Here is a 527,769-nt window from a genome sequence, read left to right as displayed (position 1 = left end):
TAAAACCCTAGGTCCTTAGAATAGTATACAAGGCAGTGTATTTTACAGACTCTATTTTGCCAGCTTCATTTCCTATGCTCCATATTCTGGCTGTGAAGTTTCTAACTCAAGCCCTGCTAATGTGTCTGTACCTTTAAGTCTTTTTTTTTTTTTTTTGATTAAACTTTTTATTTTCTACTGGAGTAGGGCCAATTAGCAATGTTGTGATAGTTTTGGGTGGACAGCAAAGGGACTTGGCCATACATATACACGTATCCATTCTCCCCAAAACTCCCCTCCCATCCAGCCTGCCACATAACATTAAGTGGTTTCCTGGGCTCCTTGGTCATCCATTTTAAATACAGCAGTGTGATTCAAATGAATTCTTTTTAGCGGCTGAGTAATATTCCATGGTGTATATGTACCAGAGCTTCCTTATCCATTCATCTGCTGATGGGCATCTAGGTTGCTTCCATGTCCTGGCTATTACTCAGCCGTTAAAAAGAATTCATTTGAATCAGTTCTAATGAGATGGATGAAACTGGAGCCCATTATACAGAGTGAAGTAAGCCAGAAAGATAAAGAACATTACAGCATACTAACACATATATATGGAATTTAGAAAGATGGTAACGATAACCCTATATGCAAAACAGAAAAAGAGACACAGAAGTACAGAACAGACTTTTGAACTCTGTGGGAGAAGGTGAGGGTGGAATGTTTCGAAAGAACAGCATGTATACTATCTATGGTGAAACAGATCACCAGCCCTGGTGGGATGCATGAGACAAGTGCTCGGGCCTGGTGCACTGGGAAGACCCAGAGGAATCAGGTGGAGAGGGAGGTGGGAGGGGGGATCGGGATGGGGAATGCGTGTAACTCTATGGCTGATTCATATCAATGTATGACAAAACCCACTGAAATGTTGTGAAGTAATTAGCCTCCAACTAATAAAAAATAAAAAAATCCACACAAAAAAGAAAATTAAATAAATACAGCAGTGTGTACCTGACCGTCCCAAGCTCCCTAACTATTCCTTCTCCCATCCTTCCCCTCGGCAACCATAAGTTCCTTCTCTAAGTCTGTGAGCTGTTTCTGTTTTGTAAATAGGTTCATTTGTATCATGTCTTTTTAGATTCCGCATATAAGGAATGTCATATGATGTTTCTGCTTCTCTGTCTTAATTCACTTGGTATGTACCGTTAAGTCTGGTATTTCTCTTCCTGCAAAACCCTCCACTCCACCCTGTCTGTACCTCAGAAACTTTTACACGTCTTTCTAAATGTATGCAGCTCAAGGATCACCTCCTCAAGGCAGCCTCCCCACTCTCCCTCAAGCTAAGGAACGTAAGTTTTAGAAGGAAGATCCTTTTCTGTGAACTTACATTTGCCTCTGATTTGGTCCTGCTCATACTGCATCTAATTATCTATTCACTCAACTGATTCCCCAACCAAACTGTAAGGAATTGAGAGCAAGAATTGTGCCTTTTACATCTAGATATCAATCAACAACATAACATCAGCCATTTAAAAAAAGTATTCTTTTCCATTTGTTCAATCATGCCCCAGTTAGTTATCTGCAGCTTCTTTCTTGAATCCAAAGAGTCCACACAATTTATTTTTTCCTGTAAAGCTAAAGCTTTTCCATAGACAGAAAAAATATTAAGCAAATCATTTTCCAGAATTTTACGATTTTTGCTCATGAAGTTGTGTTATTATAACAATGAAACATAAAATGGGAATTCAAACTTTCGAATAGATTCAAATCCCTTATCTATGGAATTTGAGACATGAGTTCTGGCATCAGACTGCCTGGGTTCCAAATCCCAGGACCATCATTGGCTAGTTATGAAAGTGACCAAGTTACTTAGCTCTCTGTGCCTCCATTTCTCCATCTGTAAAATAAGTGTCTCTGCCTCATGCAGTTGTTGTAAGGATTAAATAGGATGATACATATAAAGCATTAAGCACAGTGCCTGGGAAAATTTAAGTGTTTGATACTATCCATTGGAAGTAATAATAGCAACAGCAATGGCAGTAATTTAGACATGACCTTTTAACAAAATGGAAATATTCTAAAAAAATTGTTTGACAGAAATCTGTGGCTATAAGGCAAAAAAAAAAAAAAAAAAAAAGCATTCTGTTGGTGCTTTACTTCCTGAAAAAAAAATCTTCAAAACATAACTTAGAAAGATAATTGTACAAAAAGTATTGAATCATTGTCATTGTAATTATGCAAAGCAAACCACAGATATCTCAAATACTAAACTTATGCTTTTAAAAACGATGAAGATAAATTAATACCGTAGGTCTTTGCATAACATTTTAAGCCAGTAAGTTGCTTTTTCAATAGTATCAAAGCCTTAGAAAATATGAAATCCACATTGATTTAAAAGTAAGATGATGGAAATACTGCTTCAAGAGTTTGACTCTTTTTTAAGAGTAAAACCATTATCTTATTTTAAAAATTAATTTTCACGATGCTTAATTAAAATGATCTACTAATAAAATAACTTTCTAAATTCTGAATTATGGATTCCTTTCCTCCTGTATTTAGTACTAACCATTGTCTCTACACTGAACAAAATTTTCACAGGCCAGTAATGTCATTACCACTTCCAGCAGGGCCTTTATGATAATACAAAAAGCTGAGTACAAGATATATATTTAATCTTGAAAGTCTGCATGATAATCTATAAACTTAAAAACAAATCTGCCCTTAAATCCAAGTAACAATTTTCAACACATGCTCATTATCTATATGATATGAATTTTTTTAACTAATTATTTTCTGCATTTTGAAACATAAATAATAATTTTATTTTTATTTGTTTTGTAGTATAGATTTAATACAGAAACACATCATTGTTTTTTATTATATTTTTGCTTCAGGGTGATATCAGAAACACTCCTTAAAAACTGAAATATTTAACTGACCAGTTATTTTTGCTAAAAGTTTTCTGACAACTTGGTTCAAATAATTTTGTTATTAAACTTATTGTTTTGGCATCTTTTAGACACAAGCTATAATTACAAAATTCTGTCCTTTTTTGTCAACAGAAGAATATATCTTGGAAGTAAATGAATTATTACCTCACATGTATATAGCTCTAGTTAAAGGAATAGATGAGTATTATTTTTGAAAGTTGACATTGTTTTTAATCTTAAAAATCCTATTTCAGTGTAGGGCAAAATTAAACAATTATTTCTTCTAGATACTAAAAGTATAACTATGAAATGGAGAAAACAAGAAATAATAGTAGGCATTATTTAACTACATGCAAATGGATGTTTAGAATTGAAAGACACTCTCTTGTCTTATGAAAACCTATCACATTGCATGTGAAGTCGGACCAGAATGATATGCCAAGGAAATATAACATTCCAAATGAAACGATGTGAATAGAGAAAATCCTATCACTTTAAAGAATACCAAATACAGGTAATCTCTACAGACTTACATAGGATGCTCCCCTTCAGCCTGGCAATGGTTCCCAAACTCATGAGTGGCAATTAGGTAATGTCACAGAAAGATCTCAGTATTATTTTTTTGCCATAAGAAATCAACAGACAAGCAACTAACTTTAAATCAAGCAAAACTCATCATCAAAATATTTAGATGTGAAACTTTGCAGCAAAAGCTGGCACAAAAGCAAGCAACAAAGTTAATTGAAGATATATTTTTGACCATGTGGTTTTTTTCCCATCAAAATAACCTATCAGGCTTTATTAGAAACCATACAAGGTGAGGCAAGTTTCCTTCAGAGCAACCACAGGAAGAATATAATAATTTGAAAAGAAACACTTCCACGCTGAACTGACAACGCTGCTAATTCACCAAAGTAGGGACAGAGCCCAACCCGGGAGGCCAGCTTCTTTAGACAATTCCTAAAAGCAAAATAATAGAGCTGCTTAATTTCAAGCTTTTTAAAAAAAATGCTTAAATCTTATTTATCAAAAATTATTAGCCAAAGTATTTTTACACAGGAAATTATAAAGAAAAAAGAAACAGCACATAATTTCATTTAGAATATTTATTTTAATCACTGACTTTAAAAAAATTAAAGTAAAACACACATAGTTAGAAGATTCCAAATGTCCAGGACATAAAACAGAAAGTAAAAATCTTCCCCTTCCTCTCACAATCAGCTGCCCCAGCTCTCTCTAAAACTGTTTAAGCTTTTTAATATATCTATCCAGAAATGCATGTTTGTGTTTGTACCCACATTTACAGATACTCACCTACCCTTGTATAAATATTTGTATAATGTTCTTCCATTTTAAAACAGAAATGGAAAAAAACTATTCTGCCTTAATGATTAAAATCCTGGTGTAGAAAAGCACTAATGTTTTCTTTTTATATACTACACTATATTTTGTAAGAAGAGAATTTTAAAATAAATTCATCAATTGTATGTGGTTTGTTTCATGTTATTTCTAGTCCCTATCACCAATTCTAATGACTCATCATATCCAACACATTCAAACCTACACTAAAGTGAGAATTATCACAGAATTCCACATTGAAATCAAAAAGCAAAACAAACACAAATAAATAGAAAATTTTAAAATATTCACATTTTCAAAAGTCTAAAAGAGAAGCAAGTCAGGAAAAACCCAAGCTAATCTGTAGGAAATAAATTTCTTTCATAAACTGCTACTTTAAGGAATCTTAAAAAAAAAAAAAAACCTAACTTCATCCACCATTGCTTAGATTGAACATGAAAAGATACAAAAATTTAGATGAGATGAAGAAATTTTAAAAATATATATTCCAGCATTCACATCTATTTTATGTTTATGAAAATAAGAAAAACTCTCCAAAATTTTCCATTTAGAATTTTTAAAAGGCAGCTGAATTAGAAAAAAGTCTCAGTTTTACAGTTTGCTTTGAATCTCATCAAATTGTAACTCTAACTACTGTCTACTCTACTACTGTCTACTCTATCTGAACATATTTTGGATGTTTTAATTAAAGTAATTCAGTTCTGTTCTTTATTTTTAAGTCCTCAAAAAAAATCCCAATTTTGTGACAGACAAATATCATATGATATCGCTATATGCTGAATCTTAAAAAATGATACAAATGAACTTATTTACAAAATAGAAACATAGACTTAGAAAATGAATTTATGGTTAGTAGGTACAAAGGGTGGGAGGGAGAGACAGTGGGAGTTTGGGATTGACATGTACACATTACTGCATTTAAAATAGATAACTAACTAAGACGTACTGTAAAATTTTTTTTTAATTCTTTAAAAAAAAAATCCCAATTTTATTCATTTACAAGAATAAAGAACTACATTTTCACACCTCAACATATTCTCACCTGAAATAGAATTATCTATTAAAAATTTCATTTTTAATTAGAGATATAAAAAATAAAATTCCCACTTTAATTCTTCTACTACATATTTTATCTCACATGAGAAAAATACTCCTCAAGTAAATCTATAGTTCTTTTCTTAGTTCAGAGTTACTGATCAAGCCGTTTGATAACTTTATGGCAAATCTTGTCAATATTTGTAAGGACTCATGACGGAATAAACATCCAACTTCTAAATTGGCTCTCACATTAAGGGGAGGAAGATATCATTCAAACTGATCATCGAATAGACAAGGAGACTTCTGTCAGAGGAGGGTACAACTCTTAAGTTGGAAGAGACCCTCTGACGTTCATAATAAGCAGACAAAAACAAAAGCAGTACATTGCAGGGTAGTTTTAGGAAGCAGATTATGTGCATTTGGTCTGCATGGTTCAGAAAAAGGTTTTGAAATCTTTCTCATGATTCATAATGGCTTGCTTTCTGTCAAAATGCCTTTGAGGTTTGAACACAGCGCGGTTGAAAGTCAGAACACTGGCATTTCAAAGTACTAACTTTTCCTCTCTGGTCTTGTCTCTTGGCAGCCAGACCCAGCAGCTTCCTCTCATTCCTCCAAGCGCTGCCATGGAGGACCACAACCAGAAAGGGAATTGCAAGAGGCCAAGTTCGTCTATCAATCCGACCCCTCCACACACATTCACCTTTCTGAGTCCTGGCAGCCCCTTTTGATTAATATTGTCATTTGCAGCCAATGAAGTCAATTCTTTCACCACCTTCAAAGCTCTACGAGAAAAAGACCAACGGAGGTATGGGAAATAGGGTAATTTGTCTTTTATGATTTACCAAAGTGATAAAGAATTTTAGCAGAAGAAATGAAATATTTATTAGTAAGTTAGGGGGCTTCTGCCACTGGGCAAATTGAATCACCAGGTGTTTAAAACTAGTTCCACACTATTTCTGCCTAATTATGACAAACTATTTCCAATTTGGACCCAATCTCTTGCAGATTCCCTGCTGCATGTTAGCTGGTTGCATCCCTGAGCAACTTAGAGACTATTTGCTCTATATTTTCCATGAACTGTATGTTATGGGCAATTTGTCATTCATAGCCTGAAACATCAATCTCTTTGGTTTTTCTCGAGAAGAACTGTGAGTTTGGAGGAAATCTCTAACCCCATAAACCAACATCGTTTACTGATAATCTGAACATTTTTGTTAATTCACAGTAATAAAGCACTGGTTAAAAAATCATCTTCCCCACTTGTCCATTTACTTCCCCTCTTTCTTCTCTGGGGACATAAAAATCTTCTCTCAGGTTTAGGGCCATTCTCGGAAATCAACTTTTAGCTTCATTCCTTTGCCTTTTCTCTTTTTTTGTCCAGAGTGAAAAATTCCTCTGGAAAACGACATTTTCTGCCTGAATTGATAGCCCAAGCTTTCAATTCTAACATTTCAATACATGGACTAAGGGAGATTATATATGTGTCTTGTGTTTCATGGACTTAAGGTTGTGATAATTTAGGTCTAGATTGCTGATAATCTTGGGGCATTGTACAATATATAGTCTGACAGTGGCCATAAAATGGACATTTGTTACTGCACTTGCCTTCATGTTGCTTAATGGTGTCCACAAATATTTGCAAAACATAAAAAATACTGATATTTTAATGATGCAGTAGGATTACATCAAATAAAAAGCACTTTGGCTATAGCTGTGTGACAACGAAATTTACTGCACAACAATGGCTACAGAATTTAAATGAAAAGTTCTATGGAAGAAAAGAAGGTTTATACGTGTGTGTGTTTTTATTGGTGTGCTAAATTGATTCTATACAGTAAATGGCATCATTGCCTTTACATAGCATTTTGATAATTTCCAGATGGTTTGTGTTTTCATTTTACATTGGAAATTATGAACACAGAATTATTTTTCCAAAGTTTTAAAATGTGACACGGTTGCAAATCTCAAACCTAGGTAAACACCATGACTATGCAAAAACACTTTCCATATAAACATAGCATTTATAGACATATTCCGGATTAACTATACAAAATCCCTTTGTGCTTAAAATTAATATCACTGTTGGTGATGACCAGGCGGAAGACAGCCATTGGGAGAAAGATTACTTTATATTCCATCCATCCACTAAAAATACCCCTTCAGTCAGAGCTAATGCTACAAAAATTCTTTCTTTTGTTCTTTACTCTCTTCCCTTTCCCCAACGGGACTCTTGGCCTGAAAGGAATTTTTCCATTGCATCTGATTTCCCAGAAGTCCATCTAGGCAGCCTATCATTTGGTATTAAATCGCCGTGTTTCTTGCGCCCACCCTGCTCATGGCGATCCCATTTCAGCTTGGTGCCCAGCCTGCATTGCCATCCATTCTCCACACATTCTCCCCGAAGATCTTGTATTGCAACAGCTTTGCCACAGGGTCGGCAGCCTGGCTGAGGTCCAGGAGCGCGTTGTGGGTGATCCTGCTTCGCGTTTCATGTTAAGTACGGCTGGTGGATGCTGCTGAAGGAAGGGCTCCAGGAGCCAGGTGTGATGTCTAGGGAAGGCTGGACCCTACCCTCATCTGGACAACTTCCATTTGGTATGAAGCTGGATGCCATGTTGGTTTCTTGCAGTCTTCTCTGTCCTCAGTGAGCACGGTTAGCTAACGTTCTTGATGTTAGTGTCTTTGCTGAGGAAAAACAGAATTAAGCCAGGTAGTAAAAGTCATATTGTCTGTAATATGCTAAATAATATCATATGTTCAATATTTGCATTTTAAGTCATAAAATGATAGGCTTCCAACAGACCAAAAACATCCATCCAATTAATATTTACTGAACCCTTTGCTTTATGCTGTGATCTGTGTTAAGTATGGGAAATAGAATGGAAAACAAAGTGTATAGGAGTTTACCACTTATCCCTGGATAGTATCTGTATTTATTTCCATCTTCAGTTAATTGTTTTGGCATTACAGAACCAATTCCAGAACTCTCTTCAATTGTACTGTCAGTAGAAATGTTTCAGATTTACATATACACCAGTATCATATTTTAACCTTAAATTGACTGAAGTACATCTAATTAAACCATTTCTTTTCTTGTTTGGGGGTGGTTGTCCTATACCTACATGTAGTCTTGTAAAATATGCAAACAAAAAGAGTCATACAGAACAAAACCTGTTAATTTCTGGCTCATTGCCCCTCAGGTCACCTGCAACACACACGTGTACACTTATACACAGATACTCACCTACTCCCCTCCCAGAAGTAACCTCTGTCAATAGTTTGGTATACATCTCATGCCCTTATATACATATGTGTTTATATCGCAACTATATTTCATTTCCTTCTGTGTAAATGGGATTATACAGTATTATTGTTCTTGCATTTTTCATTTAAAAATATGTCTTAGAGATTTTGCCAAGTCAATATGTGTAAGCCTACCTCTTTCAACAGCTGAATAGTATTCTTTACTAAGGATGGACTATATTGGATTTAACCCAGGTCCCAATTGATGCATCATGGAACCATTTCTCAGCTTGAAGGAATAGCATTTTATTGCCAATTTCTTTTTCTCTTTTAAGGAATTTCTGAGAAAGGCTACACCATACATATGATCTCCATTTTCAGTATGCTATTTCTTTTCATTAGTTGTGTTTGAAATGTATCAAAGCTCCATAACAGAATTCTGGGTCTAATTCTTTCTGGAGTCTTCTCTGAAGTACTCATTGCTTGGAGGCATACGTTTCAAGTTATATATTTGGTGGCAACAGTAACTTTACAATGACTTCACACTTTGCATATTTTAAGACAATTAATTAGTTTATAGTATTGCATGTCCATCATGGAAATTTAAAAACCATACTTTGGGCAAAAAATATAAAGTGACTTTGTAAGTCTTTATTTACATGATTTGGAAAAGGATATGTCTCAGAAAACAGAGGATAATAGTACAGTGCATTGTTCATTGGATGAATTTTGAAAATCTGGTCCCAATAGCAACAGAGGATGGATCAGGATTAAATCTGAGAGTTTTGGTTATAATCCTCACATAGACCAAGACCCCTTAAGTTTGTCCCCTCAAATTGCTTTTTGATAAAGAGATAAACAAGTGTCAGTGAAAAAATGTGTTAGTGGGTAGTGGTGATGATGTAGTTCCAAATAATTTTGAATATCAATTTCATCCATTCTGGCTGTCACTTGTTGACCTTTGTTCCCCATCACAGATGACGAATTGCTCAAAATCACTCTTCTCTGAGATTCTCTCCCAGGTTGTGAGCTTTCTGATACCTCATTAGGAAAAAAATGTACACACATAAGCATCAGTGATATTCCAGGGAACAGAAATATTAACTGGTTTTGTGAAAATTTCTAAATTGAATGTTGTTATTTTTATCATCTTATGCTAATCTTTTAAAAGATCACTGAGTTGAAATTATGGCCACCCACATGTGTCTACACATTTTACCAAATTTTGCATAAGCAATAAGTTTAATTTCTGGAGTACAAGGGATTAGCTTCACAAAGGCATCAGATTGGGGAAAAAGCCTCCGACGTCCATGGACCACTTTGGAGACTGAGGGTTCTGGGCATGATTACTGGTGACTCAGGTATATCAGCTTTATCCTTACCCCCTGGTCAGGTTAACCAGTAGACTGTCTTCATGCTTTCTGCTTTCACGGGCTGAGCCTAAATGGTGTCTGGGCAGAAATTCAAGGGGAGATCATTGTTCCACAATGGCAAATATTCAACACCATCCTCTTTTCTCTTGGGTTTAGGAGGTAAAAAAGTGAGTCAACTGGAAAATGGCATAATCTACCAAATGCAGCCTCTATCAGGACGAGTAAAGGAGTCATTCAGCCTCAGAACATCTTGTCAGGAATATTTCCTTGCTTCTACAGATGAACTGCCAGTACTCAGCCTGTCTCAAGTCTTCTCCAGCAGCTCACAATGCTATCTCTGCCTCCATAGCCTCTTCTGTTGATGTCTGGAGTGGGGAGGTCTGTTCACTTGAAACAAATCAAAATATCCATACTTTGTGAAGTCATCTTATGTGATAAAATCCATTTAATGTCTTTTTATATCCCTACAACATATGGTTTCTTTTCTGCTTCTTTCATTTCCCCTTATTTTCTTTATAATAACAGAAATTGAATTTTTATTATGCCTTTATTCCATTTCCCCCTATTTTCAATATAATAATAGAAATAAATGTTATAGCTTATTTTTTATTCAAAAACTTTGGGTAAAGATCACATCAAAATTAAATGACCAGTGACAATGAGATACCAGTTCACACCCACTGGAACAGTTAAAATTAAGAAGACTGACCGTACCAAGTGCTGTCAGAGATGTGGAATGATGGAAACTCCATGGCTAGAGGGAAGATAAATTGGTAAAAAGCCATTTTGGAAAGCAGTTTGGCAGTTTCCTACATCAATCACAAGCATGGTGAATCACGCAACATGGAATAGCAGCACCGAGCAGATTTGTTAAAGGGCCCACCTGGCTGTTCTTCCTAATCTCTTAACAATGGTTCCTCCTGGAGCCGAGACCCCTGTCTGCCATGGGGCCCCTCCATGGGCCATGGATTGTTTCCTATTGATACCATAACAAATTATCACAAGCTTAGTGACTCAAAACAACACGAATTTATTAACTTAATAGTTCTGGAGATAGGTCTAAAATGTGTTGACAGAGGCTTCACAAGAGCATCTAGTCCCTTTTTCCTACAGGTTCCCCGCCTTCCTTTACTTAAGGCTTTCCTCCATCTTCAGAGCACAATTTCTGATTCAGTCTTTACATTGCCTTCTTTGTCCTCCATCCTTCTGCCTCTCTGTCCATTTATGATAAAAACTCTCAATAAACTGGCATAGATGAACTGTAAAGACCATATATGACAAACTCACTGCTAACATCGTGCTGTTCACTCACTCAGTCATGTCCAGCTCTTTGCAACACCATGGACTGCAGCACGCCAAGCTTCTCTATCCTTCACTATCTCCTGGAGTTTGCTCAGACTTATGTCCATTGAGTCGGTGATGCCATCCAACCATCTCATCCTCTGTTAACCCCTTCTTCTCGTCCTGCCCTCAGTCTTTCCCAGTGAGTCTTTTCAGTGAGTCAGGGTCTTTTCCAGTGAGTCAGCTCTTCACATCAGGTAGCCAAAGTATTGGATCTTCAGCTTCAGCATCAGTCCTTCCAAGAATATTCAGGGTTGATTTCCTAGGCTAACATCATATTCAGTGGTATATGCTGTCAACTGGCACATAAAAAGATGTTCAGCATCACAAATTGTTTGGGAAATACAAATGAAAACAGCAATGAGATACCATCTTACACCTGTTAGAATGGCTATTATCAAAAAGACAAAAAATAAAAAATGTTGGAAAAGCTGGACAGGAAAGGGAACCCTCATACATTGTTGGTGGGAATGTAAATTGGTGCAGTCATTATGGAGAAAATATGGAGAGTCCTCAAAAAATTAAGAATAGAATTACCATGTGATCCAGTTATTCCACTTCTGGGTATGTATTCAAAGAACATGAAAACACTAATTCAAAAAGATGTGTGCATGCCTAGGTTCTTTGTAGCACTATTTACAATAGCCAAATATGGTAACAACCTAAGTATCCAATAATAGATAAAGAAGATTTGGTATGTAAATACATTGGGATGCTACTCAGCCGTGAAAAAGGATGAAATACTTCCATTTGTATTGACATGGATGAACCTTGGAGGTATTATGCAAAGTGAAAGAAGTCAGATGGAGAAAGACAAATACCATATAATTTCACTCATATGTGAATTTCAAAGAAATAAAACAAATTTCCAAACAAAATAAATGAAAACAGACTCACAGATTCAGAGAACAGATTGGTGGTTACCAGAAGGGAAGGTGCTATGGGAGTGGGCAAAATGGGTGAAAGGGATCAACCACACGGTGAGGGATGATAGCTAGACTGACGGTGATGATTACTTCACAGTGTATACACATGTCGAATTGTAATGCTATACACCTGAAACTCATATATAACTGATAAACATAGACTCATATATATTTATACATATATGTTATATATATGGATTATCAGGAAGCAAGTTTGGAGGCATTGGAAAGGCACGCTAGCACCACACTGAAACTTTCCCTTTGATATACTCAGAAGAATTTAAAACATTTGAAAAGAAAAAAGCGTACTCATAATATGATTTGGTTTTATTTAATCCATGTTGGGGCACAAATAACATCTCTTGTACCATCAGCAGTGTAACTCTCACACTTCGGGAAATGCTGGTTTTCGTTATAAGGCTGCCAAGCCAGCCTCTCTCTAAAGGAACACAGTAAGGGAACAGAGTCCTAATCTGCTTATATTTTATGGATCATATCACATTCATTCCACATAAACAACATATCAGTGCTAAGAAAGGAACTTGACTTGGATTACACAGCTACAAAGCAGCCTCAAGAGGATTTAACCCTAGGTGGTCAGACTCCAAAGCCTGGGCTTATTCCGTGTCTGAACCAGTGGAGAAAATGCAAATAAGGGCATAACTGCTTCAGACTTTGGTCTAGAGAAGATTCATTCAGCTTCTCACATGGATGTGAACACACATGCATACACACACACACACAGAGGTTCTGGGCCCCTGGGAGCATTTAAGCCATATTCCTTGATTTCTTACCTTGTAACAGTGAGCATTGCCTTAGATGTCCATTGAAAATACCTGAGAAGTTTTGCTCCTGAGCTGTGGCCTGGACATCCCAAAATACTTCTAATGCATAGTCAAAGTTGAGAGTCCTGGAGAGGCACTGGAGTGGGTGTGTATGGGAGGGGGTGCAATGGGAAGGAAAAGAGTTTTGTGGTCAAACTAGTTCAAATCCTAGCTGCTGAGTTTTTTTAAAAAAGGGTTTTTTTTAATTTAATTTGTATTGGGGTATAGATGCTTTACAATGCCGTGTTAGTTCCTACTGTACGGCAAAGTGATTCAGTTATACGTACACACGTGCCCCCTCTTTTTTGGATTTCCTTACCATTTAGGAAAACCAGATCATGGCATCTGGTCCCATCACTTCATGGCAAATAGATGGGGAAACAGTGGAAACAGTGTCAGACTTTATTTTTTGGGGCTCCAAAATCACTGCAGATGGTGACTGCAGCCATGAAATTAAAAGACGCTTACTTCTTGGAAGGAAAGTTGTGACCAACCTAGACGAAGCATATTAAAAAGCAGAGACATTACTTTGCCAACAAAGGTCTGTCTAGTCAAGGCCATGGTTTTTCCAGTGGTCATGTATGGATGTGAGAGTTGGACTATAAAGAAAGCTGAGAGCCGAAGAATTCATACTTTTGAACTGTGGTGTTGGAGAAGACTCTTGAGAGACCCTTGGACTGCAAGGAGATCCAACCAGTCCTTCCTAAAGGGGATCAGTCCTGGGTGTTCATTGGAAGGACTGATGCTGAAGCTGAAACTCCAATACTTTGGCCACCTCATGCAAAGAGTTGACTCATTGGAAAAGACCCTGATGCTGGGAGGGATTGGGGGCAGGAGGAGAAGGGGATGACAGAGGATGAGATGGCTGGATGGCATCACCGACTCGATGGGCATGATTTTGAGTAAACGGGAGCTGGTGATGGACAGGGAGGCCTGGCGTGCTGCGATTCATGGGGTCACAGAGAGTCGGACACGACTGAGCGGCTGAACTGGACTGGACTGACCATTTAGGTCACCAGAGCGCTGAGCAGAGCTCCCTGGTCTGTACGGTAGGTTCTCAGTCACCTCTTTCCCTATCTATGTGTCAATCCCAATCTCTCAACTCTTACCACCACTACCACCCCCCCCTTTCCCCTGCTTGGTGTCCATATATTTGTTCTCTACATCTGTGTCTCTATTTCTGTTTTACAAATCAGATCATTTATACCATTTTTCTAGATTCCGCATAGGCTGCTAGGCTTTAAAAAGAAATGATATTAAGCCAAAGATTGTTAAGGTAATGTGCTCAGCCTCCCCTTGGAACGTATTAGAATTGTACATTCTTAAGCTCCACCCCAGACCTGCTGTTGTTCAGTTGCTAAGTCGTGTACAATTCTTTGTGACCCCATGGCCTGCAGCACGCCAGTCTTCCCTGTCCTTCACTATCTCCCGGAGTTTGCTCAGATTCATGTCCATTGAGTCAGTGATGCCATCTAACCATCTCATCCTCTGTCATCCCCTTCTTCTCCCGCCTTCACTCTTTCCCAGCATCAGGGTCTTTTCCAGTGAGTCAGCTCTTCACATCAGGTGGCCAAAGTATTGGAGTTTCAGCTACAGCATCAGTCCTTCCAATGAATATTCAGGGTTGATTTCCTTTAGGTTTGATTGGTTTGATCTCCTTGCAGTCCCAAGGACTCTCAAGAGTCTTCTCAGCACCTCAGTTCAAAGGCATCAGTTCTTCAGTGCTCAGCCCTCTTTATGGTCCAACTCACACCCCAGACCTACTGAATCAGAAACTTCTGGGGTGAGGGGCCCAGCAATCTGAGTTTCAGTGAGCCTTCCAGTGACTCTGATGCTCTGAAGTTTGACAACACCAAGTGTGGGCAGTTTTTCTTTCTGAGTCTGTGTCCTCTTTTTAAAAATGGAAATATACCCATTTCTGCTGTGATGCTGTTTAAATCCTGTAAGATAATGTGAAGGATCAATGCTTGTTCCTAGATAGCCTGTGGGAATTTGCTGTATGTTTCAGGGAACTCAAACCAGGGCTCTATAACAACCTAGTGGGGTGGGATGGGGAGGGAGGTGGGGGGGAAGCTCAAGTGGCAGGGGACTGTGGCTGATGTTTGGCAGAAACCAACACAGTTCTGTAAAGCAAGTATCCCTTAATAAAGAAATATATAAATCAAAAAAAAGAGAGAAAACTAGTTCCTAGAACACACTATGTGCTCAATAAGCTATTTTATTCATGGAGTAATAGTTTGAAGGTGCAGTGCAAATAATATGGGTGACCCTGGAGACCATCTTGTGGTATACTAATTTTTTAAAAATATAATTTTTATTTAATATCTTCAGAAAATACATGGTTCAGCTGGATGGGGGAAGGGGCAATATTACACAATAAAACATCTTAGAAAAGCTCTCTCCCCATTTCTGCCTCTTTCCGTGGACTCCACACAGGAAGCCACCAAATATCCTCCGATTCCTTCACAACTGCTATTCGTGTTCTTGTCCTCATTTTGTTCCTGTCTTGCCCACCCTTTTATCCTTCTAAAGTCCTCACTTTTTCCAGTGGACACACGATTTAGTCTTTTTCTATTCCTTCTTGAATGAAGGATTTCAGTCTAAAGGAACCAATACATTAGTTATTCTGAACTATTGAAATAAGTAGCACATCGACAAGATGGGGCTACTGATACCAGGTACCTACAAAACACAAGTTTTTCCAAAATATACGCACAAATGTCCAATAACATGTCCACAAATTTCCCAAAGTCTGATTTTTCCTCTTTTACAGTTTTCTTAAATCTGGCTTTGAATACATAGCTAATAATAATTCTTTAGATGTATATAGCACTAGCTCACACTTTCACATATAATAAATGATTTGAGCCTCATGTCAATTCTTCAGGACTGAGAAAGTGTGTACTATTACCCCAATTACATGTGAGGTATTCTTTGCTCTTCTAGAGCCATAAGCACAATAAGCTCATAGACTCCTCTGCAAGTTTCAGCAACACGTATTGAAAGTTTGCATGTGCCAGGCACAGTTAAGTGATTACTTTCAAAAACATATATATTATATAAGACATAGCTATATAGGATGTATATTATATCTGCTGCTGCTAAGTCACTTCAGTTGTGTCCAACTCTGTGTGACCCCATAGACGGCAGTCCACCAGGCTCCCCTGTCCCTGGGATTCTCCAGGCAAGGACACTGGAGTGGGTTGCCATTTCCTTCTCCAGCGCTTGAAAGTGGAAAGTGAAAGTGAAGTCTCTCAGTCGTGTCCAACTGTTTATAACCCAATGGACTGCAGCCTACCAGGCTCCTCCGTCCATGGGATTTCCCAGGCAAGAGTACTGGAGTGGGGTGCCATTGCCTTCTCCAGTGTATTATATAATATAAAACAAATAGGAATGTAGCACATAATACACCTGCAGAGATGTATAAATGAGGACACACTTTCTCATCCACTCTTCCTGCCAGGTGCGACCATGCTTGGTTTGTCCCCTGGCCAATCCTGGCTAGATCTGAAGGCCTGGAGCCCACATCGTCCTCTGGCAGAAGGAAAAACTCCCAGCAGCGCACCCACTGGATGGTACCTCACCAACTGGTGAAGATCCCGACAAACACATTGTAAAAGGAATTATTGGTGAAGCAGGAAAGAAAGCAACTGAGAAAGTAAAGGACAGAGGCGGAGTCACAGGCAAGTTCAACTGACAGAACTGTCATCTTATCCTAGAAAACGCCCCAGTCCTCACTGAGATCGGCCTTTTCAGTCCTGGGTGGCTTCCTGGCCTCCTCACTTTCCACTGATCCTCAGGGTCATCCCCATGAACTGAGGCCCAGAACATACTCCTGTTCCTCCCCTCCTGAGAGAGCCAACACACTGATTCCATGAAGGGAAATGTTATTCTGGATTAATTTCATTAATTAATGTTATTCTGGATTAATCTGAAAAAATCCAATTGTTTTTTGTATCATTGAGGAAGAGAGTAACAATAATCAACATTGCTTCAATATTGGGGAGAAATGGTTTCATTGTCCTGAACAAAATTCTGGTTTTAACTATCGAAGGAAAGGAAATCCTTCAAACTTGGGAAGAGAAAGTGCTTCTCCAGGGAATTCTGCTCAATGTCATGTGGCAGCCTGGATGGGAGGGCTGTTTGGGGGAGAATGGATACATGTATATGTAGGGCTGAGTCCCCTCCTTGTCCACCTGAAACTATCACAGCACTGTTAATCAGTTCATTCCAACATAAAATAAAAAGTTTAAAAAAGAGAGAAAGTGGTTTTCGTTTCCTCTCTCTTCTCCACGCTCATTAAATCAAAATATGAGCAGCCAACAGTGCAACACAGTGTTAACCATAAATGAACCAAGCACACAGGTCTGTGCAATTTAACAGATTGTTCAGGTCCATTTAGGTCACTTTAGATTTTTATTTAAAACATATCATTTTATTTATTGTTTATATTTATACTGCAGTGCTGCTAAAATGACTAAATCTAGAGGGTGCCTGCAGCAGGCTGGGGCCAGACACAAGGTTCTAGCAGACCGGGAACGTGGGGCTTGCTATCCAGTGGTGTACAGGGTGAATGCTTTCTTTCCAACACAATGCACTCTCTGGAACTGTGTTAGGATGAAAGCATCAGCTCCTGTTTTGTGAATCCATGTTTCACTTTAAAGTCACCCTCAATGTGTTGCTGTCACTGCAGGGAAGTATATCAAAAATATATAAGCAAACAAATAAGAAGAGAATACACTCTTCTTGTAGTTAAAAATTATATGACCCTTGTGTATGTTTTACTTCTGGGCTGGTTTTAGCAAGTATATTTGGACTGTGTGAATAACAAATTGGGAAGCAATGGTTCTTGCTTTAAAGGAAGAAAAACATGGCTCCTGATTAATCTATAAACGTTGCCACTTTGTATTCTGTCTGACCCCATGACAGCAGGCTGAGTATCTCTCTTCCTCGCCCCCAACACACACCTGGGTGTTGTAAGCTCCTAAGTGTCATTAGTAGAAAACACCATCTCTGTTTAAAAGATAACTCAGTTATTCCAAGATAGGAAGCTCTTCTTCACCCTCAACACCTGCATAAAACTGCCAGTGGTGTTTAAGACAAGTGGGCTGGTATTTATTTCCAAACACCAACAGCTAGATAAATACCATGTGACATGAGGGATAACAAACATTCTACTGTGGCCTCCAATAGTTTACAGAGATTAAGTCAGACAACATTGAGAAACTCAGGCAAGCAAAGAATTTAAGATGTAACTTCCTCCCAAAAGTGTGAAAAGCAGTAGGAAATTTTAAAAGAAAAAAAAAAGCAAATGTCAAAAACTTCACAAAAAGAACTTATAGAGAATACCAGTATTGCTATCAGTGTTAAATTGGACATCTCTGGAAAGTGAAAAAGTGAAAGTGAAAGTCAATCAGTCGTGTCCAACTCTTTGTGATCCCATGGGTTGTAAAGTCCATGGAATTCTCCAGGCCAAAACACTGGAGTGGGTAGCCATTCCCTTCTCCAGAGGATCTTCCCAACCCAGGGATCAAACCCAGGTCTCCCGCATTGCGGGCAGATTCTTTACCAGCTGAGCTACCAGAGAAGCCCCAGACACCTCTGCAAGTAGACTTTAAATCAGACAATGACACTGTACCACCAAGTCCAGTCTTTAAAAAGACATGGAATTGGCAGGAACAGGTATAGGACTGGTACAATTCCAGGGACATTGCTGGCTAAAAAGATCTCCCTTATTTGCTGATAAGTAAAATTCCTCCATTGAAGTTTCATTTCTGTGGGTTATGTTTGTTTCTCATTAGAAGGCCTATGTCCTTGAGGAAAGTATTATTTACACTTCGGTGAAAATTATATTGTTATTTCCTCAGAATAGCTTTCAACTTGGATGTGGAAGAGAACAGGAGATCTTAAGAGTTGTTCTTTAAGCAAAAATATGTCTGTTTTTATGTTGGAATCCCCCAAATAATCATCAAGGTATAACTATGGAAATCCATTTTCACCAAAATTTCCTTTTTTACCAGATATACATCCACAATTTCTGTTACCACATGTATAATATTTAATGGGATACAAATGCATAATGAAATGGAAAAAGGTGAAAGGGATACTTTGCTGCAGATGGTGAGTATAACATAAGAGGGAAAAATCCCTGTTAGGACTCAGGACCTCTGGGGTTCAGCTCCAGGTTTGCCTCAACTGACCATGTGACCACAGGTGAGGTTTTGACATCTCTGGAGCAGAACTCGCTCCTCTGTTTATGAAAGGGGGAAACTAAAAATAGAATTACCATATGACCCAGCAATCCCACTCCTGGGCATATACCCAGAGAAAACCATAATTTAAAAAGATGCATACACACCAGTGTTCATTGCAGCACTATTTACAATAGCCAGGGCATGGCAGCAAGCTAGATGTCCATTGACAGAAGAATGGATAAAGAAGATGTGGTTCCATACACACAATGGAACATTACTCAGCCACAAAAAGGGACAGAACTGCCATTTGCAGAGATGTGGATAGAACTAGATACTGTCACACAGAGTGAAGTAAGTTAGAAAGAGAAAAACAAATATCGTATAATATCGCTTATACGTGGAATTAGAAGGGCTTCCCTGGTGGTGCTAGTGGCAGAGGACCCGCCTGCCAATGCAAGACAAAAGTTAGATGCAAGACAAAAGTTAGAAAGACCACACAGATTATTTGCAAAACAGAGACACAGACGTAGAGAACGGACATATGTACACAAGTGGAGGAAATGAGGGGTGGAATGAATTGGGAGAACGGGGTGGACATCTATGCATTACTACGTATAAAACAGATAACTAATGAGAACCTACTACACCCAGGGAACTCAATGTTCTGTGATGACCTAAATGGGAAGGGAATACAAAAAAAGAGGGGATATATGTATAGCTTTAGCTGATTCATTTTGCTGGACAGCAGGAACTATAACAATATTGTAAAACAACTATACCCCAACAAAAATTGATTTTAAAAAATGAAAATAAAAGAGGGAGGGAAGCACTCTTGTATGAAGTCTGTCCTAGCCAAGTAATCAGAATTTCTACCTAGGCAGAGAGCAAAGTTTTGCTGGGCTTCTGTGACTCTCCCACGTTCTGCTCTTCTATTGGGCTCACACTGCATTTAGGATTTTCTTCTTAGGTGTCTTCGTGACTCACTGTGAGGTTCACTGGACATGCAAGACATGGACAGACCCCCAGGGCTCCCACTGCTGATCTCCTCACGGTCCAAAAGATAAACATCGACATTCACACTTTGGAAAATAGAAAAGTGAGGAACGGAACTGAAAATGACTTAATGCCTTCAGAACTTAAAAAATCTTTTAACAGTTTTAATCATTATATTAACAGAGATCTGTAACTTACATTTATGAACACCAAAGAAAAATCCTGTCCTATAGCATCATTATCTTGTTAACAAACTTTGTTGGAACTGATTCGTGTCGAAGGAACTGAGACACAGCAGGCCACTTGTGATTTTAACAGAAATTATTTTGCCGATGGAGGCTTTCACCGGGATGTTACCCACACATACATGCCACATGCATGTTTGTCTACTAGAGGAAGTATGATAGATACCGTGTTAGGCTCTCCCTTCTCTTACGGCCCAAAGAAAGAAAGCAAAAAAATTCTACTGCCTTAGCAGTTTGAAAGCAAATGAAACGAGCTTTTCACTTCCCAAAGCATTCTTCTTGTTTAGAACATTATGCAATTCAAATTCACTTGCCAGAATATAAAATCAGATCATTTAAGAGGTGGGGGTGGGAGGGGAACAATTCAAGGGAAAAAGACCGAAGGAAGCCATGTGTCATTAATTCAGTTATAAATTATTAGCCAAAAGCAGCCTCTCAGCATTTGTATTTGATGAACAAAAATTGATTGCTTCAAGGGCATTTCAGTCCTTTTGATGTTCCCATCTTTTAGCCCACCACAAATCTGAATCCTTAACAGAATGATTATAGCATTATAGTAATCCTGAGAGCCAATACTAAAGGATTTGCAAGAGCAACGGAGATCAATAGTTTGAAAAAAGAATGTCTTTTTGAATTGACAGTGCTGTCTCGCCTGATCGTGAACCTGAACAAAGTAAGTGGGGGCTAAATACACAAGCAATCACCCAGGCCGCGCCAAGGGGCTGGCGGGGCCAGGACTCTCCTGCTTGAATAGGGCTGAGCGCTGAATATTTCTAAAGGATTAAACCCTAACTAATGGCAACCCAAAGATATTTTGCAAACAATCAGCCTCTCCCCCAAATAGTTAAGATAATACATTACGGGTCTTGGTTTGGTATTCAAAAGACTGGGTTCAGCTACAGGTTCAACATTTGCTTTTGCATAGAGTTTGAGATTATGGGAAATTGGATTAGAGGTAACGTTGTCTTAATGGCTAGCTCCTTCGGGCCACTTTGAAATAGAGAATCCCTCGCAGTATTTCAGGACGGACTGGAGAGAACCATGTTCTTAACACACAACACATTAGAAAACCCAATGGGCCAGAATTGTTTAAAGACACAATTGCCCACATCTATGGGATTTCCAAGTTGTAACATCATTTGATACCTCAAAAGACAGCGAAAGGCAGCTGACTGTTAAAGGCTCCTTGAACAATTCGGGGATTAGCATAAAATTAGACATAAAGGAGCTAAGTAGAGCAGTGGCACTTGCCCACCACAGTAGGGGCATTGTTCGCAAACGCCAATGGACTCAGTGAAAGTGTGAAGGCATCTTAACATTGTCTGAGGACCTGCATGCTTTAACATTGATGTATATATTTTCCAGTTCTTTGTTTCCTCAACAAGAGGCCAGCTTAGTCCACTGGAGTGAGGAGACTTCAGATGGCACACATCTGGAGAACATCCCATGGAAAATTGTGAATGGCTAAGTAATCTCTTTCAGTACCAAGACAAGGAGTGGTAATTTATGGTTTAACAGACTACAAAACCTGCCATTAATTCTAACATAACAAACTTTAAACCAAATGATTCGGAAGAGTGAAATAGGCAACAGCAATTAACAGAAGGAAAGCAACTCTTCCAGATGACATGAGTGTCACACTGTCTTTCGAACATGAAAAAAAACTTTTCTCCGTCAGGGCTGATGTTTTCGGCCATTGTGTGGGATAGTCTTGTTGGCATTACACTGCTCGAATGGCATCGATCCCCACATTTCTGGCATCTAAAAGAGTGGCTCAAATTAAAAGCATGTTAAAGTCACAATCCCCGAGTGTTGTGCTGGAGCAGATGAAACATTTTATTTGGAGGCTGTGCATGATAACATGTGATCCTTAAAGTTAACCTTTTTCTCAAGCTGTTTAAAATGTTTTGTAGCTGTTCTTGTCCAAATGAATCAAAAGAAGGATAAGCAGGAACTGGCATAAATAATAGCGGCCTTAAAAGGGGGCAGCAAAATTGATAGCTCTACAAATGGCAGCCACCTGTACCAGGAAAACTCAAAGAAAGAGAATAAGTATTTGAAGAGAAAGAATAATTGGAGATGTGACAGCAAAGAATAGAAATCACTCCCCAGGAGGTGTTTAAAAAGCTCTTCTCTCTCCTACTTAATCACAGTTCCCTTAAGCCCATAAATTAAAATGCAGTGTGTATGGTACATGCATTATAAGTATGAATACTCATGTAATCTAAAGCATCTTAACTTTGCCCAGCTTGTTTTCATACTGCCAGAGTCAATTCCATTAATGATATAAGAACAACACAATTTTACAGTGAACTGTTATCTATCACATTTTCTTATACTTTTGTTAAATTATCATATTGATGGTGTGTTACTTAAGATCTCAACAAAATTTTGATTTCCCTAACTAATAAAGATTTACCATTCTTCCCTTTAGCAAAAGTATAACAGATATTTCACTAAATTTGAAAGAAACTTGTAAAAGAGAAAAGCACTTGCTGGCAATTTATCCCCAAGAGTTAAAATGGTGCGGCTTGATGTAGCCAGTTCAGTTACAGCTTTACTACATTAAAAGAAATGTTTTAAAGGAAGCCGTTGTGGAAAAAGAGAGGCACAGTTTCCTAACTGTTGAAAAAAGCAACATTTAGTTTTCTCTCTTCATCAAATTAATAATTCTATTCAACCAATATGATTGGCATGAACCAATCCTGTAGGAGAGATCCCAAGATGAATAAAACTCTTTACAGCGAGGGTTTATAAACTAGTAAGGGTAGTCTATGTGCCATTCATAATGTTATTTCATTTGGGCTTTCCTGGTGGCTCAGTGGTAAAGAATCTGCCTGCAACGCAGGAAACATGGGTTCGATCCCTGGGTTGGAAAGATCTCCTGGAGAAGAAAATGGCAACCCACTCCAATATTCTTGCCTGGTAAATCCCACGGACAGAGGAGCCTCAAGGGCGATAGTCCATGGGGTTACAAAGAGTCAGACACGACTTAGCAACCAAACAACAACAACAGAAGAAGTCTATGTGCCATTTGTAGATTACTTCCTTAGTGCCAATATCACCTAAAATCTGGTATTGATTAAAAAATACATATAATTCCAAAGGGATTCGGGCATCATTTATAAATAAATGAGCCGTATGTAAGCAATAAGAAAGCAGGGCAAGCCAAACCACACTAGGCAACACCAACCTTCCCCAAATAGTTCCCTTAGGACAATACACCCAAAATACTAATATATTCCATGGAACACTTGTCTCAAAAGATGTTCTCTACAGAAAAATGATTCCATGGCCACATACTTTGAGTATTACTACAACTATACACCAATCAGAGAATCACAATGTGTATTGTTGTATAAAATCCTTTTATAGACCTTAAATAAAGAGCTGAACTGTGTTTAAATTTCAGTGTTTCATAGCATATGTGTACATGCAACCCCTTTATTCATTACACTCATTAACATAACTGAAAACAAAAGCTCAAAGGAACAAATTTTGGTAAACTCTGCTGAGGGCCACCCTCTAGCATCAAGCCCTGGGCTGGACCAAAGTGAAGATTTTTCTGCTCTGTGATTCGACTTCCACTAATACTGGGAATATTGCAGTTTCTTTCTTTAACATGAGTTAGCACGAACTATTACAAATATTCTTTACAGAATTTAATGCAACTTCAAAAACTGGATTAGAAATAGATTTAATTAATCATCATTTCTTAAACTTTCAGGACCATTATAAGGTTAGACTTATTAGACTTATTGTTCCAAATTTACATAACTAAAACAAAAATGTTCTGTGTTACAAGAGGTAAAAAAAAAAAAAAATTAATTATCTGAAAAACTGGTAGATATCAAGTTCCACGGCACAAAAATAGAAAGAAAATGACACAGGTCATAGATAAGTGATGGAGGCCTTTGGTGGATGGTCATGGACTTGAGAGCTTGATTTTAAACCCTTAATGATCAGAACCAAGAGACTTCAAGGTACTTGATTGTTACTCAGTACCTTCAGTAAAAACCAAGAATTAATTATACAGGCAGAGAATTCTTCATGAAATGGAAGGGTAAGAATACAGCTGGGACTGCCAGGCCACCAGGAATCCTGTAGGTCAGGTCCTTTCAAATCTCTCTGAATCACATCTTGGCTTTTCTTGTCTGTTTCCATTCCTTTTCTGGCTGCAGACAGGTTTTCTCTACTCATGGCCCAGTATGACGGCCCTGTGGTTCCCAGATTTACAGATGACAGTAGCAGCCATGTGCAGCAACTAGAGGTCTCAGTTCCAAAGCCAAGTTATTGGAGAAAAAAAATGCAATTGATCCATTTCAGGACAGGTGTCCAGACAGCCTTGGTTAAAGAGATGGGTAAGTAGTGTTAGTTGCTCAGTTGTGTCTGACTCTTTGCAACCCCATGATTTGCTGCCTGCCAGGCTCCTCTGTCCATGGAATTCTCCAGGCAAGAATACTGGAGTGGGTTGCCGTGCCCTCCTCCAGGGGATCTTTCCGACCCCGGGATCGAAACTGAGTCTCCTACACCGCAGGCAGATTCTTTACCATCTGAGCTACCAGAACAGCATATAAATATGGAACTGCTAAGCAACCACCCTGGGGAGCTGAGAGGAGGCTCTCGGAGAGCCATAGATAGCACAGAGTTTAAGAAGACTCTCCAGAAGTACCCACTGCTGGCGCTGTGACTGCGGGTATTCCCCACAGTCCATAGCAATTCGTGTCTTGGGAAAATGGACAGGCTTTACAGTCCCACAGATATAGGAAGATTGGAAAATGCCATTACTCACACTAATAATGGAAAGGCCTGTTAATAATAGAGCAGAACTGCAGTGGTTTACAGAATATCATAATCTCACTTCAGAGAAGGTGGTGTCCTAAGAATCCTTCCCCCTCTTGTCTGACTACAAGAACTAATTTTTTAGTAAGGTAAATACCTTGAAGATGATCTTTTAGATATGGTCCTACTTAATAATTGCTAACATTTTCTGAGACACTATTCTAGGTTTTTTAGATGAAATAATTCTTCCCTGGTGGCTCAGATGGTAAAGAATCCATCTGTAATGCAGGAGATCCACGTTTAATCCCCAGATCAGGAAGATCCCCTGGGGGAGGGCATGGCAACCCACTTCAGTATTCATGCCTGGAGAATTCCATGGACAGAGGAGCCTTGCTGGCTACAGTTCATGGGGTCTCAAAGAGTTGGACACGACTGAGAGACTAAGACACACTTCATCCCCACTTTATAAACTGTGAAACTGAGGCTCAGAAAGGTAAAGTAAATTTTCAGAGGCCACATAACTAGTCAGTGGCAGAGCACCTTTTAAACCAAAAGAGTCACAGTGGACCCTCAGAGTAATCAGCCTGTCCAATCCAAAATCCAAGAGAAAGGGAAAACTGACGTGTCTGGAGCTGATTGACAGAACACTGCCTTGATGTAGTCTAGATATCACCCACCTTTCTCATGAGATAAAATAAATATATTCCAAATTTAAAATGCAATTGAGGGACTTCCCTGGTTCTCTGGTGGTTAAGACTATGCGCTCCAAATGCAGGGGTCATGGCATCAATTTCTGGTTGGAGAACTAAGATCCTACGTACCACACGGCTCAGCCAAAAAATTAAAATGAAAAAAATGAATTAATTGCTTTGTGCACAGGTGCTCAGTCGTGTCTGACTCTTTGCAACCCTGTGGACTATAGCCTGCCAGGCTTCTCTGTCCATGGAATTTTCCAGGCAAGAATATAGGAGTGGCAGCTCAATTCCAGAAAAATAAACGACCCAATCAAAAATGGGCCAAAGAACTAAACAGACATTTCTTCAAAGAAGACATACAGATGGCTAACAAACACATGAAAAGATGCTCAACATCACTCATTATCAGAGAAATGCAAATCAAAACCACAATGAGGTACCATCTCACGCCGGTCAGAATGGCTGCTATTCAAATGTCTACAAGCAATAAATGCTGGAGAGGGTGTGGAGAAAAGGGAACCCTCTTACACTGTTGGTGGGAATGCAAACTAGTACAGCTGCTATGGAAAACAGTGTGGAGATTCCTTAAAAAACTGGAAATAGAACTGCCATATGACCCAGCAATCCCACTTCTGGGCATACACACTGAGGAAACCAGATCTGAAAGAGACATGTGCACCCCAATGTTCATCGCAGCACTGTTTATAATAGCCAGGACACGGAAGCAACCTAGATGCCCATCAGCAGATGAATGGATAAGGAAGCTGTGGTACATATACACCATGGAATATTACTCAGCCGTTAAAAAGAATTCATTTGAATCAGTCCTAATGAGATGGATGAAACTGGAGCCCCTTATACAGAGTGAAGTAAGCCAGAAAGATAAAGAACATTACAGCATACTAACACATATATATGGAATTTAGAAAGGTGGTAACAATAATCCCACATGCGAGACAGCAAAAGAGACACAGATGTATAGAACAGTCTCTTGGACTCTGTGGGAGAGGGTGAGGGTGGGATGATTTGGGAGAATGGCATTGAAACATGTATATTACCATATGTGAAAAGGATCGCCAGCCCAGGTTCGATGCATGAGGCAGGGTGCTCAGGGCTGGTGCACTGGGATGACCCAGAGGGGTGGGATGGGGAGGGTGGTGGGAGGGGGGTTTAGGATGGGGTCACATGTACACCCGGGGCTGATCCATGTCAATGTATGGCAAAACCACTACAATATTGTAAAGTAATTAGCCTCCAATTAAAAAAATAAATTTATATTAAAAAAAAAAAAGGATACAGGAGTGGGTTGCCATTTTCTCCTCCATGGGATCTTCCTGACCCAGGGATCCAACCCGAGTCTCCTGTGTCTCTGCATTGCAGGTGGATTCTTTACCATCTGAGCCATCAGGGAAGCCCTAAAAGAAATGAATAAATAAATAAATAATAAAATTCTTTTTTTAAAAAGGCCATAAAAAAAATAAATAAATAAAAATAAAAATAAAAAAGGCCATGATATTGTATTCCCTTGTGGTGGTGAGAGGTATAAAATTATCCAGGAATGTCACATTAGACAATAAAAAACAAGAAACAATGGTTCCTGGATCTGAATGGGAAGAGGTGATGCCTGAAAACTACAAAAAAATCTTAACATGCACAGACTGGACAGTTTAAGAAAATTAAAAAATAATAAAAAATAAAAACAGAATTTAAATCAGTGTGCTAGCAAAGGCTAGGGAGCACACAAAATTAATTAGCAACCAAGACTAAAAATTATTGCCTCCAAAGGCAGTCAGGGACACGTCCTGTGTACCATGTGTGAGAGACACTCAATCCATAGTCTCAAGAATTAAATTATTTCCTAAGTTCATAAGAATTGAGGAAGAAATTAAAAGAGTTCGTGTTGGAGTAAAAAGCTTTCTAACCAGGTTTGTTTGCTGGAGTTAAAGGACTGTTAATTCCAAAATATGTGCACTTAAGAACAGCGTTTGATCTGCTGACAAGTAAACCAAGAATTTTCAGTAAAATGGAAAAAGTTGAAGTCTGGAAGTGATAAAAATTGTCACGAAAAAGAAAATGTTTCAGTTGTAGGATAGCAGCTTGGTGCCAGGTCTGAGAGATACTGGGAGGATCCAAAGATTTCTCAAAGCCGGGGCACATGGCAGAGAATTGTCCCGTACACCACCCAAGTGTGGGACGGTCCCCGCCTTCTAGGAATCAGTAGTTAAGAGCTACTAGAGTGTCGGTTTTCTTCTAGCTTCAGTTGGAAGGGAGCGAGGGAGACAAGCAAAGGCCTCCCTGTTTTCCCTAGGCGTGGTTGCAGCCTCTGGACATGCTGTGGATGACCTTGGGTGTGCTCATTCATCGATGACCTCACGTTGTGCTCATTCATCGATGACATCACGTTGTGCTCATTCATTGATGACCTCACGTTGCTCTCAAACAGCACCTATGCTGTCAATCAGTATGATAATTTTCAAAGAGATGAGTCTGCTCTTAACTCGACAGCCCTATCTCCTATCCATGGAACCGCAAAGGCAACAAACCTTTCCATGGCTGGGGTGGAAAAACAAAAGTTGTAAGATTAGGAGAAATTAAAGCTAGAAACAAATTCAAGGAGAGTTCCACGGGACTGAACTGAAGCGTCATCATCAGGTGGGAGCAGAAACCTGAATATGATTATCACAGGAAAGATAATCATATCTTATCCTTGAGCTTGGCTGGAATGTGAGGATGAAGAATGCATAGTGGGAAGCCCTAAAATGTCCTTTTCCTCTCTGGTCCTCAGCAAATGAGCCACAACTTCAATCCCAGAGACCACAACTTGAAAGGCTACACTTCAAGATGAGAAGGAATGAGAATTACAGAAACTCAGAGTTCATTGAGTATAAACCATTCGCAGCCTTATCAGAAATGAAATGTCCTGTTTCACAAAATTAACCCCAGTTACCATGTATGCTATGTATGGATCATTAGTTTCCAAAGATATGTATACAAAACATTACACTCATTGCGTTACATGGAATAAACTTATCTGTCCCTTAGTGGTGTAGGAGGTCATGGAAGATCTCATTCTGCTTCAAGCACAACAGTATTTAACACCATTTATCACTCAGTTAAACATGTGTGAAATTGCTAGTTAACACAATTCCTTTCAATGGTCTGCCAGATTACAAACCAGCTCTCACTGTTTGCAATATGTGTCCTCTCTATAAATTAATATAAATGGAGTCAGAACCACAGCCAATACTGACATTGCTATATGATTAGGTGAAGGTCTGTTACGTGTTCTGAAATTCCAGGTTTCAGCCTTGCAGAGATAACATTCACAGGGACTAGTTCCACATTCCCTCCCTTGCTCGCTCTGTCTCCCCCGTCCTTTTCTCCAGGAACTCCTTGAGGATTTTCTCATTTTGCCCCTTTCTCGCTTGGTCTGCTTTCCTTATTTTGCCTTTCCTATGTCCCTCTGGATTGCAGGATATTTTCTCTGAATCTGAAAGTAAAAATCAGTTCAGAGAGCATCTTGATAGAATTTGATAGCACTACTACTGGAAAAACTTGGATGGGGGTGGGGAATGATTTAATTCTTTGCAGAAGAACCATCCTTTTCTGCAAGCAGAAAGCATAACCCATTAGCATTCCAAACAGGCTGTTCAAAGCTTTCAAATGACGAGGCTGAGCTAGTCTTGCTCTCTCCCCAGGCACACACATCCCAGGGGTGCCTCCGACCTGGAGCCTCCACACACACGGCTGGCACAGCATCTGGGATTTTATCACCACTGCAGAGAGTGAGTCTGGATGGATCCACTGCTGCTTACTCCAAATTTTTTTCATGACTGAATGGCTTGATATGCATTAACTCACAAGATATTCTTTGTAGTTGATTTTTGCAGATATCTGCTCTTTTGACACATTTGTATTACAAAGAGGAACATATGGCCCCCAAAAAACTCTTTCTATATGTATAGGTTCCAGAGTTTGCAGATCTTTTTGTTTCTAATTTGGCTTTTTAAAAAAACTTCTTTTTTTTTTTTTACACTTTAAAAGTGGTTTTTCTACAAGGAACCCATGTAGTCATATTTAAAATTCCTTAAGGTCAATGGAGTTTAGTGTGTTCATTTTACTTAGGAGATAGATAAATAACGTTAATTAGAAGGCTACAACAAACAGGAAACACAAAGAATGGATTCCCATGAAACAACAATGTGGTGGGTTAGCAGATCCATCTTGCCCCTTATCTGGCATTTCTCCCAGCCCCTGCCCACCCAAACTCCATCTTCGCCATCACCTCTAGGATCATGACCGCTGAGACTCAGAGGCCATACTCCTCTGACAGCTGGAATGCACAGAGTAACATGGGTGATGTGGAACTAATGGGAATAAAAAATAATCCTGCCAAATCAAAAACAGAAAAGAGGATGGACCTGTTGTGTTATGTCTCAGTTGAAGAATCCTGGCTCAGCTGGGGAAGAAAACTGTGAAAGATGATACATATCTATTTACAATGGTTTAAGTGCTGAAATGAGTACCGGATGATCTAAGGACAGAGATTTTCAGCTATGAAAATTATAGTTACTTGTAGCTACTTATCACAAGATGACTTTACCATGATAAGAGCAAAAACAATTGAAACAAATTTCACCTCATGGTTTACTTCTGTAATACAAAAATAATTATAATAAATAGCTCAGTAACAACCTACGATGGTGGGATGGGGAGGGAGGTGGAAAGGATGTTCAAGTGGGAGGTGACATGGGTAAACCTATAACTGATTCATGTTGGTGTTTGGCAGAAACCAACACAATATTGTAAAGCAATTATCCTTCAATTAAAAATAAATTTTTAAAATAATTATAATTAATGTTATATTTCATAAGAAAATTTCAAAATAAAATTGTTAAGTGCATGACTTCAAGGTCATTCTGCCCTGCTTTCAATGCTGATTCTATCACTTGTGAGCTCCTGACTTTGGTCTAGTAACTTATTCTCTCTAAGCTTCAGTCATTGCATTTAGCTAATATTCAATAGATGTTAGCTATTCTTATTATTTTGAGTCATTTTTGTGTTAGTAATAAAAGCATTTTTACTGTTTTAGTCAGAACAACAATGTTAGCTGGTATAACAAACAACTCCAAAACTTCAGTGAACTTAATTCAACAAAAGTGTTTTCTATCCATGTTACAGGATGAGATTAAGGGTAGTACTTTTTTCCCCTTTCAAATCATTTTAATAACCTGGCAGTGATTCAAAGTATGAAAAGAAGATTTAAATTCCTTCTGTTTAAAGGGGATTCAACCATGATTGCCTCACAACACTCATGATCAAGGGCAATGATGAGACCAGAAACGGTCATAGGAAGGCTTTAGGCTCGCAAATTGAAAAGCTTGGTTTCAGAATGTCTCTTGAGGGCTAGCAGGCAGCCAGGAGATATGAAATTTTATGAGATTCTCAGAAGACAGGGCATGGTTGCTGGGTAATGAGCACATTGAAGCATTCCTAGATTTCACATCAAGAGTATCTGTCATCCAGGCGGGGGTGAGCAGGATGAGTGGAGCAGGTCTGTTGTCCCATAGGGTCAAGATTATTCAGGTGTAAACCCAGTCATCCTGCTTGTTGAATTAGCACTGGAGAAACCTGACCACCCGGAAGTCAGAGGGTCCAGTTCCGTCCACAGCTGTCTCTAACTAAGGGTGGTTCTGCTCATCAGTGTGGGGCTCAGACTCCTCCTGTCTCGTAGCCTCTCCATATTCTATGGCCTTGGAGTCCATCACTGGATCTTCTCCATCCAGCCTATAGAAAGGAGACAGCAGCAGGAGCCTGCATAGATTTCACCACTTTCTGTTGTCTAGCATTTAATCATATGGCCCCACCTCAATGTGAAGAGAGTGGAAGATGTAATCTAGCATAGTGCCCAGAAGACAGGAGAACAAGATTCTGCAGCAAAAAGACATCCTTATTCTTACCAGTCATCCTTGACACACAGGCCATTCGCTGGGGGTCTACTTGTGATGGAAAGATGAAAAGAGACTGGTGCAATTATGATGTGACATTTTGTGAGCACTCAATGACTTGACCCACAGTAGGGCCAAAGGCTCAAAAATTGTTAGCTATTTCAATAACTGCTGTATGCGAATTTACAAATCTTACGCATATTACACACCAAATACCCTGTGTGAGACTGTACCACCTCCTTCCCACAGACGTTTCAAAACCTATGATATGTTTGGTACTCTACTTGACTAAGACAGAAACAGAGTATCCTTGGCGATAAGAGGATAAAACCAAGGCCCTAAAGCAACATTAAGTTCCATATTTTCTAATAGTCCTGCTACTTATATCTCCTAGTCTTCATCTCAGCTTCTCTTGGTTGTTTTTCTGAGACTTCTGAGAGTGGAAAAGAGTAATGGGGTAACCTGGTGACACTATCCTACAATCGATCAAGAACATGAACTTACTCACAGTTTCTCTATCTCATAGCTCTCATGTAAAGATGAGCTAGAATTACACTTTTTTACAGAAGATCTTTAAAACCAATGAAATTGAGACTATCATTTCAAGGATTAGCATAACAACCAGTCTTCACAAAACAGAGATCTGTTAAATAAAAAGAAAATAATTATATGATTCAAATCTAAAGATTACTTGTATCTGTCAGGCAAGTGAAATACACCAACATATTATTTTCTCCATGATGATACCCTATACAAATTAACTCATAAATGTGTCAAGAATATGTTTATTTTATTGAAGTTATAGTTATCAATGGGGAAGAAAATCTCAAAAAGCACAAGTTGGCTTTTGTAAAACTCTTGCCTTTTGAGTCTAGGAGAATTTGTTTCAGTTACTTTCCAGCAAGAAGAATAAGCTACCTATATAATGTTGACAAAATGGAATCACAAAACAAAACAGAATAATTTTCCTAATACCTTGTAATACAACAATACCAACTAACAGACATATTCTGAATATTTAACAGATGGTGGTCTAGATACTTTGAGGTAGGTTATATTACTAACCCCATTTTACAGATGGGAAAATGGAGATCTGGAGAAGTAACTTACCTAAGGTCATGGTGCTAGTTTGGGGCAAAGCTAGAATTTGAACAGAGAATCTTGCTCCAGAGTCCAAGTTCTTAACCACAACCAGTCCTTAACAACTAGGGGGTGACAAACTCTCTGAAACTGATTCTTGACGCAGTATGCTAAATATTTCTCATGCCATTTCTGTGTAGAAAAATAACCACTTGGTATTCCAAGCCAATGGTTGATCCCTAGTGCTGAATATAGGGGGTAAAGTGATGAAACTAAAAGTGTTTACTACTTTCCTCCTGCCCCCTCTCTTCACCCAAAACACCTCCCTCTGAAAGTGGCTGTGTGCTGCAAGCATCAGACTGACTCTGGACGGAATGGAAATTCAATGAGGGCAAAGAGAAACCAAGAACTCCATGTGTAATCTCCCAACAGGGATTAGGCTGGCTAAGATGACAATGCTGCAGGCTCTTCAGAAGCTCATGTTCACGTGCACCTTGAAGAACGAATTTTCTAGCCCAGATCTGTGGTCCCAATTCCAATTGAGGGAGGTGATTTTGGTGTGAAGTCACACAGCCAGAGCCCAGGAACAAGAGTCCCTCACAGCCAGCTCCCAGGAGAGAGCTGGGGGCTACTCCATGGAGATGCTGTCCCTCCGACCCTCAGGCTTACAGGAAAGCCACAGAAAGGATGTACTTTCTCCAGCTTTTGCAATATGGGATAAAGGATAATGGATAGGTTGCAAAAAAATATATTCAAATGTTCTTGGTCCGTTTTGCTTTTTTCAGTTGGTGTTTGCCATGCAAAGGGTGAAAGCCTGTTGAGTTTGTTTTTTTTTTTTTTGTACACTGAAGGGTATTAACGTTTTATGGAGAGGAGATGGATTGGTCTTTTTGAAGTGCTTGGTTTGCGATCACTGCTCAAAGGATGAAATCAGTTCCGCATTAAGCCAAGGCTCTCATAGTAGCCTGGGAGGCCAAAGGCACGTCATGTCTCCACTTTCTGAACTCAAGGCACACAGCTCAGAGAAAGTCATGGGATAGCTGAGATCTGCTTAGAGCCACTTGCAAATTAGTAGCTGTAATTGGGTCAAAACCACCCAGCTGTTGTTTGTTGCTAAATGGGTGTGGCATGGAGTAGCCCCTCTTGTCCACGGTGGGAAAGACGCCTCAGTCAGACTGCAGATTAGACAAGAGTGAGGAGCCTTCTCAGGCCTCGGAGAGTCTGCCACTTTTACACAAACTTTCCAAATTACTGTGCAATGAAAACACTAGGGACCCACTTCAGAGTGAATAGAGAATGTATCATTCAGAGTGAATGAAGACCAAGCCATCTTCCCTTGGTCTTCCTCTTCGTCATGCCCAGGAGCTGAGCAGAGTAAGCTCCACGAGGAGACACAGGCCTTTCCTGTTCTCTCTCCTGCCTCCCCTCTCCCCTCAAACTCTGGCTGCCCGTGTTCTCCTCATAGCAGCCGCACAGCTAAGATTTGCTCCTAGGTTGAGAGCAGTCTAGGATTTCCCAACGCACTCAAGGGGCCAAGGCCCACTGCTCTGATACATGTCCGCAGCTTTCCCCTTCACCAATTATGACATTTTATCTCTTACAAAATGAAAGTTTGTAAAGTCTGATTGTGACCCAAGTGACCTAGAGTAAATCATGGAGAAATCTCGGGGCTTCGGGTTCCTCACCTGTCAAATGAGGATATTAAGGTTTGGGGGAGAAGAGCAAACACGCAAGTCCTTTGATGAGGTTCCAATGTGGGGCAGGCCCTCTGCCCTTTATCCCCCTTGTGATTAATGTCATGCCCTGAGCACCATGGAGTTCTTCCTACACGCTGGGAAAGTTATCCAATGAGAAATATTTAGGACTTCCTGGTGGTCTAGTGGTTAGGAATCCGCCTGCCAATGCAGGGGACGCTGGTTTGATCCCTGGTTCAAGAAGATTCCACATGCGACGGGGCAACGAAGCCCAAGCGCCACGACTACTGAAGCCTGCACAAAGAGAGCCTGTGCTCTGCAACAAGAGAAGCTACCACAATGAGAAGCCCATGGACTGCAGCTAGAGAGGGGCCCCAGCTCGCTACAACTAGTGAAAGCCTGCTCAGCAACGAAGACCTAGGGCAGCCAAAAATAAACGAATTTTTAAAGTAAAGTAAAAAATAAAACGAACTTTTAAAAAGAAATACTTAGAGTCATTAAGCACAGCCCCAAATTCACACATATTTATATAAGCATAAATGTTCAATTGCTCAGTTACATGTCTTCAATCTTATCGTTTCAGCAATAGAAGAATAAATAACATGAAGATGGAAAATGGGTTGAAGACATATGACCCCAAACTTCACACCCTTAAAGGGTTTTATTCATCAATAGCATCTTGACCAGAGAAGAAAATTACTTTAGAATATTAAAGAGAGAAGAGGAGGAAATCATGATAAATAGTCCACTGCTGTTTCTCTGCCTTCCCTTCAGGATGGCTCCCTGCTCAGCACTGGCTGGGGGCTACCTCTGGAACTCAAATCACCATATCAGTAGGGTAAGAAAACAGCAAATTTCTGTTTCTACTCTAGACATCAGAACAGCATATTTTTTTTTTTAGAACAGCATATTTTATAGTGGGCTACAGATGCTAAATTATTTGAATCTTTGTTCAGATGTTCCTAATTTACATTGTCTGTGGCAAATAAAAAGATAAGTACAATCCATATTGCAAATGCATCATACCATGATAAATCTGTAGCCTTCTTTCTCTGGGTCTTCTCCACCTAGTGGAATTTATATTGAAGTCATAATAATGTCAGACCTACACTATGAATATCTTCCTGCTAATTATGCCTGGTTTTTAAAACAGTGCCCATTTATGAAGACAGTATTATGGTATTCTTGATTATACCCTAAATAATTCTGTAAACATAAAACATGCTGAATAATATTGGAATTCCACTAAAGAACTGCAATAAAAATAAAACTATCACATACATTCCAACAGTTTTTTTTTCTTTTTGTAAAGAATGCTTTTGATGAGATGCAACATCCTTTGAAAAAAAATCCCAGAACAAAAAAAATTCATAAATATTAATTCTGACTTCAGTTTAATCCTTAGAAACAAAAGTTACAGAATTTAGCTCAAAGAACAGTATCAAAACAATAGTGATTATAAAAATCATAGCACTTATTATAACAAATAATATTTGAATTCTGAGCTAGTTATATCCTAAGTATGATGCTCGTATGCTTTAAAAACATTACTTTTTTAATCCTTTCATCAACCTTTTAAAAAGTAGGTTTTATCCTCCATTTTATCCCCTGTTTTATGGTCAAAGATATTGAGACTTAGATCAAGTTGCTCAAGGTCATATTGCTGGTGAGACAGAATGCAGAATAGCAAAACTTTGGCTTTGAGATCACATTTAAAATGCTTGGTTTTATGAGTTCTTAAAATGCTTGCTTTTATGAGTTTTCTGCCAGAAATGGCAGAAAATTTCTCCAGTTAGGCTTAACCTGTCTCATCAACTCATTTTTTTTTTCTAAAAGGACCTAGTAGATGACTCTTGTACAGTTTCAGTAGCTATCATAACCATGTAATGAAAATGTCCAACAATCAGATTCTGATTCCAGGTCAGATGTGTTAGAACACAGTCCATAGTTGGACCACCTACAACCTCTGTGACTGGTTTCCTCATAATGCTCCCCAGCCCCCCAGCCCTGGCTGCTTCATCCCCAGCTGCTGTGCTCACAGCCTGTCAGCTAGAAGAATTTCTCAGGACAGTAGCAGCAACAAGATCCCAGTCTTAAACAGGTCCTGACAACACCGGAGCAGTTGATGCGGCTGTGTGACCTTCCCAACTGTTCTTCTGACTTTTTAAAGCCTTGATTCAGATTCCAAAGCTTAATTTACATCCCATTTGGCCATGTTTATGGTTCTGGAGTCCATGCCCAGCTCTGCAGCTGTGTGACAGAGTCCAGATACGTGGCTGAGGATTGTTATTCCCGTACCTGACGGTCACCGGTACCTTTGACACCCACACGAGTCTGGGACAGTCCCGTGGGCTGATGGGAAAGTGAAAAGCTGGGTTCAGAGTGCTTGAAGTGTTCGATTTCATTTCAATGAGCAATCCTAAACTTAGTGAATAAGATTAATAATTAAGATACACCACATGTGCTAAAGACACTAAAATGATTTACTCACTTTGATGCACAAAAAAAGACAAACTTCCCTATAATTTAAAATTTGAAATATAATGCCTAATTAAAGAAACCTAAAAGGGTAATAGCTTCATTAAACTGCATTTCTCCCCACAACATCATCTCAAATCTTAGTGTAATTAGTGATCTGGCAACTTCTATATAAAGCAGTTTGAACTGTGTGAGTAGCCTCTGTGTTACCCTACACCCCAGGGCACCGCACACACATACACATACACACACACACACACACACGCACACACACACACATCTCAATAAAAAGGAAATGCCTCCTTGGAGAAAAATGAAACACTTTAGCAGAGATCAGTGCAAATGAATATTTTCTGATCAGTTATAATTTATCAAATAGGATTTGGTCTGAAATAAATAGTGCAAGCTTTGGGGTGCACTAATATTTTTAATATTTAAAAGATTTATATTCTTTGCATTCTTCACAGAATCTACTTTCCAGGGGATAAATGAAAAGGAAAATCCAGTTCAATTCATTTCTTCCAATATAGCACACTTGGACTTACTCATTTAGACTCCAGACAATGTCCCCTCCAGTCTCCTTGTCCCCTGAGCCTGAATGGAGGGAGACTCTCTCAATGTATGCTCAGCCACCAGCTACCACAAGTCACTTAAGTAAACACAGAGGCACCTTGGTGAAAGCAATTGCATGGTCTGAATACCATCAACTGACACTTCTATTCAGTGACCCTCTCAGGTCTCAGAAACGGTCTTTTCAAATTCCAGGTCTTGAGGTATTGATTTCAATCAGCAGCTTTTCCTAAGAGCATCATTTCAAAAATAGCCCTGTCACAATTGCTACCATCTCATCTTAGTTTCATCTGGGCTTTGTATTCCAATTTGAAACCATTCAGCAAAATGACACGAGAAGGTTTTACTGAGGCATTGATTCAACTTCATGCATAGGCAATAGAATTTATTCTCCTGTATATGAGAAAACATTGATATTTCAGTTTGGTGGAGGGAGGTTCAGGTTTATACAGTCTAGTTTCTCTTTTTTCTTTTTCTGAAAAAATAAAAACCTCAAAAGAAGCCAATCTCATCACAAGATTCTCATGCTTACTGTTAAACTGGTGACTTAAATCAGCATCAATTCTATTATTTCAGGTTCTAATGTGGACAGACAGAAATTTTTAAAGATATGTGGCAGGTGTACACACATGATTAAATTAGAAAACATGAAATAATAAACTATAATTTCAACATAAATTTTTTTACTAATTGGCCTCTGGCATCTATATTATATTAATTTTCTCAAGCTGTAATTATGAGCTGCTTAAACAGTGCTTATTTGATGACAGTGATCAAAAGAAGGCGGACACCAATCTGCTCATTTTGTGGTGAGAATGTAGAAGTTCAGTCACCAATAATTTTATCTGTTAAAAAATTTTTGGTTGCCTGGGTAACTTTCCCATGACAGATAAATTCAGCTTATTTTTCTATATCAAGGGGAAAACAAAGGGAGAAACTTAATTACTTTCTATGCTCTAAACACTGTAATATATGCTTTACATATATTCTTTTATTTAGTCTTTATACAGACCCCTTAAGGAAATAATACTATATTTCACAAATGGCAAAACAGACTGATATTAAATGACCTGTCCACATCATTAGTAAGCAGCAGAACTGGGATTTGAATGCAGGTATTCAGAACACAAATATTGGCATTGTTTTAGTATCTAGTATGTAACTGGGTGTTATGTGAGGTTAGGGGCATTTACAGTTGAACAATATATGCTTGCTGTCCTCAATAAGCCCATATTCAAATAGGGGCAAATATAAGAGAATGACTACAATTGAAAAAATAGAGAAAGGTCTGAGGTTAACATTAGCACACTGAATACAGATGTATATTAAAAGAATAATCTGATGGAGCAGGTTTCGGCCAGGAGGGCAAAGATATTTCCACATTAGGAAAGAATCTTTCAACTTAGGAAATTAGGAAAGAAATGTACTATCATCTTGAGTGCCAAAATGGCATTTGATGAAATTAAATGTCTATTATTGATGTTTAAAACTTATTAATACAGAGATTTTTAAAAAGAATTGCAAATATTAGAAAATAAATATTATTATTTACCCAGAAAATCCAAAGGGATCAACTGAAAACTATTAGACATGAGTAAACACTAAAAGATCATTGGTATGAGATATATATACAAAAGTTAGCACTTTCCTATATGCTATCAATTCAAAATTAGGAAAAAAGTTATAGAGTAATGTCCACATATTAATAGCTCACAAAATTATTGAGAACCTGGGAATAAAATCATGAAATACACAAGACCACATGAAACAAGATAGGAAACTGTTAAAGGACAAGAATATGGTCTCATATACTATATGGGGGAGAGTCCACTTTTACACTGTCTTTGGAAGGCAAATGGATAGTCCTCAAAATTAAAGATACTCTTCGACCCAGCAATTTTACTTCTAGAAATCTATTCTACTGAAAGCCAGTCACAGATGCAAAAGGATCTTTTTGCAGATATTAACTGTATATTATATATATGTAATGTAAAATAGTAAACAAAAATTAGGAAGAAGTAGATGTCTATCAAAAGGGGAATAGAAAAGTAAACCATGGCACATCCATACTATAATATATAGTATATCCATTAAAGAGAATTAAAGATATATAGAAACTGATGTAAAAGGTTGCCCATGATACATCATTAAATGAAAAAAAGAGATAAAAAATTGTTTGCATTCTCATTACTAAATACATTTATGTATTGTGTCAATTTTTAACTCACCTATTGTTTTTGTGGTTATAAAGCACAACTAAAACTCACTGTACACTTGATAAACTTGATAACAGAAATATGAACCAAATAGAGTGAGAGCCCAGAAAGGAAGCGTAAAACATCCCTGGGGGAGTAGTCAGGTTTCAGGCGTCACTTGAGAACCCTGCGCCATGAAGGGTGAAGAGGAACTTTCTCAACAAACAATGGGTATGGAGCATTTCAGAAGAGAACCTCCTGTGCCAAGATGTAGGAAAGGGCAAGCCATGACGTGTTCCAGGAAGACGGAAAAACCAGTGCAGTGGAAACCTAGGAGGTCTGGGGGAACAGACGGAAAAAAGAGCAAGGAGGTAGTCTGGGGCTCCGTTGTGAAGCACCTAGTGTGACAAGTTCAGAGATTTACAACTTCCTAGGTGTCGCAAACGGTAAAGCATCTGCTCGCAATGCAGGAGACCCAGATTCGATGCCTGGATCGGGAAGATCCCCTGGAGAAGGAAATAGCGACCCACTCCAGTATTCTTGCCTGGAGAATTCCAGGGACAAAGAAGCCTGGTGGGCTAGAGTCCATGGGGTCACAAAGAGTCAGACACAACTGACTAACACACACGGCGGCCAATAGGAACACAAAAGGCCTTTTAAAGGGCACGAATGGCATAAATTCTGGGGAAAGATCTTGTCAAGGGTAAAAGAAATGTATAGAATGAAGGAGGCAAGTTTGAGGGGAAGGAGAGGGATTTGGAAAAGAAAGGAACAGTCAAATTTGTGGTAGTATCTCACACAGGGACAAGCTAAGATTTGGGAAAAGTGTTCTTAAAAGTGAATCTGTGTCATGTAACAAACTTAGAGATCTGGAATATGCATCAGACATGAAGCAAGAGGACTGGGCAAGTTAGGAGGCAGGGTGGGTTTGAGAGGCAAGCAGAGGCGGGAGACACAGACATGCTCATACTGACAGACGTCAGGAACTGCCCCCAAAGCGTCACATAGATGTCATCTCCTCCGGCATACAAGTAACAGGGGAACATCACTTACACACGTGAGACCTCAGGTCTCAAAATCAGAAGATTGAAAGCAAGTTGCAACCCTTCCCCCATAAAGAGAACATGAAGCAATCACAATGTTGAGAGCATTCAGGATCCACAAGCCACAGGAAGGTAAGTAACACTGACTGTAGAGCGAGATGAAATAACCGGCAGTAACAGCAGCGTCTTTGGGGCGGGAGCGTGCGGGCGAGCAGGCACCTACTGTTTCTGCCATGCGCGGGGCTGTGCTGGGGGCTGGGGCTGCAGGGACGGAAGGCCGGGCAGGGTCCCTGAGATGAGGGCATTTCCTGCTAATGGAAGGGCCCCGACAAGCGCGTTAGAGAACATCCGCTGCCAAGCTGGTGAGGACGTCAACACGGGGAGTTCAGAAAAAAATAAAAGTGGGTCAGTAAGGGGTGGTCAGGAGAGGTGGGCATCCGAGGAGGGGCAGCACGGGGCGAAAGTGGAGCGGAAGGGCATCCGGGTTCTCCCTCACCTCTCCCACCCCCAGCGTGGAGCTCTTGACTCTGGGGCCACAGGGGTTTTGTCTGTGTTCCCAGTAGCGAGCTACATATCATCCCTGGAGCCACTTGGTACCCGTTAGGTGAATGCTGACAGGATGACAAATGAGGGGAATGTGGAAAACTGCAGAACCGTATTTTCAGAGGCTCAGATGCTAAATGCCAACCTCTATCATGCACTTGCTGTCCACAGAGGGCATTGTCTCATCAAATATCCACCACAGCCCAGAGCCCAGATATAGAGCCCAGATGCAGAGCCCAGAATCCCCATTTGACACAGGAAGGCACCTGGTTCATGAGATAAGCAGGCAAAGACTCATCTATTTTGAGATGTTGGGGAGAGATACTAAGATATTTCAAGAAATCAAGAACTACAGAACACCTAGTCTGCAACTCAGAGTGGAATTTCAATCGTTCTCAGGATTCAAAGCAGCAGCCGTGAGGACTAAGAGTTGTTGTGTTGCTAAGTCATGTCTGACTCTTTGCAACCCCCATGGACTGTAGCCCACCAGGCTCCTCTGTCCACAGGATTCCCCAAGTAAAAACACTGGAGTGGGTTGCCATTTCCTTCTCCAGGGAATCTTCCTGATCAAGGGATCAAACCAGAGTCTCCTGAATTAGCAGGTGCATTCTTTACCACTGAGCCACCAGGGAAGCCCTGAGTTAAGAGTAGCTGAGCAATAAACAGGCTTGATGAACTGAAGGCTGGCCTCATCTGGGAGACCGTGTGCGTGTGTGTGTGTGTGTGTGTGTGTGTGTGTGTACGCGCGTGCACATGTGTGTGTAGGTATGTACCTAAATATGGCTCAAGCAAACACTAGCACACAATTAAACATCCTGGGGAGGCAATGATAGGAGTCGGGAAAGAGAGGAAGACAATGAGGCAAGTCCATGAAGACAGCCATGGAGGGACTGAAGGCTGCAACTGTCCAAAGAGAGACTTCAGGACTTTAAGACACAGGGACAAATTTTCATGCCTGATCTCAATCTCCTGCATTGACAAAATATCACATACTGAATGGCAAGACAGTGAAAGTGAAAGTTAGTTACTCAGTCATGTCCAACCCTGGGAATCCATGGACTGTAGACCGCCAGGCTCCTCTGTCCATGGAATTCTCCAGGCAAGAATACTGGAGTGGGTTGCCATTCCCTTCTCCAGGGGATCTTCCTAACCCAGGGATCGAACGTGGGTCTCCTGAATTGCAGGCAGATTCTTTACTGTCTGAGCCACCAAAATGCCATACACTGAATGGCAAGAAGTTACCATTAACTTTTGCAGGTGTGAGAGTTATATATACATGTTTTTTAAGTCCTCATTTAGAGACGGTCACTGAAGTGGAACGACATGCATCTGCAGGATGAGGGGAGCTTGAGAAAAGAGTAAAAATTTGGAATAATACAATGTGACAATCTCTGAAGAAGGAGTGTGCAAGTGTGCTAAGTTGCTACAGTTGTGTTTGACTCTTTGTGACTTATGGACTGTAGCCCACCAGGCTCCTCTGTTCATGGAGTTCTCCAGGCAAGAATACTGGAGTGGGTTGTCATTTCCTCCTCCGAGGGATCTTCCCAACCCAGGGATTGAACTTGCATCTCCTGCAACTGCTGCATTGCAGGCAGATTCTTTACTGCTGAGCCACCAGGGCAGCCCCTAAAGAAGGAGACCTGGCCATAAATCAACCAAAGGGAACCTCAAAAAGTGATTGAAGCCTCTAACCATCTTATTTCATTTTGAGGACATGAAGTGGAGCAACAGCAAAGTCTATGAAAGCAAAATGAATTTCAAAAATAAAATTCTGCCTCTTACATAAAAAGATACTTTCCACATATTTTAATTCATGCAGAAAAAAAAAATCAGGACTAGTTATATGGGGTATTAACAGATGTGAGTACTAACAAGGTACACAGGTGAATGAGAGAAGAATTTAAGCAGTGTGAAGACTTGCTCGTTTTCCCACCACTTCTCTCACCCTGGGAGAAAAAATTTCTTAACTATTGATAACCTTTCATTTTGTAACAGAATTGTAAATGTTTATTAATAGGGTGTCTCTTGACTTTTTAAATGTAAAAATAGGTTTAGCATCACACCATGAGCAAACCCAGTATCTAGCCTAATTAATAGGGCGTGTGACTAACACAAGGACTGAGGTTGAAATTAGAAATGTAGAAGTTCACTGAATAATGAACTTCAGTTATTTTCTGGATGATTATTCTCAATTCTCAACATTCAATCTCAATTCCCCATTCCTAAGTGAACTCTAGAGATCTTACCCATAAGAAGAGTCTTCAGATTCAACTTTTAAAAAAAATACATATATACATAAAATACAAAGCTATCAGAAAATCCTCACCAGATACTGAGAATGATTTCCTTATGGCTTGGGAGATTCTGCCAAGATTCCCTTTAAGGTTTACTTAGATGGCACTCAAGGCAGATTCCCATATGGAATTACTCCCCACACAGGAGCCTGACCTGGGGAAAACTGAACAAAGCAGATTATTTACAAACTCCCAAAGCACGGGCTGGTTTACATTTCTCCCACCCTGGATCTAATTCCACTGGTAAATACGGCACATATTAAGTTATAAAGCGTAATTATGAAAAGGCCAAGAAATGCTACAGAGGATCGACCTTCCTGACACTGTGAGGCTGAGGCCAGGGACCAGGGGCGGCTGGACAGGCTGCCGGGGTTGCTGGCACCCAGGAATTATCACCATCACAGAGGGAACCAGAGACAGACTGATGCCGGAAGCATGTCATTGCTTAAGGACATCTTACAGGAATCATCTGGGTCCTGAGGGACAGTCTTACTGTCAGAAAACTTTTGGGCAGTTTTCCCTCGTACGGGGAAAATATATAATGTGGGAGTTGCAATAGCCCTCTAAGCTCTCCCTGAAGAGTATCCTTGAAAGCAGGCCCTTAAATAATACAGATAATACTGACACACATAGGTTCTTGGTGGAGTGGGTTTTTGCTTGGTCTTTATCCAAAGAGGAAGGAAATTTTTCCATGAAGCAAAACAATATTTAATGGCAATCATGATAAAGTCATACTTTTTGTTCTGGCTCATACCTTGAATATGTTGGTTGAAAAAAATAGGTAGTTTATACTTACTGCTTAACTCACTTGTATTTTTGTTAATTGAGAGAGTCTCAACATTTTTTTTTTCAAATATTATGGAGATCCTGATAGAATAATTTTGCCTGGAGCTTGTTTAAGCCCTAGACTTTTCTTGGGATCACATTCATTTAAAAGAAGCATCAGAAGACTCAGCAGGAAGGCAAAATATCATGCAAGGATGTAGCAGGCTTGGCCTCTGTCTGCCTAGGACCAGTCATCACATGTCAGTGTGATAATGGAGAATGACCTTAGTACAACCCGAAGACCACGCATCCGGTTACTGGAGTCACCACTCACTGGGCTGAAGGAGCTATTTTATGCAACCACCATTTAGACCATACTTTCTTTCACTTATTTATTTATATACACAAAGCAGATAAACGTAAGGTAGCGTTTTGGAGTAAACCTGCCGGGTTTTTCTACTCTCACCTCCACCACTCACTTCCTTAGCTGTGTCACTGAGTTTCTGAGTCACTCTGTCTCACTTTCCTCATCAGCGAGATCGAGTGCATTGGCATTTCTGACGGTCTCCATTCAGACTCCAGTGATAATCGGAGCTGGGTTCAATGCCTGGCACATGATGATTCAATAAATGCTTGTCATTTTTATGATGAGCTAAGGAATTTACACTTTCAAAGCACATAAGGAAAATAAAAAACCCTCTCCATGTGCTTTTCTAGAAGGTCCTACACGGAGAAAGATTCTGGTGTCTATCCTATGTGGGGCATATAACACGGATTCCATAAGTGTTGTGAATTAAATTGGATGTCCAAGTTATTTTGAAACATCAAGTAAGTGAAAACAATTTGATTTTCAGAAATGGAAGCACTAAAACAAGTACTGAAAGAATCATGTAGACAAATACCTGATAAATGCTGTTTGTGTTAATGGCAATGATATTTTGTGGTGCTTTGTCAAAAAGCTTTGTGAAATAGAAGTACTATTTCCATTGAATTAAAAATATATCATGCAGGTTTGTTGAGCTGTCTAACAGTTGACCGTTTCTGGAATGCATGGGTGCTTGCTCAGTTACTCACTCGTGTCCGACTCTTTGTGACCCCACCAGGCTCCTCTGTCCATGGGATTCTCCAAGCAAGATTACTGGAGTGGATTGCTATGCCCTCCTCAGGGGGATCTTCCTGCCCCATGGATCGAACCTGTGTCTCCTGCGGTTCATGCATTGCAGGCAGATTCTTGACCCCTGTGCCACCAGGGAAGCACCATTTCTGGAATACATCAAGGTAAATTAAAATTCCCTGGAAGGGGAAAAACACCACATTGGGTGCTATGAAAATGAGAAAAAGAGAGAATCAGCTGGCAATCTTTTTTGTTTGTTTGACTTTAATTTCTAAATTTTAAAAATACCTTGGGTTTCAAAAGAAAAATTATTCAAACCACATTTTTAATGTTTTTAAATTATAGCAAACTAGATAATCTCAATATTATAGGTTTTATTTTCCCTCCTTGGACATTAAACATGTAACCTATACTTTGAAATTTCTCACTTTATTTTAGCAAAGTGGAGATCAAAATAGTCCCACTTAAGATGTTCTAATAAAAAAAATTGAGAAAACCTTTTCCAATATCTAATGAAAATCAGATCCATTACTTAATAATTACTGTGCATATGTTTAAGTTTCTATTGCTAGCTCTCTTAAACTGTGTGTGTGTGTGTGTCTGTGTGTGTGTGTGTGTGTGACGCATTCCATGAGAATCTAGTGCTAAAACAATCTTTATTTTTTACATTGCTAGTCTTCTTGCTGGCGGTCTGTTTTGTCCTACAGAAATTTTTCTTTCAATGAATAGTTCAGACTCAAATTGCATATTGATAACTATATTTTAAACCAAAAAATTCCTCACATAATAAATACATTTTATGCACATTAACTTCGAATTTACTTCAGAAAGCTATTTACAATATAAATAATTATAAATGGGAACACTTTGCAAGATATCATTGACATAGCTAATATTTTCTACTTTACATTCCAAAGTAAAAGTTCAAATTACAGACTTATACTACGATGTCACTAAAAACTATACATTGCAAGATGGTATTTGAAATATTGGCAATCAGTATCTTCTTTCACAAATATAATCCTTTTTATAGCGTGTCAGTCAAAAAACAAACAAAATATTTTATCTCTTCTTTGAAGTGCCTACTCATATGTTTCACTTTTTGAAATATTTCCCTTTGGGGAAAAATAATGGAAAAAAAAGTTACAGTATTTCTAAAATTTTTTCCACGCCAGTTTTAGTTCTTTTGAAATGTAAACACACCAGAGTTGTTGGGTGCAAATTCAAATGTGATTAAATGTGTTCCAGATCAGAAAATTAGGTCAAACTCTCCACTATATAGGCTTATGAAAGCAAAGTCCCATGCAGCAAAACTGCAATAAATAAAATGATAAAGTCTGGTATTAAATTATTCATTAGAATTTCTCATGTGAACCATCAGTTTTTCAGGAGCACAGCAGAATAGAATCTTGTTACTTGTTTTACACTTGTGTTTGTGTGTATATGTATATACACACGTACACAGCCTTTCTACATACTGTCCTAGAGAAGGAACTCTGAGCAAACCCCTATTTGGATATGAGCACAATCTCACTTTTCAAATTCAGCATTACCCGTAGAACTCTTGTGCACAAGAAATGAGCCCCACACAAAAATTGCCCTCCCCAAGAATATTTTCTATGCATGTGTCCATAGCTGTTCTGTCATTCATTTGACATTTAGCAGGAAAATGAATGTTTTATCTACGATGCATTTCCCAGTAAGAACTAACCAATCGATTTTGCTGTCAAATTCTTATTCACAAAAGCTGACACTGACATGAAAGTTGAATCACTTATTTGGAGAACCACAGGATTCACAATTGTTATTAAATTATTCCGAAAACAAGATGTATCTTTCTGTCCTGTAATCTGAGTGAATGAAGGAACCAAATCTGGGCACTAAAACTTTTAAATCAAAAACAGCACATGGAAATGTAAGCTCTTCCACTGGCCTAGGTAAGTGACCCCCAAATAGCCAAATTCTCAATTTTCCAAATATCAGTGTTCACTGTGTAACTTCCAAATGCTACTAGCACTAATAGAACTGCACAGAGTATTTTAGTAACATTCAGTTCTTGAAAGAAAGAGAGAGCTACAAAATATCATATCTGCACTCAGAAGATCTCCTTAGCTGTAGCGTCTTCTATCAAACTTATTTGGTCTAGGTCTTGGGGGAAAAAAATCCTCTCATTTTATTTTAAAATGTCCATGCATATTTTCCAAATGATCTTTTATTGAATTGATTCTCATTCCCCATTAAAAGAGACAAAAAATGAAGGATATTATCCTCTTCTAGAAGAGCCCATTAAAGTCTAGTTTAAGTGGAATTCTCTGCCCAGAGGCAGCATGTGGCAGCAGGGTGTACCAAGAATTAAGAATAGTGCCCAGTGGAAATATTCTAGCCTTATAAAATACAATCAAGAAAGAATAAATGAGTTTTCTGTATAAATACTGAAGGCAAATCTTTTATTGCATCCTGTCTTTCATATTGAGTGTCACACCAGCCCTGTGTCATATTATCCTATGTCAGGCAATTACAGTTTAGAAAAGGCCAACCCATTATATTCAGCATACTATGTCAAAAAACCTATGTAACACATCTAAATGTCTGACCTGTAGTGATTGGGATATTAATATTATGCATCCAAAAATAATATGCCAAATCTGTATATTCTCAATAATAGTTTTAACTAAATTTTCCCAAGGAAGATGGGGAAATATTCATCTATTTCTTTGGTCACACAAATCTTTAAGTTAGGTAGGCAGACAAGTAAAATGGGAAATAAAAATACTCCTACCATTACTAGAAAGTGTGAGGTTTGTATCTAATGAATTGCTATATATGTACTAGTAATTGGATATAACACATTTTTATGAATCCCCAAAGTGATAGAAAAATCTTACTTCTCTATTTCAACCAATTCTCAACATTTAGCAAAGTTATGAAAATCAAATTTTAAGACTAATTTCAATTTAAGTTTAGTTTTAACTGGGAATATACATATGCACATACAGGTATTATGTTATAAAGCTGCTACCATAAAATTATTGACCTGTAAATTATACAAATGGGTTGTGTAAAACTGGATCGATATAGCAAAAATTTAGTCAAGATGTAATTCAGTTAATTCTGTCTTCACTAAAAAATATTAGTTATAATCATTTTAAAGTGCATTACTCTTTCTGATTACCCCCTATTTGTAGAGTTCATATTTTCTTTCATCAATTAACTTTCTTTCATATAAAAATCCCACTGAAATTTCTTTGACAGTGTTTTCTTTCATATCAATTCACTTTTCTTGATTCTTGAGATTCCATTCCTTTTATATTGATAACATCTGTCCTTACACTTTTGGTAGAACATGTATCCATCAGTAACACCCACCTGTACAGATTTATTTTCCAAAATGCACCATATTCTTGAGCTATCTGTGTCTTTGAACCATTTATCCATCTACAGAATTCAACAAAAACTTTAGCATTCCTAAAACCTTACTTCATGTTGCAAATTGATCAAAAATTCAGTTTTAGTGTTCCAGAGCTTGTATAGTTCAATTTTTAGTTTTTATTATTCTTTGAACATTTTGGAAAGTATACACTGACTGTCTCACTCACTTGCACCTTTTTCATTTACAGCACAAATGTTGCTGCCATACCCAAGAACGATTTAATTTTATGTAGCCTCCTTTCTTATGTACAAACAGTATTCATCTCTCAGATTACCATCATTCAGATTGTCACCTGCCTCTGGACTTTCAAATAACTATGTTAAATGATGAAGATATAGTACCAATCCCTGAGTGCTCAATGTCATGTTCTGCCTTCAGAATGATAAGTAAGTTCTTCCAATATGCCCCACCCCCTTCCGTATCACATGAGTTTTAGGCAAGGGACTCTTAGGAAATATTTTCTATGAAATTTCTCTAATCATTTATGTCACTTTGCTTTGATTACTAGAGAATGGTGTATTAAATAAATATTATTTATATTACTTCTCCCTCAGTTTCTACCATCTATACCTTGGCTGAACTAATAAGTTAACTGTAGCTATAACATGTCTAAAAGAGCCCATGCACCTGCTTGAGCTTCAAAGCATCTAGACCTCTCTCTGAGTGCAGAAAAGCCAGAAAGATGAGCCTTGACAACTCACATCAGATGGTTATTAACTGGTTGACAAGTTCAGTTCCAACAAACCACAGAACCTTGGAACTTTAGAGCTGTCATACAGAAAAAGAAATTGGGGCCCAGGCATGGTGAGTGCTCCCAAAATAAGTTACAGGCAGGGTCAGAGCTGGAACTCAGAGATCTTGGCATCTAGCCCACATCTTTCTACTGTATCACATGAACTTAAGACCAAGTTTGTTTTCGCTGTTTACAAACAATATGGAAAATGAACACTTTGCCTGTTCCTTCAGTCAGAGAACTGCTCTTGCCCTCTTAGCCACTTGTCGATCAGCACACGCTTTTATCTTAGACTCTCTCCTGAGGCTTTCCACGTGTCACATTTGCACATCTGTGCATTGACATGTGTTCAAACACTTCAAGCAGCTATACGGCTGCCACGTACTACTTCACTGGTTTTCCTTAGTTTTCCTGTTGGCTTTTTTTTTTTTTTCCACTTATCAGCCTTTTTTCCTGGTGAATTAGTTTGAGTTTTTATTTGGTTAGTTTTATAAGCTCCCAATATGTTGATTACATATGCTGACACTTGTTTGTTTTGAGATATCATTTCATTTTTCTCTGCTTCTGGCCTTGTCCATCTTTACTAACCTATTTCCAATTGGGCACACCAGGCTTTTGATGTGTGTCCCAACACTCAGTGTTTTTACTTAGAAAAACCCTTAACGCTATGTCCATGTGATCCTGTTCTTTGTTGAACTCAAAAGTAAGGTGCAAAATCACACTTCCTGATTGCTTATAATGGATACCAGGTGAAAACTTATTCTTGCATTAGATTCAGAGCCATTTCCTTAATTTATGCCTAAACCAAATGATTTGGATGGTTGAAACCACAAAGAAAAACTAGTTTATGAGATGTATCTCCCTCTTTCTTAGTTATTTTGGAAACAGAAATTTCTTTCCAATGGTCTATGTGCTAGGGTTAAGGAAAGTTACCCACTTGGGGTGTACTTATGAAATACAGTCAGTGTTTCTGTATGTAAAGTATACACAGCAGATTGTGGATCGTGGTCTGTGTGTGTGAAGTTCACTGGATCATTATAAGGCATTGTCATCCATCTGTCCTTTCATGTGGTATATATGCTCACTTAATCTACACAAGTATTTTTCAATTCAAAATTTAATCTAATCTGTTTCCCATATAAATAGAGGGGCAAATCTGTGTATTCACTTTAGCTCCATTATCTATGTATAACCCTGAATGCCAGTGCTCTGTCTTTGATTTCACAAGAACACATGTAAAATACCCAGTAACTTAAATTATCCATTCTAACAATCTGTGGCATTGTAAATGCTGGTAATGGGGCATTAAATGATAAATATGTTTCAGAGATCCTTAAAGAACAAAATATTTTAGAAAAAACATCAGCTTCCATTGGTTATTATAACAGATGTTCCCTTATGTCCCTGTGCTGGATCCGGCTGCATCCTTAGATGGGAAGTAACATCAAAGTGTGAGCCGTTACAGCCCAAGGAATAGTTCCTAATGGTTTCGCTGTCATATAAGTGCTCCAGGGCATATCCAGTTAATGTGTAAGCATGCTTGTCAAAATACTGCCGATGAGAGCCAAAGCAGTTTGGAGAGATGGCAGGATGGTCTCCTGGTGTCTGATGAGGAGACATATCAGAATGTAGATAATCTTTAGCTAGGATCAAACTGGATTTGGAAATGCGATCCGAATTGGGACTACTTATCCGAGACAGCGCTGTGGGACTGTTGTCGTAGTCATTTTCGTGGGGGCTCAGCATCTTTCCCTCTCTCTGCTGGATGTGGTCACATGGTGAAGTGTTGGCAAGAGCCGAGCTGTGGCAGACGTCCCCTGTCGGTGGGGGCTGCTGGTAGCTTGCAAAACAGAGGGAGTGTTTTTTCCCAGCTCCATTAATGGAAGCCAGTTGGTCTGGGGGCGCTTTCCTTAACTGCAATCTGTTCTCCTCTTCTTTTATCATTTGCTGGGTGGCTCTTATCAGAGTTTCGATTTTGCTAGGTTCATGAGGGCTACTCTGAAACTGCTCAGTGCGGTATCGGTCACCTGATTCGCTGGCAGACCCAGGGTCTGGAGAACTGACCACACTCTCTTCATCCCAATGACCTCGCCCTAGAAACCAGAAAAAGTAAAAAAGTAAGTGGTCTCAAAATGCACCCCCAAAATTGCAAGTGAATTTCTTTTCCCTTGGAGAAGGAAATGGCAACCCACTCCAGTATCTCTGCCAGGAGAATTCCATGGACAGAAGAGCCTGGAGGGCTACATGGGTCGCAAAGACTCCGACACAACTGAGTGACTTTCACTTTCACTTTTATTTTCCCTATTATAAGAAACCTTATATCTTTCGTTTTTAATATATGCACCAATATTTGAAACAGACACAGGCGCACATGACAGAGTGTCAACATATTGTCCTGGAATTCATGGTTCTCAGTGGCTTTTAAGTGCAGATGAAGTTTACAACAAGTTTTCTAGAAGGTAAACTTTGTTTGTGTGCTGTGAACACCAACGAGTGAAACAGTAAGGTATGTTTATATTTGTCCATGGATGAATATCCCTGGGACCTGTCTGACTGTAAATAATAAAGAAAATGCACAACATTTGGTTTATGTTATTTTCTAGAGGAGTGTTCTGTTGATGCTTAGAAAATGCTTTCAATTAAGATTGAGGATGAGGATAATATAGTCTAGACTATTTTCTCCATTTCCACTAAATCACCTAAAATGTTAAAATTGCTATATGTATCTCAAGTAGAGTTACAAAAAGCCTCTAATGTTAGTTTTTAAACTATCTGAGGGTTAAAAATATCTACACATATTCATACATGTGTATGTGTGTATGTTTGAATGGAGATACATATACGTATATATCATCTTTATCAAAAATATAAATATGGTCTTCCTAAATCTAGTGTTAAAAAAAAAATCTCAGTTTCACACACACATAATCATATAGAAATTCTGGCATTTTAGATTGCTTCTAAAATAAAGTGAAGAATAAATAAACATTTTAAATGTTAATAATAACCTATTCTGAAACAAGAAGAGAGATGGACGAAGAGTGCTTCCAAACCATTATTCCATAAACTACATTATTCTCCAAATAGTCTGAAGTCAATATAAAAAGAGAGAAGCAGAAAGGGACATATGAAAGCTGAAACTGCTTAATGCAGCAGAGAAGCCCAGGATCACACTAGTCATTGCTTTCCTTTTCCCTTTTTTTCTTATTTTATAGCTAATATTTCCCTCACGACCATGTGGGTTAAGCCAGGATTCTCACTTCACTTCCATTCTTTGGCAAGCAATTACCCTTTGCCCTGGATTTCCATTCCCAGGCTACCAAACTAGAGAAATTAAAAATAAAAGCAGAAAAATAAAAAGCAAAAATGGAAACAAAGCAAAATCATTCATAGAAAACAGTCAGTGCCCAGGTGGTATTTGCAGGAGACTTTTATGGGGAGAACTGCAATGTCCAGCATATTTCTCATTTGAGAGACACAGTAGGAAGAGAAATACCATAGCCATCGGATCAATCTTAGTGTCACTGCCTTTTAACGAAATGGGGAGGGTTTTCAAGACCTGCCTGACCCAAACTTGGAATGGACAGGATGAGGTCTCCTTGAGCAGATTACATTGAAATGGACATAGAAGAGCATTAATAACACTAAAGGTTTCAACTGCAGCGCCCATTTCTATGTGTTCACAAAGCCATGAAATAATCCCAAGGTGAAAGTCCCCGTGGGTTCCACATCTCACTCCATCCTCAACTCACAGAGGAGACTGTGGGTTCCTGTAATGGGGTGAAGGGAGCAGTTACTAGCATTTAATGCCTGGAGGACCAGGGAGGTTAAGATACCTGTGACAGTGAGTGATAGGCCATAAAACAAAGGCAGGCCTCCCACCACCCCCAACACCACCAACAGTGTCCTCATTGAGAAACCCTGCTAAAGGAGCCCCAAGCTACTCCCTGTCCACATCTGAAGCCTCAGAATACAGAAGAAATTTAAATGCATACAGACTACACCTAGGTAGGAATAGACTTAATTCATTTTAACTTAATTTCTTTACTTTTTTTTTTAACGTTAAAATGGGAATCGTGTTTACTCGCCTGTCCAAAATAAATGGATTAAGAAAACATCAGCGAAATCAATACTCTTCAAAAGAGCGGATTTGGTTCTTAAGATCCCACTGGTTGGAGCTTCTGATTTGTAAATTCCGAGGAGAAAGCTCACTGGGTGGGGTTCACTCCAGGGTCCAACCTAGACTAAGACAACCCTGCCCAGAGATGCCAGGCTGCGCGTCAGGAGTCTGGAGCTCGCCCTTACCGTGGATCCTGTGCACCGAGGCGATGTGAGGCATGCTGCTCTCATAGGCTTCTCTGCTCTCCGGCGAGGCCTTGGTCAGGGGCAAGGCTGCGCGAGAGCCCCACCAGGGCTCCCTCCCCGCCTGCGGCGCTCCCAGGAAGTACCTGCCTGCCTCACACCGGCCGCCCTCGCAGGCCTGGGTGTGGAAATGCCTCTCCTCCACCAGCCTGGAGTGGTCGAGCGCGAAGCCGTAGCAGAGGGAGCCGCGGTCCGAGAACTGCCTGTAGGCGCACGACGCGTCGTGCTGGGAGCCCGGCCGGTCCGCGGGGTCCAGGAGCTGCGGGGAGGCCGCGTCCGTCAGGGGACTGCCGCCCCACTGGCTTTCGTGATCTGATTCCGATCTTTCCGTGGGAAATCCGGAGTACTGAAACCGAGAGGGCGAGAAAAGAACATTTCAAAAAAAAAAAAAAGGCCCCAAGGTCTGAAAGCATCCTTCCGGTCATATTGGGCTCTAGCGCCAGGCTGGGCTCCCCTGACTTGGATCACCCAAGTCAGTCACGGTACCGCGAAGAAAATCCTTTAGACCGCTGGAAGAAGGAGATAAAACTAATAACAAACACGGACTGAACTAAATGCCAGGCACTACTGGACGCACTTCCCGTGAATTACTCGACATAATTCTTACAAGCGCGTCAGTGAAAGTATTTGCTGTTGTTTAGTCGCTAAGTCGGGTACAACTCTTCTGGGGCCACTGGACCATAGCCCGCCAGGCCCCTCTGTCCATGGGACTCTCCAGGCAAGAACCCCAGAGTGGGCTGCCGTCTCCTCCTCCAGGGGATCTCCCCGGCCCAGAGATGGAACCAGCTGGGTCACCAGGGAATCCCAAGTAGAGATATTAGTAACCCATTAAATGGGTAGGTAAGCTGAATCCCTAGGAGGGGAAATGACTTCCCCAAGACGGCAGGGTTAGCAGGGAGCCAGAATTCAAACCCAAGTTCTCCACTGCTACACAAATGGTAGTGTCAAAAAGAGAGTCCAAGAGAGCACCATATTTTTTAAAAATACTTATTTATTTATATAATTGGCTGTGCCCCCGTGTTTGTTGTGGCAGACAGAGTTTTAGCCATGGGACCACCAGAGGAAGTCCTGAGAGCGCCATATTTTACTCCTGTTGGCTTTTCACATTTTTTCTTACATAAAAAAACAAAACAAAAGCAAGGTTGAAGGCTTCACACTGGACTGGTAACTCTCTGAGAGACATGCTGGATACAGGGCGAGGTAGTTAATAAATGCTTAACCTAATTCAGTCTCAATGTGACTTTGGGAAAGTCTTGTCTATCCATGTAAGTTAACCTAGTTCACCAGGACGTGTTTCTTGCTTTCTAAAGTGAAACTTCAAATATGCACAGGCTCGTCAGGATAACGTAGCTGCAGGCAAGGCTGCACCTCTGCGGAATCACACTGCTCACCTGTTGCCAGAGTATTTGGTCAGGTGCTTTAAAGAAAACATAAAAGGCCAGAGGACCTCCCCAGGAGGTAGGTTCAGTTTGAGGTTCCTCAAGAGCCATTAATATCAGTAACATAATCATTTCTACCAGTTTTTCGTCACCTAATGCTAAACACAATTCTTGGTACCATAGAGAGATTACCTGCTATAATAATAGATGCTATTTATTGGGAATTTACTGTGTGCCCAGCAGTATACTAACCCTAACCACTCACAATATATTATATAAATGAATCCTTAAAGCCACCTGGACAGTAACATAGCTCCATTTTATAGATGAGGACACTGCATCACTGAGTTTTAATAAGATGCCACAGCCATCCCACAGTCTATCTGGTTTCAAAGTCTGGTTTTCTTCTTCCATGGTAAGGAAGAGAGGAGAAAGAAAGGATTCAATGTTAGAGAGATTACCAGAAAAGTGGCTGAAACAGCTTTATAGGTTCAGGAATCAAAATACAAGTCCAGTTTGCATTTTCTTTCTCACCCCCAAGGAGGAAGGATGGGTATGTGTGGTGGGGCGCGGGTAAGGTGGGAAGGAGCTTGCGCAGGGGGTAGGGATGGGGGAGGCACAGGGACAGAAGAAATTCCCAGGCTCTATTGTCCTTCACGTCACACGCTGGTTGAGCAAATGTGATCCCTGATGAGGGCTTATCAGAACAAGCCAAACTCTCCCTTTTCTCCTAGGCCCACCCTGAACAGAAGAAAGAATCCCAGCCTTCCCCAATTCTGTGCAAACAGGCAGCTCCACCAGGGAGATGAGGTACAGAGGCTCCTCTGGGGCAACTCCATAGCACCCTGATAAATACAGCATACTCAGGACAGAGTTCCAGGTGATTCCAGGGTCAAGATTTTTCCATGGCTATTTCTAATGTTAACTTAATTATTTTATGAATGTACATATGGACTATCACCATATTCCATCAAGACAAAAAAATAGAAAATTGAACTTCGTTCTTGCAGGCCTGTAGGGTGGACATATCACAGCACCCCGAGCTCCGTCTCTCCTACTCACGCCCCCACCTGCCCTCTGACTTTTCTCCCCCTGAACACCAGCCTCTCATTTCACCAAGTGGGGGCTGCCACCCTCTCTCCTGACTGAGTGGGGACCAGCGTGCTCTCCATTTGCCCTCTGGGAGCACCATCCACCTGCTTGCTAGGAAAAAATTCAAGATCGTCGGTACTATTCCACAGTAGGAATTGCCCAGACTCTGCTTGTTTTTGTAAAAGTATAAACCAGGCCTATTTCTGAAGTGCTCCAGTCAAGACTTTTGAGCCCTGCTGAGAGGAGGAAAAGCCTTCCCTGAGTGTATATGGGAAAGTGCTGTTGGCGCAGCAGACGAGAACATTCTGCCCTTCACTGACAAAGAAAATTCAACACGAGGCAACCCTGGCGTACGCGAGGTACACATTTCAAGAGCACCTGAAGAAGAATTTGACAGAGAAGCCTCTTGTCGATAATCAGGAAACCACAGCAATGACCTTCAAGCAGGCGGGAGTTGGGTGGTTCAGTTAGCCTGAGCCCTCCCGCTGCGTTAGAGGTATGGGGGGAGAGCCAAGCCGTCAGCCTTTGTCTTATAAGAGAAGGCCTATAAACTTGAGCCTGAGTACACCATCAAAACTGGGAGCCGTGGACTTCCCTGGTGTTCAGTGGCTAAGACTCCGCATTGCCTCTGCAGGGGCCACCAGTTTGATTCCTGGTGGGAAATTAAGATCCCCCATGGGCAAAAAAAAAAAAGCCCCCCAAAACAAAAAACTGTGAGCCATGTCCACCCTTTAAAACAGACCATACTTTGTTAACACTACAACCCTGTAATTTGATCTGAAGTAGTTCAGTTGTTCATGACATATTTGAGGAAAGAGAGAGGGCAGAAAGGGAGGCAGGCAGCCAGGCAACATATGCCGCCTGTGAATGAGTGCCATAGACGAAGACCCCTGGTCTCCCTGGCACCTGCACTTGTTACTTAACCACATGTACAGTCACAGGCAACTGATTTAATTTCTTGTGTCCCAACAGGAAAAGCTGAACCAGGGTTGGGGCCACTTAATGGAAGAGGCCCTGAGGACAGGGAGCCACAGGAGACTTGGCCCCAGATCCATTCTCGATAGTAACTCTCCGGGTGTGGATGCGTGCTGAGTCACTTCAGTTGTATCCAACTCTTTACATCCCAGTGGACCACAGCCCCCCAGGGTAACCTAGGGAAAATCTATCTTTCTTAGCCTCAGCTGTAGAATGACATATCAGGTTAGGTTAGTCCTTGAACTTTTCTTCCTGCTCTAATATTCTTTTTATAATAAAAAAATTATTTGGTATCCTTTCTAGTGTTGAAACACATGATCCCTATGCCTGTTCCTATATTGCACTTATTTAAACTAGATAATTAGAACTATAATACAAGTCCAAGAATTTTTGTTTTCATGGTTATAAGAAGAAGGCTATTATGTCAGTCATAATTTTGCTATATGTTAATTTCCCTCCAAGTATCTCATGACACAAATTTTATAGGTATTATGAGGACGTTAGGTCAATAAATCATTCCATTCTAGAGGCTTCTGAGTAGAAAGGATAATAGCATCCATTTGAATCTGCATCTCTTCACACATCCTCCCCTAAGAAATCATAAGGTTATCAGTTCAGTTCAGTTCAGTCACTCAGTCGTGTCCAACTCTTTGCGACCCCATGAACCACAGCACACCAGGCCTCCCTGTCCATCACCAACTGCCAGAGTCCACCCAAATCCATGTCCATCGAGTCGGCGATACCATCCAACCATCTCATCCTCTGTCATCCCTTTCTCCTCCTGCCCTCAGTCTTTCCCAGCATCAGGGTCTTTTCAAATGAGTCAGCTCTTTGCATCAGGTGGCCAAAGTATTGGAGTTTCAGCTTCAACATCAGTCCTTCCAAGGAACACCCAGGACTGATCTCCTTTAGGATGGACTGGTTGGATCTCCTTGCAGTCCAAGGGACTCTCAAGAGTCTTCTCCAACACCACAGTTCAAAAGCATCAACTCTTCAGCGCTCAGCTTTCTTTATAGGCCAACTCTCACATCCATACATGACCACTGGAAAAACCACAGCCTTAACTAGACAGACCTTTGTTGGCAAAGTAATGTCTCTGCTTTTTAATATGCTGTCTAGGTTGGTCATAACTTTCCTTCCAAGGAGTAAGCATCTTTTAATTTCATGGCTGCAATCACCATCTGCAGTGCTTTTCAAGGAGCACAAATTAAACCTCACATGACCTATGCTATCAGCATTACTAGGAGGCAAGGAATATGCCAAATTTAAAATTACTTATAAGTGAAAAAAACAAAGTCTAACAGCAGTTGCTGTGAGCCTGTGAGTACAGAGAGGTTTAAGAGACTATGTGAAAAAAAGAGAGAGAGAGAGAGAGTGGAAAGAGAGAAAGGAATTGAGGACATAGGGAAAATGAAGAAAATTATCCTCAGAAAGAAAGAGCTCCATAAATGCCAAAATATGAATGCAAGTCAATATTTAGTAGCTCATAGCACTGGCCACAGGTAAGGAACTCAAAATCGAGCTAAATCCAGAACTCCCAAACTCAACAATAAAACACTAAAATGTGTAAAAGACAAGAAGAGACATTCCACCCAGTAGATAAAGAGATGACAAATAATCACATGATGGAAAATTCAAACAACTAAGAAATATTACCACATACCTATTAGACTGGCTAAAATTAAAAAAATAGTGACAATACCAAATGACAATACAAAGATGAAGAAAAACTGGCTCAGTCATGCAATGCTGATAGGAATGTAAAATGATATAGCCCCTCTGGAAAACAGCTTAGACGTTTCTAAAAAGCCTAAATGTGCAACTGCTATATGCAAAACTGGACACCTTTTCCAGATAAATGACAATTATATTCATTTAAAAACTGATACATGAATGTTTATGGCAGCATTTTCCCCCACTCCCAGGTCCTCTGTAACTGTTCTTTTTCTTTTTAAAATTATTTTTAATTGTGGTAAAATACACATAAGAGGTACCCCTTGTCCAAGGGCGGAGAAGCCCTAGCAGGACGGTAGGTGCCGGAGCGGCGGCTGCGGTGCTCAAGTGACTGTAAGGAGACACCCCACGTCCAAGGACAAAGGAGAAGCTCCAGCGAGATGGTAGGGGGGTGAAATTGCCTTTAGAATCAAACCCCATACCTGCCAGAAACGCTCAGAGGGCTCAAACCAACCTTGTGCGCACCCGGACCCAGAGACCCCACAGAGACTGAGACAGAACTGTGTCCTGAGTGTCTCCTGAGGAGGTTCAGGTCAGCGGTGGACTGCCGCAGGGACGGGGCTCTGGGTGCAGCAGACCCGGGTGTGGCATAAGCCCTCTTGGAGGTACAAACAGAACCTTGTGCACCAGGACCCAGAGGAAAGGAGCCGTGACCCCACAGGAGACTGACCCAGACCTGCCCGTGAGTGTCCAGGGGTCTCCGGCAGAGGTGTGGGTCGGTGGTGGCCCGCTGCAGGGCTGGGGGCGCCGAGTGTAGCAGTGCATGCATGCACCTCTGAAGGAGGTCCCCATTATCTTCATCACCTCCACCATAGTGTGGCCCCAGGTAAATAACAGGGAGGGAACACAGCCCCACCCAGCAACAGAAAATTAGATTAAAGATTTACTGAACATGGCCCCGCCCATCAGAACAAGACCCAGTTTCCCCCTCAGCCAGTCTCTCCAATCAGGAAGCTTCTATAAGCCTCTCACCCTTCTCCATTGGAGGGCAGACAGACTGAAAACCACAATCACAGGAAACTAACCAAACTGATCACATGGACCACAGCCTTGTCTAACTCAGTGAAACTATAAGCCATGCCGTGTAGGCCCACACAAAACAGATGGGTCATGGTGGAGCGTTCTGACAGAATGTGGTCCACTGGAGAAGGGAATGGCAAACCACTTCAGTATTCTTGCCTTGAGAACCCCAGGAACAGCATGAAAAGGCAGAAAGATAGGACACTGAAAGATGAACTCCCCAGGTTGGTAGCTGCCCATGATGCTACTGGAGAGGGTGGAGAAATAACTCCAGAAACAATGGCAAGGGTGAACATCCACATTTTAGGAATCAGCGAACTAAAATGGACTGGAATGGGTGAATGGAACTCAGATGACCATTATATCTACTTCTGTGGGCAAGAATCCCTTAGAAGAAATGGAGTAGCCATCATGGTCAACAAAAGAGTCTGAAATGCATGACTTGGATGCAGTCTCAAAAACAACATAATGATCTCTGTTTGTTTGCAAGGCAAACCATTCAATATCACAGTAATCCAAGTCTATGCCCTGATCACGGATGCTGAAGAAGCTGAAGTTGAACGGTTCTATGAAGCCCTACAAGACCGTCTAGAACTAACACCCCAAAAAAGATGTCTTTTTCATTATAGGGGACTGGAATGCAAAAGTAGGGAGTCAAGAAATATCTGGAGTAACAGGCAAATTTGGCCTTGGAGTACAGAATGAAGCAGGGCAAAGGCTAATAGAGTTTTGCCAAGAGAATGCACTGGTCATAGCAAACACCCTCTTCCAACAACACAAGAGAAGACTCTACACATGGACATCACCAGATGGTCGACACCGAAATCAGATTGATTATATTCTTTGCAGCCAAAGATGGAAAAGCTCTATACAGTCAGCCAAAACAAGACCGGGAGCTGACTCTGGCACAGACAATGAACTTCTTATTGCCAAATTCAGACTTAAACTGAAGAAAGTAGGGAAAACCACTAGACCATTCAGGTATGGCCTAAATCAAATCCCTTACGATTATACAATGGAAGTGACAAATAGATTCAAGGGATTAGACCTGATAGACAGAGTGCCTGAAGAACTATGGACAGAGGTTCATGACACTGTATAGGAGGCAGGGATCAAGACCATCCCCAAGGAAAACAAATGCAAAAAGGCAAAATGGTTGTCTGAGGAGGCCCTACAAATAGCTGTTAGAAGAAGATAAGTGAAAAGCAAAGGAGAAAAGGAAAGATATACCCATTTGAATGGCGAGTCCCAAAGAATACCAAGGAGAGATAAGAAAGCCTTCCTAACTGATCAATGCAAAGAAATAGAGGAAAACAGTAGAATGGGAAAGTCTGTAGATCTCTTCAAGAAAATTAGAGACACCAAGGGAACATTTCATGCAAAGATGGGCTCAATAAAGGACAGAAATGGTAAGGAACTAATAGAAGCAGAAGAGAATAAGAAGAGGTGGCAAGAATACACAGACGAACTGTACAAAAAAGATCTCCATACCCAGATAATCACAATGGTGTGATCACCAACCTAGAGCCAGACATCCTAGAATGTGAAGTCAAGTGGGCCTTAGGAAGCTTCACTACGAACAAAGTTAGTAGATGTGATGGAATTCCAGTTGTGCTATTTCAAATCCTAAAACATGATGCTGTGAAAGTGCTGCACTCAATATACCAGCATTTTTGGAAAACTCACCAGTGGCCACAGGACTGGAAAAGGTCAGTTTTTGTTCCAGTCCCAAAGAAAGGCAATACCAAAGAATGTTCAAACTACCACAAAATTGCATTCATCTCACATGCTAGTAAAGTAATGCTCAAAATTCTCCAAGCCAGGCTTCAACAGTACATGAACCATGAACTTCCAGATGTTCAAGATGGATTTAGAAAAGGCAGAGGAACCAGAGATCAAATTGCCAACATCTGCTGGATCATCGAAAAAGCAAGAGAGTTCCAGAAAAATATTTACTTCTGCTTTATTGACTATGCCAAAACCTTTGACTGTGTGGACAGCAACAAACTGGAAAATTCTTAAAAAGATGGGAATACCAGACCACCTGACCTGCCTCCTGAGAAATCTGTATGCAGGTCAAGAAGCAACAGTTAGAACTGGACATGGAACAACAGACTGGTTCCAAATTGGGAAAGGAGTACGTCAAGGCTGTATATTGTCACCCTGCTTTTTTAACTTATATGCAGAATACATCATGAGAAAGTTGGGGCTGGATGAAGCACAAGCTGGAATCAAGATTGCTGGGAGAAATATCAATAACCTCAGATATGCAGGTGACACCACCTTTATGGCAGAAAGTGAAGAAGAACTAAAGAACCTCTTGATGAAAGTGAAAGAGGAGAATGAAAAAGTTGACTTAAAACTCAACATTCAGAAAACTAAGATCATGGCATCTGGTCCCATCACTTCATGGCAAATAGATGGGGAAACAATGGAAACAGTGACAAGACTTTATTTTTGGGGGCTCCAAAATCACTGAAGATGGTGACTGCAGTCACGAAATGAAAAGATGCTTGCTCCTTGGAAGGACAGTTATGACCAACCTAGATAGCATATTAAAAAGCAGAAACATTACTTTGCCAACAAAGGTCCATCTAGTCAAAGCTATGGTTTTTCCAGTAGTCATGTTTGGATGTGAGAGTTGGACTATAAAGAAAGTTGAGCACCGAAGAATTGATGCTTTTGAACTGTGGTGTTGGAGAAGACTCTTGAGAGTCCCTTGGACTGCAAGGAGATCCAACCAATCCATCCTAAAGGAAATCAGTCCTGAATATTCATTGGAAGGACTGACGCTGAAACTGAACCTCCAAAACTTTGGCCACCTGATGCAAAGAACTGACCCATTGGAAAAGACCCTGACACTGGGAAGGATTGAAGTGAGAGAAGAAGGGGACAACAGAGGATAAGATGGTTAGGTGGCATCACTGACTCAATGGACATGAGTTTGAGTAAACTCTGGGAGTTGGTGATGGACAGGGAGGCCTGGCGTGCTGCAGTCCATGGGGTCGCAAAGAGTCGGATACAAAGAGACTGAACTGAACTGAACACATAACATAAAACTCTGAATCCTACCCATTTTTGTGTACAATTCAGTGGCATTAAGTATATTCATATTTCTATGCAATCATCACCACCTATCTCAAAACCTTTATCTTGGAAAACTCTCTTCTCATTAAACAGTAACTCTTCATTCTCTCCAGTACCTGGAAACCACTAAGCTACTTTCTGTCTTTCTGATGTCTTCCTGCCAGAGGAACAACAAATGAGCCCCTTGCGTGCATTTATGCTCAGTCATGTCTTACTCTTAGCAACTCCATGGACTGTAGCCTGTCAGGCTCCTCTGTCCATGGAACTTTCCAGGGAAGAAAATTGGAGTGGGTTGCCATTTCCCCAAAACTCCCAAACCCCTGGCTTGGTGTTGGGGTTTTCCAGAACCTAACCACTTCAGAAATCTTTCTGAAATTCCTGTCTAATCATGTTATTCTCTTGCTTAAAAAACATTATTTTTTCCTTGTCTTTCTATCTATGCATCAAATAACTTGGTGATAAAAGCTACATAAAGCCAAAGCCATAAGAGATACAAGGAGAAATACCCTAATAATAAGAGACTAAAATGCCACTTTCAGTATAAGGCAAATCCCTCCAAAATAAGGAAAGCTACAGAAGATATAAAAATAAAAAACAATAAATGCTATGGTTATATATCAGACTTTACACACTGATAATAAGGAATAAGCCTCAGCATCCATGACGAGCCATCAAAATTCATAAAATATTAGGTTATAAAAAAAACTTAGGAAATTTGACCAGGTAGAAATATTATAAACAACACTCTCTGACTTCAATGAATAACAAATAAAAATTAAGAACAATTAAAAAAGAATTCTTCCACCTAAAAAAACAAAACTAACTCCTGGGGAAAATAGGCAAATAAAGTATAAACTACAGAATTTCTAGGAAAAGGATAATGAAAATGTACATATCTAGATTTATGGGATATATATAGTTTTAGATACCCAATTCAATAAAAGTGAAAGAATAAACATAAATCCAATTCTCTATTCAAAAGTTAGAAAAATAACAGAAGAAAAGAGAGGACAAGGAAAAATAGTCAAAAGACATAAACTGATTATTCATAAAAAGTATTAAAATAGACTACATGTATGAAAAGATGTTGAACTTCTGAGTAAGATAAATGCAAATTAAAACAATGAAATACCACTTCTTTTTCTTTTTTTTAGTATTTATTTATTTGACTATGCCAAATAAATTGTGGCATATAGAATTGCGGCATACAGAATCTTTGGGATCTTGCAGCTTGTGGAATCTTTATTGTGGCATATGAAATCTTAGTTGCAGCATGTGGGATCTAGTTCCCTGACCAGGGTCATACCTGTGGCCCCTGTCATTGGGAGCTCGGAGTCTAAGTCACGGGACCACCAGGGAAGTCCCTGAGATACCATTTCTTAACCATTAGATTATCACACATTCAAAAGCTTGACAATACATTGCTTGGCAGAGTGTGGGCAAACAGGTACTTTGTCCCACCCACTGCTGATGGAAATTCAGACTGATAACAGCTTCTATGGAAGAGAATTTGGTAACAGTTAACAAAAACTGCAATTCCCCACTGTTAAGAAGCCACTACACCAAGCAATATATTGATACACTGAGTAGTAAGGTGTAGGTAAAGAGGTATTATATATGGAACCTACTCTAAGCTGGTTCAGAAAAAATAAAAAATGAGGGCAGATGGGGAAAGAGAAAGAGAATATGACAAAGCAAATATGACAAAATGTTAAGCTGTAGTGAACCTATGTTTAGTAGGCAGAAATACTTTACTGTCCTTGCAACTTTCCTTTATGTATGAAATCATTTCAAAGTTAAGATTTTGTGTTTCATTTTTGTTTGTTTGCTTTTTGGCCCCACCACGTGGCTTGCAGGATCTTAGTTCCTTGACCAGGGGTCTAACCAGAGCCCCTGAAGTGAAAGGAACCAAGTCCTAACCACTAGATTATCAGGGAATTTCCTCCATACAAGTATTTCAAAATAAGAAAATCCGATATAGCAAAATATTTCATTTTTATAGAATGATTAGAGACAAGGCCATTTGTTTTAAACTTTTTTTTTCCTGAAGAAATAGCGGCATGCTCTGATTAAGCTATAATTTAATTAAATATCTTTGTTTTCATTACTGATGATTAATATTTTGTACATAAAATTTTTATTTTAAGTTGTGAATTTGGGATTCCAGTAGAAACACCATTCAGATCTGAATTCAAATATGGGTGGACCCTGATCTGCTATCATCCAACATGACTTGTTCTGAAGATCACCTCCTGGGGGCTTTGATTTTTCCATCTGCAGAACAGGAAGAGACTGCCTGCATTACGCCACTGCAGGGAAGATCAAGTAAATAATGTGCATCACAATACTCTTAAAATGCAAATATTACGGATAGATATGTAACGTGTAAAGAAGGGGTCCCCAACCGCCGGGGCCACAGATCAATAGTGGTCCGGGGGTGGACAAGAATAGTTATACCACAATCTTGTAAAAATGATTTTTTTCCCCTAGATTGTATCATCTAGAGGTCATATTTTCAGTTCCATCCTATAGGCATGTCAGAGATAAAACACATAGGTTAAAGGATAAAGAAATCAACATCTCTTTTGGAGAAAACATCTCTTGTACACTGCTGGTGAGAATGTAAATAGGTACAGCCACTATGGAAAATCATATGGAGGTTCCTCAAAGAATGAAAAATAGAACTACCATATGATCCAGCAATTCCATTCCTGGGTATACATCTGGAAAAAATAAAAACTCTAATTCGAAGAGATACACCCCAGTGTTCATGGCAGTGTTATTTACAACAGCCAAGATGTGGGAACAACCCAAGTGCCCATCAACAGATGACTGGTTTAAGAAGATGTGGTGTGTATTTACAATGCAATATTAGCCATAAAAAATGATGAAATACTGTCATTTGCAGCAACATCGGTGGACCTAGAAAATACCACACCAAGTAAAGTACATCAGACAGAAAAAGACAAATATTATATGCTATCACCTATATGTGGAATCCTAAAAAATAATGCAAATGAATCTATACACAAAACAAAAACAGATGCACTGACATAGAAAACAAACTTGGGTTACCAAAGGGCAAAGGGAGGGGGAGGGATAAATTAGGAGTATGAAATTAACAGATACAAACTACTATACATAAAATAGATAAGAAATACAGATTTACTGTAAGGCACAGGAAACTATATTCAATATCTTATAATAAACTATAATGGAAATAATCTGAAATATATATGTGTACATATAACAATCACAGTTGCCATCCATCTGAAACCAACACAATATTGTAAACCGACTATACTTCAGTATAAAAATTTTTAAAAAGAAATCAACATCCCAGCTGCAAAAAGAAATCAGGTGACTGGCCAGTCACCTAAACATTACAGCCTTTTCTTCCTAATGCTCTGATTTTCAAGGTTCAAATGCCCTTTGGTACCAACGATTCTTATCACTTAACTGTGACAGAAAGCCCACAGATCTGTTTCAAGGGTGGAGAGAGAGGACACTTATGATCGATTAGCCAGCACCTGTGGATGGTTTTCCCAGCAATTGTTGATATCTAGACCATTTTTAGGTAAAAAAAAAAAATTTTTAAAAATCACATTTTAGAACCTATAGAATATCTGCCCTTCTTCTTTTGAAAAGGTAATGACACTTTCTCCTCTGTTTAAAGACAAGAAACGGAATGATTCGATTCCCTATTTTAATTAGATTTTATCAACAATGAAAGAAAGTTCACTGAAACTAATTTTTGGTTAATTTTGCAGAAACCTCTATTTTTCTTTCTTAGAAAATTTATTATTATGAATACTCTGCACCTTAGTTTACCCCTATTTCTTATTTAAAATTTAATTTTCAAAACAGGCTTTCATGCTGGTAAATTTAAAAAATGAGTCAGATGAAGGATGCCCTGGTTCTAATAAACTTGAAACCACATGTCACCCACCAAAGGTGGGCTAACACCGACCAGCAAAGAGCTTGGATGCCTGCCAGCAATGGATGTCAGATGCCATTCATAGCCCCCAGCTCTCCTCTAAGACTCAGGGCTCGTGAAAGAATCATTCCTTCTAGAAGAGACTGACACTTCATCCGGTTAAAAATCTGAGCCATCAGCTAGGGTTTTACATGCATTCAATGGAAACTATTTACAACAATTCATTCTATGATTCATTCTGATATTTACTGAATGTCTAATATTGGCAAGGCAGTATGCCAAGTGATTTGAGAAATACAGATCCATCTTTAAGGTGTTCATATTAGAAGCAGTATAAATAATGCATAAGACATAACTAATACAAGTTCAAAAATGGCAAGGGATGAACAAACAGAAAAGCAATATAGTTAAGGAGTTCAAAGAAGGGAGCTCTTACTCTCTATTAACACTGTAGCTACTGGGGAAGGGAAAATGAACTTATGACTAAGAGGCAGTTTACCATATGATTTGCATATGCTAACTAATACTCATCACACAACAACCCATCACACTACCTTTAGCAAATACTTGCTTCACTCTGGTCACTGTACTGAGATCCCACAGACATTATCTTATTAAATGCTCACAACATCTTAAAAGTATCATTAATCCCTTTACTGATGCAACAAATGAAGCAAAAACAAAAAATCCTAAACTGCCCAAGTTCACATGAGTATGATATTTAAGAGGAGAGATGCAATTCCAGAATCTCTGCTCTTTCCAGAATCCTGGACTTGTCTAGACTTAGGGACCTAGCTAACAAAAACAGCAGCGTGCCACCCTCTACGCAGCAGTAATGGATCCCAGGTCCCCAAGCGTGTTCTTACAAAGGGAGCTTTCTCCAACCCCTACATTCCAGTGGACCATCTCCACACAGCCTCGGTGACGTCCTCTTAGTACTGAAGCGCTCCTCCACAACAGTTACAGCAGATATTCCCCTTTTAACAACAGTCATGAGAGTCTCTCCCGACTCAACAGCATGTTCCAGACAGGTGCTCTGCATTCATCTGGATGTGGCAGCAATAAGGCAACTCAGGAAAAATGCCAGATGTTCCAACGATAGATGTTATCATTATCTATTTTTATTCTGGCAGCTCACTGAGGTTTTTTTTTTTTTAATATCATTTTTAGCTGTAAAATATATAGAGAGACCCTCTTATGATAAAGTCCTGTTTTCTATGAAAAACTTTCACTCTATCAGGCATGAACAGCTTTCCTCTTGATTTGTGTCTGAACCATGAGAAAAAAACATCACAGATGCAGACTGAATTGTACTAAGAACATATGCATGCTTTTAAATCACTTTTATCTTACTTTTTACTAATGTAACCCTGAAACATAAAATATGTCCTTTTTTTTTCATTCACTGTTATGGGAAGAACAGATGGTAAAAGGGTTAGATTAAAGTAATACAGCATGTCCATTAAAATAGCCCCCACTGCTGGGGGTGCTTCCCTCAAACGGGAGTTGTGTTTGCTAAGAAGAATGGCTTTGGTTTATACACGTTGGAAATTGCCGGGGGTTTTGTCAAGGATAAACGTAAGCATAAGAGAAAAACTAATGTCAAAATCAAATGCATTTTAAGATGAAAATTATGCAAGCTATTTTGCTAATCTGGAGGGCTGACTGAAAACATTTGCCTGTGAAAATGTAACTGAACAGCAATCAAATAATAAAGTCCATTTCTAACATGAAAAACTGTTACCTAGAAATTGTAAATAAATGAAACTGCAAAGAAGATATCAAGTAGACATTATTTGTTTCATTCCTGCACTCCTGTTAATGGTAGGTAGAAATTTTTGCTTTTACTTCATGTGTAATTTATTGTCTAATGAATCAACAGCAAGAATAATTCTGGAATGATTATACATTAAAAAAGGCTAAATATAACATGATTTCTACAGAAGTCTCACACATGTTTAGCATTGGAAAAGCATCCTCATGAAATTTTAAATGAAATTCTGTTTAATTACATATAACTTCAAAAGAGTGAAGCTTAAGGAAACCTTCAAGGAAAATTAGAGAATGCATTTTAAAAGAAAAAAATGTCAATCTTGAATCACATTCCAGGGTCAAGGCTGACTCCACTAGAGGAACTACACAATAAATATTTCTGCTTAAACTATAAATAATTAGAAGGCAAATACTGGTTCAAAATTTAATCATTAAACATTTTAAATACTTAGGCTATTTCTCCTTTCATTTTAGAAAATGGTATAAATCGTCATCTTCAATCAGATGAAGATCACAGTTTTAAAGAATGGGTTCACAAGATTTTTCACTATTATTTTTATGATCTGCTTCACTTATAGTATGTAATCTGTTGTTTTTTGTGACATATTTAGCTTTAATCCACATTTTAGTTATTTTTAGTTCAAAGAATATTCTGGTGAGAAATCTTTCATACCTGTAAGTTCCTGATAAATTTCATGAAGTAGAAATATGGGAAGTTTTTTTATGTGCCTCAAATGTGGTTTGAAATGTCATAGGCCTTCTCTTAATCCACCCCCCACAGTTACAAAAATGTCGCTGGGATCTGGTTTAGTCATTTTTCTCACAGAAAAGTAAGTACAGTTGACATCTCATTAGCTGTCAGGGTGACGTGCAGCTGGAACCAGCACCCGGAACCAGAGGCTGGGTTTTCTCCAGCGTAATTCTGTAAGGAATCCCCTAGACGGTTCCATATGGAGAGAGCTGTTCCCAACCATGAAATCCACAGTCTACATCCATCTATAAATCCAAAGGTAAAGTCCCAAAGGCTGGCAGGTATCTTCACTGCGCTGAAGATTTTAAACAGGTAATAAACATTTAATTAGGCCCTTTAATGTCCTGCCACACACAGCTATAAATGATCAAGGAAATCTCAACTTTGCATTGATAATACAGAAGTGGCTCTAGCCCATTGGATAAATCCTGGGTTTCCAGGACCAGTAGCACCAGTTTTAATGGTAATCTTCTTCCCTGATGGGCTTTGAGCATGAGCCAGAACTACTTCCATCTTTTCACTGATACTGTGACTCGCTCTGATTTTTCACATATAAGTGGCAGATTAGATGGGCTTGGATTAGATGGGTACAGGTGGTACCACCTGCTCCAACCCCTTATTGCAGCTTTGTCTGGCCTTCCATTGGTTTATTCTGAGTCTCAACAAAGGACGGCTGCCCAAGCTGCCCTTGGCACTGTCCTAGACTTGGGCCAACAGATTATTGGCAGGCATATCACTGGCCTTCTGCATGCTGAAAGAGGAGATCTATCAGACTTGTAACTTTGTGAAAAGAAACTAAAGCTCAAAGGCCCTCTACCGAGGTAATCAATTTCAAGCTGGTGTCTGTAAATGGAAGGATGGATCTACTTTCTCATCTTCTAAGTCAAGTACAATAAGGAAAATAATAAGGAAAACTAAAAGAGCACAAACTGTTAAATAATATACATCCAGACCTTGACCTTCCAGGAAAACACTGCAATTCAATGTGCCATGATGAGCTTAAAGGGGTTTCCTAAAAATCTGTGAAGGATGGATGAGTTAAGGAAATCTAAATTTCTTAGCAAAGATATTCAAATCCAACTTAACTCTACAAATTTTCCATTATGACTGGGTAAGATCCCACCAAAAACTATCAAGTAAGGCATTGCTCTGTTGAATTTGACTATTTGGTTTTAATAAAATTTGATTTGATAGGTTTTCTTAAAATAAATTTCCCTGGGCATATTTTGATGGTGGATTCAGCCATCCCCCTGCTTTGCCTCTGTTCAGCTGTGGGGCAGAATCACAAATTCCAGCCATCATTTCCATTAAGCCAGAAGCAGAGGCTTTCCATTTGATTTAGCACAGCTGCTTTGCCCGCTGCCCAACTTCTTTTTTGACACTAACTCTCCCCTAGATCTAAACCATCCTATGTTATGAAAGAGAGATGTGTTTAACATGAATTATGCCTTATAGCCAGGGATCTGCGGGGATGAGAGGTGGGCTGCAGCTGTGCTTTGGGGGGCTGGGTAGGATTTAAGAAGCTCAACAGGAAAGGTGTCCTTAGGTGAGTACACAGCTAGAGTGGAGAATTGATGTGGTGGGGCTAGAGGTGGCTGACAGATGCAAAGATGTAGCCAGGACCAGGTTGTGGAGATTGGACTTCATACTATAACCAACATAGAGCCTCTTTAGGTTTTTAAGTAGGGCTTGGGGGGTAAGGGGTGAGCAGTGAGTACACGATGAAGAGGGTATTTCAGGAAGCTTACTCTGGCAGAAGTGATCAGAGACCAAAAGAACAACAGGAGGCTGATGAAGTAGTCTAAATGTGATGTGTTCTGAAGAGCCCAGAACTGGACAAAGATAGTGGGCATGGGATAGAGGAGGAGCTAAGGGTCAGGAAAGATCATGAAGGAACATGACCTGCACCTTTTGTGTCCAGAGGTCAAGAACCAAACCAAACAAACAAAGAAACCAGAATTTTAAGAGACTTTTCCCTTTCTTATGGAAGACAACTATAAAGATACAGTACCATAAATGCACTTGGATTATTAAAAGAATAAGACAGTTATCTAGAAAGTATCTACTGATCATGGGAACTGGACCCTGGAACTAGGGCTGAGCCCATAAATAAAGACAGGTTTCTGAGATGTAAGGCAGAGCCAAACAGCATTGCTTCTACAGGAAGTCCCCTACATTCGAACAAGTTCTGTTCCGAGAGTACAGTTATAAGTCCAATTCGTGTGTAAGTCCAACAAAGTTAGCCCAGGTACCCAACTAACACAATCAGCCATATAGTACTGTACTGTAATATGTTGATAATACTTCTCACACAAATAATAAAAAACAAACAATAAAGAAAGAAAACATTTTCACTCTTTCAGTACAGTACCTTGAAAAGTGCCAGCTACGTCACTGCGGCTTTTATGCTTGCTTCCAGACTTCCTGGGCTTGAAATAAAGATACTGTACTACTCTGCTCTATATAGTACAGTTAAGTGCACAAAAGCACAACCATCTCTAGAGGACGCATGCACGTGACAATGCATGAACTAACTCACACGATCGGACATGGGAACACACGTTCTCACTGTTAGAAAGTTCACAACTTGAAGGTTTGTATGTGGCGGACTTACTGTATAGATACCTCAGGGCAATTATTTTGTAATCAAAACACACACATACACACACAGAGTAAATATCAGTTGTCCCTTCCCTCTGTGGTTGCACTGGAGATGACTGTGGAGACATGGAGACTAGAAAGCCCACTTTAGGACAGGATGTAGATGGTTCTCTGCCCTAGAATGTGATGAGCCAGGGAACACGTGTTCAAAGTTTTGCTCTTGAAAGAGCTTCTAGATTCTACCACATTTAATTCCTCCTCAGCAGGTAGGTGTTTGATTTGCACTGCAAGATTTTGTATTTGTGAAAGAATCCTTAGGTTTTTTTTTGCATGTGTATCTTTTGCTTCTCTACGTTAGGTTATAAATTCCATAGTAGCAGAATATTTTCCCTCCTTGGGGTTTTTAATGTCTCTATAGGCAACCAACAAAGTATCTACCTTCTTCTTAAAGTCTTTACTTATCCATTCATTCATTTCATTAACATTCAGTGAGTGAATATGTGGAGGACACACAGATGCTGGGTCAAGGTGGGGGGCAGTATGAAATAGACACGGTTACTACTTTCAAAGATATTATAGTCCAAAAGAGAAGCTCTGACATATCCAGAAGGCAGTAGAAGACAGATTATTCTAAATAGAGGCACAAAGGAGAAAGTTATATTTCATGAAAGAGGTAGCATTCAGTCCTTAGATGATAGGCAGAATTTTGAAAAATAGAGGCAATGCAAGCAGAAAATAAATGCATAAGCACAAGCTTGGAGGCAGGAAAGGACAAGGCATTCAGCAAAGAGGGAGCATAGAAGTCTGGCTGGATCACAGGGTTCAGGTAATTTAGGACTCAATTATAGGTGACCTTGAGTGACAGCCAGGACTGTGGCAATTCTCCAAACACTGACATGATCAGTGGTCCTTTAAGGTCAATCTGAGAAGCAGGAAAGACTGAAAATGAAAATTTTCCAAAGTGGACAGAAAATTAAGATGAGCTCCAATCCTCCAGCGTGACAGAGCTCCTGGGAAACAGGCAGTGGGAGAAGAAGGATAAATGGGTGAGGGGTGAAAGCACAACTGGACGTGGAGAGTGAGTCTGGTCTGTGACGGGGCACCCAAGGAGTTCAGGGCCTTGTTAACTGTCAACCTGCAGCCCCACTGCAAACTTTGCAAACAGGAATAATTTTTTTTTTAGTATTTATTTATTTATTTGGCTGTGCTGGGTCTTAGTTGGGGCATGCAGGATATAGTTCCCTAACCTGGGATCGAACCTGTGCCCTTTGCATTGGAAGAACTGAGTCTTAGCCCCTAGACCATCATGGAAGTCCCAAAACAGAAATAAATTTGAACCTGCTGGAAACACCCCAAGGTATGACGGTCTCTAGGCCTAGAGGCGATTGTCAGCCTCCAACTCCCACCTCCAGTTCACTGCTGGAAGGGCAGGGGAGCCCCCAAGACACCACCAGAGCTTCATCACTGCCAATGATGCCTTTATCACATACATGCTACACTGTGTTTAAATTTTTTGCTTACATTTTTATCTCCCCCATTGAATCTGTAAGCCTTCTGGGGAAAGGGCTATATGTCCAGGTCATTTCAGCCCTCCTCTGCTTCATTATCCATCTATCTTATCAATTTCACTCATCCATCAATTAATTTACCTACTCACTCAATATGTTCTAAGGGCTTTTGGGTGCCCAAAGCAATCTGGTTATCAAGGGCAAAATCTCCTGTCCTCAAGGATCTTAAAGTCCCCATTTACTGCCTCCAAGTTTTCTTCCTTTTATCTTCTAATAATAATCTCCTGATATTTCTATAGAAGAGGCAATATCTGAAGTTCAGACACAACCAGAAAACATAGAAGTCCTGTACAGTATAAGAATTTCAGAGAAGATAACCTCATTTTTTTTTTGGCAAGATGTATTACAGTTTTTACTGTTAATGGTCAAGGATTACATGTCACATATAAAACATGAAATGAATCTATCCTAGTATTGATAAAAGTATTGATACTATGTGTAAGGGAAATTCTTGGTCCTTCTTTTCTCTGAAGCTTCAAAAGTCAGCACAGGAGTCACCAGAGTATTTTTTTGAGGCCAGAAAGAATCTTTGCAGGAAGAGAGCTTCTACCTTCACTGAAAGGAAGCCAGATTGATGGCAGTGAAAATTAAGAGAGTTCTGTGGGATTATTTAAAGTAACAGATGTGGAGTTAAACCTGCAGGTGTTACAGTGTATCTGTAACAAGAGATTAAATACTTTCAGATTTCAGAAGCATACATAGTTTTATGCACTGTTATTACAGAATTATACAGTGCATTGCTTATTACTGACTAGGGAGAAAGCAAGAGGAGGGCAGAGCGAGGCAATAAAACAGGAGGGCACGCACTGTCTCTAATAAAAGTAACAACTATAAACATGCCAAGAGGAAAAGTTTCAAAGGAAACTAGAATCAGGAGGCAATTTATTCATGATTGACGTGGCTACACTATGCCAAGATCACTCCCAACTGTATTGGAGTATCCATGACAAGTTCCTTCAAAATAGATGGAAGAGACTAGCAACTGCTAGAGGTAAGGTCTGAAAAAGAAATTCCATAAACTCAATATTTTTAATTCAACAGAACTGTGAAGAAAATAAGTTGCTATACTCATGAATATAAACCCAGTAACAATAAAATACAACTTTCATATTGCTAAGATAGCTCGACAGCGGCACAGTAGCCGCCTGCAGAATCTTTTGGGAGTCATCTATAATATTTCTTACAACAAATGTTTCAAAATCATTCAAAACAATTTTGACCTCTCTTGTCCTGAGTAATACATAGAGGTACAAAGGTGATTGAGTCATTCATTAAGTGACTATAATATAATCAAGTCTAAAATCATTCCCAAGGGCATCTCATACCAAGTGGGGACCTGAAAGCTCATCTACTACTGCAAGCTGAGTAGTGACAGTGAATTACAATTTGTGCATGTCTCACATCTTCAAATAAGGGTGCCTAAATAATTCCAAAAAGCAGTGGTGCTGTTTGCTATTCATCAAATGTCAGAAATTTCCAGATATGCCTAATACATAATAGAGCAAAGAGCTGAATAAATAATATTGATAGAATCATTACATCATTTTCATAACTAATAAAAAGCACAAGATGTTACCTTATGAGCTCAATTTTTTTTTTTTTGCTCTGGAAACAGCCTCTTGAAAAATCTGATGAGAATTTGCATACTAAAAATATGTAAACATGGAAGTAACAAAAAGTAAAAGATCGTATTTTTGAGAAGAGGAAGAAGCATTTAAAATTAAATACTATGAAAATCTTGATCATTTTGTAAATAAAAATATTTTATTGTGCATCTATTAATATATAAAGGAAAATTCAGTACATGTCACTAAATACAAAATGTAAGCTTTAAAATACAAATTCAGAGACTTCCCTGGTGGTCCAGTAGTTAAAAATCTGCCTTCCAGGGCAGGGGACAAGGGTTCAATCCCTAGTCCAGGAACTCAGATCCCACATGCCATGGGGTAACTAAGTCCTTGCACTACAACTAGAGAGCCTATACTCCACAACAAAGACCCAGTGCAACCAAATATATATCATTTCAAAAATAAATCTATAATGATCAAAATATATCTATAATGAGAAGAGGTACAAGCAGTCAAGGATAAAAATAATTGTATCCTTCCTTCCTCTACAGTGCTTTTCACTTCTGTTGAGAACTTTAGCTCAGACCCCCACTAGACTCACCCCAGGACTATTAAAATGAGCCTCCCGAGTAGTTTGCCTTGCTTCAGCCACCTTAATGCTTCATTTCCAGTTCAAAACCTTTACTGGTTTTCCACACAACAAAATCCAAATGCCTTGGCCTCACAGATGTTCGGCACCAATCAATGAACGTTTCCAAACATATAACCCGTTGTCCTTAACCACAGGGACCCACTCTCCCCCCTCACCCCCAGGCACACTCAGGGTGTTCCTGCATCTCTTCAGAATCTTGGTCTTTCTGAAGTGTCCTCTCCTTTCCCTTATGTGCATATACCTGAATTCTACCCCCAGAGCTAGGTCAACAACCCTCCCCAGGCATATAGACTGACATCTCTCTTAAAGCCTTTTGTATACATCATCCTCTATATGCGCCTCATTCTAGTTCAAAACTTATCATTCCAACTGTACTGGAACACGTAAGGGCATTTCTTACACCACTTTTTTATAGTCTAGCACCTTCTACTCAACCGCTATCCCCATTCATCACAATGGCCAGCAGAGCATCCCTCTAATGTAGGCACTCAGCTAGCACTGACTGAACCAACACATAATAGCAATAATGCAAGAAAGTTGAAAACTAAGTATTCTTCAATAATATAAGAGCGATTTGGACCAAATAAGACTTTTTGAGAAGCTCAATTATTTTCTTTTCTTTAAAATCTCTGAGGATGTAGAATTCCAGATGGGGGTGCTGAGCTGTTTCCTTTCAGCAGAAATGGATGAGTTTGCCCTGGATGTCATGTGTGGCCCCAGAGGACCTGCTGTTTACCTTGTCCTAGGACAGTTCACTGCAAAGGCTGTTCCCTTTTCTGCCTACACGCACGGCTCCTTGAAAGCAAAGACTGTGGTCCATTTCTGATCTCTACATACCAGTAGTCCATGTACTAGGAACTCAGTCAGTGATTGACCTAGCACCATCATTATCTAAAGCAAACGCAATTAAAGAATAACCTTTACTAGGCGCATAAATGTTAAGTAAACTTAATTCATGACTGAGATTTCAAATGAGACACGGGGCCAAAATTCTAAGGACTGCATTTATCTAAGAATTAACACAAGAACGAACATTTTAAAAAGTCAAGAGAAACTCTATGTGCACATAGGTGTGTGCACGTGAATGATTTTTATGCATCATAGTACATTTCTAGAAGAAAACACCATTTTGGAGAGGGAAAAGGAGGAAATAGTGGGTGATTTTCTACTTTCCACTCTTCTGTATTGCTTTAAAAAAAAAAACAATGATGAAACATGTACAATTTCAAATTAACTCCTCCTCACATGAGCCCAAGGAGCAGTCTAATAGCAGTTAAAACATTTTTTTTTAAATGTGTAGACAGTCTAACGTTGTGTGCTAAGTCGCTTCAGTCACATCTGACTCTTTGTGACTCTGTGGACTGTAGCCCACCAGGCTTCTCTGTCCATGGGATTCTCCAGGCAAGAATACTGGAGTGGGTTGCCATTCCCTCCTCCAGGGGATCTTTCAGACCCAGGTATCAAACTTGTATCTCTTATGTCTCTTGCATTGGTAGGTGGCTTCCCTTGCCACCTGGGAAGCTCTAGTCCAACATTAGTGTAAAGTAAAGAAATTTTAGACTTAAGAGCTGAGGTGAAAGAAAATGTAGATGGTGAGGTTTGGGAAGCTCACTGGGGATATTTGGGTTTTGTAGCTTTATTTCTGTGTAACAATGGAAAAATTCCTTCTTAACTTAGTATTTCCTAATTTAAATTTTTCTTTCATCTATGTGTCCAGCACTCCTATCCAAAGGATAAAATTACCCAAAGGAGTAATTCATTCTTCCAAGTAATAAAAAAAGACAGTAAAACTCTTTTCCCAAGGTATGAGATAGTAGTTAGTAAATAAAGCTTCTCAGATACTCAATAAAAAGAAGCAACTCCTCCTCCACAGTAACTTGAACTAAAATGCACTTTATACATAAAGTGCTCAGTCTTCATAACAGAATGTTTACATTGAACAACGTCCAGGCATCACACATCTACTCCTCTTTACTCTTTGTCAGGGTAGAGAAATCTGATCTTGGTGGGAGATTTGAAACCACGTGACTGCATTCCCTTGGGACACAGATCTTCTCACCTTCGCATACCAAGCTAAAATAATCCAGCAAATAGTAGCTTCTTAGTGGCCATGAGCTCAACGAATGACACTTCCTCAAACAGTACATACTTGTTGACGTTAACAGAATTAAAAATGCTCTGATAAGTAAGGAAATAATAGTTTCTGGACTCACTAGATTGCCAATTTTACTTTAAAAAAATTAAAAACACAAATGATAAAGACCACCTTGATGAAATATCTCCGAATCCCAGTTGGTTTTCTACCAGCCCAGGAATCATCTCCTGAATTACCCTAATAAACTGCAGGAATTGGGACATGGTACCCTTAAAGAAAAGGATGGTTACAGGGTACCAGGAGTGAAAAATCCTCAGTTCTGTCCTACTTCCTTCAGGCCAGGAGAGAGTTGTGCCTACATTTGACACAGACAAGTTTCTGTATCACAGAGACTGATAAGGAAAAACATTCTTTTCTTCCTTCCGAGCATCAGGACTTGTCTCTGTACCTTGTGGTGTTTCTGGAATACCTCCTCTGGGTCTCATCAGCTCACCACCTTGCAAAGATGAGAAGAGGGCTGCTTTTCTACCATTCCTGCCATCTGGAAGACCCTCTTTGTTTCATTCCTCCCCATAAACAGTCCATCTGTGCTCAAATCTCATGGTGAAATATACCCTTGATCTTTTGCCTCCACCTCTTAATTTATCCTTCGACTTCAGTTCCTGTCCTAAGATTCCACTTTTCTACATCAAGCTCTTGTTTTCCATATTTTTCTATGCTTGCGCCATCTTTCTGGTTAATCGTTGTTGAGGGAAAAAAAACTCAGGGCCATTCTCCCTGAAAATACAGTTATGATTTTGACTGCAATGAAGCCTCTCACAACCTTCATAGAAAAGCAGTAAACCACAAGATCACTTCGAATTTTTACTAGCACAGTTATTTTAAAGGAAGAAGATACTTTTAGAAAGCTTTCCAGATTTATAGAAGTTTTACATGTATTAAAGCCAGATAATTAATTCCAAACAGCTGCAATACTTCCTCCTCTGCGAGACCAAACCAAGCCACAGAAAAAGAAAAGTGCCAAGTGGCTGAGCACCTACCTGAGGGTACGGGGAAGTCCTGGATTTGGACTTGGAGCTGGACAGCCTGGACTTGGCCCCCTTCCTGCTGTCAGTCAGGGCAGGGGTGGAGCTGCCTGCATAGGAGAAGGCTGGTTTGGAGGCTGCGATCTGATCCAGGGAGAGCTGCAGCCCTTTGTATTCCGTGTCCCTGCAGGGTGGGAAGACACAGCCCTTAATCGGCCACCCCAGGAGACGGATACACATATTCTCTTACTGGAAATGACAGTCATTCCTGTTTGAAGAGGAATCAAGTGAAGGTGAGCCATAGAACTGGTTTCCACAAAACACCTTGATTATTTTGGAAGTACCTAACATTTAACAAACGACTGTGAATGGAGCTGCCAAATTATATGAAGTGCTCATGAAGATGCCTTGATTAAAATATACATTGTTCATTATTTTTATATAGTAGAAAATAAATCTAGAATTCCAGTTCTCTGAGCTCTTGTGTCCCTGCTGGTGAGTTATGGATTATAAATTCTAAAGATTTTCTATTTGTGGGATGAGCTCAGCAGAAAACTGACCAACTGATACTGTCTGATCATTGACAAAAAGAATGTCTTTTATCAGCTGTTCCTTGATCAGTCATCCTGGGTAAACATTCCAAATACCCGTATGGCTAGCAAACTAGGGTATCCAGGCTAACTAGTTAAAAATCCTTTTTCAACAGACTAACTAATTTAGTTACCTGAGGGTATACTTTCCCACCAGTTCTTTCTATTCCTTTACTCAGTAAGTATTTATTAAGTTCCTAAAATATACCAGACTTTGTGCGATATGGAGATGAAAGGATAAATAAGGCATGTAGGGCCTCCTACCCTTGTGCAGATTACAATGTCTTGAGGAGAAGAAACAATAAAGAAATAAACATAATGACTGCAGGCTGTGAGGCGACAGGGGGGAAAAGTGCATCTCAAGAGGGTTCACTGAGAAGGTCCTGCTGAGGTGTTCAGGGACTAAAGATGACAGCTCGGCCCTGCCCACAGCTACCAACCACCTCAGCCTGCTCCCAGGCAGCAGGAAGTCTCAGCTGACTCCTCGGGTTTCAGAAGAGGATATCAATCCTTCCCACTGGCAGCCAAAATAAAATGTTTCAGAGTCTTCCTTATGAGGACTCGTGGGAGAATTTTCTCTCAGGTTCCAGACCTAGCCCGGTGCTTCTGAGTAATTGACTTCTTTTTATCTCACAAGCACCGTGAATCATATCACGCGTCATGTTTCCTTCTTTGCAGTGAAGTCAAAAAGCCTGAGCTCAAGGTCGATGTGTCACTGCCTCTAGCAAGTATACAAATCCTCAGGGCATGAATTCTGTGCAACAAACTCCACCGTCTCTTTATTTTTTTTTTTTCTTATTTTCCCTTTCTCTAATGGGTTTACCTTTTTAAACATTCTGCATGCATTTTCCACACTCTTCAGATTAAGATACCTATGTTAAGTGTAGTAAATTGATAAAATTCTACACGTAAGAGTGGTTGGCAGATCTCCACTGTTCAGTGACGATTCATTTACCTTCTTCTCCTTCTCCCTATCTGTCCTGCTACAGAGAGATCAGGCAAAAGCAAAAGTATAATTCAGGCAAGGAGTTCCTCCTCAAGTGCCCAGAAATAGAAACCGGCTAAAATAGGGCCAATAATATCACTACTGCTAACTTGAGGGTAGTAATAGACGTCATCAAATTACAATGGCTTCATATCAAATAGCTCATCTACTCAGACACCGACACAATTCCGTAAAGCAATTACCATTCAATTAAAAAATAAACTTTTTAAAAAAGACCAAAAAAATTTCTCCTTATATGAGGAACAAAAATTTAGAAGGCAGGCAGGCAGTTTGTCTTTTGGGTTTGGGGGGTCTGATTACCTCACTGGGCTGTTATATGCTCTACTCAACTCCCAGGAACCACGCAAGGCAGACTCTGAGCACTCCCTGGTCAGAAACTCACTGCCAACCAAAATGTGGCACCCATCTATTTCACTGACAACATCTCAGAATTTTCCTTCATTAGCCCCTGGCTTCATCCAGAATAGCTCTCCTCAGATTGATCTTATACTTTCCTGACTTCCTCTTTCTTAAAATCCCTCTTATAAAGAACTACCTTAAGTCATACACACCTCCAGAAAGCCCTTCCTGGGTGCTAAACCCATCCATTCCTTCAGTATGTGTTTACTGAGCATCTCTGTAGTGGCCGTGGGGGGACAGCAATGAATAGAAAGACTAAGTTACTACCTTCATGACCAAGGCACTGGGGCCAGTTCCCGAGGGAAGTGAGGAGGGAACCAGAAGGTGACCTCTTTCCTCCTCAAATCTTATTTTTCAAGAGATTATATCTTATCTTGCCCAGTGGATTCTGAGTTCCTGGAAGACTACTGTCAAGAGCTATTTTGTCTGTTCCAATGGCAACTGGCACAGTAGTTCACCTAGATGGAAGAGGAAGAAGATAAGGATGCAACTAAAAAAGGATTGCTTTCTTCAATGACTGCTAATAACCTGGAACCCAACAGCCTTTCTCTGTGGAAAAGACCTCTGTGGGCTGTAAGTCCCCAGACCCACCTGGCCCTGAGGTCACGTGCATGTGACAGTGAGCCAGCTAGGCGCTGACAGGAGGCAGGGCCCCCATCCTTGACCATATTTTGCGTCAAAATGTACTTCCGTCCACTGCACAGTGGAGCATCCACTCAGCCCCTAGAACTGACAGCAAGAAACACGGACCTCTGAAAATCGGCTAAGTAATTTTTGTCAATTCATTCTTAATGCAACATTTCAGCACAGACATGTACAAGCAGAGGCTACAAGCAGAGAGTAAACAGGATTCACTTTTCTCTTGTACACTATCAGACCCCAGAGTACGCATCTTAACCATTGAAAAAGTCCAAAATTTTTGCATAGTTTCCAATCAATGAAATACTCCAAATTAAATAGGCTTAAATAAAGTTTGAAAGCCAATAAATAATTGTAAATTCTACACATTCATATGAAAAAGCTAATAAATATAAAAAGTCATACTTTGAATTTTTTTTTTTTTTGGCCACATTGTGGCATGTGGAACTTCCCTAACCAGGGATCGGACTCATGCCCCCTGCAGTGGAAATCCAGAATCTTAACCACTGAACCATCAGGGAAGTCTCAGAAGAGTTATACTTTGGATACACCAATAAAAATATTAATGCTTTCGTGCACCAAAAAATACAAAAAAAGAATTCATCAAAACTGAGCAGAAGATCATGAAGTCAAGTAGATCACAGTGTGAGCCTCTTACTGTGTGATAACCTGTCTCGACTTCAGTTTCTTCTTTACACCTCATAGGGATGTGCTGAGGTTCAGATGAAACACTGTGAAAAGCTTGTTGCACAGTGGTAGAAGATAATACATGGTCAATAAATAGTATGATTTCCACCCTCTAGGGTACTTTTTGGCACCCGCTTTCCCCAGAGCAATAGGTTCACTTTGATATATTGTAACATGGTTCATTCCAAACTCCTTCCTATGACGTATTTCTTCCCTTTCTATCCCAAACCCATTTTGATTTGCTCTGTTCCTTTTAAGCCTCTAAACTCTACAATAGGTTCACTTTGATATATTGTAACATGGTTCATTCCAAACTCCTTCCTATGACGTATTTCTTCCCTTTCTATCCCAAACCCATTTTGATTTGCTCTGTTCCTTTTAAGCCTCTAAACTCTATTGTAGTGTGGCCAAAATATTTATTAAGTTAATTAAGTTTTTTATTGCTAAGTCACCAAATGAAGACCATAGCGCAACACAGACCTGGCATTCTGAGAAGAGTGTTTCTCTGTTCGGGACTCTAACAGCTCAAAAGATGTGTCAGGATGAAAAGCACAATAAAAAAAATACCCACTTAAAGACTTTTCAAGTACGGTTGATGTGCTGCCAAGAGCCGCTCTGAATGGCGGATTCACTGAGAACAAAGCATTTGTTTTACTGTTAGAATTCTATTAAACTGAGTATTTCATTTGTATAGATTAAAGGTCTAAATACTGATGGGAATCACATTACGAGTTCCATTTCCTTTCTCCAAACTCAGACACAAAGAAGAGTCTGGCTCCCCCACCCCCTCCTCCCCTAGAGAGAAGTACTCTAGTATCACACAAATCCTCAAAGGTAGGTGTACACCTAGGAAAGTCGGTCAGTGCTTCCCCGGGCAGTAGGACAAAATAAAACATGTGGGTGCACAGATCTTAGACCCTGAAATGAGTATGGTAAGGAGCTTGATTTAGCTGAATTTAATAAAGGAAGAACTCAGCCCTGGTCAAGTTTTCTTGAGAAGTGCCACATGGGTGGTATTCAGGACCCCACAGGTAGCCCTCTTAAGGGCAGCTCTCCCAGATACTTATCAAAAGCTTATCAAAAGAGGAACTGTAGCATATGCCATTTAGCATATTTTTCAAAATGGCTATTGATACCAATTTACTTTTTAATTTTCCTTCTTTTAATGACTTGTACCAGCGCTGTCGACATCCTCAGGTACCCAGGCCCTGACAGCAATGTGAAACGGGTAATTTGCAATCACTAGGACCTGCAGTTTGTCAATCTCATCCATATTTGCATGGGCCAAAGTAATCCTCTTATTCCACTATGGACAGCCAGAAATCATTCAATTGGCAGAATTAACCATCTGAGTCTACTCCAAACTTCATAATAGTCATATACATATTTAGAATTACTCAAATTCCAACTGAATAAAAAGGGGCTATTTTTGCATCATTGGTCTCCTCAGCCTCTCCTTAAGCAATATCCCATGACCACTCACAAGGTAAATGCCAACTTGCCATATGGGAAGCTCAGAGTGATGCCTTTTTGCAAAGCGAATAAAAGATGTCTTCACTGCTGAAAGGTACTGTCAGCTTCAGAGAGATGCGTAAATATCCCGTCTATCAGTTTGACTGGGAGCCTGGCATTCTCTACGCCAACACCAGCACCAACATACGTATGACCCTTGAAGCGAGCTGGAACGAGTGCACAGAGAAGTAATCAACAGCATTTGATCAATTCATGTTGAGTCAAGATGCTTTGCAGGAATTTCCCTCTTCATCTCTACCTTACCCTATACTGCTTTTATTTTAGACTACTGAATTTTTGCTCCTGTCCCGTCAGTTTGGGAGCTGGCCATTCTGGAGTTTGTTGACCTTATGTTATGTGGAGATTCTTAAAAGATGTTGCCAGATTTCCCAATTGAGCTACTTTTTTTTTAAAAAACAGCTGAAGGTGATCAAATTACCAAGGAAAACGTGGAAACAAAGACATACAATTGATTTGGCTCCAAAGGCGCTGACTGAAATAAGCAGAGGATTGCATTAAACCGTGATCGGATTAAGTAGGAATGACTGTGCCTTATACTAAACTTTTTAATTGGATTCTAGAGTCACTGTTACACGAAGTGCATGACCTTCTTTATATTCTGGCAGAGTTGCAGCCTGGCCACTGGGTAAACCTCCGCAGCAGAGAGACCTACTTTCTGTTTCATTTTCAGGCTCCCACGGAGCCCAGCAGAGATAGCTGATAAGGAGGATTCCATACTGTGAGGGGTTCATGAATGAAGACAATCTGCTGGGAAATTAGGCGAAGGCACCCTTGGAAATGTAATAGTCTCATACTAATAAGTGGATTTGTGTTTGCTCCTTGTGGTTTTCTCCATTTGATTTGGCAATTTTAATAGTTCCCCAAAAGTCTTGGGTTTATGTAAACACTGCCTCTGCCTAGAAACCCCTTTCTGCTCCATTATGTAGGTTTCATCCAACATGCTATGGAGTGGGCATCCCCACAAGGGTAAAGGATGGTTTACCCTTCTCGTATGTGACAGTAAATACTATATAATAGTGAATAAGGTTTACCATCATGTTGTCATTTCAAGAAGGAAAGGCAGGGGTATAAACAACAGGCAAACAGCAACAACTAAAAAGTAAGTCAAGAACTGTAACATAAGATGTGGCAAAACCAACCATCTTCACAACAGGGATAGCATAATGCATTTGTGCAAACCCACGACACAAACTGAAATATAGCTAAGTAAAGACCGCACACGCTGCTCCTGACTATTTCCTTCCCCTCACTGGCCACAGTGATATCTCCCTGCTCTCTTCCGAGCTCCTACACCAGTCACTGCCCTACCACTCATTCGGCACGTATTCTCTCTCACATGAACGGAATTTCTAATGATGTGCATGTGTGTGGGTGCCTGTATACTAAGTCGCTTCAATTGTGTTGGACACTTTGCGACCCCATGGTCTGTAGCCCACCAGGCTTCTCTGTTCATGGGATTCTCCAGGTAAGAATACTGGAGTGCATTGCCATGCCCTCCTCCAGGGGATCTTCCCGACCCAGGGATCTAACCCATGTCTCACGTCTTCTGCGGTGACAGGCAGGTTCTTTACCACTTGAGCCACCTGGGAAACCCATCTGATGACAACCTCCTAAATTTTTTCTCTTCTAATGGTCTCTGTTTACTGTCTTGCAATATATCTGACAGAGAACAAACACTCACTTGCAAATGGTTGACAAAATAATTCTCACTGCAATAAACTGTCATTCTTCTCCAATCCAAATGACGCAAAATTTAAAAACTGGCCAAACTTTCTACATATATGGGAAAGAAATATCTGCCAGGTAAGCAAGTTTATGTGAGGGATTTTTAAATTCCCAGGTTATAATTAATAATAATCATTCTGAAATTCTGTGTGATCTTAAATCAAAGAAACAAATCATATGCTACCATTTTAGTGGTATGTATATTAACTAACTGCACTCGAAAAAAAATCAAGTTGTAATTCAAGCATGGCATATGTGATATTAAGGAAACTAGAATACTAAATTAATTTCATCCTCAACTATGTCTTTAGAACCATTAGAGTCGTATTGAAGGGGGTAAGTAGTAATAGTGCTTTAAATCCCCAGAGATACACTCCTAAAAATCAGTAAGAAATATCTATGCAATAGAAAAATATAAAAAGGTTGTAAACAATGCACAAATTGCTGAGAAATAACTCTCTAAAGGTTCAGCCTCACTAGCAATAACCTGTGTGAATTCATCAGCTATCAGATGTCATTTTTGCCTTTCAAGTTAGCAAAGATTTTTAAAATGACAATAATTCTCACTGAAGACAAGGTGAAATATGCATATATACATACTACCAGTAGGAGAATAAACTAGCGGCTTTTATTAACAGTCTTAGGTGTGTCCAAACCTTAAATCCAGTAATTCCACTTCTATATCTTATGAAAATAATCAGAGATGGGTGTCAAAAGTCTATAAACAAGGGTGCTTATCAGCATAATTTCCTATATTTAATTGTAAATAAGCAAATAAGAACCAACAATAGAAGCATTATTTAATTACGGCATACCATTGTGATAAAATATTATGCATTCTTTTTTTTTTAACTTAATTTAGAAATACTACCGATAAAGTGAAAAATTATCTTTTTTAAAATTGACATGTACTGTACAGGCATGTATGTGGGTGTGATAAAGAGTTGGACACGACTGAGCAAGTAAACACAGCACAGCATGTAATATACTGGGTGGCAAAAAACTAAAATGCAAACAGTAGAGATGGGGAAAACAGATTAATGATGCTCTTTACATTCTCTTTATAACACTCCACATTACCTTAATTTTTCTATAATAAACATGTGTGACTTTTATAATCAGAAAAATCTTTCTTGAAAAAGAAACACCAGTTGAGGCACACTTCAGGCACTCCTACCTAATGGTGAAATGGGTTCCCAATTTCTTTTCGTTATATAGAAGAAGCCTGGGCTGCTTCTTTGTGAATAATGTTAGGTTACAAAAGAGAAAGCATGACTAAACTTCTCCCACAGGTTCAACATCTCATGCACATCATTTATAATTTTTAAATGTCCACATGTCCTTCTGCTCTCTGAGTGCCTGTCCATTTCACTTACTTTCTCATCTATTTTCCGCCCTTCCTACCTTCCAGAATTATCTGTCTCTAAAGGCTTTCAAGTGAACTATGGAGCATTTTGTTTCCTTCTTTGGAGACGATGACTTAAAATATTACTTATAATTGAAAAAAAGGAAGCCTCCCCATGGAGTTTCTTAAAACAATTTAGTTTCATGTGAGTTATAAATGACATATTTGTCATTGTTTAAATGGCATAAACCCTACTTTGGGGCCACATTTCTTGTTCTGAGGAACTTCATTTTTTATGCTCAGAAATTCATTCTATACCTGGCTACTAAAGTCTAGGTGTGTTTGTGAATTTTCCTGGTCTAAAGTTCCAAATCCTATTGCTCTTATAGCTAGTCTATATCTTCTTGTCTTAAGGTGATCTTTAAAAGTCAAATAAACAAATGCAAAATGTGCTGCCTCTTTTATCAAAGGCATAAAATAAAAACTGTTGGTCTCCTCTCCCATCGTGAGAACCCCTAATCTGAGCCTACTTCTAGAGAAAAAAAAAAAAAAAAGCCAAATATAAAGAAAGAAAAATGATACAAATACCAACAAAGTTTTTCTTATGTTTTGAAATTTCCATAAATAGAAAAATAAAAGGCATACATGTCACTCTGACCCCTTTTTCATCTGTTTCCATCTGTCTCACCTCCCCACCCTCTCTGTCCCCCTCTTTCACCTTTGCTGTCATTTATGAAACTGATGTTTTTTAAATATATCTTCTCTTTAGAGATCTTTCATTATCTGTGATAGATGAATAATGGGGGAACCCCTCAACTAACCCCTTACATTTGGTTGAGGTTCCATTCTCACAGGAGTAGCTTGCTCACCTAGTTCTTCTGACCCTTAGAAAGTTTATTCCTAAACCCTAAAACCCTTTGGCAGAGAGGGTGAAAGAGCATGCTTCCTGTTTTCAACTCCACACAAACTCCAGGAACAGAAAAGAAACCTGTAATCACAAAGAAATCATCTTCCCACAATACTGAGACGTTTCCTTGACTCCCATGAAGATATCTCAAGAAAATCTACTGGTTGATGTTCAAAATCTATCATTGGACACTTATTTCTTTGGCTGTAGACAAATCCTGGGCTTCCCCGGTGGCTCAGATGGTAAAGAACCTGCCTGCAATGCAGAAGATCTGGATTCAGTCCCTGAGGTGGGAAGATCCCCTGGAGAAGAGAATGGAAACCCACCCCAGTGTTCTTGCCTACAGAATTCCATGGACAGATGAGCCTGGCAGGCTCCTCTGGTGTCAAAGAGAAGGGTGGCAAAGAGTCAGACATGCCTGAGCAACTAACACACACACAAACAAATCCTATCCTCAAGATCCCAGGGTCCCCCAGTTCCCCACAGTGTTTGAGGGGGTCCTACATGGCCAAGCCTCATGACACTGCTGGGAGCTCTGCCCTTTTCCACACAACACAAGACCCTGGCATTTGTGCAGATCACAGAAAAGGTGAAGCTCAGGCTTCAAACTCCCTGGGAAAAGATGCAGCAAAAAATGATGGTGTGATGGTGTGATGCTGTGTTTTCAAATGCACAAGACTTCATTTGTTTAACTTAGATATTTTAAAATATGTCCTATGGCATTTATTCTTGATTAAACCTATTCTAGATAGTTAATCATTTAACGGTTTCTTTACAGTTGCTGAGCAAACAGTTCATTCATACCTATGACATATCAAATCTCACAGACGTGTTCTTTAATTGGATTCATTTATTTCTAATCTCCTTAAGTCCTTACTACTGTAATGCTTAACTAAATATACATTAAACTCTATTATTTAAACAGCTAAAATAAATTTGATATGTATTTTACGAATAAGAATTTACAACTCAACAAATGTTCTGTTATTATTATTATGTACCTTGGTATTCAGGTTTTACCTTAAATTGGCTGATAGGTAAGTTATGTTGTAACAAAATAAGTTCTGAACTGCTGCTAGAGATTTTGGATTGCCCATTAAAATGCTAAATTTTTCATCATTGCCATATGTGGAGTCGGTGAGCTTGTATAATACTATATAGAATACATAGTTATAAATAGAGCCTACTCTAAAGACAGGATAGGCAAGTAGGCAGCTGCCTGCTTTTATGATTTGTAGGGATGGAGAAGTTTCCTTGGCTCCCATGAAGATGCCTCAAGAATAGTCTACTGGTTGATGCTCAAAATCTGTCATTAGACATTTATTTCTTTGGCTGCAGACAGATGGCTCAGAAAAGGATAATAGGGTAAGCCTCACCTATCATCTTTCATTGATTCAGTTTATCAGTTCCCTTCCCTAGAGCAGTGATTCTCAAACTTCTGCCTGCATCAGAAGCACGTGAAAAATGTATGAAAACACAGCCTACGAGGCTCCACTTCTTAGAGCCTCTCATCTGCAGGTCTAGGATGGAGCTCACAATTTGCATTTTTAACAAGCTCCTGGATGATGCTGACGCCGCCAGCCAGGGGGAAAAAAAAGAGAGAGAGAGAGAGAGATCCTTTGAGAACTAGAGCAACTGTTATCAGGGATGAGAGAAACTAAAAGAATCAGAGGAAAGAAAGGCCACCACAGGGAAAATAGAAAAGCACTGAAAAGGGAGGGAACATTCCAAAGACAAAATTCACACGTCCCCCAGGAACTGCCCTGACTGCATATATTTCACCAAACTACTCCCATCCCCACCCCTGACTGCTTGCTTCCTCCGGCCTCCTCTTGGGCACTTCCTGTTCCTGCAGACTCTACCACTCCAGCTGCAGGGCTGGGTCCTCAGGCTGCTTCTCTGTTCGAATCCGCTCCCTAGTGATCTCAGTCCCTTTGCTGGCTTTAAATTCCATATGCTGATGATCCCGACCTCTAGCTCAGACCTCCTCAGACTCCAAGACACCCAGATCCAGTTGCCTACCTGCTGTTTCACTTTGATGAATAACAGGCATCTCAAACTAAACATGTCCACATACAACCCTTGATTGCTGCCCTTTCCTACAAATCTGTTTCTTCCCATTATTCACTCAGGTTACCGAGGCTGCCATTCTTGACTCCTATTTTTTTTCACAACTCACATCCAATCCCTCTGCAAACCCCATCAGTCTGCCTTGAAAACACCCTGAACCTGACCCTTCACCACTATCTCCTTCTTTCAAGCCATCATTTTCCTTCCTCTAGGTGATTATAATCACTCCCTACCTGGTCTCCCTGCCTCTTCCCATCACCCACCCCGAAGCTTACTCTCCTCATCAGCCAGATGATCCTTTCAAAGCTTCTATTACTTCATGCCACGCCTTTGGCTCAAAACTCTCCAATGGCTTCCCAACATGATCTGACTCTGCCCATTCTAGCATTATCTTTTTCTGTTCTTCCCCTTTCTTTTTCTGCTCCAGCCACACCTCCTCTGTTCATCAACTGACCCAGATGGTTTCCACCTCTGGGCCTTTGCACTTGCTTCTCACTGTGGAAATGTTTTCCCTGCAGGCCTCCATATGGCGGCCTCCCTCCCTTCATTTAAGAGTCCTCAGAGAAGCCTTCCCTGACCACTTCCATCTATTTGTCCTGCTTAACTTTTTTCCTTTCATTTTTTGATATCACACAACATATTTCTTTGTTTATAAGTACTGTCTATTTCTTCCCACTAAATCATGCTCCATGAGGGTAGCAACCTTGTCTGTCTTGGTCATAACAGGGTCTCACCAAAGAGCTTGGCATGTAGAAGGCACTGGGAAAAAACTTGCCAGGTAAATTCAAGAACCATGCCCAGTTTTCAGTAGAGAGGACTATGCTCTCAAATATTTCTTAACCATCCTCTTAATGACAGCCACAGAAATTAAGCAGAATCTAATGATAGAAATGTGTTTATAATGAAGGTCCTATTGAGTCAATGGAGATGAGACACAAATAGAAAAGAGATTATAATGTGAAATGCCATGTAGCGTCTCAATATTTTCCTCTGTTTTTCAATTAGCCCTCACAATAAATGCCACCCTGCACTTGGCTATTTCTTGGACTGCGTTAATTGGAGGAATGAGATTGACACCCACTCTGCCCTCCCTTTTGTGGGCTTCATCCTCTCAGCATTCCTGAGCTGTAACCCTGCAGGGGTCCATTACCCAAATTCAGCACAACAAATAACTTCACTTTGCCAGGATGACAGTGAGATTTCAACAGCTAATAGAAATGCTGTGATGCTATTAGTCTCTTAACGGCTTTTAAAAATTAAAATGAAAACTCTCGTGTTGCATTCGGTTAATTCTGGAGGGAAAAAAATGCTGCTCTTTTCCTGCTGTATATTTGGACTCCAATAGCAATTAATGGGAGTGTTGAAAGAAGTAAATCTTGTGGATCCTTCCTTACCTTCAGCCATCAGAACACATTAGTCATCACAAGCGCAGAGAGTGGAATGAATGACCAAGAAGCGGCAGCAAACTGAAACCCCTAAAAATGCCCTGAACCTAGGATTCTATTTTTGTCGTGGTTTTCAGTAGGAGGAGGACAGAGCCAGCACATTCTCAGACTGTGTCACCAGAGAATGTTGCTATTCTCAGAGAGAAGTTTAAGTGGCAAGGGACTTGGGTTTAAAAGTACAAACACAGAGGGAATTCCACCTTAATGGGTACCATTATGACATCCAACTCAACGTAATGAGGCTGTTTCCACGATCTAGCCAGCAGCCCATATTAGCACGGCTTTACTGATGTGGACACAACAAATTCTGTTTGAACAAGAAATCCCAGGAAAAAAAAAGAGAGAGAGAGAGAGATCCTTTCACAAGCTCTATCTATTTAGTAATCAATCAAAGGAAAGATGTTCTTCTAGTAAAGACAGCAGCTTGCATTTGAATCCTGGTAAAACATTAGAGATGTTCTAAATAAAATAATGATCTATAGGTGATGCATACAGCTTGCAGCTGTGTGAACATGTCTTAAATGTTGGTGCTTAAACTGGTGAAGGGGAGAGGGCTGGGGTATGGAGGGGGAGCTGACTGGTTCTGAGTGTACCCAGACTGGAAAGCAATGGAGACCCCATATTGTACAAGACAGTGAACTGTCCACAGACCTTGGTAAAGATCTCTGTAAAACATCCTATCAATTCCTGAGCAATAGGTGGAATTGTATGAAATTGTTAATTTTGAACTATTCTAATGGCAATTTCATATGTTTCACCCTAGTATGACTTTTGAGAGTCTCCTGTACAGCAAGGAGATCAAACAAGTCCATCCTAAAGGAAATCAATCCTGAATATTCATTGGAAGGACTGATGCTGAAGCTGAAGTTCCAATACTTTGGCCACCTGATGCAAAGAGTCTATTCATTGGAAAAGACCCTGATGCTGGGAAAGATTGAGGGCAGGAGGAGAAGGGGATGACAGAGGATGAGATGGTTGGATGGCTTCACTGACTCGATGGACATGAGTCTGAACAAACTCCCAGGAGAGCATGAAGGACAGGCAAGCCTGGCCGTTCATGGGGTTGCAAAGAGTCAGACACAACCGAACAACTGAACAACAACATCCTAGTACAGTTACCAGCTTAAAGACAGAAGCCCAACAGGAAATCAGGTAGGCTCTGGAGTCTAGGCCCTGGGTTAGTATGCTCACTCATGAGCTGTGTTGTATTGGCTAAGTCACTTGGTCTCTCTGAGCCTGTGGCACAAAGAGCCAGCCCTCACACATGAGTCCCTCTCCCTCCCTAACCTTTCCAGGCAAGAGAGCACCTTCTCATCCCTCCTTCAGCTCGAGCAGACCATCATCTTCCAGTCTCTCCAGGGCAAGACAAGCTGGGAGTTACCCTTTACTAGAGAAAAGCTTAAAGTACTATGAAAACTTAAAATAATTAGTGACACTTTCTAAAAATGTAATAAATCTGCAAAGACTATTTTAACTCTAGAGAGATTCTTTAATTTACAATTTGCTGAGCTTCATAATCCTATTAGAAGTCAGCCCCACAAAATACTCAAAAATCCCATTCAAAGCAGAACAGAGAGCTGTCCAACATCTTTCCAACAGGAGAGAAGTCAGCCTGGGAACAGCTGTTCTCTCTGCAGCTCAGGTAATGAGATGCACAGGACCTGTCCTGGGTACTGTCGCTGTGAGTATTCACGCTGGACTCATTAGCTGCAATCAGTTACTTTGCTGCCAGTCATGATCTCCACACATACACACACACGCATGCACACACACATGCACACGCATGCACACACACACAGCTCTCTCCAGGGGCCCAGCTCCTCCCATCCATCCCATCTCCTAACCAGAGGGGAGTCTGACCGCCCCTACAAGCTTATCCCCCAGGGATGTCCTAACAATCCTAAAGTACTTGGGGCCCTCATCTTTCTAATGTGGGTGGAATCACTTCCCTCCAGGAAGGAATCTCGGTTTTCAGTAAGCCAAGGGGGAAATCAAACTAGCCTACTGCCTAGCACTTATTTCTTTTCCTGCAGGTATTGTCTTGTTCATTTTGATGTCCCCAGAATGTAGCACTGTGCCTGACACATTATAGGTGCTCAATAAATCATATATAAATGCTTGAAGACCCACTAGCCCTAACCAGCTGAAGGAGAGTCTCACAACCCTTTCCAGATGCATCAGAATGTTTGGTGACTTTTCATTCCTGGGCAACCCTCAGACTTCCTGAGTTGTGCTGTCCCTCCTTCAGCCCAAAGACTCACATTTATTCCATTTATTCACATTTATTCCATGTGTACAGGTAGGCCAAAAAGTATTCTCTTTCATTTCACTGAAATAATCACCCTAATAACTCACACCTAACCCTTCTTACTTTGTAATCAGGCATAGTTCCAAGAACCTCACACATTATCTCATGTAATGTTCACAGTGGCTCTATAAGGTAGATATAATCATTACCCGCATTTTACAGATTAAAAAAAGAAAAGACAGTGAAGGTAGGCAATTTTTTCCCATTGTCCCAGAATGGCATCACTGGGATTTAAATAGGCAATAGACCCAGAGCCCAAACTCTTAACTAATAAGCTATATTGCTTAAAATAAAAGCTATATAATAAAAATGTAGTGATATCTCACTTCATAACACATGTTTCAAATATCTTGTAAAACATCCCTATGACTATCAGAGTTTGAAACAAGAAAGTAAGAAACCTAGGGGTTAGACTGCATCATATTCTAACAGTGGAATTACAACATCAAATGCAGCTTGAAGGCGGCTTTCCCACCCTGCAGTCTGGAGCTGACCACACAGGTTCTCTGCAACTCTCTCTCCTCCAGTCTGCTGCTTTTTGTTACTCTAACGCACATCTCACATTTGCTCCTTACAAATAATATCTAAAATAGAACCATTACACCACTGTGGCACCATTGTGTATTCATTTCAATAAGATTTATGTTTGATGCAGAATATTAATCCCTTAAAATTTTAAAAATGGTGTTCTATACCTGGGTGCTAAAATTTTTATTACTAACATCAGATGAACACGTTGAAGATACACTAGCATTCATTTGAGGAAGGTAAGAGCCTTGGGGAAAACAGTTTCCTATCTTGATGGAATGCACTCAGTTACATCAAAACAGTTCAGGTAAAAAGGTAGAGACAGAAAGAAATTCATCTTAGACAACAGCAGTGGACAAGCATGGTTGGATCAAATTGGAAGAGTGATACTAACTGTCACAGGAATGCTGCGGCTGCTAAGTTGCTTCAGTCGTATCTGATTCATTGTGACCCCATGGACTGTAGCCCGCCAAGCTCCTCTGTCCATAGGATTCTCCAGGTAAAAGTATTGGAGTGGGTTGCCATGCCCTTCCTCAGGGGATCTTCCTGACCCAGGGATTGAACCCGGGTCTCTTATGTCTCCTGCACTGGCAGGCGGGTTCTTTACCACCCGTGCCACCTGGGAAGCCTGTCCCAAGAACACTTAATGGAAAAAGAGCAATGGGACAAATGTGTAGAAAGCACTGTTTCATCTCAAAAGACCCAACCTCTGCATCCAACCCTTAAAATTCTACTCCTTTCCCGATAGCTCTACCCTCATGTCAAGCTCTTTTGAATTCTGTGCCCTTAGCAAATAGTGCAAGTGGATCACATCATTTCAAACAGGCCAATCTGAGTGTTTAAATATTTAAGTGAAACTCTTATTTTGTCAACTAAATTGTAAACTACCCAAGAGAAGCCAAGGCCTCAGCTTCATGTATATACCCAATAAATCACTGCAATCTGCCATCCTCTGGAAAACACTGGTGAGATAGCCATATCAGTCCATGGAGAGAGATGGGGATCACACAAAAGGCTCCACTAATCATCAACAGTACCGGTGTCTTAGGTTTTATTCTCTTTAAATTATAATTACTGATTTGGTAAAATTGACATAACACTGGTTCCAACTAAACTAACTTCAGAAATCTGATTAAAGTTTAATTTCTTAGAATGCTCCTTTGCCCTGTAAAGCACCATTTCACCATGTAAGGCACTTAGGAAATGCTGGTTTACCAGGGACTACTTTTATGGAAGACAATTTTTTTTTCATGGACCTGGGGTGGGATGGTTTCAGGATGATTAAAGCACATTATATTTACTGTGTACTTTATTTCTATTATTATTACATCAGCTCCACCTCAGATTACCAGGCATTAGATCCCCAAAGGTGGGGACCCCTGGTCTAGAACTTAACCAAACTACAGAAGTTACCACACACAAAGAGCACAAAGCTTGGAGGGGTGTGAATGGAAGGACTGAGGAAGGGAAAGAAAATAGGCACTTAAATTTGTGGATTTGAGGATTTTGAAATCCAAATTAAAGAGGGAATTATTCATCTTCCTTCAAAGTATATCAGTTGATGTCACATAGCTGGCAAGAGTTGAGCTGCCAGGAAGTCCCTTCAAAACAAGAGTTAAGATATTATGAACACCTGCCTTCTGCCAGCTACTGTGCTGTATATACATTGTCTCATTTAATCCTTCTCAGTTCTTAAAAATGGCTTTCCAAGTGGCACAGTGGTAAAGAATCTGCCTGCAATGCAGGAGACTCGGGCTCAATCCCTGGGTTGGGATGATCCCTTGGAGGAGGAAATGTCAGCCCACGCCAGTATTCTTGCCTGGAAAATCCCATGGATAGAGCATCCTGGTAGGCTACAGTCCATGGAGTTGCCAACAGTCAGACACTACTGAGCATGCACACCACCCTTAAAAAGTGTGTGCAGATGTCTCCATTTCACAGATGGGAAAACAGAGGATCAAAGAGCAGAGCCGCGCTCAGGGTATCACAGCTGTTGTGCAGCAGCGCATGTTTGAACCCAGATACATCTGACACCAAAGTCCGTGCCTTTCCCTTGCAGGTTGCTTCAAATCATACTGTGCTTTTAAAAAAGCAAAATCACCATTCCAGTGCAATATAACTTCCCAGAGTTAGGTCACAGATGGTAAACAGATGGCTCAGACTCAGTCAGACCACAAACGTTGTCAATGCCCAACAAAAGCAGGTTCCTCTCTCGTGGCCCTTAGCTCTGCCCTCACCATGGATCATCTCTCACCCCTTGCAGCTCCCTGGACCTTGGATGCCTATGGCAGAGAAAAGGAAGTGGGAAGTTACTCCCTTAGACAAAGCAGAATGTTAAATTCCTCCATTCATAGGCATTCAGATATTTCCAGGTTCCATCCAAACTCCAACCAATCCTTTTTGCATGGTAGCTTAAACACAGACACTGGCACTTCAGCCCAAATGAGTTTTCAATCACCACCTGCTCATCGGCAAGATGTCACAAGCCAATGAGAACAGAAAACAGAGAGGAAAGCCTTGGATAAGAGGAAGAAAGTAGCAGTCTTTTACTAAATTATCAAGATATGCATATTCCAAAAAAAGGAAATCAACTATAACTTCAATTTTTTTAAAAAAAGATACACATAATCCACCCCCAACACATCTTATATGAAACATAACAGTGTTTGCCTCATGACTACACTAAGTCAGAAGACAAATCATGCTTCTCTGGAGTTCCAGTAAAGCCTTATTTGAGTTTGTCCATCCATTCACATTTTTCCATGATGTGACTCACAGATCAGAACCTTTTCCCCTCTGAACAGCCAGAGACGAATTGTCGGGCTGGTCATTTGGTCAGCACCAAGTGGCTTCTACCCAGGAAGTAAAGGGGAGGTCCTGGGAGACAGTGCCCTCCAGGTCAGGGTAACAACACAGGGAGGAGAGAAAGCCAGAGAGGCCTGTGCAAGGGGGAGCAGCCGGACAGCAGCATCACCAAAGGACCAGAGGATGACATGCCTGCCCAGAGCATGCTGGGAAGTTCTCCATCCCCAGCCTCTGAACAGTGTCCCCAGGAGACAACCTTTTCTGCCATTCTCCTTCAAAAACAGAAAAGAGCCAATGCTGCCCCTGCCCCAGTGCCCACCTACTCACTCTCTCTCTAGGAAATAGTCTGCTGCCACAGGAGGTAATTTAGTACCTTATGTGATTTTTTTTTTTTTTAAAGGATGAGTTGGTTTGCCAATTCAATGGCTTTTGTTTGTCAAGAACATAAAATGTTAAGTCTAGTTATAGAAATGAAATAATTAGTAATATCAATTTTGTATCTATGTAAAAAAACAAACAATTTGATAAAGCAAAAATGTTTGCAGGCCACATTTTTTTCTTACAAAATAAAAAGGTCCTTAAGGGGAAAAAAGATACATTCTTAACTGAATGTCATTGAGAAGGTAGCACTGCTAATTTAACTCCCTAAACTGTCAACATCTATACTTATCAATACTTGTGAAGCAGCAACACAGAGGCAGTGTTTTGCTCCATCATGAGTTCAGATGAAAGCCTATCCAGAAGTTGGGTAGCCTAACCTTGCAGGCCTTACTCATTTAAACCCATTCCTCTTTCCCAGACATTTTCTCCCAGCCCCCAACCCCATACAGAGAACCAGGGGATACAGTCAACACTCCAGGCTTTAACCCTGGCTTCACCACTTACTCAACAGACCTGACCTCAGCTTCCTCACATAGGAAATGGGGAGTGTGATCCTGGCCCCAACCACCACACAGAGCTGTCAAAAAAACAAATGAAGTAATGAATGCGACAGCACTTTAAAGAAATGTGAATTCAACATGGGGAAAAATGTTGAGTATAAATGATGAATTCAAGACTACATATGATCATTTTGACAAAAGAATTACAATTAGTGAAAAGTATATGAAAGGTAAGATTATTTAAATGAGTACTGGTATTAGGCACTGTAAAATTGACTAAATGTCCCAGCTCTCTCCTTTAACAAATTGTTTTGGTAGTTATAAAATTACTATTAATTACTACTAATAGTGTTGATTGTCAAAAAGTACTATCCATACAAATGCGATTTCAATTTGTCTCTATGACAATTCAATTACATAACAAGTCCTTTGAAAAGGACAACAGGTTTTGATGTTCAATTTTATCATAATAATAATTCAACACAATTAAGGATCAATCATAATTTGAGAGTATACATTGGTATATAATTATTATTTTTAATGATAAAAAACATTAAATCTACTCAACGAGTGCTCCATCGACCTGAGGCACAAGAGTAAATTACTTTACATTTTGATGTAGATTGCTAAGTCAAAAGGTGATTCATTTGACATTATTTGTAATATAAAAGAGTGGTTTTGCTAACCAGAAAAATAACTACTCAAAAACTACTAATTTTTTATAACTACTCAAATTATTGGTCAAGTTTTTGGAATACATTTTAAAAAATTTCCTAGTAGTAACAACAATAATATCACTGGGCCTTTAAGTTAATCAAATTTTTAAAAAAAATTTAAGTGCTCAAATTAACTCAACACTCTTAACACACTTGAAAGAGCAAACTAATATGAGCATATTATGTTTACTGCTTTATGGTAAGGACACATAAGGTTTATATTCACAAAGTGTGTTAATACTTAAAAAACCCTTTTAATTGTGAGAACAATGGTTTTATGCAAAGAAGAACAAAAATTATGGGGTCTGCGATAATTACAATGTAGATATCCTCCTCGTCCCCCCTTCCCCATGAAGGAAGTATGACTCCTTCGCCATTTGCCCTAACTTATCTACAAATTTACAAGATTATCAGTAGATAGCAAGTTATAAGGACCTCTAATGTAAATTGTCTCTAACACTGAGATGGAAACTGTAACAGAGAAAATTACCTTCTTCTATATGTTCAATGAATCACTCTAAAACAGGATGTGAGATTTTCCACTGAAATACTGTTCCATCCTAAACTTAGACATAAATAGAGAAGGCTTCTTTACCAACAACAAAAATGGTTGAAGATATTAAATGTATCTGATTCCAAAATTACCAAATCACTCTCGAAAATCTTCTCTTTTACTTTCCAAGTGAAATATGAGATTGTATTGCTTATAATTCCCATTAGAAGTCTAGTTTAAAATACACTAACATTTTACCACTATATGCTACAGAAAAGGACAAGGGGTTTTCATGTCCCCTCATAATATATCATCTATCAATCAGCTTAAATGAGATCACACATCAGTGAGTACTTGATGAATTTCAGTGGCAGATTGTCTTTAATGGCATCAGTAGACTAGATCTCATGTATATTTTTGCAACCTTCTACACACTGTAATTTGAACACTTTAAATGTGCCATCATAAATGGTGCAATGGCTATGTAAGGGAATGTTATTTAAGGATGATGTATCATGATGTCTGTAGTTTATTTTAAAATTATTCAGCAGAGGAAAAAGCGCATACACAAATAGACATACAGAGAGGAAGAGAGAGACATAAAGCAAATAAGGCTTATAGATGACGTGTATACGGATATTTGTTGTACTATTTTTTCAACCTTTTTGTACTTATGAAAATTCTATGTTTTATAAGATTTTAAAATGAAATTTTTATATCTTATTGGCTTATCCTTAAGAGTAGATTATAAAAGTTTGTTTTTAAAACATAAAGAGAATCAAGACCATTCATTTTTCTAGAAATTACTTTTCATAGTTTATTGGGTGTTCCACATTTTCAATTTTCTTCACATTGAGTATTAATGTTTTCCATCTGAACTGCCTATGAATAATTAATACTACTAATTAAACAAACTCAAGGAAATACAAATTCAAGAAAATTACTTAGGTTTTACACAGTATGCTCTTTTTTCACTCCCCACATGTCTCTGGACTTTGCCCATAGTCACTGTTACTAGCTAGACACTAGCTCCATTCAACTCTCCTCTTGAAAATAATTAGGGAGTAGGGCCTTGTCAGCCTGTCATCCTTAACACTTATTTCAAAGCCTGTGGGCACTCGAAGTTTATAGAAAGGTTTTTTTTAAAAGCTAACAGGGTATGTGTGCCTTATAGAGAGTCATGAGCTGGTCAGTTTTGGGGTAATTTTTTTCCCGTTTTGGGTTATTTTAGGGGGAGGGATAGCCCTTAATGAAGAGCTACACAAGCTTCAAGGAACCTCAAAGACTTAGAGAAAAACTAAGAGAATTTTAAAAATTTTATCATAGTGTCTTCTCCTTTTTTCTCCAGATTTTCAGAATATCAACATTTTGTACAGTGGTCATACAAGGCCAGTATAAGTACCACCTGCCTCTAAAATTCCTACATTCACTGTCACAGCCACTAATTAAAACAAGGTAACTGAATATTTCTATTCATCATCGCTTTTGTCAGATAATAATGACTGATTTTTCTAGGCATATTTTAACTTGAACAATAAATTTACCATCAGGAAATCAGAAAAATGAGTTTTTTAGGAATGTAGCTCCCACCAACATGTCACACTTTCATTTGACCAATGATTATCTAAAATTCTCTCTACTTTCATGACATGAAAGCCCCCTCACAATATATGCTACTAAAATGCCTATATTTGGGAAACATCTGGCCTGTCAAGTTATTTGGAGGGGCTTGTGGTTTGCAGTGTATCGTTTGAGGTAGTGTATTTGGAAGGAATTCACTTATCATTCTCAGGCTTCATAGAGAACTAGCCCTGAAAACAAATGTATGTGGTAGTTCACTGCTACCATAGAGAATCAATAGCCATCTATTTAATTTGCTAAGACAATGTAAATTAGTAACTTCCAGCCAGATGTGTGACATACACATCAAACGAACTGCAACCTGTTCATTATGAAAATCCTGTCAACACACACGGAGCCACTTGATGACATTCCATCTAAGGCAATTTCCACATTTACAGCTATAAAAATTGTTCTCAGAATTTTTATACAAAGAATTGGAGCTGAGACTCATAAAAGGGTAATCAATTTCAGCTTTTCATCTTGTGTGCTTCTGTGTGTTTATTTCTTTTTTCATTCAGCAATATAAAACATACAGAAAATCGTGTGCAATGCTATTTTTTTCTGTATATCATTTATCTTCATTACATCTTTTTAATCTGATGTAAAGTTGGGAGCCTAATCCTGCAATCTGAAGAAGTGTGTAAAGTGAAGAATGACACAGTCAACAGAAGAAAGAAAGTACACTTACCCACTGGAAAACAAAACAGAATATTTCAAAATGACTCTAAACATAAATTAAGTTTACCCATTGGGAGGTCCAACTTGCATTCTGATCATTTATATGGAGCTGTGTGACTATATACCCTGCTGTTTGATAAAAAATGATTACTAACCACAGGCACCCACCAGAGAACAGAGTGTATGTATAATGCTCGTGATGTCTCAGACATACAAAGCACCTTCTTAAAGAATGTCCGTTTCCTTTCCATGGTAAGCAGACATAATTTTTCACTCTTTAATACTTCTGCTTCACAAAGTGGCTTGTTTTATGAATTATATTTTGCCATTTCTCATGCTTATTTTAATAATGTGAAAAGCTGCATTCATTAAAATAGATGGTTTTGGACCCCAAATATTGGTATGTTTTCTGCTCTGTATTAAAATCCACAGCCTTCTTGCTATTACAAAAACTTAAAAGCATCCATTTCAATACCATTTACTAAAATGAAAGAAAGAAAAAGTTTCTTAATAACCAGCTATTTTTCTTGAACACTGAATCCTCATTTAAGCCAAATTCATTTTCCAAGTCTACTGAATTAAATTTTCTTATTAAACAGGGCAGAGTAAATAATCTTATTGCCAAGCATAATATTTCCAACTACTACATTTTTAATTTGCTAATTTAAAAGAATGTGAAATTAATCTATTCCTCGTGGCCAATAGTATAGTCTGATTCAAAATAGTACCCTTTAACCAACATCCTATTGTCAAAACAGCATTCCTACTAAGTGCTCATTGTGTCAACCTTCCAAAGTAAATAACTGCTCAGGCTCTCTAAAATCACAAGAATTTCAACCTGCACTAAAAAATGAAAAACAACAAGAGGCAACTGCACACCAAAGGGTTCCTCATAAAGGCTTCAACGCTAAGCAATTCTACTTTCACAAACATTATACAGAAAGTGTGTTCTTCACCAGCAGCATACCAGGACATGTGGTCAGCCTACAGGGCCACACTGGCAAACAAAAACGATGACTGTTTCTAGAAAGAATAAGGCTCCAGTGTGGTCACCCGGCCGCCCAGCCAGTCTCATCCCCCGGCGGCAGGTGGCTTCCAGGCCGGTCCCTCACCTAGGGAGGACAGGGCAACCGGAGCGCCCCGCCACGACTTGCAGCCTTAGCTCCCGTGGGGTCTCTTCACTTTCTAGAGGTTAAAGTTAGACCCTCCTGGTCACTTAAACCCTGTTTGTGGTTCAGGGACGGAATCACTCTCTCAGAACTCTGAACTTTGATTGGAGACTCTGGTTAAAATTAAGCACTTCAAACCCAGCTTTGAAAAGTGAAACAGATGTCCTGTTTGTTCACTATAAATGGCTCCGTACGTGGGACCCTTCTCCCTCTCTCTCCCGAGCTCGCTCTCTCTTTCCCTCCCTCCCTTCCTCTCTCTTCCTGCCATATTTAATTTTATTTAAGAGTGTGCTTAAAAGGTTAAAAAAGAGAGAGTAGAAATAAAAAATAGACTGCGAAGGGGAAAACTCCTAAATCTTTCTCTGGAACAGAAGGACGGCTCTTCATGATGACGGAAGTGCCAGAGCTGCCACCTCCCAGCGCACTCAGCGCTCGGGGTCAAACCCGACCCTTCCCAGCGGACCCCAGCGTCGCCTGCCGTGGCCGTGCCCACCCCTTGCCCCCTCGCGGAGACCAGGGTCGCCGGGCGGGGGCCGCGTGGTCCCAGACGTGAGGACGTAGGACTCACGTGAGGACGTAGTTGACGCTGACGACGCAGTGCGGCCTGGACGAGCGGCTGTTGTGCACGATGGTGGCGTAGCTCTGCACCCACACCCAGCCGCCGCGCTTCGCCAGGAACCGGTAGTACTTGGTGGTGACCTGGCCCTTCACCAGCACTGATGGAGAGAGAGAAGACGGCTCGTGGTGAACAGACTTGCTCCTGAATCGGCCCAGATGTTATCCCTGGCGGTGGGGAGTGCAGGTTCCCAGGGAGCCCTAAGACCCGCGCCTGGGCAGGAGGGACATCCAGAACATTCCCAAACGAACAGTTCGTCCTGTTGAGTTGCATGGAGTCCTCCGGTCCCTCAAGAATTAAAAAAAAAAAAAAAGAGGGGAACACTTAAAGTTGGGGGATTCTCGAGACTTGATATTCTAACGATGGAAGGTCGGGTGTGGGCATCAACTCCCGGATGCTCACATTCCCTGTCCCGGGAGATTAAGCTCAAAGCAAAGTTGTTTCAAAGCTGAAGTGAGTCAGTGCCAGCTTGAGCCCAGCGGGGCAATCCTGGATTCCATCTCCATCTTGGGGGAGGGGAGGTGGCGTATCAATAGGGGAACAAGACCCTTCCTGGGAGAACTTCACCCGGGAACTCAGAAACTCCCTCGGCCTGCAGGAGGGCCAGGGGATGATTGGGGAGATGAGCTGGGGCCAGTACTGGGGCAAGGTGCGCAGGGCCTCTTCCAGCACCACCACCGCCCCTGCCCCTTCCCAACACCGTCCCGCCCCCACCTCCCGCCGCGCCAAGGTGGAGTCTTACGCAGGTGGTGGGCGCAGCGCAGGTGGAAGGTGTCGCAGCCGTGAACGTGGTGGTACAGCGTCTTCTCAATCAGGTCCTGAGGTTCGTACCCTGTCAGCTCCGCCACTCTGCGGAGAGTAACCCCACGGGATGAGCGCGGGCTGCGGGACTACCCCCACCCTGAACAACCCCTCAGATCTGGGTGCCCACCCTCAATTCTCAGGGCCCCCTTAGTCACCTCATCCGCAAAATGGGTCGACGAGGCGCTCTGGGCGACTCAGCTGGGCCGCCCTCCCGCTCGGGGGGACTCTGGCCCCGACCACCCACCTGGAGTCCAGGAAGATGAGCTTCATGTCCAAGCTGGCGCGGAACATGAACATGTTGCTGTGCAGTTTGATCTCCGTGACGGCGCTGGGAGGCAGCGAGTGGCCCACGGCCACCAGGCCCACGTTCTGGTAGCAGCCGTCGAAAGGGGACATGTCCAGGCTGTACTGGCGGATCTTCAGGTAGCCGCTGCAGTGAATGACCTGAGGCGGATGGGGAAGGCCGGAGGCTCAGCCACAGGCAGGAAACACCCCAAAAAGGTGGGAAAGGGACTGAAACATTTGCAGGCTCTCGGCCACAAACGCCTGTGCGCCACAGCCGGTGCACTGAAGTGCCCTTAGTTATGGGGCTCCCACGTGTCTCAAGGGAGTGACGATTCTGCCCCACTGGGACTCACTTAGGAACTGATGAAAATGCAGAGGCCTGAGCCCGGCCAACCCTTATGCATTCGGATCGCGAGGTGGGGCCCTGGGATCTGCATTCTGATCGTGTTCGCTGCCATTAAACAAGAAAAAGCTTGCATTCCAGCTAAAGCTCTGGTTCTTAACCTCTGGCGGGGGAGGGGGCAGAATCCGACGCTATGAGTAAACTCTACGAATCTCCCGAACTTACCGACTGTTTCAGATGCTTTACACATCCCTAAGGCCCATTACCAGCCCGAGGTTAAGATCCCCAGCGTCCAAGGCAGTATTCGAACCCATGAGACGTAAGCAAGCTTAAAACACAGTCTCCAGCTGTTCATAAAGTTTAATGGCCCTTGCCGGGCGCCCGGCCGGGGGCGCTGTGTGACCTTTGGGGCTGGGGCGGAGGAGAGCCGTCCAGGGTGGTCCTGGAACCCCTCTCCCCACCCGCACGCGCCTCAAGTCCTGCTCCCTTCGCCCGAGCGCTGCTCGGTGGGCGCGGCCGGCAGGAGGCGTGGATCTTCCCTCTCAGCCACGCACCTTGTAGCCGCCGCAGGTGAGGCCCGCGTTCCTCTTGGCCAAGACGCACTTCATCCTCAGGAAGAAGGAGCGCTCGATCTCGTACTCTGCGCGGGGTGGGGGTGAGGAGCACGTGAGACAAGCGGCGGCGCCGCGGTCCCCGCCAGAGCCAGCAGGGAGGAAGAGCTAGCAGCCGACTGCGAAGGGTCCCGGTCTCGCTCGCACGCGGGTGCCTTACCCTGGACGAAGTGAGAGTGGTAGGGCTGGTGGGCCGTGAGCACCGCCGTCATCTCGTCGTGGTCCGCCGGGTGGATGTATTCGTAAATGCTGTTCCCGGTCAGCTCTACCTGTAAAGAGGTGGGTATCACCGTCTCCGAGGTGGTGGGACGTCCCACGGAGGGGCTGAAAGATTGAGCCAGGGGATCTGCAGGGGACAGGAGCCTCAGCTCCAGAGTCGATCCTGAGTTCTAATTCCAGTTCTGCCTGCTACCTATTGCTACCTATCTACGCCTCAGTTTCCTTATCTGTGAGAGGAAAGAATAACAATAGTAATTATAGTAATAGTAGCAGTACTAATAGTAACAGCTCCCTAGCAATCTGGTAAAGACATCATGACATAAATATTTAGCCACCTCCCATGGTCTTTGGTTTAGGCTATAGCGGCTGGAAAAGGCAGCCAAAAGGGCTTGGGGTGGATGCTAATGGACAATTAGAGGAAGGGGAAGATCCAGATCTCCTGCCAACTGAGATGTTTCCAGTTCTAGAAACACACAGAAATGCCTTGGGAAAGCCCCACCCCCGCCCCCACCCCCTGCCTCCAGCCCTGGCTGTAAATATTGAAGGCTGGAGGTGTGGACCACTCACCTACCTGAGAAAGACCCAGGTGGACTGAGGCTGTCTCAGAGATGTACATGATCTTCCCATCTGGGGCCACCACAAAGATGAAACCATCCAGGGTCTGGGGAGACAGAAACCATTGAATGGAGAGCACTCCGGGCCATTGGGAGAAGTTGGGGGTGGGGGGACCGATACAGAAGTACAGAGAGATGGAGTAGACAGGTTAGCAGGAAGGAGGGCAACAACAACAACAAAAATAGCCACAAGAGTTCTTTTGTTCATTCCAAATTTGTAAGCATGGAGGAAGTGGTGGGTGAGGCTACTGTCCTCCAAGACTGAGGATTCAAGAAATGAACAAAGCAAACATATCTACACATACACAAACATTCTGGGCGGGGGGGGGGGGGGGGGGGGGGGGCGGGGAACCACAGCCTGTGATAAGATGGGTACTAAGAAAACCAGAGGTTTCCTGTGTCCACCTTGGAGAGTTTCATGGTGGGACATTCTATAATGGAAAGCCTGCTAGCGGGGTTTGGGGAACAGGAGGCACTGAGAGATGTGGAAGCATTGGCAGTCTGAAAACTTTGTAGACAGAAGGCAGCTGGCTGGTGGCTCTGGAAAGAGTCCAAGAGAGGGGGATTTAGGAGATGAGAGTCTTTCGGGCAGCAAGTCCACACAGTAGTGCTACAGAGTATATGTGTGTGTTTACACAGATGTAGCAAACTGACAGGCTCTCCATGAAGGGAAATCTTATACTTTCACCGTTTCTTTATCTCTGTGAATAAGGCTTCAGTCCAGGCGGTGGAGCATCAGGATGAGTCTGATCCTGCTCTCAAGGAGCCGGAAGTGTATAAGGGACAACAGACCTAAAGCCGCTATCATGACCATACAACTGAATGGACAGTGCTGTGAGGGATTGGAGACTGAGCAGCCTGAGACCTGGGGAGAATCAGAGTGCTCAGAGAATCAGAATTTAGAAGAGCTGTCTGAGCAGAGCCTTGAAGAGGAAGCCTGAATGTGAAAAGGGATGGTGGTCATCCTAGACAGAAGAATGATATATAGAAAGCAGGCACTGGGGGAGAGGAGAGGATGCATCTGGTGTATTCAGGCATGATAAGTTTGGTGTACCAGAGATGAGGCTGAGGAAATACACTGGTGCTGGATTTTTGGAGAGTCTGGGATGTCAGTCTGAGGAATTCAGAGATGCTTTGCAGGCATCAGGTTCCAACAGGTAGGGAAATAAATAGCAGGCTTAAATGTGTGTGTGTTGGTATTTTTTGTTTCATTTTTCTGGCAGAATGTGGACAGTGACCTATGGGAGGAAAGAGTGGAGATGAGGAAATCAGGGATGGTCAAGCTTGAATCCGGTGGTTCATGGAAGACAGTGGGGAAAGAGTCTAAGATGATTCTGGCTGTTGTGGAATTTGTGGTGGCAGAAAGAAAAGCTGAGACTGACTTCAAGATCTTTGAAATTTACAGAGGCATGGTGAGTTTTTGTATGAGTGGAAGTCTGGAAGAAGGAGATAGTGAGTTCTGGTCTTGGGTATGCTAAACTTCAGGTGTAGACAGATTTCCATTTGGATGTGTCCAGATGGCAGCAGGAATTAAAGGTTTGTTGCTCAGGAGAGGGATGTCTAGACAAGAAGTCATGCAAATGTGGGGAAAGGAGTTGATGTGGTGGTGTTGGCTGAGATAACCCGGGAAGCCTTGAAGCTGTAAGAGGAGAAACAAAGCTGGAACCTTGGGGAAATGCCCGCATTTACAGTCAGACAGTGGTGGGAAAACCTAGAATAGCAAGCAGAGCAGGGGGAAGAATCCAGGAAACTGTGCTACTTTAGAGACTAAGGCAGAATGTCAAGTAAGCCATGTCACCTCCATCCAGTCTTTGCCCAAATGTCACCTTCCCAGTGAGGTTCTCTGCAACTGTCCCACCACTGAAACACAGCCCTCTTCTTCACCTTCTTTTTCTCCATGGCACCCACACCACTGTCACACTACGCCGTGCACCTGTGTGGATTTGCAAAGCTGCTCTCCTTAGAGTGTCAGCTCCATGAGGACAGGGCTTTCTGCCTGGCACACAATTGGACCTCCTGTGTTTGTGGAATGAACGAGGTCAGGTAAGATAAGAGACGAGCATCTTATGCCGAATAGCAAAATACAGCCTGTGCGAGCACGCCTCTTGAGAGAGGCCATCCTGCGTGGGGTGGGAGTGAGGAGAGTCGGGTAAGCCGTGCACACTGAGAGGACCACTGAGTCCTGTGAGGAGTTTGGGATGAAGATGAGGGAAAAGACTGGGAGGGACTAGAAGGGGTGGCTGTTTGGGTTGTGCTCTCGTTTATATTGATGAGGAAAGTCAGCTGGGAATATGGAGGGATTTTGGAGGGGGTCAGTTGTTGAGAGGCAACCGATGGAAGGTGTCCCGGAGAAAGGGGAGAGAGAGTGCCTTTCCATTAAATTCAGGGGTGTGGAGGCCAGGCCTGGAAGGGAATGCTCACACAGGGCCTCTCTTTGCCCTATGAAACTAAAATCTCTTTTGGCCTCTGGGATTGAAGGATTTTGGCCTCTGGGATTGAGGAATTAAATAGTGATGAGACTGGAAAGGCCAGGCCACTCCTGCCATGAGATGCTGAGCATGCCTGGCCAGGGAGGGAGGACCATCTCAGAGTCCCCAGTCTGATGCTGAGGCTCCCACGTGAGGAGCTTTGGTGGAGTTGAATAACAAGAATAAGGGGGTGCAGGGTGGGATACAAGTGTCAAGCCTAAAAATTCCACGGGGAGTTTTACTATTTTAAATATTTGCTAGGCGACTTACTCGGGCAATGGACAATTTCAAACGGTGTACACTGCAAACAACGTGGTGATGGGCGCCTCCACAATGGATAAACTCATTACCTGGGGAGGTATGTGTGTTACAGCGAGGGTCCCTGCACGGCCTGGCAGGGCTGGGATGAGGGCGCCTGGAGCAACGAAGGAGCCCCGGGAGCTACAGGGCGCAGATGAAACGAGTTGTGGTCGCAGCTGCATCCGGAATGTGTGGGCTTAAAGCACTGACGGGCATTTCTACCAGATCCCGGCTATTTCCGGGATAAATTCTTCATTTCGGACGGTTGTGCAGCCGGGCTTCGGCAGCTTGGCCCGAGGACTGCGCTTCCCTCTGCCGAGTGGTATTAGATGGCGCCCCCTCCCTCGGTTCAGCCGTCCTGATTGTGGCCTTAGCGGGCTCCCCTCCAAACCCAACGCGCCCATTGTCACCTGCTCGCCCTCTCCACGTGGCCAGGAGACTTCCACACCCAGCGAGATCAGGAGCCTAACATTTTAACTTTATAAGGAGTCCCCATTTTCTGGGGAACAGGAAGCCTGGCTCGGGCCCTCGCACACGCGCCGCCTCCGTACCTGGAGCAGGTGCGAGCCCAGTTCGCGGCCCACGTTGTCCAGGGGGCTGGTCCTGCTCGAGTGGCCCCACGCCTCGCCGAGCCCTGCGAAACACAGAGACACCCTTAAAAGATGCACTCCGAGCCGGCTGGCGGTTTGAGAAGTAGTTTAGTGGTTCTGTCACCCAGGCAAGCTTTCACACACAACCGGACACCGTCCGGCTCCCTCTCCACCTGGACCGCGGGGATGCCGGCGGGTCAACTGCGGCTCCGCCCTCTCGGCTCCAAAGGAGTTTAACAGACGTCAGACTCCCTCTGCCTCTGCACGACCGGCCCCGGCTTCTCTGGAAGGACAGGGTCCTAGCTGAGCGCCCCACTCACCCACCCCGGCAGCACCCCAAGTGGCCTCGCTTGAGGGCAGTCTGTGCCCAGAAGGGGCCCGACGCAACACCAGAGCGATAGCTTTTGTGTAGGTTCACTAGAGTGCTTAGAAGGGCGAGGGACACTCCTTCTCACCCCAAGTCTCACCATCCTCCTTATCACGAGGCCGAGGGTGTCCACACCCTCGAATACCGTGGCCCGCCCAGAACGACCTGAGACTGCGGGCCAAGGCCAGCTCGTCCTGGTGGGCCTTCTGATTGGCTGCGGGGCTCTCCAGCCCTTTTCCTCCCCTTGGCCTCTTTAAAACGCTTCGTAAAAATTCGTCTGCTTGGGGATGGCTTCCAGCACCAGCTACCCTCCGCAATCCTTCCTCTGCCTTTCCTCTCTCCTAGCAGACTCCCCCTTTAAGGGGCCTAACCTCAGGGCCCCACCCCCACCCCAAGAAAAACCCAGGGGCTTTTCTGAAAGCCACTTATTCTCAGGTGCTAACACCATCTTACAATATTTACGTCCCCGTTTGGACATAGGGAATCATTCCTTCTCTAATTCCCGGGCATCAACTAGTAACAAAGACTGCCCCTTCCTGTCCTTGATGCTATCACCTTAAGCTCTCCCCAGGCTTTGCCACAAATCAGTTCTCTGGTGATGTCTGAAAAATAAACCTCCCTGTATGCCCGTGGCTCATTTTTCAAAATTTAGTATGGAGTCTGCTGTAGTACCTGTTTTCAGGAAGAAAATGAAAAATAAGAAGAAACTTGCGGTAGTTAAACTACTTATGGGTAATATCTTTTAACAATGTTGCTGCTGAAATTAACATAACTAGGTAGTCCAATTCTTTTATGCTTCCACCATTGAACAAGGTTAAACGTGATAAAAATTGGTGGGGGGGATGATTTACTGAATTACTGCGTTACGGGACAGATCACTATGAAGTACCCAATGACAAACACTCGCATTGTAAATGGGGGTGGGGGCGGATCTTTCAGAGTAAAACACGGAGTTGGGACTCTTAAAACTGCCTCCGAAGCCAGCGATCAAAACCCTGGTAACGAATAACCGTGAGCGCCCCTTAAGCTCGAATCGGGTTTTTCTGGGTGTTTGCACATCTAAATAAATCTAACGATTTCCCCACCGCTCTGCAAACACTGATCCGCCCCCACCAGCCCCCGCCCTCGCCCGGACTCCTCTCCCTTCCTCGCGTTGGGCAACTCCTCCTGATTCTCCCTCCCGCCCCAGCCTCGCTCCCCAGAGTGACTTCACTGCCCTGATCCCTGCGGTCCTCCTGGGCCGCTCCGAAGGGCCCTGCCGCAGCAGCCGGCACACACACAACCCTTCGCCTTGTTACTTTGCCTTAGCTCCTGCCGTCTGAGTCAAGCTCTCTTCCTTGGTTTCTGGCACGACCTGCTCATGTTTTCACCCCCGGTCACACATACCCACCCAGAAGAAGTGGCGGGAGGGTGTAGTCGAGGAGGTCGCACGGGGGAGTGGGGAAAGGATCCTGCCGGGAGAGCCCGGGACTCGGGTGGCGCAGGCCCTTGGACGCTGGGGCCCGACCGAGGCCTGAAAGCCCCGAACTTCCTGGGGCGAGGGGCCAGGCGCTCGGCGGGCAGGGAGCTGGCCGCGGCCGCCTTGCGTCTGGGATCGTACCTTCCGCAGCTCCCCAAAGGGTGTGAAACTTGCTCGTGGAGCCAACAAACGCCTTATTCTAAAATTACGAAGGTTCCCCAAAGCGGCTGGGGACACCGGGGAGCCGCCTCCCGACCCGAATCATCTGAAACCACCCCCCACCCCCAGAGCTGAGCTCAGAGTTGAGTACTGGTTCCGAACTCCCGGCGCCAGCCTCGGCTGGTTGTGGTCTCTGGGGGCGGCCTCATTAGTATGCGCCTACGAGAGCAAAGTAAGACTTCCCTGCAGGTTAATAAACAGCCGGGCCGGGCAGAGGGTGACAGGAGCCTCCCGCGCCCTCTCCTGCACCCCCACCCCCTCACCTTTTAAGGAACCTTTTGCTTTCACGGAGCATGGCCTTCTCTCCCGTTCCCGGCTGAAACCTCCCGCACAAGGTTCTGTCTGGGTTAATGTTTTATAAGGAACTGGCTGCCTTCCTCTACCTGTCGGGCTTTTCTGACCTAACTAAGATCAGGGCTCTGAGCTCTCCTTTCAGCCGGCCCAGGACACCTTCCAAGCCCAGGGCATGGGTTTCATTTCTCAAAAAGCCGGGGGTGGGGTGGGGGCAGAGACCCCTCTCCCTGGACCCCGTCACCTTCCGCCCGCACTGACGCGCTCCCGCCCCCAGTTTCTGTTGGAGAGGGGGGTAAGCTGAGATTTCGTTTCTGCACTTGACCTACCGCAGAAAATTCGCAAATCCTTTGATTGTCTGTTTAAAATGAGGAGGAAACCCGCTCCCTTTGCGGCAGGATTACAGTGGGAACAAGATCTAAAGATTCTCTTGTAATTCGGTGAGGCCGAGGGAACGGGGTTTTGCAAAGGAGAGAAGGAGCTCTGCGAGGGAGGCGATAACTAAATCGGGTTTTAGACAAAAGGATTTTCCCCAGCTAAAGTGGCCGAAGACAAAGGAAAACATAATCTATTTTGGAAGATTTCCAAGATATGCCACATTAACCTTAGCATATAAATTTTTCTTCTCCCCGCCCCCTCTCCCCTTAAAGTCTGGTTTATCATATTTACATAAGTAGTATTAGAAGGGATGTATCTATTATGGATCTAAAGGACTAGCTCACATTTCATGTGAAGTCCCGGGCGAAGTTTCACTGTTGCTTTACCCTCAGTGCGCCGTTGAGCCATTTCCATTTAAATACCCCCTGACCCAAGGATTACCTCAATGGACTGACTGCACGGGTTTTGTAATTTCCTGAAAATGAGATTTCGATTTATAAAACAAGAAACCAATTAGTAACCAAATGAGGCGAAGTAGATCCACTAAAATTGACCTAATCCCACAGGCACAATTTAGGCCCGTTCTTGGCGAATGAATGATGAGCCCCAGGCTAGCGTGAGCCCAAGGCATCATCCAGCTGTGTTATTGCAAGCAGCAAAAATAAATTGATCGAGCTTTTCCTTCGGAATGAGTTTCATACCCTTGACAAAATATAGATTACAGACCAGGTATCTCCTCCTTCACCCAGTCAGGAAGAGGAGGAGGAGAAGAGCTTGTTCTACTGTTCCCCCCACCCCCACCCTCCTTTAATAAATAAACACTGTATCTCAATAGAAAGGTGTTCTCCTTACGGACCTTCCCGGGAACCTTCAATTCTTGGATGACGGGGAGCTGTCCCGTGACCTGACCACAACTTGGTGACTGAGACGGGGAAAGCCCTCCGAGACCCCGCTTCTAACTTCTGGTCCCGGGGGACTTGTCTCAGCCATCTGGTTTGTCCACAGGGCCTCGGCGTTCTCACGGAGCGTACTGTGCAACACTTTCAGCCCTAGAGCAAGCGGTATTCGTGTTCCGGCTCCAGGAGCCTCAGCGGCTGGGCTCTCAAGGGCAGAGAGGGACGGAGATCAGGAGCGTTTCGCCCAGACCAAGCGGTCTGGAGCGGTCGCTGGGCAGGAGGCTGCTTCGCGCACCGAAACGCACTCAGTACCCCGACCTGGGACGCCGGGTGTGGCCCACCTTCCGACGACGTCGGTGGCCGCGCGGCGCTGGGGTTTGCCCCGCGCAGGGTCCCGGGCCCCGGAGTGCGCGTGTGCCCGGTGCTCCCCCGCCTGCCTGCGAGACCCCCAGCCGCGCCCAGCGTATCCACTTCTGTCGGTGTGAACCTGGGGTGGAGACCGACGGGCGCAGCGCTGACACGCTCTGCGCGGTCCTTGGTGCTTCGGCCCCTTAGCTAGGGCTTCCCAGGCGGGGCCGAGCCCGAGAGAACACGTACTGCAGGAACGAGGACCGGCCCGGTCCGGCCAGGTCCCGACGAACCCGGGGGGCGGACACGCACGAAGGGTGAACAAGAGTGTGCGACGGCCGAGAGCCTCACGCGGTGTCTCCCCAAGACTCCGGACCTTCGAGGCTGGCCGGGCTGGGCGTCCGAAGACCGGCGCGGGCGAGGCCGGTGGGTCTGCCCCGCGGCGCGGGCCTGTCGCGCTTCGGTTCCACTTGGCGGTCGGGACGCACAGCTTTGCCCCTCGGGCGGCATCTTGGCTTTAGAGGAGTTTTAGAGGAGGGCCGGGCCTGGGGGCAGGGGCCCACGCAGCCCCAGGCTCGGCGGGCGGAGACGCCCTCACGCCCCAGGAAGACGGAAACATGGACCCGCGCGGAGCGGGAGGAGACACCGCGCAGAGGCCGAGCTGGCGCACTCTCGGCCACAGGGGCCAAGGCGGGCGGGTCACCGGCCGCCGCCGCGGGGAGACAATGGGCCGCAAGGTGGGGATCCGGCTCGCGGGCCGTGGCCTACAAGCCTCCCCGGCCGCGAGGTGCGGCGGGGGCTCCGACAAGGTCGCTGTCCCTGGACTGGTCTGAGCCACGGAGGTCGAAGTATTAATACAGCTCCGGAGCCGCCTGCCCAATGGCGCTACCGGAGGAAGGAGCTTTGCTCCTCAATGCTCAGACCCTGTTTTAGTGTTTCTGATAAGGAGGCCCGTTGCAAAATAATTGAGGATTCCCCGTCCCCGTGCAAAATTTAAAATTCCGCGGACCACAGACTGACAATGGGTGAACAGCTATTATCATAAGGTTTTAGCTGGGACTAAACCTTATTCTCTTGAGAAATACCTGATCCGACAGAGAAATGAGGCAAGAATTCATAGATTTGAATTCTGTGTCCATATTTGTATGTGCAAAACCTGGAATCTGCCAAGATTCCCCCAGATTGAAAAATAACTCCCCCTAGAAATCAGGTTTGTCCTCTGGAAATTTAACCTGATTTTAGTTTCAGAGAAGTGTATCCTGCTTAAAAGTATTCTGCCATAGCTTATCACACCACAGTTTTGCTGTTGTTGCTATTGTTACTTTTTTTTTTAATGATGAGTCCCTTTTCCCAAAAAGAAAGTTCTTTTTCCATTGATCTGGTCTACAATTTCTAGCACATAAATCTGCCTTGCAAATGCTCTGCCCGGAGTTTAGTTCTGCACTCTACATTTTAAGTCAACATCAAAACTGGAATTAAACAGAGAAACCCAGCGTGGAGCATAAACTGTGCTTAAAGGCGTTTAAATGAGAAAAACTTCTGTAAGAAAATAAACATGGAAACCTAATGCTCAATCATTTCCCCAAGCAGCAAGAAAAACAGCCTTAAATCACCCATCCACGTGGGAAATGGGGCCTCTTTTCCTCTTTCAGTTCTCAGCCTCAAAAAAATATAAGGTGATTAAGGATTTCAGTCTTGAGGTGAGTATTACAGCAAGTGTCTATGGAGGTTTGTTTAATCATTTGTATTTGTAGAGACTTTCCTACACAGTTACTGATTTCAATTCTGTTATTACTTTTATTTTGCCAAGACATGTTGACAAAGAAATGGCAGTAATGTTACCAAGATACTGAATGGCCATAGATTTGAAAACATTTGATCTTTTCAAAGGCCACACTATGCAATCCACTATGCTCCCAGTATTATAACTGGATAACAAATACATATTTTAGTTGAACTTGTTCTTTTTTGTATACAAATCAAGTCATAACATCTCTTTTTTAATCTTGCCTCTTTGGCTTTGAGAACACCAAAGACATATATATCCAGATGCCAACTTTTCCTTTGCAAGGCTATTTTAGAATAGAATATGTTACCACTTGGGATAGACAGTTCTAATGATTTCCCACTAATTGTCCCAGAGTTTTTGTTTTTATTTTTACTATGAAATTTCCAACTTAATACTTTATTCTTAATTATTCCAGGGGCCCATATCCCATTCTTCTGTTCCTTCTCCCTCAATTTTTTTCCGTCAACAGCTCAATTTTATCTATTGAGGTAAATAAAAGCTGAAATTTGCTCCCAGACAAGGAATTTACTAGACTCCTGAGGGCAGGGTGGGTAGGAATTGTATTCAACAAATGGGGGGAGGGTAGCTATATTTTAAGGATCTTTAATTTTTTTCACGTGTAAGGATGGAAGGATTTCTGTTTAAGTCTTTTGGCATTACAGGGTATTATAAATAAAATGTAATATGAGCAAAAACAGTAAAGTTTTATAGTCATTTTTATGCCCAATCACTGATGCCACCAGATTTAGAATTATTTTAGATTATATACTTTGCAAAATCCATATGTTACATGTGATAGCAGGCTTATTGTGATGAAACAGTTACCTTCATCTCACCCTTAAAATTTTGTTGAAGACCTACTATGTGCTAGGATGGTGTCAAGACAGATGTGAAAATGTACTTCATTTTCAAACAAATTCTTTCCATCTCTCCACACTAAAATATATTACCTCCATAAAAAGTGCTCAGTTCCCCCCACTGCCATGGACCTAATCTTGCCCACCTTTCTGCCTTCAGGCAGCAGCTGAACCCAAATTTGGCACCCTCTGCAGGTTGCGCTTGGTTCTGCGGCCTTGTGATTATTTCGCTCCTTCTGAAAACTGTTGGTTTTCTTGTTTGTTGCTGTTGTCCTTTAATTTAAAGGGCTGAATCTGGGCTTTGGACTGTTGAAGCTAATCTAGCCTCAAAATTAAAACCTCATCCCTAGGAACCAGCTGTGCGGATGACCCTAACTCACCCGGTGGAGGCCTCGGGTGAGTTATGAGCTCAACAGTAGCTGGGGAAATAAATGATGTGCCCAGAGTTCACACATCGTCCATCCCCTCCTCCCCATAAACTCGCAAGTATCCAAAGAAGGGAGAGGAAGGAGCGGCCCCTGGCCAGATCTCTGAAGGAAGGTGAGTGGGGCTGCAGAAAGTACAGTAGCCACAGGGGACAGGCCTGGTCAACAAGGGGACTCCAGCGGGAGTCTTCACCCGCGCTCTTTTTTAAATTAATGAGAAGTTGGCCAAGAGGGTTTACTTTTTGTTCCTCCTATTTATCACGCAATTTATAATTTGTGGAGTTAGCATTAAGCAAGAAAGCTTGCTCTCTTAAAAACAAAAACAAAACAACAAAACCCAGCCCGATTCCCTCTGGCCGCGCCTGCCCGGGGTCTGCACGACCCAGAGGAGCCCCTGGCCCAGCGCTCCCCGGGCTCACTGTCCCTCTCTGCGCCCGCCCGGGGAAGCCGACCCGCTATTCTTTTCCTCCGCGATTACTCGCAGCCTCACAAGCAGCACCATATGCTGCTTCTGATCAAACAGAGAGCGACATCGGCACCGATAATTGACGAGACCCGCTAGAAATCACGCAGAAAGGGAGCCCACTGAGACCGCAGGGGCTGACAAATCACTGCTAATAATCCTGTTAGGAACAGAGCGGCCAGCGGAGTTCGCAATAGCTTTATTTTTATAAAGTAGGCGCTGACAGTATAAAGACAACGATATCTCTTTTTTAAGCAGAAGGCAATGTAGCATAATAGAAATTTTCCCACCGGCAATTCTCAGCACAGGTTGAATGGGAAATATGGTTTTTTTTATTACATAAGTTGCCCCTCCTTTTTTTTTTTTTCCTCTTTTCTTTTTTTTAAAAACTTTTCAGGTATGTTAGGTTTTGATTCCTCTCCTCCTGTAGTTTCCAAGGTCAGATGAGATTGTTCAAGGAACTGCTTTAAGACAAAATGACCATAATACTACTTATAGCTTTGGGCTAAAACTGAACTATAAAAGTTGTCCTTTAGTGCTCCTGACTAATTTGGGGGCATGTTTTGCAAGATTTTGATTCAGATAATAACTTAGTCAAACGTAGTCAAAATGAAGCAAAGTGAAACTCAAAGCCCAATAGTGATTCTTTCCTTCCCTCTTTTCCCTAAAAGAAACAACAAATTCCAAACATCCAAAATCAACAGTAACATAAATCTCTCTGGGTCAAATAAGACGTTCTGGTTTGTAAATAAACAGGGTTCCTTCTCTTGAATTTGTTTGTTTAGTATTCTGTCTTTTACACTTCCAAATCTTCCTTCCCCAGCAAAGACATATCTAAAATATTTTTAAAAATCTGTTTATACGTTATTTGAATGTAAATAAAGGAAATGATGGGGAAACAGAAGAGAGACGAGTCCTTCACCTACTGAATATAAATGGTTTTATACACGACAGTGTTCTATGAAGCCTACTTTGTCCTCACACAGTGAATCTTGATAATCTAAATACATATTTTAAATCATGTCAACAGTTCAGCTATTCTAATTTCTAGGCCTTATAAGACAATTTTCCCAGGGATTCATTTGCCAACCTGCCACCTAAAAGATATTTTCTAAGCAGGCAAGTGATCTTAATTCCATCTTATATATCAGAAAAAATATCAAGCCCAGAGTTGCAAATCAGAGTTAGTCTCAGAATCTGTGACCATCTCAACAGCTCAGAATAAATTTGCAATAAGTAGTCCAGAGACTGGGTAAATTCAGAACGTATTTGTTCATGAACTTGCCTGCTCCTCATCTGCTGAATTACTGACATATTGAGAAATCATTATCTCCATGTACATGGGTCTGTCTAGACATAGCAAAATTAGAAGAATTTAGAGGTGTTCCTGCTCTCTACTAGATATAAATCTAATAAGAGGAATTAAAAAAGAAAGTCATGTTTGGGTTAGTTGTACTTCCGACTGAGCCCAGTTATCTAAGTGTTGACAAAAGCACCGTTGGGCTGCTTCCCAACCAAACACATCTGATGGACAGAAGAGAAAGTATTAATGGGGAAGCAGAAAGAGCCACAGAAAGGCAATAGAAATTCTAAATCCAGTGAGGTCCTTAGTTATTCCAGCATGCTAAACTTCCCTTTGCAGTTAGTGTGTAGGTAAGTATGAGTGCACTTCTCTGCCGGCAGTGTAGTCATTCACTGGCAAATCCCTTACCCCTTCTACCTTTGAAATTCCATCTGGTCAAAGTTACTTACCTTCTGGGAACACTACTCTCATTTTGAGATAGCTGGTGGTGAGTCTGATTATGGATGCTTTGTCCAGCTGGGAGGTGATAGCTGAGGGCAAAGGCAGTAATTTAGCCAGTTCATAAAATTCACTGTTTTCCTTCTCCCTCCTAGTCCGGGCAGCATTTTTGGACTTCTCTTTCATCGTGTCTCGTTCTCCCTTTCTTCTTACAACATAAGTTCCACAGATTCATCCAAAATCAAAAATAAACTTTCAATTAGAGATCATATTTGGCAAAAAATATAAAGCATACTTTAACGAGACTTTTGCTTCAGTGTTTTGATGGTAATGAAAGAACAACAACGGTGAACAGATTTTTTTTCTTTAAAAATTAGGAATGCGAATAAAACTGCTGATCCACGGCAAACGATCTCGACAATCCTAGGCGTAGCTGGGTATCAAATGCCGGCAGGAACCCCGAAGAGCCAACCTTTTCTTCGGTTCCGCGCTGCAAACCCCGGTCCTCGGGAGATCGACATAATAATCCCGACGGGTGCTCTCAGTCCCGAGGCCTTGGAGGCGGCTCTGAGCCCCTCGGGGAAGAACACGATTGCCCGACCACTCTTTCAGGCCACTGTGAAGACAACAGCATCAGAGCGTCAGACATCTGCGGCTCCACAATCATCACTCACGCGCTCGCCCCAATTCTGGGGGAGATGGCCGGGAAGGGCCTCAGAGCGCCTCCGTTTTTCCTTGCCAGGCTCAGTGTTTTGGTTGGTTGGTTGGTTGGTTAAGATTTGGAAAAATCAGCAGCGAGACTGAGTCCCCTGCAAATAATATTCGCCTTCTCTCACCCCCGTCAGACACATTCTCCAGCCCCCTGGGAAGTTGCCCAAACCACAGGTCTCGTAAGACCCTTAGGAGCCCCAGGCCAGGCGTACGTTCCCAGGAAGGCAGGTTTCTGCAAATCAGAATTTCTCCGCAGCGCTCGGGCGCCTCTCGGTCCCCCCACTTTGGTAGGTCCGGAACTTGACTCTAACTTGGGTCTCAAGTCTCAGGGATTCCTCAAAAAGTGGCACTTATACATCGAGTCCCTCGGGACTGCAGAGGAGGCGACCCAGCGATTCCCCTGCCCAGCGGGGGCGGCAGCACGCCGGGCACGGCAGCGCCAGGTTAACAGGTGGCACATTCGCGACAGCCCCTCGCAGGCACCGGAGGGCGGGAGGCGCCCGGCCTCTCCTCCTCCGCCGTGGAGCCGCGGGCGCCACTGGGCGGGCGCAGGGCATATTCCGCTTCACCTACCTTCAGTCCCTGCCGGCGGCAAAGCATGCGGAGGCGCCCACCTCTTAATTGTGCTCATGCCTACCGTCCAACTAAGCCACTCCGCGGGCCTCGCCGCTTCCCACCAGCAGAGAGGAGCAGAGCGCGTCCTGGCTCTCTCTTCTTCTCCCGGTCATGAATTGGGGGATGGGTGCGAGGGAGAAGGGGGGGGGGGATTCGGGCTTTGGGACGGGTGAGGTGGTTTTATAATCCTCCTCCTCGGTAGTTGTTACGAAGGAAGTATTATTGCTAATTGGAAGCCGAAAACGCCCCCCTGTAACTTCTTTATGGCTTTACAGGGTTTAGCTTCAACTTCACTCCCGGGCTCCCTCTCTCCCGCCCTCTCTTAATGCCACTCAAAACCTCCTCGTTTCTGATTGGCTCGCTGCGTCTCGGGGTGCGGCGCTCATTGGCCAACAGGCCTGAGTGACGCGTGCACGACCCGAGCTCCCCCGCCCCCCGCCCCCTCCCAGCCGCGCGCCCCAGCTCTCCGCAAGCCGCCTAGCTAGCCGCGTGGCCGTAACGCTCCTAACTAGCCCCGAGCACTGGAGTCTGCGCTGGCCCTCAGCAGCTGCTGCTTTCGGCCTCCGGGATCTTGAGGGCGATGTGCCGAACCCACGCTCCCTGCTCTCCCGGGGGTCGAGGGGCTGTGCGGTCATCCCTGAGCAGTGCCAGGAGCGCCCCAAAGCGACTGGCAGCGGCCTCCGGGCCGCAAAGGTCGGGCCCGTGGCATGGGGCGCCCGACAGGCGAGGCGGGAGTCGCTCTGGCTGCGGGAAACGTTTGCCCAGAGACCGACCAGCCGGCTGGTCCCTTCTGGCCGGCAAGTCGCGGGGCTCACGGCGTGCTTAAGGCCGGTAGTTTATATTTTCTTGTTCGCATCTCTGAAATTACGGCGACACCGAATTCATCGCCAGAGAGGATAAATATACTCATATTTAAATTAATCCCAAAGAGGAGCGTCTTTTTCGAAATGGGTCGAATATGGGGGCTGACTTGTTCACCGTAGAAAGCTCAGTCTCTGGGTTTTCCTATGGGAGCAGTTAGGGGACACTAGAGGAAAAGAGGTTACACTTCAGGCCAAAATAGAGTCGTTGACATATAGATACCTCACAGCCATCTGTTACCCTAATCTTGAGCGAAGATTTTTGTTGTTGTTGGGTTTTGTTTCAGGAAACCAAAGTCCAACACCAGTATTCCTTAACGGAAGGATACAGTCTGCATGAATGAATTTACAGCATTTACAATCCTTTACAGGAGCCTTTAAACAAAGGCTTGTAAGTACTATTGCTGACAAGTTATTTTTAAGAGAACCTCTAATTTGAATCGCCTTCTCTGTCATCTGTGGATAAAACAAAACAAAACAGCAATGGGGGAAAGTTCCTTCGCCCTGGAAGATAATTATTGCTACTTGCAAATCACTCCCTACAGAAGCGATTCCTTGCTTCCTTTTGGTGCTGCTGGTGGCCACTTAAAGGCTCCCGGAGGTCGGCTTGGAGGCAGTTGTTTCATCAGCGATCAAAGAGAACACTAGTCATGTTGCACTCCTCGTTTGTGACGCTAATTGCCTCCGAGAAAACATATACTCTGAAGAGGGGTGTGTGGCATCCTGCTGATATTCGGAACAAATTTAAGAGTGTTTGTTCAAAAATACATACATCCACCGCCTCCTTGCAGCCCAATGGCAGTAAGCTTGAAGAACGACAGTGGGAGAGTCTTGGGGATATTCACACATCTGGGAAGCACCTGGCAGGAGGAAGTGGTGAACGTTCTGGACAGGAGTGGGGGGAGGGAGACTTTTTTGTAAAAGACCTAAATGTAGAGACGTTATAGGTGTTCCCAAACTGGAATCCAGCAAATGGACTCTAATCTAGAAGGAGGAGTCATTTCCCCAGAAGCTGGAGCCACTTAGAAACCTGACTCTGGGCGGTTCAACCACCAAGTAATGCTCTGTTAACAAGAGATGAATAGGAATACAGAGAGAGATGTATTGGGGCTCACTTATACACAAGATTCTGGAAAGACCAGATAAGATCAGGCTGACTCGTGCCAAAAAAAAAAAAAGAGGGTGTTTGGAAAGAGTGAAAGAACCTTTCTTGAGAACCTTCTTTCTCCCCACTTCCCCAGCCCCCAACCCGGACAGATCTAAGGAGTAAAATGGAGCGGCCAGATGAAGCAATAACACTTCAGGGTAAAAAGCATTTTTCTATTCCGACTGTTCTAGAAAGGATTTCACTTAAGTCGCGGTTACCGTAAACCCTATTTCGGCTTCAAACAATGTGCAGAAGTGTTGGTGCTCTTCAGCGGTCCGAAACCCTTGCCCACCGCAGGGACTCCGAGGGGTCCGGCAGCGCCGACTTCCCAAACAGGGCGTGTTTGGCGCCAAAGAAATGGAACGCTTTGCCTTCAGATCAAGATGAGTCTGGAAGTCTTCACACCAAAGAGGACGTCCTGGAGGCGGGGGCCAGGAGGGCCGCTCCAGTGTCCCAGTGAATGAAGCTCAGTAGTCGATGAACTGAGAATGTGTCCCTTAATAAACAAAGTGAATGCGGGGCCATATGGTGACGGCCCCCTCGCTAAGTCCTCTGCACACAACTGTCTGAGCCGCGTTTACCGAGAGAGTGAATTAGCATGGCGACGTAACACCTGTTTTTCTAATCTTTGAACCCGGCTGGAGCGGGAACGCGGCTCTGGCACTTCCCCGCCCGGCGACCCCGCCCGGGGCCCCGCGCGCACCACGCCTGTCGGGCAGGAGCCGCGACCTCGGGTGCCTCCCACGTGCTCGGAGGATCGCTGCTCACCTCTAGCATGGGTAATCTTAAACCAGCTTCTTGAGGCTAAGAAGCTAATCCTACCCACCTTTTTGACGATGTAAGGGGGAAAGCCCCAGAAAGGAAAAAGATGGGCACACGGGACCCACCAACCCCAAACGGGAGCCGTAAGAGGCTAGGCCACCGCCTCCTTGCGTGGGCGCCTCAGTCTGCAGCCGTCTGACGCCCCAGCACTGTCTATGCGACCCCAGAACCCGGTCCTAAAGCGGGAAGAAACCAGAACCGATTTACAAACAAACATCTCCCTCCTTCCCTCCCCCACCCCCCCCCCAACCCCCTCCTGCCTTTTCCCAGGAGCGCTAACAGCCTAGAATGACAGGAACATCGCGCACTCGAGGTTCCCTTCCGAGACAACCCCAGGATGCATGGTTCCCATCCTCAATGGGCCTGGATGCCAAGATGAGCAGAGATCCAGGGCTCAAGTTCGGAGCAGAGGGAGAAAGGCGTGCCCGCCGCGGCCGAGCCGAGAACCTGCTGAGTTCCGCGCGCTAAAAGAGGATCCTCGGAGGACCTCTTGCCTGCTCGGGCAAAGAGCAATCTAGAGAAGCTGTTGGGTTGTAAAAGAACAAGTGAATGCCCAGCGGAATTCCGGTGCACACCAAGGAGCCTGTTTCAGCACAGAGGCCTCGACCCCTGCCCCCTGCCTCGGGCACAGACTCCCTCAGGCCTCTGGTAACTCCTCCCTGCGCCCTGCTGCTTCAAAACTAGAATGCTGTCTCCCACGCCGCCCGCATAACGCTTAAGAAAAAATAAAAAAGACTGCTAGGGACTCACATATGCACTTTTACATTCTATCATATCACATATACACAATCGCTTAAAGCACTTCAGGCAAGGATTTTACTCAATGGCCAAGGTCAGGATGAAGGATATTTATATTCAAGATTAAAATTTGAAGATGTTCACTTAAATATCTCAGTATGTTATATCCAGATAGTCACTGTCTATTAGTGGAAAGGAGACTTTATCTGGGGAAATATTAATGTCTAGGGAAACATTAACGTTTTTCTTCTTCCATGTACGTGAATCCTGCTCTAGCCTCACTTTATTACCACATTTAGTCGTTGTGATGCAGACGCAGAAACAAGGGCCCCTGACAAATTTAACCCCCGGAGGGGTGAGTCTGCTAGAAAACAAAGACAAGGAGGAACCTCCAAAAAATAGGGCAGTATTTAATCTTTCTCAAATTATTCTAAGTATATTGTAAGTATTCCTTGTTTGATCAGGATGTTTGAGAAAGTATAAGTTATTTCATGAACAAAAAACAACTCTCTTCTGAGGTACTACTTCTCAGGCGCCTGCCTGAATTGACCATTAACATGTCCAGAAAATTAGCTTCAGTAGTTACACAGTGAAAAAAGAAAATGGAGGTGGGGGAGGGAGAAAGAAGGAAGGAAAGAAAATGTGCTAACGTGGAAATGCAAGTAAAGATTTTTTTTTATAGTTTCTCTTAATAGTCTGGATATTTTCCACCCAGATTTTGAACTGTAGTCTAATACAACCTTGAACTGGTCGCTGAAAAACAAGAGGGCCTGTTAAACTGCGCAGTTTTAAAGAGCGGACCCACTCGACCATTAACAGTAGCTGAGAAACTGATGCTTCGCATTCTGAGGACAGGAGCGGGTGTGTGCCTGCAGCTCAAAGCGCAGGAACTTTTTACAATTTTCCTTTCTAGAAATCGAGCTGAGGACGGTGTGTGTGTGTGTGTGTGTGTGTGTGTGTGTGTGTGTGTGTGTGTGTGTGTGTAAGTCAGCAAAGCAGAGCCCAGGAACATAAATCAAGGTGTGCAAAAGCTGAAGATGACGTTGGTTCACTACTAGGGGTTGGAAGACGCTTTGATTCCTAAATCAGTTTCCAATTTTCAGGCTAAACCATGCTCTCGGTGCGTTACTGGAGCGCACGCCAAGCCTGGGGGCGCAAGTGGGTGACTAGAACGCGCAGGGGTGGGGTGCGGGGTGTGAGGGGAAGCCAGGTGGCCGAAAGGGGCCCGAGAGGAGTCAGTAACTTCGAAAAGGGCGAGGGGCGTCAGAATTGTGAGGCTCCAGAGGGTTTGTGCTTCACTCTCCTGCTTTGAGAGCCTTTGGATTACGCTTCTGGAGAGTTAATCCTTTCCTGAGCCGCAACTTTCGAGTCTAGCTCCTGGGATCGATGTGCCCCAGAGACTGTGCGGTGAGCGCCTGAAAAGGATCCCCTAGCCCCGCACTCCAGGCGGAGTAGGTAAGGCATTCTCCCGAGGCGGATGCTTCTAATCCATAAACGGATGACGGGGCTTCCAGACCTGGCTGAGCCCCGGGGTCCCTCAGGGTGGAGTTTTGTGCCAAGCGCAGCTTTTAAGTATGGACCTTCGGGCTCCATTCTCGTTTAGGAATCGGAAATCCCGGTTGCACTCTGGAGTCCGCATTTATAAAGGATGGGAGGGGCGGGGGTGGTCCAAGCCCTAGGAAACTCCACGAGCCGCAGAAGCAGGGGTGAGGACGAGCTCCGGGAGGGGGGCGTGGGCGTCTCCTCGCTTCGCGCGGAAACTGAGGTCGCAACCTTCTTCGCCCCGCCCCCGACTCTGGTCTGCGGCTTAACTCGGCTGGGGGCGCCGGCAGACTGTAGTTTGGCAGAGCTGCCGCCCCCTCCTCCCCCCCCGCCCACCCCGCCTTGCCTGGGTCGTCACCGCAGGATCCCAGCGAAGTACCTCTGTGTTTTGGGACGGGGACCGAGTACCTCTGGCGTCTGGGGCATGCTGGAGTTCCACTCTAGCCAGACTCATCACCTCTGTGCCCTTGGGAACCTGCCCTTGAAAAGCTGGGCATCCTTGTTCCTGGCTGGTGGTTTTGGAACTTGAGCCTGTACGGGGATTGCCTGCGGAGGCCTGGAAAAACACTAATGGCTGGTCCTTGCTTCCAGAGTTTACGATTCAGCAGGTCTAGGATGAGACCCAGTAAAGTCACCTTTCTAACGTGTTCCCAGACGATGCTCATGCTGCCAGTCAGGGAACCACAGTTTGAGAACCATTGCTTTGGTCTGCCTTTTCTCAGCTTGTCTTTGGAGAAGACAGTCCGAAGGCAAAAGATTTAAAGTGAGAGTCCTATTATAGGAGCCTGAGCATACGGCATAAAATAACATGACTGTCTAGTTGAGGTCCAGGGGTGAGGCCCCAGGCTGTGAAGATGGGTCATTCCTACCTTCTTAAGAAAGAGGATGGTGGCCTCAGGATGACAGAGAGGAGGCCAGGGAAGCCCAGCCAGGTCAGCCTTCAGTGGGGAATTTGGCCTCCAAAGAACAGGGAAGTTTTCAGAGCACTCCCAGAAGGTGCGGGAGTTCCAGCGTTCTCATTGGAGAAGTCCACAGGGTTTGAGCCAATCCACCTAGGGTAGGACACATTGGAAAAGTGGCAGATAACCTATTGGTTCTCCTTTTGGCCTTGAAATCATTCCCTGATTTTGCAGAGTTCTTAAGCTAAAAGGACCCAAGATGTGTGCGGTTTTGGTGCAGGGGGACCGTCCCTCGAAGAAGCAGCCCTGGCTGGGCCCATGGGGCCTGTGCGGTCTAGGCCTCCTCCTACCCGGTGCAGGCTCTGTCCCATGCAGCGTCACATTCAGCATCACGCTGGGACAGTATGACTTTGTAAGTCCTTGGGCACTTAGGTGTTTATGGGTCCCTTCCTCTGTTAAAAGTACTAAAGGTTATATTTTACAATTGAGTTGGTGCAAAGATGAATGCAAGTTTGGCTGAATTCATGACCCTATATTCATTATTCTTAAATCTTTTTTCTTCTGATTGTACAAGAGCTTAAAATTAAAACATATTATGGGCTTCTAAAACTGCCAGTGGCTTTAGGCCCTGTGCCTTTTGTGATAAATGCTGCCCTGGGCACAGCTGGGAGGATGGGGCTGATAGGTGTGTCTTGTCACAGGTTCTGTTCCTAAGTCTCTTTAGGAAACTTGGAGGGAGGTTTGGGACCATCCTATTTATCCATGAGTCACAGCCCTGCTTCTGGTCCAAAATGGATTGGCGCCTCAGGGCTCACACTGCAGAGGCCCTCCACCCTGCTTTAGTTATGTCTGAGGTATGACCCTAAAACTGGGTGGAAAAATCCAAACAGATTCTGTTATTAGCACCATTTCTTATCTTAACACCTGGACTGCTTCACTTTTTTTTCCTTACCTGGATATCAGATTATTAAGTGTTTTCCAATTTTATGCAAACCAACAGACTTGGGTTGCCAACTGGTGTCCACTGCTATACAACAATACCTGATTTCTTACTATCTTTATAAAGTTCCTTTACACAGATTCAAGCAAACATTAAGGTTGATACCTTACACTGTCCTGCACCTTGATTGTTCACTTTCCATGACAACTTCTTCATCTTGTCTTTCCTAAAATCTCTATAGCATTCTATCTTATGAATATATCAGTATAATTTATTTAACCTGGCATCCGCCAAGGGCATTTAGGTTGTTCTTCATCATTCCTATCACAAGCAGTCAGTTACCTGTGTACCAGTGGAACCACAGGACAGACTCCCCACAGTGGAATTGCTAGGCCAAGGGGACATGTATTTGTACTCCTAATAGATATTACCACATTGCCTTCCACAGAAGTTGTGCCCATTGACGCCCCCACCATCAGGGCACGAGGGTAGCTGTTTCCCCACAGCTTTGCAATGAAGAACATTATAGCCTTTTTTTTTTTAGCCAATCTGATAGGTGAAAAAAAAAATCAGGCTACTTTTGTCTTTCTTTTATTATGGAGGTTGAATATCTTTTCATATGCCTAAGGGCTTTTCAAATTTCTCTCCTCTTGAATGGTCTTTCCAGAAATATTTGAGGGTGGGGCCCTCTTGGCTCTGGACAAGGTTAAGGTTCCTGGGCTGGAGGAAAAGCTGGGACCTGACTTTTAAGGGAGGTGAGGGTTTCTTGAACCTCTTGGGGAGGAGAGCTCCCCAGACCTCTGGGAAGTGGAAACAGTCAGAAATACAGGTTCAAGGCTCTGGAGTCATCTACTGACACTTCCCTCACCCCCTCATATAAAATATTTAATATTCTTTAATGTAAAACATAAATATAAAATTATAATTTGAATGTGTCTTCATCCATTGACCTCCTAATTATCTTCAATTATATTGTACATATGTTAAAATAGTGGTTAATTTATGGATTCTGTATGTTTTGAAATTCAGTTGTCCCAAGTTGATATTTGAAACAGCTGTTTTTGTATTTTACCTGCAAACACAAGGAGACTTTACCACAAAAACAACTCAAGCATTAACACATGCCAGCCAATTGTGTTGTATGATTTAAGCCAATAACTTGAAGGAACAAGGGGACAGACTGATCCTGGCAGTAATTTCACAGGAAAAACTTGTAATCATCTATTAAGAACCTAAATAAAAATGATACATGGGAGAAAGCAGAGGAAAAAACAAGGGTGCTACAAGTGTGCAGCCTACCGTGGCTTAGATCTGCTTTTATATTTATTTTTATTCTCAGAGATCTGATAACTTGTTTGTGAAGATAAATGTCATATGATAAGCCACCGTATATTCCCCTGGAATAATCAGAAGTCACGTGATGGCAATGTGACTGTTTTACTCCAAACCAGACAACAATATAAATGTATGTTAAAGCTGATATTAAAACCCTCAAGTTTTAAATATCTGATTAATATTAGGACTTGAGTGTATAAGAACTATAACATAGTTTTGTATCAAATAACACCCCCATCTATTTGTCTGTGTGTCTGTCTATCTGTCTCTCTCTTTTTCTCTCTGTCCCTCTTCCCTGTAAGAAAGACATGATAATGAAAAACTATTCCATCCGGAGGATCTGGTTTAGAAACAAATGGATTCCATGGCAACTCCTGACTCCACATGACTTCTAATAACTGGCATTTCAGCTGGAAATTGTCTGTGTGATATTCTGTCCAGCGCTGGCGCCTTCTATGGGGTTTCCCCTACTTTACATCTCAGAAACAGAGTCTTAACCTCCAGTTTCATGAATAAGCAGCAGCAGCGTGTCACCACCTGTAACCATAATGTGGCCATTGATTTGTCAAGTGTTTCTGGTTCCAATTTTCAGGTGAGCTGAGAGAGACGAACACCAAAGGAGAACTGTTCGGAGCTGGTATCACGTAGTGTAGAAAATCTGGGAGGTGTGTTCCACAGCAGACTGACAGCGAGTCAGATGTTCTCATTCAACTGAAGAGAATGTGTGTCTCAAAGCCCGGCCAGCACGTCATGGCTGTTGGACTGACCGCAGAGGAAGGCTGAACAAGGACAAAAATAGCCAGCCAGAGTTTTCTCTTCCTCACTAAAGGAAACCAAAATGGTTTGAGCTTGACCTAGGGCTCAGTGATCTGCTGATCTCCCAGTGAGTATTGGCACCACTGCTGCAAGCCACAAAAAAAGAAACTTGTAACAGGATGGGTTTGTAATACCTTGTGTCTGAGTATTTTGTATTTTTTCCTTTGACCCAGGAAAAAAATTGTGTCAAAAAAGGGTCAAGTGATTGCTCTTAGAAACACTGCAAATCAGTGATGGAATCGGTGCAAAGGTCAAAAGGAGCCAAGCTTGTGTTCCTGAACTTGGTGGAGAGCTTCTGGGTCCAGCTGAGGGGCTTGTGCTCCACCTGGGCAGGTCAAGATTGAAATTCAGCTATGACTCAGACCTGTGTCCTACCCAGGGAAGATGCCTTTTCCTGAGTTGCACAAAGGCGTGCTACTCTGTGGAGTAGCTCCTGTTGGGCTAACACTGCCCCGCTTGTTGAATCTAGGCTGTGTGACACATGTCAAGGAATGTTTATTATGACCCTTTGGAAATCATCATGCAGGGGTTTCAGTGGTTAACTCCAGTTGCCAGTGTTGTTCAGAGCAACCAGCACATAATGATTTACTCTAGGAGAGGATTAGAAGTGACACAGCAAATTTGTTTACTAAGGTCATGTTCCAGAGAAGTAAGGGAGTGAAAAAGAAAGGTTACTGTGATGAAGAGAAGCAGAGAAACATGTGCAGGTGGGAAGAACTGAGGGAAGAGTGTTTGGGAAAAGTGTTGACATCAACATGCATGAGATAATTTTTAAATCTGTTGGTCAAATTCAGGGGAAAATGCCTTAAAATAGTGGAATAAATTTATTTTTAAAAAATCCACTGAACAGTAAGTTTATGCATTTTAGGTAACTTTCAGAAAAATCACACTTGCTTTGGCTAATTTGAAATTCGAGGAAGGGTATAAATCTACTGTAGACCCAAAATATTTAATAATGTTATTAACCATCAGTTATCCAACAGTTGGCAATGCTGTAAACTCGTAAAGACTCTTCACATCATTCTAGAATGAGCTGACCCTTGGCAAGGGAGACACTTTGGTGGGAGCCCCTGAGCAGTGAGGAGAATGAGCAAGGTGCCCCGTGGAGGGGATTCTCACTCCCTCCGTGATTTCAGGACTTCACTGGGACCTCTGTGAATTTGCAGTCCTCAGCATTCCTATGAGGAAGGGGACAGATGACAGCTCCCCAAGTTTCCAAAAGCAAGCTGAGTCACTTCCTCAGAACCCCATAGGAATAATGTTCACCCAAGTAAGTGTTTCAAGATTTTGTTTTGAAAAGTGCTTGGACCTTTTAGAACACAATCAAGTAAAAGGGGATGATATGCATTGAAAATACAGAGAATAACCCAAGGGGCAAATATCCCCACGAAATCAAGGAAGCAGAAGCATCTCTAGGCTGAAAAAGGAGGAACTTACTAGCTGGCCGGACTGCTTTTTGAAATTTTTCTTAACTGTTCATTTTGAACTAATTATAGATTTATCATAGGTTTCAAAGAAATGTATGGGGGAATGACAAGCACCCCTTACTCTCACCCTGCCTGCCTCAATGTTAACAGAGCTTATTTGGGTGTCTCCAGTTACGAATGCACTCGTTTATCTATATAACATCACTACAAGTCTCACACTGCCCTTTACAGCCACACTTGTCCCTTCCCCCACTCTACTTCTAAAATCCTAGCAACAAACCATCTGTTTTATATTTCTAATTTTTATTTCAAGAATGTTATATAAATGGAACAGTGTAATATGGAAACTTTGAGATTGGTGCTTTTGCTCAGCATTAACTCACTTGAAATTGATCCAAGTGGTTACATGTAGTAACAGTTCTTTCCTTTTTACTGCTGAATAATATTCCACGCTATGAAGCTTCCATAGTCTGTTTAACCATTCACCCATTGAAGGGCATTCTGGTGGTTTCCAGTTTTTGGATATTATGTATAAAACCACTGTGAACACTTGGATATAAATTTTTATGTAAACATATGTTTTCATTTCTCTGGGATAGATGCCCATGAGTACAACTTCTGGATTATATGGGAAGTCCATTTTTAAGTTTTAAAAGAAACTGCCAAACTATTTTCCAGAGTGAGCGTACCATTTTATATTCCCACCAAGAATGTATAAGTGATCTGGTTTCTCCATATCTTCGCCAGCATTTGGTATTATCATTATTTTTTATTTGGCAGGTCTGATATAATTATACTATTAATTTGCATCTCCCTAATGGTTAATGCAAGGAGATCCAACCAGTCCATCCTAAGGAGATCAGTTCTGGGTGTTCATTAGAAGGACTGATGCTGAAGCTGAAACTCCAGTACTTTGGCCACCTCATGCTAAGCATTGACTCATTGGAAAAGACCCTGATGCTGGGAGGGATTGGGGGCGGGAGGAGAAGGGGACGACAGAGGATGAGATGGCTGGATGGCATCACCGACTCGATGGAAATGAGTTTGAGTAAACTCCAGGAGTTTGTGATGGAGAGGGAGGGACAGGGAGGCCTGGCATGCTGCAATTCATGGGGTCTCAAAGAGTTGGAAACGACTGAGCGACTGAACTGAACTGAACTGAATGGTTAATGATGTTGAACATTTTATTATATGCTTGTTTGCCATCTCTGTCTCCCTTCTGATGAAATGTCTATTGATGTCCTTTCTGCATTTTCTACTTGGATTCTATGCTGTTTTACTGTTAGTTTTGACAGTTTTTATGCATTTGAACAGTTCTATGAAGACCTACAAGACCTTTTAGAACTAGCACCCCAAAAAGATATCCTTTTCATTATAGGGGACTGGAATGCAAAAGTAGGAAGTCAAGAAACACCTAGAGTAACAGGCAAATTTGGCCCTGGAGTACAGAATGAAGCAGGGCAAAGGCTAATAGAGTTTTGCCAAGAGAAAGCACTGGTCATAGCAAAACCCCTCTTCCAACAACACAAGAGAAGACTCTACACATGGACATCACCAGATGGTCAACACCAAAATCAGATTGATCATATACTTCGTAGCCAAAGATGGAGGAGCTCTATACAGTCAGTAAAAACAAGACCGGGAGCTGACTGTGTCTCAGATCAAGACCTCCTTATTGCCAAATTCAGACTTAAATTGAAGAAAGTAGGGAAAACCACTAGACCATTCAGGTATGGCCTAAATCAAATCCCTTACGATTATACAGTGGAAGTGACAAATAGATTCAAAAGGATTAGATCTGATAGAGTGCCTGATGAACTATGGACAGAGGTTCGTGACATTGTACAGGAGACAGGGATCAAAACCATCCCCAAGAAAAACAAATGCAAAAAAGTGAAATGGCTGTCTGAGGAGGCCTTACAAATAGCTGTGAAAAGAAGAGAAGTGAAAATCAAAGGAGAAAAGGAAAGATATACCAATTTGGGAAAGATATACCCATTTGAATGGCGAGTTCCAAAGAATAGCAAGGAGAGATAAGAAAGCCTTCCTCAGTGATCAGTGCAAAGAAATAGAGGAAAATAATAGAATGGGAAAGACTAGAGATCTCTTCAAGAAAATTAGAGATACCAAGGGAACATTTCATGCAAAGATGGGCTCAATAAAGGACAGAAATTGTATGGACCTAACAGAAGCAGAAGTTATTAAGAAGAAGTGGCAAGAATACACAGAAGAACTGTACAAAAAAGATCTTCATGACCCAGATAATCATGATGGTGTGATCACTCACCTAGAGCCAGACATCCTGGAATGTGAAGTCAAGTGGACCTTAGGAAGCATCACTATGAATGAAGCTAGTGGAGGTGATGACATTCCAGTTGAGCTAATTCAAATCCTGAAAGATGATGCTGTGAAAGTGCTGCACTCAATATGCCAGCAAATTTGGAAAACTCAGCAGTGGCCACAGGACTGGAAAAGGTCAGTTTTCATTCCAATCTCAAAGAAAGGCAATGCCAAAGAATGCTCAAACTACCACATAATTGCACTCATCTCACACGCTAGTAAAGTAATGCTCAAAATTCTCCAAGCCAGGCTTCAACAATACGTGAACCATGAACTTCCAGATGTTCAAGTTGGATTTAGAAAAGGCAGAGGAACCAGAGATCAAATTGCCAACATCCGCTGGATCATCGAAAAAGCAAGAGAGTTCCAGAAAAACATCTATTTCTATCTTTTTGACTATGCCATAGCCTTTGACTGTGTGGATCACAACAAACTGTGGAAAATTCTGAAAGAGATGGGAATACCAGACCACCTGACCTTTCTCTTGAGAAATCTGTATGCAGGTCAGGAAGCAACAGTTAGAACTGGACATGGAACAATGCACTGGTTCCAAAAAGGAAAAGGAGTACGTCAAGGCTGTATATTGTCACCCTGCTTATTTAATTTATATGCAGAGTACAGCATGAGAAACTCTGGGCTGGATGAAGCAGAAGCTGGAATCAAGGTTGCCAGGAGAAATATCAATAACCTCAGATAATGCAGATGACACCACCCTTATGGCAGAAAGTGAGGAAGAACTAAAGAGCCTCTTGATGAAAGTGAAGGAGGAGAGTGAAAAAGTTGGCTTAAAGCTCAACATTCAGAAAACTAAGATCATGGCATCTGGTCCCATCACTTCATGGCAAATAGATGGGGAATCAGTGGAAACAGTGGCCAACTTCATTTTGGGGGGCTCTAAAATCACTGCAAATGGTGACTGCAGCCATGAAATTAAAAGACGCCTACTCCTTGGAAGGAAAGTTATGACCAACCTAGACAGCATATTAAAAAGCAGAGACATTACTTTGCCAACAAAGGTCCATCTAGTTAAGGCTATTGTCTTTCCAGTAGTCATGTATGGATGTGAGTTGGACTATAAAGAAAGTTGAGCACCGAAGAATTGATGCTTTTGAACTGTGGTGTTGGAGAAGACTCTTGAGAGTCCCTTGGATTGCAAGGAGATCCAACCAGTCCATCCTAAAGGAGATCAGTCCTGGGTGTTCATTGGAAGGACTGATGCTGAAGCTGAAACTCCAATACTCTGGCCACCTGATGCAACGAGCTGACTCATTGGAAAAGACCCTGGTGCTGGGAAAGATTGAGGGCAGGAAGTGAAGGGGACAACAGAGGATGAGATGGTTGGATGGCATCACCAACTCAATGGACAGGAGTCTGAGTAAACTCTGGGAGTTGATGATGGACAGGGAGGCCTGGCGTCCTGCAGCCCAGGATTTTTCAGGGTTCACAAAGAGTCGGACACAACTGAGCAACTGAACTAACTGACTGACTGTTGCATTCTGAGTAAATAAATCCTTTGTTGAATATGTGATTTGCAACTATTTTCTCCCCCAATTGTCTTTTTAGCCCCTGTTTATGGTCTTTCACATAGCTAACGTTTTCTATTTTGATGATGTCCAATATTTCCATCTTTTTCTTTTTGAAACTTATTTTTAAATCCTTAGGACATCATCATCCACTAGGGAATGCCACAGTGTCAAAACCACTCCTCTGGGAATCTGTTTCATAACTGCAACAGGGGAATGAATGGCAATTCCGATTCCATGGGTATTTGTTAAGCATTTATTGTGTAGTAGAGACTGTTCTGTGTACTCAGGATTTTTCAGTGAAAAAAAGTACAGCAAAGATCACCACCGGCGTGGCAGTTCCAGTCACGGCAGAGATATAGAGAGTGAACTTGATGAAAACTTACATAGCAGGTAAGAGGGTTGAAAGTGCTCAGGGGAAAGAAATAGGAACGAAGAAGATGGGGAGTCGGAGGGGGCATTTGCAGGATGAAGTAAGACTTGAAGGGGGTGAAAGACTTAATCAAGGGATATCTGGAGGGAGGGGCCTGCTGGTGGAAGAGCAGGAAGGTGGGTGTCTGGAGCAGAATGGAGCAAGGAAGAGAGAATAGAGAAGTGTTGAGAGGGGCAGTTCACTGGGGCGGGGGGAGGCGTGGATGCCATCGTGATGATGTCACTGAGTGAGGGGCGGACCCTGCCAGCAGAGGGCTGCCGCCGTCTGACCTGGCGTTAGCAGGGTCACTGGCTGCTCTGCTGACAATAGTCTGAAGGAGGCAAGAGCAGAAGCAGAGAGCTGTGTAGGAGCCCACACAGGCGTGCAGGACAAAAATGACGCTGGCTTCCACCAGGTGCGGGCAGTGGGGGTGGTGAGAGGGGCTGGGATTTTGGACGTGTTTGAAGGCGTACCCAACAGGGCTTTCTGATGATTGGGTGTGGGAGAAGGAGAGAGAAGGAAGACTGTAAGGTTAAAGTTAGAATGTGGGATGAAAGTGATGCAGAGACTGCTGCTGCCCAGTCGCTTCAGCCGTGTCCGACTCTTCGCGACCCCACAGATGGCAGCCCACCAGGCTCCACCATCCCTGGGATTTTCCAGGCAAGAGAACCGGAGTGGGATGCAGAGACTAGGATGAGAATAGAAAGTTAATAAGAAAGAAAACGAAAAATCTGGAATGAGTCAGTCGAAAGTGAATGCAGCCTTCTTGGGGGATGAGCTAACAAGATTTATAAAAATGTATATATGCTTTGTTCCAACGGTTTTTCATTTTTTAGGAATTTATCCTTGGGGGCTACTTACACATGTGCATGGTTATATGTAAAAGGATTTCACTACAGAATGTTTGCAATAGTGAAAAGCAGAATAACCTAAACATCCACCAGTAGGGGAATGTTTTATATACTATGGTACATCCAAACTATAAATCATCATGCCACAGTAAATCCAGTGACATATATCCACAGGAAGTCCTCTAAGGTACATTGTTAAATGGAAAAAACAAGTGGCAGAATGATATATGAAGGAGGTAAAAAAAAACTCTTGTCTGCACACTTATGTATCTGCATCTCTGTAAATACATAGTCATAGGTCTGGAGTAATACAGAGGAAACTCTTGAAAGGAGTAGGAGTGGGTTTACTGTCTTTCTGTGTCTAAACAGTCATTTAATGTGCTTTTAATTAAAGATATTTTAAAAGATTGAATTATATTCAAAGATTTTTCAGTAGTGCGGAAAGACTTTTTCCTTATTGATAGATTAGATTCTTCACTACTTTCCTTAGAGTTCCCAGGGGGGTCCAGACCTGTACTTTAGGAAACAGCCACCCCCCACCATGGTTAGGGAGCAAGTTGGGTTTGCTGGGGCAGCTGAGGACACTGTTCAGAAAAGCTCTGGAAGAACCAGCTGGGGCTCCTTTGTGAATGATAAGACCCAGCTGAATTAGCCGGATCCCCAGTCCTGGATCATCTCGTCACTTTGTGCCTTGCATTGCGGGCAGCATACAGCGGCGGACAGAGATCAGACTTGCAATCCAAAGGTCTGGGCTCCAGCCGTCACTGCTACTGCCCTGTGTGTGTGTGAGCTTCTGTTTCCTCGTCTGTGGAATCGGGAACAACGGCTGGGCCAGATGAGAGCTATTGCAGGACGGGCCTTGTTGTGGAAGGCCTGCACTGTCAGGGCCCTCAAGGTGGTGAAGTGTGTCTTTTTCACTGCAAGCCAGAGGGTGCTGTGTTGTAGCATTTGGTGCAATTCTTCCTGGTGTTTTTGCAGACAAATCAGACTAAGTCTTTCGTGAAGTTATGTGGGTGTTTTTTCATTGTGCATTTGTGTGAGAATGTTATCTCTGGATCCATTTCGTTTTCCTATTTTCCTTCTTTCTTTCTTTCTTTTCCTATTTTCTTCCTTTAAATTTCAGTTTCACCTCCATCCCTGGTGACATTTGTTTCAAGGGCACTCAAGGACAGAATGCCGGCAGTGTAAGTTTGCCACCTATAGGCGAACTTTTTCATTACAAGAGTTTGCCTGTGTCCGAGATACTGATCTAAAACAAAACAAAACCCTGTCATACACAAAAACCCCCATGACTTCTTCTTCAACTGTATTCTCCAAGTTTGCTTTCAGTGTTCCCATAAGGATCACCAGCAATCTTCAGAAAGTTAAATACAAAAAACACATTTAGATCACTCTGTCCCACTGCTTGTAAGGTAAGTGAAAGCAGACTTGTACAGATATGAAGCATCATTCCTTCCCTTGAATAATGCTGGGCAGTGAGGAAAGACCGTGGGCCTCGTTTTATGACAGCTGAGCTCTGCCTGACCATGGCCTGAGCATCTATTTCCACATCTGTGAAAGAAGTGACTGGGCTAGAATTTCTGTGCTGTTCCTTCTGGCTTTAATGAACTAGACTCTATGGGCTAAAAGTAGTCATAACAGTGATCACTAACAATTATTAGTGATTGTGACTACCTGTCAGGCCCTGGGCTAAGCACTATCTTATCTGATCTGCTTGACAACCCAATGAAAGTGCAAGTTTTAGCTGCTCAGTCATGTCCAACTGTTTGCTACCCTGTGGATTGCAGCCTTTTAGGCTCCACCGTCCATGGGATTCTCCAGACAAGAATTCTGGAGTGGGTTGCCATTCCCTTCTCCATTATGTCTTCCTGACCTAGGGATCAAACCTGGGTCTCCTGCATTGCCGACAGACACTTTACCGTCTGAGCCACCACGAAAGCCCATCCTATGAAAGGTATTATTTATAGGTACCCCTAATACAACTTGGGCTTCCCTGGTGGCTTAGGTGGTAAAGAATCCACCTGCAATGTGGGAGATCTGGGTTCAGTCCCTGGGTTGGGAAGATCCTCTGGAGGAGGGCATGGCAACCCATTCCAATATTCTTACCTGAAGAATTCTATGGACAGAGGAACCTGTGTATGACAGTCCATGGGGTTGTAAATAGTCTGACACGACTAAGTGACTAAGCACACATTACAACTTGCCCCAGATTTCAAGGAAGTGAGCAGCAGGAGCAGAATATGAACTGGGATGATCTGATTCATGAGCCTACTGAGAGTTTAGCCACTGTAACATATTTCCAAATAAGTGCTGTCCTTCTCGCATAGTCCCTTTGAAAGTCTATCCATATATTTCAATGATGCTGCCACTACTTTTTTGGAGCTGTTTTAGGAATAACAACTTAGTCTAAACTGTTGGGATAGTGTGAATCAAACAAGAAATTTGGCCTTGGCTATCTCCAGAATGAGCGAGTGATTGCATCAATGGTTTCTGTTTTTGATATTTATTTATTTGGCAAGCATTGCTATATGTTACTGCAGCATGAGGGATCTTTAGTTGCAGCGTGTGAACTTTAGTTGTGCCATGCTGGATATAGTTCCCTGACCAGGAATCAAATCTAGGCCCCCTGCATTGGGAGCATAGAGTTTTATCCACGGGAGGGAAACCCTGGTGGGAAGCCACTGGACCACCTGAGTCTATTGTTTTTGCATCCATCTACATCCAGTACTCATGGAGCGCCTAATTCTCCAGATGGGGTGGAGACAAAAGACCCAGACCGTATAAGACAGCGTGTGCTTCATGGTTGAGATGTGGGAATCACGGAGGGTCAAGGAAGGGAGCCATTGGCTAGGCCAAAACACTGTGAAGTGGAAGCAGGGTGCTGGCAAGTCAAGGCATAGAGCATGGGAAAGGAGGCATGCTGGACAGAGACAAGGGTTAGTCTCTGGAATGTTGACATATGTGGAGTCCAGGGGAGGAGGGCCTTGTGTGCCATGCTAGGCAATACAAGATTTTTTCAAGTCTGGAGGAACTGCTCAATGCAGGGGTCTTGCCCTACCTGGGTCCTTTTCTCATCTCTGCCCTGCAAGCTCCCCATGTGTTTTTTACCCCAAGGTGTCGGCCATCACCCCTCCCATGGCTATCAATCTTTCTTCCTGGCTCTGAGACCTCCAGATGCTTTCCAGATCTGCATCTACGTTGAGTGTTGACACACCCACCCAACGGTTGCTTACTTCAAGGACCTGCCTGTCCCATTCAGTTCAAGGCCCCAGCTCAAGGCTTGGAGATCACAAGGTCAACACCTAAAAGCTGTCATCAGATCTCCCCTCTTCCTCCTTTCCCAGAACCCCACCAGTCCCTGAGTCCTGTCTAGGTGCATCTTCCCTGGGTAAAGCACACAGGCTCCAGGGTCAGAGAAACTTGCATTCAGATCCTGACTCCACCACCATTAGCTATAAGCCTTGCCCGAGACACTTAAGCTAATGGAATCTCACTTTCACCATCGGTAAAATGGGTAATGAGATAATGTACGTAGCACAACCTTGCTCAGGAGTCTGGTGTGAATCAGAGGTAATATTAAGGCAACGTGCATCTTTGAAAGTCACTCAGTGTCTATTAGATGGAAGGCTTCTGAACAATCTCCTTGTAGCTGTGTGTTGATTATTTTCTATCGCCCCTCTCTGGGTTTCCCTGGTGGCTCGGACGGTAAAGAATCCGCCTGCAAAGTGGGAGTCTTGGGTTGGATCCTTGGGTTGGGAAGATTCCTCTGGAGGAGGAAATGGCAACCCACTCCAATATTCTAGCCTGGAGAGTCCCCATGGACAGAAGAACCTGGCAGACTACAGTCCATGGGGTCGCAAAGAGTTGGACACGACTGAACGACTAAGCACTCTCTGCTACAGATCCATTCTCTGTGCCTTTGACTCTGCTCTCTGCTCCCCAGCACAGCCCTGAATCTCCTCAGAGGATCCCAGAGGGAAGCTGGGCTCCCTTCTTCTGATTGAGCTCAACCAGTGGGCAGCCTTTGGAGAATGGGAGAGGGGAAAGGCTGGGTGGTTTACTATTTTATCCTCTTCCCGCCGTGGCCGTGGCGGTGGTCACGCTCCCCTAGGCTCCAGCCCTGGTGGATCGCCCTCTTGAACAGCTGCAGCTCTCTCATCTCTCACCCTCTTAGGCCTGGAGGTGGTCAGGGCTTCTTCCTCTTGCTAGTTTCTAGGTGCTCCGTCATCCTTTTGGTGGCGCCCCAAACCCTGCTCCACTCTGCACAGTCCTTTCATTAAACTCTTCTCATTTCAAATCTGTGTGTACCTGCCCATTTCTATTAGAAACACTTGCCAGGACAAGGTGCTCGTGGCCTTTTGGGAAGAACAGTGGCCCTCAAGATGATAGAGAGATGGGATCCATCTGGAGAGAAGGGTAGATGAGGGCCTGGGATAGAAGAGGCAGTGATGCCAGGGTGGGGAGGAAGGCAGTTGAGCAAACCCTCTCTTTTGCTCTGCTGAGTGCCTACCTCTTCTCCTGCCTTTGCTATGGAGATAACATGTGTGTTCATTGACTGCTTAGAAAACCAATGCTACTTTTAGATGCATGTTCAGGGAATTGGAAGATAAATCTTGAGAACTGAGCATCTGATAAGCAATCACAGCGTCACAGAAGCCCTAATCCTGTTTTGCCTGCTCGAGCCTTGCCTCAGGTCTGGTTGAAGTTGATGCTGGATTTAATCAGGAGTATAGAAGCCTTTTCCCAGATGGGCCAGTGGTAAAGAATTCGCCTGCTAATGCAGGAGACGCCAGTTTGATTCCTGGGTTGGGAAGATCCCCTGGAGAGGGAACTGGCAACGTACTCCAGTATTCTTGCCTGGAGAATTCCATCAAGAGAGGAGCCTGATGGTCTACAGTCTGTGGGGGTTGCAAAAAGTTCGATATGACTTAGCAAGTAAAACAACAACACATAGAAGCCTTGTGTCTCTCAGCAAAATCAAATGCAGACTCTCCAGGTTCCCATAGCCCTTCACAGACACCCCAATTTAGGACAAAGTGTTGACTTTGGGCCTTGCCTCCCCAGTGCCCAGCCCAGAGCCTGTGTACCCTCTGCTGCTCTAAGGAAGCCCCTTTGGGTGCCTGAGTTGAGGTGCAGGCAGCTGTCGGTGTGGCTGAGAGTGAAGGGCCCATGTCCATGGCAGGTCAGGGGAGAAGTAGTTCTGAAGTGAGTGGCTTGTGGGAGGGAAAGGGGAGCCACAGGAGGAAGCTGGTGAGCTAAACGTGCACTCTTGTCAAGATGTCACAGCACTCGCAGGAGGAGGGCAAGGCTGGTTCTCTCAGCAGAGCTGCCTCTGGATTCTTTGCCTAATTCTGGATCTGCAGTGTGCACATGTCATGCTGGTAAATAAAGGCCACCATCCATTGCTCATGCTGCTGAACTGGCCAAGAAATTGTTTCCAAAAAGAGACTTTGGAATATTTTATTCAGTAAAAACAAACTTATGGTTTTGAGTTTTGTCTTCTTGTCTCCTTTGGGATTGGTAAGGGTAATTGACAGGAGAAGGCAATGGCAACCCACTCCAGTACTCTTGCCTGGAAAAGCCCCTGGACAGAGGCGCTTGGTAGCCTGCAGTCCATGGGGTCGCTAAGGGTCGGACATGATTGAGCGACTTCACTTTCACTTTTCACTTTCATGCATTGGAGAAGGAAATGGCAACCCATTCCAGTGTTCTTGCCTGGAGAATCCCAGGGTCAGTGGAACCTGGTGGGTGCCGTCTCTGGGGTCTCATAGAGTCGGACACGACTGAAGCGACTTAGCAGCAGCAGCAGCAAGGGTAATTAACAACATATGTTTTCATTTCAGCAGGATCAATGGTGGGTTCACGATTGAGTTGCCATAAGGCCTAGGGTATAGTAAATGCTCACAAAATACTTGGGAAGAGCCTGATCAAGGCAGGCTGGAGAATTGGGCATCTCATTGTCAGTGCCTAGAACTGTCTGCGCCTTGCCGAAGATGCCATCCTATGGTGGTCGACTCTCCCATCACAAATTTGAGATTGGGTTTAAATGAAGGACATTCTGCACTCTGTTCGCTTCCCCTGGCTTTCCTTTGCCTTCATCCACCCCTCTTTCTTCATGGTAGGAGCAGAATTGGCCCTGGAAAATGTTCAGGCAGAGCAGCAGCCATGGAGCAGGCCCTGCTGTCCTGGACTTTCTCCCTTGTCTTTCCCTGGCTCTCACCCACCGCATTTCAGGACTGGGAAAGGCATCGTAAAGACTGCCCTGATCGATTCCTGGATTTAGAAGGATGGCCTGTGGAAGCTATGATAATCACAAGAGGAGAGCGAGACCCTGCCCCAAGTAAACTCTTTCCTTTTTTGTTTTTCATGTTTTGATCTTATGAGCCTTGACTAGGCTCCACTGAAAACAATGGCAACGTCTTCAAAGAGGAGCATCAAGCCCTCTGAATGGGCTAATTCTGCTGCAGGTTCCCGCTATCCATCCGCCCTTGACAAGTGCCAGTAGAAGTCAACAGGTGGTTGTCCAAATATAAATGAAAAGGCTTAACTCTGAAAACATCGCCGTCTGAGGGGATTTTGAGAAGACTTTACTCTGTGGTTTTGGCAGTGACTACAGGTTTCTTTGCCAGCACACAGAGAAATTTGACCTGTGTCCCTCAGGGGCTAGAGATTTTCATCATGACTGTCTCCACATAGCACCTACCCACCCCTTCTTTTCCTCAACAAGCTAGCAAACTCAAAACTAAAAAGTGAAGAGAGAGAGAGAGACAAAGGCTGAAGAAACAAAGGAGAGGGAATGCCTGAGTCTGTATTTTATTCCCATATTAAAATCACATTTACATGTGTCAAAAATGGGGGTATTTTGACGTGTAGGAGGAGAGGTATTTTGCAAGCAGATTTCTCTCAATAAAATTTCCTCCGTGCTGACAATACTGTGACAAATTATGAGTTATCTATATAAACAACGTATATTTAAGTTACTACTAGCTTCTCAAGTGAGGATTGAGAAAATAAAAAGGGGGGATGGAGGAGGGAAGGACCATAGTGTATAATCCTTCTAGTTTATCTGTAATTTTCTTTGGTCCTTTCTCCTCTTTAACTCGTAGGCAGCCAGTCACCAGAGACAGGCCGTGTGATCCTACAGGAATACACTGACCTCAGCAAAACCCATTTTCCAAAGCAGATTCTGTGTGTTTCAAAGTGGCTGCAAATTTGTCAGTAGAATGGATTCTATAGAAACCTTATTGCAAACTTAGGGATTTAGTTCGGAATCTAACTTTACATTCTTTGTCTTCTTGAGCAAATAATTCACCTGATGCCAATTTAGAAGAATCACCTAGCTTCACGTTCCGTTTTGGGAAGCCACCCTGGTGTTTAGGAATTACAAACAGTCACTGGGGCGCCCCTCGTGACTCAGATGGTAAAGAATCCACCTGCAGTGCAGAAGACAGACCGTCTGCAATGCAGGAGACACTGGTTCAATCCCTGGGTCAGAAGATCCCCTGGAGAAGGAATGGCCACCCACTCTAGTATTCTTGTCTGCAGAATCCTATGGACAGAGGAGCCTGGCAGGCTAGGGTCCATGGGATCACAAGAGTCAGACACAAGTGAGCAACTAACACACATTTAAAAGGGATAAATATGGTAACTTTCTCTAGAGTCACAAAGATTTGATTATATAAAGAAAAGAGTATATACATCAGAGCTCAGCTTACATATATGACATTAAGTTATATTAATACTATAAAAATCTCCAGGTAAACATCAGTGACAAAGGTAAAGACTCACATTAAAAGTAGACCAGCATGAAGTCCTTTATCCTTTTGTCCAGGGGAGGAAAAACTTGGACAACCCCAGCCCCAATATATCAGGTTGGGTCAGTAGGCGAAACAACTGTCTTTAGGAGCCGCCATCTGAAAGGCTCTTTGCAGGCAGGTCCCGGTGTCGCTTGACCTGGAGTTTTCTAAGACGCCTGAGTCTCCTCCTCTGAGCACTCGCCTCTGATATGGCCCAGGGGGACACACACCCTGTTTTAGCCTGTTGCCAATTTCAGATGGGCTTGTGACAGCTGACCTCTGCAGAACAGACACCCCTGGTAGCCCGGGTGACTCCACTGTGTTCCCAAACACCAGGATTCCATCTCACCCGCTGTGGCCGAGCCTCGGCGTTCACTGGAAGAGGGAAGATGCTCGTGTGCTTTATTTTCGGCTGGATAAAAGAGGCAGACTTGGACCACAAGGAAACACACACAGATGCCTCAAGTGGGCGCAGGGAGAGCATCATTTAGAAATAACTTTATCCTTTTTCTTCCCGTCGGTACCACCATGGATCTTGCCCCAGAATATGGAGAAGTTGCCCCAGGAACTGAGCAAAAGGCACTTGTAAACATTGTGGATGTAGAAAAATTTTGTCTTTGTGATGAGATGGTAGGGATCAGCACTTGATAACCTTGATAGTCATGCACTTTTGAAGTAAATAAACATCTCCTAATGAGCTTCTAAATTAGAGAGGAGAGGAGGCCCAGCTAACCTCCACAGGTTGTTGGCATCAGAAACATAGTAAGGCTATAACTTAACTCTACTCTTAACAGTTTCTGCATGCCAGGAAATGCTATAAACTAAAGAATAAATCTATCGGGCAAATCTACAGTGGCTCCTCCACCAGCTAATTAGTTCTGTGGGCTCTAATTTTCTACAGCAGAAAGTTTTAAAAAAAAATAATCACTGATCCCAGGTGAAAGGAAAAGTAGTATCATCAAGTTGTAAGTGGCTAATTAAAACTTTGTGAAAAGCGACTAGAAAAAAAACTCAATACTGAGATTTAGGCTCAAGAAAACTAGAGAATGACTTTTCATACACCTGAACGAACATCCAGCTTGGCAGGGCAAGCTCCTACTCCAACAGGTTGCTGTTGTTCAAAAGGCTTTTTTAGACTTCTCTTTGGGAACTAGTTTCAAAATCAGTGTCTCCGGAATCATAGTCTCATTTTGTTTTTGACCAAAGCTGTTTTTTTTTCACCAAGACTGATCATGTTCATTTTTGGTCATTTCCAAAAGTCACATTTTCTCTTAGAGAACAAATGTTTGCCACTGATAAGAAATGTACCCTGGGTTCTGAAATGATTTTGGAAAGGAAGTTTCAAATACCTGTGGGAGATAACTTCATTGTTGAAATAAGCAGAGTCTTCTGAGCTAAAGACTCTGAAGTCAATAACACTCATTCAGATGCTATTTCAGGGATTTGCTAAAAGTCAGACTGATTTCCAATCATTATTGTAAATTTGAGTACTTATATAATCAAATTCATAAGTCATTTTTAACCAAAGGAAGACTGTTTAAATTTGCACAATTCCTTTTAAGATGCAAGAGGAAAAAGAGAAATCTTTTTCTGTTCACCTTTAAAATGCACTGGAGTGTTTAAGAACTCTCCTTGCAGGTTCCCGTGTTTCTGAACACTTTAGATCACCTGCCATAAGGACCGGGTGAGACAAATTATTATCCCATTCTTATTTTTCAATTTTGCTACTTCTCTGTCTTCCATAACCTATGATAATCTTTGATCTCTAAATGTTAGGGATTTTAACTGATTTTGTTTTTCTTAAAATTCCTTTCTTGATGATAGTTCTCAGGCAGCACAAGTGGGGCCTGTTTAGGGCAAATAGAGACAGCAGACCCTAAAAGGAGGTCAAGGAAAATTGAAGTCCGGGGAGATTCTATTAATTCTATTTTCAAGGTCTTTTCTGGTAAGATTTCCCAGATATCCATTGTAATAATATGAGAGTGTAACTGGCCTGAGCTGGAAATCATTCTCCCCTCCCACCGTTGTCCTGTCTCTGAAGGTCACATTCACATCTCCGGAACCTCTGGAAAAATTTTCAAAACCCCAAAGTTTTCCAAAGTGCTGACTTAGGGAGCTGGAATGCTTGGTGAACATTTATAGAACTTTTCCACAGGTTCCCTATTCATGTGGTGAAACAATCAATATGGGTGAAGTGATCATATAAAGCCCTGATTCTTGCCTCTTTACAAAATCACTGCCTCAGCTACACACAGAGCCAGCACATCTGGGGCCTCACAAGGTATCTGGGGAGATGAGACGAGACGGGGTGAGAGGGTAGGAGGTGGTGGTTGCTTGGAAAGAAGGAGCATTCATCTCTCAAGGCTTTTACACCATCTCCTTAGAAGCCACTGGGGTAGCAGGGTAAGCCGCTCCCCTGTAACAGCCTGGTGAGGGGGACAGGGTTGGAGGAAGGGAGGAGATCCATTCCCAGGGTCACCTCGGCTGCCCCAACCTCTCCCCCTGACTCACTTTTTACGTCCCAAAAGGTGGAAAGACATCAACAGCCACTGTGGTTAATTAGCACCTACATTTTGGGGGCCCCACACCCTAAGTGTGAGCTCGAGCAGCCCGTCTTCAAGGTCACTGTGCCCAAGTGGACAGTGTGGCTGAGCTGGACCTCTGGGGTCAGAGGTTCAGAGCCCGCCCTCAACATACGCGGGTTAACGTCCTTGAGAGACTCACTTGGCCTCTCTGGGCGTCTTAGCTGTGGAATAAGGGGGAATGCCAGGCTCACAGAGTTGCTGACTAGATTTGAAAGAGAAGGAAAAGAACACATGTGAGTGCTTGCCTCATCCCTTCACACCACCCTCACGATGGACCCCTACAACTCTGAAAGTAGTCCTCGTCATTTCATCCTTCACCTGGAGAGCCAGTTTCAGCAAAACTACAGAGCAGTGAGTAGGGAGTGGAGACGTGACTCAGCGCCAGGACTGTCTGCCTCCAAGTCCTCTGTCCTTCCTGCTACTCCAAGGGACTCAGGAAATGTTAATTTCTCTTCAAGAAGGTCCCTAAAGCTGGAGGGAGGCAGGATAGTTGGGGAGCAAGAGGCTGGGGGTGCAGACAGACTCCGTCTGTGGAAGGTGCTGGAGATGTGTGGGGACGTGCTGGCAAAAGAAAGATGTGTTTTCAAACCCATGTCCTTAATACCAGCCAAGGTCAACTCCAGAACAATTTGCAGTGGAAAATTACACCCGGCAAATTCTGCAGTCTGATCCTAATTAGGAGCTAACCTCTCCTATTAGGTGACCTTTTTTTTATTCCTCCACTGTGGAGAATGGACTGTAATTTGTTAATGAAATAGCATGCTAATGTATGTCATCTTATAATTTGTGGATGATCAAGAGAAAATGTTCTTGCCTTAGAAAAATAGGGCATTCACTTCCACTTTTTTTTATTCTTTCTAAATCATTAGTTCTTTAAACATGTTCCTTTTATCTTATAATAAATGAGTGTGGGGGGAGGGGATGAGACCATTTACTTCTTCCAGAGCCTTCTTTCACATCTACTCATTAGTTCAGTCTCCTGGTTTTGCAGTCTCAATCCAGTCATTATTTCTTCAGTTCCCAGAGGTCCCTGAATAACACTCTCTGAAGAGGAGGTTACTGCCCCAAAGAAACTCACTACCAAACGCAATCAAGGCAGATGCACAAGTAGACGAATGAGAGATGATGGGGGGAAAATACCCCAGATGCTGCAGATTTATAGCCCAGACCGGGGGCCACTCTGAGGCCCCGTTTGTTGCTCTGGGCTCGTCTCTCAGAGGGCCTCTGAGTGGGGACAAGTAATAGTCACAGAAGTGTTGGACCGGATGCCCTAGTTTCTCCTTGTTATGATGTGTCTCCTCCCTGATCCCCCACAAGGCTGTTTAGGCTCTGGGCGCTGACTCCTATTGCAGCGGGTTGGAAGGACAGTGCATCTCCTGACAGGATTCCCCTTCAGCAGGTCCTCAGAGGGCAGGTCACCTCGGGACTAGTGCACTGAGCCCTGTCTGTTGGATACTGTGGCAGGCTTGGGAGCAGAAGATGAAGATGACACGGTCCCTGCTCTGGACGGAGTTACTCTCACAGGCTGGACAGACCCACAGACAGACACTTTCGGCTGGCACAGCAGTGGGGGAGTGGGGAGGAACGGTCGGGCTGGGAATGGGAGCTTCTCCACCCTGAGGAGATGCTTCCATGGGCTGAGACTTGAGGATGAGTGAGAAGAGATGGCCACGAAGGCCCCCAGGCCCCTGAAAGTGTGGAGACCAACTGGGCCAAGGCCTGGAGGTGCCGGCAGCACAGGGGAACTAAAAGCAATGAGGTGAAACAGAAGGCATCAGTGGGATTTGAGGCAAAAGGCCACAGGCACTGTGGTGAGGTCGCAGAGGGCTGGTGAGCCCAGGAGATACAGAGAAGGTTCGCATTAGGACCAGAGCTGCCATAACGAAGAACCCCAAACTAAGTGGCGCAGGGCAACAGGAATCCATCTTCTGTCAGCCAGAAGTCTGCAAGCCAGGTGCTCCCTCTGAAATCTGTAAGGGGAGGATCTGGCCTGCCTTGTCCAGCTTCTGACGCCCCTCGTGTTAACTTGGCTTCAGCATCTGCCCCCTCCTTCTCGGGCATCCCCCCATGTTTCTTCACATACAAGTCTATCTCTGGGCTCAAACTGCCCTTTTAAGAAGGACACCAGTGCTTATTAAATAAGCATTATTATTAAATAAGGACATTATTATTAAATAAGGACATCATCCCCAGGCCCTGATTTTAACTTGATGACCTCTGTAAAGGCCCTGTGTGCAAGCTTGGTCAAGTTCTGAGGTTCTAGGGGCTAGGATGTCAACATATCTTTTTTTTGGTCGGGGCAGGGGTGGGGGGGACACAAAATTCTACCCATGTTAGAGAAGAGAGGAGAGAGATTGCCTTGGGACTCTCAGAGGTACAAAAAGCTCAAAAATAAAACCCCTTCCCCAGAAAATCTTCAGTTTTCCTCCCTAAATAGAACATTGACTCCTCCCTTGTTTTAATCATCCTTTAATGAAGAATCCTCTCTAGTGACCACCCACACACAGGTCCATGGTGTCTCGTGGAGGATCTGAGGGGGCCAGCACTAGCTGCGCTGACCTCACATGCAACAAACACGTCAGAGGACCTGTGTCTGCTCTCAGGAGGGTCGCTTCCCAGGAGTGAACAGGAAACCACCCTCCTTCTCCCAAAGTTGTCCTCAACAGTAAATCAAGCTTTCTTTTTTTTTTCCTTAACCTGCCATGGAAGCCCTGTCCCCTCAGAGGCACAGCTAGCAAATCAATAAGGGAAAACCGAGCACAATCTTTTGGTTAGGTTTGGTTTGAAATAGGTTGTCATTTTGAGAATTTATTTTCTTTTATCAAACATTTTAAACTGACTATTTTCAATGGAAAAATACTAAGCACAAGGTTAAAAAAAAATAGTGCAAAACATTACACATTAAACTTCTGCTTTCAGTCCCCTCCTCAGAAGCCACCGCTCATAAATTCCTCTTACGACCTTCCAGAATTAAACGATGGAGGATACTGAGTTCTTGAGGAAACTCGCATTTGGTTGGAAACATGTTAAGTGAGTAGCAATCTGGGGTGGAGGCTGTAAAATAGTCTCCAGCGGGGGTTAGACATCAGGGGCATTTACTCCTGCGCCCACTGCCTGAAAAATGCTTTTAATTTCCTCAATTCCGTGCTTGCTTGGTTCTCCATCAGATCATCTTTCCCGGTACAGGAAGGCATTTGTCTGCCTAATGACCTGCAAGCAGGAAGGATATTCTGTGACCTTACTTTGTTCTTTTGACCTTCTCTGGGGACGCCTCACCCGAGGACAGTGGGTGCAATGGGTGCTGCAGAAGCTATATTACCCTCACTTTCCTCGGTTAGCTTCATGGTCTGCATGGGACAGCCCTTCAATCTATGATTTTAAAGTTGTATTTGTGCCACAGGTATTTTTCAAGTGCTTCTTACACCTGACTGAGGCCACGGGCTCTGCAGGTGAGGGTTTAAGGTGAACCAGTTAGTGCCCGGGAGAAAGGCTGCAGCTCGGGGTCAGGACCAGACTGCAGGGGAGACCGGCATGGGCTGGTTTTTTTGCCTGTTGTGTTCTAAAGCATCTACATAGCTCAATTTTGGTTGAAAGTTGTGCTTAGTATGTTTTTCTTTGGTTGATGTGCATGAGATAAAGCGTATTTTGAGAGAGGGAGATTGCTTCTGGTAATGACTCTAATAATGAAGGAACTTTTTAAAATGTCATCTTTAGGTTTCTTCTTGAATAAATCTTAGGTTGTAATGAAATGGTAACAGAAGTTCTTTGAAATGTCTGACAACACTTTAAATAGATCGCCTTCCATGTGCCTAAGAACAACAGCCATTCAAGGCAGGGCACCGAGCGGTATTACTATATTTGTAACTTGCTTCAAAGCTGGCTTTTCTCTATTTAATACTTTTGTGTCTTAATGGGGGTGGGGGTGTTGAGGATAGGTTGCTGCTCTAGCTTTAGCTAAAACTGGGAGGTAAGAGTCTGCAGGATTAGGATTCTCCTTTCCTATCCACACGTGATGAGAAATATAAAGAAAGAGATTTAATATGAGTAACCAGGCTTATCCAAAAATGTGATACCATTTGACCGAATACCCTGTATGGGAGGAATAATTTTTAATGTCAGCTTTAAAAGTCTGTAAATCAAAAATAGAAGAGAACCTTTTAAGACCTTTGTCACACCATGAGGCATGCAGGCATGCTTGTTAATTCATGATGACATTTTAACCAGTCTTATTTTGCCAGGAGAGATGATGACAGAGCATATTCCCATTTCTGAGGAGGTTTACAACTTCAGTTTAAGTCCTGTGGTCCCTCTGGACACAGACTGTTGAATCCCTGCTCAACAGAGCCCTGAAAGCTGGGACTCTGCTCCCTGACCCTTTTCTTCCAGTTATGCATAGAGAATCCATCTGTGAGGATGTCTCCCACTGAGGCACAAAAGAAGCATTTATTGGGAAATTCTGCAGTTAAATCTAAGCTTAAGAGAAGAACAGAAAAGAAAATTCATGCTAACTAGTTTCATTTGTACATAATCAAGGAATCATGAGACCATGGCTGCCTATGTTCCATCAGCCTTGGCCTGGAATATGGTTCCTTGGCTGTCTTTATTGTATTCTACAATGTCAACATCACCTACTTAGATATGTTACTGTGGAGAAATCCATGGCAGATTACATTTTGCCCTAAAAATATAAAAATGTCATACTAGTCTGCTTGCCTGCGTGCTGAGTCACTTCAGTCGTGTCCGACTCTTTGTAACCCCAAGGACTGTAGCCTGCCTGGCTCCTCTGTCCATGGGATTCTCCAGGCATGAATACTGGCGTGGGTTGCCATGGGGATCCCATGCCAGGGATCATCCCAACCCAGGGATCGAACCTGTGTCTCCTGCGACTCCTGCATTGCAGATGGATTCTTTACCTGCTGAGCTATCAGGGAAGCCCCATACTAGCCTAGGCAAATCATACAATCTTTACGTCTAGTTATTTTTGATTCCTGGACTAAAATATTGACTTGAATATTTTTGTGTGCATTTGTGTGAAATTAAAGCTAATTCAATAAGAAGTGGGAAAAATGGGAATTCCCTGGCAGTCCAGTGGTTAGGACTCTGAACTCTCACTTTCAAGGGCCCAGGTTTAAATTCTGTTCAGGGAACTGAGATCCCACAGGTTGCGTGGCACAGTCCAAAAAAAAGATAAAAAGGAAAAATATTGATTGCAGCAATTTTTAAAATTTTTTATTTATTTATTTTTGGTTGTGTTGGGTCTTTGTTGCTGCATGCAGGCTTTTCCTAGTTGCGAAGAGCGGATGCTACTCTTTGTTGCCCTGCTCGGGCTTCTCACCATGGTGGCCTCCCTTGTTGAGGAGCACAGGCTCTAGGCGTGTGGGCTCCAGTAGCTGTGGCACACTGCCTTAGTTGCCCTGTGGCATGTGGGATCTTCACTGACCAGGGATTGAACCGGCGTCCCCTCCGTTGGCCGGCAGATTCTTAATCACTGAACCACCCGGGAAGTCCCAGTAGCAGCAGCTTTGTGGTAGCACATATTGGAAACAAATATAAAAGTCCATCAACTTAAAAATAAATAAACTGTGATATATTTTGGAGAAGGTAATGGCAACCCACTCCTGGTACTCCTGTCTGGAAAATCCCATGGACAGAGGAGCCTGGTAGGCTGCAGTCCATGGGGTCTCAAAGAGTCGGACACCACTGAGCAACTTCACTTTCACTTTTCACTTTCATGCATTGGAGAAGGAAATGGCAGCCCACTCCAGTGTTCTTGCCTGGAGAATCCCAGGGACGGGGGAGCCTGGTGGGCTGTCATCTATAGGGTCACACAGAGTCGGACACGACTGAAGCGACTTAGCAGCAGCAGTGATACATTTATTTAGTATAGTAAACTATGTCAACATAGATAAATCTCAAAAACTGTATATATATATATTTAACTAGGGTATAGTTGCTTTACAATGTTGTATTACTTTCTGCTATCCAAAAGCAATATATTTTTATAATCTAATCTTGGAAGTGATATCCCATCACTTCTGCCATGTTCTGCTCATTAGAAGTTAATCCTTACATCCAGACAAAGTTCAAGGGGAGGGGATTGTCCAGGGTGTGAACACCAGGAAGAAGAGTTGTTGGAGGCCATCTTGGGGGCTGCAGACCACAACTGGTAGACAGCTTTTTTGCATATATGTGAAAATAGTGTAAAAACATGCAATAAAATTATGTAATGTTGACTAAAAATATATAGTTACTTAGTTGTAGAGTTATCTTATTTGGTGGGCATGTTTAGGACTCCGAGCCTTGAAACAGCATGTTAGTAGTTCTGAGAAAACTGCTCCAAGGAGGCAAGAGGGAGAGTCAGGCTATATACAAGTTTGCAACAAAGGGAGCAGGCAGCTGGAACATCAAAGATCAGATATCAAGTTAAGGAATGTAGCATTTTGTGTATGGGAAGATGCAAGCCTCTGGCTCACTGCATTCATTCATTTCATTTGCACCTCAGCTATCTGGGGCCAAATCCTGTTTCCTTGTTTACCTTGAGGAGTGGCAGATGACTGCTTCTTGCATTCCCCCAGCTCCTCAGCAATCACCCGGAATCACCTCTGGATCCCAGTTTGGGGAACTCTCATTCACATTTGGAGGCCAGAAATTGCTGATGGCTGTGACATTTCTTATTTATTGATATGGCAGGAGTATATTGATATAACTACATTTCACAGTAGTTATATCAGTAACAGTAAAAAAACATGTACATGAAAAATAATAATTCAAGGTAGGGATTAGCTCTGGACTGGAAGAGTTGGGAACAAGTGTACAGGACACCAACTATACTTTACTGTTTTATTTCTCTTAAAAGTAAATATGCAAAATGTTATCATTCAATAAATTTGGGAGACAGTGCAGGGATATTCATTATGTTCACTTCTGCATTTTTTATGTTTGGAATATTTTGTAATAAAAAATGAGCAAAATACAAATAATTAAAACCTTTCATTCTATTCACTGTGGGCTTGAAGAGTGGGGTTCCAAAACCTCGTAAGCATAGGTCTGGGAGATGGAGGAGAAAGAAGAAAGCCGGACTTCCTGGTGACGAGTTTCACATTATTGGAGGTGTGGATGTCACAAAGGGACCACCATCCAACCAACAGGTAACTTTGTAGTGTGTTATGGGGCTTTCCTGGTGGCTCAGACGGTAGAGAATCTGCCTGCAATTGAGGAGACCCAGGTTCGTTCCTTGAGTTGGGAAGATCTCCCCTGGAGACGGGAATGGCAATCCACTCCAGTATCCTTGTCACTCCAGAATTCCATAGACAGAGGAGCCTGGCAAGCTACAGTCCACGGTGTTGCAAAGAGTGAGACGTGACTGTGAGACTAACACTTTCACTTTTAGGTACAAAGTCTGGGGCAAAGTGTTGGGGATGCTGATGCGACCTCTCACCTGAGAAGACCTGGCTCTGACCTCAGTGAGGGGTATGGATTCTGGCAGGAAAAGCAGGGAAGGATGCATGAAAGGAAATTAGTTGCTCCACTCTTTTTTTTTTTTTTTTCTAGAAACAATGATCTGACAGGTTTTTGAAATATATTTTCAGTGGAATAAACTGACAAAATGGCCTGATAAGTTTTCCTTGTGGAATGTTTGCTTTTTCTTGTATAAATATACTGACTACCTAAGTACACTGTCCTGAACTTTTATTAAACATTTTGAATGTTATGTGGTCTTCTTATAATTCTTCATCTTTGATCCAAGACATCTATCTGACTTTTAAAAACTAACACCTTTTTTTTGGAGTTCCCCAGTGGCCTAGTGGTCAGGACTCCAGGCTTTCGTTGCTGTGGCCTGCATTCAATTCTTGGTCATGGAACTGAGATTCTGCAAGCAAAAAGAAACCCCAAGATGAAACAAAAGATCTTTTTTATTGTGGTGAAATACACATTTAGAATTTACCATCTTAACCATTTTTAAGAATGCAGTTCAGGGGAATTACGTTCATATTGTTATGCAATTGTTACCAGCATCCATCTCCTAAATTTTATTTTGCAAAACTGAAACTGTACCAATTAACTCCCCATACTCCTTTCCCTCAGCCCCTGGTAACCACCATCTTACTTTCTGTCTCTATGAATTTGACTACTCTAGGAACCTTGTGTAAGTGGAATCATACAATATTTTTTTGTGACTGTCTTATGTAACTTTGCATCAACGTTCATCCATGTTGCAGCATATGTCAATATCTTTCCTTTTGAAGTCTGAATAATATTCCACTACATGTATATACCACATTTTGCTTATTCATCCATCGTTAATGGACACAGGTTTCTTCTGTGTTTTAGCTACTATGAATAATGCTGCTAAGAATATGGGTGTAGAAATATTTCAAGATACTGTTTTCCACTTTTTTGGATTTATATCCAAAAGTAACGTTGCTTGATCATATGCTGTATGATCAGGTCACTCAAGATGTCTGTTCTCTCACTCTCTGAACTCCCCTGCCCGACTAGTGCCTGCTTCACCTATATTTTATGCACCAGATCTTCCTATGTTCTTGCCTTAGGCCCCAGCTGGTGATTGTTCTTATCAAAGGGGTGCTCCTCTGCTGGTTTTCCTGGATAATGAACTTGCCTATTGTCAGTTCCCCTGTAACTAGTCATCTCCCCTTCCCTTCCCAACCCCCATCACCTGGGGTGGAGCAAAGACTGACGCCAAGTCCTGCTTGTTGTCTGCCGCATTTAGTGGGACATCGCTCCAGGCCCTTGCTTCAGACATGTAAGCTCCCCCATCCATTAAACCTCTGATGTCTCTATCATTGACTCTGGGCTATTTCTTTGGACTTGAAGCTGAGCAAGTACAGATCCTGTAGGCCTGTGGGGTTCAGCCCAGCAATTGGCAGAGCAGCCAGATATGGAGGGAACTCCCCTGAGCTCTGAGCTGTCTGGAAATACAGGATGGGAGTGGAAAGTTGCAAGGGCATCTACTGATATTTGGGCCCCAAAGTTCCAGAGGTGATCTCAAAAGTTGCGGAGCAAATCCTCGGTTGGCTGTCCACCAGTATGAAGAACCCTGGGGTGGCTGTCCTTGCTCAGCTGGGGCTTCCTAGAGATCTGGAGAACAATGGCCTCTGATGGCTCTGCTACTATATCAAACTGAGCCTTTTGTAATTTAAGCCATTGACAGTTCTCTCCAAGGAGCTGACTCTTCTCTTGTACCTTTGAGATGTAAATGATCTACCTGAGCTCTCCAGAACTTAATCTCCTGTGATCTCTAAGAGTAAAGGAGAAAAAACAGCTTTAGATAAACTCTAGAAATAACTGCTTGCTCCTTGGAAGAAAAGCTATGACCAACCCAGACAGCATATTAAAGAGCAGAGACATTACTTTGCCAACAAATGTCTGTTATGCCCGATGTCTGAATCCCTGAGCGGGAAGAGAGAAGGCTTCCAAGACAATGCAACTCGCAAAAAAAGGGAAGTTTATTGCTGACTTGAGTCGGCTCCTGCCGCGCATCCAACGCAGTGGTACGGGGTCAGAGAGCGCTGAGCCCAAGCTGTTACCCAATTTATAAGGTGTGCATAAGCAGTTGGTAGCTGGCTTAAGCGGAGTGGTTACATGTTTGCAAAGTAATCTTATTGGCCCAAACCTTCGTGGGCTTTTTTCAAACTTGGGCATTCGCGGGCTTTTCAGCTTTCCCCTGATAGGTTCCCTTTTTCTTGCTAGGCGCATGTTGATTGGCTGGCTCCAGGTGGCCTGATAATCATGTTACCCTGGAAAACCAGGCCTACTCCTAATCTAGGCTGCCTGTTATGGTGCAGCCTCACAATGTCCATCTAGCCAAAGCTACGGTTTTTCCAGTGGTCATGTATGGATGTGAGAGCTGGACTACAAAGAAAGCTGAGCACCAAAAATTGATGCTTTTGAACTGTGGTGTTGGAGAAAACTCTTGAGAGTCCTTTGGGCTGCAAGGAGATCCAACCAGTCCATCCTGAAGGAAATCAGTCCTGAATATTCATTGGAAGGACTTGTCAGGGGAGTGTAATCTCCTCGGTTCTGTCTCATATCAACAAAAATTTGAAGCGACGGATGTTAAAGCCCTTGGTGTGGGTGTGTCACAGCTCTAAACAGACCATATTATATCTCTTGGGTCTCGGACAGACCGTGTTATAGGTCTTGGACAGATCAGTGTTACAGCTCAATTTTATTTAGAAAATAACAGGAAAATACATCCTCGAGGCGTGAGGGCATGCCGACCCAAAGACATGAAGAGAAGAGAGAGCCCCGGCCCTTTGGCTCCTCTTTTTATATGTTTTTTCATCCCCCCGGGCCTGCCCTATGTAAATTGGGCTAGCCAGGACTGCTGTTTGTTCTACCCGAGGTCCTCACTCCCATCCGTGGACCTTCTTTTGTTCTATTTTCGCGGGTTTTTCCCTTCCTTGTCTTTTAGCCACTGCCATTCTGGACTCCTTTTTCCTATTCTAACTGCCTAACAGGCTGATGCTAACGCTGAAGCTCCAATACTCTGGCCACCTGATGCGAAGAACTGACCCATTGGAAAAGACCCTGATGCTGGGAAAGATTGAAGGTGGGAGGAGAAGGGGACAACAGAGGATGAGATGGTTAGATGGCATCATCGACTTGAAGGACATGAGTTTGAGTAAGCTCTAGGAATTGGTGATAGACAGGGAGGCCTGGCGTGCTGCAGTCCATGGGGTTGCAAAGAGTCGGACACGACTGAGCGACTGAACTGAACTGAGAAATAATTATGTTTTGAGATGATCTAAAACAGTTTCTCCAGATTTTGGTAACTTGAAACTAAACTAAGTTAAATGAAGAGAATTCATTGACTATCTGTGTCATTTCAAATAGGATAAAATATTGGAACACTAATTGCTGGGTGGGTCTAAGTTTATCTACTCTTGCCTTCTTAGGAGATGAAGACTAAAGCATAAGTTTTCCCATAGTTAGGAAACTGGTAACTGAAACCATCAACTTTGGCCAGGCCTGCTTGCCTCCTCACAACAGGAGGTCTCAATAAGGAACTTAGTGTTGCCACTGAAAACGGGAGCCAAATGGGAGAATTTGGGAGGGAGGAGATGACCAATCTCCCAGAGTTCTTCTCGCTGGAATCCATCTTGGCTGAGCGATGCAGGCATCACCAGGAAGGACTCTGAGTCAGAACAAGTGTGAGCCAAGCAAGATGACTGGCCAGAGACAATCTGGAAACTAACCCCCTTCCATAAAGCCTGAGAGGGTGAGCCCTGTGGCAGGGCAATTCTCCAGGGTCTCTCTTTACCCTGCTCTCTGCTCTCTTTCCCAGGTGCTTGCTTCCAATAAGGTCTCCTGCTTTGTCAGCACAGGTCTCCTCAGGCTATTCATTTCCAAGTGTTAGATGAGTTCACTCTCGGGCCCTATAAAGGGTCCTCTTCCTGCAGGACTCTCAGAAAGTGCACAGTGACTTGCTTCTTGGTTTTTGCCAGAGATTAAAGTTTTTAAGGGCTAAGATCATAATCAGTCATACTTCTAGTTCTTATAACCAAGTTTCTTTACTGATTACATTGTAATCAGGTATTTAACCATGTCTTTTTTGTCTTTCATAGAGAATTATTATACTACCGAACTGGTTAAGAACTTAATCCTAATGGAAGACTTGATGGCATCATAAAAGGTTAGCAGCGTTGTTACTGAGTGAACTGTGGCTATGGTTATGGTGTTACAGGTTTCGTCTAGAATATTACTGGTTTTGATCTGCTGTTTTCCGAACAGATCCAGAGGGGAGCCCTTCCCCTCAAGTTAGTTATGACTTCCAGTGGTTTGGTAAACTGCACCTGTGGGTAGTACTGAAGCATTTCTCTCTTCTCTCTGCCTGGTCCCTCCAGAAACTGGAGGTACTAGGATCTGAGTAGCCTTATCAGGTGAATGGGAAAGACTGCCTCCTGGCATGTTCAGGATCTCAATACTCTGGGGACCTCTAGGAGAGAGAAGTTCACCAAGGCAATGTTTGATGGCAGGGCTTTGACATGGCTCAGCTGACCTTGAGAGACCTTTTGGGAATTCAGTCTGAGACTCCTGAGGAGTTCCCCCACAGCCAGTTTGGAGGAACCTATGTGGTCAACTGGGGCTTCCCAGGTGGCTCAGTGGTAAAGAATCTGCCTGTCAAGCAGGAGACATGGGTTTGATCCCTGGGTCAGGAAGATTCCTTGGGAAAGGAAGTGGCAAACCCACTCCAGTATTCTTGCCTGGAGAATCCCATGGACAGAGGAGCCTGGTGCGCTAGAATCCATGGGGTCATAAAGAGCTGGACATGGCTTAGAGACTAAACAACAACAGCGTTGTTGACCAAACTCATTTTGTGAACAAATTAGTCTTGATTGGCTGTGTTTGGTGGAGATGAGGGTAATTTTTTTTTAGAGAGAACAATATTATGTTTGAAATTGTCACAGAATATAACTACTCATGAAGTGTAACACTGCTTAGAGTCTGCTGCTAAAAGCACGTGTACAATGCCTGTGTGACCACTGGGTATAAGAGCTAAATTGTGTAGCCTGTGAAGCATATCACATTAATGTAACCTCGGCCTGTACTTGAGATCTGATTAGTTTTCACTTGTCGTGAATGGTTATGCGAATATAAAGGAGGCCTAGCACTGAGGGACATGATCTAAACCTGGGATAGGAGCCAGCACCCTGACATCAAAGGACAGATATTTTGTAGTCAGTGCTTTTGCAATCAAAGAGGGAATGATGGAAAAATCTGTCCATGGTGAGGTATGGGGAGGTCAGAAGACTTATACATGGTTTAACTTAAATTTTAATGACCAGAGCAGCTTGTTCTCTGACCTTCCCAATATTCATTGTACATTGCTTTGGTTATTGAGGAAGGGAATGTATTTGAAAGTCAAAAGGAAGTAACTGTGGTCCAGAGATCCAAGGTAAAACTAGGTGGCTATTGTATATGTGATTTTAGACACATTCTTGTATTACTGAAAACTTGAGTTTTCTCAACTGTATTGCAGACTGGAACAAAACCCACATGCGGGTGTGGTGTTCTCTCAGAATGTGATTACTGCTTGTATTTTGCTTCACTGTTGTGATCTTCCCTGTGTTGTGCCTGTGAGATGGCTGACGCTTAGTCCCTAGTCTGAGAGAGGAAATCTGTTTGAGCAGCAACACTGGCCTCACTGTGAAGTGAGTCTAACTGCTGGGTGTACAGTGAAGTGCTGTTGTCATCTTCTCTGGACTTCCATGAAAAACTGATCTAGCTCATGTGACTATATGGGGACTACTGAGGATGGGGGGAAAAGACCCATCGTCTTCTGGTCCCATATGCCAATATGTCAGAAGGACCCATCAGTAAATGTTACTGTGTAACTGACTGCCCAGGAGCCCCCCTGGACTAGACTGTGCAAAGTAGAATAGGCTGAGTTCTGGACACACAAGTCCAACTAGTGGGATTAACTCTTTTTTTTTCCTTTGGAAAAACCTAATGGGTCCACCCCTAATGTCACTCAACATAATATGGAGTGGTAGACTTGTATTGAACCCATGACCCCTGCAGTAGAAATGCAGAGTCCTAATCACTGGACTGCCAGGGAATTCCCAACAATAGTGTTTCTCTTTGAGCCAGACCCACTCCTCCCCATGGGGGTGGCTCTGGGTTTGTGAAAACCAGGGGTGGCCTCTCTCTATTGTCTTTGTGGCATCTGGTTGCAGTTGCCTTCTGCATACCTGACCCAGGGGATCACGTGGAAAAGGGGTGGACCAAGACTGTGAAGGTTGTGCAGGGTGTCTAGGGGTGGAGTGTATGATCAGACCCCCCAAGGTGGATGTTCCCTTGTTCTCTGTGCATCCCCTGCCCGACCAGGTCCTGTTTCTCCCCTACCCCACTCACGTGACTGACCTTCCTCCATCCAGGCCTCAGCTGGTGATTGTTCTTATCAAAGGGGCTGTGAGGCGCATGCCCCTCTGCTGGTGCCCCTGATAACGAATGAGCCCACCTGTCATCAGTTCCCTTATAACTGGTAATTGCTCCTTCCTTAACCCCAGGAGGGAGCAAATACTGACACCGTGTCCTGCCTGCCATCCGCTGCACAACTTGGGTTGTCTCTCCAGGACCTTGCTTCAAAATGTGTAAGCTCCCCATCTGTCAAACCACTGATGCCTCTGTTGTTGACTCTGGGTTCTTTCTTTGGTTTTGAAGTTGGGCAAACGCAGACCTTGTAAGGCTGCGGGGTGCAGCCCAGCATTTTGTAATTCAATTTTTAAGTTTTTGAGGATCTCCCTTGCTACTTTTCCACAGTGGTTGTATCATTTTACATTTTCAACAACGGAGCACAAGGGTTCCAGTTTCTCTACTTCCTTATCAACATTGGTTATTTTTTTTTTCTCCATCTAATTGGTGTGAGGTGTTATCATTGTGGTTTTGATTTGTATTTCTCTAGTGATTAGTGAAATTGAGCATCTTTTCATGTGACCATTGGCTACTTGCATATCTTTTTTTTGAGACGTATTTCTTTTTTGAGGCTCATCTAACTATCTCCATTGTATGGTCAGGCCACTCAAGATGACTGTTCCCTTACTCTCTGTACATCCCCTGCCCGACCAGGGCCTGCTTCATCTGTGTCTTCTGCACCTGACTGACTTTCTTGTGTCCTTGCCTCAGGCTTCAACTGGTGATTGATCTGATCTAAGGGGTGGTGAGGGGCATTGCCCATCTACTGGTTTCCCTGGTAACTAATGAGCCCACCTGACATCAATTTCCTTATAAGTGGTAATCTTTTTTTTCCTGGGAGCAGAGACTGTTGCTAAGTCCTGCCCAATGTTCAGAAGCTTGTTTCAGACTTGTGAGCTCCTCCGGACATTGAACCATTGAAGTCTCCGTTGCTGACTCCGGGCCCTTTCTTTGGTCTTGAAGCGAGGCAAGTACAGGGCTTGTAGGCCTGTAGGGTGCAGCCCAGCACTCTTTTTTAAAATCAGGTTGGTTTCATTTGTTTTTGAGTTTTATGAATTCTCTATATGTTGTGACTCTTAATACTTTATCAGAGATATAATTTGAAAATATTTTCTCTCATATTCTGTGTGTTGCCTTTTTACTGCTAATGCCTGTGTACTAAGTTGTGTCAGACTCTTTGCAACCCCAGGAGACCGTAGCCCATCGGGTGCCCCTGTCCATGGAATTTTCCAGGCAAGAATACTGGAGTGAGTTGCTATTCCTCCTTCAGGGGATCTTCCCAACCCAGGGATTGAACTTGCATCTCTTGCATTGGCAGGTGGATTCTTTACCACTGCGCTCGTTGGGAAGCCCATGCTGCTAACACATAGTGTCCTTTTAAAACAGATTTTTGTTTGCTTGGCTGCACCTTGTCTTGGTTGCAGCCTGTGGGATCCTTAGTTGTGGTGTGTGAACTCTCAGTTTTGGCATGTGGGATCTATTTCCCTAACCAGAGATTGAACCCCGGCCCCCTGCATTGGCAGTGCCGGGTCTTAGCCCCTGGACCACTAGGGAAGTCCCATATAGTATTTTTTCATGCGTAACATTTTTATGAAGCTCACTTTGCTATTTTTTCTTTTGTTACCTGTGCCCTTGGTGTCATATCCAAGAAATCATTGCCAAATCCAGTGCAGGACATCTTTTAATTACAGTTGCTACTTCTCTTTCCATCACTGTTCACCAGGGTGGAACTGATCTCATTTTTCTATCTACTGAACCTATAAAATACATGTCATTACAGTTTAGGTGTACCATGCATTCATGTGTGCTTAAGTCACTTCAGTTGTGTCCGACTCTTTGTCACCCCAAAGACTATATAGCTCACCGGGCTCTTCTGTCCATGGGGATTCTCCAGACAAGAACACTGGAATGGGTTGCCATGCCCTTCTCCAGGGGATCTTCCCAATCCAGGGATCGAACCCACTTCTCCTGCTTGGCAGGCAGGTTTTTATCTTTTACTATTCCTCTTTTTAACACCTCATCATTGTTACATCATCTTTATCTGATTTTATTAAAACATTTTTGTTCTGAAGAATATTCCCAGGTATTTTATTACTGTAATTGCTATCTCTTTTTAGCTGTTTTCCAGCATCTCAAAGGCATGTATTTCTGTCCTGATTGCTTATTCATTAATTTGTTGCAATGCACATACAGACTGCATCTCTGTGAACAGTTAGTTATTTTAAATATGTCAGAATTGTCCCTAGAAGATTTCCTAAATAAAAGCTGATTCCAATCAATTTACTTAAATTCATTCTGAATTACTTCAGACTCTGTCTTTAACACATTCAATATTTATGCAATGCATCCTCATGAGTGTTTTAAATATATTGTTTGGAGACAGGATTGAGGCATTCAAAAATAATTAACACAGTGGGCAAAGATAACAAAATGACAAAACTGAAACAGAAGATGCAGATGTATAGTCATTTTCTGCATGAAAAGTAACAATCAGCTGAGAGTAAGTCTTTCTGGGTTGGAGAGCTGCAAACAGCAGCACATATGATGTTTGTGGGTTGCAGCATTTTAGAGGATGGACAGAAGCCAGGACCATCACTGTGGTATATTTTATGATCTGGGTACAGTTATGTTTCTACAATTGATTAGAATTGTCCATGGAGAACGTTCTCTATTGCAATCCAAAGATTTCTTCAATGTTCCAGTTTCTCCAAAGGCCACTTGAAGGATAATGTGTTTTTAGAGGAGACGTATTTTCCAAAGTATCACAAAAGAAGATTGATGTTTTACTGAGATGTCTATATTATTCTTATTGCTTCTAATGTACTCTGTTAGAAGCCAGTGGCATTTTTCTCTTCCTTATTTTTTTGGCTAGACTTAGGTTTCAGAAGTTGGACAGAATGGTGTAAAGATAGTTACTTCTGAAAGAAAAATCAACTATTTGCTTTTAAGAGGAAAGGGTTTAGGTTTTTACTGAATATGCTTAAATTGATTTTCACACTTATACAAGCATGGGAGCAATGATACTCCCAGGGAAATTGGACAGAGTGGGTATTGCGTGCAATATTAAGGGAAGTACACAAAGGTTTTAAGGAAATTTTAGAACTTACTTGACAATCATTTCACTCTGGGTGCAGTATGTCTTGCAACCCAAACACTTGAAAGTGTGAGCTGCCCACAGCTCTTGCTCTCAAAAGCTATTTTACTTCCAGAATCGTCCTTGTTTCTGCTAATTTGAACACTAGAAACAGCCTTGGGAGGGTTGTGAAGTAGTGAAGCTTGTCCTCAGAAACCAGAGGGGTAGAAATGAGGTAGTCAGACTTTTCTGCTATCAGGGGCTCCTGTCTTACCCCTCACTATCATTCCCAGGAAGCATCCTCAGAAAAGTCCCACTGAAGTAATACCCATTCCCTTCTGTGTGGTGGTGGTTTAGTTGCTTAGTTATGTCTGACTCCAGTAACCCCATGGACTGTAGCCTGCTAGGGTCTTCTGTCCATGGCATTTCCCAGGCAAGAATACTGGAGTGGGTAGTCATTTCCTTCTCTAGGGGATCTTCCTGACCCAGGGATCGAATCCACATCTCCTGCATTGCAGTTGGATTATTTACCACTGAGGCACCAGGGAAGCCCTCTCCGATGGGTGCTGAGCTATGAATGAAAGTGTGCATGCATTTGCATTTGGAGAGGTGGAAACACTGAAGCTCCAAGGAGTGGAGCACAAGCTCATCGCTCTCTGGGCACAGAGATTTGGTGTTTTTGGTGGGAGTCACGTGATGAGGTGGGCTCTTAGCCTATCGCCTACTGACATATAAAATCCATCCTGAGGAGGAGTTTATTTCTAATTTATCACCTTAGACTTTTATCTACATCTTACTTCCTCTTTAGAGCTCCTTATCACTTTCTAAGCATTTTCACATATATGATTAGTTCATCAAGATTAAGAAAAAAAAAAAAAAGATTAAGAAAAAAAATTGAGAAAACACTTGCTGTGGCACAGTAATGAAGATAGCTGCTTTTCTTATGATGGAGCCAATCATTCTGAGAGGAAGCCTGGGCAGGCATTCCCTCTGTTCCTCACCTCTTTAGGTGAAGAAATGAGAGCAGAAGAGAGCTGATGGGATGTATTGTCCTAAAATCTTCCACTCTGGAGCTGAATCACCAAATAGAGTACAGGGGTAAGAGATCATGAGAGGAGAATAACCACCAAAGCCCCAAAGCTGCTTCTCTTGATACAGCAAGCCCAGCTTTTCTGAGGCATATCTATTTCTTATCTGGTAAAACTGTATTGTGAAAGGAAATAGAGCATATTTTCTGACAATACCCAGCTAATGGAACACAGGTAAAGGTGTGCAGTTGTGATATACTGCCCACAATTAGGCTGTCTTTGTATTGCAGTTAGAAAATCTTATTTGAAAGCTCAGTTGAAGATATTGGTATCCTTTATTAAAACGACTATTAGACATTTTCGTGTGGCATCAATCTCAGGAACTTAAAGCAGAATGCAATGACCTGTCTCTAGTACAGAGTTCAGTGGAAAGACGGCTATGATATTGAGGCAGATAATGTTTGGTTAATGAAGATCTCTGTTGGCTATGGATTATTTTATAATTGTGCTGTGAAGTGTTTTTTTTTTTTTTTTTTTAATGGACTAAAAGGGAAACTTCATTGAGATTTTACCAATTTTCCACTAATAGTCTTTTTCATGTTTTAGGACCCAACTCAGAATTTAGACATCATGTCTTCTTAGTCTCTATTTATGAACTTTTTTTTCACAACTTTGACAGTTTTCAAGAGTACTGTTCAGGTGTTTTGTCCAATATCCTCAAACTAAGTTTGCCTTATTTTTTTTTTTTCCCCCCTCATGATTATACTGGGGTTATATAGGTTTGGGGGTAAAATAAGAGACAGCATGCCCTCCTTATCACATCATTTCAAGGTTGCAGGCTATCAACAAGCCTTGTTGCTGGTGATGTTAACTTACTAACTGGTTAAGGTTATCAAGAATAACAAGATTTCTCCACTGTTCAGATACTATTTACCCTCTATTCTTTGGGAATGAGTTACTATGTTCTGTACACATTCAAGGGAAGGGGAAATTTTAGATTTTAAAGGTTAAAAGAAAATAGTCTTCAAAACACCCATATTTATCTGTCTGTATCTATCATCTATCAATCAATCAATCAATCTCCTTTCTATTTATCTTTATTATTGGCTCAATGCACCCATCAGCACTGCAGTGAAATAGCTAGCAATGTGAGACCCAGCTGGCTATCAGAGCAGAGCTTCTGAGTGCCAAGTGTTGCTTTTAGATGGCAAGGAAATTACTAATGACTGAAAAATGATATAGAAATTGCAAGGCAGAGTAAGAGATCAACTGAAGATGCTGAATATATTAACCACATAAAAATTATTTACAAATACTGCCTGTGATTTAAATAAAGGTTTTGCTGGGAAGTTTTGTTGTTCCAATTCAAACTTTCTCTTCTGTAATTTAGACTCATTTTATGTGTTGCTGGTCCACTTTGGTTAGAACTTACACATCCAGATAAATTTCCCTTTACAATTGCAAGCCATAATGGAAACATGATTATGAAACATGAAACCTAGCCATATAAAATAATTACGTGCAATTTGAGGGGTTAAGTAGAGTGATGTGGTTAGTGGAACATGCACCAATTCTGATGTAGCGCCATGAGAAACTTTGGAAGAATCTCCTTTTTCTGATGGTTTTGGTGTCTTTCTTTTATGGCAGTCAACATTACTCAGTGTTACTAGCCACTTCACTTGCAGGAATTATTTGGTTATTTTGGAAGCTCTATTCCCCTCTGAAAAGCTGGTACCCTCAAGGCTGTTTTGGAGAATGGGCCACTGGCTGTAGGAAGTTCCACCACCGGCTAGAGCAGTCCGCATCCTGGAAGGTGCAGTGTTTTGATGCCAAGAGCCAGTTGTACTTGGATGAAAGCTCAGAAATAAAATTCATCTTAGATCAGCCTTGCGATCCTCGAATCATTAAAAACTGCCTCCAGTATAATTGGAGTCAAGGGTACAATCACTCACTTGTTTTTAATGGACAGGCATGGCATCTATGGGATTTAACAAGTCCAAATAAAACCAAGAACAGACAAGTAATAAAAATAAGGAAACATAGATTTCAGGATTCAAAGAACTTTTAATTAGGAGGAGGAGCTGTAATTCTGCTTAACCAAACTTGCATTGATTTATAATCCATTATGTTCTCCAGGAAGTCTCCATAAAGAGACACAGTACTTGTGAAAATTCACTCAAGTGCTTTTAAGAAATATTTTTTGAATCACAGGCCAGTTAAGAGTAACAGTAAAATTTTAAGCATCTATTCAGATGTGGCTGTTGGGGCCCAAAGCTTGACCTTGGGTAGGACTGGACCCCAGATCTGAATAGCACCCCAAGGTCTTTCTCAAATTGACATGCAAAAGACTTGGGGCAGAAGTTTCAAACAAAAAAGAATCTTTGAAATCTCATTTAAAGTCCTCAAGTTTGAAGCACTTAATTTTTCTGAAATAGGACAGAATGCTCTGTAATGAAAAAAGTGAACTGAGCTTGAAACTGTGGGAATAACTCTTTCCAGAAGTCTCTGTAATCATCCTCCATTACTAAAACAGGCTTTCAGAATAACCTGGAATCAACGATAATTTTGAGCATTTTGGGGGATCTTAAAATTCAAAAAATTTATCTCCTTGTCTCTCTCAGATTTAGAGCTTAGATTTCTGAAAGCAGAAAATGAGTGCTAATCTATGGGCTCAATGTATTTCTTTGAAGCTAAGTTCTATTTTGGTAATAGTCAAAAGATTTAAAACTTAAATCAGGTTTTTCTTTATAAGAAGCTAGTTCATAAAAAAAAAAGAAGCTAGTTCATGAAATAATGCTTGTCTATTCATTAGGAATTATTTCTGAAAGAGAGAAGTTATTGTCAGTTCATATTTTTCAAATGTATGGAATTCCTGTTTGGGGAGCCTTTTCACTGTGAATAGTTACAAGCAGTGATGGAGGAAAGAAAGGAGTCTGGTGAGAGAAGAGAGCTAAAAATTAAGGCTAGTTAAACAGAGTGAATTAAGCCAGAAAGAGAAAAAATAAATATTTTCTATTCATGCATATATACGGAATCTAGAAAAATGGTACTGATGAACCTAGGGCTTCCCTAGTGGCTTACTGGTAAAGAATCCATCTGACGATGCAGGAGACGTGGGTTTGATCCCTGGGTCAGGATGATCCCCTGGAGAAGGAAATAGCAACCCACTCCAGTGTTCTTGCCTGGGAAACTCCGTGGACAGAGGAGCCTGGTGGGCTACGGTCCAGGAGGTTGAAAAGAGTTGGACACGACTTAGCAACTAAATAACAACAACCGATGAACCTATTGTGGGGAAGGAATAGAGAAGCAGATGTAGAGGGCAGACCTGTGGACACAGAGTGGCAAAGGAGAGAGTGGGACGAATTGGAGAAGCATTGACATATATCCACTCCCACGTGTGAAACAGATGCGGGAAGCTGCCGTGTAATACAGGGAGCCCAGCCTGGTGCCCTGTGATACCCAGAGGGGTGAGACGGTAGGTGGGGGCAGGAGGGAGGGAGGCTCATGCACACACACTTACACCTGATTCAAGTTGTTGTATGGCAGAAACCAAGGCAGCATTGTAAAGCAATTACCCTCCTATTTAAAAACAGAGAAACTTCAGGCTAAAAAGGTTTTATGATGATTTGAAGTTTTCACATACTTGTAATACCCAAGATCAACTGGTATATAAAAATATTCCAGAATCTTCATCATAATAAAGCTATCAATCAGTTTTCAGGACGCTTCTCCTTTGTTGGCAGGTGACAGGATGATCAGGCAAGTCCGTGTTCTTGGTTGAGTCTGACAGTATTTGCCATCTCTAGAAGAGGAGGTGTGAAGTGAACTAGGTGCGTGGTATTTTAAAATCCATGGTTGTCTCTATTCATTTAGACATTCAGCAAGAATATTTTTTTATATTTTTTGACTGCATTGGGTCTTAGCTGTGGCACCTGGGCTCTAGTTCCCTGATTAGGGGTTGAACCCCGGTCCTCTGCATTGGGAGCCCAGAGTCTTAGCCACTACACCACCATGGAAGTCTCTCAGCAAGGATTTATCAGGCTGTGACCATGTGCCAGGTGATGTTGTAGGTCCTGGTAATGTGCCCTGAACGAAAGTGATAAAGAACGCTTCCTGAAGCTTAATCAGGAAACGTAGTTGGAGAGACTAATAAACAAATAATTTTTATTAGTGGTGATAAGAAAAAACAGGAAAGGGTGATGGGCTAGGTGAGCTCGGGTGGGTGACGGTTAGGCCTGTGGGTGTCTGGGGAGAGAGCCAGGCTGAGGGAGCAGCAGCAGCCGCGGTCCACAGGACATTCACGGAGTAGCAGGGAGTGAGCAAGAGGGGGACTCGAGGACTGACCCCCAGGTATTGGTGTAAGCAACTGGAGGAAGCTGTGAAGAGTGTGCTTGGGAAGTGATGTGTAGTTTTCCAAGGCTACCGAATGAGTAGTTTTATAAGCTACTAGTCACGTCAGAATCTGAGGCAAGTCTCAATTTTGTTGGCATGCATCCACAGGTATGGGGGCACACCCTCCAATTCGACTGGTTCTCTGTCCTAGTCTCAGAATTCCTTCTCATCTTTTCTGGTGCCTTCTCAAGGAATTCCATTACGCTCACTTATATAAGCTTTGCAACTCTTACCCTGTAATTCAAGGTAAGTATTCACAACCTTGTCATTTTTGTAGGCTCAGCCCCTTTCTCATCTCTGAAAATGCAGACCAACTGGACATCCCAGGCTATCTCAGAGCCTTTGTTAATGCTGGTCTATCTGGAGGGGTCTTCTCTGTCATCTCTGACCATCTTCATAAATCTCCTTCAAGACTCAGCCTAAATGTCCCTTCATGGCTTTTCCAAATATTTCACCACTGCAGTGACTTCCTTTTTACAGTCATCGATAATACCTATCTTTTCATCACCAGGCCACCTGTCTGAGGACACGTTTCTGATTCATGTAGATTTCAGAGTACTCAACGTCATACCTAGACTGAATATCTGACTGGCACTTCCATTACTATTTGGAGTCGATAAAATCCAAGGGAATATAACATGAAATATGGAATTAAAAATGAAATATGGAATTAATCTAATGGTTAGCACATGTCCTATATGATAGTGCACACTTAACTCTAAAATTTTGGTTGAGTAATGAGTGAGGATAAAGCTATAGACAAATAGCATTGGTCACTCATTGGAATAAGATGAACTTTTCCATCTAAGCACACCTTGTCTTACTAGTGTCTTCTTAGCTTATTGTGAACTCATCACTTTCAATGTTAAAATTAATTAGTCATGTGTTTTCTCTTAATGGACATGACATTCTTTCCTATTGCTCCTATGTTCTCTGCCACATATCCAGTGGACTTCCTACTTCCCCAAAGTAGCCAGCTCTCATTGAAAAAAAAGAATGATGCTGATAAACATGAAGACAATGAGTTCTTTTCAGGTTCTTGTATGAACTGCTAATCATCTGTCTCTATATAATTTTCACTTTCTTTTAATTTCACTTCAACAGAGCTTAGGTATGAATTGCAAGTAGGAAATAAACTGCCAAACGAAAGGTAGAAAGATCTCTTTATATGAAGTAAACTCCTGAGACTAGAGCCCATTGTTCACCTCATGCCCATAGCACTTGGTATGTTCGTATCAGTTGCTTAGATTTAATGTGGGGAAGTGAATGCCTGCTTCTACCGCCACATACCCCCCACCCCCGGCTTTTTTTTTTTTTCGGTATGGAAAGGGAGGTACACATTTTTCAGTTTCAGAAAAAGTTTTAAATTCCAGTACTTGCGGTGGTTACATTGAAAATATTTTAAAATAATTAATTCATCACAGGGATTTCCCTGGTGGTCCAGTGGTTAAGACTCTGTGCTTCAAATGCAGGGGATGTGGGTTCAATCCCTGGCCAGGGAACTAAGATCCCACATGTGACACAGTGTCATCTCCCCCCTGCCAACCCCCCAAATCACTGCAGGACCAGGAACAACTGAAATTATTTTGCAAAGGTAGAATATCATTTCACTAGAAAATGTATGTTATATGGACATTTTAATCCAACAACTTTTTAGTTGGGAAATAGTATCTTTCAAGACAGAAATTGTTTGGGTAGAGAGAAATGTCCTTTATCAAAGGTGAAAACCTACCTACAGGGGTTGAACATTTTCTAGGTTTGCCTCAGGCCCATCCTGAAGAGCATAAAGACAAAGACTTGAACTATGAGGTCTGTGTGAATGAGACTGTATGTCTCTCCTTGTATAAATAAACTATCAGAAAGAGAATGGAAGTGACGTCTCGACAGAGAAGGAAATAAGTCAGAGGGGCTGTGATGGAAGGAGGCAGAGGGGGTGAGTCAGGCTGTCTTGAAGTGGCATTCTAAATATTTTATTTCCACCAGTTACAGTATCTACATTTTAAGACCAGTATATTCTGCTTTCCTTTAAATCATCATTGGGCTCTATAATGTAATTTTACATCATATATTATTAACATTTATAAGAAATTCTTGAAATTACTTCTATATGTGATCAAAGTATAAATTTTGCAACACAACAGGCACTGTGTGTCACTGTACAGAAATCTGGTTAGAAATCTCTTCTAACAAATCTGAACACTGTCAGTCCCCTGTGTAGTTTTCCTTAAAAAAAGAGAAGCCGATGTTCTTGTAAACAGTACACTGTAAAATGTAAAATTTGATAATTCCTAAATAGCATCTCAATATACACAAACTAAAAGATCCTCCTATGGGCGTAGTCACTTTACATATCTGGTGATCCATGAAGTCAACACTTAAAAAAAGGCAACATTTGTGAAAAGCACCCCTCCCACCCCGCAGCTGACTTGTGTTGCTGGAATCAGAGCTGCAGCCATTGCCAATTTCTGCTGCATCTTGAGGTTGGAAGTTGGTTCCTCCGAGGCAAACGTCAGGTAATTCGACTTTGTCCAGATGACTGAACAGCCAGGCTCCTCCACCACTTCTTTCAAATGGATGGTCTGGGTTGGGTTACTTCACTCTGAGGTCAGTCAGGGCATCAGAGATCTCGTCGGCCTGTGCGGAGATGCTGGCCGGTGTGACGTGGAGGTGGATGTCGTACTGCTGGTCCAGGCCCAGGTAGCAGTCGCTCATGAGATACAGTGTGTAGATATACCTAACATACGAGAGAGGAACAAAATCGTGAAACCGCTGTGTTCGTCACGTGTTTGTGAAGTTGCGTCAGTCGTGTCTGACTCTTTGTGACCCTACGGACTGCAGACCACCAGGTTCCTCTGTCCACGGGATTCTCCAGGCAAGAATACTGGAGTGGGCTGCCATGCCCTCCTCCAGGGGATCTTCCCAACCAGGGATCGAACCTGCATCTCCTGTGTCTCCTGCAGTGGCAGGTGGATCCTTTACCACTAGTACCACCCAGGAAGCCCATAGTCTGCGGTGTTCTTATCACAGTCACGGTTAATTCTTTGGGAGTAAAGATTCTGCTTACCTTCCGGGTACTTCAGGGGTATAAAAAGAGATGGAGACCACGTGATGACTTCGGACATAGCCCACTCTTTTCAAAGCGATAAGCTCTCTCTTATCCACTTCTCCTAATATCAAAAACCATCCTTCATCCTTCGATTTGGGAAATCGAGGAGTAACTGCATGGCTGTCTTGCTTTCCCTGTAAACCAGAAAAAGGAAAGATAAAGTATCATCATAGCTAGATTTTCTATACCACTTGGTTGTGGTTAAAAGGCCATGTTGTCTGGGCAGCTATAAATCTGAGTATCTGGGATGTGTTTAATTTTCAGGTTTGGTGTATTTGATATGCCATCATCTACCTTTTTTTAAGATTTTCAAAGTACATTATAGCCACACTACTACTTTTGTGGCCATAACCACCAGGATTATTTGACTCAGAACAGAAAATCTTTAAATCTTGACATCAAAATAAATTCTGACACCATTCTTGTAAAGAAAATTAATACCCTATTTGCAGATGAACAAGCTGGGGTACAATCATATTAACCAAATCTTCCAAAGCTTTATATACAAGAAACCAACACTTGGGGAAAAAAGTCAATTGAAGCTGGACTCTGGAATCTTGATAATAAACACTGTCATATAAACATGTTCCCCCACTACCCAAGAATAAAACTCACATGAAAGAGCACATATTCCAATATGGCAATATTAAAAAGTCCTTTCCCTAAGGAATGGGAAGTTGTCAGCCAGGCAAACTGTAAAATATATTAATCACCACCACCCAAGATTAGATATCTCCATAATGACAACACTTGAAGTCTTTATTTTAGATTGATTTTTGGAAAATCAAAGATTCTAGAGATTCCTTAAGACAATGAGTTTATGGTGTAAAAGATGCTAATAATGACATGCTCTCAATCAGACCTCATTCAATATTCCAGAGGGAGATGTTTCACTGAAGGCATTTTAAAAGAGAGGTCAGAGAGCAATGTATTTTTACAGCACTTAGAAACAAAATTTAGAGTTTTTCTAGCATGATTAAATCTAATGTTTAAGTACTAATATTATGGTAAAAAGAATCTTATTCTCAGAAATGTTTGCAAAGGCCCCAAAGTTCTCCCTCACTAGTGCTCGCAACATACCTCGGCTACACCTCAGTACGCTGTTAGTCTGGGCACTGTATTATGTTGCTTGAGCATCTCTGTTGAGAGTGAGCCCCCTGAGGCTGGGGGTCCACTGTCCAGCTCTCTGGGACTGGCTTCGCTTCTGTCCGTGTATGCACATGGAAGGTACAGACAAGCAGGGACTGGAATCAGAACTCTGGGTTCCCATCCTGCTGCTATATTTTCTGACTCTAGGACCTTGGCAAATTCCTAAACTCCCCAAGTCCCATTATTCTGTAAAATGGGAAATCACATCTTCTTACATAGCAGCAATAAAGAAAACTCTTTTTTTTTTTTCTCATGATTTTATCTTTATGACAGCCTTTTTTTTTTTTTTTTTGTAAGTTGGGATACCTTAAGTCATCTAAAAATGCTCATATGAAAGCCTCTGAAATGCCAGAGGCCAATCAGTTCATACTTACACTGATTGACTTTTTGAATTAGAAATCAAATGAGATGAGACTTAAAGGCACAGTACTGAAAAGACGTTTTAACAATAGAAAGTTACTGATCATTTTGTGTGTGAATACAGGGAGGAGAATATTAGTGAACCACAATCTCATTCCTGAGGGAGAGTTCTAGATAGGGGAGAAAGCCCCTTCTCCCTGGGCTATGGAGAAGGCAAATTCTTATTCTGATGACCATGGGACTTCGCTGGTGGTGCAGTGGATGAGAATCCGCCTGCAAATGGGGATGCAGGTTCCATCCCTGGTCAGGCACGATTCCACATGCAGCAGAGCAACTCAGCCCAGGCCCCACAGCTACGGGCCCTGTGCTCTAGAGGCCGGGAGCGGAAACGACTAAAGCCTGCGTGCCCAGAGCCGGGGCTCGGCAATAAGAAGCCACTGCGAGGAAGTGGAGGCCCCCCTCTCCCCACACTGCAACTAGAGAAAGCCCGCTCAAAACAACCAAGACCCAGTGCAGTCAAAAATCAACACATGACTATTAGGTCTAAAAACCAATCTGCCCCCATGTTGTGTACTAATGTTCTTGAAGGGCTCAATAATTACTGTGGAGCCACAGACAGCAGAACAGAGCACAGTAACTTAAAATATAAATTTCTGGCCTATCTGCATGTTGACAGAGCTCTCTAATATGCATTCTAACGAAGGAAGCAGGTAGATGTGGCAAAGGAGGCACAGAAAAACTTAACTAGTATCTTCTGCATCTGGGGTGTGGAGTGAAAGTCTAGATTTTGAGATTTCCTCAGAGCCCTGAGACTGCTGTGGGCCTGGCATCGGGCCAAAGAATCTGTACTCTTAAAGCTACTCTAGGAAATTCTGCTGAATCTGTAGACCATGCTCTGAGAACAGGACTCTGGGCATTGTATTATGATGTCCCATGGGTATTCTGGGGTTGAAACATGGCACATGAGGCGAAGTGACTCATTTCAGAAGACTGACTCTTGCTGCTTAAGGCCAGTTGAGGAAGCGGGATCTGTGAAGGGCACGGAGGCATTAGGCACATAACAGCAATGTGTGTTGGCGCGTGCTTGTATCTGGTGTGAAGCATTTGAGAATGGAAACCAAACACTCTACCTTGTGGAACCCGAGGCTGACTCTCTGCAGGCTGACTTGAAGCACATACTCTTGATCAGCATGCAACCTGACCCATCTGTTGTCGCTGCGCTTGTCTGAAGCCAGAGTTGTGATGGAGACCTCGTCGTGTCCCTCTGCGGCGTCATCCCACCAGCCTTTAACACTCAAGCCAACATCGATCACTGGCAAATGAGATAAGAAATTCCATGCCTGAATAACAAGAGAAAAGAGTGGGTAACTGAAATGGAGTGATCAACTAAGACGTAGTAAACTTTTAAAAAATCAACCACTTTGTTCTGAGATTAATTCTGGATTCAATGCAGTTGTAGGAAATAAAGCAGACAGACCCTGTGTACCATTCCCCAATTTCCCGCAAGGTGAGCACTTTTCACAACTACAGAACAAGTATTTATACCAGGATATTAACAGTGACACAATCTACAGCTCTTGTTCAGATTTCCTAGTTTTTCTTGTACTCATTTGTTTGTAAAAATATTATACTTTAATATTATTAAAGTCCCTTTAAAAAAAACTAAAAAAGTATTAATAATTACCTAAACTTGTGACCATTTTACTGTAAATCCCTTTGAGACATTGAGTGGCTGCTGACTATACTGAAAAAATAAGTTTTAAAATAATTGTTGAACTGGCTAGTTTTAGAGAAGCATCACGTATAAGCATTTATGTGACTGCTAAGGTGGAAAGCATTACTTGGGGATATAAAAGCAACTTGAAAAAAATGTTGTGATGCAATTTTTGATGTCAGTCAGCATCTTTCATTGACCATTTAGTGTACAAAATTGACTGTTCTTTTGTTTTTATTCCAAATTATTATGAAAGGAAAACATTTTATATGTTTGTATATTGTAAGGAAATCTCTAGGTCTAGGGTTCTTTCTAGAAATAAATACATATTTTTTGGCATTATCATATTGAGAATACCAACTTAAATGACACATATTAAAGGAGTAGAAAATATTACCAATTTTATTCCTGCTTTTTAAATTAAAAATATTTGTGAAAAATCAAAATGCAAATAGTAAGTGCTTATCATTAATGGGGCTTCCCTTGTGGCTCAGCTGGTAAAGAATCCGCCTGCAATGCGGAAGACCTGGGTTTGATCCCTGGGTTGGGAAGATCCCCTGGCGAAGGGAAAGGCTATTCATGCCAGTATTCTGGCCTGGAATATTATACAGTCCATGGGGTTGCAAATAGTTGGACATGACTGAGTGACTTTGGCTTTCACTTTTCAAGTGCTTATCATTGTTGAATGAATGAATGAATTCCTAAGTCTATGGAAAAGATGTAAAAAAAATAACCTAATGTCCTTAGATAATTATCATCTTCTAATATTTATAATTATGTGGCAAATATCACCACTGGTCAAGAAAACTCTTGATATTGGCTGTTTTATCTGTTGTTACCATCTAAGTTAGTTTTGAAAAGCTCATGAATACTTTAATTTTTTCCTTTTATTTCTTTAATAATATTCCATAGGTATCCTTATAGGCTTTGATTTCCTATTTGCTAAGACTTTATTGCTGTTGAGTATACCATGTAATTGAAATGAAGAAGCCCTGATGAATCAAACTATCCCTCAGGAATTCAAAAAATGTAAATCCAATGCAAATTTTCAGTTCAATACCAATCCTGTAACTTGTCTTGTGAATCTGAAATTATGTTTGAAATAGATGCTGAAATACTCAAGCCACAGAATGGTCTACACGGTGCTTTAAGGTACAAATGATGGCTTATCCCCTGCTAGAACCAGCTGAGTCTAGAAGCTGTACCACTGGATGTTCTTAGACTAGCCAGAGCAAGGACACAAACATACCATTTCTGTATAGCATTTAACTTTGTGAGACAACACAAGTAGCATTTATCATATGAAGCAAGACTTCATATTTTTCTTGTATCTTTAAATGAGTTAGCAATATAATAATTATTAGCAACTCATTGGAACTTTATTTTACAAAGCCAAAGTCAGATCTTGCTTTTATATATCTGTAATCTTTTTGCAGTGCTTAATATTATTGTTTGCAATCTACAATGAACATACATATATTTTTCGGGTGTGTGCATACATTTGTACATATATATATATACACAAACATATATACACATACGCACATATATAAGTATATAAAACATGAGCTGTTTTTAAAGAAATTGCTAAGACATTTCAACACCAGCCAAACATATTTATCTGTGGATTAATCTTCATCTATTGAATCAGGCAAGAGCACTGCCATGCATACAATTATTTAATTAGCAGCCAAATCCTCTGCCAGTCAGCAGCCGTTCCAGGCATACTGATGGGGTAGAAGATGCAAATCTCACAGCCGTACTGCTTTTTCTCATTACTACTGCAATTAGCACTTAAATTGATGCTTTAAACATACTAATTTCTGGAATAATTCAGGATTTGTATGTTACCTGGGATCGCCTCACTGCAGAGCCGACACCAGATTGCTCTGCAAATTGAAGCACTTTTGAGCCAAATAACCATCATCATATCAGACTGAGCCAATTTGCATTTGGTTTTAAAGATAACAGAATGGCAATTTATGCAAATAAATTAAGTAAGTTTACTTCTGAGTTTTCCCTGAACTAATTATAACAATGTTCTAATTTTTTATCACATCTAAAACTTGGCTTGAAACCACTGTATGTTATGTTAGAAATCTGTTGTTGCTAATAGGAGCCTTGTTTTAAATATATTGTTTTTATTCATAATTTTGATGATAATTTAGCTAGAAAGGGAGGCACTTATTATGAATATTTAAATAGATTTTTGTGCCAATTCTGGGTTCAACAGAAATTGAACAATCAGACTTAAATGCCTGTTATACTTTTTTCAAGTCTTGCTTGAAATAAGTTCCACTGCGGGGGAGGAGGAGGAATGACATGGTTTAGAAGTTTCTTTATTTTACTACCTGTTTTGCAAGCCAATATGTAAATTATGTTGTAAACCCTGAACATTTACATGCTTAGGGTAAAATTGCTTAAGATTTAAAAGTCTACATATGCCAAATATTTCTGGCATTGTTCATTCATATTTTTGGTCTTTCCAAAGATGGTTTGGAGTAATGACTTACGTTGTGTCTCACAACATAGATTTAGATTTTTCTGAGCTATAATGTATACAAACAAGGAGTTTGTTTGAAGAAATACTTTAGAATCTAGGAACAAAAAGTGATTAAAATGAGGGGGGCATAAAAGAGTGGCCGAGGGAGTTGCATGAAAATATATCCAAGTGTAAAAAACACCAACAAACCACCTTGAAGAAGGGATTATTGCTAGAAGGACTCCTGGGCAATGTAGCCTAGAGGACTAAGTCCTAGTAGGCATTTCTCAAATGGTGTAACAGCATTACACTGAAACAACCTTCTAATAATGCAGCTGCTAATTCTCATTATTGTTACTGTCATTACTTTTAATACCATCTGTTGAGCTCTTATCCTATATCAGGATAGATATAGAGCATAGGGCAGTTTATATAATAACATCCCACTTAATCTTCCCAAGAATTTCATGAGACTGATACAATGTTTTCATGTTTATAATCATAGTAAATGGCAGGTGGAATTTAAACCCAGGAGAGTCTGACTCTGAAAGCAACACTCCAAGTTAGAAAACTTTCGTGTAACTTCCCAGATAGAGTGAGGGAGTGTCTAGACATGGAACTGATGGCCTTACCTGCTTCATTTTTGGGGCTGGTAGCTCTTTTTCTATCATGGAGCTGAATACATGGTCTTTCCCTGCACAGACATGGATCAGCTCCGGGAGGCACTCAATGGACCCGTGGTAACCAGCACGTGGAACCTTCACACCTGGGCTCCATTTCCTAAGAAATAATATCAACACCAAATAACTCTTTCATAGCACAAATGAGATTTTCTGACAACGATGGTTTCTATAAAGAGAAGAGTTTGAAAATTAAATTTACTGTATAACTTTTTAAAGACCACTATTATGAAGCTTCAGTAAGGATTCTCTAAGGTATCAATCCAAGGCAGTTTTGCTACCACGACATAAAATGTGTGAATCACGTGTGAGCTCAGTAGAAAACTAGGACTGACAGACAGGTGGTGTCTTTCTATAGGAAGGCACTACTAATATGAGCTGACACACACACTAATATGTGGATAAAATACTGAACTGGAGCCCTGACCTGTTTGCAATGGATGCAGGCAAATGCCTCTAATACATTTACTTGAATAAAGTTTTCATTGTAAGTTGCTGACATCCTACAGTTAAAAGTATATGAGGGGAATATTTCAGATTTACAGTATAAATAGTGCTGAATCAACCTGGAAAGGAGTCTACCTAAATCTATTTTCTGTTTATATAGTAAGATGAAAAATATCCTTGAAATTAGACAAATACAGCCACCTCTCTGGGCAGCAATAATAAAATGGATCAAATCTCCTAGGCCCCAACCAGCTTCCATAACAGACCCATGTGATGTTGGGTTGGTACCCTGGTGTGTCTCCTTTACTGCTGAAGCCCAGCTTCCATAACTTCTAGTACCATGTTGAAAGAGTTCCTGATACTGAGCCATAGACACGTGAGCAATCTCCTTTCCACCGCCCCAGGTCACCCGCTGTTGGTGTGGCCCATTCTCTGAGCATGCCTTTTAGTTCTCAGTGACATATCAGAGCGGGGACTCGAGTACCATGGGATCAACCGCCCTGGAAGCCAGTATATGTCAGTCAGACGGAGGGACTTCCCCGAGGAGACCCCATGTGTGCCTGAGGTTCTGGTTGACGAATATCTCTAGATGCATCAAATGACTGCCACTCCTCATCCAGCTGAGGAGAGGCAGAGGGTGCATGATGGCAAGCACAGGCAGACTGCTTTGTCCGTCTACATGACTGTGAAACAATATTTTGGCTGCATAGTATCTCTCAAGTGGTGTGAAAAGAAACATTTTCATTTAAACACTGCCAATCTTGCTTGCAGTATGTACCATTCTTTCCTTTGCTAAAATAGTTATAGTTGTACATGAGACCTAGGCTTCCCTGGTGGCTCAGATGGTAAATAATCTGCCTTTAATGCAGGAGACCTGGGTTCAATCCCTGGGTCGGGAAGATCCCCTGGAGAAGGAAACGGCAACCCACTTCAGTATTCTTGGCCTGGGAAATTCATGGACAGGGGAGTCTGGCGGGCTACAGTCCATGGGGTCGCAAAGAGTCAGACACGACTCAGTGACTAACACTTTCACTTTCTTTTCACATAGGACCTAAGAGTTGAATAGTTTTATGATAACATAAACTCTTCTTATAAGCCACAAGTTACATCTTGAGCTGCTGCTGCTAAGTCGCTTCAGTTGTGTCCGACTCTGTACGACCCCACAGACGGCAGCCTACCAGGCTCCGCCATCCCTGGGATTCTCCAGGCAAGAGTACTGGAGTGGGTTGCCATTGCCTTCTCCAATGCATGAAAGTGAAAAGTGAAATTGAAGTCACTCAGCAACCCCATGGACTGCAGCCTACCAGGCTCCTCTGTCCATGGGGATTTTCCAGGCAAGAGTACTGGAGTGGATTGCCATTGACTTCTCCTTACTTTTGACAAAAAATTTCTGATCTCTCGAATCTATTCTGCAATGATAGAAATTGGTAATTTCTTTTGCTTTAGGTCACTTAAAGTAAAAAGGAAGGCTGACACAGCAAAGAAATAGCTAAAATGAAAATGCATTTGATGTTGCAAATGGAAAACAATAGAAGGTTAAAATGAATTGCAGTTCAGCTTGAAGCCAATGATCAAATTTCAAGTGAGAATTCCATTGTTGCTAGTCTATGTTCCCCTCTGGGAAACAGGGGCATTTTCACTGTCAGGAATCAATATCCTAGGCACAATGTGAAATTCGAGAGACCATACAGGTAAAGGAAATGATTTTTTTGAAATAAAAAATCCAATTACATCGAGAATTAAAACACTTACCTGAAAATGTGCAGATGGTGGTTTTCTATGTGTGGTATTGTTAGGAGGGAGGAGTCTTTCAACCACCGCCCCTGGATCACCATTTGCACCAGGTTGGTGATGTTCAGGACGGTCACCAGCCAGCCCTGGTGGGCAGCCACGTCCAGCATCGCCTGAACGGCGAGAACGCACGTGTTAGATGAGTTCCATGGCAACTTCCCCCTCCATGGGGGATCTGATGCCGAGCTTTAACAAAAAGCTCCCAGGGTTATACCTCTAAATTACTACTAATTAAAGGAAGAAACAGAAAATAAACTACAGTTGGACTGGAGGGAACACAGTGCAACGTCTATAGTGAAACATTAGTGAAACATCTCTTACAACATTTACTGCATATGACTTTGTACAAAATGCCAAATATTTAGCTTTTTTAGGTCGGCAAAGATTAGGCAGATAATATCGGCACTATAATAAAACAAAGAGAAACACTCAGTGTACTTTGAGAGCAAATTATATATAATTCACTATATCAAGAGCACTAGCAGCTCCATTTAAAAAGTAAATCTCAAGTGGTGGTGGTTTTAATCACGAAGTTTGTGTCTGACTCTTGTGACCCTATGGACTGTAGCCCACCAGGCTCCTCTGTCCATGGGATTTCCCCAGGCAAGAATACTGGAGTGGGTTGCCATTTCCTAGTCCAGAGGATCTTCCTGACCTAGGGACCGAACCCACATCTTGTATATTGCAGGTGGATTCTTTACCGTTGATTCAAATCTCAAGTAGTCTTTCCCAAATTTAAAGGCAACAATGGTAAGGTGATAGGTCTACTTACCCAAAATTTATTTTTTCCCAGGGAGCAGGCTAAAAGCAGAGCCCTGGTTTTCAGTGACTATACTATGCCACACAGTAAAGGGGGCAAAGACCAGTGTACATGTACATGGGGAATGATGAGAAGCTATTCATATTAGTCTATACATTTAATCCAATGTTTTATGGACAAACAAACGGCTGCATTTGCTTAAGTCCAAACCAAACAGTGAAATCTTATTTAAACAAAGGAGAAGTTTACACAGGCAAAGCTATTTCAATTAAATTAGATTCTAGTGAATGCTGACTTAAAGACACATAAGTTAATATCATGATCTGAGGCAGCTAGTTTATACAGTTTTAGGAGTGCACTCCCTTGTTTTGGGAAATGAAGGTAAGAGAAATCAGATGTACCTCATAAATGCCTAAAATGATATTTCACCATCTCACTGATTGTAAAATATTTATAAAATGTACAAAATCTACAAGTACCTTTTTAGAAATGATTCTTAAAGCTTTATTATGTTAGTAAAATTAATCTGCCATATTACTTAGTACTTATTGAGTCAGACACATTTTTCTTCCAAGTTTTGAATTCCACTAAAAAACCTATTCTGGGTTTTCTAATTTACACCATATAAAATAGTTTAAAAAACAACTGGCTAAATTAATCTGTGTTCTTTTTATACATATTAGAGGGAATGGATCCACATCTCTGGGTATGATGTTTACTGTGATGGAATGGTCAAATTGGCCTTTAGTACCCATGAGCCTGGGCTTGCCAGGTGGTGATAGTGGTAAAGAACCCACCTCCAATGCAGGAGACTTAAGAGATGTGGGCTCAATCCCTGGGTGGGAAAGAGCCCCTGGAGAAGAGAATGGGATCCCACTCCAGTATTCTTGCCTGGAGAATCCCATGGACAGGGGAGCCTGGTGGGCTACAGTCCATGGGGTTGCAAAGAGTCGGACACGACTGAAGCGACTTAGCACTCATGTGACCGTGAGCCTACTAATTGCACGTCATAAAACTTTATGGTTGGTATAATATATTTATATGTATGTGTGCATATCAAAGTGTATACATGCACAAATGTATGTGTTTATAAATCCAGGGGAAATCCACTTCTGTTCTTCCTATTTCTCTGCAGAGCTGATTAGAACGCTTAGCCTTTGAAGAATATGAGACAAGCTGGTCACAAGGAACATTCCTCAGAAAAAAATAAAAGTATTAGTTCACAAGTCACAACTCTTGAATTCCGAAAGGGAAGACAAGTGAATAATTATACCTAATGCAGTATCATGATGATGTCAGAAGTTGTAATGTAGAGTAACTATGGTGATTTTACTTGTGATTTTTATATTACAACTTGACTGGAAATAAATTCCAGACCAAAAGCTCATAGACCAGAAGAGCTAGATGGACGGACCATATGTTTTTAACTTTGAAGTTTTCATGATGAAGTTGAAAGATTTCGTAAAATTTATGAGAGCTGCCCACAATCTTTCCTTGTATGATCCAGATGTGAAGATGTAAAAAATCATGCAAAGTGATGGCTTACGTGAAGTAAATGAAAAAGCCGTATCATGAATTGAAAACTATGACTGATCTTGTTTTAATTTAGAAAAAAGGCAGGAGGGGGAGAGTCAGGGATGAGAGAGGCTGCGACAACCCGAATGTGCTGAGGGAATGTTGCCACGCGACTGCCGACTCACTCCCCAGTGGTTCCTGTTTTCCCTTCCCCCTCCGGCCACTGCCTCTGTGTGGACCCTCATCAACGCTCCCCTGGAATATTACAATAAACACCACTTTATCCTCATTCTAAGTTTTCTTCATACTTTGTATTGCTACCTCAGTGCATTTTTACAGAGGTAAAACAGGTTATGTCATTCGTCTGCTTAAGGTTCTTCAACGGCTTCAAGCTTCGTAGTGGACAAAAGTTAACACTTCTCTGCAGGTCCTCTTCTTAGAAATCCTGCTCCCTCTTCCTTGTCTACCTGGGAAATTCCTACACATCCTTCAAGTCAAGCTCAAATGCTACTTCCTCCTGTGAAGGCTCCCTAATGGACAGGACGTACTTCTTCATGTGTCTCCTGCTCCATGCTCTTATTATCATATTGTGGGTCTTTGTTTACACACGTGCCCATTAAATATAGGCTCCTTGATGGCAAGATTCTGGAAGTAGTCTTGGTAACTGTAGCCCTAGCACAGAGCACTCAAGAAATATTCATTTTATGAAAGAACATTCGTAAAAGTCCAATTACAATAATTATAGCAAACATTCTACCTTTATGGCATATCTGCCAAAGGAAGCACAGGGTAGAAAAAAAAACTATAAGCTTTGATGTCAGACATAGGTTTGAATGTTAATTTTGTCCCATTTTCTATGTATAAATTTGGGGAAACTACTTAACTCTATGAGGATAGATTTCTTATTGATAGAAGTGTTATATGTCTGTACCGGGGCTGATGAGGGTAAAATAAAATGATGTACTATGTAAGATATCTATTACACTGCCTGGAAGAGAATAAATCTTTTAGATCTCAATAATAGATCTCGATAAACAGGTACTTATCTGAACGTTCCTCTATGAGGAAATGGAAAGAGCACTGTAAAACAACCTAGGAGAGACTTTCTAAGAGACTTCCTTGGGACCTTTGGGGCTTGATTTCTGCACTGAGGAGTATAGGGCTTCAAGGAGCAAAGTATGGAAGGTTGGGAGCAAATGCATCGAATGGGCAGACCTGTTCATCAGGAGAGGTGTGCAACTGCAAGACAGTCAGGGGACACGTAAAACCGAGGGCAGACCCTGCAGGGCAGGCCGTGTGGACTGGAGCATGTGGACTCGGTTCTCAGTTTGAATGGACAAGTCTAAGCCACCATGTAGGTACATACCTAAAGGGGCTGAGGCTGAGGGCTGATCCAGGTAAATGGTTTGAACGGCCGGTGGGTCACCCTGACATACCCCTGCATGACTGTGCCTAGCATGGACCCCCTGCATCTCACTGTCCTTTACAGCAGTCTTCCTGGTAGACAAGAACTAGTGTGACGGCATGATACCAGCACAGAAACACATAGATCAGAGGAATCGGATAGAGAACCTGGAAACAGACCCATGCATTTATGGTTAACGCATTTACGACAAATGAGACAAGAATACACAATGGAGAAAAGACAGTCTCTGCAATAAGTCGTGATGGGAAAACTGGACAGCTACCTGTAAAATAAATTAGAACTGTCTCTAACACCATATACAAAAATAAACTTAAAATGAATTAAAGACCTAAACGGAAGACCAGATACTAAAAAACTCCTAGAGGAAAACATACAAAGGGAGAACATTCTTTGACACAGATCTCAGTAATATTTTTTTGGATCTGTCTCCTAAAGGGAATAAAAGCAAAAATATATGGAAGCTAATTAAACTTAAAAGCTTTTGCACAGCAAAGGATACCATCAATAAACCAAAAGACAGCCTACTGCATGGGAGAAGATATTTGCAAATGATGTCGATAAGGGATTAATATCCAACATATATAAACAGCTCATACAACTCAATATCCAACAGATAACCCAAATAAAAAATGGTCAGAAAAACTGAATATTCTGCCAAGGAAGAAATGCAAATGGCCAACAGGTACATGAAAAGATGCTTAACATCTCTAATCATGATCCCTGGGTTGGGAAGATCCCCTGGAGGAGGGCACGGCAACCCACTCCAATATTCTTGCCTGGAGAATCCCATGGGGAGAGAAGCCTGGCAGGCTACAGTCCATGTGGTCACCAAGAGTTGGACATGACTGAATGAGTAGCACTCTAATAATGAGGGAAATGCAAATCAAAACCACAATGAGGTATCACCTCACACCTGTCAGAACAGCTATCATCAAAAAGAACACAAACAGCAAATGTTGACGAGGAGAAGGACAAAAGGCAACCCTCATACACTGTTGGTGGGAATGTAAATCGATAGCCACTGTGGAAAGCAACATAGAGGTTCTTTGAAACAGTAAAAATAGAACTACCATATGATCCAGCAATTCCACTCCTGGGTAAATATCTAAAGAAAATGAAAGTGCTAATTCAAAAAGATACATGCACCACAATATTCACAGAAGCACTAGTTACAACTGCCAAAATATAGCAGCAACCTAAGTGTCCATCAACAGATGAATGGATAAAGAAGACGTGGTGTATTCACAATGGAGTACTACTCAGCAATGAAAAGAACAGAATTTTGCCATTCACAGCAGTGTGCATGGGTTTGGAGGGCATTATGCTAAGTTAAACAAGTCACACACAGAGAGACAAATACTGTATGATATCACTTATATATGTGAAGTCTAAAAAAATACAATACTAGTGAATATAATAGATAAGAAGCAGACTCGCAGATATAGAGAACAAACTTGTTACTAGTTAGGGGCTATACAGGGGTAAGAGTGGGAAGTCCAAACTACTGGGTGTAAGACAGGCTACAAAGATGTATTGTATAACACAGAGAATATATATAGCCAGTATTCTGTAATAACTATAAATGAAGTATAACCTTTAAAGATGTATTAAAGAGATTTCTCAGGTGTTTCAGTGGTTGGGACTTGGTGCTCTCACTGCCAAGGCCTAGGTTCAGTCACTGGTTGGGGAGCTAGGATTTGGCAAGCCGCATGGTGTGGCCAGAAAAAAATTAAAAAAATTGTGTTTAAAAAACAAAGTACTAATAAGTGTATACTCCTCCTTAGCATGGGGCTGGTTTTGGTAATAGCTGGAGATCATGGTTCAGTTCCCCAAGACAGCTCAAAGTCCCTTATAGAGATCTAATACTCAAACAACAAAAAGCTGCTTTAGTACACTCTAGAGAAAAAACTGGACATTCTTTACTGGCTTAGCATTAACATGAGGCAAATACTGAACCCCCCTCCTTCCCCCTTTTACCTCATGTCCATCGTCTACTGGGTATGCCCCCTATCAGACAAAGCTAGGATGATTCTAAGTCTAGGGGCAAAATAGGTGGGGGCTGACTCCATCCAGGAGACTTTTTCCTATTAAGTTGGAATCAACTTCAATTGATTGCTGACTCAGAATTCCCTGTCATTTCTGACTGTAACAGACTAGAAATATGACTCCTGGCATTGCATTAATTTATAAAATTATACTATCTATACTGTTATACAATTAAAACTATCATAATCAACAGAAACTATGGGGTGGTTCATTTATTTATAGGAAAGCAGGCAATGAATTCAGTTTTGAACTCATTTGAACCAAGGTGCCATTCTGAAGCCAGAAGAGTTAAATGCAAGCCTTGACCTTCCAATAAAATGCCAACATACACTATATTGTTATTTGTTTTTATAAAGTTCACTTTCTATCTTTCAGATGGACTGTAGTACCCTTGGAATTGAGGCAGAAAAATGTAAGTGAAGAAAGGAGGCAGCCTACAGTAGGCACAGAGTAAGATGCAGAGAGAAAAGACCCTCTTAAGATCAGAAAATGAGGTTTCCATGCCTGGGGCATGTGAGCCTCACAGAGAAGAGAGGCTTCAGCAGGTCACTGAGACTGCACACACACGGCAGAGAGGGAAGCTCTGAAAGAAGCGGATGGAAACTAACAGCACCCATATCACAGGTGTCTAGCACCTCTGTGAGTGGAGGCGACACCTCTTGCTGGGAGAAAGGACTGTAAGGGAGCATGAAAAGATCTGGAGTAAGTACTGGGGGGAATTACTGATGTGAATAAAAGCTACGCATTGGTGAGTTTCAGCAGCATGACTTTGAAATAGTGATTGTAGAAATTATTAGAAACATTGAGAAATTATAGAAATAGTAATGCTTCATGACTGATTCTGACAATAATGAGTAGGGTTAATGTGGGTGTGAAAGCAGAGAATTCAGATGTTGAGATTCTAGGTTACTGGTGACATCACGGTTGAAGTGGAGAACTGGAGGGCCAACGCCGGGTGGGTGGCAAGTGAAGGCATAGATGACTGAGGACTGGACCATAGAGTCAGGAAGGCGAGGAGAGACTCCTGGCTGATGAGTAGCAGAAATGCTCGGTCATGCTGATGGGTAAAGAAGCTGTGGTCAGGAGCATCAGAGGGTGACGCCGTGGAGGTGGTGGCAGAGGTGGTCTGGATGCAGCATTGCAGCAGAGGAGACCGGGATGAATGTGATCACAGTGCCGGAAGGGGCGTCTGCTGAAGCCACTCTGGGGACTGCAGGAGCTGGAATGGAGCTGCACGCTGTGAACTGGTGTTTGAGGGAGGAGGGGAAAGAGATCCAGACTTTGGAACACAGTTGAAAAAGAAGTCTTATAGACACTGAAAGTAAAACGTACATGGATAAGAGAAGCAGGAATCTGAGAAGAAAGAGGTGGTTGAGGAGATCTGAGGAGGCAGACTTTGATTACTGGAGAAGCACAAAGAACGAGCCAGCCCAGGAGTTTCAAAGAGATCACAGAAATGAGGTGGTGTATGTGTCTGCCTGTGTCTGACTGACAGCTGGAGAAGGAGAGGTAAAAACAAAGACGGGGACATATACTACAGACATCCCAGACCTCATCCTCGTGTAGAACTCACAGGGAACATTCAAGAACTTGGCTTTGTGCAAAGGTAAAACCACTACCACTACCACCTCCAAAAACAACGCTGCTTCTCATCCCCATCATCAAAAAGAACTAGAGTTTAGAAGATAGACACTCTCTGGAAGAAAATTTTTTAGGCTGTAAGCATTGTGAAGCCAAGGGCATGCTTTCTGACTTGAATATACCTCATGTCCTCAACACTTATTCTGAATCGATTTCAAGAATTCCTCAAGCATATCAAACTTGGTTTTGGCATTTATAATAAATACAACCACATTTCATAGAGATGTAAACTATTCCTGCAAAGGATGGATTTATCCAAATCTACAGATATTTTTCTTCTTTTTCTGCTACTATAGATTATACTTAAAAATGCAAGGTTGACAACAGATCTGCGTTTTGTATCAAATAAAGTACATTTCATTCAATTATTGTGAAAAGTAGCAATGAGTTATATAAACTCAAACTGTATAGACAGCACACACATAAAGTGTGATAAAAATATTTGTACAGTAGTGTGTTGGCTATACAACACTTTTAAAAATAGCTCACAACACCAATTATGAGGCAGACACTGGTACTGTCTCCTGAAGCTCACATCAGTCCAGTGACTGTAACCACACTGGTGAAAAGTGAGAAGACTTGATCTTGGTTTTCTAATTTTATATCTGTGCTCATCACACTATCTTCCATAACCTCTGAATGATTTACACATACCCTGTTTTATTTCAAGAAGGATTTAAAGTGGTTTACATCTATCTTTTTCTTGTACTTAATAGAAAAATTCAGACTCCAAATTTTACTATGCAGACTCCAAATTATTATGCATTTAACTGATTATTAGAACATTTGTCAACAGAAGTTTTTGAAGACCTAAAATCTAAAAATAAATTTTAATCCACCACTTGGTTATCAGTTCAGTCAGTTCAGTCCCTCAATCATGTCCGACTCTCTGTGACCCCATGGACTGCAGCACACCAGGCCTCCCTGTCCATTACCAACTCCTGGAGCCTATTCAAACTCATATCCATTGCATCGGTGATGCCATCCAACCATCTCACCCTCTGCCATCCCCTTCTCCTCCCACCTTTGATCATTCCCGGAATGAGGGTCTTTTCCAATGAGTCGGTTCTTTGCATCAGGTGGCCAAAGTATTGGAGTTTCAGCTTCAACATCAGTCCTTCTAACGAATATTCAGGACTGATTTCCTTTAGAATGGACTGGTTGGATCTCCTTGCAGTCCAAGGGACTCTCAAGAGTTTTCTCCAAAACCACAGTTCAAAAGCATCAATTCTTTGGTGCTCAGATTTCTTTATAGTCCAACTCTCACATCCATACATGACTACTGGAAAAACTATAGCTTTGACTAGATGGACCTTTGGTGTAAAGTAATGTCTCTACTTTTTAACATACTGTCTAGGTTGGTCATAGCTTTTCTTCCAAGGAGCAAGCGTCTTTTAATTTCATGCCTGTAGTCACCATCTGCAGTGATTTTGGAGCCCCCCCCAAAATAAAGTCTCTGTTTCCATTGTTTCCCCATCTATTTGCCATGAAGTGATGTGACTGGATGCCATGTTCTTAGTTTTCTGAATGTTGAGCTTTAAGCCAACTTTTTCACTCTCCTCCTTCACTTTCATCAAGAGGCTCTTTAGTTCTTTTTCGCTTTCTGCCATACGGGTGGTGTCATCTGAATATCTGAGGTTATTGATACTTCTCCTGGCAATCTTGATTCCAGCTTGTGCTTCATCCAGCCCAGCATTTTGCATGATATACTCTGCATATAAGTTAAATAAGCAGGGTGATAGTATACAGCCTTGACGTACTTCTTTTCCTATTTGGAACCAGTCTGTTGTTCCATGTCTAGTTCTAACTGTTGCTTCTTGGCCTGCATACAGATTTCTCAGGAGGCCGGTCAGGTGGTCTGGTATTCCCATCTCTTTAAGAATTTTTCAGTTTGTTGTGATGCACACAATCAAAGGCTTTGGCATAGTCAATAAAGCAAAAGTAGATGTTTTTCTGGAACTGGATATGCAGCCATTAAATATCTTTTGAAACATGCCTGAATTCTGGATTTAAATAATTCAAGGGTAAAACTGGAACTCTGAGTACTGTAATTGAATTAAGTCAATTTCATTGCAAGGAAATACAATCACTCACCTCACCAAGAGGAAAAACTATCATTTACTGTACACCAAGAGGTATGTTAATGGTGCATAAAAAGATGTAGCTCTATGATCCAGCATTAAAAACTTTCTAAACTTCAGTTTACAGAGTGTGAATTCAGTCCTCAATGCGTCAGCTGTGGCCGTGGGTTGTGCATACGGAGCACAATGAGACATGTCAGCCTCTCTGCTCCCTCTCGGCATTCTGAGGACCCACAACCTCTATCCTTCCTTCCTTTCACCTTTCTCCTCTTCAAGGACATTTCCTCCTTTTCCTCACATCTCTCCTCTGTATCTAGTAACAGCGTAGGGGAAAACCACATGAAAACAAGGTCATGACAAAGGTTCAAAGGGCTAGAAAATGTTGCTACGTTTAAATTAAATGACATAAACATAATACATGGTCAGAGTTGAAGAAAAAGACTTATTCAGTCCAGAATGAGAAGATAACATTTTCACTGTTTTACAGGAACCAAGTTGTTATCAATGGAATATCAAGAAAATGCAAACTACTATGGAAAGATCATCAAAAGCAATGAAAGTCTGAGAAACTCACAGCCAAGAGGAGACTAAGAAGACATGACAACTAAATATAATGAGGTGTCCTGAATGGAATCCTAGAACAAGAAAAGGACATTAAGTAAGCTAATGAATTCTGAATAAGCATGGACTTTAGTTAATAATAATATATCAATAAAGGTGCATCGTGACAAATATTAATTGTGACAAATGTACCATGTTGACATAAGGTGTTAACTACAGAGGAAAACTGAGTGTGGGGTATCCAGGAAACATCTGTATTGTCTTTGTAACTTTTCTTCAAGTCTAAAACTATTCTAAAATGCAAAGTTTATTAAAAAAAAAAACAAACAAAAACCACTACGGTAATTCAGGTTAGGCAGCCTGTTAAAACATTAGTTGTTAGACATCTGCTAGAAAATGCACTATTCAGTTCAAGAGCTCCCAGAAGTTTTACAATGATGGGAAAACCTGAAAAAAAGCTTTCTAGACAGAAAGGCACACTCCTTTAAAGGTTCAGGTCAGTTGCAAGTAATGATACAATATTTTGTCAATAATTAAAATGCTATAAGTACATGTACAAGAATCTTTTTCAATAGCAACAGTTGTTCACAGTAACTTTCTCCTGAACTTTTACCCCCAGAAGGTTAGCATTCAGGAAGCTCAGCTGCTGTCTAACAAACTTAATTAATCAAAAAGTCATTTCCGAGCTGTAACTATGAGTAAAAGCGCTTCAAGTGCGCTAGCAAGCCTACAAGTTAATCAAAATGCTAATGCAGTACAAATTAAAGTTGTGATTAACATTTCACAGTAGCTGCTTAAGTGAATTGATCACACAAATGGGTTAAGCATTACTCATTTCCTACAGCCCCAACCGGGAAAAGGGTTGTTATGTGGGTATGAGGAGAAGAGCTGGGGGTAGAAGGATCCTTCATAATAGCATCCTAGCATCAACAAACCAGCACCAAATTGTCATACAGAAGCTTACAGGTAGAGTCACCCAGGGGGAAATAGCCTTCCAAATTACATTATAGTCCTTGAAGGGAGATTGTAAATCCACAAGAGCAAGTGAAGGTGTTTTACACCTCAAAATCCACACATTTGTGTTAGTTTTGGAAATGCTAAACGCATCAGTTCCGTGCTGCATCTGCAGCGGGGATGGTGCTTTGTTTTAGGTGGTGTGGTTCCCTGGTGGCTCAGATGGTACAGAATCTGCCTGCAACGCAGGAGAGACTCAGGTTCGATCCCCGGGTCAGACAGATTCCCTGGAGAAGGAAATGGCAACCCACCCCACTGTTCTTGCCTGGAGAATTCCATGGACAGAGGAGCTTGGCGGGCTGTGGCGTCACAGAGAGTCAGACACCATTGAGCGACTCACCCTTTCACTTCGGGTGTTCTGTTGAATGTGACTCTGATACAGGGTAAAATAAGCACTAGCTGGATGATGATTCTGCATCACACTGTGGATCTTTGCATTTGAAAGAATAACCACTAAGGATTAAATTCATTTAGAATTATTCGTTTTGAAATAGACATCCACTAATAAAACCTCATCAGGCCTTCTGTGGCAAGATATGAGCTCCTGGCAGTCTTGCCAGGAAAGCAGCCTGAATTAGACTTCCCCGTCTCTATGAATTTGATAAGGTCACATAAATGTTTACAACATACAGACATTTGTTGGTAGACAATTCAGACTTGGCAGATAATTTGAAAAACATTGTGAGAATCTGCACACAAGAAATCTCCCTTTTCAATCCTCTCCTAAGAAAGAACTTGAGAGGAAAAAGTGAAATATTTATTCATTACATTCACCCACGATATATTGAGATCTGTTATGTGCCAAGAATTATGCCCAAGTCACCTTAACAGTCAGTGACATTATAAATAGTTATTGATAAGGTTCCAGCATATTTTGGATATGATACAAAATCCTCCAAATGTATGCTTATAGTATTAATATTCCTTGAAACATACCCATAAAAGTATAAAAGATACATTTAAAACTTAATAGTGTAATTTTCATTTTAGGATACTTCAAAGACTTGAGTTGTAGAAATTAACTCTTTATATATTATTAAATATGTATAACCCAATTTTGGAAATCTAAAAATAATTTACTGATCATCACCCATCTTTTTCTCAAAATGATTTAAAGAAGCTTTCTGAAGTCTATTGTGTGTACTGTCCACTTAAAGATAAGCTTTTCATTTGATCTAATAATAATCATAAGCATTTAAAAATGTGAAAGGAAGGATTCCATTAAGAATATACAGGAAAGTTAACCTACGATTTGCTACATCAAAATATTTCTTACAGGTTTTGGATTGATGATTTGATGCAGTACTTCTTTGGTTAAGCTCGGTAACACTGGACTATTCACCACTAACTATATTTGACTCTGATTCTAGAACTTGTTCATTTAATTGACACAGACATTCAATACATTAACAGCCCACTGAGCCTGTGCTGAGTGTGTCCATAGGTAAATACTCTTCAAAGGTTACGTTAGCCTTGCTTCATGGCAGTTTTATCTCCTGGTATCATCAAATAGTCTAGCTTTTTAATCTACTACAAATGGGGATCATTTGTTAATGGGAATATGGGCCCAGCTATAGTTGTAACATCTCTCAGTTAAAATATTCAGGTCAATAAAAATATTCATAACATTGTATCCTCTTTTGCTTCCCTTATCCTATTTTTTTCTATTCTGACTCTAATGACGCATACATTCATATCTTAAGTTTACCAATTAAAATAGATTGAAGATGCAACGTGTTTTCAGAATAGCTGTGGGTTATAAAAATGTGATACTAGTTATTTGAAATGTAATACACATTAGCAGATATTGTTACAGAGGTCAACTAACTGTTCTGAAGTTTGGACTAAATAACAACCCTACTAATAAACTTTCAGGGATTCAGTTTCACAAATTTAAGGTTTTCTGAATGAAGTAAAGCATGCCAATTCACACATTTACCCCCTTTTTTCTGTTTATGCAACTTATTAAAGTATTTGGTATATGAGTTACATGTTATCTCATGTGAAAGAGAAGAAAGGCTGGACACTTATTACCTGTTCAAAAAAGCTTGGGCATTAAAGAAAAAGATGTAAAATGACAGCTCCTATGTTAAAGTTAGATGCAAGAACTTACAAAACAATGGAAACTTACTCATCAGAACACAGCTCCCTAAATGTTTTGTTTTCTTTCAGGCACTGAATCACCTATTAATAAATCATTTTCAAAGCCAGTCTCCTGGTTTACTTTTTGTCAACTTCCATTAGTGCCATGGAACATGATGAATTCAATCTATACAAACATGTGCCTTGTTATACAGAGTACAGAACTTTACACTCTCCTCCAACAGTAAAGAGGAGATGTCTGTTACCTCTGAAGGGAATTGGCAGTTCTGTACCTTGGGACAAGGAATCTCTGAGGTTGCCTGTTGCTTCTAGACATTTGAACTTTTTCAAAAAGGACCAGGTGCATGGACAAAAGCTGCCTCCAGGGGAGTGGTGGTTACTCTGAAAGAAGCCAAGAAGCTAATCTAAGCAGAGAAAGCAAACCTTAAAGAATAAAAGAGGAACATAAAATGTTTGTATATGTGTTATAATAATCAATCTAAGCATAGTCATTTAATAGTGTGTATCACTATTTATTAATATTATAGGACTATCTTTATTATGGCATTCCCTTTTCTCCCTGTGGTTGTATCAGCAACCTGATTTTTCCCCCATTGCTTACAATTACTATAGTTTTTGGTGGAGAATCTGAGGAAGCAAATGGCTAATTTATTGAGCAACCAAGCAAAAATAAAAACGTTGGGAAGGATCATAAGCTGTTGAAACAAAAAACATATCAACTGGCAAACAGCATATCAATTGGACATTGCAGATAATATAATAAAGCAATTACAAATATCAGTCATATTAACAAGTCCCTCTTAGAAACTGGTTAAAGTAATTATAGGCAGACTGTTGAAGGGAACTAGAGTAATTAAAGGGAGGAGATTTGAGTATACTCTGAAAAGAAGGGATTAATTAAAAAATATTATTCATGTTCTAGTGGGAATTCTTGGTCTAAAAAAAAAAATAGTAGAAATTCTTGTGAAGTTCTCATATCTAAAATAAATCCAGACTAGACCAAGAGTACAATTCTTAGATACATCTTTACAGGACAAAGGGAATCCAGTAAGATAAAGTTTTACTATATAGATAACCTATGCTGGAAACTGTTTTTCTAATATGATCTTGGGAAGGTTATTAGTTTTCATTTGTAAAATGAAGACAATAATTGTATTATTTCATTGGACTATTACAGCAAATAAATCTATGCAATCAAAGTACAACAGAGCCTGCTACAAAGAAAATTCTCAATAAGCATTCACCAGCACCACTATTAATGATAGCCTGCCTTAGGGACTATCATTAAATAGCAAGTTTTTGGTGTGGGGGTGCAGGGATGATATGCAGTTCTCCAAATATTCTGGTTGAATTTAGTATTTAACACATTAATTCCAGTTTCAATGTGGAAGTATAGGTTTCCAGAGATCTTTCTAACCAGTCTACACCATCATATTTCTGCTTGTGTGTGTGTGTGTGTTCTCCTTTCATGAGATGTATCTTGCAGTGGTTAAGAGTATCATTGCCTAAGCGAGTGAAAGTCGCTCAGTCATGTCCAACTCTTTGCGACCCCATGGACTATCCAGTCCATGGAATTTTCCAGGCCAGAATACTGGAGTGGGTAGCCTTTCCCTTCTCCAGGGGATCTTCCCAACCCAGGGTTTGAACCCAGGTCTCCTGCATTGCAGGCAGATTCTTTACCAGCTGAGCCACAAAGGATGCCCAAGAATACTGGAGTGGGTAGCCTATCCCTTCTCCAGCGGATCTTCCTGACCCAGGAGTGGGTAGCCTATCCCGACCCAGGAATCGAATCGGGGTCTCCCGCATTGCAGGTGGATTCTTGACCAACTGAGCTATCAGGGAAGCCCATTATTGCTAAAGTTCTTTAAAATAAATCTTAAAATGCACACATTTTGATCTATGAGGCTGCAGGGTAGATAGCATTGGCTGAAGGGTAAATTTGGCCTCTCTTTATCTGAAAGCAACTTCTCCACATGAACCCAGCAAACTGACAGCGCAATTACACTCTGATGAATCACACACAGCCCTTTGGTCCTCAGCTCACTTAGTCATCTCCTTGAGCCACCGTTTCCCTTTTTCCCTGAAACATCTGAAAGTGTCCAATTACTGGTAAGTTTTGCTATAAACACCATACAAGAGGTAGTGGGAGTGGCTAAGATAAATCATGTACTCTGATAATATTTGGCTCAGTATTGTATTCAATTATTTTTCATTGAAATGAAGATGATTTCAACATAAAGACTTATGGCACTTCTTAGAAAAGATCATAGCTATTAGAGCAGGATTTAAAGTCCTGGTATCTCCATTTGGTTTCAGCATGGACTGCCTCAACAGATCACCTTTCAGCTAAATTATTTAACTTCTTTGAAAACCAGTTTCTTTTTTCCCTTGATAAAAGAAAAAACAAAAAAAAAACCAGTGTGGTGTTAATCAAGACACCTGAAACTTTTCAACAGTTCTGACTTGGTCATCAAATCTGAAAAATTTAGGCAACTCACTTTAATTTTTGATATTTAATTTTCCTATAAAAGCTAACATTAAGTTTTTCCGGGTATATGTGGCACACAAAGTATGTCACATCATTTACTACGTTTTATAAATATATTTTAGAGCTAATGTAATCAAGGAGAGGATCTCAAAGACTACTGGCAAGAATAATTTTACAATTGCTCAGTTTATAAACTAGTATATTTTAAGCAGGTTTAAAAATTGAGATATGTACATAAAGTTTTACTCATTTTTGTTGGGTGGGATGCAAATGGAAATGCTCTTAACAGTAAAACATTCAAAGGAACCATGACAAAAACACCTTAAACCCACAAATGACCTTGATACATAATTTCAAATGCATACAAGAAGCAAAGGCAGGCTGTATTGTGCATTCTGACTTCAAGCCAGAGTGAACATGACTACAACAACTATGTTTTTCTTTGTAAAAGATTCCCCAGGACACGGGTAGTCAAGACTACAGTTTTCATAACCTAAATGATAGCTCATGTAAAAGGTATATTTCTATAAATTAAAGGGAATAATAAAATTTAGAGTTAAATGACTATGAAAAAGCAAGGAAGTAAAAGTACTGCTAAGAATGAGGAGACTAAGACAGACCTGGCTCCTCGAGTCCTCAAATCATTGTTCATTTTGTAAATATTAACTAATGTCCCACTCTTGTAAGATTTTATTTTTTATTCAGACAGCAGGGGTTCAGTGACTTGCCTAAGGCCTTTATACCAAAACAGGAGCAGAGCTGAATTTATATTAAGATGGTGGTACCAAGTCCCATACTCAGAACACAAGGTCATGCCGATGTCCCATGAGGGCAGTATAATTTTCAATCAGCCAGCAGGGCTTCAGTTTAGAAAACTGCTTGAACCAATGCTTTCCAGGCCAATGGTTATCAATGTATCAAATGAGAACAATAATGTACAATAATGAAAACTGTCACTCTGTCACGGGAAATTATCAAGTCATGACTTACCCTCAAATTTGCCATTAGCAACCCTAATATTTCCTCTTCCTGGCTTGTTAACTTTTTATCATAATCTTACCAAAAAATTGTAGGAATGAGAGGATTTAGGATATGAAGCTGGTTGCCATTTCTTTACAATTAAGTTTCTTTTTAGGTGGCTTCCAAAAAGTCAAATCTACATTTATAAACATAAGTAAGTGTAAGTGAAAGTAGCTGAGTCATGTCTGACTCTTTGCGACCCCATCGACTATACAATCCTTGGAATTCTCCAGGCCAGAATACTGGAGTGGATAGCCTTCCCCTTTTCCGGGGGATCTTCCCAACCCAGGGGTCGAACCCAGGTCTGCCACATTGTGGGTGGATTCTTTACCAGCTGAGCCACAAGGAAAGTCCATAAACATAACTAATGCTTGTAATTTATACTAATGGAAAATTGCATACACAATGCCCGACGATAGGAATTAATTAAACAAACTGTGACCTTCTTATGAAAAAATATAATGTGGCCATTAGAAATTATACTTAAGAAGAATACTTGACATTGTAAATTATTAAGTTAAAAAGGTTAGAAAATAACATGATAAAAATTTGCAAAGGAAGAAAGAGAGTAAATGCACAAAGAAAAAGAGCCTCTGAGCCTCCAAAGACAAAAAAGAACTATACACAGCTATTTACTCTAGTTAGTAAACTTGTTTTTTGGCAGGAGTAGGGTTAGTCATTCTAAAGCTATATCAGGAGTAGGCTAGAAGAATTAAGTAAACAAATTTTGATTAGTGAGAGCCAAGTTTCTCATGATAGAGAAAAGAATTGCAATTTTTAAAAAGGGGAAGACTAAAATGAACTCTTGGTACTAAACTAGAATTGGAGATATTGGAATGAACTCATGGTTTTATGAATACAAATGTTTTCTACATATCCAAACACGCACACACACACAAGTAGATAAACAAACAGATACAGATGTCTATGTATACATACTTATATTTCCTAGCTTTTCCCACTGAGGGGGCTTAGAGGTAATGACACCCAGGTAGCAATGAAGTCAATGAGCATCTCTAAAATCACTCTCTAAATACTTGTGAGCCTATACTTATATAAATAAATAAATGGAGGAGAATGGAAATTCTGGGAATGACAGAAAAAGATCACAGTAGTAATAACTGTTTCAGGTGAAAGCCTCCAATGAATGATGAAAATAATGTAGGAAAATTTGATGCGAAACAGGATAACTGCATAATCTCAAATTTTCTTACCACAACATATTAGTTACAAAAGGAAAAAAAAAAGTAACTTCACAGTGGAGAAGCCTGGTAGATGCTACCTCAAGTGAACAAAGTCAACATCTCTGGTAATAACACATCCATGTCACAAGCCTCCTGATATGATACACCGAGAGGACAAAACATCACTTCTAAGGCATTCTTAACCAGCAGTATGTAACTTCAATGTGATTTTGAGGAAATATCAGGCAAACCCAAACTGAGGGACAGCTCTGTAAGACACCTGGCCAGTGCCCCTCACACGTGCCAATGTCCCGAACGTCAAGGAGACTGAAGGGGACGTGACAACTAAGTGCTCTGTGGGATCCTGGACTGGATCCTGGAACAGAGAAAGGCATTAGTAGGATAAAATCCAAATGGACAGAACTGGAATGAGGTCTGTAGATTAGTTAACAGGATCAGCACTGAGGCAAGATGCTAACATTAGGGGAAGCCCAGTGCAAGACACATGGAAATTTTATTGTACTATGTTTTACAAACTTTTTATGTCTGAAGTTACTTCAAAATGAAAAAAAATTAACAAACATTTTTTTGAATTAAAAATTTTTTAATTCATCAACAAAAAAGAGCCTTATATTCATAGAGGTGAAGATATAATTACCATGAATGACTTTAAGCTTAATACATTGCTTTTCCAAATTTTCTACAGTGACATGTATTACTTTTATAATTAAGAACTATTTCTCTTTATATGTTGTTTAGACGGAGCAAAAAATTTTTAAGAAATATAAATATCCAAGAAACTGTATATAAGTATATTTACGTAGAGGCTAAAAGTACCTGACTTAATCTTTTCCTAAGAGTAAATTTAGAAATAGACTTCTTGTAAAGTCACTGATTTCTATTATTTATAGCTTTTGAATCATTATTGACTTGAGTGGTGAAAAAGAAACTATGAATGAGTTGATATATATTATAACTTTTATATATGATGTAAATACGTACACCTGTAAGTATACCTGTAAGTACAAAAATTTAATTTCCCCTGTAATGTCTCTCCAACCCTCCCTGACCTTGAGTTCATTAACAGGTCAGCCTTCGAGGAGGAGAAAAAATGGCTACAGGAAACACAAATGAGTATCTGTGGCCACAGCTAAAACTTTAGGAACTTTAACCTTCATTGATAAAGTGTGACTAATAAAGAGTGGCAAATCATCTTCCTAGAGAGATAAACCGTATGTTAGCTACAAAAAAGGGTTAAAAACATTTACTTGTGTATTATAGCCTTATTTCCCTTCTAACTCCTGATAGTTTGTGAATATTACATGAAACAGCTCTATTCTTTTAAATAATAAAATTAAGCTTTTTTTCTCCTGATAATAAAATTGTTAGAAGCTCATCTGAAAACATTCAAACATTTAAGAAGAGCATAGAAAATAAATTAAAAATTACCCCAAATGCTGTGACACAGCGACGGCTACTGTTAATCTTTTGGTAGATAGTATTCTGGATCTTCTCTCATTAGAAATATATATTCACATATTTATGTAGATATCCTCTACAGATACAGAATTAATAAGAGGAACTGTAATATTTTGCAGTGTTCTATAACCTGAAAGATGCCTAGGTTATCTCTTAAGTCTTTAATTTTGTAAATGACTATACATAAATCTAGGACTTCCCTGATGGCTCAGATGCTAAAGCATCTGCCTACAATGCGGGAAACCCGGGTTTGATCCCTGGGTTGGGAAGATCCTCTGGAGAAGGAAATGGCAACCCACTCCAGTATTCTTGCCTGGAAACTTCCATGGACGGAGGAGCGTGGTAGGCTACAGTCCACGGGGTCGCAGAGAGTCAGATACAACTGAGCGACTTCACTCACTCACTCACTCATACATAAATCTTCAGACTCATTTACTCTACCTTTAAAAACACCATGTGAAAGTCAAAGTGTTTCTTGCTCAGTTGTATCCGACTCTTTGCAATCTCGTGGACTGACTGGAGCCCACCAGGCTTCTCTGTCCATGGAATTCTCCAGGCAAGAATACTGGAGTGGGTAGCCATTCCCTTCTACAGGGGATCTTCCAGACTCAGGGATAGAACCCAGTTCTCCCCCACTGTAGGCAGATTCTTAACCATCTGAATTGCTAGGACAGCCCCAAGAATACTGTAGTGGGTTGCCTTTCCCTTCTGCAGGGGATCTTCCCAACCCAGGGATCAAACCCAATTTTTCTACATTTCAGGCAGGCAGCTTCTTTACCATCTGAGCCACCAGGGAAGCCCTAAAAACACCATATTTGTTTTTGCTATAGAAATGTCCCAAAGGCATAAAGTAGAAAATTAGTCTCTTGTAAGTTCAGTCCTTCAAGTGTGCCTCTCCCGCCCTGCTCCTCTCACAGTTCTCTCTCAGGAAATGGCAACTCCAGTCTCCTAGTGGCCCTGGGGAAAAGCTCTGGAATCATCTTTGGCTCCACGCTTTGCCTAAAAACCCTTGTTCAACTCATTAACAGATTCTCCTTAAAAAATATACAGGATCCAACTACTTTTCACCAGTCTTACCCAGACCAACTTGGTCCAACCACCATCATTTCTTCCCTAGCCTTATAGCATTCAAGCTATAAAGTTCAAGCTATAAAGCTTGAATAAATTTTATTCAAGCTATAAAGTTCATAGATAACGATTTCAGATTCCACATGGCAACTAGCTAAGGAATATCACATGTCAAGGTTTTGTACAGTATCAGAATATCTACACTTTTCTGAAAAGGCTATACAAATACTCTTTCTTCTTTAAACTATGTATCTCTCTGAGGCTGGATTTCCTCCAGATACTTCAATTAAAATATCATATTGTAACAGACTGCTTGTAAAAGATGGTAAATGAGTTGACTTCTAGTAAGTGAGATATGAAAGATATTTGCAAAAATGTAAAACACTATTACACTTCTCATTAATTGTTTTCGAAAATAGTTATTTCCTATGAAAAATCTCTAACATATAATGGGTTTATAACTGTTACTTTCAAATGAAGTAATATTTGAGAATTTATGTTTTAATTAATACGGCAAATATTCATAGGTATCAATATAACCACCATAAACATTAATGAACCACTAATGGAAGCTACTCTACAGATTCTCTCTCATTCAGAGTAAAACCAAAATCCCTACCATGGTTTACAAACTCCCTACATGACCTGACCCCATTTTCTCTATAGTCTCCATTCCCATCCTCTCTGATCTCATTTCAAACCACTCCTTTTCAACTTTTTTACAATGGCCTCCTTCATTTTTCTTTAATGTACTTAGCAAGTTCCTACATGAATTCTGGCACTAGCTCTTCTGAGTGTTTAGAATCTATTCTAAACAGATAACCCATGGCTCACCCCCTTCCCTTTGTTTCTTAAATGACTTCACAGGCAAAATGGCACCCTCCATCTTTCTCCAAATTTCCTTTATTATACTTTATTACTATTTCAACACAGCAGTGATTGCCACTTGACTTATATTTTTAATTGTCTTTTACATCTCCAGTGAAAGCCCATCACAGCAGGGTCTCTTCTGTCCCGTTCACTGCTGTATGCTCAGAACCTAGAAAAATACCTGATACTCAGTTTACCTTCAATAAATTTTGATTGACTGGATGGCTGAAACTATCACCTTATTGCATTTACATTTTCTTTTCCTTCAAAAATTCTTGGTTTGATTCACTAGGTATTTCTCAATGATGCTACAATAAAAGTGTTTAAACACTTTTATTTTCTTCAACAACATATATTTTCTTCTACAAGAAGTATATTTTCTTCTACAACAGGGGGAAAAAAAAAAGAAAAAATCCAGAAAGAATCAAGAGAAAATGTAGGTAATTAGAAACGACTTTCATACCTGGCATACTCGGAGAGCTTGGTCCAACACTGTCTTGGTATCAGTATCATAATCCGGGCAGGGCAGCATGGTCCGGCTGAGATGTGCCTGCAGTAGGAGGTGTGCTTTGGTGTGAGGGCTGTCAAATGAGTGAGGATTCGATTCCAAGGGAAGACATTTTGCCAGTTCACTATTCATATGATCTTCATTGTGTCTTACTGGCAAATCAGTATATTCTTCTGCATCCTGAAAAAACATACAAATTCACATAGATACATATATTAATGTACTGGATCAAGACTATAATAGTTACTGTACTTAGCTTTAACTACTAACATTTGAAACAATCTTTAGAAAAACTTTAAGATAACCATATCCCTTAAAATTCTGCTTTGTTCAATACTACTAATAATATCAGGCTTCCCTAGTAGCTCAGACAGTAGAGCATCTGACTGCAATGCAGGAGACCTAGGTTCAATCCCTGGGTCGGGAAGATCTCCTGGAGAAGGAAATGGCAACCCACTCCAGTATCCTTGCCTGGAAAATCCCATGGACAGAGGAGCCCGGCGGGCTGTACAGTCCATGGGGTCACAAAGAGTTGGACATGACTGAGCGACTAACATACACACACTATTAAGCAAAAGCTAGTAATTTATAATATATATGGAACTCATGTATGGTCTTATTTATACAGTCAAGCACAGTAATACAGACTCTAGTGAGCATCAAACGCCATGCTTGACAGTGGGCCCACGGCAGTAGATCGGCGACTGGGAGTTCATCAGGGAAAAACAAGTTCTACCAAAGCGGAAACGAATGCTCTGATATGGTAATTAAGTAGAGAGTCTTAAAGGGACAGTCAGTTTGGGGACTTAGGATGAGCGGAAGAAGTAGGCAGGGCTGGGAGAAAGGTGGATGAGGATAGGATTGGTGAGGTAGGAAAATGGTGAAGACCAGGATCGTTAACTTAAGACTTACTATGATAAATTAGATTAAAATAAAATTGTTCACATTTGGGGGTTTCCAGTTCCACATGCAAGGAGCATAGAAGCCACCACTCCATCCTAACAAGTAAAAAGCTGAACAGGCTGACATTTTGCTATACCGCAGAAACTAACACAACATTGTATATCAGTTATACATCAATTAAAAAAAAAAGAGCAGAAGAGGTTGAAAAAACCAACAACATATGGTCTTGGATCCACATGAGAAGGGAGGACACAGGACAAACTGCTTCCCCCAAGGCTGGAAAATGCAGCGAGTCATGGCTAAGAGGAGCAGAGACTCATAGGCAGAAAATGTCACAGGAATAAGTGAAGGCAAGAAAACCTGAACTGTAACTGATGAATTGTGGGAGATTCAGTGTGGGCAACTCCAAGAGCTAAAAGCTCCATGGGGACTAAGTTGGAGGGGCCTCACAATACTGTGAGATTTACCTTCAGGAGCCCAATCAGATTCCAACAGTCAATACCAGAGAAAAATCCCCTTGGACTTCTGGCAAGGGGAGGGGAAAAGAACCATTCTGAAAGATGCCAGAGCACTCTGTCCTTTTAGCAACGCCAGCTCTCAGGAGAACCAGTTAACTGGAGCCTAACCCGCTGGGATATTATCAGAACCTATCTGACCTGGATAAGGGAAACACCCAACTGTAACCAGTTCTAGCTTTGCACACGGAAGAATGGAAATATCCCACTCCAGCCCATGCTAGCCATCTTATCCCACCAAAGGTGGGAGGGTAGGAAAAAACTGAGAAACAGGTGTGAAATTCACAGTTTAGAGTCACTATAGACATGGGGCCTGACCACTGGACCAGAGGATAGTCCCCCTACACCTCTGTGCCCCACCTCACTGCATTACAAAAGGCCTATTTACTGCAGCTCTTTATACCCAATATGCCATGTCCAGCTATCAAGAAAAAAGGTATACCAAAAGGCTAAAAACACAGTTTGAAGAAATAGAGTCATCATCAGAATCAGACATGGCAGGGATGTTAGAATTATCAGAGCAGGAATTTAAAACAACTATGATTTATAATGATTTATATGCTAAGAGCTCTGACAGATAAGATAGACAGCATGTAAAAACAGATGAGGGCTTCCCCGGTGGCTCAGTGGTAAAGAACCTGCCTGCAATGCAGGACATGTAGGTTTGATCCCTGGGTCAGGAAGATCCCCTGGAGAAGGAAACCCACTCCAGTATTCTTGCCTGGGAAGTCCCATGGACAGAGGAGCCTGGCAGGCTACAGTCCATGGGGCTGCAAAGAGTTGGATGTGACTAAGCACACAAGAATAGACGAACAAGAGAAGTGGAGAGATGGAAATCCTAGAAAAGAGCCAAAAAGAAATGCTAAAGACAGAAACACTAACAGAAATGAAGAATGCTTTTGGTGGATTTGTCGGTAGACTGGACATGGCCGAGGAAAGAATTTTTGAGCCAGAGGATATAACAATCACATCTCTGAAAACTGAAAAGCAAAGAGAACAAAGACTGAAGGACACCCAAGATGATATCCAAGGACTGTGGAACAATGGCAAAAGGTGTAATATATATATATATATAATGGGAATACCAGAAGGAGAAGAGAGAAAGTAAGAGAAGAAACAGCTGAAACAATGATGATTGAAAATCCTGCCCCCTCCCCATTAATGTCAGACACCAATCCACAGGGAAAAAAATCATGTTACCTATACAGAAACAAAGGTAAGTGTCACTTCTGAATTACTCACCTCAGAAACCATGCAAGCAAGAGGAGAGTGGTATGAAGTATTTAAAGTGTTGAGAAAAAAATTCCACCAACCTAGAGTTCTATACCCTGTGAAATTATCCCTCAAAAGGGACAGAAAAATACAACTTTCTCAGACAAATAAATACTGAATTAATTTGTTGGTAACAGACTGGTAGACTGGCCTTGCAAGAAATATAAGTTCTCTGCAGAGGAAGAAAATAACATAGGTCTGAAATTTGGCACTGTATAAAGAAAAGAAGAACACTGAAGAAGGAATAAGTGAAGGCAAAAATAAAAACTTTCATTTTTCTTTTTAATTGATCTAACAGACAACACTTAGTTCAAAATAATAACAATGCATTCAATCATGTATGCTTATGTATATGTCTTATGCTTATGTATATGACTTGTATATAAGTGACATGAACAACAGCAATGAAACAAGAAATGGAAGGAATTATGATTGTTATTATAATTGTTATTATACTTAACATTACTCTCTAGTGTATACTGCTACTTGAAAGTGGAATTCAATTATTTGTAAACGTACATTGTAAACTCTAGGGTAACCACTAAAAAAGGCCAAAAAAAACCCCCCCACTACATATATATATATATATATATATATACACACACACACATATATATAACTGATATGCTAAGAGAGCAGAAAATGAAATCATATAAAATGCTCAAATAAGACAACAGAAGACAGAGAAAGACAAAAACAGGAACATAGAACAAGGGCAATAAATAGAAAACAGTAACAAATATTTTTTGAATATCCACCTTATGAAGAGGACAGACATTATTCAGCCACATAAATGCAACTGTGATATGATGATAAATTCCATGAAGAAAAAAATATGTAAAAGGGCATGAGAATTTAGCAAAGAAATCTGACCAAGTTAGGACGGTCATAAAGGTTTCCTGAAGGAAAAGGCAGATAGGCTAATACCGAAGATAAGCAGATGGTACCTAGATGAACAGACACGGTGAATAGTGTTCCTAGAACCAGGACATTTAATAGAAATATTAAAACAATCATGACATTTTCTCATGAATTATGTCTCTTGTCTCACTTTGTTTTGTAAGTCAAAAATATCACAGCTGTTTTACACTATTTTGAACATTGTCTTCACCAGATTGTGCTGCTTTATGTGAGAAGTGTATACTGACATGTTAGCAGTTAATAATGTTTTGCCTCTGAGTCATCTTGGATTTCTTTTTATATGTCATTTCAACTCTTTCCTGCTCTCTCTCAAGTCATCTGCCAAAGAAGGACCAGTTATACATGGCAGGGCTATTATTTTTGATTTCAGGTGAATTTCAGGGCTGATAAATTGTCACTTGATGACTGACATATCTCAACCTAGTATCTGGGCTCCATTCAAATCCCCATCAATGCCTGTCCATCTCAGCCTTGCCAAATAGCTTAAGGAAAATGCAATAGCAGATAAGGAAGAAGTTGGTTCAGAAATCTAAAACATGACCTTTTATTAAAAAAAAATAAAGTGATATCAGTGAAAACAACTTACATAAATACTTATTTTTTTTTTTTTTTATTTTTTTTTCATAAATACTTATTTTAAGTGCAGAATAAAATACTGCTTTTCAGAGAAGAGGACTGAAGTGAATTGGATGTGTTGGAAAGTTTCCTAAAAGAGAGAGTGTTCGTTCGAGGCTTAGAATAATTTGCAGGAGAGGAGAGAGGGAGAGAGATTCCTTGCATTCCAGGCACAGAAAATAATACGAGCAGATCCATAAAAACAGATAAGGAGGGGTCTAAGGTTTGAGCCTCAGGGATGAGGAGAATGATGATGCTATTAATAACAGAGAGGCTGGGAACACTCAGTGAGCAGGAGCTTTCTGTTAAGCGTGCAAAATACACTTAAAGAAAGGACTACAATCCAGATAGCTGGGTGGAGGTGGAAGGAGAAGAAATCAGCTTTAAATCTGTTTCACAATTTAAAATTTATTTATATTTAGATTTCTTTATACTGTTCAAAAAACACAACCACCTCTGATCCACTGGCATCACAGACTCAATGGACATGAGTTTAAGAAAGCTCTGGGAGATGGTGAAGGACAGGGAAGCCTGGCGTGCTGGGGTCACAAAGAGTCGGACAGGACTGAGCGGCTGAACAACAACTGATCTTTTACCAAAAGAAAATTGAATAGCTACTTTAATACTGACAACTGGATGGTCCTCCAGGTTTCAGATATGTAGGAAACAGGTTTAGACTTATAAATTACATGGAAAGTTAAATTAAAATCAAATTATATGGAAAGGATTTGGCTAAAAGCACTAATTAATAGTATTGTCTAAGTAATCCACTTCCTTCTGCACAATGCTGTTCACATTTTATTATATACATTACACACCCCTCTTTCCCACACTCTGTGTGTGTGTGTGAGAGAGACAAATAGAGGGAGAGAAACAGATAGATTAGATATCGATTGATTGATTAGCAGGCAGCAATATAAACTAGGAATTTCCCAGTCTTAGTTCGCAAATACTGAGAGTGTGATGTATGATTCCAGCATCCAAAGAGGCACATTTTTTCAAAAAGCATGACTTCCAAATGCAAGCGACTACTTTATTTGGTGCTAAAGAAACAGCGATCTGCTCTAATACTAGAGGGAAAACCAGTGGTGTTGAAATGACTGAGAATTGGCATATCTGAACAAGACTGACTACTCAAAATTATGCTTATTCTACTTTTAGGGTTATTTTCAGGTAACTTTAATCATTAGTGCTTCTTAATGTATTTGCTTACTTTAGAATCTAAAGTGTATGTAAGATGTGACTCCACTGTTCTCCAAATCATGCCAATTCTGCTTGAATTACCCCCGATTTATTGCTTTAATCCCCTGCTTCACCAGGATTGTGAATTTGCTCACTGCCAGCAATATCAATATCAGATGAGTCTGCTAACAGCTGAGTACATTTTAGGTTGGAAAAAATGCTCTGCAGTGGAGAGATCTTTCTAGGTTGATTAGGGGGGCAATCAAATCTTTAATGTAGATTACCCAGACAGTAATCTTACTGAAAAATTTAATTCACTGATGGCTTTTCTTGGTGCATAAAAGCAATCAAAGAGTTCCTTTGTTAATTAAGCCAAGGGGTCCTTAATTTCTTTGCAAAATCTATACACTTTAATAATAGAAATGAAAAATACTTTAATAAACACAATGGACAATGTCTTGGTCATTTGTTTACCAATTATTTATTTAGCATATATTATTGCTGGGTACCAAACGGTGGAAAAAAAAAAAGACACAATCCATCCCCTACTCTCATTAAACTTCATAGTCAAATGGGGGAGCTAAACCCTAATCAAAATTGACCATGAATAAATGTAAAATGACAACTGGACAAGGAAGGGAGGGGTACAAATAACAGTGGGTCAGAGGGAAGGTATCTTTGAGAAGGTTATGACTGAGCTGAAAGACAGTAAAAAGAAAATTTTTTTAAGGTAAAAAAGGGAAAAGTGATAGGATAAGGTTCAAACTTGAGTTCAAAAAGAGGGACACAGCCTCTTACTACAGGAAAACACTTAAGAATACTTGCATGGATTTTATTATTTAATATTATTCTTTTGATTACTAGGGCTTCCCAGTGGCTCAGTGGTAAAGAAACTGCCTGCTAATGCAGGAGATGCAGGTTTGACGCAGGTTCCCTGGGTCGGGAAGATCCCCTGGAGGAGGAAACGGCAACTCACTCCAGTATTCTTGCTTGGGAAATCCCATGGTCCAAGAAGCCCGCTGGGCTACAGTCCACGGGGTTGCAAAAAACGTTGGACATTGTGGCTGTGGGCTTCCCTGGTTGCTCAGCTAGTAATGAATCCACCTGCATTGCAGGAGATGCTGGTTCAATTCCTGGGTCGGGAAGATCCGCTGGAGAAGGGATAGGTTACCCACTCCAGTATTTTTAGGCTTCCCTGATAGCTCAGACAGTAAAGAATCTGCTTGCAATGGGGGAGATCTGGATTCAATCCCTGGGTTGGGAAGATCCCCTGGAGAAAGGAACATGCTACGCACCCCAGTATTCTGGCCTGGAGAATCCCACGGATGGAGGAGCATCACAGGCGACAGGGGGTCGCAAAGAGGCAGACATGACTGAGCGACTTTCACTTCACTTCACTTTGACTAGTAATGTCTTTTTCATTATTAAATTTTACAAAGGCAGTGTTTGTGAGATCTTCAAAGAGGTGACATTTGATTTATGTTTAAAAATATCAAATTGATAATAGTTTCTGTAATTAGAAATTATTCATAATTAAATGAAGTCTCATCAAAAGCTATTACTTCCTTTGAGGGTCCCTCCTTTTCTGTTTCCAGTGTTTGAATTGAAGGGGAATCCAAAGAATGTAGCAAGTAATTCATCCCCTAAGAAATGTTACAGATCATGAGGGTGGTATGCATGGTGTGAGGTGGTAGAGAGAACACTGGGTCTGGGAATTGATATAACAGGTGGATTTTCAGCTCTGCCATTTACAAGCTATGTGACCTTCTGAGAGTAACTGAACCTCCCTAAGTCCCAAATTCCTTAAGTTGGGACTTGGTGTGAAGATTCAATGCGATAGTGTTTATGAAACCACTTAAAAGCTGTAAGACTCTGTATGAACGTCAGGCATTATTACTATGATAATAATCCTCATATCTGATACTATATAGAAAGTTAACTGAGCCTTAAGATTCAATTATTTGAGTTTTGTTCTACAGTTTTCAGTTATAAACCTTTGTTTACAATTATGTAAAAATACTTCCCTACCTAAAATGACATTTAATTAACTCACTTTAAAAATATCATGATTCTTAAATAATTTTCAAAGAAATAGGTTATTATTATTATTTTTAACTGATGCTTTACTAGTAGGGGCACACTCATTTTATCTAAGTAATCATACAATTTTTATGTAACTGTGTTACAGAAAATATTCTTTGAAAGACAATATTGTCAATACAAGACACAGTCAAATTAAAGATAAAATATTCAGAAATTATATCCTCTTGAACTACAGGTTTGATACTGCAGGTTTTAGCCTCCAATCTCCAGCTAGGTCTCTTTTAAATTTACATTAATTAAATGTTCACAAAAGCATATCAGTGTGTGTTAAGGAAAGATGCTCTTTTCAGTGTTCTTCAGTGAACTAACTCAAAATACAATGAAGAGACAGGGAAGAGAAAGAACCATTTATATTATGCACCTGCTGCAACTTTTCTGAAGAAAAAGTGTTATGGATAGTTACAGTCGCTCTGAAATCCTACAGTATTTTCTAATTAAAACTTAAATGCTGTGACCCACAATAATGAAACAAAAATACTGATTTTTAGATCAATTAGAATATATAAAAACAGTATCAGCATTTTGAATTTAATTTTTCATGGTTTGATTATGGTTCACTTAAAATAAAGACTTGTGGAAGACACTGCTGTTTAACCCTCAATTGTTCCCCCAGACCTTTCTGTGAAAACCGTGATCATTTACTCCTGGCATTCCAGTTCACAATTTTTCTGAGTTCTTTAGAATGTGGTGTGTTTGCTTCACCACTTTACTTAGCTCTCACTTCCTTCAAGTATTTTATTCTGTGTGTTTCAGGATACTTACAAAGGAGATTTTTAATTTAGATTGATTAGGAAAGCAGCAAACCCAGGATCTGCAGAGAGTGCTAGTAAAATAGTAAAATCCCTGCTTAAAAACAAATGGGCAAACAAAACCCCTTTCTAGCCTCTTCTTCCACAGTAAGATACTCTATTTATCTCCAAATTACTCCTCTAATTCTAAACAACTTGTCCAGTTAATTTCCTGTGTGTGATCACTGAGTGTAAGTGAGGTTCATTTTCTTATCTACATCATGTAGGTAATTAAAGGAAATTGAAAGTGGGCAATGAAGCTTTTATGCAACTGGGATTGAAGCTGAATGGAGGGCAGTGAGGTCAGTGGAGTCCATTATATTTTCATGTGAGAGGCTGGTTTGTCTGCCCTGTCCTTGTTTACTGTTGGCTGGACAGGCTACTAACTGCAAATCTATGTCTCTGATTTGCCCAGCTGTCCTTGAATAAAGACATCTTCCCTGCAAATGTTGAGTGACAGTGATTGACAATCTATGATGAACTCTGCTTGCAACCCCCTGCTACCGTTTTTCGATTGCAAAAGAGAAATCATAAAGAAACATCTTTCATAATCACATCAAATGGGCCCTGCTGTTCACTCAATAGTTTTCATTTTGTTTCCCTTTTCACCACAAACCTCAATCTGTTCGACAAATGCCATAAACTCAACTACTCCACATAAAGTAAAAAACTGAAAAAACAACAACCCACAAACATACGTATGTATGCTACTACATTTTGCTTGTACATTTACAGTGATTTTCAGTTCAGTTCAGTTCAGTTGCTCAGTCATGTCTGACTCTTTGCGACCCCATGAACCGCAGCACGGCAGGCCTCTCACTGGTTTCAGTTTAGTGAAAATATACACTCTTACATAATGATACGTTCACAGCGCTGTATCACTGACTTATTTTGCTTGTTCTTGGAAGAACAATCTGGCCAGTCTATACTGATGAGGTATGTCTTTCAGAGATTAGGAGCACTTGGGTTTAGTTAGGACTTGGGTACCTTTATTCAATATGTAAGTCTTACATGTCATTGTGGTCCTTAATTTGCTGATCATGCAGCTTACCTTTTAGATTTGTTAACAAGGAGTAGTATATACACTGCTTTTCCTCTTTAGTGAACGTGCATAAACAAATGAGTTCTGTTTGTGTATGTGTGAGTGTGTTTACTCCAGCTGCAGTGACTGGAAGAGTCTGCTTCACCTAAGCAAACCACCGAGGTAACAACAGCCGGAACAGGTTGCTGCCTGGCTGTGTGTAAGCCTGACGTAACAGGAAACTGGTGCTTTTACGCTGCTGGACACATCACCGCCTGCACTGAACAGGTGCAGAGCAGGGAGGAGGGCAGCTGGACAGTGGGGATGGTAACCCTGACCAGGGGAGCGACGAAAGATGCTTTATGCTGTAACAATCTCTGTCATGGGAAAAGCAAAACATACAAAGTTAATGAATTCTAGACTTTAAGTAGCACTCGATTAATCTGTAACATTCTGAGGCGTTAAAACAAACCAAAATTAGTTTCTCACATTCCAACGCTGTTTGTTGGCCACTGAAGCTGTAGAAAAAGCATTTCAGTAAATTTCCCAGGTAGGAACCCTGTTTAATTTCTGTGCCTTTCTGAAGGATTAAATTAATTTGTATATTATATATTTTATAATAATATTTGAAAAATAATCTGGCATTTACTGATCCAGGTCTAGATATATTAAGGGATTAAAAAAATGCCTCTTATTTTTATCTTTATTACTTCAGATTACCTTATATTCAACCATTAATCTATGAAAAAACTGACACAACTTGTTTTCTAAATCAAATATATATTTAAGCAATATTGTTTTTAACTTTAAGACTTATACTTTTATTCAAATTATCTGTTCAAAGTGAATAAATTATATACCACTATAATAAAGTTCATCTCTAAAATAGAAGACTGCTAAAAACTAGACTTACATGGAACTTATAATGACCTCAAAGTGCAGTGAAAGATATACCAGGAATGAACTTAAAAAGTAACAAAAGAGCCCCTTGGTTATAAAACATTATTGGAAAATGGTAAAACTAAGATCTAGTTAAGCAATAAAATATTTGTCCAACATGCATACAATTTGCTTTACTGGAATAAAGTATCAAAATAATTTTATCATATGCAGACGGCAAACATGTAAACACTGACAGATATACTTGTAATTACTCATAGATCTATGTGTGTTTCCTGTCAGGCCTTATGTTGAGAATATGTGTCTGATTTATATCAATGTCTTAAACTTATGGACATATGCTTGGCCTTCAACCAATTAGGGCAACCACAGAATCATTTGCCAAAAATAAATATGAAGAAGAAATAATATCTTATTCTTCCCATTGTAAGAATGACCACCTGGTTGACAGCTGGATTTTAAGGGATCTTACAATAGTGAATATCAGTAGGTCTGTTGTACTTAAAATAATTTCAGTGGTAAGAATTCCATCAAAAACTTCTATTTCCCAGGATTTACAGCTAAGTCCTTAAAAAATTGTTCTTTGATGAAACTTAAAAAAATTCCTCAGTTTTCAAAGATATAATAAAAATGCTTTATAGCTTAACAATGTTTAGATATTTTCCTCTTAAGAATAAAAATCTTGAGGCTATCAGGTTTGAATCCTAAAAGGGAATAACTGAGATTAGCAGCAATATATAATAATTATGCATGGTTAAATATCACATTTTGCAGTCCATCTTTAGAAGCTATAAACAAACTTTTTTTTTTACAACTTGATCCTGTCTTTAAAACTTCGCATTTTCACTAGGGCAACTTTTTTTATTTATAATTTGCATTTCTATAGACTATAATGACAATAAAAAAATGCAAAAAATTAAAACATAAAATGCAATGTGGAAACATTAGAATACTTCTAATTTACTTAACAGCTACTGCATATCTTTCTCCCAGGAGTTAAGATATATATATACAAAAAGCAAAATAAATCTAAAAGTGACATATCAAAACACGCCAATATACAAGAAACATAACAAGATAATACAGGCGTGATTGACGAATGAGTGAAACAAACACTGGTGTCATGAATTTAGAAAAAGTAGCAACCACTGCATCTCAATAAGAAAATATTTTAGAGGGAGCTGAGCCAAGATGCTATGGATGAATGTTAGACATTGTCCACACTTATACAAAAGTGTGAAGCTGACATCCATATAGCCTGTTTATAGGTGAGAGTAAGAAGGTTCAGACTAAAAAGGACGGCTGTGAAGTAGATACCCAGGTTAAGGAAATAATGCTTTAAAATTGACATAATTTTAGATTTCTAAGGGGAGAAAAGATGCAAATGATGTTCTAAAACAAATAAACAGATAAATGAGTTGGTAGATTAGAGGAGATAGAAACTAAAGTAGGAAGATCATTTAGGAGACTGGTGAGCACAATTGTTTTGAAACAGGGTGATGAAAACTCTGACAGGAGCCGAAGAGTGAACAATCTTTAAAAAGTCCGAGAAACTTGAGAAAACAATTATGAAGAAATAGTCCTGGTAGTTTGTATAATGTGTGGAATTGGGGAGGAGAAAAGTAGGAGTCATGGATTACTCGAAGGAATTCATCTCGGAGGTATGCAAGGATGCAAAGACAACCAACAGACAAAAATGAGGACAGGAATTTTGGGAATAGTGAAAAGGAAGATTGAGACATGGTGAGTCTGGGTCACAGAGGGACAATGAAGTGGGAATGTCCAGTCAGCACGCAGAAGTTGGAACCATGGTTTGTACGAGAGGTCAAGACGAGTAGACTGTGCTATGAGGTTCACCCATTTAAAGGCAACACTTTAAACTGTAATTGTGGGGAAAAAAAACCAAAAACGAATTGTGGTGAGACCTGGCAGAGTACACAGGAAAGCAGGAAAAAAAAATTGACAACAACTAGAGTTTAGACACAGGAAGAGAAACCAATGTCAAACAATAAGAAAAAGAATGGGATAAGATGTGAAAGAACATTTTGAAAGATGAAGAGAGTATCAAGAAGTAACCTGTGTCTGTCAAATGCTATAAAAGATCAAAGAGAATGAGCACTAAGAAAAGACAATAGCACTGGGTGATTCTGAGGGCACTAGGGAGCTGTGAAAAATTTGAGTAATACCAACCCAGATTGCAGGAAGTTACAAATAAATGGATGGAAAAGAGATGGAAACACATTGAGATTTCATTTTTTATTTTGGCAGTGAATAGGAGAAAGAAAATAAGATGGTAATTCGAGGATGTTAAAACCAAATAAACAGGTTTCTTCTTGTTCAGACTTAGGGTGACCTATAAATGTTCAGAGGTACCTTTTTTTTTTAAGTTAAAAAAGTTTGTAAAGTTTATTATTTTATTATTATTATTTTTTCATTTATTTTTATTAGTTGGAGGCTAATTACTTTACAATATTGTAGTGGTTTTTGCCATACATTGACATGAATCAGCCATGGAGTTACATGTGTTCCCCATCCTGATATATAAGTTATTTTATATTTATTACATATTATTTATTTTATTATTATTTAAATTTTATTATTTTAAAGTTTTTAAAGTATTTTAAAGCTTATAAGAAACAATATCAAGAGATCTACTGAGAAAATTGTACAAGAAAAGAGTTGTGAGGAGGAGAACCAGTGGACTACCAGAGCCAGCTAGTGAAAATCAATTGTTATCTATTTTTAAGAATATACCGCATTTTATCTATTCATAGTTTGGATTGTTTCTGCTTTTTAACTGCTATGAAAAAACATTTGTAAGTTTTTGTTTGAACATGTTTTGATTTCTTTGGGTATATACTTAGAAGTGGAACTGGAACACCACATGGTAATTCTGCTCAACATTTTGAGGAACGGTCAGTTTCCTAAAGTGGCGGCACCATTTTACATTCTCACCAGCAACGGAGGAGGAGTTCTAGCTTCTTCACATCCTCACCAATACTTTGTCTTTTTGATTACAATCATCCTAGTGAGTATGAAGTGGTATCTCATTGTGGTTTCAATTTGCATTTTTCTAATAATTACTGTTATTAAGCATCTTTTTATGTGTTTATTAGTCATTTGTATATCTTCTTTGGAGAAATGTCTATTCATATCCTTTAAAGTTGAGCCATTTATTTTTTTATTATTGAAATGAAAAATTCTTTATATATTCTGGATGCAAGTCTTTTATCACCTACATGATTTGCAAATACTTTCTTCCATTTGGTGGGCTATTTTTACACTTTCTTGACAGTATCACTTGCAGCACAAGAACTTTTTTTAATGAAATCCAATTTACCGACTTACCTTTTTCTTTTGTTACTTGCACTTTTGATGTTTTCTCTAAAAAGGCACTACCCAACCCAAGGTGAGGAAAACTTACATCTTTTTTCTTTTTGCTAAGAGTAGTATAGTTTTAGCTAGTACTTGGTTAATTTAGAGTTAATATTTGTGTATGGTATGAGGGAGGGGTCCAGTTTTATACTCTTGTATGCATATATCCAATTACTTCGGTAGCATTTGTTGGAAAGACCATTCTTTCTCCATTTTATTGGTTTGGCACCCTGGTATAAAATCAATTGATTATAACATAAGAGTTTATTTCTGCACTCTATTCTATTTCATTGATCTATAAGGCCTTCCTTTTGCCACATTATTTTGATTAGACTAGCTTTGTAGTAAGTTTTGAATCAAGAGGTGTGAGTCTTCCAACTTTGTTCTTTTTTAAAACTGCTTTGGCTGTTTGCCTTGCATTTCCACATGAATTACAGTATCAGCTTCTCAATTGTTGAAAAAAAGTCAGCCGGGATTTTTGATAGAAATTGTGTTGAACCAGTAGATGAATATAAAGAGTAATGCCATCTTAACAATATTAGTCTTCTGGTTCATGAGCATGGGATATCTCTTCATTTATTTAGATCTTCATTTATTACTTTCAACAGTGTTTTATAGTTTTCAGTGCACACGACTTACACTGCCTTGGTTAAATTTATTCCTAAATATTTAACTCTTTTTGATGCTGTTCTAAATTAAGTCATTTTCTTGATTTTGTTTCACATTTTTCATTTCTAGTGTGCAGCAATATAATTGATTTTTGTATATGGTTTTTGTATCCTGGAAATCTTGCTAAATATTTTTATTAACTGTAATAATATTTTGGTGAATTCCTTAAGGCTTTTCTATATACAAGATCATGTTTTCTGGAATTGGAAACAGTTTCACGTCTTCTTTTCCAATTTGGATGCCTTTAATATCTTTTACTTCCCTAGTGGCTCTAGCTAGAGTCTACATTACAATGTTCAATAAAATGGTGAGAACTGACATCCCCATCATGCTTCTGATCTTAGGAAGAAAACATCCAGGTTTTCAACATTCAGCGTGTCGTCAACTGAAGGTTTTTCGTAGATGTCCTTTGCCAGGTTGAGGAAATTCAATTGTATTCCTTTGTGCTGAGTGTTTTCATCCTGAAAGGGTGTTTGATTTTTGACAAAAGTTTTTTCCTCTATCGACATAATTATGTGGTTTCCTCCCACTTACTCTATTAAAATGTGAATTACATCAATTGTCTTTTGGATGTTAAATAAACCTTGAATTCCTGGAATAGATCCCAATTGGTCATGGTGTATAATCTTTCTACTCTGCTGCTGGATTTAGTTTGCTAGTATTTTGTTGATGATTTTTACATCTACATTCACAAACGCTATTAACCTATGATATCCTCGTTGGCTTTGGTGTCAAGGTACTATTGGCCTCATAAAATGAGTTGGGAGGTGTTCTCTCATATTTTTTAAAGAATTTATATTTACATAGAATTGATATTAACTGTTAGAATGTTTGGTAGAATTCATCAATAAAGTCATTCGAGCCTGGGCTTTTCTTCATAGGAAGTTGTAAAGTTACTAATTCAATCTCTTTCTTGTTAAAGCTCAGATTTAGATGTTCTATTTTTCTTGAGTCAATTTTGGTAGTTTCTGTATTTTTAGAAGTTTTTCCATTTTATCTAAATTATACAATTTTTTTGCATGTAGTTGTTTATAGTATACCCTTAGAATCTTTTTTATTTTTGTGAAGTTACCCCTGTTTTGTTACCAGTTACAAGTGACTTGAATGTTCTGGTTTGGTTTTCTTTTAATTAGTTTGGGTAAAGATTTGTCATTTTTGTTGATTTTTTTAAAGAATTAACTTTTGGTTTGATCAACTTTCTCTACTGATTTTATATACTCTTTTTCATTTCTTTCAATGCAAATCTTTAATCTTCTGTTTATTCCTCCTTTCCCAGCTTCTTAAATTAGGTGAGGTCACTGATTTGAGGTACCTTTTAACATAGGCATTAACAATTATAAATTTCCAAAATTATGTTCTTTATTTACACAGAGGTTTTTGTTACGTGAGTATTCATTATCTGAGTCTGCTGTAAAGTTGTACAAACAAGCAGGAGTCATAATGCAACTATTCTTAAACATTTCAACCAATTAAAAATGTCCAAAACATTCTTCCTACTTGAAGATTGTCATTTATTTCTAGCCATCAGTCAACAATTCTGTCAGTCTCTGTCTAAAGATGGAGAAGCTCTATACAGTCAGCAAAAATAAGACCTGGAGCTGACTGTGGCTCAGATCATGAACTCCTTGTTGCCAAATTCCGACTTTAATTGAAGGAAGTGGGGAAAACCACTAGACCATTCAGGCATGACGTAAATCAAGTCCCTTATGATTATACAGTGGAAGTGAGAAACAGATTAAGAGACTAGATCTGATAGACAGAGAGCCTGATGAACTATGGACAGAGGTTTGTGACACTGTACAGGAGACAGGGAGCAAGACCATCCCCAAGAAAAACAAACGCAAAAAGGCAAAATGTCTGTCTGAGGAGGCCTTACAAATAGCTGTGAAAAGAAGGGAAGTGAAAAGCAAAGGAGAAAAGGAAAGATATACCCATTTGAATGCAGAGTTCCAAAGAATAACAAGGAGAGATAAGAAAACCTTCCTCAATGATCAGTGCAAAGAAATAGAGGAAAATAATAGAATAGGAAAGACTAGAGATCTCTTCAAGAAAATTAGAGATACCAAGGGAACATTTCATGCAAAGATGGGCTCAATAAAGGACAGAAATAGTATGGACCTAACAGAAGCAGAAGATATTAAGAAGAGGTGGCAAGAATACACAAAAGAAGTATACAAAAAAGATCTTCATGACCTAGATAATCATGATGGTGTGATCACTCACGTAGAGCCAGACATCCTGGAATGCGAAGTCAAGTAGGTCTTAGGAAGCATCACTACAAACAAAGCAAGTGGAGGTAATGGAATTCCAGTTGAGCTATTTCAAATCCTAAAAGATGATGCTGTGAAAGTGCTGCACTCAATATGCCAGCAAATTTGGAAAACTCAGCAGTGGCCACGGGACTGGAAAAGGTCAGTTTTTATTCCAATCCCAAAGAAAGGCAATGCCAAAGAATGCTCAATTGAACTCATCTTATACACTAGCAAAGTAATGTTCAAAATTCTCCAAGCCAGGCTTCAGCAATACGTGACCTGTGAACTTCCAGATGTTCAAGCTGGTTTTAGAAAAGGCAGAGGAACCAGAGATCAAATTGCCAACACCCGCTGGATCATTGAAAAAGCAAGAGAGTTCCAGAAAAACGTCTATTTCTGCTTTACTGACTATGCCATAGCCTTTGACTGTGTGAGTCACAATCAACGGTGGAATATTCTGAAAGAGATGGGAATACCAGACCACCTGACCAGCCTCATGAGAAACCTGTATGCAGGTCAGGAAGCAACAGTTAGAACTGGACATGGAACAACAGACTGGTTCCAAATAGGAAAAGGAGTATGTCAAGGCTCCTTATGTATATTGTCACCCTGCTTATTTAACTCATATGCAGAGTACATCATGAGAAACACTGGGCTGGAGGAAGCACAAACTGGAATCAAGATTGCTGGGAGAAATATCAATAATCTCAGATATGCAGATGCCACCACCCTTATGGCAGAAAGTGAAGAATTAAAGAGCCCTTGATGAAAGTGAAAGAGGAGAGTGAAAAAGTTGGCTTAAAGCTCAACATTCAGAAAACTAAGATCATGGCATCTGGTTCCACCCCTTCATGGCAAATAGATGGGGAAACAGTCGCTGATTTTATTTTTTTGGGGTCCAAAATCACTGCAGATGGTGACTGTAGCCATGAATTAAAAGATGCTTACTCCTTGGAAGGAAAGTTATGACCAACCTAGACAGTATGTTAAAAAGCAGATATGTTATTTTGCCAACAAGTTCCATCTAGTCAAGGCTATAGTTTTTCCAGTAGTCATGTATGGATGTGAGAGTTGGACTAAAAAGAAAGCTGAGTGCAGAAGAATTGATGCTTTTGAACTGTGGTGTTGGAGAAGATTCTTCAGGGTCCCTTGGAATGCAAGGTGATCCAACCAGTCCATCCTAAAGGAGATCAGTCCTGGGTGTCCATTGGAAGGACTGATGCTGAAGCTGAAGCTCCAATACTTTGGCCACCTGATGCGAAGAGCTGACTCATTTGAAAAGACCCTGATGCCGGGAAAGATTGAGGGCAGGTGGAAAAGGGGACGACAGACGATGAGATGGGTGGATGGTATTACCGACTGAACAGACATGGGTTTGGGTAGACTCCGGGAGTTGGTGATGGACAGGGAGGCCTGGCGTGCTGCAGTCCGTGGGGTCGAAAAGAGTTAGACATGACTGAGCAACTAAACTGAACTGAATTGAACTGTCTAAAATCAGTTCAACAAAACAATGCAAAACAATAAGAAAAATGATCACCAAGTAAAACTAAACATCTTGGAAAAGATACATTTTTTAATTAAATCAATGAAAGATTTGCTAGAGAAACTGAATATCATACAAATCCACTGGCAATGAAAATGAGGAAGAGTTAGTCTGATTAACATCTGAAGAAGAAAAATATCTAAGAATAATGATACAATAAGTACTCAAAAGCAAATGATTTCAAAATCAAAGTACTTAAATAGATTATTGGGAAAAATGATGATGTCATAAGTGTATTTTTGGAAGAAATTATTTTCTTTAAGATTGTATGCTGAAACACGAAGTGAAAAGTATTATATCTTAACATATGATTATGTTAGAAAAATTGTCTTTTGAAAGTTGTGTCAAGACAGTGTGCTTCAAAAAATCACCACAAACAAAATAAATTTGATTCAGTCTTTTTAAGAGTTAGCAAAGATATAAGAATAAATTGAGATGTAAGTTCAAATTCTGTTGAACATAAAAGTAAATGAACTTTTCTCCACAGCTTTTAGTTTCATTATTAAGATAAAATTTTTTCTTCATTAAATTGTTTTTCCTTCTCCCCACGTACTATAAAATATTAGTCTCTTTTAAGCAGAATATATTTCAGTGGCTTTTTCTACAGACTAGTATCCTCAGTTCTCTAGTACTGCCTCTTCTTTGATTCTTTCAATCTTACTTAGTGTAATGGTGCAACAAGGCTTCCAAATAGCTAGATTTTAAATGTTGTATAAATTCTGTGCCTTAATAATAATGATTATGGACAAAGTTCTCAATTCACAATTGAGTAATTCTATATATCTGTATTAAAACATTATGGTAAATCTTTGTTTCAATGGCCTATAAGTCTTAATATAGTTTTCCAAGAGGGAGAACATGAATTTCAAGCTACAATGGGGTATACAGATCCGTATATTTGAATATACAGTAAACATATTAAGTGCATCACAGAATTCTATCTGGACAGTATCATCATTATTAATACAAACATAAAATTTAATTTTTATAAATGATTTTTCATCAGGATAGTTTACCAATATCAAGAAACTAAAACCTACAATGAACACATTAACAGAATATAGTAGTAAAACTTTTGAAAAGAGTCAGTGCTCATATACACCCTTGTAAGTTTCAAAAGCAAACAAACAAAACACCCAACCTCTTCTTAGATGTCTAATCAACAAACCCATCACTAGGGTTGAGCGTTCAGAAGAAGAAAGACCTGTGCCATAGCACCTGAAGTGACAGAAAGTCAGCGATACTGCCTGAATGGCTCCTACCAGTAATGGAGAACAGCTTAGGGTATTACTTCAAATGTATTACATTTTATTGCTTTTTATTCACTAAGTGGAAAGTTCCTTTCCTAAAACTTATTTAAAAAGTCTAAGGGAACTTTGGATTTATTTGAAATGCAAAAATCTAGGTTCTCAGAGGAAACTGAAATGGCAGCTTGTATACATTAGTGTTCTTAGGAATTGAGACTTCCCTAGAGGTTCAGTTGGTAAAGAATCTGCCTGCAATACAGGAGACTGGGGTTTGATTTCTGGGTTGGGAAGATCCCCTGGAGAAGGGAATGGCTACCCACTCCAGTATTCTTGCCTGGGGAATTCCATGGACAGTCCATGGGGTTGCAGAGAGTTGGACACAACTGAGTGACTTTCACATATGAATTACTCCATCAAGCAGCAAAATCTGCACCGATTAGGAAGAAAAATGTAGATATCCCTAAAATTTACAAGAAATTCTGATCAGTTCAGTTCAGTCACTCAGTCGTGTCCGACTCTTTGTCCCCCCATGTACTGCAGCATGCCAGGCCTCCCTGTCCATCACCAACTCCTGGAGCCTACTCAAACTCATGTTCATTGCGTCGGTGATGCCAGCCAACCATCTCATCTTTTGTCGTCCGCTTCTCCTCCCACCTTCAATCTTTCCCAGCATCACGGTCTTTTCAAATGAGTCAGCTCTTCGCATCAGGTGGCCAAAGTATTGGAGTTTCAGCTTCAACATCAGTCCTTCCAATGAATATTCAGGACTGATTTCCTTTAGGGTGAACTGGCTGGATCTCCTTGCAGTCCACAAGACTCTTAAGAGTCTTCTCCAAAACCACAGTTCAAAAGCATCAATTATTTTGTGCTCAGCTTTCTTTATAGTCCAACTCTCGCATCCATACATGACCACTGGAAAAACCATAGCTTTGACTAGATGGACCTTTGTTGGCAAAGTAATGCCTCTGTTTTTTAATATGCTGTCTAGGTTGGTCATAACTTTTCTTCCAAGGAGTAAGCATCTTTTAATTTCATGGCAGCAAACACCATCTGCAGTGATTTTGGAGCCCCCCAAAATAAAGGACTGATTCAACAAATAATTTCTATTCTTTCTTGAAACAATGTTCCTTATGTATGGAGTCCTGCCCCAAGGCCACAGGTGTAAGGCCTTGCAGAAAGGTGAGAGAAGCAGAGCCCACAACCAAGGTCACCTCTGAAGCTAACTGAGCCTCTCTATAACCACTGCTGGAAGTCCCCTGATCATCACCAGCATGCTTCCTGACCCCATATCAGGCAGACAGGTCCACCCCACTGCTCACCCTATAGCGCCCTAACCATTCACCTAATGGCAACCTTCTGGCTGAAATTTTTTTGCCTTGAGGCTATAAAAACTGGCTACTCGCTGACCCACTGTTGTAAGAGCATCCTGTCCACTCTCGCTGGCCTGTCAGGAGTTGGCCCGCTGCACTTGCAGGGTCCACACTACCTCTGCTCTTTGTTTTTATTAAACTCACTCCTTTCTGCAACTCTGCATCAGGAAATTCTTGCCCAACCTGCGATCAGATTGCCGTGACACTGTGGAGAGTCAAATGCCAGCTACAGAATTAATCACATGATCCCTGGGTCGAGAAGATCCCCTAGAGAAGAAAATGGCAACCCACTCCAGTATCCTTCCTTGGAAAATCCCATGGACAGAGGAGCCTGGTGGGCTATAGTTCATGGGGTTGCAAGAGTCGGACACGTCTTAGTGACTAAACCACCTGAAAAGATCAATGAAGAAGTTACAGATTTGTGGGGTTTTAGGTTTGGTTGGGAACAGTTTAAGCTACATACAGTATTTAAACTATATTTTCTTCTAAGTGGGATAGACAACTAACAATAAGAACTGGTTTATTTGACACAGATTGAGGGAACAATTACTTAAATTTATTAGCAGTCATTACTACTTCAAAAATTATTAACAAATGACTCTGGGCTTCATCCTAACTCCTCAGTTAGTTCTCTAGTCCCTTGGAGACTTGCTTAACTCTCATATTCCTCTGGCTATTTCTTCATAACTAGAAAGTCTTCCTGACCCTCATTGTGTTTTTGGTAGGAGCCTCTTTCATGAAGTGGTAGTTTCTGCATTTCACTGAGTGCTTTTAAAAATGTGTATCTCCTCTTGGACTATGAAATGCTCTTAGTAAATAACAAGATTTGGACTCATTACTAACAAAAGTTCAAAAGTTAACAAAAAGAAAGGTGTGCAAAGTGTGACTAGATTCAGAGGAGGGACTGATTTTAAATGAATATCCCAGAACACATGCACGTCATGCTATTCAAAATAGACATTCTGAGAAGTTATAAATTCCTTTCAATAAGGATGCTGTCATTCAAAACATTTTGAAACGTCTTTCAAATGTTTATAATTTATAACTTCAGTCAGAAAGACTTTAGGAACTACACATTATCTTGTAATCATAATCAACTTCACAAACCCAAATTATATTCTCTGACTTCATCAATCAACTTTAGTCTTCTGAACCTAGGCTTCATATAACTGCCTATCATTTTCTCAAAACAAAAGCAAATGTCCAGACAAGAAAGAACCATTAATGAATATCTACTCGGACCCAACATAATCAACAGAAAGTGCCAAGGGCCTGGAAGAAGTTAAAAATTTTTGTAATAAGTGTAGTAAAGGACTTTTAAAGATAAATAATCTTAAGAAGACAACACCTACTGGATAAGTTCTGTTTATTAAAAAAAGTCACCTAACTTTATTTTGAAGCCTACATTAATTGCTCAAATCTATGAACATACTGATTATAATAAGATATAGGGAACAGGCATCACATGGAAATCATATATTGAGAGAATAAAGATAAAAACATTAAAAATTAGACTGACTATACATTAAGAAAAAACAAAAAACCCAAACCAACTGTGCCAATCAGATAGCTAGGGCCATAACTTTCTGGTAATATACTTAAGTGGGTATTTTAGGCATCTAAGTTCGAGTCTGCTTTAGGTAGAAAGCCTTTGTTCATGTTTGTAAAAATTAAGCATTTTGTCATTAACTCAAAAAATTAATTACTTCCTCATATGTAGAGTTACCAGTATTTTGGCTCCAGGACAAATTTGTAAGAAGTTATATTTAAAGACAACAAAGAAAAATAGAGATTTTCAGTACCAGATGTCTGGGAAGATCCCATTTGAATTTGAGCTACTTAAATTTGCAATCATGTATTTATACATCTAACAGAGCTTCTGTTTCCCCCAGAATCAGAAAATTAACTAGCTTTGTAGCATCTTCCTTGATCTGCCACCCGTGCCCTGAGGATTAGAGACTCCACCTGAGCTTGTTTTACAAGCATAACAGAAAAAATTAATCTCTGCTGGCAGCGCGCCCACTGGGATACTGATGAATAATGATATCCCTCTTTTGCTGCCCTCTCAGTCCACTAGAAAAGCCACTCTAACCCAGCAACGTGGAAGCTGCTGAAACCATTCCAGCTGTGGATTAGCAGGCAGTCAAGCATCCATCTGCTCTGTGTGAATCAAAAGAAAGCAAACATGCATTCTTATGGCTAAAGTCATATTCAAACCCCAGAACATCTTATAGGAATATCTGTATATACTGACCTACCTACGTACCTACCTACCTATTCAATCACAGGCGATCGCATGTTGTAAGCTAAATGAACCCAATTCCTCAACTTAGTTTGCATTTCCTTGGCACTTGAAATGCTGGAAAACAAAGTGTTTAGAGTTTATAAAGTATAGCTCTTAAGTCTGGTATGCATATGGGGCTCATTAACTTGAAATTTAACTTCTATAGTGCAATATGATAGTATATCAGGCATATACACATTTCCAGATTCTCAGATGTAGCAGCCAAGTACTTGCTTCAATAAGAAAAGTAAGACTGTTTAATCAGTTTCTAACAAAGTGCTACACAGAGAAACCTTTGATTTTACTTGGCTTTATTTTACTGACACTCTGATGTAGTGGTTATCTGTGGACATCTGCCTGCTCTAAAACCAAAAGAACCATTGCTTTTGGTCTACAAATAGCAAATTCAGTTTATCAGGACTTTTTTAATGAGCCCTCTAGCATTTTAACACATCCATAATGTAATGATGACTGATGTTTATAAAGATAGGTTCAAGACTCTGAAAGATCTTTACAGGTCTTCTGAATGATCAAAGAAACATTTTTTCAGCACAGTTCTAAGAGTATTCTATGGCATTAAAGTTCTTTGAATTCTGAAATCTGTATAAGACATATATTTAGAAATTTTATTAACAAAAATATTTTAAATAATCATCACAGCATATTTCCATTCTATAATAAAGAGAAAAAAAAGAAAAAAAAGCCCATTCTGCTTTTAAGCTATAGCCACACAATTTTAGTGTGGTTTCAAGTGCAATTAACTCTTTTTTTCCTTTTTCCCTGATTTTACTTGGAATTCACTGTTTATTTCTATGTCTCACTGGTTCTTTCCTCTCTCGTTTCTCTTCCTCCTTCCCTGACAAAAAATAAGTCAAAGAAGTTCAAGGTTCTAACCCGTTCTGTGCTCTCAGCCCAGCAGGGCAGTACACTGCCAGCTCAGATACTGGTTCTGCAAGACAGTTTATTTGTTCATCTGTCAGTAGGAGATGACACCTGTTTGGCATTTGTCTTACAAATTTGCTGACACTGTTTAATAAATAACAGAAAATACCCACAGAGTTTGGATGGAGGACCTATGTTTTAATAGGCTGAAGCAAGTATATGTCGAACAATTCTCTGTTGCCAATGGAAATCTTTAAAATCCTTAAAACAGATTATAGTGCTTCTGCCAAACTGCATTATTCTTCTGAATTACATACAAAATAATGACTAGAACATACGAACATGCAGAATTTATGTATCTGAGGAGACTGACATTTGTACATTTTTCTTGCCTTTCAGGTTCTTTTGTATTGCGTTTTCTGTTTTTAAAGCAAAGTGAGTTCTGACTTTCTGACATAATCAAACCTCTGAGACCTGCTTAAATGCCATTGGATTGTCAGCTGGAAAACATTGTGAAATAAGTGAAGTTCTTTTCTAGGAGAATGTGATGTTAAAATAAAATGCAGATGGCATGAATACTACTACTGTAATAAAGACCATCTCGATGCATTTTATTTGGTAGTAATGATTTTTTAGAATACATGTACGTATAAGAATGGGGCACATCCATTTCTTTGGGTTGAGAAATCAAAAGATATTCAGCTTTTAATGTATCTCTGGAGAGGAAATTCCTCTAGGCTTCTGCCATATGTATAATGGTTCAGCATGAAAGTATTCATTTTAGTCCTCACAGTGGGAAAACTATAGTTTGCTAAGAATTATTAATCACCAGTTAGATATTTTTCTTGAAAGAGCTTTTCAAAGCTATTCAGTTAATTGGTAAGTTATCCGCTATTGTCTAACAACGCAAGCTTTATAAATATCTCCATACAAGAATTCACCTATGAGATATATGAAAACAAATCAAAACAAAACCCATGTTTTCTATTGCTTGTCTTTAAAAAACTCAGCATAAGCGATTATAAATTATTCTTAAAGAGATATTGATCTTTGAAAAAAACTTCTGCAGGTTTTTTTTTTCCTACTATAAGTAACGCTGTGATGAACATCTGTGTACATATATTTTGACTTGTTTCCTTGTTTCATAGATTCCTAGAAATGGAATTACAATGCCATGGAGAATAAACTTTTAAGAGTTCTTTTTTTTTTTTTAAGTTTGATGGATATTATCAAATTTCTTTCTAGAAAGTTTAAGTCAATAAAAACTTTATTTGGCAGTGTCTGGGAATGTTGCAACTCAGCACACTCACCGTCAAAGGGTATTATCCTTCTTGAATTTCCAACAATTTAATAGGCTAAAAAGATTGCTGTTTTTTGTTTCAATTAATATTTTCTTATCACTGAGAAGTCTGAGGGGTTTTAAAAACAATTGTTAAGATTGAATTTATTTTTCTGCAAGTTGTTATTTAATGTCTTCTTTTCATTTTTATAATTGGAGTCATAGTGGTTGCTTTATTCAATTTTTTTTATTTGAAAAATTAAAATATATTACTCTTAATATAATCAAAAATAATGACAAATATTAATGCTTTAAAAATTTTATATAGACATGCAAATATTTTGTAGTTTATGTAGGCAAACCCATTCACTTTCTTCTATAATTTCCTCAATTCCTTTATGCCCTTTGCTTCTTCCCCTCTCCCTCTTTGAAATTTAAACATTATTCTTGGCTTTAATCCTTAATCTCAATTTTATTCCGGTATGTGCAATGAAGTCAGAATCGAATGACTATTTTTCCAAAATGTTATACAATGTACCCAACAATATCTGTTGAATAAACTGCCCCTTAACCAATGATTTTATGGTGCTTTCTTCGTATTCGGTTAGTGCATCACACAGATTAAGTGAGTTGGTCTTGACCAGTGTGAGTGAACACTATCCTGGCTGAGGTGGGGAGGGAGGCATACTAGGCATATGGAGCAGCAAGAGCTCCACAGAGAGGCTAAAGGGAGGAAGGGGAGGCGCAGCTGAAGACGGAGGCTACTGTCACTCCAGTCTGTACCGGGCTAGGCTCTGAAGTCTCACACGGCATGGGAAGGAATCAGAATGACTATTATAAGGTTTTTGTTTCATTTTATGTATTCATTCACTTTGGCTGTGTTGGGTCTTCATTGCCGTGCATGGGCTTTCTCTAGCTGCAGTAAGCGGGGCTTCTCATCATGGGGGCTTCTCTTGTGGAGCACAGGCTCTAGGTGTGAGGATCCTAGAGTGCATGGGCTTCAGCAGTTGCAGTAAAAGGGCTTAGTTGTCCTGTGGTGTGTGGATTCTTCCCGGACCAGGGAGCGAACATGTGTCCCCTGCGTTGGCAGGCAAATCCTCAGCCACCGGACCACCAGGGAAGTCCCTTATAAGGTGATTTTGAATAGGAGAGAACAATGATATTTGTTCTATATAGCTATGGTTTATATAAATTATAATAAATCAATTACTAGAACTTATCAATATTAAAATATTATTATTAATGAAAACTAGCAATAATAGATATGAATGATTACCATATGGCATGTAATGTATTAATTGAGGCTTTACACATATTCTTTTATTTAATCTTCTTCTTCATTTTACAGAGGAGCATGGAACTTGGAAAGATTAAGTGACTAACCCAAGGTCACATAGCTAGAAAATGACAGAGACAGGTCTGTGTGACTCTAAAGCTCACGTTCTTAATAACTAGACTTTTAGCATCCTCTAGACATGCTGGTACAGCTTACACTTTTAAAAGAGTTAATATCAAACTAGAATTACTTCTTAGACATAGGCCTCTTCCTTTCTTGAAAGCAGGGACTGCATCTTCATTATCATTGTTCTCTTGAACCTAACACAGTAGGTGCTATATAAATACTTGCTGGCCTGTTGAAAATGTGTATTTAAGAATATCTGTAGGATAGTAACAGGCATAGAACAGAAAAGCTTCCAGATGAGAGAAAATGAAGGACAAGCAAGAGAAAGTATAACTAGTAAGGAAGGCAAAGAAGAAACTGAAGTAGAGGAAGAAAGAGATTAGAAAAGTGCAGAAAAATAAAAGGTATGGCCATTTATTTCCTCATCAAAAATTAAAATGAAACAATGCTTTATCTATGTATAAAAAATGCTAATTTTTGAAAAGCTGTATTTAGCATGTACTGAGACTTTAATATGGTCCCATTTCCCAAGCTTCATATTAAGCAATGTAATATTTACCTAATTATTCAGGAAGAGAAACTACTATACATCATAGCCCAATTGAGAGCTGGCATTACTAATGAACTATTAATATATTAAATTGACCAGAGCTTTAACTGCAATTGAATGAAGAGAATTTTTTCAGATGAATATATGCTTAATAAAATGGCCAATTTGGTTTGCTTGATTTTTCTGTCAGCCAGATTCCAGTGGCTTCCTGGCTGTTTTTCAGCTTTCTGCTTCGTCCCAAAAGAAAGGACATTTTTCTTACTAATATAGCCTCCTCATAGACTTCAAGCCAAAGCTCCTAATTCAAAGAAGTGCTAATCCATTTGCAAAGCATCTTAGTGAAGGAGTAATCACCCAGCCATAATCACTATTACGAATCATAATTACTTTATGATTTCTTCTAATTACTAAGTGGTTTTTAACAACTATGAATAGATGAGTGCTCTTGGGAGCACAGACATTGGTCTGGAAGCCAGGGTAATGTCTCATTAAAGAACCTCAGTGCTTTTTTATTTGGAGGTAGGATAATGTGGCAGTGGGGAATCATTACTTTTATAGACTTTGTCATTCCCCCACGGTACGCTAAAACCTAGAGCCATGGCCTCAAGTAAAACATTAACCTGGGGAGAAAGGCAGAGGGAACAAGGGACTAGGGGCAGAACAATCTAGGAGTAAAAACTCAGAAAATGACACTGTGATCAAGAATGCCAAGATCTTTCAAATGAAGTTACCATATGATCCTTAATGAGAAAAAAAAAAAAAAAAAAAGGACATGTTACAGAAAAAAACAAATGAACCTTTTGGCCAATCTGATAATAATGTCATATCACTCTTTTGATCAAAATTCCTCCAATGGCTTCTCTTAACACTTGAGATAAACTCCAAACTCCTCAGCCAGGCCAAAGACACCTCAGCCCTGCCCTGCCCACTCTTAGCAATCAGGCTTTGCTGCTGTTCCCTGACAAGGAGCTCACGACCTTTCCATTTGCTATTCCCTCTGCCTAGATTTTTTTCCCCAAGGCTTTCTCATGACTTTTCTTTCACGTCAATCAATTTGCTGTTCAAATATCATGTGCTCAGAAAAGTTTTCCTCAACTGTTCTATGCAGAACAGGCTGCTCTATTTATCTTCAGACTCCTGCCTTATTTTTTTTTTAAATCTCATTTACACACTTTTGAATTTATATGTTTATTGGTTAACTTGTTTGCTAATTTCATCATGAAGTTCCATAACTATTGGAACTTCATCAGCTAGTGTGCTGCAGTATACTCCATGCCTGGAGCGTAGTGTATACTCAGTAAATATGACTAAATACAAGAATAGCTAACACTAAACACTGCAGATGAGCAAATGAGCACTGTTCTTTTCTTTGCCTATATTAACTAATTTAATCTCCCCAATAATTCCATGAGATACTTATGGAGGTGATACCACAAAAGTCACAGTTAAGGAATCACTCTTTAATTGAAATACAGGTTCTTTCCTTTAAAATAAAATGACTATAAAAGGAACAATTCAGAAGAATTAATGGACGAGAAACTGTCTTTTGAGAAAGTGACCAGGATATATAAATCTCTTGTTTTGTTGCTAAGTCCTGTACGACTCTTTTTGTGATCCCAGGTTCCTCCATCCATGGGATTTTCCAGGCAAGAATACTGGAGTGGGTTGCCATTTCCTTCTCCAGGGGATCTTCCCGACCCAAGGATCGAACCCGGGTCTCCCGCATTGCAGGCAGACGCTTTACCATCTGAGCCACCAGGGAAGCCCCTTAAAAAAATCCCCTCAAACTTACAAAAGTAATATTTTCTATAAAACAAGATTCAATAAAATAAGATGGCTACTATAATAACTTGCTCTTAAGTTATATCACACATTAGGATACACTTTAACACACTATTTTTATAAATAGAGAGTTTATAAAAAGTTTATCTGAAACTGTGTTAATACAGTTTAAAATTGTTCTTTAAAGAACATAGTGTTTATATTGTGTCTCTACACCATTACATAAAGAGAAAGTCTGGCATGTTAGTTAACATAATGAGCTGTATATCTCTCTCTCTACACCAAGGAGTATTTCTATGATCATTTTTAAAAAATTGCATGTTTCCAAAACAATGTAAAACTGAAGGACTCTGAATTATACTAATAGGGGGTTGGGAAGTATATTTAATTTTTCTTTAGGATGTTTAATTTTTCTTTTGCTCTATTATGCAGAAAATGATACTGTATATATTGTATACATAATAAGTATGCTAAATAATACAGATACTAAATAAAGTATATTTAGTTGGCTTTAAGTATTGGGAATGATTACACTTATTTACCTACTTGGCTGCTTTGTGAAAATAAAAGGCAATACTTCAGCATTATTTCTATTGGGAAGATATTTAGGACAGGAACCATGAACCTAATCAACACTAAATTAATTGAGGATGGAGCTAGCATGGGTTTTTGAACTGCTCCACCTGCTGGACCAACGAAACCCTAATCATAATTTCAGAGTACTTACATTTTACTGGGATGAAGTTAGAAACATTTTGAGCTGAAACCAATTTCTAGCATATGGAAATTATATTTTAAAATGTTTTATTCACTATTAAAGTTTCTATTTATTTTTCACTTATTTTTATAGTTTAAACAATGCTCTACTTACTCAAAGTAGAATGAAGTGACAAATGGTTAGGATTTAGGGAAGAGATTTTATCCTCAGATAGACAAGAACCTCATTTTCATTATATTTTTATTTTCCCAATGTCATTGCATGTGTACTGACAATTCTAGTTATGATATCATTAAATTAAGCAGCGAGTTACTACCAATGATAAACAAAACTATATTCAAAACCAATTTAACAATGATTTACTTTGCCAAGTGATTCATGATAGGGTTCCCTGAAAAGCAGACTACCCTGAAGTTTTATAAATATGACTGAATTTACATGAAACCACTCAAGATTTTATTTGTAATTAAAAAATGTCTAAGTGGAATCTCCTTTTACAAATGCTTTGAACATGACCCCCAGGAGCTCGGTGATCCAATCTCGTCCTTAGGCCAGGCTAGTAACCTGGACTTTTGAGGACAATGTCAGCAACTCTTCTGCCATGAAAGCCGTAGGCAGGACTGAACACTTTCTGTGCAGAGACAAAACTATGTGGGGCAGCCCCAGCAGCAGAGACAGACATACTTGGCACAAGCCTATTCCTTTGTTTTTATTAGGTTCTCTGGGCTCAACTTCAAATATCCTTAAAAGACATAGCTCTGTCTTCTATTTCCTTGGTATTCCCCCAAGAGTGCTGAATATTGGCTAGAACACTTTGCAAATCTTTATTACTGTTGACAAGCCAGAAGTATTTTTTATAGACAGCTTAGGATGAGAAGGTTAATGGTACATCCTTTTTTTATACCTTAAAAAATTACATATATATACATAATTATAATATTTATAATATTATATATAATAATAAGTATACATGTAATTTTATATATACACCCACCTTTTTATATGCCTTGGGCTTCCCTCATGGCTCAGAAGGTAAAAGAATCTGCCCGCAATGCAGAAGACCCAGGTTCGATCCCTGGGTTGGGAAGATCCCCTGGAGAAGGGAATGGCTACTCACCCTGGTATTCTTGCCTGGAGAATTCAATGGAGAGAGGAGGCTGGAGGGCTACAGTCCATGGGGTCACAAAGAGTTGGACACGACTGAGTGACTAAATTATTTTTTTTTAATATGCCTTGCTTTGTACATTTAAATAAAAGGGCAAAATAAGATTCAAGAAGATGAAAAAGAAAGTGCTCAATACAAAACCCAGCAAAGGGGAAAAAAAGAGAAGGGCATTTAAAAGGTTGTTGGGGGATAAGAATTCTAATTTCAGTTCTGCCCTTTGGGAGCAGTTTTTGTATTATTTTTTTCCATACAGATTTCTGTCATCTTGAGCAAAACTGGGTCTCTGATTTTTGAAAACATGAGAAAGTTAAACTAGGTGATAATGAGACGAATATTAAAGCTATTCATACTTTGGTATCTACACTCACTTCTTAGTTAACAACCCTATTTAATCACCAACATTTGGAATTCCAGTAATTGTTAGTTGTTATTATGTGGGAGAGAATAACTGAAAGCCAAAGAGTAACTTAAAAAAAAAAGTATCAAAAATTTAAAACAGGTCAAATTTCAGGTAATATTACAAATACATTTCAGGCTCATCAGAACATCATTAGCTTAAAATTGTTAAGAGGAATCTATTATGTCACAACAGGTCTATCTCAGAAATGAAAGTTTGCACCAGGAAAACTTTACTTCAGTTTTTTCTGAGCTGAGAAAACCTTGTAAGTGTGGAAAGCTAGGAAGAAGCTGAGGAAATAACAGAGAATAGGGACTGTCTCAAGGGAAAGAGACCAAGAGAAGAAAGATACCTTTTTTTTTTTTAAAAGACATCTGCCATCTGTGCCTCTCCCAAAGATGCCAACCAGCTCCCCAGACCGAGGGTTAGGGAAGCTCTCCTCACAAACCCTGGAAGACATCCCATTAGGTTTCCCCACTAGGATGATAAAGAGTAGCAGATGGGATCCTGCGATTGTCAGGAGGTTATTTGGAAATGGAAGGCCATGAGGTTGGTGATGTTCACTGTTACTCAGTTAACCTTTCCTCCCTTTCATTTTTCCTTTAATGAACTCTTTAATTTTACATGTGCGGTTCCTTACCAATGGTGTTCATATACGGCTTGTCCTTTTTATTTATCACATTTAAAACTTCTTCCTTAGGAAAAAAACTCTTGTTCATTTTTCCAAGTCTATGTTTAAGAAAGATACATTTGTAATTTTCAACCAAAAGATCTGTGGTTGTGTCCCAAAGAGAACAAAATTTAAGCATTAAAGATGTTGTAATACTGAAAATCTTCTCTATATGGGCAAAGAAAGAACCAGTATGTTTTTAAAGAAAGCAGTGCAGAGAACTGTTGAACCTGGAAATTTATTAATATATCAAAATTTTATCACTTTGGAGCTTTCCTAAATTTGGAATGGTTCACTTTTACATTAACACATGAAGCCCATAATTTTAGTCAATATCCAAGGCTTCGTGGAAAAATGAGAATCTCACAAGTTTTCAAACTGGATATTTGATATATAATCTCATGTCTCAGTGTAGTCACTAGAACCTTAACAACTGAATATGTCTTTTTAAAAACAATCTGTTGAAAATTTAAAATGTGTTACTTTCAGGTGTATAGCAAAATGATTCAGTTACACATACACATATAATTCAGTCTTTTTAAGATTCTTTTCTCACATAGGTTACCACGGAATACCAAGTAGACGTCCCTGTGTTGTACGGTAGCTCTCTGTTGGTTATCTATCTTTTATACAGTGGTGTGTGCAGGTTCATCTCAAGCTCCTGATTTACCCCTCCCCGCCAAGCTTCCTCTTTGGTAACTTATGCTTGGGTTTGATATCTGTTACGCCTGCTTCTGTTTTGTAAATAAATTCATTTGTTTCATTTAGATCAGAATACATTTGGGGCATATTTTGCTTTCTTTCAGAACTATTAATACTGTAGCAAGCATATTATGAAAAATTCACTCAAATTTCCTCTAACTTTGAAATCTCTTCATTCTATTACTCTGTTAAAACAGGCTCCTTCTAAAACTCCACTGCACATATCAAATCACAATCCATTATTTGCCATGATGACAGGCATTTTCTACTCTACTTGGCTGTCAGTGCCAACATCATTAAGAGATTCTTCAAATTACTTTTTAAAGGTCCTTTTCCCTCAGGATTTTCACTTACATCTAATTAGACTACTTACTCCATGCCATGTAATCCCTGTTGCCAAAACTGCTAAATGCTTCAATAAGTAGGAGGAGGGCATCAATGGAGCAAGACAGATGTAATGTCATCGGTTAACAATAGAAGTGTGAAGCAGCTGCCTTAATTATGAAGCTTATTAATTCATGGTGTTAGAAAAAAACTTGGCAAGAGTTCTTATAAAGTACCTAACCTTTCCAAATAGCATCATATTGCTTAAAACTTAAAATATACACTTCCAATAAGAAATGTTGAAATAATTATTTTGCCAGTAATTAACATCTGTGTTTAAAACCTGTAAGTCTATGCTACAAGGTCACACATAATTTTAAAAATAATTCTGCTTCTTAACTGACTTTTAAATACCATCACATTTCAGTACTTAAAATTTTTTTACAGTTGGAATGAAATCATAAAATAAGGATAAAGTATGTCTAAGAGAGGAAATAAGGAGAAGGGAAAAGAGTTCTAAACAGCTACTTCACATAAAACCTGGGAAAACTTAAAATATCCTCATCAAACATCAGTAGCATTCTCTACATAATATTAACATTTACCACGAAGTGTTTGAGTATTATAAATAATGTATATTAAATGCCTGGCATGTTGTAGGTGCTTCATAAAAGGTAGTTGTTATCATTGTTTAATGAATATATTGAAAAGACAAGATTCAAATAAGCGGGTGCTATCATAGAATAAGTGAAGAGAAATAGTCTCAATATAATCTTCAGTTTTACACCTAGATTATTTTACTATTTTTACTATCTTTACTCTTTATAGAACATTTTACTATCATTTAAAGACAAAAAAAAAAAAAAAGACAATGCCATCTAAAAATGTAAGCCAGAAAGCAGCTCAATTTCTTAGGAAGAAGATAAGTGAAAACGGAATTTTCAAAACAAGTGTTAGTAGAGAAAAAATCTTTAGTGGGAGCGTGTTTTCTTTTTAGGTGTTAACTAAAACAAAAGATTTATATTTAATGAAGTTATAATTAATAGGAATTAGTTCTTGAGTGTGTAACAGACTGTCACATTCACAGAAACAAATACTACCTCATTTCCCCCATATATTCTGAAGGATAAAAATAGTCCAAGTATCTGGTGAACCCAGAGAAAAATACCATACAGATGATACATTTTCATCTAAACCTCCTCCTTGCCTCTTCTGTTCTGAAACAGAATGATCAGCATCTACCATACCAAATATGATATGCACAATTCCATCTTCTCTTTTAGTTCTGTTAGTAGATTTATCATTTGTAAATATTTTCTAGTCCTTTTTGAATCTATATATTTTTGGCCTACATTATATTTGTCATGTGAAGTAATAAATTCTCTGAGTTTATTACCTGCAGGATCAGATGGAATTTCTGATTAATTATGAAAGTCACCTGTGTTCACAATCTGTTCTTACAGTTCATGATTTTAATATCTGTTAACTGATTCAAAGCCTTTACCTCTTTAGACTGAAATGCTCCAATCATATATTTTCCATCATTGGAGCAGCTCTCCTGGGCCCATTCAAACTTTATCCATGATGTTCTTTTGATGTGGGGCCAGCAGAAATGTATATAGCAAATCCTATGCACAGGAAAGATTAACATGCAGGAAGAATACCATATCCTATTTTGTTTTTAGAGACTCTTTTTCATGGTGGACAATATTTTGTTGTGATTCTTGGGAGTATTACATTGTGCTGGGGACCTCAGTCAGGAGGAACACCTAAGTAGTTTATTACTATGCCCATAGTTTATCTGTGCATTAATACACACACACACACAGAGTTTGTCACTAATGTTCACTATTCTATCTCATGCCCCTAGAAAGAACCTTATACATTACAGGTATAAAGTAAGTATTTTTTGGATGAATCAATACAGAGTCTGTGGGTAGAAATGTGACTGATGGAATTTAATACGGACTTGAATAGAGTGAAATATTAAGGATAAACATCCAAATTATATATACTTCATCATGTGCATAAAATATTTAATTTCATTTAGCTTAGCTCTTTACTGTTTGGAAGAGTTTAGTTTTCATCTTTAAACTCATCCTTTGTCAAAAGGGTGATATCGTCAATACAGTAAATGTTATTCTGCAAAACACCAGGCTGACCCTAACCAGCCTACTGACAGAGGAAAAGGACAAAAAGGACAGAATTCAGAAGACAGGGTACACACGTACCTAATGTTAGGGACTTTTTGAACCAAACCTGACGACTTTTTGCTATGGAACACTGTGGTAAAGGGAAATTTAAAGGGCCAAAAACACTGTGAAAGGAAGCATACCATGAAATGACCCGATTCTATGGCTTTCTCTTTTTAGTTTTGAAAGAAAAACTACTGGCAATAAAACTGTGAAAGTGTGAAGATGTAGTCGCTCAGTCATGTCTGACTCTTTGCGATCCACGGACTGCAGCCTGCCAGGCTCCTCTGTCCGTGGAATTCTCTAGGCAAGAATACTGGAGTGGATTGCCATTCCCTTCTCCAGAAATGAAAGTTGCTCAGTCATGTCCAACTCTTTGCAACCCCATGAACAATATAGTCCATGGACTTCTCCAGGCCAGAATAGTGGAGTGGGTAGTCTTTCCCTTCTCCAGGGGATCTTCCCAACCCAGGGATCTTCGCAACCCAGGTATCGAACCAGGTCTCCTGCATTACAGGTGGATTCTTTACCAGCTGAGCCACAAGGGAAGCCCAAGAATACTGGAGTGGGCAGCCTATCCCTTCTCCAGCAGATCTTCTTGACCCAGGAATCGAACCAGGGTCTCCTGCATTGCAAGTGGATATTTTACCTACTGAGATATCAGGGTTCATGTGTTTTTAAAAGTCAATGAATAAAAGTCAATGATATGTATATTATCTATAGTGAAACAGATCACCAGCCCAGGTGGGATGCATGAGACAAGTGCTCGGGCCTGGTGCACTGGGAAGACCCAGAGGAATCGGGTGGAGAGGGAGGTGGGAGTGGGGATTGGGATGGGGAATACATGTAACTCCATGGCTGATTCATGTCAATGTATGACAAAACCCACTGCAATGTTGTGAAGTAATTAGCCTCCAACTAATAAAAATAAATGAAAAAAAAATACCACTAAAAAAAAAAAAGTCAATGATAAAAGTCAATGAATGTTTCAATATTCTTTTTTCATTCTCTTGTTGCCTTCTAGTTTGTTTTCTCTGCACCAACAATAATCACATTGGAACATAATTAGAACACCTAAAATAAAAATCTTAATGAACATAATTTCTGCATGTAATTTAACTGAAAGTTAAATATAATATGTAGCCTAAAAAATGAGAAAACTTTATGCACTGCCAAAGTTAAACTGATGAAAATGTTATAGTGAATTCAAAGTAATGCCCAAGAGAACAGAAGCTTTTCAGTTGTGATCTTTTCAGGAATACTAAAAATTCCTCTTAAAAATAATTAAATTTTAAAAATAAGAAAGTTTGAAAATAACTTTAGAAACATCAGTGACTGTACCTAAGTAAAAGGAGATGCTGACAGCAAATAAATTTCAATACTGTGTTGTTCAAAAACGTACGGTGACACTATTAAACGCTATAAAACAAAAACAATGCTGGTAGACAAGAGGACTTGCACTCATGTTGTTTTTCTTTGCCTTCCTGTGTTTGTCACACCCTCCTCTGTAGCTCCTGCTTGGCCACTTCCTTCTCCTTGTTTCAAAACCACAAGGAGACTAATATGCAGTTTTGGAAGTGAGAGCAGAGATGATAATGAAGCTATGTTGAGACTCACTTAGGAATCTCAGGTGTGGCCACAGAATAGTATTTAAAAACACTTCTCATTGAAAGAATGATTTCTAGAAATTGCATTATAATTACTTCAAACACAATCCTGCTTTATTATTTAATGTTTCTCTGTTAGTTATACTTATGTTCTCGTGTACATAGGGAAGAGTTTCTAAACAAGAAATTAGCAAAAAAGCGGTACCTGCAGATCTCTTTCTCCTACATTTGAGTCCTACACTCCTAATGCCCCAACATCTTCACTCAAAAAGAGGGCTCACTTAAATATTACAGACTTACTTAGATACTACCGAGCAGAAGCTGAGAGTTTCCTGGATCAAACACCATAGGATGAAGACATTATATCATTGTTGCTGTGAAAATCATTAAGGGAGTTTGCTGAACAATATCTACGTAAATGCACTGTAGTTTACTTTAAATATATTTGCAGATGATTTATTTTTCTTAATATTCACAAAAGGGTTGACTATTTTAATAAAGCTATACCAGGAGATTAGCATAATGATACTGGAAAGAAAAAGGATGCTGAAAGGATGTGAACAGACCACTTGTTCTGATCAATATCTTTTTACGTAAAAGACAAAAGAGAAAAATGATTGAATAAACTTGGTACTATATACATTTGTGGGCTTCTGTAGTAGGTGGTTGGATCCCTGGATCAGGAAGACCTCCTGGAGGAGGGCATGTCAACCCACTCCAGTGTTCTTGCCTGAAGAATCCCACAGACAGAGAAATCTGGCAGGCTACAGTCCATGGGGTCGCAAACTGGTGGATACAAGTGAAGCAACTAAGCATGCACAAATAGTGGGTGGAAGAGGCTACGGAATGTAACAGGCATACGGACTTCACAAACCTTTACAGAACAATATGCGCCTAGTCTTAACACAATATATTATACTTCAGACCTCCCATCTCAGCATTTTCCACCTCACTCTGTGTGTGTGTGAGAGACATCCATCACACACACAGGAGAGGCAGAAAGGGTAGTGGTTAAGAACTCAGACTAAGGTGCCAGACTGCAGACTTCTCACTGGATGTGCAACCCTGGACAAGCTGGGTAATCCTTAAAACATGAACAATAATGGGATTTTATCAATATCAAATTAGTGACTGCTGTTAGGATTAAATGCTTATCAATGTGAAGTTCTTAGAATAGTGTCTGGCACATGAAAAGTGCTCAAAGGTGTTAGCTATTATTATGTGTTCCCAAGTACTTTAAAATACTAAATTAGGCAAATACATCAATGTAGGTAAATATGAAAGAAACATATTCTTAAATCTAACAGATACTAGTTTAAGATGCTTGCTGAAATTAATCATTATTTTACTGTCTTTTCCCTAATCTTGTTTTCATGAATCTGTCTAGAAAATGATAAAATCTCATTCTTAGAAATCTAAAAGAAATTCTTAATTAAAAAATATTCTTATCTCAGAAATGAGTTAATTTGACAAAAAATAATTTTTTGATACCTGCTTCATATACTCTAATCCTCTTCTCATTTCTATAGAGCAAACAATAGGAAACTGATTTATACAGGATCCATCCACCCATCCATCAATTTGTTAACAAATATTTTCTGACTCATTTCATTGTACGTGGCCCTATAACACACATGAAAGCCATACACTAGTTTCTCAAAGGGAAAACACTGAAAAATTGGAAAATTGTGAGGATGCTAACGCCTATTGAGAATGATAAAGCAATAGGAAAGGTAGGAAAAAAAGCTATTAAGTAAGTGAACTACAGCAGACTCAGTGACTTTATAAGAGAAGGGCCTTAAAGACATTACAGTCCAAGGGGTCTTAATTTTTTTAAAAAGTACCAACATACCTGAGGGGTAAGATACAGTATTTGCTGCTGCTGTTCACTCACTAAGTTGTGTCCAACTCTTTGCGACCGCATGATCTGCAGCACACCAGGTTTCCCTATCCTTCACTATCTCCTGGATCCCAACTAACATGCCAACAAAGTTTTATGGTAAATTATTATACATAAAGTCAACAAAGAAAAAAAATAATACATATATAATATGCAGGAAAGAAGTGAAGAAGATACTGCTAATAGTAATTTTAACTTCAATATTAAATTTAGTTCACAGCTTCTTGGCAAAAACCCAAAATAAGCAGAGTATAATTTTTTACCATGTGATAAAGCTGACTGTATATTTTTTTCTGGGAAGGGGGGATGGGAGGAGTTAACTTTTCTGGCATTAATTCTAAGGGAACTTAATCAAGTGGATCTTTATGTTAAAAAACTTCAGCAATATCATGGATTCCACAGAATTCCTCAAAAAAGCAATAAGAAAAGCTTTCAACTATAATTCACAAAGCTTATTACACTGAAGGATAGGGTAATCACCTGGCTGCTGAGGACAGCCCAGTTTATAACTATTATCCTGGCTTAAACATTAATAGTGCCAGATTCCATTCTCAGGCTGACTCAACTTTGGATGATAAATTACATGGTCATCTTATCCATGGGGGATTTGGCCCAGATATATTGCTTTGTAGTGATCTTGCCAGACAGAAGAACGAACTTCATAAATGGTTTCTGCCAAATTTCAAGAGGAACTAGAAGGCAACAGTTTAAGACCCAAATTAAAAGAGAAGGTGTAACATATATAAAATATGATCCCTTTATAATAAAAACAATGCAATAATATGAAACTCACACTTAGAATTGAAAGCAATTCTTCAGTCCCACATTCAGGTTTCAAACGCTCCTTGAACATTTTAACTGTTTGGTGCTTCAAATAGTAATAAGAGGCAATGCGGCCATACGTCAGAGGCTCAATACTCCGATTATCCTGTTTCAGAAGAAAGATAAAGTAATGTAAATAGAAAGTACAATAGAAGTAAATATATTCATAATATTAATAACTCATACTGCAGGTTGCTATCGCAACATTTCATTACAGTTTTTTTTTTTTTTTTCATTACAGTTTTTGATTATCATTAGCAAAAGTCCTATTGTTAGAAAGCTGGGCAATCTTTTCAGTTGGAATGTATATGACCCAGTCGTACCTCTCCAATTTCAATACAATAGGAATGTTCCAGCTCAACCAGAGACTTCTCAACCAGATTGGACAGAAACTTGTTCACAGAATCATGGCTCACATCACTCAAATTGTAGTAGCTAGAAAACAAGCAAGGTCATTATTTGTTTCAAAATATTTCCTATTAAAACTGTCACTTCAATTTCACCTTGTTCTTTTCAGAATTTAAAAAAAAATCCATTTATAGCAAATCAAAGAAATAAAGCAACTGCAATTGTCATTTCCACCTTACAGATCAAAATCGTCATACTAGAGTTTATTGATACTGATGAAGAATGGCGATACATTCAAAATATGAAAGAGAAGCAGATAAAATTCAGCAACACATTAAAAAGACACTAATTTTCCAGCATTAAAACTATTTCAGTTTATGCATCTACCGCAAACTAAATCTACATACTAGATTCAAAAGCGGCAAGAAGCTTATTACATTTAAACATATTCCCTTTTATATGTAAAACTCATCTGCAGTAACATTAAAAAACTCAAATAACTATTGATTTGGGTAGTAGATAAGTTCTTTTAGGAAATTTAGTAAATTGTTGTTCCCTTAAGGAATATTCTAAAGATTAGAAGGAGCATCTTCAGGCTAACAAAAAAGCATTCTAACTATGCTTACTTATTCAGAAAACATACAGGTTCAGCTATGTATATATATACCTTCGACATAAAAACTTAAGGACATGCAATTCACCTTAATGCTCTTCCCTGTAACTCCAAGAGGTTTTTTGGCAAATCCCTAAGATTACTAGGAAACTGTGCCTGCGAAAAGATCCAAGAGGTGAGGGACCATCCCCACAGTCATGGCAGACCGCTAATTCCTGCTGGGTGAATCCTGTCCCCTAGTTAGCCTGGAGAATTACATGCCCTACCTCCATCCAAATCAAGGATACAAGCCTCAGAGAACAGACCGTCAATACTGAAACCCCAGCAAGAAGGCTTAACATCTGTACAGGACTAGAAAGGGGTCGCACAGAGTTGAACACAACGGAAGCGACTTAGCAGCAGCAGCAGCAGCAGGAAGTGGGTAGTCAGGGCCTGGGGAAGAAAGTGTTAACTATCTCAAACGGGAGAGGCCTTAAGGCCTGCCAAGTATGGTGATTTTCTTTCTTCCAAGGGAAAGAGTTGGGGTCAATACTATAAAAATTTATTTAAAAACACAAAAAGCAGGACTTAAATCATGGCAGGATATATTTTCATTAGAAAGAGAAGTTAGCCCAAATGTTTAGGTACCCTCAAATATGAGAGTTTCCAATGAGTATGGATTAATAATAGATTATTTATTTAAATCATAATTAATTAAATGCTAAGGATTTTCTTATAAAAGAGAAATAGTTAGTTGAAATTTTAGTCTGTAGAGAAATTATTGTCTTTCCTGGAAAAGCTCTTTTCGTAATCCCAAATGAAGCAATATTTATCAATGAACAGATAAATACCAGACAGATCAGTGCTATTGTTAATTTGACCAAAATATAACCAGCCATATGTGAAGGTGAAAAATCAGTATTAGAAACCATTAGAAAATACTTCCTTTATTCTGAATTATGACTGAGAAGCATATAGTTAGAATAATTTATACTGCATTAGAGGTGAAAATAAAAATTCTGGACATTCAAGGTTCCATAAAAGAGACAGATCTCCAAAGCTGTTTCAAATTATTAACAATTTTTTTCCCTTTTATATTTTTCCCAACAAATGAAATTTATCAGCCAGACTTTGTGCGATGTAAGCGCTTACTTTATATTTCACATTCTTTTGGCTTGCTAAGCCTATAAATTTTCCAATACTATTGTCAGCTGCCTGGACTAATACAACGCTGATAAAGTTATATCTAACTGGACGAAAACTAGTGAAAATGTGTCCAGGACACTGAATAAGTAGTACTATTTGCAGAACACAAATCAAGCTATTCTTTATGCAATTAAAATTATAGAAAGAAGACACTGTGAAAATAATATTACCATGAAAAATGAAAAGCTGTGATTCCATTTCATCTATAAATTTATTAGGTTATTTGAAAACAAAAAAAATCTCACGGTTGCTGCTACAGATAATCACAGACATTCCCATATAAATATAACTGGAAGGTCAACTTTACCATATTATGCTTTAATGCATTTCAATTTTAATTAATTTTTAATGAATTTGGTACACTAAAAAATAATATTTAAAACCATTAATGATAAAAACTTTTCTCTAAAAATGATAGGTTCTTTTTAAATTATTTATTTTATTCACTATTTTACGTACTTTTAAGACATATTGTGATGGGCTAAAATCCCATCTGAAGTTTGTTTATTCCAATCTATTGGAAAATACTTTAAACTACTTTGTGGTTTTATTCAGATAAAGTAGAGTCAGGATAAACATGTTTTAAACATTTAAATGAATTGCAAAAAAAAAATTAAGTAAAATCATGACTCTGAGACTCCAACAAATTATCTAATGACTACACTAAAATATTATTCATAATCTAACTTGCTAAAAACGAATGCATTTTTGGAGCAGAATAACTTAAAAAAAATCCATTGATAAATTTCTTAATATAGTTGTTCTTTTCCAACGTGCTCATCAACATTACTGACCTGCATAAGAGTAGAGATGAAAAACTCAATTTAAGTAATTGAACTGACATTCAATTGATTCAATATTGAAATTTTTATCCTTACTACATCTCGGGGTTATCAAGAATTTTCAAAATCCCTAAAATTGTTTTCTTCAGATATTCTGGCATATGTAAGTGATTAACTTTATTTTTTAAAAGTGACAACTTTAAAAACAGAGGGTACTAGTTCAAATATTACATTGTTGAACATAATAGTAAAAACTTTTCTCCTATGCAGCCAACACAAATAGTAAAATGTTTTGCTAGTTTTGCTAGTGATGACTTCACTGATCTATACCAAGTATTACTACTCTTTGTTAATATTTGAATTGAGATTCTAAGGTTATATAAACATTTTCATATCCATTTTTTAGATCCCATAAAATTTTGAGAGAGAGTATATTCTGACACTTATTTGTGAATAAAGGATAGAGCTTATATTTACATAATCTTCATTAGTAGCATTATATGGCCTTTGCTTTTAACACGTGAATGTTCAGTAACCATGCAATTTCTAGCTTAAATAATTATAAGCATTTAGCTTACAAATTAATATTAACATTAATAATCACTTTACTAGCTTGAAAAAGCATGCAACTGCTAAGTAAAAAGGTTTGTTTTCATGTTGCACTCGCCACAGTAGAAAATTTATAACTTATTGGTTATTAAAGCAGAAATATTATACAACGTTTAATTATGAATAAAGGATACAATGTAGTTTCATGCTCACTGCATTGAATCATCAAGTCATTATCTTCTCTCTGCTATAAACAGACAGCCTACCTTTTTTGTCAGCATGGTATTTCATTTATTTCACAGAGAAACCCAGTTTCACAATAATTGACTTGTCAGAGGCTGTAATTTATGAGGCTGAGCTCTGTAAGATTTCTCTATATTGGACTCAACCTGCACACAAGCAGGGTTGAATATTTACAATGCTGTTAACAGGTGCTGAGTTGTTTAATGATTCTAATAGCCAGAAGCGTACTGAGGAAGCCAGCGGGATCACAATTACAGGCTGTTTGAACACAACAATTACTAGTCCCCTGAGAGATGTGAAAGTCAAAGGCAGTTTGTACTGACAGCATCGAGCACATGGACTAGACAGGCTAGTTCTATCAGCAGTCCGTTGGGAAAAAGTTTAAACAAACCTCTCCCTATCATAAAATTTTACAAAGTTGATTACATTTAAAGAATCAAAAAGTAAAACAAGCTTAAAAAAATTAACTTTAAAAGATCTTATCAAAAGATAAACAAGAATACCTCACACGAAACCTCATTCTCTCTTTCCAACCTTAAAAAGAATGAAAGTTTACCAGCTGAAAAAGAGAGATTTTATTGTAATGTAAAACATAGATAAAGTCACACCAAACAGTTTGGATTTAATGTGAATAGTGGCAGCCATTTCCTGTTTGGTTTATGTAAACCTGGCCAGAGATCTCGCTGGGAAATTTTTCATCAGTACAGAAATGCTGCTGCTATAACTGTCAGTACTGGGAAGTCATTTGTTACAGCACCATGCTTTTTTATGTTCAGATTATGCAGCAGTAATAATGACACAAATAATGGAAGTGGTTACAGGGACAGCTGAAACTACCACAACATTTTTTTCCCCTAGAAATATTTAGACGCTTTCTCAGGGGAAAACAGAGAGTAAAACTGAACATACAAATTGAATCCAGAACTCAATTTGAAATATATTACATTTCATGATGCACCAATACATGTGTTTATATATATTTAAACAAACTAATATATACATATATCTGTATCTACATATATATTTAATTTTATAAATACATATCTTTATATGTATTTACATATATTTGCATATATATACACACATGCATATCAAAACATAAAAATATACATAGACATACAGAGAACAACCCAGGAACTTAAATCATTCCCAACATAAATTTTATTTTGGGTGGTGGTATGGTGTGGACACTTTACAGTAACATGGATAAATGAAGAGGGTTGGAAAATTGGGTCATATTTATTTATCTATATGTGACTGTATTTCAGGAGTGGTGCTTGCTCTTTCAACTTTTAAAATAAACTTCAGTTTCTTCTTGTCACACATACATGCATGCACACAAGTGTGTATACAAGCCCCTCCCACTCAAAGAAAAGTCAAATCTCAATTTATGGCACTGAATGACAGGAAGTATGAAGTATATATTAAAACTACACACAACACAAGCTCTTCATTTGAGACAATGATTTTAGCCTTCTTAAAACTTTTATTAGATCTAAAAGTAAGTGGGAAAAGTGCCAATTTCCTGTGCCTTTCTTTGCTTCTGGCTTTGTGGATAGGGGCTTTTAACACAGACAACAATAAAAAGATATTGGGGCCAATTAGAAAGAAAACTGCAGAGCATGACTATAGCAGATAAAGTAAAATATGCAAATTATTGACTTTATTTGGGCCCTTTCTCTTGATTTGAAATGTTGCTTAAAAAATTTTACACTGAAAAAAAAAAAAAATTTTACACTGATATTTAAAAAATAAATCTGAAAATTTCTATCTTTCAACAGAGAAGTTCAAATTATTTATAACATTTATGATTATAATTTGCCTTCTTTATGATATGATAGATACTCTCAGTCCTCTGATCAAAAACTGACAAAGCTTCTCATTTCACCCAGAATAGAAATCAAAGTTCTTACATTGGTGCCGAAGGCCTCATAAGACTAATAAGACCACTGCCCACCCACCCACAATCCCTAAGCTCATCCCCTACTACTCTCCATACCCCCCTACTTATTCCACTTTAGCTATATCTTCTTCTTGCTGTACCTTCATCACACCAGACTAGCCAGTCTTAGAACCTCTCCTGTCCCCCTGGCCTGAAATGCTGTCCACTAGATATTTATGTGGTCAACCTTCTCACCTCTTTCAAGTCTTTGTTCAAATGTCACCACTTACACCTATGTCTACTAAGTAAACCATATCTACTTTCCATTTCCAAAACAATATATTTAATTTCTGATCAAGAAAGTGAGATTTGAGCAAAATTTTTAGATATGATTAATTCAGTTTTAGGCATGTTGAATTTGAAATGATGGTAGGAAGTCCATGTGGCAACATTCAGAAGGTTGGTGGAGAAATGAGACTCTACTTGATGGGGAGCAGATGGAGTGAAATATTTTGGGTCTTCCACAGACAGGTGATATTTTAAATACAAAAAAGATCTTTAGAGAAGAACGATAAATAATAGTCCTGTGCTTACCTGGGGTTCATGATAAGACGGCGGAAAAAGTAAGTCCAGGTAATATAATCCATTGCATCTTGCTTAGATGTTATTGTACCACCAGCAATCTCTGCATTTAAATGGTCAGACAGCACTCCTAATAAACTACAGAGTGAATGAGACATGGGAAACATACATGAAAATTAAACGAAAAACACTTGAACACATAGTCAAGACTCAAATTTGATGTCCCAAGATACAGGACAAATGTGTTTCCTGTAATTTATATACTTTGTATATAACTTTGGCCAAATGAATTGCTAGGTGCAAATAAACACAGGCTGATAGGAAGGGAGCTAGTAACTTTTACAAGAAGATGAGAGCCAACATAAGAGTGGACAAGAGGCGACAGACTTTGGAGAGCAGAATTTTCTCATAGGGCATTTGGAGTAAGTACAGAATAATACTGAGGCAGATGATAGAAGAGTTGGTAGGAAGTGGGGGGTAGTTATGTTGGAGCAAGGATATTCCCTTCATTAATTCAGTGAATATTAAGTTCAGTCATATAAGATGAATGTACAAGGTGTTGTAGAATACAGCGATGATCAGATGCATTGAAATATTGGCACAACAAAATGGTCATTTCAGTTTCTTACATAAAATACAAAACAGGGAAGCAATGTCCAATAAAGGATAAAAACATGTAAATTATGATACATGGAACAGTATGTATTATTAAACACAGCTTCCGCAAAGGATGTTTTTAAGGAGAGGAAAAGGCCATAATAAACTGAATGAAAAAAAGTTGCTATATTCCTCTCTAGTCATCAGTGGCAGAGTGTAAATCTGTATAGCTAATTTGGAGGGCAATTTGGCAATATCTATGTGAACAATCACTATGACCCAGCAATTTTACTTTTTCATTATCACCTGTTAAGGAAACATTCAAAAGTTAGGATAGGGAAGCAAAACCGTTCACTGCAGCAATATATGTAAGAGAGAAAACTAGAAACTCTGAATGCCCATTAATAGAGAAGTTAATATATAACTTCTGTATATATATTTTGTAGAAGATAAAATATTACATCAAACTTGCACATTTAAATTTTTAATCAATTTTTTACTGAAGTATATATAGAAAAAAATTACATAAACTATATATGTACAACTCAAGTAATATTCACAATGTGAACACATCTGTGTAACCAATGCCAACATCAAGCATTCCCACTGCCCCAGAAGTCTTCTTTTTGTGTTTTTTAGTTACTCCTCTTGCTCAAAAAGAATTTTCACTTTTCTTTTTTTTACCTTAATGTACTGGCTTAGGTCTCTAACACGGTGCTTAATTACTGGCACTGGTGAAAGCAACATCCCTGTATAATTTTCTGTCTCAAAGAGAAAGCCTTTAATATTGAATTCTTGATCATGGTATCTGAGGTAGATTTTTAGCAGATACTCTATCAGATTAAGAACATTTCCCTATTTATTTGCTGGCTAACAGTTCTTATTATGAACGGTGTGGAATTTCATCGAACACTTTTTAAAATATCTGAGATAATCATATATTTTTCTCATGTTTTTCCTGCTAATACAGTGAATTATATTCATGTATTTTCAAGTAATTAGCCTTTGCACTTATGTTGTAATTAGCTGTAATATGTTATCTTTCTATACATTACTAGATTTGATTTTAAGTTTTATATAGGATTTCTACATCTATATTCATGAGAGACACAGCTCTGTTACTTTCCCTTCTGGTAAATTTATCAGGTTTTGGCATTAAGGTTATTCTAATCTCATAAAATAAGTTGGCAGATATTCCTATCTTTTCTACTATTATAGAGTAGAAAAGAGTTCATGTTCAATTTCTTCCTTAAATGCTGTAAAGAATTCACTAGTGAAATGTCTGGATCAGAAAATTTCTTTGTGGAATGGTTTTAAATTTCAGATATAATTGCTTTGATAGACTATTTAAATTTTCTATTTCTTTTTGTGTCAGTTTTAGTAAGGTTTTTTAAAAAAGAATTTCACCACTTGATATAAAATTTAAAAATATGCATAGATTTTTTTCATATTTTATTATTTAAAAATTTTTTATATCTTTTGATTCCTGATACTGTGGTGTTCCTTCTCTCTTCCTTCTTGACCAGACTAAAGGTTTATCAATATTATTGATAAACTTTTGGCTTTGCTGATAGTTTTTTCTAATGTATGTTTGGTTTTAATTCATTAATTCCTTCTCATCTTTCTATCTTCTCCTTTAAGTTCAATTTGCTAACTTTTTTTCAAATTCTTGAGATGGATATTCAGATAATTCATTTTCCCTATTTCTTTTAAAATATATATTTATGGTCATAAATTTTCTCTTAGCACAGTATAAGCTATCTCCCACATATTAAATGTTTTCATATTTTCCAAATTAAAAAAGTGAACATTAGTAGAAATTCTAACACAGTAAAAAAACCTCAATAACTGTTTACAGTATAAATGAGAAATGTTTTATCCTTTGCATTTGGAATATGGTAAATGAAGTTAAGTATATTAAGAAGACAGTGATAAAAAGTAGCAAGTGATATATGTTAAGAATGAAAATGTACAAATCTGACAGAGAAAAGATTATTTTTTGCTGAGTAATGAGCAAAGACTTTGTCAAAGTTGTTGTTCAGTCACTTAGTTATGTCTGACTCTTTGTGATCCCATGGACTGCAACATACCAGGCCTCCCTGTCCTTCACCATCTCCCAGAGCTTGATCAAACTCATGTCCATTGAGTCAGTGATGCCATCCAACCATCTGTCATCCTCTTCTCCTCCTGCCTTCAATCTTTCCCAGCATCAGGGTCTTTTGCAGTGAGTCAGCTGTTCACATTACATGGTGAAAGGACTGGAGCTTCAGCTTCAGCATCAGTCCCTTCAATGAATATTCAGGGCTGATTTCCTTTAGGATTAACTGGTTTGATCTTCTTGCAGTCCAAGTGACTCCCAAGACTCTTCTCTAACACCACAGTTCAAAAGCATTAATTTTTTGGCCCTCAGCCTTCTTTATGGCCCAACTCTCACATCCATACATGACAAAACTATAGCTTTGACTAGATGGACCTTTGTCAGCAAAGTAATGTCTCTGCTTTTAATATGGAATCTAGGTTTGTCAGAGATTTTCTTCCAAGGAGCAAGCGTCTTTTAATTTCATGGCTTCAGTCATCATCTGCAGTGATTTTAGAGCCCAAGAAAATAAAGTCTGTCACTGTCTTCATTGTTTCCCCATATATTTGTCATGAAGTGATGGGACTCAATGCAATGATCTTAATTTTTTGAATGTTGAATTTTAAGCCAGCTTTTCCACTCAACCTCTTTCGCTTTCATCAAGAGGCTCTTTAGTTCCTCTGCTTTCTGCCATCATTAAGATCTTTTTTAGTGTAACTCTTCTGTATATTCTTGCCACCTCTTCTCAATATCTTCTGCTTCTGTTAGGTTCACATGGTTTCTGTCCTTTATCGCACCCATCTTTGCATGAAATGGTCCCTTGGTATCTCTAATTTTCCTGAAGCGATCTCTAGTCTTTCCCATTCTACTGTTTTCTTCTATTTCTTTGCATTGTTCACTTTGTCAAAGGGATGATAGCAAATAAGTGGTGGAGACCTCAGATATGAACCTAAGTGTTCTGGCTCCAGAGTCAACACGACTGAACAAAGTGCTTCACTGCTTCTTTTAAACAGCTTTGTTTTTTAGTGAAAATTATAATTTAATGTTGCCTTATTGTGATAAATGTATTGTTTCACTTCAAATAATTCTTCTGTACTACAAGTTTTACTGATTTTTACCTGATAAAATGTAAGCACAAAAACATCAACCTGCTAAGACATAATCCATTTAAATTAATTTACAGCAAAATTTACCTTGATTCTACTGGGAAAGGTTCATAAAGAAACTTTTTGTAAAAGTCTTTCTTTATGTCATGAACCAGAATTACAGCTTTGCCTTGGTCATCAAACTGAGGCCTCCCAGCACGCCCCATCATCTGGAGTACATCTATAAGAAAGAGGACAAGAGGTATTTTGTAATGTGGCATGTAGCACAAAAAATATTGATGGATTATGGCATGCTTCTATAATACCAGAAAATAAGAGAGTATTTTAAGACAAGGGATGGATGCTATCTCTTATGCCTACTATAGAGTTCTTTAATAATTTAATAACCAATTCACTAAGACAGAAAACTGAGTCCTCAAAAGAGCCTTGCGGTGTATGTAAAAGTAAGAAAGATCAAAGGTTCCTTTAGTTAAATGTTTCAAAAATGATATTTAAGAGTTATAACTACTATAATCAAGTAAGAAAAAAATAAAACACATAGAAAAACTTCTTTAGCAGGGTAATTTGATTATTTTTATCTATGATAATGGATCCATTTAGGCCTCATCCTCAACTCACCCATTGTATAAAATTTTTCTTTTATGCTGCAGGAGTCTTTGACATAAATTATCACTGAGAAATGATATAGGTCTTCTATGCATTAACTGAGTTAAAATATTCATTTGGTATATCACCCTGTTCAAAACTCATTGAAAATATTCTATCAGATTTTAAAATATGTTAATTGACTTGTACAAATTATAGCAACAAATGCTTTGGTTCTAGAAATCCTATGGAAACAATCATGTCTATTGAAGGAGATTTAAAATTAAACATAATATTTAATTATAATTTATGGGGGTTCCCTGGTGGCTCAGATGATAAAGAATCTGCCTGCAATGCAAGAGACCTAGGTTTGATCCCTGGGTAGGGAAGACCCCCTAGAGAAGGGAATGGCTACCCACTCCAGCATTCTTGCCTGGAGAACTCCATGGATGGAAGAGCTTGGTGGGCTACAGTCCATGGGGCAGCAAAGAGTTGGACAGGATTGAAAAACACACACACACTGAACGTTACTAACAGCTACTAATTGGTACTAATCTCTTTTTAATTAAAAAAAAATTACTTGTGCTTTTGACATTCATTAACAAATTAGATAAGTAAAAGTAAACAAAATGGCTCAACACTTTGAGTTATATTTTTACTGGAAACAAAAAAATTTTACAATTTGCTCACCATATGTGACCAATTCTCTAAACTTTAATTCATGCAAATTCAAATTATTAAGACTAAAACAGAAGTCTAATATATTTGTAAATTTAAAAATATTACCTGTAATAGGAAAATCCACATATCGTCGTGTTTTTCCATCATAATATTCTGTTCCCTTAATAATTACTAAATGAGCTGGAAAGTTTACACCCCAGGCTAATGTACTTGTAGCAATAAGAACCTAAAAAATAAAAGATAATATCTTACATCTAACTAAAATACAACTTTCAAGTCACTTTTAAATATCTGTTCATGGGAAAAAAAAATACCTGAATTTTACAATTTACAAATAGTTCCTCTACTGTTTTTCGGTCCCTTTCATGCAACCCAGCATGATGCATTCCTATTCCAAAAGCAAGTGTCAGCTTCAGGTTGGAATCTCTTATTGTTCCAATGATATTCTCCATCTGCAAATAAAAACACAATTACAAGTTGTAGGTGCATGAGCTTTACATTTTTCATAAGACTATATTTGGTTAATTTTGTTTTTTTTTAATTCTTACTGGCATAAAAATCTAGGCCGCATCTGCAGTAATGATTAAAGTTAAATTAGTTGAAAAGAATATCTGCTTAGTGAGAATGTACAGCCTACATTAATTAAAATTTAAATGCTATCAATCCTATTTTTATGTATCAAGGAAAAAAAATCTGTACTCATTACCCCTTAATGAGCCACAACTACTAAAAGCGATGCAATATTGCCTAAGATGTTTGTGTCTGTTTGTCTTGTTATGGAAAAGACTTCTATTTTTTGACTCAGTAATAAAAATTTAGGAAGGACAAAAAATTAATGGAAAAAATCAGTTATAATCTTACCAAAGAGTAAGCATTCAAATTTAGACTTTCTCACTGAACTTAGTGACCTGGTGGCAAGTTATATACCCTCTCCAAGCCTCAGCTTCCTCATTTAAAAAACCAGCCTGGTATATACTTTTACTTACTTCTCATGTTTTTGATCAACAGTTCAGTTAAATACTTTTCATATTTACTGTTTCATTTTTAATAAATTATCATAAACTTTCATCCAGTTTTATATGTATAATACTAAGTTTACAATTTATAATTTATCAATTTATTTATTTTTTTACTTTATGGACTTAAAATTTAAATTGGCCTTATGTTTTCTTGCTTAGAAAACTGCCTCATCTTGAGATCAAATACATATGCACCTACTATTCCTCTAACTTCTGTTATAGTTTTATTTTTACATTTAAATATTAACTTGTTACTATTTTGTAATAAAAAGTATGGTAGAAATCTAACTTTAATTTTTCTAAATAGTCCATCAATTATTCTAGCAATATTAAGTAATTCTTATTTATTTTATTTGGTTAAGTAACTCTTTACCTTATTTATTTTAAATGCTAATTTGATTGTATTCAGAATTCTCATACATTCCATGTTTTGCATTGTAAAACAGATTGCATTTCCAGTCTCAGTTTAGCTCACTGAATTTTATATGTACAAATAGTTTCTGAAACTCATATTTTATAAATACTCTCAGAATATAGTGATAGAAATCACTTTCCACTTTCTACATGGAAAATAGTTAATGCAACACAGATTTTATGCAAAGGGAACAAATCCTTTTTTCTTACGAAACTCACTAGTTTTTCTGTGTGGGAAAAAGTTGTTTTATACCAATTATCCAAAGAAAAAAAAAGAAAAGAAAAGAAAAGAAAGATGAAGTTTCGCTTTATAATAATTATCAATGTATAAGAAGTAGTGCATAGACTAGGTAACATTTTATTAACATAAACATCAGAAATGTCATTTATCCACTTTCCTGAATTGAATGCAATGTATAACAATTTGTTCTGCTTCACATTCACAGTATAGTCACCTGGTATTCTTGTGTTATTTTATTTATAAACTGTTTGCAAGAATATGGAAATGTATTAGCATAAAGACTGACTACAAATGTATGCTATAAAGAAAGATGCTGTCCCATCTCACAAATTATGTTAGCCATTCTCAAGTGACAGCCTATTATCCCTTTTTTTGTTCAATAGTTCACTGCATAAAATAGCTTCAATTTATGCTATCAAGAATTAATTTGCTGATATTTGAGCCTGATAATTAGTTTTGGGATTTTTCAGTTTCACATCTTAAATATCACTGTATATTTATAACTTGTATAATTTGCAGTGTTCCATGGCAATGCCAATCATATTTAAAAAATAACATACAATTTACCATAGGAAAGAGAAGAGTCCTATGGCAGGAGGTTTGGCGAGGCAATAATACCTTGTCCTTCCACATCAGGCAAGCCTAGCTGCTTCTCATTCCTTTGCCCCCACTTTCACATAAATCAATGCATTAAAAATAACTATTTGCCTATCTGAACTGGTAAAGACCTAAAATCCTCAAGAGGACAATCACAAAAAACAACTTCATTTATTACATGGTTACTATGGATGAATTCTGAGTTACCTGTACATTATAAAAAAGCAAAATTTATAGTAATGTTACTCAACCAATAAGCATAAAATACTACCAGGGGAGCCTGTTTAAATTTGAAAATATAATTTTTGACTAGATTATATGCATCTTTACTGCTATACTTAATTTCATCTTGATCAAAACAACATAATATGAGCAAAATTTTTTAGGAATTTAAATATGATAATATATATAATTTGTTGAGTACTTACTAAGTATCAGGCCTTGTGCTTATGACTTTACAAAAATGATAACACTTAATTCTTTACATAAAGTAATATAGCTCTAAAGTAACACTCAATTCATTTATACAACACGTTATATTTCAAATTTAAAGACTGGGTGATCTTGAATACTATAAAGTAGTTTTTCTCAATTCTGGTTCCATGAGAGAATTGAGCCTCACAAAAAAATATCTGAATTACTACCATTGTCTTAATTTTTTCAAGGACAGTTAGTACCATTTAGATGCTTAGGAGAAAGTTCATTTATTACACTCACTGAACGTCGTAGGACATTAAGGCCTAATTCTTGTTAGAATTTTAACACTGCTATAGAATTTTAAAAAGAATAGTCGTAATTAAAACACCTTGTTAGAGGAAGTTTTAATGCCACAGTTCACTTATGTTCAAGTAACAACTGCTGTAAGGTACAGGTATCTTTCCAATAAACAGTCTCTGAAATATGTCTGACTATATGTTAGTGAAACCAAAAAATGTTTTTCAATATTAAAAATAAAAGGAAAACAGATCTATGCTCCTCTAAGTAGTGCTCATTTTTTAGGGTGGTGGGGAAGAGGCACATATGTAAACTGTTGAACCAATTACTTTAACTTAATAGAAATTTTTTTTAATATTTTAAATTTATTATACTCAAAAAGCTTTTGTAGAAAGATAGGATTCCATTTAAGTAGATACATTACTCTGTGCCTGAAATACATTCCAGTCAGAATATAATTCAGTGAGTTGATGACAATGCTGGCTCCAAAAGAAAGGAGGAGACCAGATTGGACAAGAATGAGCTAACAGATTGTGCAGCCCAGTTCTGTCCCTTTGAGTGTGATATATTGTTTCAAGATGCTAAAAACCCATACTTTCTCAAAGCATATCTGTTGTGCTGGTTTTCCCATTTTCACAGAATCCTCATTATCAGAACTCTGTACTCTTTTCAAAGCACGTCAGACTCGGACCATATGCCACTGAATAATGCTTATCAATTGTATAAAACACTCAATAAAAGATGCACCACAAGAAGAATAATGAAAGTTACAAACACTTTCTTTTTTAAAAAAATAATTAAATACATCACATCTGGCACAGATGTTAAATGAAGTTAAAACATTTCCTCATAATTACTATTATTCTTAAAATACACTTCTTTATGATACACCCTACAGACTAAAGGGGAAAAACAAAATAAAAGAAACACTTTAGAACATTCTTTTGATCTACTAATATGAAAAAAATTTTTTAAATAAAATTAATTTAAGGTAGTATGTTTTCAAGCTTTACTGATACACCTCAGAACATATTCTCCTGTGCCTAATCTGAGACCCAAAACAACCACACCTCAAAGTAATTTACCATACTGTTAATATACAAATGTATTTATAAATGATCAAATATACAATTATATAAGAAGTAAATATGTAAATGAAATCTAAACAATAAGATATAAATCTTTGCTATGTCTGCTAAATAAACACAATATTATTTTCAATGTTTGCATTTAGTCTGATTCTTAATAATAGTAGTATCAAAACTGGGTTATAGAGTAAGATATTAAAATTTTTTCTTTATTAACATTTCCAACTTAATTCACTATGTTATTGGTTGGAAATCCCAGTATAAGCACTTCATATGGTGGCTGAGATAGTAAAGAATCTGTCTGCGATGCAGGAGACCTGGGTTCAATCCCTGGGTTGGAAAGAGCCCCTGGAGAAGGGAATGGCTACCCACTCCAGCATTCTGGCCTGGAGAATCCCATGGACAGAGGAGCCTGGTGGGCTACAGTCTGTGGAGTTGCAAAGAGAGTCAGACATGACTGAGGGACTAACACTTTCACACCATTAATTTCTGAACATATATTTTATGCTCATTTCAATCTTTGGTGAGTGCAAATTTCAAAACATTCTTGGAGAGCATTTTCATAGATGTCTACTCTTAAAATGCAGAGAGGGACTTTCTTGGTGGTCCAGTGGTTAAGAATCAGCCTCGCAATGTAGGGGACGTGGGTTTGATTCCTGAGGCCCCACATGCTGCAGAGCAACGTTTCCAACTTAACGAGCCTGCAACGACTGAGCCTGAGAGGCACAAGTAGAGAGTCCATGCGCCGCAACAAAATATCCTGCGTGACCAACAAAGGCCTCACAAGCTGCAACTGAGACCCGGGGCAGCCAGATAAATTAGTAAATAAATAAACATTAAAAAATAACCAAAATACAGAGGAAGCTGATAAAAGGGACATTACAGCGTTATAATCTTAAGCAGCATAATTTTAAGCAAACAAATACTATATTAATATGAATTAAATCTGTGAAGGGTCACAAGTAAAAGATTATGAATATATGATCAAATTTTACCACAGAGCTTTCAGCAAAAAGAATATCTGTTTTAAAAAGTGCTATTCAATGTAATGACATTTACTGAACGTTTAACTCTGTTCTAGGTCTGTCCTATGCACATTAAATGTACTAATACATTTAATCCTCACAAGAATCCTGTTGGGATAGGATTACTATCGTCCTTTCATAGACTAAAGGATGAGCTCACAAGTGAAACACCTGACCAAGGTCACCAGCTTGCAGTGGGCAGTCAGTCCTGAACCTAAGAAGCCAGGATCTAGTCCACGCTCTCAACCACAATGCCACCCTCTAACCATCACGTGAATGAGCGATGTTTCAAGTACCTACTTGAAGTAATGACATCATCTACTTGGCTGAGGGCTAGACCTCATTGTTTTAAACAGTATGAAAAAAATTGGTGAGATATGAAATCATGGGTGATGTCCCAGACTCACACAGCTGGGAAACTCTATACAGATGATTTGCAAATCTATTTCTTTTTTACTGTTGATTTCTTCTCTTATGCTCAAAATGAAGGATACTTACAATTATCTTCTCCTGTAAACTATCACCTCTCATTATTGAAAATGGCACAGTTCTTCTTGGTTGCTTGCATTTGATATTTTAGCTACCATCCCTATCAAAAGACACACACTCCCACTTCGACTTTTCTATCTTCTCTAGACAGCATGTTGTCCATGATTCCATAACTATGCGGGGCAATAAAAAAGCACAACTCTGGGACAGCCACTCTGGTCTGCAGCTCCCACGCTCTGCCCCCTTGCTTTGTGCTATTGGGCAAAGTCACTTAACTCTTTAAAGTTTTTAATTCGTGCATCTATAAAACTGGGATAATAGGAGCAATCCTCCCAGAATCCAGGATTAAATGGGATAAGGTAAGCCTTTAGGGAACGATTAAAGCACTTGATAAATATATCAGTTATTACTAAGCATAACAAGAGCTTTACCTCTTTAGTCAATAGGACATATATGATATAAACTAAGACAAAACAAAAAAGAAAAGTCTCCTATCTTGAGGCTGCCCTTAATTACACAAACATTCCATGAGGCCCAACTCAGTTCAAATGTCCAATGCTCAGCAAATCTGTAGATAATGTCTGTTTTGATACTTAACATTCTTAGCCTAATGGTCTTCTGTATTGGATAGTCCTTAAGAGGTCGGAAGCTTGATCAAAATAGAAAGTATGTGGGATGGGACTTTTATATCATGAACTAAATCTATTTTAATTTGATAAAACAGATCCTTTAAGTTGAAAATATGGTTACCCTCATTACAGTCAACTTAATTTCTTTTTTTCAAAAATCTCAACATCCATCTTCAAAGCCTGGTGCTAAATTCTTACCTATAGGAAGAGGTCAGTATGTATATGTTGAATGAAAAAGCAAAGGGACCAAAGAAAGCCATAGGAAAATGTCAGTAGTAGAAACTCCACTGAACCTGAACTTGTGATGATTTTGTATAAACCTAGAGTTCATCTATGAAGGCTTTACTTGTACTGTGGTTGGATGAGTTACGTTTAGCTTAAAGAGAGAAAAGTTTTCAAGCATCAAAAAATTCCTTCAGTATTAAGCATGTGGTGTGCGTGCGTGCTCAAGTTGCTCAGTTGTGTCCGACTCTTTTGCAACCCCATCAACTGTAGCCTTCCATGGAATTCCTCTGTTCATGGAATTTTCCAGGCAAGAATGCTGGAGTGGGTTGCTTTTTCTCCTCCAAGGGATCTTCCCACCCAGGGATCCAACCAGCATCTCCGGTATTGCTAAGAGGATTCTTTACCACTGAGCCACCTGGGAACCCCCATTAAACATGTGGAAATAACATCAATTCTACTTTTCATGAATGTGCTCCTACTGTGTACCTATACAGTTTTTCATGAATTCACTTTGAAGCATTGTATAAAATTATAATTAGCACATTTCCTTAATAACGCTCAATGTCATCTACATAAGTCATACAGACAATTAATTTGAATTAACAAATTAACAGTATTGTTTAACAATACTATGTTCCAAGGAATTTTTATCTTCCACACTCTGATTTTCATGTTCCCACATCTAGATTCCTTTTATACAGTCAGAAAGCTATTCCCTTTCCTGCTTCATATTATTTCCCTGAATCTACCGTCTGGTGGTACCGTCGACCTTAGAATACAACCCAAACATTGTGGCGCAGGATCTTTAGGGCAAAAAGTATTGTAGAATTATGTTTAATTCATTCCTACTTGTAAGGATGTAAGGACTAAAAAAAAAAAGGTAGTTCTCTTTGATGTGCTTTTTCTTTTAGCTACCTGGACCTTATTTAACTGTGGAGGAAGAAAGCATTAGCTATGCTGCTAACTGGACAGCTAAGTAGAGGAGATGAGGAGGAGAATGTAAGACAGACTGAAGAATAAAGTCTAATCTTCAGCTAGGGTTCTGTTTTCCCATTCCAGATATGCATCTCATCCAAAGTGTGAGTGATGAAATCAGTGCAGTATTCTGAGCTTTTAATCAGGAAACCCACTCAGAAGAAAGGGTGTTCCCTCTGCTCTTTTATCTTGCAGAGCAGGCTGGCAACTATCCAGATCTCAGCACCATTCACCCTGCATGCTGAACTAGACTGCAGAATATTTGGCAGAATCCAACAGACCATACTTGTTAGGTACTAAATTATAACATTAATTAAATTACATAGAAAAGCTTCTAGAAGGAGCTGTATATGTTATTTGCTTCCATTTCCTTCCCCGCCCACCCATTTACTCAGCTCATTCCAAACTGGCTTATGTTCACAACACGTCACTGACCGTACTTGCCAAGTTCATTCAGGACATCCAAGTGCTAAATCCCATGAGTGTTTCTCTGTTCTTATCTCACTCAACTCCCATTAACATCTGATGGGAGTCAAGCACTCCTTCCTTCATGAACCCCTCTTGCCTACAGAGTTCAGGATGCTGTCTTTCCGCATTGACACCACTTTCTCTGGGTCCTTTGCCAGCTCCTCATTTTCTACCTACGCTCACGATGAGAGTCCCTCAGGCCTGCCTTCTGAGCTCCACACTCTCTGAGGGTCTCAGGTGCTCACCTGGGTTCGAAGGCTGCTTCTCCGCAGATGCTCCCAAGTTCATGTGTTCGTCTCACTCACACTGTGTGTTTCACAGACTTACTATGTTTAACTGCCTTGAAATCTTCACTTGCAAGTCTTGTTGTGCTGTGTTTAGTCATGTCCAACTCTGTGCAACCCCATGGAGCCTGTCAGGCTCCTCTGTCCATGGGGATTCTCCAGGCAAGAATACTGCAGTAGATTGCCATGCTCTCCTCCAGGGCTGAGAGTCTTAGAGATATAATTTAATATGTCAAAAACACAACTCCCCACCCCCTGTTCTTTCCTTTTGTTTTTAAAGCTCAAATCTGTTTTCTGTCTTCCTCTTTCCATCCTAAATCTGTCTCTTTCTTCCTCTCTATCCTACAGTCTCAGCTCTCCCCATTTCAACACATGATGCTATTATTTACTCAGACGTTTAGAGTTAATAACTGGGGCATCATTCTTGATTCTTTTCATTTTTTTCAATCACCATTTCTCATCTATTAGACAGTCCTAATGAATCTAATCCCAAATACATCTTTTAATTCCTACTCTTACCACTATTTAGTGGCCTCAAGGTCACCACCATCATTAATCCCATGCATACGTCCACTTCAAACTATTTTCCACCAAGCAGCAAAGTGAAGTGAAAGTGAAAGTCACTCTGTTGTGTCTGACTCTTTGTGACCCCAGGGACTATACATTCCATGGAATTCTCCAGGCCAGAATACTAGAGTGGGCAACCGTTCCCCTGGAGAAGGATCTTCCCAACTCAGGGATCGAACCCAGGTCTCCCACATTACAGGCAGGTTCTTTACCAGCTGAGTCACCAAGAAGTCCAAGAGTACTGGAGTGGGTAGCCTATCCCTTCTCCAGCAGATCTTCCTGACCCAGGATTCGAACTGGGGTCTCCTGCATTGCAGGCGGATTCTTTACCAGCATACTTCCACTTCAAACTACTTTCCACTAAAAAGCAAAAGTGATTTTGAAAAGTTTAGCTTAAAACCTTTCAAAGCCTGGGGACACCCCCTCCCTTAGATATCAGTTTAGTTTGCTTCCTCACTTCCTTCAGTTCTTCTCTGTTCAAAAGTACCTTCATCAGGGAGGCCTCCTCAACTTGCCTTGAAATGTATGGCATTTCAGTACTATCCCTGGCACCCCTATACTCTTTGCTTTGATTATTTTTTCTCCTCACATCAATGGTCACAATCTGACATATTTGCTTATTAGCCATCATTCCCACCAGAGTATTAATCCCACAAGGCAGGAACTTAACCAGCCTGACATAAGAAGGAGCTCAATAAATGTTGGCTTAATACATGAATACATGAGTGTCTTCTCATAGTACTGAGAATAAAAATCCAAACTCCCTAACCAGGGGTCAGTGGCCTTGCCTGAGCTGGCTCTGGCTTGTCTCTCAAATATTACTTGCACCCACCTCCTCCTAGCTTATTCTGCTCCAGCGGAACCTGATCTTCTCTCAGTTCCTTTAACATGCTGTCCCTTCACCTGCAAGGCTGTTATCATCTCTCTTGGCCTAGCCAGCTCGTTTTCATGCTTCGGTGCTCAGCTTAAATGTCATCTCTTTAGAGAAGTCTTCTCTGACCGTTCTACTTAATGAAGAACCTCCCATCCCTCTATTCTATTTCATTTCTTACTGCCTTCTTCCATAGCAATTTTCATAACTGACATCAACTATTTATTTAATCATGTATATATTTTTAAACTTCTATTTTCTTCACTGAAGCTTTTTGAGATTTGGGATCAATAAGGCTAACACATGTGCCTGGTAAGCTGTAGACATCCAATAAATAGATGTTAAATAAATGAATACTTCAATAATTCTGTTAAGAGCTACCTACTGATTTAGTGAGAGGATTATTTAATGGATATTTTTGAGAGGGGAGAGAAAGAATTCCTAATTAAAATGTCAGGTAAACTTGCAACCGAGGCTGCCGATCATGAATTGGATGTTGTCTGAATCATACAGCTGTATAAGCACTCATCATTAGTAGAAATAAAAGGACCCAATGGAAAAATATTACAAAATGTGATCCATGAACCTTCCATGTGTGTGCCTATCCCTAGCATACCATTTCTACTTTAGTCCACCCACGTAGGCCCCATGGGGCACTTTTTATGTGCAACTGACTGAGGGAAGAAAAATTCCAAATGGCTTTGAACAAGATGGTAGCACTCTGAGAAGCACACTGACATGGTATTACGGTCACCTCATGAATGACTCTAAGGAAAGAAGTAAAAGTTGAGTGTAATGTACTGCCCTGTCACTTTACTGCAAAATGGAGATGAAGCGAACTGATGATCCACTCTTTACTCTGTAGTTACTGATTCGTCAAATGGCCAGGAGTTCGGCAAGAGTGCTACCAGAGAATAAGCGACAAGAAAGCAATTCTATGCGGATGAACTTTTAAAATGGTCCAAGAATAAACAGCTACCTACATCCCATGGAGATGTTTACCAAAAAGTTAACAGCAGTGTGGAAAACGCTGTTAACCGTCCAGTGGGCATCTGAGGGCACCCAACAGCCTCTGTCCCAGGCCTTAGGTCTTGTGCAACGGGTTCATGTACTAAGTTGCTCCATCGTGGGAGAGATGAACTCTGCCTGAGCTAAACACAGGCTTCCATCTCCTCGGGCAGACAAACCCACTGCTGGGGCTGCTTGGCGCCTAATATGTGAGTGACGCAAAAAAGCCTGGGCCCCTTGTAAGTACTTTCCCCGTGGGAACAGACAGCTACCTGAAATTATACTGGACCCTTTCAAGCACAGAGCGGACATCTACTTGAGATGATGTCTAGGATGGACACTATAGATTTTGATTCTCCTATGCTGCCCATCATGCCCTGTCAGTGCCTTGAATGGTAGGGTAACTAAATAAGGCTTCAGTTAGGATAGAATAACTGAATGCCTTGTACATCATCATGATCTCCTGGATGATAATGCTTCTGACTGAGGAACTCACGTGATAGAGAAAGATTAAGACAAAGGCTGCCAGGAGATCCACTTTTCTTACTATGTCTCTCACTACCCAGAAAGAGCTGGCTTTATAGATTAATGACTCAGAGTGGCAGCTGAGAGACATTACTTCAGTGAGGCTGGCGTGCTATTTCGTAGGATGAGGTGTATGCTCTGAACTAAGTAATCATTAAATGACACTGCTTCTCTCACTGGCGGAATACACAGATCCAGGAACCAAACAGTCAAAGTGTGCTGTTGTTTGCAAACAGAGCTGATAAACAACCTGGGAGTGTTTTGTTTCCTTTCCCCATACCTCTAGCTATTCTCATTTATAGACTTAATGTCCAAGGGATGTAACAACTTATGTGGAAGCTGAAAGAGCCACAGGGCTATGTGAGCAAGCAAAATGTGGTCCTGGTATAGTCTAGGTAACTGACCCTGATGAAAACATGGGGCTATTGCTTGGGGGGAGAGGAGGGGAAATTCTGAATGGACCTCACAGAAATCTTCTCACATTTGGAAAATAAATCAAAGCTTTTTTTGTTTTTTTTTTTAAAAAAAACCCTTTATATTAAACATATATGAACAGTCAACTTCCAATGTTTCAGGAAGGTGGGTTTTGGTAACTCCATGGAACAGAGAATCTGAATTAGCTTAGGGGTTGGTTGAAGAAGACGTGTATAGGTGATGGGTAGTAGAGAAAATAAATCACAGGTATCTCTCTGATCAGTTGCATGCGGTGGCCTCTACCCTTGCTGTCTCATGTACGCACTACCATATTTTAACTAATAATATGTTACATGTTTAACTAACCTCAGGTCTCTGTCCCCATCCTTCACTGTTAAATATAGCATGAGTTTACTGTGGGTAACTTCATAATTTAGTACACTGAACAGAGAACATTTAGAGAGAATTGCCAAAGAACCAGAGGGTGACTGGATAACCAAGCGATCTAGGATTAGTGGAGCTAATGATAAAATTTAAAGCTGCCTCCCTTGGGGAGGCATGAGTGGATTTTGCACTGTTAGGAGGAATCTTTATTTATTTACAGTGAAGGTCTGGAGAGAACGTGCATGAACGCACTCGGGCAGCAGCAGGGCTGTGCTGGACCTTCACTGTCTATAGACAGCCAGTGCCTGAACCTCTCTCAATACGAGCCAAAGAGGCAAAGATATTCCTTACTCCTGCTGCATGCTAGATACTGAAGTTTAGGCACTTAGATGTTTCTGTCTTGGACTTGAAGATTGAGTTCAACTCAGTTCAGTTGCTCAGTGGTGTCCAACTCTTTGCGACCCCAGGGACTGCAGCACACCAGGCCTCCCTGTCCATCACCAACTCCCAGAGCTTGCTCAAACTCATGTCCATTGAGTCGGTGATGCCATCCAACCATCTCATCCTCTGTTGTCCCCTTCTCCTCCTGCCTTCAATCATTCCCACCATCAGGGTCTTTTCAAATGAGTCAGTTCTTCGCATTAGGGGGCCAAAGTATTGGAGTTTCAGCTTCAGCATCAGTCCTTCCAATGAATATTTAGGACTGATTTCCTTTAGGATTAACTGGCTTGATCTCCTTGTAGTCCCAGGGACTCCCAAGAGTCTTCTCCAACACCATAGTTTGAAAGCATCAATTCTTTGGCACTCAGCTTTCTCTATGGTCCAATTCTCTCATCCATATATGATTATTGGAAAAACCATGGCTTTGACTAGATGGACGTTTGTTGGCAAAGTAATGTCTCTGCTTTTTAATATGCTGTCTAGGTTGGTCATAGCTTTTCTTCCAAGGAGTAAGCGACTTTTAATTTCATGGCTTCAGTCACCATCTGCAGTGATTTTGGAGCCCAGGAAAATAAAGTCTGTCACTGTTTCCATTGTTTCCCCATCTATTTGCCATGAAGTGATGGGACTGGATGCCATGATCTTCGTTTTTTGAATGCTGAGTTTTAAGCCAGCTTTTTCACTCTCCTCTTTTACTTGCATCAAGCAGCTCTTTAGTTCCTTTTTGCTTTCTGCCATAAGGATGGTGTCATCTGCATATCTGAGGTTATTGATATTTCTCCCTGCAATCTTGTTTCTAGCTTGTGCTTCATCCAGTTTGGCATTTCACATGATATATTCTGCATATAAGTTAAATAAGCAGGGTGACAATATACAGCCTTGACATACTCCTTTCCCAATTTGGAACCAGTCTGTTGTTCCATGTCCAGTTCTAACTGTTGCTTCCTGACCTGCATACAGATTTCTCAGGAGGCAGGTAAGGTGGTCTGGTATTCCCATTTCTTTAAGAATTTTTCACAGTTTGTGGTGATACACACAGTCAAAGGCTTTGGCGTAGTCAATGAAACAGAAGTAAATGTTTTTCTGGAATTCTCTTGCTTTTTTGATGATCCAACAGATGTTGGCAATTTGACCTTAGGTTTCTCTGCCTTTTCTAAATCCAGCTTGAACATCTGGAAGTTCACGGTCACATACTGCTGAAGTTAGCTTAGAGAATTCTGAGTATTATGTTGCTAGCATGTGGGATGAGTACAATTGTGCGGTAGTTTGAGCATTCTCTGGCATTGCCCTTCTTTGGGGTTGGAATGAAAACTGACCTTTTCCAGTCCTGTGGCCTTGCTGAGTTTTTAAATTTGCTGGCATTCTGTGTGCAGCACTTTAATAGCATTATCTTTTAGGATTTGAAATAGCTCAGCTGGAATTCCACTAGTTTTGTTCATAGTGATGATTCCTAAGGCCCACTTGACTTCGCACTCCAGGATGTCTGGTGCGAGGTGAGTGATCACACCATCATGGTTATCTGGGTCACGAAGATCTGTTTTGTATAGTTCTGTGTATTCTTGTCACCTCTTCTTAATAGCTCTGGTTCTGTTAGGTCCACACCGTTTCTGTCCTTTATTATACCCATCTTTGCATGAAATGTTCCCTTGGTATCTCTAATTTTCTCTAGTCTTTCTCATTCTATTGTTTTCCTCTATTTCTTTGCACTGATCACTTAAGAAAGCTTTCTTATCTCTCCTTGCTACTCTTTGGAACTTTGCATTCAGATGGATATATCTTTTCTTTTCTCCTTTGCCTTTCTCTTCTTTTCTCAGCTATTTGTAAGTCCTCATCAGATAACCATTTTGCCTTTTTGTATTTCTTTTTCTTGGGGATGGTTTTGATCACGGCCTCCTGTACAATGTTATGAACCTCCATCCATAGTTCTTCAGGCACTTTATCAGATCTAATCCCTTGAATCTATTTGTCACTTTCTGTTGTACAATCATAAGGGATTTGGTTTAGGTCGTACCTGAATGATCTAGAGGTTTTCCCTACTTTCTTCAATTTAAATCTGAATTTTGCAATAAGCTTGAGAGAGTGATGCAAGACCCAACCATTTGGGGTTAATGGTGGAAGTGGTGGCTATCCAACTGAGAAATCCAAGATGCATAGCAGCACATGCCCGCCCACCTTTGGAATCACTGCAGGAGGCTTCATAATGGTAAATATGAAAGAATATTACTATTATTACAGAATGAGTTTTCTCATTCTGCTGTATGATTTTACATCAGTGATATTTTCTAATACTTTACTTTGAGGCTTTACTGGGTTAAGAATCTAGTTGGATAATTTCTTTTGTCTTTGCTGAGAATCAAAATAGTACACATATATTCTTCCTTGGTCACCTTCTCTTTCTCCATCTTCTTCAGATTTGCCCTAGCTTTCTTTCCTCTCTCCCCTGAATCCATCCCCTCCCACCTCCACATCTAGGGACACTTCCTGACTTCACACCATTCAACTGAAGAACTATTTTGATGCTCCTGTCTTCTGCAGGGTCTCCCTACTCTAGAGCTGCCAGGATAACTGCCCCCATGCTTACCCTGCCTCCTTTGAATGCTCAAGTAGTCAACACTCGAGTCCTACGCAGAGTACTCATGGCCTACCACAGAACACCAACCTGACACTGAGGAGCAGCAACAGGAGGGGTCACCAAATGTCTAGGCCGGGATACCATGGAGAGTAACCCTTACAAAACTTAGAGTCTTGAAAAGTCCTAATTTATTTAGAGGATTCAACAATGAAAACCTACTTCATAGTAGGTTTTAGTATAATCAGATGAATTTGCATAATAATCAGTTGTAAACCCTCAGAGAATTTGACTTTAAAGGTGATGGCTTTCAGTGGCCAGAATAAAAACAAAGCTTGGGTTGTCTTATTCTTGAGATGGGCTTAGTGAAACAATATGTCCAGAAATGACATAATTTCCAACTGGCCTATTTTAGCAATGAAATATATGAAACAGCAAAAACCATGTAAGTAATTTCTGTACTTTCTAATGAGCCTTGGTGATCGATTTTTTGCTGATTAAAAAAACAAAACAAAACAAAACAGGGAAGTAGTTTCATACAATGGTGAGCAGTCCAGAGTTGCTAAGGTCTCACACCTTTAAATGAAAAATAAAGAATAGTAGAGTTGAACTGCAGCTGGGGAGAGCACATGAGATTCACATTTGAGGTTCATGCGAGTCACACATGTGCTAAAGGCATAGTTCTTATATAAATATGCTTTGAGCACACATCCCCAAATGTAAATAGGTACCTTATACCCTGACTTCAAAGGAAAGTCTCCATTGGGAACACTGCTAGCGCTAAGACACAAGAGGAAAAAAACCAAAACCCAAAAGAAAATAAGGCTAGACAGATGCTGTATATAAACTAAACTGTATACAGGTATATATTTCATACATCTACTTTTCAGCATTTCCTTTAAGTCAAGAAAATGTTTAAATACAACAGGGTCATTATTTGGGCATAATAAGTAAATAACATCGGATATGGAACTTTTGACAAAATTATTTTGATTCTAAATTATCTTGAATTATACACCTTGTATACGCCTACAAATCGCATTCAAGGAGTAATGATGACACTTGAAGGATAAATGATAGCTTTCGCCCTACTTCATGGGTCATGTGATAGCTTTTACATGAAGTTAATTTTGGGCTCTGCTACTTATTAGAGATTAATAAGGTCATCTGTGGTCCTACATAAGAACATCTTGAAATATTAACTGTTGCTAGTTAACCAGCGTTAACCTATCACTGTAATACGCACAGTGCCATCCAGCCCTACACGTGCTGTGACATGGACGGGGAGGGATACGTGGCCGCTGAGGCTGGCTCTAGCAGGCTAGGAGCGCTGTGTTCACTGCTCCTCAGGCTACATGAGATGCAAAAGGGGAGACGTGCAGGGGGAAGGAAGACGACGCAACAGTTGTGCCACTGATCTCACCTACTCTTTTTCAGTCATAACTCCAGCTAGGAACATATTTTAAAAAACCAGGAAAGTGTAAGAAAGAAAAAATCACCATCTCTCAATCTATGGCAGGAGACAGGAGGAATACCTACATTTAGAAGTATTGGAAGGAATCACAAAGAATCACATTAACTGACTGTTTCACATAAAATGCAAGCACTGCCATTTGAAAAAACTAAAGGACACTCACTGAACTACCAAAATTTACTAATAAAGCAGATGAAAGGTTAATACATGTATATATAACTAACACATACATATGGAAAAAAGTAACATACTTCATGAGTGACATGCTTCATACCAGGCATACCTCATTTTATTGTGCTTTGCAAATAATGTGACTTTATCTTTTCTTTACAAATGGAAGGTCTATGGCAATTTCATGTTGAACAAGTCTATCAACACCATTTTTCCAACAACATTTGCTCACTTCATGGCTCTGTGTCAAATTTTGGCAATTCCCTCAATATTTCAAACTTTTTCATCATTATTTGTTATGATTATCTGTGATCAGTGATCTTTGATATTACTATTATGATTACTATTACTATATTACTATTACTTATGGAAGGCTCAGATGATGTCAATGAATTTTTTTAGCAATACAGTCTTTTTATAATAGATTAAGTTATGTACTTTTTTAAATGCCCATTATACAGAGTGAAGTAAGCCAGAAAGATAAAGAACATTACAGCATACTAACACATATATATGGAATCTAGAAAGATGGTAATGATAACCCTATATGCAAAACAGAAAAAGAGACGCAGAAATACAGAACAGACTTTTGAACTCTGTGGAAGAAGGTGAGGGTGGGATGTTTCAAAAGAACAGCATGTATACTATCTATGGTGAAACAGATCACCAGCCCAGGTGGGATGCATGAGACAAGTGCTCGGGCCTGGTGCACTGGGAAGACCCAGAGGAATCGGGTGGACAGGGAGGTGGGAGGGGGGATCGGGATGGGGAATACATGTAAATCTATGGCTGATTCATATCAATGTATGACAAAACCCACCGAAATGTTGTGAAGTAATTAGCCTCCAACTAATAAAAAAAAAAAAAAAGAAAAAAAGAGAGAAAAAAAAAAAAGACATAATGCTATTGCATACTTAAATGATTATAGTATAGTGTAAATGTAACTTTTATTAAGCACTAGAAAAGCAAAAATTTTGTGTGATTAGCTTTACTGCAACGTTAGCTTTATTGCAGTAGCCTGGAACACAATCCACAGTATCTCCAAGGTATGCCTGTATGAAATTTTAGGGGTGTATGCATGTGTATACGGTATTTCAATTTGGTAAGGCTCCCACCCAAATCTATTTGAAAAATGCTGTACTGCAACAGATAAAAGCTCAGAGGAATGAAGGGACAAAAGAGAATAAAATTAAATATATGGAAAAAAACGTTCAACCACAAAAAAATTAAAGCATACATTAAAACACTACAACAAGAAACATTTTATCTATAACAATAAATTACAACAAGTGAGCCTGTAGTGAGACTGTTACTCTCATACACTGCTGACAATTCATACACCAACAGGCATAATCAAAATTGGTACAGCCCTTTTGGAAAGTAATTATCAGTGTGTATGAAAAATTATTAAAAATGGCTACATTATTTGAACCATTAATTTTAAATTTATAAGTTTGTACTCAGGAAATAACTCTAAATAAAGAAAAACCTATAATAATAAAGATGAATGATTATTTAATTATAGGAGAAAAATAGAATAGTCATATAATAGAATTATGCAGATATGAAAACATTTTAGTGATGCTTATTACTTAAAGGACAATAACAGGCTTTTAATTTTTACATACTTATCAGTATTTTCTAAATTTTTGAAGATGGTCAAATTATATAGTTGATACAAAGTTAATTTTGCAGAATTGATTATGAATTTCAACAGCAGTGAACACTCAAATATTATGGAAAAACTTAGCCAAATATTGAAATATACATAGGTGATGAAGTTAAAGGGAGAAATACAGTAATAAATGGACAGCCTGGGGGGCTCAGTGGTAAAGAATCCACCTGCCAATGCAGGAGACGTGGATTCAACTCCTGATCCAGGAAAATCCCCTGGAGAAGGAAATGGCAACCCACTCCAGTATTCTTGCCTGGGAAATCCTTGTGGACAGAGGATTCTGGTGGGCTACAGTCCACGGGGTTGCAAAGAGTTGGACATGACTTAGGACTAACCAACAGCAACGGTAATAAATAGATTAAAACTAAACATAGTTATCTATGTAATTCCTATCATACTACAATACACACTAATTTGACAGGTATTAAGAAGTAGAATTAAAATATGTTGCTTACTTCTCTTTCATCCATATTCAACCACTGCTTTGGATCTTCTTCAGTAGCTAGAAAGGCTATCAATTCCAAAGCAGTAAGACGAGTTTGACGTCTTGATGAGACAAATATCAAAACAGGCTTGGCTGGAGAATGGCTTCTAATTGCTGTTGAAAAATTGTAGAAAATAAGACAGTAAGCCACTTAAACCAGACCCTGAATTTCATTAGGATGTCAAATAAATGCATGAAAACTAAGGATGTAAATGATTTAATTGAATTCTTAATTTGGTCATGAAATTTAGCATTATCTGAGCTACTACCTGGTTCTGACATTATACTGGATAAATGATAGGAAAGGAAAGGTAGCTGTCTCTACTTAGGAGAAATTTCTGCCCAAGACAGGGAAGACTGAACTGTCTTGACTCCTGGTTCCATTCTAACCTGCCAAGGGAGGAGACTTAAAAGCTGAGACTCTCCATAAACAACTGTATATGGATACAACTGTGATGGATACTAAATCTTAGGTTGGGTTTTCTATTTTTGAGTTGTGTTTCTGCTTGCCTAAGCAATGATATTGCAGAGTTAGTTGGTCCTGGGGTCTGGAGAGAGAATCAAGATCTGAAGCAGGGGTGGGGGGGCGGTTGGGGGTGGGGTGGGGTTGAAGGAAAGCCACAAAAAATTCCTTTTATTTTTGTCCTGTTACCAGTACTACTGGTAACTGGTATCTACTGTTACCAGTAGATAGAAAAATCAAGTGGGAAGATAAGAGAAAGCAGAAGGGAGCTGAAGAAAATACCATGCTTGAATCCATGTCTGAGTGATGGCACATAGGGAGCAGACACACAGAAGATGATAGTTTGAAAATTGGGTAATAAGCCTGAAAAAATATTACTTAAAGAGCCACACAAATCATTTGACTTAACTGGAGTTGAAGTTTCTTTGCTATGCATAGGTTCTGAAATACTGATAAGATGGCACAAAGAGGATTTATATTTATGTGTCATAGGTCTCTTAAAACAGTCAGAGGTATTAGGAATTTTTAGACTAAAAAGTACAACTTCCTTGTAGTTTCTTGTTTGAAATGTGAGCTGCAGAATTTCTTTTTATGGGCTAAAAGAACAAGGTTCATAAATGGAAATGTTGACATGACCTCAGCTATATTTATACCTAAGAGTGAGAAATAAAGCTACCACAAAATCATAAATGCAAACTCAAAGAAATATAGTGATCCACTACAGGTCTCTTTATAAAGAGTTTACAAGGATAGCTGCTGTACTTATGCAATATTTAGAGAAGTGTAGGTATAGTTAATTTACTATTGATTTACATAATATAAAATGCTTCGTTTCAATCACTGGTTTGGAATCAGTCATTCCTTAAATGGAACCAATCTATCAAACATACTATGAAAAATTAACACATTCACAGTTGATCAGAATTTATAGAATGCAAATGGTAATGCTTTGATAAATCATATTAGAGACACATTTAAAATACACATATTAGTACAATATTGGTATCATTGGTGCACATAATCATGAATGAATGAATTTACCTCTTTTTTAAACCTCAAACATTTAATGGATTTTTGCTGCTGCAAGAACAGGTGTGGCTGAACAGCTCACGGCAGATTTATTGTTCATTAGTGATTTTGTACAATGCTTCTGTGGAGGTGTAAATAATCTGAACTGCCAAGATTGGTCTCCAGTTCACAATCAATACTTTGCTTCTGTCATAAGGCTAATTACAGCAGCTAAAAAGTCACCTCACAACTGTCACCTCACAATCAACAGCAGTTCACATTAGAGAATTTATTTTGGAGGTTATTTTTAATTGATATAATAAATATTCCTTATGCAGCCTAAACATGAAAACATGTTTCAATAAAATAGGAGTGTTATTCTTAAATCTTTCCTGCTTGCCTAATTTGTTAGAAAGGGAAAAACAAAAAATAAAACATAAACAGATACATAGCCAAAAAAAGTAATGAAATTTTTCAGATGATCCTGATAAAAATTAATATTATGAGTCTAAAATAAATATTCTACTTGTCATTTACTCAAGTTACTATCATAATACCTTAATAAATTAATTTTAAGAATAATTTGATTTTTTTAGACTACATACATTTATTCTACCATGAAGACATTATCATTTATGAAATCAAATTTTCAATAGTCAGTTCAACATATATTAATATTCCTCAACAGTTAAGGTAAATAGTTCTAGATATTTGTAGAAGTTGGAGCAGCACCACCCTTTCAAACAAGCTCACGACATTTAGAACGCATTTAAAGGCTACCATACAAAACGGTTGTTATTCATCCCAGGAAATCTGAAGCTTACCCTGAAATGTAGGCTTATTCATACTAGCCATACGAGGACAGTAATGTTGACCTGGGAAACCCTGAATGTGAACTTCCAGTGGAACTGGGCGTACTGATGGTCGGAAGTTGAACAAGCCCATCTGGAGTAAAAATGAGAGAGAAACCATTTCCAGTTTTCATACTTTATAATATTCTAGTGCCTCCTTAATAAGGCCCTGACCCATACTATGCAATGTCTGGTTTACCAATCTTTCACATACCTGACGAATATTGAGCCAGTCAGCAAGGTCTCTGGCATTAGCTAATGCAGTGGATAGTCCAACTATCCTAACAGGCTTTTCTGTGTGGGATGAGATGAAATTCGTTCGAGATACAATGACTTCTAGAACAGGGCCTCTTTCCTCCCCTAAGAAAGAGGAATAATGGAAGTTAATCATTTAACAAGTCCTGATGCTAGCTGCTGCAGGTATGAGGAGTCCAAGTTTGTACACTGGATTCAGATGCAGTGGTACCCACCCAGCAGATGGATCTCGTCTATGATGAGAATAGTGACTTGCTTTACATAGTTCCTATTTTGCCAGCTTCGGCTGATTCCATCCCACTTCTCTGGTGTGGTCACGATAAGGTCAGCCTTGGCAATGGATTTCATATCAGGAGTTACATCTCCTGTCAGTTCAATAACTCTGGAGAAGAATAAAAATGATCCCTTTAAATTTTCAGGTAACACATGAGCTTAGAAAAGCAAAAATATGGCCTTCAAGATAAAATTATATCATGCCTCAAACTACTTTATCTCCCTTTGATTTCTGAAATTTTCTGACTTGAGTCCAAAATAGATATTTCTTAATGATTCTAAGATGATTTCCTCCCATGAAATGAAGAATGTATAAAAGCAAATCACTGAAATCTAACTTCTATGCAGATGTACATAGAATCATACATATGCATAGAATGCATATGTATCAAACTTTGTTTTGATTATGTTTACAAAGTCTCCACCCTTTGTGATTTTACAGAGGTGAACTCACACCTCCTCCTTATGTTGGAATAAACACCTTTCTAATGAGGGAAAGTGTTAACTTATTAAGACAAAAGGAGGCATTCATTAAGAATATGATTGTGTTTAAGCTTCATTTCTTTTCTTAGGTCGAAATTGTCTAGAGATTACAGGCGAGTTCAAATATATAAGGACACAAGGTAAGTTGGGGCAAATATGAGAAAGAAGGAAAATTGAAGGCTAACTCCAAATTTTAGGTAGTCATTTTTATTACCTAAATCATTTTTATATCTGTTTTGACATTCAAAGAACTGAAAAAAAAAATCAAGATTAGTTCCTCCAAGGATAGCATTCCCAAAGCTTTTAGTTCCTTTTATTATTTTTTTACATTTTATTTACTATTTTGAATAGGTGATATATTTGTATGGTTCAAAGTACGTATATATATATTATATATATAGTAAATAGTCTCTGCAACATGGATATTCTCATCACCTGATTCTCATTCTAAAACAAACACATATTTATATTCTTCACCAAGTTTTAAAAATAGAAGGGGAATACTTAAGTTAAAAACATTTCTTTAAACAGTATCTTGGAAGATCTATTTTTCATGTATATAGAATCCATGTTTATAGAATTCATTTTTTTCATATAGTAAGACCATATTTTGCACTGTGTGAATGTGTCATAGTGTATTTAGTGATGCTCCAGTGGTCACTCAGGTTACATGCAATTTTGCTATTAAAAAATATTATAATAAGTAACCTTGTCAATAGTAAAAAACACTTTTTTTAAGTCATGTTCTTCAATGATTTTCTTTTTCTTTTTTCAGTAAATTATTTACATGCAAAATGCCTTCTAAGCAGTTTTTGGAAGTTATTCTGAAGTGCGTGAAAGAAAAATAAAGAGACATATCTTATTTTTCTTTTGTTTTTGAATCTAAAGTTTTGAGAAAATTTTCTTGCCAAATAAAAGTATAAGTAAATTAAGGGCTCTCATTTTTCAATCTTGAAACAAGTGAGAATACTGATAACATTTTAACTACAACACCTTTAAATAAAAAGAAAATGAAAATCATTTAAAAGCATTCAACAGTTTTATGTAAATCTTTTATTTGTTGACCCTTTTCAATTATTCATTGCATATCTTCTGAAAAAGTAAGAACTTACTTTTTACCAAGTTTTTCTTCTATTCTAACTTTCCAATCATCCATTCGTTCACGTACTAGGGCCTTTAAGGGTGCAATATATACTGCCTAAAATGGGGATGCAAAAAAATCTCATGAAAATAGTGACATCATTTTCAAATAAAGGTAAACTTAATAAAATTTTATCAAAATATAAGCATAGTTTAAAAAATGTATTTTTTAATACTGAAAGACTTAAAATTTTAAATTAATGGAAAACTGTCATTAGCTTAAACTACATTTATCCAAAGTAAGACATGAATGTAACAAATCATAAAAATACTGACATAGAAAATTTTAAATATTTTTTAAAAAGCATTTTTAAAGAAAGTATTTTCTTTAGGTAGTTTATAATGAAAATATCATTTACAAATTTTTATTTTAACTGGAGGATAACTGCTTTACAATATTGTGTTGGCTTCTGCCGTACAACAACGTGAATCAGTCGTAAGTATACACATGCACCCTCCCTCTTGAAACTCCTCACCACTCCCTACTGCCTCTCACCCCTCTTGGTTGTCACAGAATGAAATTATCCTTTAACATAATGTGAAAATTTTTTAAAAAACTAGGAGATAATAAATTACATATAAGTTATAACTCTTTCATGAAAAAAGCTACTAATTTTGAAATTATAAAGGTAAATAATCTGGTTGTTTAAATTTTAACACAGATTTTATGGAAGACGCCAATGCCAGTCATACATTTTATGTGTTCTACAATTTAGAAAACAAATTAAAAAAAAAAAACCCTGGTCTTTAATAATCTAAACTTTCATACAGACTACTTACTGGAAAAAAATTCTTTCCTTTATAAAATGTTTCAGATTTAGAACAGAGCTCTACTGGTTGTGTTAATTTGTCTCCTAATGGCTTCCCTAGTAGCTCAGCTTGTAAGGAATGCGCCTGCAGTGCAGGGGACCCCGGATTGACTCCTGAGTTGGGAAGATCCCCTGGAGAAGGGATAGGCTACCCACTCCAGTATTCTTGGGCTTCTCTGGTGGCTGAGATGGTAAAGAATCTGCCTACAATGTGGGAGACCTGGGTTTGATCCATGGCTTGGGAAGATCCCCTGGAGAAGGGAACACTCCCTGGAGAAGGGAATGCCATCCACTCCAGTATTCTTGCCTGGAGAATTCCATGGACACAAGAGCCTGGCAGGCTATAGTCCAGGGGGTCGGAAAGAGTTGGATACAACTGAGTGACTTTCATTTTCACTTTTTTTCACTTTCAATGGATCCATAGCCACAAAATAAACTGAAGAGTAGGAAAACATAAAGCTAAGCAGGGAAGATTAACTACTAAGTGAAAATCACTGAAAAGGGAAGTTAAAACATTTCTAAAATCACACATGATGAGGAAGAGCACACAATTCTAATCATAACAAATAAATTGACTTTTTTAGAAAAAAAGATTTCTGAGAGTACTTCACATTTAAAGAAAGCTTAAAATCAACACTTATTTGACTCGACACATTATTTTACATTAATAATAGCATGGCCATTTGGAGAAATGTGGAATAAAAGCTGCCTTGGTATTTCCTGTGCGTAATCAAGCTGTATTTATTAAAGTATTAGCATTCCTTCACAGCCAAAGGGTTTGATTATGATTAATGATTATGAATCATTATATTTCTTATAAGGATGGCTATGAACTACATTTCTTACAATGAAATTTCCTATGAATTATAGGTATCTTACAATGTGGAAAGGACATGTGAGCACCAATAAGTACATCAGAAATCTAACTAAAGGACTCCAAAGTGTTAATATAAGTTTTCTTGTGGCCATTTACTCATATGTTGATCTGGGCCCCCCTGGAAAACTCACAAGAGAGTGGCAAATCTATTCAATAAGTCCTGCCACTATATTTAGAACTGGCTAATTTACAGATTATAAATTATGTTTTGTAATTAAATGTAAACAGGTGATTGTTTCCAACTGACCTTTGAAGTAGGGTACTTGTTGAAGACTCTGAAAATGGCTAATTCAGCTGCAACAGTCTTTCCTGATCCAGTGGGTGCTCCAAGTAGGACATTACAGTCTGTGTGATACAGCGTGTGAAATATTTGTGTCTGCACAGGGTTAAAGTGGCTGAAGTTGTACAGGGCTTCATATGCTTCACAGCCCAAAGCTGTGATAGGTAAAGGCTGAAGATCCAGTAATTCTGCAAAGATTCAACAAGTACATACAAAACTGGAGAACATGCACATCATAAAATACTGTCTTTTTGAAACAAATTATAATAATCCTTAATTCTTTAGAGGGAAAAAAGGATTAACCAATTCTTATATACTAGTTACAGATTTCCCTCCCCCTCCATTACCACGATTATGATATTGACATACATATTAAACACTTTTCTGGCAGAGCTCCCTCTAAGACAGCGCTAATGATCTTCCAATCAGGAAAGAGATTTGAATGAGAGGTATATGAAAATATGCATGTTTTAGAAGAAAACTAAATCTATACCAACCTGCAGAAGGAGGAAAACCATTTGCAGAGTAGTACTAGAACACTTACTAAGAACAAATAACTCTTCATTTGTTAAAACAGTTAACAAACAGAGTGGTTGAGGGCACTGTTGTTCCAGACAATGCAAACTAACATGAACTTAAAATAAGAAGAAACTTGGGCGGGAGTTTTAAATCAGAGCATGACTGGATAAGTAAGAACTGTGCTGAGAAAACATGGAAAGAAACTAGATTTAACTGTAAATCATCAGGTAGACTAGAAGTCCAGGAGATTAGAAAATCAAAATGATTTAGAGAAATAAAGTTATACCTAGATACCCTTGAACCTGACAGTCATTTCATTTTCCTATAAACCAGAAAGGTATCAGTTAGGTAATTTCAGGATTACTCCATGAAGTATGACTCTACTTATTTTTTTTTTCAAACTATTATTTTTTATTTTATTTTTATTTATTTATTTATTTTTTTTCCCCATTTATTTTTATTAGTTGGAGGCTAATTACTTTACAATATTGTAGTGGTTTTTGAGGGGGGATCGGGATGGGGAATACATGTAAATCCATGGCTGATTCATGTCAATGTATGACTCTACTTATTTGAAGTAAGTAAGAAGGGGAAAAAAAATTAAGAAGGGAACATGGTGGTCTGTATCTTGAGTTGGATCTTCACAGTACAGCTTCAAAGTGGAAAGTATGGAGAGTTTTCGTCTCAAAAAATGCATTTAAAATTAAAACGCTAATTTTTAAAATATTATCACTGTCCCACTGCTCTACTCTATTACATAGGTAATTGATTAAGAACTAACTATATGTTTCTTATACCAGATTACAATCACTGATATGTTTTGTAGCACTGAAAATCAAGAAGAAAGGAAGTCTTAACTTGTAATGCCAATCAAAGCATAGACATATTCTTAAAAAACACTAAAAAAAATAAACATTTCAGCATTTACTGACAATGTTAATTTAGGTGTTTTACTTCTGTAAAATACAAAGATTTTTCCTAGCTGATTCGAGCTCAGTGGAATGCCTGTATATAAACTTGGATCCACACAGAACTGGAAATCATTGAGGTTACATCATGTATTTTTTAATATCAATTGATATGTCATGGTGGTACATTTGTTGCATTTAAAAATGTAGTCAGAAAATCAGCTAATTACATAAATAAGGTAATACATGCTTATCCACTCAACAAAGAAGGGATTAAATGAGAATTAAAATATAACATTAATACATGTTAAAATCAGGTACTGCAAGCAGAGAGACCTAGTAGTGATGTTGGTAGCGTATGTTTAAAGCACCCACAAAAGAGAAATAGACTCAGAGACACAGAGAACAGACTTGTGGTTGCCAAAGGGAAGGAAGAGAAGGAGAGGGGTGGGTTGAGAGTTTGGGGCTGGTAGATTCAAATCATTACATTTAGTAGGGATAAACAACAAGGTCCTAATGTATACCACAGGGAACTAGTCTTAATATCTTGTGATAAACCATAATGGAAAAAAATATTAAAAGTGTATATATGTATATATAACTGAGTCATTGTGCTCTACCATAGAGATGGACACAACACTGTAAATCAACTATATTTTAATCAAAAAAATAAAGCACCAAACATTTTATTTTGAGATTCTAGGTATCACAAAGCTTATTTGATGAAAGAAAATCAGAAAAGTCTTCTTCAATGAATAGATCAATAGATATTGCAATTTCATTATTTTCTGAGAAATCATAATGATTTAGAGAGGAGGGCACAGTAATACAGCAACAGTGAGTGTCGAGGCTTAGTTTAATGTTTTTGGAACTCAAAAAAAAAAAAAAATTAAGGCCTGAATTAGGGTCTACATTTGATTTTGAAAAGTCTCTTCTCAAACTATATTTGAGAAATAAGATGGATTTTTATTTAGATTCAGACAATTTTAAAGCATAGATACTTTTCAACATGAAATGAAAACAACAATTTTGGAAAATTCAAGTTACTATTCTACATGTTACCTGTATGGGGAGGATGTCTCTCTGGTAGAATCAGATGTTGAAAGTTGATAATACATACAGCCTCAGCTCCTAACCATCGATCAGACACCGCTCGGATGTAGTATTGGGAAGGCAAAGGCTCAAAAATAGGGATTGTAAATACCAGTAGTTGAGCTTCTTTACTAATGACCTAGTGTGGAATAAAGTATAAAATGAATATGGTTATTCTAGTAGCAAAGGGGCCTTATTATTCTCTTGTAAAAACAATGGTTTCTGTAGCAATGTGTACTAAAGAGAAAGAAAATATCTTGGATTTCTAAATAGCTGAGATATTCAGATACTTCAGAAACTTGTAGGACGTCATTCTCTGAGGACATCTGATATTATAGAAAGAAAAACATATGCTCAATTAATAGTATTTACATATGCATATCATCATGTATTATCAAGTCACTAATTTAACTCATTATCAGAATTTCCCTAACTTCATTCATTCAAGTACTTAACTTCATAATGTTTACCAAATTATTCATTTAATATTTAAAAAAAAATCTTTCACTACCATAAGTGGAATAATACTTGGCATAAATAAAAAGATAATCATGAACACAAATGCAATGAAAATAAAATATTGCTATAAAATTCTATAGATGTCCACTCAGGCCTAAACCTTGTTTCTCTTTGATAAAAAGAGAAATTATGAATGGAGCATCACAGTGAATTCCTTCAAACTGAGTCTTCGTTTTGGAATTTTTAAAAAAGAATGTCTTTTATATAATGTATTCAGTAGTCTTAATACTGTGCCTTTGTAACACCTGAAGTTATTTTTTATTTATTTAATTAAAAAAATTTTATTTATTCTACCCATTTGACACATTCTACCCCTCTGGAATCTATGCCTTAAACCATTAGAAAAATTACAATTCAATTTCTCAAATGAAAATCACATTGAATATACGACATTTAATCACTCTTTTCTTTTAAAACCAAATAGAAACATAAAACATAATAAATAAAGCTTTAATGGCATTATGAAATTATAGAGAAACAGGGAAAAACAGAAATTATTTAGTTTATATTTTCTTTTCAATGACAGCAACAAAATAAGGATAGAGTCACATAGACATATTTACCTGTTTTTTTAGAACTAGGAAATACTCTGAATGATAAATATGATCATTTGTAGGATCTTCTACCCAAATCCACCAGGGTTCTCCTACTGTCCCATGGACCTAGAAGGAAAATAATATCCTAATACTATATATTTTAATTCAAGTAAGGGATTCTATTGTTAGCATTCCCAGAACTCATTCCTTTTTCTCTTTTTAACAGATTTATTGATATGGAATTTACATAACAAAGCTTACTCACTTAAAGTATACAGTTCAATAGTTTTAATACCTTTACAAAGTTTTGTGACCATCTTTATAATCTAATTTTAGGACATTTTCATCATCCCCTAAAGAACCTTGTACCCTAACTATCTTTCCATCGTATCAACCTCCAACTCTTGACAACAAGAGTCTATTTTCTTTCTCTATAGATTTGTCTGTTTTCGACATTTCATATAAATGGAATCATATGCGACTGGTTTCTTTAACTTGCCTAATATTTTCACTCATGTCATAGCATGCATCAGTCCTACCTTCCTTCTTACTAACACTAACAGGTAATATTTCATTGGATAGATATATTGTGTTTTGTGTATTCATTCCTCTCTGTTTTTATTCCTAAAAAAGCCTAGACTTGTTCAGTATGTTCATCTCTTTTTCTCTCTCATGTAACATTGCAGGTTACCCCACCTCCAAGAATAATTTTGGTTAGCATACACTAATCAGCCTATAGCATCACCCTCACAAGAGCTTGTGGCAAGGGACAGGCACATGGCCAGTACTTGCCCAATCAGGGTAAAGAAAAGGTGCATGCTCTGGGCTGCTGAAGCAGGGAGTATTTTTTCCATCTCTCAATTAACTGTGAACAAGGAAGCATGAACACATTTGAGAAGCAGCCAAAAACATCAGCAGAGAAAAAAGATGGAAAGATCCTGGGTCTGGAACAGTATTATTAAACAGAAGACTCAGTCACCTTTAGGGCCTGCTCAACCCATGGACCTATCATTTTTTAAGAGGATGTATCTTTTTTGGGCTTCCCTGGTGGCTCAAGCCGTAAAGAATCTGCCTGCCATGCAGGAGCTGTAGGTGACGCAGGTTCAGTCCCTGGGTCAGGAGGATCCTCTGGAGGACGGCATGACAACCCACTCCAGTATTCATGCCTAGAGAATCCCGTGGACAGGGGAGCCTGTGGGCCACACACAGTCCATGGGGTCACAAAGAGCTGGACATGGCTGAAGCGACTTAGCACACACACACATCTTCTTTTCCTTAAGTCAGTTTGAGACTACTCATATTTGCTATTCTTACAGCCAACAGTATTCTAACTGATAAAAGCAGCTATGAAAATAATTAAGTACTCCATTCTGCTAATGTGGTGTGGGAGATTTATTATTTATCTTAAGAGAAGAAAATAGGGTAAAAAACCTATAACTTCTATTATTTCAATATATAAAAACTAGAGCTCATGGCTAATGGTAATCTTATATTTTACATAAATTTTATATTTATAAAAATATTAAGTATAATTTTCTATCATCTTGCCCTCAAAGAAATACTGTGAGAAAGATAATTATTATTATAATACAAGTTTACAGATGAAGAAACTGAAAGAATGAATGGTTAGGACACTTTAAGGCCAATGGTTGATTTCAGTTAGGACTATGGTTGGGTATAATAAAATGCATTCACTTTAAAGAAGTACTAATGTCATGCAGATGATGACATTATGACAAATATTGTAAATATGCAGACGATATTTACTTACACTTAACTAGAAGCTTATAAAGCAGGCACTGCTATACTACATTTACTGATTTTTCATTCCCCACTGGCCTCTTGAAAGAAAGGACTGACACTTGCTTGTCTGCACCTACAATCTCTTTTCTACCGTACTCTTTGCATAGCAACTGGTGCAAAGATAGACCTTAAGAATTATTGAGGGCTTCCCTGGTGGCTCAGTGGTAAAAGAATCTGCCTGCAATTCAGGAGACCTAGGCTCAATCCCTGGGTCAGGAAGATCCCCTGGAGAAGGAAATAGCAATCCACTCCAGTATTCTTGCCTGGAGAATTCCACAGACAGAGGAGCCTGGCAGGCTCCATGGGGTTGCAAAGAGTCAGACATGATTGAGCAGCTAACACACAAAGAATTACTGACTGAATAAGAGGATCCAGAGTGGATTTTCAATGTGCATATGTGTATATATATATACACATATACACACAGTAACAGCTAAGTTTCAGAAGAAAGAACCGAAGTAGGGGTAAAAACAGAAATAGGAAAGGGAAGGAAGCCAAAGGAGGACATTTTCAAGAAGGACAATGTATAGCACTTAATGTTCATGAAAATAAAGATGATAACTAAGGAAAGGCCATTTATTTTGGCAATCAATGACAGTTTGAGAAACATCAGGATTTTAAAAGGGCTCTTTTAGCATGAAGAATCTTGAATTTTAAGTACGTTAAAATGACAGAGTACACATGATGTGAAGAGCTGACTCATTGGAAAAGACCCTGATGCTGGGAAAGATTGAGTGCAGGAGGAGAAGGGGACGACAGAGGATGAGATGGCTGGGTGGCATCATCGACTCAATGGACATGGGTTTGGATGGACTCTAGGAGTTGGTGATGGACAGAGAGGCCTGGTGTGCTGCGGTTCATGGGGTCGCAAAGAGTCGGACACGACTGAGCGACTGAACTGAACTGAATTGATGGAGCTAGAAAAAAATGAAGATCACACAGACAAAATGAAAGAGGACAGAATTAAGCAAAGTCGCTATGGAGTTGAAACCATTATACCATTGTTTCATGTGAAATTTTAGGTTTCCTATAATTCTCTGATGGGGTCTCATTGGTTGACATATTATCCATCTATTATACCACATGCTTATCTTGAGGATGAGAGTAAATACTACTACAATGTTTTAAATGATTCTTCAATGTATATTCTTTTTAAAGGATTCTCTATACACCTTGAGGACAGATGTAGGGAGGTGTAGTTGAACTTGGACTACAGACATATTTCCTTAATGTAGATTTAGGTGTTTTCCATGTCTACCTGATCATTCCAAGAGAAATCAGGAGAGATGCTAAGCGTCACTCGGAGGACAGTCCGTGTGATGGGCTGAATGGATGCTTCCATCGTTACAGAAGGAATCTGATGAACACATTGCTTGACCTTGAGCCCAATATTCACATGATGCAGAATGTGACCTACAGAGAAAACATCACTAGAAGAAATGTGTCCAGACAGGAAAAAAGCAATAAAATCTGACTTGTAAATGGGATTTCAGAGAAGGTGCTTTTATTGCTTGTTTTATGATTTGCTATGTAGAATGGTTGACATTCTTGACCTGGCATGTTTGAATATTTTTTAATAGTTAACTTGAATTAGCAATTCATAGCTCTGAAAACCAGTATCAGGGTTTTTTCTTTTTTCAGCTATTAATAGGGTTCTTAAAATTACTGAAACTTGATAGTTTTTAAACTACTATAAACAGTTCTACTTTTCTCCTAGTCAGTTTAAGACCATTATAGAAATATTTAGTATTTTGTGAAAACAGTCATTAATTTATTCAAGGCCTATTTCAGAACTCTATAACCATGATGGAAAATGCTTTAGTAATCAAACACAACTAACTTACATGCCTATTTCCAGGAAACACAGATAAAATATAAACTATGGCCAATCTAGCACAAAATTAACTACTTATATATACATATTTTCATAAATGTTGAGACACTGAAATATAGATATGCATGAAAGCACCAGGGTGGCATTGGGGGTCACAAACAGACGCGACTAACTAGAAACATTTTCCTACTTTAATTCAAATGACTAAGTGGAAATAGGTTATATTTTTTATAGGAGAAGTATTTCTTATGTGTCCTGGTGGTTCATAATATAATTTTTTTAAAGCACATTTATAAGTAAACAAAAATGTTTTATGTACACTAATGTTTGAAACTAAAGTGATTCCTTTAATTTTAATAAAATATTTACATTAGAAAATACGAGTAATCCCAACTTTCTAGTTCATATTCCCAATTTCTATATTTATTGATACTTCCCTTTTTTATTCCATCTTAGTAGTATTCTTATTACACAGGGGAAATAACTATCCCAGCCTCTCCTTGTATCTATGGACCTTTTGCCAAACCTCTCTTTTCCTCAGCCTGCCTTCCTTCACGCGTAAAGCTTACTCTATTTAGAATCTGAAACATTACCTAATCTGTTTGTTCAACAGAATGTTAAGGCACATGGCAAGATATGCAGGGGTAATTTTTCAGTATTATGTGAAAAGCATAGAAGACCAAATACTATTTATACACTGATAGCAACAGTATTTAAAGATCTATACATACATAATGATGAGGCTCATTTAGAATCTGAAGAATTGTACAGTTTATTGTTGACATACTTTTTTTGTTGAAATACTGTTTATACACAGAACAGAAGACAATAAAATGAATTAAATATTAAGAAATAATTTGAGAATAAATGTCATTAACTAATTCTCATTATTTGTACCTAAGATTGTATCTGTAAAGTAATCAAGGGTATGACAACCTAAACTCCATTTTAACTAGCAATTTTATTGAGTAACTACATAAAATTTAAAGATTTAACTTCACAAAATTTAAATTTTGCTTGAGTTTAGCTCAATTAAAAAACAAATAAAATGGTAAAAGTTTATCTTTAGTAAAATGAAAATTCATAATGCTTTTTTTAACATTAAACAAAATATTTTAATTGCATAAAGTTACATTAAAACATTTTTGCTTCTTTCTTACCTATTTCATCTTTCCTCATGTCTTTCAGCTTATCCACAGTAAGATTTTTTTCTTCTAATCTTGTTAGAATGTGTGGTGGTAAGACTGAAAATTGTCTCAAAGGGCTAGTCCAACCCCAAAGCCTCTTGTCAATGACTTTACTAAGATTCAGGAGCTTGTAGGTCATGGCAGGCCAGCGTTTCCTCAAAGCAATTTCAAAAAGAGCACGGACAATTCTAGCTGCATTCTGAAGAATGAAAAGGGGGACTGGTGGTTAGGTCCAATGTCATTTTTAATTTATCAGTGAAATTATTATTCAGACTCAGTTTAAAAAGTATGTCAAATTGCATCCTTTAATTGTGGGCAACATCTATCCTCATATACCTCTAATTATCTTTATTATTTTTACACAAGAATAATCGACCCTTTTATGTGGATGTTATTCTGGTTAACTCTCCAAGAATAGCTTTATTTCCAAGTTCTTAGGAAGTTCCACATCACATCTCCCTAAACAGGAATGAAGGAGATGAGACAAAAGGCATGCAAAATATTTAGGAGGCTATTGAAACCATTTAGAATCTAAGAGACAGCAGTGGATATCCTCGGGTATATAGTGTAATAATCAAATTTATAAAGCTATTTGGAGAAATGCAGAAGACTTGGGATCCCGTCAGAGAGAAAAATTAGTGAGAAAAGAACAACAAAAAAATATTGATGAGTGCAACTACCCATATTAATGGCTTCCTTACAAACCAGACAATGTGTTCATTGCTTTATATATATTATTTTTTTTATGACAAATGCATTTGACTGGTCTTGATATTATGATTGTATAGATGAAGATACTAAAGTTTAGTGATTTTAATAATTTGGAAAGTTGGTGTCAGAGTATCTTCTGAAAGCTAGACCTAAACATCACCAAAGTTAACACCAAGATTCTAAATTCAGTGACCTGAGTAAAACTTCATTCACAGACATAGAGATACAATGACTGAGGCCCTTTTTCACATAGTTTTACGGAAGATTATTTTAAAAATCATGAACTTAGAGACATCTACAGTATCTAATAACATTTGCATTTGAAAATGAGGAATGCTATATCTGGTCAAAATCATAAAAATAGATGAAAAATAGTGAGATTTAAAATAGCAAAATGGCAAACATGATATGGCTTGAAATTATGAGGTGAAAAATAATCATAAGAGTTAAGGGCTTTGGTTTTACTTTTTATATAAAAAGTATTATTCATCTTTTGATAAATTCAACTATTTGTTTCAGTATCGGAAATTTAAAAACAAGTGGTATTTAGAAGTATGTGAAGCTGTCTCTAATATCTTTCAAAAATGACAGGATGGCTCTCACTAGGCTCAGAAAATGATAAATAAATTGAACATTTTTATTATCATAGCTATCAAGTAGGTATTCCTACAGCATGCCCAGATGCTCTTCTAAAAACTGTCAGGCTAATTTTTTCAAGTGTGTTTGAAAAATGCGTTTTAATATTTCAGAGCCTATGGTTGTTCCCTAAAAGCTAAATGAAATGGAAAGAGAAATTCTGTGTGACATAATAAAAATAGGACATTTTAATCTGGAATGATACAAATTGGGTGGGAACAATGATCAAAATCTCTAACATGCAGAAGATACAGGCTCCTTTATAACACCATAGGATAAAAAAACTAAGGATTTATTTTAAGGGCTGAGAGAAAGTTTCAGGAATACAGAAGGAAGTACCATTTTATAGATCTGACAGTGCTTGTGGAACTAGTAATGGCTTAAACTTCAAACAAACAAACAAGAAACCCCCAAACTCAACAAAATTTATCTAACGCAGTCAAGAATGATAACCCAATAGGAGTTATTTAAGAAAAACCAGGGATGCCTTGAGATACAGCCTCAACCTTCTGAGGCTGACTTTCTGGGTACCAATCATGAGGAAATCATGAGTTTTATATTGCAAGGCAATTTGTAAGTCAGTCTCTGATAATATGTTCATAATCTTGAATTAAGCAGAAATGTGGTTGGATTATTCATCCAGAATGCAGTAAAACTTTGCCTTTTCATTAATTATTTCAATATAAAACCATTAGATTATATAAAATGACAATATATTATCTTTCAGAAAAACAGGTAAAACAAAAGACTTTAAAAACAATGGTTCCTTCTAGAGCTTTAGGCTTCCGAGAATACATATATTTTTCCATGGCAGAAACATATGAGTTGCAAAATGAAAAAAAATGTTTTCACCACATCCACATTTACTTTATATTTGAAGTCATCATCTAGTTTCTCGGTTACTTCGATTAAATTACTGCATTTCATTCAAATTGTTTGCTAATGTGTCTTGGTTTACGTTTATAAATATTTCATGTTTACCATTATTTCAAACTACTCTGGTTGTTAACAGTAATTCATTTAACACAAATACACTTTTTCTATATTAAGTCTTTGAACAAAATTACAAAAAGAAACCACATAATGCAATATTTCCTATAATTAAAGGATGATTAACATTTTATTCTCCTTAACCTACAAGAGGCATTACTCAATAAAAATAATGAAAAAAGATTTCTGATAAATAATAAATATTACTCCCTAGAAGTTAAACCTCTCATCTGAAAGGTATATACTGCCACACACACACACACACACACACAAATCTACTTTATATATTGCATGAGGTCTTGAACTTAAAAACATAAATATTACAACATTTTATACTATGATAATTCTAAAAACTAAATATTTAATGAGCTGCAATTTAAGGACTAATTTTCTTTCAGCCCTCAATTTATATGAATCAGCTTAGGAGGGAAGATCACTTTTTCTTAATAAAAGATATATCATACTGAATATATAATATGAGGTACATTTATTAAACTCTAATGGTTAAAAACAAATGTTTATATTTCTAACTTTTGAGGAAAGCTACAAAGTTTCCATAATGTTTTCTTTTTGCTTGAAATATTTTTTTACTATTGCCCTAAGTAAAAGAAATGAACTTGACCATTTAAAACAGGAAAAAAATCAGATACTGATATTTTTACATACTAAAATGTAAACAAGAGCAACATCAAAAAAAAAAAAAAAGCCAAAATAACCACCAAATCTAACCTCTGTTCCTGATCTAACAGCATAAAATGGAATAAAAGACATACAAATTAAACAGAACCAGTTCTAAGATAAAATGTTGATTTGACAGCATGTCAATCATGAAGCAATACATTATAGCATGAATTAATTCCTTGAATCTCTAAAAGTAATCAAAGGAAGAGAAAACAGAAAGGGAGAAATATTCTTACCTGTGCAACATATGCAGAATCTGATATGAGGGAGAAATTGTCCACCTCCCCTCGGCTGATGTAAGTTTGAAGCAGGATGTTTATTTTCCCATAACTGTTCTCTACACCTCCAGGAGCTGAGAGTTCACAGAAATTGCTTAATAAGGTATCTAACTCCTCTATTTCCTCTTCTCTGACCTGGAAGAATCATGATTTTATAGAATTATCTGGGCTGACTTATTTAAAATTTTTATACTGAAATTAAACCATACTGCATGTGTTCCAAAAGTTTCCATGTCATTACTCAACATTTTTTTGTATACTAAAATAAAAGCAATTTTTTCATAGGCAACTAATAAAATACAATGAAAAACTATCTTGAGGCTGATACAACTACATTTTATTATTCATCACCAATATTGAAATTGCCATTGACATATAAAAATTTGATATGCCACAAAAATTAAATCTTCTGACCTCACCATCCTTTTATTGATGAGATTTCATTTTTTATTTGACCAGAGTAAAACCTCTGCCCAAACGGATTACGGCAAACTTGAATTATCTTCAAATGCATTCATTACAGTCATATATTTTTATATGGTATAACACATTCATAGCTTAAAACTGTGAAGTACTATGATTCAAAGCATTAAAGTTTTCACTGTTAATAAGATTAAATTACAATATGAGTACAGAAATATTCATATCTAAGTCTGAATCATGCATGTCCTTTATATTTTTTTCAGTGAACCTTACATTGCAAATAAACCAAAATCTACACACTAAATTCTATGATAGTTTCATTACTGTAAAACCTACTTAAATTGTATTTGATTTGCAGTAGAGAGCAAAGAATGGTGTCAGGTATGAAATACTATCAAAATCTATAATAGTGGACATTGTTGATAAATGGAACAACATGGCTGGTACTCAAAATGTGAAGTGTATAGTTTATATTGTATCAGGAATAACAATTAATTGCAAATGTTTATAAATGAATAAACACATATATGATATATGCATTTAATTCAAACTTCAAGCAATCTTACCTTGATTTGATCAAATTCTTCAGCTTTGGAGACTATAGCAAAAATATCACTTTCTGTTTTGTGAGCATCAAAGAGTTCATTGAAGGTCTACCAAAGTAAGTGTTACATTTTATTAAAATAGAAGGCCTAGTGAAATATTTTAAATTCAAAACCTGACTATAAATCACACATTCTAAAAGAACATCTGAGTCCTAGAATATGCAGAGTTACAACGCTTGTAGCACACTGTTCCAAATCATAATTATAAACAATTATTAAAGTCACCAAAGACTAAAAAGACTATTTATCTAGAGAAGATCTTTAGAAGCAAAAAAAAAAAAAAAAAAAAAAATCAATAAAATCAGTTAATGAGGCTTACATTAGATATCTAAAACAATGTTCAGCATAACATTCTGATTTTGGCTCCTTTTCAGCATGGGCATATGGAAACCTATATAATTCTATGACTTTAAGCTGATCATATATCACATAAAATTGATGGAGGGATAACTAATAATATGTAACCTGAAGATTCTGGCGAAGGTATCATAATATTGCTAGTAAGGGCATACAGAAATTCAGAAAATCGCAAAGAAAAAGATCAGAATAAAAACACAGTTGAAAAAAGGCTGGAGTTCCTGAAAGAGAGCTGCAAACAGGCTTAAGATGCAGTTTGCCAGCAACACACTACCAGGTGGACTAATGAGAAAGGAAAATGGACAAACAAGCGGACATGAGTAGGTGATGCAAGCTGTAGAGGGCTGGGGGAAATGCTGTGGGCTGAGGAACTAAGAGATCACAGTTGTGAGATGATATATGTTAAAAGACTTTGAAGAAACCTAAGGTGCTATATGGGGCTTCCCTGGTAGCTCAGACAATAAAGAATGTGCCCGGAATGTAGGAGACTCGGGTTCGATTTCTGCGTTGGGAAGATCCCCTGGAGAAGGGGATGGCAAACAACTCCAGCATTCTTGCCTGGAAAACCCCATAGACAGAAGAGCCTGGAAGGCTACAGTCCATGGGATCGCATAAAGTCAGACATGACTGAGTACTCACACTTTCAAAGTGCTATACGGGACTTCCCAGGTGGTGCAAAGGTAATGAATCCGCCTGCCAATGCAGGAGATGCTCCTTCAGTCCCTAGGTTGGGAGGATCCCCTGGAGAAGGGGATGCAACCCACTCCAGTATTCTAACATGGAAAATCCAGTGGACAGAGGAGCCTGGTGGGCTCCAGTCCACCGGGTCACAGAGTCAGACATGACTGAATGATTCAGCGCGCACACATACAAAGTGCTATAGAAACCCGAGATATAAATGTGGCAAGGGAGGAAAAGCTATTAAGCACACGAAGATGTTTTCTGAAACATGTTATATGCATAAGCAGATGTTAAATAAACACAAAACATTTAACACGTACAAAACTTTCATACAGGCTTTGGTGTTCATATTTTTGAAGAAATTTCACCTTAGTGATTGCTATTACTTTTTCATTTAAGAAACAATTTTAAGAACAAAAATAAAAGTGAACATAGAAAATTCAAACCTTCTCTCTATAAAAAGAGCAATGAGTAAAATTTCACCTTAATCTACCTCCCTCTATTCAAATTTAAATCCTCTCTTCACAGCTAATCACTGTTAAGTTTTACATGTAGTAATACGTGAAGGTACATGTGTGTTTGTGTTAGTCGCTCAGTCGTGTCTGACTCTGCAACCCCATGGACTCTATATAGCCCACCAGGCCCCTCTGTCCATGGGATTCTCTAGGCAAGAATACTGAAGGGGATTGCCATTTCCCTCTCCAATGAAGGTCACATATATAGGTATATAAATACACATGAAGACAAGTATGTATTATTTAAAATGTAGATATTATGGTGGCACCCTACCTTACATAAGATTACATTAAAAGGCAACAGGCAAGGATACAACTGTGTAGTACAAATTACCTTTGAATAATCTCTTAAACTGTCCAAATAGCACAGCTGAGTGCCCTAATATTTTTATTAGTTTTTATAATTCTTCTTGGTCAGTGTTTCTCAATAATTTGTAATTAATTTTTCAACTTCTTATTCATGGACATCAATAAGCCAACAGCCCCCACTTTAAATCATTCAGGCATTCATTCCCCAGGTCTAATATGCTCAATGGTTTTAGGTTTGGGTTCATCTACAGCTTGGGACATACTTATAGAACAGGATGGCAAGAAGATCTGAATATTTAAAGTCCTATTTTTTTTTCTTATCTTTACTGAGTGCATGTTGTTGAATTCCTAAAAGTTAAATGAATTTTATTCCATTAGTAGCTTTTGTTTTTCCACAATACTACTATATTCTGAAGTCCAAAAAGTATATACATTTAAAAACAGACATATTATTCTATTTGTTCCACTCAGTATAATACCTCAATAGTGTTGTACTTAATATAGTAGTGGCTAGCAGTTCTACCCAAATCAGTTGAGGAGAAATATCCAGTTCGCTCCTCAAAACGAATCATCCGAGCTTTGTCTAGTTTCCGTCCAACTTCAATGACCAACTGTTCTCGGTGCTTTGCTAATGTTGGGTCAATCTATAGGAAACAAAACAAAACAAAACACTTGACTAATTGTTCAGACAGTCATCATTTGCTAATGTATACCTATTTATGGAAATTAATGTTTCTATTGATGCTTTAGCATACATTTTTATTACAATTTTAAAAGAATACATTTTTTTTCATTTATTTTTATTAGTTGGAGGCTAATTACTTTACAATATTGTAGTGGTTTTTGCCATACATTGACATAAAGGGCTGGAAAAAAATATTTCACGCAAATGGAGACCAAAAGAAAGCAGGAGTCGCAATACTCTTATCAGATAAAATAGACTTTAAAATACTCAGCCATTAAAAAGAATACATTTTTTAAAAGAACAATTAGAAAATATTTTATTTCATTAAATAAAGCTTTTAAAATTAATGAAAATTATCAATCTGTATATTATTTTCAGATAGTAAATATTAGAATCTAAAATTTCTGTATAGTCTTATAATCTTTAAGATTAATCAGGATTAGAAATTAGATACATGAAAAAAATCATTGTTTTCTCCCTCCCACACTAAAATAAATAAGAATTGTAATATACCAAATCATAGTCTTGCTTTATCAGCTGTTTCAAGAAATGATAGTGAGAATGCTTTCCTCTGCTTAAGGGTATACAAAAATAAATGAAAAGTTATCCTTTCAAAAGCATGGTTTTAGTGTTCTAGCAATTTTCATACCTGTTGATGGGAAAACCACTTTGCAGTACTTTTCTAAGCAGAAAGGACATTAACACTAGATATCAACAAATGTTCTTGCTACTAATATATGTGTGTGTAAATATATGTATATATACACACACACATGCATACAGACCAAGTCCTGAGGATTGCAGTCTGGCCACAAGCAATCAAGTGAAGTATGACCTTCTAAAGGGGGTGAGGGGAAGAATAAAATACTTCAGAAATTTATTTATGAGTTAATACTCCTACTATTTGTTCTAACAGATTTTTATAGCAACTTATTCATGCACCAAATATAGCTACAACAAATGAATAAATCAGAAAAAAATAAGGCAAAGGAAAATCAAGTGTAGGGAAGTAAGGTGGAATCAAGGGTCATATTAGCAAATACAGAGTCTTTTTTTTTAAGTCTTTATTGAATTTGTTACATTGTTTGTGGGGTTTTTTTGTTTGTTTGTTTGTTTTTAATGTTTTGGTTTTTCAGCCAGGAGGCATGTGGAATCTTTGCTCCCAGATCTGGGATCAAACCCATACCTCCTGTGCTGGAAGGCAAAGTCTCAACCATTGGACCACTGGGGAAGTCCCAAAAAAGTCTTCAATATTTTCTCTAAGTGACATACTATATGTTTCAGGTTTACCTTATAAAACCATTTTATTAATCACGTTACTAAACCACTAAAAAGAATTAAAGTATTACATTATTTGTGTTAGTTCACATGAGTTTTATAGCTGTAAATCCTTATTGAGTAATAAAAACACACAGGTCAGAAAAAAGGTTAGATTATCTGAACTGTGAGGGCTATAAAATCATGTACCTCAGAAGGGGAAAAAAAGTCACTTTTTTATACTAGAAAATCATATAAAAATGACTTTTGATATTAACCTGGTACTTTAAGAAAAATCAATTGGTATGTTTATCTTGAGATTTGAGATGCTTTAGCCCATAAAAAAAAAAAAACATGTTGTGTTTTGTCTTCCTTTATTCCTTCAGAATACTTTCATAGTACCATTGACCTGTCCTACAAAACCCGTATCTGTAATGAGCTAGTGCCTCATTCTTAAAAATTTATAAAGTTACAGGTTACAACACATCTACATTTTATAGCTGAGAGCAATCTGGCTGTAAAAGAAGATATCTGAGTATTAGATATCTTAATACTTAGGTATTAAGTAAAAGACTAAATCTAAGTATTTAATATAAAAATAAAATGATTTCAGATGAACAGCTTCATAACTAGTTGTTGCTGCTATTTTTCTTTATTTCCCCCTCCTAAATCTTTAAGTTTCAAAAGTTTCCGATGGTCACATTTACTGTATATGAAAAGGAAAAATAAAGAAGAAAAAAGAAAGGCATCCGCTTTGATAACACCATGGAATGTATACACAAACTAAGCCATTATTATTAATAAATGGAAGAAAACTATAATGTTAATGTAATGTTAGTTGATCAGTCATGTCCAACTCTTTGCAACCCCATGGGCTGAAGCCCACCAGGTTCCTCTGTCCATGGAATTCTCCAGGCAAGAATACTGGAGTGGGTTGCCATTTCTTTCTCCAGGGGATCTTCCCGATCCAGGGATTGAAACTGGGTGTCCCACACTGTGGGCAGATTCTTAACCATCTAAGCTACCAGGGAAGCTTTGATAACACCAGGGAATACATACACAAACTAAGCCAACATAATTCATGAATGGAGGAAAACTATAATTCTGAGTTAAATTCAACCTTTCTTCTAATTTTGATTTAATACCAGTGAATATTGATATGATGGTGGTGAAATAGTATATTCATTAGAGAATAACTGGATTTTATCTGTAATTAGGAAGCATTTACAGGGTATAAAGCAGAGTTCTAAAGAAAAGACAAGATCTCACAGAATTTTTAAGCTATGTGGACCACACAGCTGTGAAGTTTGTAGGAAGAGCTGTGACCACATGCATTTGATTCTATGTTCTCAGCAGAACCGATTCAGCCTCCAAACTGTTAAGATAGTAACTCATTAATGCTATCTATTAACTTAGGAACAAGGACTTAGAAGGACTTGATAAGAGGAACATACGGTATACAACATCACCCTTTTATTAAAAGTGGTCTATAAGTTTCCTCATGTATTATTTATTCCGAAAACTAAATTCAAAAAATATAGTTAAAAAAATCATAGCAAAATACTAATATCAAATGGAAACTCACAACATAAACATCATTAGTATCAGTAGAAAAGAGGTATAAAGAAAGTAAAATAATTACAGGGGATAAAATTAATTTTCCTTCAGTTCAGTTCATTCAGTCATTTCCGACTCTGTGCGACCCCATGGGCTACAGCATCACCAACTCTCAGAGGCTGCTCAAACTCATGTCCACTGAGTCGGTGATGCCATCCAACCATCTCATCCTCTGTCATCCCCTTCTCCTCCTGCCATTAATCTTTCCCAGCATAAGGGTCTTTTCAAATGAGTCAGTTCTTTGCATCAGGTAGCCAAAGTATTGGAGATTCAGCTTCAGCATCAGTCCTTCCAATGAATATTCAGGACTGATTTCCTTTAGGATGGACTGGTTGGATCTCCTTACAGTCCAAGGGACTCTCAAGAGTCATCTCCAACACCACAGTTCAAAAGCATCAATTCTTCAGCGCTCAGCTTTCTTTATAGTCCAACTCACATCCATACATGACTACTGGAAAAACCATAGCTTTGACTAGATAGACCTTTGTTGGCAAAGTAATGTCTCTGCTTTTCAATATGCTGTCTAGGTCAGTCATAACTTTTCTTCCAAGGAGCAAGCATCTTTTAATTTCATGGCTGCAGTCCCCATCTGCAGTGATTTTAGAGCCCCCCAAAATAAAGTCTGCCACTATATCCATTGTCTTCCCATCTATTTGCCATGAAGTGGTGGGAGCAAATGTCATATTCTTAGTTTTCTGAATGTTGAGTTTTAAGCCAGCTTTTTCACTCTCCTCTTTCACTTTCATCAAGAGGCTCTTCAGCTCTTCTTTGCTTTATGCCATAAGGGTGGTGTCATCTGCATATCTGAGGTTATTGATATTTCTCCTGGCAATCTTAATTCCAGCTTGTGCTTCCTCCAGCCCAGCATTTCTCATGCTATACTCTGCATATAAGTTAAATAAGCAGGGTGACAATATACAGCCTTAACATACTCCTTTTCCTATTTGGAACCAGTCTGTTGTTACCTGTCCAGTTCTAACTGTTGCATCCTGACCTGCATACAGATTTCTCAAGAGGCAGATCAGGTGGTTTGGTATTCCCATCTCTTGAAGAATTTTCCACGGTTTATTGTAATCCACACAGTCAAAGGCTTTGGCGTAGTTAATAAAGCAGAAGTAGATGTTTTTCTGGAACTCTCTTGCTTTTTTGAAGATCCAATAGATGTTAGCAATTTGATCTCTGGTTCCTCTGACTTTTCTAAATCCAGCTTGAACATTAGTATTTTCTAAAAAAAAGACTAAAGCTCTGTTTTTCTTACAGGTACCTAACTCTTCAGATGAGGCAGAAGTAGCAAATATTTATCCTCATACCATGAAAGGATTATAGAACTAAAAAGGAGGTCTGACTTTCTTTTTTAATAAATGAGTTTTTTTACCTGATAAGCCTTGTGGCTGATGCCATATACTAATGGATTTGCTCTCATCCGTACATAAAGATAAGTGTAGCTTATCCACTTCACTGCTTCTTCCACATTAGTAACCGTTCCCAGAGCAATCTGCAAATCAAAAATATAACAAAAATTAAACTAATGCATTAAAGTTGAATATAAACATCGCATCAAGAACCATTTTGTCAAAAGCTAAGTTTTTAAAATGCATCACTATGATGTATTTAAAAGAAAGTAAGCATCATTATTGGCCATGCCATTTCTCCAATTAATTAAAAATCAGCCCTGCCTCATTTGAGAACAGTACACTAGATATGTTACCTGCCAAAACTGACCTTACTTACTATTATTGCATTGGATTATTTTTCCCGTTTGAGTTTAATTTTATATAGTATTAAAAACATTTTGCTATTCATTAATTCTTCTTCTTCTTGTTTCTTTTAAATCTTGGCTTCATTTAATGTGACAACATTATTGATAGTTTTAAATGTAACTGTACCACAAGTAAAACATAATATTGATGATTTTATCCCTCTTTATTGTGATTTTGTACATTGTCATCACCAAAATCACAAAGGGTATAACATTAATTTTTTTCCTCTAAAGATTCCCATTTGCAGTATAGCTAGTAATAAATATATAATATAAATACAATGGTAAATGCAATAATTTTGGCACAAATATTTTATTGGGATTTATACATATTAATAACATATGTACCTCAAAATAAATACAAGAACAGGGAGTGGTTTTAATCTTTTTATTGGTAAACTTAACTTATGGAAAAATAAGTTATTTATAAATTTGAATTATAATAAACACTGGGTATTTCTTTATAGTCTGAAATTTTTAACATAGCATTTTAATGTAACTTTATAATATGGTAATTTAATGAAACCAAATAATTTTAAAACAATGATAACATGTAAAATCTGTGTAATAAAAGGAATTGCTAGAAAATGATCTTAACACGGAACTGCAGTGAAAAACCTTCTTAAAAATGCATTTTTTAGCCTTGGATCTACAGGTAGTCACTCTGCTTCTTCCCAGAGTGCTCGTTCTAATTAACAGACTCATCCAAGTTATGCCACTTCAGATTTGAATGATTTTTCCGGAATTTGTAGCTGAAAAAATTTTTACATCTGAATACTTTAATCAAAGGATAACTGATGGTCTCCACCCTAAGTAACCAAATTTTGGGAGACAAGAAGGAAAAATAAATCCTGTTGTTTTAGTATAAAATATTAAAGAAAATATAAACATTAATGTTTGCTTTATTCTCGTTATAATTTAAATTCTGTATAATTAATTTTGTAAAGTAACTATGTGTAGGCTTAGCTGTCTTTATTTAGTTGGAGATGACATATAGCAATTTATAAATATCATTATAGTATTACATCATGCTATTCATCCTTAAATAAATGACCAAAACTAAATAAATGACAAGGCAGATGTTATATTTTTAAAAAATTAAACTATCTTGATATATGTCAGAGAAAGACAATATTGTAAGATCTCCTTTATATACAGAATCTAAAAACACCAAACTCAGAAAACAAAGAGCAGAATGGTGGCAGCCAGGAGTTGAGGGGTAAGGAAAATGAGGAGATGCTGGTTAAAGGGTACAGATTTTCAGGCACATGAGTCAGCTCTGGGGATCCAATGTATAGCATCATGACTGCAGGTAATCCTGTTGTGCTCTAAACTTGGAAGCTGATATGAGAGTACAGCTTTAGTGCTCTCATCCTAACAAAGACAAAACGGTCATCACATGACGTGAAGGACGTGTTTACTAACTTTATTGTGGGAAACATTTAACAAATACATGTGTGTGTCACATTACTGTACTGCAGAACCTGAAACTTACAATGTCATGTCAGTTATAACTCCATAAAGCTGGAAAAAATAAATAAATTTACATTACATATTTACAAATGACAAAAACTGACCACAGTCTAAGTAAACATACACATTTACTAAAATGTGAACTGTAAGACTTTCTACAAAACAAAGAGTAACAAGAAGTAAAATTTATCTAAGGAGTGAGTTCTACAACACCTCCTAAATATTTACAAACAGCACAGTTAAACACTTTCTAGTCTACTTAGACAAAGGAAACTAGTTAGATAACATGGCGAGACATCCGATAGCATTCTCCATTTTTAATTCTATTATCTGATTTGGATTGTATCAATTCCCTTATGATTTATTGACATTTTAAAATAACATTACACAACTCCTGAGTAGAAAATTTTATAAAAAATAAAATAAGCTTCCTATTACTTTCAAAGTCAGACAGTAAATTAACAATAACCGATAATTAGCTGTTGCTGAGCGCTGATAAGAATAAAGGAAAAGACCAAGTAGGTAGCAAAACCTGGATCAGGTAATACAAGTCTTTCAAATGTTCACCAAAAAGGAAAAGACCACTCAGAAAAATGAATGTAAATTTATGAGGGTACATCATACGGTGAGATTAATCCTTGAATGCCATCTAGTGACAACAATAAAAATTCACTTGCAAATATTTGTGGTCTCCTAGTAGCTACTTAGTATAGGAGGCTGATATAGAACAAGTGTTTTTCATAGTCTCTCTCTGAAATTTATTCATTCACCCCAATAATCATCCAAGAAGCCAGTAAGTCAAGTACAATGGATATGGCAATAAATATAGCATGGCACCTCGTCTTAAGAAGTTCTGTAGTCCCTTAGGTGAGATACATGTAACTAATTAAGATGACTTCTATGAAACCATTATCCACAGTGCCAGGACACACCATGTATTCAAAAATGCTTTTAAAGAAAAACACCTAACATGTATAACTTATAAAAAAGCACCATTAATATCTAGTGTAACAGAGCTTTAAGTGTTAAGTAAGAGGAAAAAAAAAATCTATCCCAACTTTGGTAATTTAGAAGGCTCAAAGTGTCATTTTGTATCTGATTTATCTACTTAAGCTTTAGTCATCACAGTTATCTTGTTTATTTGTATGTGCTTTTAAAAAGCTAGTTGAAATCAAATAAAACTAAACAAGCAAATGTAATAATCATATTTATATAAATACATATGCAAACACAAATCCCCCTAGTACATGTATGCAAACACATTTATACCACTATTCATTTATTTATTTCACTAAAATTTGTGAGAGTAGCAAGTATAATTGGGGCTGAGCATAAAGGAACTATGAAGTAACACAAGTGGCATAATCTTGTACTAAATAACAACTTGGCACAGGTGTTTGTTAACTTTTCACAACAATCTAGTGATGCTGTTCCTAATTTAAACATGGGACGAAGAGCACTTTACAGGGGAAGTAAATAGACTGAGAGCCTTTAGAGCAGAAGAGCTGTACTGGAAAGGAACCAGAGTCAGAACTGGGAGATGTCAGGCTACTGAGGCCATAAATCCAAAGACAAAGTGCTTGTATTTATACCCTGAGGAGATGGACAGAGGATGACAGACAGAGGAGCCTGGCGGGTCTAGAGCCCACGCGGTCATGAAGAGTCAGACACGACTGAGCACGCATATGCACACGCACTGCTGTGTAGACGGGAGGAACTCTGTACAAAGAATGTACGTACAGTTATAGAAAGATTAACACATTTTAAAGCACGGACCACAGGGCCTTGGCACAGAATAGGTACCCAGTCATGTTTGCTCAATTTTCATAAGCCTCAAACATGCTTCGGTGTTTCTCTCAGAGCAGAATGAAATGGTATAGATAGGGCTGGGACTTCTGACTTTTTGGCATTAATTAGCATTAGGGAGTCAGCCCGATTAGGGATCAATTAGCAAAGTTGCCTCATAAAATACCCGCATTAAAATGACTGCTTGATAGAATACTTTCTCCAGTTCTTCTAAACTAGTGTTATCAAGGATAGTAGTCTGGGCAACATTCCCAATCTAACATGACCTTGGTGTTGACAACTGTTGCTATACAGTCTGGCAAAGTTTTGGGGAATCTAAAGACTGAAAAATTCATTACCTTGAGAGCACAGCATACATTCATTGTATAAACTAATTTCACACTTGGCTTCCACAGATTACCAAATTTAATTTCACATTCAAACTATAATTTAAGGGAATTTGTTTCCTTAATAAGAAATTTTACTTTAATTTGGAACTAGTCTAATAGACAAAAAATGATGAAGAAAATTTAGCAATGGCTATACTTCACTATATTAGCTAAGAATGTCAAGGTATATGTTTTGTTATTTGAATGCCATTTATAGTATTAAATGGAATTATGGTTCTAGATAGTTGACATTTCTGAAAATGACAAACACTAATAAGTATTTTATGAATATGAGATGGATCTGTGGGCTACAATTCATTTTTAATTTCTCAGGAATTGACCAAATAGTTTCACTGATGGTATTTTATAGTCCCTAAGAAAAAGAATTCCTGAGGACAAGAGTTACTCATTTGTGTCTTTTGCATAAAAGCATCACTATTTGGTGTCTACCACTTAAAAAAAGCTATTAAGGAAAATAATTCTAAATTTACAAAGATGTAGGCTTTCTTAATATGCTTTTCTAGAAATATTATATAAAAGAGTCTTGCTTTTTATTGTAAATAAGAGAAATGATTACTGCCATTTTGGAAAATATTTAGTCCTGGTCTCAGAAGAAGGCAAATGGTAGGTTAATTAATATAGAGAAATGTATTCATTCATGTGTATTCACTGACCACATTTTATATAATTGAAATCTCGGCTATAATAAAAAGACTATTTTTGTAGTTAAAAAGACTCGAGTTTGAACAGTACTGGTTTCAAAAATTAGTACCTGAATGAGCTTTGGGCGTTATCTATCTCTCTGAGAACAATATCTCCTGAGCATCAGCACTGACGGAAGATACAAAAAGTACCCAGCAGGTTGGCACATCCTCAGTCCATTGCTACTATTACTATCTTTGTACAATAGACTATTTTTATCATAGATTCCAGTGACCCAAGACCTAATGATTAAAACCATGCCATTATAGTAGGCAATGAGGATAAAAACTGAGTTACAGTATTTCTTTTGGAGACAATCTTTACATCATAATTAATTTTCTAATCTTTTTTATTTTCTTATAATTTTGCTGCTAGAAACCAGCATCTTTCCTGATCTTTTCTAACTTCCAACTAGATCTTCCAAACCTTACTTAACTTTCTGAAGCCAGATCAAGTTTTATCACCTTCATGAACAAAGCCTTTCCTGATAGGCTGGGGCCAAAGGTGTTTTCTCCTTCTACTGAATCCTTCTTTAGAACTTTATTACCTACCAACACTATTGCACTGTGTTTTTGTATCTTTCTCTCCCATTCTGGACTATATACTCCTTAACAGAGGAATTGCATACTGTGTGTGTTTTTATCCTCTAAAAAGACTTGTAAATAAGATCAGTAGATCTAAGTGAAATTTCTATAATACTTCACAAATATTTCACTTATTCATGTATTTAATAGTTATATTCCACCTACTTTCAAAGACTGAGTCAACTTGAATGGTAAGAAGGGATATAGAGACAGAAAAGTGCTGAGTGACAGACAACAATAAAAAATGACATAAGAACAGCAAAAACTCGTTTGATTGTTTGACACACAGATTCTTAAATTTAGAATGTTTATCCTCTTTACCAGTTAAGATGTTACCCAGGATTCCAGGGTCTGCTATTTAAATCTTAACACAAAAACACATCGCACATGAAATAAATTACAAATAAATTATGCTGCAGCTCAATTTAAGCAATCATATTTTCTATAACAAAGTTAATCAAATGAGCTAAAACAGAAGAGCTTTATTAACCTTATAAAAACTTTATAAAATACTTCATAATAAACTTTATAAAAGTTTATATGAACACAGTTGTTGTTATTACTATTTCCTTAGTTTGTATAGCTGTGGTTAGATTTCTGCCCTTTCACAAAACCTCATGACTTAAAAGCACAGTCTTTTAGCAATGAATTGTTATCAGTTCTAATTTGCATTTTATATTGCTCTGATCTAATCAAGGATATCACCATTCCACCTCTTGTGTCTCATGACTGTGAAAGGGAATAAAATGTATTATTAAATATTACAAAATAGCAATCAACTCAACCTTTATTTTTCTTAGTCTTTCTTGAAGCTGATGATTCCATTCCAACCTTTTGCTTATTAGCTCTTACCTCTGCATTTAGATGATCTGCAAGGCTTTCTAGAAACTGGCTCTCAATTGGGTTTTGTTGAGTGAGCAAAGAGAGGTAATGGCTGAGTTTATCATGGGTTGTTATGATGATTCCTTCTCCAAATTTGTCAAATTGTGGTCTTCCGGCTCGACCAAATATCTGCATGACATCTAAAATTCCAAGGTCAACAAAGGAGCCTCTTTTTGCAGCATATATTTGTGTTCCCTAGATGAGGAAAAGTTAATAAAAATTTACATAAACACACACAAATATAATCCTGATGAGTTGAATACTGAAATTAGGCAAATATGGCAAGATCTCAAAAGTGTACTTTAACTAATCCTTTCATTATCTGTGATAGAGTTAAATTTTCACAATATAAACTAGATTCTTTTGGAGAAAATAATTCTGACCTTATATGAATAACATTCAAAGTCACTGAAGCAGCCAAAATCACAATACTTTTCTAAATAAATCAAGCCACATGTTTGTTTCAAGATATCTCAAATCCATGCAAAAAGGAAGGTAAGCTCTCACCTTAATAATAACAGCATGAGCAGGAAGATTGACACCCCAGGCTAACGTCGCCGTGCAGACTAGGACTTTGATATGCCCATTAGAAAACAAGCTTTCAACCAAATTTCTGTCCTGCCGGAGCATGCCTGCATGATGAATACTAAAACCATCTGGAAATAATTCTCGTACTTGTCTATTTCTTGACTTTTGCACCTAGAGTAGACAGCAACAAAACATAAAAGTGTTATTTAGCATTTAAAAGCAATTGTTATTTAGCATGTCTCCTAAGTTTATCAAAGAGAGCATAGAATTATTGTTAAGCATCTTAAGGTCTTCCTAAGTTTTAGTATATAATGTGTCATACAAGATCACTTAAAATTATATTTCAGCTATCTTAAAAAATAGGTAACCTTGAACATGGCACAAAATCCAAAAGGAAAGAAGTTAAAATCAAGTGTTTCTTTCACTCAGGTATCCTCTTCCTGTAATCGATCAGTATTACCTGTTTTGTATTCATCCAAAAGAAATCTATTAAAAGTAAGCGTAAATCTCAGTGGATTCCAACTCATTCGGAGTAAAGGTCAGAGTGCTTACCATGCAAGACCCACAGAAATCATTCCCATCCCCGAACCTCACTTACTCATGCCAGACACAAGTGCTGGCTTTTTCCCTAAAGTCTTTTTTTTTTTTTAACAAATCCACACCTCCCTTGAGGTCTTTACACTGTCTGTTCCAGACTCACTGCCTTGGACACCTCTCCCCCTTACTGAGATGTCCCTGGTTCCGCTGGTCATCACTCCTTCTCATGATAATGAGCCAATAAGCCCAGCTGCGCCCCCCTCACACCTGTGTTCCTGCCGATCTCTGACAGGAGGGCACCAGCCACCTGTCTTATCTCCTCAACGTCACATCTGCCCTGAATATACGACCCGCTTCTGAGGGCTGGTCTTTGGCTTGGTCTGAGCTCAGATGTGGGGTCTGGTCCGCTTATCTGCAATTTGTGTAAGCGCTACAGCAAATCTTTTAAAATTCACTGATAGCTCATTGTACAATGGAGAAATTTTTTCTGCAAAATTAAAGACTAACATAAGTGCTCAAAGTTTCTGTTTGGGCACCACATCCTGTGCTTGTTTGCTGTTGCTCCGAAAATTTCAAGATCGACGTCTTGATAGCTTCTTTTGAGAGAGCGTTTCCATAATTATTACGTAAGGTGCACGACACTGGCGGGGAACGGGGTTCTAGCACTGACTTCATCACACGGGCTAGCTCTTAAAATCGGAAACTTCTAAATTAATAATAATTAAGAAAATGATCTGTGAAAACCGCACTCCATGAAATCTGCTTCAAATATAAAATGGAAGGGAATATATTAACAAACCGCACCATCTAGTGGCCAGCCAAGTAAATAACAACTTGGAAATATAACACAAAAAGATTTATCTTTTTTAAAATTTCATGGGGAGGGTATTACTTCATTTTTGTGCAGTGTGGTCAGCCTCTTATAAATAATTCTATATGCACACTTTATGATTAGCTACATTGGCCCTAAGTTAAGGATCATATTGCCTTAACTTTCATCCTTTTAGTGTGTTCATGTCAATCTCACAAATAGGGGCTCCAAGTTATGGAGTATTTCGGTCTCCGTGTTATGGAGTATTTGCTAGTATCGAACAAAGCTCCTTCACCAGGTCAAGGTAGAAAAAGTGAAAACATTTTACTTACTTCATTTCTTCCCTAACATTCATGAGTGAACATTCAGAGCTCACAGAGCAAACTAAAAAATACTGCTTAGAGACATTCAGAACAAAGCTGGATGGCTCTGTAGGGTGAATCTGTTGTCTGTAGACTCCTGAACCGGAATATCTTGATAGGCTTGTTATAAATGCAGATTTTTAGTCAAAATCCAGTTGAGTTAAGCCTTGGCTTGTGACACCATGACACAGTAAGAAGCTGAACCCCAGAAATATGTAACTGTGGTGCAGAATATTTCTAGAAGGTAGTAGGTGGATCATGGGGTGCGGACGCAGCACCTCCCACCCTGACCAGGTGGGTTCAACCAGCCTGGTCTCTGCAAGCAACCAAGAGGTCCCAGGGGTCACTTCTCCTTTCTCTCTGCTCTCGCTGGTATTCTGTGCTGTTTTATTATATTATTTCAGTAGAGACCTGGAGTGACAACAATCTTAAAGTAAGACTGGGTTGGTCTTTCTCAACGATCTTTGAATCTGAATCTGCTGTTTTTGATCTAGCCTAGTTCACAGTATAAATAAATGAGAAATCTTGGAAAGAGATCCAGGGATAAATATGCTTTAAAACTTTATTTAAAAATTATCATATAGTCAAATTATCTTCTCACTTTTGGTGTACAGTTCTATGAACTTTAGTATATGTTCAAACTGTGTAACCACCATGATAATGATACAAACAGTTCCTTTACAGACCGCCTCAAATTCTCTTGTTATTTCTTTATAGTTAAACCCTCCCCTCCTACAGCCCCTGGTAGATCAGACCCTCTGATCTGCTCTAGGAAAATATGTGACTAACATTTATATTAAAACTGATAGAAAATTTTAATAAGAGCAATGGAAGAAAATTTAAAGGCTGTCTAACATCTAGGCTTTCATCCTTTTTAAAGACAAATTAATTCTAATGTTAGTTAGGGACCTTAAAGCACAGAAATAGAAGTCTAAAAATTAATCTTACAGAGGCAGCGTACTAGCACTGATATTAAAACCTGATAAAGCAGCAGAAAACAGAATACAATAGAGAAATACCTAACAATATTAAACCTAACAGTAAAGAGCTTTGGAAAATAGAATTCACCAATGCATTAAAACAATATATCACAACTAAGTAAATTAAACCCCAGAAGGCAAGAGCACTATACCTATAAATAAATTTATATGAACATGCTTATGAATGAGTCAAAGGAGAAAAAACATAGATGATCTAAAGGCACTGAAAGCTGACAAAAGACCACATTCGGTCTTAATGAGCAGAGGTGACAATATTGATTTTAAACCACAATGAATCATAAAACATTAGGAGTACATCTATTAAAGTTAGAAACAAGGCAAAGTTGTTTACAATCAGCTAACCAATGTCTTAAACAATGGAATTAGACATGAGAAAATAGTAAAAAGTAGAAATACTAGAATGGAAGAGATCAAACCAATTATTAGTTGCAGATGAAATAAACATTTATTTAGAAAATTGAGAATTAAAAACTACTAATGACTGAATTCAGAAAGGTGACAGTCCCCCAAATCAATGTTTTAAACAAGTGTTTCTATATATAAACAATAACTTGTTAGAAAATAAAAGGGAAGAAAATATCACGTCTATAAAAGCCATCAAAAACAGAAAAAAGCAAGAAATAGGTAGAGCCCTACCTGAAGAAATCATAACACTGCCAAAAGATATTCAACAAATGAAATCATACGCTTTGTTTCTGAGTTGGAAAAACCTGATTTGACAAAAATATCAATTCTCACTAATGTAATCTGTAAATCAATATATTAACTTAACTAAAAGGTAAACATCATTTCTTGGAAGTGATACTGAAGTACATCCTAAAAAGTACACATGTATATTTATCCAGGAAAAAAATTCTAAAATTGAAGAATAATGAGGATGCTTATCCCAAACACATATTAAAAATATTATAAAAGCAGGATAAGTAAAATAGTTTGATACCACAGAAGAGTCAATAAGCTCAAGGAAATAGAAGAGAAAACTCAGATACTGACTCAGGCAAATGTGAGAATTTTGTTACGTTACATTAAATTTTATAATCAATGGAATAAACAAGGAGTCCCGCCTGCTAAGACGTAAGAGATGTAAGAGACATGGGTTCGATCCCTGGGTCTGGAAGATGCCCTGGAGAAAGAAATAGCAACCCACTCCAGTATTTTTGCCTGGAAAATTCCATGGACAGAGAAGCCTGGTGGGCTATAGTCCATGGGGTTGCAAGTAGTCACACATGACTGAAGCGACTTAACACAGACATTCAGAAACTCATTTGCTGCAGGACGTCATCAAAAAGATGTGACCACCAGTTTGACCCACGAGTTGGGCCCAGGTAATCCAGAGGTACCTCATCCTTTCCCCAGTCCTTGGAATGTGCACTCTGCTTGCCTTCACTATGCTAGAGGCTGGCCAAGAACATAGCCTTTAGTTAGAAATGCGGTGTTGACTATGTACGTGACTAAATCCCGTTAAGGCTTCTATATAAACTTTTAAGATTGTAGCAGGTAGGTTTGGAGATCTACTTGTATATAAGTTCTCTTACTTTTTAAACCTGAGACCTACCAATCTAGAATGGTCTGCCTCTTTCTTCAGTCTCTCCTTCCCCTCTGTATACGGAGGGTTTCAGATTATACCCAGAAAGGTCTCGAGGAGAATGTAAACCAATACCATCACTATATGCAGTAAGTTCCAGTTGGATCAAAGATTTAATAATAAATATTAAAAATTAAATTTAAAAAGGGCTGGAGGAGATCATGATTAAGTGGGTGTGGCCTTTATAAGCAGGACAAAGCCCAAATACTATAAAAACTAATAAAAATCTCATCATGGTAAAAATATTCATAAATAAATCAAAATCACAGGTTAACTAGGAAAAATGCTTGTAACACATATAATAGTACATGCAATTTACAGAAGAAATTCAAATAGCAAATGTGAAAAATGCTATTTCACTCATAAAGAAATGCCAGTAAAAATAATAATGAAGTATCTTTTTTGCCTTTTAATCTGTCATAAACTCAAAAATTCTAACACTGCTCAGTGCTGGCAGTTAGATAGGAGGAAGTTACTGTTCCAGGAAATGTAAGTTGGAACAGTCTCCTTAGTGGGCAATTCAGGACCACTCATTCGCCAAACTTTTAAATGCATGTACCATGTTGATGGATAAATGCCACTGCCAGGAATTTTTCCAATGGACATTATTGCAACTGCCAAGAGTATGAGCAAGAATGTTTACTGCAGCACTGTTTATAATAAAACATAATTAGAAACAACAAAAGTATCCATCAAGACAGGGCAAATGAATGAAAATAATGTCCATACTGGGGCATACTATGCAGTTGTTGAAAGAATGAATCAGATCTTTCTGTGTTGATTTGGAAAGATCTCCATGATGTATCACTAAGCAAAAAAAAAGCAAGAGACATAAAAGTGTGCCTAACATGACCCAGTTTTTTCATACTGAAACTCACATGCAAACACACACAATGGTAGTTGTACAAAGTCTTCCCTTGAAAGGAATATAAATATAAGAAGCTTTTTTACAACAGTTTCATCTGAAGAAATGAATGAAGGTAGATGGTTAAGCCTATGAGTTATGGAGCTGAACTTGTTTATTATTAATACGAGATGCCTGCTGCTTCCTCAGATATCAGAACAGCTGTTTTCCGCCTGGCTTCTCAGGGTGAGCTCTACTCGGAGGCTAGGCTTTTAGGCTTCTGTAGCCTCTGCAGGGCTGGAGGGGTATAACCCACCTTGTTCACATTCTCTGAACAGAGTATTGGATTCTCCAAGGAAGGCATCAGGGATCCAACACTATACTCACTGGATATAGTGTCTCTATACATGGAAATTCAGCACAAAGAACATTAAACTGTAAAAAGGTAAAGGAAGTCAAGAGCGTAGTACAAAAATTATCTAAATTGGTTTTCCTGGACTTTATATTTCCAGTTCTCACAAGTCAACTTCCCATATAGGGCTTTATTTTTTAGTAAAACCAGACCAGAACGGATAACTGCTAAGAATCCATTAGCACACAGAGGATGCTAAATATTTTCCCCCAGTGAAAGCACACCCCAGCTTCCTTCTATGACTTTACTTATCTTTTCCCTAACTGTGACACAGAAAATCAGTGTGACTACTTTTTAAAATGAATAAGGTTAAAATATAAACACTCTCCAAAGTTGACTTCCAAACTAACACAAATACATGGTTAAAGGAAGACTGACAGCAAAAACTGAAGTTAAAAGAAAACAAATTAACTCCATAAGATGAAAAAAATATGCATATGTAACACAAGACCTTTAGCTCAGTTACAAACCCTGAATGAAAGAGTAATGGGAAATGGCATAAATAATTTAGTGACCTCTGTAAGCCTTCTGAAGTAATTTATCTTGATAAGATATGCTTTAATGTGGATAATTTCAAGTCCATTAAGAAGAAATAATTTAACTGTCATCATAAAAACTAAAATTTAACCAGAAGGAGGCAAATAGTTTCTCGCAAATTATACCATTCTTTTCTACAATTACCAGTGAGTATGCCTTATCGATATTGGGAAAAAATATTATAGAGTCCTCATCTTGGGAAAGTGCTATTTTCATCATTCACTGTTTATAAAGTTAATCAATGAACTACTCTTCTACGGTCCTCTACATTCTGACTGAAATCCATATAACTAGCCCTTCATTCACCTTACAGTCCACTGGTCAAGAAACACTTTCATTCTTCAAATATATGAATTGGTTCCCTTTGCGCATGTTCTCGTTCTTTTTCTCTTGGAATGTCCTTTACTTTTCTTTCTTTCTTTTTTTGTAAAACGTCCTTTACTACTTTTTTTTCTGTTGTTGACTACTGAAACCCAAGACCACCAGCTTAAATTAATCTCTTTTGTCTTCCCATTGAACTGTTCATTCTTCTCTCATGTTATATGCCACATTTTTCTTTCCTTATATATGTATTTCTAAATCCTCTGTGGGATTGCATGTCTTGCCTCATTTGGTCATTTATTTAGAGAGGCACATTCGACCAGCTGAACTAAAATTGACATATTTAGAACTGGATGTCTGATATACTCTAAAATCAGTTTTCTTAATAGGTGTATAATATTTAATTGAATTAACTGTCCATACTTTAAAACTCCCCTAGTTTTGGATATTTAGCTGTAATTTTTTCATTATAAGTAATACGTTTGGATAAAACTCTTGGTGTACATTAACTTCTCCAAGGCAAGATTCTCAGGTTTACTATTTCAAGGTTAAAGGCTCTGAAAAACAGTTTGGCTCTTAAAATATATTACCAAAAACTTTTAAAAAAGAAGTGAACCGATTACTGCAACAGGAAATCTAGGAGTATGCCAAATCCTCAAATCACCTTCAGAATTTGACATTATCATTTTTAGTGTTTGACGATTTATTGGGTTTAAGAATATACAGTCTATTAATTTATACAACTTTAGTAATTTTTTCCCATAGTTTATCTATTTTATTTCCTTCTTTTCTTCGTTTACTTATTGGAAATCATGTTTTAGCTATTAAACATAGTAAGTACAACATCTAAAGATATAGATATTAACTAGTCTGTTGTATTTGTCACTAATATTTCCCCAACCTATTTATTACTTTTTACAATTCAATATAATAATTTTTGTTGTCCAAAATCTTCATATTTAAATGTTGTCACATCTACTATTTAAAGCTGTCATCTTCTTTCCCTTCAAAGCTCATACATAACCATTTACAGAGTGTCTATTACGTGACTGGCAAGATCTATGTTACCCCAGTTTCATTTTGTTTATGACAAACTGCAGCTCAAGGAAGGCAAAAGACGGATATGTTAGAGTGTGTGAGTCAAGACTGAAACCCAGGTTTGCCTGGCTTCTGTCTTTATGCTAAAGCGACTATTTCCCTTTGAAAATGAAAAAGTCATGCCTCCAAAAATCCAATTAAACACTCAGGTCTATTGTTTAATTAATTTTCTTTGATTTCACGTAAAAGTTAATATACTTTTAACATTCTTTTTATGAGGTTACAGACAGACAGCAGAATTAATATATTAGCCTTCAGAAGGAAAAGGGGTTGATATGCCTGAGGAAAGAATAAACTCTGAGATAACATTTTACACTTATTTAAAGTAAAAAAGTAAGAGAAAGGGGGTTATTAGGCACCTGGTACTCTCTTTAGGTAACAGATATCATCTATTCCTGGAAGAGGAAATTCTAATTTTATTAGGCTATACTGATGCTGGAAAGCTGCTAAAGCAGAAATAATTAAGGCTATCAATATTAAGTATCTGATAATTTATATCAAATCCCAATTCCTATAACTTAGGCAAAGGCTAAGGCTAACCTATGAAAACAGGAGATGGTTGGCAGATACAGATAATAATAAAAAGTCATAAAATGATACTTCAAAGTAGCTTGAGGGTACATACTATTACTGGCTTTTTCCTAGTGTTCTGATTTGCTCAATAGATATCCCTAATAACTACATTCATGAGACCTGCTGCATGACAGACCACATCTACCTGTGTGTGTTAGTCGCTCAGTCGTGTCTGACTCTTTGCAACCCCAAAGGACTGTAGCCCGCCAGGCTCCTCTGTCTATAGGATTCTCCAGGCAAGAATACTGGAGTGGGTCACCATGCCCTCCTCCAGGGGATCTTCCCGACCCGGGTCTCCTGCATTGCAGGTGATTTCTTTACTGCCTGAGCTACCATGGAAGCTCATATCTACCTATGAGGAAAACTTTTAATATCACTAATATATGTAAAAAACTGAACCACATTGGTGTCCATAAATCAGAGAAATATGGTACAAAGTAGGTGGGAATACACATCCTAGTACTAAAATATTTAACGCCTGTTAAAAGTTTTGTCCCTAAAGGAAATAATTTACTTCACTGAGATGAAGAATGAAACAGAATCTGAGGATTCTAATTGGAATAATTTATTCAACTTAAAATTATAATAAAAAACAATGGCTTAACCAATGAAAATGTCTGTATCCCTAATGATAAACTTCTATGAATAAATGCAATCTACTACTTTCCCTAAAGTATGTTCTCTTATCGAAAACAGTGATTTCTTAAGAAGAGTTTCTCTATGGGAGAGGGTGAAAGTAATATGCAAAGTAAATTTCTAGAAGTAGATTACCATAATATGACATGTAGTGTTTTATCATTTTTCAGCTAGTTTCCAAAATAATTTCATATATCATTCCATTTGTCTCACACAGTAAACTACTAGAACAGGTGTTATTTACCCCATTATTATTCCACTTGATAGAAGAGAAAGTTTAGGTGTTTAAGGCCACAGGGCTTCTGAGGCGAAATCAGAGCCAAAGCTTTTCGTCAATGTGCCCTCTTACTTTGGGCCTCATTTGGAATTCGTGAGATGCTCCCTTCCTCTAGGAGACTGCAAGTACCATCTTTATAGCTTAAGTTACTCTCAGAGTACTTCACTTTCCGTTCTGTATTATCCTGTTTCAGTGGACAATTTGGGAATAGCAGTTGGTTTTACAGCTGGGAGTGAATTTGAAATCAAAGATGGGAGTGGCATGAGCAGTCCTGAAATATAACTGTTACTGGGAAGAAGAGAGTCATTTTCAGCTGTGACTAAGGTACAGACACAGCCTTATTATATACACACAGCATTCCCCCAACTCCATGAAAAAGAATCCATAATGAGTCTTATTTATTATTTAACAAATAAAGTGACTGTAAAACATCTATTTCTGCTTTATTAACTATGCCAAAGCCTTTGACTGTGTGGATCACAATAAACTGTGGAAAATTCTGAAAGAGATGGGAATACCAGACAACCTGACTCGTCTCTTGAGAAACCTGTAGGCAGGTCGGGAAACAACAGTTAGAACTGGGCATGGAACAACAGACTGGTTCCAAACAGGAAAAGGAGTATGTCAAGGCTGTATATTGTCACCCTGCTTATTTAATTTATATGCAGAGTACAGCATGAGAAACGCTGGGCTGGAGGAAGCACAAGCTGGAATCAAGATTGCCGGAAGAAATATCAATAACCTCAGGTATGCAGATGATACCACCCTTATGGCAGAAAGTGAACTAAAGAGCCTCTTGATGAAAGTGAAAGAGGAGAGTGAAAAAGTTGGCTTAAAGCTCAACATTCAGAAAACTAAGATCATGGCATCCGGTCCCATTATTTCATGGCAAATAGATGGGGAAACAGTGGAAACAGTGACTGACTTTATTTTTCTGGGCTTCAAAACCACTGCAGATGCTGACTGCAGCCATGAAATTAAAAGACGCTTACTCCCTGGAAGGAAAGTTATGACCAACCTAGAGAGCATATTATAAAGCAGAGATATTACTTTGTCCACAAAGGTCCGTCTAGTCAAGGCTATGGTTTTTCCAGTGGTCATGTATGGATGTGAGAGTTGGACTATAAAGCAAGCCGAAGAATTGATGCTTTTGAACTGTGGTGTTGGAGATGACTCTTGAGAGTCCCTTGGACTGCAAGGAGATCAAACCAGTCAATCCTAGGGGAGATCAGTCCTGGGTGTTCATTGGAAGGACTGATGCTGAAGCTGAAACTCCCATACTTTGGCCACCTGATGCGAAGAGTTGACTCATTGGAAAAGACCCTGATGCTTGGAGGGATTGGGGGCAGGAGGAGAAGGGGACGACAGAGGATGAGATGGTTGGATGGCATTACCGACTCGATGGACATGGGTTTGGGTGGACCCCAGGAATTGGTAATGGACAGGGAGGCCTGGCATGCTGTGGTTCATGGGGTCACAAAGAGTCAGACACGACTGAGTGACTTAACTGCAAGTGACTGTATGTTGAATAAAACTGTGAAGAAATGCTTTTTAAAAACCATACTTGGTGAATTAGGAATTGAGATGGTTACTTTAAACACTTAGGAGTAAAGTATGGCTGTGGCACAATAGGTATTGAGCTATAGTTCCATCAATAGGAGTCATGAGACTAAATTTTTATGTACTACCATAGCAAATTTACCTTCTAATTTTCATGTTTTGAATACTTAATTTTCCAGTTTTCAAATTCGTGAGAAGAAATATCTCCTACCATCATGGTAATAGTGTCCTTAGATTGCTAGAAAGTAAATACTATTCAAGTTTAAAAGGCACTTCAAGGAATAGGAACAAACATATATCCTGCACTAGAAGAATAAACTAAAATTCTAGAGCTTTGAGAAAACATTCAGAAAGATTACTATATTTTGTTATAAAATAATTTCCATGGTGGAGGGGCCAACTGTTTTAAATCTTTCTTTAGGATATAGTTGGGCCGAAGAAATGTTTCTTCCACTTAGTTAAAAAAAAACAAAAGAAAACCACAAGCTCAAAGCTCTAAAGACTTTAGCAAACCACAGGTTGGGTTTGATATACTCACTTTTGAACAAACAGGATGCACTGTTTGTGAAATGGGTGGTGAAAAGGTAGACTTTGGAGTCAGACTAATTCAAATCACAGCTCCACTTACTACATGGAAGCCTCTGGAAAAATTTATTCTTTTTTCAGTTTTCTTATTTGTAAAATACGGATGAGAATCTTTAAAAGACAGAATAGTGGCATTCTGTCAAATGAGATAACTATAGTGAGAACATCTCTTCATAATGTTTGTCTCTGAGAAACAAAGGCAAACAAGAAAGGTAGTTTTAGGGTAGCTGTGATCAGTCAAATACCATATTAAAAAGGATAACGGAGAAAAGGACAATGTTCCTTGAAAACATGTACTTATTAATAAATCTCTGGGGAATCCACCCTTGTTCAAAAAAATAATAAGTAGGTCAGGATAAAAATCAAGTATAATAAAAATATCCAAAAAAAGGTCCAATAAAATGATTAGGGATTTCCAAGTCTACCTAACTGTAGGAAAACTCTGTATTTCTCTGCTTTTTTTTTTCAGCTTAGTGTTCTGTGATTACATGTTTGGTGGTGTGGCCTTAAATAAATATCATTTGAAAATGTCTCTACATAAACTATTTCTATATGCTTTTGACTATTTAATGCTATGTTTGAATTACTTATGCATAATATGTCACATCAAGAGATAATAACAGTAAAAACCTACATCATAAGTTGTGACCATTGAGTGAGTAATAGAAGACAATGAAAACAATGCCTGGCTCAAGTAAACGCTTGATAAATACTGAATATTATTATCACAATGAAACAACAAACTTGTATGATTCAGAATAGCAATGACTCTCAGAATGGAGAGGTATGAAATAACCAGAAATCCACAAGGTGGCTCTCAAGGCTTGGCTTTTAAACACAACAGAGCTGCTCTGTATTTCCAAAGAAAATGAAACAAGACTTATGAATGCTGACCTGACTTTTCAAAGACTCTCATAAATTCATAATTAATAGATAACTGGAGGAATACAAAGCTGCATAATAAGTGGTACGTAATAGAAAATTTTACAAAGAGAAAAAAATGGATAAATTTTGTAGTTACACTAAAAGAGAATCTGACATTCAAAACAACCTGTATCAGATTATCACAGATAGAATTTAAAATATCAATATAAAATGGTAAGATTTACAGCACAATCCTAATAACCAAATACATCTTATTACGCTAGTAAATATGAAGGTACAGAACATATGTAGCAGCAGCTCAGCATATACCAGTTCAACCTCATGTTATGCAAACAAAATATTCTGAAGTTCCCACCATTTTATGCATATAGTTTTTTTTTAATTAAAAAAATGTATACGTATAGCTTTAAATCAAGGCAACATTTTCTGCAAAGGGATAAAGGGCATTTTCAGTTTTGTGAGCCATAAATCTCGATAGAAAGTACTCAGTTTTTCCCCATTGTGTAAAGACATCCATAGAAGATAAAGGAAGGGCTCTGGCTGTTTTCTAATTAAACTAATTACAAAAATTGCCACCTTTGGCCCTCAGACTGTAGTCTGTGCACTCTATCTAAATCATTATTTGATATGAGTAAACAAAATCTTTGGTAAATCTTTGAATACTAGCAATACCCAAATAACCTATAGATGTGCTTCTCAAACTATCATGTGCAGAAATCCTCTGCGGATCAAGCAGAAATGCAGATTAGGAGGTGGTAAATCACGGCAGGGGTGGGGGGGTGAGGCTTTGCCTTTCTAACAAGGACCCAGACTTTTCAGGCCCTTTGAGTATATACTGAATAGCAAGCCAGTTGTTCTGAATCTTTTGGGTCTCAAACTTGCACTCTCAAAAAGAGCTTTTGTTTATGTTATTTACAGGGAATTCCCTGGTGGTTCACATGGCAAACAATCTGCCTGCAATGCGGGAGGCCAGAGTTCGATCCCTGGGTTGGGAAGATCCCCCGGAGAAGTGAATGGCTACCCACTCCAGTATTCTTGCCTGGAAAATCCCTTGGACAGAGGAGACTGGTGGGCTACAGTCCACGGGGCTGCAAAGAGTCAGACACGACTCTTTCCTCCTCAATGTTATGTGGCAGCATGCATGGGCGGGGAGCTTGAGGGAGAATGGATACATGTGTATGCATGGCGGAGTCCCCTCCACCCGAAACTACTGTAACAGTGTTAATTGGTTATACTCCAATATAAAATGAAACGCTTTTTTAAAAAAGAGCTTTTGTTTATGCTAATTACATCTGTCCGTGTTGACTCTAGAAACTTAAAAAAATTATCTTTAAAAGAAGAATCCATTAGACATTAACAGATTTCATAATATTTAAATGTATTTTATGCTTTCACTATATTTTAAAGAGAACTAAACATTACAATTATAATCACATAGAAAAAGGTACTGATTGAACACATCAAGCACTGAGATCCTTTGACAGTCAAGAAAAAAGTAAAACTACAACATGATAAATCTATAATTTAACTTATTGGAAATTAGAGACCATGAATCTTCCATATATAAAATATCTGGCATATTACGTGTTTTAGTTCTTGTATTGTTTTGTCATTTGTTCCCTACCTGTTTTTCTGCATGTCCATAATCAGGTCCTTGAGTAGTTAAAAAGTAGGAAATCTGGCCATTATTCTTGGCTCTCTCTATTAGAGACATAGCTGTTCTTACAGTGGCATTTCGGGCATGTACAAACACCATCACCTAAAATAAAGGAAAACAGTGGATTTAATATTCACCTTCATTAAGAGATAGCTTAATATTGGTCTGGAAATCACAGTATATAAACAACTATTAACTTTTCAAAATAACCCCCCAGTTTATGAACATGTCAACATTTGCTTATTTTAGAACAAATTCCATTTGGATAAGGGCAAGTAAAAGTCAATACCATGATTTTGTTTATCATTAATCCTAAAAATAGGCAGAAGTCAAAATGAAATTAATGGATTATATAAAATGTGAAATTTAATTTATGCATTTTTCTTCTGAAGATGTGATTCATTAGCACAATCATATCTTATGAAGACAGAGTATAAAAACATACTAGAGCCTTATTCTCCCTAGTCAATGGAACTGCCAATATCATTAAGATGTTTAAGGAAATTGAAAACAATAAAGATCACTCTTCTTTGGATGAAATCGTGCCTAAGAACAACCATTTAAAATAGAGTTTAGGGGACTGCTGGAGAAGACAAAGCTTCTAGAGAAGTATTTGGCATTTTCTGTTGTGGCGGCCTTTCTACAAAGTGACAGTGGAAATCTGAATTAGGGGAAGTTCAGTGTCTGGATGCTTTGTCAAGAGGAAAAGGATCAAAGTCCTTTCAGGGACAGAAGTCAGGCAGAATGTGAAGGCAAAAAAGAGAGTAAAATCAGGGAGTGACTGGCAGTCTGCATTTGCTGCCTATCAGGGCCTGCCTTCTCTTCTATATGATGTTTTTCCTTCGGTTTCCACTTTCCTGTCCCTTCCCTTCATAGTTCAACCCCAGCCTTCTGAAAGAGCCATGACTAATTCCTGATTCTTGCCTCTCTTTCCAGTATCTCTCCATGTTTTCCTGTCAACTGTGTTTTCCCAGAAGCTGGAACTTTGCTGTTATCTCAGGCTACACATTTAGAAGGATATGTAACAGACTGCTTTCAGTCAGAAAATTAATAGGCTCATGGGAGTTGACCTGAGTAAGAGATCATTTTGAGGACAAACAAAAGTGAAAATAGGAAGGAGGTCTGGTATCTGACCTGAAAGGAGACAGAATGATATAGATCTAGAGCTCATGCTATATAATTAACCCATAGTAACCTTATACTGCGTTGGCCAAAAAGTCTGCTCAGGTTTTTTCGTACCATCGAATGGCAAACCTGAATGAACTTCTTGGCCAACTCAATGACTGGCCCACAGTAAACTTGTCAAAGGGAATGTTTCACATATAGGATCTGATAAAATTCATAGTGAAGTAAAATCTGAGATAACCATTGTTCAAGAAACTGGAATACTTAAGTGACACTCATTTAGGGTGTATTAAAAGTAAAGGAGAGTGGGTATTCTGGAGAAGACCAGAAGTTACTTAATGAAAATCTCCCAAAGTGTTTAGAGAAAATAGAACCAGCATGCTAGGTCATTTGGTAAAATTTAACATAAGTTAATCACAGCCTTCAAGGACATAAAGCTGGTGTGTTCACACTTTAATCAGTGCTCTAAGGAATGGGCAAGTTTAACTCAGATGACCATTATATCTACTACTGTGGGAAAGAATCCCTTAGAAGAAATGGAGTAGCCCTCATAGTCAACAGAGGGGCTGAAATGCAGTACTTGTGTGCAGTCTCAAAAAAACCAGAATGATCTCTGTTTGTTTCGAAGGCAAACCATTCAATATTACATTAATCCAAGTATATGCCCCAACCAGTAATGCTGAAGAAGTTGAAGTTGAATGGTTCTATGAAGACCTACAAGACCTTCAAGAACTAACACTCAAAAAAGATGTCTGTTTAATTATAGGGGGCTGGAATGCAAAAGTAGGAAGTCAAGAAATACCTGGAGTAACAGGAAAATTTGGCCTTGGAGAACAAAATGAAGCAGGGCAAAGGCTAACAGAGTTTTGCCAAGAGAATGCACTGGTCATAGCAAATATCCTCTTCCAACAACACAAGAGAGGACTCTACACATGGACATCACTAGATGGTCAACACCGAAATAAGACTGATTACATACTTTGCAGCCAAAGATGGAGAAGCTCTATACAGTCAGCAAAAACAAGACCAGGAGCCAGCTGGGGTTCAGATCATGAACTCCTGACTGTGAAGTTCAGACTTAAATTGAAGAAAGTAGGAAAAACCACTAGACCTTCAGGTATGACCTAAATCAAATTCCTTATGATTATACAGTGGAAGTGACAAATAGATTCAAGGAATTAGATCTGACAGAGTACCTGAAGAACTATGGATGCAGGTTCATGACACTGTGCAGGAAGCAAGGAACAAGACCATTCCCAAGGAAAAGAAATGCAAAAAGGCAAAATGGCTGTCTGAGGAGGCCTTACAAATAGCTGAGAAAAGAAGAGAAGCTAAAGGCAAAGGAGAAAAGGAAAGATATACCTGTTTGAAAGCAGAGTTCCAAAGAATACCAAGGAGAGATAAGAAAGCCTTCTTCAGTGATCAATGCAAAGAAAAAGAGGGGGAGGGGGGATCGGATTGGGAATACATGTAAATCCATGGCTGATTCATATCAATGTATGACAAACCCACTGGAAAAAAAAAATAATAATAATAAAAAAAAAAAAAAAGAGGAAAACAACAGAATGGGAAAGACTAGAGAGCTCTTCAAGAAAATTAGAGATACCAAGAGAACATTTCATGCAAAGATGGGCTCAATAAAGGACAGAAATGGTATGGACCTAACAGAAGCAGAAGATATTAAGAAGAGATGGCAACAATACACAGTAGAACTATAAAAAAAGATCTTCATGACCCAGATAACCATGATGGTGTGATCACTCACCTAGAGCCAGACATCCTGGAATGAGAAGTCAAGTGGGCCTTAGGAAGCATCACTACAAACAAAGCTAGTGGATGTGATGGAATTCCAGTTGAGCTCTTTCAAATCCTGAAGATGATGCTGTGAAAGTGCTGCACTCAATATGCCAGCAAATTTGGAAAACTCAGCAGTGGCCACAGGACTGGAAAAGGTCAGTTTTCATTCCAATCCCAAAGAAAGCAATGCCAAAGAATGCCCAAACTACCACACAATTGCACTCATCTCACATGCTCGCAAAGCAATGCTCAAAATTCTCCAAGCCAGACTCAACAGCACGTGAACCGAGAACTTCCAGATGTGCAAGCCGGATTTAGGAAGGGCAGAGGAACCAGAGAGCAAATTGCCAACGTCTGCTGGATCATCAAAAAAGCAAAAGTTCCAGAAAAACATCTACTTCTGCTTTACTGACTACGCCAAAACCTTTGACTGTGTTGATCACAACAAACTGTGGAAAATTCTTCAAAAGATGGGAATCCCAGACCACCTGACCTGCCTTCTGAGAAATCTGTATGCAGGTCAAGAAGCAATAGTTAGAGCCGGACATGGAACAACAGACTGGTTCCAAGTCGGGAAAGGAGTACGTCAAGGCTGTATATTGTCATCCTGCTTATTCAATTTATATGCAGAGTACATCATGCGAAATGCCGGGCTGGATGAAGCTGGAATCAAGATTGCTGGGAGAAATACCAATAACCTCAGATATGCAGATGACACCACCTTTACGGAAGAAAGTGAAGAAGAACTAAAGAGCCTCTTGATGAAAGTGAAAGAGGAGAGTGAAAAAGTTGGCTTAAAACTCAGCATTCGGAAAACTAAGATCATGGCATCTGGTCCCACCACTTCATGGCAAATATAGGGGGAAACAATGGAAACAGTGTCAGATATTATTTTTTTGGGCTCCAAAATCACTGCAGATAGTGACTGCAGCCATGAAATTAAAGGACGCTTGCTCCTTGGAAGGAAAGTTATGACCAACCTAGACAGCATATTAAAAAGCAGAGACATTACTTTGCAAACAAAGGTCCGTCTAGTCAAGGCTATGGTTTTTCCAGTGGTCATGTATGGATGTGAGAGTTGGGCTATAAATAAAGCTGAGAGCCAAAGAATTGATGCTTTTGACCTGTGGTATTGGAGAAGACTCTTGAGAGTCCCTTGGACTGCAAGGAGTTCCAACCAGTCCATCCTAAAAGAAATCAGTCCTGAATTTCATTGGAAGGACTGAGGCTGAAGCTGAAACTACAATATTTTGGCCACCTGATGCAAAGAGCTGACTCACTGGAAAAGACCCTGATGCTGGGAAAGATTGAAGGTGGGAGGAGAAGGGGATGACAAAGGATGAGATGGTTGGGTGGCATCACGGACTTGATGGACTTAAGTTTGAGCAAGCTCCGGGAGTTGGTGATGGACAGGGAAGCCTGCATGCTGCAGTCACACTGAAGTCCATGGGGTCACAAGTAGTTGGACATGACTGAGTGACTGAACTGACTGACTGAACTTATTTTCTGATACTAATGTGATTTGAAAAGAAATATTATCATAAGCATATTTCTGAAGGGAATGATAGTAAAATGTATTTCAGTAAGTTTCATGGATACTTAGAAAATTTTTTGATTTCCTTATTTTCAACCCCCCCCCAAAAACAAACAAATCAAAAAATAAATCTGCTTTTCATAGGCTTTCTAGCTTTCTGAGGAGTCATCTTTACCTCAGAGGATGTCAAGGATATGCTGACATTATGTTCATTATGATATTTTCATAATTCCTGACATAAATTGTTTAATACTAATTTATGTAGAATACTCTGTTAACTATAATGCCATGCTGAAGCTTCACCAATTTATATTCTGTCAAATCCCACCATCCTGTCTTCTTAAAGATAAGGGCATTTCAACTATGAATTTCTTTTTAAAGGGTAAGTAAGGCAGACTTTTTTCTTTTACATAAAAATATATATGACCACACACAAAATCTCATTTACCCCAACATTAAATTTTAAGAAAATCTCAATTAGAATAAAGTTATATTTTATTATTTTATTTACTTAAATGACTTATATTTTATTAATTTGCTTAAACGTTTCTGGGCATGCAGTCACTACCAAGTCCTGAGAAAACTGCTGTGAAAAAGACACAAAGTCCCTATCCTCATGGAGATGGGAATCTTGTGTGATGGATTAAATAAGCACAAAATTTTTTTTTACTTAATATATATTTATTGGCCATGTGTGTGTAAAATACTGTTGGTAGACATATAAAAATGGATAAGGCATGGTCCCTTCTTCTATACAATTTAAGGAGGGAGATAAAACTGGAAATAATTTAGGGAACTGATCCAAAAGGCAGATGAAGTGTGGTAACAGCAATGCTAAATGTGGAGCTAGTTGGTTTCCTTTATTCATCCATGCCAAGATGTATACACATACCTATTGAGTGCCAAACAGTGGCCAAAGCACCAGGGAAACCATAAGAAATATGTTCCAAGGCACCAAATTGGGACACACACTGTTATGCCAAGATAGAATCACTAGGAGTTGACCCTACCTGACTGCAGAAGCTGGGTGCAGTCTGCATGGAAAAAGCTATGGTAGTCTATGGAGTATTTAGCCTTGGTGGTTTCAGTGTTAGCTTGAAGAAGTCGATTCTCTTTCAAAGTTTCTTACACTGAGGCCTAGGGGCCACTTCCTCAGAATTACTGCTGGGGCTTGTTAAAATAGATTTCTCAGTCCTTCCCTAAAACCGACTGAGTAAAAATATCAAGCAGTAGGGGTGAAAGACTGAATTATTAACAACTATTGAGATCACCACTGTATTACTTTGTGAAAACAATTAATGATTACCACCAATTTAGTTTTCTTTTTTAAAATTAAAAGGAGTTCAAAAGGAAACATAAGTAAAATCGCCACTACAAAGATTTCCTAATAACCCATCTTTATTTACCTATACATATGAAATATCAGATATTATTAAGATATTTTATATAATTAGTATTGCCCCAAAGTCATTTTCCAGATGGGCAAGATTTTTAGAATACAACCAGATTTCTATTCTCCATAACTCAAATACCATATTATGTAAATCCTGTTAAAATAACAGATATGGAAAATATACAGGAAAATAAAATATGACCCTAAATCTTCATTAATTATTTCAGTCTGGCTTGTCAACTTATCATTTTGAAAATTATTTTCTACTGCAGCCAAGAGAAATATTAGTTACAACTTAAAGTAGCAATTTCTTTTTATTAAAGAATCCATCATGTCTTGTTCAGTAAAAAAAACTCTTTTTCTTATTAAGAATTTTCTGTCTAGAGGCTCCAACAGAAGCCATTACAAGGTTTTGGGTCTCTATAAACATACTTGATTTTATGGTTTGCTAATTTGGTTAATTAATTTAAATAGACTCATATGAAAATGATAACTAACAGAGAGGACAGCACTGTTTCATTTGGCAGAAATAACTCCAAATTAATCTTAGAAACACTGCTGGTAACCAAACAGCAGTTAAATGGGCATGTGTCATTAAAATAAGATTAGAAGAGTAGATTCAAGTCAATAATGCTGATAAGTTTTAATTGTTTTATTGAGCTGCTTATGTTTTCAACTAGGGGTTTGTTAGGTTAATGGAATTAAAAATATTTTATATACTTATTTTTAGCTTAAAAAGCCGTTTAGTTTAAAAATGTACCATGGAATCAGTTCTGGACTAGGAAAAAAAGTATGTGAACCTGAGTTCTGGTTCTGTTATTTGACTTGTCAAAGAAACTGTTCCTCAAATAAGATGCTGATTAAAATTAATGAAAAGTAAAAGTTCAGACAACAATCACTCAAAATACCAAAATGCTAAAATAACTGATACTCTTTCAGTGTAGTCAAAGGAAAGAAGGACATATTATCTTAAAAAGACAATTCTATTTTGAAGTTTGTTAAACAACAGTGTGATTGAGAACAAATTATTTTATCTCTGATCCTAATTTCCTCTAAGACATAGTTACTAGTGTCACAAGATTACTGCAAGGATTAAAGGATATCGTGTAAGTGAACCACTACATTTAATAAGACAACAGTGCTCAAATTTTAGAACCATCAAAAATCACCTGGCAGGCTTGTTAAAAACACAAACCATTGCTCCTTCCCTCAATACCCTTTCTATAAGTAAGTCTGAGGCAAGACAAGAATTTGCACTTCTAACAAGTTCAAAGGAGATGCTAAAACTCTTTGTATAGGGACTTGAAGACTTAGTCAAAGCTGGTAAGTATTAACACCATAATAAAGGTAAAAAACATTAATAAAATCAACTTGACCCCAAAGACCAAAGGGTTAGATCAGTGAATGAGTAGTATAAATTGTCACCTATAAAAACATTTATTCCTCATCTACGCAAGTGCATGCATATCTAACACCACGTGCATGGTGCATGCATGCTCAGTAATGTCCTATTTTTTGCGGCCCCTTGGACTGTATAGTCTGCCAGGTTCCTCTGTCCATGGAGTTTTCCAGGCAAGAATACTGGAGTGGGATGCCGTTTCCTCTTCCAGGGGATATTCCCAACCCAGGGATTGAACCTCTGTCTCCAGCACTGGCAGGCGGATTCTTTACTGCTGAGGCACCTGGGAATCCCCATCTTACACCACAGAAAATAATTAAAAAGAACACTTCAACAACCTTGTAAGGGTGTTGTGCCAGATGAACTAGGAATAAAAAAAGATTAACAGAAATATTTAAGCCTGAGATTATTTTAGAACAGGAGGAAGGCCAAAGATTGACTGTAAAATCTTGAATCAAATTCTCTTCCCTAGACATTTCCACTAAGAAGGAAGACTAAGAATTGACATAACTGAAAAAGATACAACCACATGGCAGATAGATGTCCAGTAGGAAATGCTGCTGAGAAATAATGTTCTATGGTATATGGTATTGGCTACTGCAGTGATTAAAGAATAAGGCTTGAGGGTGAGGAAGCTGATGTCGTGGTATTCATGTTATGACTCTAACCACCATAGCCATTTATTTGCTCTGCTCTCAGTTCTTCCTAACATTCTTAACCCAGGATCCTCAAGAGAAATAAGCCCCAATGATCTAAACAAACAGTGATTCTAAAAAATGTGTCCCCAGACCAAGAGCATTAGTATCCTCTGGAAACTTGTTAAAATTACCAATTAATAGCATCGCCTCACATTTGAGCCAAAAACGAGGAGGATGGGACCAAGCAATCTGGTTTTATAAGTCATTAATAAGTTGAATGTTAAAATGTGAGAATCCAGGGAAGTGGTAGTCACTGGAAGTGGAAAAAAAAAAAAGAAAGAAAGAAAAAGAAAAACAAACCCCTAAACCTGTCCTCTGTGCGTTTAAAATGATTCTGTAAGTACTATCTTTGGGAGAATGGAGAAAATAGCCAAATTATTTTCTATGATGTGTAGTTTGAATGAGGAGTGCCACTGCAGATAGATTTCAGATTTATATACCACAAGGGCAGGCAGGCAACAAAATCGTTTTTATTGCTGTGATTATATTAACTTATCTGTCATATCAAGTAAATGTAACTTTAAAAGGCTTCATTCTGATTGCTGTGAATCAGTTTTCATTTTAGTCCTGCCAATACTGACCAGTTGAAGACATTGGTCATCTGAAGATCTTTTTCACATCCATACCAAGTTTCCTCATTTATTTTTTCATTTGCAGTAGTATTCCTTTACTTAGAAATACCATAATTTATTTAACCAATCTTTGTTGTATTTACATTGTTTCTAATCTTTTCTTATTTAAAGCAATGCTGTAATAAGCAACTCTGTATACAAGTAATTTCATATGTTTGCAGATATTTTCCTAGAAGCCAAATTGTTGGGTCAAATATATATGACCACTGAACTATGTCTCTATTTTGAATATTGTCTGTTTTATTATTGGGCATTTTTGCTTATTATTTTTTAGGTGCTTTTACAATATAGAAGATAGTATGTTTTGTCTTCTTTTCTACACTGCAAATATTTTGTTCTAGTCTATGCTTTATCTTTTGACTGTTTATGATATCTTATTTAGTATGGAAATGATTATATTTTTGTTTAAATCTGTCAGAATTTTTCTCTGTGACTACTGGGAAATTCATAGGCAAGAAAGTGAAAATAGTCATCAACACACAAAAAGGTATGGGACTTCATTAGCACTGTGTGGTTCTCGAAACCCAATGAGGGGCACAAGAAGAACTGGATTTTGTTCTTGTACACACACACACACACACACACACACACACACACACACACACACACACACACACACACACACACACACACACACACACACACACACACACCCAGCAACAGGTCTGCAAAGATATCTACAGAGATATCCATAATACAGTGCTACGTAAAAAAAAATAAAATTGAAAAACAATTTCCACTGCATTATGAGGAGTATATTATAAAGTGTGTGTGTGTTTAAAAAGAGACAGATATGAATGGACACCCACCAAATTAATTAACTCACAAATGAAAATAGGATGGGGGTATAAAAAGATAATGTTCTCTCTGTATATCTTACAATACTTGTCTTGCCCACTGAAACAAGCCTTAAGTTTTATAAACATATAAATTATATTGAAAAGGAGCAATGATCAATGATGAGGTTGTAAAGGTATATTTATAATTTACTACTGTACTACTATATTTGATGTGATTATTTTATTGCTAAGGGATTTACAGCATCAAAGTAAAAACTTACAGAACACATATTTAATAATGAACTTTAAGGAGGGTAGTGGCTGTACTTTTGATCAAAAAGTTTTATTTACCTGGAAATGCTTTAAAAAGAAAAGAGACATGCTCTAGCAGAAGAAAATAAATAGTACTTCCTAGGAAAGTATAATATACAGAGGTCAAAGGCACAGAGAAGACAACAAATCCATATGGATTTGGTGAATACAGGCTCTAGGTAGAAATGGACATTAGACAGATGAGCAATAATAGCTGGGAAGGTAAAACACAAACTCATTATGACTGTATACAATGAAACAATTCATTCAAGATTCAGAAAAAAATGATACACCACTGAAAACAGTCAGTTCAGTTCAGTTCACTCGCTCAGTCGTGTCTGACTCTTTGCAACCCAATGAACTGCAGCACCACAGGCCTCCCTGTCCATCACGAACTGCCAGAGCCTACCCAAACTCATGTCCATTGCGTCACTGATGCCATCCAACCATCTCATCCTCTGTTGTCTCCATCTCCTCCTGCCCTCAATCTTACTTAGTGCCAGGGTCTTTTCCAATGAGTCAGCTCTTCGCATCAGGTGGCCAAAGTATTGGAGTTTCAGCTTCAACATCCAGTCCTTCCAATGAACACACAGGACTGATCTCCTTTAGGATGGACTGGTTGGATCTCCTTGAGTCCAAGGGACTCTCAAGAGTCTTCTTCAACACCACAGTTCAAAAGCATCAATATTCGGTGCTCAGCTTTCTTCACCGTCCAACTCTCACATCCATACATGACCATTGGAAAAACCATAGCCTTGACTAGATGGACCTTTGTTGGCAAAGTAATGTCTCTGCTTTTTAATATGCTGTCTAGATTGGTCATAACTTTCCTTCCAAGGAGTAAGCATCTTTTAATCTCATGGCTGCAATCACCATCTGCACTGATTCTAGAGCCCCAAAAAACAGTCAGCCACTGTTTCCCCATCTATTTGCCATGAAGTGATGGGAACAGATGCCATGATCTTGGTTTTCTGAATGTTGAGCCTTAAGCCAGTTTTTTCACTCTCCTCTTTCACTTTCACCAAGAGGTGTTTTAGTTCCTCTTCACTTTCTGCCATAAGTGTGGTGTCATCTGCATATTTGAGGTTATTAATATCTCTCCTGGCAATCTTGATTCCAGCTTGTGCTTCTTCCAGCCCAGTGTTTCTCAGGATGTACTCTGCATATAAGTTAAATAAGCAGGGAGACAATATATAGCCTTGACATACTCCTTTTCCTATTTGGAACCAGTCTGTTGTCCCATGTCCAGTTCTAACTGTTGCTTCCTGACCCACATACAGGTTTCTCAAGAGGCAGGTCAAATAGTCTGGTATTCCCATCTCTTGAAGAATTTTCCACAGTTTCCTGTGATCCACACAGTTAAAGGCTTTGGTATAGTCAATAGAGCAGAAATAGATGTTTTTCTGGAACTCTCTTGCTTTTTCAATGATCCAGTGGATGTTGGCAATTTGATCTCTGGTTCCTCGGCCTTTTCTAAAACCAGCTTGAACATCTGGAAGTTCACGGTTCACGTATTGCTGAAGCCTGGCTTGGAGAATTTTGAGCATTACTTTACTAGCGTGTGAGATGAGTGCAATTGTGCAGTAGTTTGAGCACTCTTTGGGATTGCCTTTCTTTGGGATTGGAATGAAAACTGACCTTTTCCAGTCCTGTGGCCACTGCTGAGTTTTCCAAATTTGCTGGCATATTGAGTGCAGCACTTTCACAGCATCATCTTTCAGGATTTGAAATAGCTCAACTGGAATTCCATCACCTCCACTAGCTTTGTTTGTAGTGATGCTTTCTAAGGCCCACTTGACTTCACATTCCAGGATGTCTGGCTCTAGGTGAGTGATCATACCATCGTGATTATCTGGGTCATGAAGATCTTTTTTGTATAGTTCTTCTATGTATTCTTGTCACCTCTTCTTAATATCTTCTGCTTCTGTTAGGTCCATACCATTTCTGTCCTTTATTGAGCCCATCTTTGCATGAAATGTTCCCTGGGTACCATGTGTAAAATAGATAGCCAACAGGAATTTGCTGTATGGCTCAGGAAACTCATACAGGGGCTCTGTATCAACCTAGAGGTGTGGGATGGGGAGGGAGATGGGAGAGAGGTTCAAAACGGAGGGGATATTGTATACTTATGGCTGGTTCATATTGACCATGTCACTTCCATGGCACGTTGTTCATGGTTGTGCCCTGTGTAATCTTGAGATGTACATAGGTCTTTCCACTATTTCTGATGACAGAAAACAAAGTTCTGTTAAGCAATTATCCTTCAATTAAAAAATAAATTTAAAAAAAGAAAAAAGAAAGGAAGAAAAGAAACTCATACCTACATTGAGGGAGATGATGCTACTATTATGGTTAAATTAAAATAATAAAAATTTCCCTGATGTGTCCAGGTAGAAGTGATACTTTATTCTTTTTGAGCATCCAAAGAATTCATATGTTCCTCTCTTAAGCATTTATTAATGGCTTCCCAGGTGGCTCAATGGTGAAGAATCTGCTTGCCAATACAAGATACGCAGGTTCAATCATCCCTGGGTCAGGAAGACTCCCTGGAGAAGGAAATGGCATCCCACTCCAGTATTCTTGCCTGGGAAATCCCTTGGACAGAGGAGCTTGGCGAGCTACAGATCATAGGGTCACAGAGTGTTGAACACAACTTAGCAACTGAACACAAACATTTTAAAGTTTTTTTGTGCTCAATTTAGCTCCTCTGTGAGCCTGCGATCATCTAACACTTCCATGAGAGGTACTGGGGATGTAACAGTGGATGACCCCAGCACGTCTTCCTGTGCTCACAGAGCTAATATCTGGTTACTATGATGCATTACTGGAATCTAGGAACCTGGCACACACAGAAACTGCCTCTCATTACATGAACAACTATAAGAAGATGCAGCTTAAAAAAAAAAGAAATAAAAGTGTAATCTAGAAATTGGGGTCCTCTCTTAAAGCTAGTAAATTCCTTAACTTAAAGGTCATGACATTCCAAGTTTCTTCATTATTGGCTTTGGGGTGTCATCTCTCTAAATCCTTCCTGTTGATCACAGCCTCAAGGCATGCATCTGTATCAGTATGTTCCCAGGCCTTTACCCATGTTTTACTTTACCTAGTTCTGCCAACTTCACCTGGGGAAATTCTACAAACCTTTAAGGCCCAGTTCTAAATGACACTTCTCCGATCTCTCCAGAGAAAAATGTCACTTCCATGGCACTTTGTTCATGGTTGTGCCCTGTGTAATCTTGAGATGTACATAGGTCTTTCCACTATTGTTAATAATTACCAGGACTAATGATAAAAGAAATGATTTATTAAGTGCTTACTATGTGATAGTCCCAGTACTAGCTGCCAGCACAGTTATCTAACTTACTACTAACAACACAATTAGGTAGGCAATTCTATTCGTATTTTACAGGTGAGAAAACAAGCTCAGAGTTTTAATAACTTGCTACTCATTCAGGAGCAGAACTGGGAATTAGCCTCAGATTTGATACTCCAAAGTCTAGTTTCTTTCTGAGAAGTTATAGTGCCTCTTTGGTGTGGACTGAGGGCATGTTTACATCTTACTAATTTTGAGGTCTCCTTGTCATCCCCCATGCCATTCTCCCTGCTATCATCCAACCAGCGGCACTCACAAGTGATTGCTGAAATTCCAATGTTAAAAGTGCTCAGCTTTCACAAAAAACCAGTTATTTTTAGCACATTTTTGAGCAGAGATGTGAATTTTTTTCTTATGTCCTTTATTTATTTTTTGTTTTTTACAGTGTTGTGTTGGTTTCTGCCATACAACAACACGGATCAGCCGTAATTATACACGTATGTCCCCCTTCCTGAACCTCCCTCCCCTCCCCACCACCCCACCCCCGGAGGTCACCACGGAGAGCCAGACTGTGATCCGTGTTATTCAGCACCTTCTCACCAACTGCCCATTTCATGCACGATGGCGGGTATATGTGGCTGCTGCTTCCTCCATCCCTGCCACTCACTCCCTCCCCACTGTGTCTGCAAGTCCACTCTCTACATCTGCAGCTCCATTCCTTTCTGAGAAGAGACGGAAACTTAAAAGTTTATAAATAATAACAGGATGCAGGCTGAGTTAATACTTTCACTGATTGTTGTTTAATTGCTAAGTCGTGTCTGACTCTTTTGCAATCCCATGGACTGTAGACCACCAGGCTCCTCTGTCCATGGGATTTCCCAGTAAGAATACTGGAGTGGGTTGCCATTCACTTTCACTGATATCTTTTATTAGATATGAGTTCTAAATCTAACTTCCAATTATTCAATTGGATAGTTAATTTTCCTGGATTGTTTATTTAAATTTATTATCAAATGCTCCATTGATATTTAATAACTAAAATTGTTACTATTAGTTTTTTGATACTGTTGTAAAGCTATGTGTATACAGTTGATCACTGAACAATTAAGTTTGAGATGGGCAGGTCCATTTATTTGAAGATGTTTTTCAATATTAAATACTACATAGGGTTATCGTTATCATCTTTCTAAATTCCATATATATGCATTAGTATACTGTATTAGTCTTTATCTTTCTGGCTTACTTCACTCTGTATAATGGGCTCCAGTTTCATCCATCTCATTAGAACTGATTCAAATGAACCAGAGGGATTGGGTGGAGAGGGAGGTGGGAGGGGGGATGGGGATGGGGAATACATGTAAATCTATGGCTGATTCATGTCAATGTATGGCAAAAACCACCACAATATTGTAAAGTAATTAGCCTCTAACTAATAAAAATAAATGGAAAAATAAAAGATTACAAAAAAAATACTACAGAACTACACAATCCATTGCTAACTGAACCCTATGCAGAACCGCTGATCTGGAGAAAACATGCATATAAAGGAAGCAGGTATTGGGAGGGCCAATTAAGGTATTTTTGACTGCATAGAGGGTTGGCGTTCCTAACCCCCAAATTGTTCAAGGTCAACTGATATTTTAATGCCATTGCAAAGTTAAAAATTCAGGTTTTAAAAAGAATTCATAAAATAAGCTATTCTAAGAACATCTTAAAAAAAAAAAAATTCTTGACTTTGACGTCAAAAAGTTCCTAAATCAAAGCTAACTACATTTACAATGAATCAAATTATTCAGATTCATTAACTAAAATAATATCTTACTGATGTATACGAGTAAAGAAAGCATTTTTATATTTTATAACAGTAGAAAATTTGACACTTCCCTGATGGCCCAGCAGGTAAAGAATCTGCCTGTAATGCAGGAGACACAGAAGACATGGGTTCAACCCCTGGGTTGGGAAGATCCCATGGAGGAGGAAATGGTAACCTACTCCCGTATTCTTGCCTGGAGAATTCCATGGACAGAGGAGCCCAGCAGGCTACAGTCTATAGGGTTGCAAAGAGTTGGACATGACTGAGTGACTAAGCATGCATAATTGGATTACATCAGTAAAACTATTATTACTAAAAATAGTAAAATAATAAATTTTAAAATTCTCTATTTTATTAATCATGAGTATAACAACTAGTATTTATCATCAGATATTCCTGCCAACCAGTTGCATTACTAATATATATATATATACACACACACGGCTGTGCAGGGTCTTAATCGTGCACTCAGGATCTTTTAATTCTGGCATGCGAACTCTTAGTTGTGCTATGTGGGATCTAGTTCCCTGACCAGGGATTGAACATGAGGCTCCAGCACTGGGAGTAGAGAGTCTCAGCCACTGGACCACCAGGGAAGTCCCAAGCATATTTTTTAGTTTTAAAAGACATGGCAAAAGCTTCATCACATACACAAACTACCTCAAATAGGGTTACTTGTCTTATCTATATCAGAAAACTATATAATTCATTGATTAGTCTTCATGCATTAAATTATGCAAATAAAACAAGGTCAGTAATCTGGGGTAGAGAGAAGTGGTCCCACAGCTCGAAGCTGTGTAATTTGATCTATACTTGGCAGTTCAGAGATCACACTGAGAATCTACAGCTCTTCTTGAGAAATCTAAGCTTTTTAAGTGATAAACAGACTCAGGTTGTCATTACTGAACTACATTTAGGGTACTACCCTGAATGTGAAATATATTCTCTATCAATTTCTCTAAAGGAATCATTTTAATACTTATCAGTTTCTGTTTCAGTTGTATGGACCTGCTATAGTTGGTTAAAAGAAATCCACACTATTTTACATCTTCTAAACCCTAAAGATACTAGTTATTAAAATGTATAACAATTACAAAAAAAAACACACTTGGATGGCTTAGTGTCTTTATGTACTATAACAGCAAAAATACATCACATTTCTAGCTTAGCTCACTATAAAAAGTATTATTTTACAGTCAATGCAGCATGTGTCAGGACATTGTACAGTACACTTAGAAGCCTAAGACAGTTACATTTCAGTATGGCCTGTAAAATATTATGACCACAAAAAAAAAAAAAAAGAGTTTTTAAAACATAATTTTAAAATGGTAAGTATTTTGAATGCATTTTCCTTCTGCTATAAAGTTTTTAACATAATTAAAAACATTTTCTTAAGTATCAAAGGGCAGTGGAAAAGTACACTCTATTTTCTGATTCAGTCCTAGTTTGTAGGGGTGTGGCGTAGCATTTTCAGCTACAGGTCTCTCTTATTATTATGCAAATACAATACTTTGTACCTGATTTGAACAACAGCAGAGTCATAGCTGCCTGGTGACTAAGACACTACATGTGAAAACTTTCAGGCTACTGCATTCAGCCAGTATATCCAATTAGTACTCCACCTGGTTTTCAAAGCCCATAAGGAAAAAAACTACTGGTTTGCTTAATCAAATATATATATGACAAAGTGGAAGATCTAATCCCATCCCTACATGAAAAGTTAAACTGATATTGCATACATGAAAGATCAGTTCATTTGGTATCACCACAAGAACAGAAATTACTCATCTCTGTAGAAATTATGAAAAGTTAATGCCATAGGACAGTGGTTTAAAAACTTATTTTGGCTGTGTAATTCTTTATTTCACTAAACTCTTGCAGGAGCTATTTAAAAAAAAAAAAAAACAAACCACAAAAAACAAGGCTACCTAAGTGGACCTGATTGATAGACTCAAATCTCATTTCTGCCTCCAAAACAGCACACTTCTTCCAACCTCATGCCAGCAATTCCCATGGCCCCTTAGAGGACACTGGAGCAGTCTAAAAATAACAGCTGTGAGAGGAACTCTACTAGGGGAAAGGAACTGCTCAAAACTGAATTTTCTTTTGGTTAAAAGTTGAAAATTCTAAAAACCCCAATTTCTCTTTCATTCTGGGTAATATTTGGGGGAAAAAATGAGTGGAAAAATTCATTTATGAAATAAATTACTTTCACTGGTTTCTAAATACCTTTCTCTACACCAGATTTGCTTGCAGAAATGATTCATCAGAAATGATTAATTCCAATTCTGGAATGTGGACATGTCAAAAGGATAAAGAAGCCAGTTTGAAGGGGCTCCCGACTGCCAAATTTGGGCTAATATGGTCATCTTATAATAATGTGATAATGGATTATAACCTTTTGAATAAAATAAGAATCTGAGTCAACAGAGAAACGAACAAATGGGAAGAAGGGGAATGCTCTTTCTTACATACAATGGAATGAAAGGAAAGATGGAGTTAGAAAATCATCAACATGCTAAATTGAGTAGGTAAAAGTTTATTGTGAAATCTGTAATTACATTTTATCCACAATGATTTAATTAGCCTTTGGTTCTTTCATCAGATTATAAGCAACACAAATGCAGAGTGTCTTTGTTTTCTGTGTTTAGCACAGTTGCTGGCCCACACTGGCCATTCAAAAAATACTTGCTGAATATTTAACAGCATTGCCTTGGTCTAGTTTTAAAAGCCATCTCCATTCTTTTCAATACCTAGAATTAACACTGACAAGTCAGATACGGTTCATATGCTACAAGAAAAGTGTAGCAGTTTCTATATTTAGCACTCTACCCACTGTAGCTCTCACCTTAAGAAGGCAAACAGGCTCCTCGAAGAGATCCCAATTATGAACCATTCTTAGTAATTTACTCTCTGCAACCCCACGGACTGTAGCCCGCCAGACTCCTCTCTCCATGGAATCCTCCAGGCAAGAATACTGGAGTGAGTAGCATTTCCTTCTCCAGGGGATCTTCCTGACCCAGGGATCAAACCCTGGTCTCTTGCATTGCAGGCAGATACTTTACAGTCTGAGCCACCAGGGAAGTCCCAGTAATTTACAAGCTTCTAAAGTCTACAATTCAATTTCCATTTGAAATTTCAGTCTACACTGTAAGTGTTAAAAGATTATAAGTGTTCATACAGACCCACACATAAGTAAAACTTTTAATAAACATTATGCTGAAGCCAACCTACTTGTAATAATTAATTTAATAATGAAGTAATTTAATAAAGTTCTAAAAATCCAACCACTCTGAATTCAAGCTTTGTCAAAGATGTTTTCAAGTATGACTAATATCTGAACCAAACTACATCGCTCTCAGTCCCCATAGTACAACTGTGTTCACTTAATTCATTTCTAAACCTAGGTCAATCCACTAAAGACTGATAAAACAGAATAAAGAATATTTCAATACATTATAGCATCACACACAGAAAAATGCTTTACTGATGTCCATGACAGTCCAAATTGCATTATTTGTTACTGACAGTCCCAAAATAGCAACATCTATTCTGTATAGCAAATTAAGTGAGACTAGCTAGTCTATTACTATGCAAATAAAATTCATTAGTGAGCTAACAATTTCATTTCTACAGATGCTGCTGGACTTGAAGTTCTATTACTATTCAACATTATAAGATGTTTTGGACTGAATTGAATTTCAGTAAGACAAGAACATAAAAAATGTATTTTTAAGATTTCTATCAGTATTTTTGATTTATTTTCTTAGACAATAATCACTACTTATAATTCCTAAATATCCAACTGTGCATTTAATATTCTCAAGTAATACACTTGAATAGATTCTCCCTAAAAAGAATTGTTTAAACTTTCTTGAGCAGAAAAAATCCCACTAAGCCAATAAACTCTTAATAAAATTTACTAACTAGACTAATGAAAACTGTATTGCTATAAAGAGAAAATCACAAAGTTGTAATTCCTCTTAGACTGGCTCTTAATTGTCTCCACTTTTTGTGACTGCTCTTGTGTTTGTGCTTACAAATAAAAAAACACTTTAGTTCTCCATAAATCTGTACTGTACTCTTTGATTGACCCATCAACAAAAAAAGAGAAGAAAAGAAAAAAGGACTGGGATAGTTTAGTAGAGCACTTGTCCTTGCAAGATACCTTTAGGTCTCGTTGGAAAATGATCCTCCCTGAAGTTCCTGGTGATCCTACATGGTCAGGGCTTTCCGAGCAGTGGAAACTGAAGGGGTCTACTAGCAGAGGATGTCTCCACTCTCCCAGAACCATTTCTTCCCATTCTATAGGTAACAAAGCCTAGAGGCTTCTTCTTATCACTCAAAGAGACAACTACTTATATTCCAGGGTACAGGTGCCCCTTCCCTCCTCAAGAGAGAATCTATTTATATTCCAGAGTGAAAGAGAAGGTCCTTGGGCAGGTCAGTTGGTCTACTTCTTTGCCTCCTCTGTTCCTTCCCTCTCTCTTCCTCACATCCTGTCTTCCCCTACTAGAAGGGAGGATGTACCAGCAGCAGCTACATAAGTTTCAAGTTTTATAATTTTGGAGCATTCCTATGGGGCAACTCCTGTGCACAGAGGTAGCTTACCACGTTACCCTGTAAAAAGGGGCAACCAACACCATGCTCTATGAATAAGCTGAAGGTCTGTCCCCTACCCAAGTGTCTCCTGTTTCTGTGTGCACATGTGTGTGTGTGTGTGTGTGTGTGTGGTTTTTAATAAAGTTAGCCTGTGGCTAGCTAGCATGCATGCAGAATAATACCTTCACAAGACTTAAGTCGCTCACCATATTTCAAGAGCAGCCACTAACTTGAACACTGTACAGGTGGGAAATGCCCAGTTTATTTGCCATAATATAGTCAGAGCTGTACTTCCTATCTACTCATTCACAAAACCAAGAAAAAAGTGAGATAAGATTGGACACTATTACACCATTCTCTTAAAAAACAGAATATTCTACTATTAACTATAGAGACATAGTTTCTTTCTTCCCATCCCTTCTCACTTAAATATGCTATGACAACAACAACAAAAAACTGACAAAAACCCTCGTTACAAGAAAAGACAGTAAACGTTTGCAGTGGTTCATTGAATTTAAATATTCAACTCTCTTTTTTGCACTTGTAGCAAATACACAAATAGCTGTATCAGATTTCTGGGACACAAAATTTTATACTTAGCTTTAATAAACACAGGAAGGAAGTCCAAAAGGGAGTGGATATATGTGCATGTATGGCTGATCTATTTTGCTGTGTAGTATATATTAACACAACACTCTAAAGCAACTATACCCCAATACAAGTTAATTTAAAAAGAAAAAAAATACTGTATAAGATGGTTACAAAAATGTAGTCAACAAATCCTTGGGATGGTAATTAAACTTATTAAATATACCTACCAACTGCTTCCAAATATCAACTGCTACCAAGTCCAAATATCACCTGGAAACCAGCTAACAGAAATTTAATGTATCATTTTCTAAAATGAAATAAACAGCTGTCAAATTAACTTCTGACAATTTAATGTAAAATATTCTGAATTACTGTCTGGAGAATTTTCCATGGTGTAGAAAAGAAAAATGATTACAAGCAGTCAAATGCTGTTTTAGTACTCCTCAAATCTATATCATTACTGTTATTTGAATAATAATATAAATAATTAAAATAACATAGTGTAAAATAAACATAAATGTAACTATGAAACAGTTTAAAATGTAAATTTAAACCATGAAACATAGTTTACATTTATGTTTATTTTACACTATGTTATTCTAATTATTTATATTATTGTTCAAACAGAATTAGTGAAAATTCCAAATATACAGAGTATTTGACAAAAGTAAATACCACAAAATAGTCAATGCTTCCTGATAGTTATACATTTACTGTAATTTAATATTGCAATTACAAAAATTGCATCAATAAATTACCAAACAATCTCATAAATTCACTTCCTAAGTTTGGAATATTTCATTTAAATCAACTGTGGATCTATATCGAATCTTTCAAATAATAAAATTTATAACAAATTATATACAATTTAACTAACTTTACTTTTCATGTAAAACATGCATTTATACACTGGCTACTTGCATAAAGCATATATGCAAAGTCTGATAGTTACAGTTGTACAGATCTGACAGGAAAATTATATAATAATATGGTATAGTACCTATAAAAGGGCAAAGCAAAACTTGTACTATTTCACATTTTTCTACTTAAATATGAAGAGAGCAACAAAGAAGACACAGAGAATGAGAAAATGGATAGAAATGGTGATAAATTCTATAAGGAAATTTTACTGATTCAACATATAAAAATAAAACCAGTTTCAGGAAAGTAAAACCACTTGTATTACTTCCAATTTTATTCCAAGATTATACACAGTCTTTTTTTTTCTTTTGATCTTTTAGTTGAAGACCTATAGGCTATATAAGGATAGATGAAAATTTAGTTTATATCCTGGAAACTTCTAAAAGTCATTCTGAGACAAACTGTTCCATGTGCTTGGACAATTTGTGCTGTAATTCCAGAAACCACTGATTACCAACATTGAAAAGCTCAAACGCCTAAAGGTATGTACATACTTGTATATGTCTGTATGCGCCAGGAGAAAACGGAATACACTCAGGGGCAAGGGCACTGAAGTGAGGAGAGGTGACGAGAAAGTAATTCATTAGTCTTTTCTTTTTACATATTTGTGTTGATTCAACTGTTATAAGAATGTGTTATTTTAGTAATAAAAGTCCTTGAAGACTTAGCAAAAAAGTAATGTTAAGGACAATGAAGGAAAACACAATACTAATATTCCTCATCAAAAAGTATTCCCAAAAAAAAAAAAAAAAGTATTCCCTGTGCAAGTGAAGAAAATATTACGAAGCTAACAAAGAAACTGATAAAATCTCAAGAGTATAATTGAGTACTCCCTTGGTAAACTATAGTCCAGAAACTTCGCTTTCTTAAAATTGCAAGATTTTAAAAGGGTTCAAAAGTTACTCCTCTAGGGCTTAATGAGTAGAAATAAAAGAAAGAACATATTAATTTAAAATAACTGGTGACACAAATGTTACCCATATCATGAAAAACAGGTAAGTCACATGGACATTTTATTTTAGGAGAAAATGAGATAATTTAATACTTCTAACAGAGAAGACTATAAATACATGAAATGATATTAAGAATAAATGTACGTAATGAAATATTTTTAAGGAGAATGCCAGCATTCTTTCATTCATCTTTACAGACTACAGAGAGGAAAAAATTCCTTAAGAAAGTAATCAAAGCAACTTTGATGTCATTCCACCTCTCCAGGTGTTCCTTCCTCAGCCTGGACGTTCGGCTTACTGTGGATCTAATTATTATTTTCTTTGAAGTTGGTTGCTCCCTAATCCTTTAAGAATAAGTTAAGACTTACAAAGACTACCATATCTTCCATTCACTTATTCGTCACACAATATGTGAACACCAACTGTGTGCTAGGTACTGGTAAGACCATGATAATATGATTATGAGCCGGAGCAGAGATGGTCCCTTTCCTATGTGACTTAACGATCTTCTACTGAAAAGTGGTTTTTAATCAAAAACAGCCAGGAAAAATGTAAATCTATAGTAAGAAATAGGAAGAAGACATACATTGTGTTATTATATAGTTCATAACAGGGAGGTGAAAGAGGTTAAAAAAAAAAAAAGGCTTCTTTAAGAAAGATGAAATCTAAAGGATTTAGTAGAGAAAAACTAAGTGGGGAATAAGCAAGAATGTGTGAGGCAGAGAGAACAAGTTATACAATAGCTCAGGGCCTGAAAGAAGGCCAGGAAGATGGGAGGTGGGAGATGAGGGAAAGACACGAATGTGATGAAAATGAAAGGAGGTAATGGTCAAACAAAATAGGGACGCCCTGGGCCCTTTGAAAGAAGCGTTAAGTACTCATGTGTCATTCTGGAGCTGTACCTTAAAAGGATATAGCTCCAGTGGACGGAACAGCTAGAGCAAGGCCAGAAGGGACACAGAAGGAAGAGTTTAGAGAGGCAGAGCAGCTAAGAGGTGTCATGGATGACATGATAGGTACCTGGATTAGGTTCTGGAGGGGATGGTGCAAAAGAAAGTGATGGAAAGAAATGAAAAGACAAGAGGCAGGTCAAACCAACAGGTCTTAATGAGGGACTAGAAATGAGAACACAGGAGAGAGAGTTGACTAGGGTGACCTTTAGGTTTCTGTTTTACAGAACTGTATCTATAGTTATGCCATTCACTGAACTGAACTAAGGAATAATGGAAGACATAACCACTGGTTTAGAAGGGGTAAATTATGTTTGGAACACTACATTTGTGACACCCAGGAGGAGAGGCCAGCCAGGGTAATGTGGATCTAGAGCTCAGGGAAGTGGTCTGGGTTAGGAATATAAATATATGTTATTTCATAAAGGTCATTAACTAGGATGGACTGATACAAGAAAGAGTGCTAAATTTTAAAAGGGTCTAGGAACAAGCCAGGTAGAAAAGGAATCATTTGACCTACATATAAGGCTTAGGTTCTGCCCCATGGGGTCCTGAATACATGGTGACTTGTTGCTTTCTCTATACCAAAAGGGAGTTATTCATCAACCAGAACTCTAGCAAGATGAAGCAGAGATCCACTAAAGGCTACAAACAATGAAAAAAGATGGCCCAAAAGGTTAGAAGGTAAAGAAAAGGAAGGTGAGTTTTGTATTACAAGAGCCAGAAAAGAAAAACTGACATTTTGCAACTACTTCCACTTTATAACCTCTTTGTAATCCCTTTGATTATTTTATTCTCAACTGTGAATGACCATCATAAGGGAGTTTCACCTTAAAAAAACAGAACAAAACTTTCATTAAGCATGTATCAAGTTTTACTCTGACTTAATATTTAGTTGAAACTCCCTTTGGCTTTTGTAGGGGAAAGAGCAGAATGCCTCGGCGGACATCATTTTCCATGTTCCTAAGTTAGGCATGACCAAAATATGCAGTACAGTGATCACAGGATCAACCCTGCAGCTGACAGTGCTAAGAAACTATTTCCCCTGAACTATACTGTCTAATTTAAACATTTTGACTTCTAAATATAATTCAATTTTCTTTGATACATTTTCATTATGTCATACCAGAAATTCCTTCTATGATAATAAGAATGTTCTGTTTTGATCTTCTTTTTAACTAAATGTCCACAGATACACTACAGAAATCATACAGAGAGAAGATGGAAAAAAAAAAATCTAAGCGAACACTAGTAATACTGATTAAAATGTAAAATATAGAACTCAACAGTATCAAAAATTAATTTTTGCCTGTGAAATAAGGAAGAATAAGGAAATTTCAATTTGATAGCAGACTCATCAGAGCTTTCTTCTGGTAGGTAGAGAGGGTTTTTGTTTTTCTTTGCCCCAAAGGTAGAGGTTTAGTGAATGCTTCCTTTAGAGTTTCTTATTCTTCTCCATCCTTGGAACTGGATTGCTGTGGCTCCCTGGAGGCATAGAGCTTTTTGCAGCATTTTATACCTTTGGAAATATTGCTGCATTAGCCAGGTATGTATGGAAGTTTGGCTTCTCAAAATGTTTTGTTTGCTATCATTATCAAAATTTTCTTTTCTAATAGGATATATTTCTGTAGGTCTAGACATATCCTGGTAGCTCAGTGGACTTTCCTGGTGGCTCAGACAGTAAAGCATCTGCTTACAATGCGGGAGACCTGGGTTCAATTCCTGGGTCGGGAAGATCCTCTGGAGAAGGAAGTGGCAACCCATTCCAGTACTCTTGCCTAGAAAATGCCATGGATGGAGGAGGCTGGTGGGCTACAGTCCATGGGGTCGCAAAGAGCTGGACATGACTGAGCAACTTTGCTTCACTTCACTTCATACTTAGAAAACACCTAAAATATTTCTTTAGTACTACCATCTTTAGCAGCAAAGATGAAGGAGAAATGTCCTTAATTCTTATGCTCATAATTGTTAAAATGTCCACTCCTTATAAATTCTGCTCATATTGGCTCAGAAGGTAAAGAATCTGACTGCAGTGAAGGAGACAAAGGAGATCCAGGTTCAATCTCTGAGTCGGGAAGATCCCCTGAAGGAGGAAATGGAAGCCCACTCCAGCATTCTTACCTGGGAGATCCCATGGACAGAGGAGCCTAGCAGGCCACAGTCCACCGGGTTGCAAAGAGCTGGACACAACTAAGCAACTAAGCACCATGGGGCTTGACTATGAATTCTGCTCTTATATTCCTTGGGGGTTATGTCAAAGTTTGGGGAAGGAAGGAAGCAAAGAAGGCAGAAAAGAAAGAAGCTCTGAAATAATTTACCTATAAAATTCATGTTGCAGACAAATTTGATATGACAAAACCATTAGTACCAAGAGTGAGAGATGTTTGTATCTGGAGGAAGAGGCTAAGAGTCAATGGAAAAGTTCCATTATTAAAGTTAGCAAAGTAGTTTTTTTCAATTGGATATAATCACTTTTAGATAAACTATAATTTAATGCTAAAAAACAAAGGATTTCCTTCAGACAGTAATAAATTAATACAAAATTATTAGTCAATTTTTAAGGTGGTTTCTTACTAAAAACATATGTATCTATGAAAAACTTACAAATAATGAAGAAAAAGGCACCTATGTGAATAAGGAAAAGCTGACGTTTAGCATTAATTCAAGGTTGAAACTATTTTTTTCTTTTTAATACTGCAAAATCTTTTATTCTTGAAATTGGAGGTAGACTTTGAGTAAGAAGCTATTGAGTAAGGATGTTAACATTTTGATAATGTGGAAAAAAGAACAAGTAAACTTAAAAAATATGCTATAACCTCTGAGGCAGTTTCTAATTTCTTTTCCTATCACTGTAACAAAGTTTGTATAACTAGAAAAATCTCAATAGGGTTAAGGCATCAATTATTTTCCCATTCTGCGAGTTACACAGGAGGAGGGGAATTATTAACAGGAATGATAAAGCTGTACTTGCATTTGGTAACGCAAAGAGAGGCTTACAAATGAGACGTCTCATTAGTTTGAGCAGATGGATCAAAATTACAGGCTGAATCGCCAACTTTTAATTTCCCAATAGCCAAGAAGAGCTTGAAGTCTTGCAGAGTATGACTGTTGAAAAGTCAACATGAAAAGATTTTCTCCATCTGTCATCACACATGCTTGAGTGGAACACAACTGCCTCCTACTGCTTTTAATACTTTTAAGACAAAGTTGCACATGAAATCTATTAAGTACATGAACACACAAGTTTGGATGATTGGTATATTGAAACCCATGCAACATTATGATCAGAGACCATCAGCATGGATTTTGAACATGAAATTTGCTCTGTTCTAATTAAATCTAAATGGAGAGAAACAAAATTAATTCATTTATATATATATAAGAGGAAACTTAATTCTCAGCATGAAAAGTATTTATTTGTCTGAGAGTTATATATATATTTTTTATGCACACATATTTTTACTCTTAATAATGGTCTGAAAACTAGTTGCTCTAATAAAATTGTTTAGGAAAACCACAACTAGAGAGAAAATCCAAAATATGAAACAACTTGAAGGCAAACAAATAAACAAAATCAAGGAATAGTCATTGAAATAATTTTTTAACTAGTTGGCAAGGCGGCGGGGCATGAGGTGGTAGCCAAAAAAAAAAAAAAAAAAGAAATTGAATGTTTTCCTGAACTAGAACAGACTGACTTACAATTTTCTACTATTGTACACTAACTGCTAAGCTATATTTAAAAGGCAATAAAATAAAGTTACAGTTTGTTAGGTACACAGCCCTTTAATAACTTATGCTCCCTTAATAATAAAGAAAAGTACATTTATCAAATATATACTGGCTGCTTAATAACAATGCACTAATGTGCAGTTAGTTATAGCTGAATTCCAGACCAAAGCTCTCTGTCTGCCTATTTCTCTTTGTGTCTCTTTCTGTATACACACACACACACGTAATTTACTGCACTTTCATATTTAAAAACAAAGCATTTATACAGAAGAATTTCTTAGAATGAAGTGCATATAGTTAGACCTTTCAGTCACTAGGGTTAGGCAGAATAATGTAATTGAAGAGTTAATTTAGCTGTCAGTTTTTGAGATAAGAGTTAAAAGATTATTGAATTATCTATTTTCCATTTCTGACAGATGGATACAAACTCATTTGTTGGAATTTATCACTTGGAACCTTACACAAAGACAGCAAGCGACTTGGATAAATTATACTCAACCTCAATTATGAGGGAAAAAAGGAAACTTTAAACTCTACTCCACTGGGGAGTTCTCTGTTAACCTTCTAATAAAAGCAGAGGACCACAGCTTAGTGAAGGCGTTTCTTCAAGGAGATAAGAGAAAAATAATCCAGTGAGGGAATGCAAGGCCCTGAAAGCAAACGTCCACATGAGCCTTAGTAATCAAAGACTACCATGAAGTATTAATAGCAATTCTTGTGTGATGGGTTCAGTCAAAGATTGCTAGCCTTGTTGAAATAGGTATCTGCCTCAGCTTCCAAAGTCAAAATGCATAAGAGTCCTCTTTTCCAAGTATGCACACTGCAATCCCAGTTCTGGACATATTACAAAGACAATCAGCAGAAGTTGCCACCTATCAAGCTAACTGAACTTCTAAGCCAAATAGTATTTGGCAGAGAAACTTGCAAATAGAAGATTTAAACAGACAGAACGATCCTTTTGAAAAGACTAAAACAGAAAAAGATTTTAGTTTTGGGCAACTTTCCCAAAGTTACATACATAATACAGATAATTTAAAGAAATGAGAAAAAAGGTTTGTTCTCAAATTGTGTTGTAAAAGAGCTTTTTACTGAAATGATCACATTAATGTAAAAGACTAAGATGCTGCCTTAACAACCAACAACATAGTACTTAACATCTGAAGGTACTGGCCTGCGCATTTGTAATACTAGTAATATTAGAGGCAAATATCAACTAATGGGCCATAGTCCTGATGCATTCAATATTTCCCAGCATCCCCAATAAACTAAGGATCTATGAAGATGAGCAATTTATCACAGTGAAATCCTATTTATCACAGAGTCCCCATGTACATGACACCACACCAGGAACTTAACCAACAGTATTTCCTTATAACCCAGACTTACTTAGCGGGACCTGTTCCACTGGAACACAAAGCCCTCCCCACCCCCCACCCCCAAAAAAAACCACTGCATAGAACAGTGATTAAACTTTTAAAATCTGACATCTTTAAGTGTTTATTTACATGTTATTGTTTCCATTGATTTTTCTATCACATCTTTAGGTAGAGAAAATAGAGAAATTAGAAAATTAAGGGAGTAAAATGCATTTTCAGAAATAGAAGGATATACACCAACACTATCTCTGAATGGTAGAATTCAGTCATTTTCTCCCCCTCATTTTTACTTTATGGAGTGCCCAAAGGTTAAATTTGTTTAAACTCTTTTACTGGTCACTCTCTGTTATCAGTATATTAATCGTATTTCATATTAAACATTTTAAAGATGTAATTACAGAGGCCAAAGACCACAGGGTCACACATGAAGCAAAAAAAACACAGGGAAGGACATGTTTTTCTAACTGAAAGTAACAGCACATCTAAAGCAAAGCATGGACAATATGGTATGTAAAACATGTGTTTTTGTAATCATAATTTAGAGGTAATTGTAGATACTTAAGAAAAAATTTCACTGGTAAAACACACAGTGTATAACACCTTAAAATTGTAAAACAAATTCAAAATGACACACACACATCAGATCATAACCTACATCACACAACTTGATAAAATTATTCAGAACATGGTGTACATTTGTAAAATCTTTTGTAGGTCTGCTATGACAACAAAATGTGATAACTCATTCGGAGTGCATTATAGGATCATGGGGTAAGACCACAACATGTGGCCATTTGTGCCATAATCTTATTTTAGACAACTTACCCTAAGTAAACGTTTCAACAGAAAAAATAATAGAAAGATGATCACTACAGCAGCCCTATCTTTAATAAGGGACTTCCCAGGTATTAGTGGTAAAGAATCCACCCATCAATGCAGGAAACTTAAGAGACACAGGTTCAATCCCTGGGTTGGGAAGATCCCCTGGAGAAGAGTATGGCAACCTACTCTAGTATTCTTGCCTGGAGAAACCCATGGACGTAGGAGCCTGGTAGATGACAGTCCATAGGTTGCAGAGTCAGACATGACTGCAGCTACTTAGCACACCTTTAATAAGAGCAAGCCGCAAACATTTAACGTACTCAGTAATGGCGGGATGTCCAATAATGAGAAGAACAGCTGATGTTGGCTTACTGGTAAAGTGACAGTGTAAAGTACTGAAGATGCTGTGTATTTTATCAACATAAGCTTGTATTTCAACCCTGGTGTGACCTTTTACTAGCTGCTTAACATGTCTTATGCTCATTTTCTCTTTTAACAAAAGGAGATTTAATGCTTATATTAGAAGATTATGAAGATTTAAAAGTCCAAAGTGACTTACACAGCATCTAAAACTTACAACTTGAATAAAAACTCCCTTCTGTCTTTTACAGACATTAACATTGAGAAGATCATGGAGAAACAATGAAAAATATTTACTATTCATTAAGGAAAACAGTGAATATAAAACTGTATATACAGTGTAATTATAATTTAGCAATGAGCTGTAACTAATAATTAAAATTAAGTTTGAATGAGGAAAATTAAAAGGTACATGTGCAAATGGATTAAAAAAGACCAGCAGGTCATGAATAAAAATTATAATAATAATTTGAAATGGTAAAATAATAGTAGAACTATGAACAAAATTTTAATACTGTTATTTTAGTTTTACAATTTAAAAAAGTAAATGGATATGTAGGTATGTGTAGAGAACTGAAGAAAGTCCTACTATTATGGAAAACAAACATCATCACTAGTCATTGAGACAGAAACGGTGAGACCTGCAGCCTAAACTCTACTTCTTAGGGCAGAGAACCTGAAAACAATCCTGGTATTCCTGCTCCTTTCTTGTTTTGGGAGAGGGATGTGAGCACAGATCCGGAGAGGAACTGATACCGAAGTGTTCCAGTGGGTACTTAAACTGCAACCACACTTTACAGAGTCACCCACAGTGCATTTTTAGCCAGACCGAAGTGTACAGAAAGGAGACAGCTTGGTGGTCATGTATCTGTGGACACCGTGACACTCACACAAAAAACGGGAGGTAACACATGTGTGCAACTTCTGCCTTAGTTTTGCACACTCCCCATTCCTGGCTTCCTCCTTATAGCAGCCAGCCCCTGACCAGCTGGAGCCTCTCCTGAGGCTTCCCAGCTTAGTCTGTCCCTTCTAAACAGAAACCAGCACTGTGAACTCCATCTCGCCTTTGTCTGGTCTGAATTTACCACTACAAGCACCTGCCCTACGGCAGTTATTGTTCTGAAAAGTAATGCAATGGATGGAATCATGAAAGGGCTGGCAGTGAGATCTAATTTCTACTGACCAAACATGCCCAAGCCAGCATTTGAACTTTATGATTTCTAGAGGGACCTGTCAGCCCCTGTAACAGCCGGAGAACAAACTGTGCCAGAAGAGGAAGAGGATATAATCTTCCCAGGATTCTTTACATATATTTACTTGGACTTTTATCTACCTACAATAGAAGATACAACCATTATATTTCCCAATATTTAGGAATAAAGCTGCATTTTATTTTTTAAAAAGACATATTTTATAACATAAGATTATATGGAGAAAGGTTGAAGTAGTTTAATAAATACTGATCTTGCAATTACACTCCTTGGTATATACCCAAAGGAAGTGAAAACTAATGTCCACATAAAATCTGTTCAAAGCTGTCATGTACACATAAATTGTGGTACATCCAGACAAAGGAATATTATTAAGTGCTAAAAAAAAACAAGCTATCAAGCCATGAAAAAGCAGGGAGTTACCTCAAACATGTATTATGAAAGAAACCAATCTGAAAAGGCTATAAACTACAAAAGGCTACAATCTTACATGATTCCAACTATATGACATTCTGGAACACCAAAACTACAGACACAATGAAAAGATGAATGGTTACCAGTGGTGAAGGGGAAGGAAGGATGAATCAGCTGAGCAGAGAGGGCTTTCAGGGCAGTGAAATTTTCTGTGTGACACTATAAAGGGGGATATATTGTCCAAACCCATAGAAAGTACAACACCGAGAGTGAACCCTAATATAACCGATGGACCTTAGGTGACACTGATGTGTCAACATGAGCTCACAGACTGAAACCAAAGTGTCACACTGGTGGAGGATAAGTTGATCGTGGAGGAAGGTGTGCATGTGTCAGGGTAGGGGGTGTATGAGAACTCTTTCTACTTCCTGCTCAGTTTTGCTGTGAACCCAAAATTGTTCTAAAAAATAAAGTCAATTGAAAAAAAATTAATGGAGAAAACATTGAAATATTTACTGAATATTTCTAATATGGCATAGGCTCTAGAGCTAGATCCTTAGCTAATAACATAGTTGATATCATCTGTAATATAAAAGTTGGAAATAAATGTCCATGGTGGTAACATCTAGCTAATTACACTTTACAAAGATGGTGCAAATACTGGTGGCTATGCGACATATTGCTTTGTTTTAGGATTTCCTGTGAAATGCCACCAAAAGTTTCTCAAGATAGCATTTTAGGATCATCAGACATTTGCTACAAATAAATGTCATGAGGAAATCTAGAACAAAGGTTGGTACACTACAGGCTGCGAGTTGAATGCAACTGCTCCTGTTCTTATAAATAAAGTTTTATCGGAACATAGCCATGCCCAGTTGTTCCCCTATTGTCCATGGCTCCTTTCATGCTACGATAGCACAGGTGGGTACCTGCAACATAAGCCCCACAACGTCTGAAGTATTTACTATCTGGCCCTTCCCAGAAAAGGAAGATTTACTATCTAAATCTACTACTTACTATTTACTAAAAGATTTACTATCTGGCCCTTTTCTGTCTCCAGACAAGAATAAACTGGTGGTATTTGGTAATATTTTTGTATTAAAGAAAGAATATTGGTTTTTTATACTTCTTTACTTGTACATGATAAATTATGCAGCCCCACAAAGCAGTTCTCTAATGAGGATCAAAGAGGACCAAAGCTATAAAATAAATCCAAATAAAGTGATACGAGACCATGGTTAGCCAAGATGCTACACTTACATGGTCATATTGGTAAGTGCACTAGTAAAACAAAGGCAATATGTTACTTCACAGCACAGCACCTCATCTTCTTATCTGAGAAATTAGGATAACAGTGTCTGCCTCATTGGCTGCTGAGAGAAATCAATGAGACAATAAGTGTAAGGTAATTGTAGCAGTTTCAGGTATTTATTGATCATTAAGAAATATATTAAAAAGTTACTAATATTTTCATACAATTTAATCACGATTTCTTTTCCTTAAAGTTATTCCTATAAGGAATAACTTATAAGGGGGGAAAAATGCATCAAGAATGCTGAGTGGGCAGTATCCCACTTTCAATTCTAGTTTATCTTTGTTTTATATATTGAGGCTCCAAACAATATTTAGTCTGGGGGAAAAAAAAAAGATGTCACTGCTTTTAAAATGAATTTAAAAACAAAGGACCAGAAAATATTTCAACAAAGGACCAGAAAGTATTTCATTTTACATGCCATAAAAGGCTAACAATGTAGAAAAAAATCCCATAATAAAATAAAGTGACCTGAAGAACCATATACAATTTGGCATTTATTAGCTGTTATGTAAGTAATTATCATTATTCTACATTTTTCTTAACAATCCTGATTGTAACATCTTGAACCTTGGAATTTAAAGTAAAAGCAGTTAACATCCAAACAATATGAAAATTTATTATATGTATATTTCAATTGCTACTATTTCATGAAACAGTAAGAGTAATATAAACATTTTAATTTCTTACATTATGCAAATAAATTAAAATTTTTGATGTGTGAGAGAAGGTTGGTATTTTTAAATAATCTAAAATCTTAAGGATGAAATTCTTCTTTCTCTTATCTTTTTAATAAAAATGGCAAACAAAACAGCATGATCTATCAATATTAGAATGATAGTATTATCTTTGAAAAATTTATGACTTAAATGGTTACCTAGTAGACTAAAATATTACTAAGAAATAAAACCTGTGGATATTATTTCAGAATTGAAGAATACTTTTAAGACCATAAAAATTAATAATTTTAATCATTATGCAATCTCTAAAAACAGGATAAAGTGTACCTGATGTCCAGCCTTTACTTGCTTCAAAACACTTTCATAGCATACTTCATCCATGTTATTCAACTGCTGCACCTTAAAGTTTATAAAACATGTAAAATATCAAATAAAGCAATTATAAACTGCTTAGCTACAAAAAATCTTTACCAATTATGAGCAATCTCCTTTTACTTTCAGACTAGCCAGAATGCTGAAACAAGAAGTGCAGTTATCAATACGTAATACACAACAACCCACAGGAAGTAAACACAATGTAATTAAAAACTACAAGTAAAATACCTCATATGCAACACTTTCAGTGTACTAACTTTATTAAGAATGCCAAGTTTTTTAAACACAATAATTTTAAGAACAATATTCTAATTAGAGATATTTTAAAATAATTTTAAGGTTCTTTTCACTGTTTTCCCCAGAGAGCCCACTCTTCAGGCTTTTTTTTTCTTCTGTTTCATTCCATAAAAATATAGAGCTTTCCAGCCCAGGTGGGATGCATGAGACAAGTGCTCGGGCCTGGTGCACTGGGAAGACCCAGAGGAATCAGGTGGAGAGGGAGGGGGGAGGGGGGATCGGGATGGGGAATACGTGTAAATCTATTGCTGATTCATGTCAATGTATGACAAAACCCACTGAAAAAATAAATAAATAAATTAAAAAAAAATATAGAGCTTTCCTAACTCTCAAAATCACAGAATATTACCATAGAATATCAAAATGTAAGAAAAATGACTATTTCTGTAATGAATATGGAGTTCAGTAAATATTTTTCTACAGAAACATTTTCCAAATTGATTGGAAATTTAGTATCAAATTTATGAATTTTAAAAAGGTCTCATTTTCTTTGTTAATGATGAGATGACTTCCAACCAAAAAAAGGTAAGGTGGTTACTTTAAAATAGCAGGCATGTGACCAAGCTTGCGTCTCTCTATTTAACACTGATTAAGACTTTGCATGGGATGAAAATGTTATACATCTAAAATGACTATAATTTACATTCTTTGTTTTAATAAAGGAAACATTTTAACATTCTGGAACTCTTACGACTTAGTGATTAAGTAAGATGAAATAATCACAAGACAATTGACTTTCCATTAATGACTCACAAAAGACCACCAAAACTCCTCCAAACAAAATTCTTAATAATTTTTTTGGTTAATTTTGGACTGAATTCTGATCAAGGGCATTATTTCAAATTAGATCTGTCATGGACACTATTTTCCCATGTTCTTCCACTACAACTGAATCATATCATGATCTTCTGAAAGAAACTTTCGAAAATCTACAAGAATTTCTTAGTATAAGAAATGACAAATTAACAACGGTTAGAATATATTAAACGACACCCTGGGGAAACGCTTAATTGTTACCAACTGTATATGCAGCTGAGTGTAAAACTAATGCATTTTAGTAAGACAAAAATGCATATTTATAACTAATATGTATAATTAGTTTATTATTTATACTACATAATATTGATAAAAGTATTTTTTAAATTTTGCCAAATTCCTGAACCTTCTAAATAATTACCACAGATCAACATCTCACACCATTCCTTTTATGATTACAATGCTAACATATTGTGGTGAAAATACTTAGAATTTAATTAGCTTTAAGTGATTACCAATTTCTATGATAAAAATAAGTTTTATAATGGCTGAAAGCATCTGAAAACACTTTATATTTTTCTGTGATAATCATCTGCTATCTGCTATCATTTAAATTATAAATTGAAAGAACAATCTTATTCACAACTCCATCTGTTCTAATGATACATTAAAATAAACTAAATAATCAAATATATTTTAAGATATAACCAAAAAAAAGCAGCAATACCGAAAAGCACTTGAAACAATCAAAGAAAATATGCATTTCATAACTATTAATATATCATGAACTTCTGTATACATTTGAAATGGTTCCCCACAATTCTAAACATCTTAGTTAATATGCAGATAGAGTATATAACTGTTGCAGTGATATTGGCTCTTAGCATTTTCTAAGCTAACTATTTTATTTATAATATTGTAAGGTAAAAATAGACATTACTTTGCCAACAAAGGTCCGTCTAGTCAAGGCTATGGTTTTTCCAGTGGTCATGTATGGATGTTGTATCATGCTGGACTGTGAAGAAAGCTGAGCACCAAAAAATTGATGCTTTTGAACTGTGGTGTTGGAGAAGACTCTTGAGAGTCCCTTGGACTGCAAAGATATCCAACCAGTCCATCCTAAAGGAGATCAGTCCTGGGTGTTCATTGGAAGGACTGATGCTGAAGCTGAAACTCCAGTACTTTGACCACCTGATGCAAAGAACTGACTCATTGGAAAAGACCCTGATGCTTGGAGGGATTGGGGGCAGGAGGAGGAGGGGACGACAGAGGATGAGATGGCTGGATGGCATCACTGACTCGATGGGCATGAGTTTGAGTAAACTCCGGGAGTTGGTGATGGACAGGGAGGCCTGGCGTGCTGTGATTCATTGGGTCGCAAAGAGTAGGACACGACTGAGCGACTGAACTGAACTGAACTGAACTGAACTGAAGGTAAAAATAGCTCTATTTTAGTAACAAAATTATTTTTAGACAAGGAGTAATATAATACACTAAAGACCAAGTTTGACACAGTAACACATGATTCTATCTCATTTTCCTTTATTAAGAGGTCATATGGCCCATGAACCTTCTCCTAAAACTATTTGCTCCACAGGGGGAAACAAATGTCATGAAACTTAATAAACGTATAAATTTTAAGCAAAATATTCCTTCATGATTCTATAAAAGCCTAAAATAAGCACCCTGATAATGCAATAGTACATGGTAATAACATTTAAGGAACACCTCAAAAGAATTTCAGAAATGCTGTTTGTATATATAATTAATATGATAATTATACAACAAATTAAACAGAACACCTCATTTAGTAGTTGTTATCATGAAATTATTTTTCAATTGTATATATGTATTACTTATTTTAGATGAATAATATAATATATATTACTGATTTAACTAGAGTCTTTTATTATTTCACTGTCTTCAACCCTATCAAAATAACTTCTTGAATATATATATATAACTTGTATTCTTACCTAAGAATACAAAATATTCACTGATAACAGCAATGTAAACTGTTACAAGCAGCTTTTTGGAGAGGAGACATTCTCCTCCATGTAGTTGAGGACATGCGCTTGATTTCCTTCTAAGCTGTCATATTTGTAATGGTGGTCTGAAGTCTCTAATGTCAAACAAGTATTAAACAATATATCAACAAAAATATTTCTAGAAAAGCATAATTTTTTAAAAGAATTATTTACCTTATTTGCACTTTTAACCCCTAGAAATGTCTGTCCAAGAGGAACAGGTCGAAAACGGCCATCAAAGAAGAAAAGTCCAATGCAGGGATTAACATGTAAAAATGTAGCAACGTCGAGGTAGTTGGGTAAGGTAGCAGACAGTCCAAGAATTCTTATCATACTCTGCGTGGATTCAACCTACAGGAGTTAAATAACATATAAGACATTAAATAAATTATTTAATTTATACATTATATTAAATAACACATAAATAAAGTGTATAAGTCTTAAATAATGTGTAAGACTGGATTCGTACTTAGTTTAAGGTAAGCTTTGGTAATATAAGGTATGAAATATTTGCAGTAAAATAAGATCACTAAAGGTACTGAGAATAACAACACATAGTCTAAAAGATAATATGCCTGAATTTGGCATGTGGAATGATATAAAAAATGATTAAAAATGTACTTTTAGTGTATTTCCTGAACCAGGAAATTCTATTAGTTAAATGATTTCTTTTGTTTTCCTCCTAAAAATGTAACAAGGCAAGTGACATGTGTTAGGCTTTAGTGTTAACTTATAATTTCAAGCACTTAAAGTATATACTCTTTATTCTCAAGTTCAGAAATTTCAAATTCATTTTAAATACAAACACTTGAAAGTCTGAAATAATTAAGGCAGATTCTTCTAGTGTTTTACAAATTTAAATTTAAAATGATATAGTGTATAAGGGAGAGTTTATGTGGAATAACAGCCAAAGCTTGGGGGGGGAGAAATTCACAAGTACATTCTCAAAGAACGTACTAAGCTCCATTCTTTGTGTTCACTCAATTCAGTTTCTCAGTCATAACCGACTCTTTGCAACCTCATGGACTGCAGCACGCCAGGCTTCCCTGTCTAGCACCGACAGCCGGAGCTTGCTTAGACTCAGGTCCTTCGAGTCAGTGATGTCATTCAATCAACTCAATCTCTGTTGTCCCATTCTCCTCCCGCCTTCAATTTTTCCCAGCATCAGGGTCTTTTCCAATGAGTCCGCTCTTTACATCAGGAGGCCCAAGTACTGGAGATTCAGTTTCAGCATCTGTTCTTCCACTGAATATTCAGGGTTGATTTCCTTGAGGATTGACTGGTGTGATCTTGCAGTCCAAGGGACTCTCAAGAGTCTTCTCCAACACCACAGCTCAAAAGCATCAACTCTTCAGTGCTCACCTTTCTTTATGGTCCAACTCTCACATCCATACATGACTACTGGAAAAACCATAACTCCGTCTGTATGGACCTTTGTCAGCAAAGTAATGTGTTGGATTTTTAGTATGCTGACTAGGCTGGTCACAACTTTTCTTCCAAGAAGCAAGCGTCTTTTAATTTCATGTCCACAGTCACCATCTGCAGTGATTTTGGAGCCCTCCCAAATAAAATCTGTCATTGTTTCCATTGTTTCCACATCTATTTGCCATGAAGTGATGGGACCGGATGCCATGATCTTAGTTTTTTGAATGTTGAGCTTTAAGCAGCTCTTTCACTCTCATCAAGATGCTCCTTAATTCCTCTTTACTTTCTGCTATAATGGTGGTGCCATTTGCGTATCTGAGGTTATTGGTATTCACCCTGGCAATCTTGATTCCAGCTTGTGCTTCATCTAGTCTAGCATTCCGCATGAGGTACTCTGCATATAAGTTAAATTAGCTGGCTGACAATACACTGCCTTGATGTACTCCTTTCCTAAACTGGAACCAGTCTGTTGTTCCATGCCCAGTTCTAACTGTTGCTTCTTGACCTGCAAACAGATTACTCAGGAGGCGGTCTGGAATTCCCATCTCTTGAATTTTCCACAGTTTGTTGTGATCCACACAGTTAAAGGCTTTGGTATAATCAATAAAGCAGAAGTAGATGTTTTTCTGGAATTCTCTTGCTTTTTCGATGATCCAGCAGATGTTGGCAGTTTGATCTCTGGTTCCTCTGCTTTTTCTGAATTTCTGAATATCTGGAAGTTCACAGTTCAGATATTGCTGAAGTCTGGCTTGGAGAATTTTGAGCATTACTTTACTATCATGTAAGATGAGTGCAATTGTGTGGTAGTTTGAGCATTCTTTGGGATTGCCTTTCTTTGGCATTGAAATGAAAACTGACCTTTTCCAGTCCTGTGGCCACTGCTGAGTTTTCCAAATTTGCTGGCATATTGAGTGCAGCACTTTCACAGCATCACCTTTTAGGATCTGAAATAGCTCAACTGGAATTCCATCACCCCCATTAACTTTGTGATGCTTCCTAAGGCCCACTGGATTTCGCATTCCAGGATGTCTGGCTCTAGGTGAGTGATCACACCATTGTGATTATCTGGGTTGTGAGGATCTTTTTTGTATAGTTCTTCTGTGTATTCTTGCCACCTCTTCTTAATACCTTCTGCTTCTGTTAGGTCCATACCATTTCTGTCCTTTATTGGCATTCTTTGGAACTCTGCATTCAGGTGAATATATCTTTCCTTTTCTCTTTTGCCTTTCACTTCTCTTTTCCCTTTCACTTCTCTTTTCTCAGCTATTTTTAAGGCCTCCTCAGACAACTATTTTGCCTTTTTGCATTTTTTTTCCTTGGGGATGGTTTTGATCACCGCCTCCTGAACAATGTCACGAACCTCCACCCATAGTTCTTCAGGCACTCTGTCTATCGCAAATAATCTTTTAAATCTATTTGTCACTTCCACTGTATAACTGTAAGGGATTAGATTTAGGTCATACCTGAATGGTCCAGCGATTTTGCCTACTTTCTTATTAAGTCTGAATTTTGCAATAAGGAGTTCATGATGTGATCCACAGTCAGCCCCAGGTCTTGTTTTTGCTGGTTGTATAGAGCTTCTCCATCTTTGACTGCAAATAATATAATCAATCTAATTTTGGTATTGATCATCTGGTGATGTCCATGTGCAGACTCGTCTCTTGTGTTGTTGGAAGAGGGAGCTTGCTATGACTGGAGTGTTCTCTTGGCAAAACTCTGTTAGCCTTTGCCCTGCTTCATTTTGTACTCTAAGGCCAAACTTGCCTGACAACCCAGGTATCTCTTGACCTCCTACTTTGGCATTCTAGTCCCCTGTGATGAAAAGCACATCTTTTTTTGGGATTAGTTCTAGAAGGTCTTGTAGGTCGTCACAAACTTGTTCAACTTCACCTTCTTTGGCTTTAGTGGTTGCGGTATAGACTTGGATTACCATGATATTGAATGGTTTGCCTTGGAAATGAACAGAGATCATTCTGTCATTTTTGAGACTGCACCCAAGTACTGCATTTCAGATTCTTTGTTGACTATGAGGGCTACTCCATTTCTTCTAAGGGATTCTTGCCCACAGTAGCAGATATAATGGTCATCTGAATTAAGTTTGCCGATTCCAGTCCATTTGAGTTCACTGATTCCTAAAATGTCGATGTTAATTCTTGCCATCCTCCTGTGTTCACTGCTAGGGTGTAATATTTTAATTATGCTGCTAAACACTGCTGATAACATTGATTAATTTGTTTGCCAGTCATTTATTACGCTTTTAATGCAGTGCAGGGAAAGCAGGGGTTTAGGGTCTGAAAAAGCACACACAAAAATCACTGCAATGTATCCCATGAACAGTAGCACCTCCTGAAAACTGGGAACAGTGAAGAGAGATGACAGCTGTTTCCTAAGAGAAGAGTGGTTAGAAACGCAGGCCAGGGAGAGGTGTTTAAGACGCTGCGCTTGGCAACACTAGGGTACCGGTAACAGAAACGGAGAAACCATTGTGAGAAACCTTGCGTGCCAAGATGCTTCTCCATTTTACTGTTTATGAACCCAGGACACTACCCCATTCTTGTTCAATTACATTTTTACAGCTTACAGTATTCTCACCTTTTTTCATTTCTAAACATTCTGTAAAATTTCTTTATCCTTTCTAATTCTGTTTACTCATAGGTTTTCTACTTATTTGTGATTAGATTTGTTCTAAGCTTATTTTACTTTTTTAAAAACTAGCTTTAAAAATATTTTTATAGGACTCAAGTTAATAAATCTAGTTTATTGTTTTTCTATCTTGCATTTAATTTTATTTTTTCAACTTTGGTATTTTTCCATTTTTTAGCATTCTATTTAATATTATCTAGCAGTTAAAATTTAATAATTAACTTATTATAGTCCCTACACATGTTTCCTTTTAGAGCATACTTTGAACTCGGACTTATAAATTCGTCTGTACTAAGTAAGCTTTCATTATTTTCTAATAAGAGTTTCACTCTCCCTTTTCCTTCCATGAGCACTTACTGAGCTCTGAGTGTCAGAAGAATAGTCTTTCAAATGGTTGGGTTTTATATCAACTTATCAAATTCAAAGTGTAGAAGGTATGTGTGTATGTGTGTCTATATCTATCTATATATACACACATATAAGTGTGTTTGTATGTAGATAGGAATATATAGTTTTTTATCATATAGAATTTCTTTCTAAATTTCTATTGTATTTTGCTGTTGTTGTTCAATAGCTCAGCTGTGTCCAACTCTTTGCTATCCCATGGAGTGCAGCACACCAGGCTTCCCTGTCCTTCACTGTCTCCCAGAGTTTGCTCAAATTCACGTCCACTGAGTGGGTGATGCTATCTAACCATCTCATCCTATATTTTTATATATTTACTAGGCTTCCATGTTAAAGTCTAATTTAAAAAAGGGCTTCTTACCTGGGAAAAAGTTTGAACACCTCTGATGTGATTTAAGTACACATGACTTGGAATGAATTTGGTAAGCTAATCAACTTCAACCAAATTCCTTTATGAGAGAATCCATTAAAAAAGATTCTCAATCTGTAACAAAAAACTATACAGTACTATTATTTTTTTAAATCTAGGAATGTTTAATGTTCTTGCTATCATAAAATAAGGGGATTCATGGGATATACTTATTTGAGCAAATATTTTAGTTATTTTTTTCAGGTTTTTATGACCTTCTTAGTCAAAAGTTGCTTGCCTCATGTTGGTATCTTCAAGTTACTATACCTAAGTGAGCAGCTCCCAACATTGGATTTCACCTTGGATATTTCAATACAGTGCATACACGGGCTGGGAAAATCCAAGGTCCCGCACTCCCTGACACAAATATCACTTACAAGAACTAAGAGAAAATGTGGCCCTGTCCCTTCCAAAATCATTCTGTAAGTAGGACAAAAATGAATCTGCTTACTCACTGTAATGGGTTATATCTGGGCTTATTTGAGGATTAATAAAACACTATGAGATACACACATAGCTTCCCAAGCAAATCCAACCCAAGTCAAGGAACCCTAAGTAAGGGGAACTGATGTCCCTATCTGTTATTTAAGAAGTCTCCTTTACGTATTATAACTAGACTCCTTTACAGTAATTAGAATGCTATCTTGAAGTACATTTACTTATTTGGCTGTATTACATCTTATTTGTGGCACATATGACCTTGCTCTTCATTGCTGCAGGCAGGATCTTTTAGTTGCAGCATGTAGGAATTTTTAGTTGTGGCATGTAGGATATAGCTCCCTGACCAGGGATTGAACACAGGGCCCCTGCATTGGGAGCATGGAGTCCTAGTCATGGGACCACCAGGGAAGTCCCCTAGAATAATTTTAATTATACCATAGTTCTATTTACTACTGGTGGTGATTTGAAAGGATATGAAAGTGACTGTTAGTATTAAAATCATTCAACACAAAAGTTATTGAGTATATTTTTAACGTCTTTTGATGTTAAATACACGACACCTTGCAAACACTAGAGATATTTTTCTGCTAAACCCCCATTTTAAAACTACTGTTATCTTTTTAATCTAAAAATAATCTGTTATGCTCATAAGTTTGTATGAGAAATATTTTCCTTTAAACATGGATAATTTGAAACTTTATGTCTTAAACCACATCTTGAAACTCTACACACTATACAGAGTAATCTGAAAATATTAATAGTTGAAAACTAAAAAAAGCTAACATTTTACAGTTTCTTCTTTATCATTAGCCCAAAAAATAGGCAGCAAATTTTTATAGCATTTTCTCTCACATAAAATCTAAGTCTGGACAAAGTCTCCCTACTCATTGAAAGTAAATTTAGTTAAAACAACTAATGTTAGTTCAACACTGTTAAATACAACAGATTTGGCTTTTACTCTACTTTTCTCTTTTCCAAATCTCTCTCATGCCAAGGATGTTGTGAATTTAGTACCTAATCCCATCATGAAATTTTAGAACCTGAACAGAATCTACATCGCATTAGAAAAGCTCCCTATGGTGTGTCCATGCTAGTTACAAAGTGCCATGTGAAGCACTGCCATCTACTGGGAATGTCTGATAATCACAAGAACAAATAAAAATAGGAACTTCGCTTTTTATAAAAATATTTATGAGCACTGCTCTGCCCTGCACTAATACACTGGAAATATGAGGAGAATCATATAGATCATTCTGTCAAGGAGATTAAAATCTAGTGAGGGCCACAAATAAAGACAGAATTAACTATCACAAGTTGTGAAATTATAAGGAAGACTGTAGCAAGTGCTAAAAATGTGCAAAGAAAGGGAATACAGAGGGAACACAGAAAAGGTGGAATTCATGCCGAGCGGTGAACTAGGAAACACTTCATAGAAGAAGTGATTCTGGGCAGATTCTAAAGAACAGTAGGTTTTCAACAGATAGATCTGTGGAGTGATAACATACAATTCTGCATTTATAACCCTTAATCTCATAAAATAAAGATACATTCTGATTTAAGGGAGATTAGTTTCATCTCCGAAAGAGATGGGAAAAAAAGAGGCATTGGAAAAAATACTGGGGAAGGAAAAAATTTGGTTCTGTGTGGTTGGAACCTAAGTAACTAAGGAATAGAATGGAAAAGTTAAAATTAGACAAATAGATCAGGGTTTTAGTAGACTTTTATGTCCAGCTAAGGTATTTAAACATTTTTCTTAAGATAAACAAACAGCAAGTCAGCAAAGGTTTATGAGCATAGTACTGATAAACTACACAATTGGAATTTGGCTATATTATGAAGATGCTCATGTATAGGATGAATTAATACATTATATATTTAAATATCGCTGTGCTGTGCTGAGTTGCTCAGTCATGTCTGACTCTTTGTGACCCCATGGATCGTAGCCCACCAGGCTCCTCTGTCCATGGGATTCTCCAGGCAAGAATACTGGAGTGGGTAGCTATGCCCTCCTCTAGCGGATCTTCCCAACCCAGGGATTGAACCCAGATCTCCTGCTTTGCAGGTGGATTCTTTACCATCTGAGCCACCAGGGAAGCCCAAGAATACTGGAATGGGTAGTCTATCCCTTCTCTAGGGGATCTTCCCGACCCGGGAATCGAACGGGGGTCTCCTGCATTGCAGGTGATTCTTTACAGCAGCATTACCGGGGATATTTACATATTATATATCCATATTACAAACAACATATTATATGTTCCTGTATCTTCTAATAATATATTTATAATCGCACTGCTGCTGCTGCTGCTAAGTCGCTTCAGTCGTGTCCGACTCTGTGCGACCCCATAGACGGCAGCCCGCCAGGCTCCTCTGTCCACAGGATTCTCTAGGCAAGAACACTGGAGTGGGATGCCGTTTCCAATTGCACTACATATAATTAAAAACATAATATATAACTTTATACATTTTACATCATATAGTTTATAAACTACATATAGAAAATTATACTATTGAACATTTATAATTTACAAGATATTTATGAATTTTAATGAGTGCCTCCCAGTATATACGGTACATAATGTGCGTGTCTGTGTGTATGTGTATACAGCAGCACCCTTGCAATCTATTTTCTCCCTCAGTTGGGAGTGCTCAAGAAAGAAAGATGCCCTGGTCAAACTCCCTTGAAAACATGCTGCTGATAGTCCTCTTGGCAATTATACTAATGGTATTTACTTGACCTCTAATGCTCTATAGTTGCAGGAAAGCCTTACGTTTGTAACGCTTTTAGCTGATGGACATGGTCTCTCCAGATAGCTCAATGCAAACAAACCAGGAATGTATGGACTCATGTGGCCTGGGCTCCCTGAAAAACATCACTAAGCTATGTACATATCAAGGTACCAAGTCAAAACATCTTATGATCAGGAAGTATCACCATGGGAAGTAGTACCTTCTGTTAACCACAAACTCACTTACCCCATATGCTAATCATATTCACTGCTTTCTATGTCAATCATACCTCAATAAAGCTGTTAACATTTTTATTTAAAAATCTCATGATCAAAATAGCTCTCTTTTGCATAAATGATGCCCTGAATGATTCTTTTCAAGACTTCACAAGTAAACGAACTGCCAGAGCAAGAGAAGAGAACAGCGGCGGCAGCTGCAGACTTTTCACAACCACATGTATTCTTGACGCTGTTCTAAGTTGAGTATTAGCTAAAATCTTTGATTTTTGTGTGCCTACTTGAATATTTCAACTCTTTGTATTCTGTGTCTGTGTGTCTGTATGCACATATTTTTATATGGTAAAAAGTGGACATGTCCTAAAGAGTCCTCTAATTCCATCCCTACTATAAAACCACTTTTACTGTTGTTTCATATGCTTTCACATCTATGCACCCTACTCTACCCCAGCTTAAAAATCTAAATGGAGGCAAGAAATTTGTTAACTACATCCACACCACCTAGAACCATGAAGCTGGCACACAGCAGGTAGTTAACAGATGTTCAGTAAATGAGTGAATGAGAATATATCGCCTTTATCCCCCACTGGGATTGTGCTATATACAGGACCCAGCTTGTCTTTCAAATGAAAATTATAACCTGGATATCTTTTAAGTCTGGTTCTTATAGCTCTGTCTCATTCTTCTTAAAAGACTGCAAAGTAGCATTTTATTTGATGACTGTAATAGGATTTATTCAGAGAAGGCAATGGCAACCCACTCCAGTACTCTTGCCTGGAAAATCCCATGGATGGAGGAGCCTGGTGGGCTGCCATCTATGGGGTTGCACAGAGTCAGACACGACTGAAGCGACTTAGCAGCAGCAGCAGCAGCAATAGGATTTATTCAATCATATTTTCTTTTGTTGATCATTTGGATTGTTTCCAATATATTCTGCATTAACAAGAAAGCATCAGTGAATACTGGTGTTACTATATTTATGTTTCTGTGCTATTATTTCCATAGGATAGAACTCTAGGAGGAAAAGCATAGTTCAGTGAGAGTTTTCAAATTACATTTTTTTTTCACTTTTGCCAATCTAATGGAAGAGGAATGTCTCAAGCTAATCTGGATTATTTTTAAGCTTCTTTTCTATGATTTTAAGTATTTTTATTTCCACTGTAAAGTGCTTTTTCCAAATTTTAAAAAAACTTACATCTCTTACTATCAACAACCTCAGATATGCAGATGGTCCTACCACTCTAATGGCAGAAGATGAAGAGGAACTAAAAAGACTCTTGATGAAAGAGTCTTGGTGAAAAGGCTGGCTTGAAACTCAACATTCAAAAAACTAAGGCCATGGCATCTGGTCCCCTCACTTCATGGCAAACAGATGGGGAAACAACTGAAACAGTGACAGACTCTATTTTCTTGGGCTCCAAAACCACTGCAGATGGTGACTGCAGCCATGAAATTAAAAGATGCTTACTTATTGGAAGGAAAGCTATGAGAAACCTAGACAGCATATTAAAAAGCATAGACATCACTTTGCCAGCAAAGATCCATACAGTCAAAGCTATGGTTTTTCCAGTAGTCATGTATGGATGTAAGAGTTGGACCATAAAGGCTGAATGCTGAAGAATTGATGCTTTCAAATTGTGGTGCTAGAGAAGACTCTGGAGGGTCCCTTGGACAGCAAGGAGATCAAACCAGTCAATCCTAAAGGAAATCAGTCCTGGATAATCATTGGAAGGACTGATGCTGAAGCTCCAATACTTGGGCCACCCAGATGCCAAGAGCTGAGTCATTGGGAAAGACTGAAAGCAAAAGAAGAGGGTGGCATTGGATGAGATGGTTAGATAGCATCACTGACTCAGTGGACATGAATTTGAGCAAACTCGCGGAGATAGTGAAGGATAGAGGAGCCTGACATGATGCAGTCCATGGGTTTGCAAAGAGTAGGACAAGACTTAGTGACTGAACAACAAATATTTATTAGTTTACAATAACCTTTTAAGTACAAAGGACATCTAAGCTTATTTTATGTGTGACAAATAATTTCTATTATTCTTACATTTTATCTTTATGGAGGTAACTTTACTGGTCAAAAGTTTTTAATGCATATTCAAATGAGTCACATGTTTCCTTTATAGCCTTTGGAGTTTTGCACTTTGCATAGAGTGTATCCACGCCAAGGTTATTTTCAAAATGCTCTCTTTAATACACTGAGTTTTGTCTGATATAGTTAAATCATTAATTCATCTAGAATTTTATGGTATATTTACCAGATTAAAATACATTATTTTAAAATATTTGAAAATGCAACATAAACTTCATAAGTTCTGTACTCCCTTTTTTGTTTAAATTCCCATAGCGAGATCTAGATGACAGCTATTCAAGATAGGAAATGTGAAAGAATTTATGTCTATCTAGTTACTGGGGTGAGGCACAGTGTTGAAGAAGAAGGAACACTTGGAGGCCACTCCCACACACTTAATTTGGGCTTGAGAACTGAGTGAATTGTGATGCCCTATATAAATATATGGGAGAAAAGACAGAGTTTCTGACATGTTTAGCAAGAGATGTCTTTGGAATATCAAAGTAGAAATACCAACTATGTTTGGACAGGACTAGAAGTCAGCAGAGAGATATGGACTACATGCAGAGACTTAGGTGATACTGGCAAGGAAGTGCTTTTTTCCCAGGGTAAATATTTAAAATAAAAAAGAAGATGACAAGTGACTGGATCTTGTGCTGGAAGAGGTCACTGAGTGGATGTGAAAGTGAAAGTCGCTCAGTTGTGTTCAACTCTTTGTGACCTCATGGACTGTGCAGTCCATGGAATTCTCCAGGCCAGAATATTGGAGTGGGTAGCCTTTCCCTTCTCCAGGGGATCTTACCAACCCAGGGATGGAACCCAGGCCTCCCACATTGCAGGTGGATTCTTTACCAGCTGAGTCACCAGGGAAGTCCAAGAATCCTGGCGTGGGTAGCCTACTCTTTCTCCAGGGGATCTTTCTGACCCAGGAATCGAACTGGGGTCTCCTGCATTGCGGGCGGATTCTTTACCAGCTTAACTACCAGGGATGAGTGGATGAGACTGCTGATTAATCCACAAGCTGGACCTCGGCAGTCAGAGGATTCTCACTCCCTTTTCAGCAGGGAGAGTTTAGGCATGGAGAAAACTGGATGAACCACTAACAGTGTCCTATGTTCTACCATTATGTTAACATTGTTTAGTCAACTGCTTCTCGGTCTTTTGGCTAAGATCAAGTGTAATACTGCTTTGTCAATAATAGATACAAAACACAGGTTTCGAAGTTTTCCTGTATTTATTTTGGTTAATTTAAAGAGACTTCAATGAAATGAGACTTGAAAAGAAGAACAATCAGGTACTTTTAACATAAAAATGAAATACCTATAGGTTTATCCACACTAAAATGATTTTTTTCCCCATACACAACACATGTTAATATTTCTTTGAATGCAAGATTAAAGTTTAAAAAACTTACCCCTCAAAATAAGCATACATATAACTTCCTCTTACCTGCCGTAAAGTTCGTGCCACTATGCTTTCTAATACTGGTCCTCTGTCTTCATGCAGTAAATGGACTTCATCAAGAATAAGGAGCTTTACAATTTGGGAAAGAGCTACATCTCCAACACTCTTTCTTGTTACTACATCCCATTTTTCTGGTGTGGTCACAAGCATCTATAACACAAGAAAAGATAAATTTAAAAGAGGAAAAAGATCATATATTACTTAAATTTTCACTGTCATTCAAAAAGAAATATGATTGACCACTTGTATACAGATCAAATAAAAGGTGTTAAAGATACCCAGAATGATATCTGATTCCCTATATACAACAGTCACTTCGCTATAAGTTGTGATATTAAGCAGTTATTTAAAACTCAGGGAAGGTAGTCTGTCAGTAAATTGTACTGTAAAGTGTACAAATTACACAAGCATATTTAAAATGTATCTTACAATATTAAAAAAAAATGACACTATCTTTTAAACAAGTGTGTACTGATAATGGCTTTCATTTGAAAAGGGATAAAAACAAGTGAACAAAGCATTAAAAGGAAATGAAAAGGATCCCAGGAATCTACTCTAGGAATGGTCACCTGTCTATACTTCTCCAAATTTGGAGGAAACTTTACTATTGATACACAGTTTTAAAAAACTACCACCTTTAATATCAACTAATATATGCAGCTCTTTATTCCAAAAAACAATACACATACCACAGCATAACTGGCACATAATAGCAATAAAAACAATGAGTCACCGGAGACCCAGGGTACCCAGAGCAGAAGGTGAGCCCAGGGTACTTAAGTTCCTAGAAGAGACCATTTGACGTGAGCTGTGATTATAAATCTATTTGCTTTCTACATATTGAATTGGCTTGTGTCCTCTAAAAGCATACTATGGCAGAGAAAAAGACAAGTTTAATAAACCTCCTACTATGGAAATATTACACTAGTATATATTTAACATGTGAGGTAACAAGTCAAAAACTGAAGTTTTTTCTTAGCCAGTATATCAGATTATAGAGCCTGATGATAATCAAAATTCAACTATTTCGTGAAGCAGTTAAATGAGATGGGAGTCAGATTTGTTCAACATTTTTGTTGTGCTATTACTCTCATGTCTGTTTTGAAGTTGCTTACGGGAAGGGTGATCTTATTTTTTTAGAATGCAAATCACATACTTCTTAATAAATACATAATCCAAGTTTATCAGGATAATCTGTTGCATTATTAGAGATATCACGATCACTTTGAAATAAACTATGTCAACCACAAAATTTAGCATTTGTATTTCAATATAACATTAATTGGCAAACTATAATGAAATAGATTAAGGCATTCATATCTAAGGTGCAAAATACTATGAATCTGAAGTTACATAGTTTAATTTGCTAGAGTTAAATGGTAATATTGAAGCCACATCAAATGTTACATTGAAAAAAATATGCTACTGGAATTAAGTATAAACAGATGTATAATGAATTTTAAGATCTAAAATGGTTTGAAACATTCACTATGCATTAATTAACATCTTTTATATTCCAATAATTTAAACATAACTTCTACTTTGAAAAATGACAATTTAAAACAATCCAAGATATATCTTACAAATATGCTCAGGGATCACTCACTAACAACTCTTTAACTGAAAATCCTAAAAAACATTCCCATGTGTTTTCAAAAGCAACAATTCTTCTAAATTGTAAATTCATATTACATTAAAATATAAAATAAGCTTACAATTGATAAATGTTAAGAAAGCTACAAAGTATACTACAAAGCTAATAATGTGGTAACAACTAAATTTTAAAATAAAAATTTTCAGATATAAGAAAACTATACTACCAAACCTTAAAAATCCATTTTAGCATTTTGTTTTCTATACTTTCAGCACAGTGAGAAATGACTTCATTTATATTACCATTTCATTACTCTAATTCCCTGAACAAAAATGGCTAGAAAATAAAGTGTCACATTTGCTTAATGAATTGGAACTCATGCAAGACATTTCCATCTGCTCTTGTATTAGGGCATGGGTTAACTGTCAATATTTTTACTGTCAACTCAAACTTCTCTCAATACATGTACTTTATTCCTTTAGGAGTGTAAAAATCATTATTCCAAATGGTTCCAATTTTAGCCAAACCACTGGTAAAATGGCATGGTTGAGATGCTATACACCACTATTGTGTCAACAATTTGGTATATTCAATTTAAAATGCTCCATCCATTTGACAGCTAAAGCAAAAGACCTAAGCCTTGCTAGAACCACTTCATCTGGTAACTAACATAAACATAATCTTTTGCCTTTTAAAACATTGTGACCTAGGAGAAATCACTTTACCTCTCCTTACCTTTTTTGTCTATTGCATTATTTCTGACATGTAACATATACAAACTTAAATGCACAATGTGATGATTTGATACACATACATATTATAAAACGATTACCACAATGAGGTCAGTTAACACTTTCTTCCCCTCACTTCATATTACTTTTGTGTTTGAGTGTGTGTGTGTGTGTGCGTGTGTGTGGTGATAATATTTAAGATCTGCTCTCTTAACAACTTTCAAGGATATAACACAGGAATGTTAACTATACTCACTGCACTGTACATCAGGTCCCCAGAACACATTCATCTTACATCTACAAGTTTGCATACTTTAACCAACATTTTCCCATTTCCCTTATCCCTAAGTTCCTGGCAACCAACATTGTACTCTCTTTCTTTCTTAAGTTTGGCTCTTCTTCCTCCATACAGAAGTGAGAACATAACAGTATTTGTCTTTTCTTTTCTGACTTATTTCACTTAGCATAATGACCTCAAGGTCCATTCCTATTGTGGGAAAAGGCTGAATTTCCATTTTTTATGGCTGAATAATATTCTACTCTACACATATGCCACATTTTTTTGGTCCATTCATTTCTTGGTGAACACTCAGGGTTGTCTCCATATCTTAGCTATTGTGAATAAAGCTGCAAAGAACATCAGAGAGCAATCTCTCTTCAAGATAATGATTGCAGTTCCTTCTGATTTATACCCATAAGTAGAACGGCTGCATCATATGGTAGTTCTATTTTTAACTTTTTGGGAGACCTTCAAACCATTTCCATAGTGGCAGTACACGTTTACATTCCCAGCTTACAACACCAGCTCACAACAGTGCACAAAAGATCCCTTTTCTCCACATCCTCACCCATACTTGTCATCTCTCGTCTTTTTTGATAACAAGTCAATCTAACAGCTGTAAGGGGATACCTCATTGTGATTATGACTTGCATTTCCCTGCTGATTAGTGAAGTTAAATATCTTTTACTGTACTTGGGGGTCATTTGCATGCCTTCTTTGAAAAAATGTCTATTCTAGTCCTCTGTCCATTTTTTGTTGTTTTGTTTTTGGTTTGGCTTTTGTGTTATGTGTGTGTTTTGCTTTTGACTTGTGTGGATATTAACTTATCAGATAGATGGCTTGCTAATATCTTCTCCTACAGGTAACCTTCTCATTCTGCTATTTCTTTTGCTGTGTGGAAGCTTTTTTTCCACTTCTGTTTCATGGGCTTTTGGTGTCATATCCAATAATCATTCCTAAGATCAATGTCAAAGAGCTTTTTTCTCTCTTTTCTTGAAGCAGCAGTCTTACAGTTCCAGGCCTTACGTGCAAGCCTTTAACCCACTTGGAGTTAACTTATTGTGTTAACTTACTTCAGTCTCCCACTCTTTGCGACCCTGTGGACTGCAGCCCGCCAGGCTTCTCTGTCCGTGGGATTCTCCAGGCAAGAAAACTGGAGTGGGTTGCCATGCCCTCCTCCAGGGGATCTTCCCGACCCAGGGATCTTCCCGACGCAGGGATGAAACCCTCTTCTCTTCTGTCTCCTGCACTGCCAGGCAGTTTCCTTACCACCAGTCCCACCTGGGAAGCCCCTTAATTTTTTGTAAGCAATATAAAATAGGTGACCATTTTCATTCCTCTGCATATGGTTATCCACTTCTCCCCATACAATTTACCAAAGAGATCATTCTTTCCCAACTGTTTCCAGCTCAACTGTCAAATATTAGTAGATGGTATATGTGTGAGTTAATTTCTAGTCTCTCTTCTGTTCCATTGGTCTATGTGTCTATTTTTCTGACAGTACCATACTTTTTGATTACTATAGTTTTGTAGTATAGATTAAAATTAGGAAGTCTGATACCTTCAGCTTTGTCCATTCTCAGGATTGCTTTTGCTCTTTGGGTCTTTTGTGGTTACATACTAGCTTTAAAATGCATTTTTCCATTTCTGCGAAAAATGATAATGGAATTTTGATAGGGATGCACTGAATCCATAAATGGTTTAGATAGTATAGACATTTTCTCTTTCAATGTATGAAACACATTAACTCTTTCAACGTATGACAGACATGAGCTATCTTTTGATTTATTTATTTCCATTTATTTTTCAATTTCTTTCCTCAGTGTCTTACAGTTTTTGGTGTACAGATCTTTCACTTCCTTGGTTAAATTTATTTCTAAGCATTACATTTTTTTTGATGCTCTTGTGTATGGGATTATTTATTTCTTTTTCTGATAGTTCATTGTTAGCGTATAGAAATGCAGTTGATTTCTGCATGTTGATTTTGCATCCTGCAACTTTACTGAAGTTGTTTCTTAGTTGCAGAAGTTTTTTCCTGGAGTCTTTAGGGTTTCCTATATATAAAATCATATGTGCAGTGACCATATTACTTCTTTTCTGATTCAGAAGACCTTTATTTCTTTTTCTTGCTTAATTATGCGGGCTAGGACTTCCAGTACTATGTTGAACAGGACTAGCGAGAATCTGCACCCTTGTCCTGATCTAAGCAAAGAAAGACCAACCTTAGGAAAGTTTTCAACCTTTCACTGTTGAGTATGATGTTAATTATAGGTTTGTTATATATGGACTTCATTATGCTGAAGACAATTCCAACCCAATTTGTTGAGAGTTTTTAATCATAAAAGGATGTTGAATATTGCAGGAAAAAGTTTAAAAATGAAAGACATAAAATACCATGTGTTTAGACAGCATGTGGAGGAACCAGAACTCTCATGAAACAATGGTGGAAATGAAAACTCGCACAACCATTTTGAAAAGCTGCTTGGTATTACCTACTAGAGATGAACATATGCAAGCCTTGTGACCAGCAATTCCATTCCTAGTGTATTATGTACTGAACAGAAATGCACACGTACTTGTACCTAAAGATGTATATTAGAATTTTCATAGCTATACTATTTATAATACTTCAAAACTGGAAGCCAAATTTCCATCAACAATAATACAGATAAATAACTTATAACAGTTATACAATGAAACAATTATACTACAAAAATGAGTAAACTATTGCTATATGCAATAATACAGTAAAAATCTGAAAATCTTGTTAGTGAAAGAATCCAGTTATACAGTATAAAACTTCATGGATATGAAGTTTTGAAACAGGTGAAACTAACATAAGGTGTGAAAAGCTAGGAGTCATCTCTGGAGAGGAAGAAGGACACAGCAAATGGCAGAGAAATGAGGAAAGATTCCGAAGTGTGGTAAAACTATTTTGATCGGTGTGGTGCCTGTATCAGTGTATTCAGTTTAGGAAAATTTATCAAGCTGCTCACTTACAATTTCTGTCCTATTCTGAGTATGCATTTTACTCAGTAACAGTAAGCTGTGCACATACATGCTATTATAATTACATATAACTTATAGTTACAAACAAAAACTAAATGGCAAGAAGGGATATCTGAACTGAACAGGCGAAAGGTAAGTAAGAGTTTGCTAGATAAAGAAAGAAAAAAAAAATACCACATGCTACAAAGAAAAACAAGCAAAATTTGTTCTTTCCGCTTCTAATATGCATTAGTCACATATCATCTCTTGTATAATCTTTCTATGCACACCACAAGCATCCTGAGGAAGGAATCAAATATAAAATCTTTTACATAGAAGTCCACGTTCTTCAAGCTACTGATTGGATTTGTTTTTCATACAAATGACAACTTCTATATTTATGTCAATTTCCTGACCACTTATCAATCTTCTCCTCAACCAGAGACCTCTATAAGCACTAAAAGCAATGAGATAAGAAAGTTTTGACATATTTATAGAAAGGTTTTGAGCCAAGAAGAGAAATTAGACACCTATTTTAGAATTCATAATTCCCATATTTCCTTAATGTTATCATTGTTGATGTCTATTTAAAAGTAAGATTTATTCTTCTTTTTCAATATTCATATTTTCCATACACAGACCAGTCCATAAAACTTTCTAATTCCAATAAATTAATTCATTATACAGAAAACAGTCTTGAAATTATATCACTAATAGCAATATATATCCAGCTTAAGACAGAATGTTTGTGATATCTAAATACAGTTTTATGCTTAACAAATCCTGTTATATCTATTTAAAGCTATACAAGTCACACTGATATCCTACTGAATTTTAAACATTTTTAAAAAACATTTTGACTGTTGGAGCAGTATTTTTCCTTGAGGCAGATGGCTATAAATTAAAACTATATTTAAAATGTTAAGTCAAAGGAATATAACAAATTTTAAAAGTGAAAGCATGCTTTCTTACCTTTACTATATTTAAAATTAATTTTGAAATTTTTGGTACTTAGACTGTAGAAAAAAATTTTAATTGTTTAAACTCATTACATTAGATTTTAAAAACAAAATGGTAAAATATTAAAATATTGTCATTAAAATAAAAAAGTATATCATAAAAAAGTATATCACTATACTTCATCAAGTCGCAAGAGCTATTGATTTTGAGCTATATCATCATTTCGTGTGTCACTAGAAAGTTAAAAAAAATAAATTCTTCTAATGTCTTACAATTGATGAAATACTGTACATTTAGTTGAAAATGTTTTGGATCTATTAACTATGCTAAAGAACAATATTCAAGAATGTGTGCTCAATACATTTTCTGTGTGAAAATAGTCAGCCTGGAGCTGTTACAAATCACATTTTAATGCTATAGACTTAGACCATGCAACTGTTTGCAGGATTTAGGAAATCTATCTTCCTTTTTAAAATACATAATCACATACTTACTCAACCAACAAGCCTATAAATTATATGAATGTTTTAATTTAAGGATAAAATCTAAAATGTCACACGGTTTAAATTCCGTAAACACACATATAATTACAGTTATACTAAACTCTGCTTTACAAATGTCAGTTCTGATCGATGGCAACAACCCCCGTAATGGAACCTGACAGCCTGCAGATTATACCTGCCCCCTGGGACACTACAACAAATCAGTTCGTTCCAACTACTTCCTTTTCTAACTTTTTTTATGTTCCCTCCTCTCCCACCAATTCACACGCCTGAGTGCACATGCACACATGTAAAGCCCAAAGTATTCTGAAGTATCTAGCTATATACTTATGTCAAGGATCACAGCTTTCAAAATGAAATATAAATGAAAATATAAAAGTTATTTGGAGAATCTTCCACTACAAAAGTATCATTATATTTTTGTTGAAAGTACAGAAATGGTCAAGCTAAAGCATAAGGAATATAATCTGAAATCTTTCTTGGCATCTTGATGTTCAAAAAAAAATCTGTACGATACTATTTTTAGTTAAAAGCTCAAAGGTAAACATTTACTAAATAGAGAAACAAAGTATAACTCAATAAGAAATCCTAATATTTGCAAAGGAACAGAGCATGGAGTTCTGGAGTAAGGGATAAAAGGCTCCTAACAATATATAGCTCAAAATTAAACATTTAAGAAAAATACTTTCTAGACTGCATGTGTTTATAACTGGAGAATTATATTTGCAGTTCTTTTTGTCGATTTAAAACACTTTCCAACAATCTCAGAACATATATACTGAACTATAGCCTCATCAACATAAGTGTGTAAAGACTACAGTGCTTGATTATCCTAAAACTTAATTACGCAAAAAGAAAAATGCAAAAATTGGTTTATATTGCAATGTGTAAAAGTCATGAAGACCTAGCTCTCGTCATTCTAACTGCCTGTCCATAATACCCTAGGATTTAGTTTAGTTCCATTAAAGTCTCAAAGAGCAGGGGTCTGTATAACTTACAGTGATTCCTATTCTGCTCACTCATAAAAGATATTTCTTGAATATGACTAACTTGCAGAAAAGAAAACGGCAACCAAGCCAGTCTTCTTGCCTAGGAAATCTCATGGACAGAGGAGCCTGGTGGGCTACTCCATGGAGTTGCAATAGAATCCAACACGACTTAGCAACTAAACAACACAACAATGACTAATTTGTGGTAGAAACCTGTCCTGTTGTAAATCTTGTCCTGTACAATGAGGATATGACTCATTCTGAATGAGTTTCCTTGGTTTATTATAAAGTAATTTTTTTTTCCTCCCAAATCAAACAGGTATATGTGCCCTTTGAAAGTGAGAGAAACATCCTCTCTCATATGACTCTGAATATTTGACAGTTTGATAGTCATTACCTCTTTCCTAACACCTGTGAAGAGCTCAGACTGAGGATCAATTTCTTACTAAAGTGAAATACATTAAAATATTGTATTGTAATACCAAACCTAAAACCTCAAATGTGTTGAGCTAAAAAACAAAATGTATTCTGCAGCTCTTCATAAAAATGTTAATATGAAAATAATACCAATTTCATCTCTTAAAACTAATTCTAAACATTCAATACTAAGAGGTTTTACTAATTCAAGAATAATTAACCAAACATTTGGAGTCTGTTATTTCAGAAAGAAGAGATACTTGAGGACAAGATTCTAAAATCTTATGAGGAAATTATGGCAGGACATAAGCTGCTGAAAATGACCACAATTAAGGAAATAAGTTGTTTTTATTGTTAATCTACTTCCTTTATTTGGATTCTTTTTTTTTTTAAGGCAGGGCATGTGTACTATTTAATTATAATGTATGGTTATCCAAAGGAGAATTTGTTAATAAAACTTTGCAATTAACTCACGGAAGTCAATGTCTTCTGATATTTTTCTATGGTTAAGAACACAAAGATAAAAGGCAAGAAGTTCAGAAGCGTATACTTCAAGGTGAAACAGCAAAGAAGTGAAAAGTGGTCTGAATTCTCTCTCATATAAGGCTATGAAATGCAAATGTCGCCTAAAAGGGGGCAGTTAACCTTGTTCACGGAGAAGGCAATGGCACCCCACTCCAGTGTTCTTGCCTGGAGAACCCCAGGGACGGGGGAGCCTGGTGGGCTGCCGTCTATGGGGTCACAGAGAGTCGGACACGACTGAAGTGACTTAGCAGCAGCAGCAACCTTGTTCAAGAAACTGCCACTGAATCTGCCCACAACTACACATGTATAAATTACACATACAGCACCAATACAACTACAGTGCAGAACTGAGTGAAATTATACATTTTCCTGCATTTTTCCCCTCCATTTCCTTACATTTCCTACAACCTAACAAACTTACAGCACAGAAAAAGATCAAACAAAATTACTTGTTACTGGTGTTGAAGTGGTTTAACAGAAACTCATATTCAATTAAAACAAGGCTTAAGAAAGTGATAAAGAAGGACAAAAGCAAATATACCCAAGGAATTAGCTAATAAAATACATGTGATTAAGTATAAAACCTGGCTCTAAGCGTTCTTAACACTGAATTGAAAAAAAACAGAAACAAAAACACAACTGGGAGTTATATTAGCAAAGGGGGGGGGCATAGGAATTTCTAGCATTCATCCCCTCCCCTCAGAAACATTAAACATTAATTGGAAGAATTATCTGCACACAAACACTGCTTCCCAAAAATCAAGGATTCCAGGTAAGAGATTACCACATGTGGGTGAAGCACAGAAGTAAGACACAGTGAGGCGGGTAGGAAAGATACCTTCACATTAGCCTCATGGCTTTTCCTCTAAGGCCAGGAAACCCAGCACAGAGAGAAATATCTTTCCAGTTGGAGAAGAAAGTAAAACCAAGTACCTCACTGCAGGCCCCAACATCAGGCCAAGCCCAAGGCTGTAGGGCCTCCCAACCTAGGCCCCCAGCTTAGCCCCAGCTCCTACCACCTCCAGCCACCCAAGGCAGGGCTGCTCCTGAAGCCTCAGGCAGCAGCCAGGGTATCAGCAGGCTCCTGTGAACCCATACCTAGTAGCTCAAAAGCTGCTCAACATCACTAATCATCTTGCAATGCAAACGAAACCACAATGATCCTAACACGTCACACTTGTTAGGATGTCAATTAACAAAAAAGAATACCGGTGTGTGCAGTAGGAAAACACTACCCAAGTCATTATGACATTGCAACTGAAGAAGACTTGGTTAAATCTGTCAAATTTCCAGGGCCCCAGGACTCCCACATTCATTCTCTATTCAGTAACTAAACTGTGTTTCTCTGTACTATACATATTTCTTTTAAGCAAATCAGTCACCGAAAGAAGATTTTGCCACACTGTGCAATACCAGAGAGCTGAAATTACAGTGTAGTTCTGCCTGGCTGGGGCATTATCATTATCTTTACTAACTTAACATGGAGAAGCAGCTTTGTATTTTAACTTATATTTATTTGATTGTTAGTGATGTTTAACACCTTATTTATGAAACTGCATTTTTCCCTTGTGGTAAGAGTCTACTCATATATATAGTATTTGGGTTTATATCATCAATTCACATAAATTCAGCTTTTAATGGAGATGTTAATTATAACTAGTGCACACATTTAAGATGGCAATTTGGCAAAATCTATCAAAATTTTAAATATGCAAACCCTACATCCAGCAACTCACTTCCAAAATTCTATCCTAGAATAAAGACTTACAGACAAAGAGACATGAAGTTGTTTAGAAGGCCGTAAGGTAGATCTACACACACTGATATTGAGTGGAAAAAGGCAAATGTTAACATCTTATACAAACACATACACATGTGTACATAAATATGATCCATTATTAAACTAAAACAAAATCACATATACATATATTTCTCTACATTCTCCAGCTCCTGAGTTTAAATGTTTAACTTCTTTTAAACCACAACTTTTTCTTTAAACCACAACTAAACAGCAACTTTTTTTTAAAACCACAACACCCTAATACTATTTCCTTTAATAGGCTTCTGCAGCATCACTGTGCTCATATTTTCTACATTAGCATCTAATACACTATGTTGCTTGCTTAAATATTTGTCTCTCTCAATAAACCACAGGCACAGACAAGTCGGGGTAGTGATAGCTACTGTATCTACAATGTCTTCAAGTGGTCTGCTGTGCTGTCCATACTCAAGGACTGCTGATGGATTATGTATTTTTGCAGATAGTAATTACTTCCCATATTGGTGGTAACAATTCTTACCTAATAAGAAAGTAGGACAAATATTTCTATATTTAATAGCAGGATTGATACAACTTATGTTCTACTACATAGATACTTGAGTTTTAAAAAATTTATGTTTAGGATACTGTCACATAATAAATTTTGTGAATTAGCCATGGAAATGCTCTCCTTAATCCATTCATGTAAATGTGCCAAACTGACAAATCAAAAAGCTTACACAAGAAAGAGGTCCATTTACTGAGTCCTGGGGAGAGACAGCACTGGCACCCCCACCGCTCACCCTGTGGCCTCAGGGGATGACACCCCAGGTTTCTGGTACCTAGATGCTACCTACTTAGGATGAAGGTATTGAGGAAAGGTGGGATCTAGATGGCTCCTTATGTAGTAAGCTAAGTGGCCTGTATCCTTAGCTTATCAGGAAAAACAGAATTGCATCTCAGAGTATCCTCCAAAGAGGATTAAATATAACTTGAACATTTTGCAATCAGGACTTACAGGTTTTTATATGTTCCCCTCCTGCCTCTTTCTCCACCCCACCCAAACCTGCCCCAGGCCTTTCCCATAACAGGCCAGCTTTTCACTTCCTACGTCTCACAGCCAATAGCTGAGGACTCCAAACATAATTTCCTACTAGGCAAAGGAGAGTGGATAGCCCTATTAACATGGACCAAAACCTGTATTTCTATAAGCAAATTTATCAACACTTCTAAGTATTCTTATAGCCATGTCTCATTTATCAATGCATTCTAATATACTGTGACTGCTTAATGAAAACACATTCAGTATCTTTCATTCATGCATTTATCAAATACTTATTGTGTCTCTACTACTATAAATCTTACAGTTTCTGCCACAAATTAAAAAAAGTACCGACATGTCATAGGGTTTTAAAGAAAAGGAAACAGGTGAATACGATAAAACATTTAGAATAATGCCTGACACAAAATAGGGATCCAGTATGTTTTCTGACATCATCGGTATCATCTTCTTCTTCCTCATTGTAATGAGCCAGGCATGATGCCATGAGGTATGCAATGGTGAAGAAAGATAAAGACAGATAGCCCTTGATCTCACTGTAGTGGAGGTCGTATGGTAATACACAGTAGTCAAAAAGTCATAAAATACAAATTTTCACTTGTGATAAGCTACTGAGAATAAGCTCTGCAGTTACAGCAAATTGTAACAGGAAAATTTGACCTAACCAGAATCGGAAAAGCCTTTATGAAGAAAATGACATTTGACATAACATCTAGAGGACAAAAGGGAATTAATTAGGTGAAGGAGAAAAAAGAGAGTAATAAGCAGATGCAGTTACAGGCATAAAGCATATGGGAGACAACATGGATGGGAGAGATTGAAGACAGGCGATGTGCAGATGGAGCAAGGAGGACGAGAAGAATGGAGACTAGTGGAAATAAGACAGGCAGGGGCAAACCTCTCAGCCATTTAGTCACTTTCAGTTGTATTCTTGTCACTCCTTACAGTAGCCTGGAAAAGTACGAGAGGCTTTTTTTTTTTTTTTTGGCTATTGTTTTTTCATACAACAGAGTTATGGGAATAGAAAAGGGAAGGAGTAAAACTGACCAGGTTGCTTTCCTGACTGTGGAGGAAGAATTGGAAGGGGCAGATTGAATGCTGATATTCCAGTTAGAATACTAGAAAAGTAATCAAGGTGAAACATAATTGGAACCTCAAACTAGGAAGATGTCCTAGTGAAGATGGAGAGGACATGGACAAATCTAAGAAATACTTAGGAGATAAAATCAATAATCAATAGGGAGCTTGCTGAACTGATTACATTTACCTTATATTTAAATATAGGCTATATATAAGCTAAATATAGTCAATGACTTTATCTAAATATATATATAATATAAAAACATAAGCTGCAGAAAATTCTCCTGTGTCAGATATTTTACTACTCTTTACTAAACCCCTTATGCAGGATGAGATAATCACAAATAAAACATTAAGAAATACTCAATACAGCTACAAGTTACCCTCTGACAAAAGTTTTCTCACTTGATTTGATAATATAACAGAAGAAAATTAAAGCTGGTTAGCCTTTTCATCTCTCCTAGGTCATCATTAGCTGCCAACACTTATACTTGTGTCAAACTCCTTTTTACAGATTCTACCCCCCAATAACTGTAAGATTAAGTTATGAAGTTAAAAGGAAAAAAAAATACTGATATAAAGGAATTCTAGAAAATGATGCCTATTATTTATTGACAATAATTAACTTCCAAAAATTTTACTATGTTGCAGATTTCATTACAGAGTGTTTGAGAACTAAAGAAAAACACGTATGTTTAGGGATCTGCAATTATGAAAGACCACAGAGATAATATACCCTTGAATATTTAATACATATCATATAGCTGAGAAAGAGAGGTAATTTTTTCAAAATGAAACTAATATTTGTGGTTAGTGAGCTCCCATCTGACCACATAATGGTGGAAGGATTTTTCTGAAATTTAGCAAGTAATCAAAATACTTGGGATAAGCATCATAGTTCTCTTGACATTCCCTTTTATTTTTACGTCCCTGTTTATAGGAAACCCGGATTGCTTCTAAGAATGCTATGTATTGTATTATAATTTTACAATAGAAGATATTCTGATTTTTCACTTTTAGGAAGAAGAAAATAATAAAATTTCTTTTGGTTTTTGATCTGAGTTTCAGTAAGTTAACATGATATACTTTACAAGCAGGGTTCTTGAACTAATTTGAAAATAAATTTTTTAAGTACTTTGCTATTTTTACTTAATATCCACAGGTGTATAAAGCAATCACATGATTAAAAAAAGAAACTAAATGTTGATGGAAAACAATACAACAAAAGAAAAAAAAAACATGGACAGAACATAATCCTTATGCCTCTCCTCATTCCTCTAATACTATGAAACAAGCTAATTTTATTTTTTTACAAAGGAAAACTCATGCAAAGTTGTTATTCTAAATTGTTTTCAGGGAAAGTTTACTTTCAAATTATTCTCTAAGAAAAGCATCTCACATAACACATGATTTGCAAATTACTAGACAGACATTTATGTATCAAAAATTATAGCTCTCTTACTACCCTTTCCAACTCAAGTTTATTACAAAGAACAAAACAGTTAAAAACAGTAGTTTAAATCTAGAAATGGGCTTTTTTACTCAAAGCATCTTAATGTATTTTATGAGTAGCTATTAAACCTTGTAAAAGTAAAAATAATCAGTAACTAATACTAAGAACTCCAGGATGCTTCCAAGGAAATTATAGCTCACTTACTAATAAAAGTAATGAGACATTCTTCAAAATGGAACACTCATTACTTCTTATGGCACGCCTTAGATGCAGGAAACAGTTATCCTGGCAAAGAATATTTACATTTCATCAAGGGATTTTGAAAGTGGTAGCCTTCTAGTTCAATTATAAACACACGGTTAAGCCTTTTAAAACTATTCTGTTAGAGATCAAAGCTTTCCCATTTCAGGTTCTAGTCCCATTTTCTGATATGTCTCTTAATGAAAGGAGGTTTAAAAATTCATTGTGGTTATTATTCAATTATATAAATTGGAAATTCAAATTTAAAAAAATAGAAAAAGCAAAACGTTTTGACTTATGAAAGATTGAAAAATCATTATTGCCATCAAAAACACACTAATTATACTTGCGCAGTCACCTGGAAAATTAAGCTTAAACAGTCAAGATTCACTTTCAAAATACAAAAGAATATTGTTGTCTTTTATTCTGCTTCTCAAGTAATACTAAAAAAAAAAAATCCCCAAACCCAATAAAGACAACTAGGAAAATAAGAAGCAACACTACAACAAATGTAAATATCACAGTAATTTCTAAACTAAATCAATACCTAGAATACTTAGATTTCATCATTAAGACCCTGCATTTTTCAACTGATTTTAAATTATGCTTAAGTAGCTTAGTAAACAATGATTTTAAATGATTAGCTTTCTTCACTGATTTATAAAACAGATACACTGTTTTTAATGAGCTACATCAGTGATTTTATCCTTAGCTGTACATGGTAGAGGTTCATATCTATACAAAACCCAGAAGTAGAAGCAAATTCTTTTGCACTGATAAAATTTTCATTCTGCCTCATTTTCACTTGCTCTCTGTTTTTTATTCCAGATTTTATCAAGCAGTTGTTATTTTCTTTTTAGCTCTTCGTATAAAACGCAGTACTGGTCGAAGATGGGGTGGGGAGGGATGGTGATTATTATAAGTAAGCTGTAAAACTGTGTTGTATTTTCCAGAGCAAAATACAATCAACATAGCAACATGACAATTCAATGTCTAGATCTGTAATATAAAAGGGCATGAAAGGGAAATTAAGCTGGTTTCTAATATGACTAGATAATAAAAAAAGGATAACATAAAAAATAATTTTGCAATGATAAATTTTGAAACGATGAATTGATGAAAAAGCTATTTCTAGTTACTAATTTAAACATGTTAAAATGTTAGTACTTTACAGGATTGTTCTGAAAACTGCAGTGGTTTTATTAAGCATTTATACCAATTTTTCAAAAACTTAAGGGGTTTTAATTTTCTATGATATATGCTTTGTTTTTCACTAGTACACATTTCTAGCCAATCATGCATGCTTTTTGATTTTTCTAATAGGAAAAGTTTGAAAATACTGTAAACAAACATCCAGGCAAGAGTTAAATAAAACATAAAATACCCATAGAGTGTTGTGTACTACTATGAGGAGAGGGCTCTGCAGGACTCTGGGGAGCTAGAAGCAGGGTTTTCTCAACTGTACAATTGAGAACTGAATCAAAATGGGTTCAGAACCAGAAAAGACTGCTGGTAAACACTGCCTTAAGCTGAGGCCCAGAGACTGAATTCGACAAAAGAGGAATGGCTGAGTGATGCTTGGCTTCTTTCTCAGTTGTTGCAAGACCCTTTTGCATTCTGGAACACTGAGTGCTCCATATCAAAAGAAAACCCATGTGCAGACATGTAGACTGCCTCAGCTTCTGCCTCTACATTAGCATAACGCTTCCTCTAAGCACTATGCTGTCGTTGTCCAGCAGAATTTTCTGTGATGGCATAATGTTCTACATCTGCATTTTTTTTTTATTTCTTTTTTTATTGAAGGATAATTGCTTTACAGAATTTCGTTGTTTTCCATCAAACCTCAAAATGAATCAGGCATAGATCTGGTAATGACTGATGACTACGTAGCTGAAATAAGCCTAGTACAAATGAAGGAAAAAGATTCAAATTTTATTAAATTTTAATATAAATAGTCACATGTGGTAACTGGCTACTATACCGAACTACACTGCTCTATGTTCCCAATTTAATTAATCAGGAACACACAGCAGGTTTGTGTGTGTGGTCCTCTTTCCACAATCAGTTATCTGCTTTGTTCAGTTAGTTAATATCATTAAAATTGTCATTGACATATATACCTGTTGACAAGGATGGTGAGCTGTGTGTGGTACCTTGTTAAATAATTTAAACAGGCACAATACAAAGCAGCTTGCTTGTATGGTTTTATTGCTATTGCTTATTAAGAACTTTATACTGATAAGCACAGTTCTAAACACTTCATGTGTAGGAAATCAATTAACTTCTACTTATCACTATGCCCTACTACCATTCATTAAATACATGAATATATTTTGGCACAAAAATGAGAAACAGTATGCACTCACAACAACTTAAAATTGGACATGCTGTTTCTGTTTGCCTATTGTAAAGTTTTTCTGAAATGAAAGAATATGCTTTGAAAAGAGAAACAAAAATTCAAAGTATTAAAAAGAATTACATACTTTAAAAAGATCTGTAATCCTAAGGTGTTGTGGATAATCTTTCCCTATTTTTCAAAATATTTCTAACCACTTTAGTCACTTCAGCTTCTACTGCCATTAAAGCAATGTTTTTAGGAGGTTCAAGTTCTGCAAAACAATTAAAACTAGCCATAATCCCCCAATTCACACTTTTATAACATGTTCTCTCTCTACGGTTACTTGGCAAAATTGCATAGTAATAAATGGAGAAATGTTATCAAAATCAACCAAAATATATAGAATTTATATGGAAAAGAGAAAACCTGGAATAATCAGACAACTTTGAAAAAGAACAAACCTGAAGAACTTATACTACCTGATTTCAGGACATATAGTATATATAGTGTAGCAATCAAGACAGTGTAATACTAGCATAAAGATAAACATACAAATCAATGAAACAGAACAGAATTCAGAAACAGAGCTATATACATAGTGAATTTAGCTTTTAGTAATGCTGCCATGGTAATTCAAAGGAGAAAAAATAACCTTTTCAACATGATGTCAGAACAACAGATATACTGAAAAAGGAAAAAAGAACCTCAACTTGAACTTCTTACACAAAAATTAACTCAAAATGATTGCAGCCTAAATGTAAAAACTGAAACTATAAAATTTCTAAAGTTATAAAATTTCTGGAAGAAAACATAACAAAAAAACTTAGGTTTGATAAATATTTTTAAAACAGCACACAAGTATGCACTATGAAGGATAAAGCTAGTAAGTTAAAACTCTATTAAAATGTCAAGTGTTTAATTTTCAAAAGACAGTATTACAAACATGAAAAGGTAAGCCTGCTAATGGGAAGAAAATATTTGCTGAGCACATATCGAACATAGGACTTGTATTTAGAGTCATGCAAAGTCTTATGACTCAATAGTAAGAGAAACCACCCACATAAAATACTTCAAACAAGACAAATGACTTGAAAAGATACATCACCAAAGATGGCATACACAGATGCCAAAAAGACACATAAAATATGCTCAACATCATTAGGGAAACGCAAATTAAAATCACAATGAGATGCTGCTACAAAGTCACTAGAATAGCTAAAATTAAAGTTGAAGTATTAAGGAGGATGTGAAAGAAATGGAATTTTCATACATGGCTGGTAGGAATATAAAGTATTTCAGCCACTTTGCAAACAGTTTTGTAGTTTCTTAAAAAGTTTACTATGCATCTACCATAATCCTAGTAACTGTACTCCTAGGTACTTATCCAGGAAATGAAAGACATTTGTCCACAAAAACGAATATACAAGAATGTTCATAGCAGTGTTATTTGTAACAACCAAAAACTGGAACAAAGGCACAGAACTATGAAAATTGAATGGATAAACAAATCATGATATGTCCATGCAATACAATATTACTTACTGGTACAAAAGAATAAACCATTAACACATGCAACAACATGGACGAATATAAAAATAACTACATTGAATGAAAGAAGCCGGATTTTTTATAAAGCATACACTGTACTATTCTACTTACACAAATTTTCTTCATTGTAAACGAACTTTTATTTTAATGACAGAAAGCATTTCAGCGGTTGCCTGGGGATATGAGTGGCAGATGGTGAGAGATGGATTACAAAGAGATGTGAGGAAACTTTTAGGGCTGCTGAATATGTTCATTATTTTGACTGTAGTGATGGTTTCACTGGTATGCACATATGTCAAAACTCATTAAATTGTGTTCTTTAAATATGTACATTTTAGCACATTAGTTATACCTCAATAAAGCTGAAATAAAATGTTTAAAGATCAACTAATACACCTACATTAAATATGACATATAGTACTATCTAGTGCTTTCCGGAGAATATAATTATTATTTTCTTTCTGGTGAGAAAAGATTCAAATTTAGGAACAAATGAATAGCTTTATTTCTGTTATATATAAAAAAAAAGATCAAACTTAACATAAAAGCCTTCTCTTAAACCAAGCCTTCAAAAGGTTTTCTCCCAGAATCAATTCCACAGATTACTGTTCTGCTAAAGGGGTAAGTCAAAAGGATACTCTACTTATAATACTACCAAATAAACACCACTCACACTTAACTACACTGTCACTTCTAACACTGGAGGGAAAGGCGTCATTTTTTTCCTTTTCTCCTGGATTGTAACAGCCAGGCCTAGTTCAAAGCGTCAGTGTAGCATAAACCACGTGTAAACTCTGGGGTTATTTCTCATGAAGTACAGTGGGTTAGGGAGAATAAAAAACTCAATGAAGATGCAGAAAGAAACTAACATTTGTTGAAGGCCAACTATGTACAAAGCTGTTAACTTCAAAATATCTATTATATGTTATATCAAATAACAACAGTGAGACACTTAGAATATTTTAGTCTTCTTTAACTTAACAGAACAAAGTACTACACAACAAAAATGTTTTCAAGGCAAATAGGAAAAACCAGGTATTATTCTTTCAGACTAATATCTTTTGAGGCTTGGCCCTGCCATAAACATGACTGATTCCACATACAAAGCACCAAGCCTTACGCACTATAGATAAGGTACCTAATATTTCTTTAAAATAAAAGAAATATTTACAATATATAGATTAGACAGCAATGAGAATTAAGGTACCATATTAAAGTACCAAAGAAAATAATTTTTATTTTTCTAAATATAATGGATCCAAAATTAGCTGGCATACAGATGTGCTTTGAATAGTGGAGAAAAAAAGAATTATAATTGGAACACCAAGAACTAGGTAACTCATGGCCCATCCTATGAGTAAGCCTAGGAGAGTCCATCACCCATCAACAGAAAAGACAAGGAACTCTTTCAAGGAAACTAGACCCTATGAATCCCTGGATTTAAAAAAAATTTAAGTTTACGCTTATGGCTAAAAGTGCGCAAGAAGACATTTATGGTAATGTGGTTGATAAATGTGAATGTCAAGGAAACCCCTTAACCAGGAGCTCACGAAGAATAAACTTAAAAACTAGAAGAGAAAATTTTTTTCTTCACTATATCAATTTAGACTCTGAAATATCCTATTTGGTTCTTTTCCCTCAATATTCAATCTGCTATGAATAAGTAAATAAATGTTATTTTTAAGTAAAAGTCATCAGAAGTACATAATTAACACATATCCAGTAAAGGGAGTGATCTGCAGCCATCAAATATCATGCAATATGAACAAAAATATTTACTGGAAAAATTTAGCAAAATAATAAACAATAAACTCATTTTTAACATTATACATCCTTGCCTAGCAAAAAGATTAATAGGATATATACTAAACTCTATAATTATCTTTATTTTTAAAATTTGCTACAATGAGTATGTTATCTTTTGGAATAAAAAAAATGTAGAGTAGAGGAATTTTCAAAATAAATTTAACTTTTAATTCACACTGACTTTAAAAAAAAGTGCCACAAAACTCCAATTAGAAATGTAAAACTATGCAACAAAATACACAGAAAATGACCTGTAACATACAACGCAGTTTCAAAATACGTGATCTAATAGTATTTATCAAAATACAAACAGGCATGGCCTCTAAGGCTGTGGTGACTTTGACTATCCATGAACCAACAGACAGTAAATATTTCTATGTAATGAATTTAAATTAACAAAGGCTCAAATAAATGATGAATCCAAGTACAATTAGTTTCCTTTAGGAAAGTTATTTATGGCTGTAGCAGCACAAAGCTATGCAAAAATAAGATTTCATATATTTCCAGTTTTGATATAGGAAAGATAATTCTTTTACAATAATGTGAAAATGAAAACAATACATCTAAGAGAAGCTATTTAGATCAGTCACAGAAATTACAGAAAACACAGCTGCCTACAAACCCTAAAATTAGCCAGTTCGGCACTTGCATTTTAGGTTTATAGCAACTTTATAATTCTGTGGCAGAGTGTGAGAAATGGGCCTTTTTGACAACAATTTCCTTGAAGAGTGATTAAAGCACTCGTAACAACAGAAAACTTGCTTTCAAATCAAGAAGTAAGAAATTGCCCCAACCTAACAAGCTCTCAGGATCTTATAGGGCTGTATTTTCTCACTGATATCATACCAGATCAAACTACAGCTTTCTGGAGAAAGCACAAGCATTTGGTATTGTTCAAGAAAGTGTAAGAATCCAGATTAACATTGAATATTTTTATTCATCAGCTCTTTTAAGCAGAGTTGTTTTTTAATTCTAGAGGTAAGTGATAAGAATAAATTCACAATATCTCAGATGCTAATGAGTATATAGAATGTCCTTATGTTTCTATGGATGCCTTAGGAGAAGAAACTTGAAGATGTGCTTGAATTATAAAGTCTATGCCCTACCCAAGGCAGTTCAGTTTTAGAGAAATTGACTGTTCAAAAAGTAAATTATGCCAAGACAATACAGTTTCCCCAGAACTATCATATATTACTGGCTACATACCAATATCTGAAAAGCACATGCCATATCATTAAGACTCATAAAATGTATTTGCCCTAAAGTCATCAAGAATCATTCTAACTTTTATAGAACAGGAAGCTCACTAATCAAATTTGTATTTTTTCAATAACTGCATACTTTTTACAGAATAAGGTGTACAAAATCTTTTTTGTATAATAGCTATAATAATAGCTTTTGTATAACAGCTAACAAAATAATGGCATTACTGTAGTATTTAACAATATACATACCACCAGTGTTAATATACAATGTTTGGTACCCAACACAGGAAAACAACAAGCAGAGCACAGCTAAAATGTGTAGTGTCCTACTAAAACTGAGGGCCATGTAAGTCTGTATAGATTCCAGCGAATGCTGTGCCCAAACAAGGTACTCTAGGATTATAATTCCTAAGTCATAGCATTCTCTGCTTTATGAAAAAATGGTCACAGGGTTGCCTCGCCTGAAATGGGTGGACCATTAGAACACACTGTGCAGAATGGCATATCATTGCCATTGTTCTGTCGCTAAGTCATGTCCGACTTTTTGCAACCCCATGGACTACAGTATGCCAGGCTTCCCTGTCCTTCATTATCTCCCAGAGTTTGCTCAAATTCATGTCCACTGAGTCGGTGACGCTGTCTATCTATCTCATCTCTGCCACCCTCTTCTCCCAGTCTTTCCCAGCTCAGGGTCATTACAATGGTGTATAATTGTGCATATTTGCTCTTCCAATTCAAGCTCAAGGGGAGAGTAAGATTCAAGAAACCCTAACACATACCTACCCACCGCAAGTATGGTGCATTTAGCACCTTTTATCAGATCTATTAGAAATTATACATGAAAGCAAAAGTAACATTACGTGTGTGTGTGTGTGTGTGTGTGTGTGTGCATGTGTGTGTCTCAGTTGCTCAGTCATGTTCAACTCTTTGCAACCCCGTGGACTGTAGCCCATGAGGCTCCTCTGTCCACGGAATTCTGCAAGCAAGAATACTGGAGTGGGTTGTCATTCTCTTCTCCAGGTGATCTTTCCAACCCAGGGATTGAACCCAGGTCTGCTACATGGCAGGCAGATTCTTTACTGTCTGAACCACCAGGGAAACCCCAAGTAACATTATATTCCGAACATTCCAGAAATGTTACCAGAGTTCTTTTGGACTAGCTTGCCCTTCCAACTCAGTTTTGTTTATAACTCCAGACATCTTTCATGCTCTAAATATTTAAAACCAAACTCTATTCTTGTAATAAGTTATTTTGTCCTACTATGCTTTCAGGTTCAAAACTATCTGAGGAAAATGTTATACGGACCAATTCTATTTACATGAGTCAGCCAGAAGTCAAAGCCTCAATGACCACTGTATAGATTTTGCCCACATTATAAGATCTATGCAATGTACAGTTCAAGGTATTATACATAAGATGTTCAGAAAATGCATAAGTATAGTATTTTTTTTACATTATTGTTTCTTTCACAGTCCAGAATACCAGTTTAAATGCAAAATTCTCAAGTGTGGGAAAATGTGAAGCATGAAAAAATGAAAGTAAATGATACACCTATCAAGCTCTTTTTCTACTTGCTTTCCTTCTAAATATGTGATAGGAAATATATAAGAAATGAAAGGGTATACTTCTCTAAAGCTTAGATCTGGGCTTTACCAATCAATCAATCATTCTGATCAAAGATTTTTGATTAAAGATTTTTACCAATTTAACATGTTGAAGATTTCAACCTTATTCAATTTGTACTCTAGCACACACCTAAGTCCCAAGCAACTAAACTGAATTTCTGTGATATTTAAATAAATTCTTATGAATTGAAATGGAAAATTAGAGAAAGAAAAAGTAAAAATTTTAATTAATATCTTAAATTTAACCAAATTTGATCAAGATGTCTGAAAAAATAGTTTGTTGCTCAAACATTAAACAGCAAAAAAATAAATAAATAAATAAAAGTATTCTCTCACAATAAAAATGGGTATCAGCTGCCCTAAAATACCAGAATTAAAATTAAATTGATACGATATGGAAGAAAGTTGTATTAAATGTCATAAAAGGGCATGGAGAAATGGATAAATTTAAAAATGCCTTCCATCGAGAGGAGAAAATTTCAGCACTCTAAGAATGTCTTGATATTTCTAAAAGAGAAACGTGACATCAATGAAGGAGAGGCTGTGTTAGAAAAAATAACTGCTTTTGAGACTCATTTTGGCACAGAGCAACACTGCACACAAAACCATAACCTAATGAAACACATATCAAACACGAAAACACTTTGCACACAATGCATATAATTTCAAATATTTGATATTAGCTATTAATCTGTACACTATTTGATACAGCAATTTCTGAGTATTCTCAGGAAGACCAGAAGAATTTATCGTTAGTTTTAGATCATGATTAAATTCCAAATACTCAGCTATGTAGTCACTGTGCTGAAAATGGACATTCCTTTTATAGTTAAAGGATTTGAGCAATTTGTTTTTTGTTTCCTTGGCCGCGCCATGTGGCATGTAGAATTTTAGTTCCCCAACCAGAGCCGGAACCTGTGCCCTCTGCAACAGAGGCGCAGAGTCCTAACCAATGGACCACCAGGGCATTCCGTGAGCAAACTGTTTTAAAGAAATAAATACATTGCAAGTCACTACTAATAATGAACAGAATTTTCTGGAATATATATATCAACACTAGAAAATTTTAAAAGTATAATTATCCATAAAATATTTGAAGGAGTTGTAAACACTGAAGAGAAAATTTGGTTTAAAACAGACTACCTTTAACATATTCAGGTTTGGTCAGATACATTAAATCAAAGACCAGAGCAACACAGAACATTTACCTGAGGCTGATTTCTTAAAACTATCAAAACTATCTTAAAACTAACGTTTCTCACTGGAACATGACTTCACTAGACCAGTGAATAAGTTCACTGACCACTTCACTAGACCAGTGAATATGTTCACTGGTAGCACTTCTCAAGCAAGTTCTAATAATAATTGCTCTATGTAAGAAGTGATCTATGTTCCATTAAGTTTGAAAAATGCTGAGTTAAATAAGTTATGTTCACTACAAGGCATCTTAGTTTTTCTTATACACGTAGGATTATCAGTCTCTTACAGGGATCAGATCATCTGAATATCTGACCATACTTTGCAAGTCACTACCAAAAATGAACAGAATTTTCATTCTGTTCTGGCATTCACTCAGCAGCTCCCCAAAATACTGTACTGCCACACATATATTGGGACAATCTGTTATGGAGTATAATAAAAGTTAAATTTTTTAATTATTTCTCTCATTTTCATTTTTGTTCCCTGCATGTGTGCTAAGTCACTTCAGTTGTGTCCAACTCTTTGTGACCCTATGAACTGGGGCCTGCCAGGCTCCTCTGTCCGTGGGATTCTCCAGGCAAGAATACTGGCGTAGGTTGCCATGCCCTCCTCCAGGGGATCTTCCAGACCCAGGGATTGAACCCACATCTCTTGTGTCTTCTGCAATGCAGATGGGTTCTTTACCACTAGCGCTACCAGGGAAGCCCATTTTTATTGTCAAAGTGAACCGAGAACTTCCAGATGTACAAGCTGGATTCAGAAAAGGCAGAGGAACTGGAGATCAAATTACTAACACCCGCTGGATCATAGAAAAATCTACAGAATTCCAGAAAAACATCTACTTCTGCTTCATTGACTACACTAAAGCCTTTGACATTGTAGATCACAACAAACTGTGGAAAATTCTTCAAGAGATGGGAATACCAGACTACCTTACCTGCCTCATAAGAAATCTGTAAACAGGTCAAGAAGCAACAGTTAGAACATGGAAGTTAGAACAGTTAGGACATGGAACAATGGATTGGTTCAAAATTAGGCAACTAGTATGTCAAGGCTGTATGTTGTCACCCAGCTTATTTAACTTATATATATATATTCAGAGTACATCATGAGAAACTCTGGGCTGGAGGAAGCACAAGCTGGAATCAAGATTGCGGGAGAAATATCAATAACCTCAGATACACAGATGACACCACCCTTACGGCAGAAAGTGAAGAAGAACTAAAGAGCCTCTTGATGAAAGTGAAAGAGGAGAGTGAAAAAGTTGGCTGAAAGTGCAGCATTCAGAAAACTAAGATCATGGCATCTGGTCCCATCACTTCTTGGGAAATAGATGGGGAAACAGTGGAAACAGTGACAGACTTTATTTTCTTGGGCTCCAAAATCACTGCAGATGGTGACTGCAGCCATGAAATTAAAAGACGCTTACTCCTTGGAAGAAAAGTTATGACCAACCTAGACAGTATACTAAAAAGCAGTGACATTACTTTGTCAACAAAGGTCTGTCTAGCCAAGGCTATGGTTTTTCCAGAGGTCATGTATGGATGTGAGAGTTGGACTATAAAGAAAGCTGAGCACTGAAAAATTGATGCATTTGAACTGTGGTGTTGGAGAAGACTCTTGAGAGTCCCTTGGACTGCAAGGAGATCCAACCAGTCAATCCTAGGGGAGATCAGTCCTGGGTGTTCACTGGAAGGACTGATGCTGAAACTGAAATTCCACTACTTTGGCCACCTGATGCAAAGAGCTGACTCATTGGTAAAGACCCTGATGCTGGGAGGGATTGGGGGCAGGAGGAGAAGGGGATGACAGAGGATGAGATGAACTCATCACCGACTCAATGGACATGAGTTTGGGTAGGCTCCGGGAGTTGGTGATGGTCAGGGAGGACTGGTGTGCTGCAGTTCATGGGGTCACAAAGAGTCGGACACAACTGAGTGACTGAACTGAACTGATGAAGGTGAAAGAGAGTAAAAAAGTTGGCTTAAAACTAAACATTCAAAAAGCTAAGATAATGGCATCCAGTCCCATTATTTCATGGCAAATAGATGAAGAGACAATGAAAACAGTGACAGACTTTATTTTCTTAGCCTCCAAAAATCATTGCAGATGGTAACTGCAGCCATGAAATTACAAGATGCTTGATCCTTGGAAGAAAAGCTATGACCAACCTAGACAGCATATTAAAAAGCAGAGACATTACTTTGCTTACAAAGTCAAAGCTATAGTTTTTTCTGTAGTCATGTATGGATGTGAGAGCTGAACAATAAAAAAGGCTGAGCACCAAAGAATTGATGCCTTTGAACTTTGAAAAAGACTCTTGAGAGTCCCTTAGATAGCAAGGAGATCAAACCAGTCAATCCTAAAGGAAATCAGTCCTGAATATTCACTGGAAGGACTGATGCTGAAACTGAAGCTCCAATACTTTGGCCACCTGATGAGAAGAACTGAATAATTGGAAAAGACCCTGATGCTGGAAAAGAATGAAGGCAGGAGGAGAAGGGGATGACAGAGGATGGTTGGAGGGCATCACTGACTCAATGGACATGAGTTTGAGCAAACTCCAGGAGATGAAGTACAGAGAAGCCTGGCATGCTGTAGTTCATACAGTTGCAAAGAGTCGGACACAACTGAGCAACTGAACAACAACAACAAGAAGCAATAATAAGTCAAACAAAGAATTATTGAAATCACAAAGTTGGTAAGTTCCCAGTTTTAGCTTTAGCATAAAACCCTCATACTAACTACTGAACACTGAAAAAGTGTGCAGCAAAATTTACCTTTAGCACATACAAAACTTCAGGGTAGCTTGCAGCACAATTAGTGTCTGTCCCCAGGCACTGAACATCTTCTTGACACCTGATGCCCATAGAGGCAATCCACAGAGAGCTCTTCTCTCTGATCTTCTATGCAGACCAACCAGATCTGATTTATCACTGCAGATGGTGATTGCAGCCATGAAATTAAAAGACGCTTACTCCTTGGAAGAAAAGTTATGACCAACCTAGATAGCATATTAAAAAGCAGAGACATTACTTTGCCAACAAAGGTCCATCTAGTCAAGGCTATGGTTTTTCCAGTGGTCATGTATGGATGTGAGAGTTGGACTGTGAAGAAAGCTAGCACTGAAAAATTGATGCTTTTGAACTGTGGTGTTGGAGAAGTCTCTTGAGAGTCCCTTGCACTGCAAGGAGATCCAACCAGTCAATCCTAGGGGAGATCAGTCCTGGGTGTTCACTGGAAGGACTGATGCTGAAGCTGAAACTCCACTACTTTGGCCACCTCATGCGAAGAGTTGACTCATTGGAAAAGACCCTGATGCTGGGAGGGATTGGGGGCAGGAGGAGAAGAGGGTGACAGAGGATGAGATGGCTGGATGGCATCACCGCCTCGATGGACATGAGTTTAAGTAAACTCCGGGAGTTGGTGATGGACAGGGAGGCCTGGCGTGCTGCGATTGATGGGGTCGCAAAGAGTCGGACACAACTGAGCGACTGAACTGAACTGAACTGAAGACAATTTAATAAACGGATGCTTTTCAAACTGCTAAATAGGCACAACAAATGAACCCTTCAGAAGATATAGGATTAAGACACTTTTCAAGATACAAGTTCATAATTCAGTAAATAGCTACTTAATGATGACTTTACATATACCTCAAATGTTTCCCTTAAGACATCAGCCCTGTTATGACTCAAATCTAGGATTCTTTTGCAAAACATTTTACATTTTCTGTCTAAAAGTACTAGGTCAACTGATAATTTTATAAAATGATCTGGTTAATTCAATTAGAAGAATAATTTATTTTTATTATAAATAGGGTATGTATGAATTCCTTAGATGTGAGGTTACTAAAAGTAAATTTTTTGAATTATGTCTAAATAGAGGATGGAAGAGCACACAAAATAAAATATTTTATGTTCTAGATGTCATCAGGAGATTTAAGATTCATATATTTAAAGAATCCTGGGTTTTTTGTTTTTGTTTTTTTTTAATAAGACACAAAGGTAATTTATCAAGAATTTCCCACTTAAAATAAGGTCTGTAATTGTTATTAATCAAAGAAACACTGGTAGTTTAAAACTTGCTCTGAGTCATTGTTTATATTCAATTAGCCAAACTTAAAATGACAAATGATGTTTCCAAATGTCATAATAGTTAAACCTCTTTCTCACAAGCAAAAAATACAGCTAGAATGATTTTGAACTCTAAACATTATACTACTTTTACTTTTCTGTTTTATGACATTTTTTATTCTCAGATATAAAAATATTGTTCTGTTTTCAACTTTTAATTCAGTAATTCTGCAAAATATATGGAAACTCCAGACTTCCAAACTAAAAAAAATCAACTTGTTTAGTAACCCCTCACATATATCTTAGTCATTATTCTGTGATCATTTTAATTGTCTGTTGTCCATTACCGTAAGAACAGTGAATTTTGTAAATTTCACTCAATAAAGCAGAATGAACTGATGTAAATTCCCCCCTTCAGTTCAAAGAAACTTAAGAGGAACTACTTACAGCAACACAAAATACATACACTAAGCTAAAGAAATCAGGGTTAAGGCTGGGCTACTCTCAAAGTTATTGAGACCAAGCTGCTGTAATTTATAGATTATATCACCATCAACAGAGACAACTGATCAAGGCTTCCTCTTAATCAGGGGTAAAGAATCTGCCTATAATGCAGGAGACGTGGGTTCAATCCTTGGGTCAGGAAGATTCCCTGGAGAAGGAAATGGCAACCCATTCCAATATTCTTGCTGGGAAATCCAAAGGACATAGGAGCCTGACAGACTATGGTCCACGGGGTCACAAAAGAGTCAGACATGACTTAGCGACTAAACAACAGAAACATAGATAGTCAAAGATATTTAAGATAAGCTGTTAGCATTCATAAGGGCATGTAGCAGGAGGGTGGGATGTAATATAAACATACAAAAATCGATACTGTTCTTAAAACTCCAATGGTACCTATTACACAAGAGAAATTTTAAAAGACAGCAAAAGATAATACAAGATCCCCTGAAATAAATCTTAAAAGAGATGTATTAATAGAAGACCCATAACAAAAATTACAAAACATTTTGAAGGGCAAAAAGGACTTAAAAAGTGGAAAATATATAATACTCATGGATAGAGAGATGACTTGATAAACATGTCAGTTCTCCCCCAAAGAACTCCATAAACTCAATGCAGTTTTTACAAAATCACAACAGATCCTTTTAAATTAGAGTCTGACTTCAAAATGAAAATGGTCAAATAAAGGTTGAAGAACATCTAAAGCTATTCTGAAAAATAAGAATAAAATAAAGAAGTGGAATTTGTTTATATTCAAGACTTACTCTAAAATAACAGTAATTAAAACAGCATAGGCCTAAGACCAGGCTAGAGATACACAACACGAATGCAACAGCAGAAAATTCAGTCATAGCCACAACAGTAGAATTTTGAATATCATGAAGATGGCATTTCAAATTTACCAGGAAAATTTATAAAGAAGGTGATGATGAAATAGTTGGCTTTTCTTAGGTCTTTTTTAAAAAAAAAAAATTAGAACTCTGCCCTCACAGAAATAACAAGTAAAATTCAGAGATTCAAGACTTAAATGTGAAAAACAAGTTTGAACTCTACTAGAAGAAAAATATAGGAGAAAGATCTCATAAACTTGGGTTAAAGCATAGGCATTCCTCGTTTCCCTGCATTTCACTTGCTGTGCATTGCAGATACTGTGTTTTTTTTTACAAATGGTGAAGGTTTGTGGCAACACTGCACTGTCAGATGATAGCTAGCATTTTTTAGCATTACTAATTTTAAAATTAAGACATTACATTATCTTTTAAGACACAGAGCTATTGAACATGTAATCATCTACAGTACCATATAAATAACTTTTACATAAACTGGGAAACCAAAAAATTTATGACTTGCTTTATTGCAATATTTGCTTTATTGTGGTCATCTGGAATCAAACTGGCACTATCTCCAAAGTATGGATGTAGTATTTCCAAGAAAATCAAACAAACTTCTTGTGATTTTAAGTCTGGCTGGATAAGACAGATTAGATACACTTCATCTCATCAATTATTTATTACACCTATTTTAATTATAAAATATATGAAACAGACATCAGAAGACTCTAAAATTTGGAAAGAAGAAGTGAAGAGGGATCTCGGGATTCAACAAATAACATGGCATTGAGTTCCCTGGGGTTTCTTTCTTTGGCCTCTATATATCTTAACCAGTTGCTGAAGAAGCTCAAAATGAGATAGCAAAAAGGGTGCAGAACCCACTCCCAAAACAAAATCAAGCACCCAAGATCCAAAGATACTTTCAGACACTTTCTCTAAACAAAGTACTGGTGGAGGGCAGCCCTGATGAACAGAAACTTTTTGATAACACCAGAGTTAGTGCCAGGAGGGGAGAAACCTTTTCTAAAATTTCTGACCAGCATTTTCACTGAGATTCAAAAGAATAATGCATCTCTGATATTAGGAGAGAAAGCAGAAGGGATAATCTGGATTGAAACAATAACGTAAGAAAAAGTGTGACTGCTCCATGGAACCACTGAAAAGCAAAATGAATATTATAGAATAGCAATATATCTTGATAAAGCATACATTTAGGGGGAGAAGTTTGAAATTAATGGTAGGTATAGAATAATGAAAAATAAGTTCTGAAAAGTGGATTGATGTTTTCACTGACGACAACCTTACTAAACTGTTTAAAGTTGCTCTTCAGTTGAACAACAAAGAGGTGTCTGTTCCCTACACAGACTATTTCTCATGATTAATAAATCTTAGAACTATACAATTCTCTCTTGTAAACGGAAATTTTATACCAAATCTCAATAAAATCATAACTGCTGCTTGACCTGACAATCCCTAGTGAACCACAAAACAGATTACATCTCGCATTATATTTAATTTATACAAGATTCTTAACAAGCTAAGTAGTTGCAGTTAATTCAATAAGCAATAAAGAGCCAGTGAAAGTTTATGAGCAAGGAAATATTACAATCAGAACAGCATGACAGTGAGCTTGCAAAATGAGATCAATTTGCCTTCCTATACTAAAATAAAATAAAATAAACAAATGACATTCAAAACATATTTTTTAAATGACAGGGAAAATTTAAGGCTATATTTAATTGTGTAAATTATCAGGAAACTTACTTACCAAAAGAAATATACAATGGGAATCATTAAAAAGCTATTAAAAGTTCTAAAAGTGGAAAAGCAAGGAAAGCAGGAAATTAAAAATTCAAAAAAAGTTGAGTGTGTCTGTACTCCCACATGCCCTGCAATATTCCTGTTTTGTTCTCTCTACAGCCCAGTTGAGAAGGCAGTGCAGAATATTAATCTGTAAAAATGTGAGAATACACAGGAAGATAGGGTGGAAGAGGTTAATCACTATATCGTTTCAGGTCTACAAAAATTACCGTCACAGATAGTAGGGGTACACTGGAGGAGGATGAAAAGCAAGCATAAAACAGGAAGCCACTGATGAACTATTACTGTGGCCACGCACACGGTTCCTGCCCCGACAGAGTTAACAAATATCGCCAAAGCGTACAGAGCAGATCTAGGGAAGTACGGAGATGAGCAAACGAGAGACAGAGAGGGCAATCAATCTTCTGAAAACATAACACATAAACTGAGATAGATTTTTGACAACTTTTGCTTTCTGTATGTATGAAATGAAGACACTACTCAATAAGGTTACTGTAATGACTTAGTGAGAAGGTATATATGCACTACTATAGTGATTGGTCCATAATTTGAATTCAAATGTTATATCTCTTTCCATAAATATTCTTTCATTAGCATCAGTAATGCAATGAATATGGCACAATAGCAATCAAAATTTTATTTGAGAGTGGTCCAAATTTCTAAGACAAGATCCAAAAGCATGGACTTGGTGGACTAGGTATTGTTTTATAAATATAAATGAATGATGCTATAGGATTCAGGCAAGAGGAAATAAGGTACTTAAAGAGTTCAAACTGAGTTTTTTACAATGGGTAAGATTTGGACAAATGTCAATGGATAAAGGAAGATATGAAAAAGAGAAAATGCAAGATGAAACTTACTAACCAGAAAATTCACTTGAGAAAATGTTGAGTAAGGTGATTTTAGAAGAAGAAAAAAACGGTCAGGCTGAAGTCCACATTAGAAAATCATTAAAAAGGCTGAACATTAGGCTGGATGTAGATTATGAAGAGGATCCAATGTAATAAACAAGGAGCTTTCTCCTAAAGTAGCGGTTCTTAAAACGTTTTGCCTTTCGGACTCCGTTGCACTCTTAAAAATTACTGAGGCTCTAAAAACTTTTTTTTTTCTGAGTTATATCTATCAATATTTCTTATATTATAAATTGAAACTAACAGATCTTTACAACACAAGAATACAAAGTACTCATTCCATTAACTGTCACTGATGATGAAAATCACACGTTATGCAGCCTCTGGAAAACTAAACTGTATTTTTATGAGATAATGAGACTAAAAGAAAATGTCATAATATTGTAACAAAAACGCATTTTGACCTCTTTGATCCCCTGAGGGGTCTCAGCAAATCCTGGGTGTTTCCATATTCATTTTGAGGCTGGCCTTTCTGTAGCAATGAGAATGACCAAATCAGTGCAGGGAACTGTTTTTTGTTTTCTTCAGCAAGGAGAGATGAGAAAGCCTTCCTCAGGGATCAGTGCAAAGAAATAGGGGAGAACAATACAATGGGAAAGAGAACAGATCTCTTCAAGAAAATTAGAGATACCAAGGGAACATTCCATGCAAAGATGGGCTCAATAAAGGACAGAAATAGTAGGGACCTAACAAGAGCAGAGGATATTAAGAGGTAGCAAAGAAGAACTGTACAAAAAAGATCTTCACGACCCAGATAAGCATGATGCGGTCATCACTCGCCTAGAGCCAGACATCCTGGAATGCAAAGTCACGTGGACCTTAGGAAGCATCACTACGAACAAAGCTAGTGGAGGTGATGGAATTCCAGTTGAGCTATTTCAAATCCTGAAAGATGACGCTGTGAAAGTGCTGCACTCAATATGCCAGCAAATTTGGAAAACTCAGCAGTGGCCACAGGACTGGAAAAGGTCAGTTTTCATTCTAATCCCAAAGGCAATGCCAAAGAATGCTCAAACTACCACACAATTGCACTCATCTCACACACTAGTAAAGTAATGCTCAAAATTCTCCAAGCCAGGCTTCAGCAATACGTGAACCGTGAACTTCCAGATGTTCAAACTGGTTTTAGAAAAGGCAGAGGAATCAGAGATCAAATTGCCAACATCCGCTGGATCATCAAAAAAGCAAGAGAGTTCCAGAAAAACATCTACTTCTGCTTTATTGACTATGCCAAAGCCTTTGACTGTGTGGATCACAATAAACTGTGGAAAAGTCTGAAAGAGATGGGAATACCGGACTATTTGACCTGCCTCTTGAGAAACCTGTATGCAGGTCAGGAAGCAACAGTTAGAACTGGACATGGAACAACAGACTGGTTCCAAATAGGAAAAGGAAGTGAAAGAGGAGAGTGAAAAAGTTGGCTAAAAGTGCAACATTCAGAAAACTAAGATCATGGCATCCGGTCTCATCACTTCATGGCACATAGATAGGGAAACAGATGGAGGCCTGGCATGCTGCGGTTCATGGGGTCGCAAAGAGTCAGGCAAGACTGAGTGACTGAACTGAACTGCAGTGAAGACTAGAGCAGAAAGATAGAGGAAAAGCCCGAGATTTGGCATAGCAGTGAGTGAGATATGATGACCACAGCCAAACAACATTTACAGAAAATTTCATAAGTCTAGAATTCCAAGTAGCAAAAGAGGAACAAACTGACTTACTTTCTTCCTTAATTTCATTGTACCGCTTTTTCCCTCGCGTGGGCACACCATACCCTCGTTTTACTGATTTACTTTCAAACCCTACCAAGTTCCCTCGGTGTCCTGGTGGTTTAAATCACCAAGACCACCACCAACAACAATAAATTGTGTTAGGCAAAAGTGACATATTTTAGCAGAAACTTATCACAGACTTTGAAATTTGAAAACTTGGAATCCAGTTCTTTCTACATGATTTACTAGAAATGGGACCCCAGGCAAGAACTGTTACCTCAGTAAGCCTCATTCTCCTCAGTAGAACTGCAGTGTTACATTTGCATTGAGTGATAGGTCATGAAACAACTATACTGAAGAAAAATAATTATGCTAAATAAAACGATGCCTAAAGTAAAATAAAAATTATGCATATTTTATAGATGATAACATTAACACATTCTTATGGTAGAAAACATGGGGGAAAAAATCTTCCATAATCCTACAACCAGACATGACTACTATTAATGTAATTATTCCTCCTGATAGTGTTTTGGTTGTTATACAGAATAGATAATTATATTAACATAAAGAGGTGTTTCTGTGTTTTTTTTCTAAACTTTAATTTCTAAGCTCATTACAAATTCCCAAAAACATAACTTTAAGGAATATTTTACTTCATCAAGTGAAATATACTGTTCAACTAGTCTTCTAGTCATAGATATTTAACTTCTTCTAAATCTTTGCTATATTTTTTTAAAAATACTACAGAACACTGTTGTTGTTTAGTCACTAAGTCATGTCTGACTCTTTTGCGACCCCGTGGACTGTAGCCTGCCAGGCTCTTCTGCACATGGGATTTCCCAGGCAAGAATACTGGAGAGGGTTGCCATTTCCTTCTCCAGATCTTTCTGACCCAGGGACCAAACCTGCATCTCCTGCATTGGCAGGTGGATTCGCTACCACTGAGTCACCAGGAAAGCCCCTATATGAACATGCCTGTATATAAATATTAAGATTTGATTTTTTCAAGACTGCCTATGAAAAAAGAAGAGTTTCGACAAAAAGTAAAAATAATAACTGGCAAAACTGACCAAAATGTTTATTACAATGCACTCTATCCTTATCAAGTCCAAAATACATTCAACTGGAACTTGATTTTTCTGTCTTTGCTATGTGTTTCACTGTACCCAGTATTCCCATTGTTGGGCTGGATTGTTGCATCCCAAAATGTATATCTACCCAGAAGTTAACCTTATTTAGAAAAAGTATCTTTGTGGACATGCTGAAGGTAAGGACCTTCAGATAAGATCATATGTATTAGGATAGGTCCTAAAGAGTGTTCTTAGAAAAGTAGGAGGAAAGATATGCAGGAGAAGCGTCCATGTGACGATGGAGGCAGAGACTGGAGTGATGTGTGTACAGGCCACACAACGCCAAGGACTGCCAGCAGCCACCAAAAACTAGGAGACAGACGTGAAGAGGATACTGTATCAGAGCCTGCAGAAGCAGCTAAGTCCCACCGTCACCCTGCTTTCAGACTTCTGACCTCCAGAACTGTGAGAGAAGGAAGTTTCTGGTATTTTAAGCCACAAAGCTTGTGATAATTTGTTATGGCGGCCTTAGGGCCTGAAGATAATCTCCAATCACATTTTAAATCAATGCCTAGTCACTGTTTCAAAAGACTCATCAACTATTTTCCACTAAATTTCCCTGAATTCTCCCATTAATATTTGGTTACATATCATTTTTTTAAAGCACTATGAACATCACCTTACTTACATGTTGCATCCATTAATGATAATCTAGTTGCAGTTCTAATGTAGTTTTTGTTTACTCAGTCATAATATAAGTTCCTCGCAGGCAGAGATTGTATCTTAGACGCCTTAGTTGTCAGACATTTCACTTAACACAGTGCTACATACAGTGTATGATTTAATGGTATCCTATTTCCTAAAAAAAGGATGACTAAAAACTTTTTTATGTATATTAAATCATCTTCATGGAATAGTTCAGAATGCTTATGGGATCATTTAAAGGTCAATATATTTTCCTGCTCTTAAAACTGAAGCCTGGTCTTATATACATCCTCACTGCCTATTGTTTTAGAAGATCAATATCTATTGTCAATGACTTAAATATCTACACTAGGAATCTAACAATATACCAGATACAGCAAGAATTATGGAAGTTAGAAGAGATATAACAGAATAAAGCACCAGTAAAAACCTCTTCTGTAGATGTTAAGATGTGGCTACAAACAAAAGAAGTTCACCATGAAATATTCATATTCCGTTTTATAGTTACTTAAGGAACAGTTGTTTAACAATTTTCACAATTACCTGGAAAAAAAGAACAGTATTAAACAACAACAAAAAAATCTAAGTATACAACATACCTGAGTTCGTAAAATTTCAGTTTTTGACAACTGCATGTCACCAGTCAGTTCTTTCACCACAATGCCCAGTGGCTCCAGACGTTTGCTGAAGTAATTTGTCATTTCAGCTGCCAAGGCCTTCATTGGAGCAACATACACAATCTGCGCCCAAGAAACACTAGCTTGATGAATGAGTAAAACTACAATGTCATTTGTTTCAAAGAAGTCAACTGAAGTCATATTTATTGTGATATATGATTCTAGCCACTTATGGTGAAAAATCTTAATATTGATAGATGAAAAATACTTATCTTTGTTGTATAAGTGTACATCTGTTTAAAGAACTACAGAATGTTTATATAGCATCATCACTTTGAAAATTGGTGCTTTAAAGCTAAGTGCATTTTGATAGCTTTCACAGGGGTAGTGGGACTTTCATAGCACAAAGAGGTATTGCCTAAAAGTAATGACAGAAACCATGCAGCATTCTCTATATGACTTCCTGTGTAATATCCTTAAAAACTACCAGATATCAGACAAAATATACAACTAGAAAATGGTTTTAGATTTTACAATTTAAAAAGCTGTTGTTCAATTTAATTCCTACCTTAAATTCATTCTTTTTGATAACACCTTGCTGAAAATGTTGGCGAACTTCATGTAAAACTGTAAGCATCGCAATGTTGGTTTTTCCAGCTCCAGTAGGGGCACAAATCAGCATGTTCTCATTGGTGTTGTAGGCAGTCTCAAACACAATTGACTGGATTCTATTCAGTCTCCTCATTCCTTTAAAAGCCAGCTGTCCAATCTAAAAAGAAAAAAAAAAATATCAACAATAAAATGAAAATGTGAAGGTCCCGCACAAAACATTAAATGCCATCTTTTTTTAATTAAAAAGAAAGACTAATTTATTTAGTCTCTCATATCCTATATTTAAGCTGTATGCAGTTGAGAACAACTCACAACAATTGCACCTGGGAAATGAAACTCACTAAATTTGAAAAATACGATGAGACTACACCTGTATCCAGCACAAGCTCGAATCAAGATTGCCAGGAGAAATATCAATAATCTCAGATATGCAGATGACGCCACCCTTAGGGCAGAAAGTGAAGAGGAACTAAAAAGCCTTCTGATGAAAGTGAAGGAGGAGAGTGAAAAAGTTGGCTTAAAGCTCAACATTCAGAAAACTAAGATCGTGGCATCTGGACCCATCGCTTCATGGCAAATAGATGGAGAAATAGTGGAAACAGAGGCAGATTTTATTTTGGGGGGCTTCAAAATCACTGCAGATGGTGACTTCAGCCATGAAATTAAAAGATGCTTACTCCTTGGAATAAAAGCTATGGTCAACCTAGACAGAATATTAAAAAGCAGAGACATTACTTTGCCAACAAAGGTCAAACAAATGGTTTTTCCAGTGGTCATATATGGACATGAGATTCAGACTATAAATAAAGCTGAGTGCCAAAGAATTGATGCTTTTGAACTCTGGTGTTGGAGAAGACTCTTGAGAGTCCCTAGGACTGCAAAGAAATCCAACCAGTCCATCCTAAGCGAAATCAGTCCTGAATATTCATTGGAAGGACTGATGTTGAAGCTGAAACTCTACTACTTTGGCCACGTGATGCGAAGAGCTGACTCATTTGAAAAGACCCTGATGCTGGGAAAGATTGAGGAGAAGGGGACCACAGAGGATGAGCTGGTTGGATGGCATCACTGACTCAACGGGCATGAGTCTGAGTAAACTCTGGGAGTTGGTGATGGACAAGGAGGCCTGGCATGCTGCAGTCCATAGGGTCGTAAAGAGTCGGACACGACTGAGCGACTGAACTGAACTGATCATCACTGTCATAGGTCATCTTTGTCTCTTATATAAAGCTTCTAAAATACTATGGCAAATGAATGCTGCAATTTCCAGTCTTTATAGGCTCATGACAAGAAATATAGAGTACACTATTCCTAGATTAGAGATCTGGTCATGTCACATTTCAGCTTGAATATTTTCTGACTTCTCACTGTCAATTTTAACTATACAGAATACACAGATCCTTTAAGACACAGAAGGTACAGCAAACAGGACCCTTCAAAATGTGAACCCTTGTTTATAATCTTCTAATACCACTAACTATACATACTATTTTCTGGACATTTTTTGTGCCTTTGCACTACTTATAATGCCTTTCCCAGCCTGGAGAAATTCTTCATTATCACTTTAAGTTCAAATGTAATCTCTGGTCCCCTCCAATTCCACACATAATTATTTATGCATTTATATTTTGCCATAATTCAAAAGATTTAAGGAAACTCCCATTTCTCTCAGCAGCTAGACATTCCATATAACCTTCTTTATATATTGTCATTATGATCCTTACCCACAAACACTGAAATAATTTGTTTATATGTACATCTGGCCCACCGGATTAAAACTAAGAATTCAGTTTTATTACTCTTTGCATTACCATAGTACTTAATGAGTTGCCAGGAACATAGTAGGCCTATGAATAAATTTTTATTGATTGATAAGTCAGCTGAGTAAATGAGGGAAAACAGTACAAGTCTTAAAAAGATACACACTACATACACAATATCTTCCAAAGGAACAGTAAACTGGATTTAAGCAAAAATATGTAGAAGTTGTAGAAAAAAAAAAATACCTATTTTCAACCTTGAATAAGAAACATTTCCTTTGTTCCTAAAGGTTACAGTTCAATCAAGAAGTCAACTAAGCCATCAGAAGAAAATGCTGACAAACAAACTTATTACACACGGAGGTTTATCGCATTCTGTTCAACAATCACGTATTGATCACTTACGCAAATATTACTGTGCTAAGGACTTATATAAATATAAATACTTTCTCTTAACAAAAGTTAGGGAGGTCTAAAATGATCCTTACAACACATTAGTTTGTGGTTTAAAGGGGGAAAGGTGATAGAATTATATTATGTCAGTTTAGCTGTCTATATTATAGATACAATCCACGTGCTGAGGCATCTGAGGGAGAGCCTCAGTAAGCAGAAAGCTATTTCAGGCAGAAGGAACAGAGTATTAGAAGGACACCTAGAACTTGTTAAAAGTTAGTAGTTGTGTGACAGAGATGGGAGGAAGGGGCAGCAGAGATGATGCAGATGGAACAGTAGGTCATGACCAGACTAAGAAGACTGAACTACTGTAGAGACTCTTTATCTCTAGATTTTCCTAAAAGATTGCAGGGAAGCAGAGGAAACTGAGGCGTAAAGAGAAGTTAAATAGCTCACTCAAGTCCACAGCACTAATAAACTGTGGAAGAGATGAGACCTGAACTGATTTTACTTTAGCTTCAATACAAATTACCACCAAATACGTATGCTGTCTAAAATACCATCATACAATGATTTTTGCCAGTTAATAACTCTATATTCAAAACCACTGCAAAAGAATCCTTAAAATATTGTTGCATATATGCACTCTTTAGTAGTAATATAACATGCTGATGAGAAAAAGCAAGTTACCCCAAAAAACCCACAAAAATTTATTAATTTAAGCAGCTCATGTTCTGCCCCCTTCTCCCAAGTTTTTTTTTTTGTTTTTTATTTAAAATTTAGAAAAATGAATGAAACAATTTTCATGAATAAACTTATCAGTAAAAGAATAAAAGGAATGTGCAGAGACAGCAACCATAACTTTATTTAAAAATATCACTAGAAGATTCAATGTACTTCAAATTAATTCTGTGAGCTACTGGAACATGAGATAATTAAGCTAAAGTTCATTATGCATAAGGAATTTCTTGATTTGAAAAATATTCAAATTATATTCACAAATATCTTAGGAAAACCAAAGATTAAAAAGGAAGAAAAGTGTGACTATATCAAAATTCTAATTTACTCAAATGTTGAACTATGTAATAATAATATCATCATTTTATTTATACATGACACATCCACTAATGTCTAATTAAATGGCACTAACAATCATTGCTTCCAAATATTTAACATCCTAACTCATGTATTGACTTTTTATGCTAATGAGTATAAAAAGTTAAACTGCAATTATTTTTCTTAGTATGTTAATATTTGCTCTTAAACAGAAAACTGAGTAACTCATGGCTAATTTATCATAAAGGCTTTATGTTTAGCTCAGATAGTCATTCTAAATATGTACCATTTTCCCTTTTAGCTTTACTATGCATTTTCAAAACATTATAATCAGTAGATGAAAATGTTACAAGTTTCATCCTAAATCCACTTGTCTATGCATATTTTGGATTCATCATACTACTAATCTCACAGAAATGACATGGCTCATATGTGCAAATCCATGGAAAGTATATGTTTCTAATATACTTCACCAAACACTAGCTACACAGACTGCTGTCAAATGCAGGTTTTATCTTTAAAAAAATACTCTGTATAATACGATTTACCTGGAAGAACAAAAATGTACACTAAACATACTGCATTAAATGTTTATAATAATCAAATGTAGGTACTACCAGTTAAAATGCATTCACTGGGTACCTAAGATGAAGCCAAGATCATGCCATCCCTCCCAAGTTAGTGTATGTATCATAAGCTTAAGTTTTAAACAGTAAACATCAATCTCAGCATATATTTAGGAAAAATCATATAGATACCAAAGACATATAATTTTCACAGTTTAAGTTTCTTCCATTTTTAGATAGCATGTGCCTTAGGCTCAAAATATCACAACTCAGGACAGTCAGTCCAAGCTCTATACGCTGGAATCCACTGCTCTCATGTTTCTACAAACCATATTCCACACTATAAACTGCTTAGCCGTGGAATATATTCTGTTTACTAAGATGGAAAACAGCAAGATGCACAGCAGTATTACACTACTTTTCTCAAAGATGGTAGGAAAGCAACTATACATCAATAAAATTTTTTCAAAAAAGATGACAGCAGTAGGGAATACAGAATAAGAATCTACTATTTGTATATGCTTAATATTTAACATTAAAATATGTTCATATTTCCTTGTAGACATTTTAGGAGGATACTCACAATCTAATATAGTGATAGAAGGAAGTAAGAATCTGGGCTGAGAGGGGACAAGAATAAATTAAAGAGATAATTTGCTATTTAAAGATTTCTAGTTTTTACAATGTGATAATACTTACAGAAGAAGAAAAAGATAACAGGCATGCACAAAGATATACAACTGACTTCCTTAAAAAAATAGAAAAATTAAAGATGGGTCTGATTAAGTTGTGATGCCTAAATGAGCTCTCAAGTATTGCAAAAATATTTCATATTAAAAAGTTCCTCTCAATATTCCTAGAGCTTTACCCTACACAGAGAAAAAGGAAAACTGAAGGACTTCCCAGTGATAAAGGATGATCCAGTGATAAAGACTCTGTGCTCCCAATGCAGGGGACATGGGTTCGCCCCTGGTTGGAGAATTAAGATTCCACATTCTGTGCAGCATGGCCAAAACAATTTTAAAAATTTTAAAATAAATTGAATTACTCTCTTGAAGTTTCTTTAAATTAAGTCATATGTCCCTCCTCCCATTGTCTTCCTCAACATTCTCTTTTTTGGTCTTCATATGCTGAATTCCTCAAAGGCTCTTCTCTATCAGAAGTTTAGGAATAGAAGAAACAGATTCTCTTCCTACAGTATCTAATACCTATAACATTAGATCAGGGACCTCACCCAAGATGGTATCGCTTCATCAAAAGTCCAGATCTATATCATTAAATGCAAAGCCTAAATTACACCCTGCTGTTATCTCAAACGTACCCTCCCACTTGTTCATCATGCACTGAACTCTGCCCAGCAAGTGCCAAGCTATCAGGGCTTATATTCTGTCTTGAAGAGCTAAAGGTGGAGCAGGTGAACCTAGGCCACCAGTTTGTTCCTTAGGCCCCAACTACACCTCTCCTACTACACACCTGCACACCACAACCTTTAATGACCTGGTACACTGCTTCACTGGCTGCTAACCCCACACTGATATTTGTGGCAAGATCTGAGATGTATACGTTACAAAACAAAACCTAAAATGTTATTTTTAATACTCTCGAATTATAGATAAATCCAGAAGATAATAAATTCATTATTATTTAAATTGGCAGGTAAATTATTCACTAGTTCATTTAATGATAATAGTACCAGTTAGCTAGCATTTCTATTGAGCACATACTACATATGAGGCTTAGCTTTATATGCTTTAAGGGGATTATTTCTCTCAGTATCCAAAGAAAAGCCATGAAGTAGGTCTTTTTTTTTATTATCCTTAAAGACAGGGAAACTGGGCATGGAGGAATTGAAGACTGTGCCCTAGGACAAATGACCAAGAAGTAGCCGAGCAAGGACTGGAACAAGTTCAGATTTTAAAGTCCAAGTTAAAAACTTATGAAGTTTACTGATTTCATTATTTTTTACACTTTTGTTCCTTATAATGATCTTTTTTAACCAAGCATAACTTAATTTTATAAAAATAAAAATATATATAGATATAAAATATAAAAATATAAAGTCATGAAAATAATGACCATACTAATAAATAAATGCAAAATACACTAAGAATGTTTTTTGATCTGGGTGTTTAAGACTTTTTAAACTGGATTATTCTTGTAATTTTTATGTCTTCATATGCATCATACATGTTGCTTTTAAATGATCAACACAGAAATTTGCATATCATTTAGCATAAAAATTCCACTTCCAAAAAATTTACTTAAGTTACACTAACTGAACAAGAATGCCAGATTAAGCTCAAAGATATCTGCTAAAATATTATTCATAATTTAAGAAAAAGCTAATACAATTTGAATGTACATAAACAGAAGACAAACAATTCATGATGCATTCTTTATGGATTACAGTAGTTACATAGGATGCTGTTGCTTAGTCGCTAAGTTGTGTCTGACTCTTTTGCAACTTCATGGACTGTAACCTGCCAGCCTCCTCTGTCCATGGGATTTCCCAAGCAAGATGACTGGAGTGGGTTGCCATTTCCATCTCCAGGTGATCTTCCCAACCCAGGATTGAACCTGCATCTCCTGCTTGGCAGGTGGATTGTTTAGCACTGAGCCACCTGGGAAACCCTAAATAGGATGAGGAAGATATATGTTCTTACAAAAAAACACACCTAAATGGGGAAAACAAAATATGTCACAGAACAGTAACATAATTAATTAAATATAAACTGTTATACAAAAAACTATGAAATGATCTATATCAAACTGTTTCACTGGATCTGGGGTTATAAAGGAATTTTACCTTCTGTTTTATAAATTTAGATATTACATTTTAGATATTATTTTTTATAGAACAGATTTTATAATCAGATCCACAAAAGTGCTTTTCTCTATACATAAAAAAAATATTTATCTTGAGGAAAAACAAAAAGGGAAGATTAAGTCTATGCTGTCTTAATGTATTAAAAATAGTAATAATTTCTTTCTTAACAGCTCTAAACAATGTTTTACATTAATAAAAAGTAACTGACTCACTCTGTTTTTCATTATGTCATATGAAGAGTTCTATATCTTTACCAAAAACCAAATTTCCAATTTGTACTCCTACTTGAAAACACATTGAAAAATTACTGAATGCTGTTAATTAAGAGATAAGGGGTAAAAAGAAAAAAAGAGATAAGAAAGACAGTGTATGGTCATTATTAGTTACTCTTTACTAGAGAGTTATATGTTTTAATGTTTTATGATATTAATTCATTTTGAACCAGACAATCTGGGTAGAGGAAATTAAGTCTTAGCAACAAAAGACCTCAGGAAGGTAATCTTCTATTGAATCTTTGAAGGAAATGAGATTGTAAGATTTTGTGAAAATCAAGTAAGTTAGTTATTGTCTAATATGAAACTGAGCCAATTTTCATTACATACAAAAAAGCAGTAAGAAATCACAATGCATAATTCATAATCCTTTCATATTATTTAAAGGAATGCATTTACATCATTTAAAAGAGTAACCAAAAATACTCCATATGCCCTAAGTATCAATTTCTAAAAATTCTCTCATCCTGAAGATAGTCCATTTGACAACAACCCAAAAAATCCAATTAAATAAACAGATGGATCTTCTAAATACACTGAACTCCTTGATGACAAAATGATAAAGAAGTAGCTATTACTAGCCTTGAAGAGAAAAATACAAGGAAAGAAAAACGAATAACAGCAACACTAGCACCTTTAATTGAGAACTTAAGGCACAACGGGCGTTAGAAAAAAGGAGCATTGTCTTCTCGGAAGGGAAAGGTCTCCTCCTTACTTCCAGGTTTGTGCTAAGGCTTAACTACTGAGAAAACTGAGAAGAAAATCTCAAGAGGAAACTCTAAAAGACAAAACTCTGTCTGTACAATAACAAATTCCACGTGATCGCACATGTGGGTTTCTACCAGCACACTCAGCAGGTCAGATGTCCTGAAACACCTTCACCAATGTGCTGTGGCAAGAGGCACTTTCCCAATGCACAAAAAGACAGTGAGAGGGAACTCTCTGGCAGTCCAGTGGTTAAGACTCTGCACTCCGAGTTCAAGGGGCATGGGTTAGAGTCCTGGTTGGGGGACTAAGATCACACAGGCCACACAACAGGGCCAAAAATAAAAAAGCAAAAACAAAAACACGGTGGAACCTCAGTTTTGAGTCTGAGTTGAGTAGGTTTGGCTGCATCTCTAGAATAAACAAGGGCTGGATTCACAAACCAGGATTATAATTACATATACAAACTTTAGATGCTTAAAGCAGAAGTAAAATTAGAGGCAAAGAATAAGGCATTTTCTACTAAGGAAATAAATTATTTTCATAAGGGAGATGAATTTATCCTGACATTATATATTGTAAGTAGCCCTCCAGGATATCACTTTTTTAAAGTGTTAGACCTTAAAAATGTAAGACACTATTATTTAATTGGTATTAGTCTTTTTGACCAGAATTGTGGGGCCTGCCTCCTAATAAACAGCCATACCTCTAACCATGGCAATGCAACAGAAGAGTCTCTGTCCAATTCAGTGGAGTCCCACAAAGAAAATGTCATTTTCAGTTTCTTGGCTGGTATTTATAATAATAACCAGTTTTAGCTCTGACCTTAACTTTGAAATTACTTTCATTAGCTTGCTTGAAATCTTTAAAGCAGGTGAAGTATTTAGGCACTTAATGCAGTCAAGTTCACAAAAATGTTATATTTATTAAATTATAGGTAATTTCTTCATTTAAAATTTAAAATGTTTTTACAGTATGAATGACTTTGAACTTTCCAAAACTAATTAAGTAAATCAAGGATGTCATTTTAAATATATAATCCTTAAACAAGAAAATGTAATATTAAGAGAATCCTCATAAAATGAAGTGTTTTGAAGGATACGGCTTCTCTTTGTGGCTCAGCTGGTAAAAAATATGCCTGCAATGCGGGAGACCTGGGTTCGATCCCTGGGTTGGGAAGATCCCCTGGAGAAAGAAAAGGCTACCCACTCCAGTATTCTGGCTTGGAGAATTCCATGGACTGCATAGTCCATGAGTTTGCAAAGAGTCGGACACGACTGAGTGACTTTCACTTCACTTTGAAGGATAATGAACTATTTTCCCTAACTAACCTTACAGTATTTGAATAACTTATTATGATGTCAAGTCAAGAATTCATATAATATAGAACAAAAACTATATAGCAAAAACTCATTATATAAATGAAAGTATTAATGACTTATTTAGAATAGTTCAATATACAAATGTGCACACACATGTGTGTATTCAAATATTCCACTGCTTGGCATTGACTTTTTTCTCAACCCTTGAGATCTTCATTTATTTGCTAAGATGGGGAATAGTAATCTGGACAGTTCTTAACAGTCCTCCGAGTGATTATTGCAAACAAGCAAGACTGAGAATTGTTAGCCTACCTAACTTTTCCTACCTACACCGAACATAGTGATTAAGTTTTTCTTAGTCATCTAGTATTTTCATAAGTTAACACAACCTACTCCAGAAGATTAAAGTATATTTTACTCAGAAAAACTCTGGTTTAAACATGTATCAAATTAGAAGGGAGAAGTGAGGTAAGGGGACCCTCCCTGTACGACAAACGCTTTACCTGAACTTCTTGTATAGTATGTGAAGATTTAAAGGATAAGCAAAACATTTAAAGGAAGAAATTATGAAAGTTATACAATAAAGCATGACAATTTCTTCATATATTGATTTCCTCTGATATATTCAAAACTACCCAAATTACATAATTACTGGGGTTTCCCTCAGGGCTCAGATGGTAAGGAATTCACCTGCAATGCAGGAAACCTGGGGTTAATCCATGGGTCCGAAAGATTCCTGAAGAAGGGAATGGCAACCCATTCCAGTATTCTTGCCTGGAGAATTCCACGGACAGAGGAGGCTGGTGGGCTACAGTCCATGGGGTTGCAATCAGTTGGACATGACTGAGCAACTAACACTTTCAAATTACATAATTATTATTTTCATACAACTCTAAAATTTATCAAGAATGTAAGAGCTTGCAGAGAATACAAAAAGCAAGGTAACCCTATGTTTATTTAGCCACTGTTTGATATTTGCACCGTTCAATCCAATGAACCTTGTCCTTTCCAAAACATCTTGCTTTCAGGGTTTATACAGGGGATTCAGTTAAATAATGTGATATAATGTGCCTAAAAAAACGTACAGTATTAACTAAAAAAATGCAAATTCCTATGCTTTATCTCTATTAATTTAAAGCCATTTTCTACATTACTTCAATATTCATCTTTGCTGTGTGCTGTACTATGCTCAGTTGTGTCTGACTCTTTGTGATCCTATGGACTGTAGCCCAGCCAGGCTCCTCTGCCCATGTGATTTCCCAGGGAAGAATACTGGAGTGGGTTGCCATTTCCCCCTCCAGGGGATCTTCTCAACCCAGGGATCAAACCTGCATCTCCCATGACTCCTGCATTGCAGGTGGATTCTTTACTGCTAAGCCATTGGGGAAGCCCCAGTATTCATCTTTGAGGAATTTTAATGTTACTTATACCAAAATAATTCCATCTTTCCATATGTCTTAACAGAAAGTTTCAAAGTATGCCCTGAATCTTGTCAGGATTGCAATACCACACTGCATTTTGGGTAGCTCATCTTTCAAAATATATCACAGATGCTGCTACACGTTTTCTGTGTGCTGACACATGTAATCTTCTCAGAATAAACAGACTGATAAGGAAACTGAAACTCAGAGGTGTTATGTAACTTGATCCACATCACAAAACGTGCAGAAGGTAAAGCTGAGAATCCCATCAGTTCTATTGCCTAACGCAATAGTTAGTTGCTCAAATGCATGATCGTAATTCCAAACCTTTTGATATCCACCATAGCACAGTGACTTGCATCAATCAAGACTCAAGAAATGATTCCTGATGACAGATAAGCAATTCACATATATTTTCAAAGACAAATAACGAAACCCTATAGTAGTAATACAATCCTACTCAATATTTCTGTCTATCCGTGATAGGCCTGCATAACTACAACACACAGATATGTTGGAAAATATGGACAAAGTTCATTTCTAAAGCAGCTTGAAATTCCCACAACTTAAATTCATGTACATTTCAGACTTTTGAAATCATCTGAGTTCTAACATTATCATTCTGGGGTAGCTCAATATGCTGTCATGCTTTTAATCTTCTCTCTTCTAATTTTCCTCCCCATACAATCAATAAAGTATAGGTTGTAAAGAAAGTTATTTTGTTCAATTACTCCTAGCTAGAGGCAGATGTTAGTCATAACTCTCCTTAGCAGGTATTTTTCAAGCAGCTGGTGCCCTTTTCCTGGTTAGCTGTTTGCAGCATTCCCAGTAGACTTTACAGTACAATCCTACAAAAGTTCAGGGCATACAGACAAAATTAATTCTTTTTTAGAAAAGAAAATATAGATTCACTCCTTCAAATCAGACTTAGCTATTTCATATATTTGAACTATAATGTACCTTCATACCAAGTAAATATTACTTTTTAATCATATAAATGTTTGCTGAGAGTCAAAATATATAAACATTTCTTATGGGAAAGCTTATCTCGTGGAACAAATTTTTATATACTGCACATTTATTGACTCCTAAAACAGAAAACCCCTAAAATCCTTTTGTTTTGTTTAGTTGCTAAGTCATGTCCAAACAGAGAACCCAGTCCAGCCCATCCAAATCGGACCTCCAGAACGCTGAGATAATAAATGGATGTTTTAAGTCACTAATATCTTGGTAATTTCCTATACAACAACAGAAAGTTAACACAAAGTCACATCATAATCAAACTACCTAAAACCAGTGAGGAAAAGAAAATCTAAAAATCAACCAGAAAAAAAAAAAGACTATGTAGAGAAGAAGATTAAGAATGAGGACAAGTTCCTTATCAGACACAATGTAAGTAAGAAGACAACATCTGTAAGCTGCAAGAAGCAGCTACATCTGTAAGTACTAGGGAAAAAACTCATCAACCTAAAATTTCACAGCAAATGAAATATCTTTCAAGAACAAACACAAAATAAAGATTTTTTTTTTAGACATTCAAAACTGAAAGAATTTATCACCAGCAGACTTGCACTAGAAAAAATGAATACCAGATGGAAATCTGAATCTCCCTACACAAAGGCATAAAAGAGCAGATAGATGCACAAGTGTAAGGACGTTTCCTGGTTATCATTTAGACATCTTAAATGATATCTTAAAAAAAGACTGTTAACAGCAAAAAGAATAACAATGTGTTGTGGGGTTTACAACAGATGTAGAATGTGTCTATCTTTACATATTTGTTTGTTCATTTGTTTGTTTTGGTGGTAATAAGTACTGAAAAATCTGACAAATATAATAGCAAATATTATCAGAATACTCATGTTTCTTTGATTGCCAGGTGAGGTGAGACATGTATCAAGGGAAATTATAATTTGTTGAAATGATCAGAAATTTAATATTTGTCACATTGTTTCCTTCCTGGTGAAATTCATGAAATCTTCTTCGATAAGATCTCTATCAGTATGAAAAAGATTGTAAGTTCACTTCTCAGTGCTGAACTTTAGATTTTGTTATTATTTCTTGATACCACCTCTAAAAAAAGCAGTGAGGAATTCAAGGTCATGGTGCTGATGAAACTGGTAATACGCTTGACAGTGTAATAAGCAGCCTGTGGGATGCTTCCGGAAAAGGCTTTTTATTCGGGTGTATGTCCAGGTTTTAGTAACATTTTTTCCTGTTCAGATTGATCTCATAAAAATGATTCACATTCTGAAGTGTTTTTCTGGATGCCTCTTTAGCTTTCTTGCTTTCGTAATTTGATTGAATCAAACTATGTCAATAAACTCTTTTAGCTTTAGGATCCCTTCAGGCTCAGAGAACACAGTAAAACCACAAGAAAAGTAACAGTTTTTTATACTCATTCTACTTCCCTTTTCCAAAACTCTTAGTCTTGAGATAACCAAAAATGTCAATAAATACAATGACAGGTTTATTTATTTTCTATCAGTTAATTGGAAACTACCCTATGTCCTTTGGCTACCTCATGCGAAGAGTTGACTCATTGGAAAAGACCCTGATGCTGGGAGGGACTGGGAGCAGGAGGAGAAGGGGACGACAGAGGATGAGATGGTTGGATGGCATCACCGACTTGATGCACATGGATTTGGGTAGACTCCGGGAGTTGGTGATGGACAGGGAGGCCTGGCGTGCTGCAATTCATGGGGTCACAGAGAGTCGGACACGACTGAGCGAGTGAACTGAACTGAACTGAGCCTATGTCTTCATAGAGTGACTATGTACTTGTAATGAAAGAATACCTGAAAAGCATAAATGAACATAGAAGTAATGTGTTTAATAAATATAATTTCCAGAGAAACAATTAAGTCTTTTCATGTTATCCATACTCAGATTGATCTCACCAGTGTCAGTTTACATTTATCATTTTAAGCTAACATTCTATCTAAAATGTCTTAAGTACTCACAATTCTTCCAAGTGTTTTACATATATTAACTCATTTGATGACAGAGGATGAGATGGTTGGATGGCATCACTGACTCAATGAACGTGAGTTTGAGTAAACTCCACGCGTTGGTGTGCTGCAGTCCATGGGGTCGCAAACAGTCAGACATGACTGAGCAACTGAACTCAACTGAACTGAACTGATTTAAGCCTCACAATAAAACGATGAGGTAGGTACTATCACCCCAATTTTACAAGGGACACACTGGATCTCAGAGAGTAACTTGGCCCCAGTCTTTCAGCTAGAACATGGGGAGCCACGATTCAAGCTCGTCCACCTGGATTCACAGCTTCAGTCTTCATCAACATGTGACCTCCCGGACATAACACACGCAGCCTGCTCCTCTTCTTCTGTTTCTCATCTTAATAAATGACACCAGCACTCACCCATGTTGCCCCGGATATCATTTCAGTTTCTTCTCTCTGCTTCATCCGCTGTCATTTAACCTGTCATCAGATGTTATACAACTTCTAAACTAACATTTACTAACATTTAACTAGCAGCTATCTACTCTCCGTTGTCCCACTTTCTACATAGGCTCCACTTTCTTCATTCAGGCACACAGCATTTCTCCCTTTAATTATTGCAGCAACTCTACTCTCAACCATCAGTTTTTTTTTTTTTACTGCAACCAGAGTAATCTCTGTAAGTGAAAAAATATCTGATCATTTACTTTTATTTTTAAGAAGTAGCATTTCCCATAATAATGAATTTAAACTTACTATGTATGGTTTGCAAAGTCCTTCATGTGCACTAGTAAGTCTCTTTTTAGACTAATTTGCTGCCATGTTACATATGTAGCTTGCATACTAATAATACTGAAATACATGTTTACAAAAAGTCACATACTGTTTCATGGAGCATCCTTTGCCTATGATACACCCCCCACCACCTCCTTTGTCTATCTGGCAAAATCCTATGCCCTCAATGACCTCCATGAAGACTTCTGTGAATTTGCTAATCTGCTTTCTCTGTGCTGCCATAGAAATCTGCACAACATACCCCTACTGTATTAATCACTTCCATAGGAATGGTGTGGGTCAGATACACTACATGGAGTAACTTAAGATCAGAGATAATACCCTGTTTATAATTTCCCTCAGGACTGAGCCTGTAAACATGGGATTCAATAATCTGGGGTCACACTCAAACTCTCTACATTGAGATTTTATAGGATTCAACTTTCTTAACTTCTCAAACAAAACATTATATGCATCTTTTACATTACTTTTCCAAACTAAATAGTATATTTGGATCAGTATTCTGATTCTGCCAAATAACACTCTATTGGCTGTTTAAAAACTGTAACTCCCACCTGTGGAAACAGATAGTAGTCAACTGATTTAACACCAACAAAAAAGCAAACCTCACTCTTTCATCAAAATATCAAAGACACAGTTCTGTCTGCTTGGCATCTTTCACATGCTCCTTTTTAAAGATAACAGCCTTATCTTCCCTTTGGGAAACTCCTCTTTGACTCCTGATGGCTCACAGAGGGCTGAGGGTGAGGAAACTCAAGTGAGCAGGCATAGTCAATTAAGAATCCCACACTCCTACCACGGGGAAAGTAGTTCAGAAATGAACTGGTGACACAAGTCAAGAAGATAAGAGCTCATCCCAGGAGTTTTTTTGTTTTGTTTTGTTTTAATGGGGAAAAGCCTCTTGCTTTCAGAATGAGGGGAGAGGAAAGCCTGGAGTTGCTGTCTTATGTTCTTCCCTGATTACATGTAAAAAGTATGTATCTGAGAGTCGGGATAAAAAGAACCAGAGAAATAAAAGGAGGGGAATAGAGGGTAAAAGACAGGGAGGAGAAGATAAGGGAGAAGGGAAAGAGAAGGAAATAAAGAAAGACAGAGAGAGAGAGAGAGAGAGAGATGAAGATAGAGGAAAAGATCTGATGACATCATGTGAACTTCTATATCCATCTGAATGCATAGGCAGCTTTATTCCCAGATATTTTGGTTAGAAAAGCCAACAGTTTGTCTTCATTGCTAAAAGGTATTTTGAGTTTCATTTCTCTAACTTCCAAATGAGTGAGTTCTATCTAATACAGAAGCCCATCTAATGATTTTTTTGGTTTTTTTTTGGATTATTCCCTCTCCAAGAAAGTACAAAACCCATTTAAGAGCATTAACAGCAATTTTGCACATCATTTTAGAATTTTTAAATTATCCTTATCTTTTTAATCAAATTACAGAAGTATTTTAAGAAGACAAGAAAGACAGGACAAATTTATCTGATGCAACATGCAGTCAACGAAAGGACATAAAAGCATTTTATCTATTGTTCCACAGGACTGTCAGGAGCAGAATCCAATTATGATCTCAGTGAAAAGAGAAAGATAACATCTTCAAGAGCATTTCTCCTGATACATAAAGATCCTGCCTTTTAAAAAAGATCCAAACTAACAGATGCATTTAACTAAACTAACAGTCTGTTAACATCTATATTTTTTCCTGAGCTCTATATTAATATCCACAGTAACAGCATCTAGTTGGGATCATTATCTACACTGCTAAGACATCAAAGAGTTTACTTATGTACTTATGACACTGCATTTGAACGTAGTATTCCCCAATTATTGCCCCTTGTGAAAGTGCACATTTAAGCCACAAGAAGAAAAATACAAGTAATATATAAAATTAAAATGGCTAAAATAAAAATTTTAAAAACTGATACCCACCAAATGCTGGTGAATATGTAGAGAAACTAGATCACACTGGATTACTGTTGTGTAAATAAAATGATACTTTGGGAAAAAATTATGGTAGTTTCTTAGAAAACTAAACAAGTAATTATAATATGACTGAGTAATTGCATTCTTGGATATTTAACCCAGAGAAATGAAAACTTACATTCGTACAAAAATCTGTACACAAAAAAAAAAAATCTGTTCACCAATATCTGGAGCAGTTATTTCCACATTATGGATGAAATTATGTATTCCGAAGTTTATAAACTAAAGCCCTAACTCCCAAAGTGACCATATTTGGAGACAGAACCTTTAGGGTTCTGAGGTCATCTGAATGAGACCCTAATCCAGTAAATAGGCCTGGTGTCCTGATGAGAAGCAGAAAAGACACCAGAAGTCTCTAGACACATAGAGAAGAGGCCACATGAGTCCACGAGGACACAGAGAGAAGACCATGGGCTACAATCCAGGAAAAGAGTCCTCAACCAGAAAACAAAACTGTCGGCACCTTGGCCTGGGACTTTGAGCCTCCAGGACTGTGAAAAAGCAAATGTCTGTTCTTTAAGCCACCTAGTCTGTGCTTAGGGCAGCTCAAATAGACTCACAGAATTCATAACAGCCAAAATCTGTAAACAACACAGATGTCTGTCAACAGGTGAAAAGCTAAATTGTGGTCATCCACATCTCGCGTGGTAGAGAGGATAATGATCCCCAATGATGGCCACATCCTAATCCAGGGAACCTATAAGTGTGTTAGGCTACATGGCAAAGAGACCTTAGGGCTGCAGATGGAAAGAACCCATTCAGAAATAGAAATCTCTTTTACTCCTATAATCTACATTAAAGTGAACAAAGTATTTATTTGGAAAAAAGTTTGAGAGAAAAAGAAGCCTGGTCCATTCATTATAAAGACAATGAATGTCAACGATGCTTTTACATGAAAAAAAGTTAATATTTGCTATCTAAAACTAAATAAATCTTCATGATGATAATCCTTATAATGATTGGTAGGGTTTAAAAATAATTATATATATAACTATTTAATTCTACAGGCTTTCAGCCTTGCCTGCATTTCAGAATCACCTATAGAGCTCTAAAAATCATCTTCAAAATATAGATATAATGATCCCACCCAAGAGATTATGATTTAATAGGGATCAAAGCATTTGGATCTTGAAAAAATTCTACAGTAATTTTGACACCAAGGCTGAAACCCACTAATATAAGCTTTAATGACGATTTTAGTCTACTATAAAAACTTACAGGAAACAACTTAAAATTCCAACAATAAGAAATTGGTGTAAAAGTAATGAAGACATAAGTTGGAATATCACATAGTGATTTAAAATAATCTCGTAAAAATATGTCTATTGACATAGAAAGATGTATGTAAGTGTGTATATATATATATATATAAACACAGAAAAAAAGTATGTATGAATACAATTCTATTTTTGTAAAATCAAAACACATATGCACCAATATGTATAGAATGGAGCTAATTTTGGTTGGCTGTAGTTACTCCTTATGCTGCTTCTTTTGTATGCCTATATTATTTGATATTTCTGAATGATTTCATAATACTCATATACAAAAATAAAGCAACTTCACTTTGGTGATGAAAAAGCTAACCTTAAATAATATATGTACTTTAAATGAAAAAATATTTTATTCTGAGATAAAGCAATTATAGCAAAATTTTAACTAATGGTAAATCAAAACAAAAGGGAATAAGAATAGTACTATTCATGCATCTTTTCCATAGGGCTGCAATTATTCAAAATTTAAAAGCTGAGGGAAAGTTAATTAGTTTAGAATTTGGTCCTATCCTCAAATAATATTCTATTTTATTATAGGCTGACCATTTCATATGTCAATACAATACATGAATCCTTTAAAACAACGTACTTGAGTCAGCTTACATAAGGTAAGAGTAGCTTAAAATAGGTAAAAATAGCTAAAATAAACACAATTATAGAAATATATACACAAAATATATGTAAATATATTCAATGTGTGAAGAAATATATGTATATATGTTTTTTTAATTTAAACTCCCCTATTTCATTAGTAACCAACTGCATGTATCTCTTTATTGTATTAACCAACTTTTAAAAATAATTTTTCCAATACAAATGCATTCAAAATCATACCAAGCATCAAAACAATCAACTTCGCAAAATGAAAATCTTACCTCATCTAAGTCTTGGATATAAACTGGTTTTTCCTCAAAGCCAATTGGCATTGGTTCACTATAAGGAATCTTTACTTCTTCATATATCTTGTTGTTCTCTCTTTGGATTCCTTCTGGTAAAATCATCTATAAACATTAAAAATTAAAAATCCAATAATAATACGAAATAGAATAATGTCTCTGATAAAGATTCTTTAGTTAAAGAGAGAGGGGAAAATGCTATTGGTTTCATGACATTGCATTAGCAAATAAACGTAGCTAAAGGAAAACAAAAACAAACAAAAAAAACCACACATACATATACAAAAAGCATTCATGAATCAGATATCTCATATATAACACACAAACCATATTACACTGATGAATTTTAAGCACACAGTAATTACGTGGTATTCCTGAAGATAAACGTAGTTACGCAGCCAGGGAAAACATGCAATACACCTTGTAAGGTTTAGTTAAAAAGTGGTACAACTGCTAAAACTCAAAAACACAAGTTGTACAGATAATGAAAGGGAGGAGAACAAATATGTTTTGAATACCTACTATGTGCTAAGAACTTCACATAAACTGCACTATCTCATTTTCTTCAATATTCAAATATACAATTTAGCATAGTAAAATGAAACAGGGAAAAATCTATGTGTCATATCTCTAGAACAGACATGTTATCCAAAAGTGGTCATATACCAATGACATACCTTTGCACCAGCAATGAATGCTGATGTTCTCATGGCTTCAGCCTGGGAATCATAAACATGGGGATAACGTATTTTTTCAACATCTGTGTCTCTCTGCCTGCTCAGAATTGGAACGTTTCTAGCGTTCATGAGTGCCTGCTCTCTGTAAATACAAAAATAATAGGCTAAATCTGTCATTTTTATCTCACAATAGAAAGCATATACTAAAACAAAGTCACTATAATAACTATTTCATGTAGTCTTCAATTACAAAAGAGAAGAAATTAAACGACACAAAGTTATTAGCAAGCCTGAAATTTTCCGTGTAATCACATAAGTGTCAATACATTTTCAGGTCCTATATTTAGATAACATCATCTGATAAGTTTGACTTAATGTTTTTTATTATAAATTTCTTTTTCACAATCCAAAGATATTTAACAAAGTATAAATAAGTTCCTTTTTAAATTGGGTTTCAATATTTAAATACCATGTATAATAATGACTTTATTTCATTTGCCTCCTTTCTATTTCTCAACAACATGGGAAAAAGCATTCATTAAGGTAGGAAAGAAAAAGGTCTCAAAACAAATTTGTGTATGCTTCATAAAGCACAGCACCTAAATCTCTCACCTCTGTGGATGCAACCAAGAATATTCTAATTAAGCAGATCACTGCTTTCTTATCCTAGAAAATTAGGTTTTCATACAACAAAATTCTATTCTTGTAAGAAAATATGACTAGAAGAATCATCCAAGTTGTTAAAACTAAACTAAACAATTATAATGATACATAAAAGCAGCAACTACAGAACAAGCAGTTTTCAACGTCTGGTTTTTATTACCTGTGTATCCGCAGTTCCTTAGGATCAAAGCACAGGGGTCCTTCTGCAGTTTCTCCATCTTCTCCGGCCTTTTTTTCTCGTCTGGCAATTCTTTTTTCTTCCCGGCGATACTGTTTCATTAACTGCTTCTCTTGTTCAGACTGAATAGTGACTTGACAACCGTAATTAGGTTTAGCATTTTCTCCTAAAATTTTTTTGCAATTGTCTGCAAGGCAAATTTAAGATCCATATTTTTACAAGTTTAACCTTTATGAAAACCAGTTTTCCTCTTTATCAAAACATAAGCTACTCAATGCTCTAAGAATTCATTTTTTTTAAGTGGCACATTTAATTACATGTTCTAAGGAGAGTTTTTCTAAGTCACAGTTTCTAAATGATATAATATCCTAGCTTAGAAAAAGTCAGAAGATATTGTTTTTCTACAGACTAATATAAATTCTTAGATATAACATCAGGAACCTAAAAATTCTATTTCATAATTTTGAAATAATCTAAATTATTTCAAAATAATTACCAATACTAATCAGTATTTACTGTTAACATAATAAAATAAAGATATTCTTTACATATATATAAGATTTAACTTTTTCCCATATAATAGGTCTCACTCTGTTAAACTGTCTATATGTCACTACTAATTTATACATGAAATAAAGTAAAATAAAAATAAAATACAGCTCAGGATATATTTAGAAGATGACTAAAGCAAATTAAGTATGATCCACCTTTTCATGGAAATGCAGGGTTTTTTAACCATTTTTTAAACTCAAGTATAGTTAATATAAAATGTTGCGTTAATTTCAGATGTACAGCAAAGTGATTCAGGTGTGTGTATATATATACATATGCTTTTCTAGATTCTTTTCCATTATAGGTTATTACAAATATTAAGTATAGTTCTCTGTGCTATACAGTAGGTCTTTGTTTGGGATTTTATATACAACACTGCATACATATTTATATTCAGCATATGTTTATATACAGTATATATATATGTGTTTATATGTGTGTTTATGTTTATAGTTATGTTTATAGATATGTTTATATACAGTATATGTTTATGTACAGTAGGTCCTTGTTTGGAATTTTATATACATTACTATGTATATATGTATATGTTAATTCCAAACTCCTAATTTTATCTCTTCCCCATCCCCTTTGGTAATCATAAATTTGTTTCTATGTCTATGAGTCTACTTCTGATTTGTAAATAAGCTCACCTGTATCCTATTTTTAGATTCCACATATAAGATATCATATGATATTTGTCTTTCTCTGTCTGATTTATTTCACTCAATATGATAATCTCTAGGTCCATCCATGTTGGTGTAAATGGCATTATATCATTCATTTTTATGGCAGAGTAATAGTCTACTATATACACATAACACATCTTCTCTATCCAATCACTTGTCAGTGGGACACTCAGGTTGGTTCCATGTCTTGCCTATTGTAAATAGTGCAGCTACGAACACTGGGGTGCACATATATTTTCAAATTAGAGTTATCCAGATATCCAGACATATGCCCAGGAGTGGGATTGCAGGACCATCTGGTAAATCTATTTTTATTTATTTATTTTTGGTGGGGGAGGGCACACCACATGGCTTGAGGGATCTAGTTCCCCAACCAGGGATCAAACTCGTGCCCCCTGAAGTATAAACACCTAACCACTGAACTGCCAGGGAATTCCCAATTTTTAGCTTTTTAAGGAACCTCCATATAGTACTCCATAGTAGCTACACCAGTTTATATTTCTACCAACAAGGTAGGATGGCTCCATTTCCAGCATTTATTATTTGTCAACTGGTTAATGATGGTCATTTTGACTGGTGTAAGGTGATACCTCCTTGTAGTTTTGATTTGGGAAATACAGCTGCTTTAAAAAATGGAAGAAGTCTAGAACCACTTAAGGGGAATCAGGTCAATCAAAGCTTAATGTTTACAAGGGAGAATTAAACCTGTGGTTGGTCAACTCAATATTCAGGAAAAATGTTCTACAAGGAATACCTTCTGTGTTTAATTAAATCTTTCTAAGAAATAGTATCCTGGCTCACTGCAGCCCTAATTGACAGGAATGTCACTGAAAGCAATCCAAGTCAATACAAGCTTACTGTTTTAAGGACCTACTAGGTCCCAGGCACTGCTGGTAGGCTAGAAAAACAATGAAGAATGAAATTGGTCCACACTCTGAAGATGCACAGTGCAAGTTATTTTATCAAGTTCCAAGACCCAATACAAAACAAGGAAGGATTTAAACATAGCATCAAGAGGGGGAATTTAGCTTTCTAATTCACTCTAAGTCAAATTTTCACAATTCTCAGGCATGTGTCATTATCTCATTACATGATTTTGAATAAGTCATTTTAACTCTCAACCACATGAAATAACCCCTGTGTATAAACCACCATAAGTCTCAAAAAGGAAAGTGAGAAATAAAAGTTACATCTGAAAATTATGAAATAAGATATAATCTTACCTATATTGGAACTGTATTTTATGGTTCTGAGAAAAGTATTTTTCTAAGTCTTACATATTTTGCTTTGTAAGTAAAACTTATTTATCTATTATAATGATTGAATTTATAACCAAGAAACTCTAGTATTAGAAGAAGAAAGCAGCATACTGCCAGTTTTCTAATGTACTCTGAAATATGAAAAAAAAATTAACCTATTTGCACAGTCACATGCTCAAGGACAGAGATATTAAGCAGATTTTCAAAAATATGAATAATGCCATAAACTTATTACTATAAATGAATGTTAAAGGCTGTGTACGTGAAACTAAATTCTCTGGGTATTGTTCAGTTACTAAGTTGTGTCTGATTCTTCGCAATCCAATGGATTGCAGCAGGCCAGGCTCCTCTGTCCTCCAGTATTTCCTGGAGTCTGCTCAAATTCATGTCCATTGAGTCAGTGATGCTATCTAATCATCTCATCTTCTGCCATTCCCTTCTCCTCCTGCCTTCAACCTTTCCCAGCATCAGGGTCTTTTCCAATGAGTTGGTTCATCGCATCAGGTGGCCAAAGTATTGGAGCTTCAGCATCAGTTCTTTCAATGAATATTCAGGGTTGATTTCCTTTAGGATTGACTGGCTTGATCTCCTTGCAGTCCCAGGGACTCACAAGGGTCTTTTCCAACACCACAGTTAGAAAGCATCGGCTCTGCAGCGCTCAATCTTTGTGGTCCAACTCTCATCCATACATGACTACCGGAAAAACCACAGCTTCGACTGTATGGACCTTTGATGGCAAAGTGATGTCTCTGCTTTTGAAGGGGTCTTTGGGTGACATATTTTATGCTAACATCATTAATATTTTAAACAAATGTGACAGGTACAAAATACTATGGGACACATCTGTGATCATCAAAATAAGAAAGTTAAAATATTAAGAAGGAACTATATTTACCTTATTAATAGCTTTAAAAGGCCTCAGTCAGAATATACTGAAATCCCATAAGATTGAACATAATAAGCGACTTTTAAAATCAAGTTATTAAGCACAAATGCTTAAGTGTATTATTCTCTTTGATGAGTTCAGCTAACTGGAGACTGACAAGCAGAAATGAAATGAATAAGCTTAACAGCAACTCTAATACAGAACTTTACTGAAGAACATGTAGAGCTTGTATCCTTTTAAAATGCTATGATGACAGACAGTCTTCTATAACTACTCAAAATAGTGTCATTTGACAGCATAAGCTAACTTAATTTTTATTTTATGATACACCCTATACTAAACATTTGCCACAATAGCCCCCAAAACAGAATTCAATTTATAACTATCAACTTAGCAGTTAGTACACTATTCTCACTCACTTCTAGCCTACCTTCTATTTCCTGGTTATAAGAACAGAGATAAAGTAGGATGTGTGTGTATATACATATATATACACACACACATATATACATACATACATGAAGATTCAAAGAAAATCAGTATAAAAGATAGAAAACGCTGAATGGCAAAAGGCTACTGCTCTCTGAAGGTGAAAAGTCACTCAGCCATGTCTGACTCTTTGCAACCCCAGGGGCTATAGCCCACCAGGCTCCTCTGTCCATGGGAGTCTCCAGGCAAGAATACTGGAGTGGGTGGCCATTCGGGATCTTCCCAACCCAGGGATCAAACCCACGTCTCCTGCATTACAGGCAAATTCTTTACCATCTGAACCATCACACTGCTCTCTAAGACCATGATTTTGTGGAACAGAGAAAAGAATAGGACGTGACTGTCTTACTAAGGTAACTTAATAAAGAATGGAACAATTTGGTAGTTTTAAGAGAATTTTGAAGGATCATTAATACAAAATGATATCAAAATACATAAATGGATGAGAACAGAGATAAAGTAACGAGTCAAATGATTCTTTTCTTCATGAGTATTTCCTTCCCCCACTCCTCAGAAAAAGAAATTAAGGAGAATCATTTTTCATGCAATTATACAAAAAACTCTATTTAAAAAAATCTTTAATATATGCTCATTGTCAGTTTCTTTCACCACAGTCCTTAGAAGAAGTTAGTCTGTTTAAATGTCCCAAATTTTTGATGGTTATAATTATATTCTTCATTAGTAGCAACATTAATAACAACCTAGCATAGACTAAAAGAGTAAATGCCAACTGAGAAGAGTAGAAAATATTTCAGGGCAAACTGAAGGCTCAAAAAATCTTTAATAATTCAAATTTAATATGTGGTTTTAGGTTAAAAAAGTGTGCTGCTTCTTAAAAGTTATCCTAGTAGAACAAAGTTTGTGTTATACAAAAATGACCATATTGAAACTGAAAAATGACATTCACTCATCACCTACAGCTTTCTTTAAAAAATACATATGCTGAACATATTTTGAAGTTTTGTTAATAAATTAGAACTAATGAAAGGTGGGGTCAGTAAGAATCAACACTTTAAAGACTGAAAAAATGAACACCAAATTCTCAGAAATTACATTGCAAGACTGGATATTTAAATTCATTCCTTTTCTTCTGGCAGATACCCACTTTAAACACTCAGTTCTGCTGGCTTATTGCAATGCCTGGCTGAAGCATGGTTTAACAGGTGAGAGTCCTTTTAAAGCAAGGCTGTTTATAAGTACTCAATATACTTAAAGAACCAAAACACTTTTAGAAAGACAAAGTGGCTAAATTCCAACCTTCAAAGTTTCTAGAAATCTCAAAATAACTCCAAGACAACTACCAGTAATCAAAGTGTAGGATAAAAAAATCCTTATGAAATTTTGGATTTAAGTCAAGGCTGGTTTTGGAATTTCCTTTCACTGCCACACTCATAAATGTAAGAAAAAAGTGATATCACTTACTTAAACAAAGGGTAAGTGTTGACTGCTCTGAAGAGGGGTATCTAATTTTTTATGCTCATGCACTTTGTAAAACTTCCAAACTATTTACAAGGCTGGCAAAGAAATTTGGGTAAAGGCAAGAAACAGTTTTCCTATCAATACTTACCACCTAAAACCTGAGTTTAGCATCAGTTGTCTCATAGTAAGTCAGGTTTTTTTTTTTTTTAAATAATTTTAGCTTCCTTGACAACTTTAATTCTTCTGGGGGTCTTCAGATATATGTAATACGTGACTATATAAATGTTCAGCTTGCTGGCTGTGATAACTGTACTACAGGTTAAGTAGGAGACTTTGTATATTGAAGATTTTATATCTAAAATATTATGATGTGTGCAACCTCCTATTGTTTAGCAAAAATTTTAACTGTGTACGTGTGTGTGTCCATGTATGCATACACCTGCACATGTGTGTTTGTGTGTGAGTGTGTGAGAAAGATAAAGGGTGGGTATGGAAGCAAAATGTTAATGACTGGTGAATCTACATGAAGAGTTATTATTCTATCCTTGCACCATTACTAAGGTCTGAAATTTTCAAAATAAAGAATGTGGTTATAAATTGTAACTCTATTTGACCCTAAGCATTATATGTAGTTGCTTTAATTCTTTTTTTGTCTATCCAAATCTTCCGCCATACTTAAACATAGATAGACTCTCTGACATAAAACCTTATTTAGGGCATTGATACTTGTTTCATAATCTGCCATGTCTAAAATCTACTTAAAAGAATGTTATCAGTAAGTTAAATAACAACCAAAGAAAATTTAAAGTATAATTGTATTAAAAAATTGCTAAACAATGAGTTTTTCCTTTAAAGTAAAATTACCACTGATTACTTTCTTACCTTGAAGAGCCTGCAACTTATGATCATTTGAAGAATTAAGAAATCTGTCCACAATTGTAATTCTGTTCTGGAGGAGTTTCTCAATAAGTTCAAGTCCATCAGGTCCCAGCAGCTCAAACAGCTTATAAGAAGAGGAAAATCAAAACAAACTGTTACCTCAAAATTAATGTTTTCAAAATTAATGTTTTCAAGTTATTACCATCTATTCAACAGAGCAATGAAGTTACACTAACACAGAAGAACCTAAAAAATATTTAGAAAAGAATTGTAAAAAAATAACAACTTAGGAAAGAAAAAAAAAAACTCCTCATATTTTCAGCTTTATAAGGCTATCTGCAATTATATGGGATTTCCCAGGCAAGAATATTGGAGTGGGTTTCCATTTCCTTCTCCAGGGGATCTTCTCAACCCAAGGATCAAACCCCGGTCTCCTGCATCGAAGGTGGATCTTTACCACCACCAGAGAAGCCCTATATAATTAAAGAGCATGATCCAATTGTTAAAATAACTATGATTCATATATAAAACCCTAAATCACAGGCCAAAAGTCTTTTACAATTGGTTTCTCTTGGGATAACCAAGGCCATGAAGTTGAATCCAAAGAGCTATCTCAAAAACAGCAGAGTTGTGGTAAACCACAATTAGAAGATTCACAGATTCAACAACTAAGCTGTAGAAGAGAACTGAGAAAGACACAACTGGAAGGACCCTCTTGGGGTGAGAATAAATATCAACAATAACCTTTGGAATTATTCCTTCAAAGGGGTCACAAATTTATTGGATTAGTGCATGGAATAATTTAAGGCCCAGGGCATTTTTGCAAACAATAGAATGGTCAGCTGGTAATTAGTAAAGATTAATGGCTGAGTGGGGTCAGGGGAAGTGGGAAAAAGGGTTCAGCTAACACTATCTTTGTCCCAAAGTGACTTCAGGTAAACTCACAGATGTGTCTCCACAAGGAACACCACCAGAAACAACACTGTGGAGTGAGAAAGAAATGTCTGCACTGAAATAATCCAGCTGGCCACTAAACCAACACGCAAATAACAATAATAAGCCTTGTAGGTGGAACTAGAAGAAATGGACAACTTCTTAGAAAGACACAGACTACCAAAACTAACTCAAGACAATCTGAAGAAATCTAAAACAAGTGAAAACTGAATTAGTAATCAGAAACTACCCACAAAGAAAAATCCAGATCCAGATAGCGTCAATGGTGAATTCTACAAAGCATTTAAAAAGTTAATACCAATTCCTCACAAACACTTCCAAATAACAGAAGAGGAAAGGATATTTCACAAATCATTTTATGAGGTCAGTACTACTCTGACCCCACAACCAGACAAATACATCAAAAGAAAACTATAGATGAGTATTTCTTAGCAATATGGACACAAAAGCCTCAGGGAAATACAAGCAACCCAGATCAAATCCAGCAATTTATTAAAAATTTATATACCATGACAATGTGAGATTTATTTCAGGAATATCAGGTTAGTTCAATGTAAGAAAATCATATCTATATTACATCATTGCAACAGAATAAAAAGCAAAAATCATATGGTTAGTTCAACAGATGCAGAAAAACCATTTGATAAAATCCAACATCCTTTTGTGATAAAAACAATGAATGAGCTAAGACTAGAAAGGAACTTCCATAACCTGATAAAGGGCATCTATAAAAATCCCACAGTTAACGTCATACTTAATGGTGAAACACTGAATTACTTTCCCACTAAGAATGGAAACAAGACAAAAGGGTGTGCATTTGTGACTCTACTGAACATTGTACTGGAGGTTCAAGTCGGGGCAATTAGGCAAGAAAAAGAAGCAGAAAGCATCCAGATTGAAAATGAAAAGGTATAACTATTTCTATTTGTAGAAATAGTTGGAAAATAGAAAATACTAAACTTTTCTCTATGTGGAAAATACTGAAGAACATAAAAAAATAGTATTAGAACTAATAAATAAGTGAAGTTTTCAAAAAGCACACCAAGACCATTCAGTGAGGAAAGATCGGTCTTTTCAACAAATGATGGGACAACTGGCTAGCCCCATATGAAATAAATTGAAGTTGGACCCTTATACCACACACGAAAATTAAACTGAAATGAAACAGTGATCTACATTTAACAAACAAACTTATGAACTCTTTATTCAAGTAAATCTTAATGGGTTCAGATTTGGTAAGGGATTCTTATATATGACACCAAAAGCATAAGTAACACAAGAAAACACAGATAATCTGAACTTCATCAACATAAGAAACATCTGCTTCAAGGATACCATCAAGAAAGTGAATAAGACAACTCACAGGACGGGATAAAATATTTACCAATCATATATCTGTGAAAGTTCTTACTACTAATAAAAAGGAAACCAATGAGAAAATGAACCAAGGATCTGATTTATCCAAGGAAAATCAATAAACGACCAATAAGCACATGAAAAGATACTCAACATCATTAGTCACTAAAGAAATACAAAGAAGACCCACTGGAAAGAAGAATTTTTTAATGGAAAATAATGCGTTGGGAAGGATGTAGAGAAAACTAGAATTCTCATACTTTGTAAGAATACAAAGTTGTGTAACCATTGTGAAAAACAGTTTTCTGGTTTCTCAGTAAGTTAAACACAGAATTACAATATGACTCCGCATTTCCATCCCTAGGTATATACCCAAAAGAATTTAAAACATATCCAAACAAAAACTTGCACACAAATAGCGCTATTAACATAGCCAAAAGGTAGAAACAACCCAAATGGCCATCAACTCATGTATGGATAAACAAAAAGCAGTATACTCACACAACAGAAAATACTAAGGCATAAAAAGGAATGAAGTCGTATACAATATGGATGAACCTTCAAAACACTTTGCTAAGTATAATAAGTTAGTCACAAAAGGTCACATATTGTGATTCCATTAATATGATGTCTTAAATAGGGAAATCTCTAGAGACAGAAAGTAAGCTGGTGGTTGTTCAGGGCTTAGGGGTTGGGGCAAGGGGGTGGGGTCAGGAGGAAGTACAGAAAAAGTAGCTAAAGGTTCCGGATTCCTTTTTGAAGTTTCATAAATATTTTAACAATGACCATGGTGATGGTTGTACTTACCTATGAATATACTAAAAATTACTGATTTATATACTTTAAGTGAGTGAACTGTATGGTATGTGTACTATTTATCAATGAAGCTATTTTTTAAAACTATGAACCAAAATGACTTATAATACTAAAAGTAACCAATAAACTGCTTAGGGTTGGAAATATTAAAGATAAAGATTAAATATAAATTTTCTGATAAGCATTTTAAGTAGGTTTTGAATGGCTGTTAGACACAAGCAAGCCTCATGCTTAAGGTAAGGGTGATATTAAAAAACAAGAAATTCAAAAAACATAAATGTGACACATACCTACACAGTTAATTTCCCCTGACACTCCAAACAAACTGTATCAGGAAATGCTCTCTACATACACCATGGAAGGTCTTTATGTCCTATCAACTTTCAAAGACTGTGTTAATTCTTAAATTGAGACCATTTCCCTATAAGGATATGATTTACTGGAGCAGTTACCCTGACATATATTCCCAGCTACTCAAGGTTATTTAATTTGAAATATAATGTTGACATATGAAAAATTAGATTCAGAAATTTTTAGTCCAACATAATTTTAGGAAACCACCAGTGTAACTGGAAGATAACTTCTAGACAAAATATCTCAGGTACAAAATCACAGCACAAAGAACATGTTATTAATATTTCTTAAAAATAACACATCTGTGATCTAGCAAAAGAGACAAGAAAGCTGTTTTGCTCTGAATAGCAGGACTTCCCTAACCCACGATGAAGAATCCCCAGCAGAATTCTGAGATCAGCTGCCATCAGATTTAGAGCAATCCCAAATTCTGCTTTTCCTAACATTTGCCATTTTCATCTACACTGAGAGCAGGTGCAGTTCTCATTCAAGATTTGCACTCCAAAAAAAAGAAAAAGATTTGCACTACAAACTAATCTGGCACAGAGACTAGCTGTTTATAAAGGTACAGCTGTCTGGATCACTGCAAACAAGTTCCAGAAGCTATCAAATTGAAAAAAAAAAAAAGGAGGGGTGGGCAGGAAAAGTTAGCTATGGGTAGAGAAGAAGGCATCAACTACAGAGTTTAAAAAAAAAAATACAGCTCTCAAACAAAAAAAAGACAAGTTTTAGTACTCTGGCTATAAGTTAAGGATATGAGATTTATAGGAACAGACAGGTAATATCCTATTCCTGGTAGATTCTGCTAAAGCCAACATTATCTATTAAATAATTTATCAACAGATAAAGGTGCTCAGAGATTTCACTGTTATTATAATTCCTTTTTTATTAAATTAGATGAGCAAATTAAAGTACCTCCTCATTAGACTAAAATAATGGAAACAATAAGAAAAATTAACCAATAGACTACATTCCTGAAAAGCCAAAAAAAAAAAAATCTCAGAACATGTACGGACTAAATTTAAAGCAGCATTACTTCTTTGTTTCTTACACTTTTAACAGACGAATGTAGTTTGTGAATCTCTCAGGAAAGGCAATCCCCACTTTCCACTGTATTCTGACTTACATCATTTTTATTCCAACAGGAACAAAGCTATAGTGGATGCTATATCCCAACACAGTATCAAATAAATCACAAACATTATATTATCATAAAAGCAAAATATAGAGTAATGAAAACCTTTAAATAATATACCATGGAAAATTATACTACAAATCTTAGGAAAACTGGTAAGAAAAAAAGTTATCATGGGGCTAAATAAGAACTATAAATCTGTTCAAGAGCTGGGGTATGCAGAGATATGCTGAGGGTTTGTGAAATCCCAGAATAAACATGATAAACATACTTGTATTATGGGTTTACTCAAAGATTTTCATGCAAAACATTATTGCCAAGTAAAAGGGTCTGGTCATGGTAATGTCCTGTTTGAATCCAATTTCTCAGGTTAGTCAAAAAGTGTTAGACTAAGTATTTAATCACTAAAACAAGCTTTAAAGCAAATAAAACCCAGGTTTTTAAAAGGTTTGTCAGTTACACTGTTTCCATCTAGTCAATATTAAGGAATTCATTAAAAGTCAAAAATAAGTCTATCTGAAGTTCCAAAAAAATCACTTTCAAAATAAAGACCAATCAGTCTTCCTTCTCCCAGTGAAGAAATGACTCATTGGAAAAGATTCTGATGCTGGGAAAGACTGAAGGCAGGAGGAGAAGGGGATAACAGAAGATGAGATGCTTGGATGGATCACTGACGCGGTGGACATGAGTTTGAGCAACTTCCGGGAGTTAGTGAAGAACAGGGAAGCCTGGAGTGCTGCAGTCCGTGGGGTTGCAAAGAGCTGGACAAGACTGAGTGACTGAACTGAACTGATTCTCCCTATCAAACAGTCAATGGGCATTCTGAAAAACAGCTAGTGATGCACATTAGGCATAATATATTCATGTGAATGAGGTACAACAATACAGTTAAGTGGATTATGGAATTAACCACAATACGGAGGCTACCCTCTAAAAGTTGTTCTTCAAAAATTGGCCATGGTGATAGACAGGTACATACTGCTATATTCAAAATGGATAACCTGGCTTCCCTGGTGGTCCAGTGCATAAGAATCTGCCTTGCAATGCAAGGGACATGGGTTTGATCCCCGGTCCAAGAAGATCCCACTTGCCTCAGAGCCACAAAGCCTTGGCACCACAGCTATGGAGCCAGTGCTCTGCAGCCTGGGAGCCGCAACGACTGAGCCCACACTCAGCCCGAGCTCCGCGACAAGAGAAGGCATGGCCAGCTAAAGAAAGCCCTTGCAAAACAACAAAGCACCACAGCCCCAAAATTAAATACATCAATCAATCTTAGAAAACAGATAACCAACAAGAACCCACGGCACAGCACACGGAACCTCTGCCCAACGTTCTGTGAAAGCCTGGACGGGAGGGGGTTGGGGGAGAATGGATACATGTACAGGTATGACTGAGTCCCTTCGCTGGCCACCTGAAAATATCACAACACTGTTAACTGGCTATATGCCAATACAAAATTTAAAAGTTTAATATAAAAAAAAAGAGAATTAAAAAAAAAAGATTGACCATGGCTTTGTCCTGTTCAAATTTTACGATATATAAACTAGAAGACATATTAAATCAAATTTACTTCAAGTATTAATATGGTTCATGACAGAATAAAAATTTTGAAATTTTCTGAATAGTCTGATATAATCTGCCAGATCAAAGGAAAAGTAATAGAGGTAAATATAAAACCCCACAATTATAGAACCCACATGTAAAATCAACACTAAAAATTCAAATAGAAAAAGCTCCTGTGTACTGTACAAGATGAAGAAATATTATCCCACAAATAAATTCCTAAGAAAAATCCAGAAAGGACAGTGAGTGTGTGTGTGTGCGTGTGTGTGTGTGTTACTTGCTCAGTGGTGTCCAACTCTTTGCAACCTCATGGACTGTAGCCGGGGAGGTTGGTTATTTACTGACTCAATATGGATTTTAAAAAATGCAATGAAGGCTAGGGGAAAATTTACTGTAGTAATTGCAAAGTTGTATCTCAAAAACCCCATTTAGCATCTCAAAGGATACTACATTAATTGAATCATATTTTTTTGTACTTGTAATTTTTTATTTTCTTTAAAGAAATTAGCCCACCAGGCTCCTCTGTCCATGGAAGTTCCCAGGCAAGAATACTGGAGCGGGTTGCATTTCCTACTCTAGGGGATTTCCTGACACAGGGATTGGACTCCCATCTCTTGTGTCTCCTGTGTTGGCAGACTGATAATTTAATCATATTTAGAAGGCTGAGTTCAATTTTAATCTATACATTTTTAAACACACAAAAAAAGAGTAGAACAAGAAAAGGAAAGTAAAAATAAGATATATCTATGCAAATGTTTTCAACTGCAGATCTCTTATCTATTATTATCCATTCTGTTCAAAGGATCCTCATTCATAGATTTGACAAAGACAATGAATATTATTCTGGGTCCATCTTCCTTGATCTTCCTCCATATGTCATTCTTTGTCCTTCTTAAAACACACTATTCCTTTGATATCCTTGACACACCATTCTTTTGATATGTATCCTATCACTCTGTTACATTCCTATCTTCTCTTCAGGTTCACTTTAACTATTACACATTGGAGCTCCTTAAGGTTTAATCCCAGGCTTTCTCTTAATTCCACTCCTTGTTCTTTCCTTAACTGCTTGCATACAAGCCTTCAACTCCCATTACCACGCATATACTGATAACTCATAAATTTACACATCCTTCCCAGATCTCTATGCTGAACTTCATGTGGAAGTCTTAAATCCTCCCACAATTCCACATATGCCCAAAACTATCTCTGTTTTCCACATACTTCACTGTTTTACACTTGTTTTTATTTCCATGAATGGCACCGCCATCCTTCCAGTTACACAAGTCAAAAGCTAAAATGCACCCTTACCGCCTCTTTACCCCATCACACCCAACTCTACTCCTGTCATCCAATCCACTCTCAAGTTCTCTGTTACTAAACAGATTTCAAGCCTTTCTCCTTGCCTGTCTGAAACTCCTCATTATTGCCTGTACCACTCAAAGGGCTTCCTAAATGGTTTTTGCACATCTATCCAAATGACACAAGCACAGAACAATGACAATTTTATGAAATGTAGGTCTGATCAATCGTCACTGCCTTCTGTCCACTCCTTGACAACAAATTTTCAATTGCCTTCCACTGTTCTCAAGATAAAGTACTGAATTAAACTGAACATAGGACCAGAACCTCAAAACATCACAAAGTGCTAAATGAAGAGTCAATAACACTGATACTGAGGTATATTCAATGACACTGCTCTGACTAGAAAGAATTTTAATATCAATAATAAAGTTAAATACTCTTCAAAACAGCATCCTTTTAAATTCTCCTGTCACATTAACTACATGTCAAGAGACAAGGCTAGTGATGAGGTTAGTGGCTACTGCATTAAAGAGCAAACAGAATACTTCAGTCATCGCAAAAAGACAGCACTGGGCTGGAAGATATATTGGTTCTATTATAAAACACTCTGCTGAGATCTAGATAGAATATTTTTATACAGCAAAATTTATCTGTCTAGTTGTATCACAATGACTACCAAATCTGATTTTCTTTAAAGCTCATAGTTTTACATTAGAGTTTATTTACTTTTTGTGTTGTATATTCTTCAAGTTTTGGCAAATGTATGATGCCTACATGTACCCATCATTATAGTATCATAACAGAAGAGTTCACTGCCCTAAAAACCCCCTGCGCTCCACCAATTCATCCCTTTGTTCTTTGTCCCCAAACCCTGGTAACCACTTATCTTTTGACTGTCTCCAGGGTTTTGCCTTTTCCAGGATGTCACATAGCTGGAATCATACAGTGCACACCCTTTTCTGATTGACTTCTTTCACTTAGAAATAATCATTTAAGGTTCTTAAGTGTTTTTCATGGCTTGCAGGCTCATTTCTTTAATCACTGAATACTATTCCATCATATGGATATACCACAGTTTATGCATCTATTTCCCTACTGAAGGATATCTAGTTTGCTTTTGACAACTGTCTTTATTTTTTATTTCATTAAATTCTGTTTTTTACACAAAGTATCTCATCCATAAAAATATACAAGCAAGTCCTATTCAGAGAAAGGCTGAAAGAATATCACTAAATTGCACATTTTTCATTTTTGCCTTTTCCAAATTTTCTACAATAATAAACATATATTACTTAATCAGATGAAGTTTTATTTTTAGATAATACAAACCAGATTCTGGTTTAACAACTGCTTTTTAACTTTTTGTCCACTAAGGATACAAAACATTACCAACTTAATAAATAAAATAGGTTTTTACAAATTGCCATTATTTGGAATGAACACAAGAAATTATATAAACCAAAAAATCCCTTATCATGTTGATAAATCAGCTGATAACTAATAGTACAAGGACCAAGGAATAAACTTTTTTCCTCTACCAAATCTTATTTTTCAAACGAAAAACCTTTTTTTTTTTTTAAATCAAGTACAATGTAACCACATAGGAATCAGGCTAACACAGCATTTTCTAAAAAATCTGACCACTGAAAAACTATTTCAGTACCTCTAACAATATTATAATTATCAGTTTGAATAGCAATAAATGTTTAGCAATTTAATCATTTGAGTTAATAAGTAAACCCATTATCCTGGTATCTAACTGGAGAGGTATAGAGATGCAGAAAGTGTGGAAAGTACATTATATATTACGCATTAACAGAAGAGCCATCATGGCACTTTGAACTAAGCTAGTTAGAGAAAGGAACAGCAGCTCGCAAACAGAAATTAAAAATTTGTTTGAGCATTTAAATGGCTAGATTTACAAAATGGAGCAAGTGAATAAAGTATTACTCTCGAAGTAAGCTTATTTAATTGTGTATCAAAAGCAATTTAACATTTTCACAGAAAGCAATACCTGTAACTCCTCAAATATACATTTAATGTTGGTATGAGACTTATTTATTATGTTTCATGGCAATACACAGGGAATAATGTTCAGCCTCTTTTCTTATTGGCAGAGACAAGGAAAATCACAGCATTTTTTAAGGGAACTTTCTATCTGGAGGATTTGTAAGACACTAAACTCTCTACACAGAAATTGAGTCCCCAGAAATATTATAGAACACATCACTTTTGCTGGGTATTAGTTAGTATACAAAATGCATAAGCAATAAAGTTATGAGAACCAAGCACCCACACAAACAAGACACAGGGTTAAAAGTACCAAAATAGGGCTTCCTTGGTGGCTCAGCGGTCAAGAATCTATCTGCCAATGCAAGAGACGCAGGTTCGATCCCTGGTCCAGGAAGACCCCACATGCCTAGAAGCAGCTAAGCTCATGTACCGCAGCTATAGCGCTTGTGCTCCAGAGCCCACATGCCACAGCTACTGAAGCCACACAGCCTAGAGCCTGTCCTCTGCAACAGGAGAAGCCCGCGCGCTGCAACGAAGAGCTGCCCCCGCTCCCAGCAACGAGAGAAAGGCCCCACGGCAACGAAGACACAGCACAGCCACAAGGAAATCAATCAATCAATTCTTTCAAAATGACAAAATAAGGCTAAATTATAATGTCCCTGCAGAAGGAAACGGCAACCCACTCCGGTATTCCTGCCTGGGAAATCCCATGAACAGAGCAGCCTGGTGGGTTACAGTCCGTGGGGTTGCAAACAGTCAGACACAACTTAGCGACTTAGCCACTAAACAACAACAAAAATAATAAAGTAAGTAACAATGAGTTCCTGGGATCTTTTTGTTAAAATTATCAAAATACTTGTAAAGGCTACAAGTATTAGTTATTCTTATTAAAACAACAAAACCATCATGATTAATTTTCCACTGTCTTGAGCAAACTTAAGATTTCCATTTTAACCCTAAGTAGAAAGAACAGCTGAAAAAGTGTTTATTGGTCACGGATTCTGACAGGACAACTGACTTTCCATATATTGAATTTAGTCTACTATTTTCAAATTGTAGAATGTTTATAAATAAAAAAACCCTTAAACAGTTTGTCACAATAAAAAATAATGATGATCTTAAAGGATAATCACAGCCATTACTCTTTTTTAAAAAATATAATATATTTTACATTTAAATTTCTTCCTAAAATTATCTTGAAAAAAACTCCCTTTTATGCTTAACACTGGAAGGAGGCTGCCTTCTGATAATAAGTATTAGCAATTAAGATGAAAAAGAAGGTATGGCACAAAATTCACACTTGAATGCACCTTCTCTGGCAAGACAGAAAAAGAGAAAAACCTAAAAGATACCTCAAACTTAAAAAGAAGAAAAATATTGCCCTGGACCATAAATCAAGCAAAAAAAGTAAAGCACTGAGTAGGGTAAAAGTGACAAGCTGAGCTCCAGTTTTGGACAGCAAGGCCAGGAGCCTGGCTCCTGTGAGACAATCAAGATGAAAAATGCTGCAAACAACGTGGGAAGTAGAGCCAGGTGACTTAGGTGAAGCCAGAGCATGGGCACGGGGCTCCCCTGATCATGAGAAGGGCCTGAAAAGAACTATCACCAAGATGAGACTTCTACACCTTCTATACCTTCTACCACACCTTCTACAGCAATCTAAGATGGGGAGGAGGGGGAATGTGGAGGGAAGACCCTACAAATCAACATCAGCATAAGAATTAAAATTGTAAAACATAGGAACAAATCTTACAGTAAAAATGACAGTCAACAAAATCAACACAGGAACTTAAGTTTACTCAGAAAAAGGTAATATGGAACAATGTGATAAAGCCTTTCAAGTAAGCACTAAAGTTCCAGGAGATAATAAAGCAGTTGTTTTCTATTAAAAGGATTTATGAAACAGAACAAAAGAAGCTATATTGAAACATTCTATCCTTCTTGCTCAATTTTTCTGTAAACAATGCTGCTATTTAAAAAGTTTATTAATTTAAAAAATGATGATAACTGATTCAAGGAAAAACAAATTTTAAAGCTCTATCAATCAAGGTGATTCTCCTACTGCTGATAAATATTTGTAAAGTTAAAGGACCATACACTTGTGGTTTAAATAAAAACTACCTAGTAAAATGCCTTACATATTAAAAAAAAAAGATGCTTAACAAATCTTTGTGAAGAAAATGAGTAATGAAAAGAGGGAATTAATGATCAATATGAGGTCATTTTCAAACCACATTAGTTACCAGGTCATAAAATATACATATCTTTTAATATTCTCATTGGGATCTATTTTATTTTGCAGATAACAATAAATGTCCTCGATGTCATTTTATACTTTTAGAGTATTTGAAATGCTATCATGATTGTTATCAATAGCATTTAAAAACAAGTAGTTATAAACAGATTAAACATTTCAAAGAAGAAACCCATTTCCACTGTGAAACAATTATATCCATTATAACTGGGTGTAACTTGAAGGACATCAGGCTTGTCCCAACCCCTTTGTATCTAAAGATGGGAAACTACCAGATGTCTTATTGTTTAAAACGGATACCCGCTATATGAACAAAAGCCAAAACATATGTGAGAAAAAATAAAGACCAGCAAAATTAAAACATGGTTCTTTGAAAGCAAACACTCTTGTATCAAAAATTAGGTACTGGGGCAACATAACTAAAAGTTGGTGTAAAAAATTTTTTTTTAATAAGACGACATTTACGAATAACTTTAGAGCAAAAAGCTTGAATATGTGGCTAATGAAATGGCTAATTTCATAGACAAACACAATTGTCAAACAATTTAAGAAGAAACAGAAAATCTGAATAAACCAACAACTGGAAAATGTGAATTGCTAACTACAAAAGACACCAGGTGAGAAAGTTTATTAGCATACTAGTGTCAAATTTTCATGAAAGAAATAATTACTTTCTTTAAGAAACCTTTTAAAAAATAAAGAAACCTCCAGAAATTTACTTTATGAAGTCAGAATAACCTTAGGCATTAGTATTAAAATGGGCTTCCCTAGTGGCTCAGATGGTAAAGAATCCACCTGCAATGCAGGAGACCTGGAGTTGATCCCTGGGTCAGGGCGATCCCCTGGAGATGGAATGGCAACCCACTTCAGTATCCTTGCCTGGAGAATTCCATGGACAGAGAAGCCTGGCAGGCTACAGTCCATGGGGTCACAAGGAGTCAGACATGACTGAGCAACTAACACATTAATATTAAAGCAGGGTAATTTACAAATTATCTGCTCAGGTTGGCATTCCAAGCACAGTAGGAGAACTGGAGTATCATGTGACTATCCAATAAAGCCCCAGGACAAACAGGAGGCAGTCTGATTTTCATAAATCAAGCTAAGGCAAACCCATGTATTTCCATTTTTAGTTACAAAATTTTAAAACTTAAGAGTTGTACCTACACCTCTACTGTATGTAATAAACAGCAAACACCATGCACTACAGAAAATGTGCTATCCAGAGAAAAAAGATACTCATTTAGGGAATGTCTTCCTTTGAGACAATAAGCAACTTTAGTTAGATTTATACATGAAATGAAAAAGATGTGCATACTGAAAACAAAGAATAATAAAGTATGATAAAAGAAAATGCTGAGTAATTCTGAAAAGTTTTGAATTAACAGTCCATGTGGAACTCAGTATCAGAATAATTATATAAAGCAGAGCATGTTATTTATAATACTGTAAACTATTCTTAGTTTGATTTGTGGCAGAAAAAATTATTAAATATTCATACATTCCAAAATGAAGTCTTAAACAACAAAAGAAAATGACCATGAAAATTAGGACAGTATTTATTTAACATTTATTTTTCTCTCAAGAAAAATGTGCTATGCAAATTGTTGCTGCATTGCAGAGAATTAGATAAATTACATTTTCAGAAAAACTTACTCATTATTTACAGGTACTTAATCTAACACAACAACTTAACAAAGCTAAAAACCAAGGTCACTTACAACTTAATTAAAACTACTTGGAATGTAAATCTATTTATTCCTCACACACTATAATTAATTAGATGTATAAGTTAAGGTTAAAGTTAAGTATCATTGCATATTTAAAAGTTTACTTTACAATTGCACACACATGGCAAATTTATAGTGTACTAGATTATTAAAAAGAAATTATGCTGATTTTTAAATGCCTTCGTGAAAACAAATTTATAGCCATCATATGCATGTATGAGTGGATGCATATTATGCGTATATATATAAAGTTGAACAAATATTAAATTTTAAATATTTAAATAAATGCTTACAGCAATTTCTAAATTTAATAGCCATACTTATTTATGCTTATAAACTGACAACTAAAACATTATTCAGAATGCTTTTTATTCACCTCAAATACTTTGAAAGCACAGAAATGTATTATTTATTCTATTAATATATTTATTTCTTTCCCATATCAATACATTACAGTTATTTCTCAATATATATTTAGGAAATCCATATGCTCTTCCAAATCAGTCATAACAACATTCATTATATCAAATATAATTTTCTTGCCCATTCTTCTTTTAAATATATGTGTGAAAGTTCCCAGAGGAAGAGACTTAAGAAAGCAAGATAATGGGAATGGGGTGATTGAACTCTGTTACCTTACCTTTCCTTTTTGTCTCCCCAAACCAAAGAGTACTTGACACACAGTAGAGAATGAATGAATGAGTGAATGACTGAATGAACAGTACCAAACAGAGAAGAATAAAACTAAATGCGTGGAATCTGGCAAAATGTCTTACTCTCTGAACAATCATTCCAACTAAGAGCAAAATAGTCTGAAATCTGTTATTGCCACAAATTGGAAGCAAGTAAGTATTTTTAAGTCCTCATTGTGAGCTTAATATATTAATAACATCTTTTCCTCCATATCTACAACAAGATGGCACAAGACCTTGAGAACTCTTGGGGATGAAAGGTATCTTAAAAGTCAACCCTCCACAAATTTCAACAAACTAATCATTGAGCACACATGTCTATCTTTCCAATAAAAGATCTCATTATTTGCCAAAAGAGCACCTTATATTTAAAGGATTCAGAAAATGTTTGCCTGAGCTGAGATCTGTCTTCATGTACCTTCCACCCAGAGTCCTAGTTAAAATTTTGGGCCATCCTTCTTCCACATACAGATCTTCAAATATTATGCCCATCCTCCTATCCCACCATAGCTTTCTCTAGAAAAGAATAACCAGTTAGAGGTTTTTCAAGTGTTCATTACAAAACATTAATTCTACTTCCTTCACTGACCTCATCACTCTCTTCTCTATGCCTTTTGTAGGACTGTAACTCCCTTAAAAAAAAGTATGGTGGCCAGGTGCGGCCTGAAGAGCACAAAAAAGAGCTAACTGTCATTACCCATGTATAAGATTGTACTTTTTTAATATTAAAATTGTATTGTTAGCTAGCTACATAAGACTGCTTACAAAAATAATACATATGCAACACTTAGCATCTGCTAGGCACTATTATAAGTGTTTCAAGTGCTTTACACCCTAGCTTCACAGCAACCTATATGGTAAGCCTATCACTTTCTCCACATAACAATTATGAAAACTGCCCCTTGGAGAAGTGACTTGGCCAAAGTCAGTTATCAGCAGGAGAGCTAGGATTCATACATGTGTCTGCCCTAAAGCCCATTCTCTCTTAAACACTTGAATTCACAGTTCCCATAGCTAACTCCTACCGAATTTAGTCTATTCAAATGCTGCTGCTGAACTAGACCTTCCTATCTAAAATTAACAGTGTTCCTTGTTACAAGTATATGAACTTGTATTTATCTATTTTATCATGTCATATTCAGCCCATTGTTCTAACAATTTGAGCCATAAAGAAGATAAAAGCAACATTCAACCATGATTATATATATATTTATAGCTAGTGCTTTCCCAATATAGACTATAAAACTTAAGAGACCTGTTACAGCAGGTAAAACACTTCAACTGTCTCGACCTTTCCTAATTTTTACATTCAGCTAAAAGTAGAACATGAATTTTCCTCATAAAAATTTTATCCCTTATAAAGTAAAAGTAGGAATGAATATTCTGAAGTGGCAGACAATGTGGAAGTCACAAGAACCTCGGGAGAAAATGGCTCTATCACTTTAGAACACGTAATGTGAATATATTCATATACGTACCTACAAATTAAATACAAAGATACATCTGCCCCAAATAACATTCTGACTAAACCCAGTGAGACTAAGAAGAAAAAAATTCAAAAAAGAGAGGTTCAATCATGTCCTGAGGACTGCCTTTCTAAGCAGAACACCAAAAAAAAAAAAAAAAAAGATGAACAGACTTGCCTATTTATACTCAAAATATCTGCAAAAAAATTTGCAATCTCATTATAAATTATCTTATTAATTAAGAAAAAGTAATCCAACTTCATCATATGAAAAATTCACAATTCTCATAAGAAAGAAGTAAGTGGCCTATAAATATATGGGGAAAAAAAGCTTTACCTCAGTAGTAATAAAATGTAATTAAAACAGTGAGATATCATTTTCTCCCTAATAAACTGGGCTGGCCAAGAATGTAAGTTCAAGGATACTCTTATACACTACAGGTAGAAATGTGCACTGGTGGATTCTTCCAGGAAAGAATTCTGTCAGTACTAGGAATATATTAAAGGAGAAAATGTGTGTGAGCAAATATTTAGCTAAGAGTTTTATCATAGGGAAAGGCCAGATTTAACAAATCTTCAGTAGCAGAATAAACTAGGATATGATGAAAAATGCATTACTCTGCACCCACTAAAAAAGTATTATACATTAACCAAATCACCATGATATATACATGAAACTAATATCACATTGTAAGTGAAGTATACTTCAATTTAAAACATGTATACAATAGATAATGCATTGCAGATTTTATTGTTATAAAAATGTTTTTCTGTCTCACACAGAAGTGTTAAGTAACAAAAAAGCAATTCATATACGATATGATCCACTTTTAAATTATTCATATTTTAAAAATATATATGCCAAAATAGTTGCAATGACCATGACTAGATATAGTGAGAATGCAGATGATTTTGTTTCTACATGTTGTATATAAGCATGCTCTAAATTTTCTACAATGATACTTTTTTTTTAATTAGAAAAATAAAGTTGTGTAAAGAACAGTCGACATTACAAAAATGAAATGACACAAAAGACTAGAATTTCCAGCACAGTCTTGAAAATAAATAATAAGGGGAAAAAACTGGGTTCTATAAAACACTATGGCTAGGCAGTAACCATAAACTAAAAAAAAACACAAAAACTAGAGGGACATGAGAGAAAGTATGGTAGCAGATCACAATAAAAACTAACATAATTACACATATATGTCTTTAAAACATAGTATTGTAGTATCTATAAAGTTAAACCTCTAAAAATATCTTGGCACATGAAAATGAGAGAAATAACAAAGAGACTTTCTTTACCAAGTTTGAAGCAAGGAAATAAAACCAAGATGTATGTTCCTCCATGAGGAAGATAAGAGAAGCAAGTCCATTCTCACTTCTCCTACAGAAAACATTAGCTTAAGACAGGAAAGAGCAGAATAGATGCCATAAAGACTGAATGCTACCTGCAGAGAAATACTGAGCTTTATCTTATGGAGAAAGTAGTAAGGAATCACTTAACTTCTTCAGATAAATAACTTCAGGTGTTCAGACCTTGATGAATCATATCCCCAGGTTGAAAAACTACTTACAGATTTGAGGTCAGAGTCTTTGCTATCTCTGAGGAATAATTAAGGAAAACAGAAGTGCCAGATGAAGGCAAAATTCCCCAATTTAAAAAAATAAATGATATAAAAGATGGATTGCGAAAATTATTTAACTTAATATCAATACATGGAAATGTAACAGAACAAAGAACAGAATTCACAAGTAAAATCATGGCAAAATAGTCTTAATTCTTTTTCCTATGAGACTGTTAGGTTAGTTGTTCTTAGATTGGAAAAGCAACTGAAAGTTTGATACCTTTGAAAATGAGATGATGAAAGCATTCTACAGGTCAATAGTGTTAGATCTATAGAGGACTGAACAGCTGTATCTAAATTGTATTGATAATGGATTAATGCTAACAGAGGAAAACTGGGAGAATTTTACACTTAAAAAAAAGACTAAAGAAAAGAAAAATATAACTGCCATCACATGTCTAAAACACAATCATATAAAAGAGTAGACATCTATAACTTTACTTCCCCATGTATTAGACATAAGACTAAATGGCAGATGTAATAGGAGCAGTTGCCAGTTTAGTAAATAAATAAGTTAGAAGAGGGCTACTCAAGAAAGGGGTAAAATGCCTTTTGAAAAAAAAAAGAAACTCATTAGAATAAGTAAATCTTATTATATGGGCATCACTTGGATAGAATGCTAGACACACACATAATATACTTTGGGGCAGGGTGGGGGGAATGCTATGATTCTAAATATTCTGTAAGTATAATTTTACCCAATGGCAGCTCTCTACTCAGACTTGGGGCAGGGGCAGGGGCAGGGCTCTTCTGATTATTTGGTGAAATGACTATAGAAAAAGCAACACATAATTGGTCCTCACAGTTGAAGAGAGATTATTTTAATTTCAACCTCATTAATGTTGGTGTCCTTATATAATATGAAGACTTTTCATAAAGCACTCATGTTAGTCATTCAGCTCGATAATATTTTAAATTTCCTACTCTGGGTACCAAAATCATCACTATAGCCTCCTTGCCAAGCTGTAGTGTATATATATTAAGTCAGTAACTTTCAATGTGTGGTCTAGAATCTCCAAGACCCTTTCAGGAGGTCCATGAACCAAAATTATTTTTGTAATAACAGTCAAATGTTATTTGCCTCCTTCATCCTCATCCTCCCCTGAGTATAAACTGAGTGGAGTTTTCAGAGGCTACATAATGTGTGATATACAAATAGACTGCATGCAGAAGCACATATGGGAATCTAGTTGTCTTATATTAAGCTAGACATTGAAAAGACTTGAAAAAATGCCATACAATCCCATTCTTCACACTTTATATTCTATTTTAGAAAAGTTATTTTTCATAAAAATATTACTTAATGTAACAGATTTAGTGTTATTGGCATTAATGTAATAGATTTAGCTATTTACACTAGTGTAATAGACTTAGTATTATTTTTAATGACTTTTTACTTAATAAATACAATATTTAATAACATATTAAAAACTGCTTCAATTTTTAACATAATATTCAGTTCAGCTCAGTTCAGTCCCTCAGTCGTGTCTAACCCTAGTAGAACATTATGATAAGCAACATAAAGAAAACTCTGAGATCCTCCATAATGTTAAAGAATGTAAAGTTTGGGAGCCACTTTATTAAGCCATGCTAATTATTCTATATTAAAATTTCAAAGGATGCTGGAATCATTTATAAGCAAATGAGTATTTAAAAAAATAGTCTTTCCTCAGAAGACATTCTAATCAAATAAGTCCTAATTTTTAAGATCAGGTACATATCTGAAAGAGGATTGGGTTCAGAAATTAACTTTCATGGGTTAAATAATACCATCTGCATAGAGTCAATAATGGTAATAGTGAATGTAAAATTAGAAAAGCTATAAAGAATGAACCTCAGCTGCACAACTGCAAACTATGATAATATCAATATAACTCAAAATTCACTTTTCCTAAGAACTTGTTACACATAACTCATCAATATTTACATCAATATTAATAACTGCAAATAGCATTTAATCCTGAAATAATACCAAGAGATATGTATACTCCATTTCCAATATTCTCAAGTAATTTTCTATTAATTTCTTTTCTATTTTACCAAAGATTTTAAAATCAGAACTCACTACAAAAACTGAATTCAAGACTTTTAGAATAGTGAGACTTATAAAAGCAATAGAGAAAAAAAAGCAGTAAAAATAATAATTCTCTGACTTAAGAACTACCCTCTAAGCATCATTTAATTAACTACTTGAAACATCTATATATAACAAGGCATAGATAAAATTTATTTACTGATCTGTAATGTATCCACTCTAATAAAACTTTGCATATGTGGAAATATATAATCCTCATTAATGTGGAAGGCAAGAATTTAACATTTGAGAACGTACAGTCTGTGGAACATTATGCAGGGTAGGTGCTTCGTATGAGAACCTACAGTCTGTGAAACATTATGCAGGGTAGGTACTTCCTATGGAGTATCTCACAAATCTTTACAGCGACTTTGCGAAACAAAGGTTCACAAGAGTGTAGTAACCTGCCCATAGTCAACAACAGGTAAGTGCACAGACAGAACTTCCTTCAGAGCCTTGTAAGTAACTGTCCTTCTCTTCAAAGAATCCAGTGACAGACCAGAGAGGAACAGCAGGCCTGTGCTGGTGATTAAAAAAAAAGTCCCAGAATATCTACCAGTGTCTTGCTTTGTGACTTTAGGAAACAAACTGGGACGTGGGTTTTGGGGGGTTTTTTGTTTGTTTGTTATCTTTATACAAGGTACACCATCCTCCTTGCAGAACTATGAAGAAACTGGTTATATCAAAGGAGACAGCTTGATCTAACTCTATATATAACAGGCATTCAAAACAGTGGAGTTTTGCTGTTATTAAAACTACTACTTTTTTGGGGAAAAGTTTCTGTTGAAAGTTCACTGACTATGTGATCCTGTTAGGACTAAACCTATTGCTACAATTCTGGTTACAGAAAATCAGCAGCCAAGAAGATGTCTGTACCAATCATGGATGAGTCCTGATTAAGAAAGTAATCTAAAATGTTTATATCTTATCTTCTTCTGGGTAGTTAAAATGTACTGACTTTAGTAAGTATTTTTAGAAGTAAGTAAGTCTCAAGAGTATAAAGACTAAAGAGTCTAGCCCAAACAAATTCTTAGGCTTAATCATAGTAACTACAGCCTTAACAGAGAAATTACCGGGAGTCAGAGTTTAAACTTAAAGATGCAAAGCAGGAAAGGAAAAGAAGATGGTACTCAGAAATCTAAGTTGGCTGTTTTGCTAGTTCAACACTCACAGAAACACAGAATTACTTTAAATGCAATTCCCCACAAAAATTTTAAAACTCATCTTTAACAAGTTCTCAAGATTTCATCTTTTCTCTTATTTCAGCCAATTCCATATTTGGAATTCTCTATAAGGAACAGATATTGTTTCTGAAGAACCTATAAATTAGAGTAAATGCCAAAGATCCTAACCATACTTAAACTGCTTGATGTTTCAAAGCATCAAACCTAAGGAAATGTACAGAACTATTTCTTGGCAAAGAAAGCACACACTGGAGTTAGGGATGTCTGAGTTTAAACTCTGGATTCACTATTTATCCTGCAACCTCGGACAAATTTCCCAGCACCTCTATAAAACACGTATCTCCAGTGAGCAATAATCCATGAGGCCACCAAAACATTTCCTTCAAGTACCAGCAAAACATGGGTACCAAAAAATGAGAAAAACTTTTTTTTTTAAAAGAATTTGATGTTTGAAAAAGACATCAATTCAGCCACAATGGTAAAAACAAAATAAAATTTTATTAGACTTTCTTATATTTGCTGTAGCATGCTTTTAAGTTTTTTTAAAAATCTATGGGAGGGGAGAAGAAGTGCCTCAGCATTTAACATTTTCAGTGCTTAAGGTCTCTAACAGTTTTTAATCCAGCATATCAATAACCTCAGATATGTAGATGACACCACCCATATGGCAGAAAGTGAAGAACAACTAAAGAGCCTCTTGATGAAAGTGAAAGGGGAGAGTGAAAAAGTTGGCTTAAAGCTCAACATTCAGAAAACTAAGATCGTGGCATCTGGTCCCATCACTTCATAGCAAATAGATGGGGAAACAGTGGCTGATTTTATTTTTTTGGGCTCCAAAATCACTGCAGATGGTGATTGCAACAATGAAATTAAAAGACGCTTACTTCTTGGAAGGAAAGTTATGATCAACCTAGACAGCATATTAAAAAGCAGAGACATTACTTTGCCAACAAAGGCCCGTCTAGTCAAGGCTATAGTTTTTCCAGTTGTCACATATGGATGTGAGAGTTGGACTGTAAAGAAAGCTGAGCACTGAGGAATTGATGCTTTTGAACTGTGGTGTTGGAGAAGACTCTTGAAAGTCTCTTGGACTGCAAGGAGATCCAACCAGTCCATCCTAAAGGAAATCAGTCCTGGGTGTTCATTGGAAGGACTGATGTGGAAGCTGAAACTTCAATATTTTGGCCATGAATCATGTGAAAAGCTGATTCATTTAAAAAGACTCTGATGTTGGGAAACACTGAAGGCAGGAGGAGAAGGGGACAACAGAGGATGAGATGGTTGGATGGCATCACCGACTCAATGGACATGAGTTTGGGTAAACCTCAGGAGTTGGTGATAGACAGGGAGACCTGGCGTACTGCGGTTCATGAGGTCGCAAAGAGTAGGACACGACTGAGCGACTGTACTGAACTGAACCGAATCCAGTATTGCCTACTTCAAAGCATTACTGTTAGGGATTAAATGAAGTGATGCACAAAAAAGACTTAACATAATGCCTTACTTAATACAGTAGGCACTCAAATGTAGCTATTTATTACTATTGCTATTAGAATTATTTCTCTCCACATGTTTCAGACTAGAACCTCTTTTGCACCATGTCTGTGGTGAATGTCATCATATGCATACACTTTTTCTCATATTTGTAACACTAGTTAACAACATAAAGGTCTTTGGGGAAAAGATTTAAATAGCCAGTCCTTACAAACAGCTTTATCATCAGTCATTAGGTCAATAAACTAAATTTGAAAATGGGAAATCATATGGTGAGGACCAAAAATACCTTCAGTATTACTCACAGTTTTTGTATACTTAAGATTATATGCAAAAACAGGTTTCTCTGATTCTGCTAAATTTCTGGAGCAACACAAAACATGGTTATTTAAACATCACTATTGTATAGACTCAACTAAGAAAATGTAAATTAACTCAAATAGAAATTAACTAAAAAATGGAATTTATTCTATCACATAAACTGATTACTCTTTTAAATTAGACTCTTCTAAAGCTTAAGCAGGAATTTAAAAGTAAATAGATAATACATAAGATATACAGCACACCCAAAAGTGAAAAAAGCAATGAAGAATAACTGTATTGAAACATTCTTCTATTATTCTTCAAAATTATAGTGAAAATTTGCTATCAAAACAATGTAGTCATAAAGAAAGGGCTCTAGTAAATATGACTATACTGTAAAACAAACAAAAAACTATCAAAATGATTGTTTATTTTTATCTACTTATTAAAAAACCACAACACTGAAGGATGAACCATTTAAAATTCTTATTACTCAAGCCACTAGCAGTACATGAGATATTCACTTACATGTTAAACTGTCCATAAAATCCTGGTTGAAAATCATTAAACAAGATCATGCAGGGTGTATCTACAGGTTTTAGAGTGGCCTACAATATACTGAACAAGGTGTACAAGGCTTTCCCTGATTTGGCCCTTACCGCCCTGCTCATCCTTGTCTCTGACCACACCCACTTTGCATATCTTGCATCTTCACTGTAGAGACTACAGCCCTCAAAACACACCTTGCTTTTTCTCACATTTAAAATATGTTCCTTACCTTTATGATCCACTTGAAGAAGTTAAATCCAGTTGTATTTTAAGGTTTGGCTCATGCTTACCCTCCTCTGTGAATACTTTTCCTACCATTCTAACTCCCCTATAAAATTTATGACTAACTCTTTTATGCCCCATTTTTCTTTGTATATAGTATCATCATACCTAGGTATCTGGGTGCACTTACTTATTGGCATGCCTCCTCTGACTAAACAACAAATTCCCTAACTGCAAGGTTCCTGTCTTATTCATCCTTTTATGTTCAGTAAGGAGCACTGTATCTAGTGCTACAACATATGATGACTGGATGAAAGCATGAATTCACTCTGACCCTGCAGTTAGGTACATTATGAAAATGATCTTGAGAACAAGAAAATGTTCTTCCAACAACCAGTTTCAGTTATATACTTAAGAATTGTGGTGAAAAACTAAGAAATGCAAACTTCACTCTAGATACTCTAAAATAAAAAGAATAGCTTTATGGCTCACTCAGACAAAATTTCCATTAGTTTGATGTTTGTAAGTTTCAGTTTACAATAATCACAGCAAAACTGCTATGTATTCAATTACAACAAGCAAATAGTAAAATTTTCTTTATAAATCACAATTTTTAAAACAATACTACCTTTCAGAACGTCAGAGAGAACCACTTATGAATGTGGACCATATCTGATAAACTAAGTGTAAAACATTAAAGGTAAGCGAGACTGATGAAAGAATTAACAGCATGTTAACTTACTTTGAAACTACAGTTAATGAGTATAATACCTAACTACCATGGGTTTAGTCCTCCAATACCTATTTCTCCTATTCCCTAAATTTCTCTTCCCCTTCTGGAAAAAAAAAATACTACTGAGATTTTTTTCTACATTTCTGATACTCTGTGTGATTTTAAAATCCTTAATTTCAATAACAACAACAAAAATAATCGCAGCTACCATGCAGTGATTATTTACCAAATGCTACTTATCATTTCACCTATGGTATCCCATTTAAGACTTATACCAACTCCATAATCAATGTATTCTTTTTACCCTGAGACAGTCCAACTAGAAAACAGGCTCCAGGAGATTCAACTACCTAAAGTCTCACCACCAATAAGTGGGAAAGGAAGGACTTCTGATTTCAAACCCTCTGCCCTTTCTATTAATACAACAATATGCCACCTCTCTTCATCTTCATCAAATATATTACTCATCCAGTATTAAAACTGGGTTGACATTATTTGACATTTATATCAGAAAATGAATATAATGCCATGACTGAAAGTAACCGAAACCCTTCAAGATAAACTTTTCATGTGACAGTAAGAGTAATTCACCATTTTTTGAGTAACATCACCAAACGGTGGCATAGAAAGGAATTAAAATAATGTTTCCTTTGTGTGATATAAAAAACTTACAAATACAGAATTCTTTATTGAACAAGTAATATAAAATAGTCCAATTATTTCCAGATCAGTTTGTTTTTGAAAGTTTATTCTTTCAATCATAGAAACTAGCCAAAAATATTTTTTAAATCAGTAAGTCATTCAACAGACAGATAAAATTCCTGTTTTGAAACTTATTTTCATCAGATATTACTAGATTAACCAAGCAATTTATCATTCAAACCTATATACTTTTTGAAGAAGGTACACTTCTAATTATTACAATGTAACAACAGGTTTAACCAGAACTGTCCCAGTAACCAGGACATGTGGACACCCTCACTATTTCCCTATTCATTACACTCACAGTCCTCCTACAACACAGTGGAGAAATATGCATGCCTATCATGTAAAACCATCTGGCTACATATTTGATCACTGCAGCACAATATTAAAGAAGTAATTTCTTTGCTAGACACCCATATTTTAAAAGACTATTTCATTAAGATAATGCACATTAAGATAAAACTGCAATAACTTCAACTGTACCTCATCCTGAAGTTCATCACCACTTTTAACAGAAGCAAGCATATCATATAAAGTACAGCAAAGATCTTCTATTCTTGTTGCTTCAGCCATTTCGTTTAAAGTTGCATTTAAGTACTTTTCAACTTCACACCACAAAAACGAGTCGTTTGTTTTTTCTGCAGGCTTGCGGTTCAGGGTGGAATGCTCCTGAAGGTGGTCGGTCAGAAACTTCTTATAATCCAAGCTTATAGTTTTCTGGGATTCACCATTTATTGGCAGTTCATCAAAGTGGTCCAAATCATGCATGTCAAATGAAAATGCTAAATTTTTACCAAATAAAACTCGATCACCATATTCATCGCTTGTCATCTGGACAAGAGCAGTAAGACTGTCTTTACAAAAATAAGAAGTAATTCGATTAGTAGCATCACAAGCTGCAGTGGCAGATGATGATGGGAAGGGACCAAACATCTGTTTGATAGCCTTTGTCTCCTGGTGACCAACACAGTCCTTCAAGTGAAATGTCTTGAAGAGAAACGCGGCTGCACTTTCAATGGCTTCTTTCCCATTATCTGTTCCAACTATTCAGACAAAAGAAATAGTATTAGCTTAAATGGATCATGGTTCAAGCTTCCATTTTCCAAAAAAAAAACTACTACAAATATTCCTCTGAGCAAATTCAACAGTGAAAATATACTGATATTTAGATATAGTGAGACACATGAAGATAACCAATTCAGGAACAGGAAAATCCCTTTAAGGCCATTCCCAAATTCCCAAAGAATGGCATTAGGTAAATAACCCATTACCAGTATTATACATAAGATAGAAACTACCTATAATAATCCCTTACCTTTTTCTAAAAACAATTTGAGGCATTAGGTAAGACTTATTTTAAAACCAAATGTTAAAAATTGATTTGATGAGCTAGTTAAATAAATAAGACGCAAAAAAAAAAAAATCTGAATTATAGACTTCTGGAGCTGGAAGGAAGCCTTACAAATCCATAACCTTCTTTCCATGTACCGTACATCCGAGATGGCAAGAACAGATTTATAGTTTTCATTCAAAAATACTTATTACTACATAAATCAACTACACTTCAATAAAAAATAGCTTTGAAAATATTTAATACTATCAAGGATGTACATGAAAAGAATCTTTTAAAATAAACTCAGCCACACCACACAATTTTTTTTTAAATTCTGCTATTGAGAAGAGGCCAAAAGTAAATTCTTATGAAAGTAAGAGGAAGTTAAAAAGAGCAGCCCCTAATTTCTTTAAGGCATTAGTAGCTCATATCTGATTCTCTCAAAAGAAAGAAGAGCCTATAATTATGTCGTAGAATTCAAAGAAAATTCTTAGAGTAAAAAAGATATTCAATCTGAGAAGGCCTGAAAAGTCAGTAAGACTTCCTAAAGTAATATTTGTAATGTTAGTAATAATACAATTAACACCATCATCTTCTTGAAACCACAGCTCCAATTACATCATTAATCACAAATCTTGAGCAGCTTATGATCAAGTTCAATGCCTGCATGCATGCTAAGTTGCTTCAGTTTCGTAGGACTCTTTGTGACTCTATGTACTGTATGTATCGGACTTCTCTGTTCACTGGGTTCTCTAGGCAAGAACACTGGAGTGGGTTGCCATGCCCTCCTCCAGGCGATCTTCCCAACCCAGGGATCCAAACCAGGTCTCTATGTCTCCTGCACTGGCAGGCGGGTTCTTTACCACTAGCGCCACCTGGGAAGCCCCATAAAACTCAGTAATTCAACCCAAACTCCTATACTTTATTTTCAAGTCATGCCTGATGCTGACCCATTCTGTTTTACCAGCTTTACTCGCTACTATACATTTCCTACTCTAACCAACAAGAATTTCTTAACATCCAAAACTCAGGTCCTGCTCTTGTTGTTCAGTCGCTAAGTCGTGTCCAACTCTTTCCAATCCCACGGAGTGAAGCATGCTAGGCTGCCCAGTCCTTCACTCTCTCCCAGAGTTTGCTCAAACTCATGTCTGTTGAGTCACTGATGCCATCCTACCATCTCATGCTGTGTCGCCCCCTTCTCCTCCTGCCTTCCTCCTGCTGGCTAAGCCCAGCATCAGTGAGAAATGATTCTGAGTCAGCTCTTTCAATCAGGGGGCCAAAGTACTGTAGCTTCAGCTTCAGCATCAGTCCTTCCAATGAATATTTCAGGGTTTATTTCCTTTAGGATTCACTGGTTTGACCTCCTTGCTGTCCAAGGGACTCTCAAGAGTCTTCTCTAGCACTCACCATTCTTTATGGTCCAACCCTCACATGTGTACACGACTACTGGAAAACCCATAGCTTTAACCATACAGATCTTTGTCAGCAAAGTGATGTCTCTGCTTCTTCAGACAATGACTGAAGCCATGAAATTAAACGATGCTTGTTCCTTGGAAGAAAATCTATGACAAATCTATACAGTGTATTTAAAAAGCAGAGACATCACTTTGCCGACAAAGGTTCATATAGTAAAAACTATGGTTTTTCCACTAGTCATACATGCATGTGAGAGCTGGACCATAAAGAAGGCTGAGTAATTGATGCTTTTAAATTGTGGTGCTGAAGAAGACTGTTGAGAGTCCCTTTGACTGTAAGGAGATCAAACCAGTCAATTCTAAAGGAAGTCAACCCTGAAAATTCATTGGAAGGACTGGTGCTGAAGCTCCAATACCTTGGCCATGCGAAGAGTGGACATATTGGAAAAGACCCTGATGCTGGGAAAGACTGAGGGCAGGAGGAGAAGGGGCCAACAGAGGATGAGATGATTGGATGGCATCACCGACTCAATGGACATGAGTTTGGGTAAACTCGGGGAGACAGGACAGGGAAGCCTGGCGTACTGCTGTCCATGAAATTGCAGTCAGACACCACTTAGCAACTGAACAACTAGGTTTGTCATAGTTCTTCTGAGGAGCATGCATCTTTTAATTTTGTGGCTGAAGTTACCATCTGCAGTGATTTTGGAGCCCAAGAAAATAAAATCTGTCACTCTTTCTACATTTTCCCTATCTATCTGCCATGAAGTGATAGGACCGAAGGCTATGATGTTAGTATTTTGAATGTTGAGTTTTAAGCCAGCTTTTGCACTCTCCTCTTCCATGCTCATCAAAAGACTCTTTAGTTACTCTTGGTGTTCTGCCTTTTTTTTTTTTTGTAAGATTTGAAGTCCTCAAAAAAAAATTTTTTTTATTATTTATTTGGCTATGCTGGGTCTTAGCTGCCGCATATGGGATCTTTAATTGCTGCATTTGAACTCTTAGTTGTGGCATGTGGGATCTAGTTCCCTGATCAGGGATTTTAACCTTGGTAATGGCAGGCCCTGTTCTACTCTAGGCCTATTTCCATGCCTTTATTAAATCTTCCCTAAGGCCTCTAATTTCTCAAATCCTACCCACGTTTCATAGTCCAGCTGAAATGCCTCTCTCAAGGCAAGTAAAATGCTGTGTGCATTGTTTTATTGCCTGTTACCTAGCCAAAATAAGTGCCTCAATAGATTTAAACCGTTGAATTTTAGGGACTTTCCTGATGGCCCAGTGGCTAAGACTCCACTCCCAATGGCTAAGACTCCCAATGCAGGGGGCCCGGGTTAGATCCCTAGTCAGGGAACTAGATCCCACATGCCACAACTAAGAAATTGTATGTAGCAATTAAAGAGCCCACATGACGAAACTAAGACCTAGTGCAGCCAAATAAATACATACTAAAAAAATAAATAAGACTACAAATGTTAAAAAAAATAAATAAATAAAAAGAAACTGCTGAATTATCCAAACCCAGGCCTCAGAGACACCAGACTGCTGTTTTTACACTATACCACCTGCTTTGATTGTATCTGATATTTACATATGTGTGTAGAAGACTAACAGTTTATGCAAGTGAAGTTAAGCACACAATATAACTCCATTATTTAATTCTTCAAGTACAAAGTCTATAAAATCTTCCATGATTATAAAGAATTCATAAAACACCACCTGACATATTCTTTTAGTACTTAGGAAAATACCTAACAAATATCTTCTAGGGATTAAATAATGCTTTTAAGTTAATTAATTAAATAGCATTTGTGTACATTTTAGTTATGCAGTCTATATAAGAGGTTTGGAGAACTTAGGTTTTGGATAATTTATAGATTGTGATAATTCTATAGATAATTCAACAGAACTGGGACTAAGGAAGTCTGACCAAAAATGGAATTCACATTTGCAAACTCATTCTGTACCTAACATTATAATGTGCTCTTTGGTAAAGATATTATTTTGCATCTTGGCATTTTCCTTACACAACTTACTAAGAACTTTTAATTATCTCAATTCTTCTTAACAAAATCATCTCTATTTTATAGATACTACAAGAGACTTTAAATTTGGGAGAGATCAAATAGCTATTTAGTTAATGAGCAAGATTCAAAGAAGTCTTCTAACTCCTAAATAAACTTTTTTCTACTACACTACACTTCTAGAAAGTATATTTATCTCTTAGTTATGTGGTTTTTTGTTTTTTTTTTTTTTAGTCACTTTTGTGACCCCATGGACTGCAGCCAGCCAGGCTCCTCTGTCCATGGGATTTTCTAGGCAAGAATACTGGAGTGGATTGCCATTTCCCTGTCGCCTGCACTGGCAGTCAGATTCTTTACCACTGGGCTTACTAGGGAAGCCCAGATTTATTTCTAATTCTCATTTGAAGTTGCTCAGTCGTGTCTGACTCCTTGCAACCCCATGGACAGTAGCCCACCAGGCTCCTCTTTCCATGGGATTTTCCAGGCAAGAATACTGAAGTGGGTTGCCATTTCCTTCTCCAGGGGATCTTCCCAACCCAGGGATAGAACCCAGGTCTCCCACATTGCAGGAAGATGCTTATTCTCATTTAATAAACAAATAATCACCACCCTAGGAAATAAATTCGAGAACAGTCAATTTATTACCAAAAGTGGAATTAACTTAAATGCCTATTATTAGGTCATTGGTTAAATTACATTACAGCCATATATTACATATATTAAACATAACGTGTGCCCTATCTGACTCTCTGCGACATGGAGTAGCCCGCCAGGCTCGTCTGTCTATGGGATTTTCCAGGCAAGAATACAGGAGTGTGTGGCCATGCCCTCCTCCAGGGGATCGAGAGCCTAGCGGCCTTGTCTCTCCAGTCTCTTATATCTCCTGTATTGGCCTTTACCACCAGCGCTACCTGCAAAGCCCAAACATAGTGCAGTGCTCCATGTATCTTGCTATAAAATAATCTCCACAATATAGTAAGTGAGGGGGAGAAAAAGTAGGTTATCAGTTCACTTTTTTTTTTTTTAAAAATATATATTTATTTATTTATTTGACTGCATGAGGTCTTAGTTACAGAGACTTAGTTACAGCACATGGGATCTTGTTCCCTGACCAGGGTATGAACCCGGGCCCCCTGCATTGGAAGCAGAGAGTCTTAGCCACTGAACCACCAGGGAAGTCCCCATCAGTTCACTTTTGAAGAAAAAACTAATTGCAGATTCATTAGGAACACCTACAAAGATTTAAAAACAATTTTCTCAAGGTTTCAAATTTTTCATTTGAGCCCTTTCGTACATGTATAAAAATTTTTAAGTAACATACAGATACTTTTAAACTTAGTTCACAATGGTGCTTCACACACGTTATTAATAATATCCTTGCCTAATTACAAATTCTTCTGGATAACCTGCCGTGTGTTGCGCTTTGCGACCCTATGGACTGTAGCCCGCCAGGCTCTTCTGTCCATGGGGGTTCTCCAGGAAAGAATACTGGAGTGGGTTGCCATGCCCTCCTCAGGGGATCTTCCCAACTCAGGGATCGAGCCCAGGTCTCCCCCATTGCAGGAGGATCCTTTACCGTCTGAGCCTCCAGGGAAGCCCTTACTCTACCGCATCTCTAAGGCAGACCGCTAAGAATGAACACGGTTCTACAGCACAAAGGGGTTTCTCAAAATTGGAACTGCACCGTGCTATTCGAGAGTCTGGGGGCTGCAATTTCTGAGAGTATTTGAAGACAGCATTCTTAGCACTACTGGCTCTCCAAGACACAGACGATCACATTTTGAAACTAAGGAACTTCCCCGTGGCACTGAGGCATAATGAAGACGTGGATCAAGCCGTGTTCAGGTGACTGCACATGCGTGTACCTTCCAGCCTGGGGCGGAGACGTGCGTCACTGCGCCCAGTCCGCATGTGATGACGTATCACCACAGGGACACCGGCTGTCAGAGAACCCCGGATAAGAAGGCGGCTCAGGATTGGAGCGGAGAACTGTGTGCCCAGCAACAAGGCTGCCATACCAACTTGCTAGTAGAGGCCGCCGCCCCCCACCAACCCCCAGCGATCTTTTAGTGACAGATAAATGAAGGGTGTCGCTGTAAAACAGAGCAAAGATCTGAAGAGAATGAACGCAGTCAGGTGTCTGACCTCTCAAAGGTCTGGCAGGTCCCCGCTCCTCTCAATAAAATGCAATTAGAAGGGAAACCTATAGTAACGGAAACGCTTTTCTGCTTTCTCTAGGAGCCACCTGAACTAGCACACTAGTAATTGGCCACATCAAAAGGCCTGGGAAGGCCTGGGGAAATGCACATGGTACAATTCCAGGGTAGAAATTTGTAATAAGTAGCTGTCTCATTTTCTTACACACTATATCCAAAGATGGAACTTTGTTAGATTAACCGTGAGGATCTTGTTCACAAATAACTTTTTTTCCCCATTTCCCTTTATATTTTAAGTACAATTTATAACATATAATCTTTAAATGATTATTAGGCTGAAACTCTTCGGTCAGTTACACCTCTGACTGTGCTAATCTTTCAGAGGAATAGGCATTTTAGGAAACTTAGTTTTGTCCTCAAGATAAAGTCTCTGGAAAGAATAAAATACACCCTCAATAATCAATTGACTAAAGTTTGAATGAAACTTAAGATCTCCAAACCTTTAAGGAAACTAGTTACCTACCACTTTAACATTTAATTTTCTATACACAAAACACTAGGATTGTTAACTCAGAAAACTGGCTCTATGCACCTAGCACTTTAATTGCAATACATTTAAAGAAATACACTTAAAAGGTCACTAGGATATTTTTAATTAATAATAAATACTTTCCCTGCCTGCCCGAGTTATACTGAGAGAAAATGAAATGTGAAATGCAAAAGTGTAAAGATATAATAAGTAACTGATGACTGTAAACATTATAGAACAAATTTTTAAATTAGAATTTAGTGATTACTACAATCTTAAATCATCCTCAACATATAATTTACTTATATATTTTCCTTTTGAGTGCAAAATACTAAGAGTTAAAAGGTTGAAATTTACAGCTTCTTTAACTGCCTACCTAAATAATTAAAAAGGATGAGTAGGAAATTTTAATTGAAAATGAATAAAAAATATCCATCAACTGTTTACATCGTTAATTGCTAAATATTCAATTTAGAAGTTGTCAACAAATGAGTTCCCTGACCAGTAAAATCTTTAATGTACGGGAGAAAGCATTTTACAAATTTTTTGTTTCACCTTATGGTCAAACTTGAAATGTCCATTTTACCCCTGACACTTGATAAACTGTAAATACCAAAATATTACAACTCTGCATCACAGAATTAACTTAAGCTCATTTCACTTGTTAAAAATACCAGCAAGGTAGGAAAGAGGCTATAAACATTTTGTATTTGAATAGAGATTAGCTAACTGATAATTATTATTAAATTATAAATGTGGAAAATACTTGTATCAGCAACTTTCTGAAGACATTACATATAAAAACCACAGAGTGATTTAACTTAAAAAAAAAATTATCCTCATATCCTCATTTTTTCCCTCTTACATATATATGCCGCCAGTGCTTATTAATGTACTTTTTTCCTAACAAGTATATATATCCACAAGTAATCTGGACTGTCTAAAATTATGTAAAATTGTCACATGAACTGTACAAGTATTTTCCTTATTTTAAGGAGAAACACAGATACAGTAAGGTTAAATACAGTAAGGTTAAATAATATACTAAGACTGTAAGAGCCAGATCATTTTTTTCTTTTTGCATTATACCATCTTTCAAATAATCACCATATTATCAAACAAATTTATGATATAATAGAGGTAAACAACTACCCATATGGGTCTTAGGGGAATAAGCTGAACAATTTATGTGATCCAAATTTTAAACTGCCAAAGTAATATAATGAGTTTCATTATTTTAGAGAAATTATAACTCTGTGCATGAAGCACTTCATTAAAATCTTGCGTTAAGTGGGTAAAGTATTCAAGAAATGTTCAATGTATTAATTTGAATGAAGTGCTTAAATATTAAGATTGATATAAAAATTACTGCCTTCAGGGTGGGCAAATAATGAAAGAAAACGAATAGAGAAACATATATGGTACAAAAAAAGGGAGTAGTAACTAACACAAGAGATTAAAAATAGACCAAAACATGTCCCCATGATTTAAAGTCAACTATTTAATTTTACATATATTCATTACAAAATGTGAATACTCATCTTACATGGCAGACTTTTAAATCAGCATCCAGTCTCTATATGATCATTTCTACTAAAACTTCTGCATCAAATTACAACCTGACTTCTCAAGGAACCAAATGGCTAACATAAAAGTTTTGATATTATATAAAAGCTTTTTATAATAAAACCATATTTTGAACATCACTAAGCAAATAGAAACTCTATCCTTGAACAAATCTTATAGCTCACTGAGAATTAACTGACACTTTTTTTATTTTTTGAATTCCAAGGGGGAAAAATGTTTTAAATATACACTTGAGTGCTGTATCCATTTATCAGGCACCTAGTAATATTATACCTGGTAATACTATATAGAAAATTAACTGCAAACTTAAAAATACCTCTACCAGAGGGCAGTGTAAATTGCCTTATACTTAAGGGAGTTGTAATAATTTGTAAATGAAGAATATACTGATAAGCTTAAACAAATTGTGAAGAGTTGATTCTGTTTCCAACTCTTGCCATTGCTAGAACAGCCATTTAACTTTCAGCTGTTTTGCCATATCGCCAAGTAATCTGAACTGCCTGTTTATACATGTGTAAAGTCATCTATGATTTTCATTAAGTTATTCAGCTCTTTCATGTTGCAATTTCTCGTGAAAGAGACTACACACCTCTGTCCCTTAGCATTCAAAACACAATCTAACTCCATCCCAAGTTTCCCTCTTTAAGAATTCCTTCCTGATTTACCCTAGGAAGTTCTGGACCTTGTGGCAGCACATCACTGGGCATATACATCTATCCTAACATGTAACCACTCAGAGCACTATTGTTTACCAATGGCTACTGGTACATCTAGGTTACAATAAAAGTATTCACTGACAACCATTTACCAGGCTTTACTTTAGGCACTTTGTAGTACTTCTTCACATCACAACAACTACACAAAGTAAGAATTACTACTATCATCACATTATATACGAGGAAGCAGATTTAGGGATATTAATTAGCTCTCTATGGCTCAGTGGGTAAAGAATGTGCCTGCCAATGCAGGAGACAGAGATGCAGATTTGATCCCTGGGTCAGGAAGATGCCCTGGGGGAAGATATGGCAACCCACTCCAGTATTTTCGCCTGGAAAATCCCATGAATGGAGGAGCCTGGCAGGCTATATATAGTCCATGAGGTCGCAAAGAGTAGAACAGGATGGAACGACTAAGCACAACACACACGCACACAATTAGCCGCCCGCTGGTAAATGACAGAACTGAAATTGTACCGCATATATTAACTGGTGACTTGAAATTATCTACGCTAAAAGAAAATATGAAAACTGAAAACAAAACAAAAAGGTGGTACAAAAATGCAGTTGCAAATATCCTAAACAAAATACGAACTTACTAGAGTCATCCATCTCTCCAAAAATAAACGATAAGCAAGTAGAGTTTATTCCAGGAATGCAGAGATGATTCAAATTATCAGAAAACCTAGCAAGATAATCTACTCTCAAAAAATTAACAGAGACTCTAATACTAAGCTAGGACAGCCAGAAGTAGAGCAGACATGGTGAGCAAAGGCAACAGGTACAAACAAAAGGACAAACATTGGCAGCCGTAATCCCTAACATCACCAAGCTGAATCTGCAGACGGAGGGCGTCAGAGGAAAACAAATAAACCTACTTGCTCCCTGGCACTTTAGTGGCTTTCGATATTTGAGTTGAATACATTCCTAAAACATATATTTATGAACATATAAATGTCATAAAAACATAAATAGGCACGAGAGTGATAAATACCAATTTTTTATTGTATTTATATCAGTTACCAGAGACTGAGCAAGGTACATAAACAGTTCTGACCATGTCAATAAGATTTTATTTTTTTAAAAAAGAAAACCGGAAGGAAAGATAGTCAAGTGTTAAGCTGAATGGTGAATACACAGGTATTTGCTATATACATTTTTATTTTTATCAGTCTGAAACATTTCATGAAAACTGATAATATGAAAAGCACAATTTTTATGTTTTTGAATATAACAAGATATACAATACCAACACAACTCAAAGAATTATCACAAAATGAACACACCTACATAACTTGGGTAACTACTTCCAGAAAAAGAACATTATGAGCTCCCCAGAAACTTCTCCTACATTCATTCCGTCATTACTGTCCTAACTTCTGAAACCCGACATTAGTAATGTCTAGTTTTTAATTTCATATAAACAGAATCATATGATCTGTTCTTCTGTTTGTCTTAAGTCAACATTACATTCATAAGATGCATTTACAAAGTTATACGTAGCCATGGTTTATTATTGTTATAAGGCAATCTATATATCATGATTTATCCATGCCACTACTTAACAGTAAGTTGGGCTATTTCCATCATCAGGCTATTAAAATAACGTAGCCATGAATGCACGTCTCTGTGCCTATACAGGTGCTTACATTGGATACTTATGTACACATTACTTTGTATCAGGATTTAAATTTCACTTGTCCAACCACAGTGGAGCCTATCAAAGTTATTCAAAGCAGTCATACCAATGTAAACTCTAACAGAGGTGGATGAAAAGTCTAGCTTCATATTCTTGAGCCTCACCAACAGTTGGTATGTCAGTCTTTTTAATTTTAACCATTTTGATGGGTATGTAGTGGCATCTCCCTGATTACTATCAAGGTTGGGCATCTTTTCATATTTATTAGCTATTCCATTATCTTCTGCAAAGTGTTCAAGACTCTTGCTCATTTTTATTTACACATAATTATCTGTCCTTTTCTTATTTATTTATAGGACTTCTGATTTATAGGACTTCTTGTAGACACAAGATATCTTTTTGGTCATATGTTGAAGATATAGTCTCCCACTCTATAACCGGCCTTTTTACACTGAAAGAATAAAATGCATCAATTTTAATGTAGTCCAATTTACCAATCATTCCCTTTATGAAAGCTGTTTTTTATTTAAAAAATTATTCCATATCCAAAGATCATGAAGATATTCTTCTATATTATCTTTTAGAAGATTTATTGTTCTGAGCTTCAGTTTCATTTTTGTAAGTTGCTCTGAATTATTTGTATTGGTACATTTTTTTTGTCATATGTACATCTAGTTGACCCAACACCACATACTGAACAGTCAGTCATGGCTCACACTTGAAGTCCTTCATGATAAATCAAGTATTCTAATATCCATGGGCTAGTTTCTGGACCCCCTTCCATCTGGTCTGTATGCCTATCCTTGGATCAATACCTCACTGTCTAAATTACTGATCTTTATAATAAATCAATATTATTATATCCAGAGAGTAAGCTCTCCCTCTTTTTTTTCAAGATTGACTTGGCTGCTCTTCACCTTTAATTTTCCCTGTAACTTTCAGATTATCTTGTCAATTTCCATGTACACACAACTCACAAACACAAACCTGCTTAGATCTTGATTAGATCACACTGAATTTGCAGATCAATTTGGATAAAAATGAGAGCTTTATTGTAGTGTTTCCATCCTTTGTATATCCCCCTATTGATTTAGGCCATCTTTAATTTCTTTCAATAATATATTAGTTTTTCATGAAGAAGTCCTATCCATCTTTTGTTAAAATTACTTCTGATGATTTTTAGTACTTTGGTAAATGGCATTTCTTACAAATTTGCTTCTTGTAAAGAGAAATAGAACTGATTTTTATACTGACCCTGCTAAATTAATTTTCTAATGATACAGCTATGTCTACAATGAGTAATTAAATAAATTAAGATTAAGGGCCAAAAACACTATTTTAAAATAATTTATAGTATTTTCTTCCTCAAGCTAAGTTTTATTATTAAAACATTCTTGAAGGGAGAATAAAATTGTAAAAAAGACATGGGAATATATCAAATGTAAATATGAGAGGTAAGAAAGTACTTTAAAATTACAAAAATTCTTTAAAAGCTGTTACTTGAAAGACACTATCGGCATCACAGGTAGTAAAGACCACAGTCGACTTTTAGTTGGATTCTCAATACTTCACTTCCTTATTGAACATCTACTATATCCCTCATACCACGTTAGGCGCTGGAGTACGAAGACACTGTGAATCCTGGAATTCCGGTATCATTAAGGCTCACAGTCCCTCAGTGAAGGGACTGAGGTAAACATCAAACAATGAGAAAGTACTCTTAAAAAGGTATGGGAGAGACGCTATTCTAATGGAGCACCGTCTACTAACATTAAAAAGGAATAACAACATTAGAAGAAGACATGGATGAAGCCTGAGCCATTTCTTCAGAGATGAGAAGCATTTCACCAGATGAACACAACGGGGAAAGTTATTCTAACACATAATTACAAAGAGAAAAAAACAGTGAGTACTGCTCAGCAAAGTATTATAGTAACTATTACATACGTTAGGAATAAAGGTTACATGACAGAAAGGCAAGAAGATAAATTATTCCAATTCATAAAGGAGCTTTTCTTTCCCCATTCTAAGGAATCTGGTTTAAAGAGTTAATAAAGAAAGAAAGAAAGTGAAGTCGCTCAGTCTCGTCTGATTCTTTGCAACCCCATGGACTGTAGCCTACCAGGCTCCTCTGTCCATGGAATTTTCCAGGCAAGAGGACTGGAGTCAGTTGCCATTTCCTTCTCCAGGGGATCTTCCCGACCTGGGTCTCCCACATTGCAGGCAGACGCTTTACCATCTGAGCCACCAAACTGGGGCTAAAATGAGCTTTGCTTTTTGCAAAGATCAGTCTAGTGACAATGAAGAAGTTGAACAAGAAAGGAGGTTTGAGACAATAGGCTACTGCAGTGGTTCAGACACGATATGATAAAAGCCTGAACTAGGGCAATAGCGGATATGTAGAGGGAGTCAATTTGAGAACAGCTGTCAGGTAGACTTGACAGAACCTGACCTCTGACCACAAGGAAAGAATCTAGGATTCCATCATGTTTCCATTTCAAAATTTGGGTCCAAGCCAAGAAGTGCCATAACTCAACCACAGGATTCACTGAACTTTGGACCCTGTTTCTTCACATACAAAATGATGGGACTGGACAAGATGTTCCCTGATGTCCCCTCAAGCTCAAATACCCATTACTCTGACTAGTCAATATACATGGTCTTAAGTACCTCATACCACTATGCTCAACTGAAATATAAGTAATTTTCTTTTTCTTTATTCTCTTGCTCCACCTTTTTAACACAATTACACAAAAATTACCTGTGTTAAAAGAATGATATAAGAGAAAACACACATTTTTTTCCATAAGACTAATCCTCTTAATGCTGCTAGCTTTAATAAAAATTTCCAGTATCACCAGTATTTTTCATTCAGACTAGATGACTACTAGTCAACTACTAATTCACTAAAGCTAAGTTTTTTAACTTAAACACACCATTAAAAAGAGCACCTGCCTAAATTCAACCCCAAGATTTCATCTGTCACAAAAATATTAAACTTCTGAGATATTACATCTCAAAATATTCAATTATTTAAACACATCAGTCAATAGATTAGTCCCTGAGTTTGAATCAGATGTTTTGCTAACAGGCAAAACTCCTAGGACTATATTTAATAGATAATATTAGAATATATTTAAATTTATTATATTTAAAATGGCTTTTAAAACAATAATTTTTGACTTGTCAGAGATATTTGCAGAAAGTAGTAAAGGAAAACTTACTTTTTAAAAATCTTAACTTCCACATCATTTAATAAAGAATTAATTCAGTCACAGTGCTGAATAAGCTTAATATTTTATACTGCCTTTGCTAAGTATTCTGAGATATTTTTATAAATTAAAGAAGAAGAATGACATTTTAGTTTTTGAAAACTATCTGAGTCAGACACCCCAACCCAAAATGATTGTAATACCTTACAAATGAAGACAGTGAAGCCCGGAAGGGTTAAGATCCTATTCAAAGTAATTTAGTTAGATTGAAGACTTTGCCTTTTCACCATTATTTTCCAATGAACCCAACTGCTGCAATATTCTTAAAATATAAAGTATGACTGTATGTCAAATGCTATCACAAATCACATCAGTGTTTTCCCAGGCTTAATAAGCAAACTCAAGTCTTACCAAAATCCTCAAATTTCAAAAGGTTATCTCACTGCAAAAACATATATGACATTCATTTTATATTTTCACAGCATAAAACTATGAGGTCATCAAATTTAACATAATACTATATTGCAAGCCAATGAAAATTGAATGATACATCAAAGTCAAAATATCTGAATAATAAATTCAAAGAACTGATGATCATAAATGAAAATTCTTCATGTAGATGAGATAAAATAGAAACACCTTCCAAAATTGGTGAAAGGAAGAAAACTGTCAACCAGCATATGGTGAGGTAAGAATCTAAATTTTCCTTCTACCAAGAAATCACCTGAAAAAAATTTTCATTTATTTGTCAAGTGAACTTTCATTAAGACCCTAAAATATACCAAGCACTATTCTAAGCACCAGGGATGGTGTGTGTTGAACAAGAAGAATAAGATCCTGTTACGAGCAAAACACAGGCAATAAATAAGCAAAATATCAGATAATAATAAATATTGTGGAGAAAATGTTACCAAGGGTTACAAGATAAAGAATGGGTAATCATTTGAGATTAGAGATCAATGAGAGTCTCATTAAGGGAATAACTTCAAAAGTAACAAGAAAGGACCTACCCACTCTAAGAGCAGGACAGAAGAACATTCTCAGCATAGGGAAGAGCATGTACCAAGAGCCCCAAACAGGCACCAACCTGGGGGCTTTGAGGAAGTGAGAAAGGCGGTGTGTCTGTGAAGCACAGTTAGGAAAAGCAAGGATGACTCCCGATCAGAGAGAAAGATGAAGGCCGACCGCACAGAGCCACAGTTAGCAGTCGCAAGCTTTTGTAGGTGAAAACCTGAATTTGCAGTTAGAAGTATACTAGTGTTAAAGTATGCTTTTTAGTTATCAGGGTCTGGAATGGAACAATGAATTTCAATGAATAAACTCAGACACTTTACCAAAGAGTCATTTATTTTGTTTTGCTCTCTTCAATCTTGGGAAAGTAACCTGAGTAAAAGCTACATGGCTTTTAAGTTTTCTTCCAGGTGTATGACAATTTTAATTTACCCTATCCTTATTTCAGTAAAGACAGTGGTTTAAAACTCTAAATAGATTCCTATAGATCCTTCAAATTTAATTTTATTATACTAATTAGCTTACTTCTGCCTCCCTGAATCCTAAGCTCTTTGACAGATAAGACTTATAATCTTATAATTATGAATACTTCTCTGGAAATTTTAGTATATAGTTTAAAAAGAATCTATTTTTTGAACTTTAGTGGTTTAAAAAAAAACAAAAACAAGACTATACCTATTTGTTTTGCAGCCTGTAATATATCTTTTAAGTCTTCATTTACTCTTTGCATTTCACTCTTCTCCAGTTTTTCATTCAAAAATTTTACAATCTTCATCCATGTCAGGTCCAAGCCTACAATTTGTTCATGAAGTTTAGACCGCTTCATCTGAAACAGACAGCATAATACAGAAACATACTGGTTAAAAATTTTCTCGAATCTATTTTTTACCACATATATTTTTCATTAATCATACAACTTGGCACCTTCTACAAGAATGCAAAATTGTATCTATCCACATCCAAATTTACAGCTCCCAGAAGGAGCTTTATTTAAATGTGATTTAAAAGCATCTCATTTATTCAAAGATACGTTTTTAAAAGCTTCTTTTTCTATAGTTTAATCACAATGAATACTCATTATGAAATAATTTTCATGTGGCAAAGTAAAAAGCAAAAAGTCCAACACCCAGATAACAATTGGTAACATCCCGCAAACCTCTTTTCATTTTCCTGCTTGCTTTTTACATAGCTTAGACTATACTGTATACAAGAGCTTTATGTCATGCTTTTTGATGAAAGGCATTTAAAGAAAATAAGACTCCTATGATGGGAAGGCAAAAGGAGAAGGAGGTGGCAAAGGATAAGAGAGTTAGAAAGCATCACTGCCCCAACTGACATGAACATGAGCAAACTCCGGGAGATGGTGAAGGATGCGGGAGCCTGCGTGCTGCAGTCCATGGGGTCACAAACAGTCAGACATGACTTAGGGACCAAACGACAGCAGCAAATGATGAGTTCAATATATCCAAATCAGCATTTCTTTCCTAAGGCTGATCCTACAACAGGTTACGAATCCAGGAGATTCTTATCTGTACATACTCTTTCCATGAGACTATATCTTTCCAGTCTCAAGAACTGACACAGAAAGCTGTAAATATTCTACTTCATATCACTGAACTTGATCCCTGGATTAAACTTCGTGACATCCTCTGACCAAATGAAAAGCAGTGAGTCAGATGTTATTCCTGTCATTTAGCTGCTAAGTCATGTCCAACTGTTTAATTTTCCCCTTGGTTGTATTAACGATTTTGGACCCAAGAAAAAAATCATGCATTTACCAACTGGATGTTACCAATTGTTTCCTTGGGCTCCAAAATCACTGCAAATGGTGACCGCAGCCATGAAATTAAAAGACATTTGCTCCTTGGAAGAAAAGCTATGACAAACCTAGACAGCATATTAAAAAGCAAAGATATTACTTTACCAACAAAGGTGTGTATAGTCAAAGGTATGGTTTTCCCGATACTCATGTATGGATGTGAGAGCTGGACAATAAAGAAAGCTGAGCACCAGAATTGATGCTTTAGAACTGCGGTGTTGGAGAAGACTCTTGAGAATCCCTTGGACTGCAAGGAGATCCAACCAGACCATCCTAAAGGAAATCAGTCCTGAATATTCATTAGAAGGACTGATGCTAAAGCCCAAACTCCAATAGTTTGGCCACCTGATGTGAAGAACGGACTCATTTGAAAAGATCCTGATGCTGGGAAAGATTGAAGGTGGGAGGAGAAGGACTGAGCGACTGAAGGTAAAATTTACCATTTTTTAAAGTGCACAAAGAATTGAGAAAGGGAATGTCAAATATCTGCCCATATTTTATATTTATAATCGTTTTATCTAAAACAATGTACCTGTAAGTCAGCCACTTCTTCATTATAATTATCTTGCTTGGTGACATTTGAAAAGGAGCGCAAGGCTCCTGTGAGTCGAGGTAAAGCCATCTATTATTCAATCAGTGATCCATACAACGAGAAACTTGAAACTGAAACAAAACAAGATGATATTTAACTGTAGAGAGGAGGTGGGAGAGATAATCACATTCAACAAATTAGCCCGTATTAAAAAAAAAAAAGAAAACAATTAGTTAAAAAGCAATTGCTACCAATGATGAAAAGTTCTCTTGACACATTTTCTACCCAAGCAGTTCTTTTCTAACACATTGTCTTATAGGTGGGGGGAAAAAAGACAAAAAAAAAACACCAACAACACTTGTTTGTGGGTACTACTATAACATTCCTTCAAATGAATTGCATAGATTCCCTAGTATGACAACCAGTAACAATGACAGAGATAAAAGCATTTGCTTATCTTTTCTCCAATTTCATTTTATGCTCATTGATTTCATCTCACATAATCTCTTATTTTTTGTCTCACTGGCTTTTTCCAGTTACATGCATTTGTATTACTTGAAGTACTCTTCTGACATTCATACAGTTGCCTCCTTAAACAAAGTTCTAGGTTTAAAAGACCACTCAATCACAGACAGGGCAGCTACCCAGCTACTGTCTATCATAGTACAAAACTCCTATTCTCTTTACAGGCACTAATTAATATCTGATAGTCTCTTATTATTTATATATTGTCTCGCCCAACAAAGAGTAAGCTTCATGATAAAAAAAAAAAAAAAAAACCCTTCATTTCCCTCGTCTCCGCCAGCAAACACAACAGTAATGCAACATGTTTGGCGGTAATAATGTCTTGCTTGGGCCTCTCTGGTGGGTCAGTTGTAAAGAACCTGCCAATGCAGGAGATACGGGTTCAATCCCTGGGCTGGGAAGATCCCCTGGAGGAGGAAATGGCTACCCACTCCAATATTCTTGCCTGGGAAATCCCATGGACAGAGGGGCCTGGTGGGCTACAGTTCATGGGGTGGCAAAGAGTCGGACACAACTTAGCAACTAAACAACAACTACGTGGTTAATAAAAGAAGGATGAAAAACTGAGAAGAAGAAATCACGGTAACGGGAACACTAAAGAACGAGAAAACAACCAGAGCAGCTGAGGAAGGGGAGAACTCCCAGGCAAAGAAAAAAGTCACATGATCTGATCTAATCTCCTTATTTACATGCTAACAACTGAACAACTAGTCTTCTGGCAGATAGACTATTTACTATGAAGAGAGTCCTCAACTTTGGATACTCTTGGAGGGCTATCTTGGTTTAAGATTGCTTACTATAATAAAACTACAATATATACATCTATAAGGCGTGGCTCCCTGGAGAACATCACATAAGCTATGTGCGTGTGTGCTCAGTTGTGGCCAACTCCTTGCAACCCCATGGACTGGAGCCCACCAGGCCCCTCTGTCCATGGGACTTCCCAGGCATGAGTGTTGGAGTGGGCTGCCATTTCCTTCTCCAGGGGATCTTCCCAACCCAGGAACTGAACCTGCATCTTGTGTCTCCTGCATTGGCTGGTGGGTTCTTTACCACTAGTGCTACCAGGGAAGCCCAAGCTATGAAAGTTGTCAAACAAATAATTTTGCCCTACTTGGGACATTTGGCAATAGCTGGTGACACTCTGGGTCACTGGGGAGTTGGGTGGGTACAACTGTCTTCTGGTGGGTAGGGCCTATTGACACTGCTAAACATATTATAAGGCACAGGACAGCCTCCTCACAATATAGAATTATCTAGCCCCAAATGTCAACAGGGCAGAGCTTATTAGGATTCCCACTCCAGAGTCTAAAAATAGACATGTTTTGTAACCCAAGCACTTCTCAAGATGTGAAAAGACCTACACACCTCAATTAAGAGACCTCACTAATTATTCTGGGCCAAAGAGTATCTGTCCATTAATGGGACTGGAATAGCAAACTAGGAGACCATACAGGATGCCTCAGACCACTCCCTGTTTCTGCTCTTCTTGATTGCATACACCCTTGAAGTTATTATAAAATTTGATACTCAGTAAAATCTCCAGTTCCTATATTAGATATAAAAAAATTGTATGAAATATTTAACAAAATAAGAGAGTTTTTAAAAAATGAAGAATAGTAAAATGACTAGGCAAATTTGAAAATATAACTTTTAGAAATAAAACTACATACTTAAATAAAAAAACAATCAATAATGAGTTAAATAATAGATTAGATACAGTGAAAACAAAAGTGGTGAGCTGCGAGAGATCTGAATAACCCAGTATGCTGTTACAACTAGACCAATTATAAATTAAGTAGATTAAAGAGAAAGAAGCCCAAATATATCAATACTCACAATAAATGTAAACAAATTAATCTTAACACCCAAAAGATTGACAGCCTGAATTATTAAACATTTAGCAATCAAGTAAACACTAGAGCTATACCTAAAACAGGACAGAGAAAGGTTGAAAATTAAAAGATGTAATAAGATCCTCCTGTAAATGATAACCAAACGTAGCTAGTGGCTATATCAATATATGATGCTATATATCAATAGCATCAGATCAGATCAAACAGACTTTAAAACAAAAGGCATTATTAGGGATGGGGGGGAAAAAACCACCTCTCTATATAATATTAGGAGATACAGATTACTAATGTATAAAAATTTTGAATTTGCATGCATGTAGCTTACTAGTGTATAAAAATTTTGAATCTGCTATATATCAATAGCATCAGATCAGATAAAACAGACTTTAAAACAAAAGGCATTATTAGGGATGGGGGGAAAAAAAACACCTCTCTATACAATATTAGGAGATATAGCTTACTAATGTATAAAAATTTTGAATTTGCATGCATGAATTTGAATTCAAAAAAATCTGAATTTAATTAAACCTCAACACACCTCAACATAAATTAAAACAAACAGACTTCCAAAAAAAGTAACAAGTCCAACATCAAAGTGAAAGTTCAATCATCGATCAATTATTGATAGGTCAAATCAACTTCAACAAAAAAAAAAATGGAAGTTGAGCAGTGAAATTAGTAAATTTAACCTAAGATAAATGAAAGTATATATTCTTTTCAAGTACATTTGTAACAACTTTAAATGGCCTATGTATACCAGGCCATAAAATAAATCTCAACAGACGTCAAAAAGTTAAGTATCAAAAAAAAAAAAAGTTAAGTATCGCATAGACTGGCAGTCAACCAACTTTGCAGAAAAAAAGCAAATATTTTAGGTTTGCCAGGGAGCCTCTGCTGTATATTCTTTTTTTTTTTTTTTTAAATCATTCTTGGGCTCAAGGTAACCACATTAATCTGACTCCAGATATAGTTCATTTTCTGAATAAAATACAATTAGAAATCAGAAACACAAAAGATTAAAAAACATAGTTGTTTGCACTGCAAATCTGTAAGTAAAGGGTATGATTCAGGTGAGGTAAAAACCAGCTGGATTCTCCTCATCACAATAAAGAATTTCAGTCAGAAAAGTAAAATGATCCAATTTGCAAATAAACTCCCTCACTGGCTGATTTTAAATTTCAGCTACCCACTGGGGATGAATTTAGGAGAACATTTCTGCAAATGAGATGATTCAAAGAATCACATTGGGGCTTTTCTAACACGACATAACATACCTCCTGGAGCATCTGGAAGAATAAACGAAAGCAAGAGTCAGTGAACACAGCACTGGGGTCCTAGGACTTCAGCGTGCACCACGATCACCCAGAGGGCTTCTCAAACTGCTGAGCTTCCCCTCCCTACCCTTCACCCCCATCTTCTACTCAGCAGACCAGACGGCATTGCGATGGGACACAAGGATCTTATCTTCCCAGCAAGTTCTCCAGTGATGCAGCAAGTCTAGTACCACACTTGGAGAACCACTGTTTCAGAGGTGGTATCTTTTACTCTGAAGTCACCATCTCAGTCCTGTCTCAAACCAACAGTAACCACGAAGTTTCCATTTATATTAAGAACTCAGCAGTTTAAGTTAAGTGCACAATCTGTTTCCCAGCAGTCTTTCTCAACGAGGATCTGTGAGAGAAGTCTTACTGAAAGTGAACTGAGTGACTTTCTTCTCAATTCTCTTACAGATGGAACACAGTTAATATCATCCACTGAGTAAAGCATAAAATGTATGCCTTGGGGCACTGGAGTTTAAACTCTCTACCTAGATAGAGAGAATTCTATTCAAAGATAAGAATTCTATTCATGATGACTGACAGAAGTCAGAAGTCTTTAAAGAAAGGTCTTGACACTAAACTGAACAGCACTCTGCCTCAGAACCTACTTTTTAACCATACACGTTAGTGCTTTCAAAACACAATACCAGAACAAGAGACATGTGATACATGGGATATTCTACCTCAGGCAAGGTCTTAAGAATTAATAGAGTTTGGCATCACTACTTTCATCATTTTCACATATCTCACAGTAATCTGAATGTCCTGTCCCTCTCTTTAAAAAGCAAGGAGTAAGACTTCATTGATTTTTATTCTAATTCACCAATCCAAAAATCCTAACAAAACAACAAACTGCTCACACACACTCTTAAGAAGAGATCTAATAATAGTAGGGCCTGGTAATGAGGTCACACTGTTAGACTCTACACTAACAGGAAACTTTAAAGCTCCCTGAGGAATCATCAAAATAATCAGTATGAATTATACTTCTCAAAAAATGAAGTAAAGCACATTCCTTGATTTTTTAATTTGGTTTTATCTATTTTATTCCTCAAGTTAAATGACCAACACTGTAAATTATAATAGTTCACTTCTTCATAGTTGCCTATAAATCATTTATTCACAAATATTTTAGTATCTCCTATCTAGCAGGAACTGTGTTAAGCACTGGGTATAAATAAGGCATACAGAACTCTATTCTTCAAAACCCACTGTATCCTATACCAGTAAAAAGATCATCAAACATTTAAGGGTATCTGAAATGCATAAAGGTCAAATTGAGAAAATAAATTTTAAATCTTATGGTTATTCATTTAATCAGCAAATATCTACAGATCACCCACAATGTATTAGATACACTGCAAGGATCTAGAGATTTAAAAAGGGGAAAAAAGAAAAAACAGTTCTGGTATGACTGCCTCTTGCCCTAGATAACAAGTATACAATACAGCTGAAAAGAAAGAAAAACAGCTGCAATAATTATGCAGGTATAACTATAGGAAGACAAGGGAGAAACACCTAAGAGGGTGGAAACAAAAGTAGGTAAGAAGGTATGAAACTGATATTTAAAGGACTTGAGTGGGTTGGTCTGATTGGGGGAAAAAAGGTTATTCCAAGGTAAACATATAAAGAGGAAAACTAAACCAACAGATTATTGCTTAAAAAAACCTATAAAATAGTGCATTTGGAGACTCATGAAATTAAAGATGTAAGCAGAGACCCAACAGCATGTCTCAATTTAAGCACTTTTTATCCTGCTAAAAAATGTAACATACTGTAGAAAAATGACTCAGATTTAAGTGTAGTGAGCAGATTAAAGATGAGGTCAAACTGGAGGCAAGCAAATTATTTGGAAATTTATTTCAATAAACTCGGTGAGAGACGGAAGACACAACTGAAGCAAGAAAAGACAGAAAAGGATGGATTTGAGAAATGTTTTTATTTGGGAGATAGAATAAATTCACGGACAGGATGTGAAGATGAAAGTGAAAGAGGCAGGACACCCACCTTTCTGGCTCAGGAAAGGCAGAACAGCAGAGTGTGTGTGTAGAGAAGGCATACTGGAAGAGGAAAGATGATTAGTTCTGCTTTGGGCTTTGGAAAATTTTGATCATGGGCCATCACGTGGGATATACAGTTTAGGGTTTCCTATCAGAGGTCTGGGGCTAGAAGGACAGAATTTAGTGTTATCCCTTCAATGCAGTTAAAAGCATGGATGAACATACTCCTTTATGTCAAATTATTTATATAAACCTGCAGACTCCCTAAGAAACCAGACATACACACATATAAACATTTTGTAATTCATTTCAGAGGATGCATGAAAGCCATGAAACCCACCCATGTATCCCTAAAAACCTCTTGAAAGTAGACAGTAGACAGAGTCCTAAAGGATCAGCAAAGAGCTGTCACATGAAGAAAGTGGTATCACAAGAAAAGGTTTCAAATGTTATGCTACAGAGTTCAGTGCACTCAGCCACTGAAGTCTTAGATGACTTTAGGACACACATTAAAAAAAAAAAAAAAATGGTGGAAGAAAGCATATTTCAGTAGGTGAAACATAAATGGAAAGGAAGAAAATGGGTACTAGCGACTCTTTCAAGGAACGTGGTTGAGAAGAAAAAGCAAGAAATAGTGAAAACATAGGGTTGAGACTTTTTAGTAATATGAGAGAGTTCAGCACAATTCTTTAAATCAGATGAGAGCCAATAAAGACAGACAGGTAGAATAACCAAAGGAAAGACTATGAACATGACTTAGGAGAGTGGGGTTCCTGAGAACGCAAGAGAGACAATCATGGGTCTAGAGATACCACTTGGATAGAAGGAGCATGGAGGGGTCGGTGAGTAGAAGTGCATATACGTTTATAAGGGAAGCAGAAGGAAAACAGGGAGAGAGAAAAATATGGTAAAAGATAGTTCCACCAAATGACTCCTATTTTCTTTGAGATCCAAAACTAGTCAAAAAAAAAAAAAAAAATGAGATGGAATTTTGAAGACAAAGGCAAAAGTTTGACCTTACCATCAACAATGAGAGGAAACTGACTAAAAAATCATAAAAGGATTTTTCAGGTGGCAAATGAATGCTCATCCCATACTGGAAACCATAAATTTAGAATGGCAGCAATCTGGCACAGGAACAAAGGTTGGTATCATACAGGGTTAAGGTTTTATAACTCAGGGACAGTAGGAGCGCAGTGGAGTGTAAATGGTGCAAATGACTGAGTGCTGGATTTGAGGTCCAAAACAAAAGGAAAAGACATTCAACTAAGAGGTCTTAAAGACAGACATTGTAATGTTTATTATTAAACTTTCTGCTATAAAATACAGTGAAGGCTTATCAAGATAAATTGACCTACAAAGCAATTGCTACCCCAGTAATTTTTATTCCAACCAAAACTATGTAAATAAAAATATCCCTCAAAACATATATATCTATCTTTCTAAAAAAGCGAAAGCCTAGAAGTCACTTTTTCTTTTTTTTTCCTATTCCCTGAAGTACCCCACTATGGTTATCTGAATGAGCCTTTAGACCGTCAATTAGATATATTGACAGATATACAGAAACAGACAAACAGAAACTGTCTTGAAGAAGTTAACTGCCCTTTCTAACATTCAAGTAGGGAAGAAAAATATCTGACAGCAATGTATTTCCCTTTGTGAAATAATATTAACCAATAATCAGTAAGCCAGAATTCTAGTACACATTATTCTGAAGTAGCACATTAAAAATTATAAGATTTATTTTTCACATTCCAAACCCATGTTTCTCAACTCTAAGGGTCCAACTGCTTGATAGCAACTTTAGGAAAATACAGTTACAGTATTTTTAATTACAAATAAATAACAAAAGATCAAGAAGATACAAACTATATTTCCTAATGAGTATAAAGTCAAGCAATTGCTTGTTGGTGGTCATGAATACCAGGTAATTATTAGGAGGGGGAAAAAATTAAAAGAGATATAATGTAGGTAAGGGATAAAAACACTGAAAAGATGGATGAGGCTGTGAATGGAGCAAAAATTAGAATTTAAGATTTCAATAGCTAAAACAGAATTATATGCCCACAGACGATACCTTTTAGAAAAAGCTGAAATATTTATATTTTAATTCACCTGTTTAAAAAAATCAAGTTGTGATATAGATATAATTAGCACTGTTAAAATCAGAATTCAGAAAAATAAGGCTTAATAGATATAATATATATACACACATACATATATATAAAATCCTTTATTATACCATTTCAAAAGTCCAGGCCAGGCTGGATGCATGAGACAGTGCTCAGGGCTGGTGCACTGGGAAGACCCAGAGGGACGGGATGGGGAGGGAGGTGGGTGGGGGGTGCAGGATGGGGAAGACATGTAAATCCATGGATGATTCATGTCAATGTATGGCAAAAACCACTACAATACTGTAAAGTAATTAGCCTCCAACTAATAAAAATAAATGAGGAAAAAAAAAAGGAGGTAATTTTTTTCATGGTAAATCCTAAAGAAAAATTTTAGTTACTTGTACTGAACTTGTATTCCTTACTTGTCTTGTACCTTATGCCACCAATAGGTTAATGTGAAGTCACATCTTAGGTGTATTTAATTATCTGAATCAAACAAAGGAGACAAAATACAAGGTATAGACAGACACAAACACTAAGGCTAGAGATTCTGTCCACTATTTCACACACTCAACACACACTCTTGAGTGTATGGGGGTAAGCAACAAGAATATGATGCTCCCTTAGGTCTGTTTCAATAACTACATGCATATCCAACTGAGAATCCGGCTGTACTGCAGGACTCCAAGGTTTAAAACCAAGTTCCCTTTTTCAAAAAATATACAACATGGCCATTAAACACAAGCCAACTTTTTCATCTGGTTCATCCTCAGAAACTATGATATGTCCCAGGTTTAGAGGAAAAATGTGGTTGCATATGACATATTGAGAGACAGTAGGTTTTCACAACCTGGTGTCCTCCTAAAGGACTTTCAAGGGAAATTTGTAACTATTCATAATCTTCACCAAACAAGTTCACTTTAGATCTTAACTCATTCTTAAGCAAGAAGCAATGGATCTTGAATAGTTTCCAATCAAATCAGGAGAAACACCTGGAACATGGAGAACTGAGAAAGCACAGAAAAGATAAATAAGTACACACAGATACATTTTTTTTTCCTTTACGAATCAAAATCTAAAAGATGATGCTGTTAGTGCTGCACCCAATATGCCAACAAGTTTGGAAAACTCAGCAGTGGAAAAGGCCACTTTTCATTCCAATCCCAAAGAAAGGCAACGCCAGAGAATGTTCAAACTACCATACAAGTGTGCTCATTTCACATGCCAGCAATGTAATGCTCAAAATCCTTCAAGCAAGGCTTCAACAGCATGTGAACAGAGAAAATCCAGATGTACAAGCTGGACTTAGAAAAGGCAGAGGAACCATAGATCAAATTGCCAACATCCACTGGATCATAGAAAAAGCAAAGGAATTAAAAAAAAAAAAAATCTGCTTCATTGACTACGCTAAAGCCTTTAACTATGTGAATCACAACAAACTGTGGAAAATTCTTAAAGAGATGGGAATACCAGACCATTCTACCTGCCTCATGAGAAATCTGTATGCAGGTCAATAAGCAACAGTTAGAACTGGACATGGAACAACAGACTGGTTCCAAATTGGGAAAGGAGTACATCAAGGCTGTATATTGTCACCCTGCTTATTTAACTTATATGCACAGTACATCATGAGAAATGCTGGGCAGGATGACGCACAAGCTGCAATCAAGATTGCCAGAAGAAATATGAACAACCTCAGATATGCAAATGATACCACTCTAATGGCAGAAAGTGAAGAGGAGCTAAAGAACCTCTTGCTGCAGGTGAAAGAGGAGAGTGAAAAAAACTGGCTTTAAAGCTCAACATTCAAAAAACTAAGATCAAGGCATCTGGTCCCATTACTTCATGTCAAATAGATGGGGGGAAAGTGGAAACAGTGATAGACTTTCCCCCCATCTATTTGACATGAAGTAATGGGGCCAGATGCCTTGATCTTAGTTTTTTGAAAATCCAAAATCATTGCAGATGTGACTGCAGCCACAAAATTAAAAGATGCTTGCTCCTTGGAAGAAATGCTATGACAAATTTAGCGTATGAAAAAGCAGAGACATTACTTAGCCAACAAAGGTCCATAGAGACAAAGCTATGGTTTTTCCAGTAGTCAGGTATAGATGTGAGAGTTGGACCATAAAGCAAGGTAAGTGCCGAAGAGTTGATGCTTTTGAACTGCGGTGTTGGAGAAGACTCTTGAGAGTCCCTTCAATAGCAAAGAGATCAAACCAGTCAGTCTTACAGAAAATCAATTCTGAATATTCACTGGAAGGACTGATGCTGAAGCTCCAACACTCTGGCCACCTGATGCAAAGAGTCAACTCACTGGAAGAGACCCTGATGCTAGGAAATATTAAGGACAGGAAGAAAAGTGGGCAACAGAGGATGAGATGGTTGGATGGCATCACTGACTCAATGGACATGAGTCTGAGCAAACTCTGGGAGATGGTGAAGAACAGGGAAGCCTGATGCCCTGCAGTTCATGGGGTCACAAAGAGTCGGACACAACTTAGCGACTGAACAACAAACAATCACAATATATACACCTTTCATATGAATCAAAATCTATAATGGCTTGTTAAGAATAAAATGTACCTGTGTAAGATTCTTGTTCTCTAACTTTTCCCTCCAACTACTGACTTACATTAACTCCAGGTTTACCAACCACAGATAGGGGAGACAACCTAGACAGGCTCATAACTATTAACCTAAGAGTCTACAGAAGACCTCCAAGGTTATATTAATTTTAATTTTAACAAAGGATAAGAAAAGCCTTTTAAATATTCCTGGGACAATATATGGCAAGAATAACATATCAGCACAGATGAGAAGAAGAATAGCCAGGAAGAACACCGCCCAAGGAACAAACCAGCACACATATTCCAGAGAAGGCAGGGAGCAGACCCACTACATACAAGGCAGTACATATTTTCCTTTCATTCCAGTAGAAAAGGTTGCGCCCAAATTAGCTGAAAAAGGCAAAAGTCTCATTCCACCCCAATCTATGGGCCTCTGGATAGACTGACTCAGGGACTCTGTTCCTGTCCCCTAATGAGCCCTGAGAAGATTAGTTTAACTGAAACCTCTCATAAGGTACCCTCATACACCAAATTCAAAACTCAAGTGATGCTCTGGAGTCAGCTTTAGCTGTGTAGAGAAAGCATTTTCCTAACCTTGTATACTTGTTCCTTTGTACCACAATTATATGGTGGTACCACATTCCCAAATATGAGCTCCAGTGATCTTTTAGAAATCTGATAGTTTTTACATGCCAAATCCTAAAAAAAAAAAAAATTTATCAAAGAGTATAATGGCTTTGATCTTTATTTACTATTTTGTGTAGAGGAAATTCTTGAATAGCCCTAACTCGACACTATGTCAAAGAAGTTGGCACATACCTCAAGATAGCAGATGAAATCTCTACCCCTCTCTCTAAAGTAGAGAAAAAGTAGGCATTAACAACAGGACTGAGGTGAATTTATGTTGTAAACAAGAAATATAAAAACAGAAAAGGAAATTACTAACTCATTGGGCATTACAAATTAGAATACATAATAAGAATTTTATCGTAGTTACATGTTATTTAGTGCAATGCATGCTTTACTTAGTCTTTCTGAAAGAATGTATTGCCAGGATTGTTACTTAACATTCTGGTCTGAACTGTTTGTTTCAATCTTATTGAATTAAAAACTTAATTACTAAAAGAGGGTACTCTCTTTCACTCTGTATTAGTGAGAAATGTACCCTGACAAATATAGTTAATAAGAATACTTTCTGTACCCTCTTCTGAGCTGAACTCTCACTCCACACTCTGTTACTCACAGCTTCCTAAACTGAAAGATGTCTGAAAGGGTCAGACCCGTATTTCTCCTTCTTTCTTATATTTTTACTTGCTAAGCCATTTTTCTTACCAACAAATTATATATACTACATTTCAGAGAAAAAATTAAGTTTTGACAATGACATCTCCAACCTTTTTTAGAACATAATTATTAAAGGAAACATGCTTCAAAAAACATCAAAACACAAGGAACATATTTTTAAAATTCACTTTCTCTGATGTCTTAAATATTATGGGATGTACTGTTTACAAAATGTTAAATAGTGAGAGTCATTTCTCTAAAGATTGCTAGTTAACCATTTTTACAGTAAAGATACCAGGAAAATCATGATAGTTATTGATTGTTTAATAAAAATGACATCTGTAGAGGCTGAACATCAATGTTTTTTAGTGGTTTATAAAAATCTCCATGTAAGTATAAATCACAAAGTATCTGGGTCACTAAGTACTAGATGTTGATTTCTGATCTTAAAAGTACTTTAAAAAAAATTATCTGTACTATCTAATGTCAGTGAGTTTTCAAAGTTAAGTACTCTTTTCACATAAGTGACTTCTAGATATAAACCTGTCATCTCACTTTAAATGTTCTCTTCACCAAGGTAATCAGTACCATTTCTTCCCACCAATACCCCTCATTAAGCCTTGGCTTATATCCTGTCACACAGAAGTACGTAGAAACATGCATGAGAACTTTATACACCAGCTTCAAGGTAACAGACTGAGGCAGCAGAGAAGTGACAGAAGAAAAAAAAAAATGAGCAACACTTTTCAGGAGAAGAATTGAAGCAACTAAGGCAAAAATGACTCCTTGCTATATCTGCATGGCAATGTGTGTTACATTATTTTCTGAACATTTTCCATATTCTGGAAATATATCAAAATTAAAGCTTTAATTAAGTTTCTTTATTTTGAACTGAAGGATAATTGTTTTACAATATTCTGTTGGTTTCTGCCATACATCCACATGAACCAGCCATTGGTATCTGTATATCCCACTTGAACCTCCCTCCCTAATTAAGTTTCAAATAAACACAGAAGCCTAGTAAGAGACAGAAGAGTTGTGAAAGCATCAAACTGAATGTCTAGCAAATCACAGGTTCTGAAAGCATTACTGAAAATGCTTTGGCTTACGAGACTTAACACTGAACACCTGGGTGCTCTTTTAATATTGCCACCCATAATGTACTTCAATTCCATTTAACCAAATCAATTCTGCCATTTCCAATCCAGAGAGAGTCCATTCTCCATTCTCCTCAGCATAAAAGAAGGAAGAGAATTTAGCAGTTAATTAAATCTATTTTCTCTTTTAACATCCTAGTAATTGCCCCAAGAAACACTGCTGAATGTAGCTTAAAAACCGTCTTCGCTAACCTCAGTGTTTCTTCAAGGATACACATCACAGGTTCTACAAATTCACTTTTCTTTAATTCATTCTTAGTCTGTGCACTCTTTCTCCATTGTTCAACTTATATTTTAAAAAAATATTCAGGCACAGCATCAGTTTCTTTTTTTTTTTTTTTAACAGCATCGGTTTCTTGAGACATCTCTCTCTTCTTGATCACTGGAGTTAATGTATGATTAACATCAGGATTACATTTTCAAGGGACCCAATTTACCTTTGTGTCTATGCTCTCAGACTAAGAATCACACAAACTTTTTTTGTAAGTTACAGTTGCCAGATAAAAATATAAAATGCATGGTTAAATATGAATTTCAGGTTGTTTAACAAATCATTCTTTTAGTATAATATGGCCTATGCAATATTTGAGACATACTTAAATGGGATATAGTTATACTAAAAAAAAAAAAAAAGAAAAAAAGAAAAAAAATAGCTGCTGCTTACCTGAAATCCAAATTTAACTCTGCACCCTGTATTTGGAGACACTACTCTGAATATTCAAATATCTGTCTTCCCTAACTCTTCTGGTAAATACTGAATCTTCTTAAGAGTAAAAATCAATAAGAGGTCTCCAGATTTTTAAAAGAGGTATCAACTATTTAAAAGTTTAAATGAGAAGAATGAACACAAAGAAAAAGATTAGACAAGTCTGTAGTGGTGACACGCCTTAACTGAGCATCTGTAAGGGCAGCTGCAATGACCTGAGAAACAGCAGGCTCCCAAGGGTGAAAAAGGAAACTTCCAGAGGGTAATCTCACAGTCTGGGGCAGAAGACAATCCAACGAGGTAAGCTATCGCAATACAGAGTAAGACTGCTGGCTCTCAAAGAGGGCAGTAATGAGTGTTTTCGGAACACAAAGCAGGTGCATCCAGCCTAGCACAAAAGGAAACTGGGAAGAAAAAGTACCTTCCTTCCTTGAAACAACAGGGATGAGGGGTCAGTCGGGTACACACACTCCTGATGAGAAGTGAGAACATTCCACATTCAAAGAACTAAATAGATGACTAGAGCATAGTGGTCAAGGAGTATGTAATGTGGCAGGAGATGGGGCTGGAGAGACAGGTGGGAACAAGGTCATCAGGGCCTTGTGAGTCATGTTGTTTGGAAACTCTCTTAATAGTAAAAGAAATCTCAGGAAGAGTTACTGACTTGAACTGTGTTTAATAAGGATTACTTGCCTGGAGAATCCCATGGACAAAGGAGCCTGGCAGGCCATGGTCCACAGGGTTGCAGAGAGTCGGACACAACTGAAGCCCCTAAGCACGCACACACACACCATGACTGCGGAGAAGAAAACGGACCACAGGAAGGCAAGACCTGAAGCAGAAAGACACTATGAGGTTGTTAGAGTAATCCAGAAGAAGAGATGAGAGGTTCTGAACCGTGAAAGTGAAAGTGCAGTCGCTCAGTCCTGTCCAACTCTTTGCGACCCCGTGGACTATAGCCCACCAGGCTCCTCCGTCCATGGGACTCTCCAGGCAAGAATACTGGAGTGGGTTGCCATTTCCTTCTCTAGGGGATCTTCCCAACCCAGGGATCGAACCCAGGTCTCCTGCATTGTGGGCAGATGCTTCAACCTCTGAGCCACCAACTGTAGTGGTAGTGAATTAGAGGAAAGTGGAGGAATCCAATCAAATCTATTTGGCTTAGTCTGATTATTTTTATCTGTGGTGGGGAAGGAGGCGAGGACCACAGCTGACTTCCACATTAATAGATCAGGTGATGACATAATTCACAAAACTAGATCAGAATATCATGAATTCAATCTCAAACAGGGTGAGTCTAAGATGCCCATATGACATTCAAGTAGAAATGGTCAGCAGGGACTGAATATTCAGGTGTGAAGTTCAGGAGAGAGGTCTGAATACAAACACGAGAATCATCAGGAATACCACGGAAACTGATGAAAGTCACCCAAGGATTTATGTGAAGACTAAACAAGACAAGACAGCAGATGGTGGAAACACACAAGTCTTTACAGAAAAAGCAGGGGGTGGGGGGGCTGGGTAAGGTCTATAAAGGAGATTCTGAACAGCAGAAGGTCAAGTGCGGCCAGACTGGGGTTAGGATAAGGGAAGGATAAGTTTTAAACAAGCGATATGGTCAACTATACCAAACACTGTCAAGAAATGCAGTGAAACGTCCTTGGACTTAGAATTTCAGCCGTGTTCTTCCTGTGCTCCGTTTCTGATAAATACAAATAGAAGAGTTCTCAAAGCTTGGTGTTAGGTCAAGCAACCTTAAACCTCTCTAAAACCCACTCCGTTTTCTTTCTGAGCTGATTGCCAAAATCTGTGACTTAGGATAACAGCTTTTTCACCTTTTTAATCAGTGACAAGACCTCTACTTTTCTAACTTCAGATGGCCAGGAGAGCAGTCAGTGGCCATGCATTAGTATTTGTCCTTGCCTTAAGGAATTACACTGAACAGTCTCACAGAGCCAACATCTTGACTATAATCTCCAAGAGGGCAAAACTAATGTATATCTTCTTCTCTTTGGTACCTGGCAAAGTTCTTGGCCTGTGCCAAGGAACTCAATAAATATCTGTTCAATGTGTACAGAGTATTACTGTGAAGTCTTCCAGAAGTGATTGTTAGGTTATTCCTCACTACTCCAATCCCCAGAGTAAAAGCATTGCTAATATTTTTGCAAAGCTTCCTTCACTCCTTAAAGAATGCTCAAAAAGAATGTTTAATGGGCCCCCTTGGTGACAGAGGTACTACTTAAAGCAGGAGCCACCCCACGCCCGAGGTCAGGGGCTGCAGCCGAGAGGAGCCACCCCACGTCCAAGGTAAGGAGCAGCCGCGAAGAGATACCCCACATCCAAGGTAAGAGAAACCCAAGTAGGACGGTAGGCGGACAGGGAGGCCTGGCATGCTGCGGTTCATGGGGTCGCAAAGAGTGGGACACGACTGAGCGTCTGAACTGAACATTTTAGAAAAGGCATGTGCCCTGGGGAAAGGTGCACTGAAATCATTTTTGCAAATTGTGACCTGCCCTTAACATTAATTTCTTCTTATAAATTATTTATGTAGAATTTTATAATTAAATCTCTTGAATCAAGATGAAACTATATCTATTTGTATTTATAAATAAGAGTAGAATTTACCATTTTTATATTGTTACATTTGATTAGCCTGTTGAACATTTTATGCACTTTCAAGAATTCTTCCACAAACTCAAATTGTCTCATCAGTAAACAAGAATTTCCTCCCTTGAAATGGAATGTAGTTTTCCTTTATCAAATTCACATGCCAGGTTTCTTAGCTACACACACTGAGGAACTTGCTAGTCACTCACTTCATTTGAAATTAACCTAGCAAGTCTTTGAAAATGCTGGAAAACATTATCAACTGCCTCCCTAACTACTCCACATTCCTAAGATAAATTACCTTCCTTCTTTTGAAGTTCTGTTTTAATAGATATTATCTATAATTAAGAGGCTCTTGAATTCATATGCTTTAACATGAAGTCCTTCAACAATATGAACTGGTTGCACTGGAATCATTGGGAATTCACTTGAAAATAGACGTTTCCAGACACCACTTCCCAAAATTATGATTTAGTTGTTTAACTATCTTTGGTTTAGACACTAAATAAGTAGCTGTGAACTTTTTCTACTTCAAATATAAATATTTCTTCCCAATTATCTTATTAAAACATATCCCGAGAATCTTATTACCTGAAAATTTCTTACATATTACATTTTTAAATTATGTATCTTTCCAAATTCCCACCCTTATTTTCCATGTCAGTTCAAACCTCTGATAACAAATGCAATTCCTATGAATTCTCCTTAAAGAAGAAATCACAGGAGTGGAGAAAAACTAGCCCCAAACTCCAGCAGCAGGAAGACAAAATGGGAATCTAATTTACAAAGGTCCCAAGGATTATTCTACTCAAATAACAATTTCTTAGAGGTAGAATACAGTGGGAAGAAACAGAATAAAAATAAAGGTAAATTAGTTCAGAAGTCAATTTGTTTGATGGCAGAAAAGCAGCTAACTTCTCAAGGTATCAATTTTCTGATCAATAAAATAAAGAGGGTTACAAAATGATTTTTTTATGCCCCTTTCAGGCTGAATAATCTGATTAAACCAGAATACTCAAGTTTAACTGCACTACCTCTGAAACACAGAGAGTTTCAGAAATATAAATATGTCTATAAGACATTATTATAAGCCAACACAGGAGGAAAATGAACAAACAGTAGACAAACTCACTCAAAAATATTCACTTGCCCCTCTAACCACAAAATACTCAAATGAGATGGTACATATTGAATGAACGAACATTTACATGGGTCTGTCAACCATGTGCCAGATATTATACCACGCAAAAGAAATAAGTAACTATTTTAAGTAACTTTAAAGTATAATGTAGGAGATAGACACAAAAGTCTGCCTTTGGATAATTATTAAACACATACTCCCAGGTAGCTCAATGGTAAAGAATTCTCCTGCCAATGCAGGAGAAACGGGTTCAATCCCTGGGTGGGGAAGATCCCCTGGAGAAGGAAATGGCAACCCACCTCAATATTCTTGCCTAGAAAATTCCACGGACACAGGGGCCTGGAAGACAACATTGCATGGGGGTCCTAAAGAGTAGAACACAACTGAGCAAACACAAACACTTTATTCTCTCCTCCTTGGTGATTAAGCACTTTTTCTTTCCATAAATGTGTTTGCTAAAATTTCAGTTTCAGGTAGACATCTGCTCAAAGTTGAAAACTGCCACATTACATCAAGACAGGAAGTCTGTCATGCTGCAGTCCATGGGGTCACAAAAGAATGGCAAACAACCTAGTGACCGAACAGTAACAACACAGCAAGGCTGTTGTGTACTGAAAGGGCTGCTGCTAACTGCTTCCCCATGGCAGGTACACTGGACAGCAAATGTACTTCAGTCAACAGGTATCATACATATTTCTGATGGAAATGCTCAGAGCACAGAACTACTATGAATTACTCTAATGAATTACAAGTTATTAACACATAGACAGTTATCACCAACCTAGATAGCATATTAAAAAGCAGAGACATTGCATTGCCAACAAAGGTCCATCTAGTCAAGGCTATGGTTTTTCCAGTGGTCATGTATGGATGTGACAGTTGGACTGTGAAGAAAGCTGAGCACGGAAGAATTGATGCTTTTGAACTGTGGTGTTGGAGAAGACTCTTGAGGGTCCCTTGGACTACAAGGAGATCCAAGCAGTCCATCCGAAAGGAGATCAGTCCTGGGTGTTCATTGGAAGGACTGATGCTGAAGCTGAAACTCCAATACTTTGGTCACCTCATGCGAAGAGTTGACTCACTGGAAAAGACCCTGATGCTGGGAGGGATTGGGGGCAGGGGGAGAAGGGGACAACAGAGGATGAGATGGCTGGATGGCATCACCGACTCGATGGACATGAGTCTGGGTAAACTCCAGGAGTTGGTGATGGACAGGGAGGCCTGGCGTGCTGTGATTCATGGGGTTGAAAAGAGTCAGACACGACTGAGCGACTGAACTGGACTGAACTGAACACATAGACCAACAGACCAACGTAAAACTGGAAAAATTACTTTAAAAACATTTTTAATGTTTAAGTATTATTTTTCAGGTAGAAACTGACTTCTAATTCTGAATTTTATAATTAAGCCAACTTGTCCAAAAGAAAACTTACTCCTCTTAACCAGCAAAACACAAGCATGCATACTATCTTTTTGATCAAAAACAGAACAAGTCATGCTGTTGAAGTAAAATGATCTGCTCCTCTTTCAATGCCACTTTATATATAAACACTGACAGTAACTTTTTCTTGCAAAAGCCTTGCTTTTGTCAACTAGATATCCGTGGCCTGAGGAGGAACCCTAATCAAGTCTCTATTAGAAGGAGGAAGGACTATAGAAAGTTTCCTAAGTACAGACATCCTGTCTCTCTTGATTGCCTAGGCCTAGCATAGTGCCTGGCAAATAGAAAGACGTAAATAAGTGAATGATGAATTAAAGAAAACTAAAACTATACAGCAGGGAATCACAAGGATAAGACATGAAAAATAAAGAAAGAAAAAAAGTGAAGTCGCTCAGTCGTGTTTGACTCTTTGCCACCCCATGGACTGTGGCACACTAGGCTCCTCCATCCATGGAATTTTCCAGGCAAGAGTACTGGAGTGGGTTGCCATTTCCTTCTCCAAGGGATCTTCCCGACCCAGGGATCGAATCCAGGTCTCCCGCATTGCAGGCAGATGCTTTACCTTCTGAGCCACCAGGGAAGCCCCAATTCACTCTAATAACACTGTTTAGCTTACACTTAACTGGCATCTCTAAGGAGTATTTTTCTTATGCAAGAATATTACTATAACCACCATTAAAAATAAAAGATATATGAACAGGAGCACAATCCAGACTGGAAATCAAAAGTTGAATCCTCAACTTTTAAGAACATTTTGAAAAGTCGGAAAGATGATTTCAGTCTATGAAACATGAAATGTGGTGATGGAGAAAACAGCTACTCAAGTCTACTTTTACTTAGGGAAAGAAATAAAAAATGATTACTAGTTTGAACTGCACATGTGATGCTATTCGTATTAAACTTTTAGCTACCACTAAAATGATGTTTCTTTTAAACCAAAGAGCAAAATACACGAGCACACTGCAATCAGTGAACAAGTTAGTGTGTGATAAGAAGCCTATTCAAAATAAAAAAAACTGCCCACGTACCCACGACATCGCAGCATGCTCACACATACAATACACTTTCTTCAAAATAACATTCTAGATTCCCCGACTGCTAAATTCACCCACAATTCACCATGGTCCACTCCCTATCCAGTTTATTTACTGTTCAGTGTGAAAGTGAAAAATACTGGGAAGTTGACTTCTCTCCAAAGTCCACGTGAAGAAAATGAAAAAGTTATTACATTTTTTGTAAAGAAAAAAAGAAAATTAATGAAAACAAACTACTCACGCACAGGGGGCAAAAGCACGCACCTGGTCATCACCGTGTGGCCTAACAGCTTGGCAACATGTGGCCGTGTTCATGTTTTGATCCCCACCCCCACCCTACACATTTCAGGAGCAGGACGAGACTATCAGAGACCACGGAAAAGTCTCAGGCCGAGAGAGGAATGACAGGTCCGGGCTCGCCTCCGGGGCCGAAAGGCCATCGCACCTGGGGCGCCCCGGCCCCGCCTCCCGCCTGCTTCCCCGTCTCCTCCCACGTCCCCCTCCTCACCTCTCGGCCCCGCTTCAAGCGCTTCCCATCACTCCGCCAGCTCCTGCCTCCCTCCCTTTCGGTTTGATCTTTACTTCCCACGCCGGGTGGGGGGCGGAGGGCAGGGCAGGGAAGGCCAGAGGGCAACTTTCCCGCCGCGCCCTCGTCCGCACTCCACGCCGGCCTAGCCGGATCCGTCCCAGTCCGGGGGCAGGGTCCACGAAGACGGCTCGGCCGCGGGACAGACCCACAGACCCGGCGGGCAGGGAGGGGGCGGAGCAGGCGCGGGCCTACACGTCACCCGCCCGCAGCGGCGCCAACGTCGCGCGTCGGCTCCTTCAGCCCCACCCCGCCCGCGCGCGCGCGCCGCCGCCCCGCCTCCCGCCGCGGAGCTCCCGTCGGGACCCGGCCAGCTGCGAGGGCGGGCTCTGGGGCGGGCGCGCGTGCGCGCGCTCCTGGGATTCCGGGTGTGGAGGTTGCCGTCACCACGCCGCTCCTGCCACCTCCTAATTACCTGAGCGTCTTTCTCTGCAGTTGGGTCGGCCTCATCTTCTCCTCACCCATTTGTAAGGCGAAGACCTGGAGGCTCAGTTCAGTCGCTCAGTCGTGTCCGACGAAGACCTGGAGGAAGTAATGCTTTTTACAAATAAAGGAGAGAGGAGCCCTGAGTATGAGCGAAGAACCAAGGTAATTGCCACTGTCATCACCAGCCAGAAATCCTGGCCGCTGGTCACTTTATGCATGATTCCTTGCTCTCAAGTTCCGCCTTCCTTAAGCTTTCTGATTCTCAGTTTAGTTTTCTCAAAGTTATGTCTTCTAGTTGGTCCTTTTGTCTGACGAACCCCACCAAAAACAAAATGCCTGGAGATTACCTGGCTCAGTTGAAAATCAGGAAGAGGTTAAGAAAAACTAACCTCAAGTATGTGTGTACAATTCAGTTCAGTTCAGTCGCTCAGTCCTGACCAACTCTTTACGACCCCATGAACCGCAGCACGCCAGGCCTGCCTGTCCATCACCAACTCCCGGAGTCCACCCAAACCCATGTCCATCAAGTCGGTGATGCCATCCAAACATCTCATCCTCTGTCGTCCCCTTCTCCTCCTGCCCTCAATCTTTCCCAGCATCAGGATCTTTTCAAATGAGTCAGCTCTTCGCGTGTGTGTACAATTCTAGACTAAAAGCCGAGCATGCAAAGATGGTACGAGTTAATAACGTGTTGTGGCTCCTTCTTTCTCTTCCATACATATTCTTGTAAGGAATGTGCCTTGATGGCTCATAGCACCGTGTTTTATAGAGGCTGCCAGTAGTGATCCAATTATACATTTCACAGACCCAACTGTTAATTCTGAGGTTCTGCCGTTCAGTTCTAGATCAGACACTTCAAGAAGACCTCAGACATGCTGGAACTATTTCAAAGAAGAGCAAAATGATGACGAGTTCTCAGAAGCATGACAAATGAAGTACTGTCTGAACTTGGGAAGATTCTCATAGAAGAACAAAAGCTACTGGGACTGTCTCCAAATATGTAAAAACTCTTCATGTGACATAGATTTGTTTCATGTGGTCTCAAGAGATGCATAGTTGAGAGAAATAGATTTCAGATCCTGAGAAGAAGATCCCCTTCTTGCACTTGCCAGAGAAGGTGTCTGCTTTAGGTTACATGGTTGCCTTGACCACTGGATTTGACTTTTAAGTAGATTGTGAAGGTTTACTTAACAGGACCTAGGTGCAGGAGAGCCAGGCATCAAGAGAAGAATCAGTTAATGGTTTTGTTAAAGGTGTTTACAACCTGGAAAGTCAATCAGTTCGTGATTCCAGCCTTAAAATTTACAAGTTAGCTGTGAGACAAATGCATCAAAAGGTAAAAAATGCAAGGAGGGCCAGATGATAAAGAGAGGTGGTAGCAATAAGTTTTAGGAGTTCACATGACAGATTGTTCTCATCACAGTTTCAGAGACTTAAGGGATAAGAAGGAAATTGAAAATGGACTGTATTTAGAATTGCCCTGTCCGGTAGGGAAGCCACTAGCCAAATATAAATTCTTATACTTGTAATGTGCTTTCCTGGTAGCTCAGGTGTAAAAGAATCTGCCTGCAATGCAGAAGACCCCAGTTCGATTCCTGGGTCAGGAAGATGCCCTGAAGAAGGGATAGGGTACCCACTCCAGTATTCTTGGGCTTCCCTAATGGCCCACTTGGTAAAGACTCCACTTGCAATGCGGGAGACCTGGGTTTGATCCCTGGGTTGGGAAGATCCCCTGGAGAAAGGAATGGCTTCCCACTCCAGCATTCTGGCCTGGAGAATTCCATGGACTGCATGGGGTAGCAAAAAGTGGGACCGGACTGAGCGACTTTCACTTTCATACTTGTAGCTAGTCCAATTTCAGAAATGCAGTAAGTGTGAAATACACACCAGATGTTAAAGACTAGTACAAAGAAAAAATGTAAAATAGCTTAATTCTTTCATTAGTGATGTGTTGAAATAATATTTGGTATGTAATTGAGTTAAATTTCACTTGTTTAGTTTTACTTTTTAATCGGCTTACTAGGAAAATTTTAAATTACATGAGTCACTTGCATCTTTTACTTGCATCTTATTCTATTAGATAGTCCTGATCTAGAAGGGAATATACTTCATTGAACTTTAAGAACTGTCTTTGTATTCTTAATAGTCCCTGGGGGAATTTTCTGAAACATTAACGGAAAGACAGTCTGATGACAAAGATTCCTGATGAAGAAAAGGAACACTGTCCATAAAATATGCCTTGAGCAAAGGTAAGGAAACAAGAATGCAGATGCATTCTTTGGTGAGTATAATGTTTGTCCATGATAGAAGGTTCTTACTACAAATTAGTGACGAATAAAGTCAGAACTAGCTAGAAAGCTGTCTATAAAGAGAGACTCAATTTTGAATTTAAGGGATTTAGTTCCATTGGCAATCAGGATTTGGCAGTTTCAAAATGGGATGGTAAGAATATCTTGGCAATATTGAGTATAGTGGGTTGAAATTAATGGGTGGTTGGGCAACCAATTAAAACTCATTGTACTTAAAAATGTATTATACGAAAAAATGTTCAGTAGAGGGTTGATTTAAATAAATTATGGCATGTCTGTAAATAAAGTGGAATCTGTATTGTTTGATATGGAAACAGTTAAGATGTACAGCAGAGTAAATAGTTTTCAAAACAATATGTGTACAATATGAACCCATATGGGGTCTTCCCTGGTAGCTAGCAGTAGGTAATCCACCTGCCAATGTAGGAGACACAGGTTTGATCCCTGGGTCAGGGAAAATCCCCTAGAGAAGTAAATGGCAACCCAGTCCACCGTTCTTTCCTGGAGAATCCATGGACAGAGGAGCCTGGCAGGCCCCAGTCCATGGGGTTGCAAAAGAGTCAGACACAACTTAGCGACTAAACAGCCACAATACAATGAACCCATATATATAAATTATATATGTGATGTATGTAATTAGGTCATTTGACCAAAATTACCCTAATTATTCCAAAAGTGTCTCAAAAGTAAAATCTCAGGGTGGGATGTTTCCAACATATTTTCAGTGGCTGAACAAAGTCATCCATGTTTTTGGCCCTCCCCTATCTATGTTCCATCATATTAGCATGTTAGCCTTTCATTCTCAGCCTTGTCACCTCCTGGGTTGTCGGGATGGGTTAATAAGCTGCAGACTCATTTTCAGCCCGTCAATTTCTTAGTATCACAATATGTAAGACCAGTAAGTCTGTTCAGCTCACCAGTGTCCCACAGCCTTACCTTATATGCTTTTTTTGGTATTACCTATTCTCAATCCAGTGTCCAGCTGTCTTCCTTACTCCAGTTTGTAACATTGGATCTTAAAATTCCATCTGTGTTGGACCCCAGTGCAGCTCCCTACCTGGAGCTGACACCTAACTGCTGGGCAATAATGATTAATAAAAGACTCAATCCTAAAATAAGCCTCCCTAAACTTTTTAATGAGCTATGTTGGGAAGGAAAAATGGATCACTACCTTGGCAGACTATTGGTTGCCTACATAAACACCATTTTTGTCCTCTTTCTTACTTAATCAAATGAATTTGTTAGCATTCCAAAGAACTAAAGAAATGTGAGCTCCTCCCGTTACCCTGGTAGTAATTCTATTTCCCTTTGAATAAGACTGTTGTAGAGGGCTTCCCTGGTGGTTCAGTGGTTAGCAATCCACCTGCTAATGCAGAAGACATGGGTTTGATCCCTAATCTGGGAAGAGCCCACATCGCTCAGAGCATCTAAGCCTGTGAGCCACAACTATTCAGCCTGTGCTCTAGAGCCTGGGAACCGCAACTGCTGAGCTCAAGTGCCACTGCTATTGAAGCCTGCGTGCCCTAGAACTCCTGCTCCTCAACAAGAAAAGCCACTGCAGTGAGAAGCCCAAGCACTGCAACTAGAGAGTAGCCCCCACCCTCTGCAACTAGAGAAAAGCGCCCACAGCATCGAAGACCAAACACAGCCAAAAATAAATAAATAAATATTTTTTAAAAAAATGTTGTAGAGGTGGTCCTGTGACCAAACTAGGGAGGATTCTGTAATATGTTTTACCCAAATGGCAAAAGTGCTTATAAAATACAGAGTTATTCTTGGGTTTCTGTTCAAGATGATTGACTTGGCATATAATCTGCCAGCTAGTCTCTCCTAGACATTCCTGAAATAAAAATGTAGAAGTAGAGCAAACAAAGAATAAAGATACGTGTTTGTATGTATGTGCTTAAGTTAGGAGTAGGTAGCAAAGGGGAGAAAAGTAAATGAAACGTCAACAGTTTTCTGGATCACAAAGCTAATAGTAGTGCTTTGACTAGTAATAACACTCAAAGCCATTGCCTAACAAAATATAGTGAAGAAGCTACAGAAGAGTTGGTTGGAGGCCTGGCAAAGGGCAGAAGTGAGAATAAGGGCTGAAAATGGAGATAACCTAGATATGGTACAACTGAGTCAACACCACACACATTTCCTTCTCTCATCCATGCACACAGAGAGCAGGCCAAGACACATAGACAAAAAGAAAAACCAAAAGACCCCAAAGTCTCCTTCAAATTAATTGTACAAATTGTAGGGAAGATGTGAAGACTTCCATGTTAACAACTCAGAGCAAAGCCACTGTCATTCTGGCATTCAGGGCCACCGTCCAGAAAACCAGTTACTTGCCTCTCTGTCAGAAAGTGAAGCCTGATATCTGGCATTGCTGGCCCTTCCCTATTCAACCTTGCTAATTATTCTGAGTTTGCACACAAGAGAGAGAACTGGAAGAAGTCCTCCTTACTAAAAGCAAGGGAAAACCACAATGACCAGCTCTTTGTATATAGGAACCTACAATGAAGAATCAACAGGCAAATCAGGAAACTCACCATGGTGAAAGAGAAGACACAGAAAAACAGATACAGTAACTAACTCCTAAGGAAGCACTTAAAAGTCTGGAAATTTAAAAAAGAACATTTTTTTTTAAGCACTCCACTTTATGTACCCCGGTTTCAGAATATATCGGATCTGTGAGATATAAAGTACTCTGAAAAAAAGAGCAACCAAAGAATGAAATAGAGTTCTGAAACACTAAAAGCATGACTACTTAAATAAGAAAATTCATTGAAAGTATTGGAGATAAAAATCAAGGAAATCTAGAATATAAGATATAAACACATAAACGGAAAATATGGGAAAAATTAAAGAGTTGTGGAGAGCCAATCCAACTAACTAACATTGAATCAGTAGAAGAGAAAGAGATTTTTTTTTTTTAAGTGAGGAAAAAAAATGAAGAATGAAAACTAGGAGGGACTTCCCTGGTAGTCCAGTGCTTAAGAATCCGCCTTCTCATGCAGGGGATGTGGGTTTGATCTCTGCTCTGGGACCTGAGATCCCACATGCCATAGGACAACTAAGCCTGTGCACTGCAACTCTGGCCTGACATGGTCAAAAATAAATAAGTAAATGGGATCTTTTTTTCAAAAAGGGGAAAAAAAGAAAAACTAGGAATACTAATAATAAACCTGCAAAATTTCTAAACATAAAAGACATTTTACTAACAAAGGAATAAAAATTAGACTTCTTCAGCAGCATTGGCTCTAAAAGACAAAATTTAAATGGTAGATATTTTTCGGTCTAGAGCTCTGTATACATTCAAATTATTAATGAACTGTAAAAGCAAAAGTAATTTTCAAATCAGCAAGGATGCAGAACTACAGAACACTTTCCTCCCATGTGATCTTTTAGAAAGTTATCACCTTTTGGACTCTGTGGGAGAAGGTGAGGGTGGGATGTTCTGAGAGAATAGCATTGAAACAAGTATACTATCAAAGGTGAAACAGATCACCAGCCCAGGTTGGATGCATGAGACAAGTGCTCGGGGCTGGTGCACTGGGAAGACCCAGAGGGATGGGATGGGGAGGGAGGTGGGAGGGGGGATCGGGATGGGGAATACATGTAAATCCATGGCTGATTCATGTCAATGTATGGCAAAAACCACTACAATATTGTAAAGTAATTAGCCTCCAACTAATAAAAATAAATGAAAAAAACAAATAAAACTAAAATTAAAAAAAAAACTAAAACTAAAAAAAAAAGTTATCTCCTATATATTCCAGCAAAATAAAGGCAAAAACCAAGAGGAAACCACAGAATTCTGGGAAAAAGTGTATCAATCCTAGACAAAGGCAAAGAAAAATCATGGAAGAGGGCTGTGCATCAAGTCTAGAGAGAAAACAATGTAGATGGGATCAAGAAGAAGGGTACAAGGAGCAAGGTCTTAGTGGAGAAAATGCTGGGGTGGGGAGGAGTGCTAGAGGGGAATTCAATAGAACAGATGATGCATGCATACCAAGTCACTTCAGTCATGTCCAACTCTTTGCAACCCGATGGTCTGTAGCCCGCCAGGCTCCTCTGTCCGTTGCATTCTCCAGGCAAGAATACTGGAGTGGGTTGCCATGCCCTCCTCCAGGGGATCTTCCCAACCCAGAGACTGAACCCACATCTCCTACATCTCCTACATTGGTAAGATAAGGGGTTTGAAAATAAATGAAGGTGTAGTAAATGAAATGGTGCCATGATAAAATGTAGACAGGGGTAGTTCCTTAAAAGAAATTCAGAAAAATTATTATCAGGAAAAGGGTCTTTCAGAATGTATCCATTATACCAGTATTGAGAGGGAGAAGAGAGCTAGCAAAGGAGAAGAACGGTCAAAAAGATAAGTGATAAGCAAAGACATACAAAATTATTATTTTTTAAAGTCATCAACAAGGTTAATTCCTGCTCCAAAGTCAAGGAGAGTAGACACTGAGTAAATGTCCATGAAGATTTAGGTGACTGATAAATTGGAAGCACTTTTAGTAAAAAGATGGAATCATATAGCAAATATATGCAAGTAAATGAGAAGTGAGAAAATGAAAACTTTGAAGATAATCATTTTTGCTTAAAAAGTCAACACAATACATGAAGAAATATTAGGGTCTGAGAAAGACTTTTGTCTGTGTGTGTTTTTAAAATAGAAGAGTAGAGGTAAGGATTGATGGGGGGAAAGAACCTCCAAGAAAGAAATAAGCAAAGAAGGAAATAATTAGGTGAAGGCAGACAAAGATGCTCTGAAGACCATGGGGGAGGTTATACTTCATCTTGGTAGAAGGACATTTTTCTGTGAAATAGAATTCGAGGATCCTGAAATATATGGGAATACATTTAAGGTATTGAGATGTGTGGACTTCTCAGGTGGCCCTAGTGGTAAAGAACCTGCTTGCCAATGCAGGAGACAAAAGAGACATGATTTCAATCTCTGGGTTGGGAAGATGCCCTGGAGAAGGACATGGCAACTCACTCCAGAATTCTTGCCTGGAGAATGTCATGGATGGAGGAGCCTGGCAGGCTACAGTCCATAGGGTCACAAAGAGTCGGACATGACCGAAGCAGCTTAGCACAGAGGCACTTTGAGATATGTATAGCTATAGAAATTTCCAAGTTGAAGATACAAAATGAAAGTTTTTCATCTTTTGGCAGCCTTAAAATTATGAATTTCTCAGTGGATGAATATATTTAATTGTTTTATAATAACATATGCTAAATTTTCATAAAATATTACTAAATGCAGGTTAACACTATTTCAAGGTTGTAGTCAAGGTTAGATATTAAAAAGCAACACTATTCAAAGTCAGCATAAAAATATATAATGAGAACTATTCACACAGTTCTTATTGGCTACTTTAATTTGCTGTCCAATTGGTTGCCCAAATGCCAAGAGACACCCCATGATAAGTGTGAGTATATGTTTTAGTGAAAAATGATTAGGGGTATTTAGCTCCAAAACTAATCATTTTTAATTAGTGTTTTGATAGCAGAAGCTAGGTCTTTTTTTTTTTTTTTTTTCCCATGCAAGCCAATGATTCACCCAAAATTTGGGGCTGAAGCATATTTATTCCTTAAAGCACTGTGTGGGAAGGGAAGAATTATTCTGTGCCAACTGTTATCATTCTATGATTACTCCCATTGATAAGGTAGGAAATTGGTTAAGCTATATATAATGAGCTTTCCTGTATCTCAGATGGTAAAAAAAATCCACCTGCAATGCAGGAGACCTGGGTTTGATCCCTGGATTGGGAAGATCCCCTGGAGGAGGACATGACCACTCACTCCAGTATTCTTGCCTGGAGAATCCCCATGGACAGAGGAGCCTGATGGACTACAGTGCATGGGGTCGCAAAGAGTTGGACACAACTGAGCAACTAAACACAGCATAGCACAATGAGACCCAAGTGGTACAGTGGTAGAGAATTCAACTGTCAATGCAGGAGACATGGGTTTGATCTCTGGGTTAGGAAGATGCCCTGGAGAAGGAAATGGCAACCAAGGTATTTCAAGGTTAAGTATTCTTGCCTGGGAAATGCCATGGACAGAGGAGGCTGGTGGGCTACAGTTCATACGGTCACAGAGTTGGACATGAATTAGGGACTAAACAACAATAACAACAATAAACAATAGGTACCTCATGTACAGAATGTATTAGTGATCCTAGACTGTTGAGCTTGCTTTCTCAGTTTTCATCCAGGGATGCAGGCACCTACTCATCACTCTGCCCTTTCTAGGGTGTTGTCCTCATTTAATAGTGCAAGATGACTCCTACTCATATTCCAAGTAGCAGTCCAAAGGAAGAGAAGGAACCCAATGACGTCCCTTTGGGAACTGAAAGTATACTTGTCGCTCACAATCACATGACCTACTTAGTTGCAAGGGAAGCTGTAAAATGTAGTTTTTATTTCAGGCGACTGTCCTGAGTTGAATAACCAGGAGGTAAGAAGTATTTGGAGACAAATGTTTCACCCAGAATGCTTTTCCTTCTCAAAGCAAATACACTGGTATTAAACAGATAAGAAGAACCTCTCTTCCCTTATCAGAACTGAGCCACAGAGAACAGAATAGAATGTCAGGAATAACTTTTATCTCTTTAGCACTTAAAAAGTGAGCTAGTGAAAAAATGGAAAAATGAAATCCTGACTAGTAATTACTTTAAGGATCAGTTTTTCCTGAAGTTTAAGCTATTCTTAAGCATGTTCAATATGGTCAAAGTGAAGTTTTCATTCTTTCTACCCACAAGTACTTCTACTTCTTGAAGTACAAGTTCATTCTAGGTCTGCTTTATTGACTATGCCAAAGCCTTTGACTGGGTGGATCACAATAAACTGTGGAAAATTCTGAAAGAGATGGGAATACCAGACCACCTAACCTGCCTCTTGAGAAATCTGTATGCAGCTCAGCAAGCAACAGTTAGAACTGGACATGGAACAACAGACTGGTTCCAAATAGGGAAAGGATTATGTCAAGGCTGTATATTGTCACTCTGCTTATTTAACTTATATGCAGAGTGCATCACGAGAAACGCTGGGCTGGAAGAAGCACAAGCTGGAATCAAGATTGCCAGGAGAAATACCAATAACCTCAGAGATGCAGATGACACCACCGTTATGGCTGAAAGCAAAGAAGAACTAAAGAGCCTCTTGATAAAAGTGAGAGGAGAGTGAAAAAGTGGCATTAAAACTCAACATTCAGGAAACTAAGATCATGGAATGTGGTCCCATCACTTTATGGCAAATAGATGGGGAAAAGGTGGAAACAGTGAAAGACTTTATTTGGGGGGAGGAGGGGCTCCAAAATCACTGCAGATAATGACTGCAGCCATGAAATTAAAAGGCACTTACTCCTCAGAAGAAAAGCTATGATCAACCTAGACAGCATATTAAAAAGCAGAGACATTACTTTGCCAAAAAGGTCCATCTGGTTGGAGCTATAGTTTTTCTAGTAGTCATGTTTGGATGTGAGAGTTGGACTATAAAGAAAGCTGAGCGCCAAAAAATTGATGATTTTGAACTGTGGTGTTGGAGAAGACTCTTGAGAGTCCCTTGGACTGTAAGGAGATCCAAACAGTCCATCCTAAAGGAAATCAGTCCTGAATATTCATTGGAGGGACTGATGCTGAAGCTGAAACTCCAATACTTTGGCCACCTGATGTGAAGAACTGACTCATTTGAAAAGACCCTGAGACCCTGATGCTGGGAAAGATTGAGGGCAGGAGGAGAAGGGAATGACAGAGGATGAGATGGTTGGATGACATCACTGACTCACTGGACATGAGTTTGAGTAAACTTTGGGAGTTGGTGATGGATAGAGAGGCCTGGAGTGCTGCAGTCCATGAGGTCACAAAGAGTTGGACACAACTGAGCGACTGAACTGAACTGAGCTGAACCCACAAGTAATTAAGCATATATCACAAAACCCATACTTCACTCAGCAGTGTGAAACATCCCTCCAAAAAAATGTGATGTGATCTCTAGTCTCAAGGAACTTAGAAGAATGTACAGTTTGGGTAGAAGACAAATTTAATACTCAAGACTATTCAGAAACAGTAAGTGTTGAGTTGTATGATGCTTACTTTATGAATACAAAAGGAATTTAAAGTAAAGGTAGGCCATTTCTCGCTGCAAAACGTTTTTGTTCTGCACAAAACCTTTGCAGAAATAGTGAAAATTGAACTAGGCATATAAGAATAGCTGTAATTTATTTATAAAAGCCTTTCATATGCAAAATCATAAAAGGTTTATTTGTAGGGTTAATCCTGGAGAAAAAAGACATGTTGAATTTAAAGTCCAAGCAGTTGCTGATAGTAGCATAAAGTCTAAAAATGATTAACTCGGTCATTTATAAATAGGTATCATTTCTGTTTTTTGCTTTATGATGTATCCACAAGTAATAACAGAATGCCTGACACAGAGATCTCAAGTATCTGTTAAATAAATATAATTTTCCTTTTACTCTCAGTGTTTATTTTATTATATGACTAAGGACTTAACATTTTTCTATTGAGGTATAGCTTTTTTAAAAATTGAAATGTACTAAAGTTACAGATCTTAATTGTACAGTGCCATATACCACCTCATGTAACTACTTCCCAAATCAAGTTACAGAACATTTCTAACTCTCCAAAATACTCTATGACCCTCCCAGTCATCACTCATTTCAGCTCACCCCACTTCAGCCGCCCAAAGTAGCCACTATTCTGATTCCTATAAATACAGATTATCTTCTTAGATTTGAAATTCATATTAACAAAATATGTCACTCAACATTTTTTCAAGTTGTTGCTGTCCTAGTCTTAATCTGTGTAGCTTGTTGATACTTGAAAGAGATATTTCCACCCTCTATTTTAAAGTCTTTTCTTATGGGAAAACCCTATAAAAGTATAGGAAAGGTGTTTATTAAGTAATAATTTGCATTAAAGTTGTCATTAGTCTTTAAACTTCAAAGACAGGTTATGTTTACTCTAAGGTCAGGCACAGCCAGTGTAACTGGTACTTCCACGATGACAATCAAGTTAACTTGCTGTGACTTGTTTACTCAGACAAATCTGGAAATTCCATATGAGAAGTTTAGGTCAATTACAAAGTTAGAGGTACGGGCACAGTGGGGAAGGATGGAGGGAAGGGGTAGTTAGGGAATTGGGGACAGACATGTACACACTACTATTTTTTAAATGGATAATGACTAGCAAGGTCCTACTATATTGCACATGAAACTGCTCAATATTATGTGGCAGCCTGGATGGGCGGGGAATTTGGGGGAGAATGAATACATGTATATGTATGGCTGAGTCCCTTTGCTATGTACCTGAAACTATCACAACATTGTTAATTGGCTATACCCCAATATAAAAACAATTTTTTTTTAAGTTTAGAGGCACAGTCCTTATACAAAACCACCCTCACTTCTGACACCTACTGTAAGTTTGCAAGGGTTTGAGCGGGACCCAAACTACCTCCGTTTCAATAATTTGCCAGAAAGACTCATAAAACTCACAAAGCTGTCACGCTCATGGTTATGGTTTATTAAAGGGAAAGGATACAGATTAAGATTAGTCAAAAGAAGGCGTGGTAGAGCGGAGTCCAGGCGGGGCTCACATGCAGAGTTTTAGTTGTCTTCTAGTCAGAACACGGCACTCTCCCAACACCGATGAGTGACAACATGTTCCGAGTACTGCCAGAGGGCCAGGCAGGAAGGCTTACCTGAGGCTGCTGTCCAGAGCTGCTTTTTGTTGTTGTTGGCAGGGGACGGGGTGCTGGGGGGCATGGGGGGCTCTCTTGTCTTTTGGCTGTGCTACACGGTATGTGGGATCTTAGTCACTTAGCTCCTTGCCTAGGGGTGGAACTTGCACCCCCTGCATCGGAAGCACAAGCAAGGAGTCTTCACCACTGGACCACCAGGAAAGTCCCTGGGGGAGTCTTATTATGTAGACATGATTGATTGATTGTCCCCTTATTTAATCCCAGTTTCCAGGTCCATGGATACTTTGTGACCCCAAACCCCTACCCTAAGTCACACAATTGGACCCGTGACAGGGCCAGCCCCCAACCTAAGATTTATGGGTGTGGCCAGGCCCCACCCTAAATCCTGTTGCTAGACAACCCTCCAGGACCCACGGCCCTCTGGCAAACAGCAGATACTGTATGGCTGAGGGCAGAGGCCAAGACTTCTCTTTGGGCAAGCCCCAATTCTTTACTGCATACCCCCAAATCTTCACCTCACTGACAAGAGAATTTGTTTTTTCCAAAAATTAAATTGTTTCTTTGAAAATTTTTTCTCAATGATTGATTTCACAAGTTTGTGTTTCTAAGGATCCTGAATTATTACGAAGCATCTCAACATATTTGACAAGAAGTTAAGATTGAAGAAGGAATACTAACATTTTCTTTCTCCCCTAATTGTCCAATATATATAAATACAAGGATTCTACCAAGATTACTGACTTGTACTTCTGAAAGTCAGTTCTTTTGAGAGTTTTCCAGGAACTATTAATACCAGTACTGGCAATACTAAAAAATAAGGTTGAATTAGCAACAATTCAGTGATTTTGAGGCTTGGGTGTTGAGTAAGATTCCCCCAGAAAGAATGTTAACTCAAAAAAACCTCCATAAGGAAGAGTGAAATTGGTGAAATTGTCTAAAATCATGCCCATCGAGTTGGTGATGCCATCCAGCCATCTCATCCTCTGTCGTCCCCTTCTCCTCCTGCCCCCAATCCCTCCCAGCATCAGGGTCTTTTCCAATGAGTCAACTCTTTGCATGAGGTGGCCAAAGTATTGGAGTTTCAGCTTCAGCATCAGTCCTTCCAATGAACACCCAGGACTGATCTCCTTTAGCATGGACTGCTTGGATCTCCTTGCAGTCCAAGGGACTCTCAAGAGTCTTCCCCAACACCACAGTTCAAAAGTATCAATTCTTTGGCGCTTAGCTTTCTTCACAGTCCAACACTCACATCCATACATGACCACTGGAAAAACCATAGCCTTGACTAGACAGACCTTTGTTGGCAAAATAATGTCTTTGCTTTTTAATATGCTATCTAGGTTGGTCATAACTTTCCTTCCAAGGAATAAGCATCTTTTAATTTCATAGCTGCAATCACCATCTGCAGTGATTTTGTACAGTAAGATACAAGATTTAAATTGAAACAGACTGGAAACTGAAACACCACCTTAGCCAGAATGATTAAAGTCAATCAAATCACAATTGGGCAGGCAGATATTATAGAGTCATTGGCCAGGAAGGCCAAGGTTCCAGTCAGGCATAAGATTCTGATTTCAAAGGCTCGGAAGTCTCAGACTAAAAGCTATGTTTAGCTAACTCTGTAGGTTGATTTGAAGGCTCATTCAGCCTTTCATTCAACTGATATACTGTACATTGACTACCTACTGTGGGTCAGCAGGCACAGAGCAGAGAAGACAGACACTGGGCTTTTAAGGATGACAGCTAACGTTCGTTGCCCATCTATCTGCTGTTTGCCAGGCATTGTGCTAAGCACTTCTTCCGGAACTCTGTTATTCACACTTTTATTATCTAGATTTCACAGGTAAGGAAATTGAATCTCTAAGACGTTGAGAATCTCACTGAAAGAGTGTGTCTAAATGCCTCTTGGCCCATCTCCCAAAGCTGAACTTTCTTGCTAGCAAAAGGCCATTGCTGGCTGTAATGAACATAAATCCTTGTTATCTGAAAAAGTGGGCTTCCCTGGTGGCTCAGCAGGAAAGAAGCTGCCTGCAATGCAGGAGACATGAGTTTGATCCCTGGGTTGGGAAGATCTCCTGGAGGAAGAATTGGTAACCCACTCCAGTATTCTTGCCTGGAGAATTCCACGGACACAGGAGCCTGATGGGCTGCAGTCCATGTGGTCACAAACGAGATAAGTCATGACTGAGAGACTATGCAACAGCAATCTGAAAAATTATCCTCCATCACTTTCAGTTTCTGTGTTGGATACAAGAGCCCCATCTTTTGGCAAGATGCGGAATTTCAAACAGGAAGACTTGACCTGGGGACTGGCACCAAAGGTGTCAAGGGTTCCCTCATTCCCTTCTTTATTGTATGGTTTATCGTGTAGAATCCTGGTATTTTCTAGACCAGAAGAAAGGACTCATTTTGGTTGCAACTCTCTCATTTGATGTTTATGCTGCTATTTTGCAGAAGAGAGAGAAATAAAGACAGATAATTCATTTCAGTATGTTAGTACTTAAAATATATATCCAAGGTTGCTTAAAAATAAGTTGCTCCTTAGAAATATGATGTGGATTTCATCAATGCATCGTTTTAAAATTTAAAATCTAGGTACAATCAATGTACAATGATATAAAATTGTCCCTTGCTTGAACATAAAACCTCAGATTATACAACTCTGAAGAGATTTGGTTATCTAACAACCACTAACGTGAATTTTACAAAATACATATTGACATATATACTCTGTGAGAGAATTTCTGCTTTTAAGCCTTCGCAAAGACACAAGAAATTATAAATACATACATATGCAACCCCATGAACAGTATGAAAAGGCAAAAAAGTATGACACTGAAAGATGAACTCTCCAGGTCGGTAGGTGCCCAGTCTGCTACTGGAGAAGAACGGGGAAATAACTCCAGAAAGAATGAAGAGGCAGAGCCAAAGCAAAAACAACACCCAGTTGTGGATGGGACTGGTGATGACAGTAAAGTCTGATGCTATAAAGAGCAATATTGCATGGGAATCTGGAATGTTAGGTCCATGAATCAAGGAAAATTGGAAGTGGTCAAACAGGAGATGGCAAGAGTGAACATCAACATTTTAGGAATCAATGAACTAAAATGGACTGGAACAGGTGAATTTAACTCAGATACCATTATATCTACTACTGTGGGCAAGAATTCCTTAGAAGAAATGGAGTAGCCATCATAGTCAACAAAAGAGTCCAAAATGAAGTACTTGGAGGTAATCTCAAAAATGACAGAATGATCTGTTTGTTTCCAAGGCAAACCATTCAATATCACAGAAATCCAAGTCTATGACCCAACCAATGATGCTAAAGAAGCTGAAGTTGAATGGTGCCATGAAGACCTACAAGACCTTTTAGAACTAACACCAAAAAAGATGTCCTCTTCATTATAGGGGACTGGAATGCAAAAGTAGGAAGTCAAGAGCTACCTGGAGTAACAGGCAAATTTGGCCTTGGAGTACAAAATGAAGCAGGTCAATGACTAACAGAGTTTTGCCAAGAGAATGCACTGGTCATAGCAAACACCCTCTTCTAACAACACAAGAGAAGACTCTACACATGAACATCACCAGATGGTCAATTCCAAAATCAGATTGATTATATTCTTTGCAGCCAAAGATGGACAAGCTCTGTACAGTCAGCAAAAACAAGATCGGGAGCTGAATGTGGTTCAGAACATGAACTCCTTATTGTCAAATTCAGACTTAAATTGAAGAAAGTAGGGGAAACCACTAGACCATTCGGGTATAACCTAAATCAAATTCCTTATGATTACATAGTAGAAGTGACTAATAGATTCAAGGGATTAGATCTGATAGAGTGCGTGAAGAACTATGGACAGAGGCTCATGATATTGTACAGGAGACAGTGATGAAGACCATCCCCAAGAAAAAGAAATGCAAAGAAGCAAAATGGTTGTCTGAGGAGGCCTTACAAATAGTTGAGAAAAGAGAAGCTAAAGGCAAAGGAGAAAAGGAAAGATATACCCATTTGAATGCAGAGATCCAAAGAATAGCAAGGAGAGATAAGAAAGCCTTCCTCAGTGATCAGTGCAAAGAAATAAAGGAGAACAATAGAATGGGAAAGACTACTGATCTCTTCAAGAAAATTAGAGATACCAAGGGAACATTTCATGCTAAGATGAGCTCAATAAAGCACAGAAATGGTATGGACCTAACAGACCTGACATTAAGAAGAGATGGCAAAAATGCACAGAAGGACTATATAAAAAATATCTTCATGACTCAGATAACCATGATGGAATGATCACTCACCTAGAGCCAGACATCCTGGAGTGTGAAGTCGAGTGGGCCTTAGGAAGCATCACTATGAACAAAGCTAATGGAGGTGATGGAATTCCAGTTGAGCTATTTCAAATCCTAAAAGATGATGCTGTGAAAGTGCTGCACTCAATATGCCAGCAAATTTGGAAAACTCAGCAGTGGCTACAGGACTGGAAAAGGTCAGTTTTCATTCCAATCCCAAAGAAAGGCAATGCCAAAGAATGTTCAAACTACCACACAATCACACTCATCTCACATGCTAGCAAAGCAATGCTCAAATTCTCCAAGCCAGGCTTCAACAGTATGTGAACCATGAGCTTCCAGATGTTCAAGTTGGATTTAGAAAAGGCAGAGGAACCAGAAATCAAATTGCTGATATCTGTTGGACCATCAAAAAAGCAAGAGAGTTCCAGGAAAACATCTACTTTTGCTTTATTGACTACACCAAAGCCTTTGACTGTGTGAATCACAACAAACTGTGAAAAATTTTTCAAGAGATGGGAATACCAGACCACCTGACCTGTCTCCTGAGAAATCTGTATGCAAACCAAGAAGCAACAGTTAGAACTAGACATGGAACAATAGACTGGTTCCAAATAGGGAAAGGAGTACATCAAGGCTATATATTGTCACCCTGCTCATTTAAATTATATGCAGAGTACATCATGAGAAATGCTGGGCTGGATGAAGCACAAGCTGGAATCAAGATTGCTGGGAGAAATATCAATAACCTCAGAGAGGCAGATGACACCATCCTTATGGAAGAAAGCAAAGAACTAAAGAGCCTCTTGATGAAAGTGAAAGAGGAGAGTGAAAAAGTTGGATTAAAACTCAACATTCAGAAAACTAAGATCATGGCATCCATTCCTGTCACTTCATGGCAAATAGATGGGGAACAATGGAAACAGTGAGAGACTTTGTTTTGGGGGGCTCCAAAATCACTGCAGATGGTGACTACAGCCATGAAATTAAAAGACGCTTGCTCCTTGGAAGAAAAGCTATGATCAACCTAGATAGCATACCAGAAAGCAGAGACGTTACTTTGCCAACAAAGGTCCATCTAGTCAAGGCTATGGTTTTTCCAGTAGTCATGTATGGATGTGAGAGTTGGACTATAAAGACAGCTGAGTGCTGAAGAATTGATGCTTTTGAATTGTGGTGTTGGAGGAGACTCTTGAGAGTCCCTTGGACTTCAAGGAGATCGAACCAGTCAATCCTAAAGGAAACCAGTGCTGAATATTCATTGGAAGAACTGATGCTGCAGCTGAAGCTTCAGTACTTTTGCCATCTGATGTGAAGAGCTGACTCATTTGAAAAGACCCTGATGCTGGGAAAGATTGAAGGCTGGAGTAGAAGGGGTGGACAGAGGATAAGATGGTTGGATGGCCTCACCAACGCAATGGACATGAGTTTGAGTAAGCTCTGGTAGTTGGTGATGGACAGGGAGGTCTGGCATGCTGCAGTCCATGGGGTAGCAAAGAGTCGGACACAACTTAGCAAATGAAGAACAACAACAAATAAAAATTTCACTTATATGTTTTGCAGATGAACATGTATATAGATCAGTATTCAGGCAATTCAATACATTTTCAGAAGCACTTTGCAAGAAGACAGACTTTTTAGCCCACATCCCCAAAAGATGCTTTTGTTTATATTCCTGAAGGTGAAATCTCAAAACCTCTGCAAAGAGTGAAGAGATAATTAGCAGGGAATTTCTCCAGAATGTGGTGCTTCATCACAGAGGTACAGCGGGAATTATGCTTTAGAGGAGTGTGCATGGATCATGGTGAGAAGGGCCTGCAGCCCATCAGGATGGCCCCACCTGCCACACATGGCCAGCATGGCCTTCCGGACCCTTCCTCCTCTTCACATTCTGAAGTGGGCATCATTCCTGGAGGGTCAGGCTCTGGACGGGCATCTGTCACTTTACTGGATTCTTGGCCTGTGGGGTTACAAGGAATATTTAGTAAGAAGTTTTTTTATGACTAAAATATTAATGTAATCTGCATACTGGAGCAAACATAGCTTTTAACATAACCAGAATGAAACCTTTTTTCTCTCACAGTTCCATTAACTTTTGTTGGAATGTCTTACTTGTTTCCAGATGAAAACTCATGAGATTATAGTTCATTGTTGTTTACTTTTAAATAATGTAGCTTTCCATTTTCACTTTAGATCACAATTGCTACTGTGATTCAGTGATTAGACTATTTAATACTATTCACTAGAGTATAATGACTAAAATGAAAAACTGGATTTAGTGTTAATTCTTCTCCTGTCCACCAGCTTAATTAAGCCTGAAAGTGTGAAAGTGTTGGTCACTCAGATGTATCTGACTCTTTGCATCCCCCTGGACTGTAGCCCACCAGGTACCTCTGTACATGGAATTCTCCAGGCAAGAATATTGGAGTGGGTAGCCATTTCCTTCAGATGTAGTGTTAATTCTTTTCTCTTCCACCAGATTAATTAAGCTGACTTAGAGCCAAAGGCCTGAACCCAAGTTGTGGGATGAGCCTTTTCTCTCCTTTCTGCATATCATAGCATCCTCCCACCCCATTATCACTGTCATTCCCAAGGTCGCACACATTCCTTTTTGTGTTTGAAAGGCAGTTTCAAACCTTTTGGGGTTTGCAAGGAAGTCAGGAGATGGAGGAAATTTCTTACTTGGCTGCAAAGCCTGGTGTTTCCCTCTCTGAGTCTAAAGGCAGGGACCCTTGCAGATCCTGATTACAGGTAAATGATTAAAGCAGACTCTTTATCTTGGGGTCTCTTTGAAGGTTCTCAGCCAGACCCTCCCAACTCTTTCAGTCCCCTGACACACGCATCTTTCCTTCCTCAGGCCCTGAGAAGTCTGCTGTGCACCTACACTTTGTTTCAAGGGGAACCTCTTCTTCCTCCAGATGGCTTTGTTAGACAGACCCCCAAGATGACTCACTCCAGCTCTCTCCCTGGCATACACCCCTTGCCCTGATAAGTTCTGGAATGAAGACCAGTCCTAAAGCGATGGCACTCTTTAGGCTCCACATGAAGTTGGGTCATGCTCTTAGCCTCTCAATTTCCTCGAGTGGAAGTAGAGTCATTTCTGTCCACAGTCCACTTAAGCCTTTGGGGCATCAGTACACTAGATCTTTGCATTTTCTGGGTGCAGAAGGCACATTTCAAAGCTCTGCTATGGTCCCCTGGAAGTATCTACTTGAATTGAGATTGGAAAATCATACTCACCTACATCTATTCTCTGCAGGGGGTAGGTACCGACAACACAGCTGCAGTATTCTGAGGAAATTTACTTCTATGACACTTGTTTATATGCTAAATCTGATTGAAGGCCCAGAGAATCATGTAACAGTTTTTTGAACACATTTCCTTTGCAAACCTGCCTATGGAGAAGAGAATGTATCTCATACTTTGTTGGGTATCCTAGCATTTGTTGGTGCTTCAACAGAAACTATGCCAAGAAGAAAGTCCTTTTGGGATCCTGTTAGTAATGGGAGCATAGGGACTTCCCTGGTGTTCCAGTGGCTAAGACTCTTCACTCCCAATCCAGGGGGCCTGGCTTCCATCCCTTGTTAGGGAACTAGATTCCACGTGTCACAACAATCCAGTGGAGCTAAATAAATGAAAGAAAGAGAAAATAGTCATTTCACGTTCCTGTCTGGAACAACTTAAGGTAAAAGCTTGCAGTTGTGTGGACCACTTATGTCTGAAAGTAATATGTTTCCTCCTTAACAAGTTGAAAATAGTTTCAATAAAAAGCTTTTTTAAAAAAGAAAGTGAATTTAATCATAAAGAATCAAGACATGTTATAGAACCTAGGTATAAGCATCATTAGCACACATCAGACCAGGATCTGAATATTTCTTAAAGTTGTGTCATTTCCCCTGCATCTCTATTACCACCACCTTTGTTCAAAACTTCACTGATCTCCTGCCTGTACCATGGCAGTCACTTGTCTCTTCCTTGGGTTTTACCCCTGTCAAATCTGTTCTTCACAATACTATCACATTGTTTGACCTAAAATGCAAATATTACCTTGTCCCTGATGTGTGTTAAATCTTTCAAAATCTTCCAATCACCTTGTCCTGGAAGCATGCTTCTCAAATATTAGAATGCATACAAATGACCCATGGATCTTGTTAAAATGCAGATTCTAATTGAATAGGTTTGGAATGTGGCCCCCACTTATACATTTTTAAAAGGTTCTGAGTAACGCTGCCTCTGACATTCTAAAAACTACACTTTGAGTACCAGTGCTTAGAGTTTTGGCTTCTTAGTTGTACCATTGAAAGACCTAACTGACCATGCCTAATTTCATTTCTTATCTTTCCATATGGCCCACCATTTATATTTCTAGGAAAAAAAATTTATTATTTCCTGTCTGATGGCTTTCTTCTAAATTGATGTTTCACATATAGTTAAACTGGAACCTAAGATATGCAGATAACACCACCCTTATGGCAGAAAGTGAAGAAGAACTAAAGAACCTCTTGATGAAAGTGAAAGAGGAGTGAAAAAGTTGGCTTAAAGCTCAACATTCAGAAAACTAAGATCATGGTTTCTGGTCCCATCACTTCATGGCAAATAGATGGGGAAACAGTGGCTGATTTTATTTTTGGGGGCTCCAAAAATCACTGCACATGGTGATTGCAGCTATGAAATTAAAACACGCTTACTCCTTGGAAGGAAAGTTATGACCAACCTAGACAGCATATTAAAAAACAGAGACATTACTTTGTCAACAAAAGTCCATCTAGTCAAGGCTATGGTTTTTCCAGTAGTCATGTATGGATGGGAGAGTTGGACTATAAAGAAAGCTAAGCACAGAATAATTGATGCTTTTGAACTGTGGTGTTGGAGAAGACTCTTGAGAGTCCCTTGGACTGCAAGGAGATCCAACCAGTCCATCCTAAAGGAGATCAGTCCTGAGTGTTCATTGGAAGGACTGATGCTGAAGCTGAAACTCCAATCCTTTGGCCACCTGATGCAAAGAGCTGACTCATTTGAAAAGACCCTGATGCTGGGAAAGATTGAAGGCGGAGGAGAAGGGGACGACAGAGGATGAGATGGTTGGATGGCATCACTGACTCAATGGACATGGGTCTGGGTAGACTCCGGGAGTTGGTGATGGACAGGGAGGCCTGGTATGCTGCTGTTCATGGGGTCGCAAAGAGTTGGACACAACTGAGCGACTGAACTGAACTGAACTGAAACTGGACTCTTTCTATCTTTTTAGATTACTTCAGCTTCCGAAAGCAATTTCTACGTTCACAAATTGGGCAAAATGTTTTGTATTAGTTTTCCTGTGGCTGGTATAACAAATTACCACAAACTGGGTCACTTAAAATAATAGATAGGGACTTCCCTGGTGGCCCAGTGGCTAAGATTCTGCACTTCTCATGCAGGGGGCTCCAAATCCCTGGTTGGGGAACTAGATCCCACTGCTGCAACTGAGAGTTCGTATGCCACAGCTAAAGATTCCACATGACTCAATGAAGATCAAAGATCCCACATGCCCCAACAAAGACCTGGCACATTATATGATAATAATATTATTATTATGTTATAGTAAATAAAATAAATAAAATTTAAAAATATATACATATACATGTATTTTGTCTTGCAGTCTAGGGGCCAGAAGTCTAAAATCAAGGTATCAACAGGACCGTGTTCCCTCTACTGGCTTTGAGGAAAAATCTGTTCTTTGTCTATTCCACCTGCTGGTGGCTCCAAGAGTTCCTTGACTTGCGGCCTGATGGCTCCAATCTCATTGCCTTCCCCTCCTAGGTCTGAAAACTCTTTCTGCCTCACAGAATATAAGAATGCATGTGATTTCATTTAGGGCTCATGCAGCTATGTTAGAATAAACTCATCCTCTCAAAATCCTTACTTTAATCACATCTTTTGCCATATAAAGCAATTTCCCCAGGTTCTGAGGATTAGGATGTGGACATGCCTTTTTGGGAAATCTCTGTTCAACCTTCTGCATACCTCTTTTTAGAGCACTTGACATCCCATGAGTAATAGCTAGCATTTATTGGAGGCTTGTCATGTGTTAGCCTAGTAGCCTTTTACTTATGCAACAGAAATATGACTATACCCTTTGAGCAGCCTCTTCTCTTGCACCCAGCCCACTCTGAGAACAGACTCAACACTTCTTCTGGCATTCCCTGCAAAAGCAAGTCCAACTTCAAAAACATTGGCTAGTAATGTAAATGTTATGAAGTGTTCTTCATGTACCTTGCACACAACAGAAAAAACTTTAAGCAATCCTCTTACTTCAGTACTGCTGTTCGTCTCTTTCATAATCTCACACTTCATCTACAGACTCTACATCTTGTCTCCAACTTTCCTTTTGCCTACACCAAGTCCCTTTATCGTAATGGGGCATTTTGTTGCAGCACTTTTCAGTAAAACAAAATTATTAGAGCTCTAAGGTTTAGTTCATGTCTTTAGACTTAATTTCCTTTATTTGTTATAATCATCTACAACCCTAGGAGGTAAGATTTTGTAGAGATATGAGAGTAACTTACCCAATGTCATATAGTAGTAAGTAGCAGTAGTAGATTCAAATCTAGATCTTCTGGTGCTGACGTCTGTGATTTAACCATTGTTAAAATAATGACTAATTGTGACATCATATTAAAATATAGATTCTATGCTTGTCTTCTAGACAAATGTTTCCAAAGAAATCTCTCACTTGGGATCCTGTGGAAGAACTAATGAATCGGAACCTTTGGGAACTGGGCCAGGTCCTACATCTTTAACAACCTCTTGGGAAGTTCCTTATTTCAAGAATAAAACCTGTGGTTGATTCCTCTTTGTGGTTAGTTATCTTTTTCATCAGTAATGAATAACGTGTGTAGTGCAAGAATAAAGTAAATGTGTTGAGTTAAACCAAATTGACTTAGGATCTAACACTCTTCGGTATCTGCAATGGAAATGAACTTCCAAGTGAAGATTAAGTGCATTAGCTGTACTATTTTGAAGGAATCAGAACAGAAAACTTCAGGTTATGAGGTACTTAGAAATCTAGCAATATGTTGTGCTTTTGTGGGATTCAATCTGAGCAAAACTTCAGTTAACCTCAGAGTTTGGACCTCTAGCCTATTGATACTTACATTTTTGAATGACCTTCATTCCAAAAGAGAATTTATCCAAAGGGCACTGACTCTATTTTCCCATACTTTTCTCATTAGCAAGTTATCCTCCAGGAGGTAAGTCTGTAGAAAAACTCTGCTCACAGGCTCTGGGTAAGGAAACAATTGCTGTTGTTTAGTCGCTGAGTGGTGGCTGACTCTTTTTGCAACCCCATGGACTGTAGCCTGCCAGGCTAATACTTTTAACTAATTACCACCTCCATAGGAGAAAAATCAGTATTAAATTGACAGTGTGAGGTCTCCTAAATTGTGGACTGTAGTCATAATTCAAGAAATAACACGTTTCACTAAGAACCTGATGAAGCAGAGCTGAGTGAAACCTCACAGGTTCTAGCTCTTCCTTCCTCCACCCACCTGAAAATCAGATCTAATTGCATTTCTTCATTCAGGGTTCAGAAAGAATATGGGCAGACCATCAGACCTTCCCATAAAGTCATATGCCATTTTTAGTTCTTTATTTTGATTCAGTATTTTGCTACAAAAGATAAATCTCTAAGTAAATTTTACTAGTAAGGTACACGGATGTCATATTTTCTGCATCTAAGATGTTTTCTAGTTGCTTTCAAATGAAAGACAACATTTCTACATTTTAAAGTCTTTGGTATGAAAAAAGAAACAGGCTTGTTTACTCAAAACTTAAAATGTTTTCACTGTTTACTAATATTTATTGCTTAGTAGGGGAAACTGGAACAAGCCAATTGTTCATCTCATGCAAAGCATCTTCCTCATATGATGTTTATTTAGGAATTTTCCTTTAATACATTCTTTCTGTAATAAATCTATATGAAAATTTCTTTTGGCTTTTTCCTAGGAAAGCTCTGAGCATTTCTCATCTGTGTATGCACATCTTTACTTATGGGAATCTTTCTTTAGCTATGTCTTAATTATTTTGCAAATTATTTTAATTTATTAATTAAAAACATGTAAAGTTCTTATATTGCATTTTTAAAATTCTGTCTTTCATATTTATCAACTTCTGGCAGTTTTTTTTTTTAAAATCTATCTATCTATATATTTATACATATGTATCTAGAGAAGGCGGAGAAGGCAATGGCACCCCACTCCAGTACTCTTGCCTGGAAAATCCCATGGACGGAGGAGCCTGGTAGGCTGCAGTCCATGGGGTTGCTAAGAGTCAGACACGACTGAGCAACTTCACTTTCACTTTTCACTTTCATGCATTGGAGAAGGAAATGGCAGCCCACTCCGGTGTTCTTGCCTGGAGAATCCCAGGGATGGGGGAGCCCGATGGGCTGCCGTCTATGGGGTCGCACAGAGCCGGACACAACTGAAGCGACTTAGCAGCAGCAGCAGCATCTGGAGAAGGGAATGGCTACCCACTCCACTATTCTTACCTGGAGAATCTCATGGACAGAAGAGCCTGGTGGGCTATGACCCATGGGGTCACAGAGACAGACTTGACTGAGCCACTAACACTTCATGTACATATGTTTCGGGGGAGTTTGTAATTTCCTCGGTTCTGTCTCATCACAACAAAAATTTGAAGCAATGGACGGACCAGTGTTACAGCCCAGTGTACTTTCTCAGATGGACCAGTGTTACTGCTCAGTTTATTTACAAAGTATAGGAAAATACATCCTTGAGACGTGAGGGCGGGCTGATCCAAAAGATGTGAAGAGAAGAGAAGCCCCCAGTCCAATTTTGGCTCCTCTTTTTGTATGTTTTTTTCTCCTACCTCTGCGCCTGCCTTATGTAAATTGGGCTAGCCAGGAGGGCTGTTTGTTTTACGTGAGGTTCTCACTCAGGTCCTTTGTTCTATTTTTGTGGGCTTTTGCCTTCCTTGTCTTTTAGCCAACACCATTTTAGACTCCTTTTTTCCTATTCTAACTACCTAACATTCCCCTCTCAAGAGATGGCAGGCCCAATTCTTTGGGAATAGGGGCATCGAGGTCTTTCTGGCTACTTCCTGCTGAACTGGGATGGCGAGGGGCATTGGGCTGCCCCCTCGTGCTAGTCTCAAGCCTGAGTCCTTGTAGCAGTGTCCATCTAAGGGTGGGTGATATTTTCCATGGTCGGCTGTAGTTTTATATATCCTTGTTGAACTGGCACTGCATGTTGTAGCTTTTTGACCTGGTCAGAGACAAAACTGGTTAGACGATTGATAATACATGGAGCAATCATAAGCAGCATCAATATGGTGATAACAGGGATTAGTAGGGGCATTAACCAACTCCAAATTACCCCTCGCCAGGAGAAGAATTCCCCAAAGAGAGACTGTAGCCATCCCAAGGACTCTCTAGCTCATTCTTTGAGATCCTGTAGGGTCTGAATGTTTTTCTTGAGGACTGTGAGACTTTCTTTAACTTATCTGGAGGTATTTACCCAGAAACAACAGGACTCATTCAAGATGGCTCAAGTCCCTCCTTGTTCAGGGATAAGGAGATCTATCTCCTGTCTATTTTGAAGTACAACCCCTGCCAAGCTATGTTGGCTCTTTAGAGCTATCATGAGAAATCTTATCCTCAGAAACTTAATTTTGGGGGTGCTCATTAGAATGGCACTAATTTCTAGTTCTGAATAGGTATCTGAGATCTCCCAGGGGCTCACAGGTGTATTGAGTGCCCTCTTCTGTTTTCTTCCATGGCTTGACTCATGAGTAATGAATCCAGGAGTTGTGTCCTGGTACCCTGACTGCTGTGGGGTAGAAAGTATTACAGGATAGGGGCCCTTCCATGTGGGCTGGAGTTGAGCCTTTGGTGACCCATCTTTCCAGACTTTAATTAGGACTTGAGTCCCTGGAGCATATATTGGTGGCTCTTTAGAATCTTTTGGGTACTGGTTGACACCCCACAAGCATATATCTTGTTGGAATTGTCCAATGGCCATGGTATAAGACCAGAGAGACTGAGCCTCTGGATCAAGGAAGAGATCATTGACATAAACAAAAGGTCTCCCATATAGCATCTCATAAGGACTAAGACCAACCTGTTCCTTAGGGCCAGTACAGGTACAGAGGAGAGCTATTGGTAAAGCCTCCTTCCATCCCAGGGAGGTCCTGGGTTATCTTTTTTATTGCTGATTTTAAGAATTGATTGGCTTTTCTACTTTTCCTGAAGACTGAGGCCTCCAGGCACAATGAGGATAAGAAGTAATGCCCAATGCTTTAGAGACCCCTTGGGTGACCTTAGAAGTAAATGATGTCCCATTGTCACTTTGTAATGACCTGGGCAGACCAAATCTCAGAGTGATTTCATGGAGCAGTTTTTTTTTTTTTTTTCTTTTTAACCACCTCTCCTTCTCAGTCCAGGTGGACAAACCTTCAGTCCATCCTGTGAATGTATCTGTCATGACTAATAGGTATTTATACCCTTGAGAAACTGGCATCTGGGTGAAGTCCATCTGCCAGTACTTTCCTGGGTAGGTCCTATGTCATTGGACGGGCTGGGACAGCTGGGGTCTTCGAGCTTCTTGGGAGTTGTTTAACTGGCAAGTGGGAAAAGAGGAGACCACTTGCCTTATAGTTGTTTGGAGGCCTGTTCCTCTGAAGGATTTTTCTAGTAATCTTTGGAGGGCCTTCTCCCCTAAATGAGTGGTGGCATGTAAGGAGTTAACCAACTTCCATTGGCATTTCAGGCAGAAAAAGGAGTCCCTTTGTGAACCACCCCATATGATCTTCTTGAAAGCACTCACTCTTAGCTTTAAGCATCTCACCATCAGTATATGAAGGAGTTTCTGGCATTAGCCTGTGGAACTAAGGCGGCCACCCCTGTTAGGCCGTGGTTCTGTAACGCTGCTCTCTTAGCTGCCTGGTCAGCTGCTAAGTTTCCTTGTACCACTTCCATGCTCCCTTTTTGGTGTCCTTTACAGTGGGCAGATGAACTCCCTCTAAGAGCCTACCCGTATTTGACTGGGGACCCTCGGGTGGTCAAGTGGCTTCTTTCTTTCCAAATAGCAGCATGTGCGTGTAGCACCAGAAAGGCATACTTGGAGTCAGTGTAAATGGCTACTTTTTTTCCTTTTCCAAGCTCTAAAGCTGGAGTTAGGGCTGTGAGCTCAGCTAATTGGGCTGAAGTACCTGGTGGCAAAGCTTTAGGCTCTATGGTCTCAAAATTGGAAACTACTGCATATCTGGCTCTTCTTTTCCAATCTAAGGCAAAGTTGCTTCCATCAGTTACCAGATTTCCTCAGGATTGGTCAGAGCATCTTCTGACAATCCCTCTCAGGGTTTTGTCCAATGGTCCAAAGTTTCTAGGCAATAGTGAAAAGGGAGAGAGTCCTCAGGAATAGGCAGGAGGGTGGCAGGGTTAAGAATCTCACAAGGGGATATAGTCAGGCCTGGATTTTCCATCAGCATTACTTGATATCTGCGGATTCTTTGATCAGACATCCATAAGTGGCCTCTCCCATTCAGGAGTCATTTCACTTGGTGGCTGGTAAAAATAGTTACTTTCCCCCAAAAGAAAGTTAATGCATCTTCTATCAGTACATCGATATGCAAGATTTCGAAGGTGGGGAGAGATCTCTTCCCAATAAGGGAGCAGGGCACTCAGGGACCAGCAGAAACTGGTGGGAAAATATTTGTCCATCCCAGCAACAAAGAAGTGCTCAGGTGAGTATTTTTGTAATTGCTTTTCCTGTAGCACCCAAAATGGTACCGATTTAGGGGAAGAAGGCTCTGGAGCAGGAGGTCAGGACAGAGTAGGTAGTCCCTGTGTCAACCAAGAAATTCTCGGACTTACCTGCCACATCCAGTTGCACTCTTGGCTCCAGCCCTGTGATGGTTTTCTGTGACAGGTGGGTTGGCTGGAGTGGGTCACTTCAGTCCTGTTGAACCATTGTGAGGGAAGACTTGGCGCTTGACCTTGAGGCTCTTGGGTCCCAAGGACAGAGTGCTGCCCAATGTCCCAATTGATGGCATTTGTAGCAAGGAGACTTGTCATGGTTTGGTCACGCTTTGGCCCAATGTCCTGCCTATCTACAGATTAGGCATTTGCCTCCTGCCTTGTCCTTTAAAGACTTGGGGTTTGCCATAGGGCTTCTCTGGAGGGCGGCCAGCATCTGGGCATGGCTTGTCTCTTTCCTTTTCTCCCTTTCCTGGGCCTTGGCCTCCCTCTCCTGTTCTCTGTTATAAAAAGTATTGATGGTTGTCTGGACCATCTCATCTAAAGAGGAAGCAGGGTCCTACTGCTGTAGCTGTTGTAACTTTATCCTGATGTCTGATGCACGTTGGGACAGGAATTTGTCCTTTAAAATTACCCGTCCCTCATAAGAGTCTAAATCCAGATTGGTAAGCTTTTGGAGGGCCTTTTTTAGCCTTTCCAGAAAGGCAATGGAATTCTCAATGGACTCCTAAGTTATTGCTGAGATTGGGCATAGTCCCACAGCTAATAGGCTTCCTTCTAGTTCCATGGGTGGACTTCTTAGGAGTGAGGCTTTTTGAAGCTTATCCTACCCAGTACTGTTGCAACTTGAGAGCCAGGCATCCCCGGGTCAGGGTGCGATCCCCTGGCAGGCTGAGGCATGACAGCCTCTTGGAGATCGAGTCCCCAGGCAGGTTGAGGCAGGGCGGCATCCCGAGAATTGGGTCCCTGGGCTGGTTGAAGCATGTTGACCCCTGGACTGGTGGATCCCTGAGCAGGCTGAGGTGTGACAACCTTTCAAGGATTGGATCCCTAGGCAGGTCGTGGCAGGTCGGCTTCCTGGGACCCCAGGACTGGAGTTGGGCATCCCCAAGGTCTCCAGCATGACCAGTGCTGGGTAGGATTGAGGGGTTGTAATCTTAACTCACTGCCAGTTTGTTCATCACAGATGGGAATAGATATCATGATGTAAAGCAATCCAAGCCTGTGCCCTGAGACTGGGAACCTGGTGAAGCAGCCATAAGACTTATTCTCTTATTGCTCTGAGGGAATGTAAGTGACTGATTTCTTCCCTTAGTCCTCCATAAGAGCAGGTTAGGGTGTCTCCAATGGTAAACATTTCATTGTCATAGACCCATTTAGGTAATAGCAGAAGTAATGACAAGGGAGTGGGTTATCTGGTCCTGTTAGGAGCATTAAGAATATTTTAATAATAAGCAGGATGGAGCAATGCTGCCTACAAGGGGGCAGGGTCCTGGTTGTAGGAATTAGTAAAAGTGGCTTAAGAACAAATTGATAAGAGGCAATAGACCAGATGTTTCACAAAAGTGGAGTGGGAGATTTAATCCGGGGGTATGTTTGTAACTTTAGGAGAAGGGTGGTAAAGGTTTGGGCCCAAACAGCCTGAAGGGCTAATTCACAAAGTGGCAGACATCACAAAGGGCAAGCCCAATTGCCCTTGAAGGGATGCCAACAGATGGACTTCTAGTGGGCATTGTGTGCCTGTCACCCACCTTAGCAGGTTCACTGAGAGATGCTGTTGTTGCACACATTGTAGGAAACATGGAAGACGAAGGCCTGAATATCTAGAGGGATTGGATATCATACAGCATTTCCCTCCCAAGGGCCAGTTATTTTCTGGTTGTCCCTCCAGAAGACCGTAGAGGCAACATTGTGGGCACAGATGAAAGTGAAAGTGAAAGTTAAGTCGCTCAGTCTTGTCCAACTCTTTGCAACCCCATGGACTGTAGCCCACCAGGCTCCTCCATCCATGGGATTCTCCAGGCGAGGATACTGGAGGGGTTGCCATTTCTTTCTCCAGGGGATCTTCCCAACCCAGGGATCGAACCCAGGTCTCCTGCATTGCAGGCAGACGCTTTAACCTCTGAGCCACCAGGAAAGCCCTGGAAAAGAGCATGAAATAGGAGGGAAGGGCTCAGGGCACTACTTTTGAAAGAATGGCATAGCCCAAGGGCATAACATAAACTGATTAAAAGCAAATGGGTCCAAGAAGATCAACTAAACCTTGATCCTCAATCTAGAAGCTAAATGACACCCAGAGGCACCAGGACAGTTCCAAGGCACTGTCTAAGGACCAAGGAATGGGTGATTCCCTAATTGTAGAAATGAACCTCCCACTCATTAGCATATGAAATCACCCAGCTCGAAGAAACTAACCAGAACACATTCCACGGCCACTGCACTCTCCTCTGCAATGGCCCACACCCTGTGGAGTGTGCTTCTGTCTGAATCGGTACAAATTCACCTCTTACCTACCGCTGTGAGCCGCGTGAGCTTTCTGCTGAGTTTGCTTTTTGCTGTCCCGGTTTCCAGCACTCTGGGCTTCTTGTCACTTCCCCTGTGGTGGGTTTTCTTTTTGTTCCGCTTCCACCGTGGGAGTGTTCACTGCGTTGGGCTTCTGTTGTGTTTGGCCTCTGCCTCGCAGGGGCTGAGCCAAGGTTGTTTCAGCCGGGTTAAATATGAGTCACAGCACCATAGATGTCGGGGAGTTTGCAATTTCCTCGGTTCCATCTCATTGCAACAAAAATTTGAAGTGACAGACTGACCAGTGGTACAGCCCCATGGAATTTCCTCAGAGAGGCCAGTGTTACAACTCTGTGTTACAGCTCAGCTTTATTTAGAAAGTATAGGAAAATACATCCTCGAGGTATGAGGGCAGACCAACCCAAAGGACACAAAGAGAAGAAAAGCCCCTGGTCCAATTTTGGCTCCTCTTTTTTGTTTTTTCTCCCTTTGAGCCTGCCCTATGTAAATCGGGCTAGCCAGGAGGGCTGTTTGTTTTACCTGAGGTTCTCACGCTGGTCCCCAGACGTTCCTTTGTTCTATTTTTGCAGGCTTTTCCCTTCTTTGTCTTTTAGCCACCACCATTTTAGACTCCTTTTTCGTACTCTAACTACCTAACATATGTATATATATGTGTATGTATGTATGTATATAATTGGAAGAGGTTAGACATTCAATAGTTCTGCTCTGTACTGTTCATTTTAGTGTTTCTGTTACCTTATTTACTCCTTTGCATTATTTCTTTCTTTTACCCATGTCATCTTATTCTCTTCTTGTTTTAATGCTAGCCTGTTTTCTCCTAATGGTCTACTCTTCTTTGATATAGGTCAGCGACTTGTCATACTGGGTATGTCAACTGCTTTTCTAAAGTCATTCAGTTTTCTTGATAAAGGTGCCAAGAAAATTCAATGGGAAGGAGTCTTTTTAGCTGATAGTGCTACGACAGTTGAATATCCACATGGAAAAAGATGACACTGAACTAAATCACACTATATATAAAATTTAACTTAAAATGGATCACAAACCTAATCTAAATGTAAAAGCTAATACTGTGAAAGTTTTTGAAGAAAGCATAGGGGAAATTTTCTTGGCTGTGACAAAAAAGTACAAGTGAAAAAAATTTTTTGATAAGTTGTATTTTAAATTGAAAACTTCTGCATTTCAAAAGATACCATCAAGAAAGTGAAAAGAAATTCATAAAATGTGAGAAAATATTTGCAAATCACATATCTAATAAGAGACATATCCAGAATAAGGAACTCTTACAGCTCAATAATAAAAACATATATAATCTAATTAAAATGGATAAAAGATCTGAATAGACATTTCTCAAGAAAAGATGCACGAATAGCCAATAAACACACAAAAAGTCGTTAACTATTAGGGAAATGCGAATCAAGATGACAATGAGATGTCATTTCTTGTCCACTAGAATGGCCACAACAAAAGAGTAGGATAGTAAAAAATGTTGGAAGACATGGATAAATTGGAACCTTCATACACTGCTTGGGCATGTAAAATGGTGTAGCTGCTTTGAAAACAGTTTGGCAAGTCCTCAAAAAGTTAAGCATTGAGTCAACATGTGATCCAACATTTCTGCTCTTAGATATCTACCTAAGAGAAATGAAAAGTAAAAATGTCCACATAAAGACTTGTACGTGAATGTTTATAACAGCATTATTCACAATAACCCCCCCCCCCCAAAATGGAAGCAAATCAGATGTTCATCAACTGACAAATGTGTAAGCAAAATACAATGGAATACTCTTCAGTAGTAACAGGCAATAAAAAGAAGAAGAAAAATGAGCTGATATATGATACAATCAGGGCTGGGGGCAGGTGGGTGGGGATGGGAAATGACTGTATATGCCTATCATTTTATAGAAATCTTCTAAAATTAGATTGTGGTGATGGTTGTATATGTAAACAGAAGATATGTATTCATTCAATTATTTTAATCAATGACTTTTATGATATATAGGTTGTATTTTAACAAAACTATTAAAATTACCTGTTCTTTTGTATACAATAAATAATTTTCAGTGATCCACTGTTTGTTCAATTTAATGTTTTTTCTATTTCCTGAAGCCCTCTCATAAATGCTATGGTGTTTTTTTACCTTCATCTTTAAACAGGAGAGTTCTAACTGAAAGACTAGACAATAAATGACATCCATTCAGTTTCTCAAGCCAAAAATTTTGAAGTCATCCTCAACTCCCTGAAAGCCCACAACAAATCCATCTGTATAAATGTTTAGTCCTGTTAGTTGACTCTACCTTAAAGATACGTTTATAATAGACAAAGTTTTCTGAGAAGTTCCATAAGAAAGATGCCTAAAGAGACATGACAACTAAATGTAACACTGGATCCTATATTGGAAAGGAACAGTGCTATAAAGGACATTACTAGGTCAATGTACTAGGACAAGATTGGAATATGAATGGTGAATTAGATAAAATTAGATACTCTATCAGTGTTTTAATTCATTGTTGATGTTGAATTTGTACAGTGGTTATGTAACGGATGATCCCTATTCATAGAAAGAATTTAACAGTAAAGGGCCATGGGGACTTCCCCGGCAGTCCAGTGGCTAAGACTGTCTGCTTCCAGTGCATTGGGTTCAACTTTGACCCCTGGTTGGGGAACTAGGATCCCACATGCCACAGATGCATGACCAAACAACAACAAGAAAAGCAAACAAACAAAACTATTTGTTGAATAATTGAATAAATAATCAGAGCATTCTTTCAAAAAAAAAGTAAAGGGCTATGATGTATGATGAATATAAATTACCCTCAAATAGTTCAGAGAGAGGGTAATGAGGCTTGAGAAAGAGAGGAAGAAGGGGATAAAACAAGTGAGCTTAGTATTAGCGACAGGTGACCCTGGCAAAGGATATATTTGTAGATTTATCTCCAGAATCTAAGCACACCTTACCACCCAATGCAAAACAACCTATCTCAAAGCCACCATCCTCATTACTCTAATTCTAATCTTGCTGGTTCTACAGTCTGCTCACCACAGGACAGCCTGAGTGAGCCTTTAAAAACATAAATAAGGTCATGTCATTATCCAGTTCAATGAAATGGCTTCTCACTGCATGGTATCTGAAGACCTAGGTAGCCCAATGTCTTGCCCTCTGGCTATCTTTTGTGCTGTTACCTTCTTCATTCATCCTCTTCTTCCCTCTGTTTCACTCATCCTGCCTCCTTGCTATTACTGAATATGCTTAAGCAAGTTCCTGCCTCCAAATCACCACTCCAAATTTATATTCTTTAATACTCAGATTCTGTACAGTAAGTTGATATAAAATCTTCGATGTTGTTTGAAAGAAGCTTTCAATATTTTTTATTTTGCTGTAAGATTTTAAAAATAAAGCAGATGAAAAAATATAAACAAATGAAAACTAGGTCATAGCTAGCAGCTGAAACAATATAGTGGCAATGAATCTGAAGATATAAACAATAAAAAGTAACTATTTTCATATTAGAATCTTATTTCAGTTTAAACTGCCACAAATTTCAATACTATTATAAAAATTCATTTTACTTCATCTTTTTAGAACTGATGTTTAAGAAGTTCTTATGGGAAAAGACCATATTTTTAATATTTCCTCATAATGAAAAAGGTCTATCCATGTATTCAATCTTAAGTTATTGTATTTTATTGAAGTTACTTGTTGGAAGAATAAATGATTTCTCAAAGGAAACAAATTATGTATTATGAATAGTAAAATAATCATATCTCAATGCTTCTACTGAATGTGTATTAATTTAATTAAATTGCACATGTAAGCAGGCTTTTATCAGCCTGCTACTATAATCTCAGGGGAAGGAAGACTACATTTAAGGAATAAAAGGTAAAGTGAATGCATAATCAGAATTTAATTTTGTGCAGGATTTAAGTATATTCAAATTAGAAACCAAAAATGGCATATCAGAAAGCAGAGGAAGGGCAACAAGTCTTTTGGCATTCTGAGTGAGAACACTGAGGATTAGAGAAAACTTTCAAATTACAAATGAAAATTGCAGGACGATGGGGAGGGAGAGGGTTAGGGGATAGAGGTGGGTGGGAGGTGACAGCTAGAAATTTCCCTGGAGCATACTTCATTCTAATCTGTGTTGAGTGACACCTTCCATTATCATGCCTATCGTGGAAGACTTTTGCTTTTGTTTTAGATACATGATGTTACAGCTCCATTTCCCGGAGTTTAGATTCTTTAAAGTGCTTTATTTCAGACCAATCACAATGGAACAACTGAACATATTTTAGGGCAGTGGCTCTGTGAAACTGTCATGTGAGTTAATGCACTCATCTCAATTAAAGTTAAACGTAAAAAAGAAAGAATATAGGTGAGGGTTATATATTTCTTATTCATTTTAGGAAATATGATCAATTGCCCAAGTAACATAATAACACCAAAAAAGTAAAATATAATTCATCATTAGTCTTTCTTTCTGCCTCTTTATGAAATTATATTTTTGCTTTTCCACATTATTAACATTTTTGCCCATTTTATAGCTATAATACAAAAAAATTTAAAAATTTTTACCTCTTTGTAGTTAAGTATACAGTACTTCACTTTTTAAGTGTAAGCATTAGTGTACTTGGCTTTTTAGCATTCTAAAATATCATTTTAGTCAGTGCACAATATTTCATCAAGTGAATGCACAATAATTAACTTAATCCTTTCATCACTGGTGAATATTTAGGAGGCGTGTATACTCTTAACTATTATTGTAGTGTAGAGATTTTTTAAGAAAACATTAATCTGTGCAGT

The 527,769-nt window shown here is 38.2% G+C and overlaps 2 protein-coding genes and 1 long non-coding RNA gene across 5 annotated transcripts; 1 reads left to right on the top strand and 2 right to left on the bottom strand.

Moving 5' to 3' along the window:
- Window positions 1-46,384: 46,384 nt before the first annotated feature.
- Window positions 46,385-120,688, bottom strand: SIM1 (SIM bHLH transcription factor 1). Of its 2 annotated transcripts, XM_043890446.1 has the most exons (12): window positions 120,340-120,688; window positions 119,067-119,671; window positions 109,784-109,866; window positions 106,422-106,511; window positions 105,792-105,900; window positions 105,575-105,660; window positions 104,637-104,836; window positions 104,331-104,437; window positions 103,541-103,688; window positions 79,441-79,609; window positions 54,112-54,514; window positions 46,385-51,899 (listed from the first exon to the last, which is right to left on the bottom strand). In XM_043890446.1, the coding sequence occupies exons 2-12, from the start codon at window positions 119,239-119,241 to the stop codon at window positions 51,169-51,171; spliced, it is 2,301 nt and encodes a 766-aa protein (XP_043746381.1). In that variant the 5' UTR covers window positions 119,242-119,671; window positions 120,340-120,688; the 3' UTR covers window positions 46,385-51,168. The 2 variants fall into 2 exon arrangements, with proteins under 2 accessions (XP_043746381.1, XP_043746382.1); XM_043890447.1 differs by lacking the exon at window positions 120,340-120,688 and having other exon boundaries at window positions 119,067-120,278.
- Window positions 120,689-168,052: 47,364 nt separating this feature from the next.
- On the bottom strand, window positions 168,053-492,131 carry ASCC3 (activating signal cointegrator 1 complex subunit 3). 2 transcript variants are annotated; one of them, XM_043890243.1, is made up of 42 exons: window positions 491,878-492,131; window positions 471,616-471,746; window positions 469,940-470,090; window positions 454,129-454,688; window positions 429,120-429,240; window positions 422,929-423,133; window positions 422,106-422,247; window positions 421,408-421,533; window positions 403,154-403,354; window positions 402,568-402,708; window positions 366,020-366,184; window positions 354,382-354,558; window positions 351,080-351,151; window positions 318,004-318,138; window positions 304,335-304,526; window positions 303,798-304,022; window positions 297,629-297,748; window positions 293,174-293,338; window positions 290,794-290,880; window positions 289,763-289,939; window positions 286,482-286,707; window positions 284,746-284,900; window positions 281,712-281,810; window positions 280,600-280,768; window positions 278,078-278,298; window positions 276,117-276,202; window positions 274,464-274,630; window positions 274,208-274,353; window positions 273,967-274,087; window positions 271,643-271,785; window positions 253,235-253,372; window positions 253,026-253,146; window positions 251,742-251,874; window positions 247,887-248,012; window positions 242,014-242,125; window positions 241,662-241,796; window positions 202,294-202,518; window positions 180,536-180,687; window positions 178,289-178,436; window positions 174,591-174,800; window positions 171,910-172,085; window positions 168,053-171,579 (listed from the first exon to the last, which is right to left on the bottom strand). In XM_043890243.1, exons 2-42 carry the CDS (start codon window positions 471,703-471,705, stop codon window positions 171,435-171,437), a joined length of 6,606 nt encoding a protein of 2,201 aa, XP_043746178.1. In that variant the 5' UTR covers window positions 471,706-471,746; window positions 491,878-492,131; the 3' UTR covers window positions 168,053-171,434. The 2 variants fall into 2 exon arrangements, with proteins under 2 accessions (XP_043746178.1, XP_043746179.1); XM_043890244.1 differs by lacking the exon at window positions 491,878-492,131 and adding an exon at window positions 491,634-491,755.
- A 155-nt stretch (window positions 492,132-492,286) lies between these two features.
- Window positions 492,287-515,525, top strand: LOC122685453. The gene is made up of 3 exons (XR_006338394.1): window positions 492,287-492,543; window positions 494,528-494,630; window positions 515,379-515,525. It is a non-coding gene; the product is annotated as an uncharacterized LOC122685453 (long non-coding RNA).
- Window positions 515,526-527,769: the final 12,244 nt, after the last annotated feature.

Source organism: Cervus elaphus, chromosome 28, assembly GCF_910594005.1.
Source record: "Cervus elaphus chromosome 28, mCerEla1.1, whole genome shotgun sequence".
Lineage (NCBI taxonomy): Eukaryota > Metazoa > Chordata > Mammalia > Artiodactyla > Cervidae > Cervus > Cervus elaphus.
This window is presented reverse-complemented; position numbering and strand designations above follow the sequence as displayed.

What these genes read in the sequence shown, in the direction of transcription:
- ASCC3 (XM_043890243.1), bottom strand. Translation starts at nt 471,705, where the DNA reads ATGGCTTTACCTCGACTCACAGGAGCCTTGCGCTCCTTTTCAAATGTC. An exon ending in GAAGAAAAACTTGGTAAAAA is followed by an intron (nt 274,631 to 276,116) that starts GTAAGTTCTTAC and finishes ATTCTTCTCCAG; the next exon opens with AGTTATTGAACTGACAGGAG. An exon ending in AGACGAGATCCATCTGCTGG is followed by an intron (nt 274,354 to 274,463) that starts GTGGGTACCACT and finishes CCTCTTTCTTAG; the next exon opens with GGGAGGAAAGAGGCCCTGTT.
- SIM1 (XM_043890446.1), bottom strand. Translation starts at nt 119,241, where the DNA reads ATGAAAGAGAAGTCCAAAAATGCTGCCCGGACTAGGAGGGAGAAGGAA. An exon ending in TCACCTGCGGCGGCTACAAG is followed by an intron (nt 104,837 to 105,574) that starts GTGCGTGGCTGA and finishes CATCCGCCTCAG; the next exon opens with GTCATTCACTGCAGCGGCTA. An exon ending in CTCGGTGCACAGGATCCACG is followed by an intron (nt 51,900 to 54,111) that starts GTAAGGGCGAGC and finishes TCTGGTTTCTAG; the next exon opens with GGCGAGGTCATTGGGATGAA.